Source organism: Natrix helvetica (genome assembly GCF_964273705.1).
Source record: "Natrix helvetica genome assembly, chromosome: Z".
Classification (NCBI taxonomy): domain Eukaryota; kingdom Metazoa; phylum Chordata; class Lepidosauria; order Squamata; family Natricidae; genus Natrix; species Natrix helvetica.
In genome coordinates, this window is record NC_138554.1 from 82,564,300 (window position 1) to 83,098,448 (window position 534,149).

Here is a 534,149-nt window from a genome sequence, read left to right on the forward strand (position 1 = left end):
CCTCACCACCGCCTCCTTCAAGGCGGCTGGCAGGAACCCCTCCTCCAGCGAGGCGTTCACCAGACCCAGGAGCCAGTCACGTGTAACCTCCCAGGTTGCCAGTACAAGCCAGGAGGGACACGGGTCCAATAAACATGTGGTGGCCCACAGTCGCCCGCGTAGCCTGTCCATATCCTCGGCGGCAACAGAGTCAAACTCCTCCCAGATAGGTACCTCAAGACTCGCCTCCGGTGTCTCCTCACGATCACTGAAGGGGACCCATTCGCTCCGGATCTGAGCGATTTTGTCCTGCAGATATTCCCCAAATTCCTCTGCCCTCCCCTGTAAAGGGGCTTCCCGTGACCTCTGTGATAGGAGGGAGCGGGTCACCCGAAACAGGGCGGCAGGGCGGTTTTCTGCAGATGCAATAAGGGTGGCATAATATTGACGTTTAGCCACCCTTAGTGCCACAAGGTAGGTCCGTAAATGGGCTCTTACCTGTGTTCAGTCAGATTCGGCCCGAGAGGATCTCCATCTGCTCTCTAGGCGTCTCTTGTGGCGCTTCATCACCCTCAGCTCCTCGGAAAACCAAGGGGCCAGGGTGGTTCACTGCCACAGGAGAGGCCGCAAGGGCGCTACCCGGTCCAAGGCCTCGGCCGCTGCACTGTTCCATGCAGCCACCAGGTCCTCCGTCCGGGAGCGGGTCAGGGCAACAGGAGGTGGCCCAAGCTCTGTCTGGAACCTATCTGGTTCCATCAGTCGCCTGGGGCGGAACCATCTAAGATCCTCTGGTTCTGCCTCCCCGCGATGGGGGGTGGCGTCAGGGAAGTCCAGCCGGAGAAGCGAGTGATCTGACCATGACAGGGGAGTGATCATCTGATCCCCTATTCCCAGATCACTCTTCCATCGACCAGAGATAAAAACAAGGTCTAGCATGTGTCCTCCCTCGTGTGTGGGGCCCTGAATTATTTGGGTCAGGTCCAAGACTGTCATGGAAGCCATGAACTCCTGAGCGACCTCGGATGATTCACCCGTCGATGGCAAGTTGAAGTCCCCCATGACTAATAGTCTAGGGGTCTCAACTGCCACCTCCGCAATCACCTCGAGGAGCTCAGGCAGGGCCACTGAAGCATAGCGAGGAGCCAAGTATGCAATCAGCAGGCCCAACTGACTCCCTGGGCCCCATCTCACACCTAGAGTCTCACATCCGGATATCTGAGGTAAGATGAATTGTCTCGGTGTCAAGGCTTCCCGTATAATGACCGCTACCCCACCACCCCTACCCCGGGCACGAGGCTGATGGAATACATGGTATCCTGATGGGCACATTTCCACGAGGGGCACACCCCCCTCATGGCCCAACCAGGTTTCCGTGATCCCTGCAAGGTCCGGCTCCCCCTCAGAAACCAGATCATGGATGAGGGGGGCCTTATTAACAACGGACCTTGCGTTACATAACATCAGTCTCATGCCACGGCTCTGTAAACCCTGACCACCTAGGATGCGGGGGTTGGTACAAACGACCGGGCGTAACCAACGCCCCCGGTCTCCCAACCGACTGCAGGATCTTCTTCTGTCCTCGCATCTACCCCTTCCTGCGACCGTTGGAATATAGGAACCCTCTAAAGGAACGTTATACTGACTCCCCTCCCCCGCTCCGCTCCCTTCCTCCTCAGCCCCACCTGTTCGTCTGGCTCTACTCCTATTCCTGGTCTGGCTAGACCCACCCCCCGCCCTGGATCCCTTTAAAACATTTAAAAAACATTTACACAAAAACCCCCGGAGCCTCCTCTTCTTCCACCTCTCTGGATTAATACATCCGTCATCAAGGTGGGCCCTTGAAAGGGCAGAGGGCCATATTTGTGAGAGGGGGGACTCCCGCAATAAAATCAGGTCTACCCTAGAGTAAAAGTAAACCATGGTTCAGCAGGGCCTCAGATCGAATTGAGGGTGCTACAGATATTAAAATTACTTTACAAAGATGTTAAAATAGGTGCTGCATACAGCACTGAGTCCAGGAGGAAAGGGAAATGCAGAGGGATATAGGGAGCCAGGGCCTGGATACTGATGGTAAAAGGCCATAAGTCCTAGGTGGGGATTATGGGTGTAGCAGACCAGTCCATCAGTCTGTAGATGGTCTATAGATGGTCACAGGATGGTCAAAAGATGGTCAAAGGATGGGTGGGCAGTAGAAAAACAGTAGGGAGACGATAAAAGCAGATGGTCGATAGATGGTAAATAGATGGTAAACCAGGGATAGTAACAGGGCTAATAGGCAATGATGAAAATAAAGGTAAAGGCTGCTACCATCGCTCCTCCCCTCTCCTTCGCTCCAGCAGCAGCCATTGCCTCTCCCTGTATGTCCCAATATGTCCAACACCACAAAACGCCGAGTCGCGCTGCTCCAGCCCCAGGACCATTTCACCAACCTCCAGTGCCTCCGACACCTCAGCCAGCCTCCAATCCTCACGCCAGCGTTTTGGCGCTTTGGCCCTTCGTCAGGCCTCCAGGGCTCCCAGCGCCCGGCTCCACGGCTCCACGGCCTCTCCTGGCCCAACCAGCATTGAAAATGGCTTGCATCACTCCTGCTACGCCCAACAGCTCCGCACGTTCAAACACACACCACACGCCACACACACGCCAGCCGCTTTCGTCCCGGCTTTGCCCCGCCGTCCCGCGCCGCCCCACGCCATCCATGCCCGGCATCACTACAGTGGAGGCGGAGGCTGAGGCGACGGAGACAGCCGTAGCAGCGGCCGGCGCTGGCTCTCTTTCCTGCTCACCGGCTCTCTCACCCTCGCATTTTCGGCCGGATAGGTAATGCAAGTTCCGCAAATGCAGGATGTCAGCCCCTGGGTCTCCATCTGCACCAGGGGTGCCATTGGAGCAAGGAAGGAGAGTCACTATCTGGGATGTGCATCCATGAATGCAATGCCCAACAAACAGCACCAAACGCCCACTGAATACCCGCAAGCTGCACAGCTGAGCCAAGCAGAGGGCATTCTTGCCACGGGCCCCCTGCCTCGCCGCCGCCTCCTCCTCCTCCTCTAGCCACGCCACACCGCTGCTGCTGCCGACGTTCACGGGACCCGCCTCTCGCCCTCTTCCTCTGGTCGGCAGATTCCGAATCGTTCGCTGCCTGCCGGGCCCCGGCGCCGCGTTCGCGCTGGAGGGGGAAAGGAGGAGAAGGAGAAGGAGGAGAGGCTGGGTTGGGCTTGGTTGGTCTGCGCCACCCACCCCCCGTGCCGCCTGCGCAATGGTACGATCTGGAACACTCCGAGACGTCGCCTTGACAACAAAGTCCCCTTCGCTTTCCCCCTATCCCTTCCCCTCCCTTTCGGCTTAACCCTTGCAATGCCCATGCAAAGCCCCAAGGGGACGGATTCCTGTGCGGGACGCATGGCAGGAAGGCTATAGAGTCCCCCCTCCCTCCGCCGTCCGGACGGTCCCTGAAGCCTTCGGAACGCTTAAAACGACCCTCCGGTTTGCTCGGAGGGTGGTTTTAAGCACTCCGAAGGCGTCAAGGAAGCCTCCGGACGGTCCCTGAAGCCTCCGGGGAGGGCGGGGAGGCTCCTTTCGCCCTCCCCAGGCTCCTATAAAGCCTCTGGAGTCTGGGGAAGGCGAAAAATAGCTTTTAAAAAGGTGAACCCAGCTGGCCAGCGCGCGCATGCGCGCTGGCCAGCTGACAGGGCAGCGCCTTGCGTGCCCTGACAAATGGCTCTGCATGCCACTTGTGGCACGCATGCCATAGGTTCACCATCACGGTCCTAGAAGAATGAAATATTTTAGGAAATATTTAAAAGGCAGAATATTATACCTCCCTGGATGGGGAAAGGAGAAACATACTCTTGGAAGCAGCCCCCACCTTTGTTAATAGCCCCAGAAAGACTGGGCCTTCCTCTTCCTATTTATAAAACAAAAGCCCTTTAGCTCCAGCTTCTAGGGTGATAGGATTAGCCCTCACTCAGGATTCAAATCAGGTCAAACTTCAAAGCCATTAAGTCACAATGGGAATTGCCCAGCAACATCCTTTTAGAACATAAGTGCCACACATCATGATTCATCACTCAGCAAGATTCAACTGGGACACAGACAGTCTACAAGGTTAGCTGGTCTGGACACCCTCCCTCTGCAAGTCTGATTAGCCATTAGGATACTTACTTGCCCTTGCCACAGGAACAGAAAGAGCAGCTCTTGCTGGGAGAGTGTCTTGCACAGCACAGTGAAATTTAACAGCTGTGAGCCGCGGCTTTCCTCTAAGTCCCATCCAGAAAGCATTGTGGCAGGGAGAAGCAGCATTCAACCTGGGTGCTTCTCTCTGCCACAGCACTTTCTGGATGGGACTTACAGGACCCAAAGGATGGGGTGTGGTGGAACAAGGCAGGGTATGGCGGGGTAGGGTATGGCGGAGCTGGGTGGGGTGGGCGGACCAGGATGGCAGGGCCAGTCAGTAGTGTGATTTGCCGGTTCACATTCTATGAACCCCAAAGAGTTGGAGGAAATTAGATGATATATAGAAAAGAACCTAGCAAGAGGATTCATACAACCGGCTAGGTCTTGTATCACGGGCCCTGTCCTGTTCAGGGAAAAGGATGTGGGCCTGTGCTTGTGTGTAGACTTTCAAGAAATTAATGGCATGGAAATTAATGGAATGAAGCACATGTACCCCCTCCTCCTTATGAACGACATGCTGGCCTGCTTGGCTGAAGGACATATCTTCATCAAGCTGGACCTAAGGGAGGCTTGCTATCAGGTTCAGATCAAAGAAGGGGATGAGGGGAAGACCGCTTTCAATTGCCCATTGGGTAGCTACCAATTCAGAGTAATGCCTTTCAGTTTACAAGGGGTCCAGGTAGTGTTCATGTAGTTGATGAATGAATTGCATACAAGGGGGTGCTCATCTACTTGAACGACATCCTCGTTTACACCAAGTCCATGGAGAAGTACGTTCAATTGGTGCGCGGGGTTCTGAGAAAACTACTGGAGGCAAATCTATACGTCAAGTTAATGAAATGTGAGTTCCACAAGACATGGTTGGACTACCTGGGTTACAGATTGTCCTGGGAGGGAGTAGGGATGGACCCAACCAAGGTGCAGGCAAAACTGGACTGGCAGGCCCAAAAAACCTGAAAACAATTTCAAAGCTTCCTAGGCTTTGTAGATTTCTACTGCCAGTTCATTCCATCTTTCACCAAGGTGGTCCTCCCACTGATGGACCTTCTGAAAACCAAACATCTTGCCAGGAAGCCTTGGCAAGATCATTACAGTGGACAATAGTATGTCAGCAAGCCTTCGAAAACTTGAAGGCATTATTTGCTAGGGAGCCATTGCTGCAACACCCAGATCCCACAAAACTTTTCATGGTTCAGGCTGATGCTAGCAATGTGGCTGTAGGGGATGTTCTCTTACAAGACAATGAGGTGGGGTGTTATGGCTACCATGCACCTACATCTCTTGCAAACTGAATGAGACTGAACAGCTGTCAGGCTTGGAAGCCATATTTTACTATGGGCCTCAAGCCTGCCACATATTCTACTGTGGGAAACTGGGATAGTTAATTGTATGGGGTGTGAGAGCTGTGTAATCATAATAACATTTTTTCTCAGAAAGTCAAGGCCATTCTATCACACAATCTGTGGGTCGGTGGGGGGCAGTCCTCCTCATTGAATACCTCAGCCAGGACTCTGTAGTCCCTGGGGATCCAAAGGGTTTCCAGGAGCTGTTTGGATAATGCTGTCAATGCCTCCTCTCTGCTAGCATTGGATTGTTGTGGATTGGTTGGCTCATTTGTTGGGTTTGGAAGCACTCAGGGCCAAGAGCTAGCTTAAGTTTCTGATACTTATCTAGCCAGGCAAGGCCCAATATGACTGATTCAGTCATTTTTGGCACAACTATAAAACAAATCAGCTCCCAATGCTTTCCCATCTCAAGTTTCAGTTGTTAGGTAACCTCTGAGACTGAGCATCCCATCGATTTGCTCAAGCCAGATTGGGGCTCTCAGCACTTTTGTTTCAATGCCCAATGAGTTCTTTTCTTCCCCATGGAAAGGGGGGGAGAGGACCTCCATGGCTTGGCAGACACATTTCCCTTTCTCGACTGGCTTCCTCAGGGCTCTTCTCGGATTGGCAGGGGAAGGCACTCTCACTTGAGAAACTGGGGCTGGCACAAGGCAGTCAGTGGCTTGAGGCCTTGTTGCCCACAATGGAATCACTTGATGAAGTTGTTTGTGGTTGCCTTAGGACAGTGATGGCTAACCTTTTCTGGACTTAGTGCCCAAAGCATGCACATGAATGTGCATATGTGTAGCCAAACCCCCAAAATGTGATGCATGTGTGGGCCTGTGCATGCACCCCACCCATGTGCCTTTCTCCCATGCAGGCGCACACAGACTCCCCATGCAACCTCTCCCCACCCATGCACAGCAGAGACCCAAAGACCAGCTGGCTAGCGGGAGGTATCCATGCGGCAGAGCTGAACTGGAGCAACGGCTCACATGCCCAGAGAGGGCACTGCGTGCCATTTCTGGAACGTGTGCCATAGGTTTGCCATCATGGCCTTAGGATGTTCCTTGATCTGTCGGAGAGTGGTGTTGTGCCAGAGTTGCCTCTGGGTTGTTTCTCTGGTACAGCTCTGCGATGCTGTCTCAACTTGTTATCCATAATTGCCATTCTGTACCATTCAAGGATTCAATCTGGCAGTCCATGGCACAGGCCTATTTTTCATAGTTCCTCAGCAATGCATTCCTTGAAGTAATGCACTAGGAGCCATTCAGGTCAGTTTCTCAGCTTACTGGCTTGGTGATGGAATTCTTGCACAACTTCTTTTGCCTGGCATCCTTTTTGCCTGATCAGTTTGATTTCTGCTTCTGTTTCCTGGGCTTGGGAGGAATCCTTGAATCAGACTCTTGCAGGAAATCATTAACATTTTGGAGTTGGGTGAACCACTTGGACACCTCCTCTTCCAGGTTGTCTCCTAGGACAGACACAATGCCCCTGTTATCATGGCACTCATCCCTATAAGGAACAATGTATGACGAATCTCAATTCAGGAAGAAAGCTTTCCTGAGGTACCATAGAACATAGTTTTGAATGATATCAGGACGTGGGCTCGGTCTGGCTGCTGCTGCGGTGATAGACCCAGTGCCGGGGCTGGATCCACTTGGACATGCTCCTGAACCCAGTCATGGCTGGGGTAAAACACCCAGCAAGGTGTGATCAACCAGAGGGAGATGTGGCTGGAGGGTTTGTCCCCTTTGATGCCTCTATGGGCTCCTCCATCTGCCGGTCTGCCTGCAGATTGGTGGCAGTGGCGAATGGCTAACTGGCCAAGCTCCTATGGCAGTAGATCAGCCCCTCCAGGGGTGACTTGTTTCACCCAATAGCCATGTCAGGTCCAGGTTTGATAGACTAGAACAGTGATGGGGAACCTATAGCACACGTGCCACAGGTGGCACGCGGAGCCATTTGTCAGGGTACGCAAGGCGCTGCCCTGTCAGCTGGCCAGCGCGCATGCGCACGCTGGCCAGCTGAGTTCACCTTTTTAAAAGCCATTTTTCGCCCTCCCCAGGCTCCAGAGGCTTTATAGGAGCCTGGGGAGGGCGAAAAGAGCCTCCCCCGCCCTCCCAGAGGACCTCCAGAGGCTTCCCTGAAGCGTCCGGAGGCTTCCCTGACGCCTTCGGAGCGCTTAAAACGACCCTCCGAGCAAACTCTGGTTTGCTCGGAGGGTGGTTTTAAGCATTCCGAAGGCTTCAGGGACTGTCCGGAGGCTTCCCTGATGCCTCTGTAGAGCCTCGGGGGGGGGGGGCGGGGGAGGCTCTTTTTGCCCTCCCCAGGCTCCTATAAAGCCTCTGGAGCCTGGGGAGGGCGAAAAAAGCATGTAAAAATGGGGGGGTCGCTCGTTGTGCGCCCATGCGCACTGTGGAGGTTGCACATTGCATTATGGGTGCAGCACGCCCGTACACGACCCCCCTGCGCTCCCCCCACTTGTGGCACGCGAGCCAAAAAAGGTTCCCCATCGCTGGACTAGAAACTCAGTCTCTTCTGGGCAGTATTTGCCTTGCTGGTTGATCACAAGCCTTGCAGCTTATGTTAAGTTGTTCCAGTTGCTTGGGCAGCCACTCAAACATTTGGCTGCACATCGCTATCTGGTACTGCCACTCTGTGGCTTTATTCAGGTCAATGGGGCCAGTCGATCTCCCCTCTAGCATTGTGGCTCGTGATTCCTGGGAAGCAGTTAAAGAGCGGTCAATCAGCGGGTTGGGGGATGCCATTTGCCCAAGCAGGTCCCTCTCCATCAGCTGGATTCCCCCCTCCAGTTGCCCAGTTGACCGGGGTCTTGGGACGTGTGCCCATCTGGCATGTGATATCCTCTACCTAAACAGTCACTTGAAGGATTTCCATAGGGATTGATAGCTTCTGGCTGGGCCCGCCACAAAGCTTGCACCCACAGGCGACTCCTTGGCTTTCGGTTCCTTCTCCGTCTTTCCTGAGTCTCCTCTGCTGCCTGGTTGAGTAGATTAGGTAAGCAGCCAGGGCTCAGGACCCTGGGTAGTGATCCCTGTCCAGGGTTCATGGGTTATTTCTTTTTAAAAGCAAATTTGAAATAATGTCAAGCCTCCAAGTAACATGTCCCCAATAATAACAGTCCAATGCAGCCATATTCCAACGACGTCTTTCTATTAGGAACACATCAAATTGGCAAGGTCTCAGTGTAATTCCAGATCTGGCCAGCCTCTGGAATTACAAAACACACACACACACACACACACACACACACACACAGATACACACACGAGTCACTTTCTCCAATCGGTTCACATTCTACCAGCCTGGTGACTCCAAACACCACCTTCTACCATCTGCAGGCACTTTCACTGTTCTCACAGGAAAGAATGCCACCTAGCCATAACAATCCCCTTATCTATCCTATCTCCCTTCTTGCTACCAGAGGTGGTTGAGTTTAATCCCCATACAGCATAGTGAAAGAAGTAGGAAAGAATATGAATAAAAAATGACTACATTTAAAAATGGCTACATATATGTCAGCCTTCAGGATTGACACAAAGATGATTAGGGGACTGGAGGCTAAAACATATGAAGAATAGTTACAGGAACTAGTCTAGTAAAGAGAAGGACCAGAAGAGACATGATAGCACTATACCAATATTTGATGGGCTATCATAGAGAAGGGGGTCAACTTATTTTTTCAAACCACCTGAAGGCCAGACAATGAATAATGGATGGAAATTGATCAAGAAGAGATTCAACCTAGAAATAAGGAGAAATTTTCTGACACTGAGAACAATCAACCAGTGGAACAGCTTACTTCAGAGGTTGTAGGAGCTTCATCATTGGAAACTTTTGAGAAGAGACTGGACTGCCATTTGTCAGAAATGATGTAGGGTCTCCTGCTTGGGTGGGGGAGTTGGACTAGATGACCTACAAGGTCCCTGCCAACTCTGTTATTCTATTCTATTCTATCCCACTGAGGTATGTAGTCAGCATGAAATTGTTCTTGACAAATATAAGAAATAATTTATTAAGTAGAAAAATAATACAATAAACATTGCACAAATTTATCTGGTATAACCCCATAATTCATAAAATATACAACATAACCAACCCACTATTATCTGTTTATGGTTTTAAAGGAAATTGACTAGGTATTTCACTTTTCATAGAAGAAAACCAGAATTTGACTCTAATTTGCTTAGAGTAGGGACTGCCGGGGTGGAGTCACACCGGTGTGGAGCAGAAAAACAGGGCTCTGTTCTTTCTGCCTGATTTTCCAGGCCAGGAGGCTTGCAACGGCAGAGCTGGGTCTCAGAGGGACTAGCGACAGAGAAGGGAAGCTCGGAGGATAACAGGGAGAGAGGTGATCCCCTGTTATAGTAGGAGAAACCTCTCAAATCCAGAGTGGGAGAGACTGGCCTTTATCTGGAGGCATGACAGCCCTTTAAATGGAGAAGCAAGCGAGAAGAGGGAAACAGCTGAAAATATCGGTGGATTTTGAGGAGTTGGAATGAAGTACTGGTGTGACTCTCAGGAAGTGTAAACCTATAGCCTAGAGGGTGAGTGAGTTTCCAAGGTGGGGGGGGGAGTGGCATTTTAGCAATGGGAGCAGAACCTTGAGAAAAGGGAGTTAACATTCAGAGAAGGAATGGAGGAAATGTACTGATGGCTTGAACTTGCTGGAGAATTACTACAGGCAGAAGGAACACCAGCTGAGATTGTGATTAGACTGCGACTAAACATTGTGGATTACAGAAAAGGAAAGAACAAGCTACAAGAAGCTTCTGCCTGGGAAAAAGACAGTGGAAATTTGATCTGGCAGGGGAAGCGAGAGAATTGTGATAGTGACTGCTTAAATAGATAGAAGGCAAAATCCTGAACTTTAAGGGAGGAGAAGCTGATGCAACAGTAAGAACAAGGAAAAAGAACTTTCTAAGTTTCCAGAAATCTGTGCAATCTAAGTAACCTGAACCAGCGTGAATAATCTCCCACGTTTGGGTCACTCTGCCATGGAACATCCTGAACACCTTGAACAATCTCTCACCTTGTGGTCACCTTCGTCGTTTTATGCAATTTTATGTAATTGGGGGTATTCGATCATTCCCACCCCCTTCTTCTCTATCTAAATATTTTAACATCTCCTTCCTCCCTCTAAGACTCCGACTCATTAACCATCAACTTTTATGAACTTTTACCAACTTTCTATCAACCTTTATTAGCATCCTGATTCCATTGGACTTTTAACGAACTATTTATTCGAGGTTGGACCTGCTCCGCCTGCGGGAGGCCCCGCTCTCGCAGGTATGGCCCTTGGCTCTCTCAAGGGCCTGCCTTGATGACAGGTTTGTGAACCCCGAGAGGTGGAAGAAACGGAGGCTGAGGGGCTTTTTATCCAGAAGTTTTTTATTGTTATTAAGGGGTTCCAGGGAGGGGGGGTGTGATAACCAGGCCGGGAGAGGCGCCAGTGCCAGTGCCAGATGGACAGGTGAGTCCGGGAAGGAAGTGAGCGGAGCGGGGGGGGAGAGGGAACAAGTGATTCCAATAGAGGGTTGTTTGATTACAACGGTCGCGGGGAGGGGGGGATGCGAGGACAAGAGAAGATCACAAGGTCGGTTGGGAGACCGTGGTTGTTGGCTATGCCCGGTCGTTTGCACCAACCCCCGCAACCTAGGTGGTCAGGAACTACAGAGCCCGGGCCTACGGCTGATGCTTTGCAATGCAAGGTCCGTAACCAACAAGGCCCCCCTCATTAATGAGTTGATCTCTGAGGGGGAGCTAGACCTTGCAGGGATAACGGAAACCTGGGTGGGCCACGAGGGTGGTTTACCCCTCGTGGAAATGTGCCCACCAGGTTTCCGTGCATTCCATCAGCCTCGGGCCCTGGGTAAGGGTGGTGGGGTGGCGGTAGTTATACGGGAAGGTCTAGAGCCGAGGGAGTTCACTGTTCCTCAGATATCCGGGTGTGAGTCCCTTGGTGTGAAATGGGGCCCAGGGAGGCAGTTGGGTTTGCTGATTGTATACTTGGCTCCTCGCTATACATCAGCAGCCCTGCCCGAGCTCCTCGAGCTGATCTCGGAGACGGCGGTTGAGATCCCCAGGCTTGTGGTTATGGGGGATTTCAACCTGCCGTCGACGGGAGCAGCGTCTGAGGTAGCTCGGGAGTTCATGGCTTCCATGACAGCCATGGGCCTGACCCAGTTAATTCAGGGCCCCACACACGAAGGAGGCCACACATTGGACCTTGTTTTTGTATCTGAGCAGTGGACGAGTGATCTGGGTAGAGGGGATTTTACTGTTACACCCCTGTCATGGTCAGATCACTCATGTCTCCGGCTTGACTTCCCTGGCGCTACCCCCCACCGCGAGGAGGCGGGACCAGACGGTCCATGCTGGTACCGCCCCAAGCACCTGATGGAGCCGGATAGGTTCCAGATGGAGCTTGGGCCATTACCTGTAGCCCTGACCAGCGCTCGGTCAGAGGACCTAGCGGCCGCCTGGAATAGGGCGGCGGCTGGGGCCTTGGACCGGGTTGCGCCTTTGCGACCTCTCCTGCGGCAGCGACCCACCCGGGCTCCTTGGTATACCGAGGAGCTGAGGGTGATGAAGCGCCACAGGAGACGTCTAGAGAGCAGGTGGAGGTCCTCACGCTCTGAATCTGATCGAACACAGGTAAGATCCTACTTGCGGACCTACCTTGTGGCATTAAGGGTGGCCAAACGTAGATATTGCGCCACCCTTATTGCGTCGGCGGATAACCGCCCTGCCGCCCTGTTTAGGGTGACCCGCTCCCTCTTGTCACAGAGGACACAGGGGGCACCCTTACAGGGCAGAGCAGAGGAATTTGGGGAATATCTGCAGGACAAAGTCGCTCAGATCCGGAGCGGATGGGCCCCACTCAGTGGACCAGACGGGCCGCCAACAGCGAGTCTTGTGAGACCATCCTGGGAGGAGTTTGATTCTGTTGCCCCCGAGGATTTAGATAGGTTGCGTGGACGGCTGCGACCCACCACATGTTTAATGGACCCGTGTCCCTCCTGGTTGGTACTGGCATCTTGGGAGGTGACCCGAGGCTGGCTTCTGGGCCTGGTGAATGCCTCATTGGGTGAGGGATCCTTACCAACCACCTTGAAAGAGGCGGTGGTGAGGCCCTTGCTTAAGAGGCCTTCACTCGACCCAATGGAGCTAGCTAATTATCGTCCAGTCTCCAACCTTCCGTTTCTAGCGAAGGTTGTAGAGAATGTGGTGGCGCAGCAGTTTCCACGACACCTTGACGAATCCGAGTATCTAGACTCACGCCAGTCCGGCTTCCGACCCGGGCACAGCACAGAGACAGCCTTGGTCGCGTTGGTTGATGATCTCTGGAGGGCCAGAGATAGAGGTTGTTCCTCTATCCTGGTCCTATTAGACCTCTCGGCGGCTTTTGATACCATCGACCATGGTATCCTATTGCGCCGGTTGGAGGGGATAGGAGTCGGAGGTACCGTTTTGCGGTGGTTTGGCTCCTACCTCTCCGACCGGAGGCAATGTGTGTTGACAGGGGGACAGAGGTCGACCCCGAGGCCACTCACTTGTGGAGTGCCACAGGGGTCGGTCCTCTCGCCTCTCCTGCTCAACACATATGTGAAGCCGCTGGGTGAGATCATCCGTGGTTTTGGGGTTGAGTATCACCTCTACGCTGATGATACTCAGCTGTATATTTCAACTCCAAACCACCCCAACGAGGCTGTCGAAGTGATGTCCCGGTGTTTGGAGGCCGTCGGGGTCTGGATGGGGGACAACAGACTTAAACTCAACCCCTCCAAGACTGAGTGGCTGTGGCTACCGGCACCTCGGTTCAGCCAGCTGATCCCATCGCTGGCCATAGGGGGCGAACAATTGCCCCCTGTGGAACGGGCGCACAATTTGGGCGTCCTCCTTGATGCCCAGCTGTCAATGGATGACCATGTGGCAGCCGTGGCAAGGGGGGGCGTTCCACCAGGTTTGCCTGGTGCGCCAATTGCGCCCCCTACTGGACCGGGATGCCCTACGCACGGTCACTCATGCGCTGGTGACGTCCCGCCTGGATTACTGCAACGCTCTCTACATGGGGCTGCCCTTGGGACGCGCCCGGAGACTGCAGTTAGTTCAGAACGCAGCCGCGCGGGCTGTGATGGGGAGTACGAGGTACTCCCACGTAACACCTCTCCTGCGCGAGCTGCACTGGCTGCCTGTGGTTTTCCGGGTGCGTTTCAAGGTGCTGATTACCATCTTTAAAGCGCTCCATGGCACGGGACCTAGTTACTTGCGGGATCGCATCCTCCCACATACATCCCTGCGGCCAATACGCTCACACAGGGAGGGACTTCTCCTGGTGCCGTCCACTAGGCAATGCCAGCGGGCAACACCGAGGAGTAGGGCCTTCTCTGTGATGGGCCCAACCCTCTGGAATGACCTCCCCCCCCGACATTAGAACCACTTCTGACCTCCGCTCCTTCCGGCAAAAACTGAAGACCCACCTGTTCCGATTAGCAGGCCTGGCATAATTCAACTGTCCCTCCTGGCAAATGTATTATATCTGGTTATTTTAGGGGCTTTTTAATTTACTGTATTTGTTTTTAGGGGTTTGAATTTATTTTATATCTGCTTTGTACAGTTCTTTTAACTACATTTTAACCTCCTCCATGTCAATTGTCAACTGTACATATTTAATTTAATTTTATTGTATCCTGTTATATTTTGTATGAACTGTACACCGCCCCGAGTCCCTTGCGGGAGAGGGGGCGGTCTAGAAGCATTAAATATTATTATTATTATTATTATTATTATTATTATTATTATTATTATTATTATTATTATTATTATTATTATTATTATTATTATTATTATTATTATTATTATTATTATTATTTACTGTATGGCTGTTCGTTTAAAACCAGAATTGGAATTTTACATATACCTTAAAGATCTTCATATTTTAAACTCTCTGACATATATGTTCTCATATATATATATTGTCAGGCCTGCAGTTATATTCCTTTTTAGGATCTTTGGCCTGCCACACTCTCTATTATTTCATTATGCTGTTTCATTAGTATAGTAATTGGGAGGGGGAATAGAAAGGAGTAGAATTGTGGTATGTGTTGTTGTCATTCCTTTCTAGAAGCCAAGGTCATCTTTTGTCTCTGTACCTCTGCACCTGACTGGAACCAGCTGGGTGGAGATGCCAGCATGGCTGAAGAAGATTGGACCATGTGATGGATTTATGGGTGCGGGGATAAGATCATAAACTTTCAACTGGGTGGAATCCCAGGAAGCTTTTAGATTTGGGATTCCACAGATGTGCCAATATGTCTGTCTTATTAAATTGGAACTTTAAGGATAGCTCTGCCTTGGACTCTGATTTAATTCTACATGATATTTGGAACACTGACATTATCCCAAATCTCTCTTTAAAGTAAATCACCAGAACCCCAGCATGGGGGCTGGTGAGGGGTGCTGATTTCCCAATGCTGACCGGGTCAGCGTAAAATACCAGTGAACAATTATGAGAAAGCCTTTTGAGATAAGAAGCTGAGATGAGACGCTTCTCTGCAAATCTTCAAAGTGCAAAGGAATTTCTGTTTAACGCTTCTTTACAAAGTCTCGGAGTGCGAAGGAGTTTCTGTGAAAAATTATAGCATCTGGAAGAATGCAGTGGGGGAACGATTCTACACACAGCTGGAAGCGACAAGATGTTTGGAATCCCAGATCAACTTCTTCAGCCAAACGTGAGTTAATCTCCTCCCCTATTAGTGAAAGCTGCAATGGACTGGAGGACTGGAGTGGAGATAATTACTCCTTCCAAACAGCGATAAATGAAATGACCCATAACCCTGCAACTGAGTTGAAGACAGATTCCCCATCAAAATGGGAAATTCAACCCAACCAGCAAGAAGGGATTTGGCCAGTATCTTTCACTTGCCAGCCACCGGAAATTGGGCTGCAGCTTGTGAATGAAGCACCACCAAATTGGGCTTTCTTCCCAGAGTATGGATGGAAAAGATGCCAGTGGGCACCTGCATGGCCATCAGCATGGGAAAATCCTCCAAGCCAGCAGAAGGGGCCTTGGCCCATAACTCCTCCAAGCCAGCAGAGGAAGCCTTGGCACACAACCCCCCCCCTTGCAAGCCATTGTTGGTTGAACTGCAACCTGTGAATCAGGAACCCCCGGGATGGGTCTTAACCCCAGATCATGGATGGAAGGGATGCCAGTGGGAACCTGCCCTCCCTCAGCAGATGGCACCATAGCAGATAACTGGGCAGAGCCCAACCCAGGGATTGACTTCCCCACTGGTTCCAGTCTTCCCAGAAATGACCCAACAGGTTCTTACCCCACCTTCCTACAGAGAAAGGTTCTTGACAAAGGAAGAAGGGATTACCAAGGGGGCAGCTACAGGATGGATAGTGGAACAATGTGATGATGTGGTTCCTAAGTTTAGAGATGTAACTAGTTTCCTTTCCTAGTGGGGGCTAATAAAATGCCACCGTTGTTGTCAACTTGGCCACAGAGCATCAGAGTGCTTGGCTCCAGCCCCAATGCCACAAATGTGCACACTAACTGCCAAGGCGGTAAGGAGAAGGCCCCAGATGCCAGCAGAAAAGAGTCATCTGGGCCAACAACCTCTGGAAGAGGATCCCCAACCTAAGGTGACGAAAAGTCCTACCAAGGGGGAGCCTCGGAGGAGGAAAAGGGCAAACAACCTCTGGAAGAGGATCCCCAACCTAAGGTGATGAGAAGTCCTACCAAGGGGGAGCCTCGGAGGAGGAAAAGGGCAAACAACCTCTGGAAGAGGATCCCCAGCCTAAGGTGACGAAGAGTCCTACCAAGGGAGAGGCCTCGGAGGAGGAAAATGCCGAAGATGACTCAATAGTGAGTGCACCCTTCAGCCCCTTCGCCTTCCAAGTCAACCTCTAAGTACCTGAGACAGGGGTGGAAGGGAAAGTTGAAGCAGTTGTGGACACCGGTTGCACTCAATGCTTAATCAGCATGTCGATTGTCAAGCAACTAGGTATACGCACAAGACCTCTAGCCTGACCCTTTCAGGTTGAGTAGGTAGATGGAACGCTAATTGGAGGGCCCCCAGCTACGCTAATAACTGAACTGGTGAAATTACAAGTGGGCCACCACTATGAACTTCTCAGATTCGTTGTGGCTTCAGAGATGCCAGAATCAATTATATTGGGGCTTGCATGGCTTGACAAGTGGAAGCCTACGATAAAGTGGGAAGACGGTGGTAGGAAATTGATGATTGCGTTTGGGCCGCTACCACCGGTGGAGGAAAAGGGCCAGCCAGGGATGATTGGACCCAAGAACCCAGAACCTGCAGCACCTGCAGCAGAGACCAAAATCCCAGAGGTCCAACAAGTACCAAAATACTTGTTGGGGGATGTTTTGTCAAGAAAACCGCAGTGCGACCATAATGGAAGCCAGGATAAGCTGATGACAGCTATGAAATTGTTGCTCCCAACAGACCAGTGGCTCAGCAATAACCAGGATATCCTAACGATGGAAAATGGATTAGCCTGGAAGGGGCCAAAACTGTACATCCCTGCGGGGTTGAGGCTGGAAGTTCTACAGCAAAGCCATGAGGCGGAACTAGGAGGCCACTTTGGATTCTTAAAAACACTTAACCTCACCAGGCATCAATTTTGGTGGCCAAGGATGAAATTGGAGGTGAAAGATTACGTAAAAAGCTGTGCTACTTGCGCAACGATGGAACCACTGCCAGAGAAGTCCCCTGGACTGCTACAGCGAGTGGCCAGTCCTAACTGACCATGGGAAGAGGTCACAATGGACTTCGTCATCAAACTCCCAGACAGCAGTGGGAACAGAGTAATTTGGACAGTTATTGATTTGGGTTTCCAAGCAGGAACACTTCATTGCTTGCTCAGGATTGCCATCCGCTAAGAAATTAGCGAAAATGTTGTGAAACACATTTATCGCCTGCACGGAGTGCCCAAGGGGATCATTTCAGACCGCGGATGTTCACAGCGATGTTCTGGAGAGAGGTTCTGAGGTCTATTGGGTCCACACAAGAACTGAGCTCAGAGGTTCATCCCAGCATGAACTGCGCAGCAGAGAGAGCCAATGCGGTGGTGGAACAATTCATCTGGTGTTATGTGGATTATCAGCAAGACAACTGGTTGGACTTGCTACCCTTCGCCGAAGTGGCGTACAATGATGCGGTCCACAGCAGCACTGAATTTACTCCTTTCCAGGATTACCAGTGGCATGGAATTTGTTGCCATGCCTGAGCTGCCTAGAGAACCTCCCTTCTTTATGTCTCTGAATGAATGGATGGACACACTAAAGAAAGGATGGGAAAATATGAAGAAGGGTCTAGCAGATGCAACAGAAGCCTACAAGAAGCAAGCTGATAAACACCGCTTGCTCCAAAACCCTTTTCGTGTGGGGGACAAAGGTTTTGTATCTACCAAATACATGATATTAAGAATGCCTTGTAAGGAATTTGGTCCAAAATTTCTAGGTCCATTCCCAATAGTGAAGATAGTTAACCCAGTTACAGTTCAACTCAGTCTACCCAGAAGTCTAGGGAAAATTGACCCAGAATTTCATTGTAGCTTGTTGAAGCCAGTAATTGGGTCAAGCATAAGAGCATCCACCCAAGCTTTCTCTCCTCCTGTAGTAATAGAAGGGGAAAGACAATCTGAGGTGGAAAAAACCATAGACTCCAGGCTGAATAGGGGTTGCTTACAGTATTTAGTGTATTGGAAGGGTTACCCTTTGTCTGAAGCTACTTGAGTGAAAAGCTGGAATGTAAAAGTAGAGAAGTTAGTAAAACAATTCCATGAGATATTTCCCGATAAGCCAAAGAGTTTCCCTGGGAGGGGGAGAGGTGGTTAATTTTGTTATGTTAACTTTTATGTTATTCTCTTTTCAGGAAACGTTTATCTTCTGAGGAGAGGCCGCTTGTCAGGCCTGCAGTTATATTCCTTTTTAGGATCTTTGGCCTGTCACACTCTCTATTATTTCATTATGCTGTTTCATTAGTATAGTAATTGGGAGGGGGAATAGAAAGGAGTAGAATTGTGGTATGTGTTGTTGTCATTTCTTTCTAGAAGCCAAGGTCATCTTTTGTCTCTGTACCTCTGCACCTGACCGGAACCAGCTGGGTGGAGATGCCAGTGCAGCCGAAGAAGATTGGACCATGTGATGGATTTATGGGTGTGAGGATAAGATCATGAACTTTTAACTGGGTGGAATCCCAGGAAGCTTTTAAATTGGGCATTCTACAGATGTGCCAACATGTCTGTTTAATTAAATTGGAACTTTAAGGAGATATGTATGTATGTATGTATGTATGTATGTATGTATGTATGTATGTATATGTCAGTGACGTGCGGTGAGGTTTATGACTGGTGAGGCACTGACACAGTGCTGGGTTTCAAATATTTTTAGACTTGTGGACTTCAACTCCCAGAATTCCACAGCCAGGCATGCTCAGTTCCTATTTAAAGCGACAGCATTTGTTTTTCTCCTTTGCTCCTTCTTTCTTTTTCTTTTTCTTCTCCCTTCCCCTCCTTCCTCCCTCTCTCCCTTCCTCCCTCTCTCTCAAACACACGCACACACACACCCAGAAGTTGGATTGGACTATCTCTCCTACCCCCTTCCCTCTCTCACTCACTCTCAAACAAACCCACACACACACAAAAGTTGGATTGGATATCTTTTCCAGTGGCTTGAAAGCAGTTCCTCTGCCATCCCCCCCATTCCCCTGCTGCCTTCCCCAAACACCTCCACCACTGCAAATGCAGCCTGCTGTCTGGGTGGGAAATGCCTGGAACACAATAAAGCCCACCCACTCACCTCCTGCTGGCAGGCTGGGGTGAGAGGAGAGGCAGAGAATCCGGAGGGGAGTCGATCCGAGCCTTCCAAAAGAAGGAGGCTGGGGGAAAGTGTGTGTACTACAGCATGGCTCTTTGCCTGGCTTCCTGCCTCCTCCTGTGGTCTCCTCAGTGCTCGCTTGTGCTCTCCCTCCCCAAGTGTAGCTTGATTGCAGGCGGAGCCACGTTGCCTTTTCAAACTTGTAATCAGTGAAGCTGGGCTAGATTTTTATATAGTTTTATCCAGCTGTGTGTGTGTGAGAGAGAAATGAATGGGGGCCTGGAGAGGAAGTCACTACACTTGGGGAGGAGAGCACCAGTGAGGAGACCACAGGAGAAGGCAGGAAGCCAGGCAAAGAGCCATGCTGTAGCACACACATCTGCCCCGCAACGTGGCTCTGCCTGCAATCAAACTACACTTGGGGAGGGAGAGCACAAGCGAGCACTGAGGAGACCACAGGAGGAGGCAGGAAGCCAGGCAAAGAGCCATGCTGTAGTACGCATGCAGTTTTCCTGCCTCATAGTAGAGGGTGCTTTTTAAGAGGCTTTTTAAAACAGTTAAGCAGAGTCATCCACGGTGAGGCAGTAACTAGCTCAGCCTGACCTCAGCTCTCGCCTTTTTCCTTTTACATTTTTTTTCTTTTCATGATGAGAGTGGTGAGGCTGTGCCTCACTTGCCTCACCTGACTGCACGTCACTGGTATATGTATATGTATATGTATATGTATATGTGTATGTGTGTATGTATGTATGTATGTATGTATGTATGTATGTATGTATGTATGTATATATCTCTTTATTTATTTATCAGCACAAACGCAACACAAATGTAACAAGGCAACATAAAAAAATGGCTTTCTGCCTGGATGGCTCCTAGGGTGAGTCGATAGATATTTGGGCATACCAGGGGTTGTGACATAATACATACATACATATACATGCATACATACATACATACATACATACATACATACAAACATATATATATAGTATATTTATATATCCTAGATATTTTTATAATGTAATAAATTTAATAATCATGTAAAAAAAATTACATATATTTATTTATATTTATATTCTTATAAGTAGACTTAAGGTATTAAACCTGCGACATAAATATTATATGATAAGTATTACTCATAGTAAATGCAATATCTATAATTTTTATATTTCTTATAATTAAATAAAAAATAGATTAAGATTAGTATAACTGTTTATGTTAGTAGTCAGAACTGTTAGACTATTGTCTATAAATCTACGGAATGTGCACTCAACCCTAACATCAATTCAGGAGACAATGCAAGAGGTAATGACAAAAAGTCTTTAAGAACTTAGGAGTGATAGGGGGGAGGTGAAAGGAGAGATATGCAAACTAGTTGATAAAATTGGTACAATGCAGGAAAAGATAATACAAAATGAGCAAAAAATAAAAATAGTGGAAACTAGAACGGAACAAACAGGAAAAAAAACTAGATAAAACAGAAAGCAAAATGATGGCGGTAAACAAAGAAATGGAAGAGGCCATTATAAATGTAGAGATGGAGAGATCAATGTTTTATCTTAGATTCCAAAATATAGTGGAAACTAAGGAGGAAGATCTTCCAAAGTTAATGGCCGAACTCCTGGCTGAACTTTTGCAAAAAAGCAAGCAGGAAGTTGGAAATGACGTGGACGAAGTGTATAAGGTCCACACAAACTATGCACACAGACATAAACTTCCAAGAGAGATAAATATAAGATTTACAAGAAAAAAGACAAGAGATGAAGTCTACAGCAAAACAAGAGAAGAGTCTTTGGTTTATAAGGGAAAAGAATTCATAACATTAAAAGAGATACCAAAACGGATAAGGGAACTGAGAAGTATCTACCATTTCCAACTGCTCAAATACAGAGTGATATTTAGATGACTTATCCCTGAGGGGATGCTAATAACTTGGCAGGAAAAAAAATCCATATTGACTTGCTGGAAAAGGCACAGGAATTTTATGATCACTATATAATAGGAGAAGACGAACAAGATAGTAGAGAGGAAGCAAAAAATAAGAGTCAGAAAGAACAGACATCAGAGAAAAAACTTATGGAGCAAAATTTAAGGGACGGAGGGAAACAGAATGACAGGAGAGAAGAGCTGGGATAAGAACATAAACCAACACAAAATAAGGAAAGGACCAAAACCAACATACAAATAAGATGGAAAGTTAAATAAAGATGATATCCTTGAACATCAATGGTATCAGCTCATCGGCTAAGCGAAAACAAACATTAACAAGACTTAATAGATAGAATATGGATATTGTCTGCATACAGGAGGTCCATATAAAAAAATATGGTAATATTCTAGAATGCCCCAAATTAGGAAAGCTGCATCTGGCGTTAGCACAAAATAAGAAAAGAGGGATTGCGGTATACATAAAAGATTGGTTAAATTAGAGGAAAATATTTGGTGATAGAGAAGACAGATTTTAATGATAGAAATAACAACAAATCAAAAAAGAATTCTGTTGGTGACAATTTATGCTCTAAATATAAACCAAAAAGAATTCTATAATAAATTACACAATAAAATAATTGAATCAGATTGGGATAATGTCTGTATAATAGGCTATTTCAATGCCGTGGCAGATTTCAATGCGTTTTTAGTCCTCCGGAGCCTTCAGGGACCTTCAGGAGGCTTCCCTGAAGATTCCGGAGGACTAAAAACAACCCTACAAGTAAACCGAAAATGACTTCCAGTTTGCTCATAGGGGCGTTTTTGGTCCTCCAGACCCTTCAGGGACCTTCAGGAGGCTTTTCTGAAGGTTCCGGAGGAGTAAAAATGACCCAAGAGCAAACCGGAAGTCCATTCCCGAACTTCCGGTTTGCCCATAGGGGCGTTTTTTCCTATAAAGCGTCTGGAGCCTGGGGAGGGTGAAAAATGGCTTTAAAAAAGGCTGAACTCAGCTGGCCAGCATGCACGTGCTCACTGGCAATCTGACAGGGCAATGCCTCACGTGCCCTGACAAATGACTCTGCGTGCCAACTCTGCCATGTGTACCATAGGTTTGCCATCCCTGACATAGAAGATATGGATATTTTACCAAATACATGGGAAGACCATAATCCACTAATGGTAAAATGGAAAGGTTAGAGGAAAATATTCAGATGGATGCTAAATCAGAGAATTGTAAAAAAAAATCATATATACAAATGATGGATAAGGAATTAGATATTTTCTTTAAGGAAAACAAGAAAGATCAAACGACACTACAAAACCTGTGGGATACCACAAAAGCCTATGTGAGGTGTATAACAATAGCATATACGGCAAGGGGAAATAAGGAAAAAAGAAACAGCAAACATTATTACAGGAGAAGCTTAAAGAATTGGAAACCGTGTTGCAGAAAGAACCAGAAAATATTAAAATCAAAGAAAAGAGAGATTTGGTGAAACACAAACTCAATCTAACACTTCAAGAAGAAATGATACTTAAAATAAAAATGGTGAAAGAAAACTATTTCGAAACAGCAAATAAACCAGGTAGATGGCTGGCCCACAAATTGAAGAAAGAAAAAAAAAAAACCCCTAATACAGCAATTACAGGACGAACATGGAAATTTGTTCCATAAGACAGAAGAAAAAAATGTATAATCCAAAACTTTTTTCAAACTCTACACAGTCAAGAAAACATCTCAGAAAAAGAAATCCAAAATTATTTACAAGAGAGATACCTACCAAGTATTTCAGAGGAAGCAAGATAAATGCTAAATGAGAAAAAAACTGCAACAAAGGAGGCAATTAAGAAACAAACAAACAAACAAAAACAATAAATCACCAGGACCAGATGGTATTCCCCACAGGGATATATAAAAAATTTCAAGACACTTTTGAGAAAATCATGTTAGAATTGTACAATGAAGTATTAGAACAAGCAAAAATGCCAAGTTCATGGACTGAGGCATTTATAACATTAATTCCAAAAGAAGAAACAGACAATCAATTGATCCAAAACTATAGGCCAACCTTGCTGTTAATGCTGACTATAAAATATTTATGACGATCATTGTGGAAAGACTTAAAAATATTAAATAAAATTATTCATTCGGATCAAAACGGATTACTACCCAAGAGACAATTAAGAAATAATACAAGAATTATAATGATGTATTAGAATACTATGAAGCACATCCAGAGAAACAATTAGCATTAGTATTGGTAGACGCGCAAAAAGCTGTTGATAATTTAAATTGGCAGTTTCTTATTACACAATTAGGTATTATGAAATTTGGAGAAAAATTTATTACAATGATTAAGGCAATATATTCAAACCAGACAGCTAAAATAATGGTAAATGGAGATCTAACAGACAAAGTCACTATAAATAAAGGGGTCAGACAAGGATGCCCACTATCTCCTCTTCTATTTATCCTCTCATTGGAGGTTTTATTAACACGGATTAGGGAAAAAGAAGAAATAAAGGGGTTAAAAATTAAAAAAGAAGAATGCAAAAGTCAGGCATTCGCGGACAATATGGTTTTTATAATAGAAGACCTCCTTGAAACAGGGAAAATATTAATTCAAGAAGTAAAGGAATTTGGTAAAGTTGCAGGCTTAAAAATAAATAAAAATAAAACAAAGATAATTACTAAAAATCTTACACAAAGATAAAATGAGGAATTAGAGAGCGTATAAAAATGCAAATAGTTAAAAAGGTAAAATATCTTGGAATCTGGCTAATGACTAAATGTTATACCGTAAAAAAGAACATTGGTCTTACTTCCGGTGGTGCCGCTGGCCTTGGAGGACTCTCCCTCGGGAACGCCAGCCCCGTGTTTGAGTAACAAGCTGCTAGGATAGCATAAATCAGCTGTCCAGCGGTTTGGAAAAAAAACCCTCGGGAAAAGAGGGGGATGTGAGCTGTCTGGCATAGGGTCCCCAGCGGCTCCGGAAGTAATTCTGTGGTGTGAACTCCCAGGAAGCCCAACAATCTCATCTCGGGATGCTTCTGCCTTTGCAGAAACAAAAGGCAGCGACCACTCCTGCTGTTCCAATGTTTATTCTACATCTGAACAAGACGCAGGCAGAGCAAATCAGGTCAACATAATGCAAGTACAAGCCTTAACTCCGTAGATTATATCTCCTTCTGTAAACTTAAAGGGAACTTTTAAAAAAATGGCACCGGAACAATAAAGGGTGTAGTGAAAACGAAAGTGAAGCGGAAAGCAGAATAGCACTTGTTAAGTGCTTGTTAGTGTCGTTGGAAGAGGTGAGAGAATATGGGGATTTTCTGGACTGAACAAATTGGTTGTTAAAAAGCTTGATTTGAATACTTTGAAATGGCTTCAAAGCAAACAAAATGTCTCAAAAAGCGCTGGGAGTTCTCCAGCACAATTGCAAAAGCTGCAATCTTTACTACCTCCAGTGGAAACACAAACACAAACCTTGACACTGGAGGCTCTACAAAATAACTTACAAAATGCATTAAAAGAACAGGCAGTTGTCTTGGAGGGGAAAATTGCAAGTGCCTTTAAAGATGTCTCTGATGAAATATCTGGAATTAAGGATTTAATCCAAACGCGTAACCAAGAGATAAGGGAGGATATAGTCGATGCATTTAAAGGATTATTTGGTTACGTAACATCTCTCGATGAGAAGGTGGAAGAAATTAATGAGTCTAATATAAAGTTGGACAATAAACTTATGGAGGCACAAAGTAAAATTGATAAGTTGGAGACGGAGCTTACAATGATACAATATAGAACAATGGAATTTGCCCTGAGGAAAAGGGGTTTGAAAGAACATAATCAAGAAAATTTAAGAGAGATTTTTGCAGACGCTTTCGCTCAATTAACTGGGGAACAAAAGGCCGAATGTGCCTGGCAAATTGACAAAATTTACCGCGTTAATTCATGGATTGCCAGACAAAGACAACTGCCAAGAGATATTGTAATCTATTTTGTCACCAGGAAAATTAGGAATGAAATATTGCAAGCAACCTATAAAAATAAACTGCAAGTGGCAGGTCAAGATGTGATAGTATTGAAGGAAATCCCCCCCAAAATATTGAGATCTAGAAAGGACTAGGCATTTCTAGTGGATGAACTTAGAAATCGCCAGATTCAATACAGATGGGAGACCCCAGCCGGATTGGTGGTGAACTACCTGGGAGAAAGACATCGTCTCAACTCTGTCTGGAAGGCAAAAGATTTTTATAGGATAGTATTAAAGGAAGGATACCCCCCCCCATCTCCAGATCCCAAAGAAAGAAAAGAGACAGAGGACCCCAGGCAGCAAGATAATCAGGCATAGCAGGGAGTTTACTGCAGGAAACAGAAGAAATTATGGAACAAAGACAAACCTGTGCGGCCACTAAACGTAAAGAACAAGAATTAAAGTCTCAACAAGCCCAGATGATAGTCCAAGAAAATATAAACACGAGCACAGAAGCAGTGGGAGGAGCTAGACCGAAGGTGAAATTTCAGCAAGATTTTCAGGCAGCTCTTAGAAAGCTTCAGCGTGCTGAAGACGATAATTAAATTTCTAACTTGGAACGTTAATGGCTTAAACTCACTACAAAAAAGGAAAAAAATATTTCACTATTTGAAACAATTTAAAAATGATGTAATTTGTTTACAAGAAACACACATTAGAACACAGGATCAGAAATACTTGATGAATGCAAGACTGGACCACACTTCGTAGCATCTGCTCCGGAGAAGAAAAACAGTATAGTCATATATTTAAGAAAAGACTTAAAGGCTGAATTAATTGAAGCAGATCCTCAAGGTAGATATATTGCAATTGAACTATTAATAGAAGGAAAGAAAATACTCTTAACAGGAGTATATGCTCCCAATCAACAACAAGAAAAAATTTATAAGTTGCTTCACACCAAATTAACACAATGGGGTTGTAGATCCAGTGTTTTACTGGGTGACTGGAATGGAGTACTGGATCCCGTTCAAGACACGAAGAGGCTTTTGCAAAATACCCAAACACGAACAAGATTACCTAAATCCTTTTTTGATATCATGGATGATTTTGAATTGAGAGACATCTGGAGGGAACGGAATGTTAAAGAACGGGATTTCACATTTTTTTCTGATAGGCATCAATCCTTTTCTAGAACTGATTTCATACAAATTACAAATGACTTTTTTTGCCCGAGAACTTTAACAGATCACAACCTGGTTTGGATGGAATTTGAATATGGAGACCGACCTATTATTATTTGAATAATATTTATAGGTGCAGATAAAGGGAGAAACAAAGGGAAACAGAGGAAGAGATTAAAAAAAAAGAACAGGAGTTAATGTCTAAACCAGATGATAAGAAGACAAAAGTGGTAATTACCTTATTGCGAGGGCAGTTTAATATGTTGATGTCAGACCAGATAGCCACTAATCTTCTATATGCTAAACACAAAACTTTTTGCAATGCCAATTAACCAGGTAGATGGTTAGCATACATGTTAAGGAAAAAACAAAAATCTCATATTATAAAGAAAGTAGAATACAAAGGGAAATAAATTTTTCAACAGGATATGATTAAAAAGACTTTTTTTTTTAGAATTTTACACCAGATTGTATGCTGGTGACAAACTACAAGGTTCAGACATAGACAGATGTTTGGAGAAACAGAAAATTCCTATACTCACAGATGAGCAAAGGGGAAGATTGAATCAACTTGTAACTACAGAGGAAATCTTCCTGGCAATTAAGCAGTTAAAAACTGGCAAGGCTCCTGGCACAGATGGCTTGACAGCAGTTATTATAAAAAGTTACAACTAGAAATGGTGGAACCTCTTAGGGAATTATTTAATAAAATTCAAATAGAAGGCAGGGTTCCACCATCCTGGAAAACAGCCTTTATTTCCTTGATTCCAAAAGAAGATCAGGATCCTACCCAGCCAAAAAACTACAGGTCTATTTCATTACTTAATATAGATTATAAATTTTTTGCTAAAATATTGGTAAACAGGTTAATGCCAATTGTGCAACAAACGATTCATAATGATCAGTCTGGTTTTATACAGGGGAGACAAATGAAAAGTAATGTAAGAAAAATTATCAATATAATGGAATATTTGGGAAAGAATAACCAAGTCCTGGCAGTGCTTTTATTTTTAGATGTGGAGAAAGCATTCGACCAAGTCAATTGGCAATTTTTAATAAAAATATTACAAAAGATGCAGTTCGGAGAGCATTTCATGCAATCTATTAAAGCAATATACCAGAAACAGACAGCACCAATTATAGTTAATGGAGGCTTAACAGAATCTTTTAAAATTGCAAAAGGAACAAGACAGGGGTGTCCCTTGTCTCCATTATTGTTTATTTTAACCTTGGAATTGTTGTTGAATAGAATACGTGGGTCTGACGAACTATAAGGAATTAAGATTAGGCATTATGAATACAGAGTAAGAGCATTTGCGGATGACTTGGTTGTAACTTTAACCCAGCCGGGGGAATGAATATAATTAATCAATATGGTCAAGTATCTGGGTTCAAAGTAAATCTAGGGAAAACAAAGATGATAGTTAAAAATATGACTATAAACCAAAAAGAAGAATTAGAAAGAGTAACAGGATGTGAGATAGTAAAAAAGGTTAAATATTTAGGAATTTATATTACAACTTCAAATGGGAAATTATATAAGTACAATTATGAACCATTATGGCATAAAATACAGATAGAAATGAATAAATGGAAAAAACTACAATTGTCTTTGTTGGGAAGGATAGCAGCAGTTAAAATGAATGTTTTGCCTAAGTTTTTATTCTTCTTTCAAATGATACCATTTGAAAAAGACGCAAATTTGGAAGAATGGCAGAAAGGTATTAACAACGTTGTTTGGGAAGGGAAGAAACCGAGAATAAAACTTAAAATAATGCAAGATATACGCGAAAGAGGAGGCTTAAAAATGCCCAACTTCAAGATGGCACACTTCCGTTGTCTTCATGTACTTTGAAGTTTGACTCCACCCACAGAAGTTGCTGGCATCTTGTCTTTGTCTCCGTGGCACTCAGAGAAGTCTCGTGTTACATTTTATCCTGAACTTGGAACAAAGGATTTTATTGCTTTATTGCCTAGGTCACTATTTGCCTGGGCTCCCTGCCTCGCGATCTCTCTCGGTTATCCACCTCCCCAGCTGTTTCTTCTCTGTACTGACATCTCCATCTCTGAGCTTTGATTACTGCAATGTCACCTAAAAGACCACCACCGGGGAAGCCGGGATTTGCGGGCTCCGCCCCAACATCCTCAACGTCCAGCCCCAGCGGACAACAGACACCAACTTCTTTGTTCCAACCTAAGCCCTCTGAGGTGGACTTTCAACAGATGTTTGACCAACTCTTAAAGGGGCAGGAGGGCTTAAAAAATCAACTGAAGGAAATGAACGAACAGCTCAGAGAGGATCAAGATTGTGCGATTCAAAACTCACAGAGACTGGAACTTTTGGAGGAGGGGATGGCTGAGATGAGGAGAGAGGTTAAGGGGGTGCAGAAAGGAAATCAAGAACTTGAGAACCACCAGATAAAAACGGAATTTGAACGGATGTCCTTTTTCCTTAGATTCCAAAATGTAATTGAGACTGATGATGAAAACTTGAGGGATATTATGACAAATTTATTAGCTGAATTTATTTTAAAAGACAGACAACAGATGGGGTGGGACATAGACCTGGTTTATAGAGTAAATTCAACATATGCTAGAACACACAATGTTCCAAGGGAGGTACACATTAAATTTCTTAGAAAGACCACAAGAGACAAGATTCTGAGTGCACAAAGGGGGGAAACATTAAAATATAAGGATAGAGAAATAGCCATTCTGAAACAGATCCCAAAGAAAGTTAGAGATAAAAGAAAAAAATATTCGCTCTTAGCGAATAAATTATACCAGAAAGGGGTGTGGTTTAGATGGCTGTTGCCAGAAGGTATGCTAATATTCTGGGAGGACAGGAGAGTTAGAATTAACACAACCATGGAGGCAGAGGCCTTCATGGAAAAAAATAAGGTCCTCCTAGATAAACCTGATGACATTACACCGGACATACAGGACACGGGAGGTGCCGGAGCTCTGCCAGGGGGGTGGAGAAGAGGCAACATTGAGAAAACTCAGATCACAAAAATGAACTTGAAAATCTGTGTGATATAAAGTGATTGAAACTATTTTAAGATAAAAGTTTATATGCTGACAAAATATTATTAAGTAATAACAATCTAATATATTAGCAAATGAAAGTTATGAGAATGGGGGGGAGGGTCATTTCTTGCATAATGTAACTGTCAAAATTTGTATTTCATCCATTACCCCTTTCCTTGAATATTTTTTTCTAAAAACCAATAAAATTTTGTTCAAAAAAAAAATGCCCAACTTAAAATTATACTATGAAGCAGTAGTTTTAACAACAATTAGCGATTGGATTAACCTAACAGAGGATAGAATATTGAATATTGAGGGTTATGATCTGGTATATGGTTGGCATATTTATCTAATATATGACAAGAAGGTGGATAAGATGTATAAAAGTCATATTTTAAGGAATGCTTTATTGCGTGTCTGGAAAAAATATCAATATAGGTTAAATGATAAGATACCTATGTGGGGGGTGTCCAGACACGCTATAGAGAACATAAGTATAGAACAAAAACAAGATGTAATTACATATGCAGAACTTCTTAGTATGGATAGAGGTGTACCACAGTTAAAATATTTGAATGTACTAAGAGAGGAAAGGATAACTCAAACCTGGTTTCAGTATGGAGAGTTACAGGCTAGATGGAAAAAAGATCAGAAAACTGGTATCATCCAAAATGAGGATAATTTGATAAAACAAATCAGGGATCAGGGTTAAATGCACATAAAAAGGTTGTATAATGTACTGATAGAAATAGACTCAGAAACAGAATTAGTTAAAGATTGTATGATAAAATGGGCACAAAACTTTGAAGAACCAATAATGATGGAAACATGGGAAGAGATTTGGGTAAGAAATGTAAAATTTACACAAGCTCAGAACTTGAGAGAGAATTTTTACAAGATGTTGTACAGATGGCATTTAGATCCAAAAAAGCTAGCCTGTATGTATCCAAATCTACAATTCAAATGTTGGAGATGTGACTGTGTTAGTGCCACGTATTACCATATTTGGTGGACTTGTAAAAAAGTTAAAGCATTTTGGATAAAAATATGGTGGGTTATTCAAAATATTTTGAAAAAGAGGATAAAGTTGTTTTTGTTAGGCATAGTTTCAGATTGTAATGTTATAGAGACTAATTTGATTTTGAACCTAACGATGGCAGCAAGATTGTTGGTGGCGCGGTATTGGAAGAAGGAAGAGTTGCCCACTATCCAAGAATGGACGTTAAAAGTAGTAAACTTAGCAGAGATGGCCAAAATTTCAGTGTATCTGAAGGATCACTCAGATGAGAAGTACAAGCTGGACTGGAGAAGATGGATTGACTATATTCAAAACAAATACTGGACTAAAAAATTTCAGTTAGCTTATGAATGAAGGCGTAAGGAATGCTACAATTTATTTAAAGTTAGTTTAATAAAGGGGGAGTTAAAGCACAAGTATAGTAACATGTTAAAATTAGTTAGCTTATGTTAACATATGGTTGTTAAATGTTTATACCCTGTATTCTGCTCTGGGAGGTCAGGGGAAGGGAGGGAGGGAAGAGGGGTAGGGATGGAGGAAGAGGGAGTGAAAGGGGGATAATAATTGTAAAACTTATTAAAAATTAAAACAAAAAACAAAAAAATGAAAAAAATGAATTAAAAAAAAAGAACGTTGGTCTTACCTGAACATATCTTTTAAGTAGAGTAGAGGGAGGGGTCACATGAGGTACATACCCAACTACGTCCCAGGGAGGAAAAAGAACCCCTAGGGCCCAGGAGGAGGGACGGTCGCCACCCACTGTAGGACTCGCCGTCCAAAAGACGCCTCCACTGATGCATACGCGTCTAGATGGTAGTGACGTATGAAGGGAGTCGGGGACTCCCAAGTGGCAGCTCGACAGATATCCTTGAATGGGGTCCTTGTGGCCCATGCCGCCGTGGTCGCGGCACTTCGAGTCAAATGAGCCGTTATGCCTGTCGGGGGAGTCCGGCCTGCAGCCACCCACCGATGGTTGTAGAAGATGCCCTGGCCCCCAGTGACCCTGGCTGAAAAGAAATAAACAGGGCCTCTGACCTGCGCACCTCTGACGTCCGCCTGAGGTAGATGCGTAAGGCACGGAGGATGTCCAATCGGTGCCAGAGGCGTTTCCTTTCGTGTGAAGGGACCGAGCAGAAATTGGGCAGGATAATTTCTGCGCCCTATGGAAAGGGGTGTTCACCTTTGGAAGGAAGGTGGGATCAAGGCGAAGAACCACCCTATCCTGATGGAACAGACAGAGGTCGTCCCTGGACGAAAGAGCGCCCAGTTCTGAAATCCATCTAGCTGACCTGACAGCCACGAGGAATGCCACTTTCAGGGAAAGAAACCTCAGATGGACTGTATGGAGGGGCTCAAAGGGAGTCCCTGTCAATGCCCTGAGGACCAGAGGGAGATCCCATGTGGGGAATCTATGGATGGGGGGTGGCCTAAATGCCCCTCTGAGGAAGCGTTTAATTAGGGAGGAAGGAGAAAGGGAGTGGGACCCCTCTCCCCCCCAAGACGGTGGACAAAGCGGCCACCTGACGGCGAAGGGTATTGTGAGACAGACCGTCCTTCAACCCCTTCTGTAGGAAGTCCAGAACATTGGCTACCGAGGCCCTAGTGGGAGAGAGTCCCCGCAGGGTGCACCACCTAACAAACACGGACCAAGTGGAGTTATAGATCCGGGTGGTTGACGGCCGCCTGGAGGCCTCTATTGTCTCTATGACCCTGGAGGAAAGGTCAGCCGACCTCAAGATCCTCCGTTCAAGTGCCAGGCGATCAAGTGGAGCCACTGGGGCTCCGGATGGATCAGGACCCCCTGACACAGAACGACCTCCTCCCGAGGAATCCTCCATGGGAAACTGAAAGCTGAACCAGGTCCGCAAACCATGGTCTCCTGGGCCAATAGGGGGCTAGCAGGATAATGTGGGCCCCCTCTGATACTATCTTCCTGACGGTCCCTGGAATAAGGGGAATGGGAGGGAAGGCATACATGAGGCCCGGGGGCCACTTGCTCCGGAGGGCGTCCATGCCCTCTGCCGTGCGTGTCTGGAACCGGGAAAAGAACCTTGGCAGCTGCGTGTTGGCAGGTGTGGCAAACAAGTCTACTTGTGGAATACCGAACCTCTGGCATATCTTCTGGAACAGTTCAGGTAGTAGCTGCAATTCGCCGTTGTAGAGAGTCACTCGGCTCAACCAGTCCACCTGGTGGTTGGACTCCTCCAAGATGTGTTCCGAGACCAGGAAGGCGAGGTGTTTCTCTGCCCAGAAGCCAATCTTCAGAGCCTCAGCCGGAGAGCCCGAGAGTGAGTGCCCCCCTGATGATTGATGTGTGCCTTCGTGGTTACATTGTCCATCAGCAGTAATACATGTCGCCCTTGGATCAGGTCCTTGAACTGTCGGAGGGCCAAACGCGCCACCCTCAGCTCCAGCCAGTTGATGTTGTGCCTGAGATCTGAGGTGGACCAATGGCCCTGTCCCATCCTGGAGCCCATGAGGGCCCCCCAACCGAAAAGGCTGGCATCTGTCGTTACAGTCACTCTGTCGGGCTCCCAGAACGAGCAACCTTGTTGTAGTGCCGGTGATAGCCACCACTGGATGGACGTCCGGACCTCTGCTGGAAGACGGATGGACCGGGGGGAGTTGGTCATCTTCCTCTTCTGGAAGGGGATCATGGACCACTGGAGAGCTCGCAGGTGGAGACAGGCCCACGGGACTATCCTGATGCACGATATCATCTTGCCAAGTAGCTGAGACAAGGTCAGGATGGAAACTGACCGATTTCTTCAGACCGTGGCCGCCAGATGCCGGAGGCTGGCCAACCAATCTGGGGAGAGCTGGACTATTCCTGACACTGAATCTATCACTGTCCCTAGGTGGAGGATTCGCATGGATGGGGAAAGGTGACTTTTGGCAAAATTCATGGAGAACCCCAGGGACTGTAGGCATTGGATGGTGAGCTGAAGGTTGGCTAACGCTAGAGAACGGGAGGTCGCCTGGACTAGGACGTCATTTAGGTAGCATTGGAGTCTCACCGGCACCGTGCACAGGTGAGCTGCCAACGCCACCAGGACCTTTGTGAACGTGCGGGGCGCCAAGGCCAACCTGAACAGGAGGGCCCGGTACTGCAAGTGGAGGTCCCCGTGCGAGAACCTCAGGTACTTGCGATGGGATGGAAGGATGGGAATGTGGAGATAGGCCTCGGTCAGGTCTATTGATGCCAGATAATCCCCCCGACGGATGCTCTGGAGGATGGACTTTAGGGAAGACATTTTGAATCGTCTGTAAACCAGGTACTGATTTAGGTGCTTGAGGTCCAGAATCGCCCTCCATCCCCCCGAGCTCGTCGGGACCACGAACAAGTTGGAGTAGTGACCCCACCCGCATTCCGCGGGTGGCACAGGCTCTATTGCCTGGATCTCTAGAAGATGTGTTACAGCAAGATCCATCAGGCGCTGGCGTTTCAGATCCTGGGAGGGAGGGAACGTTCTGAAGAGCTTCGGGGGGGGTGGAGAGGAACTCTAGGCGAAGGCCGTGTCGAACGGTGGCCCTGACCCAGGGATCGAAGGTGATCTTGTCCCACTGATTTGCATAACTTGCCAGATGGCCGCCTATGGGAAGAGATGGGTTCAAGTCACTTCCCCCTGTGGAAGGGGCGGCCGCCCCCCCCTCGAAAGGGCCATCTGGTCTGGCCTTGGAATCTGTTGCGGTCCTGATAAAAAGAGCGAGAGTACTGCCTATCTGATCTAAAGGAATTGTATCTCTGCTGATGATCCTGTTCGGGAGCCTTAAAGGATGACCTGCAGTAAGGGGCCGGGCAGGCCTCCACTTTCTTGGCATTGGAAGGAAGGACCTTCTTTTTATCCTTGTTCTCAATTAATATTGGATCCAGGGCCTCCCCAAAGAGATTCAGCCTTGAATAGGGGGCCGCCGCCAGGCCCCATTTAGCCTTATTGTCCATATGCCAGTTGCGGAGCCACAACAGGTGACGGGAGGTGACAGAGGTGGCCAGGGCACTGGAGGAAAATCTCACCGCATCCAAAGTTGCGTCTGCCGAGAATTGGGAGGCGGCTATGATTTTGGTTATGTCTTGATGCAGACGCTCATCCTGGATCGGAATGCAATCCTGAAGCTGGCGAAGCCACATCACTGTAGTACGGTTAACGTAGGAGGCGGCAGCTGCTGACTTGACCGCCCAGGTGGAGGCATTAAAATTTTTGCGCAATGTTAGTTCCGCCCATTTGTCCTCCGGCTTCATCTTATCAGCCGCATCTCCCAAGATTACTGGGGAAGAAGAGACCAAGGCTGCTATAGAGGTGTCAATGTTGGGCAGCTGGAGCGCCTGGGCAAAGGCCTGTTCTACATTGTAGAAGCGGCGATCGTTACTGGCTGGGTTAGAAAAATTAGAGGGACGTGTCCACTGGTTTTTAACAACCGCCAAGAACAAGGGAGGGGCTGGAATTTCTGCCTTGTTCGTAGCTGTATTAGAGAACATTGCCATATCGGGATCCCTGGGGGGGGGGAACCATGGGGTCCCCAGTCCCAATTTTAGTGGTCTTCCTTGCTTTGTGCATGAGTGGTTTAAACATTGCGGGTGGCAGCAAGGCCGAGGATGAGGGAGGGTCCGGAGGGGCGGAATCCTCATTCTCAGAAAACCCCATGTCATTCTAGTTATCTTCCCTCGGGTGGAGTCCTCGCTCACAACCGACGGGGACGAGGCCCTGGAGAGGTGGTGTCTGAGTAGCCCCGATGCCCTGGGATGGGGGGCCCTATCTCTTTGTGCGATGCCACGAGAGATGGCAGCCAAGATAAGCCTCTTAATGCTTTCAGGCAGACGCTCTAAGTCTTCAAGGTCCTCCTGAAAAGGACCAGGATCCTGAGGAGCTAATCTGGTTGTACGATGAAAGGATCTAAAAGAACCCTCTAGTGGATCCGCCACCCCCCCACAACTGGATCTGGAGAGGCTGGGGGGGGGGGGGAGACACTGCCATCCTGGGATCCCTAGGTCACCTAATGGGGGAAACCAAAGGAGAGGAGGGACTGAACCCCCTAGGGGAAGAACCTGATTGGATAGAAGGAGGCCCGATTGGGGACCTGGATCTGGATCAGGGCCTGGAAGCCTGTGCTTGCTTCTCTGCCCTAGCCACAGCCTTGTCTAAAGCCCTCTGTCTTCTCAACTCATCTCTAGTGGCTGCCCTAGAAGGTCGCTGGGCAGTCTGGGGCCTGGATGTAGCAGCCCTGGTTCTGGGCCTGACCATCTGGGCCTCTCCACCCTCCATAAGGGCCTCCTCTGGAGTCTGTGAAGGGCCTGCTGCAGGCTGAGCTGCCATCGCCCCACTCACATGCCTTGAATACTTTCTGCTGGGTAGAAAGCTGAGGCTCCGTGTTCTGACTTCCAACTGCTGAAGCTCTTCCACACACGAGTCTCTGCGATGGGAATCTCCCACGCGGCTGCTCGCGGCCTGCGCATGTGGCGTGCTTCAAAATGGCCGCTGGAACCTAACCTGGCCTCAAAAAAACTGTTTGGATGTTGCCGCGGCTTGATTAGAATGCCGCGGCTTGGATTTAAGGCACCGCGGCTCCTGTAGACCTGCTGGGGCTTCTGCTAGTTTTTACGAGCCCCTGCAGGCATCAAACGCTGCCGCAGTCCCTTTAACAGCCAGACAGCGCAGCTTGACTCAGCGGCCGAAAATTGAGGTGGGTGGCAAAATGGAGCTCTTCACGTGCTTCCGTGGTGCCTGCAAGGCTGTTTTAGATGTGGCCCTGCGAGCCCCAAGGCTGCCTTTTAGAGGCCGACACTCCCGCACACCCAGGGACCGGTTTGGACTCTTGGCCTGCAGAGGGGGAGGAAGATTGCCCCCCAGGGCCCTCCCCAACTGCCCGGACAGGGAGACTGTCTCCTGGGCTGCAGCCTATGAATTTAGAATTTGGAATATCCAATTACAACCGAATTGAGTTATTAAGATCTGTATAAATATTTTAAAACAAACATTTCCTACCTAGGAGCCAAAAATACACAGTGCTTGGACCAAAAGACTGAGAGGAAACTGGGAGCCAATGGGAAAGGAGGAAGATTGAAGAATTTCCCTCAGTCTAATGGACCAATCAGGCTGTGACAAAACCCTCATGTGACCCCTCCCTCTACTCTACTGGAAAAGAAGACAATTACTCAAAATTATTGCAACAAATACAAAAGGACTTGGAAAATTGGGCTAAATTATAATCATAATTGGAAGATTGGTAGACTTGTGACGATAAAAATGAATACTATCAAACATTGTATTTCTATTCCAAACTGTACCAGTAAAATTAGGGAAACATTTTTTCATGGAACTAAATAAAATAATTTTAAAATTTATTTGGTTGGGGAAAAAAGCTAGGATAAAATTAAAATTACTACAGGACTCTAGAATCAAAGGAGGATTTGGCCTCCCAGATTGGGAGCTTTACTACCAGGCAGCAGTGGTAACATGGCTCAAAGAATGGATAGTACTTCAAAATAAAAGAATATTGACAATAGAGGGCCATGATTTACAGCTGGGCTGACATGCTTTTATCTGGGAGGGAAAGAGTAAAGCCCATAAATATTTCCAGAGGCATCAAGTAAGAGGGGCCTTACTAGAAATTTGGATGAAAATCAAAAGAAACTTCTACCCAGATGGATATCAACCATGGAAGCAATTACCTACCTCCATGTAATATATTTGAATAGGATATTGACATATCAGGAGTTATTGGATGGGCAAGGAAAACTTAAAACAAATCAGGAGTTAAAATTACAGGGAATTGAATTAGCCTGGTGGCAGTACTTACAAATTCAAACACGATACAAAAAGGATTTAGAACAGTACGGATTTCAAAACGAACAAGTATTGGACAAAATAATAACAGGAACAGAAGAAAAAATGATTATAAAAACATACAATTGTCTCTTAAAATTCAAAATGGAGGAGGAAACCTTGAAGGAAACAATGATAATTTGGACTAAGAACTTCGGGTACAATATTGAATTGGAGCACTGGAAAAAATTATAAATTGACAATGTCAGCATCTTATAAGGAAAACATCTAAACAATGTTTTATAGGTGGCAGTCACCCCTGGCGAGATTGGCCAAAATGTTCCCAAACAGATCTCCAAACTGTTGGAAATGTAACCACCAACAGGGGACCTTCTATCATATGTGGTGGACGTGTCCAAAAGCCAAAGAATTCTGGACCAAAATTCAAAAATGGTTAGAAGAAATAATAGAACAAAAAATTGACAAGAACCCTGAGCTGTTTCTTCTAGGAATAAATTTTAAAAAAAATTAGTTGTAAGGATAGCCAATATTTAATGCTTCATATAATCACTGCTGCCAGAATTTCATTTGCCAAAGTTGGAAACTAAAAACCATTTCATCAAATGCAGAAACCATAAAAAAGGTCTTAGAATGCTCAGAAATGGACAAACTAACGATGGAACTAAGAGATAGAGAGGAAACAGAATACTACAAGATATGGAACAGGTGGTATAACTGGCTTGAAAAGAGATGTAAAATCAATGCATAAGGAACACATAGCAAACACAATGAAAAGAGATGGCATATATTTATAAAGCAATAGAGATGGAAATATTGTATATAGATGTATATATTGTAAAAATGAGAAAGTATGAAACAAAGAAGAATATGTATAAAGTAATAGAATGGAAAATGGAAAACCTGAAATCAGAAAAAAGAAATACCGATAACAGAAAGCCGTAAAAGTGTAATTGTGATTTTAATGTTTCGAAAATGTCAAATAATTTAAAAATAAATAAATTAATTAAAGAGTGGGAAGATGTCTTTCTTATCCATTTGGATATTATGTTTTCTACCCCAAATACAATGATAGTTATGAAAATATACAAAAGAGTGAACATATGTAGATAAAGTAGCTAGTATCTTCAGGAAGTGCTACAAATCCATTCACCTGTAAAGACTTTCTCATTACCTCTTTCCCCCCAACTATGAACTATGAACTATGTTCAGTCCATATAATTTTTCAATCGGCTAGCAAAGATTAGCTCCATGCACTTTTGTTGCACAGAAGCCAGCTCAGAAAAGGAATTTGAAAATACTTGCATAACATATAATTACAATCACCCTCAAATTCCAGAGAACATTATTTCAGTTGTTTGGCCATCCACTTCCCTGTGGCTTTAGGAATTTATTAGGGATAATTCTTTCATTAGATCTTTAGTAAATTACTAGTCAAAGTTTTATTTCTCATGTTTTGCATTTTTCTAATATTATTGTAAATTTTATGCTATCTCTCATGTTGTAGCTCTAGCACAGAAATGACATAAATGAAGGAAATGGTATATCATTTTTTCAGAAGGTTGTTGATGAACTGTGCTTATTTTAAAAATGGTAGTTTTAATTTAGCAATTCAAAATCAGCCCAGTAGAAAAATCCTAGTTTCCTATGAATCATTAAGAGAAAACATTTCCACTCTGGCAGCAACCATTAGGTCCTGATTCAGTAGACATCAACAGATATTTTACTCTATGACATTTTACTGGTGACAGTGGCAATCTGATCATATTTATGCTAACTCCAAAGGAAGTTCCATTTTTAAAGATTTTCTGGATATTTATGGAGCAGAGGGGAATCAGAATTATATACTTAGAATATGTACTCTGAGAAATCATCACACAGCTTCTTCAGGAGCTATCTCATAAATCTTTGCAATTAAAATTATACAGTCTACCTTGATCATACTCATTTTTCATATACCATGCAAGCCATATTATGGTTATTTGATTTTGGCTTAATGCATTAAATGAATCCTTGCATTGTATTCGATAAACTTTTACTAAACAAATTACAGTTTAGCATTAGATGCAAATTCAGGATCTTAACAAATACTCCTAAAGTCTGAATGTATTTAATTCTCTAGGAATCAATGTAGACATAATTTCAGGATACTTATTATATATAAACAGGATATTATAAAAATCACACATTATTTTTTATTTAATGTCATAAAAATAAATGATTGGGTATTTAGAAATTTTTGGCAAATCAGAAATTTTGAAAGCCAACTTTTGGAATTCACTTCTAAAATAATCAAAAGCCAACAATGAAATAAAATCCATGTTGTAAAATATTTCCAGAAATTTTTTCTTGCCTAAAAACAGGTTGTTATTCTTCTGTAATTTTATTTTTGACACTAGAAAAGGCACCCAGGAAGCAAAAGGAGTAAATACAGATAATTCACAACAAAACCTTCATTAATCAGACATTTCATTCTAAAGAAAAATATACTATTTCTTAAACTACCTCAGGAGTCCCCAATCTGTGCGGATTGCAACCAGGCCGTGGAATGGCCGGTGAGTTTGCGCATACACATCCTCACCCGCAATCCATACAGCTGGAAATGTTTGGGAACTAAACTAATTCATCTTCCCATGATTGGCTATGAGTAAGAGTGATAAATAACAACAGTCCCATTTAATTTTTTTATTCCATTAAATAATAATAAAGCTTCCTGATTTACTTGCTTTTTATTTCTTTTAATTCACCAATTGTATTATGGGCTCAGAATATATGTCCTCTGAAATATGTAGCTGGAAACTTTCCACAGGAGGAGACCTCAGATCAGAAATTTTCCCCGGAAGACTTTGGATGGTGTCTTTCCAGAAATGAAGATGAGGATCTTTAAACCTTGAATGGAAATAGAGATGCAATAATTACAGTCAGAAAAGCAGAGAGTGGTACACTCATGGAGCTAACAACAGCTTGTAAAATTCCATCAAGTCACAAGTCTTCAGCGCCATCTGAAGTGCAGGACACATGAGATCTGTTGAATGGGCAGGACCCTTTCAGTTTCTTCCTCACCAAAATCAAAGGAATTAAGTCAAAATACAATTCTTGAGCCTTTCATATAAAAAATATTTTATTTCCTCTTTTGGGGACTCTTGTATCTTCTGTTCAGTTTAATTATTGTATAGATGTGGAATGGCTGGTCCAACAATATCCAAAGGAATTCAGGGACAAATCTTTTTTTTAATTAAAATTTTAAAATAAATTTTATAATTATCACCCCCCTTACCCTTCCCTCTTCCCAACCTCCTTCCCCCCAACCTCCCAGAGCTAAATACAGGGTATAAACATTTAACAACCATACGCTAGAATAAGCTAACTAATTTTAACATGTTACTATTCTTTAACTCCCCCTTTATTAAACTAACTTTGAATAAATTGTAACGTTCTTTATGCCTTCATTCATAAGCTAACTGGAATTTTTTAGTCCGGTATTTGTTTTGAATATAGTCAATCTATCTTCTTCAATCCAGCTTGTACTTCTCATCCGAATGGTCCTTCAAATACGCTGAAATTTTGGCCATCTCTGCTAAGTTTACTACTTTTAACGTCCATTCTTGGATAGTAGGCAACTCTTCCTTCTTCCAGTATTGCGCCACCAACGGTCTTGCAGCCGTCGTTAGGTTCAAGATCAGATTAGTCTCTATGACAGTACAGTCTGAAACTATGCCTAACAAAAACAACTGGGGTGTGAACTTTATCCTCTTTTCAAAATATTTTGAATAACCCACCATATTTTTATCCAAAATGCTTTAACTTTTTTACAAGTCCACCAAATATGGTAGTACGTGGCACCAGCACAGTCACATCTCCAACATTTAAATTGTAGATTTGGATACATACAGGCTAGCTTTTTTGGATCTAAATGCCATCTGTACAACATCTTGTAGAAGTTCTCTCTCAAGTTCTGAGCTTGTGTAAATTTTACATTTCTTACTCAAATCTCTTCCCATGTTTCCATCATTATTGGTTCTTCAAAATTTTGTGTCCATTTTATCATACAATCTTTAACTAATTCTGTTTCTGAGTCTATTTCTATCAATACATTATACAACCTTTCTATGTGCATTTGACCCTGATCCCTGATTTGTTTTATCAAGTTATCCTCATTTTGAATAATACCAGATTTCTGGTCTTTTTTCCATCTAGCCTGCAACTGACCATACTGGAACCAGGTTTGAATTACCCTTTCATCTCTTAGTGCATTCAAAGATTTCAACTGCAGTGCACCTCTATCCATACTAAGGAGTTCTGCATATGTAGTTAGATCTTGTTTTTGTTCTATACTTATATTCTGTTCAGACCCACGTATTCTGTTCAATAACAATTCCAGGGTTAAGATAAACAATAATGGAGACAAGGGACACCCCTGTCTTGTTCCTTTTTCAATTTTAAAAGATTCTGTTAAGCCTCCATTAACTATAATTTGTGCTGTCTGTTTCTGGTATATTGCTTTGACAGATTGCATGAAATGCTCTCCGAACTGCATCTTTTGTAGTATTTTTATTAAAAATTGCCAATTGACTTGGTCGAATGCCTTCTCCGCATCTAAGAATAGAAGCACTGCCGGGACTTGGTTATTCTTTCCCAAATATTCCATTATATTAATGATTTGTCTTACATTACTTTTCATTTGCCTTCCCTCTATAAAACCAGACTGATCATTATGAATCGTTTGTTGCACAATTGGCATTAACCTGTTTACCAATATTTTAGCAAAAATTTTATTTTCTATATTAAGTAATGAAATAGGCCTGTAGTTTTTTGGCTGGGTAGGATCCTGTTCCTCTTTTGGAATCAATGAAATAAAAGCTGTTTTCCAAGATGGTGGGGCCCTGCCTTCCATTTGAATTTTATTAAATAGTTCCCTAAGAGGTTCCATCATTTCTAGTTGTAACTTTTTATAATAAACTGCTGTCAGGCCATCTGTGCCAGGCGCTTTGCCGATTTTTAACTGCTTAATTGCCAGGAGGATTTCCTCTGCAGTTACAAGTTGATTCAATCTTCCCCTTTGCTCATCTGTAAGTATAGGAATTTTCTCTTTCTCCAAATATCGGTCTATATCTGACCCTTGTATTTTGTCACCAGCATACAATCTGGTGTAAAATTCTAAAAAAGTCTTTTTAATCATATCCTGTTGGAAAACTTCTTTCGCTTTATATTCTACTTTCTCTATATTACGGAATCTTTGTTTTTTCCTTAACATATATGCTAGCCATCGACCTGGTTTATTAGCATTACAAAAAGTGTTATGTTTAGCATATAGAAAATTAGTGGCTATCTGGTCTGACATCAACATATTGAACTGCCCTCGCAATAAAGTAATTATCACTTTTGTCTTCTTATCATCTGGTTTAGACATTAACTCCTGCTCTTTTTTTAATATCTTCCTCTAATTCCCTTTGTTTCTCCCTTTGCTGTGCCTATAAACATTGTTCAGATTTATTAAAACGCCTCTCATGTATGCTTTACTTGCGTCCCAAACCATTTCCATTGATATCCCCTTATGCATATTAAAAGCAAAATATTTTTTCAATAGTTTTTTACATTCCGTAACATTTTTCTCATATCTAAATAGATTTTCATTTAATCTCCAAGACCTCCTGGGTCGGTCTCCATATTCAAGTTCCATCCAGACCGGGTTGTGATCTGTTAAAGTTCTTGGGCATATCTTAGTCTTATTTATCCTGGGAAAAAAATCATTTGTAATTAGTATAAAATCAATTCTGGAAAGGGATTGGTGCCTATCAGAAAAAAAAGTAAAATCCCATTCTTTAACATTCCGTTCTCTCCAGATATCTCTCAATTCAAAGTCATCCATCATATCAAAAAAAGATTTAGGTAATCTTGTTCGTGTTTGGGTATTTTGCAAAAGCCTCTTCTTGTCTTGAACAGGATCCAGTACTCCATTCCAATCGCCCAGTAAAACGTAGGATCTGTAACCCCATTGTGTTAATTTGGTGTGAAGCCACTTATAAAATTTTTCTTGTTGTTGATTGGGAGCATATATTCCTGTTAAGAGTATTTTCTTTCCTTCTATTAATAGTTCAATTGCAATGTATCTACCTTGAGGATCTGCTTCAATTAATTCAGCCTTTAAGTATTTTCTTAAATATATAACTATACCGTTTTCTTCTCCGGAGCAGATGCTACAAAATGCGATCCCAGTCTAGCGTTCATCAAATATTTCTGATCCTGTGTTCTAATGTGTGTTTCTTGTAAGCAAATTACATCATTTTTAAATTGTTTCAAGTAGTGAAATATTTTTTTCCTTTTTTTGTGGTGAATTTAAGCCATTGACATTCCATGTTAGAAATTTAGTTGTCATCTTTAGCACACTGAAGCTTTTTAAGAGCTGCCTGGAAATCTTGCTAGGATTTCACCTTCGGTCTAGCTCCTCCCACTGCTTCTGTGCTCATGTTTATATTATCTCGAATTGCCATCTGGGCTTGTTGAGACATTAATTCTTGTTCTTTACGCTTGGTAGCCGCGCGGGTTTGTCTCTGTTCCATAATTTCTTCTGTTTCCTGCAGCAAACTCACAACCCCAATTTGTGCCTGGTTATCTTGCTGCCTGGGGTCCTCTGTCTCTTTTCTTTCTTTGGGACCTGGAGATGGAGGGTGTCCTGCCTTTAGTACTATGCTATAGAAATCTTTTGCCTTCCAAACAGAATTGAGGCGATGTCTTTCTCCAAGGTAGTTCACCACCAATCCGGCTGGGGTCTCCCATCTGTATTGAATTTGGTCCTTTCTAAGTTCATCCACTAGAAATGCATAATCCTTTCTAGATCTCAGCATTTTGGATGGGATTTCCTTCAGTACTATCACATCTTGACCTGCCACTTGCAGTTTGTTTTTATAGGTTGCTTGCAATATTTCATTCCTAATTTTCCTGGTAACAAAATAGATTATGATATCTCTTGGCAGTTGTCTTTATCTGGCAATCCATGAATTAACGCGATAAATTTTGTGAATTTGCAGAGGCATTCGGCCTTTGGCTCCCCAGTTAATTGGACAAGTGTCTGCAAAAATCTCTCTTAAGTCTTCTTGAGTATGTTCCTTCAACCCTCTTATCCTCAAGACAAATTCCATTGTTCTATATTGCATCATCGTAAGCTCCGCCTCTGACTTATCAATTTTAATTTGTGCCTCCACAAGTTTGTTGTCCAACTTTGTATTAGCCTCATTAATTTCTTCCACCTTCTCATCGAGAGAGGCCACGTAGCCAAATAATCCTTTAAGTGCCTCAACTATATCCTCCCTTATCTCTTGGTTACGTGTTTGGATTAAATCCTTAATTCCAGATATTTCATCAGAGACATCTTTAAAGGCACTTGTAATTTTCCCCTCCAAGACAACTGCCTATTCTTTTAATGCATTTTGTAAGTTATTTTGTAGAGCCTCCAGTGTCAGGGTTTGTGATTGTGTTTCCACCGGAGGTAATAAAGATTGCAATTTTGAAGATTGCGCTGGCGAACTGCCTGCACTTTTCGAAGCATTGAATTTTGCCTACTTAGAGGCCATTTCAAAATATTCAAATCAAGCTTTTAAACAGCCAATTTATTAAGTCCAAAAAATCCAGCTATTCTTTGAAGTCATCCAGCAACACTAACAGGCACTTAGCAAGTGCTAATCAGTTTTCCGCTTCACTTTCGTTTTCAACACACCCTTTATTACTCCAGCGCCATTTTTTTAAAAAGTTCCTTTTAAGTTTACAGAAAGAGATATAATCTACGGAGTTAAGGCTTGCACTTGAAATTTGTTGACCTCCTGGTTTGCTCTGCCTGCTTCTTATTCAGATGTAGAATAAACTTGAAATTGCAGGTGTGGACGCTGCCTTTTGTTCTGCAAAGGCAGAGGCGTCCCATGATAAGGAGATTGTCAGGCTTCCTGGGGAGTTCGCACCTTTAACGCCACAGAATTGCTTCTGGGGCCGCTGGGCGGCTCTACCCTCTGCCAGATTTGCTCACCTCCCCCCTTTTCCCGAGGGGGAGGTTTTCAAACTGTTGGACAACTGATTTATGCTATCCTAGCAGTTTGTTACTCAAACACGGGCTGGTGTTCCCGAGAGCGTCTTCCAAGGACAGCGGCGCCACCCGAAGTCCAGGGACAAATCTTTATTAATAGTCCATAAAGAGAAGCAAGAATCCAAGGCTGAGCTACATGAAGATGCTGACTCTTATAAAAAATGTTCACTTATGCCAGGCAAAATTGGATATTGCCTTTGGAATCCACCACACAAAAATAATGTTGTTGAATTATGAAGAAGGCTCTTGAGTGGTGATATATACATCCAATCTTATTGCTGACCAGAAAACACAAGGAATATGGCTTAGTTCTTTGTATCCAAGATTGCCTCCTGGGAGTGCTGAGTCTGATGGTGAATCTCATATGAATTTTAAATCAGATCTAATCAGCTATTTGATATCTTATAAATCTAGTTTGGTGGAGTGGGTTGAAATAATTAAGCAACATGATCTTTCAGAGACAAGGGTATATCTTATTGGGTCAACTCCAGGTCGATACCAAGGGAATGCAAAAGAAAAATGGGGTCATCTTAAATTGAGAAAGCTTTTGAAAGAACATGCAACACAAATACCTGATCAAGATTCGTGGCCTATAATAGGACAATTCTCAAGTATTGGATCAATGGGAGTTGAATCCAAATGGCTGTGTTCAGAATTTAGAGAAAGTTTGGGGAGTTTAGGAAAAAATTTGAAGACTCCTCCAAAGAAATTCCTATCCATCTGATTTATCCAAGTGTTGAAAATGTGAGAAAGAGTTTAGAAAGTTATTCAGCTGAAGGTACTCTGCCATATAGTATGTAAATTGCACAAAAGCAGCTTTGGCTACACTCATATTTCCACAAATGGTCAGCTGAAAGTTCATGTCATAGTCATGCAATCCTACATATTAAAACTTACACGAGAGTATCCCTGGATTTCCAGAAGGTTGCATGGTTTCTAGTGACAAGTGCCAATCTTTCCAAGGCTGCTTGGGGAGGTTTTGAGAAAAATGGCACCCAGCTGAGGATCCTATCATATGAACTAGGAGTTCTGTTCCTGCCTTCAGAGTTTGGCTTGAATACAGGGTATTTCCAAGGAAAGGAAAACATGTTTACTAATGCATCATTATTGTCATTTCCTGTTCCTTATTATCTGCTCCCTGAAAAGTATGAAAACAAAGACCGCCCATGGATTTGGAATATTCTTTACACCAAAGCTCCTGATAAACATGGCCATATATGGGTTCAGAAATGAATAGTTTAAATTAATTCTGAATCTTTATTCGGAATCATTTGAATACCTGTCAGATTTTATGCTTTATATCTGTACATTTTATTATATATCTGTACACTTGGAAAGAATTGTTTGAATAAAAAAAACTAAAAGACACAAAAAGAGAATACATGAGAAGTACTTCAGACATTAATGATTTTTTTCATTTATTTAAAATTATCAATTTATTAGTTCTCTTTAAGTTACATCCAGATAAAAAGATGTCACATTTTTGCAATTAAATGCACACATAGAAAGGGAAAATAGAGCAAATAACAATATGTGAAATAAATACAAGTCTGAAAACACATGCAAAAAATAATGGCATGTACTATCCTCTTTCATTCTTCTACATCTACATGCTCACTGCTTGTTGCGGTACTGAACTGAATGATCCACCATATGTGTGTGTGTTTGTGTGTGTGTGTGTGCGTGCGTGCATGTGCATGCATGTACACACACACACACCATAGTTCATCTAATACAGTGATTTTTTAATTAAAAGTCTTATAGAACATACACACACACACACACACAAATTATGTGGAAACTGATGCACTGCAAAACAGAAACAAACAGAAACTGATTTTTTAAAAGACAAAAAAGCTACAAATACCAATTGCTTCCAAATAATTATAAAATATCTGTGATTTACATAATCATTTCTGTGAACTTCCTATATAACTCCTCAAAAATGAAGAGGCATCCCATGACACTGTCTCCTAGATTGTGGAGTTCCTTTTGTACTCCATTCTGTTTTAAGTCCTCTTCTTCCCCTCTCATTTCTACATGCTGGATTGCTTTAAGCATTATTTGAATGAGACTTGGAATCATAAACCATGCAACAAACTAACAATAAAACTTAAAAACTAGAGACATCAGAAGTGGCTGCAAATGTCATTCCTTTTACTTTAACACTTGCTATTTTGGTATTTATTTGTATTACAGATTTAAATTTGGTTTTTAAAGAGGCCTACTATCAACTCATTCAATAATTTTGGCTCCCAAGGAAAGAGATATTTATTTCAGTATTTTTAACATTGAAACATAGAATAATTCTAAGGGTATTATTTTCATTTTGGATATGTCATAATGATATTTCTGTGTCTGCAGTAAAAGTTTATTTAAATACTTTTCACTTTATAATCAGTGTAGCTTTGAAAAAAATAATATAGAATATGGTCATGCTACAAAACAACAATAGAGGGATGGAGCACACTTAGCAATGCTTCTCAATATATATCATTTCAAGTTTATTTCATAAGGGAAAAATCAAATCAGTTAGAATTATGACCCCTGAAGTACAATGTTACCTCCTCACTACAAAGGCCAAACAAAATGGTCAAAATGCTAAGCTACTGCTATGATGAAAAATGAAGACTCCTCATAGAATTCATCACCCATCCTGAAATCTTGCAATTCTGATAGCATGATCAGTAATCCTTGCCAAATGATCCTGTCACCCTGTCAAGTTAGGCTAACTAGAGAATTGATCATTCTTTTTCCCTGTGCAAGGATCACTTTTTTCAGTGCAAAGAAAAAAAAGCAGCTTTTCAAAATTTTAGCATGTTACATGTTCAAAACAGTGATCTGATTCATCTATAATACATCTAATACATATTTACATTGTATATAAAATTTATACTTTCTCCAATTAGGCACAAAGTTGATTTGTCAAACTCAATAACAAATGGAAGAAAAAAGTGTTTGAGGAGGAGCTTGAAATATATTAAGCCATTTATCGTAAGCTAGTTTGCTTGGGAAGTTTTCCTCCCATTAGGATTCCAGGGGTTAGAGTTGATGGACCTTTTATCTGCATGCTCGAACCAACCATAGTTGGGAAACTTTGATTTCTTCTAATGCCAGTGTTCAACTGAATGCCTCCAATAGCAGTTGTCACAGCAGGGCAATCCAAAGGCAAATTCTTAGGCAGCAGGCCTCCAGACTTTTGTGATCCACAGAAAAGTGGTTCGTGTTTATCAGTTAATGTACGAGCTTGTGTTTCCCCTGAACTTATTACCTTGGCAATTCCAAACCTTTTTACTTTGTCCACTAGGTTAAGGTTGGAGACAGACACATCAGTTTGACTCTCACTGTTTCTGATATTTTTTTTGTCCCTTACTTCCTTCAGAATTGAACTAGCTGGTTTGGAAGCCAGGAAATTGTTATAAGGAGGACTGGAACATTTGAACTCAAAAGATGGTGGGGAAGAAGGAGGTGTCTGCATAGGTGAGTTTGGAGGAGTGGAAGGAATGGCAGCCATTCTTGGAGAATATGTGCTCAGAAGAGTGCTCCTGCCCACTCTGTCCCAACCTTGTGGGTGATACACTGCTGCTGATATCCCACGTTCCTTGAGTAGCCATACAAGTCCTAAGGATGTACTCATTGTAGTTGTGGATTCCCGAACATTAGTGAAGGATTCTACCAAACTCAGATGCCGAGGAGTACATGGGGTGGCTACCGGAGTGCCTTTCAAATTGCCAACATTGCTACAAGCTGGAGTAGGTGCTGCATTAAGGCTAAGGAAAAAGCAAAGCTTAAGTTAATGTCTTTGCAGATATTAATATTAATTAACAGTATAGAAAACCAATTTCTAAAAAACCTCTTCAGTACTTACATCTAACAATAGCCCTATGATTATGGACTTTTGAGCCCTTGTTTATCTCATATTAGTTAAGCAATAACTTCTCAATAGCAATTTTCAGGCCCACTTTGAATTCAATTCACTCTTGTTATTAGGTTCTTTGAACCCATTTGGCTAATAGAAAAAGATGGATATGATAAGCATATCCCAGTTAGAGCAAATAATTAAGTTTAAATTAGTTTCTGCTTTACAATAATCAACTAATGAAGCACATGGAAACACCACTTACCAGCTAAATAATTCTTAAAGAAAATCTTACAAAAGATAAAATCTATTGTATCAAAAAGGTCTTCAAAAATACAAGCTCCATTCAGATAGGCCACATCCAGAGTATGATCCTAAAAGTACAATTTAATCTTTTGTGCACATGATTGAGCACTATTAATATAACAAACTTTAGACTAGAATTATACACATTTTATCTCAGTGTGGGTGGTAACATACTGTATGAAGAATGGATATACTCCTCTGTAAATAATAATAATAACCATCCATTTTTTTTATCTTATTCAACTCAAGATATTCTAAATAACATTTTCACTTCTTTCCCCTCTCAACAGCAAATCTGTGAGATGGCTTGGATCAAGAGAAAGTGAGGTCACGGAATAGCAATGTCTGTTAGGAGATTTAATATTTTTTCTACATTGTTCATTTATTTCATTAACTTATTTAACATATAATTTAAAATATATATAAGGAAAGCCTGAATATAAAGATGAAAAGGGCTGAATTGTGTTTTGCTGTCTACAAATTTAAAAAAGAAGTATTTTTAGTCCTAGCAGTTACAAGTGCTCAAATTTTTAAATACGTTATATAACTTTGAGAATGATTTTCTCCACAAATATAAGAAAAAGAATGTTCATGTTATGGTGATAGTCGAAACTTGTCATGCTTGTGGGCATTCGTCTCAAATCAGAACCAACTTCTATACTTCTCAATTTTTTCAAAACGAATTCATGCAGTAAGTCAGATAATGCCAATCAGAAATAAGTTTAATTAAATAATGCTAAACACACAATGCACACTTTAAACTGCATGCAGGTTTTTTATTATTATTATTCCAGTTGCAATAATTTGTTTTCTTTTCCCAACACTCCTGATTTACTGTATTTTTCGGAGTATGACACACTTTTTCCTCAAAAAAGAGGCTGAAAATCTGGGTGTGTCTTATACACTGCATACACCATTTTTTGTCTCCCAAAACCCTGGCCCCTTCACCAAAATGGCCTTGCAGAGCCTTATGGAGGCTTTCAGAAAGCACCTGGGGGCTGGGAAGGTCAGAAATGAGCAAAAAATGGGCAGTTTTTTGCTCACTTTTGCACCCCCCCCCAGCCCTCAGCAGCACTCTATAAGCCTCCATAAGGCTATGCATGTAGTTGTTTTAAAAAATCGGGACCATTTTCGTGAAAACAGGCCGTTTTGGGACGGATTGCAGAGTGCAAAAACTCCCCCCCTCTTTTGGAAAGCTCTTTAACTGATTGATGAGAATTACATTGATCAAGTGCTGTGCCAGCAGAAACAAAGTCTTAGGTGCTGCAAATTGTCAGTGATTTCCTTCTCCAGCACATGGATAAATACACCTGGAAACATCTACCTAACTACCTACTCTCTCTCTCTCTCTCCCTACCTACCTACTGTATTTCTCTCTCTCTCCCTCCCTCTATCTACCTACCTACTCTCTCCCTCCCTCCCTACCTATTGTATTTCTCTCTCTCTCGCTGTATCTACCGACCTACTTTTTTTAAAAAAATTGCCTCTTCAAAACCTTGGTGCGTCTTATACTCCAAAAAATACGGTATTTTTTTTTCAATATGAGATTTCTACACCAGTACACTCCAATAACAGTGATGAAAAAAGCAACAGGGTCCTTGGAGATTCTCAGTCATCCTGGTCATGGTTGTTCCAAAGGCGCTTTTTCAAAAGGCAACTGGACTTTCTGTGTTGTTCCCTTGAAGATATTTCACTTCTTATCCAAGAAGCTTCTTCAGTGTTCACATTCAGTCAGAACTGAAGATCCTTCTTGAATGAGAAGCAAAATGTCTTCAAGAGAAAAAAATACAGAAAGTCCAGTTGCCTTTTGAAAAAGTGCCTTTGGGATAAGAGTAACACAGCAATTCTTCTCTGCCACAGTTAAATGTAAACCTTTCTAATATCTTAATGCTTACGAATCACGTAATCCTTCAGAATGGATACAATGCAAAAGAAAAGAAGTCAAATTCTATCTACCCAGTAAGTTACAAATGGGGGTGTATCCCAAAAGTAACAAAAAACCAAAAATCCAATTAAATTTAATATTTTGATATTAGGTCCACTGGTGAGCATTTATCTTGGACAATAAAATAATTAATAGATGGACCTAGAAACAGATTATAGATAGATAGAGGCAGGCAGGCAGGCAGGCAGACGTTTAGCAACTAGTATTTATCTATGATGATTGCAGTGTCTGGAGGTTATGTGATCACCTTTTGACAAGCAAAGTCAATGTGGAAGCCAGATTCATTTAACAACCATGTGACTATTCCTTTAACAACTGTAGCAAGTTGATCTTCCACTTCCGGTTTCTGTGGACGACGGACATGTTGTCCGCCGCTCGCCGTCCTGATGGGCTCCCCCTGACTCAGGGGGGGGGGCACAGGGTGCCTTGTAGGGGCGTCCTGCCGGAGCCCCCTGGAGCAGCGACGGCCACAGGGGGGCTGCCAACTTTTTCCCTAGGCACCGGGAGGCATTTGGGGGGTGCGCATGCCACGCGCGCCTTTGTCCTGAGGAGATCGGAAGAAAATGCTCTACGTGAAGACAACAGCAGAATTGCGGTGAGGAGGGAGTTCCCCCGGGGTCTTTTACTTGCTTCTTGAACAACTAAGTAAATAAGGATTAGCAGTTTCTCTAAGACTCTTTGATCTTGGTAAAGTGTTAAGATTGGAGAGGGGTTTTTTCTCCCCCCCTCTCTCAGAAAAGCGGCTTTATACGATCTCACTCTCGGAGGAGAGAGAGAGACTTGGGAAAAAACCCTTTTGATATTCACTTCTTTCAAGCAATGGGATAATGACTCCTTTGAACAATTGCGAAAGAAAGAAAGTGAGCTGACCTAATAAACTATGAATGGGAACTATTTGAATGGTTGCTCTCCGATCCCTTGAGAGGGCTGAGCCAAAATGGCGTTTCTCCCCCTGTTCTTACTGCCGTTACAAATGAACTGTCGTCTTTGAAAAATCTTCTGGGTTGGAATTACAAAACCCCAGTGAACCCTAGAGGAATCTCTTTGTACAATCTTCCTTGGATTGGGAAAAATTGACTACAACTGGAGGGGAGCTGTATTGAAAGACTAATATCCCACATTGGACTTAGCCTGCCTGTGGACCCCCCCTGACGATGCACTTCTGCAGAAGCCATTTATTCTGTCTAGACTTATAACTTTCTCTGAGTTCTGCAATGCCTGCGAAAAAGCCCCCCCCCTTCCTAAACCAGCCTCGGCTCCATCTTCTTCTGTCTCAAGTCCTGTTCCCCAACAAACACAACTATCTTCCTTCTTACAACCTAAAGCCTCCGAGGGGGAACAGCAGTCTCAAGAAATGTTTCATCAAATGTTCCAGACACTCTTAAAGGGACAGGACGAAATTAAAAAGCAGTTGGCGGATTTAAAGGAACAACTCAGAGAGAATCAACAACAGACTTTACAAAATAGTCAGAAAATAAATGCCCTGGAGGAGGGTGCTGTGGGGGTGGGAGAAGAGGTGAAGACTTTACAAAAAAAAAAATCTTGGGTTTGAGAACTTCATGGAAAAAATGGAATTTGAAAGGATATCTTTCTTTCTTAGATTTCAAAATATACCTGAAATGGAGGGTGAAGACTTAAGGGAGACTATGATAACAATGCTAGCAGATTATATTAAAAGAGATAAACAACAGTTAGGGTGGGATATTGATCTGATATATAGAATCAACTCAGCATATGCTAGAACACACAATGTTCCAAGGGAAGTTCATGTTACATTTTTTAGAAAGATTACAAGAGATGAGATTCTAGGGGCACAAAGGGGGGAACCTTTAAGATATAAGGACAAAGAAATAACCATTTTGAAACAGATACCAAAAAGAATAAGAGATAAGAGGAAGAAGTTCTTCTTTCTAACTAAAAAATTGTATGAAAAAAATATCTGGTTCAGATGGGTAGTTTCAGAAGGCTTGCTGATTTTCTGGGAGGGTGGTAGAGTGAGAATTAATACAGTGGTGGAGGCAGAAGCCTTCATGGAAAAACACAAGAACCTTCTAGACGAAACAAGAGACAGTGCACAAGATATGAAGGGGGGAGGAGCCATGGCTCGGCCAACAGACAGGGGAGAGGAGGCAGCAATGAGACTTAGGTCACAGAAATGAATTAAAAGTACATTGCAATTGTTAATATAATGAAATGGTTAGAAGTGATATAAAATATGATTGAAGATGTTAAAGGATTTGAAGTAAACTTAAACTGCTAATATGTATGTAATAATGATATTTTGATATATATATAAAATAAGAGAGAGATGTAAGATCCCCGGGAAGCACCACCTTCCGTATGATGTAGCTGTCAAAAATTTTCTCCACACTTATGTACCCTTTTCCCCAAAATATTTGTAAAAACCAATAAACCTTTTAAAAAAAACAACTGTAGCAAGTTATTTAATTGTGACAAGAAAAATTGTAAAATGGGGCAGAACTTACTTTTTTATCAATGGAAATGTTGGATTCAATTTAATTCTAACTCAAGGACTACCTGTAATATGGTATAAAAAATCCTGGTTTAATATTGTACATAAGTATCTCCAATTGTGTTATAGAATACACTATCCATGATCTTATAAAAAATGCTGGTCTTCGAATGGCAGTATTTATAGAATGCTGCCACCGTGACACGGATATCATGGGAGGTTTTTGAGTTTCATCATTATATTTTAGCCATGTCAGTGTGGAGGGAGGGTTCAATTCATATGTAATCTGTATCTGAGGAAGTTTTCAAAACAAGGCGATGAGTCATGGGAACTGGCATTGGAGCTCATAAGCATGGTGAATTGGTTTTGTGAGTCAGAGTATGCAGAACTTGGGTGACAAAAACAAAGCCACCATATATTATTTTCTGCCAAACTGCACATTTCCCTCTGTTAATTCTTAGCAGATAATTCCAATTGTAGTTGTCAATACCACCAAGACTCATGGCTGACATTTCTGAAAGGATGCTTCATTCATTTGGTTGTACAGTGAGAGCAGCTGTAAATAATTCACTCTGTGCAACATTTGAAGAAAAGGGAAGCAGTTTTCTTTATACCAGATACTTTCAAAATAGAAAAGTGTGGTTGTTTTGTTATGTTGTTGAAAATTAGATTATGCTAAGTCATAACAAATGATACATCATTGTGAAATGTGGTTGGATATGATGATTTATGTAACAGTGGCATTAAAAAAATAACATTAAAAGATCTTTGATTGCATGGGTATATATATCTGAGAGCATGAATATTATGCAGCTGTACATACTTGTTTGAATTTGTTGTAGAAATACTGTAACTGCTACCTAATTTTCATCTTTTCTTTAGCTTCTACTGTTCCTGAAGCAGGCTTTTGTATGCAAACTGACCCCTCACAACTACTAGCATGTCCTGGTAGAAATAAAAAGCTTGTATTCTTTGTGACTGCACTTTGAATATGTGTGCATTCAAAATCATAGGCTCGAGCAACTACTGAAGTTACCACGTTAGAAAAATTAAAAAATCCCAACTTGCGTAGACTGATAGTACAATGAATCTTTAGAATTAACAAAAGCTCCTGCTAAGAAACTCTTGCCATCACTGTACTCTTTGGGTAATAGTACATTTATAAGTCAGCTAATAGGTTTTCATACTTAAAAAACAAAGAATGAAAAAAGGCCATTCTAATTAATTTTCAAGTTTATACTTAAACTATAAGAGGCTAAAGTAGAGAAAGTGCGGAAAAATCCTGATTTTTTCCTGTTTTTACTCAATTTGATGAAAAAGAATTTGCTTGCATATTATTTTAAGGAGAAACTAACAAATGGGAAAATTTTCAGAGATGTGTTCTTGTATGCATTTAGATACAATATTAAAGTGCATAAAGAAAAGTATGTAAATTATTTCTCAAGCTTAATTCCTGACTTTGATTAAATCCCAAGAAAACACCTAATGAACAAATTTCTCCCATAGGACTTTTTAAGACTGAGGAAGTAGGAGTAATCTAAAAGTGATGTGAGTAATCTAAAATCATAAATTACATTCTCCAACGAGGTACTCCTGCAGGCTTTAGAGTAATCTGGCTTTGGTAATCTGAGATACAACATTTGAAGAAGGTATGTGTGGAATGTGCTCCCCTCCTTGCTTCTAATGGCAACTTGAGACTAGAAATGCTTTTGACAGAATCTTTGCTCTTGTAGAAAATGCAAATTAAGTAGAGGGGGGTCTGATGTGAATTCTGAATTGAGAGGGTGTAGATCAAGAATTTAAGATTTAGTTTCGCTGCGATTATGTAAGTACAGGAAGTCCTCAACTTACAACAGTCCATTTAGTAACCATTCAAAGTTACAATGCACACTGGAAAAAGTGACAAGATCATTTTTCACACTTATGATCACTGCAGCATCCCCATGGTCACATGATTTACATTTGGATACTTGACAACTGATTCATATTTATGATAGTTGCAGTGTCCCGGGGTGATGTGGTTATCTGTTGCAACCTTCTGACAAGCAGTCAACGGGAAAGCCAGTTTCACTTAACAACTAATTTAACAACTGCAGTAATTCACTTACAAATGTAGCAAGAAAAGTTGTAAAATTGGGCAAAATTCACTTAACACATTTCTCACTTAGTAACATAAATTCTGGGCTCAATTGTAGGTCATAAGGCAAGGGCTACCTGCATATGTCCAGAGCAACTGACAATTACAATGTTGTGTCAATATGCTATTCATTTATTTATTATTATAATTCACTGTTGAACGTGTTTAATGCCAAGTTTCAGCCATTACTCTTACTGCCAACTCTCACAATGTGACCTACACTTTTCAGAAAGATTCCATAACCCTCAGAATAAAGTTTCTCTCTCACTCTCTGTGTGTATATGTGTGTTCGTCTGTACATGTAAATATGCCTATTTTTTATTATGTGTCTTGTGCCTGAACTGTGGCCTAAATCATTTCATGACACAAATCATCTCAAGTATTTGTCAAGTGACCTAAAATCAACTTTTCAACGTCTCTCAAATAATAATTGTATACAAACATTGCCAATAAGAAGATGTCTATGGAAAGAAAACCAATCTGAGATTCATAAACTTTCTGCTTCAGAGTATTTACTAAAAAATTAACAGCCATACTTTTAATCACAGTGTGTGCACATGTTTCCCAATTGAGTTTTGCCTTAATACACCAGTATTTCTTGCAATCTTTCCCATAATAACAAAACTCTTCCACACTAATTTAAAATTTAAACACTTGGTGCTAGATTAATATTCAGCTTTCTAAAATGTCAAATGCATCGATACTGCTACATAAAGACTGTTGTAACTTTTAGCTGTTTGTTTAACAACTTTTCACAATTATGATAGTGCTTAACAAAGGGACTTACAATCCCTGTCCAGAATTACAGCCCCGCAGCATCCACATTAACGAAAGTTTGGCACTTGACAATCCCCCCACTCTTACGACCACGATAGGAATGCTGCAAGAGTTCTTCACCTATCTTCTCTGCTTTGCTTCCTGCTCCGCTGGGTTCCACATGCTCCTCCCCATCCTCTGTCAGAACTCAATCTACTTATTTTTTCCATAGAATTTCTTTAGGAAGCAGCCAAGTCTCCAGACAGCCTTTTTACATAGAAGTCATGTGATGCTAACCCAGAAAGAGGTGCCAATGAATTGTGGCCCCTGACAAAATGGCACCCACTTCTGGAACAGGGCAATGACAAGTATGAGATGGAGAGGTGCTGCAGTGAAGGCCTGGACAAGGCCACCCAGAGCTTTCCCCACTCCTGAGACACTCCATGTTCTGCTTAGTGACCACAATGAAAAGAACAGAGATTATAACAGGGAAGTGATCAGATGGGCACTTTGCTTAATGACTACTATGATTTACAACTGTAATAGGCCCGTTCCATTATAGTTGCAAATCAAGCAATGCAGAAAGATACCGTGTTTCCCCGAAAATACGACAGGATCTTATTTTCTTTTTATTTACAAAATATGCTTATTATAGGGGAGGGCTTATTGTTTTGGGGTTGCCGGGCGGCTGCTCCCTTGCGAACTGGCTCCCGAAGTGCCGGGCACAGCCTCAGGGGCGAAGCCTCAGGGACGCAGCCATGAGGTGACCAAACCGGCAAACCCCCTCTCCAGCCGGGCAGAGTGCCATTCACTGACCTAGGAGGTATCCCTAAGGCGCCAAGCCACGTGGTGCTCTGCCCGCTCCCCAGCTTCCGCAGCTTGGCACATTCGGGATACCCCCTAGGTCACTGCAAGGAGCTCTGCCTGGCTGGAGAAGGGGGTTGCACGAGCGCCTGTTCCGCCCCCAACAGGCATGCCTCCTAGCCTCAACATATCCGGGCCTAGCTCTTCCTGCAGCAGCAGCCGCCGCCGCCACACGACTCCAAGCATAATGTCTTCTGCGGTTCTAAACTCGGCTGCTGAGTCTTCCAGCATCGGCCGCTCTAGAAGTGTGCTCTGTGGTTGTGGGCTGGTTGCTGGAAACAGAGATTTCCAGCAACCAGCTTACAACCATAGAGCGCACTCCTAGAGTGGCCGCTGCTGGAAGACTCAGCAGCCGAGTTTGGGAGTTTGGAACCGGAGAAGACGTTATGCTCGGAGTGCGGCGGCTGCTGCTGCTGCTGCAGGGAGATCTGGGCCCAGACATATTGAGGCAAGGGAGCAGCCGCCCAGCAACTCCCCCCCTTCGGCCAGGCAGAACACCCAACCTAGAGGTATCCCAAAGGCGCCAAGCAATGTAAGCGCCTTTCTCGCCCCCTCAGCTCCTGCGGCTTGGCGCCTTCAGGATACTGCTATGTCGGTGAGCGGTGCTCTGCCTGGCTGGAGGGGGGGTGTCCAGGGGGTTTATTTTCGGGGATGGGCTTATATTTTTGCCCATGTGAAAAATGTGGCAAGGCTTTAGTTTCAGGACAGGTTGTATTTTCGGGGAAACACGGTACTACATATTATCTTAATTGATAACAGTCTTTTTACTAATATGCAATACCTAGTGAGAAGGAAGGGACTCAAGGAAGAAGAAATATCCAGAATATTTTCTAAAAAGAAAAGAAAATGAAGACCTCTTTTTTCATCTTCAATTATTGTTAGGTTTTATAAAATCAGCACTATGAAATTTAGCATTTTTGTTAGGTAATTTCATGTTAATGTTAAAATGGAACGGGGGAGAATGAGATTGATAAAAAGTCTTCAAGTTAGCTGATGCCACGAACACTAGCATTCCTTTTATGAGACTCCGCCAGCATAGAGGTTGCTGACTGTGCTGCTCACCCCCTGCCACGCTGGTCATATTGTGTGCCCTACATCTCCTCTCAGCAAAAGGTGACATAAAGGTGTTGCATCGTCTTCCTCACATGACCTGTGAAGAAGCATCATTCACAGTTTAAGGAGATTCTCTTCTCCAGCAGTTGCATGATAATATTGTGGTTCTGAATTAATAATACATAAATAATAATAATAACAGTACAGATGACCATCAACTACAAACCTATCAGAGTATAAAAATGAATTAAAATTAGTAATACATCTCCATTTAATAGAGAATATTACATGAAACATGCTTCAGTTTTAATAAACAGGACAAAAGTAAGAAACCCAAATTTGCACTCTTGTATAAATTTCCAGCATTCCATTTGTATTCTCTAAGCATGCTGAGATTTTGCTGCTTAGGTTTAGCAAAACTGGCTGAATTTGGGAGGAGGTTGTTTAAGGATATAAAGGGATATATTGTTGAGAACAGTTGTCCAGAGTCATCTTATAGAGGAGATGGGTGGCATAAAATGTAATAAATAAAAAATAAATCATTCTCCCATCTTCATTCTTTAACTCTCCTGAAAGGTGAAAAAAAATAGAAAAACACGCCTCTTTTAGTGCTATTTCAGAATCATCTGATAGCCTCCTGTGGCATTAAGAAGGTCAGAGAGATTGTTGTATCATCCTATTTTCACAAGTACTGCTCACAAGCTTTTATGGAGCATAAGGGGCACCGTTTTTACCTTTTTAAATTGTTTTTTAATATGAATTCTGAAAATTCCTCATTAGCTCCATTTCATTATATTGATATGTATTTTCAGAGAGAAGATTTCAAATATTGCATTTTTGTTTTAAAATATATCCATTGGCCTTACTGCTGCTTATAACTGCTAAAATAGGAGTTGGCAGAAAGGTGAACCAATCAGGCCCTTTCTTTGGGGGCACAAAATTAGTGAGATCCCTGAGCAGCAAAGCAGGAGGGGTAATAATTCTACTCTAAAAAGTATACTAAAAAGCATTATCTGATTGGTCCAGTTCCTCATATGTATGTATGCAATGATGGCAGCCATTCAAACATGCATCAGGGAAAGTGTTCAGAGAATTTGCAATTTTTGTCCTGCAAATAGGGACATGAGGCAACAGTCAGGCAGCCAGACAAGAAGTAACAGAAGCAGTAAGAGGGTGTGAACAAGAGTGGGAAAAAGGCATTTTCTATTACTCTGCCAATGGATTAATAGAGTGACATCCTAATTTTTTTTTACTTGTACCAGGTGTACATCAACTAAAACAAACTTACAGGTTCTAGATGGCTGCATATATATAAATTAAATTGAGACAGTGTCAAATACAATTATTAAACTCATCTTGCTTATTTGACTAAACTTAAAATTTCTGCACTTTTAGAAACTAAAACACCTCTCTGAAAACCCTTACCTTGGTGTGACTCGTGTGAGCTCATCGGAAGGATGTAGAATTCGGCATGTGGTAAAGGTAAATGTGGAATTGGTTTGTGACATGCACTTCCCAGGATGATGTACTACAATAAAAAGAGAGAACATTAATTGCATTTATATATTAAAAAAACTTTTATGTTCTCAAACTAATAGATGGAAAAGTGATATTATATTTTACTTGTGATCTTGTGCAATAAATATCCAATATTTCTAAATCTCTTTATTATGTGGCTCCTCTGATATATTAATATCTATGAGAAGAGTTGTTAATTTCATTTTACAAGGACAGTCCTTACTGTAAGGACTCTTAGCAGACATGAATGCTTTAGGGTGGCCATTAACAAGAAGTATTATTCATTACTCTGGCATGGTAATTTCCAATAGTTTGAAATATCATTAGGAAAGGCAACAATGTAATATATCATGCTAAATTGCACCAATACTAAGCAATCCAAATGCTATCTATTTGATCTTATTGCTACATTATTGGAAGTATTACATGGGGAGAAAGAAGTGATAAGTGCTAATTCTGCAAGAAGTAAATATAATACTTTAATCTATATTAGCAGATTTATTTTATGGGCAAGATATAATTAACTCTTAACAAAAATGCAATACCTAGAACTCATATATTTCAGTTTCTTTTACATTGATCCAGGCAAATATATTCCATCACTTTGATTCAGTAATGGATCCAGACAATAATAAATTTTAAGATACAAAAATAATAGTACAGTGGTACTTAAATGTCTATGAACATTTTTGAGTTTGTAATAATTCTGTATAAATATGACCTCAAACATAATCATTTTTCCAAGCAAATCCTAAAACTAGATAAGGAGAACTCAATTAACAAGTCAAAAACATTTTATTTGTTCATCAATTTATTGAGGAAAATGATCCAAAGCTATATATTTGTATGTAGCAAAACTGTGAACTTTTCCTTTCAGTAACTGGTGTGCTGTTCTTGGGCAGTGTTAACATCAATTAAATGTTTCTGATACCTGTTGATCAATCTTACATATCAACTTACAGGAATCTGAGCCCATTCCACCTTTCAGCTTCAAATTAGGGATGTTGATGGGCTTCCTCACAAGAACTGCCTGTTTCAATTCCTCATACATTTCTCTAGGACTAAGGTCTTTAATTTATCATTCCAAAATACTAACTTTCCTCTGCTTTAACCATTCTTTGTCTTTGGAGATTCCCAATTATCCAGGTCATGGTTGCCTCAAAGGTGCTTTTTCAATAGGCAACTGGACTTTCTTGTTTTTCTTTAAAGGCGTTTCGCTTCTCATCCAACAAGCTTGATGATATTGTTCTAAATTATACAGATGGTTCTTATAAAGTTCTTATGCTAGAATGCAGAATTAGCCTTTGGCCAAAGAGAATTATTCCAATAGCCTTCAGGCTTATTCACATGGTCTTTTGCAAACTACAGATGGCCAGCAATGATTTTTTATGGAGAGTAGTGGCCTTCTCCTTGCAACCGTGGCATGCATACTATTGCTGTTCAGTGTTCTTCTTATGCTATTCTCATCAACAGACATTCTCTGTGTAAAAGAAGCCTTCAGTTCATTAGAACTTCCTGAGATTCTTTGAGAACAAATATTTCATACCATTACTTTGAATATTTTATACCATTACCGGGTTGAATTGCCTCCATTTGTACACAATCTGCCTGACAGTGGACTGGTCAAGTTTAAACCCTTTAGAAATAGTATTATAATCTTTTCTAACCTGGTAGATATTAATAGCTGTTTTTCAGATGTCCTTAGATATTTCTTTTGTTCAAGCTATGAAACACTTCTACATATCTGTTATGAAGTAAGAGTTTAATAGAGAATATCCAGAATTCTCTTCTTAAATAAAGCAGGACCTGCTACACTCATACCTGATTATCATCCTTTGATTGAAAGAGCTGACTATAATTTCCCCTTTAAATGAATTGAAAATCTAGAGGTTCATATACCTTTGTCCTATAGCTTTGAATCACTTATTATGTATTATTTTTGTATCCAGCATAATTATTATGGATCCACTATTGCCCATCTGCAGCATTTATTTTTCACCTCCATCTAAAACACAAACAAAACACCTGCTGCTGTACCAGATAGCAATTAAATCAATCAATTAATAAAACTATCTGAATAGCTGAATATAAGATAAATAGCTTATTTTGTGGTATTGCAACAAAACAGATTATAGACCATATAAAATCCAAATTTGTATTTATAAATTGCTATAGGGTGCAACTGTACAATGCAAAGCTAAACAGATAAACAGTTAAGTATGTCATCTTCAACAAGTCAACTCCTAAATTTTAAAATTGTATATATTCTCATGTTACAATGAAAAAAATATACATTTAGTCACTGGAAAGAAATGAGAGGTGCTGAAAAGAATAAAATGTAATTTATTATGTTCCTGAAAATCATCTACAAGGCTTGGAAATCATCTAGAAGAAAATAAAAAGCAGTAGGAGACAACCAAGACTCAGTAAACATCTGTTCTTTTCTCCCAACATGTTCTTCTTTGTGAAACTCTTTGGCAGAGCCAATATTGAATGCAAGAAACCTTTTTTTCTCACAAGAATATATTTTGGGATTCAAGCTGGTGCTTTCTTACAGCTGAGTGATTCATGCAAGCTTGTAAAGGTAGCCCTCAACTTAAAACTATTTAACAGCTGTTTCAGATATGATGCTACTGGAAAAATGACTTATGATCACTTCTTGCAGTTATGACTATTGCAGTGTCCCCAGGATCCTATGATCAAAATTCAGGAGCTTGGCAACTGGCATATATTTTCAAAGTTATTCATTTCTATTCTGCCTTTATTATTTTTACAAATTAAAGACAGTTAACATATCCAACATACCTTCCTCCTCCTATTTTCCTCACAACAACTCTGTGAGTGGGTTGGGCTGAGAGATAGTGATGGCCCAAACTCACCCCAACTGGCTTTCATGGTGATGGCAGGATTTGAACTCTCACTTTGTCGTGTCACAGAATCATTGATTGCTATTTGAAACTTTCCCAGGTTCCGACAATAAAATCAATGGGGAAAGCTGGATTCATTTTATAACCACATGATTCACTTAATAACCATAAGATTGGCTTATTAACCATGACAAAAAAAAGATAACCCTGGTGGCTAACAAAATAAAAACCACCAGTTAAAAATCTATCAAACTCCAGTCAACATGCCATGATAATTCTTTTTTTTTTTTAAAAAAAAGAATTTTATTGGTTTTGCAAAAATTTTTAGGAAAGGGGTATTGGATATGTGTACAAATTTTGACAACTACATCGTGCAGGAAATGGTATTCCCCCCAAGACTCATAACTTTTACAAAAAGATAAACAAGATGTTATTGCTTAACTAACTTCTGACAGCTTATTCTTACATTGTATCTTTCAATAATTTCAATCATTTACTTTGTATCAAACAAAAAGATTCATTATATCAGCAATTGCACTAATTTTTCTAACTTACTTTTGTGATCTGAGTTTTCTCATTGTTGCCTCCTCCCCCCCCCCGCCTGCCAGCAAAGCCTCGGCACCTCCCATATCTTGTGTAGTGTCCTCCGCTTTATCTAGGAGAGCTTTGTTTTTTTCCATGAAGGCCTCCGCCTCCATAGTTGTATTAATTCTAATTCTACTGCCCTCCCAGAAAATCAGCATACCTTCTGGGAGAAGCCACCGAAACCAAAAATCTTTGTCAAATAATTTTTTTGCTAATTGTGCATATTTTTTCCTCTTATCTCTTACTTTCTTCGGTATTTGTTTCAGAATGGCTATCTCTCTGTCCTTATATTTTAATGTTTGCCCCCTTTGTGCCCCCAAAATCTCATCTCTTGTAGCCTTTCTAAGAAATTTAATATGAACCTCTCTTGGAACATTGTGTGTTCTAGCATAAGCTGAATTAACTCTATAAATCAAGTCAATATCCCACCCTAACTGCTGTTTGTCTTTTTTAATATATTCAGCTAAGATTGTTGTCATTATCTCCTTAAGGTCTTCATTGTCAGTCTCAATTACATTTTGAAATCTAAGGAAAAAAGACATCCTTTCAAATTCCATTTTTATCATGTGGTTCTCAAGTTCTAAATTTCCTCTCTGGACCCCCCTCACCTCCCCACTCATCTCAGCTGTCCCCTCCTCCAGAACGTCCAGTCTCTGTTTGTTTTGTGCTGTTTGATTTTGATATTCTCTGAGCTGTTCATTCATCTCTCTCAGTTGATTTTTCATTTCTTCCTGCCCCTTTAAAATCTTTTGAAGCAACTGATGGGTTACAGATTCCTCCTCAGGTGCTTTGGGTTGTAGAAACGATGTTAAGGATTGTTGCCCAATGGGACTGGATGTCGAAGATGCTGGGGCGGAACCTGGCTTCCCAGGTGGAGGTTTCTTCAGAGCCATCTTAGAAAAAAAAGGACTCAGGAATATCTATGTCCATACAGAGAAATGGCGACTGTAGAAAGGCACAACCAAGAGAGACCACGAGGCAGGCAGTCCAGATAGGAGTAGAAACCTTCTATATAATTCAATTCCAGCCAATTAAGTCAGTTATTCCAAGTCCAAGATACTATGTAGCAAGAGATGTTTCTGGGAGTCACGGAGGCAAAAGCACAATGCCAGTAGTTTTTATAGGAGGAGTCTAATTTCACAGGGCATAAAGACAGCGGAAGTGTGCCATCTTGCTTCGCCAACACCGGGGATCAGAAAGCAACAAGTCAAAAGTTTTCAAAGTTTTTAAAACAGTCAGATTCACTTTTCTTTCACAATTGTATTAGGACATTCATTTTGCCATTGCTTGTAGCGAGTGTGATCTTTTAAAAACTCTCTCTCTCTTCCGAGAGAGGAGATAGCTCCAAGCCGCTTTTCCGAGGGGGGGGGGAAATCCCCCTTCCTCCGATCACACTTCCCAAGGGAGGATTGAAAGTCTCTTGAAAAGCTGACAATCTTTCCTTTAAATATCAAAGGAGAATCAAAGGAGAATTGGGGAAGATTCCCATCTCACTGCACTTCAGCTGCAGCCTTCAAGTTATCGATCATCCAGCTGCCTCGAAACAAAGGTGTGCGGGGGCGCACCCCCCTCTCGCTTCTCGGCTCCTGGGGCAATGCCAGAGACCCCCCTGCAGCCGCCGCCGTTCCAGGGGACCCCCAGTGAGCAGCCCTTAAGGCAGGGCACCCCTTCAAGGCACCCCGTGCCCCCCCAGCCGAGGGGAGCCCACCAAGAGAGCGCAGGGCGGACGAAACACGTCCGTCGCTCTCAACAACCGGAAGTAGAATCCAACATGCCATGATAATTCTATACCATAGTGACATCCACCCTTTTGGGCAGCAAGGACCGGTTCCATGGAGAGAGAGTTTTCCCTAGACCGGAGGGGGTGTGGTTTTGCATACTACCTGCATCCCATAAATGGAGCTTCACTTCTTTGCATGGCATGGTACCGGTTCACAGACCCGGGGTTGGGGTCCCCTGCTATATCACACCACAGGAACTGGGCTCAACCCTGCACTTAGAGGAATACCTAGGTCAGACATGTCAAACACAAGGCCCACGATGTGATTTGATCTAGCCTGTGGAGCCATCCTGGAGACGAGGGGGTTGCCCCTGCTGCCTCAGCCCTATCCTATCTCACTGTGGGCATGTACACAGGAGGCAGTGAGTGCACAGGGGCTGGTGTCCCGGTGAAAGGGAAGCACTTATTATGCGGTCAGCCTCTGGGGCAAGACGGTCACAGGGGATACCTGTGTGCTCGCCACCTCCTGTGCATGTGCCCAGGGGCAGGGACAAGGTGACAGGGGCGGTCCCTTGTTGTCTCCAGGGTGGCCCCATGGACCAGATTTAACCATTGTCCCTTGCTGTCTCCAGATCTGCTTTGCTGGGAGGGGGCATCAGAGAGGGAAAAGCCAATGATGTCTGGAATTGAGAGAACATTTCCTTTGGCGTGCTGTGCACACACACCATTTCAGGCTTGGAGACTTTTATCTGCATCTGAGCTTACAAACTGCCAATCATAGGCTTTAGGATTTGTTTAATAATCATGGTTGTTGCTTAATGATATTGCAAAAAAGCTTGTAAAATCAGATTAGTCATGTGACTGATCTATTTATGATCATGATGTAAGAACATTATGAACAGGTTCTATTATGGTCATAAGTTGAGGCATAACATTATTATTTCATACTGTTTTATTGCTACAAACTGACCTACATCATTCTTTCAAATTATATTGCTTTAAAGTTCTAATTTATTTTAGTGTAATTAGTATAACTTTTATTAGTGCAAATCTCTAAAGAAAACATAAGCATTGCATAGAATGAGGATAATATACAACTGCTAAGTAGAACACAGAAAAATGAAGTGGATATAAGAAAAATAAGGACAGATTCTGACCCTATCAAACACATATATGAATATTGGGGAATGAAGGATTATTAAGGAAAATGGATGTGCCTGGGTAAATTGCAAGCAGACACAAAAAATGAAAAGCATCTCCTCTTGTGATCATAGAACAAGAACAAGGAAGCAAACATGGGAAAGGCAACATGTTTTTGTCAACATTACTCTTTCTGTTTTCAGTATCATAGATAGTTTAATCATGCCAATTTTTTTTCACAATGACATACTTTGTGGATAGCCCCATGGTTGCAAAGCAATTCACAAACTGAAAATGCCATGCATCCATCAACAGTCATAGAAGCAATCCAAAATTTAGTACAACTGCATAGTCATCATGATTGCAGAGATTAAAAATCTTCAATACATGATTAAACATATACAAGAAACCTATCTGTGATTATTTACTCTTATGATGTGACTACATTCTAAAATATTTTTTATCCATGACAGGATATATATAATAACCTGGTGTTTTATTACATCTACAAAATATTTTTAAATTTACAAAGCAACTGAGAAAAATACATGCTTATTGTGGCTATATTTCCTGTAAAACTGGCAGCCAAACAAACATATAATGAAGAAATTATGTGAAAAGAGTTATTGCATATGAAATAGGGAAAGTTTTAAAAAGTGTTAATATAACGAGGTAGCTGAAAATAAAAAAAAACATTCCATTTCTGTTATATACTATTCTGCATTTTTCAATGACTCACTACTACAGTATCAATGTTCCAAAACTTATTTATATCACCTTAAAAACTCATGCTGCTGCTGCTTCAGGGATTAGTGTAAACAATGACATTCAAGGGTTATGGCAATCATGACTCTCTTTGCAAGTGTAACCAGGTTAAAATATTTGAGAAAATCTCAAATAATCAATAATGGAAATAGACTATATGGAGAGAAAAGCTAAATTTAAAAGAAAAAGAGGAGCTCAGTGTTAGATGACAAATAATAGCAGAATAAAGGAATATGAAAATTTTAGATTACACAATTATTCAAAGAATGGATAAAATCACTTATTTCCATGTCTGCATTATCCATTTCATAAGTTTTAATCATTCAGATGTCTGAATGCCCAGACATCTAGTTAAGCTTATTAAGAGTTTCCCCGGCCACCTGGAGAAAGAAAAGCAGTGGCAAAAAGTGTCTTCTATTATACTATTGTTTGCTTGCTTTTCTGGTGTTATGGGAATAAAAATGAATACCCAGTAAGCAGAATCCCCCCCCCTTATTTTCCTAACCAAAAACTAAGGTACATCTTTTACTCAGGTGCGTCTTATACTCCAAAAAATATGGTAAATATAACGATTCCATTGTTTGGCCTTATTTTTTTCCATAGATCATAGCTAGATATTAGTAGGAAAGAACTGACATATAAAGTCTTAGCAGTTTACACCTTTTTGCTCCTCCATGGTCCAAATGACTTGTATGTTGATCCCAGTAGAGTTTTGTATCATTCTGGATTTTTTTTAAATAGTAAGCCTTCTAGCCTCAGTCTCCCCTACAGTTATTAAAATAGTCTTAAAAAACTTACACCATTTAAGCCAGTATGTAATTTTATCCTTAAGAATCAAAGTGGTTGATTTCAAGGACCACTTATTACAGATAACAATGCTGAAATTCTGCCATCCACTCTCAATTACTTTGTCTTTAGATAAACATTAAATAATAATCTTAGAATATAAGCATTACAACACAAATCCCCAAAGAATGACAATATGCAAACTGTACCCTACTCATGCAAACTTGGAACCAAAAGAACTGGCTTCTTTTTTCTGAGAACCCCAATGAATTACATCCTTTTAACAGCCTTCTCTCATCAAATTGAAGAAGAACATAGGGATTATGCACTTCTTTTGGGTTGTACGCCCGCCCCTCCAGTAATAGTTAGAAATCATATTTCAGAAACTGGCTAATGTTAATTCTTGTGTACACTGTTGTGAAGATAAACATGAAGCAACATTATGGATGCTGCTCTGGAGAGATGTAAGAATGGCCCAGTTATCAACATCCTGCAAACATGGCAGTTGTGCTGGACTTAATGAGGTTCCCTCACCAGACCCCTCATCGTCAGTTGCAGGTTCCTCCATCTCCTCTGGGAAAGCCTGAGAGCGATTTGGGTAATTCTTGCTGTCTGAAACAGTCACTTGTGCCTGAGACCTCTCACCTGAGGTCTCTGTGTGCTGAATCGGTGTCGAGGTAGTTAAGCCTTTGTATGTAATTTCACCTGACTCATCTTCTTCAAAATCATTAAGGCAATATACTTCATCCAGATCAAGATCAAGCGTGCGGAAGCCCTTAGTAACAACCCCAGGTCTTGGGTCTAGGATGCCTCCTAGATGAGGCTGAGCAAGCTGTTGCCAATGATGCAGTGTGGCAGAACCTTGGAAAACAATAAAACAAACAGGTCAGTATGGAAATTTGAATTATGGACAGACTGCTTATAATCCTCATTATATGTAGTTATATCTTAATTGCAGATGAAGCGTCACAACTGCTTCGAACCAACTGTTCTGCAAGAAATCATCATATGATAGCTTCTGTTTACAAGTATCAAACATTGTTTTACATCATTTTTGTTACTAGGGACAAAATAGAAGTAGTGTTTTTGAGAAGGCATAATTCTGATTAAGACAAGTCAGTTTGGTGTACTAGTTAAGGTACCAGGCTAGAAACTAGGGGATATTGAGTTCCACAAATTCAGCTGGGTGAATTTGGTCCAATTGCTATAACTCTAGGATGCAGGGAATGGTAATCCACTTCTGAAATCTTGCCAAACAACCTGCAGGGATTTGTCCAGGCAATCATCAGAAGACAAGACTGACTTGAAGGCATAAACTAGCTCCCTCAGACCAAATTCACAATGTATCCTTTATTTGTTTTCTTGTTCAATTGACCATCTCAATCAATGACTCTGATATGTTGACTAAGAAATAAATCCAATTTACCTCAATGTAATAAAAATGATTATTAATTCTACATAGAAAGATATTGACTAATTCTGTCTAAAAACATGGGTTTGGGTTAAACTTTTTAAAAATTGAACTGAGTTAAGAAAAACCCTCAGTGATATTTTTTCCACTTTAATGTAGACAGGAAAGGGGATGAGAAAGGACATTGAAAAGTTCTATCCCCCAACTGCTAGACTAGCTTACTCAATAAGACGGACAGAGGGAGAAGAGCATCATTTCTAGCAATTAAACAATAACATAAAAATGTCAGTTTTACCCTTTTAAAAACTATTCCACCTTTTTTTAAATAAATAACTCAAGGCAGTGAACATAACTAATATTCCTTCCTCCGTCTATTTTCCTCATAAAAACAACCTTCTGAGATGGATGGGGCTGAGAGGGATTGCCCAAAGTCACCCAGGTCATTTCATGCCTAAGGGAGAATTTAAACTCCCAGGATACTGGTTTGACCACAACATCAAGAGTAATCCTGTGCCTTAACTACTAGACCAAGAATAATATGGAATATTCTTATGGATTGGACCTACCTCTCATTCTGATTTTACCAAAACAAAAACAAAAATATTTAGTAGCTTGCTTTTTGCTCACTCCAGACTAAAAGACAACACTGAAGCATTGATCATAGCAGCACAAAAACAGGTACTAAGCACCAGATTCACAGAAGCAGAGGCCTACCATATATGTACCAAGACCCATTATGCAGAGATATAACTTAAAATGTAAACCAGGATAGGCTAGGAGAAGAGATGAGAGGACAGGATACGATACGACAGGACAGGACAAGATGTGTTTCTCTGTTCATATTATTGGACAATCTAGACATACATTTTGTGCGTGTGTTTGTATTATCCCTCTCCTCTCCTTTCTCCTCCTCTCTTTTATTCTTAATATGTAATAAATAACTTAATTTCCATTATAAATAAAATAAAATAACATAATCATCATCTATAAATTAATTGCTATTAATAATCTATAATTGGAAATAGTTTAATAAAATGTTGTAATGATATTATGTGCATTTGAATTATATATTTTTAACAAAATAGGCAAAGACAAAAATAGAGAATAGCTAGATAGCAGATAGAAATACATGTATTGTTGATTTCCAAATTTCATAAACAATTATTTAAATAAATCATTATTTTTTAAAAAATACAAGGATTCTGAAATTACCTCCCGCATAAGAGATATATGGTAAAATCTAAAAGATGATCACTAACACAAAATGCAAGAAGAAAAAGTTTCATATACAAAGAAAAAGCTAAACCAGGAGAAACAGAGAAAATGGAGAATGAAAGTTTATTGAAGAAAACAAAATGGGTGACAGAAACCTAGATAATACTAATAATCAATAGATGAAAGTTGATTACCTATCTCTTCTCTAAAATACTTTAATTTGTTTAATAAGCACTCTGCAAAAGCCAAAATGCCAAAAATGTATATTGGTTCAGTTGTGTTGGGGGAATTTCCCAATTCTGATGCAAATTCCCAAAAAATAAAATAGCTTACAGATAAAAGGAAAAAGTTGATTTGTTAGATTCATATTATAAACTCCAAAAATGTAAACCAAAACCCAAAATTAAACATTTGGGTGACACTTACTGCAACATTTTTTATGCATGGGTCAATTCTTTTGAAAAAGAGAATGTATATTATCATAATCTTACATTTTAATAAATGCTGTGTGCTGCTTTGGAATAATATAAGTAGGTATTACTAGAGTATAGAGTAAGCTGGCTGCAGATTTTATATTCAGATGATGAAAGAAAAGCACCCATTTGAAATGACATCCTAATACCGGTCTGTATGTGGGCTTCATGGAAGCCTATTTCTGGTGAAGTAAGTGGTCTGCCAGATCAAGGCAAAGCGACTTAAGCTTTTAAAATGAATGCTACCTTGAATTTGTTGCAACAAATTAAGGACCACTTTCAGATTGTAACACTACAATGTAGCAAGTATTTAGTTGCACATAAGTGCATGAAAGTCAATAGTCCTATAATGTTGAAATTCAATGCACTGTCACCATATCATTGTTCTTCATGTCAATAAAACTTAGGTTTACATTTCTCACAGTTTGAATGACAGAGGAATATCTAAATTAACACAGGAATTCAAGATGAATCCCTAACAACTATAAATATTCTACTGAATATATTAGAAACATAGCATACATTACTTTTTTAAAAGAGTAATTCCTTTCCTCAGAAGAGTTCAAACGAACAACCAGGACGGCTACCTCTAAAGTAAAATGAGTATGTATTACAAAAATTTCCTCTTTCTTGCTGATGGAGAAGAGACCACAAATAGTCACAAAGGAGAACAGATAAATGCTGAGGAACTTTATTATCACCTTCTAAGGGCTTCACAATCTGAAGCTTTTCTGGGAGGTATGAACGACTGCTGATAGATATTCCTGAATAGCCAGTAAATTCAGAAAACCCGGAGTGTGTTCTAAATGACATAATACTCTCTGTTGGAGTAATGGAACCACTATGGAGCTCCCCCTTCTCTGCTAATTCTTTCAACTTTCTTTCCTGTTCTTCTTCAAAAAACCTCCTTTCTGACAGGTAATTCTCCCTCCGAAGGGACAACCTTCGAAGGGCTTTTTCCAGGTCACAAGAACCTGGTGTTCCTGGTGTTCCTGGTTTCTTGTTCTTCTCTTCATCTCTAAAACAAAGAGCAATTACACATTAATATAGGCGACAATAAGAAAGTAAGAAAATATTTATTTAAAAATTTCAATTCAATCAATAGAATATACACTTTCAAACTGAAAAATAACTAGATAGATTAGTAGGGGTATAGATGCAAACAAGAATGTTCTTTATCTCACTGGTTAATGTATTATACACAAGCTGCACATTTAAAGAAAAAAACTAGTATGTACCATGGAACAGAAATATAGCTGGTTTAATAAATATAGACAGCTTTAATAAATGCAGTATCGAAAAAGCAATATGTGACCCTCCAAGCAGACATATTTTTTAAAAAGTAGCAAATTTTGAGCCACTGCTGCCAGCTACAGCGCTTCTGCCATTTTGTTAGCCAAACAGCTGACTAGCACATACGTCTAGTATTTGTAGTCCCTGAAGATTTTTAAAATGTCAATGTGGCTCTTTCCCCTGATGATTTGTGCAGGTCTCCACTACAACCCAAAATGGTAAATTATTATTTTCTGTAATCTTCAGTGTTACCAATAATGTTTTTCCTTAATTCCCCCTAATAACAGAAATAAGAATTTAGATATACAATAATTAGTGAGAAAGAAATTATCAACCCAATAGCCCCTATTTTAATTAATATCATGGTATTTATTTAGAAAAAGGTAGACACATTTTCTTTAGGAAAAAAAAATCAGTTTGGATACTGCATATGTCAGATTAATTTTAAAATTTAGAATAGAAATGCTCAAGCAGGAGAACCTATACAATCTCAGACATGTGACTGTCCAGTCTCTTCTTAAAAACCTCCAGTGATGGAGCGCCCACGATTTCTGAAGGCTAGCTGATCCACTGCCTAATTGTCCTTACTGTTAGGAAGTTTCTCCTTAATTCCAGCTTCTCTTTTTGATCAGTTTTCAACCATTATTTCTTGTCCTGCCCTCTGGTGCTTTGAAGAACAATTTGACCCTCTCTTCTTTGTGGCAGCTCCTTAAATGCCAGAATACTGCTATCATGTCACCCCTAATTCTTCTTTTCTTTAGATTAGCAGCTAGCCAAACCCAAAATTTGTAGACATTCTTCATATGATTTAATCTCCAGGATTTTGATCATCTTAGTTGCTCTTCTTTGAACTTTTTTCAAAATGTCAACATCTTTTTTGTAGTATGGTGACCAAAATTGATTGCAGTATTCCAGGTATGAACTTACTTAGGTTTGTAAAGCGGCACAAATATTTCACATGATCTTGATTCTATGCCTCTATTTATATAACACAGGATTGTGGTAGCTTTTTGGGCCTTTTTTGCCTCATCTGAATTTATACCTTTGATTTTTCATGCCTAAATGTAAAGCTTTGCTTTCCCCCACATTAAAATTTATTTTGCTGGATAGGGCACATTGTTCAAGTTTGTCAAGATCTTTTTGGATCCTGAGTTTGTCTCCTGGAGTGTTGGCTATTCTTGCCAGTTTAGTATCATCTGCAAATTTGATGAGTTCCCCTTCTATTCCCTCATCTAAGTCATTTATAAAGATATTGAAGAGTACTGGGCCTAAGATGGAGCCTTGTGGTAACCCACTGCTTCCTTCTTTCCATGTGGATGTAGTACCATTAAGGACTACTACTTGAATATAATTTGTCAGCCAGCTCCAAATACATCTGGTGGTGATGTTGTCTATTCCACATATTTTTATTAATATAAATAGAAAGAGTAATATGTTCAAAATCAATATAGACAGTGTGTTGTCTGGTTACAATTCTTTTGAATAATATTCATCATAGTAATAATAATAGTGTTCTCTAATAGTAATCTCATAATAAGAATGTTTTTCCCTCATAATGTTAATACATATTAATTATTAATACTAATCAGAATTAATCAAAATTAATAAGTTATAGTAATCAACCGTAATAATAAAATTAACCTTTCTCTTGTAGTTCTAGAAGTTTTAATTCTTGTTTCTCTTATTTAATCATTGATAAAACAGATCCCATACCTCAAAATATTCAGTGTCTTCCTTTTCTTTTATTTCAAATGTTAGCTTATTCATTTCTGCACATTCTAAAATTTTTGTTATTATCTTTTCTGTGGGGATCTCCTTGCTCTTCCAATGTTGTACGAACATAATTTTGGCTGTTGTTAACACATGTATTACTAAATATGCATTCCTTTTACTGAATTTGTCTGGTATGATGCCCAACAGAAATATTTCCGGTTTTAAATCTATATGTTCCTTTATCATTTTTTCTAGCCAGGTGTGCATTTTAGTCCAGTATTTTTTGCTTTTGGACATGTCCACCACATGTGGAAATATGAGGGATTGGTCACCAGCTGCAGCAGACTGGAGGTTTCCCCCTGCCTGCATTTAGTGGCAGCGCAAATGGGGCAGCTTGCTACATAACTTTCTATGTCCTTTTTTAATGAGGCCACCAGAATTGTCATTTCACTAAATGTAATGTTTTTACAAATCCAAAGTGACCAGCTAATTTGGAGTTGTGACAAGCTTGCATAGTTCTCAGCTTTCCCTAGCTGGGACATACAGCTTATTTCCCACCCAAACTAACCCACTTTTATTATGCAAGGATGTTTATTGGCACTAAACCCCTCATCCATTTATAAGGCTTTTTTGAAATCTGTGATGGTGGCATTGTCTAAGGTGGAGGGGTCCTTCTTCACCTGAGAGTGTGTGATGACCTTAGCTGCTAATTGGGAGGCTTGGAGTATAGACGTAATTACTTCCGCCTTGACACTGTTATATTGGGGTAGTCTAGACAAGGCATCTGCCAAAAGGTTTTTGCCTCTGGGTAAATACCTCAAAGTGAAATTAAAGCGTTGAAAGTACTGTGCCCACCGGACTTGTTTTGGAGACATTTTCCGTGAGGTTTTGAGTGCTTCCAGGTTCTTGTGGTCAGTCCATACTTGAAAAGGTATTTTACTTCCTTCCAAGTTAGGAGTGCCCACCTGACTGCAAAAGCCTCCCTTTCCCATATTGCCCATTTCTGTTCAGTTTCAGTTAACTTCCTAGAGGTGTATGCACACAGTTGTAATTTGCCTTTTTCATTCTTTTGGAGTAAAACAGCACCGACTGCTACATCACAGGCATCGGCCTGGATTACAAACGGTTTTTCTGGGTCTGGGCGTTTTAATACAGGTTTAGCTGAAAAGAGTTTTTTCAGTTTTTCAAATGCCGCTTGGCAGTCCATAGTCCAATTCAGTGGTTGGCTAGGTTTTGGTTTACCTACCCTCTTGGTTTTTAACAGATTTATAATCAGCAATGCTATTTGGGCAAAAGAGGGGATAAACTGCTTATAAAAATTAGCGAACCTCCGGAAGCTGTGCAATTGTTCGTGAGTATGGAGGGTTTCCCACTCAAGGATTGCTCTGACTTTTTTAAAAAAGAATTTTATTGGTTTTTAAACATTTATAGGGAAAGGTAAAAAAGGTACATAGAAAATTTTGGCAGCTCCCGTGCTAGTGGTAGAAATCCCCCCAAATCTCACAATTTTTACAATGTTAAAAATAACATAAAAGATAAGCATGAACAGAATCTTGTTTTACATTATATCAACCATATGTTCAATTATCTCTTTCTTTGTCACTTTGTAGTATATCAAAATTACCATAGTATTTCAAATACATTTATTTTTGTGATCTGAGCCTTTTCGATATTGCTCCCTCCTCCCTGTTCCCAGATGGAGCCACAGCCCCCCCTCCTTCATATCTTGCACATTACTACCTTTTTCACCACCTCCCCTATTTTCGTCCTTTAGGAAAGAACTATGTTTTTAAATGAAGGCTTCTGCCTCCTCCAATGTATTAATTCCAATTCTATTTCCCTCCCAAAAAATCAACATTCCCTCTGGCAATAACCATCTAAACCAAACTTATGTATAATTTCTTTGATAAGGAGGAATACTTCCTCCTTTTTTCCCTTATTTTTTTTGGGGGGGGGGGAATTTGCTTAAGAATGGTAATTTCTTTATCTTTATATTTTAATGGTCCCTCCCTTTGGGCCCCTAGCACCTCATCCCTCGTGGTTCTCCTAAGAAACTTAACATGTACCTCCCTTGGAACATTGTGTGTTCTAGCATATGCTGAATTAATCCTGTAAACCATATCCATATCCCACCACAACTGTTCTTTATTTCTCTTAATATATTCTGCTAAAATTGTACTCATAATATCCTTAAGATCTTCATTTTCTGTCTCTGGTAGGTTCTGGAATCTGAGAAAAAAGGACATTCTTTCAAGTTCTATTTTTGCCATAAAATTTTCCAGTTCTAAATTTCCCTTCTGGACTGCCTTAACCTCCTCCCCCAATTCAGCTGCCCCCTCCTCCAACACCCCAATTCTTTGTTTGTTTTCTGTTATATGATGTTGTACACTTCTGAGTTCATCTTTGAGATCAGTCACCTCTTTTTTCAACTCATTTTGACCCCTCATAATTTCCTGAAACATTTGGTTAACAGATAGTTCTTTTGAGCTCTCTCCAGTCCCTTCTTGTTGTAACAATGAAGTAATCTTCGTCTGCTGCATGCTTGGACTGGAAGTGGCAGAAGCAGGAGCCGAGAATGACTTGCTCGTTGGTGGTTTTTTGGGCCCCATTTATCTGCATTCAGGGATGATAAGTCTTTTTGAAAGAAAATGGCGTCAGAGGAGCGCGCAGCAGGCGGCAGGCAAATCCAAAAGTGAAAAGTTAGTTCTCCTTTGCAGTTCCAAGGCAAGGAGGTACACCAGAAAGAGGAAAAGTCAAATAGTCAAAATTAATCAGGAAGCCCACGTAACAGGAGAGGTCCAGAGCACCTTCAGAGGGGGTATTAAGACAGTTACCAGAGTTTTTTTTTCCAAAGGTAATTTCAAAAGGCAGGCTTCATTTATAAGTACACATCTTGGCTCCTCCTTTCGCAGGGAGAAGAACAAGGAGTTCCATAAAGTTTTTTCCTTTTAAGAAAACAGCTCAGCAATCACCTCTTGCAGCTGTGATATCAATCTTTCTCACATAGTTAGTACAAGTGGCAGGTCAGCCTTTATTCTCTCTCCATTCCGATATAGAGAGAGATAGTTCAAATGCCGCTTTGTCCGAGGGGGGGGGAAGAAACACCCCCCTCTAATCTTCCAGTTAAAAATGGATTGAACAAAAACTTACAATAGTCTGCTGCTTATCTGTTAATGATGATTAAGGAAGTTAGGGCGGATCTCTCCCCACTGGCACTTCAGCTGCTCTTCTTTCGCTTAACTCTTTCCTCCCGGAGCCCATTCAGCGAAAGGGCAGACAGCCAGCAGCTGTTTCATGCCCCCCCTCCGCTCCCCGGCTCCTGGGGCGAGTCTGGAAACACCCCTGCTGGCTGCCGCCGAGTCTGGGGGATTCCAGCAAGCCGCCCTGCGGCAGGAGACCCCTCCAGGGCCCCCCATGCTTCTGAAAGGTGCCCACCGGGGAGACGAGCAGCGGACAACACGTCTGTCACCTACAGGAACCGGAAGTGATCTCCAAGGATTGCTCTGATCATTGTGGGGTCCATTGGCATCCCCTGCTGAGAGATTCTGTACCCTAGGATATCAAAACTCCTTTAAAGAAGGGCTAATGCAGCGCCTCATTAATTAGCTGCATGAAAACAGTGAGAGCCCCTTGGAGCCCAAATGCAAAACCTTGAACTTAAAATATTCTTGTGGATAATAAACACATTTTTCCATTTGTCCCCTTCTCAGATCCTGATCCAGTAATAAGCCTCCTGCAAGTCTAGTTTAGAAAAAATTCTCCCCTTCACCAGATGTCCTTCATTAAGAATAGAGGATAAAGAATTTCATTGCAAATAGCATTTAAATTTGTATAATCAACACATAAACATAACAAGCTGTCCTTCTCCCAGAGTACAACAGGGGTAGCCACCTTGGGTCTCACTGGTTCAATGAACCCACGCTTGAGGTTTTTGTCTATGAATTGCCACAATTCATCTAGTTCCCAAGGAGTCATAGTGTAAGGTATGGCTTAGGTTGTTTGACCCCCAGTAAAATCTCATTGGCACAATCCGTAGACCTACTGGGGAGGCTGCTTGTTGAAAACATCCATCAGATCCCGCTATTCCCTGGGAATGCCTGGTAGGGGTCTTTTGCCACAGCCACAACTACCTCCTCACTCTGCAGTATTTCAGTCTGGTGGAGTTCCTCGTTCTGAATTAATTCATTACAGAATTGGAGGGTCCCTTCTTTCCAGTCCACCAAGAGAGTTCCACTTCTTTAACCAGGTTAGCCCCAGAACTAGGGTCCAGTCTGTTTGTTTGTTTGTTTGTTTGTTTATTTGGATTTATATGCCGCCCTTCTCCAAAAAGACTCAGGGCGGCGTACAACATTAAAAAAACACCCCCCAAAAAGTTTTTAAAAAATTAAATACATATCCAAAAAAACAAACGGAATTTAAAAGACAATACATTTAAAATAAGTTAAAATTAACTGGCCAGGCCGGCTTGCTGGAAAAGCCAACTTTTTAGGGTGCATTGGAAGGACCGGAGGTCAGGGATTATGCAAAGCTCCAGGGGCAGCTCATTCCAGAGGGAAGGCGCTCCCACAGAGAAGGCTCTCCTCCTGGGGGTCACCAGCTGACATTGCCTGGCCGACGGCACCCTGAAGAGGCCAACTCGGTGGGATCGTACTGGACAGTGGGAGGCTACTGGTGGCAGTAGGTGGTCTCGCAGGTACCCTGGGCCTAAGCTATGGAGCGCTTTAAAGGTCATAATTAATACCTTGAATCGCGCCCGGAAAACAACCGGCAACCAGTGCAGGCCGCCTAAAAGGGGTGTAACATGGGAGCACCTAGGTACCCCCATGACAAGCCATGCGGCCGCATTCTGGACCAGCTGAAGCCTCCGGGTGCTCTTCAAGGGCAGCCCCATGTAGAGAGCATTGCAGTAGTCCAGGCGAGAAAGGACGAGGGCATGAATGACTGTGCACAGAGCATCCCGATCCAGGAAGGGGCGCAACTGACATACCAGGCGAACCTGGTAAAAGCCCCCCCTGGTCACGGCCATCAGGTGTTCTCCTAAACTAAGCCGCGTATCAAGGAGGACTCCCAGATTGCGAGCCTTCTCTGAGGGGGCTAAAAGTTCTCCCCCTATCGTCAAAAATGGGACAAGATGTACAAATCAGGATGACGGAAACCACAGCCACTCAGTCTTGGAGGGATTGAGCTTGAGCCTGTTCCTCCACATCCAGATCCGCACAGCCTCCAGGCATCGGGACATCACGTCGAGGGCATCGTTTGGGTGGTTTGGGGTAGAGATGAAAAGTTGGGTATCATCAGCATATTGATGATACCATACCCCAAAACCATGGATGATCTCACCCAACGGTTTCATGTATATGTTGAACAGGAGGGGTGAGAGAACTGACCCCTGGAGCACCCCACAAGTGACGCGCCTGGGGGTCGATCTCTGCCCTCCAGTCAACACAAACTGAGACCGATCTGACAGGTAGGAGGAGAACCACCGTAAAACGGTGCCCCCCACTCCCACCCCCCCCGAGTCGTCGCAGTAGGATACCATGGTCGATGGTATCGAAAGCCGCCGAGAGGTCTAATAGGACCAGGCCAGAGGAGCAGCCCCTGTCCGGGCCCGCCAGAGATCATCGACCAACACGACCAATGCCGTCTCGGTGCTGTACCCGGGCCTAAAACCCGACTGGAACGGATCCAGATAGACAGCTTCATCCAGGTACTGGGGAAGCTGACATGCTACCACACTCTCGACAACTTTCGCTACAAAGCGAAGGTTGGAGACCGGACGATAGTTGGCTAAAGAAGCTGGGTCCAGGGAAGGCTTCTTAAGGAGGGGCCTCACCACCGCCTCCTTCAAGGCAGTGGGAAAGAACCCCTCTCTCAATGAAGCGTTGGTAACCGCCTGGAGCCAGCCTCGTGTCACCTCCCGGCAAGCCGAAACTAACCAAGAGGGACACGGGTCCAGCACACAAGTAGCAGCACTAAGTCTCCCCATAATCCTGTCCATGCCTTCGGGGGTCACAGGGTCAAACCCATCCCAGATAGTCTCCTCAAGATTCATCCCCGTCGGCTCACCCGAATCTACCCAGTCAGAGTCCAAGCCTGGCCGGATCTGAGCGATTTTATCCTGCAGATACTGAACAAATTCTTCAGCCCTACCCTGCAAGGAGTCTTCTCCAGTTCCTTGGTTAAGTAAGGAGCGGGTCACCCTAAACAGGGCGGCTGAGCGGTTATCTGCGGATGTGATAAGAACAGAAAAATTGCCGTTTTGCTGCTTCTATCGCCACTAAGTAGGATTTAATATGAATTCTTACTAGTGTTCGATCAGATTCGGACCGGCTGGCCCTCCAGCCACTCTCTAGGCGTCTTTTCCGGCGTTTCATCTCTCGGAGCTCCTCGGTAAACCAGGGAGCCATCCGGGATCGACACCGGGTCAGAGGCCGCAAAGGCACAACATGTTCCAAGGCCCCAGCGGCAGCTCTATCCCAGGCTTCCACTAGGGCTTCGGTCGAGTTGTAAGCAACGGAAAAGTCCCAATCTCCATCAAGAAACTTTCGGGGTCCATCAGGTGCCTGGGGCGGAACTATCTAGTCGGTTCCGCCTCCCTGCGGTGAGGGGTAGCGGTATGGAAGTCAAGCCTGATGAGGAAATGATCGGACCATGACAAGGGTTGAATAGAAATATCCCCTAAATCTAGATCATTCATCCACTGCCCAGAGACAAAAATCAGGTCAAGCATGTGTCTCCCATTATGGGTGGGGTCTTGAATTAACTGAGTTAGGTCCATAGCTGTCATGGAAGCCATGAACACCCAAGCTGACTCGGATGTCTCGCCAATGGAAGGCAGATTGAAATCCCCCAGGACCATGAGCCTGGGGAAATCAACCACCAATCCAGCTAATACATCCAGCAGCTCCGCAGGGGCGATGAAACGTAGCAGGGAGACAGGTACGTAACAAAAAGGCCCACCTGAGCTCCAAGGCCCCACTTCACAAAGAGGGACTCACACCCGCCTATCTGAGACACAGTGACCTCCTGAGGTCTGAGACTTTCCCTAATAACCACCGCCACCCCCCCGCCCCTGGGCTCTTGGCTGGTGAAACACCCGGAAGCCTGGTGGGCATAGTTGGCTAAGGGGCACCCCCCCTCATGGCCCAACCAGGTCTCCGTAATGCATGCCAGGTCCGCTCTACCCACTTGTGTGAGGTCGTAAATGAGGGGAGCCTTATGTACCAGAGACCTGGCGTTAAGCGACACCAGCCGGAGACCAGGGTCCTGTAATCCCGAGCACCCGGGGGTGCGAGAAGGGCGATGAGGGTCGGAACGTGCCATCGCTCTTAAACAGCAAACCCGTGTCCTCCAAACATCATTTGGCCCTCGGCCCCCACCATATCTGCCTCTCCCACAAACAGTAGAGATGTGAACCCCCAATGGAAAGGCTTAGCATCTCTCCCGGAATCCCAACCCTTCCCAGCCCTCCCAACCCGCGCCCATTAGTTAGCTCTGGCCTGTGCCCTGGCAGACTCCCCCCCAAGCCTGTCTGAGCCATCTGAATCAACCCCCCCCCCTTAAAATTTGGTTTAAAAGCCCCTGTAAAAAACCCTTAAGAAGTCTCTTCTTCGCATGCCACCTCTCAGGATCCCAAGATCCGTCATTAAGGAAGCGTCTTGATAGGTCAGAAGGTCATACCTGGGAAAGGGGGAGTTCCCGGAGGGAATAAAGTTCTGTCGCAGTATAGCATAGAGGAGAGTGTGGCATCAACCAAACGGGATGACATCATGGGGACAATGGTTTTAGAATGATTTACCATTGTTAGTTCTGAGTGGATCAATGGTAAATGTGGCCAGGTTACCCCCTAGAACGAGATTGGGGCTTTTAGAGAGGCGACTTCCGGCAGCCGAAGGAGACGGATGTCTGTGTCTGCCTTCTCGCTGCTCCGGTGGGCTCCCCTGAAGTCTGGGGGGAGCACAGGGTCCCTGGGAAGGGTGCCTTGCCATAGGGGCGGCTTGCTGGGACCCCCTGGAACGGCGGCGGCCGCAGGGGGGTGTCTCCAGCTTTGCCCCAGGAGCTGGGGAGCGTAGGGAGCACGCGGAATGCCACTGCACGCTTCTCTGGACGCAGCCTGAAGGAAATGATCAATTGGAACGAAGCAGCTGAAGAGCGGTGAGCCGAGGGGTCTCCCCAGGTCTTTTACTATTTTTATATTCCTGACGGTTCTGCAGTTTTCCTGCCTTGCTTGTTTCAACTTCTGGAGGAGAAACGGCGCTTGAGAAATCTCTCCCCTTCATGGGGGAGAGAGAAAGTTTGAAAACCACTTTCACTTCCCTTAAATAATGGGGGGGGGGATCTTTTTTTTTGGCTACAATTGTGAGAGAAAGGATGGTTGAACTGATTCTTTTTTAAACTACTTATGGAAACTTAGACTTTGTTGTTTCCTGATCACCTTTACCGGCTGAGCCAAGATGGCCAACTTCCTCTTTCTTCTTTGTCTTTATGAATGAGACTCCTCCCTTGGAAAACTTTATGGCTTTCAACTAACTTCCACCCCAGAGACCTCCAGGAGCCTCTTCAAACATGTTATTCCCCTGGATTTGGAATATTTTGACCCACCTATCTGCTTTAACTTTTCTGCTAGAGGATTTGTTCTCCTTTGGATCTGCTTGTTTGGTGATCCCTGCCGGCTGTGCTCTCTCACAGACGCCATCTCTTTGTACAGAATAACAACTATCTCTGAGCCTCATGATGAGCCCAAAGAAATTGCCACCTGGTAAGGCCTCGTCGGCCCCAACATCTTCCACGTCCAGCCCTGCACATCAGTCACAAATGGGATCTTTTCTACAACCTAAAGCCTCTGAAGAGAGTGCAAAAGACCTGTCTACTCAGCAGATGCTTCAAAACATCTTAAAGGGACAGGACGAAATTAAAAAACAATTGCAGGACTTAAATGAACAGCTCAGAGAGACGAACCAGCAAACCACATGGAATGAACAGAGGATTGGTGTGCTGGAGGAGGGGGCCGTTGGGATTAGAGACGAGATGAAGACAATCCAGAGGGGGAATGTAGAATTTGAGAATCAGATGTTAAAAATGGAATTTGAAAGGATGTCTTTTTTTCTTAGGTTCCAAAATTTGCCAGAAGTTGAGAATGAAGATCTCAAGGAGATTATGACCACAATACTAGCAGAATATATTAATAGAGATAAACAACAGCTCTGGTGGGACATTGATTTGATTTATAGGGTTAATTCAGCCTATGAAAGAACACACAACGTTCCAAGGGAAGTTCATATCAAATTTCTTAGAAAACTACAAGAGATGAGGTTCTAGGAGCTCAAAGGGGAGGACCACTAAAATATAAAGATAAAGAAATAACCATTCTTAAACAGATCCCAAAGAAAGTAAGAGATAATAGAAGGAAATATTCCTTCTTAGCAAAAAAAATATATAATAATGGGGTCTGGTTTAGATGGCTATTTCCAGAAGGCATGCTGATTTTTTGGGAGGGCAGCAGAATTAGAATTCACACACCAGTGGAAGCAGAGGCTTTCGCTAAAAAACACAGTGCTCTTTTAGGTGAAATGGGGGATGTTACACAAGAAACAAAGGAGGGAGGGGCTGAGGCTTAGCTGGTGGATGGGAGAGAGAATGCAACAGCTAGAAGACTCAGATCACAAAAGTGACTTGGAACACTATTGCAATTGTTGCTACAATGTACTTTCATGGAAGTGATACAAAACAAATGATTGAAATATACTGACGATTTTGTGCTAAATTTAAAACTGCTAATACTTAGGTAAATGTTGATATTTTTCTGTTATTGTTTGTAAAAGTTGCAAGACCTGGGGGGGGCTTCTCCCCCCCCCCCGCATGATGTAGCTGTCAAAATGTTTTACAACCCTATAACCCTTTTTCCTTGAATTTTTTTTTAAAAACCAATAAAATTCAATAACGAGATTGGGGCTTTTAGTGATCTTAGTTGAATGCCCAATCCCTGACCAGAGTCAGGCTTATTAGGTTTCTCATGCACCCCAAATCTAGCAATACCTTATGTCTCACTTTTCTCCATTACTGGAATTAACAGTTCTATAGGGGTTGTAAACAACTCCACCTCACCAGAGGATCTTCATAGTCGCTCTCCGACTGACTAGGTTCCTCCACTGGAGAGGTCAGAGTTCCTCACACCATCATTGATTCTGGCAAAACTCAACGACCACATGGGTCTCCTGGGTGATATCTTTGGAATGTGGTAGTGGCTTTGAGGGTTTCCCTTCAGGCTGCTTCTCTCCCTTTCGGGTGAATATTCTCACATGGCACTCGTTTGCGCAGCACCCTGACTTTGGTGCCTTCTGTAGGGAGATTCCTCCCGCACACCTGCATGTAGGTCAATACCTGTGCAAGGAAAAATCCCAATTGCTGGGGATTTCCATCAAATTTGACACCAAGAAATTTAATGCCTTCTGTTTTAAGAGTGGAAGCCTCTTCTCAAGTCGCAAACCTTGCTTTGTGTTGAGATGTCTCCTGGGCAGATCTTCCATGGTGGAAATGGGTTCATCAGTAGCCCCTGTGGTTTCAGCCAATACCCCCAGAGTTGAGGATCCCTTTCGTTCATCAGTAGCACCCTTTTGTACTCCTTACTGGCCTGCAGTGCAAGCCTGGGCATCCTGGATCCATATGCCATAGATGGCCTCCCTCGTGAGATTCATGGCTTCCCTCAGGAGTTGATTAGGCCAGTTTGTGGCTCCTTTCTAGTTCATCATTGTCGTAAAGGTCTCCATCTCCTGCTTCCAATCAGGTCTTTGGCTCCCACAGGTGAGGGTGGTTTTGCTACCCCAGTCTTCCATCTTCCCAACATCAATGGACCACCTCGGCTTGGCAGCAGTGTTTGAGGCAATGTTCTCCTTGACACAGGCACTGAGGGCCTCAATTGAGCTTTTGGGGTGGGTGGGCTTCTCCTCCAATCTTCAGCCTCTTTGTAGTCACTGCCCTTGGCAGGCATGGTGTGCACGGTTCCCATGGTAGGGCTGTTACCTCTCCAGGTTGACCAATTTGCAGTTCTTGCCTAATGTAAGATCTTGCCTCTCCAATCTTCCCAAGAAAGCAGGACTCTTGAAATGGCAGTTGTTCCAAAAGGAGCTTTTATTGAAAGATTTGTGATAACAAGACATCTAGGCAAGAACTGAAGATTCTTATTTAAAATCAGCTATTTAAACAATGCTAACCAAACCCTTCTCACTCTACATCATTGTAGGGAAACAGAAACTTCATATAAAATTAGCACAGTAATGCAGAAAACAGAAACAGATCACTCCATTCCTCCCTCCTTCCTCCCACCAAATTCCAAGATCCTTGTAGAAACATCTAGGACCTGCCAGGTACAGTGGTTCTGAGATAACATCTGCCAGCTCCTTCTGAACTCTGGGATGTAATCTGTCAGGTCCTGATGATTTATATTCATTAAGGTCAAATAGGTGTTCCCTGACCATTTTCTTGCTTAGTTTAATTTTTATTTTTAGGTTGTCTTTTACAGTAGTTTTTTTGATATGTTGAACTATAATTTCTTTTTGCATGAAGACTGATGCAAAGAATGAGTTAAGCAGCTCTGCTTTCTCCCTACTGCCTGTTAGTTTCTTGATTAATTAACCAAGCAGTACTTCAAATATGATTCTTTGTTTAATTGATAATGAAATCACTATGGAAGTTATAGTTTAATGGCTCAGGAAAATTCCAAATCCACAAACTGATTCAAACAATCTTCATGCTAGGAAAATGCAGTGTGATTATTAATTAAAAATTAATTACTTGAATAAAATAAAATTTTAATTATTCAAAGTTAATTTCATATCAGCAAATAGAATTATTTGCTTGGAATACATTACTCTGATGATCTGTAAGACAAATATAGTTAAGGAAGAAAAAAGGTCTACATTTTTAAAGTATCTGATAATTTAAAATAAACATAATTAATCTTAAATTACAACAATATAAAAAAAGATAAGAACAGCTTGAATTAAAATTAGATTTCTTCTAAATATAGAAATAATGTTGTCTAGTGAAGTCATCTAACCAATGAATGCCATATAATAGCAGAAGGTGAGGAAAATGGAAGAAAATCATTAGGATAAAACTGTTTTTCGTAAGAGAATACAGTTAAAAATTAGCCATGCATTACTAACCTAGATTCAGTGGATTCCGTTTCTAGGATGATACTATTCATCTTATTGTCTAGCTCAATATTGGAAACATCTCCTCCATAGAAACTGGATCGTGGTGTGCTGACACAGCTAGAAATGATTGAATTCGTTGTGGAAGACTGGTTAGATCCTGGGATGTTCATTGGAGATGGAGTTAAGGATCTCTGCTTTACTACCTGATTGATGTTTCGTACAGTGTCAAACACTCTCTTGTGATGGCTGACAAAAACACATACAGTTAGTATTCTTCCAAATAATATATAAACCACATTATAGTAAATATATAAACAAGCCTTCATCAGCTAATTCCATGAATATGTCTGAAGGACAGCATATTATGACAGCCTGGTTTAAATTTTTAAACAATTATATTGTATCATAATTAATAATGCTTTTTGGCATCATACTGGCGACATCATAGCACAAATGTCTTTGAACAAAGCTGGCTCATGGCCCTTGAAATGGAGATGAGCACTACCCCCTATAATCAGCAATGACTAGTGAAGAAAAATCCGCAGGGACTCCTTCAATAATGCTTTTATATTTTAAAAACAGTCTTCAAGAAGAATAGGTATGTTACATCTTAACACTGAAGAAAGATTTTATAATTCTTTATAATTAAATAATTATAAATTCTTTAATTATAAATTAAAGTTTATTTATAATTAAAATTATTTATATATATGGAAAAGGGAAGGGCATATAGCAGTATCTTCTTCATAAAGGCTGCCTGTTTTTAATATAATTGACCTGTTTTCTTGCCTAGATAATATCCCAACTTGACTAGCAATAGTTTTCAGACTCAAGAAATTTATATATGCTATGTAAGATCCTTCATAAGTATTATGCTAGAATATAGATTAATATGATTAAATGGAAAAAATCTATTATGGTAAGCTGCCACATAGGTAATCTATGTGGCAGTACAGTAATTGTACTGAACTATTTACATCTCTCCCCTATATTCTGACTACCAGCTGTCATATTTTATTGTTGATTTGATTTCTTCCACGTATATATTGCCTTTCTTTCAGAGGTTGCAAAAACAATATAGAAAGATTTCCAGATGGTTTCAATGTCAAGGATGACTCAAACTCAAACCTATACTTGTTTAACTTGACTGAATCTCAAAGAACATATTACTGCAAACTCGTTCAGGTAAGCTCAAGCTATGGAATACATACAGTATTAACCCTATTTTACCTATTTTACCATATCTGGCAATGCACCAAGTAAAAATGTTGTAGGTACCTATCTACATGACTCCAGATGTTTTAGACCACAAATCTCAGTAGCCCTAATATTGTCAGTAAACTATGACTTGTAGTCTAGAATTTCTGAAGGACATTTGCCTATCAGTATTTGCCATGCAAAACATCTGTTGGAATGGAAGTTCTCTCTCTCTCTCTCTCTCTCTCTCTCTCTCTCTCTCTCTCTCTCTCTCTCTCTCTCTCTCTCTCTGTGTATGTGTATGTGTATGTGTATGTGTATGTGTGTGCCTCTGTATTATATTGCTTCTGTGAGCAGTGATTTTGTACTTCTGGATTCTGAGTTCTGGTTCTGGCTTCTGCTATATGGTATTGTTTATAAAGAATTTTACTTATATAAATGAATCCTGCTGAATTATTTACTTGTGTGCTGGTTGGATTACAGCAAGTTCCAATATCTTCCCTCCAAACCCCACCTTAAATAAAATGTTACTGTCTACTTGCAATACCTGTAAAAACCTTCCAATGTTCCCAACATTTTCTTATTTAATAATTAAAGAATTGACATTTTTAAAAGATTGTTACAGTGGATTGTCTAAACATTTTTACATGTACACAAAGGTTACTGATTATTAGTGTTAAATACAGCTTTTCTACAAAGTATTATAATATATTGGTCATACTTTGAATCTGAGCAGTCAGTATCATCCAGATGCAGTTCTTTTCGCATTGATCCTTCAATTTCCGCAGCTAAGGAATCCTGTTGAGACAATTTTAAATGGGGTGAGAGCACATTATTCTCTCATTCTCTCTCTCTCTTCTCTCCCTCCAATATACAAGAAGGTGGAGTAGAAGGAATCAATTTTCAATTTTTGAAAAATCCTGTCATTATTTAGAAATGACATTTCTATATATGAATATTTAGCATTTCTAGCTGCTGCTACAGTATCTGCACCAAAAATACACATTATATGTAAATAAATGAATCTAGATGTTTTTCAATATTAAAATTTACAGACATTCTTGGAAAAAAGTATTATGATAGAGATCTCTAACACCTATGCAGCTTTATCTTAATTCATATTTTCTTTTTGAAAAAAAGGACTGCCTCAAACATGGTAATAATTGGCCCTAAAAATAATTTTTTTGAAAAGGAAAGTAAGTAAATTATCATAGCAAACAAGTACCATATGTATAAAAAAGTTAATGAATGAGTCACTAGTCAAACTCTGCAATTTTATTTAAAAAAACTCTCAATTACATCAGTAGAAAATCTTTTATAGGTGGGCATAACTATTTTCTATATAATAGCTTCTGGTCATTAAGTAACTGAACCAGAAGAGTTAGTTGTATTATAGTATCATTATTATGGTTTATTGCAGAGTCAACCATTTTTATCCATTGAGTCCTTCCCAAGAACCTGTAATAAGATGATGTTGTTTGATGATGTTAAAGGTATCACTGTAGGATGGTAAGCTATTCCTAATAAAGATGTCTTTTACAATTGACTGGTGGGGTCAATGCTGATGTTGTTCAATTTGTGCTCCAGTTATTTTGATATTTATTTTGCCACATTTATTCTACTTCTATTTGCAGGTCTCTGTATTTGTAATTTTCTCTAGTTGTCTTCTATTCTGCTGTCTCCAGGGTTAGTTCATTATCCAGACTTTTCAACAGTTTAAACTACGGGGTATTTTGCGGCAAGGGCTTGCTTGTTTGAATTTTAAAGTCCCAGAGCACTTTAGCTACTTCATTTTCTAAAGATACTTTGATTTTTTAATAGAAACCTTAGTTATTTCTTGTAGGCAAATGGTATTCAAGTGTATCATCGTTGCTACTTTGTCCTGGCATTGCTTGTAGTGCAATATATATATATATATTGCCAAGCCAAGACTAGGGTTACATCCCTGACAACAATCACATTGTGGGCCGTATCATGATGTGTCGGGCTGTATGTGATGTATCAGGATATTTTTTACCTTTGCAAAGCTGAGGTGAGCGTGGCCTGTGCATACTGTATCTGGCCCCCAGGCTGCCACTTTGACAGGCCTGAACTAAGTGGTCCACTATTTTTTCAGTTTCTTTGCGGAAGCAGTGTTTACTGTCTGCTACTATCAATTTTGGATTTATATTTATTTGTTCTTAAGGTTTGGTCTTGTGCAGTCAGAATTAACCCATCTGTCTCTTTCCTCAATTTTCCTATTCTTACTCCAGGACTTATCTTATTTGCTTGCTATTTTAATCTATGTAATACTTTGCCTTATCATATCTCTTTTATATTCTACAATTGGTCTTTCACATAGGACAGTTCAGTCAATAAGGTTTATGATATACCATCATGTGTCTACTTCTGTATCCTAAAGTTATTCTTCCAATGCCCTTTTTCTTATTGAACTGCTTACTATACTTATAACATTCCATGCACATCTATTTTCTTTGTTAAATAGAATATGTTAACATCACTATGTAGATAAAGAGCAAGATTCATTATTTTTCTAGTTTTTAATTTTAGTTTTAGGGCTTTTAGTTTTGTTTGAATCCAATCCACTATTCCAGCGGTGTATTTAATTACTGGAATTGTTCAAGTGTTAATCACCTTGATGGTATTTTTTTCAGCGACTTGGACATAAAAATATTATTTGCTCTCATGTATTTATTTCTAATCTTATTGATTTTGGTGTGCTTGATATCAGTTTGAAAGATGCCCACATATTTGTAGTGATCTCTTCATCCAGATTCTTGAGGTTATTTTCATAGCACATCTTGGGTCCTTCAGTTTTCACTGTTTTTCCCTTGCTGATTGGTGAGGGAGACAGATTTGTCAAGTTTGAACTCCACTGCAATATTCTGGCTGTATATATGGTCAGTATTGAATAGTGATTCTATTTCAGATGTATTTTGATCTTTCATATAAATACTTGATAGGTATCGCCTGAATTGTTCAAAGTTCAAAATTACAACAGGATTAAAAAAAATGATATGACCATTTTTCACACTTATGACTGTTGCAGCATCTCCATGGTCACCTGATCAAAATTAGGATGCTTGGCAACTGGGATTAATTTATGATGGTTGCAGTTTTCCAGGGTTATGTGATCATCTTTTGCAACCTTCTGACTAGAAGAATTAATGGGAAAGTCAGATTAATTTAATAATCATGTTACTAACTTAACTGCAATGATTCCCTTAATAATTGGGTCCAGAAAGGTCTTAAATGAGGCAAACTCACCTAATTTACTTTCTTGGTTAGCAGTGGAAATTTTGGATTCATCCATGGTTATAAATTGAGGATTCCCCGTAGTGTTGATAAAGGAATCAGTATAATCAGCAGCAACAGCAATCGTGAAAGTAAACCTCCTTGAAAGATTCTCTCTTGATATTAACTATCTATGGTCTATCAACGCTGACCAACAATTATGTCTTCCATTGTGCCATTGATCTTTGCATATAACCTCAAGTTTCTACTGCTTGCCATTATTTCTAAGCAACTAATCTATTCATGTGGCACAGTGCTAATTGCCATCTTGTAATCAATCCATGATACATTCAAGTTGTTCTTCCTTCTCTTGCAGTTTTTCAGAATAATCTTGTCAATTTGGAATTGATCTTTGATTCTCCTGTTGTTTGGGCCATGTTCTTTCTGCTCAGATGGAAGGAGCTTGTTTTCAAATAGATGCTGTTAGACTGCATCAACTACTGTGTTTTCCCAAAAACACGACCTACCCCGAAAATAAGCTGTAGCCTGATTTTGGACGATGGGCATAATTTAAGTCCTACCCAATAATAAGCCCTACTGAAGGGGGCATAGCCAGCACAGCCTGTCACCGCAGGGAGGCTTGGCCCTTTAATCACAGCCCGCGTATCAACTTTAATCACAGCCTGGCAGCTGCTTCTCATTCTGTCCCTCTGTGGAGACCTCCCAGTGCAATGCTCCCAGTGCAATGCAGCTTTGGAGAAAACTTCCATCTTCCATGCACAGGATTGCAAGGCTGAAGGCTTTGGAGGGAGCATTTTTGGGATGTGAGTCTGTGCGCAGCTCCCCAAGGATAGAACGATCAGCAGGGAAATGGAGGGGGGGATTTTCCTGCTGATCGGAGCAAGGCGAAGCTTCCAGCCTTGCAATCCTCCACAGCTACCCCAACCCAGAAAAAGGAAGGCGCTGATGGGAGGGCTGTGGGAAGTCCTGGGAGTTGAAATCTACAAGTATTTAAATGGCCAAGTGGCTAACCCTTGCTGCTGCTGGCTTCTTTGCCCTCCTGGCAGAGCTGCTCTTGGCAGCAATGCAGGACTGCTCCTGCCTGGCTAGGTTGAATCATCCCAGATTTAAAACCTCCAAAAACCTCCTGAGTGCTGGCCAGGGCCCCTTTGTGAGCCCCACCTCACTCCAATGTAAGGCAACAGTAGCCTGGCTGCTCCCTTCCCTGACCTCTCTGGTGCTGGAAGCTAACTGACAGGCACACACCCAGTCACTCATTCATCCTCCCCATTTCTTCCTCGCTGGCTGAGATCAGAAGGCCAGAATCAGTGAAATGGATGTCCTGCTGGCACCTGGGAGAAGAAAATGAGAAATCGGCTCCCTCGCAACACCTCCTCTCCCTCTTCTCCTCCCAGGTGGCGGTGGCGTGTCTGGCTCACCAATTCTGGCTGGCTGATCTTGGTCGGTCCATAGCTACAAGGTGAGCTGCGGAGCAGAGGGACCCTCAGCTGCGAGGTTGTCTGGTGCCATGGGCAGGGCGAGGGCTGGCAAGGGTGTGCCGGAAACATCTCCAGGCGCCCGGAGAGACAGAACTTCCAGCTCTCACTGGCTCAGCTTATCCGTGGGCTGCGGTTAAAGGGCTGAGCAGCCATGAGGTGACCACACTCACCACCTCCTGCACCTAAAAAAAAACCTCCCCAAAAAGAAGCCCTAGCCATTGGGGGGGTGTTAAAAGAAAATAAGACCCGGTCTTATTTTCAGGAAAACATGGTGCATCACCAGTTAGCAATTTGAAAATTGTTGGTAAGCAGGAAATTGGTTTATAATTGCTCAAACTGCCCATTACTGAATCTTTCATTATCAGGTAAGTTTTACCAGATGTTAACCAATCTTCAATTTCACCTCCTTGCTGTATGTTGTTAAACTGCTTAGCAATGAAGGGTGTAGACCAGTCAGAGGTTTTAACCAAAACCCACACAGTTCATCTTCACTTGGTACTGGCCAATTCTTGATCTTCCTTGTCCTTTTCTCTACTATTTCCTTCATCTTTTTTATTCTTATCCATCTCGTTTCTTGTTGCTTTCTTATTACATGCCTTTGGGTTATGCCTAACTGTACCCAGAACTGCACTATTTCTTCTTTGTCAGTGTTGACTGGTTCATTGCAGTATCTTCATGGATGGATTTGTGGAAATGTTTTTGATTTGATTGAAATCTGAGTTTCTACCTATAATGTGCAATTCAAGCTTTGTATCTGCTGATCTTCTTGGCTATAACTGTTATTTGCTGCTTTATTATGCTTTCTTATTTCTAGGCAATATTTCTTGAACAGCCAAGGTAGAACAGTAGTTAGAGTGCAGTACTGCAGGCTAGTTCAGCTAACTGCTAGCTGTAGTTTGGCAGTTCAAATCTCACCGGCTCAAGGTTGACTCAGCCTTCTACCTTTCCGAGATGGACAAAATGAGGACCTAGACTGTTGGGGGGCAATATGCTGGCTGTAAACCACTTAGAGAGGGCTGTAAAAGCACTATGAAGCAGTACATGAGTCAAGTGCTATTGCAATTGCTGTTCTAAATGATCAGTTATTCTTTGCTTCATTTCTTTTCTAGTAGAGGCCTTTGTTCTGAGGACAAAGCAGAGGAGAGAATGACTAGTTTGGGAATTAAAACTATTCAGTAACTAAATTGGCTTCCTCTATTGCTCACTTCCCGTTTGCCTCTACTATCTGAGCTATTTCTGGCAAAACTTCAATTTCTTTGCCCTGGGTAGACCTTTGCAGTTTTTTCAATTCTGCTTTTATGAATACTTTATTTCATATTATAAATCAACATTGGTATGCTAGTTTCTATTCTGTTACTTGATTCTAAATGTTGTTATTTCCCAAAGTGGTGCATTCTTTTCAAATATCCTCTTCTTGTTGGACTTGATTTGAATAACAGATTATTTCTTGGTTTACACTATTTGTATATTTGCAATGGGTTAACAACTTTTTTTCCAATATTCCTGAAGCTGCTGGCCTTGGTTGTTCAGCCAACAATAATGGAGTCCAGAAACATAAAAAGGACTTAAATGATATCACCAGTCTAATGGTACTAGTGAGATACAGTTGGTTATCATCAACATGTTTATAATATCAACTCTGAATCTTCGGATAATCTCTTTCAGTTACGTCATATACCATATTTTTCGCACTATAAGACACACACACACCAATGGTGAGTGGAAATGTCTGAGCGAATATTGTGGTGTAGGGCAGGGGGGTGCTGCCAACTGTCACCGCCGCCGCTGGGGAACACTGGAGCCTTTGCTGCTGATCAGCTGATTGGTGGTTAGATCGGCCTCTTAGAATATGCCAATCAGCTGTTCTAGGCGATGATCACTGCTGCTGTCAATCGCTGCTGCCAAATGGTGGCGATCAGCAGCGGCATTCCCCGCTGCCTGGAACAGCTGATTGGCGGTATACCAGGAGGCTTATTATTGGCTGCAAAGTAGAAGAAGGGTGATATCTCAGTATAGCACCCATTGTGGATCATGAGTGGATCTTTAAAGAATCCTTTGCAGGGTTATTGTTTTTTTCTGTCTAAGTGGGAGACGTGGCATACAAAAGGGTAGAGGGGAATTGTTAGGCTATGATTAACCAAATAGTAGTCTTCCAATATTTGAGGGGTTGTCATAGAGAAGATGGGGTGAACCAATTCTCCAAAGCACCTGAGGGTAGGAAAAGAAGAAACAGATGGAAATTTATCAAGGAATGATCCAATCTAGATGTCAGATCCCTAAAAGTGATTCTGCCATTCAATTGGAAGAAGGGGGGTGACGACTTGGATTCGATTAATTAGTATTGCCTGTGGCAACAGGTATTTTATAACTTGCATCCTGGTGCCAAAGTGCCCTGAAATCTTCTCACCTCTTGGGGAATGTATAGGAGGGATGGCCATGTGGGTTGTTCCACTTTGATAGCCAAAAGAAGATGAGAATGTATGCTTATTCATTTCTCAGGGCAGTTGGTAAAGTAACATCTTTACATCTGTGGATTGGCTAAATCTGCATCTGGTTAAAGGGAGGGGTCTCTACTGCTTTAATTCTACTTGCCTAAGGGTATTCAGATGCTGCTTTAAATCCATTGCTGTCACTTCTGCTTGATAAAAGGTTCATTTTGAAATACTTCGTTTCAAGAGTATTTACTTTCTTAAGTTAGGAGGTCAGACAATCCTTATAGAAAACAGCATTTGCAAAACAGTCAACCCGGAGAAGCAATCGTTGCTCTACCAAGAGGACCATGCAAACCATGTCCGAGCAAAACAGTGTGCAGGGAGAAGATGAATGGGGAGGGGGAGACATCAACCACCACCCAGATGGATGCCTGCTTTCTGTACCCCGTCAGAGAGGATAAGGTGACCCTGGAAGACCCCCAAAGCCCCACTGATCGATTGGTATCGGGAAGAAAGACAGTTGGGATGGGAGAACCAGAGGAGTCATCCTCATCCATGGTAACACACGAGGTAACATCCCGACACACGAGGGAGGACACACTCTGGACCTTGTTTTTGTCTCTGGCCAGTGGCTGAGTGATCTGGGAGGAGGGGACTTAACCATCACTCCCCTGTCATGGTCAGATCACTCACTCATCCGTCTTGACTTCCCTGGTGCTACCTCCCGCTGCGGGGAGGCGGAACCGGAAAGTTCCAGATGGTTCCGCCCCAGGCGCCTGATGGAACCTGATAGGTTCCAGACGCAGCTTGGGCCACCTCCTGTAACCTTGACCCGCCCCCGGGTAGAGGACCTGGTAGTTGCGTGGAATAATGCAACTACCGGGGCCTTGAACTGGGTGGCGCCTTTGCGGCCTCTCCGGCGGCAACGATCCACCCTAGCCCCTTGGTTTACCGAGGAGCTAAGGGTGATGAAGTGCCGCAAGAGACGTCTAGAGAGTCGTTGGAGATCCTCTCGCTCCGAATTTGATCGAACACAGGCACGAGCCCATTTAAGGACGTACCTTGTGGCATTGAGAGTGGCCAAACACCAATATTGTGCCACTCTCATTGCATCCGCGGAGAACCGCCCTGCCGCCCTGTTTCGGGTGTCCTGCTCCCTCTTGTTTCAGAGGCCGCGGGAGGCCCCCCTACAGGGCAGGGCAGAGGAATTTGGTAAATATCTGCAGGATAAAATCGCTCAAATCCGGAGAGATTGGGTTCCTGTCAGTGATCCAATGGAGACGTCCATGGCGAGTCTTGAGGTATCGATCTGGGAGGAGTTTGACTTGGTTGCCATCGAGGATTTGGACAGATTGCGTTTACGACTGCGACCCACCACATGTTTATTGGACCCGTGCCCCTCCTGGCTTGTACTGGCATCCTGGGAGGTTACACGAGACTAGCTCCTGGGCCTAGTGAATGCTTCGCTGAGCGAGGGGTCTCTCCCGGCCGCCTTGAAAGAGGCGGTGGTGAGACCCTTGCTCAAGAAGCCTTCCCTGGACCCTTTGGAGCTGGCCAATTATCGTCCTGTCTCCAACCTTCCCTTTTTGGCGAAGGTTGTAGAAAGTGTGGTGGCCTACCAGTTTCCACGACATCTGGAGGAAAATGATTATCTAGACCCGCGCCAGTCCGGCTTCCGCCCCGGTCACAGCACGGAGACGGCCTTGGTCGCGTTGGTGGATGATCTCTGGAGGGCCAGAGACAGAGGTTGTTCCTCTATCCTGGTCCTATTAGACCTCTCGGCGGCTTTTGATACCATCGACCATGGTATCCTGCTGCGCCGGCTGGAGGGGCTGGGGGTCCGGGGCACCGTTTTGCGGTGGTTCGGCTCCTACCTTTCTGACCGGACGCAGCGTGTGTTGGCAGGAGAAGAGAGGTCGACCCTACGCCCCCTTACTTGTGAGGTGCCACAGGGGTCGGTCCTCTCGCCACTCCTCTTCAACACATATATGAAGCCGCTGGGTGAGATCATCCGTGGTTTCGGGGTGGGATACCATCTGTACGCTGATGATACTCAGCTGTACTTTTCCACCCCGAACCACCCCAACGAGGCCATCGAAGTGATGTCCTGGTGTGTGGAAGCCGTACGGATCTGGATGGATGACAACCGACTCAAGCTCAACCCCTCCAAGACGGAGTGGCTGTGGGTACCAGCTCCCCGGTTCAGCCAATTAATTCCATCATTGGCCATTGGGGGCATTCAACTTGCCTCCGTGGAGCGGGCGCGCAATTTGGGCGTCCTCCTGGATGCCCGGCTGTCCATGGATGACCATGTGACAGCCGTGGCAAGGGGGGCGTTCCACCAGGTTCGCCTGGTGCGTCAATTGCGCCCCCTACTGGACCGGGACGCCTTACGCACAGTCACTCATGCGCTGGTGACGTCTCGCTTGGACTACTGTAACGCTCTCTACATGGGGCTTCCCTTGAAATGCACCCGGAGGCTACAGTTGGTCCAGAACGCAGCCGCGCGGGTAATTATGGGGAGTACTAGGTACTCCCATGTGACACCGTTCCTGCGCGAGCTGCACTGGCTTCCTGTGGTCTATCGGGTGCGTTTCAAGGTTTTGATAATAATCTTTAAAGTGCTCCATGGCTCAGGACCTAGTTACTTGCGGGATCGTATTCTGCCCCATACATCCCTGCGACCAATCCGCTCGCACAGAGAGGGCCTCCTCCAGGTGCCGTCCACAAGACAGTGTCGGGGGGCGGCGCCTAGGAGTAGAGCCTTCTCTGTGGCGGGCCCAGCCCTGTGGAATGACCTCCCTCCGGATATTAGGAATACCTCTGACCTCCGCTCCTTTCGTATTAAGCTTAAGACCCACCTATTCCAAGCAGCTGGCCTGGCTCAACTTTGATCTAACCATATCGCTCCTGACGGGCTTTTACTGGGTATTTTAATTATATTTAATTATCTAGGGGTTTTTAAATACTGTATTTTAATTGTTTTATTTATCAGCCGACCTCCTCGTGTATGTCTCGGTATATGTCTCTGTTATATGTTTGTTTTGTCCATATTTATTTCATATGTTTCATTGTACGCCGCCCCGAGTCCTTCGGGAGAGGGTGCGGCTAAGAAATAAATATTTATTATTATTATTATTATTATTATTATTATTATTATTATTATTATTATTATTATTATTATTATTATTATTATTATTATTATTATTATTATTATTATTATTATTATTATTATTATTAACCGAAATCCAGGGTAGAAATTGGAGCTAGAAACCCTCTCTGACCAGAAGGAACTAAATGAAGCATTGCTGAGAGAGGATCGTCTGAAGAGACATATAACCCAGTTGGTGATGAAGACTGGAAAATTTCAACATCCGAGGGGAGCCAGAAGAGAAGTAAAGAGGGGCTGAAATGGCAGAAGTCGTGAAGAAGTCCTCCAGGATGTGCTGATCAAATGGATGGCACAGCAGCAGCAGCAGGGAGCCCAGCAAACCCTCCCCTTGGCAATGCATGCACTGAGGTCCATACCCAACTAGCCCCGAGCCCCACAACTGGAAAGAAAAACTTCCTCCCTTAGGGTAAAGTTTGATGGGGATCTGCAACAATTGGAATTCTTTGTGACACACAGGCTCACATACATGCAAGAGTATAGGCATTATTTCCAAAACCAAGGGTCATGAGTGCGAGTTGTTACCCTAGCCCTGGAGGAAGCCATTGCCAGATGGATGATGACCCTACATAATGCCAACGCACCAGAACTGCGGAACTTCGACCATTTCATGATGGCCCTGTGACTATATTTCGAAAAACCCCTCACAGATCACAAAGCACGCAACCACATTAAAGTTGTGAAGTAGGGACAGGGACCAGTGGCAGAGTATACTGAAGAATTCCAAGACCTCGCGTGTCGAATGAACTGGCCAGAGGACATCCTGGTAACCTGTATCAAGGATGAGCTGAATGACAACCTCTACAATGCCTGTGTAGCCCAACGGGCACCGAACCACTTACATGAGTGGTACCTCACCACTGAAGAAGCTGAGATCGATATGGCCAGAAATCAGTACTGAGTGGGACAAGCGTGGAAGAAATCCCCACCCCAATAGAAACAAGAGTCTTTCAAATTGCAAACCACATTTTCTCAGAAACCTTCAGCCTGTTTCAAGTGTGGAAAGGAGGGGCACCAAGCTGCAGAATGTTGTTCTCAAACACCCACCCGGAAACTAGAATGCCTGTCAGGGCAAAACCCTGAGAAATCTGGCCAACACGGAAAGAAGACTGCCCTGAGGAGTAGGGAAATTGTAGAGTTTCCATCCCCTCCCCTCTTTGGGGAGGAAACTCCGGCATCCCAGCAGAAGGAACCAAACTCATTCGAGAGTGATCCAGAGAATGAACCACTGGTAAGCAACTAATTAAACCACTTACCCCCCCCCTTTTAAGACTGTTGATCCCCAACCAGGACAGGGAGATAAAAATCTCCGCTTTAGTGGACTCAGGGTGCACCCGCTGTTCTGTGTCATCCATTCTCATCTCAATTTTCTCTGTTATTATTAATATCTTTTGAATTTTAAACATAATCATTTGCAATATTAATGTTTCTTTTTCATGTTGCACCATCCTTCCAACTTATAAACACTGCCACTATAGCATTCGAGGCTTTTATCGTATTCCAAACAAGTTTATTATAATCTTTCAAGTCCAAACTTTGCCTTCACTGTAAAAACTCCAAAACAGCAGCTGTATAAACAAACGATGCTCTTTCCACTATCACTCTCAATAAACAAACTGAAAGGAACTCCGATGATCAAAGAGCGGAAAGAAAATACAATGATTCAGCCTCCAGCCTTAAAATGGCAGTGTTACTTTTTCTCTCTCAATTCTTATAGCCCTTTTTAAATAGCAGACTTACGGAGAAAAATTCTCAATTAAAAAAAAAAAACAATTCAATCAAACGTTGTAGAAAAGCAAGAAATTTTTAATCTACAAGTATATATAGAAAAAGTAAAAAAATAAAAAGTAGAAGAAAAACTGAGCCTTCCAATTTAAAAGCAGAAATATTTGCAGAACTTCCATTCGTAAAAAGAGTATTAAAAAAAGGATCACACACTAGGTTTAATGTAACTTAATTTTGCTGCTTGTTTTCTGTTGTCTTCAATTTTAATTTAGTTTTAATTTTCTTTGGGTAGTCTCTTTTCTAATAATAAAATTTCATCACCAATCCAACACACTATTCTCTTCCATTTTCTTTCCGTTCTGGAGCTGTCCCAACTTCAAAAGCTTCAGGGCTGGGTTTCTGTCATCAGGAAAAAGAGCTTCTCCTGGATCAATCAGAGACTACAGTGTCCCTGAGATCAGCAGGACGTACTCTTCTCTATCACCATCTCTTCGGGACGGTTTAGGTCCAAAAGGACCGCCCAGTGGCACAAATATCGACTGCGATCTTGGCGCTCCAAGATCGCACGTTGTATCGTCGCGATGTCAGCTCTCTCTCCCGAATAGTAGGTAGTCTTTTTCTTTCTACGTTTTCTTTGATGTGGTTTTCAATTTTTTTCTATGAGCATTTTTGCTAGATCATTTAGCTCTACACTTTCGAGTTCTTGAACAGGAGGATCTTCATCCTGTATGTTGGTTTCTTCTACTGGCTGATCAGTTTGTTCAGGTGTTGGAGTTTCTTCAGCTTGTTCATCATCACTTGTTTTCTTTTTAGCCAATATTTCTAGATGTTGCATTTCTACATATATGAAAACTTTATGATGAAGCATCTTTGATCCATTAATCTTTGTTTGGTTATGTCACTTTTTGGATGTTGTTCCTTCCACAGTTGCATCATTTTTTTTTTGAAATCCTCTGGCTATTGGTTCTGCTTGGTAGTAATATTTGACGATTTCTCGATTTTCTTCGATTTTGTGCTTTGGTTCCAGTCGCTTTGCAGTTACACGCCCTGGTTCCCTGGCAGTAACAACTGAGCCCTGTAGCCCCTTTTTCGACAGATGTCCAGGAGCCATAGCATCTGAGATGATCCTTGTTGACTCAGGTGATGACCGACCCAATGTGGAATTTTGTTGGTTTCTTCTCATCATTAGTAATGGTAAGTATTGGGTTGGTTCTCAGCACTAAACCACTACTGATTCAAAGACGATAATCTCATAACTGTAGGAACCATACAGATAGCTGTCCAGGCCTAGCCATGGCAGGAAAGAGGCCTACCTTCTTGTTTGCTGGTAGGAAGGCTCAGGAATGGGCGGGGGGGGGGGAGGCCTACATTCCTGTTTGGAGGTAGGAAGGATCAGAAATGGGGGAGAGGAGGAAAGAGGCCTACTTTTCTGTTTGGTGGTAGGAAAAAAAGATAAGAAATGGTAGTGGTGGTGGGGAAGAGGCCTACCTTCCTGTTTGGAGGTAGGAAGGCAGGATTAGGAATGGCGGGGGGGGGGAAGAGGCCTACCTTCCTGCTAATAATAATGATGATGATGATGAGTAAAAAAAACATTGAAAAGTTATAAAAGTTGATTAAAAAATTAGGCAAAAATTATTTATATTTGAAAAAATATTATTTGCATATAAAAACAATGTAGCTAATTTAATATTTAGTATTTAACTCTTTAAAATATTTAAGTGTTACTACTATTAAAGTATTAAGTTTTGATTAATAATTTTGATCAAATAATTTTGATCAAAGAATATTATTTGATATTTAATAATTTTAATAGTTTTGATTAATACTTAATAATTTTATTAATAATAGTTTCAATTAATTTGAAAAAAAATTAAGCAGAGAAATGAAAAACTGGGATTCAAAACATATCAATGTTTTAGGCAAATTGCAGCTGTGCAAATGGAACTCCTTGCAAGGCTTAAATTCTTTTTCAATAGCTCCCAGTGGAAAATCTAGAATGCGTTTTAATATATTGGCATTTTTTAAATTGAAAGCTTCTGCTTTCAAGAACAAAACTAAGAATAAAAAAAGGTTTTAAACAGACCATAGAAACAGGAAGGTTAGGGCATACCAACCATTTGATACTATATTATCAAGAAGTACAGAAATGCGATTCAAACTAAAACTATTTTAGAGCCAAATAATTGTAAAAATCAATGATAGGTTCACAAAAAATGCTTTTCTATAATACAATGCAAAACGTTTTCACTGAATGATATGTTGAATTTGAAAGAATAACATGGCTTTCATAAAAGATATTTCTCCTTTCATTCCTTCAGTAAGGAGTTTATACATCAGGATAATCACTATGATCTGGCTCTAATGTAACTTTTGAGACAATGTATCTTTGCAGACTAAAATATTTTTATAACAACAGGAAAGTTCCCAATAAGACGTTTATTGATGTTAAATAACCATGGTTCTTCTATTGTCAAGTCAAATGATCTTGCTGCAAGTGCAGCACTGACACAATGCAACCTCATGCTGCGAGCAGTGCCATTGATGTGATGTGGCACTTGGTGTCCTGCCACAAGCAGTGGCAGCTGTGTGATGCACCAGGTGGCCTCCTGCCACAAGTGGCAGCACTGGCGTGACATGCCATGCGGCCTCCTACTGCAACCACTGCAGAAGAAGTCAGACAACAGTGTGATAGGTGTCGAAGTGTGGGAGGCCTGGTTGCAGCGATCCTAAACTAAGCAGGTGCGGGATGCATGGGGCAACACCACACCCCCGTCTTAGCTTGATTTTTATGCACATGTTTGCCCCACATCATACAACCAGACGGTGGGATGGAATGGGCGCAGCCTTAATTACAGCTTACTTTTGAGGTAGGGTTTTATTAGGGGCACACATAAAAATTAAACTAGGACTTATTTTCAGGGAAACACAGTACTTACTTATCAAGAGCAAAGATTTAGACTGAATTATATAGAAAGAGCTTAAGATTTCTTGATTAGATACAAACTAATTTCAGATCTAGCTGAAGAAATGGATATAGAAAAAGAAGCTAGAGGGGGAACAATCTCAAAAAGTTGTATTGAAGATGACGGTGTTGCTAAAATATCTGTACCAGAACCTATTACTTTGTCTAAAGATGGAGATTAAGTCTATTAAACAGAATATTAATGGGGCAAAGGCCCCATCTAAGCATTAAAATATTTCATTACCTGAGAAAACTTAATGTTGAGATAACCTGCCTTCAAGAAACACATATTAAGAAAGAAATAAATGATATGGGGAAGAATTTATGATGGTTTAAAAAAGATAAATGGAATTGTCCTATATATAAAACCTAAACTCAAACCTAAGCTAATTATAGCAGATTAATATGGTAGATTTGTAGTAGTGGAAATTGAATTTAATGGAATAAAATCAGTAGAAGTTGGTGTGTACCGGCCAAATGATAAAAGTATATTTTTTGAATATCTAATGGATCAATGTTTATCCTTTTTATATGAAAAGTGGCTTATGTTGGGGGATTGGATCCCCACAGGGTAAATTACCAAAATCCTTTTTTGAGCTAATGGATAATTTAGTACTAACAGACTCATGGCATCACAAAAATGGCTCCGCTAGAGAATATCCTTTCCCCCCCAGAAAGATATAAATCTTTTTCAAGGATTGATATGATATGGACTTCTAAAAATCTTGCAAATAAAATTTTACCTAAATCTTTTTTTGATCATAATCCAGTGCTTTTGGTACTTAGAGGAAAGAGTTAGAATGGTTGAAAAGATCTGTGAAGATAGCAATGCAATAACAGATAATGGTTTTATCAAAGTCTTTTCATAACTTCTATTCCAATTTGTATAAAAGACAGGAGTTAGATATGTCTAAAATAGATGAATATATTTTAAGACAATAGCTGTCTAAATTATCACAAACTCAGAGACAACTTATGAATGATCCAATAACTGCCTTCAAGATGTCAGACGTCATTAAAAAATGAAATCAGGTAAAGCTCCAAGCTTTACAAGGCAATACTATAAGTGCTTTGAGGATGAATTCCTTCAGCCACTAAAGGAATGATACAATGAATAATATATTACAGGGGGAAAAGATAACTCAAATGTGGAAGGAAGCTAATGTTGTGTTGATACCGAAGCAGGGTCAAGATGTTAGAAAGCCAAAGAATTACAGACCAATTTCATTATTAAACAAGGAGTATAAACTCTTTGCTACAGTTTTGGCAGAAAGACTAAAGAAGATTTTACAAGCATGTATACATGAAGACCAATCTGGCTTCCTGCCAAAAAGACAACTAAGAGATAATATGAGGATCGTTTTGCACATTATTGCATAGTTACAATATTATAATGAGAAACAGGCAGCTTTAATATTTCTAGAAGGCTTTTGACAATTTAAATTGGGCTTTTATGTTTAAAGTGCTAGAAGAAATGGACTTTGGAGAAAGTCTTATTTAAGTATCACAAAAAGCAAAAATTGTCATTTTGGAGATTAACTCATGTGAAATTCAAAAGGATATGAGACAAGGATGTCCCTTATCTTCTCTCCTGTTTATCTTAGTGTTGGAAGTTTTGAATAGAAAAATTAGGCAAATTAGGCAATAATGGGTATAAGCATCAAGAAAGAAATTTATAAAATGAGGGCATTTGTTGATGATCTGGTTATGTTCCGGCAAGACCCCAAAAAATAACAGAATATTTGATGAAGAAATTAAATGAGTTTGGGGATTTAGTCGGTTTTAAAATAAACAAACAGAAAACAACAATGTTGATGTGAAGTTTCCAAAAGATGCCCTAATTAATTTACGAGCCTCAAGACAAAGTTCAAAAGAAATCCAGTCATTTATTAGGAGCAACATTTTGGCATGTTCTTCTGCGGAGCCAAATCTGATTTCTGATTAATGGTGTCTGAACTTTACCCCTGTGTCTCCCCTTCCCTCAGTCTGTGTCATAATTCATATCCACCAAAATTTTTTCATGCCTCATACGCCTGCTGTAGAAATCTGAGATCTGGTCAAAGGTATGCATGGAATTCTCCCTCCCTTTTTCATGTCAACTTGATAATAATCATGGAAACCCTTTACAAGTTGACATTCTGCTCCCCTCACTTCTCGAAAGCGACCTGTGTGAAACAAAAACAATTTGAGCACAAGTAAATAATTTAGGGACGCGTCTCTCTCCCAGGCTTGCCTGAATTTTCTGCATGGAATTTTGCTATAAGGCGATCAGCCGGGATATTTCTATTTTTTACCCAAGATGCCTCTGATAAGGGGTAGCACCTCCACTTGATTAAGTATTGGAGTTGTCTCCTATGACACCTTGAATCAAGGACTCGTTGAACTTCATAATGGGTTTGGCCCCCTATGACCACAGGGCTGGGAGGCTCCCGTAGTAGTGGTCTCAGCATGGACCAATCACGGGTTTTAAAAGGCTACTATGGAATGCTGGGTGTATCTTCCCCAGCAATCAAGGCAGTTTCAATTGCATTGTGACTGGGTTGATGATCTTTACTATGGGGAATGGTCCCATAAACTTTGGCCCCCGTTTCTTGCTAGGCAGTTTTAATCTTAAATATTTCGTGGAGATGTAAACCTTCTTTCCCACCCGGAATGTCCGTTAAGAAGCCCGGTGTTTATCTGCCTGTTTCTTATAGGTTCGTGCCACTTTAGCCAGTGCTTTTTTGACATTTTCCCAGGTTGCTTTCAGCATCGACATCCAATCAGTCAAGCTGACTAAGGAGGGCGGATCCCTTGGATACTCAGGCATTAAGACGAAGTCCATGCCATTCACTACTTTAAACGGTGTGAGTCCTGTGCTACTGTGAACAGCATTATTGTACGCGACCTCAGCAAAATATAAGAGGTATGGCCAATTGGACTGCTGATAGTTCTGCTCTACCATGGCGTTCAGTCTCTCTGATGCCCCATTGGTGCTCGGATGAAAAGCTGAGCTAAGACCCTGAGATGACCCAATGAACTGCAGGAACTCCCTCCAGAACTTAGCCATGAACTGGACCCCTCTGTCTGAGAATTATTTGAGGTACTCCATGCAGGCAGTAGATGTGCTTCAGGAACAGTTTGGCCAGCTTGTGAGCCGAGGGTAATCCGCTGCAGGGTACTAAGTGTACCTGTTTGAGAACAGGTCTATTACAGCCCAAATCACCGTGTCTCCCCCACTTTTCGGCAACTCTACTATAAAGTCCATTGCGATCTCCTCCCATGGCCTCGTTGGCTCTGCTACGGGTTGCAGCAGTCTGTGGGGAGGGGGTTTCCTGGTCATCTCTTCATTCTGGCCCAGATGGCACAACTTTTCACGTAACTATCCACATCTTACTTTATGCCACCAGAACGGCCTCTGGACTAAGTGTAAAGTCTTTAGGAACCCAAAGTGGCTGCCAGTTTGCCATCGTGGCTCCTCTGGAGAATTAGGGTGTGTAGGGATTCCGAGACGTAGAGTTTCATCCCCTTCCATGTGAGGTCATCTCTTTTTGTCAAGATGTGTGGATTGTCTTGAAATCAGGGGTCTGCTAGCAGTTCGGTTTTGAGTCTTGTGATTAGGTCTCTTGGTCTTGCCGGTCACGGCATTGCTGCCTGGTGGTCACTTGAGCAGCTATTTGAGTATTTATTTATTTATTTATTACTTGAACTTATTAGTCGCCCCCTCTCCCCACAGGGACTCGGGGCGACGTACAAAAGTATTATATAGCGTACAGAGGAGGTAAGAATAAATAAATAAGTTACAATACCTAAAAAAGTTAAAACCCCAGTGAAATTAACCCTTAAAAACTAAAATTACCAATTAAAAAGTAGTGTAGAGGGAATGATGTTGTCCACCACCTGCTCCCGTTTGCATTTGTACTTGGGCATGCAGGAGAGGGTGTAAGCTAGAAAGTTCCTCCCCCTGAGATGTGCTTTAAAACAAAATTGAAACAGTTGAAGTACTGAGCCTATCAGAATTGTTTGGGTGATAGTTTCCACGGAGTCATGAGTGCCTCCAGATTTTTGTGGTCAGTCCACCCCTTCAAACAGGTGTCTCAAGGTTAGCAGTGCCCATCTCACTGCGAAAGCCTCCTTTCCCCATGCGGCCCATCGTCTCTCTGTGTCTGTGAGATTGTGGGAAATGTTGGCACAAGGTTGTAAGTTTCCTTGATTGTTTCTTTGGAGTAGCACCGTTCCCACTGTCATGTCGCTGGCTTCTGCCTGGATCATGAAGGGTTGCTCAGGGTCAGGATGCTTCAGCATTGGCTCCTTTGCAAACATTTCTTGTGCATGGTGGAATTCACATTTTGGTACCTTGATGTACCGATTGGCTGCCAGAGGTTTTTCCAGTACTTGGCAGACCAGGGGTACATGGTTGTCCACGGTCTCAATGTAGATGAGGATGTCACCCAGGTAAATGAGAACCCCCTTGTAGAGGTGCTCGTGCAACACCTCGTTTATTAACCGCATGAATACCACTGGGTTCACTGCAGTTTGAAAGGCATCACTTTGAATTGAAAGTTCTCTATGGGGCAGTTGAACGCTGTTTTCCACTCATCTCCCTCTCTGATACGTACTCAGTAGTATGCTTCTCTAAGGTCTAGTTTGGTGAAGACTTTTCCCTTGGCCAGATGAGATAGCATGTCCTTTTGAGGGGGAGAGGGGTATAGGTTGTGTATGCACATGGCATTTATCCCTCGAAAGTCCACACAGAATCTCATAGTTCCATCTTTTTTTTTTCTTTGAAGAGGACTGGTGCCGCGACCTGTGGCTTGGCTGGTTTTTTTAAAAAGAATTTTATTGGTTTTTAAACATTTATAGGGAAGGGTAGGTGGTTGTACAAAAAGTTTTGGCAGCTACATCGTGCTGTAAGTAGAAATCTCCCCAAATCTCACAACTTTTACAGAAAGAAAAACAAAAGATAAAAGATAAGCAAAAACAGCATCTTATTATATATTGAAACAACCATATGTTCAATCATCTCTTTTACCACATTCTAATATATCAACAATTAACAATAATATTTCAAATATATTTATTTTTGTGACCTGAGTCTTTTCAGTATTGCTCCCTCCCCCTTGTCCCCTGGCAGAGCCCCTCCCTCCCTCATATCTTGTATATTATCACCTTTTTCACTACCTCTTATAGTTTCATCCTCTAGGAGGGAACTGTGTTTTTTCATGAAGGCCTCTGTCTCCACAACTGAATTAATTATAATTCTATTTCCTTCCCAGAAAACCAACATTCCTTCTGGCAATAACCATCTAAACCAAATTCCTTTATTATATAATTTCTTTGATAAGGAGGAATACTTCCTCATCTTTTCTCTATTTTTTTTCGGAATTTGTTTAAGAATGGCAACTTCTTTATCTTTATATTTTAGTGGTCCCCCCCTTTGGGCTCCCAAAACCTCATCCCTCCTCGTCTTCCTAAGAAATTTAACATGGACTTCCCTTGAAACATTATGTGTTCTGGCATATTCTGAATTGATTCTATAAACCAGGTCCATATCCCACCACAACTGTTCTTTATCTCTCTTAATGTATTCTGCTAAGATTGTACACATAATATCCTTAAGGTCTTCATCTTCTGTCTCAGGTAGGTTCTGGAATCTGAGAAAAAGGGACATTCTTTCAAGTTCCATCTTTACCATGAAATTTTCCAGTTCTCTATTCCCCTTCTGAGTTGCCTTCACCTCTTCCCTCAGCCCAACCATGTCCTCCTCCAGTACTCCAACCTTCTGCTTATTTTCTGTTGTTTGCTGCTGTGCATCTCTGAGCTGCTCTTTAAAATCTGTCAGTTCTTTTTTCAGTTCTTCCTGTCCCTTCATAATAGCCTGAAACATTTGGGCAACTGATAAGTCCTTTGTGCTCTCTCCAGCCACTTCTTGTTGTAAGAATGATAAAGTTTTTGTCTGTTGGGTCGTTGGGCTAGATGCAGAGGAGGCGGGCATCGAGGCTGCCTTCCCTGGCAGTGGTTTTCTGGGCCTCATTTGCTAAACTCAGGGATAAGTGTAAGTCCTTATACAGAAGAAATGGTGTCTGTGGAATGCGCAGTTGGGTGATACCGAGGAGGCAGACAAGCCCAGAAGTGAATGTTAATCCTCAGTCACAGTTCCAAGCCAGAAGAAGAGAGTCAAATAATCCAAATCCTGAAAGACCATAAAACAGGTGAGGCTCCAGAAGTCCTTCGGGAGGTAATAGTAATATACAGCCAGAAATTTCTTCAAAGGTAGTTTCAAAGGGCTAGTTTCATTTATTAGAGCAAAGAAGAAGGAAGTGAGCCATCTTGGCTCCGCCTCTCACAGGGAATCAGGGAGCAAAGCATTCAAAGTTTCCATAGGGCTTTTAAAACAGCTCAGGAATCACTTCTTGCAATTGTGATGTAAATCTTTCTCGTAGTTAGTACAAGTGGGCAATTCAACGTTTTACTCTCTCACTCCATTCCAAGATCGAGAGATAGTTCAAATGGCGCTTTAACCGAGGGGGGTAAAAAAAAAAACCTCCAATCTTGCAACTTCAAATAGATTGAATCCACAACTTGCAAATAGCTGTTGCTCATTCATTAAATGGTGTTAAAAGAGATTAGGGCAATCTTCTTGAGGGGGAGAGGGGTATAGGTTGTGTATGCACATGACATTTATCCCTCGAAAGTCCACAAAGAATCTCATAGTTCCATCTTTTTTTTCTTTGAAGAAGACTGGTGCTGCGACCTGAGGCTTGGCTGGTTTGATGAACCCACTTACTAGGTTTTTGTCTATGTATTTGTGCATCTCTTGCAATTCCCGGGGCATCATGGCGTACTGTTTGGGCTTGGGTAGTTTTGCCCTGGGGATGATTTTGATGTCTGTCTCACAGTGGGGAGGCAGAACATTGCACTTGGCCTCGCTGAATACTTCTGCGAGGTCCTGATATTCCCTCGGAATCAGTTTGGCCTCTGGGGTTTTGTTGGATGTGGTTGCCAGTTGTTCTGGTGGGCTCTTTTGGGGGGTTTCCTGTGAAGGTGGTGTTTCTGCTTGCTGGTGTGGGAGGGGTTGGGGGCCCCTTGATATCCTAAGTCTGAGGATATCCCCTTGCCACCAGATGGTTGGTCCCCATTTGTCTAGCCAGGAAAGTCCCAGTATGACTGCGTCTGTCATTTTGGGGACTATTACAAATCAAATTACTTCCCAGTGATCCGCTAGCTCTAGTCTCACTGGTTCGGTCAGGTGGGTGGCATAACCTCCCTCCATTAGGGACCCACTGACCTGTTCGAACCGGATTGGGTGGGCCAGTCTTTTTGCTCTGATCCCGTTTCAGAACTGTGGTTAGGTTGCTCAAGCAGCTAGTGCAGCCTGAGTCTTTTAAGGCTTGAAAATTCCTCTGTTGTCTATTTTTGGGTCTATGAGGCGTATTGGAATAAGGAAAGTGTGAATTGGTTCACTCACCATTGGGTCGTTTTCTCCCTCGTCCTCACTGTCATAGGATTCGGGCGACTGGTCGTTGTTATCTGGGGTTCCACCCCTTCTGCCTGAGGGGGAAGAGGCATCTGCAGTCTGGAGGGCTTTCTGGGACATGTTGGTGGCCCGTTTGAGGCCTCGTTCTGGTCGTGCCCTAGGTGGGGGGTCTGGCATTGGTTTCGAGGCTGGGGTTGAGTATGCAGATGCCATGTGGGCCATTCCCCCCGCATCTGTAGCATCTCAGCGGACTTCAAGGAAGGGATGGTCTCAGGGCCTGCTGTGGTGATGTGGTTCCCCTTCGGTTGGGAGGTTTCAGGTCAGGTTGACCTCTCTTTCATGTCCGGTTGCTTTCTCATGTTGTTGGCGCACAGCCCGCTGTCAACTTGGAGCCACTCAGAGAGTCAATTTGGGATGTCACGGTATGCGGTTACCTGGGCAATTTGCTTGTCCAGGCTTGTTTTGAAAAAATGCACCAGCAGCCACTCTGGTAAAGGGGGTAGCCTTCCAATGACTCTCCTAAATTCACGATGTACTCTTTGATAGGGGGGGAGGGCTCTGCTTTAGGCTGCTGAGTTCCTCTTCCACATATGGGTCCTCCTCGGCCTCCTCAAATTTGATCTCTAGCAGTTGCAGGAATATCTTGCAGTTGGGGGGCTTTCCTCTTGTGGAGGGTTGCTAACCATTCCCTTGCTTCTCCCTCTAGCCCCTCTTCAATGGTATTCATCATGGCTCTGGGGGATGGGTAGAGGTGCCCGTAGCTTTCTAGGTCTATGTGGATCTAGGTTCCTTGATCAGCTGAATCAAAGAACAGAGCTAGCTAGTCTGAGTCCCCGTCAAACTTTCCCCTGAATTGGGGTGGGTCATTCAGCTCTACTCCTCCAACCTCCTGTCGGCCTCTGTATGCTTGCGCCTGATGTGGCTGGCCATCTTCCTCACCTCTAGTTTGGAGAGAGGTAGGGGGTTGCCTGCCCTGGGCAGCCTGCCTGCTGCGTGGGAGAGGCACTGGTTGCAGTTTTGGACTCCTTCTCCTTCTATTGGGTGGAGGAGGGGGGCTGCGCTCCAGTCTGCGTCTCCTCCCTTCAACAGGATCAGATGTCCCTCCCTCTCTTTTGGGCGGCATGATGGCCCCTCATCATGAAGGGTGGTCTGGTCAAAATCCTCCCTCAGTTGCTTTATTGCACTCCCCAGGGATTCCATCTCGGGCTTTGGGAGCCTGGCTTGTGCCCAGTTCCACATCCAGTCCACCCTTGCCAGCTCGCTTGAGACCCCTTTATCTGGGAATTAGGGTAAGGGAACTCAACTTCAGCTGCCTTAGGGGCTAATTTCCACCAGTACTCATCCTTTCTTGCTTCTGCCGCTGGGAACGGCATCACAACTTGGATGTCTGGAGCTTTGATGTCTGGAGCTGGCCGTATTTTTCAAGCTGCAATCAGGTTCTCTTCTGCCATAGTTGCCTAAATTTCCCTCCAAACACCCCAAATATCGGGAAGTGATTGGAGAGCCGGGGATTCAGGAAACCTGGAAATCTTGATAGATTTTAAATGTCAGATTCGGCTCTCTGTGAAGTTTCTAAAAATGCCCTAATAAATTTACGAGCCTCGAGACAAAGTTCAAAAGAAATCCAGTCATTTATTAGGAGCAACATTTTGGCATGTTCTTCTGCAGAGCCGAATCTGACGTCCGGTTAATGGTGTCTGGACTTTACCCCCGTGTCTTCCCTCCCCTCAGTCTGTGTCATAATTCATATCCACCAAGGTGCTGCAGCAGGCTGTCAACTTTGCCCCTCATACACCTGCTGTAGAAATCTGAGATCCAAGTCTGGTTGAAGGTATGCATGGAATTTTCCCTCCCTTTTTCATGTCAACTTGATAATAGTCATGGAATTGCTTTCCAAGTTGACAGTTGATTAAGAATATGTCGACTTCCGGTTCCGGCGGCTGACGGCGACGGGCAAGTCCCTTGCCTGCTCCCGCTCCCCGGTGGGCTTCCCCACTTCTGGGGGGCACAGGACGCCCCGGAGAGGCGTCCTGCCGAAGGAGCGGCTTCGTGGAGGACCCTAGCATCGGCGGCGGCTGGTGGGTGCTTCCTCTCTTCATTCCCTTTTTCTGGATTTGATGGACCTTTCAGCAATTTAAAACGCTAAACTCTCGGATTTCTTTGGAGGTGCGGCTGGAGGGAGGGGGATTCCCCCCCCTTGAACAAGCGGCTTGGAAAAATTCTGCTTTCGCCCTCAGGGGAAGGAGGAGGGGGGAAAGCCAACCAATGATGCCTCACCCCTGTAAAAGTGATTTTCACTGGATTTAGCTCCATAATCTATTGATGACCTGAGAACTTTGTGAACTTTTAAAACTTTACTATGCCTCTGAGCCCAAAGCTGGCAGGGCAAGATGGCACACTTCCGTTGTCTTCATGAACTGTGAAATCTGACTCCACCTTTAAAATTCAGGCTTCCGGTCTTTGTCTCCGTGTCACCCAGAAGAATCTCTTGTGGATTGTTATTTTCCTGAACTCTCTGGGAGAAAAATTCCTCTCTATTGCCAGACTGACTAAAGAAACTCCCCTCTGCTTGGATCTTCTGCCTCCTGGACTCATCTGTCTGCTCTACTTCTCCAGCTGTCCATTCTCCATACTGACTGATCGCTCTACTTTATAAACTATGTCTCCAAAAAGACCACCCCCTGGAAAACCTGGCTTTGCTACTTCTGCCCCGACATCTGCAACATCCAGTCCTGCCACACAGTCAAAGATCACAGAACTGATGCAACCTAAGAGTACAGAGATGGATTTGCAACAAATGCTTCAGCAACTTATACAGGGCCAGGAAGAAATTAAGAAACAATTAAAGGAAATGAAGGAAGAAATTAAAGAGAATCAAGTCCAAATCTATAAGAACTCACAGAGACTGGACCTTGTGGAGGATGGGGTGGCGGAGGTGAGGGGGGGGGGTAGAAGCAGTGCAGAAGGGAAACAAAGAACTCGATATCCAGCAAATGAAAACAGAATTTGAGAGAATGTCCTTTTATCTTAGATTTCAAAATGTTATAGAAGCAGATGGGGAAAATATAAGGGACATTATGACTAACATTCTAGCTGAATACATACATAAAGAAAAACAACAGATGGAATGGGAGATAGATCTGGTCTATAGAGTGAATTCAGCTTATGCCAGAACACACAATGTACCCAGGGAGGTCCATATTAAATTCCTTAGAAAAAGCACAAGAGACGAAATTCTGGGTGTACAAAGGGGGCAAGCATTGACATACCACGACAGGGAAATAACCATTCTGAAGCAGATCCCCAAAAAAACTAGGGAAAAAAGGAAAAATTATTCACAATTGGCGAATAAATTATACCAGAAGGGGGTGTGGTTTAGATGGTTGATGCCTGAAGGTATGCTGATATTCTGGGAGGAGACAAGAATTAGAATCAATACATCCATAGAGGCACAGGCCTTTATGGAAAAAAACAAAGCAAACCTAGAAAAAACAGAAGACTCTACAACGGTTATGCAGGACACGGGAGGGGCCGGAGCTCTGCCAGCAGGGGGAGAAGGGGCAATACCAAGAAAGCTCAGATCATAAAAATGAATAAGAAAACCACATTGTTATAAACAGACCGAAAGTGGTAATGAAATTATATGTAGATTATATATTACAATATATAAATTGATTGAAAATATTTTTAGAATTAATATGCTGATTTTATATGATTATGTACTAATGTTTTATACTCAGATGTATTTTATGAGTTTGGAGGGAGGGGGCGCCTGCCACACTTGCAACTGCCAAAATTTGTATACCCTTCCATTTACCCTTTTCCCTATAAATGTTAAAAAAACCAATAAAATTCTTTGGAAAAAAAAAAAAAGAATATGTCACCTCAGGATAGTGATACATTGACTAAAAAGCCGGGTTTTAAGGTTGAGAAAAAGATGAAATACTTGGGGTTATGTTGAGAAACACAAATATAAAATTGTTTCAAAATAATCATGTGCCTCTTTGGATTGACATTAAAAAGGATTTACAAAGATGGGACAAACTGCATTTATTACCATTGGATAGAATCTGTAGCTAAAACTATTGTTTTACCAACGATGCTCTTTCTGTTCCAGACTTTACCTATACTTGTAACTGATAATCTGTTTAAACCAGTGGCTTTCACAGGGGTTGCCTAAGACCATAGGAAAAGACATATTTTCGATGGTCTTAGGAACTGAGACACCTGCATGCTAGTGTTTGGAGACAGGGGAGCAGCGGGGGCGGGCACTGCCTTGCGAAAGGGTGGGACTAACTGACAGGAGCGGCGGCGTGAGGACAACTGGCACCCAGCCAATTGTGATACGAGAGGCACCAGTGGGCGGATCGGATGGTTGCGCTTGACGAGGGGAGGAGCGCCTGAGCGCCGGCAAGGCAGCGCCCTGAGAGGTGGCCGGCTGAGTTCGGTCTCCCAGCAGCGAGGGAAGGGGACACGGGGAAAAGGGAGCCGAGAACCGAGGCAGGAAGGATGGCGACGATGTCCCTTCCGCTTCCTCGGAGACTCGGAAGTTCACACTATGTAGCAGCTGGCTCCAGACGTTCGGGTTTTCCCTTTTCTGTAAAAACTTCTGTCCATTCACAAGGAGACCCGCCTTCGTTTCCTTCCCATGATATCTATGAATGAATGAGTGGTTGGAAAACTTGGGAGCGAGAGGATTCCAGGAATTTAGGGGCGAAGGGGAAAAAAGGTAGCCATCACAAAACATCTTCAGCAGCCGCTTTGAAAAAAAATAAAGCACTACATCTTTTTAGTTTTAAGTTTTAAGCTTCCATACTTAGAATAGAATGGAATGGAATAGGAAAATGGAATGGAATGAGAATGGGAATAGGAAAATGGAATGGGAATGGGAATAGGAATGAAATAGGAATAGGATAGGATAGCATAGAATAGAATGAAATAGGAATAGAATGAAATAGAAATGTTTATTGGTGAAGTGTGATAAGACACACAAGGAATTTGTCTCCAGTGCACAAAATCACAGTGTACATATAAACAGCAAGTAATAGGTCATAGGTCATAATAATAGTTACAATCATTAGTTACAAACAACAATTGATAAATCATAAAGAACCAGTAGGACAAGATGAAAAATAGGAGGGGATTCCAACCTAATACTGTATTTCTCTTTGATCCATTTTTTTACTGTCTTTCTTCTCCGTTTTATTTTTATTTTGTTACCAACTGAAATGTTTCATGGACTTTTTGTAACAAGGTTAGAGATTATATTATATTATATTATATTATTATAAATATTATATATTATATTATATTTTTATTATATTATATTATATTAATTATATTATATTATATTATATTATATTATTATATTTTTATTATATTATATTATATATTATTTTCATTAGCAAACCATTTCACAATATATAATTACATATTCTTTTTGTGATTAATCACTATGCTTTAATTATGTTCAATCTGTAATAATGAAAATACATCCTGCATATCAGATATTTACATTACTATTCATAACAGTAGCAAAATTACAGTTTTGAAGTAGCAATGAAAATAATTTTACCACAACATGAGGAACTGTATTAAAGGGTCGCGGCATTGGGAAGGTTGAGAACCACTGGTTTAAACAATGGCAGAGGGACATTTCCAAGTTTGTATGGCAAGATAAAAAACCAAGCATTAGACAAAAGCTATTACAAGATGTTAAGGAAAGAGAGGGTTTGGGTTTACCAGATTTCAAATTGTATTTCCATGCGTGCTGTCTAATCTGATTAAAATAGTGGGTAATGCTCCAGAACAAGAGCCTACTTTAGAGGGCCATGAATTAAGATTTGGATAGCACAGTTATCTATATGGTATGACAAAGTTAAAGTTAAGGTTAATTTCAATAATCACTTTGCCAGACATGGCATACTAAGAGATTGGAATAAATATAAAACAAGGTTTTTTAACCTTGAACATGTAAAACATTGTATGATTTAGTGGGCAAGGAACTTTGGATATAATGTGACATTTGAACAATGGGAGAATATGTGGATGAAAAGTTTAAAATTCATACTAAACTATAATTTAAAAGGTAATTTTTATAAGATGATTTTATCATTGGTATTTAACACCAGGTAAGTTATCTAGAATATATATAAATGTATTTCAAATTAATGTTGGAAATGTAAATGTAAAGGGACTTTTTATCTTTTTTTAGTGTGATAAAGCAAAGAAATATTAGAATCGGATTCATATTTTAATACAGAAAATTCTTAAAATGAAGATAAAGATGAAATCAGAAACTTTTCTTTTGGGTTTAATAGAGGAAAAACTTGGAAATTTTTGTGGGAACTTTGATTTTATATATGTTGACAGCAGCAAGACTACTGTATGCTCAAAAATGGAAGGACACCCCAATTCCCACCATGGACGAATGGCTATCACAGCTGATGGAGTTGGCAGAGATGGCCAGAGACAGTTTTAATCGAAGAAAAGAATATAAGTACTTTTCTTGTTACATGGAGACAGCTTCTGGACTTTGTGCTTAAGGTGGAAAAAATGAAATTTTGATTTTGGGTTTTACTGATTAGATTGATTTGTGTTATAGAAATGGCTAGTTTATTCTATTATGGAAAAGTAAAAAATTAAGGTTTGATGTTAATGCTTTATTCTACTGCAACAGAGGAAGTTGGAAGTCAACACCCACCCACCCCTTTTCTTTCCCTTTTCCACTGTTTCCTATTATTTGCTTTTGTATTTTATTTTATAATCTAATACAATGTCATATATTTTTTTTAAAAAGAATTCATTGTTCCCGAGAGTTAGGCTCATACCATTTAGAGAAGTTAAGGCAGATTCCATATACCATCCAGGCAGAAAACCATATTTTTATTTTTAATGTTGCCTTTTTATATTTGTGTGTATAACCAAAAATATGGTTTTCTGCCTGGATGGTCCTCTGTAATGAGCCGAAGGACAGAAAGGGGGAGTAGTGAGCTCCCTCCCATATTTGGGCATACCAGGGATTGTAACACAAATACATATCTATTTCCCTAGCTTAGTTGATAAGGAAGAGAGCCTGTGGCTTAGTGGCAATTACATCGGCCTAATATGCAATACAGCCCTGGTTCGATTCTCAGTAAGGGTATGGCTAGCTGATGAGAGCTAAATAGCTTGAAATAGATCTATACTAGTCTCCCTTTATTTATTTATCAGCACAAATACAACACAAATATAAAAAGGCAACATTAAAAATAAAAATATGGTTTTCTGCCTGGATGGTCCTCTGTAATGAGTGAAGGACAAAAAGGGGGAGTAGTGAGCTCCCTCCCATATTTGGGCATACCAGGGGTTGTAACACAAATACATACACACACACACACACACACACACACACACACACACACAAACTTTTAATCAAAGTTACATTAAGTGTTAGCGCAAAGTGAATTTTTGAGAACTATTTCATATGAGACTTCTCACCATTGGAAAAAGGCCTAATGAATGGTAACGGCGTGATATAGCATTTGGCATTGTCTTATTCCTAAGATTCTTCAGTTCTTCTTGTGCCTCATGAAGCATTTCCATACATTCTGCATATTTATCTTCCAGCTCTCGTAACTGCAATGAAGAAAAAATAAAAATGTTAATTAAAAATGTTTTTCTTCACTGTAGCCTTTATTTAAATGAAGAAAAATACTTTTTATAAAAGGAAAATATATTCTAAACAGATGAATTATGCAACTTATTGTAGCCTTATATTTTGTTTAATATATATTTAATATATATAAATGCCTATAAAAGTTTTTATTTAATTTTGGGGAAAGGTGGAAGTCACATGGCACTAAGTCTGCATTGTATTGATTAGATAAGATGACAGTATTCAACTTTGCAATTGCTTCTTGAATGGTTCATGAGAAATGAAGCCTAATGCTACCATGTTGTATGAAAAAATGTGCTTCTAAGTTCTGCTTAATTATTATTTCAAAGTTTTGAGTGCTACAATGTAGTACTCTGTGTTGAAGTGCCAGGTTCAAGAAAATTCATGTGACTCGTGCCATTTGCATTCCAAAAATTGTAATTAAAAGTTTTCCTGCCAAATCTTTGTCTTTATTTTTAAAAATTTTGTAGTGAAGTTTCCTAATCCATGGATTGATGCTTCATATCTGGTTTTAATAATGAGACCATGGTTTTTTTGGCTGTCACAATGTTATGAAGACATTTCTCACTTTCCTTCTCATAAGCACCACAACAGTTGCTGACAAATTTCAATTATTGATGCTTTTATCTTTGCTGTCAGCATTCAAGGAATCCTTCTTGCACAAACCACTATTACTATTACTCTGGGACTGGAACAACTAGTAACAAATTACACTAGCCTTAATAACGGCCGTGATCTCATCTTCTGTAACAGTTCAAACTCAATTTATGGTCTACAAATAAAAGAACCCTTTTCCAACAGTAAGTACAGCATGATTGACTTTTGCCTCAATTTACATCCTTGCAAAGAGGATCGTAATGATGGGACTCCAAATTATAACTTTAAAAAAGCTATTTATGATCTCATAGCTGCTGATCTCTTGATTGGCAATTTTGTTCACTGGCTGTAATACTGCTGAAAGGCATTATAATACTTTTTTGCTCACGGCAAAGTCCTCTTCGGGAGAGGGGGCGGTCTATAAGTGTGAATAATAAATAAAATAAAATAAATACGGCGGAGCTGCAGCTGGAGCATGTTTGCAGTAGTGCCTCCTGGTTTTATTTTATTTTATCAATTTTGAGTATTCACATTATATCCTTTTTATTTAATTAACAATTGTGAGTGGAGGTAACAGCATAGACCATAACACAGACAAAAGTTTTTGTTCCTGCTGAAGAGTAAAAAGGCATGGGAAAAAGAAAGAAATGCCACGGCACCAGCCCGGGATCCAGTGAAAACAGCAAAACAACCAAGAATTGAGAAGCACTTTGTTGGCAAGAGCTGTAAGTAAAACTAAACCCCCCTACATTCCCAAAAATCTGGAGAGATTAGAAGGGGACCTGCAAAAAGATTTGGCAAAACAGCAGTTACTAGACTTTCCCGATCCGGGGGGGGGGGGGGGGATGACAAAGTGAAAGCCAGCTCTTCTCACAAACAACTAGTCTAATTACTTCCTATAAGGAGTCTGAGTTAAAGGCTAAAAAGCCAAAGAACAACCAGATAATTCAGAGTATGGAGAGTTTACCTTGGGAAAATCCAACAGTTTATGGCAAAGCAATGCCTTCTCAAAGCGCAAATGGTGGTTTCAATATTTAAACAATTAATTGCCATCCAACACGATTTAGAGACATTGAATGGAAGACTTAGCTGTTTTTCTTCATGTACAATATCGGGCCGCAGGCACTCCCACTAAAGTTCTTACAGCAGACTTGGTTAGCTCCCATATACAGGATAAGGAAGAGGAAAAAGAGCAAAGAGCCAGAGAAACAGTTAAAGGGTCAGATAAAAAGTGGCAGTCCACTCAGAAAAACAGTCCCCTCCCAAGACAAGGCAATGAGAGGGAAATGTAATAATAGTGGTCACTCTGGAAGTATCCTCTATGGTTGCACACTCTGGGAGTATGTTATGCTGGCAGCTGGCCCACAACCTGAGGGCATACTCCCAGAGCGGCTACTGCCGGAAGACTTGGCAGCCTACTTCCATGGTTTGGAAGCCAAAGAAAAAGTCATGCTGGGATGGCGGTGGCGGCAGCAGTGGTGCTACCCTGGCTCTGCAGGGAGAGCTGGGCCAGGGCATTGTGAGGCTGGGAGGAGCGCAAGCGGGGAGCGAAACAGCTCTCCAGCCATGCAGAGCACCATTCACTGGCATTCTGAAAGGCCAAGCTCACGCAGCTTGGCAATGCCCCTAGGTCAGTGCTGTGCCCGGCTGCAAAGGGGGTTTGCCAGATGGCTGCTCATGAGCGTGGTCACTTCATGGCTGTTTTGTTGCACTGCTGCAACAGCGCAACACAGCCGTATGCCCCTGAGGCTGTGCTCTTCGGGAGCCTGCTCACAAGAGAGCAGCTGCCTGGCAACCCCCCTCTCCAGGTGGGCACTCACTGACCTAGCGGTATCCAGAAGTCACCAAGCAACGCGAGCACCTTTTCTCCCCCCACCCGGTTTCTGCAGCTTGGCACCTTCAGGATACCGCTAGGTTGTTGAGCGGTGCTTTGCCTGGCTGGAGAGGGAGGGTTGTCCAGAGGGCTTTTTTTCAGGGGAGGGCTTATATTTTTGCTCACCTGAAAAATGTGGCATGGCCTTATTTTCAGGACATTTCATATTTTCGGGGAAACACAGTAGCTAAATTTTGTATTTTGCTGAGAAGAGAATTAGGTTATTAAACAACCCCTCCCCCCAAATATTCATTTTGTTTTTGGTTTTTTTAGTAATTTTCATTTGAAAATTCTCTTCTCTACATAAAGAACAGATCTTTGGTATATTGTTACAAGAACACAATAAATGAAATTATTCTAATTATCTTCATCCTCTACAATACATATTTATGTTTTTCATAATTACTACTTGTTCAGAAAGCAAATTTTTTGTGGTACTGCACTACTAAGTGCAATAGCTAAACAGTGGGAGAAAAATAGATAGGCAGTATATACATCAAATCAAATCAATAAAGTAGTTGGTTCCCAAGACAATTATTCATTCCTTGAAAACTATCATTCATTTCAAAAGCCGTGGCCCTTTGTATTGGTAAAATGTACATTTGACAAGGAGTTGATGGTGTGGTCTTTTGTTCCTCTTTCTACATACATACAAGTAATACAAAGCGCAGAATGGTTATTTAGCTAGCTGGGGCAAATTGTGTGTTCCTCCATACTGCATAGGGAAGAACACTATTAATTGAAATATCAATAAAACAAAAAAGAGTACTAATTGCAGTTATATACGCACCAAACACGAACCAGAAAGAACATTACAGTAAATTACATAAGTGGATTGCAGAATTGGAATGGAAAATATATGTTTACTAGAGGACTTTAATGCAGTGGTTGACCCAAAGAAAGACTATAAAACAGATTTTTAAAAATTATGAAAGGAGAACACTACCAAATGCATTTTTTGAAATGGCCCAAGAATTAAATCTGAAAAATGTTTGGAGAGAAATCAACCCACAGAAGAGTCAATACACATTCTTTTCAAACCCCCATAATTCATGGTCCATTCATGGTGTGGATGGACACGGAAATGGAGAAGGATGTAGAGGAAGTAGAAATAACACCGAACATGTGGGCAGGCCATAATCCATTAGCAGTCAAATGGAAAGGAGAGGCAAAAAGGAAAAAGAGATGGACCCTGAATCAAAGGGTTGTGAAAGAAAAGAACTATGTTCAATATGTGGAAAAAGAATTAGCATTTTTCCTAGAGGAAACCTGGAATGAACAGACAACCATTCAAAACCTATGGGATACAACCAAAGCTTATGTGCAGGGCATTGTGCAATACGAAGAAACAAAGTTAAAAATAAACAATATATAGAGCTCCAGGAGAAACTGGGGAAATTCGAATATAAAGACCCTCAAAATCAGGAAGTTAAAGAAGAAAAAGAAATAATTAAACATAGATTAAATTATAATTATAATCATTCATAAGAAGAAGTGGCCCAGAAAATTAGATCAAATAGACAAAATTATTTTGAAAATGCCAACAAATCAGGGAAATGGCTGGTTTATAAACTAAAAAAAGAAAAAGAAAAGAAATTAATACAGAAATTAGAAGGTGAGAAAGAGGTGATACACCACCAGAAAAGGGGGGGGGGGGAGGATAGCAGTAAGATACTTTCAAATCCTGTCCAGCTGAGGGAAAATAGGAGATTAAAAGATACTTACAGAAGAGGAACCTTCCAACCTTACTAGAAAGAACAAAGGAAACACTAAATGAGAGAATAACGAGGCTAGAATTAAAAGGGGCAATCCCAAAAACACACACACACACACAAAAAAAAACCTATGGGTCCGGACAGAATTCCAGTAGAATTTTATAAAGAACTGCAAAAATCATTAGAGAAAATATTATTAGAAATGTATAATGAAGTACTAGAATGAGCTAAAATCTTGGATGGAGGAAGTAATAACATTAATCCCCAAAGACAACACTGAAAAACTAAAGATTAAAAATTATAGGCCAATCTCGCTGCTAACTGCTGATTATAAAATATTTATGACAATCATGGCGGAAAGAATTAAAAATATACTAAATGAAATCATATACCCAGACCAAAATGGATTTCTAGCCAATAGATACATAAAAAACAATATACGAATGATAATAAACATATTAGAATACTATGAGATACATTCAGAAAAACAAGCAGCATTGATATTTATTGATGCACAAAAAGTATGATAATTTGAATTGGAATTTTCTTATAAATCAATTAGCAGTAATGGATTTAGGAGATAAATTTATTGGGATGATCAGAGCAGTATATTCTAGCCACACAGCAAAAAGTATACTAAACGGAGAAGCAACAGAAGGTTTCAGCATAACCAAAGGGGTAAGACAGGTATGCCCTCTATCCCCCCGTTATTTATCCTCTCAATAGAGATGTTGATATTGCAAATTAGACAGAACCAAGAGATAAAGGGATTGAAAATTAGAACACAGGAATACAAAGTGCAGGCCTTTGCAGACGATCTAGCATTCATCATAGAGGAACTCCTAGAAACTGGACCAATACTATTAAACCAATTCAGTAAAGTGGCAGGGCTTAAAATAAATAAAGAGAAAACCAAAATATTAACTAAGAATCAAACCAAAAGACAAAACGAAGAACCAGAGGAGAAACTGGAAATTTCGAGAGCCAAGAAAATTAAATACTTGGGAATATGGTTATCGGCAAAATGTATTACAATAAAAGAAGGCAATTACAATAAATTGCTATGACAAATACAAACAGATCTGGACAATTGGACTAAACTACAGATATCACTAATTGGCAGAATTTCCACAATCAAAATGAATGTAGTACCCAAACTACTTTATCTTTTCCAAACAATACCAATTAAATTAGAGAATTTTTTTTGAACAACTAAATAAAATGGTATCCAAATTTATCTGGTCAGGAAAAAAAAACATGTGTTAAATACAAACTTCTACAAGATAGTAGAAACAAAGGGGGCTTTGGCCTCCCAGATTGAGAGCTTTATTATCCAACTAAAACAATAAAAGGATTCTTATGCTAGAAGGCCATGATCTCCAATTAAGCTGGCATGGCTTCCTCTGGGAGGGAAAGAATAAACTCATTCATACTTCCAGAGACACATAGTAAGAGACGCCCTGTTTAAGGTCTGGGGAAAAATAAAAAAGAATGAAAATATGAAAATCCCAATCTGGTTATCGGCAATGACATATTCAAATACCATAGATCTCAGTAAAATGGTAAGCTATGCAGAACTCTTAGATGAAAAAGGAGAACTAAAATTAGTACAAGATCTGAAAACACAAGGAATAAATATGAAATGGTGTCCTTATTTACAAATTAAAACAAGATTTAAAAAACATCAGGAACAATATGGAATACATGAGAAACAAATGGAATTAGACAAAATATTATTAGGAAAGGGAGGAAAATGATTACCAAATTATAATTTTCTTTTAAGATATAAAATGGAGGAAGAGACAGTAAAGGAGGCAATGATTAGCTGGGCAAGAAACTTTGGCCACAACATAAAGTTAGAAAAATGGGACAAACTATGGGAAAGAAATTATAAATTTATGATGGCAGTAGCCAACAAAGAAAACCGTTATAAAATGTTTTATAGATGGCATTTGTCCCCAGCGAGATTTGCCAAAATGTATCCAAATTTATCCCCCAAATGTTAGAGATGTAGCCCCAAGTCTGGAACATTCTACCATATATGGTGGACATGATGCATCATAAGGAAATATTAGTATAAAATTCAGAAATGGCTGGAAGAAATTACGGAGCAAAAGATAGAATTGAAACCGGAATCATTCTTATTAGGAATATTAGACCCGAAAACGGACAAAACATTTCAATACATAATACTACATATCAGTGACATGCGATGAGGTTTATGGCTGGTGAGGCACTGACACAGTGGTGGGTTTCAAATATTTTTAGACTTGTGGACTTCAACTCCCAGAATTCCACAACCAGGCATGCTCAGTTCCAATTTAAAACGACAGCATTTGTTTTTCTCCTTTGCGAAATAAGTTTCCTTTTTTCCTTTTCTTTTTCTTCTCCCTTCCCCTCCTTCCTCCCTTTCTCTCTTCCTCCCCCTCTAACACACACACACACACACACACACACACACACAAACAAATATACAGAAGTTGGATTGGACTATCTCTCCTACCCCCTTCCCTCTCTCACTCACTCTGGAAACAAATTAATATACCCGCAGAACAGTGGTGGGTTCTGGATCTCATTTCAACCGGTATGGTGCAACGGGACCTGGCATCCCTCACATGAACGCGCGCAGCGCGCACGTTCATACTTACCACCTGCAATGCTGCTTGGGGGAGCATTGTGCAGGCGCCGTACGCTCCGTGCGAGGTAGCCCCGAAGAGCTCAAATATAGGTAAGGATGGCAGGTGGGTGGGTGAGCCTTCCGGAGCACCATACCGGAACAGTTCCTGGTGCTCCTGACAGGCACCGGGGCGTACCGGTCATAACCCACCACTGCCTCAGACGAAACAATAATGTGCAGAGATGGACAAAATGACCATGGAATTAAAAGAAAGAGAAGAATCTGATTTCTATATAATATGGAATAGAATTTATAAGAGGCTAGAAAACAGAGGCCAAAACAGGAAATAAAAGTCTTTCTTTGTGATTTTTTTCTAAACTAGTATTGAATAAAAATTAACCAAAGTTGCTAAAATATTGACCACATGTAAATATAATGGTGATATGAACAATTAATATTATTACAAGTGTTAGTACAACTGTTATTACACTATTACAGAAGTTAAAATTGATAGGAAGGCAGTGGAGAATGGAGAATTACAAAGGCTAAACATGAATGCCGATACAGAAGGCTGTATAGTTATTTTATATTGTTATGTTTATCTTGTTTTTTTTCTTTTTGTGTGTGTGTCTGTTTCTGTTCTTAAAGGTAAAAATGTTTAATAAAACAATTTTTTAAAAAAAATATTGTTCTGATATGAAAATAAAATGCAACTGGGCAAAAGCCATTTTCCTGTTTTTAAATCCTGATTATTACTTACTTCGGCTGTGAGTTGCCTTTGGGCATCTTTAGCTGCTCCCAAATGTTGGACAAGTTCTTCATTTTCCACTGTACACTGAAAAAGGATCAACAGCAAAAGCATTACAACATAGTCATCATTTCATGATTTCTCTATTTCAAGATTTAAAGGACTTTATCCAAAAGTTAGGGATAAAAAAGATTGCATCATATTGTGGCTAAATATCACCAACTTACAGCTTTTGCCTTTTTCTGCAAATCCACTATCTGAGAGAGAAGATGGGTGATTTCTTCCTGTTGTCGGGCAGCATCTTCAGTCTTCTTAGCTAACTCTTCTGAAATATTGGCAATCTGAAGATTTGCATCTCCTTAAAGAAATAACAAAATCACTATTAACTACATAGAACCGGTCATGGGTAAAAATACTGATAAAGTAAACATTACTGCAACTCAGCCATACAAACAAAATGACAGACAATTACCAACTAGACAAAGGTTGGGAAATAAGTATCGGAGTTTCAGGATTCCACTCCCGGTTTCTGTGGACGACGGACATGTTGTCCGCCGCTCGCTGTCCTGGTGGGCTCCCCCTGACTCAGGGGGGGCACAGGGTGCCTTGTAGGGGCGTCCTGCAGATGGGGTGGCTTGCTGGAGCCCCCCGGAGCGGCGGCGGCCGCAGGGGGGCTGCCAGCTTTGCCCTAGGCACCGGGAGGCAATTGGGCAGTGTGCATGCCACACGGGCCTTCGTCCGGAGGAGATCGGAAGAAAATGCTCTACATGAAGGCAACAGCAGAAATGCGGTGAGGGGGGAGTTCCCCCGGGGTCTTTTTCTTGCTTCTTGAACAACTAAGTAAATAAGGATTAGCAGTTTTTCTAAGACTCTTTGATCTTGGTAAAGTGTTAAGATTGGAGAGGGGGGTTTTCTCCCCCCCCCTCGCAAAAGCGGCTTTATACGATCTCACTCTCGGAGAGAGAGAGACTTGGGGAAAAACCCTTTTGATATTCACTTCTTTCAAGCAATGGGATAATGACTCCTTTGAACAATTGCGAAAGAAAAAAAGTGAGCTGACCTAATAAACTATGAATGGGAACTTTTTGAATGGTTGCTCTCTGATCCCTTGAGAGGGCTGAGCCAAAATGGCATTTCTTCCCCCGTTCTTACTGCCCTTACAAATGAGCTGTCGTCTTTGAAAAATCTTCTGGGTTGGAATTACAAAACCCCAGTGAACACTAGAGGAATCTCTTTGTATAATCTTCCTGGGATTGGGAAAAATTGACTACAACTGGAGGGGAGCTGTATTGAAAGACTAATATCCCACATTGGATTTAGCCTGCCTGTGGTCCCCCCCCTGACGGTGCACTTCTGCAGACGTCATTTTTTCTGCCTAGACTTATAACTTTCTCTGAGTTCTGCAATGCCTGCGAAAAAGGCCCCCCTTCCTAAACCAGCCTCGGCTCCATCTTCTTCTGTCTCAAGTCCTGTTCCCCAACAAACACAACTATCTTCCTTCTTACAACCTAAAGCCTCCGAGGGGGAACAGCAGTCTCAAGAAATGTTTCATCAAATGTTCCAGACACTCTTAAAGGGACAGGACGAAATTAAAAAGCAGTTGGCGGACTTAAAGGAACAACTCAGAGAGAATCAACAACAGACTTTACAAAATAGTCAGAAAATAAATGCCCTGGAGGAGGGTGCTGTGGGGGTGGGAGTAGAGGTGAAGGCTTTACAAAAAAAAAAAAATCTTGGGTTTGAGAACTTCATGGAAAAAATGGAATTTGAAAGGATATCTTTCTTTCTTAGATTTCAAAATATACCTGAAATGGAGGGTGAAGACTTAAGGGAGACTATGATAACAATGCTAGCAGATTATATTAAAAGAGATAAACAACAGTTAGGGTGGGATATTGATCTGATATATAGAATCAACTCAGCATATGCTAGAACACACAATGTTCCAAGGGAAGTTCATGTTAAATTTTTCAGAAAGACTACAAGAGATGAGATTCTAGAGGCTCAAAGGGGGGAACCTTTAAGATATAAGGACAAAGAAATAACCATTTTGAAACAGATACCAAAAAGAATAAGAGATAAGAGGAAGAAGTTCTTATTTCTAACTAAAAAATTGTATGAAAAAAATATCTGGTTCCAATGGGTAGTTCCAGAAGGCTTGTTGATTTTCTGGGAGGGTGGTAGAGTGAGAATTAATACAGTGGTGGAGGCAGAAGCCTTCATGGAAAAACACAAGAACCTTCTAGACGAAACAAGAGACAGTGCACAAGATATGAAGTGGGGAGGAGCCATGGCTCAGCCAACAGACAGGGGAGAGGAGGCAGCAATGAGACTTAGGTCACAGAAATGAATTAAAGGGACATTGTTAATATAATGAAATGGTTAGCAGTGATATAAAGTATGATTGAAGATGTTAAAGAATTTGAAGTAAACTTAAACTGCTAATATGTATGTAATAATGATATTTTGATATATATAAAATAAGAGAGAGATGTAAGATCCAGGGAAGCACCACCTTCCGTATGATGTAGCTGTCAAAATTTTTCTCCACACTTATGTACCCTTTTCCCCAAAATATTTGTAAAAACCAATAAAACTTTTTTAAAAAAAGAATCGGAGTTTCAGGAGATTTTATCCTCCTGAAACAGTCCAATCAATTTTTGTGTTAGAAACTTTGTGTAGAAACTTACATTTCAGCCTTAGTTTCTCAGTCAGCCTGTTCATTTGCCTTCAAAGTGGACGCTGAGCTGAATGCATTTTCTGAGTTCCTAAATGTTTAAATATAAGGCTGCTACTTATTAGGATCTTTTCCTACAATAGAATAATTGAATGGGATAATATACCATCACTTTCATGAAGACAGTAAAATAAAAAAAATGAGCAGAATTTTACTTTTTATGACATATCAAATAAAATTCCACTGATTTTAAAAGAATAATGTAAATAAGAATTAACTTAAAGGTATCCTGATCCCAGACTACTTGAAACATAAAACAGAGGGATAGAATCAAGACCACGTGAAGTGTTAATACCACTTTATAATGCCTTGGTAAGGCCACACTTGGAATACTGCATTCAGTTTTGGTCACCATGATGTATAAAAGATGTGGAGACTCTAGGAAGAGTGTAGAGAAGGGCAACAAAGATGATTAGGGGACTGGAGACTAAAACATATGAAGAACGGTTGCAGGAACTGGGTATGTCTAGTTTAATGAAAAGAAGGACTGGGGGAGACATGATAGCAGTGTTCCAATATCTCAGGAGTTGCCACAAAGAAGAGGGAGTAAAACTATTCTCCAAGGCACCTGAAGGTAGAACAAGAAGGAATGGATGGAAACTAATCAAGGAGAGAAGCAACTTAGAAATGAGGAGAAATTTCCTGACAGTTAGAGCAATTAATCAGTGGAACAGCTTGCCTCCAAAAGTTGTGAATGTCCCAACATTGGAAGTCTTTAAGAAGATGTTGGATAGCCATTTGTCTGGAACGGTATAGGGTTTCCTGCCTAGGCAGGGGTTTGGACTAGAAGTCCTCCAAGGTCCCTTCCAACTCTGCTATTGTATTGTATTGTATATACTCAGGATGTAAAAACAATACCAAAAAAGGTCAATCCTGGTTATTTATGGTGTGTTAAGAAAATAAAATACAGCAATTTGGAAAATATTTTATACAATCCCTAATTTTATACCTAAATTAAAATATACAATTCTGGATTCAGCAGAAAATAGACACATTTTACGAATTGAACTAACGAATGAATAACTTTCTCTGGATCCAGCCATAATTTGTCTGGCAAAACTATTCCATCAGAAACAGATTCTGTGTACTTAAACTATATTTTGAAATATTTAGGGACACGTTATTAAAACATAGTGAACTAAAAGTATCAATTCACTGGACCAAACTAGTTTTTGTCCACTATAATACTACTATAAATTAATCTTTGAATGACCTCACAACATACAAAACATGGACTGCAGATCTTTAAAAATAACTTTATACTATAGTGATATTTTGAGTAAATCATATTGAGAGAAATATGGATCATTTGAGCAAAGAAGAAAAATCTACATCTAGTACAATGTATACCAATGATTTTTCTAATCACACTTAGTTCCAATCACTTTACTACAGAAGTTAAAATTTAAAGCAAATGTAGTACTATGAAGAAACAGTTTGATTTTAAGTACTGTGAAATAGTTTTGACGTCATTTAATAAAATAATATTAGATTACAAGAATTTCTATGTCATAACCATAAGAACATTAATTATGTGCATTAAATTTGTGCTATTGATAAAACATACCAGATTAAATCTATAGATGCACTCACAATTATGCCATTTAAACAACTGTGAGCATGAACTATTATAAATCAAGAATGAGGTAAATATATAAGAAAAATACATCTTCAAGTTCATACTGCAAATTATATTTCATACAACATAGTCCAGACACTCCAGAAATCTTCACCATCATTTAACTTGCATGAGACCATTGGAGTTACTATTTTAAAATGTATTTAAATTAGTATACACTTAATTTTTTCCTCTTCAACAAAGCTTAGGGACATTAAAAGATAAGTAAGCAAAATATGAATCATGTTTAAAATACCAACCTGGGAATGACTAATCAAATTGACTTGTTTCCCTGAAAATAAGACCTCCCCAGATACTAAGTCCAATCGGACTTTTGAACGCATGCACTAAAATAAGCCCTCCCCGAAAATATTACAACACAGCAGCAGTCATGAAGTGATCACGCTCACCACCTCCTGCACCTCAAAAATGTTAAGACCTCCCCGAAAATAAGGCCAAGATAAATTGCAGGCAATATACACTAGGTTAATCACATCACTATTTAAAGAAACATAACTAAATGGCACAGAATCCACCTTCTCAGGCAAAACCCCATTATCCATTCTGCCAGAAAGCAAAGAAGAAAACATACTGAGCTCCTTTACACAATCATTTACAAGTTGCTGTTCTTTCTCTTCATAAGTAATCGTTTCAGTCTTCAGCTGGCAGGCCTGTTTACAATATCAAGAAATGAAAAACTCAGTTAAATTCAGTACTACTGCTATTTGATTTTTTTATAATTTCATGTAGTGAACAGTTTTTCATAACAGTACACAGTATTGAAGGAGCCAAAACTTTCAGCTTTCCCTTTTCCTCTGCAAGTATAGTGAATTAATAACAAACTGTCACTAATGTTGAGAAGAGAATGTCAGTTGGTCTTACCTGAACTGCATGACTAGAAGCGGTCGTGGGAGGAGTCACATGTGGGTATTAACACAGCCCATTTGCCCGGAGACTGAGGTAAATTTGAGGCCACTCCCTCTGCTTCCTCCTCGTGACTCCCCAGATTAACCAATGGTCCAGTCCAAGAAGAGCCTGGGAAGGAAGGGAACAAGAACAAGGGACAACAACTCCCTCCCCCCAGGCCTGACTGACCAACCCTAAGCCCCCTCAGCCCCCCCCATGCGCAGGTGTGCACAGTACAGGCGGAAAGTGACTCCTCACACAACCGCTTCTAGACATGCAGTTCAGGTAAGACCAACTGACAGTCTCTGAAGCGAGGCGTGGGAGGAGTCACATGTGCAACATACCAAAGCTAGATGTCCATAGGAGGGAATCATTGAGTCTGAGCCCCCCGAGTGTCCTACACACCTGCCAAAGGATGCCTCTGCATCCAGTCGGTAATGTCCAATGAATGGAGAAGGAGAAGCCCAAGCGGCTGCACTGCAGATGTCCTCAATGGGCGCCTGGGTAGCCCAGGCCGCAGAAGTAGCCACACACCTGGTAGAGTGAGCCGTGATGCCCTCTGGGCATCCCCTGTGCCTCATAGGCTTTAGTGATAACTAACCTTATCCACCTGCTGATGGTGGCGGGTGAAACCTTCACCCCCCATGGAGGAAGGCTGGAAGGATACGAAAAGCGCCTCCGACTTCCTGAAGGCAGCTATGCATTTGAGGTAGATGTGCAGGGCCCTACAGACGTCCAGGCGGTGCCATGACCTCTCCCTTTCTCTGGAAGGTGCCGGACAGAAGTCTGGAAGCACCACCTCCTGAGCCCTATGGAAAGGGGTGTTGACCTTGGGCAGGAAGGCAGGGTCTAGCCTGAGTACCTCCCTGTTGTCATGGAAGGTGCACAAATCCTCCCTGGTAGATAAGGCATTGATCTCACCCGCCTAGCCGAGGTGATGGCTACTAGGAAAACCACCTTGAGAGTTAGGAGCTGCAAGGATACCTCCCCAGAGACTCAAAGGGCACCTCCATAAGAGTCTGGGCAGGGTGGGCAAATCCCAGGTGGGAAACGTATGGATGACCGGAGGCCGAAGGTTAGCAGCGCCTCTCAGGAATCTCTTTATGACTGGATGTTGGGATAGGGCTCTAGATTCCACCCCCCCAATAACTGTGGCCACCTGCCTTCTGAGGGTGCTGGGAGCCAGACCTTTCTCCAACCCACCCTAGAGGAACTCCAGTACCTGCGGTGCTGAAGCCGAGGCAGGCTCTACCTGGGCTGATCTACACCAGATTATGAAGGAACTCCAGGTCGCATTGTAAATGCACGTGGTCGACTTCTGCCTGGAAGCCTCAATGGTCCTGATCACCCTGGCTGAGAACTGGGCCTCCCTCAGTTACTCCCGCTCAAGTGCCAAGCGGTTAGCTGGAGCCACTCAGGGTCTGGATGCTCTGATAGTGAACCTGTGGCACGCGGAGCCATTTGTCAGGGCACACGTGCAAGCTTCTATGAAGCCTCCGGAGCGCAAAAAACCGGCCCTACGGGCAAACCAGACATTCAGGAATGGACTTCCGGTTTGCTCGGAGGGTCGTTTTGACTGCTCCGGAGGCTTCAGGGAAGCCTCCTGAAGCCTCGGGGGGGGGGCTGTTTTCGCCCTCCCCAGGCTCCTATAAAGCCTCTGGAGCCTGGGGAGGATGAAAAAAAGCATGTAAAAATGGGGGTGGGGCTGTAGTGCACGCATGCGACCTGGGGGGTTCGCACATTGCATTATGGGTGTGGCACGCCCGCACACGACCCCCCTGCACTCCCTCCACTTATGGCACGCCATTGCTGCTCTAGACTCCCTTGGCACAGAGCTACCACCTCCCTGGGAATCCACCAATGAGGTCGAACCGACCAACCCACAAGGGCCGTGAACAAGGACCGTCGGGGGCCAATGAGGCGCTATCAGAAACACTTCTGCCTGCTCTAGCACTAGTTTCCTCAGAACCCTGGGGAGGAGAGAAGGGAAGATGTAAAGGAGTCTGGACGGCCATCTGCAGCGAAGGGTGTCGACGTCCACTGCTCCCCGAGCTGGGAACCGCGAGATGAATCTTGGAACCTGGGCGTTCGACGGGGTGGCAAAGAGATCCATTGTCGGGCGACCTAACCTTTGAGAAATCAGTTCGAAGATGCTGGGATGTAACTGCCACTCCCCGTGGTCCACTGTCTCCCTGCTGAGCCAATCTGCCTGGCGGTTGTCTAACCTGGAGACGTGCTCCGCCTGAATCGATAAGATATTCCATTCCGTCCAGTTGCCCAGTTGAACTGCTTCGTTGTGTAGTACCAAGGAGTGCATGCCCCCTTGTTTGTTCACATGGGCCTTGGCCGCCACATTGTCCATCAGGACCAGGATATGCTGACTGACCACCACTTCCTTGAAGTACTGAAGCGCCAAATGAATCGCCCTGAGCTCCAGCCAGTTGATGTTCATCCGCAGATCTGTGGGCGTCCACCTGCCCTGCGCTATTTGGGAGTGCAGGTGTGCTCCCCAGCTGAACAGACTCACATCCGTAGTCAGGACCAACCTGTCCGGCTGCCTGAAGAGGGAACCCTTGGCCAGGGCTGGGGACGTCCACCAACGGAAGGAGAGAAACACCTCTCTGGGGTGGCACCAGAATCTTGAAGATTGTGCGGCAGCAGGAACCACTGTAGCTCTCTGGCATGAAGGGGAGCCCAAGGCACTATCCCGATGCAGGAGATGAACTTGCCAGGAGCCTGGAGAGAAGGACTACGGGAACAGAACGTGTCTTGCGGATCTCCCAGATCAACTCCAAAATACTGTCCCTATGTTCCTGTGACAAAAACACCTCACACGCCACCGAGTCAATGATGGTCCCTAAATGCTGGAGCCTAGTGGTAGGGGCTAGATGGCTCTTATCGAGATTAATCAAGAACCCCAGGGACCGCAGGGTGGCAATTGTGAGATTCAAATCCCACTTAGCTCGGTCTGCTGTAGTGGCCAGCATGAGGATGTCATCAATGTAACCGGACAGAGAAGACCTAAGATGGCCTGCAACTACAGCTAACACCTTGGTGAAGGTTCTAGGGGCAGATGCCAAACCAAAGGAAAGGGTCCTGTATTGGTAGTGCACTCCACCATAGGTGAATCTGAGGTATTTACGATGGTCCGGGGCGATCATAATGTGCAGGTAGGCTTCCGTGAGATCAATGGAGGCTAAGAAGTCACCCTGCCTGAAGCCCTCCAAAATGGACTTGAGAGAGGCCATCTTAAACTTTCGGTAGACCAGTCGGGAATTTAACAATTTTAAATCTAGGATGGCTCTCCACCCCCCTGAACTCTTAGGAATCACAAAGAGATTGGAATAAAACCCTAAACCTCTCTCCGCCTCCGGAACTAACTCCACTGCCCTGATGTCAAGCAAATGCTGAATGGCCTTGCACATAAGGGAACACTTTGCCAGATTCTTGGAGGAAGGGAAAAGACAAAAGCTATTCGGGGGATGGGAACGAAACTCTAACTGTAAACCAAACTCAACTGTGTGAAGAACGCATGCATCAGTGGTCATGTGCTTCCAGCAATCTGCAAATAAGGTAAGGCGGCCGCCGATCGGGTGATCTGACCCCGAATCACTTGTTTCTGCGGAAGGGATGGACATCCCCCCTTGAAAGGGACGCCTACTGGGCTGTTGGTACCTGTATCTGTCCCTAGAAAAATGTATATCCCATGTCTGGGATATCTGGGTGCAGAATATCTTGGCTGTTGGAAGTCCTGCTCAGGGGGTCGGTATGAGGACCTCCTGGGGTAGGGCGCAGGGCGTTGGTCAGAGCGCTTAGTTGTGGAAGGGAAGACCTTGCGCTTATTCTTATCCTCGATCAGGATAGAGTCAAGGGATGCTCCAAACAGCTTGTGTCCCATGTACTCCGCCCTCGCCAAATGCCACTTTGCCCAAGACTCTGCTTGCCAATTGCGCAGCCAGAGGAGGCGCCTGAAAGCCACTGAAGAGGATAGAGCCCTGGAAGAATACTTGACCGCATCCAGCGTGGCATCAGCCGAAAACTGAGTGGCCACCATCAGTTTCTTGATATTCTGCAGTAGTCGCACATCAGAAGCAGGGGTTCTATCGCGAAGCTGCTCCAGCCAAAGCAGAGTGGATCTGTTAAAAAATGAAGCAGTCACTGCCTCCCTGATTGCCGACGTTATGGCCTGAAAGGTCTTGCGTAGAACCATTTCCGTCTTCTTATCTTCTGCCTTCAGACAGTTGGAAATATCACCGGTCACCTCAGCAGAAGCGGAGGCCATGCCAGCCACTGGGACATCTATGGATGGAACTTGCAGTGCTTGAGCGAAGGCTGCATTAAGATTATAAAACCTGCGATCATTACTATGTGGAGTGGGAAATGTGCCAGGCTTTGTCCACTGAGATTTGAGCACTTCCATAAATAAATCAGATGTAGGAATCTCTTCCTTTTCAACTTGTAGCTTATAAAAGGGTCCCTTCTTAGTCCCCCCACTGGAGGTGGAGGCAGTAGTGGCTTGAGAGGGGGCTGGAGTGCTATCCAGATCTGCAGCAGCCCTGGCCTTGCGAAGCAGGGAACCAAACAAGGCAGGAGGGAACAAGCCAGCAATAAGAGGGGCCTCTGGAACCTGGGAATCTTCGTCCTCAGAGAAGGCTACATCCTTCTGCCCTTCCTCCTCTAATCCAGACCCCTCACTAGCTGTGGAAGGGGAATCTGATCTACGCTCTCTAGCTGCAGAAGATCGGGGTTGGTCTGGATGACCTCGTTGGGTCCCATGAGAAGATTTTCGTCTAGAGGCTTGAAATTGATGCTTCATGCCCGATATGATGTCCTGAGCAATGGCACGGGCAATCACATTCCGAAAAGTCTCAGAAAGCTCTGGATAAGCAGGTGAGAGGCTGGGAGGCTCAACAGACTGAGGAGCCAAGCGTGGCCTGGAAGAAGCCATTGCTCTGTAGCCAAAGGGGTCTCCCCGATGTTCTGAAGACTGGGCTGGAGACAGAGGCGGGGATAGTGGGCTAACCTCCCTGTTGTGGCCCAGCTGTTGCCGTTGCCACCAGACTCCGAGAGTGAGGGTCCCTACGAGTCAGCCCCAGAGGAGATGGGCGACCCTGGACAGGGTTCGGACGCTGAGCAGGGATCCGAGAGTCTGGTCGGCCACCAGGAGGCGCCTGAGGCATGGAGCAGCGGTGAGAGCCAGAGGAGGGGGGCTCCCGATGCCATGCCTTGGAGCAGTGGGGAAGACTCACGAGACAGTGAGTCAGAACTCAGCAGGGTGTTTCTGGACGCCCGTTACCGCCACGCCCATAGACGCAAGGAGCGTGGACGTAATTATAGGCGGTAAAGAGCTCTCAGCTGCTGTTTGGGAGGCTCCCTTTCCAGGTTATAAAAGGGTTGACTGCGCATACGCCCTTTGCAGCAGTCAACAGAAGACTTATGCCAGAAGTTCTAGTCTGGAATTCTAGCAAGCTGGATAGCTGCTTTTGTGTTCTGTTCCTGTGAGTTTTGCCTTAGTGGCTTGCTGCCACAGAACCTCTTGTTTGTTTGTGCAATAAACATTGTTCCCTTGTACTGTTCCGGAGTGTGTGTTCTGTGTGGGCAACGGAGGAAGGGGGGTCAGAACACCTCCCTCTCCGAGCTACGTGGAGAATCTGGGGAGCCCAGTCGGACCCCTGGTAGGGGTAAAGGCCGAAGAGGAGAAAGAGACCTGGATGGGGAAGGACTGACCTCCTCCCTAAGCCAGAAATTCTGCCTGTCGCTCTGGTAATGCGGGGCTCTTTGCTAGGTGCTCTCTTCCTAGTGGACTTAGGAGTGGCCTTCTTAGATGTAGGCCTCCCCCTCGATACAGGGGTTGCCCCCAGGATGGTCTCCTCGCCTGGATCCGAATCCCCTGGTGATCTAGGGGCAGCCCCCCACTCCATGCAGCCCCCGCCATCGCTTCTACTTACAGACGCTGCCTTCCCACCTCCTCTCTATTCCGACCGGCCCGGCTCCTGCGTGCGGTCTGGAGCTCCTTCAGACTGGCCCAATCTGCTGCCTTGCCACCGATCTGCGGCCTGAATAGCCCGGCCCAAGGCCGATTGAAGAGCCCTCCCCGGATTACTGGCAGAGCACAGGCCCGAAGAGAACCTTTTCCTTCCTGGCGGTGCTTCTAGTCGCCTGCGGTGGCTGGAAACAAGCACACCGATCCTCGCGCCCTTCCACGTGCATCCCAAGATGGCCGCCATCCAAAATAGCAACCGCGAACCATGCGGTCTGATGCCGAGCCAGCTCCGATCGAGACGCTCGTTCAGTAGTCTCTGGAGCGTTCCGCGTCCCCTACCGATGGATCTAGGGGTCGCATGGTACAGCGCCCTCTGGCGCGTGGTTTGGAGCCTCCGCTTTAACTGCCAAGCGGCTCAGGGGCTCCCCTATGTGCAACAAGTCCGGCTTGTGCAAAGTCAAAACAGAAATTTAAACAACACAGAGACGCAAGGAGAGAGGTGGGAGGAATCACAAATGGAAAAGAACAAGACAAGATGCAAGGAACAAAAAACCTCTAAAACCAAGTGGAGGGTCAAAAAGTTACTCTTTCTGGGCCAAAGACTGAGGTTAATCTGGGGAGTCACGAGGAGGAAGCAGAGGGAGTGGCCTCAAATTTACCTCAGTCTCCGGGCAAATGGGCTGTGTTAATACCCACATGTGACTCCTCCCACGCCTCACTTCAGAGACAAAGAGAGAACTATATAAAAATAATTTAAAGACATTAGGGATAATTAAAATATAAAAATGAACAAGTAGTCCTCAAATTACAACTCAATAGAACCCAACATTTCTGTTGTAAAGTAAAACAACTTTATAATTTCTCTTGCCACACTTGATAAGCAAATTACTGCAGTTGTTAAATTAGTAACACTGTTGTTAAGTGAATCTGACTTCTGTTTTGACCTTGTCAGAAGGTTGCAAAAGGGGATCGTGTGACCACAGGACACTGCAATTGTCATAACTATGAATCAATTGCCAAGTGTCCAATATCAGACCTGGAAGCAGTTAGGGGTGTTATTTGGAACCCTGACATCCAAATTTTGATCACGTGAATGCGGGGCTGCTACAACGGTTATAACTGGACAATGGTTGTAAGTTCCTTTGTTCAGTGCCATTGTAACTTCGAACGGTCACTAAATGATTAAATTCTATTACACAATTACACAATTTTGCAAAGTGATCATGGCATCATCATTCTAGACTTCATGATGACCAAACCATTTTAAAGCTTACACTAGGAACAAAACAATACGTTACCTACAATATAGCAACACAATAGTAATAATTAAATGTACTACTCAATATCAGTCAATGCAATGATACAGGTAGTCCTTGACTTATGATCATTTGTTCAGTAACAGTTTGAAATTACTAACATACTGAACCAAGTGACTTATAATTTGTGCCAATGAGCAGGCATCATTCTCACAGTTGTTCAGAAGGTTCCTATTCCAATTAACACACTTTGGAGGAGGAGCCTTCCAAATAATCACGAGAATAGTGTTTACTTGCAAAATGGCACAGGGCAACCTAAGTCAGAAGATCATGCCTCACAGTATGTAGGATGTGCCTATCAGCAGCTGCAGAAAAACCACAAAATAAGTGGGATAATTTGTGTAAAGTTGCAAGAGGAGCATCTTTATCTGGCCAAGGCTTCCCGGTTATGGTGGTATTGATAGTGAGCCTAGACCTGCTAGGCCATGGTAGGCTTCTGGGAACCAGTGGGCCCTATAGCTTGCACTTAATTTCCCAGGGCCTCCCCGAGGCACCCCCAAATTTGTTACATTGGATTGTGTCTGATCACAATCAGAAGTGCCAAGATTGCAGATGTTGAGCAAAGCGGTCAGTGACATTTCACTTAACTACTGCTTTGCTCAATAACCAAGATTTTGGTCCCAATTGTGTCAAGGATTATTTGCACTGTGAAAAAAGGTACCGGTAAATCTCAAAGCAGAGTAAATTTATGTTCTAAGTATTGTAACTATTTTCTATCATTTATTATCTACAATTAAATGACAATATGGAGAGTTTAAGGGATCTCTTCCTTTAACTGCCACCATCAAACCTTTTCCTAACTTGAAAATTATTGTGTGTGTGTGCTTGAGCATGTGCTCTCACGCATGTGTACATGCATGTGTGCAATCAGCCTGATTCAATTCACTGAAGAATGAAAGCCTTTCCAATAAATGCTATCAGTTGTAATCTACCATATCAATGCAGTATACGCTAATAGACTTGATTTTTTCAAATATTCCAGACTACAGTTTAGAAAGAGTTACTGGTCCAAAGCCTCTATGCCTAAGGGGAGACTAGAGACACAGATTTCATTGCTCTTAGTTCAGCACTTTATACACAACTATCCAGTGGCGGTGAGGTTTATGGCTGGTGAGGCTGGTGACATCATTAGGAAGGCGGGGGTTGGAAGGCGGGTGACATCATTGAAGGCTGCCTCAGCCTCCAGCACACGTGATCCCATTCCCCGCCTTCCTGAGTGTGCTCCGCCGGCTCGCACTCCACAGTCCTAGAAAGCGACTGGGGAACGACGAGAACCTTCCTGCCTCTGCTGGACTTTGCGCAAGTCCAGCAGAGGCAGGAAGGTTCTCGTCGTTCCCCAGTCGCTTTCGTGGCTTCGTCATCTGGGAGTGCCGACAACATCTCTGCCTCCGCAGCTCGCGGGTGCGGACGGACGGAGGTAGCCAGAGTGGCGCCGAAGCAGTCCGGCGGGCGAGCGACCGAAGACCTCCATCTCTTGCTCGCTCACTCTTTCGTCTGCCCGGACCGCCTTGGCGTCGCTCTGGCTACATCCGTCCAGCCGCGCCAGGGAGCTGCGGAGGCAGAAATGTTGTCGGCTTTCGTGGCTTCGTCATCTGGGAGCACCGATAACATTTCTGCCTCCGCAGCTCCCGGGCGCAGCTGGGCGGATGTATATAATATTATAATATTATATATAGAGAGTATATAATATTATATACTATTATTATTTCATGAAGAGAGGTGAGGCTCTGCCTCCCTTGCCTCCCCTGACCGCACGTCCCTGCAACTATCTGTCTTGTCTGTCTGTCTGTCCGTCCGTCTGTCCATCCATCATTGATTCTTACTTATCTACACCTAATCCATATTGATATATTTGTATCTGTATCTATATTTATATTTATATCAGGTGGTATATAAATAAACGGTGATGTAATTTCAGTGGTGAGTTTCTGCCAGTCTGCACCAGTTCGGGCAAACCGGTTGGTGACCGGACCTGGAAGTAACTTGTGGGAACTGGCACTGGTCCTGTCACTCGATCGCCCATGCCATCCCATCGCAGCTCGCTCGCTCCCCCACCAGTCCGCAGTAAACTAGGCTAGCCCAGCCCGCCGCTCAATGATTGGCTGGAGTCCAGCCAATCAGTGAGCGAGTTGGAGGCAACCCGTTTAAAAGCGTGGTGCTAACGGCCAACATTCCTCTTTTGAAAAGAGTATTTTGTTCCCAAGCAGCTCTTGCATCGTTCTTGCTGACCAGGTCCTCCATTTCAAAACTCACTTCGCCTTCCAGGAGCTTGCTGCTTCCCTCAGGGGTGGCGGCGGGAGGCTAGCTTTTGCGAGGGAAGGCCTTCAGGACTTCCCTAGCAAAAGCCATGGGCGTGACAGGAGGCTAGCTTTCGCGAGGGAAGGCCTTCAGGACTTCCTTAGCAAAAGCAGCGGGCTGGCGGGGGCGGCTGGAGGGTAGCTTTCGCGAGGGAAGGCCTTCAGGACTTCCCTAGCAAAACCCGCAGGCTGGCGCGGACGGTGGGGGCGTGTGTGTAGCTTTCGCGAGGGAAGGCCTTCATGCCATCCCTAGCGAAAGCCACAGGCTGGTGTACGCCACGCAGCCGAAAGCCCCCCACCCCCCTCTCCAGCCTCGCCTGGCTGGCTAAACCTGCCAGGCGACCTGCTTAGTGACAACCCTGGCCTTGATCCTCCACTCAAGTGTCTTACCTGTCCTGCTGCCTCTCTGCCTGCCTGCTCCCTGTTGCATCCATCCATTGCATCGGAGTGCTGCTGATTCTGCCTGCTGGTAAGTGACCCGTTTTTTTTCTTTTATTTTTTTAATGTATTTTATTTATTGTGCATAGAATATTTAAAATAATTTTACTTAAAAGTATTGAGTATAGAATATTTTTAAATGGTTTACTTCAATTTATTGTGTGTATTCTTTTTTTAAAATTGTCTTAAGACTATTTAAACAAAGATTATATCCAAAATATATTAAAATAAATGTAATACTTTAAAATGTATTGTGCATAGAATTGTTTTAAATCATTTTATTGTAATTTATTGTGTATGGAATATTTTTAATGGTTTCATTTTAAATTATTGTGTGTGGAATAGTTTGAAATGGTTACAGTATAAATTATTGCTGTACCCTTAAAATGGTTACAGTATAAATTATTGCTGGTGGAATAATGGTTACACTATACTATTGCTGGTACAATACCTTAAAATGGTTACAGTATAAATTATTGCTGGTGGAATACTTAACAATGGTTTTTAAGGATTTTTTTCATTTATAGAATATCTTTTTAAAAAAATTATTTTTAGGGCATTTTTATTTTTTAATTGTTTATAAAATATATTTACTACAAGAAATGTTATTCCTTTTGCAAATGTTTTCTTTGTGATGCAATATGTTGCTTTTAAGTGTTCAGACCAGGTTTATGTGTCTCAAAGTGGCTGCTTTTCTATGGGCAGGCCAGGTTGGTGCAAGGCAGCTTTGCCAGATTTTGTGTGTTTCACCCTCATTGTTTAGGTCATTCTGAGGTGGTTGCTAGTTCTGTGAGCTTCCTGGCACTGTCCTTTATAATTTCCCACAATGTTTTGATGGTTTTTATTCCAGTGGCTTTGTCTTTCCTATCCTTAGGGTTAGGGGTAAAAAAACTGGTTTCATTTGCAAGTCTTTTTTTTTCGTGGGGGGAATTCTTATTTTTTGGTGTTTTCCTGGCACTGTCATAGTTTGTGTGGGTGTGGATGAGTAATGTCCCGCATACTTTTGGAATTCTAATTTCTGTTTCTTTTAGTTAGCAATTGCTAAAACAAATCCCACATGAAAAAGAATTGAAAGCCTTCTTGATTTTAATTGTCAATTTAGTTATTCCTGCACATTGTAATATTTATTCATTTTCATATCTCTGTTTTTTCCACTGTTGTGCAAACACAATTCCAGCAGCTGCTAACATGTGTAAAATTAAATATATATTGTACTCCCTTTCAAATAGCCAACAAAATATTTCTGGGTTTAATTCCATATCTTGCTTTACTATTGCTTCTAACCACTAACTTCTGAATAGCTACTTGGACCGACCTAAGTAGTGAACCTAATTCACATATTCTTGTTTTTTTGGAACTGAGAACTAAATTTCAGAAAAAGGAAATAAGATGGTGTGCAGAAGATCGTCAAGCCAGTGAGATCCTTCCTCTGTAAGTAGCTGTCTTTATTGCTGGGTGTGCTCTCTGCTGGGTTCATCCTTGAGATAGTAAAGTCTTGCTTTCTGTGTCTCTCCTTTGTGCAGGTTATTGGAGCAAGGTGGTGAGGTGGTGGTGCAGAAGACAGTACTTTTCCTTTTCTATTATTTTTTGTGCTTGTTTCATCCTAATGCAGTGCATGCAATTAAAGTCTTGCTTTCTGTGTCTCTCCTTTGTGCAGGTTATTGGAGCAAGGTGGTGAGGTGGTGGTGCAGACCAGCAAGGCAGTAATCTTCCCTCTGTAAGTAGCGGTCTTTATTGTTTTGTGTGCTGGTTTCAATGCAGTGCATGCAGTGAAAGAGTTCATTTCTGTGTCTTTTCTTTGTGCAGCCCATTCATTGGAATCAGTTATACTGAAGACTGGCAAGAACAGTCATCTTCCTTCTGTAAGTAGCTCTTTTATTGTTTTTGTACTTATTTTAATCTTATTGTAGTTCATCCATTGGGGCAAAGAATTCAGTGACATAGTCTTGGCCACTCCCACCCAGTCACATGGCTGGCAAGCCACTCCCACCGGTCACAAGGCTGGCAAGCCACTCCCACCCGGTCACATGGCCGGCAAGCCACTCCCACTTGATCACATGGCCAGCAATCCACTCCCACAAAGCAGGCCACACCCACAGAGTAGGTTCCAAAAAAATTTGAAACCCACTACTGTGTAATTTGGTAGAATGTAGATAATATAGAACAACACAGTTGTTATCTCTTTTATATTTGAACAGATAATCAAATTAACTTTTATTAAAAGGTTCTTCTAAGATTACAGCTTAGATAAATATTTAGAGCAGGTGTGGCCTTTAGGATGCATGTGACTTTAGGCAGTTAGTAATGTGGCCCAAAAAGATCATAAACTTTTAACATATTTTGGTATTTTATATGTAGTTCAAGTCAATTCCTTTTTATTCAGTGCAGTCCAGGCAAGTCACGCTTATTCTAGCTCTTACAACAAGAAGATTCTTGGCAAAATATATTCCCTGTCTTCCCTGACAATAAATATCTATTTTTAATATCTAGATAGTGAGAAAATTTCTTTTTCAGATGTATCCTTCTACTCATACTTTCCAGATCTCTTTCTCTTCAGTATTTTTTCCTCCAGAATTTCAGGTGTGAGTATATGTACTCTTTTACCTAGCACATATTTAGTCCATTCTAAACCTGGAAAAAAACCCATCATTCTATTATAAATAATACACATCACTCTGTAGTCTGTTATTCAACAACACTTTGATCGCCCTCATTATAACTGTTGCATCTGGAAATAGAAATAGAAAACAATGTGTACATAAGGGTGGTTGACATGTATTATCAAAGCATCGATTATGGGCTACAAGAATTATGATTTATGTCTTTTTGTCAAGCTTCTAATTTATACAGAGAAAATGGAAGAAAAATTTATGATTGCTAAAAAGCAATAAAGCTTACCTCTGATCTAAGGACAACATTCTCTTCTTCGAGATCCTTCAGCTTCTTTTGAAGGGAATCAAAATGAAAATAATTCTGGACAGATGAAGATGACTCATTCCTCTTCAATCTAGTAAAATATATATTTCAAACCATTTATGGATAGTCCCTTTTATTATTTATTATTATTTATTTTATTGAACTTATTAGTCGCCCCCTCTCCCCACAGGGACTCGGGGCGACGTACAGAGCAATAATCAAGATAGCACCATATATCGTGCAGAGGAGGTAAAAATAAGTCCATAAATAAGCATACTTACAAAATTTAAAACCCCAAAAATATTAAACTCTAAAAACTTTAAAAAACAAAATTTCCCATTATAAAATGACCTGGGGTGGCAAGATTGTAACGTTATGCCAGGCCGGCTTGACGAAACAGGTAGGTCTTCAGCTTCATACGGAAGGAGCGAAGGTCGGTTGTTGTCCGGATGTCTGGGGGGAGGTCATTCCAAAGGGTAGGGCCCACCACAGAGAAGGCCCTACTCCTGGGCACCGCCCTCTGGCACTCTCTAGAGGACGGCACCCGGAGTAGCCCCTCTCTGTGTGAGCGAATGGGTCGCAGGGATGTATGGGGCAGGACGCGATCCCGCAGGTAACTGGGCCCTGTGCCATGGAGCGCTTTGAAGATGGTAACCAGTACCTTGAAGCGCACCCGGTAGGCCACAGGAAACCAGTGCAGCTCGCGCAGGATAGGTGTTATATGGGAGAATCTCGATCTCCCCATAATAACCCGCGCGGCTGCATTCTGGACCAACTGCAGTCTCCGGGCGCACCTCAAGGGGAGCCCCATGTAGAGAGCGTTACAGTAGTCCAGGCGGGACGTCACCAGCGCGTGAGTGACTGTGCGCAAGGCCTCCCGGTCCAAAAGGGGCCGCAACTGGCGCACCAGGCGAACCTGGTGGAACGCCCCCCTTGCCACGGCCGCCACGTGATCTTCTAAGGTCAGCCGATCGTCAAGGAGGACGCCCAAGTTGCGCGCCCCTTCCACCGGGGCTAATTGCTCATCCCCGATGGTCAGTGATGGAGTATGCTGATTGAATCGGGAAGCCGGGAACCACAGCCACTCTGTCTTGGAGGGGTTGAGCCTGAGCCTGTTGTCATCCATCCAGACCCGTACGGCTTCCAGACACCGGGCCATCACTTCGACAGCCTCGTTGGGGTGGTTTGGGGTGGAAATGTACAACTGAGTGTCATCAGCGTACAGATGGTAACTCACCCCAAAACCACGGATGATCTCGCCCAGCGGCTTCATATATATGTTGAACAGGAGAGGCGAGAGGATCGACCCCTGAGGGACCCCACAAATGAGGGGCCTTGCGGTCGACCTCTGCTCCCCCGTCAACACACATTGCGTCCGGCCATTTTATCTATAATCCCAGTAGAGAGTTGCACAATAGCCTTTTAACATTAATGCTGCTTAAAATATAAAAATTTCGTAGAATTTTGGAAGATTAGCTCAGTTTAGAATCATTTCCTTTTTTCCACACACTTTTAACGTGGAAATTTAAATTATAAAATAGAAAAAAAATCAATTTCTGTTCACTACATGAAATTATAAGAAAGAACTGTCATAAAATCTTTAAAAATAATCTTCATATTGTAAGGCATATATAAAGTAATTAAGGAGACAGTACAAATATATATAAGAACAAATATTTCACACTGTTTTGGGTAAAGAATCTTCTGAAGCATCCCATACTAAATATAAAGTTGTTTCAAACATTTTTAAAGTATTTGAGCTTTCCTTGAAATTTCACACTTGAAACAGTTTTACACAGCTTAAGTAATATTTCGGTTTTCCACTGTAGACTTACGGAGTTGAACAGAGGGAATCTGGCTCGCTTTCTTCAGCAGCACTGGTATAAAACTGAAGAAGTTCATCTTTCATGGACAGCTCATGACGCAGTTGAGAAACCTGAACAAATTAAAGTGGAAAATACTTATCATATAAGTTATTGCATTTTAAGTAGAAACAGAAAATTGTTCCACACCAGAAAAAAAGTTTAGATCACAAATTCCAAGACCATATTTGGAGTGCTGCCACAACTTTTCATTCAAAGGCAGTCAATTCATCATTGTGGTAATTAAGATTATAATGGAGTCTTCCCCTCACTAGCCCAATTTTACAAGTTTTGGTAGTTGTCATTCAGCAAATTTAGCAGCAATAAAGCAAACCTATCATTTGCTATGTATACAGTTTTGCTGAGTTGTAAAGTTCCAATTTTCAACCATTGTAAAATGTGGGACATTCAAATAGTCACAAATGCAGCTAATGTTGCCAAGCACCTGAAATGCTGTCATGGACTGCTGGGGGGTGGGGGTGGGGAAAGAGATTTTGAATCCAGGCCATGTCCCTTTTCTCAAGTAGATCATAACTTCAAATAGTTGCTCATTATATATTAAAAAGACAATACAATCAAATAAAATGTTTGAAGATGGTGAGGGGAGAATACTGATGGTGGAAATAACAATGAACTTGAGAAAGATACTATTAGTGGCAATATACGCCTCATATGACAAACAAGAAGAATTCTTTGGGAAACTACACAAAAAGATAACAGAATATGATTATGAAGATATATGTATATTAGGAGACTCTAATGGAATTGTAAATAATGGAATAGACTATAAATTTACAAAGATGAACAAGAAGTCAAGAAAAATCCTACCTAAAACATTTTTCACGATGGTGGAAGAATTAAATTTGCAAGATATTTGGTGAATAAGACACCCAAAAGAAAGACAATACACATTCTACTCAAACAGACATCTGTCATGGTCAAGAATTGATATGATGTGGATATCAACACACCTAATATACAAAACAAGTAAGAAAGACATAGATATAAGCATATGAGCAGATCATAATCCAATAACAATGACTTGGAAGGGAAAGAAGAAAAAGGGGAGATAAACTTTAAATTGAAGAATATTGGGAAAAAAGTGTCCAGCAATATATGGAAAAAGAATTGACATATTTTTTCCAGGAAAATAGAAAGGAAGACACATCGTTATAGAATGTATGGGACACTTGTAAAGCATATGTCAGAGGCCTTGCAATGACATACTTAGGGAAAAATAATAGACATAACTATTATAGACATACAAAAGAATAACTATTATAAGATGAGAAAACAAATAGAAATAGATTTGGAAAGATGGAAAAACCTACAATTATCATTGATGGGAAGAATAGCAGTAGTGAAGATGAATGTATTACCAAGATTGCTATATTTATTCCAAACAATACCGATAAAGCTAGAGAAAAAATTATTTGAAAGTATGAATAAAATAGTGGGGAAATATATATATAGCAGAGGAAAAAAGCAAGAATTAATATAAAAATGTTGCAAGATGCAAGGATTCGAGGTGGATTTGAATTACCAAACTGGGAATTGTACTATCAAGCAGCGGGACTAGCTTGGATGAAAGAATGGATTTTATTGAGAAATACAAGATTATTGACACTGGAGGGTCATGATTTGCAATTCGCTTGGCATGCTTTTTTGTGGTATGATAAAAGTAGAGCACATGGCTATTTTCAAATACATTATGTAAGAAATGGATTATTAACAATATGGGAAAGAGTGAAAGGGAAACATTATTTATAAATACCAGTGTGGCTTTCAACAATGGAAACACTGACACATCCAAATTTTAGTAGTATGAAAAATATTATTAGATATAAAGATATACTAAAAAAAACAAAAATTGGAAAAACGAGGGATTGATATAGGATGGTTTTCACAATTGCAAATACAAGATATGACAAGATAAAAGGGAATATGGTTTTAATTTAGGAAGTTCGGAGTTGGATAAGATACTTATGGGAATGGAAGAAAGAATAATCAAAGAATTATATAGCTATCTATTAAGAATTATGCTAGAAGAAGAAGTGGTTAAAGATACAATGTTAACTTGGGCAAAGAATTTTGGCCATATCATGGAACTCGAAAAACGGCAAAAACTATGGGAAAGGCATTATAAATTAACCATGTCAACAGGCTATAAAGAAAACTTATACAAAACGTTTTACAGATGGGACATGTCACCAGGAAAACTAGCAAAGATGTTTAAAGACAAGTCAGTGAAATGTTGGAAATGTCAACAAGTATATGTGGTGGACATGTGTAAAAGCAAGGAAATATTGGACTAAAATAAGAGTATGGATAAAGGAAATGTTACAACAAGAAGTAAAATTTAGACCAGAGATATTTTTACTAGGTATTATTCTAGAGAAATTCAAGAAAGAGGATACTTATTTGATTATACAGGTAACTACAGCAGCGAGAATTGTATTTGTCCAAAATTGGAAATCAAATAAGCTACCAACAGACAAAGAGATTAAACAAAGATATTCGATTGTGCAGACATAAATAGGTTGACAATGAAAATAAAGGATAAAGAGGAATCGGAGTACTTCAAGACATGGGGAAGATTTTATGATTGGCTAGGGAAAGCAAGCTAGAAAAGAAAGTAGGGAGAAGATAAAGCACCTAGATGACACACTATTAAATGGAAAGGGGGAGGCAAAGGGGAAAACAGAAAAGAAAATATTAAATATCTAAGTATATATAATAAGAGCGAGATATAAAGCGGGGGAAACATAACTAGGGTAGTCTAGTGAAAGTAAGGGAATAAGAAATGATACTAAATTATATTTGGGTTGGCGGAAATACCATCCCAGGGAAACATAAACTAAGTTTTGAAATATATACCAACAATAATAGAAAAAGAAAGGGAGAGAGGAGGAGAGAATGAAAGGAAGACTGGGAAAAGAAGAAAGAGGTAAGGAGAGGAGGATAGAAGGGAGAGAAAGAGAAGGAGAGAGGATAGGAAGGGGAAGAGGAAGAGCAGGAGTAGGAGAAAGGTAAGGGAGGAAGCAAGTAGAAGGAGAGGAGGAAGGAAGAAAGTAGAGAAGGGAGGGAGGGAGAAAAGAAAGGGAAAACGAGGTTTTACAAAAGGAGGAAGGGATGGTAAATAAAGAAACCCAAACTGTACATTATAACTTACTAAATGAAATAATAAATGTATAAGAATGATAAATGTAAAGAGGAATAACAATTATGCGAATGTATACTTAAAATGGTATGTAAGAGAATAAAAAAATAAAAAAATCAAAAAAAATAGTTGCTCAGTTGGTTATAAGTCAAGGACTACCTGTATAGCTGTAGCTATTTATATTATGTACACCAATGAATTTTTAAAAAAACAATTTATTATTACAGTCTTAGACCAGCTACCAGAACAAATAAAAGCACTCAGTATATATACACTGAAAACCTCTAGTATAAAATAATAAATAACAACTAAAACCTATAATAAAATCCAGTGTCAATTATACATGGTCTGACTATAACAATCCCTAAATTGTGTGGCCTATTGTAGGTTCAACGCTAAAAGGGAAGTGACTAAGTAGTGCAAAGGGTTTGCCACAATTATTATATAACATTGTTATGGTGAGAAGACACGTGTTTGTGGTGAATCCCCAGTGCTGCTGCATGGAATCTGGCCACCTACACTGTAGTTATGGACTGTTCATCCTTAGACAGCCACTGGAGATAGGTAGTGTTGGAACTGCCAGGATATCTAGCAGTTATTGGCAGAATATGTTCTTTTTCTGCCAAGGAACCTCTAAGGAGCATGTGACCCAGAGTCTCCACTTCTCCTGAGCCACAAGGACAGAGTCTTTCCGTGAATTGTATCCTTTTATTCTTGCCATATAGGACAGTCGATGGAAGCGCATGACACCATGTGAGTGCAAATGCTTTCCGATGGTTTGCTGACTCCAACTGATAGCTGGCAGGAGCATCAACACATCTAACAGCATCTGGAGCCAGAAACAGTGGAGCTTTCTCTAAGTCTGCCCACCTCTTGATGTCCCCCACTCTTTGTCGCAAGGTTTGTCTTGCTAGATCCATGATGGCGAACCTATGGCATCTGTGCCACAGGTGGCACGCGGAGCCATTTCCTAGGGCACGTGAGCCATTGCCCTGTCAGCTCCACTGCGCCTGCCCGCGCTGGCCAGCTGATTTTTGGCCTTCATTTTTGGCCATTTCCCCCCCCTTTCCTCCGGAGGGTGAAAAACAACCCAACACGCAAACCGGAAGTTCGGGAACGGACTTCCGATTTGCACATTGGGTCATTTTTCTCCAGTGGCTTCAGGACGGGGTCTAGTACTAGAAAGGACAATTAATATAAATCCAACAAAAGGAAAGAGGTGTAAAAGACTTCCTCCCTCTCTCTGTCTCTCCCCCCTCCTCTTCCCCCCCATCAATACAGGGCTCGGTGCTCCGTCTTCACAGCCCCCAGTTGCGGGTGCCTGCAAAGCCAGGCAGGAAAGGAGAACTCTCCAAGAGTGAGCAAATAAAAAGAAATGGCGAAACATCTGCAGCTGCTGTGGCTGCAAAACAGGACGTCCTCGTCTCTTTGCTCCCTGGCACGCTTGGCCGAGGTTCCCCAATCCCCCCCTCTCTCTCTCTCTCTGCGCCCCCACCCCAAATGGCTCAGCGTGAACTGGGAGGAACCTCGCAGAGGAAAAGGAGGAGGAAGGAAAGGGAGCGGGGAGAAACGGAGGAGAAAGAGAGGGAGAGGGAGAAAGAGAAACAGAGAAAAAGAGAAGATACTGAGCCCTGACGGTCTTGCTTTTAGGAAAAGGGTTTGGGAGCTTGGACTTGGTGGTTCAATAGATCCAAGGGTTAAATAAAATGGCAGAGAGAGTTGGGGAGAATGAGAAGCAGATTTCAAGAAAACGTTTCATCCCACAGCAGGGCTGTGGTTCGTGGAAAACAGGAAGCATCCGGCTTTCCGCTGTGTGATCTGCTACTTTTCCTCCTCTATGTTTTCCTGGCTTTGGGGAGGGGTCCTTAGCTTGTCATATGTCCCCCACCCTCAATCGCCCGCCCAACAAGGAGAAGTTCCGAAAGTGCCAGCAAAGGGGGCGAGGAGATGAAAGGAAGATCCTAAGTTAGAAGATTCCAAATGAAGTTAGAAAGGCTGGGTCCCAACCGAGCTGGCTTAACTGGGATAGGGTGAATAGGGGGTAGAGCTTCACCAAGGACCCTCCTCTCCTTTCCCCTCCTGAGATCGCCCCCTTTCCCCCCAAAAGCAGAGGGCGTCAGTATTTAGAAGGAGCGTCTCCCAACTTTCCCCCTTTGTGTGTCACTCTTTCTCTCTTTCTCCCCCCATTTCTCTCCCCACTTTCCTTCTTCCTCCTTTTCCTCTGCATGGTTCCCCCCCAGTTTTTCACGCTAAGCCATTGGGGGAGGACAGAGGGAGAGAGAGAGATGGATTGAGGGGAGCAAAGAGAGGGGGGCGTCCCATTTTGAGAAGCCTCCCTTCTCAAAAGATCACTGAGAGAAGGAAAGGAAGGATTCCCCACCTCACTCAGCGCTGTTTTCGATGGGAGGCTTCCCCCACTCTCAGAACTGTTTTAAGATGCGAGGTCAAAAGGGGGGAATGTTGCAGGCATCCACAGGGCGAGCGCTGGGGGGTTTCTCATGCCCATGTGCAGGGGGCACATGGGAGGAGCATTGCATTATGGGTGTGGGCACGCGAGTGCATGCGACAGCGTGCACGCACACGATTTCGGCACCCGAGGAAAAAAAGGTTCGCCATCGCTGTGCTAGATCATATCTGAGGAGAAGCCTAGTTTGGCAAGGTTGGATTCGACAGCGTGCACGCACACGATTTTGGCACCCGAGGAAAAAAAGGTTCGCCATCGCTGTGCTAGATCATATCTGAGGAGAAGCCTAGTTTGGCAAGGTTGGATTCGACAGCGTGCACGCACACGATTTTGGCACCCGAGGAAAAAAAGGTTCGCCATCGCTGTGCTAGATCATATCTGAGGAGAAGCCTAGTTTGGCAAGGTTGGACTCGACAGCCTTGATCCATGAAGAAGAGAATTTGTCTTGGAGGATTAAGGAGCAAGACCTTGCAAAAAGAAGTTAAGCTTTAGCCAGAGATTTAAGGATGCTATAGAGATTCTTGCTTTGACTTTTGTCAATCCTGTCTCCAGGCGCAGAAGTGCATTTGAGACACAACGTGGAATCTGGAGAATTGATCTAATGGATTTGGATTGAACTATTTCTAATGATGTAAACCATGAAGCTAATGGCCGGAGCAAGGTACCTTAAAGGAGTTGTGCTAGCGACTTGGCCAGAAAAAGCTTAATTTCAGCAGGGATATAATATCCTCCCTTTGGTGGAAAAATTTAAGAATGATGCTCGCTGATCTTTGGCCCAAAGCAGCTTCATATTCTCCATGTGCTTTTCTTGAACCATTGGACTGAATGATCACTCCCAAGTATTTGAAGGTGGTTACATGGTCTATTTTGTCGCCATTTAGATACCATGAATAAAGTTTTGGCCTTTTTGCAAAGGCAATGATCTTTGTTTTCTTATAATTTATGTCCAGTTTATTGTAATTACAGTACTGGAGAAGGGCTCGTAAGGCTCTTTTAAGGCCTACTGGTATCCTGGAGAGGATCACAGTGTCATCTGCATAAGGTGATCTTTCGGTCACCTAATTTTTTGGGTCTCTGTGTGTGTAATTTGGTTTGTTTAGCCATTTTACCATGTTGCTTATGTAAAAATTGAAAAGCATGAAGGGGCAGAATGCACCCGTTTAACCCTCTTTTGAGTTTTAACTGACTTTAAGAGGGACCCTTGCATATTACACCTCACCTTGTGGGATGCTTTAGTATTTAGGGCACATAATAGATAATTTCCAGCTTCTTCCCTAGCTTAATCCTGGTAACTGCATCAAAGGCTGCCTTGAGATCTATAAAACTGGCATATAATGATACAGGTCTATTTCCTATGTATTTTTCAATCAGATGATGAAGAACTAAGCACTGATCGGTGGTGCCTCTCCCCTCTCTAAACCCGGCTTGCTCTTCAGCGATCAAATTATCAAGATCTGGCCACTCCTTTAGTTTATCTTGGAGGTGTTTGGTGTAGAGTTGCTGATTATGCTTAGCAGACTTATTGGCAGTGTCACTGCGTTAAATTGTTTGCTAGCTTGAACTGAATAATTACTGAAAGAGTTACTGCGCAGGTCATAAGGTCTTATCTGACAATGATGTACTGCGCCTGCTCTTCACACATTCCAGAGACTTCTCTTTCCTTTTGATCTTTGTCCGTCTACCAGGAAACTGGGAGACAGAATTGCTTCTGCTAAAATGTAACAATTAGATAGATTTGTTTTATTTTCTATTTCTTATTTTTGTATTAAAGCTTGTTTTTCATTAGAATATGTTTTCCGGAATTTTTATTTCTTTTTTTTGCACCTTAAAGATAATGCTGTTTGGAAACACCGCGATATAAGACCTCATTTAGTTCAGGGTGAAAATCTTCCCCTGACAATTAATGGCAGCAGAGATGGTTATAATTTACGGCTGTTTCCTTCAAAGCTATCTTTAAGAGATAACCGGCCAGGCTAACTAGCCATGCCAAGGAAGAAAAAGAAAAAACATGGAACGCATTCGGAAGGATCCATTTCTTCTGACACAGAAATGCAAGACTTCTCATGCTGGCTTCCAACTTCCCAAACTCCAGAAACTGGACTGGACGAAGACCCTGCTGTGGGGGAAGGAGCTACAGGAGGTGAAATCTACGGACTGAGGTCAGTAAATCTCCCTTCTCATTATGAAAGCCCCCAAATACCTCCAAGAGATTATAACATATTGGGGGCAAAGCCAAGACGTTCCACGTTACCAGAGCAACTTCACTCCCAAACTCTTGGAGATTATGAAACAATTGATGTCTGGCCAAAGCCCTCATGGCAACTGCCGGCAGAGGAAAAACACCCCACGCAGAAAGTGAATCTTATGAATCCTTCTCAGGCACTGAGTAATATATGAAAAGCTATCGTGAACAGATAGAATTTTTTGAAAAACAAGCACGAGAAGCTAGAGAATATTATGAAAGATTGGAAAGAAGTAGGAGGGGTTTCCCCACTCCCAAAATGTCTGAGGATGCCATCTTGTCTTCTCCTAAACAACCTAAGACACACCCCCTAGAGGAAATTGCCTTAGGCGAATCAGAACAGAGAGATATGTACACGTCACCGAGGTCACGTGATCTCCTTTGTTCTACTTCTTCTGCCACCAAAGGCCTGATGCAGCCAAGAAGTGAAGCTGCACTGCCATCTGCTGGCGGAGAAAATTTATTAGAGCAAAAGTTAAAAGAATTGCACCGAAACTGGACAGATTTATCTATAAGTCTTCCAGATGCCCAAGCTTTGCCTCCAAAGGTTAAGTCTTCAGCGCCCCCTGGTGGTGTGGATCCTCCCTAGATGGAACAAGGCAAAGCCAAAGCCAAATGCAAGCAAGCCAATTTAATGTTGCCACACAAAGGCCAATGGTGCAATTACAGCACCCCCTGGTTCAACAACCAGCTTTTCAACCTGCACAGCAAGTTGTTCAAATGCATATCCCTCAGCAGGCATTTTCTGTCACTCTTTGACTGGTGAGTCAAAATTAAAGGAGTCAGGAGAGAATTATAAAGCCTGGGTCAGTGAAATTGCACTCTTGCTTCGCAGAGAAGGCACACACTGTATGGTTTTTAATCCTCCTGCCCAGCCATGGACTCCTGCAATGAGAGTCCTAGAGGCCAGAGCATGCACTACTTTGCTCATGTCCATGGAAACTGAACTGCAGGGTACCTTTCCACCTGATGCAACAGCCCAACAAATTTGGGCTATTTTGGAAGATTGCTACAGGCCCATTTCAATTGAATCTTCATCTTTGCTCATGTCTGAGTTCCATGGTTCGAGGTTGAAACCTGGTGAACGAATTGGTGGACATTTGACCAAACTGAAAAGAATGAGAAGTGAATTAAGAGAAAGTGGCCATGTAATCGATGATATCCAAATGATTAGCATCATCATTAACTAATTGAATTATGAATGGAAAGATGCCGTTGCAAAGATTAACCACGTGCCTATTGCCCAACGCACGGTTAACCACGTTTGTAGACTTTTAGTGGAGGAGGAAGCTATCAAATTAGCTATGCCACATCTGCAACGACCCCCAGCATCAAAGGCTCCAGCTAGACGTCCCTTCCGAGGAAGAGGCTACGCTCCAAGGATGCCAAAATGCTACACCTGTAACCGTGTGGGACATGACACCCAGGATTGTCCCCAACGAGTTCCAGCTCCCGTCACATACCAGCCCAGAGGAACAGACTCCAGAGGCAGAGGTAGAGGCGGAAGACAAGATCGTCATGGTCCAAGGCGTGATCCACAAGCTCCACTCGCAACATTGGCCATAACCAACGTTCCACAACCTGATCCAAAGTACGACAGACGTCTTTTATGGACTTTAGATAGTGGAGCAGCTGTACACGTTACGCACAGAAAGGAACTTTTCACAGAGATGGGCGAGCCAGAGCCAGAGTATCGAGAACTGTTCTCCTTCACCAACCACACTTGCAAGGTGATGGGAAAAGGAACTGTTTACATTGAAGGGCTCGATACATTCATCCCTGATGTTTATTACATACCTTCAGCAACGAGTAATTTGCTTAGTCAAATTCACTTGTCTAGAGAGTTAAAGTTCCAGGTTCACCACCTCGAAAAAGCAAGTTACATAGTTAAAGATGGAGATATTGTTGCTGAAACCATGCTGATTGGTGGCGTTTATTACTTAAAGCCAAAGCCTAAAGGGCAAGCACAGGCAAGTATGCAAACTCCAAAAAGGGACAGCACGGGCCCAGAGAGATTTGGTTCAGAGAGAGAACCCGTTACTGCTCCAAAGGCTCCTAAAGCCAACAAACAGAGAAAACAGAAGCAGGTTGCTCAGAGCAAACCTGAGGTTCCTCATGAAACTGTTAATGTTGAGAATTCACTAACTGGTAAACCTTTGCATTCCAGGTGTATCCACAAGTGGCACAGAAGATTGGGGCATGCCAGTTTCCGTGTTCTTAGAAAGATGCCGGAGTTCGCAAAAGGTTTGGATCTAAAGGGGTGTAAGGTGTTTTTGGATTGTGCAGTTTGCAGGAAAGCTAAATCCAAAGCAGCTGCAATTCCCAAATACGCTACATGCCTGTCAACACGCATTTTTGATTTGGTACACGTTGACATAGTGGGTCCTTTCCCACCAACAATTGGTGGTAGAAAGTATTTCCTAACAATTGTAGATAATCATTCTAGATATGGATTTGTATATCCTATGAGAGAGAAATCTGAGACTTTTCAGATCTTTAAAGACTTTGCAGCTTTTGTTTCTACACAATACCAAGTTCGCATCGCCAGAATCCAGAGTGACCGTGGTGCAGAATTCATGTCTCAGCGTTTTCAGGACTGGATGCGTAAGAATGGAATTCTTCATCAGACATCCGCTCCATATACACCGGCTCATAACGGAGTCGTAGAAAGAAGACAAGGAGTTTCACAAACCATGATGCGTTGTCTCCTAGAAGATGCCAATCTCGGTAGCATATACTGGGGTGAAGCAATCAAATATGCAAATTACATTGTCAACCGTACTTGGAGCAGTGTAATCAATCAAACTCCTTTCTACATGCTGTATGGCTACAAGCCTGATCTCAAGAATCTCCACATTTTTGGTTCATACGCTATGGTGAACACTCCCTTAAGTCAAAGAAGAAAGGGAGGTCCAGTAGCAAAGAGACTGAGATTTATGGGTATTGATGATAACTCAAAATGGTGCAAATTCATTGACCCTAAACATGTGATTGTCATTTCACAATCTGCCAATTTTGAGGAAGACATTGACTGGTCCAGGATTCATTCCAATGATCCTGGAGTTTATTTTCCTAGAGATGATATTCCAGATGCCACACAGCCTGATGACAATTCACAGGCAGATATTCCTTCTACCAGTTCTTCACAACCTGATGTTCCGTCTTCGCAAGCCGCGGATGCTGATGCTAGTGACGAACATGAGGATGAGGACGAAGAAGAAGAAGACTGGACTGTTGTTCCAAGACGTTCCAAAAGGAATCCCTCCACAACGATATTCGTGGCAACTGACAAAAACACCATTACCTTTGATTTGCAACGTTACTCTTCCTCCTGAGACATTCACACAAATCAAACAACTTCCTGATTCAGAGCAAGACAAATGGTATGATGCAATGCAGGATGAAATGGACAGTTTAAAGAAACTTAATGTATTCACACCTGCAAAACCTCCAGCAAACAAGAAAGTCATTGGCACTCGATGGGTTTACAGAATCAAGAAGAAACCGAATGGTGAGTCTTTGTACAAAGCCAGACTTATAGCTCAGGGTTCCGCTCAACGTTATCCTGAGGACTACACAAACACTTACTCACCAACAGTCAGAACTGAAAGTGTAAAAATTGCTTTAACCACTGCAACTACTCTTGGTTTAGAAGTTTTCCAGTTTGATGTGGACACAGCTTATCTACATGCAGACCTAGATAAAGAGATCTACGTGAGAAGCCCTCCAGGATTCCGAAAGCAAGAAGGGGATACCTGGTTCCTGAACAAAAGTTTTTATGGTCTGAAACAGTCAGGTTTAATGTGGTATTTATGTCTTACTGACAAACTAAATTCAATGGGCTTTATTAAGTCCGAAACTGATGAATGCGTGTTCACAAAAAGATCTAACAATGCATATGAGATAATTCTTGTTTATGTTGATGATATTGTTTACATTGGTCCAAATAAAAAAATGAGTGAGATTTTTGCCAAAAGTTTGCAGAGATACTTCACACTGAAATCTTTAGGTCAAATTAGCACTTATTTAGGTGTTCAGATTGAAAAGACACAGAAGGGGTTTAGTCTTTCACAAGAAGAGAAAATTGACCACATTCTGCATCATTGCAACATGAAAGATGCTAACACAACAAAGACACCCATGCAAACAGATTTTCACAACTTGACACATGAACCAAGTCCTGAGTTCGAGGACCAAACACTTTATTGTTCAGTCATTGGTTCACTATTATACATTAGTAGTTGGACCAGACCCGCCATTGCACTTAGTGTTAATCTTTTATCACGACACGTAGGTAAGGCAACACAATTTCATTGGGCATGCATTAAGAAGTTATTGAAATACCCGAAACACACTAAACACATGAAGTTATTGCTAGAACCAACACACACTGATCAACCAAAGTTAATTTGCTATGCTGACGCTGACTGGGCATGTGATAAGAAATCACACAAAAGTACTTCAGTTACATGATGTTCCTGAATGGATGTCCTGTTTACTGGCAAGTGAGAAAACAGAGTTTTGTTTCGTGTTCATCTACTGAAGCTGAATATGGTTGTGTTTCAGATGCATGTAATTCTCTAGTGGTTTGATGCTTTGATCACAGACATTTGGACACGTCAAATTCGACCAATCACCGTGATGGAAGATAATTAATCGGTGGTTTATATTTCTGAGTCACATTTTATAGGTTCTAGGTCCAGACACATTGACATTCGTTATCAAAACACAAAGCAACTAGTTAAGCAAGGTTTTGTTAAATTGCAATATGTATCTACACATGATCAAATTGCTGACATGCTTAACAAACCACTTCCAGCAGCTCAACACGAGTATCTGTGAAAGAAGATGTGCCTTATTTGATGATTTGATGATATCAGCCCAAGTGACAAAAGAAGGGGTGTCACTGCGTTAATTTGTTTGTCAACTTGAGTTTATATTCTGAGTTATACAGTAAGTTAAAATTAACAGACCATCCGGCTTGCTGGAAAAGCCAACTTTTTAGGGCGCGTCGGAAGGACCAGAGGTCAGGGATTATGCGAAGCTCTGGGGGCAGCTCATTCCAGAGGGAAGGCGCTCCCACAGAGAAGGCTCTCCCCCTGGGGGTCACCAGCCAACACTGTCTGGCTGATGGCACCCTGAGGAGGCCAACTCTGTGGGATCGTACTGGACGGTGGGAGGTTACTGGTGGCAGTAGGTGGTCTCGCAGGTACCCTGGGCCTAAGCCATGGAGCGCTTTAAAGGTCATAAGTAATACCTTGAATCGCACCCGGAAAACCGGCAACCAGTGCAAGCTGCCTAAAAGGGGTGTTACATGGGAGCACCTAGGTACCCCCATGACAACCCGCGCGGCCGCATTCTGGACCAGCTGAAGCCTCCGGATGCTCTTCAAGGGCAGCCCCATGTAGAGAGCATTGCAGTAGTCCAGGCGAGAAAAGACGAGGGCATGAGTAACTGTGCACAGAGCATCCCGATCCAGGAAGGGGCGCAACTGACGTACCAGGCAAACCTGGTAAAATGCCCCCCTGGTCACGGCCGTCAGGTGTTCTTCTAAACTAAGCCGCGTATCCAGGAGGACTCCCAGATTGCGAGCCTTCTCTGAGGGGGGCTAAAATTTCTCCCCCTATCACCAAAGAGGGAACAAGGTGTACAAATCGGGATTACGGAAACCACAGCCACTCAGTCTTGGAGGGATTGAGCTTGAGCCTGTTCCTCCCCAACCAGATCCGCACAGCCTCCAGGCATTGGGACATCACGTCGAGGGCATCGTTTGGGTGGTTTGGGGTAGAGATGAAAAGTTGGGTATAATTAGCATATTGATGATATCGTACCCCAAACCCACGGATGATCTCGCTAAGCGGTTTCATATATAAGTTGAACAGGAGGGGTGAGAGGACCGACCCCTGGGCACCCCACAAGTGACACGCCCAGGGGTCGATCTCTGCCCTCCAATCAACACAAACTGCGTCCAATCCGACAGGTAGGAGGAGAACCACCGTTAAACGGTGCCCCCCACTCCCAACCCCCCGAGTCATCGCAGTAGTATACCATGGTCAATGGTATCGAAAGCCGCCAAGGCTTGCTGGGACCCCCCACAGGCTTCCTGGGACCCCCACAGAGGCGGCAGCCGGTGGGGGTGTTTTTCCCAGCTTCGCCTAGGCACCAGGGAGCAGTGGGGGGGGGGGGCGAGTGACGTCGCCTCTTCGCTGGACGGCCCTGGGAGGTTTCAGATCAAAGGAGAAGCGTGGCTGAAGACTGGAGGCGCGGATCCCACCTGGTGTTCTTTGTTTACTTTGAAAGAAAGCTACAGATGTGTGTGAGTTGGTGTGCTCTGGCTTTTGAAATGGAAATTAGAGGGGGGTGGTTCCTCTATTACCCCCCCCTCGGAATAAGCGGCATTTAAAGGGACTCTCTCAGAGAGAGAGAATAATGACTGATTAGTTACTTGGACAGTGAATGAGAATGGTTTTTTACAATTGCAGAAATGATTCTGAAGCTGACCTTCGCCTTTAAAAAACAGGGAAAGAAAAAGTTTTTGTGACTTCTCTCCCTGCGGAAGGGAGGGCCAAGATGGCGCCCGCCCTCTTTCCTTTGTTTACATATGAATGAAACTTGTCCTTTGAAACTGCTCCCAAAGAGAAAGTAAAGAAAAGTGGATTCTTTGCTGCACTCTCAAAGGGAAGCTGAGACCTCTCTCTTTGGCTCTTCTGAGTTTTGATTATTGGAATTACTTCTTGGATTATCTCTCTATTCGAATTGTGGGTTTCCCTGCTTTTATTTGCCTTTTGAGGCCAGCTCCGCTGTGGAATCCCCGGACACCATTTTCCCTGGAAAGGATTTGCATCTCTGAACCTAACCAATGGCTGCAAGAAAACCACCGACTGGCAAGGCACACTCAGCTCCGTCATCCGCTACCCCCAGCCCCACAACGCAACAGTCTAAGATCACCTCATTGTTGCAGAAAGGAGGGGCTGGAGAGGACACAAAGGAACTATCTGTTACGGAAATGTTTAAAGAACTTATGAAGGGGTAGAATGAAATGAGGAAAGAAATGGCAGAGGTTAAACAAGAGCTCAGAGACGTTAAAGAACATATTGCTGGGAATAAGCAAAGAATTATGGTATTGGAGGAGAGAGCAGCGGAGATGGGGGAGGAGCTTAAAACAACACGCAAGGGAAACACAGATGTAGAAAATTTTCTGACAAAAATAGAATTTGAAAGAATGTCCTTTTTTCTTAGATTCCAGAACCTGCCAGAGGAAGACAATGAAGATCTTAAAGAGATTATGAGCACAATGTTAGCAGATTATATTAAGGGAGATAAAAATCAATTAGGTTTAGGTTTAGGTTTATTAAATTTATAGACCACCCCCTCTCCCCGCAGGGACTCGGGGCGGTGTACAGACCATTCATATATAAAAATAACAAAACATGACATAAAACACCAGACAAAACAACACAAACATACAGTCTATATATATAACCCAAACTAATTAAATAATTAAAACAATTCTAAAACCAATTTAAAACCCCAAAATTTAAAATTTAAAAAGCCATCCAGGAAGGTCAGTAGCGAGTGTTACTTGTAATTACAATTAGGCCAGGCCGGCTAGTCGAAACAGATGGGTCTTGAGTTTCTTACGGAAGGAGCAGAGGTCCAAGGTAGTTCTAATATCGGGGGGGAGGTCGTTCCAGAGGGTTGGCCCCATCACAGAGAAGGCCCTACTCCTAGGCACCGCCCGCCCGCCCGCACTGCTTAGCGGAAGGTACCCGGAGGAGTCCCTCTCTGTGACAGTGGATTGGTCGCAGGGATGTGTGGGGTAGAATGAGATCCCGCAGGTAACTAGGTCCCGAGCCATGGAGCGCTTTAAAGATGACAATCAGCACCTTGGAACGCACCCGAAAAGCCACAGGCAGCCAGTGCAGCTCGTGCAGGAACGGTGTTACATGGGAGTACCTAGTACTCCCCATAATAGCCCGCACGGCTGCATTCTGAACCAGCTGGAGCCTTCGGGTGCATCTCAAGGGGAGCCCCATGTAGAGAGTATTGCAGTAATCAAGACGGGAAGTCACCAGGGCCTGAGTGACTGTGCGAAGGGCGTCCCGCTCTAGTAGGGGGCGCAATTGGCGCACCAGGCGAACCTGGTGGAACGCCCCCCTAGCCACGGCTGTCACATGATCATCTAGCGCCAGCCGGGAATCTAGGAGGACGCCCAAATTGCGTGCCCTATGCACCGGGGGCAGTTGTTCCCCCCCGATGGCCAGAGATGGAACACACTGGCTAAAGCGGGGCGCCGGTAGCCACAGCCACTCCGTCTTGGAAGGGTTGAGCTTGAGTCTGTTGTCACCCATCCAGACCCGGACGGCTTCCAGACACCGGGACATCACCTCGACGGCTTCGTTGGGGTGGTTCGGGGTAGAGATATATAGCTGAGTGTCATCTGCATACAGATGGCACTCAACCCCGAATCCTCGAATGATCTCGCCCAGCGGTTTCATGTATGTGTTGAACAGGAGAGGTGAGAGGACCGACCCCTGTGGCACTCCGCATGTGAGCGGCCTCAGGGTCGACCTCTGCTCCCCCGTCAACACACATTGTGTCCGACCGGAGAGGAAGGAGGAGAACCACCGTAAAACGGTGCTCCTCACCCCCATCCCCTCCAGCCGACGCAGTAGGATACCATGGTCAATGGTATCGAAAGCCGCTGAGAGATCTAACAGGACTAGGATGGAGGAACAACCCCCATCCTTCGCCCTCCAGAGATCATCCACCAACGCGACCAAAGCCGTCTCAGTGCTGTGACCGGGCCGAAAACTGGACTGGCGCGGGTCTAGATAGATAATTTCCTCCAGGTGTCGAGGGAACTGTTGCGCCACCACACTCTCAACAACCTTCGCTAAGAAGGGAAGGTTGGAGACAGGACGATAATTGGCTAACTCTACTGGGTCCAGAGAAGGCCTCTTAAGTAGAGGCCTCACCACCGAGGCGGCTGGTAGGAACCCCTCCCTCAGCGAGGCGTTCACCAGTCCCAGGAGCCAGTCTTGTGTGACCTCCCAGGTTGCCAGTACAAGCCAGGAGAGACACGGGTCCAATAAACATGTGGTGGCCCGCAGTCGCCCACATAGCCTGTCCATATCCTCGGCGGCAACAGAGTCAAACTCCTCCCAGAGTGGTACCTCAAGACTCGGCTCCGGTGTCTCCCCAGGATCACTGAAGGGGACCCATTCACTCCGAATCTGAGCGATTTTGTCCTGCAGATATTCCCCAAATTCCTCTGCCCTACCCTGAAAAGGGGCTTCCCGCGGCCTCTGTGAAAGGAGGGAGCGGGTCACCCGAAACAGGGCGGCAGGGCGGTTTTCTGCGGACACAATAAGGATGGCGTAATATCGGCGTTTAGCCACCCTTAGTGCCACAAGGTAGGTCCGTAAATGGGCTCTTACCTGTGTTCGGTCAGATTCGGCGCGAGAGGATCTCCATCTGCTCTCTAGGCGTCTCTTGTGGCGCTTCATCACCCTCAGCTCCTCGGTAAACCAAGGGACCAGGGTGGTTCGCTGCCACCGGAGAGGCCGCAAGGGCGCCACCCGGTCCAAGGCCCCGGCCGCCGCACTATTCCATGCGGCCACCAGGTCCTCCATCCGGGAGCGGGTCAGGGCTACAGGAAGTGGCCCAAGCTCCGTCTGGAGCCTGTCAGGTTCCATCAGTCGCCTCGGGCAGAACCATCTAAGATCTTCTGGTTCCGCCTCCCCGCAATGGGGGGTAGCGTCAGGGAAGTCGAGTCGGAGAAGCGAGTGATCTGACCATGACAGGGGAGTAATAACCAGATCCCCTATTCCCAGATCACTCTTCCATCAACCAGAGATAAAAACAAGGTCCAGCATGTGGCCTCCCTCGTGTGTGGGGCCCTGAATTATTTGGGTCAGGTCCAAGGCTGTCATGGAAGCCATGAACTCTCGAGCTACCTCGGATGATTCACCCGTCGATGGCAGGTTGAAGTCCCCCATAACTAATAGTCTGGGAGTCTCAACCGCCACCTCCGCAATCACCTCGAGGAGCTCTGGCAGGGCCGCTGATGCATAGCGAGGAGCCAAGTATGCAATCAGCAGGCCCAACTGACTCCCTGGGCCCCATCTCACACCTAGAGTCTCACATCCGGATATCTGAGGTACGACGAATTCTCTCGGTGCCAGGACTTCCCAAATAATGACCGATACCCCGCCACCCCTACCCCGGGCACGAGGCTGATGGAATACACGGTATCCTGGTGGGCACATTTCCACGAGGGGCAAACCCCCCTCGTGGCCCAACCAGGTTTCCATGATCCCTGCAAGGTCCAGCTCCCCCTCAGAAACCAGATCATGGATGGGGGGGGGCTTATTAACAACGGACCTTGCGTTACACAACATCAGCCGCATGCCCCGGCTCTGTAAACCCTGACCACCTAGAGTGCGGGGGTTGGTACAAGCGACCGGGCGTATCCAGCGCCAACAGTCTCCCAACCGACTGCAGAATCTTCTTCTGTCCTCGCATCCACCCCTTCCTATGACCGTTGGGATATAGGAACCCTCTAAAGCAGTGCTTCTCAATTATTTTCTGTCATGCCCCCCCTAGGAAGAAGAAAACATTTCGCGCCCCCCCCCGCGCGACTGTAAATAGTCTAATTTGTCTATAAAATTGTTATAATTACACCTCTGCATAACATAGCACACCGGTCTTTCCTCGACTCCCACCGTAGTCACATGCTTTCTTTCCTCTTTCCCTCTTACTTGTCTATCCTTCCTTCCACCCTCCCTTCCTCCTTCCCTTCCTTCCTGCCTCCCTTCCAGTTCCCTCCTTCCTCTTTCCCCCTGCCTGCCTGCCTTCTTTCCTCTTTCCCTATCCTCCTATGCTTCCTTTCTCCCTCCCTCCTTCCCTGCCTCCCTTCCAGTTCCATTCTTCCCTCCTTCCTTCTGCCTCCTTCCTGCCTGCTTGCCTTCTTTCCTCTTTCCCTCTTGCTTGTCTATCCTTACTCCCTCCTCCCTTTCTTCCCTCCCTCCCTGCCAGCAGCTCCTCCAGCATCCCAGCTGGAAGCAGCAGCACAACAGTCGCCGTTACCAGGGGCGAAGGGGTGGGGGTGGCAAGATCGGGCGACCGCCGCCCCTTTGTCCCTTCCCCAACAGCGGCTGTTGCGCTTCCGCTTCCAGACAGAATGTTGGCGGTGGAGCTGCTGGCGGGGAGGCGAGCTACCTGCATAAAGACGCCGCCGAGGGCATGGCAGAATATATCCCGGCTTGAAGTGGCAGCGCTGGGGACTGCTCAGAGACTCATCAGAGCCGCGGGCTGGAGCTGTGCAAAAAGTCTGCTTGGGCTGGGGGGGGGAGGGAGGGAAGCCTAGGACAGCCATGCTTCCCTCCCTCCCACCCCCGCCCGAGCAGGCTTCTTGCACAGATCCAGCCCGCGGCTCTGATGAGTCTCTGAGCAGTCCCCAGCGCTGCCACTTCAAGCCGGGATATATTATGCCTCGCCCACGCCGCCGCCGTTGCACCCAGATGGAAAGGGAGCCTTCGCGCCCCCCTTTACGGAGCCTCGCGCCCCCCCAGGGGGGCGCGCCCCACTATTTGAGAACCGCTGCTCTAAAGGAACGTCATACTGACTCCCCTCCCCCAATTATGGTGGGATATGGATCTAGCATATAGGATAAACTCAGCCAGAAGTCATAACATTTCCAGAGAGGTACATGTTAAATTTGTCAGGAGATCCACAAGGGATGAGGTGCTTGCGACCCAAAGGGAGAGACCATTGAAATACAAAGAGGAACAGGTCACCATTCTTAAACAGATCCCCCCAAAAAATGAGAGGAGGAGGAAATATTCCCCCTTATCAAAAAAATTATACAACATGGGGGTCTGTTTTAAATGGCTGTTACCAGAGGGGATGATGGTCTTCTGGGAGGGAAATAGGATCAGAATTAATACAACTCAAGAGGCGGAAGCCTTTATTAAAAAGAATCTTTCCCCCCCAGAGGAGGAATTTAGTGGGAGTAGGGAAAAGGACAGCAAGACGCAAGATAAGGAGGGGGGAGGCGTTGAGGCCCCTCCGGGGGGCAGGGAAGAAGAAGCAATATCGAAAAGGCTTAAATCACAAAAATGGATGTATTTGGAATAATTGTAATTGTTGATACTACAAAAAGTAACAGAGAAAAAATAGTGGAGCACATGTTTGATAATATTGGTCAAATTTGTTCTGATGCTTTCTTTTATATTTTATTTTTAAGATTGTTAAATTTGTGAGTTTCTTGGGGGGATTTTCGCCACCAGTGTGGAAGCTGCAAAAAAAAATTTGTACACCCTTTTACCCTTCCCTATATATTTTAAAACCAATAAAAATTTTGCAATACAAGAAAGCCGCCGAGAGGTCTAATAGGACCAGGACAGAGGAGCAGCCCCTGTTCCGGGCCCGCCAGAGATCATCGACCAACACGACCAATGCCGTCTCCGTGCTGTACCCGGGCCTGAAACCCAACTGAAACAGATCCAGGTAGACAGCTTCATCCAGGTACTGGGGAAGCTGACATGCTACCACACTCTTGACAACCTTTGCTATAAAGCGAAGGTTGGAGACCGGACAATAGTTGGCTAAAGAAGCTGGGTCCAGGGAAGGCTTCTTAGGGAGGGGCCTCACCACCGCCTCCTTCAAGGCGGTGGGAAAGAACCCCTCTCTCAATGAAGCATTGGTAACCGCCTGGAGCCAGCCTCGTGTCACCTCCCGGGAAGCCGAAACTAACCAAGAGGGACACGGGTCCAGCACACAAGTGGCAGCGCTGAGTTTCCCCATAATCCTGTCCATGCCTTCGTGGGTCACAGGGTCAAACTCATCCCAGTTTGTCTCCTCAAGATTCATCCCCGTCGGCTCGCCCGAATCTACCCAGTCAGAGTCCAAGCCTGTCCGGATCTGAGCGATTTTATCCTGCAGATACTGACCAAATTCTTCAGCCCTACCCTGTAAGGGGTCTTCCCCAGTTCCTTGGTTAAGTAAGGAGCGGGTCACCCTAAACAGGGCGGCTGGGCGGTTATCTGCGGACGCGATAAGAGCGGAAAAATGTTGCCGCTTTGCCGCTTCTATCGCCACTAAGTAGGATTCAATATGAATTCTTACTAGTGTTCGATCAGATTCGGACCGGCTGGCCCTCCAGCCACTCTCTAGGCGTCTTTTCCGGCGTTTCATCTCCTGGAGCTCCTCGGTAAACCAGGGAGCCACCCGGGATCGACACTGGGTCAGAGGCCGCAAAGGCACAATGCGATCCAAGGCCCCAGCGTCCACCCTATCCCAGGCTTCCACTAGTGCTTTGGTCGAGTTGTGAGCAAGGGATTCAGGAAAAGTCCCAAGCTCCATCAGTAACCTTTCGGGGTCCATCAGGTGCCTGGGGCAGAACCATGTAGTCGGTTCCGCCTCCCTGCGGCGAGGGGTAGCGGTATGGAAGTCAAGCCTGATGAAGAAATGATCAGACCATGACAAGGGTTGAATAGAAATATCCCCTAAATCTAGGTCATTCATCCACTGCCCAGAGGCAAAAATCAGGTCGAGCGTGTGTCTCCCATTATGGGTGGGGTCTTGAATTAACTGAGTTAGGTCCATAGCTGTCATGGAAGCCATGAACTCCCGAGCTGACTCGGATGTCTCGCCAATGGAAGGCAGATTGAAATCCCCCAGGACCATGAGCCTGGGGAAATCAACCGCCAATCCAGCTAAGAAATGCAGCAGTTCCGGCAGGGCCGATGAAACATAGCAGGGAGACAGGTACGTAACAAAAAGGCCCACCTGAGCTCCAAGGCCCCACTTCACAAAGAGGGACTCACACCCGCCTATCTGAGGCACAGTGACCTCCTGAGGTCTGAGACTTTCCCTAATTACCACGCCCCCCCCGCCCCTGCCCTGGGCTCTTGGCTGGTGAAACGCCCGGAAGCCTGGTGGGCATAGTTCGCTAAGGGGCACACACCCCTCATGGCCCAACCAGGTCTCTGTAATGCATGCCAGGTCTGCTCTACCCTCTTGTATGAGGTCGTAAATAAGGGGAGCCTTATGTACCACGGACCTGGCGTTAAGCGACACCAGCCGGAGACCAGGGTCCTGTAATCCTGAGCACCCGGGGGTGTGAGAAGGGCGATGAGGGTTGGAACGCGCGATCGCTCTTAAACAGCAAACCCGCGTCCTCCGAACATCATTTGGCCCTCGGCCCCCACCACATCTGCCTCTCCCACAAACAGTAGAGATGGTGAACCCCCCAATGGAATGGCTTAATCTCTCCCCCGGAATCCCAACCCTTCCTAGCCCTCCCAACCCGCACCCATTAGTTAGCTCTGGCCTGAGCCCTGGCAGACTCCCCCCCCCCAAGCCTGTCTGAGCCATCCGAATCAACCCCTCCCCCCCTTAAAATTTGGTTTAAAAGCCCCTGTAAAAAACCCTTAAGAAGTCTCTTCTTCGCATGCCAGCTCTCGGGATCCCAAGATCCGTCATTAAGGAAGCGTCTTGATAGGTCAGAAGGCCATCCCCGGGAAAGGGGGAGTTCCCGGAGGGAATAAAGTTCTGCCGCAGTATAGCATAGAGGAGAGTGTGGCATCAACCAAACGGGATGACATCATGGGGAGATAGAACGAGGAGATGACATGTCCACAGGGGTGGGGGCAGCCGGCAGTGTTCAAGGGGGTAGCAGGAAGCTTATGTCTATCATAAAAATAGTCCTTCACATCCCATGCCCTATTTTGGGTCTAGCAGGCCTTCTTGAAGCCCCCTGGGCGCCAAAATGGCCATGAGGGAATCCTGGAAGGGACGGGGAAAGGTCAGATTGTGAGCCCGGTGGGAATGGTGGGGGGGAGCACAGCAACCTCTGGGGAGGGGGGGCTAGCAAGACTTACCTGTAGGCAGGAGGAGGAGGTAGCTCAGTTGTGGCACAGGGCAGGCATCACATGGCAGTTTAGGCAGGGAAGGTGAGGAGTGACTGGTGGGGCAGATGGGTGGGGCGAACAACTGGGGAACAGCTTCAGGGGTGTGGCAGGCCTGGGTTGCTGCCTGTTCCAGTGACCCAGGCTGCCATGTTACTACCTGTTTGGCTGAACCGGACCGAACCTGTAGTAACCCACCTCTGAGTATTTTTATATTTAACTCATTTTTAACCTATTTTTAATCTATACTGGAATTTTACAAAAGAACATATAATATGGCTTTGTTTTAGATACTTTGTTTAGGGTTATAGGATATAAAACATTTTAACAATACTACAAGCCAGGATTTGTAAGAATGGAGAAAAGGAGAAAGAGACAGCACTCTGCAGCACAGAGTTCATCCAAGCAAGTGAAGCAAGAGAAAATGGAAGATTATACTGGAAACAGGCAGTCTGTTCCAGTAAGTAACTCGTCTGCAGGCACATTATCAGATAAATTTAATTTATGTGATCCCTTGGAATGGGACTTACAAACCGAACGTGAAAGCAAACAGCATATAGAACTGTCTTCCTTTCTCTCAGAAAATGGTTCCCCACTTTGGAACTCAGCAGCAGTTTTCCTTGCATAGGAGGGAGATATAATAAATTTATAGAGGGAAAACGTGACAGATTTCGACAATCTCTAGACAATGTTTGCTTACAGATCAAACTGTAAACTCAATCAATGAACTTTTATGAACTGTCATCAATAATGTTGACTGCCTGAAAGAATCTTTTGCAAAGTTTATTTTTTGTTATTCAAATTTTTATTGGTTTTTAAAAAGATTTAAGGGAAAAAGGGTTATAGGATATAAAACATTTTGACAGCTACATCGTGTGGGGAGGAGAAGCCCCCCCCCCAGGTCTTGCAACTTACAAACAATGATAGAAAAATATCAGCATTTACCTAAGTATTAGCAGTTTAAAATTTGACACAAAATCATCAGCATGCTTCAATCATTTGTTTTGTATCACTTCCATAAAAATATATTGTAGCAACAATTGCAATAGTATTCCAAATCACTTTTGTGATCTGAGTCTTCTAGCTGTTGCATCCTCTCTCCCATCCACCAGCTGAGCCTCAGCCCCTCCCTCCCTTGTTTCTTGTGTGACATCCCCCATTTCACCTAAAAGAGCACTATGTTTTTTAGCCAAAGCCTCTGCTTCCGCTGGTGTGTGAATTCTAATTCTGCTGCCCTCCCAAAAAATCAGCATGCCTACTGGAAAAAGCCATCTGAACCAGACCCCATTATTATATAATTTTTTTGCTAAGAAGGAATATTTCCTTCTATTATCTCTTACTTTTGGGGGGATCTGTTTAAGAATGGTTATCTCTTTATCTTTATATTTTAGTGGTCCTCCCCTTTGAGCTCCTAGAACCTCATCTCTTGTAGTTTTTCTAAGAAATTTAATATGAACTTCCCTTGGGACGTTATGTGTTCTTGCATAGGCCGAATTAACCCTATAAATCAGGTCAGTGTCCCACCAAAGCTGTTGTTTCTCTCTGCTAATATACTCTGCTAGTATTGTGGTCATAATCTCCTTGAGATCTTCATTCTCAGATTCTGGCAAATTTTGGAACCTAAGAAAAAAAGACATCCTTTCAAATTCCATTTTTAACATCTGGTTCCCAAATTCTGTATTCCCCCCCTGGATTGTGTTCATCTCATCTCTAATCCCAACCGCCCGCTCCTCCAGCACACCAATCCACTGTTCATTCCGTGTGGTTTGCTGGTTCGTCTCTCTGAGCTCTTCCTTTAAGTCCTGCAATTGTTGTTTAATTTCGTCCTGTCCCTTTAAGATGTTTTGAAGCATCTGCTGAGTAGATAGGTCTTTTGCACTCTCTTCAAAGGTTTTGGGTTGTAGGAAAGATCCCATTTGTGACTGGTTGCAGGGCTAGACGTTGAAGATGTTGGGGCTGACGAGGCCTTACCAGGTGGTAATTTCTTAGGACCCATCATAAGGCTCAGAGTTAATTGTTATTCTGTACAAAGAAATGGCGTCTGTAGGAGAGCACAGCCGGCAGGGATCACCAAATAAGCAAGTCCAAAGGAGAACAGGTCCTCTAGCAGAGAAGTTAAAACAAATAGGTGGGTCAAAATATTCCAAGTCCAGGGGAGTAACGCATTTGAAGAGGCTCCTGGAGGTTTCTGGGGTGGAAGTTAGTTGAAAGCCATAAAGTTTTCCAAGGGAGGAGTCTCATTCATAAAGACAAAGAAGAAGGAGGAAGTTGGCCATCTTGGGTCAGCCAGTATAGGTGATCAGGAAAACAACTAAGTCAAAATTTCCATAAGTAGTTTAAAAAAGAATCAGTTCAGCCATCCTTTCTCTCGCAATTGTAGCCAAAGAAAAAGATTCCCCCCCATTATTTAAGGGAAGTGAAAGTAGTTTTTAAACTTTCTCCCCCATGAAGGGGAGGGATTTTTCAAACGCCGCTTTTCCGAGGGGGGTGGAATTTCCCCCCCTCCAATATAAGCTCCTCCAGAGGTTGAAACAAGCACAGCAGGAAAACTGCAAAACCATCAGAAGTGTAAAAATAGTAAAAGACCTGGGGAGACCCCTCGGCTCACCGCTCTTCAGTTGCTTCGTTCTAATTGTTTAAGCCTCCCAGAGCAGTCCGGCGAAGAGGTGACGTCACCTGCCCCCCCCCACTGCTCCCTGGCGCCTATGCGAAGCTGGAAAAAACACCCCCACCGGCTGCCGCCACTGCGGGGGGTCCCAGCAAGCCGCCTTTCAGCAGGGGACCCTTCGCTCGAGCCTCCTGTGCTCCTTTCGGAGCCCGCCAAGGGAGCGATCGGCGGACTACACATCCGTCGCCATTCAATCCCGGAAGCGGAAGCCTTTTGCAAAGTTTATTAAAAGCCACCCAAATACTGCAGAAGGACTTGGGAGGACAACCACAGATAGAAATAGGATAGCTAATTCAGAAAATGAAACTAGAGAAGGCCCTTGTCTTCCTTCCAAAAATGTAAACACTAATAAAGAAAACACTCAATCAGATAAAGGCCTAAGAGATGACCAATATAACTACATTCTGCAGACTAACAGGTTACTTTGCAAATTTATGACAACAGAATAAATAGAGGGCATTGGAGAGATAGAGAAGCTGTTAGGCTGTCCCTGAGCCAACTGCTCCACTGTGAATTCATTCTGATAGATCTACTACAGATAGAGTGGCTGCCAGCGAGAAGGCAATGTATGATAATTCTGCTATCATTCAAGCATCCCACAATTCCCTCTATGCTCTTTAGAATGAACCCCATTCTTAGCACCTTTTCAATATTTCCAATAGGTGTCTTTTGCTCAGACAAAATGTGCCTATTCCTGAAACAGTGTCACCAAGAGAGAACCATTGCTTTAAATCCAGGCTGCAACAGTCCTCATGCCTGAGGCTGCTGCAACTGGATTGACCCTGAGAAGGCAAAGGAGTGATATACAAACTGTGCTATCCACAGAAGTAGACACCTGAGGATGCACTGGAAGAAATGCTGATTGACCTTTTAATACATTGCCAGAACCTGAGCAAGTTCAAAGATTGGATGATCTAAAAGAGGCTCTGACAACATCTCAATTTACAGCAAAGCCTCTATTTAATTTGGGTCCACCAATCACTCAACCTTGGGTCAATATATTTAACCAACAATCTGCCTTTACCTCAATAGTAAAAAAGGTAGTGTCACTCAGGCTGACAGTGGGGTAACTGCACTAACTGTCCCAGACTCTGAGAAATAGCTGAAAGACAAAGGGCTTCATCACACAGTGGCCCATAAACCAACAACACTAAGGATAGAATCCAGTTTACACCAATGGAAACTTTCCATAATTTGGTGACAAATCACAGTACAAGACTTCATACTGCTACTATGCAATGTTGGAACATATACTTATGTACAAAGCACCAGCAGTTATATTTTAATTATTATTGATAAAATTTTATTGGCTGCCCATCTTACCTCAAAATAACTCTAATCATCAAATGTATTCCTCTCCTCAAACTAGACCACCATTTTAGCCTTAGCAAAGGACAAGCAAGCAGTGGAGTCTGCTCATTATGGCTATATGTTACAACAGCTGTTAAAAGAAATGGCCTCACTTAACTACCCCATCCACTGCTCTTCCTGATGGAGCCATTAATGAACACACACATCACTAAGCAAAGCATAGGGTGCTTCAGAAGTGGAGGAGGCCAAGTGCTGGCCACACCCATCTGACCCAGGCCTTACCTAGCCAGGGGTGAAATTCAGCAGGTTCTGATAGGTTCTGGAGAACAGGTAGAAGAAATTTTGAGTAGTTCGGAGAACCGGCAAATACCACTTCTGGCTGGCCCCAGAGTGGGGAGGGAGTGGGGTTTTTGCATTATCTTTCCCCCAGGAATGAGGAGGAAATGGGGATTTTGCAGTATCCTTCCCCCAGGAGTGGGGTGGGAATGTAGATTTTGCAGTATCCTTCCCTTGCCATGTCCAAGCCACGCCCACAGAACCTGTAGTAATTTTTTTTGAATTTCATCACTGCCCTACCCCTATTTCCATGACCTTATGCCTGATTCCCACCCCATCTGGTGCAGTAGTGGGTTTTAAACTTTTCTACTACCGGTTCTGTGGGTGTGACTTGGCAGTCATGTGACTGAGTAGGCATGGCTAATTTAGCCATCCATTTTGCCAATTTAGCAATCCATTAAGGAATACACAGCAGCCCCCTTTTCTATTCTTTTTAATATTGTATGAAGTTTTTGCTCTAGGTTTTTTTTTACTAAGGGGGAGAGGGGGATTTCTGAGGATTTCTCCTCTGTGTTAGAGGCACTAAAATAACCAATATGATATAAGGTCTCCTGCTGCAGCAGGGGTTTGGACTAGATGAACCTCTGAGGTCCCTTCCAGCCCTGGATGGCTGTGCTGTTTCAAAGCATCCTCTGAACCAAACCTCTAGTGCCAGGTTTATGGTCCTTCCTTCCTCTCCTTTTTCTCTCTCTCCCTCCCTCTATCCATTTATCCATATCACATTCATTTTCCCTTCCCTTCTCTTCCTTCCACTATTGATCAGATTAGCATGAGCAAGGATAGCTAGCCTCACTTTCAATAAGCTCTCAACTCCATGCCAGAGGTCTGCAAACTTGGCAACTTTAAGACTTGTGGACTTGGGAAGGCGGGGCTGACGTCGCGACGATAGGACATGCAATCTTGGAGCTCCAAGATTGCTGTCGATATCTCTGCTGATGGACGGTCCTTTTGGACCTAAACCATCCCATAGAGATGGTGATAGAGAAGGGCACGTCCTGCTGATCTCAGGGACATCGCAAAGTCCCTGATTGATCCAGGAGAAGTTCTTTTTTCCGGCAACAGAGAAGCAGCCATTAAGCTGCAGAAGGTTGGGACAGCCCCTGAACGGAAGAAAAGCAGGAGAGAGAGAGTGTGTGTGTCGAAATGGTGAGATACATTTTTACTATTAGGGAAGGGAACACCCAAAAAGACTTAGAGTAAAATTAAAATTGAAGACAGAAGAGAGTAAGTGGTGAATTAAGCCTGAATCAAACAGTGTGTTATCCATTTTTAATTTTGTTTTTTTTTTACAGATGGAATTTTTACAAATGCGTCTTACTTTTTATATTGGACTGGTTTCTTTTTTCCTTCTTCTATTTTTCCTCTTTTTTCATGTTGATGGATTATGAATTTCTTTCTTTTCTTTTTGCAATGCTTGGCTGGATTGTTTTTTAAAAAGATTTTTCTCTCTCTTAAGTTTGAAATTTAAAGAGGGGTAAAAGCAGAGGGAAAAGAAGTAACACTGCAATCTAGAGGCTGGAAACATTGCCTTTTTTAATTCCCTTTGAACATCTGACTTATATCATATTTCAAGGCTCCTGATTTTGTTTATTGAAAGGGATAGTGGGAAGAGTACGGATTGTTTATGTAGGTGCTCTTCTGGAGTACTATCAATAGCAGGACTGGAGTGAAGAGAAAGCCTTGACTTGAAAGACTATTGTGAACTTGTTTGAAACTTAACAAAAACGCCATGGATGTTTTAGTGGCAGTGTCTATAACCTTGAAAAATGGCGCAACATGAAGAAGAAAAAGAACTAACATTACAAATGATTATGCTAGAAATTCTAAAGGTACAAATAAGTACAGAGAACATTGAAAAGAGAGTGGAGAATATAGAATAAAAAACAGAAAAAGTAGAGGGAAGAGTTGAGAATATTTACAAAACGATTATGAAATTTGAGAATAGAGTTCAAAAAATTTAAGAAAAATATGAACAAAGCGATAAGAAAATTGTTGATATTGACAGCAAATTGAGAGTGGTTGATAAAATCAATTTATAATTCGCAAAGCACATATTACATCTGAAGTATACAGCAGTAACATATGCTGTCTGGTACATAGACATGTATCAGAATATATATGTTTCAGTTCAGTTCACATCCCTGTTTAAATATGATAGCCATTTGGGCAACTTTGGGTGAGCCATTCTCTCTCAGCCCAACTCACCTCACAGATTTGTTGTTGTGGATAAAATAAGAAGAGGAAGGAGTATTAGGTATGTTTGTTGACTTGAAGTATTTATAAAAACAATAAAGTGGGAAGTAAGTACGTAAGTAAATAAAAAAATAAATAAAATTGGAAACTCAAACGTCTTATGTTACTATCTGCTTAAAGCTGAATCCTTTAAATCTGTTATGAAACAGACAAGGAAATATATATATATATCAGCAAATAAAGCCAAGCTGGTTTCATTTGAAGCAGGAACGAGCAAATATTCTGTATAAGAACCAGGTTAGGCATACGTGACTATTCTTACCTCTTCCCTGATATGCTCTACTTGTTCTTCAAGAAGTTCATTTCTCTCACTAAGAGTTTTATTCTTCTTCAGCAATGACTGGCCAATTCGAGCAGCTAATTCTAAATCCCGTTCTTTCTGTGGAAGGAAGGAAGGAAGGAAGGAAGGAAGGAGGGAAGTAAGTAAGAAAGTAAGTCTGAATTATGCCTCACATATGAAATAACCATCATTAGAAAGTACAAGAAGGTTGAATCAGTATTCTAGAGAAAAACTAGAAAATCAGTTTTGCTTTGTCTATTTTTGAATCAAGCCTGTACTTTCTTTTCCTTTATTTGTGTTCTGCTGGAAACACCCACTTAATTTGAGGAATATAATTTATCCAATAAACATAACTGAATGCTCTAAGCTTATACATGGTGAAAAATAAAAACCCTTTCAATAGCTTTTATTTCTAAAGGAGTTGTAAAATATTTGGTACATAATTTGCAAAGTGTAGAGGTGCTTAAGTTTGCAAATGCTTTTGAATGTTCTGTATTTCTGAACAAATACTCTAAACCATGATATACACTTCCAAAATTACATAAAGATAATCCAATTACACGAATGACTCAAAAATATTTGTTCATTTATTGAGTAAAATGAGCCAAACTCCAGATTTCTATGTGGCAAATGGATGCAGAATATAAAAAGGTTCACAAATTCTCAAGAATCACTATATTTATAGAAGTTTTAACAAAATTGATAATATTATGGCCTCTTACCAAAAAATTAAACTTAACTTTTAAATATTTTTAGTTACTGTTCAAAGTGTAAAACCTACACTTTGTATTTAACACCTACCTATAACAACAGGCAAAGTAATATCTCAACACTGAAAATGAATTAAGGTTAAACAACAGAAATTAAGTCCTTACAATCCTGTAAGATATTTTTGTTTGTAGTGCAGGTGATGCAATGGCTATGTTCAAGCAATACTAAAAGCCATATGCCACAAAATATCTTACATCAGGGGTGTCCAAACTTTTTTCAAAGAGGGCCAGATTGGATGAAGTGAACATGCTGGAGGGCCGAACATTTTTTCGAACATTCTTTGAACAATTACAATTAAATGCAAATGAATTATGAAATGAAACTCACTTAACGACGCTCTTGCTTAGCAACCAAAATTTTGGGCTCAATTGTGGTCATAAGTTCTCTTTCTTTTTCTTTCTTTCTTTCATCTCTCTCGCCCACTTTCTTTTTTTCTTTTTCTTTCTCTCTCTCTCTCTGGCTCTTTGTCTCTCTCTCCCTCCCTCCCTCTCTGTCTCCCTCTGTCATTTTGGGACTGCCAGTTGGGAAAGGGGCTTTGCTCCTGCTCCAGGCTGTAATTGCGCCTATGTTTTCTATGGCGTGGAGCAGCGGCGAGGCTCTGCGCGGCCAGCGATGATTCCGGAGGCCATCAGTGGGGGGCAGGGTCCCCCCTCGCGTTCCTCGTCTTCCCGGATGGCCCCCGGAGTCATTGCCAGCCACGCAGAACCTCGCTGCTGCTCCACGCCTTGGAAAACAGGTGCACGTGCACAGCTCAGAAAATTACAGCCTCCGAGACTTCGTAACGGCGGGAACTTGTTGTCACTCGCCCGGGCTTCTGCAGAAGCTTCTGCAGAAGCCTGGGCGAGTGACAACAAGTTCCCGCCGTTACAAAGTCTTGGAGGCTGTAATTTTCTGAGCTGTGCGCACACGCCTGTTTTCCAAGGCGTGGAGCAGCAGCGAGACAGTCTTCTGCTTGCCAATCAGAAGGGAGGGCCGTGGGAGGGCCGCATTTACACAGAGCAGGGAGGGCTGTAAGAGGGCCGTATTAAACCGTCCCCCGGGCCGCAAATGGCCTGCGGACCGGACTTTGGACATGCCTGTCTTACATCAAGAGTTATAAGGAAAGTTAGTGAATTAGAGGAACCGTGGAAGAATATCAAGTGTTTTAGTAGCTTTAGTGGATAAATGTTTCTGGGATAAATGGTAATTATTTGCCATTTAAGAATTTGTCCCTGTTTTATATTTTCAACAAACTGCATTACATATGAGAGCTAGTTTGGTCCAGTGGTTAAGGAACCCAACTAGAAAGTGAGAGTCTGTAAATTCTAATCTGCTTTAGCCATGAAAGCCAGCTGCGAGACCTTTGGCCACTTTCTCTCAGCCCAAGTCACCTCGCAGGGTTTTGTTTGGGGAAGAAAGTATGTTGGATATTGTCAGGCCTGCCTCTGTTCAAAACCCAAGAATGCAAACTTACAACTCCATTGAACTTTTACTGAGTTTGAAATGATAGCAGTGAAAGGAAAGCAAGATTTGAGCCAAAAGGTACATATTAAAAGTTTCCCCAAATCCCCTCCTCCCAGGGACCCAGGCTGAATGTCCAATCCATGTCCCGCATAATGTCACATGGGAAGTGTCATGTGGGAAGATGTGCTCATCTTCAGGTGCTTTTCATCCATTTGGAGTTAAGACGATTGGCCTTGACTGGGTGTAAACAACTCCATTCAGCAGTGCAGTAATTCTTGGGAGCAAACCTCCCTTTAGTTTATATGGGCCCTCATCACACCAGCTTACATGAGGAGGAGCTTCCGGAGGGAATGGAGGTCTGCCTCTGAGCTCCGCTTGATGCAGAGGGCTCTCTGACGGGCAGGGATGCTGCCGACCCTCGTTTCCAGCTCGAGGGTCGGGATTTTTGTTGCTGACCATGCTGGCTTCTGCCCTGGACCCTGCTGGCCCGCTGGGTCGGCCTGACAGCCGGGCAGAGGGAGGATAGCGCGCCGGCTGGTGTGGTGACTGGCGTTTTTGAGCGGAGCGGTACGGAGCGGCGAAGCGGTGAAGGCCCTGAGCGGAGGGGGCTGGAGGGCGGCAGTGGTCTGAGCGAAAGGACGGAAGAACTATAGCAGGATGGTGGCGACCCAAGAGAGCCGAGCAGCCCGAACAGCGACCCAGGAGATGCTGAATGCCAAATCTGCCGGTCGCTGTGAGCCCAGACCAGCGGGAGGGCCGCGGGAAGGAGAGTGAGGCCCGAGCGAGGCCCGAGGCGCCGGAGGGAAGAAGGGAAGGAGAGCGAGGCCCGAGGCACCGGAGGGAATGGAAAGATCGGCAGGAAGGCCGCAGGGAGGCTGGAGCGGTCCTCCAGGCCCGGAAACAACGGCTGTGGGTTGTCGAACAGACGGAGGACTATCTATAACGAAGGCAGGCCATGGGGACAGAGGCGCTGGAGCACGGGCCATGGGACGGAGGCGTTGGAACACCAGAGGCCTATGCAGAAGGTTTGACTCTGTACCCCTGCCGTTATTATCACAACCCCCCCCTCATTTACCACTCATTTACCACTCATTTACCTTGGGCTACCTACCCCTACCACCCACTACGAACTATTTCCCAGTCTTCTTTAATTACCAGCTGGCTATTTCATTATTCCATCAGCCCATCATTTCCATCTAAGATGTGGATTATTATCATCTGCCTATCCCCTTAACCAGGACTACTCCATCCGTTCCATCTAGGATGTGTATCTATCCCCTTAGTGGGGAACTGTGGTTTGCTAACTCACATTAACATCGACAGCACCCACTTGACGAGTTTTGGCCCTGTTTAACATGCTATATTCAAGGTTAGACCTACTGCTGCTGCGAGAGTCCCCCCTCTCGCAGTTATGGCCTCCAGCCCTTTCAAGGGCCCACCTTGAGGACGGGTTTATTAACGCAGAGAGGTGGAGGAAGCGTACATTGAGGGGCTTTTTAATTAACCGTTTTTTAAAAATTGTAAGGGGCTCCAGGGATGGGGGGGGGATGGACCAGGTCAGGAGTGATGGTAGAGCCAGGGATGGGTCCCTTTCAGTGGTCCAGTGGAGGCGCCCGAGGCGAGTCTTGAGAGACCATGCTGGGAGGAGTTTGACTGGGTTGCCATCGAGGATTTGGACAGGTTACGTGGACGTCTGCGACCTACCACATGTTTATTGGACCCGTGTCCCTCCTGGCTTGTACTGGCTTCCTGGGAGGTTACACGCGACTGGCTCCTGGGCCTAGTGAACGCTTCGTTGGGCGAGGGGTCTCTGCCGGCCGCCTTGAAAGAGGCGGTTGTGAGACCCCTACTCAAGAAGCCTTCCCTGGACCCATCGGAGCTAGCTAATTATCGTCCAGTCTCCAACCTTCCCTTCTTAGCGAAGGTTGTAGAGAGTGTGGTGGCCCAACAGTTTCCACGTCACCTGGAGGAAAATGACTATCTAGACCCGCGCCAGTCCGGCTTCCGACCCGGGCACAGCACGGAGACAGCCTTGGTCGCGTTGGTTGATGATCTCTGGAGGGCCAGAGATAGGGGTTGTTCCTCTATCCTGGTCCTATTAGATCTCTCGGCGACTTTCGATACCATCGACCATGGTATCCTGTTGCACCGGCTAGAGGGGTTGGGAGTCAGGGGCACCGTCTTGCAGTGGTTCGGCTCCTACCTCTCCGGCCGGACGCAACGTGTGTTGGCAGGGGAGCAGAGATCGACCCTGAGCCCCCTCACTTGTGGGGTGCCACAGGGGTCAGTTCTCTCGCCACTCCTGTTCAACACATACATGAAACCGCTGGGCGAGATCATCCGTGGCTTTGGGGTGGGATATCATCTGTATGCTGATGACACTCAGCTATACATCTCCACCCCGAACCACCCCAACGAGGCCGTCGAAATGATGTCCCGGTGTTTGGAAGCTGTACAGGTCTGGATGGATGACAACCGACTCAAACTCAACCCCTCCAAGACGGAGTGGCTGTGGCTTCCGGCCCCCCGGTTCAACCAGTTGCTTCCATCTCTGGCCATCGGGGGCGAGCAACTGGCCCCCATGGAACGGGCGCGCAATTTGGGCGTCCTCCTGGATGCCCGGCTGTCCATGGATGACCATGTAACAGCCGTGGCAAGGGGGGCGTTCCACCAGGTCCGCCTGGTGCGCCAATCGCGCCCCTTATTGGACCGGGATGCCTTACGCACAGTCACCCATGCGCTGGTGACGTCTCGCCTGGACTACTGCAATGCTCTCTACATGGGGCTTCCCTTGAGATGCACTCGGAGACTACAGTTGGTCCAGAATGCGGCCACGCGGGTGATTATGGGGAGGACTAGGTACTCCCATGTAACACCTCTCCCGCGCGAGCTGCACTGGCTTCCTGTGGTCTATCGGATGCGTTTCAAGGTTTTGATTATGATCTTTAAAGCGCTCCATGGCATAGGACCTAGTTACTTGCGGGATCGCATCCTGCCCCATACATCCCTACGACCAATCCGCTCACACAGAGAGAGACTTCTCCGGGTGCCGTCCACCAAACAGTGTCGGGGGGCAGGGACCCCAGGAGCAGGGACTTCTCTGTGATGGGCCCAGCCCTGTGGAATGAGCTCCCCCTTGACATCAGGATTACTTCCGATCTCCGCTCCTTCCGTGTAAAGCTCAAGACCCACCTTTTTCAATTATCTGGCCTGGCTCAACCGTAGTTTATCCTATTCCTCCTGACAGTCCTTTTTAAATTATATTATTATTATGGGGTATTTTTAATGGCAAATTTTTATTATTATTAATGTGTTGTATATTTAATTATTACCTCCTCCGTGTATGTATATGTATGTATATGTGTGTATCTGTATGTTTATATGTATGTATGTATGTTTTTATTGTACGCCGGCCCGAGTCCCTTGCGGAGAGGGAGCGGCTAACAAATTAAATTATTATTATTATTATTATTATTATTATTATTATTATTATTATTATTATTATTATTATTATTATTATTATTATTATTATCCCAAACTCCAATGCCATATCCCCCTCCCCGTTACTCTATCAGTCAATATCAAGCATGTATCAAAGGGAAAACCCATGCTGGAGATCTGGCTGACATTTGGCTCTCCTGCAGTAGAGGTGTTAGCCCTAAGGAAAAAACATAAGACAAAATAGAAGAAATCTACCATACAGGGGAATAAAATAACATTAAGGCTTGTCAGGCTATTTAGTGTGAAACAGTCAAAGGAGTTTAGGGATCCGGACATCCCAAGTGTTCACCCATTCACATTGTGAGGGAGGAAAATATTTCCAGGCCACCAAATTCTGTACTTTCCCCCTACATTTCCTGGAATCCAGGATTTCTTTGACTTCAAAGTGTTGTTCACCTTCAATGAGGAGGAGAATTGGAGGGGCAGGTTGGCTGGTTGAAGACGAGATACATACTCAGTTAACAAGCTAACATGAAACATAAGGCGGATTCGCCTAAGGATATTGGGTAGTTTTAACTGTACCAAGATCAGATTGAGGATTCTAACAATGGGGAAAGGGCCTAAATACTTGGGCTTCAGTTTCTTTGATTTCTAGGTGGTCTGTAAGTACTTTGTAGATAAGAAGACCCTGTTCCCTACTTTGAACTCTTTCAGTTTAACTGTTTTCTTGTCAGCCTATCTTTTATGGGATTGATGTACCACATCTAGTGCCTTACAGGTAACGGGCCAAATACACTGAAGCTGTTCAATCCATTCCACTAAGGAAGGGATTTGGGGTTTCCTCTAGGGCAGTTCTGGAATGGGTACGAAATCCTGACGAGAAGCAACTTCAAATTGAATGAAGCCAGTGCTACTATGGATCAAGTTATTGTAAGCAACCTCTGCAAATGGCAGCAAGTCAGCCCAATTGAACTGCTGGTAGTTTACATAGCACCTAAGGTACTATTGCAGAATCAAATTCTCACGTTCACAGGCCCCGTTAGTTTGAGGGTGGGGACGAAGCTTAGGCCCGGGCACAGTATAACAACTTTAGAAACTCCCTCCAGAAGTGGGAGGTGAATTGCAACACCTGTCCAAAATGATGTGGTCAGGAACTTTGTGTAACCTATACACGTTGGATAAATAGCTTGGCAAGTGTTTTTGCAGAGGGAAACTTAGAGTAGGGTATGAAGTGGACCTGCTTGGAAAATAAGTCTGTGATCACCCAAATGACTGTGTTCCCCTCACTCTCAGGTAGTTCAACAATGAAGCCCATATATATTTCCTTCCTTGGGGCACTGGGACTGGCAACACTCTGGGGGAGTCCAGCAGGCTTCCATGGAGGCCTCTTAGGAGAAGTACACACAAGACAACCTGGCACGTAGGTTTCTATGTCCTTTTTCAATGAGTACCACCATAACTGCCTTTTTGACTAGGTTTTCACTACGCCAAAGTGTCCAGCTGCTTTCAAGTCAGGGGGCCGTTGCAGCAGAGTTCCCCTAAGATTGGTGGGAACATTTAGTTTAGCATCAATCCATGCTAGGCCACCTCGCATGGTGCATTCATTTGACGGGGACAGGAACTAGATCACTTTTCAGTGCTCCTTCCAGCTCTTTGCTTAAGTCACTGGGAAGGTTGAGGTCTGCTTTCTCCTGGGCTCTGGTGACCACCAGGGCAGCCAGTTGCTTGGAGGGGATAACTGGGTGGGTTACTTTTGGCTGAGGAGTATTGTATTGGGCAATCTAGATAAAGCATCCACCATAAAGTTCTCCCCCCACCAGAAAGGTAACACAAGGAAAAATTAAAATGGTTAAAGTGTAGCAACCAATGAATTTGCTTGGGTGACAGTTTTTGGGTCATTTTTAGGGCTTCCAGGTTTTTATGGTCGGTCCACACCTCAAAAGGGTGTTTTGCCCCTTTGAGAAAATGCCTCCAAGTTAATAGGGCCCATAGGACAGCAAATTATCCCTTCTCCCATATTACCCACCTCCTTTTGTTTTCAGTTAATTTCCTGGAGGTGTAAGGACTGAGCTGTAAGGCCCCGGTGTTTGTCTGCAATAGCATGACCCCCACAGCCACGTCACTAGCATCAGCCTGGATTATGAAGGTGACATCCGTTTCAGGATGTTTAAGGACAGGTTTGGATGCAAATAGCTACTTAAGTTTCTGAAAAGCTGCTTGACATTCCATTGTCCACTTGAGGGGACAGCTAGGCTTTGTTTTTGGGAGGTTGGTAATGGTTAACACAATTTTAGCAAAGATGGGGATGAATTGTCTATAAAAGTTTGCAAAACCCAGAAAGCTTTACAACTGTTTTCTGTTGCAGGGGGAGGCGCCCACTACATGACCGCCCACACCTTCTCAGAATCCATTTCTATCCCCTCATGTGATATGTGGTAATCCAAATAGTCAATTTTATCCTGTTGAAATTCTCACTTTGACAATTTTGTGTATAGTTCAGCAGCCCTGAGTTTTTTAAAGACTGTGCACGCTAACATATAGATAAAAATGGCATCAAGATAAACCAGGACCCCCTTGTACCCTCATGCAGCACCTCACTGATTAATTGCATGAACATAGCAGGTGTCCCTTGTAATACAAACGGAAGGACCCTGAATTAGAAGCAAGCCAAAGAACAGTTGAAAGCGATTTTCCACTCATCTCCCTCCTTAATGCAGACTCTGTAATAAGCTTCTCTCAAGTCCAGCTTAGTAAAGTTTTTTCCTTTGACCAGATGAACCAACATATCCTTCATTAGGGGTCATGGATAAACATTCTCCACACACACTGCATTCAGACCTTTATAGTCCATGCATAAATAAAGAGACCCGTCCTTTTTCTCATGAAACTATACTGGGGCGGCCACTCACAGCCTAGTTGATTGAATGAAGCCCCGCTTTAGATTTTTGACAATAAAGGCTCACACCTCCTCCAGCTCTCACAGGATCATTGAATAAACCTTTGGCTTAGGGAATTTCACTCCCAGGAGAATTTCTATGGTGCAGTCTGTGGGGTCATGGGGTGGGAGTACATCCAAGCCCCTCTCACTGAATGCCTCCCTACGGTCCCAGTATTCTTTTGGGATTTTCTCCTCACCATCTAGGCTTGCTGCAGCTTCTAGCTCGCTGAAGCTTCTAACTCCTTTGTGGACTTAGCTCTGGGTAGGGTTTTCCCTCCCCTTCTTCCCGGCTGTGTGGAACAGATTTGTAAAAGCCCCTTCCTCCAATTCACATGAGGGTTCCTGTTGTGGCCCGCCAGCAGCCAGCAGATTTGGACAGTGAGGAGGAACATGGGCCAGTCCTGGAATCTGGGGAAGGCTCTGATGAGGGCTCTGGGTCGGAGGCAGAGAGGGGGCCAGAGCCATATGCCAATTATCAACTGCCTTCAGAGGCAGACATCAGTGAGGCAGACGAATGCACAGAGTTGCCAGATGAAGGGAACAGCTAAAGAACAGGGTCAATTTGGGATTAAGGCCACGGGTGGACGATGAATGGACCTTCCCAGAGGAAATAAAAGAAGAGTGAAAGGAGAGTGTAGTTTGCAAGAGACAATTAGTTCACTTAATTGGTTTGTGACTCTCCAAGACTCCTTGCCAAGTTTTGCAGATATCAGCCTGGCAGTTCTCCAAGCCAGATAAGGTCTGTGACAGTAAATCCTCCCTTGAAAGACTTTGCTGGATGTGAATGAGCAGAATTCACAGTAAATTAATAAAGGGGTCTTTGTTGGGACAAGGAGTTTGCTTCATGCCCTTGGGCAGCCTACATCAGAACAGTTCCATTTTCGGAGCCAGAGTAATCCAAGCAAAAGGGGTCGCTCCATTCCGGGGGCTACAATATAACTCAGTGTCTCTCAGTGATCCCCCATTCTTCACTGGTTCAGTTACAAATTGAGCTGGTCCTCCCCAAGCTACCGACCCATCCATTTGGCAAAATGCTATGGACACCCTTAGTGTCTTTAGTTTCAATCCCAGTTTCTCTACTACTTTGGGGCTCATCATACATCTTGTGTACCCTGAGTCCAAAAGGGGCTGAGTCCATCTTCCTCTGGGCGCCAGATGAAGGCACCTGCAGCTCCACTGGGATGGTCATGGGTGCTACAAGCTGACTTACCAGGGGGTCGTTGTCAAAGTCGGACTCTCTCTCTCCCCTCTAGGGTGGTCAGAGTTCCCAGCTCCTCCAGGAGGGGCAAACTCAATGATCTCCACCCCTTTCAGCACTGTTTCGTGGTGCTTTGCTGGCTGCTTTTCAGGCTTCCTGGCCCCAGTAGTTGTCAACTTGGAGCCTGGCTTGGTGAGGCAATCAGCTGCTTGGTGCACCTCCTTCCTACACCTGAAGCATACCATGATTTGGCTGCTGGCCCACCTTTGTCAGCTCTCAGGGCCTCTTTTGGGGCAGAGGGGGAAAGCTTACTCCAGCTGCGGCTTCCACAGTGCTGGTCTCTGGCCAGATCAATTTCCACCTCGGCTGCCAACACATACCAGCACTGAAGGTCTCGGGGGGGGGGGATCCCCGGGAGACGCAGCTCTGATAGATGTCATCGTTAAGGTTATCTTTGTAGCACTCCATGGGGACCAGCCATGCATATGGCAGGGTAGCTCACAAAACTCCTGGGTGTATTCTGCTACTGACCTCCACCCCTGGTTTATGGTCTTCATCCTGGTCCTAGCCTTGCGTTAGGCTAGGGGGGTTCTCAAACTGCAATGGAGCACCACCATAAACTGGTTGTAATCCCATATCTGGGGTGCATCATCATTGAGAAGGGTGACCATCCAATCTGCTGCAGCCCCTTCCAGGGCCATGGTGACACATCTCACTTTGGCTGCCTCTGAAACAAAATCCTCCCCATAGTCTTGCATGTGATTCCAGATTTGAGCTAGGAAGAATCCCAGAGCTTTGGGATCCCTTCCGTATTTTACTCCCAGCTGAGGAAACTTTGGAATTTGGCGCCTCTGGGGGATCCCCCGCTGAGGGGGGCTGGGCTGCTGGGGCGGCTGCTGCAACAACTGGCCCCTGCTGAGCTACAGGAATCACAGCTGGAGTTGCAGAGACGCCGGCTCCCCCAGCTTCCTCTCCAGCTTCTTCGCGTGTTGACAGGGCATGCTTCTATGTGAGTGTCCCCCAAGCTCTCTCTTTATGCAGAAGTTTCAGGCCATGGGTCAGCAGGAAATTGGCTTCCTGCAAGGCATCAACTCCCCGCTGGCGTCTGGTAACAGTCATCCCCAGGAGGTGGTCCTCTGGGTCTTCCATGCATCCTATGCCCAGTGACCATCTGACTCAGACTGGTTTCTCCTTGAGCTGCAGCTCCTCCAGCCACTCTGTCTCCTCCCGGCAAAGTTGCGTTTGGGGGGAGGTTGGACCCAGGGCTCCCTAGTCTTCCTGGTCACTCCCGTGAGTTGACATGTGTGCTCAGCCCCCTCGGTAAACTAGGCTTTCGGGTTGGCCGATATGCAGATTTTGCTTAATGTTAGGTTGCCTCTGTTCAAAACCCAAGAAAGAAAAACCCCGAGTCCTCTGAAGTAGTGAAGTTTAATTGAGTTTGACATGATAGTGGAGAAAGGAAAGTAAGATCTGAGCCTCAAAGGGCAAAATTTACTTATTGAAAGTTTTCCCAAATCCCTTCCCTCAGGGACCCAGACTGAATGTCCAATCCACATTCTGCATATTGTCATGTGAAACACATCTTGTGTTTTCATCCATCTGGAATTCTGGAATGGTTGGCCTTGACCAGGTGTAAACAACTCCATTCAGCAGCATAGTAATTCTTGAGAGCAAACCTCCCTTTTAGTTCACATGGCCCTTCATCACACTAGCTTACTTTCCAAAACACAATGTCATGCCCCCCATCCTCATTACTATGGCAGCCAATAGCAATCATGCATCAATGGGAAAACCTATGTTGGAGATCCGGCTGACTGATATGTTCAACTACCCTGAGTTTTAAAAATAATAAAAGCATTTTTAAAAATAATAAAGGCAAATAAAAAAAAATTGAGGCAGTAATTTTCAATGATATCTATAGGAATTAAATATTTCTGGAAAAGTTTCTAATAAAGGAATTTCTGGATGGTTAGACAAACATATATACTAATGTTTCTGACACAGCAACATGAGAAGCTGTTCTTTCATTCAAGGTTATCACAAAGGTGCTTTTTTCAAGAGGCAACTGGACTTTTTGTTTTTTCTTTGAAGACGTTTCACTTCTCACCCAAGAAGTTCTTCAGCTCTGATTGGATAGTGGGTAATGGAAGTATTTATACTCCTTGCATTCTTTCAGCAGATTATGGTCATTTGGAGGTTTATCGGTGTCATCCTGGTCCACCTGAGTGGTGCAAATTGATGTGGAGCCTTCTTGGAACTGTTGAAAGGACTGTGTTGTAGATTGGAGATAGATGACGTGCTATGTATCTTGAGACAGGTCTGTTCAATTTTGACATAAATGGCCTCTTTAACTCGTCTTTCAAACCTAGCAATCCTCTCTGTCCGAAATATAATAATAATATAATAATATATTTATTTCTTAGCCGCACCCTCTCCCGAAGGACTCGGGGCGGCGTACAACAAAACATACGAAATAAATATGTACACAAAACAAACATAAAGCAAAAACATACACTGAGACATACACAAGGAGGAGGTCGATTGATAAAAACAATTAAAATACAAAATATAAAACCCCTAAAAATTAAATATAATTAAAATACCCGGTTAAAAACCCGTCAGGAGCGATATGGTTAGATCAAAGTTGAGCCAGGCCAGCTGCTTGGAATAGGTGGGTCTTAAGCTTAATACGGAAGGAGCGGAGGTCAGAGGTATTCCTAATATCCGGGGGGAGGTCATTCCACAGGGCTGGGCCCGCCACAGAGAAGGCTCTACTCCTAGGCGCCGCCCCACGACATTGTCTAGCGGACGGCACCTGGAGGAGCCCCTCTCTGTGCGAGCGAATTGGTCGCAGGGATGTATGGGGCAGAATACGATCCCGCAAGTAACTAGGTCCTAAGCCATGGAGCGCTTTAAAGATAGTTATCAAAACCTTGAAACGCACCCGATGGACCACAGGAAGCCAGTGCAGCTCGCGCAGGAGCGGTGTCACATGGGAGTACCTAGTACTCCCCATAATTACCCGCGCGGCTGCATTCTGGACCAACTGAAGCCTCCGGGTGCATTTCAAGGGAAGCCCCATGTAGAGAGCGTTACAGTAGTCCAAGCGAGACGTCACCAGCGCATGAGTGACTGTGCGCAAGGCATCCCGGTCCAGTAGGGGGCGCAATTGGCGCACCAGGCGAACCTGGTGGAACGCCCCCCTTGCCACGGCTGTCACATGGTCATCCATGGACAGCCGGGCATCCAGGAGGACGCCCAAATTGCGCGCCCGCTCCACGGGGGCAAGATGAATGCCCCCAATGGCCAATGATGGGATTAATTGGCTGAACCGGGGGGCTGGTACCCACAGCCACTCCGTCTTGGAAGGGTTGAGCTTGAGTCGGTTGTCATCCATCCAGATCCGTACGGCTTCCACACACCGGGACATCACTTCGATGGCCTCGTTGGGGTGGTTCGGGGTGGAAAAGTACAGCTGAGTATCATCAGCGTACAGATGGTATCCCACCCCGAAACCACGTATGATCTCACCCAGCGGCTTCATATATGTGTTGAACAGGAGTGGCGAGAGGACCGACCCCTGTGGCACCCCACAAGTAAGGGGGCGTAGGGTCGACCTCTCTTCTCCTGTCAACACACGCTGCGTCCGGTCAGAAAGGAAGGAGCCGAACCACCGCAAGACGGTGCCCCGGACCCCCAGCCCCTCGAGCCGGCGCAGCAGGATACCATGGTCGATGGTATCAAAAGCCGCCGAGAGGTCTAATAGGACCAGGATAGAGGAACAACCTCTATCTCTGGCCCTCCAGAGATCATCCACCAACGCGACCAAGGCCGTCTCCGTGCTGTGACCGGGGCGGAAGCCGGACTGGCGCGGGTCTAGATAATCATTTTCCTCCAGATGTCGTGGGAACTGGTAGGCCACCACACTCTCTACAACCTTCGCCAAAAAGGGAAGGTTGGAGACAGGACGATAATTGGCTAGCTCCAAAGGGTCCAGGGAAGGCTTCTTGAGCAGGGGTCTCACTACCGCCTCTTTCAAGGCGGCCGGGAGGGACCCCTCGCCCAACGAAGCATTCACTAGGCCCAGGAGCCAGTCCCGTGTAACCTCCCAGGATGCCAGTACAAGCCAGGAGGGACACGGGTCCAATAAACATGTGGTGGGTCACAGTCGTCCACGCAATCTGTCCAAATCCTCGATGGCAACCAAGTCAAACTCCTCCCAGATCGAAACCTCAAGACTCGCCGTGGGCGTCTCCACTGGACCACTGACTGGAACCCAGTCTCTCCGGATTTGAGCGATTTTATCCTGCAGATATTTACCAAATTCCTCTGCCCTGCCCTGTAAAGGGGCCTCCCGCTGCCTCTGAAACAAGAGGGAGCGGGACACCTGAAACAGGGCGGCAGGGCGGTTCTCCGCGGACGCAATGAGAGTGGCACAATATTGACGTTTGGCCGCTCTCAATGCCACAAGGTACGTCCTTAAATGGGCTCGTACCTGTGTTCGATCAAATTCGGAGCGAGAGGATCTCCAACGACTCTCTAGACGTCTCTTGCGGCATTTCATCACCCTCAGCTCCTCGGTAAACCAAGGGGCTAGGGTGGATCGTTGCCGCCGGAGAGGCCGCAAAGGCGCCATCCGGTTCAAGGCCCCGGTAGTTGCATTATTCCACGCAACCACCAGGTCCCCTACCCGGGGGCGGGTCAAGGTTACAGGAGGTGGCCCAAGCTCCGTCTGGAACCTGTCAGGTTCCATCAGGCGCCTGGGGCGGAACCATCTGGAACTTTCCGGTTCCGCCTCCCCGCGGCGGGAGGTAGCACCAGGGAAGTCAAGACGAAGGAGTGAGTGATCTGACCATGACAGGGGAGTGATGGTTAAGTCCCCTCCTCCCAGATCACTCAACCACTGGCCAGAGACAAAAACAAGGTCCAGAGTGTGTCCTCCCTCGTGTGTTGGGCCCTGAATCATTTGAGTCAGGTCCATGGCTGTCATGGAAGCCATGAACTCCCGAACCCCCTCCGATGCTTCTCCCACCGACGGCAGGTTAAAATCCCCCATCACTAGAAGTTTGGGGGTCTCAACCGCCACCGATGCGATCAGCTCGAGTAGTTCGGGCAGGGCCGCTGATGTATAGCGAGGAGCCAGGTATACTATCAGCAGGCCCAACTGTCTCCCAGGCCCCCATTTCACAACAAGGGCTTCACATCCGGACGTCTGTGGCACAGTAGACTCCCTCGGCTCTAAGTCCTCCCGAATAATTGCTGCCACCCCACCGCCCCTTCCCTGGGCCCGGGGCTGGTGAAATGCTCGGTATCCTGGTGGGCACATTTCCACGAGGGGAAGACCTCCCTCGTGGCCCAACCAGGTCTCCGTTATTCCCGCGAGGTCCGGCTCCCCCTCTAAAATTAGATCGTGGATGAGGGGGGCCTTATTAACAACGGACCTCGCATTGCATAACAACAGCCTTAGGCCTTGGGTCTGTGACTCTTGACCACCTAGAACGCGGGGGTTGGTACAAGCGACCGGGTGTAACCAGCAACCACGGTCTCCCAACCGACTGTGAGTTCTTAAACTGTCCTCGTATCTGCCCCTCCCTGCGACTGTTGGTATTAAAGAGCCCTGTATAGGGATGGTATCCTCCCCCTCCTCCAAATCCTTTGTTGTCTTCAAAAGAATGGCCTGTGTCTTTTAAATGAAGATGGAATGCTGAATCTAGTCCTGTTGTGTTTGTTTTCCTACATTGTGACATGCGTTTATGAAGTGGTTGCTCACATGGAGACAATGTTAAGAAAAATGTTAAGGAAAACACCCAGACAGAAACTGAGCAACTTGGTATATGCAGTATAATGCAGTGAGCCAGGTGCAGATCTGTACATTAGGGAAACTAAACAACCACTTCATATACACATGACACAACATAGGAGAACAAAACACATCAGGACTAGATTCAGCAGTACATCTGCATTTTAAAGACACAAGCCACTCTTTTGAAGACAACAAAGTCCATATTTTGGACAGAGAGGATCACTAGTTTGGAAGAAGGGTTAAAGAGGCCATTTATGTCAAAATTGAACTGCTCTCTCTCAACAGATGGGGAGGGATAGAACATCATTTATCGCCAATCTACAACATTGTCTTTTCAACAATTCCAAGAAAGCTCCACACCAATTTGTACCACTCAGGTGGACTCTGATGACACAGATAAACCTCCAGGTGACCTTAATGACCCGCTAAAAGAATGCAAACAATAAGCTGTCTGCATGGAGTGTAAATCCTTCCATTCCCCACCATCCAGTCAGAGATGAAGAAGCTTCTTGGATGAGAAATGAAACATCTTCAAAGAAAAACCAGAAAGTCCAGTTGCCTATTGAAAAAAGCACCTTTAGGATAACCATGACCTGGATGACTGAGAATCTCCATAGATATTTTCATTCAAGGGAGATTCCCAATAATTCAAACATGCTTGAATTTTTTTTAAAGTTAAGAGACCACTAAAGTTTACAACCCTGAATAAACTTAGTAGAAAAGCACTGGCAACATAATTTTATCTATGTGATGCCCTTGGGCTTTGAGTGGTATCCTGGAATCTATACTCCAAAAACTAGAAAAGGTTAGGGTAAACAAATGAACAGGGCCAGAACTAAATTTGATTTAATTTGTATATAATGAAAATTAATTTAAAGTAAATATATACATTCGCTATAGCATTTGACTGATCAGAATTGATCTTAAAAGTGAAGATTCAGGCTTGACTCAGCTCTGCCCACTTAGCAGTTTGAAAGCATGAAAATGTGAGTAGATAAATGCTTGTCTCAGTGTATAGTCATGATGGCCGCATGACCACTGAAATGTCTTCAGACAACATTGTCTCCCTCAGCTAAGAAATGGAGATGAGCACCACCCCCTAGAGTCAGAAACAACTGGACAGGAGAAACCTTTACCTTTTGAATACTTAGTGGGAGATTTATAGGAAATACTAGGACCTGTAGGCTAACTAAGAATTGAAAAAAAATCTCAGAAGATGGTGCTAGCAAACTTCAAATAGAAAAAAAAAATAGATTGACATAACCATCAGCAGATGATTGCAGGCAATTTTGTGTAAATTGAAAGAGCCTTTCTGTAAGTTGAAAGAAACTTTATCTTGCTTTAATAAAGTTTACTTTCTTATAATCTACCAGGTGCAATCATAGGTGTGGTCCTCTTACTTTCAAGAGATATTGATGGCCTGGAGTCCAACAACCAATACTTAATTCAGCTAAGGCAACATTCTTTCAACAATGCATTTGAGCACAAACAAAGCATTGGTTTCAATATAAGAAGCATGTTGATTTTCTCAGTTGAGATAAAAGGTGCAGGCTTTAACATAGTGGGGAAAAAGGGCAGCTGATTGTCTTGGCACAAATTTCTAGCAGAAACCTGATAACTGTGATTTAGAATGGTTTATAGTTTCCTACTTTGACCTCTATGAAGGAACAATTAAATCTTAAGGCTCCAAGCCTAAGTCAGTACTATGCTCAGAAAGACCAAAACATATCTCTTAAATCTTATGACAGTTTTTTTAAAAATAAGAAACAGCTATGAATAAAACTCATGAACAGAAACAGTGGCTTTGCATCTTCTAATTAAGTTTTCTGAATTCTAGCAATAAAATTACAGCTGTGCAATATTTATAGGACTGTTTTAAGGAAATTCTATAATCAAGAGTCCTTTTAATATTAAGCTTTATGGACATCATCAGAGTAACAAATTATATTGAACTGAAATAGAATTGAATAAATAAATAAAAGAAATAGCATGCTGGGAATTAAGCAGTGGGCAGTTTTCCAGTAATCCCTCTATAAGGGGCTAAATTAAAAAGGCCTCAGACATCTGATTAATTACAATATTCTGCATATCTCATGAAGCCTGAAAAGATTCAAACATTAATTACTCTGTTACAACCATGTTACCATACATATGAACAAGGCGTACTTACTTCCTCAAGAAGACGTGTAACAGCATCAATGTCATTGTATGTTTTAGTCATCTGGCCTACTCGTTCAGCACATAAAACTGAAATAAAACAGGTAATATTTTATCTACTATACAAAAAGAAATGTAAATCTAATATAACCAAAAACACACTTTTTCCCCAAATAATCAATTATGTATAAATTTATTCATACACTAGTATAATTCATGTTAAATTTAAGGGAATATTCTCCACTTAACCCAATATTGTATTCAATAGGGCATTTAAAACATCACCTTGTGTTCCCAGTAATTCCAAGAGTTCCAACTTAATATTACAAAATTTTGAATACTTTGAATACCTGACTTCTCAATAGTTTTTATATTACTCCATTAAAACAGAATATTTGCATACGACTGACCACAAAATGATATACCTAGAGGAAGTATAGCTTAGTATACTGTGAGAAATATTTTGGGAAATATTAAAAAGGCAGGATAAAATATTTCTCCTAAAGGAAAAATAAAAAAAATCTTAAGGGAGGCAGAAACCATTTCCCTGCCACAAGCAGAAACTGAGAAGGCCAGCTTTTAGAAATACAGATTTGGTAATCCATTAAGACCTGGTCAAGGCAGAAACGCAGATAAGCAACAAATAAAAGGTTGACAAAATTAGACAAACATCTACGATTTTCATTTCTTCATTTGCCTATAGAGCCAGCTATGACCCTTACATAATCCCTACACGACCCCCATAGGAATCCAGAAGATATAAAACCCACCCACTCTAAACTCCATTTTGTCAGCTGCACTAGAACTATAAACCCTGGTGGTTCTGCTTCATCATTAAACTTTCTTTCCAATCAGCCTCCATGTTGTTGCACTTCACAAAGACTGTTTGTGACTGAATAATGTTTTCAGAAAATGACTGGCTCAACTTATCAGGAGGGCTTTAAACTAAAATTGACGGGGGAGGGTGACCAGTCTTTAGGATCTCCAGAACCTAATTCCAAGCAAAAACCACTAGAAAACAAGGCAAATAATGAAGTAAGGAGGGATTAGAAGAAAGACAAACTCAAACACCCAATAGGGATTATAGGAAGCATAACCAGGCATAAAGAGCTCAAGTGCCTATATGCAATTGCACAAACTCTGGGAAACAAACAGGGTGAACTTGAACTATTAATACATGAAGGTAGATACAACATAGTTGGAATAACAGAAACTTGGTGGAACGAAACCCATGACTGGAACAAACTGATAAAAGGATACAAACTCTTCAAAAAAACCAGACCCCATAAAAGAGGAAGTGGAGTTGTACTGTATATAAAGAACCACTACATTGCTACAGAATTCCATGAACTCAAAGACGAAAACCTCCTAGAATGCATATGGATCAACATAAAAGAAGAAAAAAAGTATGACATGGCCATAGGTGTATACTACAAGCCACCCAATCAAGCAGAAAAAAAGATATCTTTTTTGCCAACCAATTAACAAACATATTTTATGTATTTATTTATTTTTTATTTTGGTTTGTCAAACTTATACAAGACAATAGGTATAAATATAAACATGGACATGAATAAAGGAAATGAGTACAAATAAATGGGGACAGTAGGACAGAGACGGTAGACACACTGGTGCGCTTATGCATGTCCCTTTTACGGACCTCTTAGGAATGGGGTGAGGTCCACGGTAGAGAGTTTGAGATTGAAGCTGTGGGGGTTTCAGGATGTAACAACAGAGTCAGGTAGAGCATTCTGGTAAGATCCCTAAAAGTGATACTGCCATTCAATTGGGAGGAGGGGGGCCTTGGAGTAGAATTATTAGCAGGGGTTGTGACAACTGATATTTTACAACTGGTTTCCTGGAGCCAAAGTGCCTTCAGATCCCATCATCTTTTGGGGGGATGTTTATGATGGCCATGTGGGACGTTTCACTTTAATGTCTAACAGAAGATAGCCATGGGAATATATGTTTTTTCGGCTCTCAGGGCAGTTGATAAAGAAAATATCTTCACACTTGTGTATTGGCTAAAATCTGCATTGTAACTAATGGGAAGGGTTTCTACTGCTTTAATTCTACTTGCATTGCCTAAGGGGATTCAGATGTTGCTTTGAATTTAATGGCTTCCATTCTTCTTAATAAAAGGTTCCTTTTGAAATACTCCGTTTCAAGAGTCTACACTTTCTTAAGTTAGGAGACAAGCCCTTACATAAAGCAACATCTCTGCAAAATGATCAGCCCGGAGAAGCAATATTTGCTCTACGGAGGGGACTTTGCAAACCATGTCTGAACACAACAGTGAACAAGGGGAAGCTGAATGCTGGAGGAGATGTCAACCCCCTCCCAACCGGAGGCCTGTTGGAGAGGATGAGGTGAACATTGTATTCAAGAATTGGTTTGGCTATGCCCTAGTTTTCAGTACAAAGTTACTGGAGAAGAAGCTTCGCAAAATTAGGTTTGTTTGTTTGTTTTGTTTATTTGGATTTATATGCCGCCCTTCTCCAAAAGGACTCAGGGCGGCGTACAACATTAAAAAACACACATCCCAAAAAATTAAATTAAATTAAATTAAATTTAAAAAATTAAATCCATATCCAAAAAAACAAACCAAATTTAAAAGACAATACATTTAAAAAAGTTAAAATTAACAGGCCGGCCGGCTTGCTGGAAAAGCCAACTTTTTAGGGCGTGTCGGAAGGACCAGAGGTCAGGGATTATGTGAAGCTCCGGGGGCAGCTCATTCCAGAGGGAAGGCGCTCCCACAGAGAAGGCTCTCCCCCTGGGGGTCACCAGCCAACACTGTCTGGCCAATGGCACCCTGAGGAGGCCAACTCTGTGGGATCGTACTGGACGGTGGGAGGCTACTGGTGGCAGTAGGTGGTCTCGCAGGTACCCTGGGCCTAAGCCATGGAGTGCTTTAAAGGTCATAATTAATACCTTGAATCGCACCCGGAAAACAACCGGCAACCAGTGCAAGCCGCCTAAAAGGGGTGTAACATGGGAGCACCTAGGTACCCCCATGACAACCCGCGTGGCCACATTCTGGACAGCTGAAGCCTCCGGGTGCTCTTCAAGGGCAGCCCCATGTAGAGAGCATTGCAGTAGTCCAGGCGAGAAAAAACGAGGGCATGAGTGACTCTGCACAGAGCATCCTGATCCAGGAAGGGGCGCAACTGACGTACCAGGCGAACCTGGTAAAAGGCCCCCCTGGTCACAGCCGTCAGGTGTTCTTCTAAACTAAGCCGCGTATCCAGGAGGACTCCCAGATTGCGAGCCTTCTCTGAGGGGGCTAAAATTTCTCCCCCTATCGTCAAAGATGGGACAAGATGTACAAATCGGGATGACGGAAACCACAGCCACTCAGTCTTGGAGGGATTGAGCTTGAGCCTGTTCCTCCCCATCCAGATCCGCACAGCCTCCAGGCATCGGGACATCACGTCGAGGGCATCGTTTGGGTGGTTTGGGGTAGAGATGAAAAGTTGGGTATCATCAGCATATTGATGATACCGTACCCCCAAACCACGGATGATCTCGCCCAGCAGTTTCATGTATATGTTGAACAGGAGGGGAGAGAGAACCGACCCCTGGGGCACCCCACAAGTGATGCGCTTGGGGGTCGATCTCTGCCCTCCAGTCAACACAAACTGCGACTGATCCGACAGGTAGGAGGAGAACCACCGTAAAACGGTGCCCCCCACTCCCACCCACCCCCCGAGTTGCCGCAGTAGGATACCATGGTCGATGGTATCGAAAGCCGCCGAGAGATCTAATAGGATCAGGACAGAGGAACAGCCCCTGTCCCGGGCCCACCAGAGATCATCCACCAACGCAACCAATGCCGTCTCGGTGCTGTACCCGGGCCTGAAACCCAACTGAAACGGATCCAGGTAGACAGCTTCATCCAGGTACTGGGGAAGCTGACATGTTACCACACTCTCGACAAACTTTGCTACAAAGCGAAGGTTGGAGACCGGACGATAGTTGGCTAAAGAAGCTGGGTCCAGGGAAGGCTTCTTGAGGAGGGGCCTCACCACCGCCTCCTTCAAGGTGGTGGGAAAGAACCCCTCTCTCAATGAAGCATTGGTAATCGCCTGGAGCCAGCCTCGTGTCACCTCCTGGGAAGCCGAAACTAACCAAGAGGGACACAGGTCAAACACACAAGTGGCCGCACTGAGTCTCCCCATAATCCTGTCCATGCCTTCGGGGGTCACAGGATCAAACCCATCCCAGATTATCTCCTCAAGATTCATCCCCGTCGGCTCGCCCGAATCTACCCAGTCAGAGTCCAAGCCTGTCCGGATCTGAGCGATTTTATCCTGCAGATACTGAACAAATTCTTCAGCCCTACCCTGCAAGGGGTCTTCCCCAGTTCCTTGGTTAAGTAAAGAGTGGGTCACCCTAAACAGGGCGGCTGGGCGGTTATCTGCGGACGCGATAAGAGCGGAAAAATATTGCCGTTTTGCCGCTTCTATCGCCACTAAGTAGGATTTAATATGAATTCTTACTAGTGTTCGATCAGATTCGGACCGGCTGGCCCTCCAGCCACTCTCTAGGCATCTTTTCCGGCGTTTCATCTCCCGGAGCTCCTTGGTAAACCAGGGAGTCATCCGGGATCGACACCGGGTCAGAGGCCGCAAAGGCACAACGCGATCCAAGGCCCCAGCGGCAGCCCTATCCCAGGCTTCCACTAGGGCTTCGGTCGAGTTGTGAGCAAGGGATTCAGGAAAAGTCCCAAGCTCCATCAGTAACCTTTCGGGGTCCATCAGGTGCCTGGGGCGGAACCATGTAGTCGGTTCCGCCTCCCTGCGGCGAGGGGTAGCGGTATGGAAGTCAAGCCTGATGAGGAAATGATCAGACCATGACAAGGGTTGAATAGAAATATCCCCTAAATCTAGATCATTCATCCACTGCCCAGAGACAAAAATCAGGTCGAGCGTGTGTCCCCCATTATGGGTGGGGTCTTGAATTAACTGAATTAGGTCCATAGCTGTCATGGAAGCCATGAACTCCCGAGCTGACTCGGATGTCTCGCCAATGGAAGGCAGATTGAAATCCCCCAGGACCATGAGCCTGGGGAAATCAACCGCCAATTCAGCTAATACATGCAGCAGCTCTGGCAGGGCCGCTGAAACTTATTAGAGAGACAGGTATGTAACAAAAAGGCACCTGAGCTCCAAGGCCCCACTTCACAAAGAGGGACTCACACCCACCTATCTGAGGCACAGTGACCTCCTGAGGTCTGAGACTTTCCCTGATGGAGGTTAAGAATTCTTTTTTTAAAAAAATATAAAAAATTTTTAAGCTTTTTACAAAACAAAACATAAAAACCACATTCTACATCCATTCTTCCTATTCCTAAGACATCGGTATATAATTCCTATAACCTGTTCTCTAATCAATACCATTTATCCCATACTGTATGGTATTCTTTATCCTGTTTATCTTGCAGTTTAAAAGTTAATTTGACCATTTCTGCACAATCCATTATTTTTTTAATGATAATATTTTCAGAAGGTATGCTGTCTAGTTTCCAATTTTGAGTGTATGTTATTCTTGCTTCTGTCAGAATATGTATTATAATATAATTGATTTCCTTTGGAAACGTTCCTCTAATTATCCCTAACAAAAACATCTCTGTTTAAAATTGAATTTGAAAACTTGTTATTTCTTGCAACCAGCTTCTTATTTTCCTCCAATATTTCCTCGTTTCCAGACATGTCCACCACATGTGGAAATATGAACTATGTTTGTGTTTACATTTCCAGCATCTGGGGCTCAAATTTGGGTAAAATTTTGCCAATCTTGCTGGTGCTAGATGCCAACGGTAAAACAATTTATATAAATTTTCTTTATATGAGGCTGACAATGTTAATTTGTAATTTTTTTGTCCACAACTGTTCCCAATCCCCTAATTGAATACTAAACCAAAATTCCTTGCCCAAGCTATCATGTGTCCTTTAACTATATCTTCTTCCCTTTCAAAGTTTAATAAGTAAGCGTACATTTTTATAAATTTCTCCTCCATTCCTAATATTTTATCTATTGACAATTGTTCTATTTCAATGCCGAATTCCTCTATGTCTTTTTTGCATCTTGTCTGCAATTGCAAGTATGGTCAGCAATCAATGAATATTCCCTGTTCTTTCAGTTCTTGATCCATTTTCACATTACCTTGATTATCTAGCAGTTGATTATAACTTCTCATCTTGGTTATGTCTAATGTGTTTGGGCATATCATTGCTTCCAAAGTCGATAGCCATCCTGGTATTTTAATATAGTGCTTTAACCTGTTTTTCCTCCAGACTTGTAATAATGCTCCTGTAATTGTATGACTTTGGAAATGCGAATGTTTTGTGTTTTTCCTCTCCCATAAATAAACATGTCACCCTGTATGTAAATCATGTCCTTCTAGAATAAGTATCCTTTTGTTGATAAGGAGTATCCATTCTTTGATCCATAGCAAGGCGGCTGCGTGATAGTATAATTCCCAGTCAGAGTCCTACGCCACCTCTAGTTCGGCTATCCTGTACTGATTTAAGACTTATTCTGGATTTTTCTCCTTCCCATACAAATTTAATTATTATTTTATTTAATTCATTAAAAACATCTGATCTTGTTTTATGAGAATCGTTTGAAATAAGTATAGCCATTTTGGGAGTATGTTTATTTTGATTGCAGCAATTTTCCCCACCAATTTTAGTTCAAGTTTCCTCCAATGTTACAAATCTTGTTTTGTTTTTTTCCATCAATTTTTTATAATTATCCTCCTTTATTGTTGAACACCTAGCTTTCAACCAAATCCCTAGGTATTTAATTGTTTTTACAATTTGCAGTCCAATTTCCTCCTTCAATTCATTTTTCTGATTTGCCATATTTAACTAATATTTTTGTCTTATCCTTGTTAATTTTGAGCCCCGCTACTTTGCCAAATTCTTCTATTTCTTCCAGAAGTACCTTTTCTGAGTCAATTGGGGTTTCTATGAAAAATACCAAGTCATCTGCAAGCCCCTGAGCTTTGTATTCCTCATTCTTTATTTTAATTCCCTTTATTTATTTATTTTTGTGTTATTCATTCTACTATTAGAGGATTCTACTTCTATTGAGAGGATAAAAATTAGAGGTGACAACGGACATCCCTGACTTACTCCTTTGGTTATAGTGAATCTATCTGGAAGATCTCCATTTACTACCACAGTGGCTGTTTGCTTTGAATTGATTGCCGATATAATTTTCTCAAAATTTAAATCAAAATTCATATTTCGTATTTGTTTAATAAAAAAGTCCCAATTCAAATTGTCAAAGGTTTTTTTGTGTGTTTAAAAATATTAACACTGCTTGTTTCTCCATATGTATTTCATAGTATTCTAATGTGTTTAGTACTATTCTGGAGTTGTTTCTAATTTGTCTATATTGTAAGAATCCATTTTGATCTGTGTGAATTATTTTGTTTAATATATTTTTCATTCTTTCTGCCATAATAGTCATAAATATTTTGTAGTCGGCATCTAGCAATGAGATTGGTCTGTAGCAGGGGTGGGTTCCTGCCAGTTCTAACCTCTTCTATAGAAGAGGTTCCACAAATCTACAGTGCCGTTTAGAACCGGTTCCAGCTCCCTCCCCCCGCCCGTCCGCACAACATCAAGATGAAGAGCGAGAGGAGGAATTCTGGGAGTTGAAGTCCACAAGTCTTAAAGCTGTCAAGTTTGAATAGCCCTGGGGTTTTTTTCCTAAGGGTTAGGGGTGCAAGGGTTTTGTAACTTGACAGCTTTAAGACTTCCACACTTCAATGCCAGAGTTCCTGAGCCAACATGACTGGAGAAGAAATTCTGGGAGTTGAATTCCACACGTCTTAAAGCTGTCAAGTTTGAACACCCCTTGGGTTTTTTTTCTAAAGGGTTAGGGGTGCAAGGGTCTTGTAACTTGACAGCTTTAAGACTTGCGTGCTTCAAATACCAGAGTTTCTGAGCCAACATTCTGGCTGCTAAGCAAGAGCATTGTTAAGTGAGTTTCACCACATTTTACAAGTTGGCCACGCCCACCCAGTCACATGGCCAGCAAGCCACTCCCACCTGGTCACATGACCGGCAAGCCACTCCCACCCAGTCACATGACCGGCAAGCCACTTCCACCCAGTCACATGGCCGACAAGCCACTCCCACAAAGCAGGCCACACCTACAAAAGAGGTTCTAAAAAATTTTAAAACCCACCATTGGTCTGTAGTTTTGAATTTTTTTTGCTATCAGTGCCTTCTTTGGGGATTAATGTAATATAAGCTTCAGCCCAAGATTTCGGTATTTTTGCTTGTTGTAAAGTCTCATTATATAATTCTAACATCAAAAGTTCAAATGTTTCATACATTGTTTTATAAAATTCCCCTGGGAGTCCGTCTGGCCCTATGTTTTACCAGTTTTCTGTTTGAATATGACTTTTTTCAATTCTATTTTGGTTATTTCTTTGTTTAGCATTTCTCTACTTTCCTCCTCTATTGGAGGTAGCTCTTTTTCTTTCAGATATGTATCAATTTCTTCCTTCTTTATTTTATCTTCTTATATAACTTCTTGAAATAATTTCTTATAATATTTTTCTTCTTTTCTATTTGATAATAAGTATTCCCATTCTTGTCCTCTAATTGATATTAGTTTTTTTTCTTTTCCTTTTTCAATTCATGGGCTAGCCACCTTCCAGTTTTATTTGCGTGTTCAAAAAAGTTTTGTCTTGTTAATTTTATTTTCCTTGCTCATTTCCTTCCTGCTCAATCAAATTTAGTTTATGTCTCGCTAGGTCCCATTCTTCCTTAATTCTATCATTTTGTGGTTCATTTTGTAGGGTGATTTCTAGTTTTTTAGAGTTTCCTGTAACATATTTTATTTTTTCCATTTTTATTTATTTCTTTGGGCTACATATGCTATTGTTATCCATGTAAATATGCTTTGGTGGTATCCCATAGGTTTTGTAATGTTGTATTTTGATTGTTTTTTTCTTTGAGGAAGAATTCCATTTCTGTTTTGATCTTCTGGGTGTACTCTTTTTCTTTTAGTATTTGTGTATTTAGCATCCAATGTCTATTTTTCCTCTTCGGACTCTTCCAAATTATTTTTATCGGGTTATGATGTCCCCATGTGTTAGATACAATCTCTATTGCTTCTAACTTGTTTTTTATCTCACTGTTCATCCAGGCCATGTCAATTCTAGACCATGATTTGTGTGGATTTGAGTAGAAGGTGTGTCCCTTTTCATTTGGATTCATTTCTCTCCAGATATGTTCTCTTAAATTTAATTCATGGCTCATGTCGAAAAATGACTTTGATAAGGTTTTCCTCTTTTTCTTCTTTGAGTTATTACTTTTATAGTCTTTCATTGTGTCTACGACTGCGTTAAAGTCTCCCAATAGACAAATATTCTCTAATCCTATTTCTATTATTTTTTCATGTAGTTTTTAAATAAAAATTTCTTCTGATTTTCATTCAGCGCACAGATCAACACCAATAGCACTTGCATTTGTTTAATTTTAACCACAATCATTAAGATTCTGCCATTATCATCGGCATAAATTTGACTAGCTTTTAATACTTTTTTGATGTATACCTCCCCCCCCCCCTCTGGTCTGCCAAGGAGACATAGAGTTCACCTAATTTCTCTTGTTCCAAGCATTTTTATATTGTTTTTTGATATATAACATAATAGGTTTTTTGACATATTATGTCTGCCTTTTGTTTGTATAGTTTTGTGTAAATGTGTTTTCTTTTGTTGGAGGAATTTAGTCCATTTATATTCAGCGTTAGTAGCCGAACCTCTTCTTCCATTTTGTTGCCGTTATGTTTGTCTTCTGTTTATTCTGTTCTCTCTTTGCGCTCTTGTTATTCTCTCCAACTCGTGTTGTTCTATTTCCTCTTTGCTTTTCTCTTCTTGTTCAGACTCTTTTCCCTCCAATTATTGTTCCTCCTGGCTTCTACTTTCCGCTTCTTCTTTGCTGCTATCTTCTTCTTTTAGTCCCATAAATTGGCCGTAAAAATCTTGAGCTTTATCCAAGTTCTCGATTTTTATCTTCTTCCCCTGCCTTGTTATAAGCATTCCTTCTGGTGTGAGACATCTGAATAGAATATAGAATATTCATCTGACTGAACACTAGTAAGAATTCATATTAAATCCTATTTAGTGGCAATAGAAGTGGCAAAATGGCAATATATTCCGCTCTTATCGCATCCACAGATAACTGCCCAGTCGCCCTGTTTAGGGTGACCCGCTCCTTACTTAATCAAGGAACTGGGGAACACCCCTTGCAGGGTAGGGCTGAGGAATTTATTCAGTATCTGCAGGACAAAATCGCTCAGATTCGGACAGGCTTGGACTCTGACTGGGTAGATTCGGGGAAGGTGACGGGGATGAATCTTGTGGAAACTATTTGGGATGAGTTTGACCCTGTGACTCCCGAGGGCATGGACAGGATTATGGGGAGACTCAGTGCTGCCACTTGTGTGCTGGACCCGTGTCCCTCTTGGTTAGTTTCGGCTTCCCGGGAGGTGACACGAGGCTGGCTCCAGGTGATTACCAAAGCTTCATTGAGAGAGGGGTTCTTTCCCACCACCTTGAAGGAGGCGATGGTGAGGCCCCTTCTTAAGAAACCTTTCCTGAGGAGGAGGAGACAATGCCGCGATGAGACATTGTGCGGTCTCGATTCTACGAAACCGCCGTTGATACTTTTACTGCTGCATGGTCCATATGGGCCTAAGCCGTCCCATAGAGATGGTGAACAGGGAGACAAATCCTTGCTGGTCTCAGGGACATCACAAAGTCCCTGATTGACCAAAGGGAAGCTCTCCAAGCTGGCAGTAAACAGGCAGCCCCCAGGCTGACAAAGTTGGAGACGGCTCTGGAAAGAAGGCAGTGAAAGTGAGTCCATCTGGTGAGATTTTTTTCTTTGAGAATGATTGCCCAAAGAAAATCCTTTTTTAAAGATAAATTAGTCCTTTAAACAAAAGAATAAAGCAGAGAAATTTATCTTTATTGGACTGCCTTAGAAAGTTTTTTCCTTTTTCTTTGCAACAATGTTTTGTGGACTGAAGTGATTGTAATGCTTTCCGTTTCTCCTCTTAAGTGAATGAATTGATTTTTCTTCTTCTTTTCTTTGCTACCTTATTTTTTGGCTGAACTAAAACCTTTTTTTAATTTTAATAATCCTTCCTTCTACTGCTTACTAAATTTTATTAAAGAAATTTGGAGACTTCTGGTTTTTTAAAACTTGAAACGAATAAGAGAAAGTTGAACCTGCCATTCGGAAGCCAGAACTTGGTTTTTTCCTTTTTTTTGAAACAATGTATCATTTATTCTAGCTCCTTTGATTCTATTGACGTTGTAACTGGAGGGTTTGCAGCTTATTTGTGGAGACTGATAAGGACTCAAGGACACGGGCTGTTCTTTTGTAGGTGTCTTTGTGAAATATTTTGGGCAAGGGAAGGAAAAGAAAAGAAAAAGATAGAACCCTTTCTTTTTGAAAAAAATAAAAGAATCTTGTGCTTAAGTAAATTCAAAATAAAAGTACTTTTTTTTGTAAAAAGTTTTATTGGTTTTAAAAACATTTATGGGAAACAGGTAATAGGGTACATAGAAAATTTTAGTAGCTTACTACAAATCTTAAATGTCCCAACCAAATGGATGGGTTGGAGAACTACATCTGTGGAGCACTGAACTGAGGAAAGGTTCTTTAGGATTTCCAAATCAGCAAATCAACGTAACTGGTGAAGTAGCAGATTGGTCGTAAACAGTGGTGGGTTTCAAAAATTTTTAGACCCTCTTCTGTAGGTGTGGCCTGCTTTGTGGGAGTGGCTTGCCAGCCATGTGACCGGGTGGGAGTGGCTTACCGGCCATGTGACCGGATGGAGTGGAAAATGTGGTGAAACTCACTTAGCAACGCTCTTGCTTAGCAACCAAAATTTTGGGCTCAATTCTTTCTTTCTTTCTTTCTTTCTTTCTTTCTTCTTTCTTTCTTCCTTTCTTTCCTTTTTTCCTTCTTGTGTCCCTCTCCCCCACTTATTTTCTTTCTCTTCCTTCCCTCTTTCTTATCTCTCTCTCTCTAACTTTCTTTCTTTCTCTTTCTCATTACTTTTTTAAAAAGAATTTTATTGTTTTTTAAACATTTATGGGAAAAGGTAAAGGGGTACATAGAAAATTTTGGCAGTTCCCACGCTAGTGGTAGAAATCCCTCCAAATTTCACAATTTTTACAATATTAAAAACAACGTATAAAAGATAAGCAAAAAACAGAATCTTATTCTACATTGTATCAACCATGTGTTCAATCATTTTTCCTTTGTCACCTTCTAGTATATCAACAATTACAAATATTTCAAATACTTTTATTTTTGTGATCTGAACCTTTTCGATATTGCTCCTTCCTCCCTGTCCCCAGGTGGAGCCACAGCCCCCCCCTTCATATCTTGTACCTTACTACCCTTTTCACTACTTTTCTTGTGATCGTCTTATAGGAGAGAGAAATGTTTTTTAATGAAGGCTTCAGCCTCCTGCACTGTATTAATTCTAATCCTATTTCCCTCCCAAAAGATCAACATTCCCTCTGGCAATAACCATCTAAACCACACTCCTTGATTGTATAATTTCTTTGATAAGGAGAATACTTCCTTCTTTTCTCTTATCTTTTTCGGAATTTGCTTAAGAATAGTGATTTCTTCATCTTTAGTGGTCCCTCCCTTTGGACCCCAAGGACCTCATCCCTTGTGGTCCTCCTGAGAAATGTAACATGTATCTCTCTTGGAACATTATGACTTCTAGCATATGCTGAATTAATCCTGTAAACCAGATCCATATCCCACCACAGCTGTTCTTTGTCTCTCTTAAGGTATTCTGCTAAAATTGTACTCATAATATCCTTAAGATCTTCATTTTCTATCTCTGGTAGGTTCTGGAATCTGAGAAAAAAGGACATTCTTTCAAATTTTATTTTTGCCATAAAGTTTTCCAGGTCTACATTTCCCTTCCGGATTGCCTTAACCTCCTCCCCCAGCCCAGCCGCTCCCTCCTCCAACACCACAATTCTCTGTTTGTTTTCTGAAATATGATGTTTAACATCTCTGAGTTCATCTTTGAGATCTGTCACCTCCTTTTTCAACTCATTTTGACCCCTCATAATTTCTTGAAACATTTGGGTAACAGATAGCTCTTTTGGGCTCTCTCCAGACCCTTCTTGTTGCAACAATGAAGTAATTTTCGTTTGCTGCATGCTTGGACTGGAGGTGGCAGATGCAAGAGCTGAAAATGACTTGCCCATTGGTGGTTTCTTAGGCCCCATTTGTCTAAGTTCAGAGATGTATATAAGTCTTTTACAAAGAAAATGGCATCAGCAGATTGCGCAGCTGTGCCGGTCCAAGGAGGCAGGCAAATCCGAAAGCGAAGAGTTAATTCTCCTTCACAGTTCCAAGGCACCGAGGCACACCAGAAAGGAGAAAGTCAAATAATTAAAGTCCAGAGAGACCACGTAACAGGGGGGTCCCGGTCTCCCTCAGAGAGGGTAATAAAACAATACCAGAGGTTTTTTTTTCAAAGGCAGTTTCAAAAGGCAGACTTCATTTGTAAGTGCAAAAACAAAGATGGAAGGGAGCCATCTTGGCTCCTCCTTTCACAGGGAGAAGAATGGAGATCTCCATAAAGTTTTTTTTTAAAAAAAAGACAGCTCAGCAATCATCTTTTGCAATCTTTCTCACATAGTTAGTTCAAGTGACAAGTCAGCCTGTGTTCTCTCTCCATTCCAATAGAGAGAGGGAGAGATAGTTCAAATGCCGCTTAATCCGAGGGGAGGGGGTAAAGAGAAGAACCCCCCCCCCAATCTTCAGTTTCAAATAAGTTGAACACGAACTGACAGTAGTCTGCTGCTTATCCTTTAATGACGATTAAGGAGATCAGGATGGCTCCCCCACCACCAGCATACAGCTGCTCTTCCTTGGATACAACTCCTTCCTCCCAGAGCCCATTCGGCGAAAGGGCGGACAGCCCAAAGCTGTCCCAAACCCCCCCTCCGCTCCCCGGCTCCTGGGCGAGGCTGAAAACACCCCGCCGGCTGCCGCCGCTTCCAGGGGGTTTCAGCGAGCCGCCTTTTGGCAGGAGACCCCTCCAAGGCCCCCTGTGCTCCTTACGGAGCCAACAGAGGAGACGAGCGGCAGACAGCACGTCCGTCGCCAGCAGGAACTGGAAGTGATCTCTCTTTCTCATTCTTTCTTTCTTTCTTTCTCGCTCACTCACTCACAACACACACACCATTTCCCTCATATCTGCCACTGACAGCTCTCAAAGAGAAGGAAGGACTCCTGTCTTGGGAAGGGGTTGGACTAGATTACCTCCATATTCCCTTATAAGCTCTTAGATCTACTCTACACATATATGTTCTGCTCTGTACCAGTTGAAACTGTTTTGTGTTTGTATGTGAGAGGATGTTCGTTTCCATTTTTTTTTTTAATAAATATAATCTTTATCATCTCAGAGATGATTCACACCCTGGTCAATGTCTCTTTGCACTTCTACCATCAGGCAGAAGACATCAAAGTATAGCCAGCCGAACAAACAGGTTTAAAAATAGTTTCTATCCTTGGGCTGTGAGACTTTTAAATACAACCACAATCACTCCATGCACACACTAGTTTTTTTCCTTTTCTTTCTTTTTTCGCTTGTTATAATTTTGCACCAGTGAGGTTAAAACCAATTTTGTTATATTTAAGTATAATGACAATAAAGATTATACTTATTGTCATTGTACTTAAATACAATGAAATTGGTTATAATTTAATTACTGAAAATACACTTTAAAATATTTAGATAGCGAATGTAAAAACACTTCAACCATACAGTAAACAAAGGACTAAAAACTGAAATATGAATTTGCAGATCAAGTTCTCTCTCTTCTTTACAAAATTATTGTAAACATGCAATGTTGATATACACATGTAACAATATAATAGATAGCATAATGGAAAAAAACTGTGGGAATTAATTTTTTATAGCAATCAAACCTCCCATGACCTATTTATCTATCCAAATAGATATAATATTAATAAAATAATGTGCTTTAATTTATGGATAGTGGAAGGGAAATAGTAATCTTACTCTTCTTGGCAATGTATATTATGGTTATTATCAATCTAAATATATATTTGGTTATACCAAGTCGACAAATAAAAATAACCTCCTGCTAGTTCTCATATTCCTGGTGACATTGAGCCAATATTGAGCCAACTGAATGATTTGCAGCTTCTTTTGAAAAGAACTGGGCATCCTGTTTTCCATCTTTTGAAAATATTGCACTTATAGTAGAAATAAAGTGCAACAAAGAAATCAAAACGTGCAACAAAAAGTGCAACAAAAAGTGCAAGAAAGGGAAGGCCTTAACTCACATTGTGAAACTAAAAACACAGAGAGAGACACACAAATATTTTCTATACTTTATTGAAAGTGAATATTAAATTGAGTTGTAATATTTTTTAGAACTGTTTTCTTTTTAATTAAACATTAAAATGGTAGAGTTAACTCTAATTTAATTTTCATTTGATTGCTAGAAACCACCTTGAGTATTCTGATGAGGTAGGGCAGAGTATAAATAAAAATGAATAAATAATCCTACGATTATTGTTATTTACATTTTATCCTACGAGCTAAAAACATATTTTGGTATTGTTTAAGTGATGAAAAAGATGAATAGTTTTAAATGAGTGAATAAATTACTTACGAGGCTGCAGTGGCTGCAAAGCACGGCATGAGGGGCTGAAGTCCCTGAACCCTGGAGCTGCATTGTGGGGCAATGCAGCTCCAGCAGCCCTCACTAGGGTTTCCCTCTTCCTCTGCCCAGCCCTCCTTTGCTTAGGCTTCTTTGTCAAGAAGCGGCTTTTGGGGCTAATGGGAGAGGAGACTGCGAAGGTTCTCGGCGCTCTGGGAAGCCATGAAAGCAGATGGGAGAGGCGCGCGGCTTGGTTTAGCTTCCCTGGACGTCGCAGCAGCCCCAAGCACGCAGATCTCGGCGTTTTTCACATTGGGGCATGCTGCAAAAGGGAGTGAGTGAAGACCTTTTCTGGCTGGCACAAAGGACTTCCCTGGACTTGCTTTGCTGAGCAGGGGCAACGGGCCCGCACCTTGGGGCTGCTGCTGTGATGTCCAGGGAGGCTAAACTAAGACATGCGCCTCTACCAGCCACTTTCGCGGCTTCCCAGAGCGCCAAGAACCTTTGCGCTCTTCTCTGCGCTCTCTTCGGCTCCTTGCCACTGCAGTAGACATTCAGAAGTGGCAGGGGCTGTCGGGCTGGAAACCCAAGCCCCAAAAGCCACTGCGCCAGCGAAGAGCTTACTTACTTCCTCGGCAGGCAGCAATAGAGAGCCAAGGGCTCTCTATAAGGCGGAGGGAGCGAGTGGACGAGCGGTGGCTAAATTGGCGGGGCCCGGGGGTGAGCGAGCTACATGGCGTTCCACCGCTGGAACCAGTTCCAAACAGCACTCTAGGTTTCTGGAACTTATTCCAGAGAACTGGTTAGAACCGACAGGAACCCACTCCTGGTCGTAAATATTCATGGTCTACATACACAATACATCATAATGATGTCCCTATATAGACATAAAGAAATGGACTTCAAAATATGTAGAAACCATTTCCTAGGCAAATACAACTGAAACATTTTTAAGTCTAGAACAAGATCATTCAGAATAGATGCCTCCCAAATTCTCTGATTTTTGAGGAGGTACAGAACAATCAAATTATTATTATAGCCAAACAGAATAAAAGTAGTTTTAGTCTTCCTATACAGTTGATTTACGGATCTGATCTGCCTAAGATCAACTGAAGTCCTAAAGATTTACGGATCTGATCTGCCTAAGATCAACCGAAGTCCTAAAGATTATCTTCATGACACTTCCAGTAATATTTGTTACTTATCCATGGACTCATATAGAAACAAATGCAAATTTCAACTTCTACCAATTTTCATTTTGGAACTCCACTCTCTCATACATTCACATAACCATGCATATTATTCAATTCCAAGTTTAGTTGGCTTGGCTAGATTTGAGTTTTACTAGACTCAAGAATGCATATCCATCATGCAATACTTGTACTGTGTAATAATTCAAATATTACATCAAGATTTAGTTATCTGCCCTTTGTTCACTCCACTTGATTCTATTTTCTGTTAATGAAAATTCTGTTAATAATAATAAATAAATAAATTTGAATTTATTAGCCGCTCCCTTTCCAGACAGGACTCGGGGCGGCGTACAATAAAACATATAAAACATAAAACATATGTACAAACACATAAACATACACATATACAAAGATATACATGCACGGAGGAGGTAACAAATTACATCACATTTAGACAGTTAAAAATCACCATTAAAATACCCCATTAGTAATAACACAATTTAAAAATTTAAAAAATTGAATGGACTGTCAGGAGGAATAAGAAAAGAAAAAATTTACGGTTGAGCCAGGCCAGATAATTGAAAGAGGTGGGTCTTCAACTGTACACGGAAGGAGCGGAGATCGGAAATAATCCTGATGTCACGGGGGAGGTCATTCCACAGGGCTGGGCCCATCACAGAGAAGGCTCTGCTCCTGGGTGTCGCCCCCCGACACTGTTTAGCGGACGGCACCCGAAGAAGTCCCTCTCTGTGTGAGCGGATTGGTCATAGGGATGTATGGGGCAGGATGCGATCCTGCATGTAACTAGGTCCTGTGCCATGAAGCGGTTTAAAGATCATAATCAAAACTTTGAAACGCACTCGGTAGACTACAGGAAGCCAGTGCAGCTCGCGCAGGAGAGGTGTCACAGGGGAGTATCTAGTCCTCCCCATAATCACCCGCGCGGCCGCGTTCTGGACCAACTGCAGTCTCCGAGTGCATCTCAGGGGAAGCCCCATGTAGAGAGCATTGCAGTAGTCCAGGCGAGACGTCACTAGCGCATGGGTGACTGTGCGTAGGGCATCCCGGTCCAATAAGGGGTGCAATTGGCGCATCAGGCGAACCTGATGGAACGCCCCCCTTGCCACGGCTGTTACATGGTCATCCATGGACAGCCGGGCATCCAAGAGGACGCCCAAATTGCGCACCCGTTCCATGGGGGCCAGTTGCTCGCCCCCAATGGCCAGAGATGGAAGCAACTGGTTGAACCGGGAGGCCGGAAGCCACAGCCACTCCGTCTTGGAAGGGTTGAGTTTTAGTCGGTTGCCATCCATCCAGACCCGTACGGCCTCCAAACACCGGGACATCATTTCAACGGCCTCGTTGGGGTGGTTCGGGGTGGAAATGTATAACTGAGTATCATCAGCATACAGATGATATCCCACCCCAAAACCACGGATGATCTCGCCCAGCGGTACATTCAGTGCGAAATCAGTGTACCTATCTTATAGCAGTCTTCTATTTAAAAAGCAACTGGCTAATACATTTATAATACCGCAAATTCCTAAAAGGCATTTGGCAACAGTATGTTGCCATCATGAAGAAGCAAACTAATCAAAATATATGCTGCCAAATAAAACAGGTTTCCTTAATTCTGGTTTTTACATGAATATTACTTACTAAATTAAGGTTTTCTCCAGCTGAAGGCGCTGGATGGTTCAGAAGTGGGTTGTTCAATCCTTATTTGCTCAAGAGACTGAGTCACAATTAAAGCCATGCCTCCAGCTCCCTCCTGCTTGGCTCCGACTCAGTCTTGCTCATAAAGAGACACAACTTTGGTTTGCTCGTGAGTTGGGTAATTAATTAAGTGGTTCCCTTTATTTGTTTTACCTTTCTATTGGCTGTGTTTTTGTTTTTCTCCTGGTTTGATGGCTGACTTGGCTCTTCGAATCATTCTGCCTTGTTTAGTAAGATAGGTTTGCTGTTTTTCTGTTGTTGGAGGTTCCCTGGGCGTTGGGGGGAGCGCTGCTGGCTGTGCCAGCTATCGGACGCTTGATGCGGCTTCCTGCCTGTTGCCTCATTGCCGGGCTTCTGCTGGACGGTTTGGAGCTCCTGTGATTGCCTCCTGGTTATCAGAGGCAGGCTGTTCGGTGGTGCTGTGAGTGCAGGGACGCTTCAGGAGAGCGTCGCCATCTCCACGTGGCAGCGGCTGTGCATGGCGAAGCTGGGGGCACTATTGGCACCGGCTTGCAGACCGGCAGCCTTTTTCGGCTTTCCGGTGTTTGCGGAGCTGTTTGTCTGCCTTGCTGATCGTCCTGTGGAAAATAGCTGCCGGTGAGTACTGTGGTCCCTGGGCGTGGCCATCTTGAAGTTTCCCGGGTGGCTGCCATATTGGTGAGGTCCTCATGACAGTGGCCATTTTGTTGAGGCCATGAGATGGCAGCCATTTTGGGTTGGCTTGTTTCTGGGTCATGATGTGGCGGCCATCTTGTTTGCACTTTCTGCTGGCATGGAGCTCATTTCGACTGCTGGCACCTGCAAGCATGTTCTCCAAGGTCCCCTCCTGTGTTGAGAGTGGTGCAACTCTCCCGCTCTCCATCTCCCCCCGGGCTCTCTGATTCTCCTAGGGCTAATTCTATTTCTCTTTCTCTTTCGGAGGTGGATAAATAGGGTAGTGATTGTCATCCTTTTGCATGCTGAGAACCTACTTCAAGACCAGCACAGAAGCAAAGACTGGCACCCTGGCCAGGCTCCAGCCAATTTGGGTTTTAATTCGATGATTTGCCTGAAAACATTCAATCTCTTATTCATAGGGCCATAGCTCATGACATAGTTCTTCAAGGGCGCTCTCCTGACCAGGTAGATGTGGAGCTGATGGCAGCCAGGCATAAACAAGCCCAGGCACTGGCCTCTCAGTCAGGAAGGGCACAGAGGGCTGTGTCTCCTTCACTGAGGAGTGAGATATCCATCCAGGAGGATGAGGAGCAGAAGCAACTGGAGTTCTCTGATGACAAAAGTTTGGTTCCTGATGTTTGTTTGTTTTTCCTGGGTTTGTTTCGTTCTCTGCTGTTCAAGGCCAGGAGCACAGCGGCCATCGAAACAGAGGCGGAGAAGCAGAAGGAGCGGCAGTTGAGGCTTCGACATCCAAGAAGGTCCCTAAGAAAAGGGGGTTCTTTGCGGAACCTGCTACAAGGAAGGAGGAGATTCTGACTCTGAAATTGTTTCTAGACGTGGTCCAAAAGCAGAGGGCTAAGCCAGGCACATTCCCCACCCCGGGTGGGAACAATAGGCGTTTCTATAATATGGAGCCTGATGTCTCCCAAGCACTGCAGGTCCCGATGAGAGATGCCTCTGTGGCTGCCTTGGCATCCTGGCTTCCCTGATCGTGAGTGATGTGGCGGACAACTTGAAAGCAGAGGATAAGAGGACTGAACTGGCCTTATGCAAGACCTTCCTGACTGCGATGTGGGCAATTAAGGCTGCTGCTTCTGCATCCTTCTTCAACTGCGCCACATTGAGGTGGCTGGAACAAATGCAGGAGAGGGTGCCTTCGCACAATGTGAGGTTGCTGCAAGGTCATCGCTGCGACCCAATTCTCGGCGGATGCCACCTTGAACACCGCTAAGTTTGCCTCCAGGGCTCTTTCTTCCTCTGTTTCAGCTCAGAGGATGGTGGGGCTCCGGAATTGGCAGGTGGACACTAAGGAGAAGTGGAAGTTGGTGGCGGCCCCAAATACAGGGAGAACCTGTTTGGCAAGGTCCTGGATCTGATTATGATTGAGGATAAGAACAAACATAAGGTTATACCTTATACATGTAGGCCTAATTATAGGGGCTCAGATAGTGAATACAATTACCAGCCCAGGGGGTTCCAGCCACACCAGTACAGGGGGCAGGATAGATCATCCTACAAGGACAGGTCCCATTTTCAGCCTCAGAATAAGCAGCCCTTTTGGGGGGGGCGAGCGATGCCCATTCCACAGAAACAAATAGATTGACTTCAGCTCCCATTGGAGGCTGGTTGGCATTGTTTGCCGGCCGGTGAGAGAGTATTACTTCTGACCTTTAGGTCCAAAATATGGTTAGATTTGGCCTGTGGCTGGAATTTCTTTCCATCCTCTGAACTCCTTCAGAACTTTCACATCTTCCAAGTGTGAAAAGAAGAGGGGATTCATGTGTCAGGCTATTGCCCACCTGGTTGGTCCCGCAGGATGAAAGAGGCAGGGGGTTGTACTCCAACTTTTTTGTAATTCCGAAGTCTTTAGGGGGATGGAGAGCAATTCTAGACCTTAAAAGATTGAATCACTATTTGGTGTATAAAAGGTTCATGATGGCTTCCCTTAGGTCGATTCTGGAATGGTGATTTCCTGGCCTCCATTGATTTAATGAAAGCCTATTTGCATATACTAATTTTTCCCCAACATAGAGGGTTCCTTAGGTTTTCCTACGCTGGCGTTCACTACCAGTGTAGGGTTCTCCTCTTTGGGTTGGCGTTGGCCCCCAGAACTTTTACAAATGTGCTGGCAGCCCTAGCAGCTTATCTCAGGTCCATCTCGGGTCAGATTACAATGCTTCCTGGATGACATCCTCTTCCAGGTCGAGTCTCCAGAGCGGTCTCTTCAGGACGTTGGCCTGACTGTGGAGGCCTTACAACGGTATGGGTTCTCTGTTAATTTTCAAAACAGTCACCTGAGACCCACTACCAGATTGCTCCACCTGGGGGTGATCATAGATACTGCCATGGGGGTGGTTTTTCTATGTCAAGATCGCAGAGCTAGTCTGGTGAAGCTAGTTCGCCAGGTGCAGAAGGAGTAGTGCGCTCCCATTGTCACCTTCTCCCAGTTGTTAGGAAAAATGATCACATGTATGATCTTGTATCCTGGGCGAGGCTTCACGCCAGGACCCTGCAATGATTCTTATTCCCATACCAGAGGAGCAAGCATAGTATTTCCACATTCCCGGTTAAGGTTTCTCCTCAAGTGCGGCTCTCCCTGAAGTGGTGGACTTCCCCAGCCTTATCTAAGGAATGCATGTTCAAGGAACCACAGAGGCTCACGCTGACCACCAATGCGAGCCTTTATGGCTGGGGGGGGGGGCGTTGCTGGGAACCCAGCTGGCCCAGGGCCACTGGTCTTCTTTGGATCTTGCACATAACATCAACTGGCTGGAATTGCAGGCTGCTCATCTGGCCCTTCACCCCTTTCAGGCCCGTGTACAGCAGTCATGTCTTGCTGCTGATGGACAATGTAATGGCAAAGGCACATGTGAACAGACAGGGAGGGACGCATTCAAGGGTCCTCTGGGAGGAGTTTCAGAGGCTAGGCCATTGGGCAGAGAGGCACATGTTATCCACTAAGGTAGAGCACATCTCCGGGAAGGTGAACCACCAGGTGGACTGGCTCAGCAGGGCCACGGTGGACCAGACAGAATGGCAACTGGATCTGGAGCTGTTTGAGATTTGCCGGAGGTTTGGATGGCCAGAAGTGGGCCTCTTCATGTCTCCGGAAAACGTCCAGCTCCCCAGGTTTATCACGCAGTTCCCGACTCAGGGAGCAGAGGGGAGCAGTGCCCTGCACAGCAGGTGGCCCTGGGGTTGCTTTATCTGTTTTCCCCCTCTTCCTCTCATACCAGGGGTACTGATGAAGATAGTGGAGGAAGGGGCGGAGGTCATCATGGTCGCTCCATACTGGCTGCACAGGCTTGTTTTTTGGACCTAGTAGGTCTGTCCACTGCTAAACCCTGGAGGATCCCGCAGGAGAGGATCTCCCTCTGCCAGGGGGTCCTGGTCCATCCGGAGCCTCAGTCGCTCCAGCTGACTGCCTGGTGTTTGAGAGGGAGCTCTTGAGGGAGGCGAACTTCTCAAGGATGATCCAGACAATCGTCACATCCAGATGCCCCTCCATGGCCAGAATCTACAACGCCACGTGGTCTGCCTTTTGTAAGTGGTGTCGTGTAGCACATGTGGATCCCAAAGTTCCATCTCTGCTGCACATCCTGGAATTCCTCCAGGATGGGCTGGAGAAGGGTCTGTCCCATAATATGCTTCGTAGACAGGTGGCGGCCCTGTCCATTGTCCTGGTGTTGGGCAGTAGTGAGTCTAGGCCGCCATCCAGTTGTTAAATGATTTCTCCGGGAGGTACCAACCTTAGGCCCCTAGTGGTTCACAGGTTCCCATCCTAGGATTTGTCCATGGTTCTCTTGGCTCTCATTAATGACCCCTTTGAGCTGCTGAGGACTGTTTCCTTGCAGTTTCTCACCTTGAAGGTGGCCTTTCTGGTCGCCATCACATCTGCAAGAAGGATCTCTGAGTTGGGGGCTCTGTCGGTGAGGGAGGACTTTTGTGTCTTCCATCCCAACATGGTTGTGCTGAGACTTGATCCTATTTTATTCCCAAGGTTAGTATTATTTTCATAGGGCTCAGGAGATAGATTTTATTTTCCTGGGCTCCAAGATCACCACAGATGGGGACTGCAGCCAAGAAATTAAAAGACACTTGCTCCAGGGGAGGAAAGCTATGGCAAATCTAGACAGCATACTAAAAAGCAGAGACATCACCCTGCCAACAAAAGTACTTGAGTACTTTTTACTTGAGTAAAAAGTATACTGGTTTTTATTTGAATTTAGCTCTCTCCATATATCTTGCAAATTTAATTCGTGTATCGTCTCGAAAAATGTGATTAGCAGTATTCTTCTTCTTTTTCTTCTTTTTGTTAGTTCTGTAGTCATTCTTGAAATCCACTATTGCATTAAACATATGTTTTCATTTTCTGTCTCTGTTATTTTGTTGTATAGTTTACGGTAGAATTCCTTCTGGTTGTTATTCGGCGCATATATTGCCACGAGCAGCATCGTTTCTGGTTTGTTACTATTTCTGTCAATAGTGTTCTTCCTTCCTCATCAGCGTAAATTAGTTTGGGTTTTAGCCACTCTTTAACATATAGGGCTATTCCCCTCTTCTTTTGTTGTGCTAAGGATAGATGAAGTTTCCCAATTTTAGGGTATTCTAGTATGTTACCATATTGCTTCTTAATATGGACTTCTTGAAGACAAACTATATATTTTTTTTCCTTCTGGCATGAGCCACCTAAGTGTGATATTATATTTGATCAGTTGTGTAGATAATAAATTGATTGTTTCTTCTCTGTTTTCTGATCCTTTTTGGAATTTGTTTTTAGCATTTGTTTTAGCAAGATCTCACCGCGTGGGGTCAAAATGATCACAAGAACGATGAGCAAAAATCCCAACGAGGGGACCTAGTGAATGACCTGCAGAGAGCTGGGACCAACATAACAAAGGCTACCATCAGTAACACACTACGCCACCAGGGACTCAGATCCTGCAGTGCCAGACGTGTCCCCCTGCTTAAGCCAGTACATGTCCGGGCCCGTCTAAAGTTTGCTAGAGAGCATTTGGATGATCCAAAAGAGGATTGGGAGAATATCATATGGTCAGATGAAACCAAAATAGAACTGTTTGGTAGAAACACAAATCGTCGTGTTTGGAGGAGAGAGAATGCTGAGTTGCATTCAAAGAACACTATTGTGAAGCATGGGGTGGCAACATCATGCTTTGGGGCTGTTTCTCTGCAAAGGGACTAGGACGACTGATCTGTGTACAGGACAGAATGAATGGGGCCATGTATCATGGGATTTTGAGTGCAAACCTCCTTCAACCAGCAAGGGCATTGAAGATGAAACGTGGCTGGGTTTTTCAACATGACAATGATCCCAAACATACTGCCCGGGCAACGAAGGAGTGGCTTCGTAAGAAGCATTTCAAGATCCTGGAGTGGCTTAGCCAGTCTCCAGATCTCAACCCCATAGAAAACCTTTGGAGGGAGTTGAAAGTCTGTGTTGCCCAGCGACAGCCCCAAAACATCACTGCTCTAGAGGGGATCTGCATGGAGGAATGGGCCAACATACAGCAACAGTGTGTGCCAACCTTTTGAAGACTTACAGGAAATGTTTGACCTCTGTTGTTGCCAACAAAGGATATATAACAAAGTATTGAGATGAACTTTTGATATTGACCAAATACTTATTTTCCACCATAATTTGCAAATAAATTCTTTCCAAATCAGACAATGTGATTGTTTTTTTGGATTTGTTTTCTCATTTTGTCTCTCATAGTTGAGGTCTACCTATAATGCCAATTACAGGCATCTCTCATCTTTTTAAGTGGGAGAACTTGCACAATTGGTGGCTGACTAAATACTTTTTTGCCCCACTGTACGTGTATAAATGTATGATGAAATATATCAATTATGCGTTATAATATAAATATATAGCACTGTAATAGTCTAAATATATGGTGATGTAAAGTAGTCTCCACTGGATTATATATTTACAATCTGTAGATGTTGCAGCTATTAATACCTATTTCTCTATATGTTATTCTGGATATTGCATCAGACACTGTTCTTCTTGTCTCTAGGTGGCCGTCTCAGTCAATTTGACACAGTCTCTAGTCCTATTGCTGTTTACATCTTCCTGCAAAGTTCTATATTCCAACTCAGTCACAGTCGCAATGTAAGAATGTCTATTGTATTCCTAAAAGGTTTTTTTAACAGTAGTCCAAAGCTTCTAGTCATTCCTTTTTCTCTTAAAGTTTTATATTCCAACGTTTAGTAAATACCAAGATCTATATTCAAACACAGCCACAATCACAATCAAAAAATGTCTGTTATATCCCTAGATGTGTATTACACGATAATTCAGAGTTTCTTTTCACCCTCTTTTCTCTGTCTATCAATATCTGTCCTCTGACATCGAACTGCTCCCACAGCTAAATTGCCGCTGTGTCTTGGGGGAAAACTTTTGCCTCTCTTTTTGGAGACTCACACTTACTGCAACTCAGTTAGAAGGCAAAAACTTTTACAGGTCATTAAATCTTCCCTGATATCTCACGCTGCTTTCTTCTTTTTCCTTCCCAATCCATGACTGGCAATCACAGCTCCGGATTCACCATGTTGGCTGATTTCTTTCTTGCCATTTTTGAGTTTCTTCGCTCTTTTCCTCGTCCCCAGAGCTTCCCCTCTATCTCGTTAGTCCCTCCAGGATTAACTCTGCCTTTTCAGGCCTCCAAACAAGAAAATTTGGGCAATGGGAATGGAGACCTGTTCCCTTGCTCTGTTCCGCTGTGACATCACCACTGGAAGCCCAAGTACATGTAATTGTTTTGGGTTTTTTTGAAAAAAAGTTTTATTGGTTTTATAAAATTTTAAGGATAGGGGTAATGGATATGGGTACAAATTTTGACAGCTACATCGTGCAGGAAATGGTATTCTCCCCAAGTCTCATAACTTTTACAAAATGATAAACAAGATGTTACTGCTTAACTAAATTTTAACAGCTTATTTTTACATTATATCTTTCAATAATTTCAATCATTTACTTTGTATCTAACGAAGAGATTCATTATATCAGCAATTGCACTATTTTTCTAACTTACTTTTGTGATCTGAGTTTTCTCAGTTGCCTCCCCCCCCCCGCCTGCCAGCAAAGCCTCGGCCCCTCCCATATCCTGTGTACTGACTCCCGCTTTGTCTAGGAGAGCTTTGTTTTTTTTCCCATGAAGGCCTCCGCCTCCATAGTTGTATTAATTCCCTCCCAGAAAATCAGCATATCTTCTGGCAAACGCCACCGAAACCAAGATCCTTTATCAAATAATTTTTTTGCTAATAGTGCATATTTTTTCCTCTTATCTCTTACTTTCTTTGGGATTTGTTTCAGGATGGCTATCTCTCTATCCTTGTATTTTAATGTTTGCCCCCTTTGTGCCCCCAGAATCTCATCTCTTGTAGCCTTTCTAAGAAATTTAATATGAACCTCTCTTGGAACATTGTGTGTTCTAGCATAAGCTGAATTAACTCTATAAACCAAGTCAATATCCCATCCTAACTGCTGTTTGTCTTTTTTAATGTATTCAGCTAACATTGTTGTCATGATCTCCTTCAGGTCTTCATTGTCAGTCTCAATTACGTTTTGAAATCTAAGGAAAAAAGACATCCTTTCAAATTCCATTTTTATCATGTGGTTCTCAAGTTCTAAATTTCCTCTCTTGACCCCCCTCATCTCAGCCGTCCCCTCCTCCAGAACGTCTAGTCTCTGTTTGCTTTGTGCCATTTGGTTTTGATTTTCTCTGAGCTGTTCATTCATCTCTCTCAATTGATTTTTCATTTCATCCTGCCCGTTTAAAATCTTTTGAAGCAGCTGATGAGTTATTGATTCCTCCTCAGGGGCTTTAGGTTGTACAAACGATGTTAATGACTGTTGACCAATTGGACTGGATGTTGAAGATGCTGGAGCAGAACCTGGCTTCCCAGGTGGTGGTTTCTTCGGAGCCATCATAAAAAGAGGACTCAGAGATATCTATGTCCATACAAAGAAGAGGCAACTGTGGAAAGGCACAACCAAGAGAGACCACGAGGCAGGCAGTCCAGACAGGAATAGAGACCCTCTATATAATTCAAATCCAGTCAAGAGTCAGTTATTCCAAATCCAAGAAACTCTGTAGCAAGAGATATTTCTGAGAGTCACGGAGGCAAAAGTACAATGCCAGCAATTTTCATAGGAGGAGTCTAATTTCAAAGGGCATAAAGACGGCGGAAGTGTGCCATCTTGCTTCGCCAACCCCGTGGATCAGAACGCAACAAGTCAAAGTTTTCAAAGTTTTTTTTAAAAAAGTCAGATCATCACTTTTCTTTCACAATTGCATTAGAACATTCATTTTGCCATCGCTTATAGCGAGTGTGATTCCTTTTAAAACTCTCTCTCTCTCCTTCAAGAGAGGAGATGAATCCAAGCCGCTTTTCTGAGGGGGGGGGAAATCCCCTTCCCTCCAATCACACTTCCCAGCAGGGGATTGAAAGTCTTTTAGAAAACTGACGATCTTTCATTTAAATATCAAAAGGAGAATTGGGGAGAGTTCCCATCTCACCGCACTTCTGCTGTAGCCTTCAAATTGTCAATCATCCAGTTGTCTCGAAACTAAAGCGCGCAGGAGCATAAAAAACTCTGTCGTGCACCCCCTCTCACTTCTCGGCTCCTGGAGCAATGCCAGGAGCCTCCCCGTGGCCGCCGCTGATCCAGGGGACCCCCAGTGAGCAGCCCATAAGGCAGGGCGCCCCTTCAAGGCACCCTGTGCCCCCCCAGCCAAGGGAAGCCCACTAAGAGAGCGCAGGGCGGACGAGACACGTCCGTCGCTCTCAACAACCGGAAGCAGAGTCCAAGTACATGTAACTGTTGACTCTCATCTGTTCCCATGTTTTCAGAGTGATCTGGTTTTTACTTTGATTTTTGCTTAATTAAGATACTTAAATGTTTAACTGAATTAGCTATGATCATCTGTAGCATTTAAAAGTCAATTAATTTATAGCCAATATATAAATATATATTATAACCATAATTGAGTCCAGAATTACGGTTGTAAGCCATTGCAGTTATAAGTTGAAGTATCACATGAGCAATTCAAATTCATTTTTTTATCATGGTCATTAAGCAAATACCATAATCATTAAGTTAATAAAGCAATTGATAAGTGAAGCTGCTTTCCCCAACAGGTATTTTTACTGAAAACCAGAAATAAATGCTGAAAGGGCACCCCCCCCCCCCAAATTGCCCTCATGTGACTGCAAGATGCTGCAAATGTCCATAAAAGTGGGTAAGTTCCAAATACACAAAATATGATCACATGAACGTGTGTGGGAGTGGGGGTTGTCATAAATCCAAAACTGGGTCATAAGTAGCTCTAGTCTGTTGTAACTGTAAACACTCATAAAGCAATCAGTTGTAAGTCAAGGACTATTTGTAACTACTGTCTACTACTTTCTTTCTAGGAAGAAAACATGGTTACCTGCTCGGGCAATACCAACAGCCATTCCAACATAGAATATGGGGAGGACTCTAAGGTGCATGAGCCATTTAGGCTAAAAAAACATCTTGTATCAACAATTATACACTTCAGTTTATATATTGGATCTGTCTATCACAGGCAGAAATTTCATTTGTGACTCTTAGATTCTTTGATGTCAATAAGGAAAAATTCACAGTGTATAGAAATATGCTCTTTTGGTCCTTTTTTGGTCCTTCTAAAACTTTTAAAGATTAGGAATGAAACATTATTTTAATACCAAAACATTAGTAGGAAAAAAAGAGAGATTTCAATAGACTTGTGCTAAATGTAATATCAAAGACTTTAAGGCTTAAAAACATGGGTTTGCAAACAAGGTCTGTATCAAACCAATTAGATACATTAGGTTAAAGCTGCTTTAAAATATGACATACCAACCAAATATATTTGTAAGAGGGTATCAATGATTGAAGTAAAGACAATCTGCATTTCTGTTTTGAAGTTTTAAAGTATTTCTGTTTTAAAGTATTTTAATAGCTTCTCACATAACTTGTTAATTTTTATAATAACATACGAATTGTATACCAACTTGTCCAGCTTGAGTTATTTTCTTCTCTCTCAGCTTTGCATTTGTTTATTTGTTCATGGAGGTGGGAAAGTGTAGCCCTGGCAATTTAGAATTCCAATTTCCCCATTTTAAAAATGCCCTCTCTTTCCTGTAAGACTACTGAAGTTCTTTCCAAAAACCTAAGAAGCTCTATTTTATCATATAGAATCAAACACATTGAACCTCCAAGATATAATTTTTTTAATGTAGTAAAACAGCTATCTAGCTGTTATTGCTCCCTAACAAATTAGGGAGACAGCAATCATAGGGAAGGAGGAAAAGCCTAATATGCAGAAATAGGAGTGAACACTACAAGAAATATAGGAAGAAAACATTAGCTATGAAATACACAAGGTGGAGAACAAAAAGAAAAAGAACAAGATCAGAAGCTGTGAGTGGGAGAGACTGAGAAGAAGTACAGAGGACAAAGGTAGAGTGAATCTGCCTCCATTGCATTTTAACTTCCCAGAGGCTGGTGGGAGGAGCTGCTGCCTGTGAGTGGGGGAGACCGAGAGGGAGTACAGAGGACAAAGGTAGCAGAATCATATAACTATAAACCAAAATTAGCAATAATACATTCAGGGTTAGTGTGCTTGAGATTGTGATTTTATTTTATTTCAAAATGACTGGCTTAGTTCAGTGCAATACTTGTTTTGCAGTTATCTTTTGCAGTACTCTTTTCAAATTTGGATACTGTCCTCTTTGTAAATAAATTACTAGTCTACATGGATGGATTATCTATCTAAAATTATCTATCTAAAATCTCTAATCTCTGCTCTCCAAGCAGACATTAGGTGCCTAATTCAGACATTCAACTCTATTGAGCTGCCATGCTATCCGCACTCTCTACCACAAAGATCCTGCAGGAAAAGCGCAGTATGGACAACCATGGGATCTGGCAGGGTGAGAGCTGTGAACCATAAACACAAAGCTTTTGCTGTGTCCCAACATAACAGATACAGTGCCCTTGCTGACCTTAAAAGGAACACTGAAGTGACAGGTCAAGGTAGTTGTGATAATGATAATTCAAATAAGCAGGGGATCATGGTCTGAAATGAAGAACCGAAGTAATTTGGAAAAGGGAAAGTGTGAATCAGGTATTACATATCAGTGACACAAGAAGAGCAAGGTATCCAAAAAGAGAAGGCATCTTCTGGTTGGTGACTCAATTGTAAGGGATATAAATTTAGGAAAGGATATGGAGGTTATGAAAGAGGTCAGGTGTCTGCCACGTGCTACTGTCAGCAGAGACAAAAGGCGTATTCTTAAAATTGTCAAGAATGCCAGTAAGGCCTGTGATGTTGATGCTATTATACATCTTGACACAAATGAGCTGTCCCAAAAATATGTACTTTCTGTGCAGAATGATTTCCAGAGCTTGGGGTATGAACTTAGTAGTATACATTGTAGGCTTATCTTCTCAGGGATTTTACCAGTATATAAGAAACAAAAAGGGAAAGGCCAGTGTGTAACGGAGTTTAATGTGTGGCTAAAAGGAGCGGTGTAAAAGGGAAGGCTTTGGTTTTATTAGTCATGATGTCTGCAGCTGATCTAATGAAAAACTGTATAAAAGAGATGGTTTGCATCCATCAAAGAAAGAGACTGTTACTTGGCATTACTTTCATAGATTTTCTGGATAAACATTTAAACTGAACAGCAGGGACAGAGAATTAATTGGTACAGAATATTTCTAACCCCAGCAATCTAAAATTAATAGGGTTATCCGTGCACGTAACATAGATGTTTCTGTGGGTAAGATAATCAACCTTGCTGTCAAGTGAAACCAAGCATTTAATAATGAGTGTCATACCATGTGCGCTAATCAAACAGATATTAAGAAAATAAGGGCAGTAAGGCACAACACAGGTTTTGTAGACAGTAACTACAGGGTCAATCAAATTGCACTGAAATGTCTATACATCAATGCACAGAGTATGAGGAATAAACAGGGTGAATTAGAAATTCAAGTAAATGAGGGCATATATGATATGGTTGCCATTATAGAAACTTGGTGGGATTAAACCCACAAATAAAACATACAGCTAGAGGGATTTAAATTATTTAAAAGAAATAGACCAAATAAAAGCAGAGGTGGAGTTGAACTATATATAAGAAATAGCTACATCTCTACAGAAATAGAGCACAATTATGAAAATTATATTGAATGCATTTGGATCAATATTAAAGGGGGGGGGGGAAATGACATTGCCATAGATCTATACTATAAGCCACGCAACCAAACAGAGAAAATATATGAACTTTTTGCTAGTCAACTAACTAAAGTATGTAGTAAGCACATCATAACAGTAATGGGGGATTTTAACTACCCTGACATCAACTGCACCAAATTCTGCACCAAGTGGAAGATCCAACAGGTTTCTAACAAACCTATCAAACAACTTTGTTTCCCAAAAAGTGGAGAAGGGAACAATGAGATCAGCCATATTGAACTTAATTCTCATTAACAGAGATGAAATGATAGAAAGTGTTGAAGCTACAGGTACCTTGGGGGCAAGTGATCATGCAATATTGGAATTCAACATTATGCAAGCACAAGTAGTAGAACTATGTCAAACTAGAGTCTTTGGACTTTAAGAGAGCTAATTTCAGTAAACTTAGAATGACCTTGGAAAGGATTCCTTGTATGAGAATCCTCAAGGGGAAAACAACTCAAGAAGCTTGGGAAATTTTGAAAAGTGAGATTATAAAAGCCCAGTCTAGCACAGTACCAATAAAGAAAAAAAATAACAGCTCTCAAAAGATTTTAGAATCTCTGCATAAAGAACTCTCTGACAAATTGAAAGTCAAAAAGGAATATAAAAAGTGGAAAGAGGGGCAAATAATTAAGGCAGAATATCAGCAAATGGTCCAAGCCTGTAAAGATGAAGAGAGGAAAGCTAAGGCCCAGAATGAACAAAGGTTTGCAACAAATGTAAAAAATAACAAAAAAGCTTCTTCCAACATGTTAATAGTAAGAAAAAAGTCAAGGAAACAATTGGTCCATTGCTGGGAAAAAGTGGCAAGAAGATGACAAGAATCAGGGAGAAAGCAGAACTGCTTAACTCATTTTTTGCATCTGTCTTTACACAAAGAGGAAAAAACAGTCCAACCTATCAAAACAGCACCACAAAAAACAGATTACACAACAGAGTTAGAATGACAAAGAATTACAAAGTTAGAGTTAGAATTAAACAGAGTACACAAGTTAAAATAGGGAAGAAAATGTTAAGGGAACACCTGTCTACCCTGGACTAGTTTAAATCACCAGGACCAGATGGATTACACCCGAAAGTTCTGAAGGAACAGGCAGATGAGATCTCAGAACCACTGCACTTATATCTTTCAAAGATCCTGGAGCACCGGGGAACTGCCAGAGGACTGGAAAAGAGCTTATATAGTTCCCATCTTCAAAAAAAAAGGGGGGGGGGACAGATCCAGGAACCTACAGACCTATCAGCCTGGCCTTAATACCAGGGAAGATTCTGGAAAAGATACTCATGCAACGAATCAGCGAATACCTAGAAGCAAACAAAGTAATAACCAAAAATCAATATGGGTATGTCAAAAACAGATCATGCCAGACTAATCTTATTGCATTCTTTGACAAAGTGACAAAATTAGTAGACCAGAGGAATGCTGTCAATATAATTTACTTAGACTTCAGTAAGGCATTTGATAAAGTATTGGATAAAGTAGAAAAATGTGAGTTAGACAGCATCACCACCAGATGGATTCATAACTGGCTGACCAACTGGACTCAATGTGTAGTCCTCCATGGAACTACATCTACAAGGAGGGAAGTATGCAGTGAAGAACCCATGGCTCTATTTTAGGGCCAGTACTCTTCAACATCTTCATCAATCACTTGGACGAGGGGATAGATGGGGAACTCATCAAATTTGCAGATGATACCAAGCTGGCAGGAATAGCCAACCCTCCAAAAGTTAGGCTTAAGATACAAAAGAATCTTGACAGATTTGAACATTGGGCACTATCTAACAAAATGAAATTTTAATGGTGAAAAAAGTAAGGTTATACATTTAGGCAAGAAAAACAAAATGCACAGGTGCAGTATATGTGGTACCTTGCTCAATAGTAATAACTATTAGAGATCTTGGAGTCCTAATGGACAATCATTTAAATATGAGCCTGCAGTGTGCAGCAGCTGCCAAAAAAGCCAAGAGTTCTAGGCTGCATAAAGAGAGGGATAGAATCAAGATCATGTGAAATGTTAATACTTTATAATGCCTTGGTAAGCCCACACTTGGAATTCTGCATCCAGTTTTTTCACCACAATGTAAAAAAGATGTGGAGACTCTAGAAAGAGTACAGAGAAGAGCAACACAGATAATCATCTGGAGCCTAAAACATATGAAAAACGGTTGCAGGAATTTGTTGTGGCTTGCCAGCAGCTAACAGAGCTGGCATTCGGACAGAGTCGGACAGTGAGGAGGTTGGGAAGGAGCATGGGGCATTCCTGGAACTTGGGGAAGGCTTGGACGAGGGCTCTGCATCAGAGGCAGAGATGGGGCCAAGGCCATCTGACAGTGATCAGGTGCCTATGGAGCTAGACAGCAGTGAAACAGAGGAACAGCTAGAGCTTGTTCCCAGTGTGCACATGCACAGAGCTGCCAGAAGAAAAGAACCACTCAGAAATCAGGGTGGACTTGGGAGTAAAGTCACAGGTGGAAGGAGATTGGCCCCTCCCATAGGAAATAAAAGAGGAGTGAAAGGGGAGTGGGCTTTTGCAGAAAACAATTCTTTCATTTGTTAGATTCGTTTCAGGAGTGTGAAGGTCTATCCGTGAATCTCAGAGACTCTGTGCTCAGTCTTTCCTTGCATAACACCTTATTCGGAAAATATTTACATGGCAGCTTTCCAAGATAGATAAGGTCTGTAGTCATAAATATTCCTTTGAAAGACTGTTTGCCAGGCCTTTCTGAATGTGAAGGAGAAGAATTCACATTCGTTTAATAAAAGGGATTTTGTCAAGACTAGGACTCTGCCTCGTGCTTTTTGGGGAAGCCTAGGTCAAAACAGAAATGGATATATCTAGTTTAATGAAAAGAAGCACTAAGGAAGACATGGCAGCAGTGTTCCAATATCTCAAAGAAAAGGAAGTCAAGCTATTCTCCTGAGGGCAGGACAAGAAGCAGTGGGTGGAAAATAATGAAGGAGAGAAGCAACTTAGAATGAAGGAGGAATTTCCTGACAGAAAAATTAATCAGTGGAACAACTTGCTTCCAGAAGTTGTGAATGCTCCAACACTGAAGTTTTTAAAAAGATGTTGGATAATGATTTGTCTGAAGAGGTACAGGGTTTCCTGCCTAAGCAGGGAGTTGGACTAGAAGACCCTCCCTTCCAACTTTCTTCTGCATCTCAAGAAACTAAAAAGAATACAGCAGCTGGTCATTACAATGTTTTTGGTCCTTTTTGAGATTTTTTTCTAATTAACACTAAACATTATCTATAAAGATTATAAATATTTTTCTTACATCTGACATTAATCCTGCATTGCAAGAGAAGAAAACAGCATTTCACTGATAGGATGAACTTTTAAAAGTAAGTTACCAAATAAAGAAACCTGAAAATATTATTCAAAATTTTCTGTGCAAAAGCATTAAAACCCTAACATTAATCTTTTAGTAGTGTGTTACTATCACACAACTGATTTTTATACATTCTTATGAAAATAATAGACAAGGAAAAATACCTTTTTCCAAGAAATCAATGTTGTCATAATCTCTGCATTTACACTCTTTGTTACAACTGGATTCATAGCTTTCATCTTCATATATGGATTCTTTCAGTGACATTGCTAAAAATCATCATTAAGTAAAGTCTTGTAAAATAATGCTCAAAAATGGGTAAACATTCCATTATCTGCAGTACAAACCAAATGAGATTTTCATACAAAAGGAATCAATCTTCTTGTTTAACATTCTCAACTGGTATGGTTGGGTAACCTGTATGCTATGTTCATCATGAAAGGTGGGGCAAAATACAGAATAGGGGAGGAGGAAGATTGTAAGAATATTTATTCAATATTAGAGGTTATCCATATAATATAAATAGCACCAAATTATAATCCTCTTTCTTTGAATGTCTCTCATAATAAAATTGAACACTTAAATTATAGTTTCTTTAAAGTAGATTTTATTTAAATTTAAATTTTAAATAGTTATAATCCTATTGTAGACAAAAATGGTAGTTTCCTATAGGTTTCATAGCAACTGTACCAGGAAGTAAACACAGGTACAAAGTATGCTACACTTTCAGGTGTGGCAGTGAAATTATTTTTGCAATTTATTGCGTAATCTTTATAGTACTGGTTGCTAATAGACAGAAACAACTGGAACCAGGAAAATGTGAAAATTGGGAATTGAGTATGATGTACAATTTTAAGTTTACTCGTAGGCTGAGAAGATTGGTTATGCACGTTTGTTTTAAATTTTCAACCTAAGAACCAAGTAATAAATTAATATATTCTTTTTACCTTAACTAACACCTTACCTTACCACATTTTTCTACTATATAGTCCCATTGAAAATTCAGAGTTAACTAGGATTTATCAGTACCCTATTTAAAAAACATAGGGTTTATGTATATTGTAAACATGTCAGTGATTTTTTTTTATAATAGATAATGGGAAAAAAATCATCCAAAAGGTATTCAGACATACTTTAGAATCATACCTAGGCTTTTACATTTTTTTGGATTTGATTACAAAATGATATTTCGGAGGTCCCAGGGGAGTGCCTAGGAAAAACCATTATTTTTTAAAAAGCTATGTATGGCAGTTACATTCATGTCAGATCAAAAATCTCCTTCTTTGGGGAAAGACAACTTTGGTAACAGATCTAAAGTAACCTTTTACATAATGTTATTCATTATATATCTACTTCCAAAATAAAACATATTTACAGATACAAATGGTTCAGGGGCTACACACTGACAAAATTGTATATGTATGTGTCTGGAGTTGAGAGGGTTGAAGTGTACTATGTTATGAATTCATGTACTTTTTCTTCCTTCCTTCTGTTTTGCCTTTCATTTCCAGGATGGCAAAACTTCCTCTGGCTGCAACCATTCCTCACTGCTCTGTGTCAGCTACTAAATTCTACAGAGGATATAGTAACTCAAGAAGCCTCCATAAACAAAGTAATACTTCTCTGTGTTTCTCACTTTGCCTGATTTCTTATACTATTGGTTAGATGGTCAAAACTGAATTATTTTTCTTCCCAGGCTTAAGCTATTATTTATTGTTAAAGTTTCGTCATGTCTGAGTATATCTCTTTTACCAGAAAATTAATACAATCACTAATGTTTGCTCTAATTTTGAACACTAACTAAACAATGACAAACTTTTATGCAAATCTAGAATGATCAGCATATCAGCAATTTGCTATCAAGCGGGGCACTATAAAACACTTCAATAAAGCAATATTATCACTGTTTGAAGCAGTTGTGGGAAAAAAGTTCTTTATAGTATAAAATCAGAACAAAATCAACATTGATTTTACCTTACAGGTAAAATTTCTCAAAGGTCATCTAAATGTAGGTGGCATAAAAAACTGAATATTTTCTGACAAATGCTGCCACAGAAAATTTAAAAGCAAACTTTCAATCAATGGGCATGAGATTTGGGGGATAGGGAAAAACAACTGATTAGCATATTAAAATAATGTTGGGGTAGTTAAGATGGAAGAATTACAGTGAATAGTAATAAAATCATGAAAGCAGGATTTGGAGCTGTTGTTCTTCCTATTCAATGCCTTCTTCATGTGTGGGAAAGCAATTACCAAATTCAGAGTAATTCAAAAGACTGTCCAGGTTAATTACAATCTCAATACATTAGAACAAGTTTATCGTATTTTTCGTAGAATAAGACGCACTCCCTCCCCCCAAAAGAGGATGAAAATTTGGATGTGACTTATACACCAAATATAGCCAAAAATGCGACGCACGGAGGAGGTGATGGTCTTGGTAATCCCTGCAGCCTGGAACAACTGATTGGGGGTATTCCAGGAGGCAGATCACCCACCAATCAGTTGCTCATGCTGAATCAGGCAGCAATAATGGGCTGAAGCTGACCTGGCTGTTCGCTATTTGCTGCAAGGATGCGTCAGAGTTTGCAGCAGCAATCACATTCAGAAGGCATACACAAGTAACTGATTCAGCAGGATTCAATATCTTCTCTTTATATATAATATAATACATTAGGTAAATATACAATACCAAAAGCAGGTTTTCCAACCTGGTAGTTCAGTAGAGAAGTTTCACTTTCAGTTTTAGTTTCAGATATCAGCACAGCATGCAGCTATAGTACAGAACAAGCCACGCCCTGGCTCCTTGCTGTCTCCTTCCTTGTTGCTCACACAGCAAATACTGTTTGTTTCCCTCAACTATCTCACAAACTGGCAGTACGCTAGCCAATGAATACACCATGGATGCTGGTAGGCAGAGGCAGAATTTTTATTTTCTTATTTTCCTCCCCAAAAACTAAGGTGTGTCTTATGCTCGGGTGTGTGTTATAGACCAAAAATATGGTAGTTGATTATTATGTACATTAGCTGTTTACAAACTGATTTTTTTTAAAAAAAAATCAAGCAACAAATTTATTAAATTCCTCAACTATTGCACATGGATGAATCTATATACATAAAGCTAGATCTAAATAGCATTATTCCTGATAAGAACCAATAATATGGACTTTTCTGCTAGATTTATAACATTTGCACAGACTTCCCTAGTTTTTTGTTGACCATGCTTTTAGATGCATTCACATACACACACATACTATGCTGACCAAATTTTTGTTTAATATTCCAGGTTTTTAAAAAAAAATATTTGCAAAATTACAATTCAAAAATGTAAATTGATGAATGTTGGTTAAAGAAAAATCTAGTCAATTAGGTTTGGTCCATTTGGTCCATTTATCAGATTAATACTAGTAATATGGTAATCCTCCTAAAATTTCTTCACTATCAATATTATTTTTCTATGTATACCTTAGAATTAACGATTTTAGAAACTTCTTGAAGATTAATTTAGGAAATTGAAAGCCAAATAAGGAAATAGAAACTTGCCTTTTCTACATTGGATCATCCAACCTAAAGTGCTATTTCATTAAATTAAATCAGAAATAGATCATTCTGATAAACCAGAAAGTCATATAATAAACAAGTGTTATCTTAAATAAGCATTTCTCAAATTACATGTCAGTCACTGATGTTATCCTTGCACTGTGTCAAATTCAGAAGAGTATTCAAACAGTGCATCATTTCTATATTTATTTTCCATTTTATCCTAATCCTTCTAAATCCTGACATTAAATTTATATTTTCCGCTAAATTCCTAATAATGGCTACATCTCTTTTGCTCACCTATAAATGGGTCTTTCTTATTTATAAAGAGGAATACTTAAATTGAATACATCTATGTTAGGAAATATTTTTCTGAACTCTGCATTTTCATTTTTTGTTTCTGTTCTGAGGCGAAATTGGAAGATTTGAATTTCCTGCAAGACATGTGGTACCGTTTCAGTTACTCCTCCTTGCACTCTACTTTATCATGAGACTGGTGATCACATCCTGCTTTACAAGAAAGCAGAATTACCAACATGGCAGAAAACAGAAAGTTTGAGAGATGCTTTATAAGAGTCCTCAACTTAACCTTCTGGTAATTTAGATAAAATGCCCTATTCAAAAAAGTTTTTAATCACAAACTGAGACATTAACTCCCTTATCTATATATTCACAGAGAAACCCACCCATACACACACACGCACATACGCAGGCATTTCCATTTTACTGTAATATTGTGATGATTAGCCAATTTTCTAAATATATAACCTTCTCAGCAAAAGAAATGGATTTAAGTATAATAGGCTCTACCAGCAGCTATACATAATAAGCATTTCAGAAGCAATTTCATTCTCCCCAAAAGACTGTCAAATACCCATGTTCTGCTGCCACTCCCACTGGCAAAAAGCTCGAATTACAATTCCCTATAACATCTTTCAAATTTATGGCAAGAAATGCTAAAATCTGTCTACTTTAACTGCAATATCACTTCACTATTTCTTCCAGTTCTTTGCTACACTGATAAGCTTAGATCAGTATAATACAGAATTATTACAAAATAATGTAATTACCATCTGTACATTCTTCATAATACCAGTCCAGCTCGTAGTAATCTGCTTCAATGAATTTCTGCATATTCCCTTCTCCTTAGGCACCATTGAAAGAGATTTTACAAGAATATAACAGAGGTCAAGTGAAATACAGCCATGCATGCCTGCATTTACCGATCACTATGTGGGAAATGAACTCTGGGATTATTAACAATATGATAAACACCCCCTACCAGAGTCAGTGTAGAAATTAAAAATTAAAAGAAAATGCAACTTCAAAAGGGAGAGACTGTTGAAGCTGCTGCACCAGGTTATTCTAATAAAGAAGCTATATAGAGAAGCTGTGGGGGTGGGAATTAAAGAACCGACCCAATCAGAAGGCTTAGAAACTGACGTTGGAGGCACACATCACCACTTGAGGTTTCCAGCTCATTTCTTTTTATTCTGCTTCTCACATCTCTTTCAGTCTAATAGGTTGCCATGGAGACTGGCTGATTCTGAATGAGATGCCGAAATAGAGGGTAGAAACATACACTACTGCTTCTGATTGCTAGCAAAGGGTATCTCACTAAAGAGAGCAATACCCAGAAAAATGCCTTTCATTAAACAGCAGCATACACATGGTTAATTTATTAAAAAGATGGTTAAAATGCAGCCCTAATTAAGTGAATGGGACTCTGCAAGTGCCCCTAAAATTGCCTTATGATAAATAACATTTAAATGTCTACATTCTTGATGAATTAATGTAACTCGCTCTTATGGGCTTATTTTGCAAATCAATGATCCACACTCCAAATACCTGACCTCTATGACAGCACAGAAATGTTTGCAGCAAGCCACGGCCATTTTGTATAACACAACACATTGATCTCTTTCCATACTGTTTGCCATCATTCTTTCTAAAACAGAAATCCTGTTAAATACACAAACTTCTATTGATTTTATAGAAAAGAGATAGGAATTTAACAAGCAATAATCATTTGAATTTTGTAGGTATCAGAAATGAATAAATATGCTTATTCATTTCATATGTTCCCAAAATTCTAAATCTAAGATTAAAGTTCAATGAATGTATGTTTTCCAATCATAAGTTTCTCAAATCTTACACTAGGAGCTTCTACAACTAAAATATTAAAACATGAGCATTGTTAAATATTATCTTTTCTATATATTCTTTAGAAAAAAGATAATGTAAGCTACAGTATTAATAGATTAGTACTACAGGAAAAATTACATATATAAATATGAATATAAATATAAAGGGAAGCTTATATTGAGGAACACTAGAAAGTCAATTTTGTAAAAATCACTTTCATATATGCATTTATTGATTGTAGAAGTATATTCTGATTTTTACATCTAAAACTTCCCCATCTAGGGAAGTCATGATAAATCATACTTTATTTTGGTATACAATATCTTTATAACATTTTAAAAAATCTGTGTTAGGTATTCTTAAATCTGTGTCACAATCAACTTCAGTGCAGTTAACATAAAAGTTGATTTTAAAGAGTAGTTCATATTTACTAACAAAGAATAGATCCCTACAAAAACAGACTTTTACAAACTATATAGATGCCATGAAGAATTAATATGAAATAAACTAGTGACATTCATATTTCTATAAACAATTGAGTCAACTTGGTTATGGTATTAACAAGGAATTTATATTGGCATAAAAGGGATTTATATATTTAAATCTACATTTATTTATAAAGTGTATAAATTATAAATTTATAATTTGTATTAAATTAAATTTATATAAATTTGTATTCATATTTATCTTCTGTCATTTGCCCTTTGTGAGTCATTCTTAAGCATTATTTTTTTAAAAACAAAATCTTCTTAACTAAATAGCAATAGCACTTAGCAATAGCATTTAGACTTCATAGTGCCTTTACAGTCCTCTCTAAGCAGTTTACAGAGTCAGCATATTGCCCCCACAAATCTGGGTCCTCATTTTACCGACCTAAGAAGGATGGAAGGCTGAGTCAACCTTGAGCTGGTGAGATTTGAACTGCCAAACTGCAGCTAGCAGTTTGCATCATCTCGGCTCTTTTCACATACTATAACATGATTTCTCAGCATGCACACATATTAACTCCTAGAATACAAAATCCTTGCTATTTAGTATAGGTAATTTACTAATCCAGACTACTTGCTAACATTATACTTTTTTAAATACATGATTTTCATGTATTGTCTAACCCATATTTTTCTACTTTATCTAATAGCAGGTTGTAATCTACTTTATCAAATGCCTTACTGAAGTCCAAATGAAGTCCAAGCGTCTCTCAATTGTTGTGTGCAGGGAAAAACCTTGCACAGTAAAGAAAAACTTATCATAAGTACGAGGCAATTAACAACTTCTCGCACTCTTGGGAAGCTTTTCTTTACTGTGCAATGATTTCCCCTGCACACAACAGCTGAGAGATGCTCATAGTGGGCCGCAATTTGGGGGTAGCAAGTGGGCCAGTGGACGCGGCGTGCCAGGAGATGCACATCTTACCAGACACTGGGAGCTCTGAGTCTTGTGGCTTTTGGGGGGTTTTCTTTAAAAATAAAGCCTCCCAGACAAGCTTGAAAACTTCCAAGGTTGCTTCTGGAGGGGGCAGTTGGGCAGCATTCCCCCCCCTCCTTGGGCACCTGCAGCCTCGGATCCTGCAACCTTGAAGCAACACCCAGCCTTTACATAGTAAAGGAAAACTTCTCGTGAGAAGTTAATTACCTCGCACTCACGAGGTGTTGTTGTTTTTTTTACTGTGCAAAGGCTGGGAGATGCTGCAGGCTCCAAGGCTGCAGGCCCGGGGAGGGGGGGGAACCATATTCTGGTTTCTTTTTAAATCGTATAAATCTTCAGCCTTTTACAGTACTTTAATATTAATAGTGTTGCGTTCAACCCTCCATAGCGTATACCTTTATGATTTCATACTATTATAAGGTTTTTCTCACAACTGATCCTTACTTATTCAATGTTAAGCCAGATTATGATGCAAAGATCTTTAAGCAAGAATATTGCAAAGAAAATCATTATGTGTTTTGTATAGGAATAGTTCTGCAAAGAAATTTGTAATAATAAAAAACCATCCAATTATTTGCTACAAGATGGACACTAAATTCAATAAATAATACCACCCGGATGGACTGCCAGCGGAAATATATAAAGAATTCCAGGATATGCTTCTTCCAACGCTGTTGGAAGTTTATAATGCTGTGTTGAAAGAGGCAAAGACACCGTTATCATGGATGGAGGCTAATATTGTATTATTACCTAAGGTGGACACAGACCAGATGTTTATACAAAATTACAGACCAATCTCACTGCTAAATGCAGATTACAAAATTTTTGCTCTAATAATAGCTGAACGGTTGAAAAAATTCCTTACATCATTCATCCACACAGATCAAAATGGATTTCTCCCCAGAAGACAAATTAAAAACAATATGAGAATTATGCTGACCATTCTCGAATATTATGAAGTGCATAATGAAAAACAGGTTGCACTATTTTTTCTCGATGCCCAAAAGGCATTTGATAATGTGAACTGGGAATTTTTGCATCAACAATTGGAACACATGAAATTTGGGGATAAATTTATAAACATGAACAATATATACAAATCAAAAAGCCGAAGTAATAATTAATGGTAAATTAATGCAAAGTATAACAATCCAGAAATGTACAAGACAAGGTTGTCCCCTATCCCCGTTGCTGTTTATATTAACCTTAGATGTTTTAGCCAGGAATGTACGTAAAGAGAAACAGATAAAGGGACTAGAAATTAAAAAAGGATCAATTTAAGTTACAGGCTTTTGCGGACGATCTAATGTTTGTGCTAGAGGATCCTATAAAGTCTGGTATGAAACTTATTGAGGAATTGACAGAGTATGGGAAAGTAGCAGGTTTAAAAATAAATATGACAAAGACTAAAATGCTGGTTAAAAATATGATATCAAAATTGAAAGGGGAGTTAACGAAGAAATTGGGTATCCAAACTGTCAAAAAAGTCAAATATCTAGGTATACATTTATCTGCGAAGTGTGTGTCCATCAAAGAAAATAACTATACTAATTTGATCAATAAAACCAAGAAAGACTTAAAAAGGTAGAAAAACCTACAATTGTCCCTGATGGGTAGGATCACAGTCATAAAAATGAATGTATTACTAAAATTTCTTTTCCTATTTCAGAATATTCCCATTAAATTATAAAAAGGTTTTTTTAAGGATTTGAATCAATTGGTTTCAAAATTTATTTGGCAGGGAAGAAAACCAAGAATAAAACTCAAGGCTATGCAAGACATTAAGGAAAAAGGAGGATGTGGCATACCAGATTGGGAACTTTATTATACTGTGGCCACTCTAACATGGTTAAAAGAATGGATAATGTTGAGAAATAAAAGATTACTCAAATTGGAAGGTCATGACCTCCAAGTAGGATGGTATGCCTTCCTTTGGTATGAAAAAGGATCTGCATACAATTATTTCAATAGATACTGCATCAGACAGTCCCTGTTATTAATATGGAACAAAATTAAACACGATCACTATACCAAAACACCCATTTGGCTATCTATGATGGAAGCATACATGCACCTAAATTTAATTAATATTGAAATATAGTTACATATAAAGAGTTATTGAACAGATAGGGGGAGATCAAAACTAGATTATAATTGGCATCACAAGGGGTACAAGTAGAATGGTGGTCCTACTTACAGATACAATCAAGGTTTGCACAGGATAGGAAGAAGAAAGGTATTGCCAAAGATTACACAATATTTGACAAACTTTTGATACAGACAGAAAACAGGCTGATCAAACTGTTGTATAGATTTTTGTTGGAGTATAAGCTAGAGGAGAAACATGTCAAAGAAACATGGTCACCTGCGTGAAAAATTTCGGTTATAATGTGGAATTGGCTAAGTGGGAAAAACTTTGGATACTTAATCAGAAACTAACAATGGCTACACGTATAAAGAAAATCTTTATTAAGATGTTCTACAGATGGCATCTCCCCCCAGCACTGCTCTCCAAAATGTTTAAAAATCTGGCCCCAAATTGTTGGAAGTGTAAAAAAACACTAGGCACTTTTTATCATATGTGGTGGACGTGCAAATGAGGCAAAGAAATGATTCAATCATGGTTAGAACAAATGGTTGGAGACCAAATCTTGTTTAAACCAGAAATTTTTCTCCTAGGTATAATACCGGAAGGGTTTAAGAAAGATACACTTTATCTAATTATACATGTACTAACTGCAGCGCGCATAACTTATGCACAATACTGGAAAAAAGAAAATACACCATCAGAGCTAGATATAATCAGAAAAGTGTTGGCCTGTGCAGAAGCAGATAGGCTCACTCTTGAATTTAAAAATAAAGGGGAATCAGAATATTTTGAAGTTTGGAACAGATTTTATGATTGGTATAAGACAGTGGTGGGCAACCTTTTTTTTCAACTGAGCCAAATCTCACCAAAACCACGATTGAAATTTATTTTGAGAGCCACATTTTTAAAACCGAAAATACATAGGATGGTACACTGTTTTTAGTTTCAATAAACTCTGGCATTTGAAGCACGCAAGTCTTAAAGCTGTCAAGTTGCAAGACCCTCGCACCCCCAACCCTTTAGAAAAAAAAACCCAGGGTCTTCAAACCTGACAGCTTGAAGACTTGTGGACTTCAACTCACAGAATTCCTCCTCCAGTCATGTTGGCTCAGGAACTCTGGCATTGAAGCATGCAAGTCTTAAAGCTGTCAAGTTGCAAGACCCTTGCACCCCTAACCCTTTAGAAAAAAAAAACCAGGGTCTTCAAACCTGAAAGCTTGAAGACTTGTGGACTTCAACTCCCAGAATTCTGAGAATTGAAGTCCACCAAGGGCATCAATCATATTAGCCCAGGGATCTGCAAAATTGGCTCTTAAGACTGGTGGACTTCAACTCCCAGAATTCTGAGAATTGAAGTCCACCAAGGGCATCAATCATATTAGCCCAGGGATCTGCAAAATTGGCTCTTAAGACTGGCGGACTTCAACTCCCAGAATTCTGAGAGTTGAAGTCCACCAAGGGCTTCAATCATATTAGCCCAGGCAGGGATCTGCAAAATTGGCTCTTAAGACTGGTGGACTTCAACTCCCAGAATTCTGAGAATTGAAGTCCACCAGTCTTAAAACAGCCAACTTTGCAGACCTCTGTGTTAGCCCAAAGCCTGGCGCTGGGCGGGCCTTGCTCCCCCATTGGTGGAGCCCCAGGAAGCGAGGAGGGAGAAAAAGAGACGGAGGCAAGGAGCTTCTCCCCCCCCCCCGCAAAAATCTTATCAGGGAGCCGGCAGGCAGTAGCTAATTAGCTGATCACGCGGCGTGATCGGCTAATTTGCTACTGCCCGCCCGGCTCCCCGGTTAGATTTTTGCTGGGAGGAGGCGGGGGGGAAGCTCCTTAGCCTCCATTTCTTTTTCTGCCTCCTCGCTTCTCGTCCCCGCCCGACTTCAGGATCCTCCCTAATCATTGTGGGTTGAAAAGAAAAAAGGGAAAGAGGCGCTTGTTTTGAAGTGCCCGAGAGGAGGGAGGGGAGCGGGCGCCCGGCACACAGAAGAGCCGGATTAAAGTGTGTAAAGAGCCACATGTGGCTCGCGAGCCGCGGCTTGCCGACCACTGGTATAAGACAAGGTGACAAGACTGGAACAAACTGTATATACTGTGATTGGACAGAAGGATAGACAATGTATTAAGTAGGCTAATTGCTAATGGTTGAGACTAGCTGTATATAATGTGAATGTATGGTCACTTCGACTTCGCGGTACTGCATTGTTTTAAATGTAAAAATAATAAAAATATGTTCCCCCCAAAATAATAATAATACAACCAGTTTTTGTAAATACGTTTTATACATTGCTAAAATATGAAGTAACAATTATGAAGGAGCATATACAGTGGGGCAAAAAAATATTTAGTCAGCCACCAATTGTGCAAGTTCTCCCACTTAAAAAGATGAGAGAGGCCTGTAATTGGCATCATAGGTAGACCTCAACTATGAGAGACAAAATGTTAAAAAAAAACCAATCAATCACATTGACTGATTTGGAAAGAATTTATTTGCAAATTATGGTGGAAAATAAGTATTTGGTCACCTTCAAAAAAGCAAGATTTCTGGCTCTCACAGACCTGTACCTTCTTCTTTAAGAGGCTCCTCTGTCCTGCGCTCATTACCTGTATCAATGGCACCTGTTTGAACTTGTTATCAGTATAAAAGACACCTGTCCACAACCTCAAACAGTCACACTCCAAACTCCACTATGGTGAAGACTAAAGAGCTGTCGAAGGACACCAGAAACAAAATTGTAGACCTGCACCAGGCTGGGAAGACTGAATCTGCAATAGGCAAGCAGCTTGGTGTGAACAAATCAACTGTGGGAGCAATAATTAGAAAATGGAAGACATACAAGACCACTGATAATCTCCCTCGATCTGGGGCTCCACGCAAGATCTCACCCCATGGGGTCAAAATGATCACAAGAACGGTGAGCAAAAATCCCAGGACCACACGGGGGGACCTAGTGAATGACCTGCAGAGAGCTGGGACCAACGTAACAAACGCTACCATCAGTAACACACTACGCCACCAGGGACTCAGATCCTGCAGTGCCAGAATGTGTCCCTTTGCTTAAGCCAGTACATGTCCAGGCCTGTCTGAAGTTTGCTAGAGAGCATTTGGATGATCCAGAAGAGGATTGGGAGAATGTCATATGGTTAGATGAAACCAAAATAGAACTGTTTAGTAGAAACATAACTCGTCGTGTTTGGAGGAGAGAGAATGCTGAGTTGCATCCAAAGAACACCATACCTACTGTGAAGCATGGGGGTGGCAACATCATACTTTGGGGCTGTTTCTCTGCAAAGGGACCAGGACGACTGATCCCTGTACAGGACAGAATGAATGGGGCCATGTATCATGAGATTTTGAGTGCAAACCTCCTTCCATCAGCAAGAGCATTGAAGATGAAACGTGGCTGGGTCTTTCAACATGACAATGATCCCAAACATACTGCCCGGGCAACGAAGGAGTGGCTTTATAAGAAGCATTTCAAGGTCCTGGAGTGGCCTAGCCAGTCTTCAGATCTCAACTCCATAGAAAACCTTTGGAGGGAGTTGAAAGTCCAAGTTGCCCAGCGACAGCCCCAAAACATCACTGCTCTAGAGGAGATCTGCATGGAGGAATGGGCCAACATACCAGCAACAGTGTGTGCCAACCTTGTGAAGACTTATAGGAAACGTTTGACCTCTGTCATTGCCAACAAAGGATATATAACAAAGTATTGAGATGAACTTTTGATATTGACCAAATACTTATTTTCCACCATAATTTGCAAATAAATTCTTTCCAAATCAGCCAATGTGATTGTTTGGGTTTTTTTTTTACATTTTGTCTCTCATAGTTGAGGTCTACCTATGATGCCAATTACAGGCCTCTCTCATCTTTTTAAGTGGGAGAACTTGTACAATTGGTGGCTGACTAAATACTTTTTTGCCCCACTGTATATAGATTCTTGAAAATTTACTATAGGGAGTAACTTACTTACTCAACTTACATAGTATAATCTTTATTGTCATTGTACAAAATAAATACAACGAAATTGGTTTTAACCTCACTGCTGCAATCCATGACAACAAATACAAACAACATAAATAGTATAAGGAATAATCCCAATGCAAGTAATTAGGGGAAAAGAAAAAAAAAAGAAAGAAAAAACTAGTCATACATTTCCGCGTGTGCGTGGAGTGATTGTGGTTGTGTTTAAGAGACTGCATCTCAAGGATAGAAACTATTTTAAAACCTATTTGTTCAGCTGGCTATGCTTTGATGTCTTCTGCCTGATAGTAAAAGTGTGAAGAGACACCGACCAGGGTGTGAATCGTCTCTGAGTATTTTCCTTACTCTGCTAAAGCAGCAAGATTTGGTGATGTCATCCAGTGGTGTTAGAGGGCAACCAATGGTTACTTGTGCCGAATTGACCACTCTCTGTAGTGCCTTCCTGCCCACAGCAGTTAAACCAGCATACTGTACTATAATACAATATGTGAGGACACTTTCTATCGTATATCGATAGAAAAAGTCATCAGCCATTGTTCCATTTCATTTTTTCGCAGGACTCTAAAGAAATGAAGTCTTTGTTGGGCCTTGCCAATCACTAGGGACGTGTTGTTTTTCCAGGTGAGATCTTGACTAATAAGCACTCCCAAGAATTTAAAAGAGGAAACTCTCTCCACACAGCCCCCCTCTATATACATTGGAGCAGGTACCTCTCTGTGCTTCCGGAATCTAGCACCCTCCCCTGTCTAGCACCCTCCCCTGTCATATAGATGTAAGTTATTTTTTGAGCACCATGAGGATATCTTCTGGACTTCTTCCATGTATGCTGATTCATCCCCTCCAGTTATGAGACCCAGCACAGTTGTGTCATCTGCACACTTTATTATGAAGTGTTATCAGAGGTTATGCAGTCATGTGTATACAGTGAGTACAGGTAGGGGCTGAGCACACAGCCCTGAGGGGAGCCTGTGTTGAGCTTCAGCGTGGAAGATGTAAAGGACCCAACCCTTATTGTTTGTGGATGATCCATCAGGAAGTCTTTGATCCCTTCACAAGTGAGGGGAGGGAAATTCAAGTCAGTCAGCTTTTCAATAAGAATGCCTGGTAAGATGGTGTTAAAGGCCGAGCTATAGTCTATAAAGAGCATTCTGACATAATTTCCAGATTTCTCAAGGCGGCTCAGTGCAATATGTAGAGCAGTGATGATAGCATCCCCTGTCAACCTGTTGCTTCTATAAGCAAACTGGTGTTGATCAAAATTTGGTGGAAGACAAGACCTGAGGTGTTGTAGGACCATTCTCTCAAAGCACTTCATCACTATAGATGTCAGTGCAATGGGTCTATAGTCATTCAAGCTGTTTATGGCTGCTTTCTTTGGAACTGGGATAATTGTGGCTGCTTTCAAGCATGATGGGACTCTAGCTTGTGGCAGGGAGATGTTAAAAATCCTTGTCAGAACCCCCGTTAATTGGTCAGCACAGACCTTCCCCCAGCACCCTGTCTGGACCTGCAGCTTTGTTGGGATTTACAGCCTTCAGCACAGTTCTCACTTGATATTCATCCAGGGTGTGTAGCTGGAGGTTAGAGGACCTTTGGGCTAGAGCCACAAAGACCGGTCTTTTGACCTCAAAGCAGGTGAAGAAGCTATTTAGCTCCTCCACCAGCAGGCATTAGCACTGGCTATTTTTTTTCATATCGCCCTTGTTAGTTGGTTAGGTGTTGTAGCCACTGCCACACCTGTCTTGAGTTATTATCTTCCAGATGCTTCTCTACCTTTTATTTGTATTTCCGTTTAGCCATCTTAATGCCTCTTCTCAAGTTTGCCCTGGCCTCTTGTATTTGCCTTTTTTTCCTGCCTTGAAGGTGGAGTTTCGGGCTCTCAGAAGTGATTGTACCTCTGCTGACATCCAGGGTTTATGATTATTGTAAACTATGATGCACTTATTCACTGTTACATTGTCTGTTCATGTTTTAATGTAGGAGAGTACAGTGTCAGTGAATTCTTGCAGCTCCAAATGTTCAAATATACTCCACTCAGTAGTCTCAAAGCAGTCCTGCAACTGGCAGACTGCTCTCTCTCGAGTCAGATTTTGACAGTTTTCCTGACTGGTTGTATCCTTTTCCAAAGGGGGTTATACTTTGAACACAGTAGCAGAGAGATGTGGTCAGGTGTACCCAGATGGGAGAGGGGGATTGCTTAATATGCCTGCCTTAAGTTTGAATACATATGGTCTAGAGCAGTGGTCGGCAAGCCGCGGCTCGTGAGCCACATGCGGCTCTTTACACACTTTAATGCGGCTCTTCTGTGTGCCGGGCGCCCGCTCCCCTCCCTCCTCTCGGGCACTTCAAAACAAGCCCCCCTTTCCCTTTTTTCTTTTCGACCCACAATGATTAGGGAGGATCCTGAAGTCGGGCGGGGACAAGAAGTGAGGAGGCAGAAAAAGAAACAGAGGCTAAGGAGCTTCCCCCCCGCCCCCTCCCAGCAAAAATCTAACCGGGGAGCCGGGCGGGCAGTAGCAAATTAGCCGATCACGCCGCGTGATCGGTTAATTTGCCACTGCCCGCCCGGCTCCCCGGTTAGATTTTTGCTGGGAGGGGGCGGGGGGAAGCTCCTTGGCCTCCATTTCTTTTTCTGCCTCCTCGCTTCTCAGCCCCGCCTGACTTCAGGATCCTCCCTAATCATTGTGGGTTGAAAGGAAAAAAGGGGAAGGGGCGCTTAAAGTTTCAAAATATTGGAGCAAAATATCGCTTCAGAGGCAACAGTTCTCCTGGGGAATTAGCCCTGGAGTTTCACTGCCCCACCCGGTCAAACCTCGCTTTCCGCACATGCCGCGTAATCAGCTAATTTGCTACTGCCCACCGGCTCCCTGATAAGATTTTTGCGGGGGGGAGAAGCTCCTTGGCCTCCGTCTCTTTTTCTCCCTCCTCGCTTCTTGGGGCTCCACCAATGGGGGAGCAAGGCCCGCCCAGCGCCAGGCTTTGGGCTAACACAGAGGTCTGCAAAGTTGGCTGTTTTAAGACTGGTGGACTTCTCAGAATTCTGGGAGTTGAAGTCCACCAGTCTTAAGAGCCAATTTTGCAGATCCCTGGGCTAATATGATTGATGCCCTTGGTGGACTTCAATTCTCAGAATTCTGGGAGTTGAAGTCCACAAGTCTTCAAGCTGTCAGGTTTGAAGACCCTGGGGTTTTTTTTTTCTAAAGGGTTAGGGGTGCAAGGGTCTTGCAACTTGACAGCTTTAAGACTTGCATGCTTCAATGCCAGAGTTCCTGAGCCAACATGACTGGAGGAGGAATTCTGGGAGTTGAAGTCCACAAGTCTTAAAGCTGTCAGGTTTGAAGACCCCTGGGGTTTTTTTTCCTAAAGGGATAGGGGTGCAAGGGTCTTGCAACTTGACAGCTTTAAGACTTGCATGCTTCAGTGCCAGAGTTTCTGAGCCAACATGACTGGAAGAGGAATTCTGGGAGTTAAAGTCCACAAGTCTTAAAGCTGTCAGGTTTGAAGACCCCTTGGGGTTTTTTTCCTAAAGGGTTAGGGATGCAAGGATCTTGTAACTTGACAGCTTTAAGACTTGCGTGCTTCAAATGCCAGAGTTTATTGAAACTAAAAACAGTGTACCATCCTATGTATTTTCGGTTTTAAAAATGTGGCTCTCAAAATAAATTTCAATCGTGGTTTTGGCGAGATTTGGCTCAGTTGAAGAAAAAGGTTGCCCACCACTGGTCTAGAGTGTTCTTACCTCTGGTGGGACACTGCACATACTGCACAAATGTAGGGAGAACAGAGTTTTGACAGGCTTGATTAAAATCCCCAGCCATGACAAAAGCGCCCTCAGGTTAAGTTTGCTGCTGCCTCTCAATGTAAACTTAGAGAGCGCTGTGCTAATATTTGCATCAGGTGGAATATAGACAGCAGTGATAACTATAACAGAAATATCTCTAGGTAAAGAAAATGGCTGACAAATGACAGTTAAGAATTCCACATCTGGAGAACAGTATGTATAAGTAACTCTACTGTTAGTACACCAGTCACTATATGTGGCAATACAAAGCCTCCACCTTTGCTTTTACCAGAGTTGCTGTTTCTGCCGAAGCAGTGTGTGGTGCGGTTAGTTAGCTCAAGTGGATGAAACCAGGCCTCTGTGATGATCATCAAACAGCAGTCATGAATGAGCTTATTCGCTGCCATCCATAGCTCTAGTTCATCAGTTTTGTGGACAAAGTATCTAGAGTTGGTTAGAAAAATGCTTCGTAATGCTGGTCTGTGAGGCTACTTCCATAACTGAACTAGCAAACCAGTTCTTGGTGTGTCATCAGTCACATTCTCCAACGAAGCAATTTCGCAGGTTATAGAGGATGCTCCCTCCGGCCACTGTGGGTCTGTGTGGATATGACCTTAACATGGCTGGTTCAAATGTGCTTTGTTTTGACAGAAGTGAAAGTTCCTCAATGCAGCTGCGATGTTCGATTATCCCATCCCCTGCCTATGGCAATTCGAGAGCAGGTCAAGAATGCTTAGTGAGTTGACATTTGCTCTGTTTTATTACCTTTCTTGCCACGGTTGTTAAGTGAATCACTACAGTTTTTAAGTTAGTAACATGGTTGTTAAATGAATCTGGCTTCTCCATTGACTTTGCTTCTCGGAAGATCACAAAATGTGACATGTAACAGGAAGATCACAAAATATAACACAACCTGCCCAGCTAGTCTGCAAAGCTGAAAAGGTTGGAAAACTCTGTAACAGGAGCTGAACTTTATATGTTATTTTATAAGTCAAGATAACCAATCTCTCCCATGAAAAGATTTGAGGAGACTCGATGGATCATGCATAACATTCATCTTCAGACATTGAATGTCTTCAGAACATTCACCTAAAAGTATTTTGGAAAACAATTATTCTGCCAGATAAATCTGCACTATAAGACTTTTATCATCAATCTTGGTATTAGTGTGCCAAATCATTAAGTGTTCAAATACAAGGTCAATATTCAAATTTTTAAAAAAGAAATGGGGCAAGAATATACATTTGCTAAACCCTCTTCTAAGTAGGAATCTCTTCACTTTGATTCAGTGGTTGGATTCAGCTGGTTCACACCAGTTCAGCGGAACTAGTAGCTTTTTCAGCAGTTTGGTGAACCATCTGAATAGCACCACACCCAGCCACAACCTGAAGCTGGCTTCCCTGTGGCCATTTTCTTTTTGTAGCTTTCCTCTAAGGAGATTTCTCTTTGCATTGCTTCAGGGCTGACACAGTCTGAAGCTAAGGGGCCATGGAGGGTGTGTGTGTAGAGATAGCTGGGGGGTTATAGCCAAAATAAAATTCTTTTAAGAACGTTTGTACAGATGTTTGAAAGATAGAGACTGAGGTCATCTAGCAACTGGACTATGTAGTGAATGAACTATATGACTGCAGACTCTGGGAAAAAGTAATAAAGGTTTACTTTTAATTTGGTGTAAAACCAGCAGGAACCTATAGCCGGTTTTCCACCAAGTCTGTGCCAATTTGATATGTCCAAATAAAATATTCTTTGAGGAATATGCTTGCCTCGGAGTTCTCATTGAAGGATGTGTATTATTTGGAACCTTGACGCCTTGTCCCTCCCAGCCACTTGCCTCAGATGAGGCTGATACGTCCAACAACGGCTTTGACTGGGTTCCTGGTGCTGGTCGAGGCTGATGAGGTGGTGGTGCCACATTAGCTGTGGAAAGCAGGGTTCGCTTAGAAATCAGCAGCGACGGCTACAGCAATTTCAGGACTCCTGAGCAGCTCCTCAAGCAGGGTTTCACATAACCTCAGGAGCCTCTCCTGCCGCCAAGAAAGCACCTCCAGGCAACAACACCTCAAGTACTTCACTCCGTCGCTTCATTGCTGTCACACACACACAGTCCCCTTTGTTCCCAAAATCCAGTGTCTGGTTTAATGGAGGAAATGGGGGTGGCTCAGCTCCCCGGCTGATGAGACTGGGCCACAGGGAACCGTTTCCTGCTTGCCTCTCTCCCTGGGAGCTGCTTGCCCATGCTGTCCGGGAGGCCGCTTCCCCACGCTATCCAGGAGGCTGCTTGCCTGCACTGTCTGGGAAGCTGCTTGTCCATGCTAGCCAGGAGATGAGGCTGCATGTCCATGCTAACTGGGAGATGAGGCTGTATAGCCGCGCTGGCTGGGAGACTGCTTGTCTGTGCTGGCTGGGAGGCTGGTAGCCTCCCAGCCAGCCAGTAGCCTGGCCAGTGTCAGAAAAGAATCCAGAATCATAAGTAATCCCATGTTTCTTTCAACTAGAGATTTTTAAATTGCATACTTGTAACGTAAGTACATAAGTAGACTTTTATTATTTAGTAGAAAAAATTCTATTAACAAGGAAATAAGTGGGGGTGGGAAATTTGGAGGAGCTGAAATTGCTGTCCATTTCTTCCATTATCCCTGGCTTCTGCAGTTTCATCCACTATTATTTCCATTTTAGAATGAAAAGGCTTAAAGTTGCAAAAATAATAGTTTTATACTAAAGGAGCATTTCTCAGGATGCTGCAATGTATATTTAATGCAACCACATAGGATGATCACAGTACACAAACATATAAATTGATAACTTCCCTTGTTGTACTTTTCAACCCTACACAATCATAGTATCTGCAGAGTCCTTGGGAGAAAAATATTTTTAGGGAGAGAAGAGAGATAAGCATATTTCTCATCAGACAAATAAGTAGAACAAAAAAGACTATCTGGTCCCCGTAAAGTGGATTCAAAACATCCCTAACTTTGTCTTTTCCTGCAAGATACAGGTCATGTATCAGCTTTGCCCTCCCCCTTTCTTGTTTTGAATTTCCTGTCCAAAGGTAATTGGGCTTTTTGGCTTGGAACCAAAGGTATCTAGGCTCAGACTGTCCCTTCTTTTGTCTCAGATAGGATACTTTATGGTGGTACAGTTTTCTTCCTGATAAATAATTGATGGGTATTTAGTTATAAGGAAGGCAATGTCTATTTCAATAAGAGAATTTAAAACTATTTTATTTTAACAAAAAAAGAAGTAAAAATATACAGAGAAAATTGGGATAAGAAAATAAAGAGAAAAACCAAGAAAAGTTTTTCTTTTGTATTATTGCTAAACGTAATATTTCAAGAGCAGAAAAAGAATGAAGGGGTATAAATGTGCATTTATCACGTTTTTCTTACAACAATTAGTTGAATTAGTTGTTTATCATTATTTTAGGTAGTAATTTATCAAATCAAAAACACAACATGCAAAATTTGCAATAATCTTTATATTTTGATCAACTGTAGGTTCAAAAAACAGAGGTGAATTTGTGATATGGAATCATTTCTCAAATGAAGCCACTTAGTGAAACAGAATCTTTATAATTTGCATTATATCTTTGGAAAATACTGCTGATGTGAAAATGCTAAATTTATATAATATACTCTGTATGTATGGTATTTGCAATTCATAGCACTTATTTCTTAAGCTAAAATTAATATTTCATAACTGGAAATAGTTCTTGAAATCCACTGCATTTATTAATAAACCCTTATTAATTTTGTTAAACGACGTGCTTATTGGACAATAGTGAATTCTAAAAACTGACTTTATATCAAGGTGCTTCCATATTTACAAAACATACAAAAAGAAAAAAATCTGTTTTTTGTTAAGTAACTATAAAAAGGCATGTGCAAAAAGTATCCTCAGAAGAAAACAAAGAATATTTCACAGGTTTTAGATTAATGACGTAAAAGGTACATGAGTCCGAAAATATGTTTGCAGGATGGCTGGAAAGGGAGTTGCTCAAGCACTTTATTTAAATAGATAGTCCTTGACTTACAACCATTTGCTTAGCAACTGTTCAAACTTATAATGGTGCTGAAAAAAGATTTAAGATATTTTTTAAAGAACTTTGCACTTATGACTATTGCAGAATCCCTGAGGTTATGTGCTCAAAATTCAGGCACTTGGCAACCAGCATGTATTTATGATGGTTGCAATGACCTGGGATCAAATGGTTGCCATTTGCGACCTATTCAATTAGCTTCCAATAAGCAAAGTTAGTGTAGGAAACTGATTCACTTAACAAGCATGGCAGTTTGCTTAACAACTGTAGCAAAATAGGTCATAAAGTTGGGTACAACTCATTTAATGACTGCCTCACTTAGCAATAGAGGTTCTGATCCTAATTGTAGTTGTAAGCTGACTACCTGTATAGTTTTAACAGAATGTAGTAACGGGATATGTTGGTACAACTAAAGAAAGATGTGTAGAACTTTGATACCTGACTCATGGAGGTGGATTAGATTAGTTTAAATCAGATTTAGACCCAAGTGACTTGGAGTGAGAATTTCTAAAGCAATTCCATTTTGCATAAAACTGTTTTAAGGACTAATATCAAATATGAAAACTAGTTTTTAGATTTTCCCAGAGATTCATAAACTATTGCTTAGTGTTGGCAACCTGTGATATGCAAACCCTGAAGCAAGTACAACTCTCTGTGGTTTTAAAACTAGAAAGTCAAGAGATGAAAGAATTTGGGAAATAGAAAATTTCACTGCTAAAATAAATAGGATACAGAACACTTTATCTGGCTACAAACATGCAAGTACACTTGATATGGTTAGCAGATAGTATTGCATTGAAACAAAAATGCATATATGTTGAAAAACTGTAGGTCAGTGATAAACGAGTTTGTAAGATGTGTGGTAACTAATACATAAATCTATGCTTGTAAAGCAAACAGGCAATTGACTAAGGTCACAAAATTAGACTTACCATTATTCCTTTTGCACAGTTAATTAATAACAGAATGCCCGCCCAGCCAGACAGGTGATTGGCCTTGCAGCCAGGTGGGCAACCAGCCAGGAGGCGAGGCAAGCAAGCGGCCAGGAGGTGAGGCGACCACCTGGGCAAGAAGCCATATGAGGTAAGGCTGAGCATGACAAGGAGTGGCTTGGAGGGGAGGAGAGGGGCGAAGCCAGGCATGGTGTGGTAGGGAGAGGCCGGACAAGGAGAGGCTCTCTCAGTGAGTGATATCAAGTTGGCCATGCCCACCCAATCACATGACCACTCAGCCACACCTACCCAGCCAGTCATTAGGGCAGAGAACCGGTTGTTAAATTATTTGAATCTCACCACTGCTTAGTTTGCCTAATATAGTATATATGGTACTCAAAATAATATTTTTATACATGAGAATAAGTAGATGTAGATTTGTTGGTGAAATCATAGGTTGCTCCAGCTTAAAAACTAACTGCTCCAAAGTAGTTGTGATTAATCTGTATATATGAATTATGTGTTCCACTGATTTAATAGTATAAACTCATATAGACTGAATAAATAGAATTTGTACCAGTTAATTTTTGTTGTTAAATTAACCTGTGAAGGAGTAATTATGAAATTTAAGGATGCTCTTTTATTTAAAATTAGAATTCTTTATTAGCCAAGTGTGATTTATACACATAAGCAATTTGTCTCTAGTGCATAAGCTCTTAGTGTATATACAACAATAGGGATAGATGATTATCGAACTCATTGTAAAAATACATTCATCATAAAACATTAGCTGCAACACTTAGTGATAGTCATGTGTTGTGGCCCAGCAGAAGCCGTTGGAGCTGCCACCAGACTCCGACAGCGAGGGTCCCTATGAGTCGGCTCTGGAGGATGTGGAGGACCCTGGGCAGGGTTCTGCCTCCGAGCAGGGATCAGAGAGGCTGGTCGGCCACCAGGAGGCGCCTGAGGCATGGAGCAGTGGTGAAAGCCAAAGGAAGGGGGCTCCTGATGTCATGCCTTGGAGCAGTGGGGAGGAGTGACGGGACAGTGAGTCAAACATCAGCAGTGAGTTGTTAGATGTTCATTATCAGCGCGCTAACAGGCGTAAGGAGCAATTGCGCAGTTACAGGAGGTAATTGCTCTCAGCTGCTGATAATTAGACTCCTCTCCAGACTATAAAAGGACGGCTTGTGCACACGCCCTTTACAGAAGTCAACACATGAACTAATGTGGGAGAACAGTCTTGTGAGCATGGCAGGCTGGATTGCTGCCAGTGCTATCAGTGCCGAGTTGTTATGAAGGCTTTTTTGTTTGTTTGTTTGTTTGTTTTATAACAAAGTTTTATTGGTTTTTTTAGTATTTTGCAAAGGAAAAAGGTAGGGGAAAGGTTACAAATTTTGGCAACTGCAGTGTGCGGTAGGTGCGCCCCCCCTCCATACTCATAGTATACATTTGCACATAATTCATTATTAAGTAGTAACATAATAACATATAGTCAGCATATAAATTCAGTTAATGATTTCGATCAGTTTATGTCAGGTGGATTTTCTTACTCATTTTTGTGATCTGAGCTTTCTCGATGTTGCCCCATCTCCCCCCACCGACAGGGCTCCGGCCCCTCCCGTGTCCTGTGTATCTGGTGGAGGATCATCAGATTTTTCTAGGAGTAGTTTGTTTTTTTCCATAAAGGCCTGTGCCTCTATGGGTGTATTAATTCTAACTCTTGTCTCCTCCCAGAATATTAGCATACCTTCAGGCATCAACCATCTAAACCACACCCCCTTCTGGTATAATTTATTCGCTAGTTGCGAATAACTTTTTCTTTTTTCTCTTACTTTCTTGGGGATCTGTTTCAGAATGGTTATCTCCTTATCTTTGTATGTCAGGGCTTGCTCCCTTTGGGCACTCAGAATTTCATCTCTTGTGCTTTTTCTGAGGAATTTAATGTGTACCTCCCTGGGAACATTGTGTGTTCTAGCATAAGCTGAGTTCACTCTATAAACCAGGTCTATTTCCCACCCCATCTGTTGCTTCTCTTTCTGGATGTAGTCAGCCAAAATGTTTGTCATGATGTCCCTTATATTTTCATCATCTGTCTCTATCACATTTTGAAATCTAAGATAAAAGGACATTCTCTCTATTTTCATCTGCTGGGAGTCAAGTTCTTTGTTTCCCTTCTGCATCCCTTCCCTCATCTCAGCCGCCCCACCCTCCAAAAGGTCCAATCTCTGTGAGTTCTTATTAATTTTGGCCTGGTTCTCTTTAATTTCTTCTTTCATCTCCTGCAGTTGTTTCTTTATTTCCTCTTGTCCCTGTAAAAGTTGCTGAAACATTTGTTGAAACTCCAACTCCGAAGATTTAGGTTGCATCAAAGCTGTTATTGTTGATTGTGTACTAGGACTGGAGGTTGCAGATGTCGGGGCAGAGGCAACAAAGCCAGGCTTTCCAGGAGGTGGTTTTTTAGGTGGCATTCTTTGTACAATAAAAAGTTCGGTCAGTATAGATAATGGTCAGTCAGAAAGGCAAGGCAGCCAGGAGAGTCCAGGAGACAGAAGGTCCAGGCAGAAGAGAGTTTTTGTTTCCACTGGCCCTGGCAATAGAGCAAAATTTCCACTCCAGGGAGTTCAAAGGACAGCAATCCACAAGAGATTTGTCTGAGTAGCACGGAAACAAAGACCGGAAGCCTGAAGTTTTAAAGGTGGAGTCAGATTTCATATTTCATAAAGACAACGGAAGTGTGCAATCTTGCCCTGCCAGCTTCGGGTTTAGAGGCAAAAATAAAGTTTTCAAAGTTCAATGTTCCCAAAGTTTCCAGATCATCATTGTTTTAAAGTTTAAATCCGAAAATTCACTTAGTAAGGGCGTGACATCATTGGTTGGCTCTCCCCCTCCTCCTCCTTCCCCTGGGGCTAAGAGCTAAAATGTTTCCAGCCGCCTGTCCAAGGGAGGGGGGGAAATCCCCCTCCCTCCAGCCACGCCGCTCCAATTCAAGCCGAAAGTTAAGTTTAAATAGCTGACTTTCTTGTTAAGATTGTTAAAGTTGTTAAAGGGAATGGAGGAAGATTCACGCCTCACCGCACCGCAGCCGCATCCTTCTATTCTCTTTTTCTCCGATCAGCCTCACAGTGAAGACGCCGGAGCGCCTCCCCTTCGTGCTCCCCGGTGCCTGGAGCGAGGCGGGGGCCCCCCGCCGGCCGCCACCGATCCAGGGATCCCCCGCAGCGCCGCCCCTTCGGCAGGACGCCTCTACGGGGCGTCCTGTGCCCCCCAAGGAGTGGGAAGCCCACCGGGGATGCGCAGGGCGGGCAACGCTTGCCCGTCGCCGTCAGAACCGGAAGCCGTTATGAAGGCTTATTTGTGTTGGATTGCTGCCAAGGACCTGTTCTGTCTGTCAATAAATCCGGTACCTTATCTGTGGTTCGGAGTGTGTGTGTGTATGTTGGTGGGGGGGTCAGAACAGATTAATTTCTGCCCCAAACGAAGCTCCATTAAGCTGAAATGGAGCAGCTACATGTTGAGAATGCCCTCTTGGCACAACAATTGTCTTTGTTGACTGGACAAATAGCCCAGGGGCTTGCTAACCCCCCGCCCAGCCAAGGAGGAAATGTCCAGTGGCTACTCCAGACAAGTCTGACGGCAACCAAAATATGTTTGCAGCGTTCTTGGGACAATGCCAGCTGTTTATCAGCTTGAGAGCGGAGGACTTTCCCATTGACCAGACAAAGGTGGGATTTATTATCAGTTTGCTCTCAGGCACAGCAGCTAAGTGGGCTACTCCGTTGCTCTCTCAGCCGAGCTCTCTGCTGGATGATTTCCAGGGTTTTTGTAACCATTTCAGGCTGATGTTTGAGGATCCCATTAAGGGGGAAACAGCCACCAGACTCCTTAAGTCGTTGAAGAAGGGGCGTGGCTCTTTGCAGGATTATGTCAGCGAATTCCGGCTGCTTAGTCAGGACTCAGCTTGGAATGTGCCAGCCCTCATGGACACTTTTCAGGACGGGCTGTCAGATGACCTGCAGGACGAGCTGGTGAGGATGGACAGGCCTCCGACGTTCAATGCACTGGTTCACTTATGCCTCCGGATAGATGCCAGGCTGCAGAGGAAGAGGCCTCGCCACGCATCCCAGGAGACTACTAGGGTGCCGGTTCCTCAGAAGACTACAGTTGCACGGGAGGAGCCCATGGAGTTGGGTGCCACCAAACCCCGCTTGTCATGCACAGAGATGGACAGATGGCGTGCAGGGGGGTTGTGTTTTTACTGTGGGGATCCCGGATACCTGGCTTTGGTTTGCCCCCAAAAGGGTAGGGGGGCTGCGTGGCCTGCGGCCTCCCCCTCAATTCCTAAACGTGTCGAGAAACAGGCGGAGCCCGATCTGAGGGAGATTTTAGGTTGGGTGCAGGCCGAAACAGAGGTGGACAGGCCGCCACGGCACATGATCTTAGCAGCACACATTCTCTTGTCGGGTAGTCCGCAGGGAATTCCGGCCCATCCTTTGGTTGATTCCGGGACTACCACGAACTTTATGGATGCAGCGTTTGCTACAAAATACAACATCCCTCTGTGTCCGGTGGACACACCGATGCGTGTCGAGACCATTGATGGCCGGGTGCTTCTGTCTGGGACTATCAAGGCCGCCACGCAGCCGTTGTGCCTGATCCTCGGGGAGCACGAGGAGGCCATCCAATTTTACGTGGCTTCGGGCCTGCATTTCCCCGTGGTGTTGGGCTTGGCTCGGCTGCGGGCGCACGACGCTCAGATCTACTGGTCGCAGAACCTGATCACGTTCCCGTCCCTGCAATGCGTCGACCACACCCGGCAGGTCTGTGCGGCCCAGGTACCCAGTTCGCCCAAGGTGACCGTGCCGCCCGGTTTAGCAGAATTTGCGGATGTCTTCAGCGAACAGGAGGCGGATCAACTGCTGCTGCACCGGCTTTATGACTGTCCCATTGACCTGGTACCTGATGCGAAACTCCCGACGGGTCGTCTGTACTCCATGTCTGAGCCGGAGTTGGCCGCATTGCGGGACTTTCTTGCCAAGAACCTCGCCCGGAGGTTTATCCGGCCTTTGTCCTCGCCCTTGTCTGCCCCAGTTTTGTTCGTAAAAAAGAAGACCGGGGATCTGAGACTCTGTTGCGATTACCGGCGCCTGAATGCCATCACGGTACGGAACCGTTACCCGCTGTCCCTGATTCCTGAGTTGTTGGAGCAACTTCAGGAGCCAACAGTGTTCTCAAAACTGAACTTGCGTGGGGCTTACAACCTGGTCCGAGTCAGGGCGGGGGACGAATGGAAGACGGCCTTTGGCACCCGGTACGGACATTTCGAGTACATGGTCATGCTGTTCAGGTTGACCAATGCCCCGGCCATCTGCCAACACTTCATGAATGACATCTTCTGGGACCTTTTGGATCAGTTTGTCGTCATTTACCTGGACGACATCTTGATTTACTCGACGTCCCAGAGGGATCCTCAACATCATTTACATCTGGTCTTGCAGCGACTCCGAGAACATCGTTTATTTGCCAAACAGGAGAAGTGGCAGTTCTGGCAGACTACCACTGAGTTCCTGGGACACCGTATCTCCCCTGAAGGAATTGCGATGGAGCCCAGCAAGGTGGAGGCGTTACATAGTTGGCAACCTCCTTGACGTATGAAGGATATTCAGAGACTCCTCAGGTTTGCCAACTATTACCAGATTTTCACCCCCAGCTTTGCTTTCTTGACTGCGCCCCTCACTCGGCTCCTGCAAAAGAAAGTGCCGTTTCGCTAGGGGCCCACGGAGCAACAAGCGTTCATGGCCCTGAAGCGCGCTTTTACCAGGGAGCCGATCCTGAAGCACCCTGAGTCCCATCATCCATTTGTCGTGGAGGCGGATGCGTCTGACTTCGCGGTGGGGGCGGTGTTACTGCAGGCTCACACCCCTGATGGTACCCTTTTCCCTTGTGCTTACTACTCTCAGAAACTCAATCCTTCCGAGCGCAATTACACCATCTGGGAGATGGAGTTGTTGGCTATCAAGGTGGCATTCGAGGCCTGGAGACATCACCTGGAGGGGGCCAGGCATCAGGTCGAGGTCCGGATGGACCATTGGAATTTAGAGTTTTTGACGACAGCGCGTAAGCTGAACCAACGCCAAATCCGGTGGTCTCTGTTCTTTGCCCGGTTCCATTTCAAAGTAACGTACATCCCCAGTGCGTTGAATCAAAGGGCGGATGCCCTGTCTAGGAAACCGGAGTACTCTGACCTTGCAGACTCACTTCCACCCCTGATGGTTCTACCCGTTGAGTCCTTCACTGCAGTTCAGGAACCCGTGGATTTACGGTCTCTGATACGGGATGCGCAGCAGAACGAGTGGGTGGAACACCGGCGGGCAGAGGTATGACCAACATCCCCATGGACCTTTGACTAGGACCTTTTGAGGTATCGGGACAGGCTCTATGTGCCTGCAGGGCCCCTCCGTGGACTGGTTCTCTCCCAGTGTCATGACACTCCAGCAGCAGGACATTTTGGCCTTTTCAAAACATTGCACCTGGTCTCCTGTTCTTTCTGGTGGCCCCGCTTGCGACACAACGTGCAGACGTACGTCACATCGTGTGTGCAGTGTCGAGAGGCCAAATCAGCAACGGGAGCTCCTCCAAGCTTGTTGCAGCCATTGCCGACCCCAGACAGACCCTGGGGGGCTGTGTCCATGGACTTCTTGACGGAACTGCCTCCATCGTCAGGTTTTACAACGGTCCTTGTGGTGGTGGACATGCTCACCAAGATGGCACATTTCATCCCGTTGGAGATTGCCAAAGCCCGCGCCACCACCCGCATGTTCATCCAGCACGTATTCCGGCTGCACGGCCTACCTGACCGGGTTGTATCAGATCGTGGGACACAATTCACGGCCCAGTTCTGGAAAGGGCTGATGGCCGCTCTAGACGTCCAGGTGTGTTTATCTGCGGCGCACCATCCCGAAACCGATGGGGGGACGGAGAAGGTGATTGGGATTCTGGAACAATATCTGTGCTGCTTCGTGAACCAGCAGCAGAACAATTGGGCGGAGTACCTGGCTGTGGCGGAGTTCGCGTTTAACAAATTGCAGCACACCTCCACACGGACGACGCCTTTCATGGTGAACGTCGGGTACCATCCTCAGTTTTTCCCTCTCACTCCAGTGGACTCTCCGGTCCCCGCAGCGCAGGACTTCCTCTCTGAGCTCCAGACGGTCCACCAAGTGGTGCGCCGCTATCTGAATCAGGCTAAGGAGGATTACAAGCGGGTAGCGGATAAGTCCCGACGTGCGGTGCCGGAATTGGCTGTGGGAGTTCGCGTGCGGCTGGCCACGCGGCATCTTCCATCCCACCGGCCGATGAAGAAATTGGACCACCGGTATCTTGGGCTGTTCCCCGTGGAGGCCGTTATCAACCCGGTGGCCTATCGCCTGACCCTCCCACGCTCGATGCAAATGCACCCGGTGTTCCATCGCTCGCTCCTGATCCCTGAACGATCGGCTTGTCCTCTCCGACGTCCCTCTTCTCCCCGGCCGTCTTCGTGTGAGGTGGACACACGGCCACCGCACAAAGTGACCCGGATCTGTGACTCGAGATGGCTCAAGGGACGGCTCCAGTATTTGGTCGACTGGACAGACGAGGGGTCGGACAGGGGGACCTGGACCGATGTGACGGCTGTGCATGCCCCTGCTCTGGTGCGAGCCTATCATGCGCGATTTCCCTCGCGGCCACATCGCAAGCGTCAGACCCGGGGGAAGGGCCCTAAGGTGAGGGATAGTGTTGTGGCCCAGCAGGAGCCGTTGGAGCTGCCACCAGACTCCGACAGCGAGGGTCCCTATGAGTCGGCTCTGGAGGATGTGGAGGACCCTGGGCAGGGTTCTGACTCCGAGCAGGGATCAGAGAGGCTGGTCGGCCACCAGGAGACGCCTGAGGCATGGAGTAGTGGTGAAAGCCAAAGGAAGGGGGCTCCTGATGTCATGCCTTGGAGCAGTGGGGAGGAGTCATGGGACAGTGAGTCAGACATCAGCAGTGAGTTGTTAGATGCTCGTTATCAGGGCGCTAACAGGCGTAAGGAGCAATAGCGCAGTTACAGGAGGTAATTGCTCTCAGCTGCTGATAATTAGACTCCCCTCCAGACTATAAAAGGACTGCTTGTGCACACTCCCTTTGCAGAAGTCAACGCATGAACTAATGTGGGAGAACAGTCTTGTGAGCGTGGCAGGCTGGATTGCTGCCAGTGCTATCAGTGCCGAGTTGTTATGAAGGCTTATTTGTGTTGGATTGCTGCCAAGGACCTGTGCTGTCTGTCAATAAATCCGGTACCTTATCTCGGAGTGTGTGTGTGTGTGTATTGGGGGAGGGGGTCAGAACAGTCATGGATACAAAATAAGCAATTAACATAAATCATACTAGGATACTAATTAAAGCAAGCAACACGTTATAGCAGTGATGGCTAACCTTTTTGCCATCACGTGCCAAAAGCGGGGGGAGCGCAGGTGTGTGCGTGTGTCATGCGCATGCGTGCCCACACCCATAATTCTATATGCCCTTTCCTCACGCATGCACGCATGCACCCCGCTTTTGGCGTGTGATCACATGGTAGACCCGTTTTTCACCCTCCCCAGGCTCCAGCGGCTTTCTAGGAAAGGGCTGGAAACGGCCTATTTTCGACTTCCGGTTTGCACGTAGGGACGTTTTTCTCCCTCCTGAAGCCTTCGGAGGGAGAAAAACGGCGTAACACACAAACCGTAAGTCTATTCCCAACTGGTTTGCGCATTGGGCCATTTTTCGCGTTGGATTGTTTTCAGGGAAGCCTCTGGAGGGCAAAAAACAGCTGAAAATGAAGACAAAAATCAGCTGGCCAGCCCGCGCATGCACACTGGAGCTGACAACGCAATGCCTCGCAAGCCCTAAGAAATGGCTAGGTTCGCCATCACAGAGTTTATTATTTATTTATTATTTATTTAATTTGACTTCTTAGTCGCCCCCTCTCCCCCCAGGGACTCGGGGCGACGTACAATAGCAACAATCACAACAATATAATGTGGAGGAGGTAGAAAATAAATAAATAAATTACAGTACTTTGAAACAATTAAAATCCCAATGACAGTTAAAATTTAAAAATTAAAATTAACAATTAAAAATGCCCAAGAGGTGGAGAAGCTCTAAATTTAAGCCAGGCCGGCTAGTTGGAACAGGTGGGTCTTCAATTTCATACGGAAGGAGCGGAGGTCAGTTGTTGTCCTAATGTCTGGGGGGAGGTCATTCCAAAGGGTAGGGCCCATCACAGAGAAGGCCCTACTCCTGGGCGCCGCCCTCTGACACTCTCTGGAGGACGGCATCCGGAGAAGTCCCTCTCTGTGCGAGCGAATAGGTCGCAGGGATGTGTGGGGCAGGACGCAATCCCGCAGGTAACTAGGCCCTGTGCCATGGAGCGCTTTAAAGATGGTGACTAACACCTTGAAGCGCACCCGGTAGGCCACAGGAAGCCAGTGCAGCTCGCGCAGGAGAGGTGTTATATGGGAGAACCGCGTTCTCCCCATAATTACCCGTGCGGCTGCATTCTGGACCAACTGAAGTCTCCGGGCGCACCTCAAGGGGAGCCCCATGTAGAGAGCATTGCAGTAGTCCAGGCGAGACGTCACCAGCGCGTGAGTGACTGTGCGCAGGGCCTCCCGGTCCAAAAGGGGTCGCAATTGGCGCACCAGGCGAACCTGGTGGAACGCCCCCCTCGCCACGGCTGCCACATGGTCATCCATAGCCAGCTGGGCATCTAGGAGGACACCCAAATTGTGCGCCCGTTCCACCAGGGCTAATTGCTCATCCCCGATGGCCAGAGATGGGATGTACTGGTTGAACCGGGAAGCCGGGAGCCACAGCCACTCTATCTTGGAGGGGTTGAGCTTGAGCCTGTTGTCCCCCATCCAGACCCGCACGGCTTCCAGACACCGGGACATCACTTCAACGGCCTTGTTGGGGTGGTTTGGGGTGGAAATGTACAGCTGCGTGTCGTCAGCGTACAGATGGTACCCCACCCCAAAACCACGGATGATCTCGCCCAGCGGCTTCATATGTGTTGAACAGGAGAGGCGAGAGGACCGACCCCTGTGGGACCCCACAAGTAAGGGGCCTCGGGGTTGACCTCTGCTCCCCTGCCAACACACATTGCGTCCGGCCAGAGAGGTAGGAGCGGAACCACCGCAACACGGTGCCTCCGACCCCTAACCCCTCCAGACGGCGCAATAGGATACCATGGTCGATGGTATCGAAAGCCGCCGAGAGGTCCAATAAGACAAGGATAGAGGAACAACCCCTATCCTTGCCCTCCAGAGATCATCCACCAACGCGACCAAGGCCGTCTCCGTGCTGTGGCCGGGTCGGAAGCCGGACTGGCGCGGGTCTAGATAATCAGATTCCTCCAGGTGACGCGGGAACTGCTGAGCCACCACACTCTCAACAACCTTCGCTAAAAAAGGAAGGTTGGAGACAGGACGATAATTTGCTAGCTCCTTTGGGTCCAAAGAAGGCTTCTTGAGCAGGGGCCTCACCACCGCCTCTTTCAAGGTGCCTGGTAAAAGGCCCTCACTCAACGAAGCGTTCACCAGTCCCAGTAGCCAGCCTCGTGAACCCTCCCAGGAAGCCAGTACAAGCCAGGAGGGACACGGGTCCAGTAAACATGTGGTGACTCGCAGTCGCCCACGCAACCTGTCCAAATCTTCGGTGACAACAGGGTCAAACTCCTCCCAGCGTGGTCTCTCAAGACTTGCCTCGGACGCCCCCCCTGGAGCACTGAAGGGGGTCCATCCCCTCCGGATCTGATCGATTTTATCCTGCAGGTATTCCCAAAATTCCTCTGCCCTACCCTGCAATGGGGGATCCTGCTGCCCCTGTGACAGAAGGGAGCGGGTCACCCGAAACAGGGCGGCAGGGCGGTTCTCTGCGGACGCTATAAGAGTGGCACAATATCGACGTTTGGCCACTCTTATTGCCACAAGGTAGGTCCTTAAGTAGGCTCTTACCTGTGTTCAGTGCTCGAGTAATAGTCATAAGAAGATAAGTTGATAGATAATAGGGAAGATGAGAATAATTATGGCAATACCGCCTTTCTAATTAGTTTGAAAGCCTTGTGAGAATTAATTGTTTAGCAGAATAATGGCATGGGTGGGGGGAGAGACTGTCTAGTTGTTCTGATGTGCAGTGCTCTATAGCATCATTTTGAGGGGAGAAGTTGAAATGCCCAGGATGCAAGGTTCTATAGATATTTTCACAGCCCTCTTTCTGGCTCATGCAGTATATAAGTCTTCAATGGAAGGCAGATGGTAGTAATTTTTTTTTTGCAGTTCTAATTATCTGTGTTTGTCTTGATTGGTTGCAATGCCAAATCAGACAGTTATAGAGGTGCAGATGACACTCAGTAATTCCTCTGTAGAACTGTATCAGCAGTTCCTTGGGCAGCCTGAGCTTCATGAGTTGCCACAGGAAGAACATTCTTTCTTGTGCTTTTTTGATGGTATTTGATGTTAGGTGTCCATTTTAAGTCTTGAGATATTATAGAACTTAGAAACTTGAAGATCTCTACTGTTGCTACTGTGTTGTCTAGTACTATAAGTGGTGTTGTCTAGTACTGCAAGCCTATTCCAGCCACGCCACAAGGATAGTTGTTCAACCTCCCATCTGTATGCAAATTCATCGTCTCGAATGACACCAATCACACTTGTATCATCTGCAAACTTCAATATTTTATCAGAGGGATCCTTTGAGATGCAATCATTAGTATATAGAGAGAAGTGAAGAGAGTACACATCCCGGGGGGGGGGGGGGGGGGCTGTGCTAATTGTAAAGGTATCTGATGCAAGAGTCTGACCTGATTACCATCATGTGCTGGTTAATAGTTTATTTTAATACACTCTGTATGACAATTTCCAATCTTTTATTATTGTCACAGACAAGCAAAAATCCAAAACAATATTAAACTGTGTTAATAGAAAACAAAATATCTTTCATAAGTATTCTGAATAGAAGTAAGGTGTGTTAGCTCATGTAAAAAAACTTTTAATTTAAACATAACTACAACCTTTGGAAAATTAGCCCAGATTTTTCAGAAACTGTAACCAAGTGCCTGCAACTGTACCATGCATAAGTTGCTTCCCTCCATCTTAACAGTAGTGTTTGAGCCATACATACACAGTTAGGCAAGAATACCCACTGAGACAGCTATGCAAAGCTTACAAAGAATATGTCTGAGTATGTCAAAGAGCTGGGTTTTGTTCATCCTAAGAAATACTGAGGAAAGTATTTCTTTCAAATGTTTTCACAGCCTTATCATACATTTTAAGTATAAAAACAAGGAAGATAAGAATGCCAGAAGAAATTATTTGATTTCAGACCTTGTCATATAGGACATTGATAGTATTTATAATAAAATTTGACTTTAAAAAACTGAAAACTTAATTAAAAATTGAAATACACAAGCTACATTCAAATTATTCTAATTAGATGGAAATTATACCACTTACAACAAAATGATGTTAAAATGGCACATTTTAAATGGTTCTACTTATAATGCAATTCTTGCACAGAATCTGGAAAAAAAGATAATTCAAAGATAATTGCATTATTTGAATCCTAATGTGCATATCTGGACTTACGGAAGTATTTCAATGTCTCTTCTATCTGCTCAGTTGTTAAGTCAATGTTCGCATCAGGAGAAATAAGAGGAGTATGAAGCCAATCGTCGTGGTCATAACCATAGATTGTATCGGCTCTTAGCTTGTAATGGGGGAGCTGCTCTTCCAGCAGACTGATGATTTCAACTTCGGGAAGATCAGTACTATTGCACACATCTAAGAGGATGGCAAAAAAGGAAGACGCCAATTGTGTTATATTTTTAAAAGTGCATTTGTAATTTAGTATAATCCAACTAAGCAATGGTTCAATAAATTCTAGTATCTTTAGAAAAAATAGAAATTAATACATTTTATGAAAACATGCTTTCAGTGTACTCACTCCCACAGAAATTGATTTTTGTGAACTCAAATTGTTAGAATTCAAATAATATATATCAGGGTGGATAAAAATCAATAAAAAAAACAAATTAAAAAATCAGACTTTTTTATTTAAATTGGATTTGTTTATTTTTATCAAATTTATTTTAATAAAATGCTTTTGGAGTAAAAATCTATCTAAAGATAGTTTTCTATTTAAGACACATTAATAATTTAGTTTATTCAGCATGAAATGGACCTTAGTTATGTAGCATGAGGCTGTATATTGTACAATATTGGGATGGCCGGTGAGTCAACAGCAGATCAGTGGAGGAACTGCTGCAGGACAGATATGACGGTTGCTCTTTTAAAATTATGATTTAAATCGAGTTGATTTAAATCAAGCCTTTTTACTAGTGATTTAAACCATGATTTAAACCATGATTTAAATTGTGATTTAAATTGACTTGATTTAAATCAAATCCACCCTGATACATACATGCATGCATGCACGCACGCATGCGCGCACACGCACACACACACACACCTTGCATTAATTCTTAATGGTCACAAATCTTCCTGCTTTGTTATTAGGATAAACAATGTAGTAAAACTAAAAAGTGAAATACCGTATTTTTCGGACTATAAGACGCACCAGAGTATAAGACACAGCAAGGTTTTGAAGAGAAAGTTTTTTTAAAAAGTTTTTGCATTCTGCAAACTTCTCCAAAACAGACGGTTTTTCGCAAAAATGGGGCTGTTTTTGGTCAAAAAAAAAGGGTATGGATAGCCTTTAGGAAGCTTATAGTGTGTTGCTGGGGCCTGGGGGGGGGCAAAAATTGGGCCATTTTTCACTCATTTCTGCCCTCCCCAGCCCCCTGGAGCTCTCTGAAAGCCTTCTTAAAACTATGCATGGCCATTTTGGTGAAGGAGGTGTAGTTTCGGGAGGCAAAAAATGCTCTATTCAGTGTACAAGACACGCCCAGATTTTCAGCCTCTTTTTGAGGAAAAAAGGTGTATCTTATATTCCGAAAAATATGGTAATTGCTATTTTTAAAACTTTTCTATCCTCTTAGCAATAAATATGAAACACTTGTTTAAAATGTAAACATACTAAAATTTATATTAAACAGTTTGTTTTTACAGTACTAAATGTCATTTTTTTTTGGCTGAAAGAACAATTAACCACACCTGGTCATCAAAGCCAAGTATTATTGATCTGAAAATCACAATTATATTTCCAGCCTACCCAGAATGAATATTTAAAAATTAGAAGCTGCAAGCATAATTATTTCTGAAAATAAAAGTAAAATTAAAATCAAGACATCCAGAATAGACATCCTTTGAATCATAGAAAGATATTGGAAAGCTCCAAAATGTTCTTGGCCACAGAGATATGAAAGCATATATAAGATAAAATGTATCACAAAAGTTCTGAGAATGGAAACTAGAGACGGGACACATGCTGCCTTCCAAGTATGCTGGGTTATAACTCCAATTAAACCAATCATTGGCTATGATGGCTGGTGATTATAATCCAGAACTTGATTTTTTTACATATTGTAGTATAATTTGTATGTATTTTTTTTACTACATTGTGCTTTAACAATAGCACTTAGACTTATATACTGCTTCACAGTGCTTTCACAACCCTCTCTAAGTGGTTTACAGAGTCAGCATATTGCTCCCAACTATCTGGGTCCTCATTTTACCGACCTCAGAAGGATGGAAGGCTGAATCAACCTTGAGCCAGTGGGACTTGAACTGCCAAATTGCTGCCAATCAGCAGTCATCAGAAGTAGCCTACAGTACTGCATTCTAACCATTGCACCACCACAGCTTTCCAATTATGCTGAGATTAAAATTTTGTCCTTAAATTTTTGCATTCTATTTCACTCATAGGATAAAAACATAAATATTGTCCTATTTTGGGTTGAATAAATCAACCTTTAATGTAAAATGCCCCAAGAAGATTCTTACCTTTTGATGCTTAATTACATCTTTATCCCAATTCATGGCTCTTATCAACACTATGCTAAGTATGTTAGGCAGTGTCAGTTTCATCCTTTATGACAAAGCAATGCTGTTTGTCATTAGTAACCTTACCATCATGTGACTCATATATACCTCAAAAAGGAAAAGTTTTATCATAACTGTGATGTGCCAAGTGGGGGGGGGGATTTTACTCATTGGCTTTGTTAATTAATAATTACAAATTCTGCTGAAGGTACAGATAGTCCAGATTCTGGGCAGCTGACTTGTTTATTTATGATGGCTGCAGCATCTTAAGGTTATGTGATCACATTTGCAATATTTCCAGCCGGCTTTCAATGTTGCTTAATGGCCATGTGACTCAGTTAATAAACATAATAAAAATTATTATAAAATCAGATCTGGTCAAATGATAATTTACTTAATAGCTGCATCATTTAGCAAACAAACTTTTAATTTCAATTGTGGTTGTAAATTGAGGACTACCTGTAATTCAAACTAATTCCATGCAGGTTTTCCTTCTGCCTAAATACTACTAAAACTATTGTATCCGCTTGTTTGTAATTTCAATTGGGTGAAACAGTACATCATAGGGTAACAGAGTGTGTCCAAAATATGGGACCCATTACTCCACTGGGATTGAAATTTTGGAAAGTTGTGGCCATTTCAGCATCATTGTTGCTGCTTCAAGGCTGTAATGCTTCCATGATCTTCATTTATAATGCTCCCCATTAATTTCCTACAAATCAATAGGGAAGCTGATAGCAAATCTAAACTTGATTGTGATTGCCAAAACGTACGATCAACAATCTATAATTTTTTTAAAAAGTACTTCATTGTGGGAAGCTGGTAAGTAGGTTCAACAATAGGAAAACCAGTACAGAAGATTCCAAGATACTCAGGTAAGTCTCCTTCACCTACCTAACCCATTAAACTTCTCTGGGCTCATATCATGCTGGCCTTTTGTATATCCCTGCAACAGCCACTGTATGCCCTTCCCAATCCATGTAGCATCTTTCTTGCATCCCTGTGCAACTCTTCCCAACCCGGGCTACACTCAGATATATGTGTCTTCCTGTACCATATTTTTTTGCACACCTTTCCTCATGTGCATGACACCTCTGAGCATCCTTGCTGACCTTCACTGCATCCTCATGCACCTTTCACTCCCCCATCCTCATCTACCTGCCCATTGGTTTCAACTTGCAATTTCTTGCCAACTTAGGGGAAGAGAGGAGAAGAGCCTTTACCTCAGGGTCAGGAGGAAGAGAAAATAAAGCAAGTCTATATTACAAGTGATAATGACTAAATGGGTGACAGGTTAGCTAATAAATATTAAATTCCATATTCTAAAGCAGGGGTGTCAAACTCAATTTCATTGAGGGCCGCATCAGGATTGTGGTTGATTTCAGGGGGGGCGGTGTGTGTGTGGGCAGGGTGTGTGTGGCCAGCTCCCACTGCTGCTGTGCTGGGTTGCTCATGGTGTATGTGGGAGGGCGAAGTGTGTGAGTCAGAGGGAGGCCCACTCCCTCTCCTTGTGAGGAGACCCAGCTTTATAACCAAAGCATCCTCAGTGACAGGATGGGAGACTACCAGAAGGTCAGGAGGAGATAAGGGAATGGCAAAAGGCAACAGGGCTGCTGGTGACCAAGTGCTAAGGACGGACTTACCTCAGACACTCTGTCTCATTATAATCTCCTTCCTTCCTGTTTCCCTTTTCTTTTTCCTTTCCCTTTTCATTATCTTCTTCCTTCCCCTTTTCTTATTTTTCCTTCTTTGCTCTCTTCCCCTTTCCTTCTTTTTCTTTGTCTTTCTTGTCCCTTCTTGGCTGCTCAAATGCAAAAGGGGAAAATTTTCTCGATGCCTCCTCACCTTGTGACCAAATGCCTTTTGCTAGTAGTTTGTGGCCACTTAAAAGACTTAGAACAAACCAGGCTCAATTTATCCCATGCTTGCATTTAGTGGGGATGTCCACAGACAGCAGTACAGCAAAACTGTCAAAATGGTGTCCCTGATAGTTGATCAGACCTCCCCTGTTTTTTATGTGCAACAGGTTTACTGTTTAGGAACAGAGCTGAGTTGGTTGCTTTTCTATTAATACATAATCCTTAAAAGGGCTCTCCTGTAGGGACTCTGCCATGATCTAATTCAGACTGGAAATATAGCAACAGAAAATATTTTCCCACTTGCTCTGTCCTGTTTTCCCCACTGGAAATAGCTGTTCATAACACATAAGGAGGGGATATTGTCCTTAGAGCTCACGATTCAAGAATACCAATGTGCCCCTGAGATATCTCAGTTTAGGGAAGGCCGGGGGGGGCAGTGATAGAACAGGCCCTCAAGGCCTCCCTAACCCGCTAAGATACCTCATGCTTCTCCCTCTCTTCCTGCCGCAAGGACTCATTTACTTTGCAAACATCCTCTCTGCTGCTGTTTCTTTGCCTTTGAGGAAAGGAGAGTTGGCTTGGAAATATGTACTCCTGGGTGCTATAATATCGCGCAGGTTAAGGCACCCATCTTCTTTTGCAGAGAGCCAGGGACCCAGAAACGTTCATTCTCTGTGCGAAAAGTGTTTGCTGGTCTCCTGCATCTCCTCACTCTACTTTCCATTTAATGTGACTTCGTTGTCCCACGGAGCATGCCTGTGTGCACATGGGACACTTGGAGTGATCTTTGAAGGCAAGTCTGCTGTTGTGTAGCTACTGCTGCCACAGCGAGAGCAAGAGCGAGAGCGAGATCTATGCTTCAGCAGAGGCACCCAAGCAACGGCAAGAGCCACCATAATTTTCCCCACCCCAACCAGCCAGCCCACCTGACCTGCTCCCTCGCTCCCTGGCCAGCTGGCTGGAGCAAAGCCTTGCCATTCTTCTCAGCGTCATCCTCATCCTCCCCAGCCAAGCAGCAGCAGGCTCAGCGGGACAGAGTCTCATTCCTGCCCCAGCGCAGCAAACTCCGGCGGGCGGATGCAGTTGTGAAAAAACTGGCCCCACAGAACTTCCTCACTCAGTTCAGCCTTCAAATAGTAAGGCCGGCCATGGAATCGCTCCTCTCTTATATGTGCCAGGCTTACTGTTTGCCTTCCAACTTCTCATGAAAAAAAGATCTTATGAGGTTGAAAGGTCTGAACTATATTTTTTACTGTAGTCTCACAGACTACTTTAGTTGCCCTGCATGCAGCGACAGAGTACTCGGCCTGTGCGCATGCATTGCACATATGGTGTGGGCTGGGCCGAAGTGACGTGGGCTGGACCCTTACAGTTTCCAGGATAGCCACATGCACCTGATCTGGCCTCATCACGGGCCGCATCTGGCCCACAGACCTTGTGTTTGACATCCGTGCTCTAAAGTCTCAATTGTTTAAGCTGGAAATGCAGACAGATAACTATTTAATAACTTTAGGAACCAATTTTGGTATTTATGTAATTCTTACAAAAACTATACTTTAATTCTATGAACTAAATCTAGTCCTATATTTTCCATCATTCTTGAAGCTTTATGCATATAGGCGGCCTGGACTGATGACTATTAGTTTAAGGGTGGGTCAAAATTACAATGGCCTCAGTAAAAATAATGATTTAAAACCTCTCCTTAAAGTTACCATCATATCATCCTCATGGTTTCCTAATTGCAATTTGGGTACTTGGCCATTAGATCACATTGTCAATTGATTGTGATTTCTGACCTTCCCTGAGTGCTTCCAACAAGCAAAGTCAATAGGACAAGCCATTCACTTAAAGACTGTGTGATTCATTTAATGACCATGTAAAATGGTCATTAACTTGGATTCAGTCACATGATTACTAATTTATGATTTCAGCAACTTAAATTCTGGTCCCAACTATGGTCATAAATTGAGTATTTAACAATAAATTGGGAGGGGTGGGTGCGAGGATGGTCGAAAATCTTGTAGTCGGTTGGGAGACCGCGGCTGTTGGACATGCCCGGTCACTTGTACCAACCCCCGCACTCTAGGTGGCCAGGACCTACAGAGCCAGGGCCTGAGGCTGATGTTATGCAATGCAAGGTCCGTTGTCAATAAGGCCCCCCTCATTAATGATTTGATCTCGGAGGGGGAGCTGGACCTTGCATGGATAGCGGAGACCTGGTTGGGCCACGAGGGTGGTTTACCCCTCGTGGAAATGTGCCCACCGGGCTACTGCGCATTTCATCAGCCGCGGGCCCTGGGTAGGGGTGGTGGGGTGGCGGTAATTATACGGGAGAGTCTGGAACCGAGGGAGTTCACTGTGCCACAGATATCCGGGTGTGAGTCTCTTGGCGTGAAATGGGGCCCAGGGAGGCAGTTGGGCTTGCTGATTGTATACTTGGCTCCTCGCTATGCATCAGCGGCCATGCCTGAGCTCCTTGAGCTGATCGCAGAGATGGCGGTTGAGACCCCCAAACTTCTGGTTATGGGGGATTTCAACCTGCCATCGACGGGTGAAGCATCCGAGGTGGCTCGGGAGTTCATGGCTTCCATGACAGCCATGGACCTGACCCAAATAATTCAGGGCCCCACACACGAGGGAGGCCGCACGCTGGACCTTGTTTTTGTCTCTGGACAGTGGACGAGTGATCTGGGAATAGGGGATTTGGTTATTACATCCCTGTCATGGTCAGTTCACTCATCTCTCCGGCTTGACTTCCCTGGCGCTACCCCCCACCGCGGGGAGGCGGAACCAGATTGTCCTAGATGGTTCCGCCCCAGGCACCTGATGGAACCGGATAGGTTCCAGACGGAGCTTGGGCCACTTCCTGTAGCCCTGACCCGCTCCCGGATGGAGGACCTGGTGGCCGCATGGAATAGTGCGGCTGCCGGGGCCTTGGACCGGGTTGCGCCTTTGCGGCCTCTCCTGCGACAACGAACCACCCTGGCCCCTTGGTTTACCAAGGAGCTAAGGGTGATGAAACATCACAAGAGACGCCTAGAGAGCAGATGGTGGTCCTCGCGCTCCGAATCTGACCGAACACAGGTAAGAGCCTATTTACGGACCTACCTTGTGGCATTGAGAGCGGCCAAACGTCGACATTGTGCCGCTCTTATTGCGTCCGCAGACAACCACCCTGCCGCCCTGTTTCGGGTGACCCGCTCCCTCCTACTACAGAGGCCGCGGGAAGCCCCCTTGCAGGGTAGAGCAGAGGAATTTGGGGAATATCTGCAGGACAAAATCGCTCAGATCCGGAGTGAATGGGTCCCCTTCAGTGGACCAGGGGGGACGTCAGAAGCGAGTCTTGAGGGACCACTCTGGGAGGAGTTTGACTCTGTTGCCACCGATGATATGGACAGGTTACGCGGGCGACTGCGAGCCACCATATGTTTATTGGACCCGTGTCCCTCCTGGCTTGTACTAGCATCCTGGGAGGTCACACGAGGCTGGCTCCTGGGACAAGTGAACGCTTCATTGGGTGAGGGGTCCTTACCGGCCGCCTTGAAAGAGGCGGTGGTGAGGCCCTTACTCAAGAAGCCTTCTCTGGACCCGACGGAGCTAGCTAATTATCATCCCGTCTCCAACCTTCCCTTTTTAGCGAAGGTTGTAGATAGTGTGGTGGCACAACAGTTCCCACGTCACCTGGAGGAAATCGATTATCTACACACGCGCCAGTCTGGTTTCCGGCCCGGTCACAGCACGGAGACGGCCTTGGTCGCGTTGGTGGATGATCTCTGGAGGGCCAGAGACAGGGGTTGTTCCTCTATTCTGCTCCTATTAGACCTATCAGCGGCTTTTGATACCATCGACAATGGTATCCTATTGCGCCGGCTGGAGGGGGTGGGGGTGGGGGGCACCATTTTGCGGTGGTTCTGCTACCTTTCCGACCAGATGCAATGCGTGTTGGCAGGGGAGCAGAGGTCGACCCTGAGGCCGCTCACTTGTGGGGTGCCGCAGGGATCGGTCCTCTCGCCCCTCCTGTTCAACACATATATGAAGCCGCTGGGTGAGATCATTCGTGGTTTCGGGGTCGGATACCATCTGTACGCTGATGATACGCAGTTGTACATTTCCACCCCGAACCACCCCAACGAGGCCGTCGAAATGATGTCCCGGTGCTTGGAAGCCATTCGGGTCTGGATGGGGGACAACAGACTCAAGCTCAACCCCTCCAAGAAGGAGTGGCTGTGGCTACCAGCGCCCCGGTTCAACCAGTGGACTCCATCGCTGGCCATTGGGGGCGAGCAACTGGCCCCCGTGGAGCGGGCGCGCAATTTGGGTGTCCTCCTAGATGCCCGGCTGTCGATGGATGACCATGTGGCAGCTGTGGCGAGGGGGGCGTTCCACCAGGTCCGCCTGGTGCGCCAATTGCGCCCCTTATTGGACCGGGACGCCCTTCACACAGTCACTCATGCGCTGGTGACGTCCCGTCTGGACTACTGCAACGCTCTCTACATGGGGCTCCCCTTGAGATGCACCCGAAGACTGCAGCTGGTCCAGAACGCGGCCACGCGGGCTATCATGGGGAGTACTAGATACTCCCACATAACACCTCTCCTGCGCGAGCTGCACTGGCTACCTGTGGTTTATCGGGTGCGTTTCAAGGTGTTGATTACCATCTTTAAAGCGCTCCATGGCACAGGACCTAGTTACCTGCGGGATCGCATCCTACCCCATACATCCCTGCGACCAATTCGCTCTCACAGGGAGGGACTCCTCCGGGTGCCGTCCACCAAGCAATGCCAATGGGCGGCGCCCAGGAGTAGGGCCTTCTCTGTGATGGGCCCAACCCTCTGGAATGACCTCCCCCCCAATATTAGAACCACCACCGATCTCCGCTCCTTCTGTAAGAAACTCAAGACCCACCTGTTCCAATTAGCTGGCCTGGCCCATTTATAGTCCTATTCCTTATCCTCCTGGCAGTTATTTTTAATTTTGGGGTAGATTTGGGGGCAGATTTTAATGTGTTTCTAATTTTATTATTGCTGTACATATATTGCCTCCTCTATGTATATGTATATGTATGTATATGATGTTTTTACTCTGACTGTACACTGCCCCGAGTCGCTTCGGGGAGAGGGAGCGGTTTATAAATCTAAATAAAGTAAAGTAAAGTAAGTATTAAAATTCCCACATGATTAGAGTATAATAGGAAATTTAGTGTATTTGGCATATACTCGTTATTAATCTTTGTTACTTCCAAAGAACCAAGACTGTTTCCTTTTTAAAAAAAAAACCCCAAAGTAGATGAATGGTCTTGAAAAATAGTTTAGGTTTCTAATATACAAATACTATTAGCGTACTAGTCTTTGCAAGAAAATGAGGATGAAGAAAAAGCAATTGTTGTAATTTATCAAAAAGAGAATGTATTTTGAGATCCAATGCAACTGCAAAAAGGCATCTTAGCACTAACAGATCCAATCCATTGAAGACAATATTTCTTATAAATTGTTTCTGTACTATTCTGCTGAATAGTTAGGTCATAATAACAATAATAATTTATGACATGTGACAAACCAATCTGCTTGGATTGCTACTGTTCTAAAACAGATTAATTCTCAATACTAATAATATGCATTTTAAATGAAATTATCATTCATACTTTTTCCCTGCTAGAAAATGCTCACTGAAGGATAGTTTCCATTAAATTCAGAATTTATACCAAGAAAAAATCCAAGTAGAAAGTGTTTTCACCTTCAATATTTAATAAAATTTGAATATTACTAATTGAAGAATATCTAAAACAGAGGCAGAAAACCTCTGCAGAAGCAGGTAACCTCTGGATGTTTTGAGTTAGGACTATCATAAGTTCTGAGAATTTACTATGCAGGCTGAGGCTTATGATAATTATAACTTGCCATAATAAAGTTATTATGGTCATTCCATTATTACTACATTATGATTGTTTTGTCTGACAAGGAAAACCTTATTTCATCAGCACAAAACGTACTCCCTCTTCAGCATTTAATATTGTTGCACAGAGACAGGAATATTATTGGAAAATCAAATGCAAATAATTGTTTTAAAACAGTAAAATGTAAGTTTACAGTAAGTATAAATGTCATTTTAAATTTCTACATTATAAAATATTGCAATAGTTGATGTAATTAAATTGTAGCATTAGAGAAAACCATTAAGAATATCTTAACAGAAGGTCACAAGAACATATTTTTTCATATTATATGAAATAAAACCAGACTGCCTATTGGAAACACTAATAATGGAGTTAAAACTTAAATATTCTGAAAGCACCATGCAAGCAAGAGTCACTAAAGAAGACCATGATGGCTGGGAAAATTGACTTGAGGGAAAATTGATGTCATATCATAAAACACAAAATATTATCATTGGTGATACAAACATGCTTGCAATAACTCAAAGATGCTGCTAAATATTTCAGAAATTATTAAATCATCTTAACAAAGAATGAGCAGTTTAGAAAAAAATATTAAAAAGAAAACCTTACCTTCCCATGGAAGATCTCTTTCTATTAATATTAATTCAGGGGAACTAACTAGTGCCATCCGGGCTCAGGAACTTTGTTGTCACACAAATCAAATAAAAATAGCTGTCTAGAATAAAATTGTATTCTAAATGCCAGGCGCAAGCATGAATTAAAGTAATAACTCAATATATTTTTTGGTACAGATCAGCAAGCCAAACAATTCCTAGAAATCTCGCTTCTAGGTAAAATAATTTTTCTCAGTAGGCAGAAAAAAATGCTGTTTTGACAAGCACTTTGCAGCCTCAAAAATTCTAGATGCCTCCTACCCAACCAAAAATGTAAGCAATCCTGTTATACACTCATAATGCTAATCCAGTTCTTGCCTCTTCGTTTCTTCAGCTCTAATATCACTTCTATTTATCTGCCAATAAACTATGCTGATTAGAACTTACTGCTGAATAGATCTATATTGCTCTGAATATCTTGGATGTCTGACATACTGATCTGGCAATTATTTGGAGCAAAGAGGATGGAGAATAGAAAGTTCAGAAAATAAAGAAAACAAGAACTACAAGCTTTGGGGACAAGCTGAACAAAAAAGGGAAGAGAGATGAAGACTCAGGAAGGAAGAAAAATTTACCCTGAGGTAAAAAAAAAATTAATAAAAAGCAAAATGTGAAAACCCTCAGAAAAGGCAACCAAAGTACAACTTACAAAGAGACTGCACAAAAACTGCTAGAATAAATCTTTGCAAAGGGATCACCTGTTTTTGGCTCCTCCTAATGGCCAAAACCTCCACAATAATACATACAGAAAACAATCTGAGTCAGTTCAAATCACTTCAGTGGATAGACAAATACAAGTAGTCCTTGACTTACAACAGTTTATTTAGTGACTGTTTGAAGTTACATCATCACTGAAAAAAGTGACATGACCATTTTTCATATTTACGACCATTGCAGCATCCTCACGATAACATCACCAAGATTTAGATGCTTGGCAACTGGTTCATATTTATGACAGTTGCAGTGTCCCCATATCATGCGAACACTATTTGCAACCTTATGATAAGCAAAGTGAATGGGGAAGCCAGATTCACTTAACAACTGTTTTATTAATTTAACAACTGAAATGATTCACTTAACAACTGTGGCAAGAAAAGTTGTAGAATGGGGCGAAAGTTACTTAACAAATCTTACTTAGCCACAAAAAAGGTGGGCTCAATTACGATCGTAAGTCAAGGACTACCTGTATACAATTTGTGCTCTTCTATCTCTTCCAGCTAAGCCAAAGTATACTGAACCCCAAACCAACCCAGTTATTTTAATAGTGAAGCAAAACCTCTCAAATTTGCTAATAAAGATGCAGGAACAAACTATACCATCAGTAGTTGGCTTCTCTTTCAATATATTTGATACCTGACTGTGAGGGTCTCCATTCAAAAAAAAAAACTCTTGAAACAATATTTCAAAGGGAGGGAACCTTTTATTGAAGGAAAAGGACAAAGGAGAAGGGTTTAAATTTTCCCAGGCAATTCAGTTAGGATAAAGCAGTTAGAAACCCCTCCCCTCAGTCCCATGTTGAATAAGCCAATCCACAGGTGCAAAGCTGTTGTTTTCAGAAGTGCAGACAGAGAAGGTGAGAAGAAGTTGTTCCCAGACATCTCTTGCTAGAGGCTTCGGAACTGAGACAAAACAGATGGGCCTCCTCCCTGACATTCCCAAGAAGGTAAATCAAAGTACAGGACATAGGCATCAGGAAGAAGGCTATAAACTAAAGAATGCACCCAGCCCCCTTCCCCACTAGAATGGCAGCATCCTGATAGGAATCTATGGGATCTGACATGGTGCCTCCCTAGGAAAAGGAGAAATCCACCTGTGGAAAACAAGCACAGAGAAAACAAAGCAGTGAGTTATTTGGGCTTGTCAGGATACTGTGAGTGGAATCTTCTCAGCAAGTTGTGGGTTGTCTTCGCTGAACACCTCAGCCAAGTTCTTGTATTCCTGGGGAATGCCCTGAGCTGGCTCGGCCTTCCAGCCACAGCTATTTCTTTATTTGGATTCCCCCCCAGTTCCTCCCTTCAGCCAATTGGTCCAAAAAATAGCAGGCTCCCTACCCCCCCGCAACTGACACATCTAATTGACAGAATGTGATGGGGGTCTTTATCTTCAATAGGTGGATGCCCAATTTCCCCATCAGGGTCAGGCTTATTAAGCATCAAGTTCACCTTGAGTCCAGGAGGCTTAGAGTTTTATTCTCTTCTTCCGGCTGGGGGGATGAATAATTTTAGGAGCAATGTGACCGGTTCGATCAGTTACCTTACCAGTGGGTCGTCTTCAGGATTGCTTTCAAACTGGACCAGGTCTTCTTCTGGTGAGGCTGGAGTTCCCTCCCCCAGGTTTGCAAGGGGGTGAAAGTCCACAGCCTCTCTGCTTCTCAGTTCGATGTCTTTCCCACTGGGCTGGCTTTCACAGGCTTGATAGATGTTCAGGCTTTCAAGTGGGGTTTTTTGAACGGCATCCAGCTGCGCAATGCCCTTCTTCCCGCACTTGGTCATGGCTAGAGGGCGGTTTGCAGCTTGAATGGCTCTTGCCTCCCCCAGGATTCTCCCTGCTGGTTTCTGGCCAAATTAATCTCTACCTGGCCAAGATGTACCAGTCGTGGAAATGACTTGGGGCTCCTCGGGCAGGCATGGTAAAGCCCATCCTTAAACCAGCTCAACAGTCTTCCAGTCAGTCTACTTAGCAGGCGAGGTCTCGGAATTCCTCGATATATTCAGCCACCACTCGGTGGCCCTGCTTCATGGTTCTGATGCGGTCACAGGCTTTTAAATTGTCAGGGAGTTCTTGAAATGGTGGCGGAGAGGCATCATGAAATGGTTGAAGTTCCGCAGCTCTGGGGCATTGGCATAGTGGAGGGTCACCATCCACCGTGCTGCCGCTCCTTCCAGGCCAGGGTGACAACTTGAATTCAGGCGCCCTGGGTTTGGAAACCCCACACATACTCCTTCATGTACATGAGGATATGTGCCAGGAAAATCTCAACTACTGCAGGTTGCCATCATACTTCATGATGCTTTTCCTTTCCAGCTGTGGTGCTCTTGGCTGTCCTGGGACGTTCGCAGGAGCTGGCACTGTGCAGGGCAGGTTTGCTGGAATGGCTGCTGCTCCCACAGTGCCATCTGCTTGATCTGCGGCTTTCGGATCCAGGGTGGCAGCTCTGGCTCAGTCAGCTGCTTCTGCTGCCTCATCTCCTCTCTCACGAAGGTTCCCCCCAGGCTCTTAGGTTCTCAAAAGCCTCCATCGCAAAGCACATGACATATATTTTCAGTCACGCATCCCTGGCCAGTTCTTCCTGGTCCCACAGGGCTTCCAGCCACATTTCCAAACTGGCTGCTGGCCACCTTGAGTAAGGGTGATGCCTTTGGTTCTTCCATCCCAGCTGTCTTTCTTCCCTACTCCGATCGACCATCTCGCCTTCATGGGATCCTCCAAAATGGCCTCGATGTCTTCAATGGGGCACACAGAGCTTGCATCCGGCTGAGTGATGGTAGAGGTTTCACTCCAGCATTCTCCTTTTCGCCACTTTGCTTGGACATGGCTTGCAGGGTCCCCTCAGTAGAGCGAGTTCTTCTCCGGGCTGACCACTTTTGCAGATCCTGCTTTATGTAAGGGTCTGCCTCTCCTCTCCATTCCAGAAACTAAAACTCGAAACAATTAACATTTCAAAATGAAGCTTTTATTGAAGGAAAGGGATTGCAGGACAAAGGAAGCAGGATCTATATTTTCCTGGGCAATTCAGTTAGGATAAAGCAGTTAGAAACCCCTCCCCTCAGTCCGATATTGAAAAAGCAAAGTTGCACAGGTGCAAAGTTGTTTACAGAAGTTCATGCTGAGAAAGTGGTAAGAAGCCGTTCCCAGGCATATCTTGCTGGAGGCTTTGGAACTGAGACAAAACAGATGTCTCTCCCCCTAACATTCCCAAGAAGGTAAATCAAACTACAGGATACATAGGCATCAGGAAAAAGGCTATGAAGTAAAGAATGTACCCAGGCCCTCTCCCCACTAGAATGGCAGCATCCCGATAGGGATCTATAGGACTAGATGTGACACTGACACATTCATCTTGCTTTAACTGACAGCATAGCCACTCCTATTATCAGGAAATTGAGGAAGACAGTGCCAAATAACAAGGGTAGAGTTGAACCCATAATATATTGCCGAAATAAACTGGTTTTATTTTGCTTCAAAATCAATTAGCTTTAATTTTACAAATGTCTCTGATTATCATAGCAACCTGATAAGTACTCCCAGAAAATAAAACAGGTAAGTTGTGGCAGATCAGAGGTTTGCTTGGAGTAGTACTGTACACTTAATTTTACTCTGATCAGAAAGAAATATAATAAAAATATCATATTCAGAAAGAAATTGAAGGCTTGTCTGAGCATCATTTCTCCGTGGCTGAAAAATATGTTTTTCATATTCACCATCTGCTGAAAAACAAAACACAATAAAATGTGGAGGGCTGGGGCTGATGCTGCAGTGACATGCTGCAGTGACGTTCGATCTTGTAGTTCCGAGATCGCCATCGATATCTCTCCCGCTGGACGGTCCTTCTGGACGTAAACCATCCCATAGAGACGGTGATAGTGAAGGGCACATCCTGTCGATCCCAGGGACATTGTAAAGTCCCTGGTTGATCCAGGAAAAGCCTTTCTTTCCGGCGGTTGCGAGGTAGCCATTAAAGCTGCTGAAGTTGCAGACAGCTCTGATAAGGAAGAAAGAACAGGAGAAAGTGTGTCGTTTTGGTAAGAGGACTTTTATTTACTATTATTTGAGAGAACAACCTAAGAAACTATAATTAAAATTAAAATTGAAGAATGAAGTGGTTAAGTGGCGAAATTAAACCAAAGTCAAGTTAAGTGTCCCCCCCCCCGCCTTTTTTATTGTTGGAATTTGGCTGAATTTCTATAAACGTCTTTTATTTTTAAACTGAACTGGGTTTTTTTCTTTTTCTTTCTTTGTCTTTTCCTTTTTAAATAACTTACATAACAATTTCCACTGTCAAAGATCGTTTTTCCTACAATTTTTTGCTCACAATATGTTAACCATAATTCCTTTTTGAACTTTCTTTTCTATTTTTATTTTTTGAGAATAAAGGAAAGTGAAAGAGAACACTGCCACTTAGAGGTCTGGAAATATTGTTTTCTTTTTTCATGTATGAGTGTTTAGAGGAAAGTTATGATCCGGCATTACACTTCAAGGACTTTGAATTTGTTTATGAAATGATAGTGAAAGAGCATGGAGAATTGTTTATTTAGGTGCTCCTTTGGGATACTATCAGCTTGTGGAGCTTGGGCTTGAAAGAAAGGCTGGAAATGGAAGAAAGAAATCTGTTGTGACCTTGAAGAGAGAACTGTCAATTTTATCTGAAATCAACAAAAGAGTTTGGATCTTACAATCGGTATAAATGGACTTAATTCAGCTATTAAAAGAGGAAAACATTTCATAAATTAGAGAAACTAAAATTGGACATAATCTGCTTACAAGAAGTACATATCCAAAAGCAACATGAAAAAATACTGGTTCAACCAAAGTTAGGGAAAATATTTACTGCATTGGCACGATGTAAGAAAAGAGGAGTGGTTTTCTACATTAAAGATACAATTCCAGCGGAACAAATTTATACAGACGACGATGGAAGAAACTTGATGGTAGAAATTATGGACAATAATAAGAAAATACTTTTAATAGCAATTTATGCTCCCAATGACAATCAAGATGAATTCTATAGCAAACTACACATGAAAATAATTGGACTATGTCAATATTTATATGATGGGAGATTTGTGCCTCCTTTCCTCTTCCTTCTGCAAGGCCTTGGAGGATTTTCCAGCTGCTGAAGTTTTTCACAGTCTCACAGAGGCTGTGGGCCTCACTCGGGCCCCACTGGAGGTCCCCTCCCCAGGGGACAATGGGGAGAATCCAGCCTCTCCTCTGCATCTGCCATGGCACTAGTCACGGCTCCACCAGGCTCAGCCCACCAGAAACAGCAGTGACCAAAAAACAGCTTCCCCCAATCACTCACAGCCTCCACGTGATGAAATCAGCCTCTGGTAGACCTTTCCTGCCCCTTTTGCAAGCCGCGTGGCTGCTGGCACCACCATGCGGTCCTCACTGTCCCACTCCACTCCAGGCGTCCTGGTGTCGAACTGGGCCTGCAGGGCCTTGCCACTGCTGCCGCTGCACAAAGGCTGGCCCCAGGAGGCAGGGATGAAAACAAGGCTTCATTGTAGCCTCTGCCCCAGCCCATGCAGCCCGCAGGAATTGAGGCCCCAAAATGGCAGCTGTAATGGCGTCCTGTCTCTATAGCCCCAAGAAGCAACTTTTAAATCCCTTATCGGCGGCCGGGAGCGAGCCACACCAAGGGGAGGCTTCCAGGTATCAGATGGAAGCAAGGGGAAGAAGGCAGGGAGAAGGAATTTGCAGGATGGCACTTGATTGTTTTTGGAAGAATCAGGAACCAAAAGCAACCTGTCTTTCTTCGGCCAAACAGAGCTGAAACTGGGAACCAGAAGCAAGGAGCACAGAGGCGTGGCTTCAAATTAACTCTGTCTTGGGGCGAGTTGGACATCACAATACCCAATCCTGGCTAATCCTGCAAAATTCCTCCAGAAAATGGAAGGTTTCCATGATAAAATAACTGAGCTAGATAAAATTTTGATAGGTACTGATGAAAAGATAATTTAAAAACTGTATGGATTTTATTAGAGGTTAAGTTAGAGGAAGAACAAGTTAAAGAATCCATGATTGCTTGGGGGGAAAATTTTGGATGTAGGATTGACTTAGACAATTGGAAGAAATTGTGGTCCAAAAATTATAAAATGACTATGTCAACAGCATATAAAGAAAACTTGTATAAGATGTTTTACAGGTGGCACCTATCCCTGACAAGAATAGCAAGAATGTTCAAGAATAAATCAGAAAAGGGTTAGAAATGTCATCAATACTGGGTTCATATTATCATATGTGGTGGACTTGTATAGAAGCTAAAAGATATTGAACTAAAATCGCCATTGGTTGGAAAAGATGATACAAAAACATATAGATTTTAAACAGAAATCTTTTTGTTGGGAATTATACTGGAAACATACAATAGAGAATTGAAATAATTGATTGTAAATGTATTAACGGCAGCTATAATTGTATTTGCTAAAAATTGGAAAAATGAGAACATACCAACGCAGAAGCTATCTACAAAATAATGGAATGTACTGAAATGAGTAAATTGACATTTGAAATTAGAGAACAAGAAGATAAACAATTTTATAAGACATGGGATTTATGTTATCAATGGCTAGGTAAAAAAACATGGAAATGAAAGATACTAGAGAATACTATCAATACAATAGTAGAATGGTATTGAACATAAGATATTATTATTATTATACAATTGTATCACAGCGGCCAGTTGTTTCGCCTGATTTGGCATTGATTACTAGTCGGGCCCCACCCAGGGGCCTAGGATGTCATAACATATTTTCGTAATATACCTGCAGATCCAAGCAGTGCAGCTTTTTGCATTTGACTGATGGTGATTTTGTCAAGTTTTAACTGTTTTAAATGTAATTCCAGTGCTTTTAGAATAGCTGTGTGCCGAATCAGTGTGCCGATTACCACTGGAATTACCACTGCTGGTTTGTGCCATAATCGTTGAATTTCAATTTTTAGGTCCTGGTATTTCGCGATTTTTTCATATTCCTTCTCGTCGACCCTGCTATCACCTGGTATTACGATGTCTATGATTGTAACCTTATTTTTCTCAACCAGTGTGATGTCTGGTGTGTTATGCGTCAGTATTTTGTCCGTTTGTATACGAAAATCCCATAGGATATTGACCATCTGATTTTCGGTGACTTTTTCAGGCTTATGTTCCCACCAATTTGTTGTTGTTTTAATATTATAATTTTTGCACAAATTCCAGTAGATCATTTGTGCTACTGAATTGTGCTGCAATTTATAATCAGTCTGCGAGATTTTTTTACAGCAGCTGAGTATGTGGTCAACAGTTTTATCGTGTTTCCCCGAAAATAAGACAGGGTCGTATTTTATTTTGACCCACGAAATATGGCCTTGGTCTAATTATCGGGGGTGGGTGTGGTGGGGGTCTTATTTGCGCCAGCCGAGCGAGTGGCTGGCACTGCTCTGATGTGTCCTGTTACCGCCCTGCGTCAGGTTGGGCTTTCTTTGCGAGGGGGACAATCTGGGGAGTGAGAGAGTTAGGAAGCCTGGGTTGGCGTGGGGCAGTTTCTCCAGTGAAGCGTCTGATTCATCCCCAGGGGTGAGCGTTTTACCTCCTCTCTGCCCCGGCTTGGAAGCTGCAGAGGAAGCCTGCCATGCCCGGCAAGGGGGGGAGAAGAGACGACAAGAGAAGGCAGGTCTCGCTCCACACCTCTCACTTCTCCCCCACCCCACCTGCCACCCCTCTCGCTAAAGAGATGGTGGGGAAGGGAAGCAGCCTGGATTCTGTTAGCATTGGGGCGGGGTGGGAGGAGTTGGGCTCCGACACATGCGTCCTACCCAAGACTTGCAGCTCCGTCGTGTTTCTCGCTGTTTTGTCCAGGGAAGCACCCTGTAAAAAAAAATCTCGCGAGTTCAACTTCCCTGGACAAAACAGCAAGGAAGACGATGGAGCTGCAAGTCTCAGGTAGGATGCATGTCTCGCAGCCCAACTCCTCCCACCCCGCCCCAATGTTAACAGAATCTAGGCTGCTTCCTTTCCCCACCATCTTTTTAGCGAGACGGGTGGCAGGTGGGGTGGGGGAGAAGCGAGAGGTGTGGAGCGAGATGTGCTCCTCTTGCTGTCACTTCTCCCTCCCCTCCCCGGGCATAGCAGGTTTCCTCTGCAGCTTCCAAGCCAGGGCAGAGAGATGACGAAGGGTGAAACGTTCACCCCTGGGGATGAATCAGATGCTTCACTGGAGAAACGGACATACGCCAGCCCAGGCTTCCTAAATCTCTTGCTCCCCAGATTTTCCGCCTTGCAAAGAAAGCCCAACCCGATCCAAACACCGCCTCCAGCCATCTCTTCATCCTGGTGAAACTACGTTTTTAAAGGATGATCTGCGGGGGGGGGGGATTTCCTGCACATTGGCAGTGGCGTCTCCTCACAGGGCTTCTCCTGATGTCCCAGGGGCGAAGCAACATCCCGTAAAGGAAGGCATGGAAATCCATACAACTGGGGATGTCAGAAGAAGCCTTGTGAGAAGACGCTGCTGCCAACGTGCAGGAAATCTCCTCCCCCTCCCCCTTCAGATAGTCTTGTGGGCTGGCCGGAGAAGTCTTCAATGAACTTTGCTCTGTCTGTGCCTCTGCAGGCAGCAGTGTCGGCAGCATCTCTTCGCAGGTCTCATTCTTCCTTCTCTTTGGCCGATTCTCAAATATTTTCAAGCAAAACACTGCCAAGAGAGGGAAGTATCTCTTCTCCCTTCCTTGCCAAACTTTGAGTGTAGACGTAACGTTTCACAAAGCTCCTTAATCCGTGGCTGTTGGCTCCCTCACTTTGTGTTTTTTATACACATACCGACATACCCACCCTTCCTGGGAATGCCGTTTCCCACTCCCAAGATTCCATTTCCAAGGAAAGAAGAGCGCTGGGGCCGCACTGGACTTTCCCCCCTGCCCTGACTCCTGTCAGCCTCAACTTTGCTCCTGAAACCCTGCGGGCAACTTCTCTGCTTGAGCTCAGCCGAAGTGGGGGGGGCTGAGGGTAAAGGCAAGATGAAGCTGATTGCTTCCCCTTTGCCTCCTGTCCCAAAAGCAGTCTCGGGCACAGCCACTTTTGCAGCAGGGGACTCAAGCCGGTCTTCCGAAGGGTACTGCAACAGCAGCTATCCACAATTTTTTTATCATTATTTCGTCCCGACCCACGTGGCCCAGTGAGCCACATGGATCGGGACGAAATAATGATAAAAAAATTGTGGATAGCTGCTGTTACAGTACCCTTCGGAAGGCCGGGGCAAGGCGCGTGGGGTGCATCACTTGGCCTCCTGCTGCTTTTGTGGCCGTAATCGATGGCAAAGGCAGCCGCACTTGCCGGAGGCCACGGCCTGAGCAGCACCCGCAAATCAGCTGTTTTTTGAATGGGAGCCGGATCAGCTCAACTGACCCGATTAAGGAGCCGAGAAGCGCTGAGGTGACTAGGGGAGGGAAGGGCTTCCTCCTGTACTTGCCGTGGCACCCTTTCACTAGGGCTTATTTTCGGGGGAGGGCGTATATTTAGACCCACCTCAAAAACTAGGCAAAAACCAGGCCTGGGCTTATTAGCAGGACATGTCGTATTTTCGGGGAAACACGGTATCAACTTCTTTGCAAAGTCTGCATTTGGCATCATGAGAGGATTTTTCGATTTTGGCCTTAATGGCATTTGTTCGGATAGCTTGTTCTTGCGCAGCCAGGATTAGTGACTCTGTTTCTTTCTTTAATGTACCTGTTGTTAACCATAACCAAGTTTTTTCACTGTCGACTTTATCTTTTATTTTTTCCAGAAATTGACCATGCAATGCTTTGTTCTGCCAACTCTCCATTCTTGATTTTATCACATCTTTTCTGTATTCTTGTTTCGTCTGTGGATTTAAACTGTAGTGCATTGTCATTAGTTTCCTGGTTTTTCGGTCCAAAATGTCCAAATCAGCTTGTGTCCAGTTAACTATACCAGCTGTGTATCTTATAACTGGTATTGCCTAGGTATTTATGGCCTTGATTGTATTTCCACCATTTAATTTAGATTTCAAAATTTTCCTAACTCTGTTGGTGTACTCTTTCCTGACAGTAGTTTTTACTTCTCCATGTTTGATGTTATCCAACTGCAGAATGCCTATGTATTTGTAGGCTTCATTTTTGTTGCATTTAAATAGTTGGTCATTGGGCATTTCAATTCCCTCACACGCAGTGATTTTGCCCCTTTTTATGGATATAGTGGCGCATTTTTCCATGCCAAACTGCATTGAAATATCGGTGCTGAATACTCGGACTGTGTTTGTCACTGATTGGATTTCTATTTCTGACTTACCATAGAATTTCAAATCATCCATATATAATAAATGCGAAATTTTTTCAGCTTCTTTGGCTGTTTGGTAGCCTAATTTCATTTTTTTTAAGATTACTGATAGCAGGATCATTGCGATGATGAAGAGAAGAGGTGAAAGTGAATCACCCTGGAAAATTCCTTGCTTGATACTGACCATTCCGTAGTTCTCATTCCTTACTGCCAACTCAGTTCTCCATTGTTTCATCACCTTTTCAGTGAAGGATGTAATATTTTTGCTAATGCCAGTTGTTTCTAAGCATTTTATGATCCAACTATGTGGCAATGAGTTGAATGCCTTTTTATAATCAATCCAGACCATATTCAAGTTCGTTTTCCTTTTCTTACAATTTTCTAATATCATTTTATCAATCAGGAGCTGATCTTTTGTACCTCTGCTCCTTCTTTTATTGCCTTTTTGCTCTATTGGCAAGATGTTGTTTGTTTCCAAATATTCCATAATATTATCTGCAATAATGCCTGTGAGTAATTTGAAGGTTGTTGGCAAGCATGTTATTGGTTTGTAGTTTTCAGGTATTGTTCCTTTAGTTGCATCTTTCTGAATCAAGTATGTTTTTCCAGTTGTCAACCATTCATCAATTTGACCATTTTGTAAAATTTCATTCAGTTGCCTGGCCAATATTGCATGTAAACTGGTAACAAACTTGCATTTGTTTGTTACCAATGCTTTTCTCAAAGTCATGTATCCACTTTGCTTCCTTATTGTAGTCCTTTGCATTATCCCACAAACCTTTCCAGAATTCAGCTGTGGCCTGCTTTTCTGGTTTTTCACTTTTGGTGTCACCATTCACATTTAGACTTTGATAAAAACGCCGTTGGTCAGATCGAAATTGTTGATTTTGTTTATATTGGATGATTCATGCCTCATATCTCTCAATTTTTCTAGCTGTTGCTGTTATCTGCTGTTTTACAATCTCTACAGCTTCATTTATGTTTCTTGTATCCAATCTATATCTTCTGATCAGATGATCTATGATTTTACTGTTTTTAAGCCGTTGCTCATGCATGTTCTTTAAGTTGCTAACATCTGCCCTTAATTTTTTGACTTTTTGTTCTAATCGGATTTTCCACTTTGGCTTTGATGCTTTTTCCATCATGTGCTTAGGTGCTTTGATTTTAATGCCTAGTTCATTAGTGACTATTACAGCTGCACTGTACATTAACTGATTCGTTTCCAAAATGGAAACAATTCAATTGTTCAAAGCACTGCATTAACCATTTTCATGATAGGACCCAAAATTTTCTTAGGGACAGTTTTTAATGATGGTAAATGTTGCCTTTCCTCACTAGCCAGAAAATGCTCCATGATCTTGTCCTTCAGTTCTTTTTGTTTTTGAGTTGGTTCATCAGTTGGTTCAATGGTAACTGGTTCTGGTGGTAGTGTTGTTATTTCCTCTCCGACAGCTTCCTCTGGCAGTTCTACTACAATTTCTTTAGTTGTGTCTTGAGTATAAGTTAATTCCTCTTCTGATGTTGTTCTTTTGTTTTGCAATTTGCCTGAATTTCCTCAAGTTCAACTTCGCTAAACACTTTATTCCAAATAATAAATCGCCTTTGATCTGCTAGTCATTGTTCACTAACATTTAAATCTGGTTATTGTTGTTTCCATAAATCATACATTCGCTTTAAGTAGCCTCTTTCTTTGGCTCTGAGTTGTAATAACAGGCCATTATGGCACGATTTTCATCTGTACTATATTTTTGTCGTTTTGTTAGCTGGTCCACTTGTAGCCCACTTGTCGACGGATGCCCAGGGACCCCAACATCTGCCACTGCCCTTGTTAACCCACGCAACGACTGATGCAGTATAGAATTTTTAGTCGTTTCTTTCACCATATTGTATGGGTTGGCATATTTTTTATTATTATTATTATTATTGTTGTTGTTGTTGTTGTTGTTGTTGTTGTTATTATTATTATTATTATTATTATTATTATTATTATTATTAAGATTGAAAATGATGTCATGAATTATTACAATATAAGTGATCCCAATATTAAGTATAGCTTGTTGAAAATGAAAGAATAAATAGTGATAATCAAACAAATAACGTACATTGATAATAATATATATAAACATTTTGGATTTCAAAACATGTATTTTTATATAAATTGCAAGTAATGACTATGAAAAGGATGCACAAAAACTTTGTAACCAATCGACACACTGTATGTAATGAAAGATGGTTTTATGTTTTGTGTCTTGTTTGTCTATGTTTGTTCAAAAAAATAAAAATTATTGGCATTTTGAAAACAAAATAAAATGCAACACTACCAAGACTAAACCTTTTGTTTTCTATCACTGGTTCTACAACCCACGCTGTCCAGACAGATGGTGGAATTGCTGAAAAAGCAAATATGTTGTTCATAAAAAGAAAGCATGTAAGAAAACAATGAATCTATTCACTTGCCTAACTAAGCAGTGAAATCAAAGTGCAAAACAATGCTGAGGGTGGATAAAAAGATTAAGAGCCTTCACAAGGAGAAGAAACAAAAATTAATCTCCGTAATAAAGGTGAAGTTTCAAAAATCCACAAATTTATAATGATATAAAGCCTGATGTGAATGCTAAAACTTAGCTGTGAATCTTAAAAATATTGCCTAACAATTTGTTTGATCCCATTATAATGATAATTTTTAAGACTGTCAGGATTAAATAAGCATGATTATTGGATACTGTATTGATAGAGAATGAGCAGGTTACAAAATTTACATTCTCCTTTGAGCTGGAGATAGCATCCAGGAATGGGTTGACCTCATTTGCTTGCTGATTGGACTGAGTCTGTCAGAGCTGTTTAGATACTCCCATTTCTAGGGCTTCCCAGCTTTTGACTCAGTCCCTCAGCAAGGACAGACATGTCATTCCATATTCCTGAATTTTAATTGTTACCATTTTTATTTTATTGAATGATTATGGTTTATAACCACTGAAATTTTCTTAATGGCATACAATTCAAATAAATTTGAGGCAAATATTGTGATGACTGTAATATACATTCAAAACCAGGGCAAAATTCCTGGATATAAGGGCAATTAATATGATAATCATGAATTCAGAAAATTCAGCTAAGAAATTAGGAATTTAAGAGACTAAAAATTCTAGAGTTTAGTAAAATGTATATTGATTTTAAAGAGGAGTTAAAACAAAACAGAATGTAGATACTTAAGAACATTCTTACTAATATAAAAATATTGTTTGTAGAAAAAGCCAAATAAACAATTCTAGAAATATTATAATTATGCAAAGTATTAAAAAAGATTTACAAAATAAAACCCTTTTCTCCAATGAAACTGATAAGTAAAAAATAGTTAAAGTATGCCTCTTAATATCTACAATTTGATTAAGTTTCTTTTAACAGTTTATTAATTATATATTTACTATATAACAGTATAATATAGAGATTTAATGTTGTTAAAGATCTCTCAACACATAGACGCAGTTGCAATGCGGTGAGATGGAGATTCCCCCCGTTCCCTTTCATGAGTGAAGGAAAATAAAGACTGTCAGCCTTTTGAAAAACTTTCAACTTGTTCCTGGGAAGTGCGATTGGAGGGAGGGGGATTTGCCCCCCCCCTTGGACAAGCGGCTTTAAACTGTTCTGCTCTCTGCCCCCAGAGGAGGAGGAGGCGGGGAGCCTGGAATGAAATCACGCTCATAGCAAATGCAGAATTTCTTACTGTAATTGTGAAAATGCGGTGATGATCTGTTTCTTTCTAACAACTTTGAAAACTTTTGGTTTGTTGCTCTCTGATCCCGGAGCTGGCAGGGCAAGATGGCACACTTCCGTCGTCTTCATGTACTCTGAAACTTGACTCCACCCACAGAAACTTTTGGCAATTGTCTTTGTCTCCGTGACACTCAGAGAAATCTCTTGTTATATTACCCTGGACTTGGAACAAAGGATTTTATTGCTTTATTGCCTGGAACTAGAATTGAGAAAAGGTCCTTATCTGTCTGGACTTCCTGCCTCGCGATCTCTCTTGGCTATCCACCTTCCCAATTGTTTCCTCTCTCTATTGACATTGCCATCTCTGAGCTTTGCTTACTACAATGCCACCTAAAAGACTACCACCGGGCAAGCCGGGTTTTGCTGGCTCCACCCCAGCATCTTCAACGTCCAGCCCCAGTGGACAACGGACACTAACTTCTTTGTTCCAGCCTAAGCCCCCTGAGGTGGACTTTCAACAGATGTTTCAACAACTCTTAAAGGGGCAGGAGGACTTAGAAAATCAATTGAAAGAAATGAACGAGCAGCTCAGAGAGAACCAAGACCAAGCGATCCAAAATTCACGGAGACTGGAACTTTTGGAGGAGGGGACGGCTGATATGAGGAGGGAGGTGAAGGGGGTGCAGAAAGGAAACCAAGAACTTGAGAACCACCAGATAAAAGTGGAATTTGAAAGGATGTCTTTTTTCTTAGATTCCAAAATGTAATTGAGGCTGATGATGAAGATCTAAGGGATATTATGACAAATTTATTGGCTGAATATATTAAAAAAGACAGACAACAGATGGGGTGGGACATGGACCTGGTCTATAGAGTAAACTCAGCATATGTCAGAACACACAATGTTCCAAGGGAGGTATACATTAAATTTCTCAGAAAGACCACAAGAGATGAGATTCTGAGTGCACAAAGGGGGCAAGCATTAAAATACAAGGATAGAGAAATAGCCATCTTGAAACAAATCCCAAAGAAAGTTAGAGATAAAAGAAAAAACTATTCGCATTTAGCGAAGAAATTATACCAGAAAGGGGTGTGGTTTAGATGGCTTCTGCCAGAAGGTATGCTAATATTCTGGGAGGACACGAGAGTTAGAATCAACACAACTATGGAGGCTGAGGCCTTCATGGAAAAAAATAAAGTCCTCCTAGATAAACCTGATGATACTATATGGGACGTACAGGACACGGGAGGTGCCGGAGCGCTGCTGGAGGGGGGAGAAGAGGCAACATTGAGAAAACTCAGATCACAAAAATGAACTAGAAAATCTGTTTGATATAAAATGATTGAAATTGTTTGAAGATAAAAGTTTATGCTGACAAAATACTATTAAGTAGCAACAATCTAATGTATTAATAAATGAAAGTTATGAGAATGGGGGGGAGGGCCATCTCCTGCATAATGTAACTGTCAAAATTTGTAATCCTACCCATTACCTTTTTCCTTTAAATTTTTTTTAAAACTAATAAAATTTTGTTTAAAAAAAAAATAATAATTTTATTGAATGTTTTAATCTTTAAAAACAGTAAAGAAGACACAACAAGAAAAAAACAAAACAGGAAGACGACTTCGGGTCCCCAAAGGAGATGGATGTTCTCATCCGCTGCTCGGTTCTCTGGCGGGCTCCTTTTAGGAGCACAGGGGGCCTTGGAGGGGGCCCCTGCCATGGGGCGGCTTGTTGGAGCCCCCGGGATCAGCGGCAGTGGCAGGGGGTTTCCAGCTTCGCCCCAGGAGCCGGGGAGCATGGGGGGTGCATGGCGTTGCTGAGTGCCTTCGCCGAACGGACTCTGGAAGGAAAGAATTAGAAGTCACAGCTGAAGCGCGGGAGGTGAGAAGTTTACCTCAATCTCTTTTAATTTCATCTAACTGACGAACAACAGCTTTTCTTAAGTTGTGGGTTCAATCTTTTGAAGTTGCAAGATTGGAGGGGGGCTTTTCCACCACCCCCTTGGATAAGGCGGCATTTGGAACATCTCTCTATCTTGGAGTGGAGAGAGAGAGTTAAAAGTTAATTGCTCGCTTCTACTAGCTATGGAAGAATGACTTTTATCACAACTGCAAGAGATGACTGCTGAGTTGCTTTTTTAAATAACCTAATAGAACTTTGGATATTTTGCTTCCTGGTCCCCTGTGAAGGTGGAGCCAAGATGGCCAACTTCCTTCTTCTTCTTTGCTCTTATGAATGAAGTTTCCCCTTTGAAAGAATTTCTGGCTTCATATTATTATTATACCCTGAAGATCTCCTGGAGCCTCTCGTTATGTGGTGCCTCTGGATTTGGAGTATTTGATTCTTATCCTTTGGCTTGGAGCTGTGATTGAGGATTAACATTTACTTCTGGGCTTGTTTGCCTCCACAATCTCCCCCAGCTGTGCATTCCACAGACGCCATTTCTTTTGTGTAAGATTTATAGGTATCTCTGATCTTAACATGAGGCCCAAAAAGCCACCTCCTGGGAAGGCATTTTCTACATCTAGCCCGACTATGCAGACAAAAATTGCTTCATTTTTACAACCAAAAACGACTGAAGAGAGTTCAAAGGACTTATCTGTTGCTCAAATGTTTCAAACTATTATGAAGGGACAAGACAAACTGAAAAAACAATTGGCAGACTTAAATGAACAGCTCAGAGAAACACAACAGTAAACAACAGAAAATAAACAAAAGATTGGGGTGTTGGAGGAGGGCGCGGTTGGGTTGAGGTTAAGATAGTTCAGAAGGGGAATAGAGAACTTGAAAACTTTATGATAAAAATGGACCTTGAAAGAATGTCCTTTTTTCTTAGATTTCAAAATTTACCGGAGACAGAAGATGAAGATCTTAAGAATATTATGACTACAATTTTAGCAGAATATATTAAAAGAAATAAAGAACAGTTGTGGTGGGACATCGATTTGGTTTATAGGATTAACTCAGCATATGCTAGAACACACAATGTTCCAAGGGAAATACATGTTAAATTTCTTAATAAGACTACAAGAGATGAGGTTTTAGGAGCTCAAAGGGGGGGACCATTAAAATATAAAGATAAAGAAATAACCATTCTTAAACAAATTCCGAAAAAAATAAGGGATAAGAGGAAGAAGTATTCCTCTTTATCAAAGAAATTATATAATAAAGGAGTTTGGTTTAGATGGTTATTGCCAGAGGAATGTTGATTTTCTGGGAGGGTAGCAAAATTAGAATTAATACAGTTGCGGAGGCAGAGGCCTTCATTAAAAAATACAGTGCTCTCCTAGATGAAACAGGGGACAGTACACAAGATATGAAGGAGGGAGGGGCTGTGGCGCTGCCAGAAGACAGGGGGGAGGAAGCAATATTGAAGACTCAGGTCACAAAAATAAATATATTTGAAACATTATTGCAATTGTTGATATAATGTAATTGCTGGAAGTGACACAAGAGATGATTGAACATGACTTCTGGTTCCGGCGGCTGACGGCGACGGGCAAGTCGTTTGCTCGCTCCGGCTCCCCGGTGGGCTTCCCCACTCCTTGGGGGGCACAGGACACCCCGGAGAGGCGTCCTGCCGGGGGAGCGTCTTCGCGGGGGATCCCTGCATTGGCGGCGGCTGGTGGGGGCCCCCCGCTTCGCTCTAGGCATCGGGGAGCAGTATCGGAGGGCGCGTAAAGCGTCTTCGCAACAGGCTGATCGGAGAATGAAAAAACAGAAGGAAGCAGCGGCGGTGTGGTGAGGCGCTACCCCCCCTTCATTCCCTTTCTTGATTTGAAGAACTTTTCAGCACTTTAAAACTTTTACTTTCGGATAACTTTGGAGGCGCGGCTGGAGGGTGGGGGGTTTCCCCCCCCTCGGACAAGCGGCTTGGAACAATTCTGCTCTCAGCCCCAGGGGAAGGAGGAGGGGGAGAGCCAACCTATGATGCCACACCCTTGCTAAAGTGACTTTTCATTGAACCTAGCTCCATAATTTAATGATGATCTGAGGACTTTGGGAACTTTCAAAACTTTGTTATGCCTCTGAGCCCGAAGCTGGCAGGGCAAGATGGCACACTTCCGTTGTCTTCATGAACTGTGAAACCTGACTCCACCTTTAAAATCCAGGCTTCCGGTCTTTGTCTCCGTGCTACCCAGAAGAATCTCTTGTGGATTGTTATTCTTTGAACTCTCTGGGGGGGAAAAATTTATTCTATTGCCAGACTGACTAGAGAAACTCTCTCCTGCTTGGATCTTCTGCCTCCTGGACTCATCTGGCTGCTCTGCTTCTCCAGCTGTCCATTCTCCACACTGACTGAACTCTTTATTCTATAAACTATGTCTCCTAAAAGACCACCCCCAGGAAAACCTGGCTTTGCCACCTCTGCCCCGACATCAGCAACATCCAGTCCTGCTACACAATCAAAGATTACAGACCTGATGCAACCTAAAAGTACAGAGATGGATTTGCAACAAATGCTCCAGCAACTCATACAGGGCCAAGAGGAAATTAAGAAACAATTAAAGGAAATGAAAGAAGAAATTAAAGAGAATCAAGTCCAAATCTATAAGAACTCACAGAGACTGGACCTTGTGGAGGGTGGGGTGGCGGAGGTGAGGGGGGGGTAGAAGCGGTACAGAAGGGAAACAAAGAACTTGATACCCAACAAATGAAAACAGAATTTGAGAGAATGTCCTTTTATCTTAGATTTCAAAATGTGATAGAAACAGATGAGGAAAACATGAGGGACATCATGACAAACATTTTGGCTGAATATATACACAAAGAAAAACAACAGATGGAATGGGAGATAGATCTGGTTTATAGAGTGAACTCAGCCTATGCCAGAACACACAATGTACCCAGGGAGGTACATATTAAATTTCTTAGAAAAAGCACAAGAGACAAAATTCTGAGTGTACAAAGGGGGCAGGCACTGACATACCACAATAGAGAAATAACCATCTTGAAGCAGATCCCCAAGAAAATTAGGGAAAAAAGGAAAAATTATTCGCAATTGGCGAATAAATTATACCAGAAGGGGGTGTGGTTTAGATGGTTGATGCCTGAAGGTATGTTGATATTCTGGGAGGAGACAAGAATTAGAATTAACACACCCATAGAGACACAGGCCTTTATGGAAAAAAACAAAATACACCTAGAAAAAACAGAAGATCCTACAACGGATATGCAGGACACGGGAGGGGCCGGAGCTCTGCCAGCGGGGGGAGAAGGGGCAATACCAAGAAAGCTCAGATCACAAAAATGAATAAGAAAATCTCATTGATATAAACTGACCGAAAGTAGTAATGGAATTAACATGTGGATTATATATTACAATGTATAAACTGATTGAAAGTACCAATAGAATTAATATGCTGATGGTATATGACTATGCATTAATGTTTTATATTCAGATGTATACTATGAGTTTGGAGGGAGGGGGCGCCTACCACACTTTGCAACTGCCAAAATTTGTATACCTTTCCATTACCTTTTCCCTTATAAATGTTTAAAAAACCAATAAAACTTTAAAAAAAAGAGATGATTGAACATATGGTTGATACAATGTAAAACAAAAAGCTGATACTCTTTATCTTTTACTTTTTGGTTTTTTCTTTTGTAAAAGTTGTGAGATTTGGGGGGATTTCTACCTTTGGCACGATGTAGCTGTCAAAAATTTTTGTATACCTACTTACCCTTTCCTATAAATGTTTTTAAAAACTAATAAAATTCTTATAAAAAAAGAAAAACACAAAACATACATAACAATATGCAGTAATTTTACCGCTTTCTATATCAGCTTTCCTGCTTAGCTTTTATAGTTTTCCCTTCTGCATTGCCTTCCTATTGCTTTAACCTTGTCCTATAATGTAGCAAACATAGTATTAACAGTTATAATAATATTCATTATTTGTATCACCATATATTTATATTCCCTATTTTCTGTTTTGGCTCCTGATTTCTAGCCACTTATACATTTTATTCCATACTTTATAGAAGTCCGGTTCTTCTCTTTCTTTTAGTTCTATTGTCATTTTATCCATTTGTGCGCATTCGAGTATTTTCCTGATTATAGTTTCATTTGAGAGTGTAATGATTTTTTTCCAGTTTTGTGCGAAAGCAATCCTGGCTGCAGTGAGTATGTGTATGATTATCTATTGAGATTGTTTATCCATTTTTGGGTCTAGCCTTCTTTCTCACATCTTGGTCTAATCCTTTTTCCTCCGTCAGCTGCTCCTAACGGTTTTGGATTTGGGTTTCCAACTTCTCTCTGCTGTCTGATTCTCCATGTAGTGTTCATAGACTTCCCGGGCTTTCTCTATGGTGTCAATCCTTATTTTCTTATCTTGCCAGGTTATTAACAAGCCATCCGGTATCAACCAGCGGAACATTATTTTATATTTTATCAGTTGTGTATAGAGGAATTGGTAGTTCCTTCTTTGCTCTCTGATTCTTTTTGGTACCTGTTTAAGTGTTATGACTTCTTTTCCTTTATGGACCAGCTGTTCGTTCCGCGTTCTTTAATAAATTTCAATGCTGCCAGATTTGCATCCAAGTCTCCGGCCTCCTCAGTAGCAGTGCATCGTTTATTTTGGCTCAGGTGGCAGGTGGATACTCGCCACAAGTGGCGTCTGACAAGAGGAAAATCTTACTACCTGTCAGTAGAAGGGGATTTTTTTGCCCCTCATCTTACACCAGACATCCTTCCTTTCAGGCCCCAGACTCTGGACTCGGCAAATTTCAGGCCTTATATCCTAAGGCAGTGGCAAGTCGGACCGAGAACCTAGAGGTAGACAGTCCAAGCAACCCTTTCGCAGCAGAGGAGGCTGTTACTTTCATCACCCCGATACCGATGTGCCCAACCCTCCCATCAGAAGTCACCTGGCCCTTTCCATTGACCGATCGGACAAAATTACCTCAGATGCGAGAGTCAAAGATAAGGTGAGGTCAGAGCTGTCCTTTGAGTTCATCTCCACACCCTCAAGGTTTTTCATTCAATGCCCAGTCTCAAACAATCTGGCAAAGAGGTCCCTCGTGTAAATTGCAATTCAGCATCTGCTGGAAATTCAAGTGATCCAGCAGGTACTCAATGAGGGCAGGGGTTCTATTCAATTCTATTTGTGATTGCCAAAGCCTTGGTGGGAAGGGGGGTGGAGAGCTATTCTAGACTTCAAACACCTGAATTGCCATCTGCTTTACAGGCTTTTTAAGATGCACTTGTTGCAAACCATCCTGGGGGGAGTACAAGAGGGAGATTTCCTCACATCCATTGATCTAATGGAAGCTTATCTGAACATTCCCATTTTGTCTCTCTTTCGGCAATACCTTCGAATTTACTATGATGGCTGTCAGTATTAGTACCTACCATTCGGCCTTTCATCAACACCCAGGCATTCACAAAAGTCCTAGCAGCAGTGATGGCACATTTGGGGCTGTGCCCATGTGAGTCCAGTACTATTTAAATGATATACTGATCTAGTCCGCCAGGGCCATCCAGACTAAGAGGACCTGAGAGTCATGGCCCAGACACTGCAGTACCATGGCTTCTCTATTAACATAGAGAAGAGCCACCTTAACCCGACAAACAAGTTGCTCCACTTGGGAGCAATTATTGATATGGTGGCGTGCAGCTCTCAGGCAAGGTCACAGTTTTCTTGAAAGTCATCCACTCTCTACACTGATAGAGGTCCCCAGCCATTGCCAGAGGATGTTGCTTCAAAGAGCCAGAGTGACTGACGGTGACTACGTACGCCAGCCTGTTCAGATGGGGGCCCCACCTTCAGTCACAGATGGCCCAGGGGTGGCAGGACCAGAAGGACTGGATTCTTTGATATCAGATCCCAAGATAATCCAATCCTTTTACAAGATTCAAAGTTCTATATTTTCTTCCAGTGTAAAGTCCAAGTAAAAGGATGGACTAAATCCTTCTTGTATTCCTTTGTTTCAAGATGGTATTATGTCTCCTCTCTCCAGTAGGTGGCTTTTATTGTTCCTTTGTGTAATCAGATCACTAATTTGTCAAATATTGTCGGTAGTAGAACTAAAAGTTCAAAGTCCATATTCCAATTTTCCTGATCTTCCATTTTTTTAGCTTTAGGTTTTTCCAATTCCAAATTTATTAACAAAGTTATTTTTGGTCTCAGTACTCTCTCACCAATAGCTTTCCCCTCCTTTCTTTCTGTCCTCCACATTCTGAGTGATGTTTAGCCGCTACCTTAGCTCCAGAAAATTTTTAAGCTCCAAAATTTGTTTCTCTTATTCTTACATCAGCCAATCTTCCTCTGGATCAAACACTCCATCTGTTTCTCTGCACCTGCACAAATCTTATTCCAGATGCCCCGGCTCCAGAGCAGTCATATGAATGACTGCCGCCAATCTCCAGAGAGCTTTCAATCAGACCAGTTGGGCAAGTTGCCTCGCTCCCTACAGGCATCCGAAACGTCTTTCCTTGTGCCCCATCCCCTTAGGATGATTCCAGTCAGGTCTGTGGTCTCAATCTTGAATTGATTGCTGGCTTCAGCAGGCTGCACTGAAAGACTGGATGCATTTTCCCTAGAATGTATCGGAGGTGAAGCTGAACTGTCACTGGGTTAATTACTTTCACTATTTGTAAAGGGCTTAAATATTTAGGTCCCAACTTTTTGCTGGATAATTTCAATTTAATGTATTTAGTTGATAAGTAAATGCGCTCTCACACACGGAAGGGGGGAGCTGGAAAGATCAGTGTTTGTTAGCTTGTTTATGTACACTTCAGCAGCTTCCATAAATGCTTTCACGTAGAGTCATGGAGGAGGGTGGCTCTCTCGGCAGTTTAGGCATGGGAACAAAATCCATGCCACTGGTGACTGAAAGGAGATCAATCTGGTGCTACTATGCATGGCATTATTGTAAGCCACTTCTGCGAAAGGTAGATTTGCCAGTTCTTTTGTTGGTAATCCACATAACATCTTATGTATTGTTCCACCATTGCATTGGTCCATTCTGCGGCTCCATTTGTGATCAAATGAAAAGTCACGTTAAGCCCCTTAGTCGATCTGACAGATTTCAGGAACTCCCTCCAGAAATTGGAAGTGAACTGGACGTCTCGGTATCACCTAGCGGGGCACTCCGTGAAGCCAATAAATCTGCTTGATGAACATTTTAGCCAGCTTTTTGGCTGAGGGTAATCCCAAGCAAATAATGAAATGAGCTTGCTTAAAAAATAAGTTGATTACCGTCCAAATGACTGTATTCCTCTCTGGGAGTTCAACTATAAAGTCCATGGCAATCGCCTCCCATGGTCTGCTGGGATTAGCCACTTGGAGGAGTCCAGGAGGTCTTCATGGCAGAGCAGGTGGCACCAGAATATTTTTAGCCACCAGAATTGTCATCGGAGAAGGTGAAGAGTTTTTAGGAAACCGAAATGGCCACCCAGTTGTGAATCGTGGCTGCGCTGCAACACTTGCAGCCTCAAACTGACATACAGTTTGGACTCCCTCCAAGCTAGCCCCTCAGTTAAAATGTCTCTGTTGTCATTAAACCACTGATTGGCTGGGAGCACCACCTTTAGTGCAGTTGTCAGTTTTTCCTGCACGGGATCAGTTTGGCATTTGGCTTTCCCCCTGGTAGTGACTTGCACTTCTTGTTGTGAGAGGGGGATGATGGCATGGACAACTTCATCCTTCCAGATGTTGAATTGTGGTATTCTAGATAATGCATCAGGTAGCAAATTCCCCCCCCCCCCATGTAATTTAGTTCAAAGTTAAATTGGTGAAAATGTTGCTCCCATCAAACTTACTTGGGGGAGAGCTTCCAGGGTGTCTTTAGGGCTTCCAGACCTCAAAAGGCACCTTCCTTCCTTCCTTCCAAAAAGTGTCTCCAGGAGAGAAGAGCCCATGGAATGAGTAAGCCTCATTCTCCCAGATCACCCACTGCCTCTTAGTGTTGATAGGTGTTTGGACACATGCGCAAGGCAAGAGCCAATCCTGTGGGTCTCTCTGGGGGAGTACCACTGCCAATGCCATGTTGCTGGTGTCAGATTGGATAATGAACTGTCTCTCTAGGTCAGGGTGTTGGAGAATCAGCTCCTCAGTGAAGTCGCTTAAGTTTTTCAAATGCTTTTTGACAGTCCAGTGTCCAGACCAGTGGCTAGGTTGAGTGCGGTTTCGCTGGTGTGTGTGTGTGTGTGTTTTTAACAGATCCATTAGTAGGGCTACTTCAGCAAATGCTGTAATGAATTGCCTGTAGAAGTATGCAAACCCCAGGAAGCTTTGGAGTTGCTTGCATGTGCAAAGGGGTTGCCAGTCCAGCTTTCACTTTTCCTGGATCCATCTCAATCTCCTTGCTTGACACTGGGTAGCCCAAGTAGTCTAGGGAGGTCTTATAGAATTCACACTTAGAAAGCTTCACATAGAGCTTCGCGACCAGCAGTTTTTTCAATACCTGCCTTACTAGCTTTATGTGCTCTTCCAGTGGCTCACTGAATATGAAAATGTCATCCATGTAAACTAAGGCCCTTTTGTAAAGGTACAACACTTTGTTTATTAGTTGCATGAAGACTGCGGGGGCTCCCTGGAACCCAAACAGCATGACCTTAAATTGGAAACTGCCCAGAGGACAGTTGAATGCTGTCTTCCATTCATCTCCCTCTTGAATTCATATTGGATAGTAGGCTTCCTTTGGTGAACACTTTACCCTTCGCTAGGTGGCTTAGCATGTCCTTCATTAGGGGGAGGGCCTAGTTGTTTTCCACACAAACAGTGTTAAAGAAGTTAACACTTTGTACCATAACTCCTTCCTCAGGTGGCCCCACCTCAGGCATCAGTGGTGGCTGAGATACCTATGCAAGATTATCTTCCTTCCCCTGTCCATTCCCAGGAGAGTTATGCGTTCCTGAAGCTGTTCAATCCAGACTAGAGCCGCTCTAGAGAAAAAGGAAGTGGCAGTGGAGTTTTTGACTAAGGTTTGGTCTGACCTTTTCTCCTCAGGCTTGAGGACCTCCTCGGGAGCTCCAGAAACCACAGTAGGGGATAAAAGTGCTGCAACCGGTGCATCCACTGGGGGAGACTCAAAGAATTTGGTGAGTTCCGGTGCAATGTTATAGAGGCGTTTGTCGAGGTTGGTTGGCTGTGGACCCGTGCCCGGGTGCTGCTGGATACAAGGGGGGAGTTAGAGAGACAAAGAGCACTAGGCAGTTGCCCTTTAACTCCATTTCATTTGAACCTTCCTGAGGCTGGTGATTGGAGCTGTTTTCTACAAGGTGGGAGTAAGAGAGACAAAGGTAGAGGCCCTTTAACTCCATTTAATTTGAACCTTCCTGAGGCTGGTGATTGGAGCTGTTTTCTACAAGGGGGGAGTCAGAGAGACAAAGATAGGGGCCCTTTAACTCCATTTCATTTGAAGTTCCTGAGGATGATGATTGGAGCTGGTGGCTACAAGGGCAGAGTCAGAGTGACAAAGAGGACTAGGTAATGGGCCACATGTGTAATGTCCTGCGAATCATATATCTATAAACCAAAATAGCAATAATACATTCTGGATTAGTGCGCTTGAGATTGTGATTTTATTTTATTTCAAAATGACCTGCTTAGTTCAATGTAATAGCTGTTTTGCACCTGTCTTTCACAGTACTCTTTTCAAATTTGGATACTCTCCCATTTGTAAACAAATTACTAGTCTATATACAGATTACCTATCTAGAATCTCTAATCTGTGCTCTCCAAGCAGAATTTAGGTGCCCAATTCAGCCATTCCACTCTATGGAGATGCCACACTATCAGCCCCCTCTACCGCAAAGATCCTGCAGGAGAAGAGCAGTCTGGACAACCATGGAATCTGGCAGGATGAGAGCTGTGAACCATAAACGCAAAGCTTTTGCTGTGACCCAGCATAACAGATATAGCACCCTTGCTGACCTTAATGTGGACACTAAAGAGACAGGTCAAGGTAGTTGTGATAATGATGACTCAAATAAGCAGCGTCCAAAATGAAGAACTTTCTTCGGAAAGGCGAAATGGGGATCAAGGTATCACACATCAGTCGCACAAGATGATCAAGGTATGCAAATAGAGAAGTCATCTTCTGGTTGGTGATTCAATCGTAAAGGATGTAAATTTAGGAAAGGATATGGAGATTTTAAAAGAGGTCAGGTGTCTGCCAGGTGCTACTGCCAACAGAAACAAGAGGCGTATTCTTAAGAGAGTCAAGAATGCAACTAAGGACTGTGATGTTGATGCTATTATACATCTTTGCACAAATGATCTGTCCCCAAAAGATGTACTTTCTGTGAAGAATGATTTTCAGAGCTTGGGATATTAACTTAGTAGTGTAGGTTGCATAGGTTTATCTTTTCAGAGGTTTTACCAGTATATAAGGAACAAAAAGGGAAGGGTCAGGTATAGCAGAGTTTAATGTATGGCTAAAGGAGTGGTGTAAAAGGGAAGGCTTTGGTTTTATTAGTCATGATGCCTGTAAATGGTCCAATGAAAAACTGTACAGAAGAGATGGTTTGCACCCATCCAAGAAAGAGACTGAGTTACTTGGCATTACATTCATGGATAAATTCTGGATAAACATTTAAACTGAACAGCCGGGACAGAGAATTAATTGATACAGAACATTTCTGTCCCCAGCAATCTAAAACTCATAGGGTTATCAGTGCATGTAACATAGATGTTTGTGCAAATAAGATTATCACTCCTGCTGCCAAGCAAAACCAAGCATTTAATAGTGAGTGCCATACCATGTGCACGAATCATACAAGTGGTAAGAAAATAGGGGCAGTCAGGCATAACACAGGTTACGTAGACAGTAAACACAGGGTCAAACAAAATGGGACTCAAATGTCTATAAACCAATGCACAGAGTATGAGGAATAAACAGGGTGAATTAGAAATTCAAGTAAATGAGAACAGATACGATATTGTTACCATTACAGAAACTTGGTGGGATGAAACCCACGAATAGAGCATACAGCTAGAGGGATTTAAATTATTTAAAAGAAATAGACCAAATAAAAGAAGAGGTGGAGTTGCATTATATATAAGAAATAACTACATCTCTACAAAAATAGAGCACAACAATGATGAGAACTATCTTGAATGCATTTGGGACAATATTAAAGGTTAGAGAAGAAATTACATTGCCATAGGTCTATACTACAGGCCACTCAACAAAGCAGAGGAAATAGATGAACTTTTTGCTACTCATCTAACTAAAGTATGTAAGAAGCACACCACAAAAGTAATGGGAGATTTTAACTACCCTGACATCAACTGGGAAACAAACTCTGCACCAAGTGGAAGATCCAACAAGTTCCTAACGAACCTAGCAGTCAACTTTGTTTCCCAAAAAGTAGAGAAGGGAAAAAGGGGATCAGCCATATTGGACTCAATTCTCATTAACAGAGAGGAAATGATAGAAGGTGTTGAAGCCATAGGAACTCTGGGGGCAAGTGACCATGCAATATTGGAATTCAACATTATGAAAACACAAGTAGTAGAACAAAGTCAAACTAGAGTCTTGGACTTTAAGAGAGCTAATTTCAATAAACTTAGAGAGAGCATGGGAAGAATGCCATGGATGAGAATCCTCAAGGGGAAAATAACTCAAGCAGCTTGGGAAATTTTGAAAAATGAGATTACAAAAGCTCAAAGTCTAGTACAATACCAATGAAGATGTTTAGTCACAGCCTGATTGGTCCAGAGACTGAGGAGTTTTTCTTAAGTAACTACCTTTTCCTCCTGGCTCCCAGTTTCACGAGATCGAATGGAAAAGCTGCAAGCAGTATGTAAGAAAAACCAAGGCACACACAAATTCATTCCCGACCGCCCTGACCCCTATCAATCAATAATGGGTGGGATGTAGCCTCTCCTGCCTACGCTAAAGAAAAGAATCATTCAGGTAAGGATCAACATTCTTTTTCCTGTAGCTTCGGCAGGAGGGGCTACAGCTGGAACATACCCAAGCTAGGTCCCAGGGTGGGAAGTTGACCCCCGGGGAGGGGATGTCACCACTTGTTGGAGTACCCTGCAGGCGAAAGCCGCAGCCACCAAAGCGAAATGATCCAAACGGTAATGTCTGATAAAGGGGGATGGAGATGCCCAAGTGGCCGTCCTGTAGATATCCTCTAGCGGGGCCCTGGTGGTCCAGGCGGCAGTGGTAGCCGCACTCCTGGTGGAATGGGCCGTAATCCCCTGAGGTGGAACCTGATGTGAGGCCTTGTAGGCCTCCTTAATAGCCTGCCTCAGCCCCCTTCCAATGGTAGCGTAGGAGACTCTGGTGCCCATCGTGCTAGGCTGAAATGACACAAACAGGGCCTCTGACCGCCTGAAGGAGGCCTTAGGTAGATGCGCAAGGCGCAGCGAACATCCAGGTGGTGCCAGATGACTTCCCTCTCGTGAGAGGGAGAGGAACAGAAGTTAGGGAGAATGAGTTCCTGTGATCTGTGGAACATGGAGTTGACCTTAGGGAAGAAGGTTGGTTCGAGTCTTAGGACTACCCTGTCTTGTTGAAATTGACACAGGTCCTCCTTAGAGGATAGGGCCCCCAACTCTGAAATCTGTCTAGCCGAGGTGATGGCGATGAGAAAGGCCACCTTTAAGGTGAGAAAACTAAGAAGCCCCCCCCCCCCCTGTGAGAGCCCTAAGTACCAAGGGAAGATCCCACGTGGGGAATCTATGAACGGAGAAGGACACAGGTTTGCAGCCCCTTTGAGGAACCTCTTGACTAGGGGGGACTGGGCTAAGGACAAACGACCCTCACCCACCAGGACCGAGGAGAGAGCGGCCATCTGTCTCCGTAAGGTATTATGGGAGAGACCCCTATCTAGCCCATGTTATAGGAACTCAAGAACCTGGGCTACCGAGGCCTTGGGTGGGGAGATGTGGAATCTCTTGCACCAGGAGGCGAACATTGACCACGTTGAATTATAAATGTGCATGGTTGAAGGACGCCTAGCAGCCTCAATGGTGGAGATGACAGCCGACAAGTTTTCAGTCCTTAGGAGGCACTGCTCAAGTGCCAGGCCACTGGGGCTGGATGTAACAAGCTGGAGCCACTGGGGCTCTGGATGTAACAAGATCCCCTGGCACAGAGCGACCTCCTCCTGAGGGATCCTCAAGGGGGAGATGGACAACTGGACCAGAGCCGCGAACCAGGGTCACTTCAGCCAGAATGGGGCCACCAGGATGATGTGGGCCCCCTCTAAGACAATCTTCCTTAGGGTCCCCTGAACGAGAGGGAGGGGAGGGAAGGCATAAATGAGGCCCGGAGGCCACGTACTTCGGAGAGCGTCTGTTCTCTTCATTGCGAGCTGGGAAGCGGGAGAAGAACCTGGGTAGTTGGGCATTGGATGGGCTGGCGAACAAGTCCACCAGTGGAGTGCCGAAGTGAAGACAGATCTTGTTGAAAAGTTCCGGAATCAGTTGCCACTCGCCGTGGTCAACCATCGCTGAACTCAACCAGTCGGCCTGGTGGTTGGAGATGCCCGAGATGTGTTCCAACACGATAGAAGCTAGGTTCTTCTCCACCCAGAGCTCGAGCTTCTGGGCTTCTAGCCACAGGTTCCTGAGTGAGTCCCCGCCTGACGATTTATGTGGGCCTTCGCAGTCACATTGTCCGTCAGAAGCAGTACGTGATGGTTGGATAATGAGTCCCGGAAGTGGAGAAGGGCCAGGCTTCAGTTCCAGCCAATTGATATTGTGGCGCAGGTTGGATCTTGACCATCGACCCTGCGATATGCTGGTGTTCATCACGGCTACCCAACCAAAGAGACTCGCGTCTGTCGTGATCGTCGTGCGTTCTGGTTCCCAAAATTCCACTCCGGGGTTCAAGGCCAGAGATAGCCACCATCTTAGGGACCAGCGGAGACCTGGAGACAGATGAATTGAGCGTGATGAATTGCTTATGCACCGTCGTTGTAACGGAATGAGCACCTACTGAAGCGTCCGGGGATGGAGTCGGGCCCACGGAACAATCCCGATGCACACCACCATCTTGTCCATCACGCGGGCCAAGGTCAGGATGGAAGCTGACCGACTTGCGCGGACATGTCGTGCTAGGAATTGAAGGCTTGTCAGGCGCTCTGGAGATAGACGAATTAGCCCTGATCTTGAGTCCATCACTGTGCCCAGATGAAGGATTCTCGTGGAGGGAGACAGATGACTCTTGGTGAAGTTGATGGAAAACTCTAGGGATTGTAGAGCTCGGATGGTGATGGAGAGGTCATGAATGGCCTGACTCCTTGACTGGCTAGGACCAACACGTCGTCGAGATAGCAATGGAGTCTCACTGGGAGAGAACACAGGTGAGCCGCCAATGCCGCCAGGACCTTCATGAACGTGGGGGAGGGGGGCAGAGGCTAGGCCGAATGGGAGAGCCCTGTACTGAAAGTGTCGCGCCCCCCCGTGAGGGAATCAGAGAAATTTGCGATGGGCTGGCCGAATCAAGATGTGCAGATATGCCTCTGTCAGATCTACTGAGGCCATGAAATACTCCCGCCTAAACCCCAGGAGAATGGACTTGAGGGAGGACATTTTGACTCTCCCATAGACCAGGTAAGAGTTGAGGCGCTTCAGGTCCAGAATAGCCCTCTATTCCCCAGAGCTCTTCAGGACAACAAAAAGGTTGGAATACATACCTAACCCCCATTCCTCTGGGGGAACCGGCTTGATTGCCCGAATGTCCAGCAGATGTTGAATTGCCAGGAGCATTAGGCATCGCCGCTCCGGATCCCTGGACGGAGGGAAGGTCCTGAAGAGCGTCGGGAGAGAGGAGAGAAATTCGAGCTGGAGGCTGTCCCTGACTGTTGACCTGACCCAGACATCTGATGTTATCTGGTCCCATTGATCCGCGAAGAATGCCAGGCGGCCGCCTATGGGTTGACTCGGATTGGAGTAATTTCCCCCTGTGGAAGGGACGGCCGCCCCTCCCCTTTCTACCTGTCCTGGTAGAAAGGCCTCTGACTCTGCCTATCATATCTATAAGGGGCAAACCGTTGTTGTCGGTAGTCCTGGTCAGGCGCCCTGAAGTAAGAAGAGGAAGAAGCAGAAGGCCTTCGGTACGAAAACGGATGGGAATCCGACTCCTTAGAGTTAGAGGGGAGGACCTTCTTCTTATCCCTATTTTCCACAAGGAGGGGATCAAATGCAACCCCGAAGAGATTGGGATCAGAGAACGGGGCTGCTGCCACGTTCCATTTGGACTTGTTGTCCATTTGCCAATTGTGAAGCCACAAAAGACGCCTCGAGGTAACCGAGGTGGCCAAGGCCCTAGACGCGAATTTCATAGAGTCTAGAGTGGCATCCGCGGAGAACTGGATAGCTGAGATGATTTTGATGAGGTCTTGGTGAAGACGCTCATCTTCCAGCAGGATACGGTCTTGCAGTTGGCGCTGGCGTAGCCACATGACCATAGTGCGATTAAAATAAGATGCTGCAGTGGCAGATTTGATGGCCCAGGCCGAAGCGTTAAAGTTTTTGCGGAGGGTGAGCTCTGCCCGCTTATCCTCCGGTTTTAGCTTGTCTGCCACGTCGCCCGAAACTGTGGAGGTGTTGGCGAGAAGGGCAACTGGAGTGTCCACAGTGGGAAGTTGAAGGGCCTGGGCGAAAGCCTGTTCCATATTGTAATAGCGTCTATCATTGCTCCCAGGGTTAGGTAGGAAGGCAGAGACCATTGGTTCCTGACTATTTCCAAAAACAAGGGAGGAGCTGGAATCTCCTCCTTGTCCATGTTGGGATTTATGAACATGGCCAAACTTGGATCCTTGTATTGAGACTGGGGGAGCCCCCATGCCAATTTGAGTAGTCTTTTTGGCCTTGTGTAGCAGAGGCTTGAAGGCCAGAGGGGGAAAGAGACCTGGGAAGGTGGGTGATTCGGGGATGACCAGGTCCTCATCCTCTGAGAACCCCAACTCCGGATGGGCCACCTCCCCCAGAACAGAACCCTTGCTGACTATAGAGGGGGAAGGGGGCCTAGGATCCCTATCCCTAGAGCAGCGATGGCGAACTTTTTGGCTCGCGTGCCACAAGAGGGGGAAGCGCAGGGGGGGTCGTGTGTGGGCGTGCCGCACCCATAATGCAATGCACGACCCCCCCAGTGCGCATGTGCGCACAACGCACAACCGCCCCATTTTTACATGCTTTTTCGCCCTCCCCAGGCTCCAGAGGCTTTATAGGAGCCTGGGGAGAGGGAAAAGAGCCCCCCTGCCCCCCCAGAGGGTCGTTTTAAGCGCTCCAAAGGCATCAGGGAAGCCTCCGGACGGTCCCTGAAGCCTCCGGGGGGGTGGGGGGAGGCTCTTTTCGCCCTCCCCAGGCTCCTATAAAGCCTCTGGAGCCTGGGGAGGGTGAAAAATGGCTGAAAAAAGGTGAACTCAGGTGGCCAGCGCGCGTATGCGTGCTGGCCAGCTGACAGGGCAGCGCCTTGCGTGCCCTGACAAATGGCTCCCCGTGCCACTTGTGGCACGCGTGCCATAGGTTCGCAATCACTGCCCTAGAGGATGATGGGGATCTATGTCTGGAGGCCATAGGAGGCCTGGATGGTCTCTGAGGTTGATGTTCCTGTTGGGATAGGCCCAAGGAAATGCCCCTGGAAATGGCAACAGAAATGAATCTCCTAATCGTATCTGGTAACAAATCCAAATCTTCCAGGTCTTCCTCTGAAGGCCCTTGGGAGGAGGGCCCTTTGGGGGCTAGCTGAGCTGCTGGTAAGTAATCCTGAGATCCCCCCTCTCCCGGATCATCTACACCCCCCCTGAATGATCTGGGAGAAATAGGGGGAGACGGAGAAGTCATCCTTCTAGGGGGCCTTGCTGGGGAGATGGAGAGGAAGGACTGAAGCCCTTCGGAGAGTTACCTGAGTGGTAGGAGCTGAACCCTATAGGAGATCTGGATCTACAAGGGGATTCAGGCCTGGTTGCTTGAGCCAGCCTCTCTGCCCTAGTCACCTGCTTTTCTAGGGCTTTTTGCCTCCTGGTCTCATCCCTAGTGGCCGCTCTGGAAGGGCGGTGTTCAGCTGCAGGCTTGGAGGCTGCTGCTCTAGGCCAAAACCTGCCCTGTGCTTCCTCCACCACTTCTCCCGGGGCCTGGTTGGAATCTGAAACTGTGGTGGCCATGTCCAGTGCTGTTGATATCTGGACTGGGATGAATGAGGCCTTCGTTACCTCTGAGTGCAGGCCGCAGTGTGAGAAAATGGCCGCTGCCCACGAGGTCGCTCCAAATGGCCGCCGCGCCTCGTGGAGTGGAGAAGATGGAGGCAATTACTGTTTTAATGGCTCTGAGGTGTAAGCCTCACGACAAGCCACGCCCCAACACTACGAAAACCTTTTGTTGCCTCTTCTCTCAGCCGTGCTGCATTCTGTGAAGAAACTGTGCTCCGTGCGCTATTTGCAATGAAAAATGGCTTTCCAGCATTTAAAACGGCCGTGGCGGGTTTTTAAAGCCTCGGCAAGGCTCTGGGGGTCGCTTGAAGCAAAGAGAAGGCTTGCGGCAATTTAAACGCGATCTCGGGGCTACAAAGAGCTTTCCACTCCTGCACCCCCTGGAATCAGTGCAGCTCTTGCTGGCTCAGGGCGGGGCCGAAGCCCTCAATGCCCTGAAGGGGCTTTATCAATTATCCTGGCCACACTCAAATTGATCTCTCCTTTTTTTAAATTGTTTTGAATTTTTCCAATTAGTCAAATTTTGTTGTATTAAATTAATTTATATTAAATGATACCTCACTGGAGCCACAGCTAATGCTTGGACCAAAGACTGAGGAACCTGGGAGCCATGAGGAAAAGGAAGTTACTTAAGAAAAACTCCTCAGTCTCTGGACCAATCAGGCTGTGACTACACCCAGCTGTAGCCCCTCCTGCCGAAGCTATAGGAAAACAGAACTATTTAACTCATTTTTTGCATCTGTCTTTACACAAAGGAATAAATCAATCCAACCTTTCAAAAACAGCACCACAAAAATCAGATTAGGAACACAAATTGAAATAGGGAAGAAAATGGTAAGTGAGCACCTGTCTACTCTAGACAAGTTCAAATCACCAGGACCGGATGGATTATACCCCAGGGTTCTGAAGGAACTGGCAGGCGAGATTTCAGAACCACTGAACTATAACTTTCAGAGATCCTGGAGCACCGGGGAACTGCCAGAGGACTGGAAAAGAGCTGATGTGGTTCCCATCTTCAAAAAGGAAAAAAAATAGATCCAGGAAACTATAGACCCATCAGCCTGACCTCAATACCAGGGAAGATTCTGGAAAAGATAATCAAGCAACGGATTAGTGAACACCTAGAAGTAAACTAAGTAATAGCCAAAAGCCAACATGGATTTGAAAACAGATCATGCCAGACTAATCTTATTGCATCTTTGACAAAGTGACAAAATTAGTGGACCAGAGGAATGCCGTCAATATAGTTTACTTGGACCTCATTAAGGCATTTGATAAGGTAGATCATAACCTACTACTAGATAAAGTAGAAGAATGTGGGTTAGACAGCATCACCACCACATGGATTCGTAACTGGCTGACCACATGGATTCGTAACTGGCTGACCAACTGGCTGACTACTCAATGTGTAGTCCACAACAAAGCTGCATCTACATGGAGGGAAGTATTCAGTGGTGTACCCCAAGGCTCTGTTTTAGGTCCAGTACTCTTCAACATCTTCATCAATGATTTGGATGAGGGAATAGATGGGGAACTCATCAAATTTGCAGATGACACCAAGCTGGCAGGAATAGCCAACACTCCAGAAGATAGGCTTAAGATACAGATGGATCTTGACAAACTTGAACATTGGGCACTATCTAATAAAATAAAATTTAATGGTGAAAAGAATAAGGTTCTACATTTAGGCTAGAAAAACGAAATGCACAGGTACAGTATAGGTGGTACCTTGCTCAATAGTAGTAACTGTGAGAGGGATCTTGGAGTTCTAGTGGACAACCATTTAAATATGAGCCAGCAGTGTGCAACAGCTGCCAAAAAAGACAACACAGTTCTAGGCTGCATAAACAGAGGAATAGAATCAGTGTCACGTTAAGTGTTAATACCACTTTATAATGCCTTGGTAAGGCCACACTTGGAATACTGAATTCAGTTTTGGTTGCCACGATGTAGAAAAGATGTGGAGACTCTAGAAAGAGTGCAAAGAAGGGCAACAAAGATGGTTAGGGGACTGGAGACTAAAACATATGAAGAACGGTTGCAGGAACTGGGTGTGTCTAGTTTAATAGAAAGAAGGACTAGGGGGGACATGATAGCAGTATTCCAATATCTCAGGGGTTGCCACAAAGAAGAGGGAGTCAAACTATTTTCCATGGCACCCGAGGGTAGAACAAGAAGCAATGGGTGGAAACTAATCAAGGAGAGAAGCAACTTAGAACTGAGGATAAATTTCTTGACAGTTAGAACTTGCCTCCAGAAGTTGTGAATGCCCCAACACTGGAAGTCTTTAAGATGTTGGATAGCCATCTGTCTGAAATGGTATAGGATTTCCTGCCTAGGCAGGGGGTTGGACTAGAAGACCTCCAAGGTCCCTTCCAACTCCGCTATTGTATTGTATTGTGTATAAAACTTGTACAAAATGTTTTATAGATGGCACATAGCACCGGTAAAACTAGCTAAGATGTTTAAAGATAAATCAGCAAAATGTTGGAAGTGTCAACAAGTAACAGGCTCATACTACCATATGTGGTGGACATGTGCAGAAGTAAGGAACTATTGGATTAAAGAACATGTTTAGAGGAAATATTACAACAAAAGATAGAGCCCAGACCAGAGACATTCTTATTGGGTATCCTCCCAGAGAAATATAAGAAAGAAGACACCTATTTGATTATACATGTAAATACAGCAGCAAGAATTGCATTTGCTCAAAATTGGAAATTAAATAAGGTACCAACAGAAGAGGAGATAATAAAGAAAATCTGGACTGTGCAGAGATGAACAGATTGACTTTGAAAATAAAGGATAAAGAGGAATTGGTGTACTTCAAGACATGGGGAAGATTTTATGAATGGTTAGATAAGGACATACAGAAAAGAAAGTAAGGGGAAAATATGTAACCCAGACGACATGCCATTGAGTAGAAAATATAATATACTGTATAAGCATATATTCTAAAGCAAGATACAAAGGGGGAAAAACAAAATCAGGATTTAGAAGGAAAGGGAACAAAAATAAGATTTCATTATTTTTGGATTTGTGGAAATACCATCCCAAGACAATAAAAAGAACTGGAAGACACCTACAACAATAGAAAAAGAAAGGAAGAGAGGAGGAGAGGAGAGGAGAGAAAGAGGAGGGAAGAACTGGAAGACACCTACAACAATAGAAAGAAAGGAAGAGAGGAGGAGAGAGAAAGAGGAGGGAAGGAAGATAGAGGTGTGGAGAGGAAGATGAAAGGGAGAATGATGAAGGAGAGAGGGTAGGGAAAGGAAGAGAGAAATAGGGGAGAGAAAAGAGAAGAAAGAAGGGAAAGGAGTAAAAAAGTAGAGAAGGGAGGGAGGGAGAAAAGAAAGAGAAAAGAAGATGGTGTCAAAACAGGCGAAGGATGGTAAACAAAGCAAACCAAATGGTATGTTATAACCCTGTAAATGAAATGACAAATGTATAAGAACAAAAAATGTGAAAAAGAATAAATATGTGAATGTATACCTATAATTGTATATAGAGAACAAAAAACAACTTTTTAGAACAGTTTCCGAAAAGGGGATGAACAAACCGGAAGAGGGTCTGGACCCTGAGTGAAGACCGATGCAAAGAATGAGTTAAGCAGCTCTGCTTTCTCTCTGTTGCCTATTGCTTCCTTGCTGTCTTCTCCCTTTAGACCGACTGTTTCCTTTATTTTTTTCTTCTTGTTTATATGTTGGAAGAAACTTTTTATTATCTTTGACTTCTGTTGCAAGTCTTTGTTTATTCTGAGCCTTTGCTTTCCTAACTTCGTCTTTGCAGATTCTGGCTATCTGCTGATATTCTGCCTTAGTTGTGTGTCCTTCTTTCCATTTTTTGTAATTGCCATTTTTTTCTTTCAATTTGTCAGCGACTTCTTGGATTTTTTGTTTTTCTTTCTCAGTGGTATTATGCTGGTCCGGGCTTTTATGATCATATTTTTCAGTTTCCCAAGATTCTTGACTTTTCTCATTTAGGATTTTCATCCGAGGAATCTTTCCCGAATTCTCTCTGAGTTTGTTAAAATCAGCTCTTTTAAAATCTAAGGCTCTGACATCATTTTATTCATATATATATATATATATATAAAATTTTTAAACAAACACCGAAAAACATAAAACCATCTTCCAGTTACATACAGTGTGTTGATTGGTTTCAAAACGTTTGTGCTTCCTCACCATAGTCTTCACTTACAATTTATATAGAATCTCATATTATCAATTTGATATATATGCATACAATTATCATTGTTAAGCATTTGACTATAACTGTTATTACTTCTTTTATATGAGATATTCTAAATTTAGAATAAATTTATATTATGGCATTTCATTACATCATCCTAAAACCATCCAGTAGTAGTACATCTTTATATTATATTCTGTATAAAATTGTTTATCTTTGGTTACAAAACTTTTGTGCATCCTTTCCATAGCCCTCACTTACAATTTATATAAAATCTCATATTATCAATCTACTGTATATGTATACATTATCATTGTTAATCATTTATTTGACTATAACTATTATTACTTGATTTTATGCCTAATATCGTAAATTTTTTTAAAAAATAATTTTCATTATAGCATTTTATTACATCATCCTGTATCCATCCAGTAGTAGTACAATCTTTTATCTCTAGTCATTTGTAGTATTTGTGTTCTAATTGCTTTCTTGGTAGATCTTATATGGACTTCTCTTGGCAACTTGTTTTTCACTGCATATCTTGAAACCCCTCGTCTGTTCCTTCCATCAACTTCCCTTAGGTTATCACCGATGCTTCTGCCAGAATTTCTATCATTACTTCTGCCAAATTTTCTCCCCTTTCTTCTTTTATATTCTGGAATCTGAGGTAAAATTCTGATCTGTCAATCTCCCATTCCAATATTCCACTCTTGTCTTTTTCAACCACACTCAATCTGCTGGCAATATCTCCAATTTTCTTATCTCTTTGTTCATCTTTTTCTTCAATTTTTTGAAATCTGCCCTCATATTTCATCATCGTTTGGTGGATATTATCAATTTTTTCATCTATTTTTCCTGTTCTTTGTTCAATATTTTCTGTTCTCTTTTCAATGTTCTCTGTTCTTGTATTTTTTGAATTTCTTGCATAATCATCTGCAATGTCACTTCCTTTTCTTTTTCGTGCCGCAACATCATCTGTATTGATTTTTTCCTCCAGATAGCAAACACTGCCACTATATTGAATCCAAGGCTTTTTTATTAAGTTCCAAACAAGTTCACTGCAATCTTCTTCCTTTCAACTCCAAGCTTTCTTTTCACTCCAATCCAGCTACTGATAGTACACCAGAGGAGAACCTGTATAAACAATCCGTGGTCTGAAGCGTTTATCTCCATTATTCCCAAGGAAGGGACTGACCTGTCACTTATTAGAAATTACAGGCCAATTTCGCTGCTAAACTCTGATTATAAAATTTTTGCGGCAGTGTTAGCAGCAAGACTTACCTATTTTCTCAATACCTTCATACACTCAGATCAGAATGGCTTCCTCCCCAATCGTCACCTGCGGGATAATTTGAGGATGATTACGAATACCCTGGAATATTTTGAGGCCTCCCCGGATAAACAGATGGCCATAGTTTTTGTCGACGCCCAAAAGGCATTTGATCGGGTCTCCTGGGACTTTATGATAGCCCAGATGGAATATATGGATTTTGGCACAAAATTCCTTGGGGCAATTCAGGCCATATATCAAAAACAAACAGCAAAGGTATTGATTGAGGGAGATCAAACAGGGAAGATTGAGATTCATAGAGGTACAAGACAGGGCTGCCCCTTATCCCCGCTCCTATTTGTCTTGACTTTGGAACCTCTACTGAGAGAAGTAAGACGGAAAAGCGAGATAAAGGGAATGAGGATTAGACGGGAGGAGGTTAAGGTGCAAGCCTATGCTGATGATCTGGCCTTCATTCTAGAGGAACCAAGGGAATCAGGACCGCATTTGTTAGAACTAATTAGGGAATTTGGGAGTGTTGCAGGTCTACTCCTTAATGAAGATAAGACCAAATGTTGGTCAAAAACATAACCACAAGACAGAACCATCAACTTGAACATCTAGTGGGTCTGAAGTCCGTTAAAAAAATCAAATACTTAGGAATATGGCTGACAGGGAGATGTAGCTCCATAAAGGAGGACAATTATGTTCACCTTTACAAACAGATGGTCCAAGATTTCGGCAGATGGAAGAACCTACAACTCTCCCTTATGGGGAGAATAGCAGTTATTAAAATGTGTACTCTCCCCAAATGGTTATTTTTATTTCAATCGGCTCCTGTAAGATTGGAAAAGAAATTCTTTGATGAAATTAATAGAGCCGTCTCAAAATTTATTTGGCAAGGTAAAAAACCTAGAATCAAACTGAAAATGATGCAGGAACCTAGAATTAGAGGGGGATTTGGTCTCCCCAATTGGCAGCTTTATTATCAGGCGGCTTTATTAATTTGGATTAAAGAATGGATGACCCTGAGAAGAACACGGCTCCTGACTATTGAAGGCTGGGGCCTACAGTATGGTTGGCACTATTATATTTGGCCCGGTTCAGAGCGACCCAAACACTTTAACGATCATCTGGTGCGTAGGACCTTGAGCCACTCTTGGGAGAAGTTGAGGAGGAAGTTATACTTGAAGGTGCCATGCTGGATCTCTACTCAGGAAGCCCTTGTTTATCCAACACGATACAGAGGGGAGAAGATCTTGACATATGAAGAGATCTTAGACTCACAGGGGAATTTGAAGACCAGGGAATCACTAGCTTCGCAAGGGTACCATATCGACTGGTGGCCATATTCCCAGATATTCTCAAGGTATAAAAAAGATCAGAAGACTGAAGGTATATATCCCTATAAACAAGAAATGGACAAGGTTCTTTTTGGAACAGAGAAAGGGATGCTTTCCAAGTGTTACGGATATCTATTGCTATTGGACGTAGGGGAAGAAGTGGTCAAAGACTGCATGATTGCTTGGGGACGGAATATAGGACGCACATTGGACTTTCAAAGTTGGGAAGAAATTTGGTTTAAAAATATGAAATTGACTATGGCAGCCTCGTATAAGGAAAATACATATAAAATGATATATCGGTGGCACCTACCACCGGCAAGACTTGCCAGAATGTTCCCTGGGATCATGCCTAATTGCTGGAAATGTGGTCACAGAGAGGGGACCTATTTCCATCAGTGGTGGACCTGCCCAATTGCGATTAAATACTGGAAAAAAATCAGGCAGTGGTTAATAGAAATCACCCAACATCAATTAGATTTGAAACCTGAAACCTTCCTGTTAGGACTCAAACCCCCAGATATCAATATCGAGATATGGTTCTTGGTGTTGCACATAATCATTGCGGCAAGATTGGCATTTGCCCAGGAATGGAAGAGCGATCAAATACCAATGGATAGGGCAGTAATAAATAAAATTAATGAATGCGCAGAATCGGATAGACTAACAAAATTAATTAAAGGAAAAAAGGACTCAGAATTCTATAACTTGTGGAAGAGGTGGTACAATTGGGTACGGGAATGACCGAATAATAACAACTGAAGCAATAATATATGTTTAAATCAGATACTGGTAAATAATATTAATTAGAAATTAAAGGACAAACAAGAATTGATGATGTAGGTACGCTGACTAGTTGGCCTGCATAAAGTGTAAATGTTGGTGCTAAATATTAGGCCTATTATTAGGATGGTAATGTCAAGTTTAGTTATTTAAACGTTATGATTTCTTGCGCTGTGACGGCAATATGTTTGAAATTATGTTTGTATGACTTTATTTTTATAAGAATAAATAAAAAAAATATTAAAAAAAAAACAATCCGTGCTCATCCTACTATCATTTTCAATAAACAAGCTCAGAGTCCTTGAAATGTAACACCAGCTCTTAGTTTGCACAACATTATCAAATGCTCAAAGAAAAGAAAAACAATGCTACCAAGCCTCCAAGCCTTTAAGTGACAGTGTTACTTCTTTTCCGCTACTTTTACCTCCCTCTTTATATTCCAAACTTAAGGAAAAAGAGATTTTTTGTTAAATAATAGACCATTGAAAAAAGAAAAAGAAAGTCTTAAACAATAAGTATTAAAAAAAAGAAAAATAAAAGGAGAAAAACCAATCCAGTTTTAAAAAATAAAAAGTGTTTGTAAAAAATTCCAGCAATAAAAGGATTAAGGAAAAATAATACACTACGTTTGACTCAGGCTTAATCTCGCCACTTGACCTCTTCTGTCTTCAATTTTAACTTTACTTTTGATCGTTTAGGGTATTCTCTTCTCTAATAATAAAAATTAACTCACCAATTCGACACACCTTCTCTCCAGCTTTCCTTCCGTTCTGGAGCTATCCCAACTTTCAGCAGCTTTAATGGCTGCTTCTCAGTCGCCAGAAAAAAGGGCTTCTCCTGGATCTACCAGGGACTTTGCAATGTCTCTGGCATCAGCAGGAGGTGCCCTTCTCTTTCACCATCTCTTAAGTCCAAAAGGACCATCCAGCGGTAGAGATATTGATGGAGATCTTGGAGCTTCAAGATCGCACGTCGTACTGTCACATCAGCCCCGCCTTTCCCTGACATCATTATATTCTATTGCTTGTGTTTGCATTATTTTGAATTCTAGTACGACATGGTCACTCTCACCCAAGGTTCCTGCAGTTTCAACTCCCTCTATCATTTCTTCTGTTTTTTAAAAATTAAGTCCAGTATGGCTGTCCCTCTAGTTGAGATTGTTCCTTCCGGATGAGAACTCATGCCTTTGGAAAAGGTGGTCAAGTTTAAATGGGAGGAAACAACCTTGAGATTAAGTCCCTTCAAGCAGCAGCCGGAGGCAGAGGGGAGTGATCTGTCCATCTATCTTGGTTTGTGGAGTGTGCAGCAGAGCTGGAGGACCAGGTTGGACAGCGGGGACTCAGCGTGCAGGCGTCATGATTGGCGCCATTCCCACCCCATGCCTTCCATCACCTCATGGCGGAAATTGGAGGGCCTGGGAGAAAGCCTGCTCCACATTGTAGAAGCAGTGATCATTGCTCCCGGGACTGGGCAGAATGGAAGGGCAGGCCCACTGGTTTTTGACCACCTCAAGAAACAATGGTGGGGCAGACACTTCCTCCTTATCCGTATTGTTGTTTGTGAACATGGCCAGATTCGGATGCCTAGGTTGGGTCACAGGAGCAGCCCCTGTCCCTATCTTAGTGATCTTCTTAGCCTTATGTAGCAGAGGCTTGAACATGGAGGGCGAAAAGAGCCCAGGAAAAGCCGGGGGATCAGGAGGAACAGTGTCCTCGTCTTCAGAAAACCCCATATCATGGTAGGTGTCCTCCCTTAAAGCAGATCCCTCTCTGACCACTAATGGGGAAAGTGGCTTAGCATGCCCCTGTCTATGGGAGGAAGGAGGAGACCTATGATGTCTGGATTCAGTATGATGCCTCCCTTCCCCCTGGTATGCACAGTCCCATTGAGAGAGACCTGATGCAATGCCCTTTGTAATGGCTGAAGAAATGAGCCTCCTAATACTTTCAGGTAGGAGCTCCAGCTCTTCCAGGTCCTCATCTGACGGCCCTGCTGTTGAAGGACCCTGAGGGGCTAGGTGAAGTAACGGAAGGTAATCCTGAGATCCACCTTACAGGGGATCCGCTCTCGAAGAAATGGGAGGGGAGGGGGATGCCACCTGTCTACGAGGCCTAGTAGGGGATATCGAGGGGGAGAAAGGATTAAACCCCCTAGGAGGAGATCCTGAGTGATGAGAGCTGGGTCCAACTGGAGACCTTGAACTGCTGGGAGAGTTGGGCCTAGCAACCTGCTCCTACTCTGCTCTGGCAACCTGTTTTTCTAAGGCCCATTGCCTTCTCAGTTCATCCCTAACAGTAGCTATGGAAGGGTGCTGGTCTGCAGATGGCTTGGAGCCGCTGTCCTGGTTCTGGGCCTGTGCTGTCACAGTTCAGTAACTTTACTTTGGGCCTCCATGGAAGTATGTGCTGACTCCGGCCCTGTTGCAGCCATTCCCTTACTCACGTGCGCCACAAAATTGCTGCTCTGATTTATGCCTGCCGACATTGGTTTGTGGTCACGATGCAGACCACGTCTTGTTTTGTGACCTGTCGGTATCAATCCAAGACCCAATTGCAGGCCGCAGAGCACAAAAGGTTGGGAGAAAATGGCCACCTCCACGTGTGTCTGCAAATTGCCGCCCAACACCTTGTGGAGAAGAAGAAGCCTCCCCGGCTCCAATGGTTTCAGGCTGGTTGCTGGATTTGTTGCTAGCTCAATCGCCGCTTCTCAAGCCTCCCTCACCCAGCAATCTGAATTTCAAGCCACAGCTTGCCTCTCCAAGTCGTGGTGCTCCTTTGAAGCTGTGGCTGTTCCCTGCAAGCTGCAGTGTGTCTTTGAAGCTGCAGCTGCTATCCCAGCACAGTGCGCTGTTTGAAGCCGCGGTTGGTGTCTCTGAGCTGCAGCGCACTATTTGAAACCGCAGTGAGCTCTCCAAAGCTTACTGCGGTGAATTTGGGGCTGCGAGGCTGTTGGTGAGCCACCGCCCATGCTAGGAGCCTGCAGTTGCTCCCCCGGCTGTTGGAATTGGAGCCTGTCACTCCCGAATCCCCAGGAACCAGACAGAACTCCCCAAGGCCCAGAGGTAGGAATCAAGGACTGTCCTACCTCCTTCTGAGACAGCAAAAACAGTCTCTGTGGCCAGCAGCTCAGAAATTTGGGATTTAGATTAGCCAATTAACCAAATAAAAGGATGAAAAACAATCACTAAAGTACCTCGAAGGAGCCAAAGCTACTGCTTGGACCAAAGACTGAGAGGAAACTGGGAGCAAATGGGGAAAGGTGGATACTTTGAAATTTCCCTAAGTCTTTGGACCAATCAGGCTTTGACAAAGCCCTGCTGTAGACCCTCCTGCCATCTCCACTGGAAAAACAGATATTGTTGATAAGGATATATGCACCTAATAAAAAACAAGCTTTGCAAGTTGACAATGAGTTAATGGAAAACTACACAAGAAAATTATAGAATTGGAATATGAAAATATCTGTGTGGTAGAAGATTTTAATGCAATTGAAGATACAGAAATTGACTATATGAACAGTAAAATAGGTAAAAAAAATCCAGGAAAACATTCCTCAAAACTTTTTTTTTAATAATGGAAGAAATAGGAGTGCAAGATGTATAGAGAGAAACCCATCCTAAGAAAAATCAATATTTGTTTTATTCAAATAGGCAAAAATCTTGGTACAGAATAGATATGGTATGGATGACAGCAAAATTGAAAGCATGTTTGCTAGAGATAGAAATAGAATCTAATGTCTGGGCAGACCACAATCCTATGAAAGTTGTATGGAAAGGACAAAAACGAGATGGACATTAAATCAAGCAATATTGCAAGAAAAAGAATTTATACAAAAGATGGAAAAAGAATCGGCCTTTTTTTTTTCAAAGAGCAGAGGAAGAGACCTCCTTACAAATTGTATGGGATACTCTTAAAGCACATACCTGAAGGTTAGCTGTAACATACATGGGAAAGAAAAATAATAATAAAAAACAAAATAAGTTTATGTTATAAGAACAATGTAAAAGATTGGAATTACAATTACAGTGAGAACTACAAAAAAAGGAATTGAAAAACCGAATAGACATAAAAACATAAAATAAACTTACTGGAAATAGAACTGGCACATGAAATTAAAAGTGTAAAACAAAACATTTTGAAAACGCTAATAAGCCTGGAAGATGGTTGGCATATAAGTTGAAAAAAGAGGAAGTGGAGGGGCTAGCGTCTCTATGGTACACACATGAACTTCGGGGCTCCGGAGGAGCAGCAATATCTTTCCCCTCTGGGCAGCTCATTGGAGCCTGGAACTGTCTTGAAGAGACAGTGAGGAATGAGAGCACAGGCAGAGGTGAAGGCGGTAGCCATAAACCCCCACCCCGAATGTCTGCAACAGCTTTCGACCCAGATGGGAAGGAAGACAGCCATTGCGAGTTGTCAAAAGTTGTGGCGGCTTCACAAAAAGAGAGAAGGAAGGAGCTAGAAACGTCTGGGTGAGATCTTGATAATACCCTGGGGCACATGGTATTCAAAAGTTTGTTTATTTTCTCCCTGATTGAGTGACTGAGAGCAGAGAGAAGGCAAAGGAAGGGAGTGGATTACCCCTTCAGGAAGTAGCGGCGGAGAATCGAATGCCAATATAAATAAAGGATTCAGCAAATATTTTAGAAGGATGGTCGGGAGAAATAGAGAGCAGTCTGGATAGAATTGATTGCCAGTAAAACAATTAAATTTTGATATTGATATTTGAAGAAATTGATCACTGAGATTCCTCTTGGAACTTTCTTTCCCCCCCCCCTAACTACCCTTTTCAGTAACAACAGTGCCATCTAGTGGCAACAGAGAGAAAAAAAATAACCTTGAACACATGATTTGATAAACAGATTGATGACAAAAACTGCTGCATCGGACAAAACACCAGCTGTGGATTCAGCTTGGATGCTTTTGTTTATTCACTTTCCTGATTATAACTTTAGAGCTCTGATATTGTTTTGGAACTATTTGAAACAGTGGAACTTTTGCTTATATTAACAATGGAAGTTATTTTCTTTAGGTGGATCTGTACTTCGTTCCTTTTTTAAATCAACGTTTAAACCTATCTTCTTGGCAGGCGAACAAAAAGTTTAAAAAAATGTGGACATGCGAAGTGAGCTTATGATAAGAGTCAGATCAGTCTACCGTATGTCTTAGAGTTTAAGCACAGCTGGCAAACAAAAAACCCAGGGACACACCTTCTTTTACCAATTGAGCGGACATCAGGTACATCATCAATAAGGCACAACTTCTTACGCAGATGCTTGTGTTGAGCTGCTGGAAGCAGTTTGTTGAGCATGTCAGCAATTTGTTTGTTTATTGTTTGTTTGTTTGTTTGTTTGGATTTATATGCCGTATGTGTAGATACCTACTGCAATTTAGCAAAACCTTCTTTAACTAATTGCTTTATGTTTTGATAACGGATGTCAATGTGTCTGGACCTAGAACCTATGAAATATGACTCAGAAATATAAACCACCGATTTATTATCTTCCATCACGGTGATTGGTCGAATCGGACGTGTCCATATATCTGTGACCAAAGCATCAAACCATGTTAGAGAATTACATGCATCTGAAACACAAGCATATTCAGCTTCAGTAGATGAGCAAGAAACAAAATTCTGTTTCCTCACTTGTCAGTAAACAGGACATCTATTTAGGAACATCATATAACCTGAAGTACTTTTATGTGATTTCTTATCACTCGCCCAATCAGAATCTGCATAACAACATAATTCTGCATAATCAGTATGTGTTGATTCTAACAATAACTTCAAATGTTTAGTGTGTTTTAGGTATTTCAATAACTTCTTAACGCATGTCCAATGAAACTGTTTTCCTTACCTACGTGTCGAGACAAGAGATTAATACTAAGTGCAATGTCGGGTCTGGTCCAACTACTAATGTACAACAGTGACCCAATGACTGAACGATAAAGTGTTTGATCTTCGAACTCAGGACTTGGTTCATGTGTCAAGTTGTAAAAATCTGTTTGCATGGGTGTCTTTGTTGTGTTAGCATCTTTCATGTTGCAATGATGCAGAATGTGGTCAATTTTATCCTCTTGTGAAAGACTAAACCCCTTCTGTGTTTTGTCAATCTGAACACCTAAGAAAGTGCTAATATGACCTAAAGATTTCAATGTGAAGTATCTCTGCAAAGCTTTAGAAAAAATCTCACTCATTTTCTTATTTGGACCAATATAAACGATATCATCAACATAAACAAGAACTATCTCATACGTATTGTTAGATCTTTTTGTAAACACGCACTCATCAGTTTCGGACTTAATAAAGCCCATTGAATTTAGTTTGTCAGTAAGACATAAGTACCACATTAAACGAGACTGTTTCAGACCATAAGAACTTTTGTTTAGAAACCAGGTATCCCCTTCTTGCTGTCGGAATCCTGGAGGACCTCTCACGTAGATCTCTTCATCTAGGTCAGCATGTAGATAAGCCGTGTCAACATCGAACTGGAAAACTTCTAAACCAAGGATAGTTGCAGTGGCTAAAGCAATTTTTACACTTTCAGTTCTGACTGTCGGTGAGTAGGTGTTTGTGTAGTCCTCAGGATAACATTGAACGAAACCCTGAGCTAAAAGTCTGGCCTTGTACAATGACTCACCATTTGGCTTCTTCTTGATTCTGTAGACCCATCGAGTGCCAATGACTTTCTTGTTTGCTGGAGGTTTTGCAGGTGTAAATACCTTAAGTTTCTTTAGACTGTCCATTTCATTCTGCATTGCCTCATACTACTTCTCTTGCTCTGAATCAGGAAGCAGCTTGATTTGTGTGAACGTATCAGGAGGAAGTGTAACATTGCAAATCAAAGGCAAAGGTGTTTTTGTCAGTTGCCACGAATATCGCTGTGGAGGGATTCCCTTAGTGACCCCCTTGGAACGTCTCAGAACAACAGTCCATTCTTCTTCTGCTTCGTCCTCGTCCTCACATTCGTCGCTAGCATCAGCATCCGCGGCTAGCAAAGACGGAACATCAGATTGAGAAAAAATAGTGGATGAAATATTTGCCTGTGAATCTTGGTCATCAGGCTTCATGGCATGTACAACATCATCTCTAGGAAAATAAACTCCAGGTTCATTGGAATGAATCCTGGACCAATCAACATCTTCCTCAAAATTAGCAGATTGAGAAATCACAATTACATGTTTAGAGTCAATAAATTTGCTCCATTTTGAATTATCATTAATACCCATAAATCTCAGTCTCTTTGTTGCTGGACCTCCTTTTCTTCTTTGAGCTAAGGGAATGTTCACCATAGCATATGAACCAAAAATATGGAGGTTCTTGACATAGGGCTTGTATCCATACATCATGAAGAAAAGAGTCTGATTTATTACACTGCTCAAAGTACGGTTGACAATGTAATTTGCATATTTGATAGCTTCACCCCAGTATGGGTTACTGAGGTTGGCATCTTCTAGGAGACAACGCATCATGGTTTGTAGGACCCCTTGTCTTCGTTCTGCGACTCTGTTATAAGCCGATGTGTACGGAGCCAATGTCTGATAAAGAATTCCATTCTTATGCATCCAGTCCTGGAAACGCTGAGACATGAATTCGGCAACATGATCATTCTGGATTCTGGTGATGTGAACTTGGTGTTGGGTAGAAACAAGAGCTGCAAAGTCTTTAAAGATCTGAAAGGTTTCAGATTTCTCTTTCATAGGATATCCATATCCATATCTAGAGTAATTATCAACAATTGTTAGAAAATATTTTTTACCACCAAGTGTTGGTGGAAAAGGACCCACTATGTCAGTGTGTACCAAATAAAAAATGCGTGTTGACAGGCGTGTAGCGCGTTTGGGAACGGCTGCTGCTTTGGATTTGGCCTTCTTGCAGACAGCACAATCCAAAAACAACTTACTTCCCTTTAGATCCAAACCTTTTGAGAACTCCGGCATTTTCCTAAGAACACAGAAACTGGCGTGCCCCAATCTTCTATGCCACTTGTGGATACACTGGAATGCAAAGGTTTACCAATTAGTGAATTTTCAACATTAACAGTTTTGTGAGGAACCGCAGGCTTACTCTGAGCAACCTGCTTCCATATTTTCTGTTTGTTGGCTTTAGGAGCCTTTGGAGTAGCTACAGGATCTCTCACTGGAACAATCTCTCTGGGCCTGTGCCCTCCTCTTTTGGAGTTTGTATTCTTGCCTGTGTTTGCGGTTTAGGCTTTGGTTTTATGTAATAAATACCACCAATTAACATGGTTTCAGCAACAATATCTCCATTTTTAAATATGTAACTTGCTTTTTCGAGGTGGTGAACCTGGAATTTTAACACTCTAGACAAGTGACTCTGACTAAGCAAACTACTATTTGCTGTAGGCATGTAATAAACATCAGGGATGAATGCATCGAGTTCTTCAACATAAGCAGTTCCTTTTCCCATGACCTTACAGGGATGATTGGAGAAAGAATAAAGTTCATATAGTTCAGGTTCAGGCTCGTGCATCTCTGTGAAAAATTCCTTTCTGTAGGTAACATGCAACGCTGCACCACTGTCCAAAGTCCACAAAAGCTGTCTGTCGAACTCTGGTTGAGGTTGTGGATCGTTGGTTAAGGCAAATGTGGCGAGTGGAGCTTGTGGATCACGCCTTGGACCACGACGACCTTGTCTTCTGCCTCTGCCACTACCTCCGGAATCTATTCCTCTGGGCTGGTATGTGACGGGAGATGGAACTCGTTGGAGACAATCCCGGGTGGCATGTCACACATGGTTACAGATGTAGCATCTTGGCATCCTTGGAACGTAGGCTCTTCCTCGGAAGGGACGCCTCGCTGGAGCTCTTGATGCGGGTGGTCTTCGCAAATGTGGCATGGCTAACATGAGTGCTTCTTCTTCAATTAAAAGTCTGCAAACATTGTCCACTGTGCGTTGAGCAATAGGCACTTGGTTAATCTTTGCAATGGCATCTTTCCATTCATAATTCAATGAGTTAATGATAATGCTGATCATTTGAATATCATCAATAAAATGGCCTCTTTCTCTCAATTCTTTTCTCATTCCTTTCAGTTTGGTTAAATGTCCTCCAATTTGTTCACCAGGTTTCAATCTCAAACCATGGAACTCAGACATGAGCAAACATGAAAATTCGATTGAAACGGGCCTGTAGCAATTTTCCAATTGGACCCAAATTTGTTGGGCTGTTGCATCAGGCGGAAAGTAACCTGCAATTCAGTATCCATGGACATCAATAATGTTGTGCAAGCCTTAGTCTCTAAGTCTCTTATTGCAGGAGTCCATGGCTAGACAGGAGGATTAAACATCATACAATGGGTACCTTCTCTGCGAAGCAAAAGTGCCACCTCACTGACCCAGGCCTTATAATTCTGTCCTGACATTTTTAATTTTGACTCACCAGTCAATGGAGCAACAGAAGGTGCCTGTTGAGGAATGTGCATTTGAAATGCTGGCTGTGCAAGTAAATATACTTGTTGCTGACCCTGTGGTTGCTGTAGTCAAACCTGTGATTGCTGTACTACAGCTGCGGCCGGTGCTTGAGCAGCAATATTAACATGGCCTGCTGGAGACGCAGCCATTTGCCTTTGCTGCATTAAGTATTGTTATGCTCCATCTAAGAAGACACCAGCAACAGGGGGTGCTGAAGATTGGGCCTGTGGAGACACTTGTTGCATTGCAGCCTGAATATCTGAGTGAGTTAAGGACATGTTTGATAACGTCTGGTGCAATATCTATAATTGCTCCTGGAATTTACAATGCATGTTGGCTTTCTCTAGAAAATTACTTCTGCCAGCAGATGGTGCTGCAATTTCAGTATTAGGCTGCTCAGTTAATCTTTCTGTCTGCGTGGCATGTGTAATTTGAGAGGAACGTCATGTGACAATTGTGATGTGTACACAGCTCTCTGTTCTGATTTGCCTGACACAATATCCTTCAGGGGGGGTGTCTTAGGCTTTGGAGAAGGAGCCAAGATGGCGTTTTTAGAAATTTGAAAAACAGGAGAGTCCCTCTTATCTGGCTCGAGCATAGATAGGGCCATTTTTGCCTGGGATAGCTCACGTTCAAAAATTTCTATTTGATCACAATAGCCTTTTATAGCTTGCTTAGAGCTTCAAGGAGAATGATAAGTTTCTCTCTGTATGGGGGAGTAAAAATGCTCTTCCGGTTGTGAAAACTTTCGCTTTGCACCAAGTGTTTTAAATTCTAAAGGTTCTCGAAGAACTGTTTGGGAGCATGCCTAAGTAGAAGGGGGGGGGTCACTGACCTCAGTCATAGCACGTTGCCTTCAAGAGCAGCTTTTCTGTATTCTTCTTCTTCTTGAAACCTGTGTAAGAACATTTCCTCCTTTTCTTCTCCCACAGCAGTTTCTCCATCCAGTCTGGTTGCTGAAGCAAGCAGCATTTGAAGGGTTGAATGCCTGTGTAAATACTTTTCGCTTCTTCATCAGAGAGACCAGAGACATTTATATCTTTTGCGGAATGTTTTATTTTTTTCTTCTTTTTCGGCATTGTAGAAGTGATTTAAATCAGTGTTCCGCAGTTGCGAAAATAATCATCTGCCTAATTAGCCTAGACTCTTATCATCAAAGTAACAAGCAAGGAAAAAACCATAATCCCAACCATCCTCTGCTACCACGTGCCAGGGTAGAATTTCAGCCCTGTTCCCCTCCTGGGGTAATTGTATTTAATGGGGGATGAACCGTGGTTTTTCCTTGAAGTATACTTCAAAATTAAGAAAAATAAACCTGAGATTTATTCTAAGAAACACATTTTATTGTAAAGAAAATGAAAACAAAACTTACTAGCTAATGATTACATTTAGGCAGTGCTCCTGCCAACCTTCTTGGCAGGCGAACAAAAAGTTTAAAAAAATGTGGACATGCGTAGTGAGCTTAGTGATAAGAGTCAGATCAGTCTACCGTATGTCTTAGAGTTTAAGCACAGCTGGCAAACAAAAAACACAGTGACAGTGCGTTAAATCAAGTTTAAGGACAAGATTAAATCAACCTTGCTTTTTCCTTGTAACTTTCCACCTAGCAGGTACTTACTGGATTTTTACTTTTTATTTTTCTCTCTCCTTTTTCTTCCTCCCTTTTCTCTCCTACTGTTAGAGTTGGAGGGAATAAGGGGGATTAAAGATATATTTTTATTTTAAAACTGTGGTCTTTTCCCCCCTTTTTATTAATTTTCCTCTCTCTGCTCTCTTTGTAGGAATTTGAGTTTTTTTGTTGGTTGTTCTTGTTTATGTTTTTGTCTTTCTACCTTCCACTGCAATTGGATTAAGATAACAAGAGCCTGAAGCTTGGAAGAAATAGGGGGGACTAAATATATTTTTATTTTACAATTGTGGCCAATTTTTTTACTATTTTTTATTGTCCTTTTTGTTGGAATTTGGTCTTTTTTCTTCCTTCTTTTTATTTTTTTACTTTACTACTACAATTGGATTAAGGTAACAAGAACCTGAAGCTTGGCCCACAAGAATTGGAGAGGCAGTTGTCAAAATTTGGATTTTTTCTCTCTTCTTTTCTCTTTTCTCTTTTTTGATATTTGGATTATAAAAATAAATCAACAAGATGGAGAAGATAACAGCATATTCCTCATCGTTACAGACTATGCATGAAGACCTCAAAGAAAGAATGGACAAAGTGGATAAAGATCTGAAAGAAGTTAAAGAGATAATGGGAAAAATGAGCAGAGATTGCAGAAAGTAGAAGAAAAGGTGGAAATAACAGAGAAGAAAATGGAGGAGATGGATTATAGACTGACAACAATAGATAAGAAGCAAGAAAAAATAAATATTTTGTTGGAAATGGACAAAGCTGATTTTTATTTAAGATTCCAAAATATTGAAAAGGAAAAGAATCTAGCAGAAAAAATCACCAACATATTGGTGGATGGACTGGAAGAATCCAAGGAAAAGATGCTAAGCGGAATTGATGAAATTTACAGGATCCATACAAGATATGCTGCAAGAAATCAATTACCTAGAGAGGTACACGTAAGATTTACTAAGAAAACCCTGAGAACAAAGATCCTGCAAGCTGCAAGGAATACAACAATAAAATACAAATCTAAAGAAATAATAGTCCTTAAACAAGTGCCAAGAAGGGTGAGAGATCTAAGAAGAGAATATCAGTTTCTGACCAAATGCCTAATAAAAAAAGGAATCAACTTTAGATGGTTAATACCAGAAGGGATATTAGTAACTTGACATAGGCTGGATACAGTAGAAAAGGCAGAGTTATTTTATGAACAACACTTTGGACCACAAGAAGAAGAGAGACGGAGAGAGAAAAGAGGAACAAAACTACAAGAAGAGAAGGAGAAAGAACAGATAACTCGCTAAAGAACAAGAAGGGCGCTAAGCGAAGGAGCAAGAGCAAAAGAGATGAAAGAACAAATGAAGATGAGAGTGACTAGATCAACTAAAACAAAAAAAAATTAAGACATAGAAGAAAGAAAAATAATTTCATTAAACATAAATGGACTAATTTTGAGCAAAAAAGAAAGAGAACATTTAATAAATAAGAGAAACTGAAATTATATATAATATGGCTGCAAGAACTATATATTAAAAAACAGCACAAAGAATATTTGGATTATCCAAAATTGGGGAAGCTATATATGACACTTGCCGATCAAAGCCAAAGAGGTGTGGAACTTTATATTAAAAAGACAATACAATCAAAACAAATATTTGAAGACAAAGAAGGAAGAATATTGATAGTGGAAATAATGATGAATAATAAAAAAATAATTGATGGTGGCGATATATGCACCAAATGACAAATCAAGAAGAATTTTATGGAAAACTCCACAAAAAGATAATAGAATATTGTTGTGGCCCAGCAGGAGCCATTGGAGTTGCCACCAGACTCCGACAGCGAGGGTCCCTCTGAGTCGGCTCAGGAGGATGTGGAGGACCTTGGACAGGGTTCCGACTCTGAGCAGGGCGCAGAGAGGCTGGTTGGCCACCAGGAGGCGCCTGAGGCATGGAGCAGTGGTGAAAGCCAAAGGAAGGGGGCTCCTGATGTCATGCCTTGGAACAGTGGGGAGGAGTCACAGGACAGTGAGTCAGACATCAGCAGTGAGCTATCAGATGCTCGTTCCCGGCGTGCTACCCGGCGAAAGGAGCAATTGAGCAATTACAGGAGGTAATTGCTCTCAGCTGTTGATCATTAGACTCCTCTCCAGACTATAAAGGGACTGCTTGTGGACACACCCTTTGCAGGAATCAACTGGTCATTGGAGTTGGAGAAGCTCAGATCTGTATCGTACTTTGTCAGGCTGGATTGCTGCCAAAGGATTTACCTGGATTGCTGCCAATCTGTTCCCTGGACCTTGGCAGGCAGGAGTGCTGCTAAGGTGATTATCTGGAGCTTGGTAGCTGGATTGCTGCCAAGGGGTGTCGCTGTAGCTGGATTGCTGCCCAGAGTGCTATCTTGACCCTGGCAGGCTGGATTGCTGCCAAGGTGGAACCTGTATGTCAATAAACATCTTGAAGAGACTTTGTGTGTCTTGGAGTGTCTTGGTGACAAAAGGTGGGGTCAGAACAGAATATGTATATGAAGAAATATGCATACTAGAAGATTTTAATGTGATACTAAATAATGAGCTGGATCATAAAACTGCAAATTTGAATAAGAAGTTAAGGGGAACACTGCCTAAAACATTCTTTATGATGGAAGAATTAAGTCTACAAGATGTATGGAGAAGACACTTGAGAAAAACAATATACATTCTACTCAAATAGACACATGTCGTGGTGAAGAATAGATATGATTTGGACAGCAATAGATCTAATTGCTAAAACACAAAAGATTGATACAGAAACAAGTATATGGGCAGACCACAATCCAATAATAATGACATGGAAAGTTCAGAGAAAAAAATGAGATGGACATTAAATCAAAATCTATTAAATGAAAAAGAATTTCAGCAATATATGGAAGAAGAATTAAACTTTTTTTTAACGAGAATAAGAAGGAGGACACATCCCTACAGAATGGCATACACTAGAGGACTAGTAATGACTTATTTAGGAAAAAGAAACAAACAAAGCAGACAAACACGAAAGAAGATAAGAGGAGGAACACAGGAGACTGGAAATAGGACTACAAAGAAACCCACAAAATGTTAAAATTAAAAACTTGATGGACCTAGAAAAACATAAATTGAATTTAATGGAAAACGAAGGAGTGGCAAATAAAGTAAAAGCCATAAGACAAAATTTCTTTGAAAACGCAAATAAACCAGGACGATGGTTGGCGTATAAGATGAAAAAAGAGGGGGAAAATCATAAATAAATTATTAGACCAAGAAGGGAATATTTGTTATCAAAAAGAAGAAAAGAAAAAAATAGTAGAAAAATATTATAAGGAACTATACCAGCAAGACACAGTGGCAGAGGAAAAGATAAAACAATATCCAGAGAAGGCGGAAATATCTAAGATTCCAGAAAAATTTTAAAAGCCACTGGAAGAGAGAATAACGATGGAAGTAACAGAAGCAATAAAAAGACAAAAAAGGGAAAACACCAGGTCCAAATGGATTACCAGCGGAATTCTATAAAACATTACAAGATGTGCTAAGTAACATCATGCTAGAAGTATTCAATGAGCTGTTACTGAAAGCAAAAATACCGGATTCTTGGTTGGAGGCCTATATAACTCTTATCCCAAAAAGAAGAATCAGACTTGCAGCGAATAAAGAACTATAGACCAATCTCTTTATTAAACATGGATTATAAAATCTTTGCATTGATAATGGTGGAAAGACTTAAAAGACTGTTAAGTGAATTTATACACCCAGATCAAAATGACCATTGGCTTACCTGAAGGGTCCTTTACTGTACACCGCGGGAGAGTCCAAGCAATGGGTTAATTCAGTCTGCTTGCCCTTAGGACTGAGGAACTTTTTTTCCTTTGGCCACACCTCCTGGTGTAGTCACTCCCCAGAATTTGATAGAGTAAGTACGTGAAGATGGAGCGAACCGTCCAAGAAGATAATTCTGTTGACACGAAGAACCCGAATCCCGGCAAGAACATCCAGGGCGGGTTGGAGTCTCCCGCGGTGTACAGAAAAGGACCCTTCAGGTAAGCCAATGGTCATTTTCCTGTACACCGCTTGGAGAGTCCAAGCAATGGGACATACCCAAGTTATTGTCCATCCGGGTGGGCAGAAGGCTCCTGGGATTCGGTCACTGATACAACCGCCTGGAGCACTCGCCTGCCAAAGGACGCCTAAGCCGAGGCAAAAACGTCCAATTTGCAAAGTCGCACGAAGGGCGAAGGAGAAGACCACGTGGCGGCCCTGCAGATGTCAAGTATCAAGGCCTGAGTGGCCCAGGCCGCAGAGGTGGCCGCGCTCCGAGGTGCTGAAGAACCGGGTGTAAAGCACCTGAGCTGCGCGTTGTCCTTGGACGCGAAGAGGTCGACTGCCGGGTGCCGAATCTGCTGAACAGCTGATGGAACAGACGAGGGTCGTTTCCACTCCGCGGGATCTATGGTTGTCCTGCTCAACCAGTCCGCCTGGGTGTTGTCCACTCCGGAGATGTGGTCGGAGCGTAGGGATTCCAGGTGAGACTCCACCCAGCGGCCCAGGGACTCCACCTCTCTCATCAGTGATCTGGACCTGGTGCCACCCTGGCGGTTAATGTGCCCCTTGGTGGCCACATTGTCCGTCATCAGAAGCACATGGCGTCGATGGACAGAATGGGGGAAATGACGCAGGGCCAAACGTGCGGCCTGCAACTCCAGCAGGTTGATGCTGTAGCTCGCTTCTACTTGGGACCACTTGCCTTGTACTACCAGGTGACCCATGTGGGCCCCCCAGCCGGTGAGGCTGGCATCTGTGGTGATGATCAGCCTCTCGGGCTCCTTGAAGAGGTGGCCCTTGAGAATCGCCGGAGACACCCACCAACGGAGAGACCTCTTCACCTTTGGTGGAACGCGGATCAGCATGGGCGAGTTGCTCCTGGAGGCCCTCTGCTGGGATAACAGCAGCCACTGCAGTGCCCTGGAATGTAGGCAGGCCCACGGGACGATGGAGATGCAGGAAATCATTTTCCCCAGCAGCTGCGACAGGAGGACCACTGGAGCTTGCCTCATGTGCATCACCTTGTGGGTCATGGACTTTAGGCCCTCCAACCTGTCCTGGGAGAGGAAAACCCTGCACAAGGTGGTATCTATCACCGCCCCCAGGTGGACCAGTCTGGTGGTGGGGACGAGGTGGCTCTTTTCTATGTTTAGAGAGAAGCCGTGACTCCTGAGGGACCTCATGGTGACTTGGAGATCCCGTAAGGCCTGCTGTCTGGACGACGACTGGATGAGAATGTCGTCCAGATAGCACTGCAGCCTTACGGCCTGCGTCTTAGCTGAGCCACCACAACCGCCAGAACTTTGGTGAACGTCCGAGGAGCGGACAAGAGGCCGAAAGGAAGGGCTCTGTACTGGAAGTGGCGGCCGGCATAGAAGAAGCGCAGGAACTTCCTGTGCTGGGGACAGATGGGAATATGGAGATATGCCTCCTTTAGATCTATAGAGGTGAGGTCGTCTCCCTGACGGATCCCCGCCAGAATGGTCTGGAGGGACTGCATCTTGAACCTCCGATAGGCGATGTGCCTGTTGAGGTTTTTGAGGTCCAAGATGGCCCTCCACCCCCCCGAGCTCTTGGGTACCAGGAAGAGGATGGAGTAAACCCTCCCTCCTCGTCCCGTGGGACAGGTTCCACGGCCTTGATCTCCAGGAGGTGCTTGATCTCCTGGTCCATGCGTTTCCTTTTTTGAGGGCAGGTTGGGGTGGGGCACCGGATGAAGTTCCGGGGAGGAAGGGACAGGAATTCCAGGGAGAGGCCTTCCCTGACAATCTGGAGGACCCAGGCGTCCTCGGTGGTCTGGGCCCAATGGGAGGCAAACAGTTGGAGACGACCTCCTATGGGCGCTGAGTTCGGGCAGTCACTTGGACTTACGGAACGGCCTGTTGGAGGCCCCACCGCGGTTATATTTGCGGAAGGCGAACTGCTGTCTGTTCCTGTCTCGGAAGGCCGGCCTGTCCTGGGATCTGTCCCCTTGCTGTCCGAAGGATCTATTGGGGGAAGAGAAGGAGGAGGCGGAAGTGGAAGGCTCGGAGGCTCGAAAGGACTGCCTCCTGGGGTAGGGCGCAGCCTTACGGTCCTGCTTTTTGGTTAGGGAAGGGAGGACCTTCCTTTTGTCTTTGGACTCTATGAGAAGAGGGTCCAGAGCCTCGCCAAACAATTTAGACCTCTTAAAGGGGGCGGAAGCCAATTTCCATTTGTTTTTCTGGTCCGCCTGCCAATGCCTGAGCCAGATTAAGTGGCGAGAGGTCACATTGGACGGCAGGGCCTTAGAGGCAAATTTGGTGGCGTTGAGAGATGCATCAGCAGCGTATTGGGAGGCCACTATTATTTTAGACACATCTTGGTGGAGACGGACGTCCCCCTCCGGGAGCTTAGCTAGCAGCTCACGCAGCCAGATTACAGAAGCCCTGTTGAAGAAGGGCGCGGACGAAGAAGCCCTAATGGCCCAGGCAGCCGCAAGATGGGTTTTGTGGCACGCCTTCTCCACTTTCTTATCCTCCGCCTTGAGGCCTTCCAGGAGGTCAGCCGGTAGGGAGGAGTTAGAGGTGAGGGCGGCTATGGGCAGGTCCTCCAGGACCGGCTCCATAGTGTAGAGCTTTTTGTCCACTCTGCTGGGAGAAGACTGTGTGGCTGGCTGGGCCCACTGGCGCTGGATAAGATCGAGGAACAACCCAGGGACAGGAACCAACTCTTGTTGAGGAGTGGGCACGTCAAACATGACCGCGTTGGGGTTGACCGGAGTCGAGTCCGCCGTTGGCGCGGCAGGTTTGGGCTTGATCCCCACCCTGGTGGCAGCCTTGACCGTATGGAGGACCAACTTGAAGAGGCTGGGTTTAAAAAGACCCACAAAGGCGGGTGCCTCGGGTGGGAGATCCTCGTCCTCTGACAACCCTGGGTCCTCCAGGTCAGGATCCTCAAGGGCTGAGGCCTCACTGACCACAGAAGACTCCAGGGAAGGGTGGCGAGTTCGCTTGGCTGGAGGGGAAGCGGCCTGGTCGGGCCCGGAGCCCTTAGGGGCCACTGAAGGGGGATCCTTAAACTTCATGGCTTCAACAATGCCCTTGGCAATGGAACGTGCCATCACCTCTTGCATGCGGTGGGAGAGCTCGTCTTGATCCGAATCTGGATCTAGGGCCTCCTCTAGAGGAGGGTGAGCCTCTCCTGGCATGTCGTCCATGCTAGCATCCCCAGGGGGAGGGGCTTGTTTGCAGGCCCAGGAGGGGGCTGGGGAAGCCGGTTCCGTGAGTGACCTGTTTGGGGACAGGTCCTGGGACTCCACCTCCTCGGACAGGACTATTTGGGGATCCTCCCGAGATGAGGGAAACTCGGAGTGGGATGGTTCCCTGCCTGCCTGGCGTCGGGCCTTCTTGAATTGCTTGTCAAGGGCACGCTGGTGCCTTTCAGCATCCTTGGCCTCTGCCACTGATGGGGTCCTGGAACGATGTTTCCCAGATCCTCCCCCACCACTCTTGCCCGCACCCCCACTCCCCGAAGAGGAGGAACCCTTGCTAGGGGCCTGGGATAGGCCTGTCCTAGTATCTTGGGAATCAGGGGGACTGGGCAGCTCCATAGTCAATGACCACACAAGATGGTGCAAGGCTATAATAAGGCAGTGGAAGTAGAAGTGAGACTGGTCTGCTGCAAAAGGGGAAAGAGAAAAAATCAAGGATTAGTGAATGAACTGTACAGAGAATCATTCGAGTTATAAAATTATCCAACCATAAAAAAATCCCCTCCATAAGACCAGTAGGATGGCCTAGGAGTAGGATCGAGGCCTGCACCCAAGTGCAAGGCCCCGCAGGAGAGACAGGGAGGAGAATGACTATGCAAAAAAACTGGTTTTGGCCTGCACCTTACAGAAGCCTCCTCCCTGAGCCAGTATGGTGACCGTTACACGGCCCAGGAACCAGCACCGCTCGCAAAAAGGGGAAAAGGAGGCTGGTAGGCCGACCTGGAGACCCTTGCCAGCCCCCCCCCAACCTCCAGAGGTCTCCTGTTGTAGTGTGGCTGAAGCGCAATGGCGGCCAGAAAAGAGCATGAACTTTCGCGCCTAAAATGGCCGCCGCAACAGCGTGGGGGTAGAGGGAGACTGGAGAGGCGACCACGCCTCAATAGGCGACCATCGCCCACTCCTCCCTGCGGCAGAGGTCCTGTAGCAGGCCAGGGACACGTAAAAACTGTGTCTAAAACAAAAAACGAGGGGCCTGGGGGATCAGGGACCTCGCCGCTGCAGCCGCATCGCTTTAAAAGACAAGCGGCAGACCTCCGAAGCCGTCCAACTCGGATCGGCTGAGGAGCACCCCCCCACACCTTCCGACTTACCTCCTGGCCTTCTAAGCGAAGAATCTGCTGGGAAATACACAGCAACGAAGAAGGAAAAAAGCACTCAATAATAGGGGAGATCTCAGGAAAAAAGAAATGAAGAAATAGAGAGTCCAAGCCAAAAAAAGGATTAATTCAGCTGGGAGCTCAAGCTAATTGCATCTGAACGGGCTGACTGAGGAATAATTCTGGTGAGTGACTACACCAGGAGGTGTGGCTAAAGGAAAAAAAGTTCCTCAGTCCTAAGGGCAAGCAGACTGAATTAACCCATGGCTTGGACTCTCCAAGCGGTGTACAGGAAAATGGCTTTTTACCCAAGACAAATTAGAGATAATATGTGAATTATATTGAAGGCATTAGAATATTACGAAGTACACCCTGGGAAACAAATGGCATTGTTATTTTTGGATACACAGAAAGCTTTTGATAACGTAAATTGGCAATTCATGATAATGCAACTGCAAATGATGGATTTTGGATAGGGATTTATAAATATGGTTAAAACTATTTACAAAGAACAACAGGCTAAAATGATGGTAAATGGAAATATAACAGAAAAAAGTACCAATTATTAAAGGGACAAGGCAAGGGTGTCCGCTATCTCCACTATTATTCATATTGACACTAGAAGTTTTGAACAGAAAGATAAGACAAGACAAAGATATAAAAGGAATGAAAGTTAAAAAGGAAGAATATAAATTGCAAGCATTTGCAAATGACTTGGTATTTATTATTGAGGATCCAAGAGAAACAGGTCCAAAACTACTAGAATAAATAGCAGAGTATGGAGGAGTGGCAGGATTAAAAATTAGTGAAAAATATAACAGAAAAACAGAAAAGAGAAATAATGGAGAAATTAGATATTTAAATAGTTAAAAAAGTGAAATATTTGGGAATACAGTTGACCTCGAGATGTGTAACTATTAAGGAAGATAATTATTATAAACTAAGAAATCAAATTGAAATGGATATAGAGAAATGGAAAAACTTAAAGCTATCACTAATGGGTAGAATAGCGGTAATTAAGATGAATATATTACCAAAAATATTATTTTTATTCCAAACAACACTGATAAAACTGGGGAAAAGTACTTCAAAAAACTAAATAAAATAATAGGAAAATATGTTTTTAGATGCACAGAAAACGTTTGATCATGTTAATTGGCAATTCATGTTAGCACAGCTAAAATATATGGACTTTGGGGAGAGATTTATCAATCGACTGAAACTAATTAGAAAAATAGAAGAATGTGGGAAAGAAGCGGGATTGAAAATAAATGGAGATGACAAAGATTTTAGTTAAGACTCTTAAAGATACACAAAAAAGAATGTTGATGGAAAGGATATACAGATAGTTTAAAAGTGAAGTATTTAGGAATACAACAGCGAAATGTGCAACAATTAAAGGACAATTATATGAAACTAATGAAGCAAATCAAACAAGATCTGGATAAATTGAAAGACAATTGTCATTATCAGGAAGAATAGCTACTATAAAAAGGAACATTTTGCCAAAAATACTACACTTATTTCAAACAATACCAATAAAGCTGGAGAAAAAAAATACTTTGAAGAACTAAATAAAATAATATTAAGATTTGTTTGGGTAGGAAAGAAAGCAAGAATAGACTTGAAAATTTTGCAGGAAGCCAAAAAAAAGAGGGGGGGGGGGTTTGACTACTAGATTGGGAATTATACTACCAGGCAACGGTACTCACATGGCAGAAAACCATATTTTTATTTTTAATGTTGCCTTTTTAATATTTGTGTTGTATTTGTGCTGATAAATAAATAAAGGGAGACTAGTATAGATCCATTTCAAGCTATTTAGCTCTCATCAGCTAGCCATACCCTTACTGGGATTCGAACCTGGGCTGTATTACATATTAGGCAGGAGTCTTAGCCACTAAGCCTCAGGCTCTCCTCCTTTATCAGCTGAGCCAGGGAAATAGGTATGTATTTGTGTTACAACCCCTGGTAAGCCCAAATATGGGAGGAAGCTCACTACTCCCTCTTTCTGTCCTTCGGCTCATTACAGAAAACCATCCAGGCAGAAAACCATATTTTTATTTTTAATGTTGCCTTTTAAAAATAGGCCTGGATGGTTTTCTGTAATGATTTTCTGCCTGGATGGTTTTCTGTAATGAGCCGAAGGACAGAAAGATGGAGTAGTGAGCCATATTTGGGCATACCAGGGGTTGTAACACACATACATACATACATACATACATACATACATACATACATACATACATACCTAATCAACCAAGATGACTCTAGACAGTGTAATACAAAAGTAAACATTTAAGGGGATAAAAGCAATAATCATATGTATTACTAAAATATAGCCGAGATGAGCAAAACAAAATTCTGAATGGAATAATTTAAAGCAACCAACAAGGAACTCTAGTCACCTAGACCCAAATACTGAGGAAAGAGCCAGATCATTTAAAATCTGAGGCCCATTACATATTTGTGGGAAAGTTGTTCTAGAGAACAGTGACAGCCACTGAAAATATACCTAAAAAGGTATGCTTTAAGCCTAAAAAAGGAATTTAGTGATTTTTGGGGTTTTTTTTTCAGGTCAGCTGGATATAAAAATGGTCTCTTAATAGGGGGTGGGGGTCCTTCTGAGCCATGTAAACTCTCCCTCTACAGCATAAAACTGGCATTTACCACTGCATAGATCCACTCAATACCTCTTCCCTAACCAACAGAAGGGGCACAGATCTAAAATATAAATGGCTATAACCACAGTACTAAAGACTCTGTTCACTTCTTTGGGACTCACAGATTCAAACTCCTCCCAAATGACATTACAAAACAGATGACCGGTTTGTCAATACTAAGACAGAAACATCAAGATTATTACCTACCAGTAATGGTGCCAGCATCTCTGTATTCCCTGCAGTCTGACACATTGTTTACCACAGCTTCACTTACATAGTGCTCTTCATAAATGCCTGTACTACAGGCTAGGACTGCATGATTAGTTGTCTCAGGAGAGGGTGCAACAGCTGCCAAAGAATAGTCGTTCAAAACTGTGGCGTCCAGCTTGGCAAGTTTCACAGCAAAGTGCCTATTGCCATCAGAGGACCAAAGCAGGAGACTATGTCTGGCAGAGATTGGCAATGCAATCTTTCCTCTGTTGGCTTCCTTGATGAATCTGTAAGACATACACACACAAAAAAGAAAATTTAAGTAAATAAAACACATTTCTAAAAATGTTTGCTCTTTAATAGTAATCCCAAAGTATATTTTCTAAATGTTACAGGCAACTGAAAAGCAGCATAAAATAGTCTCTTTTACTTCTAGAAATTTTTAAAGATCTGTAAATAGAAACAAATTCAGAAGGATAAAATGTGGGAATACTGCCAGTTTATGGAGGTCACCAGTTCACAATTTCAACCAAAAATAATTAGGATAAGAAGATAATCTAGGAACTACAAATATTAATGATGCAAGTTTCTACATCAGTATTAATTCCACTGACAAGGGGACCAATGCATCTACATTAATCAGTCTCATTTAGCCATCGAGGATTCACTTCAAGAATATAAACCTGCTAAAATTATGCTAAAATGTAAGTTTAACACATAGATACTAAGCTTAAAAATGGGTGTTGGCTTACCTGAGATGCCTGTTCTCTGGGAAGGTGGATATAGTATCCAGGAATGGGTTAACCTCGTCTATCATCCAATGGAATTGAGTCTGCAATTGTTGGTGTCCTGCCTCCTCTGCTAGCTCCTCCCAGCTTTATGATGAAGGCAATCTGAAGACTGATGTGTGATGAACGAAAAGAGTCTTTCCTTACTGACGCTGGACCGGACCTCCTTCAGGGTGGGGCTGGATGCTATCTCCACCTTCCCAGAAAACGGGCGACTCAGGTAATCCAACACCCATTCTCCATTGTTGGTGGAGATAGCATCTAAGAATGGGAGATGCCAGCGCCTGGACTGTCCCTACGGATGGGCCATTGTCCAGGCTGAAGTCCCTTGGGCCTCGTGAACTCGTTGCAAAATCTGCCTGCCAAATTGCATCGGCAGATGCACAACTGTCAATCTTGTAATGGCATATAAATGATTACGGAGAGGCCCAGGTAGAAGCCCGACAAACCTCCTCAAGTGAAGCCTATGTGGCCCAGGCCGTTGATGTGGTCGCACTGCTTGTAGAGTAGGCTGAGACACGACCTGGAAGTGGCTGGAACTGTAATTCGTAGGCTTTAGCAATGCAGGCACATATCCAACAAACCAAGGATGAAGGAGTTGCTTTGTGGCCCATGGAGGTCGGTTGATAGGAGACAGGGCATTGGTACTTACCTGATACGCCTCTTCTCATAGTGGGGGGAGGAGTAGCCAGGATGGGTTGACTTTATCCTCTCGTTTTGGACTGAGTCATCAGAGCTCTTGGTATATGCCCCTGGTCCACAAGGCTCCGCCCAGTTATCGGCGAAGAACTCTATCCGACACGCTGTGTCATCCACTCTAGACTTTATTTTAGTTTCAAACCTTTATTTATTATTTCAAGAGAACAGTTCAACAAACAACATCAAAATTTCACAACATACCCATATCAGGGAGGAGCTGGATACTCCTCCCCCACTATGAGAAGAGGCATATCAGGTAAGTACCAATGCCCTTTCTCCATAGTGAGGGGAGGAGTATCCAGGATGGGATGTACCAAAGCCTACATGTCCCTAGGGAGGGTTACACATTTGAGTATATACCCAAACTTATGCCTGGTGAGACCTCTCCCCCGCCTTGTGAACAATCTGCAACACCCTACGTCCGAATGAGGCTTCCGCAGAAGCAAACAAGTCCAACTTGTAATTCCTCACAAATGGTGAGGGGGAAGACCCCGTGGCTGCCCTACAGATCTCAGATAGTAAGGCCTGCATGGCCCAGGCTGCCAGCAGTACCCCCTCCGTTCCCTCCCGCAAGATTTTTTGTATGACCCTGGGGATCAGGGGGTAAGGGTAGATAGGCATAGAGGAGCCCCCAGGGCCAAGGGCAGCAGAGAGTATCTACCCCCTCTGCCCCCCCCTCCTGTGTCCGGTACCTGGAATAAAACCTTGGGAGCTGAGCATTGAGAGGGGTGGCAAATAGGTCCGGGCATCCGAAGCGCTCTGCCAGCTCCTCGAAGATTGCTGGTTGCAGCTTCCACTCCGAATTGTCCACCTCGGTCCGGCTGAGCCAGTCGGCTCTGATGTTCTCCACCCCTGCTATATGTTCTGCCCTCAGCAAATGCTGTCTAAGGTCATAGGCTATATGAGATGCTTCTGCGATTTCTCATATTAGACATCCAATTCTGAGTTTGTAGTGTGTTCAGGCATGGAGACCGGCCTGTCTGACCCTTTGCCATGGCTAGAAGGGTGCTATGGTTCTTTGACTAGGATTAGCTCAGAAAATTTATTGAATGTATTTTGAAATCCTTGAGTTCAATTCACTTGTCGGCCACCAGGGTGCATTGCAAGACTTGTAGATGCAGGCAGTTCACGTGTCAGCCACTAGAGTGTGTTGCCAGACTTTGTAAATGCAGGCACAGTTCACGTGTCAGCCACTAGGGTGCGATGCAATGCTTTGTAGATGCAGGCGCACATCACTTGTCGTCCACTAGGCATTGCAAGTGTTGGCCTGAAATACTGGATTGCAGTTTGTAGAGGAGCCACTAGTACCTACTGTTTGGAGTGATTGGTAATGGCGCCTTCCTTGCTGTTAACGGATGGAAGGCTGAGTCAATCTTGAGTCAGTGAGATTTGAACTGCCAAACTGCAGCTAGCAATCAGCTGAATTAGCCTGCAGTACTGCACTCTAACCACTGTGCCACCTCAGCTCTAGTTGCCAAGGCTATTCTGCTGGTTAAGTTGTCAAGCTTACTTTTGGAATTCCTAAGGGTCTTTACCCGAACCCATCTTGGACCTGGCTAGCCTGGTACCTTTTATAGGGGTTGAGCTCTTCCCAAATAATTCATAAACAATAGTAACCAATCCACAAAAGCATAACAATCTCTTCAGATGAACTACATCTGCCTTTTGGCCCTTTGGCTGCCCGAAGGCTTTGCACACACAAGCTGATGTTGGGATGGTTGGGGCTTCTTTATTGCCCCTCGTTGTCAGGACAACTTGCATTAAAGTTCAAAGGATTTGGGAGGTTGGGTCTGGGCTAGCTGACCTCTTTTTCATTCAAGTTTCGTTTCCATGGAGATCTTTCCACTTAGGCTTTTAAAACCACTTAAGGAGTAAGGCTTGGAATCTGCATCAGATTTCTCTTTCTTTGTTAGGCCACATGTGTTTGGCCTTAACAACAGCAGATCAGATTACATAGGTTGGGAAAGGGTAGGGTTGCTTTATCATGCGATTCCTGGATCCCTTCCCCTGGAGCTCAATTAGATGGAAACAAGGTCAATCTTGCTTTCAAACAAGGAGAGAGAGGAAACATGCTTTTCTAACTTTGCAGGATCTGCTTTCTCAGTGTATCAGAGAAGAACAAAAACAGGCTTTTCAGAGCAGATTGAATCAGCTAGGTGGTAGACGCTGCATTTCTATGCAACTCTTGGCCCCTTTTTAACACATGTTCTTAATCACAACAGAGTCCATCTCAGGAGAGATAATCAGCCTTTCTCACTGAAATGAGATGTTCCTCTTTGCTCCAAGAGGTAGGTGGTGGTGGTGGGGAAATCCTGGCAGATTTCAGTTAGACGGCAAACAGAGTTTGGGATTCAACTTCAATGTCCCTTTTATTCGAGGGGAGCTCAAAAGAACCTTATCTTTACACTGTTCTGCCTCGGGTGGTTGCCCCCACCCCCATGCCTGCAGAGGTAGAAGGGAGGCTTGAGGAGAATGCTCCGTAGTGAGGATGATTACTATCCCTGGATAGAGCCCCAGATGCCTGAGGTATCAATGGGAATCATCACTTGCTGGGAGGGATTCTCCTCTGTGATCGCATCAGGCTCCAGACCGGGGGAACCTTCTTGCTGATGGTCTTATGGCAGATGCGCCCTAGGGTTTTATGCCTCTGCCTTTCATATTTAGAGGCAGGTTTGGGAGGCTTAGAGCCGGAGCTTGCCTCTGTAGTCGCCCTGGAGGAGCTGTGCTTCATTTTGCTCTTTGCCTTGCCGCCCCACCCTTGGATGGACCTTTCAGGGTAATCTCTAACCTGATTGGAGGCTCTTCTGCCTTCCACTGGGGCTGCCGGCTTTAGAAGCGAGGACTTGATTCCTGCCTGTGACCTCCCAGCTGAAGGAGGCCGCCATCTTGGGCCACATGGGGACTCTCCTCCCCCTTCTTTTCAAATGGCACTGCGCGGCAAATACAACAGCCCTGCTGGTCAGGGCTTTGAAAAAGCGGCTTGTGCTACTAAGAGTTGCTGCGCTCTCTCCTGTGGCTTCCTGAGAGCCGCCCCCTCCTCCAGCTGCTTTCCTTTCTCTTCCTTAAAGGGAAAGTTTTTCCTTAAAGGAAAGACCTTCTTTAAAGAGAAAGCCTCAGCAGCGATTTGAGTCTTATTGCCCTGTCTGGGCTTCTGAGTCAGGCACTCAGAAAAGGATTGAATAGGGCTTGCATAAATCGTGATGGCAAGGTTGCCAGAACCCAGGATGACAAAGCCCGAGGTGTTGAAGGGAATTCTCACCTGGAGGGAGGGGTCTCCTTCTACAGCCCTGCCAGGTGAAGAGAAATCTGGTAATCTTTCCTCAGGTTCCAGGCCAGGGGTGGGGGGTTCCTGCTGCTGGCTTGTGGCTGATGCACTCCAAAAGCTTGGTGCCTCTGCCTTTCATACTTGGAGCTAGGCTTGGGGGGTTTGGATCAACAGCCTGCCTCTTTAGCCCCCTTGGTGGAGATATGCTTCCTTTTTGGTCTTTGTCTTGCCTCCCCCGCCCTTGGCTGATGCCTCCGAGATGGTTTCTAACCTTTTTAAGGGCTCCTCAGTGCCTCCAGTGGTTGCTAGTTGCAGGGCTGAGTGCTTGGCTCCTGCCAGCCTCCTGAGCTGCTGGGGGCCACCATCTTGGACCACTTGGTTTCAAAATGACTCCTGGCTCCAAATTCAAAAATCTCCTCTTCCTGGGAGCACATGGAAGCAGCTTGTGCCTTTGCAGGCTGCCACGCGGCTTCCGCTGCCGCTGAAGGGTCACTCTCTCGCCTCCCCCTGCCTCCCGCAGCTCTTTCTGAGCCTCTCCGGCTCTCACCTTGTTCTTTGGTGATTGCTGCCAGCGTGGGTGTTCTGGGGCGTTTTAAAACGCCACGGTTCAGCCTCCTTGAGCGTCACCCTTGCTGCAGAGGCCTCTGTGGAGCTCACTTGCCTGCCTTTGGTGAGTCCTCACTTAGTGCCCTGGGTCTCGCTGTGTGACCTGGGCTGCGCGCCGCCTTAGCAGTTGCTGCGCGGGCTTTCTAACCCCGCTGGGGGTTTCCTCAGCCTCTAGTGATTGAGCAGGCAGTGTGGAGGCAATTTCAATCGCTTTGACAGCAATTTAAAATGTTTCCTTTAAGTTTCTTCAGGATCTCAGGATGAACACAGCCATCCGTTGATGGACTGAGTCGATAACTGGGTGGAGCCTGGTGACCAAGGCGTGGCTAAAAGAGCTTATCTGACTCAGTCCAATCTAGAGAGGACAAGATCAACCCCCATCCTGGATACTCCTCCCCTCACTATGGAGAATTTTTCACTTCTCATTCAAAAAGTTTCTTCAGTTTATTCATGAGAAGCAAAACATTTTCAAGTAAAAACCCCCAAAAAAGTCCAGCTGCCTTTTGAACAGGAACAACCATGATCTGGATGACTGAGAATCTCCACAGACATGGAAATTAGATGCATTTATCTGAAAATGGAAAAAAAATATTCCAGGCCAAACAAGTCCTAGGTAATGACTGATACCTGCATAATACTTTTATCACAATGGTGAGAAGCATATTAATAATCTCTTGCAAAGGTCAGGCAATCTAATTTAGAAATGGTGCCTCCAGACTGATTGGCTGGCTGGCTGGCTTTAGTATTTATTTTTAGCAGCAGCTGTCAAATTTTGGCTTGCTTTTATATTCATTTCATCTGAATTTTGAGTATACATTATAAAGTTCTCATTTTCTCCATGCAGCCATTTGTATAGAAGGGAAAGTGTCACTTCCATAAAAATAATCCAGATTTTTAAAATAATGGAGCTTAAATACATAGTAGAAAATTAAGCAACTACATTTAAGTACTCAGCTTTACAAAACAAAAGCAGAAAAATCAATACTTTTCTGTGAATAAATACATATTTCCTTAGTATCACCTAAGATGCCAATTTATTATACTGAAAAAAATAAGCTGGTTGGTAATATATGCTCTGCATATTGTTATTTTTCCATATTTTTCCAAATGTTTCAGAATTTCAGATAGATTAATTTACTTCTAATTTTTATTATAAAAAATTATTATACACTGAACAATTTGAGAACTACAAAATTTACTAACCTAAACCACAATTTTGCATCATATCATAATGATTAACTAGCTAATGTAACCAATTGTTTATTATCATTACTATTGCAGTGTTTTGGTTTATTTTATTCATTTGATTTATATTCTTCCCAACTTGTAAAATGAGATAATGAGCACCTAGCATAAGATTAAAAAAAAAAAGAAGTTAATGCTATAAAAAACAGCAGAAACAGAAGCCAAATCTACAATGTATTTAAAAACTTTATTTTTATTTTTAATTTAAAAACCTATAATATATATGGATTGGTTCTTTTCAGTTCAGTTTTTCTATATAGTACAATAATTGTCCATATAAACCTGCTTTACAATTATAAACTCAAGGAATTTGACTATAATTTTTGTTAGTATATATAATTCATCAGTTTTAAGTGATTTTTAAGCAGTAGGAATAGTTTCCAGAATACACACTTGAAAAGCAACTGAATGCCCTTCCTACTATTATCTCACTAATCGAGCCCTTCAAAAATAGCTTTATAGCTCAGCTACAAATTAGAAAGCAAAAGTTATCTAGAAGCTTCTTTAAAACTGTGTTTTTCTTCCCAAATTTGACGTACACTACTTGGAGGTTATTTACTTTTCTAGATCGGGATGTTAAACTCGATTCCATTGAGGGCTATATCAGGGTTGTGGTTGACCTTGGGAGAGTGGAGGTGGGGTGTCTGGCGAGGGTAGGGGTGGCCAGGGTGGTCATGGCCAGTTCAACGTTCCTCGTGTTGGGGGGTACCTGTGGTGGACTGGGTGGGACTGGGAGGATCCATTGTCTCCAGTGGAGAAAGGGCATTGGTACTTACCTGATACGCCTCTCCTCATAGTGGGGGGAGGAGTAGCCAGGATGGGTTGACTTTATCCTCTCGTTGATTGGACTGAGTCATCAGAGCTCTTGGTATATGCCCCTGGTCCACCAGGCTCCACCCAGTTTATCAACGAAGAACTCCATCCAACTCGTTGAACCATCCACTCCAGACCTTGTTAAGGTTTCTAACTTTTTCTTGAATCATACTTTGAACCTGTTATTACAACCTACCTCATAGTAAACGTTACATTATCATGACGGGAAGGGTCTGGCTACTCCTCCCCCCACCATGAGAAGAGGTGTATCAGGTAAGTACCAACGCCCTTAGTGAGGGGGAGGAGTATCCACGATGGGATGTACCAAAGCCAAAACGTCCCTAGGGTGGGTAATATGTTGAAGACCCCTGGCCAACTAAGCCTGGTGAGGTGTATCCCCTGCCCTGTGGACAGCCTGTAGTACCCTGTGCCCAAACGAAGCCTCTGTCCAGCTTGTAGGGTGAGGGGGAAGACCATGTGGCTGCCCTACATATCTCTGTTAATGAGGCCTGCGTAGCCCATGGCCACCATGGTGGCCACACTTCATGTGGAATGTGCTGTGATAGGGCTTGGTGCCTGCACGCCCTGGGACTTGTAGGCTGTAGCAATGCGGGTCCTCAACCACCTGCTTATTGTGGTGGAGGTCACCTTTTTGCCCAGAGACCCCGGTTGGTATGAGACAAACTGGACCTCAGACTTCCCATTCGGCTGGGTTCTTCTGAGGTAAATCCTCAGAGCCCTCCTTACATCTAGGGTGTGCCACTTCCTCTCTAAGGAGTGAGCAGGGTCCAGACAGAAATTGGGCCAAACCAGTTCCTGTGACCTGTGGAAACATGAACACACCTTAGGTATGAAGGCAGGATCCACCGCAACACCACTCTGGCCTGGTGAAAATATGCAGTGGTCCTTCGTGGACAGGGCCTGCAGCTCTGATATCCATCTGGCGGATGTGATGGCCACTAGAAACACCACCTTAAGGGTTAAAAAACTTTAGCGACCCTCTTCACAATGGTTCAAATGGAGCCAGTTACTGCATCCAGCACTTTATGCAAGTCCCAGGAAGAGACCTGTGCACCGTGGGTGGTTTGAGGTTGGACGCCCCTTTCAGAAACTGCCTTACCAAAGGTCATTGAGTGCGTGTCTGGGCTCTACTGCATAGAAGCCCTGAGGAAATGGCCGAGACTTGTCTCCTAATCGTGTTTGGGGCTAATCCCTTGACCAGGCCTGCCTGAAGAAATTTGAGCACTAAGGGCACTGTGGTTCTCACTGGGCCCTGCCCCCGGGAGTTACACCATGTGGAAACAGCCCGCCATGTCGCGCCATGAATGCGCTCTGTGGAGGGCCGCCAGGCAGCCTGAATAGCCTCTATCACCTTGGTGGAAAATCTTTCCTCCCTCAGGATGCTCCACTCAACCGCCAAGTGGGTCAATTGGAGCCATTGGCATTCTGGGTGTTCCAGTGACCCCTGCCTGAGGGAGATTCTTTCCTGAAGAATCCACCATGCTCTGTCCACCGAGCGCGACTGGAGGTCTACAAACCATGGCCTCCTGGGCCAATAGGGGGCAATCAGGACCACCTCCACCCCCTCCCGAAGAATTTTTGGATGACCCTGGGAATCAGGGGCAAGGGTGGGTAGGCATAGAGCAGTCCCCGAGGCCAAGGGCATTGGAGGGCATCCGGCCCCTCTGCCCCCTGGCTTTGGGGGCTGGGTGTTGTGGGGGATGGCAAATAGGTCGACTTTCGGGCGGCCAAAGCGGTCCATTACCTCTCTGAAGATTGCCGGGTGCAATCTCCATTCCTAGTTGTCCATCTCTGCCTGGCTGAGCCAATTAGCTCTGATGTTGTCCACCCCCGCTATATGTTCCGCCTTTAAGGAGAGAACATTCCTTTCGGCCACTGACCCAGCTTTTTGGCCTCCCGCATAAGGGTCTTTGATTTGGTTTCCCCCCCCCCCCCGTCTGTTTAAGTGGGCCTTGGTTGCGATATTGTCTGTGAGGACTAGAATGTGTCTGTCCTTGACAAAGTGGTGAAATTTTACTAGGGCCAGGCAAACTGCCCTGAGTTCCAACCAGTTGATACTGTGAGTCAGTTCTGTCTGGTTCCACTGTCCCTGCGCTATCTGGTCCTCTAGGTGGGCACCGCACCCGAACAGACTGGCATCCATGGTTACCATCACCTGTCCGGCGTTCTGAAGACTTTGCCCTTGGTTATCGCCGGGGACATCTACCAGATCAGTGAGCGGGAAACTTCTGCTGGAGAAGGACCTTGGACTGGGAGCAGCTCCTGTGCCTTCACTGGAATGGCAAAGAAACCATTGTAGGCCTCTGGTGAGGAGACAGGCCCAAGGGACAATGACAATGGCTGAGACCATGGTGTCTAACAATCTAGAAAACATGGCTAAGGACAGCATGTCTCCCTTGATTACCTGGATGACTACCCGCCTTAGTGAGAGCTGTCTTTCAGGTGACAGAAAGATCCTACCTGCCTCTGAATCTATCAGAGCCCCTAGGTGAATGAGCCTAGTGGAAGGGTGGAGTTGGCTTTTAGCCAGATTCACCAAGAACCCGTGTTCCCTCAGGATTGTCAAGGTGATATCTAGATCCCTTAATGCCCCTTCAAAGGAGGATGACTGTATGAGCAGGTTATCTAGGTAACCTTGAATCCTAACTGGGATCTGCCTCAGACTTGCTGTTAAGGCAGCCATTACCTTGGTGAATGCTCGCGGAGCGGAAGACAGGCCGAAGGGCAAGGCCCGGTATTGGAAGTGTTGTCCCACGTAACAGAACCTGAGAAACCTCCGGTGATCCCTAATGATAGGAATGTGTAAATAGGCCTCTGTGAGGTCTATAAAAGTGAGGAAGTCTCCCTGTCTGATTCCCTCCAAGAGGGAACCTCCTGTAACGGATGAAGTGGTTCAGCCGCTTCAGGTCCAGAATTGCCCTCCATCCCCCCAATGCTTTGGGGATTACGAAAAGGATGGAGTATGCACTTGGCCCTACTGGTCTAGAGGCACTGGCTGGATGGCTCTTATGTCCAGCAGGTATTGTATAGCCTCCTGCATCAGTAATCTCCATGCCGGGTTATTTGAAACTGGGCAGCTCCGGAAAAACCCCGGGGGGTTAGACAGGAGTTCCAGAGACAGGCCTTGCCTGATTATGTTCTGAACCCATTTATCCAGTGAGGAGCAGTCCCAGCAGTCGGCGAAGTATGCCAACTGCTCCCCTAAGGCGGGTGACTTGGTTCTGGCCTTAGTTTTTGCGGAAGGGGCCGCCGCCGCCGCCACTCCTTTGAAAAGGCTGCTTCTGCTGCCTGCCCCTCTGCTGCCTATCTTGGTGTCTCTGCCTGCCGGAAGAGCCTCCCTGGTAATGCCTGGCACGGGAGTACCCCGCCTCTGAACCTCTGAAGGCATCCTGACCCCAGAAGGAGGACCCAAAGTCCTGTTCCCGGGAGTAGGACCATCTGGAGTAAGGCGCCGTCCTGAACTGTCTCTTCTAGGGGCTGTCGGGAGCATCTTCCTCTTGTCCTTATTCTCGACCATAGGGGTCCAGAGCAGGCCCCAAAAGGGCATTTCCTGTGAAAGGAGCAGATGCCAGGCGCCACTTGTGGTGAATATCCGCCTGCCACTGTCTCAGCCACAGCAACCTATGAGGTGCAATGGTGGAAGCAATTGCCCTGGAGGCAAACCTGGCTGCAGACAATGTGGCATTCACCGAAAATTGGATGGCCGCCACCCGCTTATTGATGTCCTTGTGCACTCTGACTTTGGTAATGGGGATGCGTTGTTGTAGCTCCTGCAGCCAGATCAGAGAAGACCTGTTGAAAAATGAGGCAGTGGTGGCTGCCTTCACCGCCCAGGCGGCTGCCTAATGCCCTCTTTGGAGGGTGAGGTCCGTCTTCCTGTCTTCCAACTTCAGAGCCTCCTGAGGTTGCCCTGGCAGAGTCTGGGATGGGATAGCACCTCTGCCATGTCTTGATCCACCTTGAAGAAGGCCTTGTCTGTGGCCTTGTCATGGGCGTGGGCCCCGACATGGGAGTGGCCCATTGGCGCTTGACCGATTCAAGAACGGCCCTGGGAGTTGGCACCATGTCGGTCTCAATGGCCTGCTCATCAAACATGGTTTCAGCAGAAAACCCCTGCTGTTGTGGTGGTGCCTCTGCTGCTCAGTTTGCAAGCTTGGCGGCTGTTTTGGCCTTGAAAGGGAGTGATTTATATAACGAAGGCTGGAACTACCCAGCCTTCCCCCTCCTCGCAATCCAGCTCACTGTCCTCCTGTGATGAGGTTGAGGAGCTAAAGCTGTCCTTTCCCTGGGTTTCCAGCCCTTCTGGTATCCTAGGTGAGGATGCCACCTGAGGCAGCATTTGTGGCGGCTGCTGCAATGCTGCTGTCATGGATTGCTGGAATGCCCACATCATTATGTCTTGAAAATTGGGGGGCCCTGTGGGAGCTTGCTGGCTGGGGCCCAGGCTGTGTGGGGATGAAAACCAGAAGTGGTCCCGTGGGCTGGGCTGATCCCAGGGAGGCAGCATGTGGGGGGGATTGCCACCCCTGAGGGAGACCCCAAAGACCAGAGGTGTCAATGGGGATCCTTGCCTGCAATGTGGTTGTCTCCCCTGTAGTCCCGCCTGCTGTGGGGCCTCCAGGAGCCTTTCTCTTCTTTCTCCGGCGTGGAATGGAGTTGAGGCCAAGAGCCTTCTTGCCAATCTTTTCCAGTCTTTCATGCCTCCGCCTTTCGCATTTAGAAGGCTTGTGGGGCTTGTGACCACCCTCTGCTTCCAGTTCTGAGGAAAGGTGCTTCTTTTTGTCTCTTGCCCTTCTCCACCCCACTTCTGGGCTGCCTCTGGGTTGGTTGCTCCTCTGCCCCTCCGGTGGGACTGCCGACTGTTGTTGCAGGTACCTATGTCCTGCCAGTCTCCTCGTTGCTACTGCGTGCCGCCATCTTGGAACACATGGTCCCTTTCAGCTTCAAGATGGCGCCTGTGCCAGGAGACAAAGGCGCCTCTTTTGAATCTTCTGTCCTGGTGGCTTATGTTGCGAAGAGCTGCCGCGCGCCTCCGCTGCCGTTTCCTTCGCTTCCCAGGCCGCTGGAGTCCTTGCTCTGCCCGTGAGCCCCCTCCAATGAGGTGGTCACGTATCAATGGGGTGGGCGTTCCTCAACCCAGCAGGGAGCAGCGGAGCGCTTCGGCCCCAGCAGAGTCCGATTGCAAGGCTCCCTCTGGGGGGGCTTCGCACCCCCTCACCTGTCCTCCTCTCGTTCCATGGTGCTTGGGGAAGTCTCCAGCGCCGCTGGCGTCCTTGCGGCAGGGCTTGTCTTCCAGAGGCTTGTGCCCTTCGTCTCCTGCTCGCCCAGCAAATTCCTTTCTGAGTGTTGCTGTCAGCCTCTGCTTTGCTACTTGCTTTCAGCTGCCATTGAAATGGGGAGAGGGGTGATGTGGTATTTGGGAGGGGAAGCTTTTAGTGCAGGAGTGACTGGAAAAGGGAGGTTTGTTCTCACCATCTACTGTGCATGCTGCAGATAGTGGATTTGCCGCTAAGGCCAACTGTCCAGCATACCAACCTGATGATGCTTTTTGAAGATGAAACCCACATGACACTGGTGGGGTGTGCAGATTGGACTGTGGGATGGGGTTGCCAGGGGGAGAGAGTTGGGTCACATATTGATATATATGATTACGCGCGCTTTTGCCTCAGATCTTGCTTTGCTTAGCTGCTATCTACTCATAACCAGTAAAAGTACTCTTAATTCTGAAAAATGGAGTTCAGTGGTTTCTTTCTTGGTTACTGAGGAAGGCTGCCTTGACATTTGCTTGTCTCACTCAGAGGCCTGGGCGGCAGGCTGCCCCCTGTGGGGCTTTTGGCCGATTCTTGCAGTCCAGGGAGTTGCCAGTTCGCCTAGTATGCTGCAGGGGGGAGACACTGGAATTTTCCTTTTTTTCCTTTCTTGAATATCTTCAACTTGTCAGAGATCCAGGATGGTCAACCTTCCAGTTGAGTGGACTGAGTCTATAAATGGGGTGGAGCCTGGTGGACCAGGGGCATATACCAAGAGCTCTGATGACTCAGTCCAATCAACGAGAGGATAAAGTCAACCCATCCTGGATATTCCTCCCCCTCACTATGGAGAAAGGCGAGACCAGGACAAGTGCCAAACCCATGTCCACCAGAGGAGCCTCGCTGTCCCTCTCAAGCCATGTGGAGGACCCGTGGATGGTAGGCTGCCTGGAGTCCTGGGCAGTAGAGGGCAAGCATCCAGTTGGCTCTCAAGCTCCCGGGGCACCAGGACTCCTCAGCCAGCCAAGCTTCCCAAAGGGGGCTCCTGGCTGCACTGAACTCCTCGAGCTGCTGCTGCTCTGCTCGCTCTTCTTGGGCAGGTTGCTCATGGAGTGTATGGGAGTGCAAAATGTGGGGTCAGAGGGGTGCCCACTCTCTCTCTTTGCGAGGAGATCTGGCTTTGTAACCAAAGCATCCTCAGCGATAGGACAGGAGACCACCAGGAGAGGTCAGGGGGGAGACAAGGGGATGACGAAAGGGCAGCAGGGCTGCTGGTGGCCAAGTGCTAAGGCAGAACTTCCCTCACACCCTCCTCCCTCTCTCTCATTATAATCTCCCTCCCTCTCTCCTTCCTTCTTCTTTTCCCCTTTTCTTTTTCCTTCCTTCTTCATTCTCTTTTTTTCTTTCCCTCTCTTTTCCTTTCTTGCTCTCTTCCCCTCTTTGTCTTTCTTTTTCTCCTTCCCTGTACCTTCTTGGATGTTCAAATGCAAAGGAGGAAACAATTCTCGATGCCTCCTTGCCTTGTAGTTGGTGGTCACTTCAAAGACTAAGAACAAACACTGACACCAGTACATCAAAACTGTCAAAATGGTAGCTGTGATCAGAGCTCCTCTATTTTTTGTGTGCAGCATTATCTACATTATCTAATTCAAAGGTCCCCAACGTTTTTGACACGAGACCAGTTTCATGGAAGACAATTTTTCCATGTGTGTGGAAAAATGTGTGTTTGTGTGTGCATGTGCGTGTGTGCTTGTGACTGAGACAAGTGTACAGTTTGGAAAAGAGACACAGACAGAAGGGGTAAAATAAATAGTGGGTGGGCCATGTATGGACTAAAATAAGTGTGGGATTCTGACTTAAGACCTGCCACGAGATGATTTTTCTCCAGAGGAAAATCAGAATAAACACACCGGGAAAACTTCACCAGTCTTCCTTCACTAAGCTTCTTTCTTTTTTTTTTGCTCCAGGGGAAAATCAGAATAAAGATATGGAAAAACCTTTGCTGGAAGAGGCTTTTTTGTTCTGCTCTGGAAGAAAATTAAAAGACACAGAGATCTTTACTGGAAGAGGCTGTCTGCTTCTGCTCCAGGAGAAACCCCCAATCAAAGATCCAGTGAAGAAGAAAGAGGGTGGATGACCACTTTTCAATGGTTCAGCACAGTGTTTCTCTTCCAGATTAGACTTGTGACTTTCTGCTTCTAAGAAAGTGGGAAGGAAGGTGTGGGAGAAGAGACAATTCTAACTTGGCCTTCCAGCAAAACAAATTGAAGACCCGGCACATTGAGAAAGTGCTGAGAAAACTATTCAAAAGAGAGAGGGGGAAATGGAGCACAGAGAGAGGGGGGAGGGACGGAGGGAGGGAGAGAGAGGCAGACCTTCGGGAGAGGGTGCGGCTAAGAAATAAATATTTATTATTATTATTATTATTATTATTATTATTATTATTATTATTATTATTATTATTATTATTATTATTATTATTATTATTATTATTATTATTATTAGACAGACCGCAAACCAATTCGGCACTGCACAAGCCCAGCAGTCTTGGAAAAGGTGCAAACAAGAGGAATTCCCTTGAAGACACAACGCTTAAGAGTGGAAAGGTAGCCACTCCCCTTCCTCATTCTCCAAGCACGGTTGGAGCATACTTGGCTTGGAAACCTGGAGCGCTGCACGAAAAAAGGAGTGTGAACCTTGTTGTGGTACCATGAGGGGGAGAGGAGGAAGTGAAAAAGAGGAGGAGGAAGAAGAGATAGCAGAAGGAAGTGCTGAGAAGACCATTAAAAAAACCAAGAGGGACCAAACCAACTCGGCATTGCACAACGCCTCTTTGCGAAGAAACAGAAGCATTCAGTCACCTCAATTTGCAAAGGCATGGACAAAGCAGTGAAAGCCCTTTTCGCACAAATGCACAACAACCAGGCAGGATGTTGCCAGAACACAGGTGGCATCCTCAAGCATCAAAACAAAAGCAAAACTCTTCAATTGAAGTGCAACAGGATCAAGCAGTCTTGGAAAAGATGCAAACAAGAGGGATTCCCTTGGATACAACTAAGGCATTTATAAGAGGGGTCACAATATCAGCCACAGCCAGGAAGAAAAAAAACTGAGAATCTAAAAATAAGAGAGCTGAAAGAAAGGTATAGAAATTTAGAGAGTGAACTTCAAAAGAAACCGCAGAACAGAAGTATAAAAGGAAATATGGAATTGATTAAACACGAATTGGCTATATTTGAAAAAGCAAAATTGGCACAATCTATAAAAAAAGCAAAACAAAATCCTGCTGCTCTTCCGCTTTCTTCAGCTTAGATAGAGCCGGTCTCCCAAGCTGCTGGCGGCAGAAGTGGTAGGAGCCACCTGAGCAGTCATGATCCCCCCCCCCACCAGTCAGCCCCGTCTGACTTCCCTCACCACTTTTCTCCTCCTCCCCCCCTCAAGTGGTGGGAGGCTCCACAGGATAATAGGTTTGGTTTGGTTTGGTTTGGTTTATTTGGATTTATATCCCGCCCTTCTCCAAAACGACTCAGGGCGGCGTACAACATTAAAAAACACACGTCCCAAAAGTTTAAAAAGATTAAATCCATATCCAAAAAAACAAACCAAATTTTTTAAAAAAACAATACATTTAAAATAAGTTAAAATTAAAATTAACAGGCCAGGCCGGCTTGCTGGAAAAGCCAACTTTTTAGGGCACGTCGGAAGGACCGGAGGTCAGGGATTATGCGAAGCTCCGGGGGGAGCTCATTCCAGAGGGAAGGCGCTCCCACAGAGAAGACTCTCCCCCTGGGGGTCACCAGCCAACACTGCCTGGCCGATGGCACCCTGAGGAGGCCAACTCTGTGGGATCGTATTGGACAGTGGGAGGCTACTGGTGGCAGTAGGTGGTCTCGCAGGTACCCTGGGCCTAAGCCGGCCATGTGACCAGGTCTTATTCCTCCCATGGCATTGCGAGCTCTAGTGGGTTGGACACAGGTGCGAGAGCTTTGTTCACTTGAAGGCTTTGTTCCTGCCCCCAAACCGTAATCCCAGCGCATGCAAGCGTAGCTACCTGGGCCACCAGCAACGTTGGTTCCTGCATGTCGGCCTTAGATCCAACCCACGTGGCTGCCCTGGCATCACACCCTGTGGACATGTGCCCAGGGGAGGAGAGGGTGTGAGCACTGGCATCCTGGGTGAAAGAGAAGAACTCTTAGCCTGTGGGACAAGACAGTCCCCGGGGACACCAGGCCCTATGCACGCTAACTATCTCTTGGGCATATGCAGAAGGGGTGGGGCAGTCCCCTGCCGGCTCCAGGATGACATTGCAGATCTAAAGCTGGCCACATACCAGCCCGAATGACCATCCCCATGTTACATGTGGGGTGCTATTGCTATTTACAGGCTGGCCCTGTGGGCCACACCTTACCACCTCGCAGGCTGGATCCAGCCCACACGACTTGAGTTTGACATCCCTGCTCAGATATGTTTCCTTCCATCTATGCACCCCCTTGCACCCCTCTAAGCATGCAGCACGCCAGCCCTTAACATACTACCCTAAGCCTCCTCATACTATGCCTTCTCTGCCATTTGGATATCTTCCCCAAGCTGCATTCATGCCTATGTCACCAAGTACCCCTAATGTACCATTTTCATCCTATGCCTCCTCCACACACCCTCATGCACCCTCACTAACTTTCTTATTCTGCACACTGTCACAAAGATGCATTATGCTTATGCCAAGTTTCCCCAGCTACCCATTCACCCTCTTGCTCCTCCAGCAGTAGCTACTTAGCTTATCTGTTGGCCTGCTTAAAAGCTGCCTGGGACTTTCAACTGCTCGCCAGCTTTCCAATTAACTTTGTGTTGGAAGCTGGGAGAAAATTGCAAGGAGGTGCTTGCTGATGACTCACATGCCTCACTTAACAATATCAAAGTGGACTGCAAGGATTGCTTTTGCTAAGCAATGCAGTCATGTGCCATTGCACTTTAAAGCAACGTTACTTGGAACATCAAAAATTATGGTACCAGTGGCCATTGTAACTTGAGGATTACCTATTACGTAGTTCTCAGATGCACAACATAAGCAATCTAACATATTAAACATGTGCCAGTTAATATTTGGCAAAAGAGATCTACTTGTGTTGGCTATTCAAAAAACAAACAATGTTGATCAGGACCAAATAGAGTTCCTAAGGAGGTACATTCTCTAACCAATAACCCTCTGAGAACAGAAGCACTCTCAGAAGGGCCCCCTCTGCAGAATTGTAATCATAATTTGTTCAAAACAGAATAAATAGCTTTTTCAGTAGGTTTTAAGACATTTAGGATTTTAAATGGTTAATATCAGCACCATAAATGATATCTGGAGAGGAGTTGGAAACTCATGCATTGAGAGGAGCATTAGGTTCCTTTCTTCTTGTACTGGAGTAGAAATGTAGCTGTTGCATTTTGACTTCTAACTTCAGAACTCTTTAAGAAAAGTCCCACATGGAACACATTTCTCTTAGTTAATTACTCATTATACAATAGATTATCCATTAATTCATCATTTCCTTCCAATGTTATTATTTCACTCTTTCTTTTCCTTACTGCACCTATGTTATCACTCTTGAATAGTTGTATTACAAAAAGAGAGATCTTATAGATGTATGACAAAAAGAAAAAAAGTATTCATAATGTCTGAAATACAGAAATTCATTGACAGCTTTTTGGTCACTGACAGGGTGATTTTTTCCTTATTTGCTAAATCAAAGACAATATGTTCCATTTTTTTCTTAAATACATTCTAGATTATATTTCACCGTATTTAAATACATATGGTATTTTTTTATAATATGGAGGTCTTTAACAATAATTGACTAGAAAACAAGTTTATGTGTTACTTTAGAGTGGATTATTTTCTATGCAAGGAGTGGGAAAAATAGTCCTCTCCACATTACCACATATTCCTCTCCTCCATATTCTGTCTGTGGTTAGGGAACATAAAATGCAATCTCACCGTAGAAACACTTGCCTTCTTCCTTCCCATATTATCTTTTTCATACCTTACTTTTGTTTTAAACTACATCTTTGTCATTGTCACTCATATAAACCATATATTAAGTGACTGACATAGATTTTGACATGATTTTTGGTTCGGAAAAAAGAATGGAGACAAACTTGCCTTTGTGAAAGAAAAGAAGAAATAAGATTGTCTGAAGAAGTTTCAGGGGATTGGGTGATAAATCATCCACATTAATCAGTACTGAGCGGAGGCGATCAATAGAGGGCAGCATTTTTCATGCCTTGGGTCATAAAAAGGGTTTTTTTTTAAATTGAGGTATACTGCAAGATTAATTTAAAATAATTATGAATTGTATTTTTTTAATTAAAAGTTTTAATAAATTTTACAAATATTGCCCCCTCACCTTCCCTCCCTCCACTCTCCCTTCCCCCAACCTCCCAGAGCAAAATAAGGGTATAAACATTTAACAATCATATGCTAATATAAGCTAACTGAATTTGACATCCTACCTCCTCTTGTGCCTTCATTCCCCTTTTGTTATGCTAAATTTAGATAAGTTGCAACATTCCTTATTCCTTCACACATAAGCTAATTGAAATTTTTTAGTCCGATATTTATTTTGAATATAGTCAATCCATCTTTTCAATCGAACTTGTATTTCTCATCTGAGTGGTCCTTCAAGTATGCTATAATTTTGGCCATCTCTGCTAGATTTATAACTTTTAGCGTCCATTCTTGAATAATAGGCAATTCTTCCTTCTTCCAGTTCTGCGCCACCAACAATCTTGCTGCAGTCGTTAAGTTCAAAATCAAATTAGTCTCTATAACTGTACAGTCTGTAATTATACCTAACAAAAACAACTGGGGGGTGAACTTTATCCTTTTTTTAAGTATATTTTGAATAACCCACCATATTTTTATCCAAAATGCTTTGACTTTTTTGCAAGTCCACCATATATGGTAATACGTAGCATCAGCACAATCACATCTCCAACATTTAGGTTGTAAATTCGGATACATACAAGATAATTTTTTGGGATCTAAATGCCATCTATACATCATCTTATAAAAATTCTCTCTCAAATTCTGAGCTTGCGTAAATTTTACATTTGTTACCCAAATCTTTTCCCATGTTTCCATCATTATTGGCTCTTTGAAATTTTGTGCCCATTTTATCATACAGTCTTTAACTAACTCTGTTTCAGAATCTATTTCTATCAGTATATTATACAACCTTTTTATGTGCATTTGACTCTGGGGTTCCTAATTTGTTTTACCAGACTATCCTCATTTTGCGTGATACCAATTGTCTGATCTTTTTTCCATCTAGTTTGTAACTGTCCATACTGGAACCAGGTTTGAGTTACCCCTTCCTCTCTTAGTACATTCAGAGGCTTTAACTGTAGTACACCTCTCTCTATATTAAGAAATTCTCTGTATGTAAATACATCCTGTTTTTGTTCTATACTTATATTCTCTATTGCGTGTCTAGGTACTACCCATGTAGGTATCTTATCATTTAACCTACTTTGGTATTTTTTCCAGACACGCAATAGAGCATTCCTTAATATATGGCTTTTAAAAGTCTTATCCACCTTCTCATCATATATTAAATAGGTGTTCCAACCATATACCAAATCATATCCCTCAATATTCAATATTCTATCCTATGTTAGATTAATCCAATCACTAATTGTTGATAAAACTACTGTTTCCTATTATAATTTTAAATTGGGCATTTTCAAACCTCCTCTTTCGTGTATATCTTGCATTATTTTAAGTTTTACTCTTGGGTTCTTCCCTGCCCAAACAAAGTTATTACCACCTTTCTTCCATTCTTCCAAATTTGCATCTTTTTTAAGTATTGTTATCATTTGAAAGAGAAATAGAAACTTAGGCAAAACATTCATTTTTACTGCTGCTATCCTTCCCAACAATGACAATTGTAATTTTTTTCATTTATTCATCTCTAACTGCATTTTATGCCATAATGGTTCATAATTATACTTATATAATTTCCCATTTGAGGTTGTAATGTAGACTCCTAAATATTTAACCCTTTCTACTATCTCGCATCCTGTTACTCTTTCTAGTTCTTCTTTTTGATTTGTGGTCATATTTTTAACTATCATCTTTGTTTTTCCTAGATTTATTTTGAACCCAGATACTTGACCATATTGATTATTGAATTATGTTCATTAGACCTATAGCTGATTTCCCCTGTTGGGTTAAAGTTACAACCAAGTCATCCTCAAATGCTCGTACTCTATATTCATAATGCCTAATCTTAATTCTCTGTAGGTCATCTGACCCACGCATTCTATTCAACAATAACTCCAAGGTTAAGATAAACAATATAAACAATTGTTCCTTTTTCAATTTTGAAAGGTTCTGTTAAATTAACATTAACTATAATTTGTGCTGTCTGTTTCTGGTATATTGCCTTGAAAGATTGTGTGAAGTACTCTCCAAAATGCATCTTTTGTATTATTTTTATTAAAAATTGCCAATTCACTCGATCAAATGCTTTCTCCGCGTCTAAAAATAAAAGCGCTGCGGGGACTTGGTTGTTCTTCCCCAAATATTCCAATATATTAACAATTTGTCTAACATTACTTTTCATTTGTCTCCCCTGTATAAAACCAGATTGATCATTATGAATCGTTTGTTGTACAATTGACATCAACCTATTTGCTAATATTTTAGCAAAGATTTTATAATCGGTATTAAGTAATGAAATTGGCCTATAGTTTTTTGGCTGAGTATGGTCCTGATCTTCTTTTGGGATCAGGGAAATAAAGGCTGTTCTCCAAGATGGCGCTACCCTTCCTTCCATTTGAATTTTATTAAATAATTCCTTAAGACGATCTAGCATTTCTAATTGTAATTTTTTATAATAAACCGCTGTCAATCCATCTGTACCTGGGGCCTTCCCAATTTTTAATTGCTTAATTACCTGGAGAATTTCCTCCGTGGTTACAAGTTGATTCAGCCTTTCCCTTTGTTCATCTGTAACTATAGGTATTTTCTCTTTCTCCAGACATCTATCTATATCTAAACCTTGTATTTTATCACCAGCGTACAATCTAGTATAATATTCTGAGAAGGCCTTTTTAATTTTATCCTGTTGATAAACTTCTTTACCTTTGTATTCTTTCTCTATAGTACGAAAGTTTTGTTTTTTCCTTAACATGTATGCGACCCATCTACCTGGTTTATTTGCATTACAAAAAGTTTTATGTTTAGCGTATATCAGATTTGTGGCTACTTGGTCTGACATCAACATATTGATGTTGTCGTCTTATCTTATCGTCTGGATTAGATATCTTTCTTTTTTATTTCTTCTAATTCCCTTCATTTTTCCCCCTGTCTACGCCTATATAAGTTATTCAGATTTATTAAGACACCTCTCATGTAAGCTTTGCTTGCATCCCAAACCATTTCCTTCTATGTCCCCTTATGCATGTTAAAAGCATGTTCCATCTTTGATGATAAGAGGGAGAAATTTTAGCCCCCTCAGAGAAGGCTTGCAATCTGGGAGTCCTCCTGGATACGCGGCTTAGTTTAGAAGAACACCTGATGGCCGTGACCAAGGGGGCCTTTCACCAGGTTCGCCTGGTACGTCAGTTGTGCCCCTTCCTGGATCGGGATGCTCTGTGCACAGTCACTCATGCCCTCGTCCTTTCTCACCTGGACTACTGCAACACTCTCTACATGGGGCTGCCCTTGAAGAGCACCCGGAGGCTTCAGCTGGTCCAGAATGCGGCCGCGCAGGTTGTCATGGGGGTACCTAGGTGCTCCCATGTTACACCCCTTTTAGGCGGCCTGCACTGGTTGCCGGTTGTTTTCCGGGTGCGATTCAAGGTATTAATTATGACCTTTAAAGCGCTCCATGGCTTAGGCCCAGGGTACCTGCGAGACCACCTACTGCCACCAGTAACCTCCCACCGTCCAGTACGATCCCACAGTTGGCCTCCTCAGGGTGCCGTCAGCCAGACAGTGTCGGCTGGTGACCCCCAAGGGGAGAGCTTTTCCTGTGCACCGCTTGGAGAGTCCAAGCAATGGGTTAATTCACTCTGGTTGCCCTGGATACTGAGGAACTTTTTTTCTCCCTTTAACCACACCTCCTCGTGTGATCACAGCCAGAATAATTTTCCTCACTGCCCAGATCGGATGTATTTTTGAGTTCAGGCTATTAATCCTTGGCTTGGACTCTCCTAATAATTTGGAAAACCTTTTCCTCTTCAAAACCAACTTTTCTCCCTGTCTTTTATTCTTCTTCAATCAACACAGCTATCTAGGAGGCCAGGAGGTAAGCGTGTGTGGGGGAGGTTGTTTCTCCACAGCCTCGCACTTTTGCAGGCTTGGAAACTTGCCGCTTGCTCCCAGAGCGCGGCAACAGCGGCGAAGGGGTTTTTTTCTTTGTTTTTTGGTCGGTTCCCTCCCCGGTTGTTATTTTCCGGCCTAGTTTTTTCGTTTTTTTGACTTCCCTGCGTTTTTTTACACCCCTCAGCCCCCGCGGAGCTACGAGCGGCCCGGATTGATCCTGGCTGCCGCTCTCCTCTCCGCCCAGCTCCTCGCTGTTGCGGCGGCCATTTTTAGGCGCGAAAAGTTCGCGCCTTTAATTTTAGGCCTCTGCCGCTCAGCCACGCTCCTGCAGGAGGCCGCTTGGTGGCTACAGGGCCTCGCCGGGCCCGCCCAACGGACCCTCGGCCACCACCCACTGGACATCAGCGGCGCTGGTAATTTGGCCACCACGTGTCCTTTGCACCGGCACAGGGAAGGATTTCTTTATCCCTAAGATCTGGCCAGGCCTTCGCCTTTTTTTAAGCTCTAGTCTCCTGGCCTACTGACTTCCCTGCCTCTCCTGCTAGGGTTACTGCAGCCTGGGCTGCAGGCCCACCTCATAGCTCAGCCTCCTGGGTGTCCTCCTCCCATTTGGCTACTGGTGTTAGGCTGGAATGAATTTATTAATTTTCCTATACCTGTATTGTTAATCATAATTGTCTTTTTTCCTTAGGCCTTCAGTGTAGCCAGTCGAATTCCGCTGCAGCCCACCCGTTTGCCTGTGTTTTCTGCATCATCCTTGTGCGGTCATTGGCATGGAGCTCCCTCCATCAGGTTCCGTTGAGGCTAGATCCGGCCCCTCTCAGGCCCCTAGCAAGGATCCCCCTTCCAGTAGGGGTGGGAGTGTGGGCAAGGGCATCTCAGGGGACACCCATAGGCACCCTGTCAAGGCCCCGACTGCAGCCGAAACCAAGGACGCTGAGAGACGCCAGCGGGCCCTTGATAAACAATTTGAGAAGGCCCGGCGCCAGGCTGGGACAGGGTCCCCCCCAGAAGTGGCCCCCGTTCCCCCATCCAGAAGTGATATCTTGGCATTGCTGAATGAGGAGGTAGAGTCTCAGGATCTGTCCCCGGACAGATCACTGGCGGAGCCAACTTCTCCTGCCCCGTCCTGGTCATATGAGCAGGACCCAGTCCCAGAGGGTCACACCAGGGCTCCCCCGGCTGGGGGTTCTCCCTACCATCTCCAAGACCCCAGGGACCCGGGATCAGATTCTGATCAGGAGCCCGAGCTGTCACCGCGCGTGCAGGCTTTGGTCGATCGTGCTATCGCCAGAGGCATTGCTGAGGGCCTCCAAAAGCGCTCCCCTCCCCCTTCGGGGCCAGGGGCCTCTTCCCGAGGCCCGGCGCCCCCCCCTCCAGCCAAGCGTGCCCGCCATCCGTCCCTTGAGTCATCCGTGGTCAGCGAAACCTCCGCCATCGAGGACGCTGACCAGGACGGCCTGGAGCTATCTGAAGACGAGGGCCTCCCCCCGGAAGCCCCTGCCTTTTCCGGACTTTTCAAACCCACTCTTTTTAAGTCCATTCTCCGTAAGGCCAAACTAGCTACCAGGGTAGGGATTAAACCTAAGCCGGCCCAACCTTCGGCCGATGCTGTTCCCGAGAATCCCAATGCGGCCATGTTCGACGTCCCGGCCCCCCAACAGGAACTGGTCCCGGTTCCGGGCTTGTTCCTGGACGTGATCCAACGCCAGTGGGCCCAACCAGCCACCTTGTCTTCCCCCAGCGGGGCAGACAAGAAACTTTACTCTATGGACCCCACCTTGGAAGACCTTTTGGTTCTCCCGGCCGTGGAACCACCTATCACTGCCCTAACCTCCAACTCTTCCCTCCCAGCAGAACTGCTGGATGGACTCAAGGCGGAGGATAAGAAGGCGGAGAGGGTGTGCCATAAGGCCCACCTGGCGGCTGCCTGGGCCATCAAAGCCTCCTCTTCCGCCTCCTTTTTTAACAGGGCCTCCGTTATATGGCTAAGGGAACTGTTGACCAAACTCCCGGCAGGAGACTTGCGCCTCCGCCAGGATATTTCAAAAATTATTGCGGCCTCCCAATATGCGGCCGACGCATCCCTCAACGCCTCTAAATTTGCTTCTAGAGCCTTGGCGACCAACGTCACCTCACGCCGCCTGATCTGGCTCCGCCACTGGCAGGCGGACCAGAAGCACAAGTGGAAGCTGGCCTCAGCCCCCTTTAAGGGCGCCAAATTATTTGGGGAGGCGCTTGAGCCTCTCCTCATTGAATCCAAAGATAAAAGGAAGATCTTGCCTTCCACCACGAAAAAGCAGGACCGCAAGTCCGCTCCATACCCCAGGAGGCAGCCCTTTCGTGCCCCTGAACCCTCTACCTCTACTTCCTTCTCCCCGCCCTACCGACCGGCCGGTCAGTCAGGGGACAGGTTCCAGGACAGGTCCTCCTTTAAGGACAGAGGTAGACAACAATTCGGTTTTCGTAAATCCAACCGTGGAGGTGCCTCTAACAGGCCCTTCCGCAAATCTAAGTGACTGCCCGGGCCCGTCACCCATAGGGGGGCGCCTCCAGCTATTCGCCCACCATTGGGTCCAGACCACGGAGGACGCCTGGGTCCTCCAGATCGTGAGGGAGGGCCTATCCCTAGAATTCCTATCCCCCCCTCCCCGGAACTTCATCCGGTGTCCCACTCCTTCCTGCCCTCTGAAGAGGGAGCTTATGAACCAGGAGATTCGCCATCTCCTGGAGATAGACGCGATAGAGCAGGTCCCCCCCGACCAGGAAAGGAGGGGGTTCTACTCCATCCTCTTCCTGGTACCAAAGAACTCGGGGGGCTGGAGGGCCATCTTGGACCTAAAGAACCTCAACAGGCACATTGCCTACCGGAGGTTCAAGATGCAGTCCCTCCAGTCCATCCTTTCGGGGATCCGTCAGGGAGACCTCCTTACCTCTATCGACCTCAAAGAGGCTTACCTACACATCCCCATCCGTCCCCAGCACAGGAGGTTCCTGCGCTTTTTTTATGCCGGCAGGCATTTTCAATACCGGGCCCTTCCCTTCGGCCTGTCGTCGGCCCCCAGGACCTTCACCAAGGTCCTGGCAGTTGTAGCAGCCCAGCTGAGGCGCAGACCCATAAGGCTCCAGTGCTACCTGGACGACATCCTGATCCAGTCGTCGTCCAGGCAGCAGGCCTTGCGGGACCTCCGCATCACAATGAGAACCCTGAGGAGCCACGGTTTTTCCCTAAATCTGAAGAAAAGCCATCTGGTTCCCACCACCAGACTTATCCACCTGGGGGCGGTCATAGACACTTCCCTATGCAGGGTCTTCCTATCCCAGGACAGGCTAGACAGCTTAGTGGCCATGACCCGCAAGGTGATGCTCGCGAGACAGGTACCGATCGTCCTCCTGTCACAGCTGTTGGGAAAAATGATCTCTGCCATCTCAATCGTCCCATGGGCTCGCCTTCACTCCAGAGCTCTCCAATGGCTCCTCCTTCCTCACCAGAGGGCCTCAAGGAGCAACTCGAATCGACTGGTGAGCGTTCCCCCAGCAGTGAAGAGATCGCTCCGATGGTGGACGTCCCCTGCACTCCTCAAGGGCCACCTGTTCAAGGAGCCCAACCGGTTAGTGGTCACCACAGACGCAAGCCTCGCCGGCTGGGGGGCACACATGGGTCATCTAGTGGTGCAAGGCAAATGGTCACCCGCAGAGAGCTCCTGCAGCATCAATCTTCTGGAGCTGCGTGCGGCCCGCCTGGCACTCCGGCATTTTCGCCAAGACATTCTCCATCAACATGTCCTATTGATGACGGACAATGTGGCCACCAAGGCCCACATAAACCGCCAGGGGGGCACCAGATCCAAGACGTTGATGAAGGAAGCGGAATCCCTGGGGCGCTGGGCGGAGAGGCATTTGGCATCTCTTCGCTCCGACCACATTTCGGGAGTCGACAACACCCAGGCGGACTGGCTGAGCAGGACCACCATAGACCCGGCAGAGTGGAAACTGGATCCGGCTCTGTTTCACCAGCTGTCCCGCAGGTTCGGCGCTCCCGTGGTCGACCTATTCGCATCCAGGAAAAATGCTCAACTTCGCCGCTATTTCTCCCGCTTCCAGTCCCCGGGGGCGGAAGGGACGGATGCCCTTCGCTCTCCTTGGCCCCGGGGCCTACTTTATGCCTTTCCTCCGCTGCCCCTGATTCCACAAGTCATCCACAGGATCATTGCGGAGGAGGCGGAGGTACTCCTCGTGGCCCCGCACTGGCCCCGTCGTTCGTGGTTCGCCGACCTGGTCAGCCTCTCCCTGTCACCTCCGTGGAAGATTCCTCCAGACCAAGTCTCCCTCAGCCAGGGGGCCGTAACTCATCCAGAGCCCCAATGGCTACAATTGGCCGTCTGGCACTTGAGGGGGACCAGCTGAGGCGCGAGGGCTTCTCAGGGGAGGTAATACACACCATTCAAGCAGCTAGGCGGCCATCGACCACTCGAATCTACGATGCCTCGTGGGCCTCCTTCGCCAAATGGTGCGACGCCTTACGTTTGGACCCGGTGACGGCTCCGGTCTCCCGCGTCCTGGACTTCCTACAAGGGGCCTTGCCAAGGGCCTCGCTCCAAATACCCTTCGACGACAGGTGGCGGCCCTCTCCACCGTTTGGGCCGGTGACCCGGTCTTGCCCCTTAGCAAGGTGCCCAGGGTCCGTTCCTTCCTCAAGGGAGCTTGTAACTTACGACCTCCCACGGTCCACCGCTACCCCACCTGGCAGCTGTCCGTGGTTCTGCAGGCGCTCACCGCTCCACCCTTCGAGCCTCTCAGCACTACGTCGCTGCGTCTTCTTACACTAAAAACGGCGTTCCTCATCGCCGTGACGTCAGCTCGTCGTATTTCAGAACTGGCAGCCCTGTCAGTTCGCCAGGACCTATGTACCGTCCACCCAGATAGGGTGGTGTTGAGACTGGACCCTACCTTTATTCCAAAGGTTAATACTTGGTTTCATAGAACGCAAGAAATTGTGATTCCTGATTTCTGTCCGAGACCGTCACATCCCAGGGAACGACAGTGGCACATGCTGGACGTGAGAAGGGCGCTGAAAACATACATCGCCCGCACCTCCGAATTCCGGAAGTCGGAGTCCTTATTCGTGTCATTTCATCCAGGTTCCCTGGGCAAGAAAATCTCCTCTTCCACTGTTGGCAGGTGGCTGCGCGCCTGCATCGCCCTGGCCTACGAAAGTCAGTCCAGATCGGTGCCCCGAGGCATCACTGCGCATTCCACTCGCAGCGCGGCTACCACGGCGGCCTGGGCCACCCAGGCATCAATACTAGACATTTGTAAGGCGGCTACGTGGTCCTCCCCGTCGCCCTTCATCCGTCATTACAAACTGGACGTTTACGCCTCGGCTGAGGCGTCCTTTGGCAGGAGGGTACTTCAAGGGGTCGTGTCTTCGACCGAATCCCGGGACTCTGACTCTGCCCACCCAATCGGACAATAACTTGGGTATGTCCCATTGCTTGGACTCTCCAAGCGGTGCACAGGAAAATGACCATTGGCTTACCTGAAGGGTCCTTTTCTGTGCACCGCGGGAGAGTCCAACCCACCCTGGTCTTCGGCCCGGGGATTCTTTCCTCTTTTCTTCAACTGGAAACTCCTTGGACGCCTTCGCTCCATCCTCTCGACAGATTGACTTTTCGGAAATTATTCTGGCTGTGATCACACGAGGAGGTGTGGTTAAAGGGAGAAAAAAAGTTCCTCAGTATCCAGGGCAACCAGAGTGAATTAACCCATTGCTTGGACTCTCCCGCGGTGCACAGAAAAAGACCCTTCAGGTAAGCCAATGGTCATTCTCTGTGGGAACGCCTTCCCTCTGGAATGAGCTGCCCCCGGAGCTTCGCATAATCCCTGACCTCCGGTCCTTCCGACGCGCCTTAAAAAGTTGCCTTTTCCAGCAAGCCGGCCTGGCCTGTTAATTTTAACTCATTTTTTAAATGTATTGTCCTATAAATTGGGGTTGTTTTGGGGGGGGATATGTATTTAATTTCTTTTTAACTTTCGGGATGTGTGTTTTTTAATGTTGTACGCCGCCCTGAGTCCTTTGGGAGAAGGGCTGCATATAAATCCAATAAAAACAAAACTAACAAAACAAAGCAAATTCCATTGTTCTATATTGTATCATTGTAACTTCTGCCTCTGATTTATCAATGTTACTTTGTGCCTCCTCAATTTTATTCTCCAACTTGACGTTAGACTGATTAATTTCTTTCACCTTCTCATCCCGAGATGTTACATAACCAAGTAAACCCTTAAATGTATCAACAATGTCCTAATCTGTTGATTACGGGGTTGGATGAAATCCTTAATTCCAGACATTTCTTCAGAGACGCCTCTAAAAGCATTTGAAATCCTTTCCTGCAAGACAATGGCTTGATCTTTTAATGCCTTTTGGAGATCTTCAAGTGTCAGAGTTTTTGTTTCTACTAGCGGTAATAAAGATTGTAATCTAGGTGTCTGGGCTGGGGAATTTCCAGCGCTCTTAGAAGCGCTTGGTTTTGCTTGCTTTGAAGCCATTTCGAAATATTCAAACAAACTTTTCAGCGGCCAGTTTATTAAGTCCAAAAAGTCCACCTATTTCCCCATGTTTGTTAGCCAATACTGTATTCTTTGATCTTAAACTCTTGAGTCTTTTAACATCATTAACAGGCAGTTAACAAATGCTGCCTGTTTTAAGTTTCACTTTTGACACACCCTTTATTATTCAATCGCCATCTTTAAGTCTTTTTGTCTTCACAGAGGGAAGTATATTACTCCGGAATTAAGGTTTGTACTTACAATTATCTTCGCTCCTGTTTTGCTCTGCCTGCGTATCTTTCAAATATAAATCTAAACATTGACAGCAAGGATGGTCGTGACGTTTCGTTTCTGCAAAAGCAGAAGCGTCCCGGATGAGGAGCTATGTCGGGCTTCTGGGGAGCTCTCACCCTTCGAACCCCAGGTTCACTCCTGGGGGTCCCGGGGAGCTCTGCCCTCACCTGTCTGCTCACCCCCCCTCTTTTCCCCAGGGGGGAGTTTTCAAACCGCTAGACAGCTGATTTACGCTGTTCTAGCAGTTTATTACTCAATATGGGGCTGGCGTTCCCTAGGGAGCGTCTTCCAACGCCGACACTGCCACCGGAAGCATGAATTGTATTTTTATTCTTCTGTTTTCTAAAGTGCTGCTGATTTAAAATCCTTGAGCCTTCTTGGGCATGTCTAGATTTTTCCATTTATTTGTTTAATTCAAAGTGCACATTGTGTACAATATTCTATTATATATGGCATCTAACTATGTTTCTAGAATTAGATTGCCTTTTTTCATTCATCCACAATCAATGTCCAGTATTTTTAGATAGTCTTACTGGCTTATTAGAAATTAGCAAGTCTGCATTTTGTTGATAATATTCAGAGTTTTCTAGAAAAGGGACAATTTTTAATACTGAAGTCTCCTGCTACTCTGGAGTAGTGACTAATATTAATGGGAGTTCTTATTCATATTTATTCTTATTCCTATTATCTTGTACATGTGACAAACTAAATAAATAAATAAATGCATTGATTCAAACTTTTTTGCCATTATAACATCAAATAGACACAATAGATTACAGAAAGGAAGTCCAATAACTCACTAATTGATCATAATCATATAATAAGAAAATGTTCAGAAGAGTGAATATTATGGCTATGAATGCTTCAAAAACTGTTTAGAAAAAGAGTTTCGGTCCTCATGTTGAAGTAGCTAAGAAAAGTAGTCAAAAAATTTTGTTAAAATAATCAAACATTTTTGAGATTTGGGTACAAAGCCGGAAACAGATACTGATTTTAAAAAGCCACTCATTAACATTAACCTGACTTCGTTGAAAAAACCAAAAGCAGAGTTATTGTAAAATATGCAGTGCAAGCAAAATTGCTTAGTTTACTGTCTTAATATTAATTAATCTTACCTTGCATTTTAACTCAATCATAAAGAAACCCAAATTGTCCATAAAACTGCAAACTTAACTATGCATCCCTGCTTGCATATCACTGTTGGAAATCACCAAGCTATTGAGTAGACCATGATTTCAGATAATGATAAATAAGCTATGGTTTATTCACTCTTTTTTAAAGAACTATCAAGCATTGCATATTATAATTTAACAAAAGATATGGGCCCTTACAGTTCTGCAAGTAATCTAGATCTGTGGTATGTGGGGTTTAAAAATATTAACCACTACCTTAAATTGCACACGGAAGCATGCTGGAAGCTTGTGCAACCTGCATAGCAATTGAATTGCATAGATGAACTTTGAAGCACCCAAGATTGCATGCCTCCTGCCACATTCTGCAACAGTTGAAACTTCTGAATGATCATCAAGGGCAACCTATGTTTAGATGTATTGTAGTAATTTGACTGGGAAGTAACTAAAGCATGAGTGACAATGAGTCACTTCTTGAATAAGTTGATTAAATTAATAAAGTTCTTGAATTAATTTACTTCTTTCACCCAGATTGATAGAATTCATTCCAATTGATTCCCAATCCAGATCTTGCTTCGATTATCCCATTTGTATTTTTCAAAAACTAATCTCCGCTAAGTGTTCAGATTATCTTGAGTGATGATGTCTTGAATTATTGCAAAATTAAGTATTTAAAAAGGTATGAGGTACAATAAATTATCCTTTTCATACCCAAATTTGGTGCAATGATTAAGACATCAGGGTAGAAATCTGGAGGCCATGAGTTCTTGCTCTATTTTAAGAATAAAACCAGTTGGGTAAACTTGAACTCATCTCTCAGTGCTGGGAAGGAGGCAATGGCAAGCTTGCACCCCACCCCCAAAACACCCCACCCATCTGATTCTGCCAAGAAAACTGCAGAGACTAGTCTAGGCAATTGCCAGGAGTTAAAAAAAAGAAGTACAAAAAATTAATTTAAAAGTCCACTAAATAAATAAGTATATCACAATTTTTATATCATTTTGTGATGAAGTCATTATGAGGTGATGTGAATTGATACAAATAGCATAATCATAAATTATATTATTATGCAATTAGGTTATTTAGAATATAAATCACAATGGAATTTGGTCCATTGAAAGAGAAATCTGCTGCATTCTTCTCTGAAAAAAATCAAAGTTCCACTATACTAGAATTTCTTTCTTTTTAATGTCATTAGCCTTTCTGCCTTGGTTGAGATAGCATTCTGTGTGGAAGAATCGGGATTGCAGAATTAGTAGTAATGTGTGAGATTTAAAAAAGGGTCTTTTGAGAGAATATCCTCAAGATTGCAAGGGATGAAAGCTCATGGCTTTCAGCAAAATTTCAGCAATAATGAAGCCAAGACATCTATAATCTTTTCTTTTACTATCCAAAGGCATGCTGTGAGATACCTGTGTATGTCCTCTGGAAATACAAATGACATTAGTTCCTTTGTTCTTTTTTCCTCCTCTTTCACCCACTCAACCTTGATGGTACACAACTGCCACTCTGCTTCTATCAGTAAAACTATATACAAAGCAAATATATATATTATCTTGGTAGAATCCAGAGCATTGGGGGACAAACTTAGAAATCCAGATGGGACTGTGTAATCACTGACTAGAACAGCCTAGGGGTGTCAAACTCAAGGCCCGTGGGCAGTATCTGGTTAGATCTAGCCTGCACGGCCACCCTGGAAATAACAAAGGACTGTCTCGAATGAATGAAAATGAATTCGCGTTCCCTTCGGCACCTATCCAAGTTTGCAATACAGTCACATTACACTTCAATTGGATATTTTTGCTTTTGTTCTGATGCTTGAGGATGCCGCCTATGTTCTGGCAACATCCTGCCTGGTTGTTGTGTGTGAGGGCCTTCACTGCTTTGTCCATTCCGTTGCAAGCTGAGGTGACTTAATGCTTCTGTTTTCTTTGCAAAGAGATGTTGTGCTATGTTGATTTGGTTTGGTCTCTCTCATTGGTTTGCTGAAGCCCCTAGCCAGTTTCTTATCTGTGAAGATGCTCAATTACTCGAGTTCTTGGGGAGACATACTATACATCTTCGGTTTTGGTAGTTTGGCACCTGGGAGGATTTAGATGGTGCAAGGAGGGGGGGGGACTCATCAGAGCCCTCTTCACTGAAAACTTCAGCTAAGTCCTTGTATGCCGTGGGCTGGCATGGTACTCTCTGCCACAGCTGTTTTTTTGCTTAAGTTTCCTCCGAGTTCCTCCCTTTGGTCATCTGGTCCGGTCACTGGCCATTGATGTCTTAGGATTCCCTGCTGCCAGCTTACTCTGGGGTTCCATTTCCTTAGCCAAGTGAGTCCCAGGATTAGCGGCCATTCCACTCTGGGTGCGACAAAAAATGTGACTCCCCCCTGCACGACTGATCCATCTAACTGGAAAAATGCAATGGAGGTTTTTAATTTCCGCAGGTGGATGTCCAGCTTCCCCACCAGGGTTGGGCTAATTAAGCACTGGGTGCACCCCGAGTCCAAGAGGGCTTAGAGTTGCTCAGTCCTTCCCCTGATAGTGCTGGACTTCCTTCCCCCAATTTTGCGAAGGGGTGAAACTTCACAGCCTTTCTACTTTTTCAGTGTGATGTCTTTCCCCTAAGGGATAGTTTTCGAGGGCTTTCCACCTGATAGGCATTCGGGCTTCCAGGCAGGGGCTTTTGAATAGCACCCAGCTGCACAGTGCCCCTCCTTCCTGCACTTGAAATAGGCTGACCATCTCAGTGCAAGAGTGGTTTGCAGCTTGGATGCTTCCCTTTTCCCCTGAAGCAGGGATCTCGTTCTCCCTGCTTGGTACTGGTTCCGGGCCAGGTCAATCTCCACCTCTTCCGCTAAGATGTATCATGTAGACAGTTTGCGTCTCCTCTACCTAGGCAAGCCTGGTAGAGATCATCGTTCAAGCCATCCTTGAACCAGCTGACCAGGATGTCTTTAATCCACCCTGCAGGCAAGGTCTTAGAATTCTTCAATGTATTCAGCTACCGGCAAGCATCCCTGATTCACGGTTCTGATGTGGTAGCAGGTTTTTCAGTCCATCAGAGGATATTCGAACCGGCAGTGGAGAGCTAACATAAAATGGTCAAAATTTCTCAGCTCGGGGGTGTTGGCATTGTGGAGGCTAACCATCAATCAGCCCACCACCCCTTCCAGGGCCAGGGTAACAACACAAAATTGGGCACCCTGGGTTTGGAAATCCCACCCATACTCTTGCATGTGTGTGAGGACATGCACCAGGAAGAATCCCAGTTGTTGCGGGTCACCATCATACATCACTCCTGGAGGGGCTTCCTCTCCAGCTGCGGTGCTCTGGGCTGACTGGGGACATTAACAGAAGCCAGTGCTGCACAGGGCAGGTTTCCAGAGGCGGTGGCTGGGCCTGCGGCCACTGAATCCAAGATAACAGTTCCGGCTCTATTAGCTGCCACTACAGCCACTTTCCCCCTTCTCTGGTGATGTTCCAGCTCCCCCTTTATTCCGAGGTCATCAAAAGCTTTCATCACGGATTCTACTTCCGGTTTCTGTGGACGACGGACATGTTATCTGCCGCTCGCCGTCCTGGTGGGCCCCCCAAGACCCATGGGGGGGCACAGGGTGCCTTGTAGGGGCATCCTGCCGAGGGGGCAGCATGCTGGAGCCCCCTGGAGTGGCGGCGGCCGCAGGGGGGCTGCCAAATTTGCCCTAGGCATCGGGAGGCTTTTGGGGGGTGCCATGTGCACCTTCGTCCTGAGGAGATCGGAAGAAAACGCTCCATGTGAAGGCAACAGCAGAAATGCGGTGAGCTGGGGATTCCCCCGGGGTCTTTTTCCTACTTCTTTGAACAACTGAGTAAACAAGGATTAGCAGCTCTCTTAAGACTCTTTGATCTCGGTAAAGTGTTGAGATTGGAGAGGGAGGTTTTCTCTCCCCCCCTCGGAAAAGCGGCTTTAAACGATCTCTCTCTCGGAGGAGGAGAGAGAGAAAACTGGGAAAAATCTCTTTGATATTCACTTCTTTCAAGCAATGGGCTAATGACTTTCCTGAACAATTGCGAAAGAAAGAGTGAACTGGCCTAATAAACTATTAATGGAATCTTTTGAATGATTGTTCTCCGATCTCCTGAGAGAGCTGAGCCAAAATGGCGTTTCTCCCCCTGTTTTTGCTGCCGTTATAAATGAACTGTTGTCTTTGAAAAATCTTCTGGATTGGAATTACAAAACCCTGGTGAACCCTAGAGGAATCTCTTTATACAATCTCCCTTGGATTGGGGAAAATTGACTACAACTAGAGGGAAGCTGTATTGAAGACTGATATCCCACGCTGGACTTTGTGTGCCTGTAGACCCCGCCCGACAGTGCGCTCCTGTAGACGCCATCTTTTCTGCCTAGACTGATAAACTTTCTCTGAACTTCACAATGTCTGCGAAAAGGCTCCTATTCCTAAACCAGCATCGGCTCCATCTTCTTCTGTTTCAAATCCTGTTCCACAACAAACATAGCTATCTTCCTTTTTACAACCAAGGGCCCCCGAGGGGGAACAGCAATCTCAAGAAAGGTTTCAACAAATGTTCCAGTCAATTTTAAAGGGACAGGACGAAATAAAAAAACAGCTGGCTGACTTAAGGGAAGAACTCAGAGAGAACAACAGACTTTACAAAGTAGCCAGAAAATAGATGCTCTGGAGGAGGGGGCTGTGGGGGTGGGAGAAGAGATGAAGGCTTTACAAAAAAAATGTTGGAGTTGAGAATTATATGGAAAAAATTGAATTTGAAAGGCTGTCTCTTTTTCTTAGATTTCAAAACATACCTGAAATGGAGAGTGAAGACTTAAGGGAGATTATGATAACAATGCTAGCCGATTATATTAAAAGAGATAAGCAACAGCTAGGGTGGGATATGGATTTGATATACAGAATCAATTCAGCATATGCTAGAACACACAATGTTCCAAGGGAAGTTCATGTTAAATTTTTTAGAAAGACTACAAGAGATGAGATTCTAGGAGTTCAAAGGGGGTACCTTTAAGATATAAGGACAAAGAAATAACCATTCTGAAACAGATACCAAAAAGAATAGGAGATAAGAGGAAGAAATTCTTCTTTTTAACTAAAAAATTATATGAAAAAAATATCTGGTTTAGGTGGCTAATTCCAGAAGGCTTGTTGATTTTCTGGGAGGGGGGTAGAGTGAGAATTAATACAGTAATGGAGGCAGAAGCCTTCATGGAAAAACACAAGAACCTCCTAGATCAGTGATGGCGAACCTTTTTTGGCTCGTGTGCCACAAGTGGGGGGAGCACAGGGGGGTCGAGTGCGGGCGTGCCGCACCCATAATGCAACGCGCGATCCCCCCAGTGTGCATGCGCGCACAACGCATGACCCCCCCCCATTTTTACATGTTTTTTTTTTGCCCTCCCCAGGCTCCAGGGGCTTTATGGGAGCCTGGGGAGGGCGAAAAGAGCCTCCCCCGACCCCCCAGAGGCCCTCCAGAGGCTTCAGGGACTGTCCGGAGGCTTCCCTGATGCCTTTGGAGTGCTTAAAACCACCCTCCGAGCAAACCGGAAGTGAAAAGAGCGTTGGTCCTTACCTGAACGCTTATTTTCGGTGGTAAAGGTGGGAGGGACTACGCATGGGTTTGATACAGCCTGATTGGTCCAAAGACTGAGGGATTTTTCTTTTAGTGTCCTCCTTTCCCTCCTGGCCCCCAGTTCCCGAGGTTGCATGGAAAAGCTGATATTCATATGTAAGGAAATAACCGTGGAAACAATACACAGAACACAAAGACAAGCAACAAATCATAATTAACGACCCCCCCCTGACCCCTCTATACTTTGGGCGGGAACGTAGTCCCTCCCACCTTTACCACCGAAAATAAGCGTTCAGGTAAGGACCAACGCTCTTTTTCCGGTGGTTTCGGTGGGAGGGACTACGCATGGGACATACCCAAGCTAAGTCCCAGGGTGGGAAGAACTCAACGTGGAAGGGGGGGTCGCCACTTGTTGGAGCACTCTACGGCCGAAGGCCGCATCTCCCGAGGCGAAATGATCGAGGCGGTAGTGCCTGACGAAGGGAGAGGGCGAGGCCCAGGTGGCCGCCCTGCAAATATCCTCCAGTGGAGCCCTAGTCGCCCAGGCGGCAGTGGTGGCCGCGCTCCTAGTAGAGTGTGCCGTTATACCCTGAGGGGGAGTTAGGTGCAAGGCCTGGTATGCTTCCGAAATTGCCTGCCGGACCCACCTGCCAATGGTGGCCGAGGATACCCTAGCCCCCAGGGTCCCTGGTAGGAAGGACAGAAATAAGGCTTCCGATCTTCTAAAGGAGGAGGTGCGCCTGAGATAGATGCGGAGAGCCCTTCTGACATCCAAACGATGCCAACTGACCTCCTTCTCGTGAACAGGAGCCGGACAAAAATTAGGTAATATGATCTCTTGGGAACGATGGAAAACAGAATTGACTTTGGGCAGGAAGACCGGGTCCAGCCTGAGGACGACCCTATCTTGGTGAAACTGACACAAGTCCTCCTTGGATGACAAGGCACCCAGTTCGGAAATGCGTCTGGCCGAAGTAACGGCCACTAGAAAAACTACCTTTAAGGTAAGGAATCTGAGATGTACTGTTCTCAGGGGCTCGAAGGGGGCCCCAGTCATTGCCCTAAGGACTAGCGCCAAGTCCCAGGTGGGGAACCTATGTACCGGAGGGGGACATAGATTAGCAGCGCCTTTGAGAAACCTCTTAATTAACGCTGACTGAGTTAAAGAACCCGTCCCCACCCCCGAAAGAACGGAAGACAAGGCCGCTGTCTGCCTCTTTAATGTATTGTGGGACAGCCCGCGATCTAGCCCGTGTTGTAGGAATTCCAGGACCTCCGCGACCGAGGCTGAGGTCGGGTCAATGCTAAACCTCCCACACCAGGTAGCAAAGGTTGACCACGTTGAGTTGTAAATACGCGTGGTCGAGGGGCGTCTAGAAGCCTCGATGGTAGATATTACTTTGGCTGAAAGATTAACGCCCCTTAGGATGCTCCGCTCAATAGCCAAGCGGTCAGCTGGAGCCACTCGGGCTCCGGATGGCAAAGAACCCCTTGGAATAAGGTTACCTCCCCCTGTGGAATCCGCCAATGGGGGGCTACGGACAGTTGGATAAGGTCCGCGAACCACGGGCGTCTTGGCCAAAATGGGGCTATCAGAATGACTAGGGCCTTCTCCAGAACAATCTTCCTCAGGGTGCCCTGAATCAAGGGAATGGGAGGAAAAGCATAAAGGAGGCCGGGAGGCCACGGGCACCGCAGAGCGTCCGTGTTCTCCGCATGTCGAGCCGGGAAGCGGGAAAAGAAGCGTGGGAGCTGAGCGTTGCTCGGACTGGCAAAAAGGTCCACCAGAGGAGTCCCGAATCGGTGGCATATCTTGTGAAATACGGTCGGGTCGAGCTGCCACTCTCCGTGATCCACGGTCGCTCGACTCAGCCAGTCCGCCTGGTGGTTGGCAATGCCCGAAATGTGCTCTGAGATGACCGAGGCCAGATTCTTCTCGGCCCACCTGCCCAGCTTTTGAGCCTCCAGCCATAGACTTTTGGAGTGCGTCCCCCCTTGACGATTTATGTGCGCTTTCGCTGCCACATTGTCCGTCAAGAGAAGGACGTGACGGTTGTGAATATGGTCCCGGAAGTGAAGAAGGGCCAGACGAGCCGCCTTGAGTTCTAGCCAATTGATGTTGTGGCACAGGTCGGATTTGGACCAACGTCCCTGTGCCAGGCTGGACTCCATTACTGCGCCCCAGCCGAACAGGCTCGCGTCTGTTGTAATGGTGACTCTGTCCGGTTCCCAGAACTCGGCCCCGCGATTCAAGGTTGGTTTCAACCACCACTTCAGAGACCACCGGAGATCCGGCGGAATCCGAATGGGTCGCGGAGAGTTGCTGAGCAATTGTCTCTGGAATGGGATTAGAGTCCACTGCAGCGTTCTGGAATGGAGGCGGGCCCACGGGACAATTCCGATGCAGGATACCATCTTGCCTAACAGTTGTGCCAGGGTCAAGATGGAAACGGACTTTCTTGAGTGAACGAGGCGGGCGAGTTTCTGAAGGCTTGAAAGCCGGTCTGGAGAGAGTCGGACCAGACCCGCCCTTGAGTCTATTACTGTGCCTAAGTGAAGTATGGTCGTTGAGGGAGACAGGTGGCTCTTGGGAAAGTTTATGGAAAAACCTAGGCTTTGAAGGAATTGAATGGTGATCTGAACATCCCTCGCTGCTTGAGGCTGGGACTGGGCGAGGACGAGAACATCGTCGAGGTAGCAATGGAGTCTCACCGGTCTCGAGCGGAGGTGAGCCGCCATTGCCGCCAGGACCTTCGTGAAGGTACGGGGGGCTGATGCTAACCCGAAGGGAAGGGCCCTGTACTGGAAGTGTTGCTCCCCGTGTGAGAACCGGAGAAATTTTCGATGGGATGGCCGAATTGGGATATGTAAGTATGCTTCGGTTAAATCTATGGATGCCATGAAATCCCCTCGTCTGATGGCGAGGAGGATTGACTTGAGCGAAGACATCTTGAAGCGCCGGTATACAATGTAAGAGTTGAGGCGCTTCAAGTCTAAGATCGCTCTCCATCCCCCGGAGCTCTTCGGGACCACGAATAGGTTGGAATACACTCCTTGACCCCGCTCCCCCTGAGGAACCGGTTCGACAGCTCGAATTTCGATCAGGTGTTGAATTGCGAGAAGTGTGAGGCGTCGTTTCTCCGGATCTCTGGGGAGGGGGAAGGTTCTGAAGAGCGTCGGGGGAGGGACCAGGAACTCCAGCCGGAGTCCTTCCCTGACAGTCGATCTGACCCAGGCATCTGAGGTGATCCGATCCCACTGGTCCGCGAAGGACGCCAGGCGGCCGCCTATGGGCAGACTCGGATTTGAGTCATTTGCCCCTGCGGAAGGGACGGCCGCCCCCTCCGCGAAAGGGCCGTTTGGATTGACCCTGATACCTGTTCCTGTCCTGGTAATAATTCCGTTGATACTGCCTATCATACCTGTAGGGTGTGAATCTGTTTTGACGGAAATCCTGTTCTGAAGACCTATAGGATGACCTACGGAAGGTTGAGGGGCGGTTATCTGTCTTTTTTGTGTTGGACGGAAGGACCTTTTTCTTGTCCTTGTTCTCGACAAGAATAGGATCCAGGGAGGAACCAAAAAGGTTGGGGCCCGTGAATGGTGCCCCCGCCAGACTCCATTTGGACTTATTGTCCATTTGCCAATTTCGGAGCCATAAAAGCCTCCGCGTAGTCACAGAGGTGGCTAGGGCTCTGGACGAAAATTTAATGGAGTCGAGGGTGGCGTCCGCCGAGAACTGGGCGGCTGAAATGATTTTGGCAATGTCCTGATGAAGGCGCTCGTCTTCTAGAGGAATGCGGTCTTGCAATTGCCTAAGCCACATGACTGATGTACGATTGAAATAAGAAGCTGCTGCGGCTGCCTTAATAGCCCATGCCGAAGCATTAAAGTTTTTGCGTAGGGCAAGTTCTGCTCGCTTATCCTCCGGTTTTAATTTATCAGCAACATCACCCGTGACTACGGAGGAAGCGTTGGCTAACAAGGCCACTGGGGCATCTACTGTGGGCAGTTGAAGAGCCTGTGTGAAGGCCTTCTCCATATTGTAGTAGCTTTTGTCGCTACTGCTGGGATTAGGAAGAGAAGAAGGCTTAGCCCACTGATCCTGAACTACCTCCAGGAAAAGGGGAGGTGCAGGCACCTCTTCCTTCTCAGTGTTGGGGTTGATAAACATGGCCAGATTGGGGTCCTTACGCTGGTAAGCCGGAGGGGGCCCCGTGCCAATTTGAGTGGTCTTTTTTGCTTTGCGCAGCATAGGTTTAAATGCCAGAGGAGGGAAAAGACCTGGGAAGCCTGGTGTTTCTGGGGTGTCTTCCTCATCTTCAGAAAATCCTAGAGTAACATGCGCAGGTTCCCCCAAAAAGGAGCCCTCGCTGACCACAGAAGGGGAAGCTGCCCTAGACCTTTCCAGACTTCTATCAGCAATCTGAGGTCTGCTACTTGTGGCAGTCACAGGGTGAGGCCTACCCTGGGGAAGATCCCTGTGAGCTAGGCCAGAGGAAATGCCCTTGTAAATTGCAGTAGAAATAAGTCTTTTAATATTGGGAGGCAAATTCTCCAATTCCTCCAAATCCTCTTCCGAAGGACCCCGGGAAGGATCCTGTGGAGCCAACTGAGCTGGTGGTAAATAGTCACCAGATCCCCCTTCTCTTGGATCCTCCATTCTACCTCTGGGGGAAATGGATGGGGAGGGAGAGGTCACTTCCCTCCTGGGCCTGGCCGGGGAGACCGAAGGGGATGAAGGACTGTAGCCCCTAGTAGGGGAGTCTGAGGCCTGAGACCGTGCCCCCATAGGAGATCTAGATCTAATGGGGGAGTCATGCCTAGAAGCCAGTGCTTGCTTCTCAGCCCTGGCCACCTGTTTTTCCAGAGCCCTTTGTCTTCTAGACTCGTCCCTGGCAGTTGCTCTGGAAGGGCGTTGCTCTGCAGAGGGCTTGGGGCCTGCTGTTCTGGGCCTAAGCCTGCCCTGGCTCTCCTCCACCCTTTCGCTGGCTTGTGAATCTGAAATAGTGGAAGCCATGCCTCACTCACGTGTCCAGTAGAGTTGTGCTTCGGTCTCAGGTATAGAAGCCTCGTTGCAGCCGCACACGAGGTTCAGCGTGCCTTTCCCTTGTCCTGCAGGCCTGCTTGCTCAGCTAATTGCACTCGGGAAGTAGGCTGCCGCCCACGAGGTCGCACCAAAATGGCCGCCGCGCCTCGTGGGTGAAGAAATTAAGCTGCCCGGCTCGATGGAAAAAGCTCTGAGGGATAAACCTCACTAAGAGCTTAAACGCAGCCTGGGAGATCTTCAGCTGCCTCGCTGGCTGCGAGCAGCACTTAAAACGACCTCTTTTTTTCTTTGCTCTGCAAACAGCCCGGGAAGCTCTTTGAAGCTGCGGCAAGCCGCGCGGCAGCTCTTTGAACTAGCGGTGAGCTGATCGGCTTGATAAGAGCCGATTTGAAAGCTCCCAACCGCCGGAGAGATTTACGAGCTTTAAAGTAGCAATCTGAGGCTTTCCAGGCTAAGCAAGCCTCAAATCAAGCCTCGCTCTTTTTCGGAGCTGCTGTAAGGCGCTCCTAAAGAGCCCCCACCCTCAGGAATTTCCTGAGAGTGCAATTTGTACCTCGAAGCTTTAGGCAGAGGATCAAGATAAATTTATTTTAAATCTCCAATTATATATTAATTAAACAGTCAACCTCACAGGAGCCAAACTAGCTTGGACCAAAGACTGAGGGAACTGGGGGCCAGGAGGGAAAGGAGGACACTAAAAGAAAAATCCCTCAGTCTTTGGACCAATCAGGCTGTATCAAACCCATGCGTAGTCCCTCCCACCGAAACCACCGGAAAACCACCCTCCGAGCAAACCGGAAGTGAAACCGGGAGTTGCTCGGAGGGTCGTTTTAAGCGTTCCGAAGGCTTCAGGGACGGTCCCTGAAGCCTCCGGGGGGGCGGGGGGGCTCTTTTCGCCCTCCCCAGGCTCCTATAAAGCCTCTGGAGCCTGGGGAAGGCGAAAAATAGCTTTTAAAAAGGTGAACTCAGCTGGCCAGCGCACGCATGCGCGCTGGCCAGCTGACAGGGCAGCGCCTCGCGTGCCCTGACAAATGGCTCCGCATGCCACTTGTGGCACGCATGCCATAGGTTCGCCATCACGGTCCTAGATGAAACAAGAGACACTGCACAAGACGGGGAAGGGGGGGAGGAGCCATGGCTCAGCCAACAGACAGGGGAGAAGAGACAGCAATGAGACTTAGGTCACAGAAATGATTTAAAAACACATTGCAATTGTTAATACAATGAAATGGTTAGAAGTGATATAAAGTATGGTTGAAGACGTCAAAGAATTTGAAGTTAAACTGCTAATATGTATGTAATAATGATATTTTGATATATATAAAATAAGAGAAAGATGTAAGACTCCGGGGAAGTACCAGCTTCCGTATGATGTGGCTGTCAAAAATGTTCTCCACATTTATGTACGCTTTTCCCCAAAATACTTGAAAAAACCAATAAAACTTTTATATATATATATATATATATATATATATATATATATATATATATATATATATATATATATATATATATATATATATATATATATATATATATATATATATATATATATATATATATATATATATATATATATATATATATATATATAAAGTTTTATTGGTTTATATATATATATGTATGTATGTATGTATGTATGTGTGTGTGTATGTGTGTGTGTGTATATATATATATATATATATATATATATATATATATATATATATATATATATATATATATGTATACATATATATATGTATGTATGTGTGTGTGTGTATATATATATATATATATATATATATATATATATATATATATATATATATATATATATATATATATATATATATATACACATACATACATACATACATGCACACACACACACACACACACACACACACACACACACACAGAGCTTTCATCACAAGTTGCATGACATGTCTTTTGAGTCGATCGTCCCCGGCCGATTCCTCTGTCAATTCTTCTTGATCTGACAGGGCTTCCAGTTTACATTTCGCCAGGTTTCCAGCTGCTACGGGTGAGAATGACTCCTCTGGTTCTGTCATCCCAGTTTTCTTTCTTCCCCACTCCAATTGACCATTGAGGCTTAGTGGAACCCTCCAGCATAGCTTTGATGTCTTCAATGAGGCAGATGAGCTGGCATATGGCTGGGTGGTAGTAGAAGTCTCCCCCAGCATTTTGCCTCTCTTTACTCTGTTCAGACATTATTTGTAGGGTCTCCTCAGTAGAACAAATTTGCTTCTCTGTGTTGATCACTTTTGCAGACCCTGCTTTATGTAAGGTCTTCCTCCCCTCCCCTTTCAAGAAAGCACAATCTCTTGAAACTTCAGCTTTTCGAAAGGAAACTTTTATTGAAAGGAATGTGATTGCAAGACAAAAGCTAAGCAGACTCGAAGTTCCCCTTAGGCAATTCTGTTAGGATAAAGGAGTTAGAAACCCCTCCCCTGAGTCCAATGTTGAATGAGCCAATCCACAGATGTGAAGATGTTGTGGAAACGTGAAAGAGATAAGGGATAGTTCCCAGATACTTCTTTTAGGAGGCTTCAGAACTGAGGCAAAACAGATGGCCCTCCCCCCTTACACATTCCCCCAAAGGTAAATCAAAGTATAGGGCAAATAGTGTCAGAACTAGGGTTATAAACTAAGGGATTACAGGATATGAAGGAAACAGGAAGAGGGCAATAAACGAATAAAGGGATCCAGGCCCACTCCCCACAGAAATGGCAATATCACAGTAGGGATCTGACACAGACCTTAAGTAAGAATCCCACACTTATTTTAGTCCGTGCATGGCCCACTTACTATTTATTTTACCACTTCTGTTTGTCCCTCTGTCCCAAACTGTACACTTGTCTCAGTCACAGGCGCACGCACGCGCACCGGTCCATGGAAAAATTGTCTTCCATGAAATAGGTTCTTGTACTAAAAAGATTTGGCACCTCTAAATTAGAAATGCAGGACCCCTACAAGAGAGTCTTTCTAAGGATTAAAAAGGGAATGAGTGGCTCAGTTGCTGCTGAGATTATCAATAGGAAAGGTCCCAATAGAAAATACCCAAAGCCAATATTAGATAACAATGACTATTATTATTCAAAAATACACTGGTAACAATTACTAAATAATTCAATTCAATTAAAAACAAATTGATATTCATATCTTACATTCTCATTCAAAAGCTCTCAATAGAACCAACAGACTTTTAAAAATCATTCATTCAAAAAATAAAAGAACTTTGTCTCTTTATAGACTCATAGTTGGAAGTTACTTCAGAGATCATATAATCTAATGCAATGCACAGTACAGAATTGAACTATCTGCTATCTTACATGTGGGAATGTACATAAAGAAGGTTTCTAGGTATGGAGGGGGTGCAGAAGGGGAACAAAGAACTTGATACCCAACAAATGAAAATAGAATTTGAGAGAATGTCCTTTTACCTTAGATTTCAAAATGTGTTGGAGGCAGATGACGAAAATATAAGGGACATTATGACAAGTATTTTGGCTGAATACATCCAGAAAGAGAAACAACAGATGGCGTGGGAAGTAGATTTGGTTTATAGAGTGAACTCAGCTTATGCTAGAACACATAACGTACCCAGGGAGGTACATATTAAATTTATCAGAAAAAGCACAAGAGATGAAATTCTGAGTGCACAAAGGGGGCAAGCTTTGACATACCAAGATAGGCAAATAACCATTCTGAAACAGATCCCCAAGAAAGTGAGGGAAAAAAGAAAAAGTTATTCGCAATTAGCGAATAAATTATACCAGAAGGGGGTGTGGTTCAGATGCCTGATGCCTGAAGGTATGCTAATATTCTGGGAGGAGACAAGAGTTAGAATCAACACACCCATAGAGGCGCAGGCCTTTATGGAAAAAAATTAAGTACTCCTAGAAAAACCAAATGATCCTACAACAGATATGCAGGACACGGGAGGGGCCGGAGCTCTGTCGGCGGGGGGAAATGGGGCAATACCGAGAAAGCTCAGATCACAAAAATGAACAAGAAAATTCACCTGACATAAACTGATCGAAATTATTAACTGAATTCATATGCTGACTATATGTTACTACTTATTAATGAACTTTGTGTAAATGTATACTATGAGTATGGAGGGAGGGGGCACCTACCGCACATCACAACTGCCAAAATTTGTAACCTTTCAATTACCTTTTTCCCTGTAAATTTTTTAAAAAAACAATAAAACTTTGTGTTTTTTTTAAAAAAAGACGGTTTCTAGGTATGGTCAATTAAGACATGGGCAAATTCATAGGGGGAGACCCTCTGGTGGGCTATGCATTCTTATAAAGCAAGAGTTGCAATGGCAGGGGGAGAAACTATAAACAAAGATAAATATCCATACTTCCTAGCTGTCCAATTTGAATATGACAAGTTCAGGCTAATACTGGTAAATGTGTATATCCATCCAAACACATCCTGGTATTATAACTCTGAATACTGGATGGACTTGGAAGTTATCCTAGATCAGTGATGGCGAACCTATGGCACGCGTGCCACAAGTGGCACGCAGAGCCATTTCTCAGGGCACACGAGGCGCTGCCCTGTCAGCTGGCCAGCGCGAATGGGCGCGCTGGCCAGCTGAGTTCACCTTTTTAAAAGCTATTTTTCGCCTTCCCCAAGCTCCAGAGGCTTTATAGGAGCCTGGGGAGGGCGAAAAGAGCCTCTCCCGCCCCCCCCTTCCGGGTTGCTCGGAGGGTTGTTTTAAGCGCTCCGAAGGCTTGAGGGAAGCCTCCGGACGGTCCCTGAAGCCTCCGGAGGGCCTCCGGGGGGGCGGGGGAGGCTCTTTTCGCCCTCCTCAGGCTCCTATAAAGCCTCTGGAGCGTGGGGAGGGCGAAAAAAGCATGTAAAAATGGGGGAGTCCCGCCTGTTGTGCGCGCATGCACACTGGGGGAATCGCGCGTTGCATTATGGGTGCGGCTCACGACCCCCCCGCGCTCCCCCCACTTGTGGCACGCGAGCCAAAAAAGGTTCGCCATCGCTGTCCTAGATGATATATCTGTATTGTATCCTCAGTCCATATTGTATCCTCAGTCCATGGTATTACTAGAAGATTTGAACACTAGGTTGGGTCCCACTTTGTATGAGTTCGCCCAGAAGGGAGTCCCAGGGGAGATTTTTGATAACCATTCTCAGTGGCTCTCGAGAGACTGCAAAAGTAATGCTGCTGGCCTGCTTCCAGTGTCCTTAATTTTTAAGGGTAATCTCCAAATTATGGGAGGTAAGGATGAGAACTACACGTGTCTTTACACCTAGCACTCAGCCATTTCAAGCAGTGTACTGGATCTCTTTTGTGTGTTTAGATATAAAGTCGACCTCTTTTTGAAGGTCACAGTATTGCGAGGCCACTCAGATTTAAGACCATATAAAATGGCTGACAGATGGCTCACCAAAAAAGTAGAAGTGGCCCAAAATAAAAGGTTAATTTGGGCCAAAGTTTATACTAAGGCAATATTGCCTTAAAACAGAGAATGCTACTGAGCAGGCTAGAATAATCTAGTCATCTACTACTGACTGGCTGTCAGCCTTCAATCCATTCTGTAATGTCCATAATATTCTGAAGGGACACCTAACAACAAAAGCTGCTACAAAAAGAGTTAAAGTGGGTAGAATGCGTTGGTTTGATCCTGAATGCCAGCAACTGAAAAAGAAATTGAAGGCAGCCATGAGGCTTGCCCAGAGGAATCCTACTACTCATATACAAGCTGAGATGTTGCACACAACAAGGGAATATAAAAAATTATAACATTAAGGAAAAAAAGTTTTGCCATTTCAATCTGGTCACAACTCGTTACCAGAGTCATAACTCGGTAATATTTTGGCACTCTGTAGCAAGTGTCATAAAGGAACGGAGATTTGCGTTTGACATACCAATCTCTGCTGAGGACTGGGAGAAAGAACATTGGTCTTACCTGAATGTATCTCTCCGGGGGGGGGGAGAGGGAGTGGTCACTTGTGGGTATTCTCAAAGCCTGATTGGTCCAAAGACTGAGAGTAAACTTCTTAAATACTCCTGCCTTCCATTCCTACCCAGTTTCCTCGAAGGCGAAATTCCAACTGAAAACAAAACACACAACAACAAAACCTCTGGGAAAACTCCCGGCCCTCCCCTTGGCCCCTCACCATAATCAGGGCGGGTCGTGACCACTCCCTCTTCCCCCCCTGAAAAGACACATTAAGGTAAGACCAACATTCTTTTTCCAGTGGGGGAGAGGGAGTGGTCACGTGTGGGACATACCCAAGCTCGGTCCCAGGGAGTGAAATAAACAAGAACTACGGCCCAAGGGAGAATCTGCTACAACCCTTTGCAGGACCCTCCGACAAAACGATGCCTCTGCCGAGACAAACAAATCCAGCCTGTCGTGCCGGATGAAGGGGATCGGAGAGGCCCAAGTCGCTGCCCGACAAATGTCCTCAAAGGGAGCCCTAGTGGCCCATGCCATCGTGGTCGCGGCACTCCTAGTGGAATGGGCTGTTATCCCCGAGGAACGGGATGACCCGCCACCCCATAGGCCTCCATGATAGCCTGTCGCAGCCAACGGCCCATGGTAGCCGACGATACCCTGGCCCCCAACGTCCTGGGCTGAAAAGAGACAAATAGCGCCTCCGACTTGCGAATCCCCACGGTCCGTCGGAGGTAAATGCACAAGGTGTGACGTACGTCCAAACGGTGCCAGAGCCTCTCCCTATCACAAGATGGTCCCGGACAAAAGTCAGGCAGGATGACCTCCTGCGCCCTGTGAAAAGGAGTATTAACCTTTGGGAGAAAAGTGGGGTCAAGACAAAGATCCACCCTATCCTGGTGAAAATGGCAAAGGTCATCCTTGGAAGAAAGGGCGCCTAGTTCTGAAATATGCGGGGCCGAGGTAATCGCCACCAGAAAAACCACTTTAAGGCACAAGTCTCAGATGAAGAGACCGGAGAGGCTCGAACGGGGAACCGGTCAGTGCCCGGAGAACTAGAGGCAAATCCCACGTAGGAACCTATGAGTGGGGGTAGGCCTGAGATTAGCTGCCCCTTTAAGAAAACGTTTGATCAGCGGAACCTGAAAGAGAGAGGAAGACCCCCCCACCCCCCAAAACCAAAGACAGAGCCACCACTTGTCTGTGCAGGGTGTTCATAGCCAAACCCCCTTCCAGACCTTTCTGCAGAAAGTCCAGGACATTGGGGACAGTAGCCCTTTCAGATTGAAACTCCAAGCGGGGTGCGCCACTTGACGAAAGCCGACCAGGTGGAATTGTAAATCCTGGTCGTAGACAGACGCCTAGAAGCCTCAATGGTGCATATGACGCCTGAGGATAGACTGGCCCCCCCTCAGAAGTCGCCGTTCAAGAGCCAGGCAGTCAGATGGAGCCACTGGGGCTCTGGGTGAACCAGGACTCCCTGGCGCAAGACCACCTCTACCGACAGCTAAATGAGATCTGCGAACCAAGGCCTCCTGGGCCAAAAAGGGGCTACGATTATGATTAGCGCCCTCTACCACCTTCCTGAGGGTCCCTGGGATGAGGGGAATGGGAGGAAAGGCGTAGAGCAGGCCCGCTGGCCACCTGCTCCTGAGGGCGTCTGTGCCCTCTGCCGTCCATGACTGAAAGCATGTGAAGAACTGGGGCAAATGCGCATTTGTCGGAGAAGTGAAGAAGTCCACCAGAGGGGTGCCAAACCTCTGACAGATCTTGCGGAAAATGGCCGGATGGAGCTGCCATTCACCATTGTCCAGGGTTGCCTGACTCAATCAGTCCACCTGATGGTTGGAGAGACCAGAAATGTGTTCCGACACCAAGGACAACAGGTGTCTCTCCGCCCAGGTGCCCAGTCTCAGAGCCTCTAGCCAGAGGGCCCGAGAGTGAGTCCCCCCGACGATTGATGTGGGCCTTGTTGGCCACATTGTCTGTCAGGAGAAGCACGTGCCGGCCCTCCACCGAGGTCCGAAAGTGCTGGAGAGCGAGACGTGCCACCTTCAGCTCCAGCCAGTTTATATTGTGCTGGAGATCCAAAGGCGTCCATCTGCCCACCAGGGCTCCCCAACCAAACAGGCTCACGTCCGTGGTCACGGTCACCCTGTCAGGTTCCAAGAAGGAGCAGCCCTGCTGAATGGCCGATGAGATCCACCACCTGAGATAAAGCAGGACCCCCGCCGGGAGGCATAGGGTCCGTAGTGAATTGCTCATCCGTCCCCTCTGGAACGGGATGAGCTCCCATTGAAGTGGCCGGAGGTGCAGCCTGGCCCACGGAACTATCCTTATGCAAGATACCATCTTGCCCAGCAACTGTGACAACATGAGTTAATCCCAGATGTACTCATGTTAATCCCAGATGTACTCATAAACTGGTCAATCAGAAATTTCCACCTAATCCTAAATTATTACAAATTCTTTCTGGAGCACTCTCATGACACATCCATCTTCATTGAGGGACTGAGTCAAAAACTGGGTCTGCCTAGCAACAAGGATGTGGTTTAACAATCTTATCAGACTCAATCCAATCAGTGAGCGGATGAAGTCAACCCAGTCTGGATGCTACCTCCACCACTACGGGGAACTGAAAGATCCCGGGTTTTCCCTACCCAATGGAAAGTTGAAGTGCCTTCCTCTGCATCCATATGTCCATCACATGGTCCAATCAATCTACAGTCCCAACTGGAGATGCCTCCCAGTCACGCCACTCCAGGTGCAGGCTGAATGTCATTGATTCTCAGAGAAAAGAATGTTGTTATGGCTAAATGGGACACGGTGGCTCAGTGGCTAAGACACAGCTTGTTGATCAGAAGTTTGGCAATTCAGCAGTTCAAATCCCTAGCACCGTGTAACAGAGTGAGCTCCTGTTACTTGTCCCAGCTTCTGTCAACCTAGCAGTTTGAAAGCACATTAAAAATGCAAGTAGAAAAATAGGGACCACTTTGGTGGGAAGGTAACAGTGCTCCGTGTGCCTTTGGCATTTAGTCATGCCCCTAGAGGCAGAAACGACTAGCAAGCATGTCCAGAGGAACCTTTACCTTTACCTTAAGGCTAAATACTGCTACCAACACCATGCAAACTTCCCCTCCCAGTTTCCCATAGACTAAGTGTGGCAGCTCTAAAGATCCAAAAGAAAAGATAACCTCCACGGCTGACAGCTGCTTTATTTTTGTCCTGTCCTGCTGCCCCAAGAGCAATGGATAGTTAAGAGAAGACTGCTTCTCTATCATGTTCCAGTTTAAAAACAACATTTAGAGTAAGGGTGTCAAACTGGCAGCCCACTGGCTGGATGTATCATGCACAAGCCACACCCACACTGGCTCCGCAAAAGCAAAAAAATAATTATCACGTGATACGTTATGTGATGTCGCGTGATGCGATCGCGTTTGATACCCATGATTTATAGAGCAATATTTGCCTACTGTAAAAAAATATTTTATAGTTATAAACACTTTCCCACCCTGAACCATTTTATTCATAAACTGTTTCTGTATTCAGTTCTGTATTAAGGAAGATTTTCCTTATATTCCCTTCAACCTGGATCAATTATTCTCAAATGGAAACAGACATCTTTCAAACTGAAAAGAAAGGAAGGAATTGTACCCTTCATTTTTCAATTTTCTAACAGAATAATGTTCTGAAACACATTCCAGTTAAGTAAACAAATTAGGGATAGGGTGCAATGACATGTTAAAATGCCCTTGATGCCTACATTTTTATCTCATCTAGAACAGGGGTCCTCAACTCCCGGGCCACAGATCAATACCAGTCCACAGCCATTGGGAATCAGCTCAAGTCCATGGCCCATTGGGAATCAGCTGTGCAAGTGGCAGGCAAGCACATATAGGTTCATTTGAGCATGCACAGGAGCTAGGACCTAACCTTAGCAGAAACAAGAACTCATTGTCACAAAAAAACCCTCTTTATCTATCTGCTGTTAATTAATGGCATTCACACACCAAAAAATCCAGGCAATAGTCCTTCAAAGAGTTGACTGCAGCAACAACACTCATCAGCTCCTTGCGATAATGACCAGGCTCTGAGCTCCCAGCCACAAAGCTGCAAATTAAGTTCTGGCAAGCAGTCTCTGAGGCACAAAACACGATGAGCCAAATCTTCAGAAATCCGAACCATTGTCTCCTACAACTACCACTCTCCTTTCCTTCTATTTATTCCCCAGCCAGGGAAGGGCCATTCAGCGTCCAAGTGTGCCTTGCTTCCCAAGTTGACTCCTTGTACTGTTATTCTCCTCTCCAAGCTGCTCTGCACATATGCGCATCTGGAAAGGCCCCAGCTGCTCTTCCTCCCGACATCTCAGTCTCAAAGGCAGCTGCCTCTCCGGTGGCTGACAAATGTTGGATGCCCCTAGCTCTATCTCTGCACCTGATGCAAAGCATCCATCAGAGCCTTCCCCAGATGCAGACCTGGCCCAAGTTCTTCCCCAACCTTCTCATCATCCAAGTCTGCCGCCAGCTCTGCCGCCAGCTGGCAGACCACAACACTAAGCTGCAAAGGCAAAACCATCTCCCACTACCACCATTCACGAATTCACGAGAATTCCAGAATTAGTACATTTTAATTTATACAGAATTCATATTAAAAAAAACATTGCTAAGAAATGTCTCACAGATCAATACTTTAAAAGACGATTCTAATAAAAGTGTATCAAAAAGATTCAACTATGTGAAACATATCGTCTATTTCAACATTATTTTCTATGGAAATAATGGAAAGAAATATACCACCGCAGACTTTTAATGCAGAAAATAAAGATGAAAGGATGTGATATTTTTAATTTTGTTTTAGCATAATTTTAATTTTTTCCTCAGATAGAAGCTGTGACTCTTTAGGGAAGTATTGTACAATTCAAATGGCATTTAATTAAAGGTCTGTGAAGTCCCAATTAAGAAAATATATTACAAAAAAGGAAGCCAGCTTCTTTTCAGAGGTATAGTACATTTGCAAAACACAAAGAAGTTAGTATTGGCAATAAAGGTTTCCAGAGAAATTTAGGAGATCTACAGATGATCTGTAGTCAAGCTTTCTACACAAAGGATTGTCATGCAAGAAACCCTATGGTTAGCTAAAATGCTTTGCCCTTATTTCTTCCAGGAAAGGGAAGAAGCCACACATATTGAAAAAACTGGAAATGTTGTAAAAATAATTTTAAAATATGCAACAATGATTTTCTATTTTTTAATACTTACTGCTGTTTCCCATGAAACATTTCTTATATAATTATTTTTAAAATGTGTATATGGAAATTAACTAAGATGAGGAGATAGTAAAACAAGGGAATTGTTACAACAATCAATTTTAGATATTGCATAAAAATAATGTGCATCAGGCTATAGTTTGTTTGTTTATTTATTTATTTATTTAATTAATTAACTAGTAGACCAGTTGCTATTTTTTAAGGGTCATTCCATGTCAGATGGTGTCATTTCAGAAAAGTGCTGTAGGAAGTTAGCACCTAGCCCTGTCCTAGAAAAATGAAATATTCTGGGAAATATTGAAAAGGCAGAATATTGCATTTCCCTGGATCAGAAATGGAGAAACGTTTTTGGGCAGGAAACAGACTCACTCTTAATAGCCCACACTTTTCTTAATGGGCCATTATGATGCCCAAGTCAGTCTATTCTACATAATAAAAAGTTCTCACCTTCAGTTCCAGACTGATGGGATTAAGGCATGATAGTATTAGCCCTTTCCCCCTCTCACCACATGGCACCTTGAAACTCAAACTTGGACTCAAAGACAGCCTAGAGTTGCCCCTGCATGGCCCCATGGGAATCTGACAACCAATCAGAATACATTTCTCAGGAACAAGAAACAGAGAGGTGGGGGCGAACAGAGAGTATAAAGCCAGGAACTTTCAGCCCTTCTGGTTCTTCTTCTTCTTCACCCAACATTGAAGCATGTGATCACCTTTTCTGTTCAGGACACAAGCCATGTGATCCTGTCCACCATTAAACCATCTTTCCAAACAGTCTCCATGTCTCCAGTGTCTTTTTCCTCCACTTGGAGTTGAACCCAGATGGATATTTCTTCCAACAGTGCTCCGCTCTTTTCTGTTTATTTATTTCAAATATAAAATTTCATTCTCCTACTGCTTTCCAATAGTTTACAAATTGAATGTAAAGTTGATGTTTTTTGTAAAAATGCCAAAAATAGGGTATTTTCTATTATCAATAGAGCACAAAAAGTTTACAAGATGGCCAAGTTTTGTTTCTCTCAACAAGACCATTTGACATGGAATGACCCTAAATGGAAATAAATAACAGCCAAATTCTAGCATAGGTTTTGTTGGAAGAAAAATCTGTTCCGGTTACAAGGCAGGAGAAAGTGCTTGGAATAAAATGGAGCTGGCTACAAAGAAAAAGGACTCTGTTTATTTGGTTTTCCAGAAATTTCATGATAGCAGCATGTTTTTGGGGTGTCTGACAAAATGGGGTTGTGATAGGTGGGCTTTTATACATTCTTTGGGGCTTTGTGATTGAGATGCCTGTTCATTGTGAAATATATTTTGACCTGTGCTTGAATGTGCCCTTTTAGTATTTTAATTATTGTTACCTGACTCCCATTGTGGCTGGGAAGTCATGACCTGTCCTTGGAGTTGGGTGGGGAACCCTAACCCTATCTGTTTTCCCTTATTGTGAGCAATTCTGAAAGTAATTCAACATTTGTTTCACAATACTATAGAAACATAGAAAACTGACAGCAGAAAAAGATCTAGTAGTCCATCATGTCTGATTTTTGAGGGTTTTTCCTTTGTTTTTTATTTATTTTTTATTTTATGTATATAATTTTCATTTTTTAAACTTTTGTCAGATGATGGACAGGTATTTATCCCAAGCATGTTTAAATTCTGCTACTGAGGACTGATCTATCACCTCCACTGGAAGTTGGTTCCAAGCTTCCACTATTCTTCCTGTGATCATACATTCTAACATCTTGCTTAGGCACAACACTCCATAGGGCTTTTCTGTTTCCATGTTGTTCTTTAGTGCATATGTATTATTTAACAAAAATATAACCTGCTCTTCCTAACAAAAGGTGATTTACAACACATTACTTTTTTTTGCAGGGGAGGGGGTTTGGAACAAATACAAAATGACGTTGGCTTAATCCAAATATCTATAATCTATCTAAATCAGAAGTGCTCAATGTACAGCCCAAACTCATCATTTCAGCAACAAATAGATAATTGGTTTTCTGCTAATACGAATATCTAGATATTAAAAGGTATGATCTCCACTAGATGATCTCAGCAACTTTCTGAAAGCAGCCAAATAGCAATTATTCAACTGCTACTGACCAGAAATTTGGAACCAGAAATTTGCCACATTTTGCTTGATTTAATTTGATGAATGGTAACTTTACATAGTGCTATTTCATTCCATTAAAATATATGTTCAATGAAAAACAGTTTTTGGAAATCAGTGTTCAAATTTACTGCATATTTACTATTTCAAATCAATAACCAAATGATTAGTTTTCTCAAATAAAGTAAACTTAGAATCCTTTCAATCAATGTGATTTGCCATTTATGTTTAAGCTATGTTCATCTCAATGACATGTTTAGGATCTTGGAATCCTACTGGACAACCATTTAAATATGAGCCAACAGTGTGCAGAAGCTACCAAAAAAGCCAACACAGTTCTAGGCTGGATAAACAGAGGGATAGGATCAAGATCACGTAAAGTGTTGACAGCACTTTATAATGCAAATATTTGTGATTTGGCAATAGTGAGTGCTAATTTGTTATTCTAGCAAAAAGCTTTGGATTGTTTGAAGCGTGCTAGAAAAATAGTCAGCACCTTTACACGCATGACATGCTAACAGTTGAAAAGAAACAACTGTGCTACTAAGAGGACTTTGCAAGTAGGTGCTTGTAAAGAAAATCAGTTAAATTTCTAGCACTTTTTTCTGGTATGCTGAACATCATAGCTTGCAAAGACCTGTCTAATAGGCACCAGGCAAGTATGCTTACTTGCATATTGTTTTAATTTAAATACCACTTTATAATGCCTTGGTAAGGCCACACTTGGAATACTGCATTTAGTTTTGGTCGCCACGATATAGAAAAAATGTGGAGACTCTAGAAAGAGTGCAGAGAAGAGCAACAAAGATGATTAGGGGACTGGAGGCTAAAACATATGAGGAACGGTTGCAGGAACTGTGTATGTCTAGTTTAATGAAAAGAAAGACTAGGGGAGACATGACAGCAGTGTTCCAATATCTCAAGGGTTGCCACAAAGAAGAGGGAGTCAAACTATTCTCCAAGGCACCTGAGGGTAGAAAAAGAAGCAATGGGTGGAAACTAATCAAGGAGAGAAGCAACTTAGAACTGAGGAGAAATTTCCTGACAGAACAATTAATCAGTGGAACAGCTTGCCTCCAGAAGTTGTGAATGCCCCAACACTGGAAGTCTTTAAGAAGATGTTGGATAACCATTTGTCTGAAACAGTATAGGGTTTCCTGCCTAGGCAGGGGGCTGCACTATAAGACCTCCAAGATCCCTTCCAACTCTGCTATTGTAATATATTGTAATAACCCTTTGTGCACTTCTCCAAATTTTGTGAACCATTTCTTGGCTGGAAAACTGCTTAAAAAAACTGACACACTGACAAACAGAAATGCAACATAGCCACCAAATACAGAAAAATTGATAGCCATTTGTCTGAAATGGTATAGAGTTTCCTGCCTAGACAGGGGCTTGGACTAGAAGACCTCCTTCCAACTCTGCTATTGTATTGCAAATAGAAAGAGAGAGAGACAGAAATATAGTAGATAGATAGGGGGAGAGAGGGTAGGTAGGTAGGTATAGAGGGATAGACAGACAGACAGACAGAGAGAAATACAGTAGGGAGGGAGGGAGGGAGGGAGAGTAGGTAGGTTGGTAGGTAGAGGGATAGAGAGAGAGAAATAGAGAGAGAGGGAGAGAAATACAGTAGATAGGTAGGAAGAGAGAGAGTGAGTAGATAGGTTGGTAGGTAGAGGGATCGAGAAGGAGGGAAAGAGAGAAATACTATAGATAGATAGGGAGAGAGAATAGGTAGGTAGGTAGGTAGGTAGGTAGGTAGGTAGGTAGCGGGGGAGAGAAAAATATAGTAGATAGGTAGGGAGAGAGAGAGAATAGGTCAGTAGGTAGATATAGAGGGATAGAGAGAGAGAGGAAAAAACAGTAGGTAGGTAGGGAGAGAGAGAGAAGGTAGGGAGGTAGGGAGAGAGAGAGAGAGAGAGAGAGAGAGAGAGAGAAGATAGGTAGGTAGATGTTTCCAGGTGTATTTATCCATGTGCTGGAAAAGGAAATAGCTGACAATCTGCAGCACTAAGACTTTGTTTCTGCCGGGACAGCACTTGATCAATGTAATTCTCATCAATCACTTAAAGAGCTTCCCAAAAGGGGAAAAAAGGTTTTGCACTCTGCAAACCTCCCAAAAACAGCCCGTTTTTCACAAAAACAGTCCTGTTTTTTGTTTTTAAAAAGGCATGAATAACCTTGGGGGGGGGCTTGTAGAGGACTCCTGAGGGGGGGGAAGACGAGCAAAAAACAGTCCATTTTTCGTGAAAACGGGCCCATTTTTTGTCAAAAAAAATTGCATGCATAGCCTTATGGAGGTTTAGAGAGTACTGCTGGGGGCTGGGGGGGGGGGGGCAAAAGCCGACCTGTTTTTTGCTCATTTCTGCCCTCCCCAGCCCCCAAGAGCTCTCTGAAAGCCTTAAGGGTATGCATGGCCATTTTGGTGAAGGGGTTGGGTTTCAGGAGGCAAAAAATGCTGTATACGATGTATAAGACAGACCCAGATTTTCAGCCTCTTTTTTGAGGAAAAAAGGTGTGTATTATACTCTGAAAAATACGGTAGTTAACAAGCACAGAAGGAAGCAGAAAAATTTGCTAATGTGATATAATACAAAAATACATTGAATCTATAAATGAGCATTTCAGCTTTCAAGGACAGATGATAAGAAAATGGCCATTCTAAATATAATGCCAGAACATATGGCTAATAAATTTTACAAATAAATATGTCTTTACAAAAACATGATAGGGACCAAGCATTTTACCTACTTAAATATTAATTATCATTATTTCTTATTTTCATACATTATCTGTTGTGCAAATAATTGCAAATTGATTAAAATAAAGGCTACTGTTTGTCTGCTACTCAAATCTTATTCATGAAATGTGTATGTGCATATTTGTCATATTTCTTATATTTCTAACATTACAAAACATAATATAGATGAATTTCCAAAACAAATTTAACACACTAAATTCATTATCCCACATATATTTCCAATGACAGGGTGATTTGAATAACAGGATCACATTGTTAAGAATTTTTTTTGGACAATTTTGACATATACAGGCATTCTATGACTGAGCTAATATGGATGTAGTAAAGCTGTTACCTCATCTTAGCTACTACTCCAATATTCAAATCACACTCAAATGACTTTATTACAGATATATAATCACAGACCTTACAAAGATAAATGTTTCATTTTATAAGCTGCTTTTCACTGTCATAAACTATTATGGGACAATATAAAAATTTCTTTAGTAGTTAAAGTTTGCATTACATTTTCCTAGGAGAGCCTTAGGTTTGCAGGGATAATGGAAACTCGCAACATTGTCTAGATTCATAGTAATCATAACACCATTTCAATGTAAATATATTTCTGCAGTAGTACTATAGTAAAAAAAAACCTTGGATTTCTTTGCAAAAATAATATACAAACACCTGTGATACTATTCTATAAATTGCCTTGCACCAAGAAAATGAAAATAAAATAATCAACAATGAAGAGTATGTAATATGCCTTATTATCTTCCTCTGATCTAAAAAAGCTGTAGCTCTCTTGAGCTATTGCTGAACTTTCAGCTCTTCACAGGCCTAGCCAATCCATGGAAAATAATGTGGAACAATAATACCAGAGGTACACAGCCTATCCCAGCTTTCGAACATTTTCTTAGCTAAGATATACAGATGTTAAAGATGTCAGCTAACTTTTTAAACAGATGTATCTCAAATACTAACCTGGAAAAGAGATCTCTGAGGAAAAAAGTTAGCTTGCTCAATAAATAGTTAAAACCTGTAATTATACCACTTTCTAGACCACAAACCTAGAGAGCTTTATTCAGAAGTTAGTTCTACTGAACTGAAGGAGTTATTTCTGCATAAAAGTATCTAGCGTTCAACACATCATTTCAGTTAATTTGCTATTGTGTAAGATATTTGCAGAAGCAACTGACTTGCTCTAAACAAAATTATTTTAAACTACAGTATATCTTAGCAATATCTAGAGCAACCTCACATATTAGAGTTCCAGCATCTTATTTATTGCGACATTAAGAGCCTCTTGAATCTAAGCAACGATTCAATTGATAAAATACATTCAACACCAGCGCTTTAAAAAGATTCATTAAAGAGGAATTTAAATTTTTGCCTTTTAAGCAATTCATAATTATATTTAAATTTATTAAAATCAAAGACAGATATTTTCAAGGTCATGTGAATACACAGACAAAAGTACTTTAATTGTACTTCTGATGAGTTGTAATTATTATTTCACATTTACGTATGCACATACAAGTAATTTCTTACGTTCCTATATTACTATCATCCTTACCCAGTAACAGTTGGAAGTTTCTAAGGTTAAGAAAACGGTTTTTAACACATTAAAGGCCACTGATGTAAATAATTCACAAATTGGCATGTAAGCAAATTTTTGTTCAAACTTCAGCTAGGCTATGCTTATCAAGAAAAAAACAACGCACTGCTCGAGAACATATACAATCCAGGGGTATTTTCGTTTATTTTCAAACAAGTCTCTGAAGGTCAGCCGACCGTCATGCGGTGCAAGCAAGGTTCAGGAAAAAACTGGAAGATTCATATCTGTGCCATGAGCGACGCATTCCGAGCAAAAACCCCATTAAGATGGTTCAAACCTTCCCGAACATCCAAAAACATACTTGCCTGTTGAACACGCCGCATCTGCAACCCACAAAATCGTCCGCCCTCCCTAGATTGCCAGGAAAAGCAGTGAAAGCGAGGAAAGAATATCTAAGATCTGAGGACAGAAGGGCTGACCAAGCTCACGGCCAGGGATGGAAACACAAAATCGGTTGCTACCTTCTGAGAAAGGCGGCTGCCCTGAAAACCAACGAATTAAAAAAAACTCACCAAGAGTAGATTTTCCAAGATGTCACGCAACCGCCACCGCAACAGTCCGACATTAAAGGGCAACTATGGTGGCGTATTTGCAAGCGGCCCTTCTCTGAAGCTTGCTCTGCTGCAACGGTTGGCTGGTGTAAATGGATCCCTCTCCAGACGCTGTGGATCGAGCGGCACATGAGCGGCGGGGCCGGAGCTTATGACTAACTACTTCCTCCTCTGCCCTAGGACGCGTTGTTCGCTTCGTTTCGACACTGCCTCCGGTTTGACTTCGAACTGTGCGCGCTCTCCAGAATTATTCAGGAACAAGGGGATCGGACAGCAAGAAGGTCGGACTCACTTTCTCGCTGAACAAGTAATCCGCTTGAGCTGTTTCTAACCTACTAGTTCCACGTGTAGGGCGAAAAAAATAAAACCCAGTGTTTTCCCGCCGTTGCAGGCGGCGCTGTCTTGTTGGAAGGCTACATACACGGCTCCCACGCACTTAGGGGGGGGGGGGGGCTTCTCAAGGCGCTCTCTAAAACTGCGTCACCTTTTCTGTCCGTACTGGGAGCCCTCTTCTCCTTAGACGGTTCTTCGTCCAGAAAGATGAACAAAGGATAAGCCACCAATCCTTTCTTTACCGGCTGGGCGAGCCCTAGGTTTGCCTCTTTGCTTGCAGGCCCTTCCCTCCTCTCTTTAGCTATTACCTCATCGCACAAACCCGGGGGGGGGGGGGGGGATGCCAGAACGTCTGGAGTTTCTAAGCAACTGACTCTGGTACATCAACAAAAGCAAATCCCGTTCACTGCATCATTACTGTACAACTTGGCAAATGTAAAAATTAGTCAGCAACCTTCAAAATGACACTTCTGGAAATAGTGGCAAAGCGAAGTTAAGTCAAAAAATTAACTTTCAGAAGATCCATGTTCCAGCACTCAGCTTCGGAAATGTTAAACTGAGCAATAGGGTTGAATCCATATTTAGTCACCCTAGTAAAATGAAATATTTTAGGAAATATTAAAAGGGGAAAATATTTCCCTTACAAGAAAGGCAGAAACTCCTCCCTCCCCCCTTTGTCAATGGGCCCTTAAGGCCTGGGGCAGTCTATTCTACATAGCTACCTCCTTCAGGCGAAACCATGGGACGAATTGCCCAAACCCTGGGACATAGACAACCTACAGTGTTACTCCTGCATGGCCCCATGGGAGTCTGACAACCAATCAGAAAACAAGCTTAAATTCAAAAGCCCAGAGGGCATAAAACCCAGGCACTCTCAGCATCTCTTCCCTTTTTGCCCAGGATCTCAAACCATATCATCCTGTCCACCATTAAACTATGTTTCCAGAGTCTTTCTCCCCACTTGGAACTGAACCCAGATGGACGTTTCTTCCAACACTGTAAACAAAGTATATGAAATATTTATAAATAATTAATCATTCTTGGTCTATTTATTTCAGCCATAGTCTATGAATGATTATATTCAAACTGTATAAATTAATGAGGGAAAAATAAAGTTGGTGTCCTGCAAATTTGCCTAAGAGATTTGCCTAATTCTCACTGAATGCATAGGGATTATTTTCAGTCTAAAGGGATACTGAATTTGCTTTACAAACTCCACTTAACCTTTCAAAAAACATCATGGGTGATTTCTTTAAAAATATCATTAGCCCATTTCTCTGTTCAAAAAGAAGAGAAATATATATTGCACAAATTAAAAATAGTTTTTACATTGTCAACTATTTTATAATATAAAATAGTATTAATGAACATAGAAAAATGGTTTTAATGTTTTATTTTTTTAGCCTTGTAAATCATAGTGATATTATACTATCTAAAATCCACTTGTAAGAAATGTTTGATTATCATAGTAATTCCTAACTTTTATTTCCATAAATTGGAGGAGAAAAAGGTATGAAAAAATTAATTAGTTAGTGTAGACAGCAATAAAATTGATTCACATTATTTTGAGCACATAAAGTTTATTTATTTGTTTGTTTGTTTGTTTGTTTCGATTTATCAGTCGCCCCCTCTCCGCAAAGGGACTCGGGGCGACATACAATTAAATCAAAAATACAAGTGTGGCATGGAGGAGGTGACATCAATATTTAACAGTCAAATACAAGTGAGAGCCACTAGGTTAAAATAAATAGCAATAAATTAAAACAGTTAAAACAATTTAAAAACCCCAAAATTTACGTTTAAAATATTAAAATATTAAAATTGCCAGGGAGGTTAGAAGGTTCTAGTTAAGCCAGGTCGGCTAGTTGGAACAGGTGGGTCTTGAGTTTCGTGCGGAAGGAGCGGAGATCGGTCATTGTCCTGATATCTGGGGGGAGGTCATTCCAGAGGGCTGGGCCCATCACAGAGAAGGCCCTACTCCTGGGCGCCGCCCTCTGACACTGCCTGGTGGACGGCACCCGGAGGAGTCCCTCTCTGTGAGAGCGAATTGGTCGCAGGGATGTATGGGGCAGGATGCGATCCCGCAGATAGCTAGGTCCTGTGCCATGGAGCGCTTTGAAGATGGTAACTAACACCTTGAAGCGCACCCGGTAGACCACAGGGAGCCAGTGCAGCTCGCGCAGGAGAGGTGTTATATGGGAGAACCTCGTTCTCCCCATGATTGCCTGCACGGCCGCATTCTGGACCAGTTGCAGTCTCCGGGTGCATCTCAAGGGGAGCCCCATGTAGAGAGCATTACAGTAGTCCAGGCGGGATGTCACCAGCGCGTGAGTGACTGTGCAGAGGGCATCCTGGTCCAATAGGGGGCGCAATTGGCGCACCAGGCGAACCTGGTGGAACGCCCCCCTCGCCATGGCTACCACATGGTCATCCATAGACAGCCGGGCGTCTAGGAGGACGCCCAAATTGCGCGCCCGCTCCACGGGGGCCAGTTGCTCACCCCCAATGGCAAGCGATGGAATGCACTGGTTGAACCGGGAGGCCGGTAGCCACAGCCACTCCGTCTTGGAGGGGTTGAGTCTGAGTCTGTTGTCTCCCATCCAGACCCGTACGGCTTCCAAACACTGGGACATCACTTCGAGTCATTTTTCATCCCTCATATTGATCTCACTAGATTTATAAACAAATATTTGACATAGAGATATAAAAGAAAAATATCTATTGTTTCATTTTAATTATATTGCTACTACCACTTTTGTTAGATATTCACTCTGTCTACTATGGTTTCCACCAAGGTCCTCTGTTCAGGCGAGAACAGAGATTGAATCCTATTGGTCGAGAAGTCTGATAGCTCCCTATAAAAGGGCTGCTGTCAGACCAAGCAGTTGCTGGATTGTACGTACTGTTCTACTGTTAATAAAAAGCTGTTGTTACCACAAGCCTGTCTCAGCCTTCTGAATACCCAATCTAACACTGGCGATGATGATGGAATTGGAAGGCAAATAGGCAAAGAAGAAGAACAGCAGATCCAGCAAGTAGATCCAGCCCAGAGCTCTCGGCGCAGTATCGAGCAGCCATTTTGAGGGGCAAACTCAAATAGTGCTCTGTACGAAAATGGCCATGCATGCCCCGCCAACTCCATATGACCCGGTGGCTGAACACTGGGAATCGTATATGTTACGATTCGAATGCTTCCTCGAGGCGAACGACCTGACGAATGACCCTGAAACCCGAAAGAAGAACCTGTTTCTGGGGTACTGTGGCCGAGAGGTTTTTGAAACCGCAAAGAACCTGTCGGAGCCAACCCCACTACAAGCAGTTCCTTGGGCGGCATTACAACAGACTTTGAAAACCCACTATGCACCCAAACCATCGAGGCATGCTCGCCGCCACGAATTCAATATTAGGAACCAGAGAGAGGGCGAATCGATTAATGAATACATGGTGGTGCTTCATAAGGCAGCCGCATATTGCGAGTTCCATGACTTGGACGATTTAATATTGGACCACATTATCTGCAGTGTGCGAGACATCAATCTGCAGAGAAGATTGCTTGCCAGATCAAATCTGTCCCTGCAGATTGCACTCGACGAAGCAAGAGCGTCCGAGTTAGCAGACAAGTCAACGGAGACCCTGCAGCGGCAACAAAACGTGCCACAAGCCGCGCAGAAACAAACACGCGTTCCCCACGAGGCAGCAGAGCTTGAGCAATCTGACAGCGAAGAAGATGACAGCTATCGCATGCTCAGTAGCCGCACGAAGCCAGCACAAAAATGCAACTCACGGATGCCGCCCTGTGCAAACTGCGGAGGAGACCATGCCCGGTCTACTTGTCAATTCCGAGGCACAACCTGCCGGCGTTGCGAACGAAAGGAGCACATTGCCAAAGTGTGCCAGAGCGAATTCCCTGCCACCACATGGCAGCCTAAAGATACTCCTAACCGCCAGCAGAGGCCCACCCCAGTGGCCTGGCATAAATCACAAGGGCGCCCAGAGAGAGAAACAAAGGCTACCTATCACACCGCGATAGGACAAGTCTGCACTAGGCGGCCAAAAACACTGAAGATCACTGTCCTCATAGAGGACGCTCCCTGTGAGCTTGAAATAGACACTGGATCATCATTAATGATCATGTCTTGGTCGACCCTGAAGCAAGCCATTCCGAGCTTGAAAAAACAGCACCTTCGCACCCCTGACATCAGCCTGCGAGACTATCAGGGGAACCAAGTCCCCATCGTCGGCCAGGGCACCTTCCGCGTAAGGTTCAAAGACTTCCATGCTAAACTTCCCGTGACCGTGGCCAGCAACAACCTGCAGAGCCTCCTGGGGCTCGACTGGTTCCAAGCTCTAGGTTTGGAGGTGACCTGAATCAACTCCGTGAAGGAACACGGCGCAGAGGCCATCTTTAAGGAGTTCGAGGACGTCTTCAGTACTGGTCTCGGTAAGTATGTGGGGACGCAAATCTCCTTTAGCTTGGACCCCAACATAGCGCCAATTAGGCTGAAGCCCAGGAGAGTGCCTTTTGCTCTCCGCCCTAAAATTGATAGGGAAATTGACAAGCTCGTGAGCCAGGGAATCCTAAAACCAGTCGACTATGCTCGCTGGGAGACCCCTATTGTGACTCCGGTCAAGCCTGACTGGTCAGTCCGCATCTGTGCAGACTATAAATGTACAATTAACAACACGTTACAACAAAGCGCATACCTTGCACCCATTGTACAGCACTTACTACATTTGCTAGGCCCAGGAAAAATCTTTGCTAAATTCGACATGATGCAGGCATACTAACAGTTGCCTGTAGACAGCGGAGGCTGAAACCATTGTGATGCACAGGGATGCATTCAAATGCCACCACCTGCAATTTGGAGTTAGTATCGCCCCTGGACTGTTCCAAAGCTTCATGGAACGGCTTTTGCAGGGAATACCAGGAGTCGTCCCCTATTTCGACGACATCTTGGTATTGGCTGCAAATGAGGTACAACTTTTAAAACGAGTTCAAATGGGTTGGCCAGAATTAGAGAAAAGGGCCTCTGGCTTAAAAAAGAAAAATGCAAAATTAATGTACCAAGGGTGGAGTACATGATCGATGGCTCTGGGATTCACCCAACATCACAAAAAATAAAAGCAATCCAGGAAGCCCCCACCCTCAAACCGAGCTGCAGGCATTCCTCGGGCTTCTTAATTTCTACAGCGTCTTTCTCAAACAGAAAGCCACCACTGCTGGATTGCTCCACCATCTCCTGGTCAAGAACGCCAAGTGGTCCTGGGGCTGAGCCGAGGCTGCTGCATTTGCCGCGGTCAAGCGACCGCTGACAGCTGATTCCCTTCTAGTCCAGTACAGCCAGACCCTGCCACTGGTGTTAACCTGCGACGCATCGCCATTCAGCGTGGGTGCTGTCCTCAGCCACCGCATGCCCAACGGCACAGAAGCCCCTATTGCTTTTTACTTGCGAACCTTGTCTTCAACAGAAAGAAACTATAGCCAAATGGACCACGAGGCTCTGGCTGCAGTGGCGGGAGTTAAAAGGTTCCACGAGTACCTTTATGGCCGGGATTTTGAACTTGTGACCTACCACAAGCCATTATTGGGACTACTGGCCGGGGACCGACCTATCCCAGTATCGTTATCTCCCCGCATGACCAGGTGGACTGTTTTCTTGGCTGCCTACTTCTACAAACTAATCCATCGCCCTGGCTCCACTCTGGGACATGCGGATGCGTTGAGCCGCTGTCCCCTACCAGAACTTTTGGCTGACCCCACTCCCGAGACACTGGTCCTGCTCATTGACTGCTTGGACACGGGACATGGTCTCATCCAATGACGTTGCCCGTCATTCAGCCAAGGACTTAACCATCAAACAAATTTTGAACTGGGTGTGGAGGGGGTGACCCAAGAGGCCTGTTGGGGCTGATTGTAAATTGTATGTTGCAAAACGAGATGAGTTGTCGGTAATTAATGGCTGTCTACTTTGGGGGGACCGGGTGGTTATTCCAAACAAGCTGTGCAGGGCAGTATTGGAGGCTTTACATGTGGGGCATCCTGGCATTGTAAGGATGAAGTCTTTGGCCAGGAGTTACGTTTGGTGGCCTAACATGGACAGGGAGATAGAAGAATGGGTGGCTATCTAAACACCGTGCCAGGAGTCCAGACCAGCTCCCCCAGAGGTGCCCGCAAGAGAGTGGGAGCATCCTCAAGCACCCTGGCCTAGGGTGCACATTGACTTTGTTAGCCCAGTTCATGGCCAAACTTTCCTCATAGTTGTGGACGCTTACTCAAAGTGGTTAGAGGTAGTCCTGATGACCACCACCACGGCAGAAGCAGTCATTAAGGTGCTATGGAGACTTTTCTCCATGCACGGCCTGCCCGACGTCTCGGTCTCCGACAACGGGCCCCAATTCACGGCCATTCAATTCGAGATCTACTTAGCAAGTCAGGGAATCAGGTATGCCTTGTTCGCTCCATTCCATCCAGCTTCCAATGGTCAGACAGAGAGAATGGTGCAATCTGCAAAAGAGGCCCTTGCTAGGATAGCCCGGGGGATTGGAAAACACGGGTTGATCACTATTTGTTTATCCAATACGCCAAGTGCCACTACCAGGAGAAGCCCCTCCGAGCTTCTCATGGATCGCCGGCTAAGGTCCCACTTAGACCAGCTACACCCAAACTATTCTGCCGCATCGCCCCCTGGCTCCACAAGCAAAATTCGAAACTTTAGTGTAGGGGACTTGGTATATGCCTGCAACTATGCCAGGGGAACTCTGTGGATCTCTGCCACGGTGATAGGCATCACCGAGCCTCGCTTTTATCTGTTAGAGCTAGAGGATGGTAGAAATTGGAGGAGGCATGTTGACCAACTCCATGGTCGTCTCTCCCACTCCAATCTTAGAACACCAGACGCAACCCCTGTAAAAATCAGCCAAAGCCCTACCCAAAAGGAGCAAACACTCACTCCTTCTACAGCCAGCTCAAACCCGAGGGTACCGGAGGACTTATCTGATTTTGTTGCAGGTCCACAGCGAGCTCCAAATGAGCAAATCCTAGAAGCTCCAGCCGCGGCTTGGGAAAAGTTCCAGGAGGTTCCCCCGAGCGGAGCTAGAGAGCAGACAGGCCCGTCTGACATGCCGAAAGAACCGGTTCCAAATGAACTGCACAGGTCTGGTAGGACTAAACAAAAACCCGTCTACCTACGTGATTACGTGACCAATAGAAACATCCCAACTAAGAGGGGAGGGGTGTTAGATATTCACTCTGTCTGCTATGGTTTCCACCAAGGTCCTCTGTTCAGGCGGGAACAGAGATTGAATCCTATTGGTTGAGAGGTCTGACAGCTCCCTATAAAAGTACTGATGTCAGACCAAGCAGTTGCTGGATTGTAGATACTGTTCTACTGTTAATAAAGAGCTGTTGTTACCACAAGCCTGTCTCAGCCTTCTCAATACAGAATATTGTTCATAAATGCCCATTTCTCCCTGAATTTGAAATGTCTCTAATGTCCAATTGTCTTTCTTCCCACAGAATATTATCATAGAACTACATTTATTCCTCAAATACTATCTAAGAGTTACAACCAACATTTCTCCTATATATCCTTCCCCAGTTGTTTTTATGGCAAGGGGCCCTGAGGTAAGCCGATGCAAGGCACATGGGGCAGCTCCACACCCTGCATCACCTCATGGCCATGGCACTGGCTTATCGCTCAGCCTCCTGCTTCAATGCTGCACCAGAAGAAGTGCATACTGGTAGCCACGTGGGATCTTGTTGGCTGGAACTGCCAAAGCTACTGCCGCGAGGTAAGGCAGTTGTTGGGATGTGGATGGCCTGGCTGCCGGAGCCTTGAGGTAACCTGTGCAGGGCACGTGTGGCAGCTTCCTCCTGGCTTGCCTCATGGCTATGGCACCTGCGTGTTGCTTGGCTTCCTGCTATTATAGCCGTGAACAAGCAGAAGTGTGCCGGTGGCCACATGGGCTCCTGCTATAAATTGCTGCTGGTGCTGTCGCCACAAGGCAGTTGTCAGGACATGGATGGCCTGGCTGTGAGGGTCTTGAGGTAAGCCAGCATGCATGTGGGGCAGTTCCACCCCCCCTGCCTCACCTTATCATGGTGGCACCGTGAGCAATCAGACAGAATGGGCAGGCAGACGGCTGCATAGGCATTAAGTAGGACTTAATCAAAGCAAGTGTTGAATTAAACATTCTTGAAATGCTTCAAAGTATTGTTTAATATGGTTATAGCTGCCCTATCTATCAGATTGGTTAATCTAACTAAAGCTAGCTGGGTAGAAGGGGGAAATCCATTTGGCGCCATAAACTGCTGAACGCTTCTTTCCCCATTCTGGTTACTAAGCTTGCTGTTTAATTGTACAAATATTTGTGGTTTGGCAATGGTGAGTGCTAATTTGTTATTCTAGCAAAAAGCTTCGGATTGTTTGAAGCGTGCTAGAAAAATAGTCAGCACCTTTACACGCATGACATGCTAACAGTTGAAAAGAAACAACTGTGCTACTAAGAGGACCTTGCAAGTAGGTGCTTGTAAAGAAAATCAGTTAAATTTCTAGCACTTTTTTCTGGTATGCTGAACATCATAGCTTGCAAAGACCTGTCTAATAAACACCAGGCAAGTATGCTTACTTGCATATTGTTTTAATTTAAATACCACTTTATAATGCCTTGGTAAGGTCACACTTGGAATACTGCATTCAGTTTTGGTCGCCACGATGTAGAAAAAATGTGGAGACTCTAGAAAGAGTGCAGAGAAGAGCAACAAAGATGATTAGGGGACTGGAGACTAAAACATGTGAAGAACGGTTGCAGGAACTGGGTATGTCTAGTTTAATGAAAAGAAAGACTGGGGGAGACATGTTCCAATATCTCAGGGGTTGCCTCCAGAAGTTGTGAATGCCCCAACACTGGAAGTCTTTAAGAAGATGATAACCATTTGTCTGAAACAGTATAGGGTTTCCTGCCTATGCAGGGGGTTGCACTAGAAGACCTCCTGTTGCAGAAAATGACAGTCTTTAGACTTCTCAGGATACAGGAAAAGTTTATTTGGCAGCCAGGTTCAGGTTTATAGGTGCATGATGATACGCATGGCCTGGTGGATTATTTTCTTCTATTTAGGGAAAATTTCAAGAGCTTCAAGAGGGCGTCCGTTTGTCAGACCATTAACCCCTTGGATATTTAGCACATTATTGGAAAAGGGAGCCAAGGGTTTTGTAATTACTGATCTAGACGTCCCTATGTCTACCAAAAAGGTTGCATTATTACCCCCTATCTTTATTCGGACTAAGGGTTCGGCCTGGGGCTTGACTAAACTCTGGTCCCCTTCCCTCTAACATCCAGTGGCCTTCTTTTTTGTACCAATTACATCAACCTCTGCTCTGGATTTGGGATTTATTTGACAATGCAACTGACAGCAATTCAGCTTTACGTTGCATTCTATCGTCTTTCTTTTTCTCTTCTACTTTTTCTTTGTTCACAAAGACTTTGCGAGCGGTTTCCATTAATTGTCCGGAGCACTCTGAGATATAAAAGCCATGGCTAGCATGCGGGCATTTTCGGGATCCAGGGGATTGATTGGGGTGTAGGTTTTATATGCTTCAACTAGCCTTTGGAAGAAGGCTTCGGGACTGGTGGATATACATGATACATGAAACCGCTGGGCGAGATCATCCGTGGTTTTGGGGTACGGTATCATCAATATGCTGATGATACCCAACTTTTCATCTCTACCCCAAACCACCCAAACGATGCCCTCGACGTGATTTATTATTTATTTATTTATTTGAACTTATTAGTCGCCCCCTCTCCCCACAGGGACTCGGGGCGACGTACACAAGCAACAGTCAGCACAGTGTCATACAGAGGAGGTAAAAAATAAATAAATAAATTACAATACCCAGAAAGGTTAAAACCCCAATAACATTAAAAGTTTAAAAACTAAAATTAACAATTAAAAATGACCAAGGGGTGGAAAAGTTGTCGAGTTATGCCAGGCCGGCTAGCCGAAACAGGTGGGTCTTCAGTTTACTGCGGAAGGAGCGGAGATCGGTTGTTGTCCTAATGTCTGGGGGGAGGTCGTTCCAAAGGGTAGGGCCCACCACAGAGAAGGACCTACTCCTGGGCACCGCCCTCTGACAATCTCTAGAGGACGGCACCCGGAGGAGACCCTCTCTGTGTGAGCGAATGTGCCGCAGGGATGTATGGGGCAGGACACGATCCCGCAGGTAACTAGGCCCTATGCCATGGAGCGCTTTGAAGATGGTAACTAACACCTTGAAGCGCACCCGGTAGGCCACAGGAAGCCAGTGCAGCTCGCGCAGGAGAGGTGTTATATGGGAGAACCTTGATCTCCCCATAATTACCCGCGCGGCTGCATTCTGGACCAACTGCAGTCTCCGGGTGCACCTCAAGGGGAGCCCCATGTAGAGAGCATTACAGTAGTCCAGGCGGGACGTCACCAGCGCGTGAGTGACTGTGCGCAGGGCCTCCCGGTCCAAAAGGGGTCGCAATTGGCGCACCAGGCGAACCTGGTGGAACGTCCCCCTCGCCACAGCTGCCACATGATCTTCCATAGCCAGCCGGGCATCAAGGAGGATGCCCAAATTGCGTGCCCATTCCACCGGGGCTAATTGTTCATCCCCGATGGCCAGCGATGGAATGTGCTGGTTGTACCGGGGAGCCGGGAGCCACAGCCACTCTGTCTTGGAGGGGTTGAGCCTGAGCCTGTTGTCACCCATCCAGACCCGCACGGCTTCCAGACAACGGGACATCACTTCGACGGCCTCGTTGGGGTGGTTTGGGGTGGAAATATACACCTGAGTGTCATGAGCGTACAGATGGTATCCCACCCCGAAACCACGGATGATCTCGCCCAGCGATTTCATACATGTGTTGAACAGGAGAGGCGAGAGGATCGACCCCTGTGGGACCCCACAAGTAAGGGGCCTCGGGGGTAGACCTCTGCTCCCCTATCAACACACATTGCGTCTGGCCAGAGAGGTAGGAGCGGAACCACCGCAATACGGTGCTTCCGATCCACAACCCCTCCAGACGGCGCAATAGGATACCATGGTCGATGGTATCGAAAGCCGCCGAGAGGTCTAATAGGACAAGGATGGAGGAACAACCCCCATCCTTTGCCCTCCAGAGATCGTCCACCAACGCGACCAAGGCCGTCTCTGTGCTGTGACCGGGCCGGAAGCCGGACTGGCGCGGGTCTAGATAATCATCTTCCTCCAGGTGACGTGGGAACTGCTGAGCCACCACACTCTCAACAACCTTCGCTAAAAAAGGAAGGTTGGAGACAGGACGATAATTTGCTAGCTCCATTGGGTCCAGAGAAGGCTTCTTGAGCAGGGGTCTCACCACCGCCTCTTTCAAGGCGGTTGGTAAAAGGCCCTCACCCAACGAAGCGTTCACCAGTCCCAGTAGCCAGCCTCGTGAAACCTCCCAGGAAGCCAGTACCAACCAGGAGGGACACGGGTCCAATAAACATGTGGTGGCTCGCAGTCGCCCGCGCAACCTGTCCAAATCTTTGGTGACAACAGGGTCATACTCCTCCCAGCGTGGAATCTCAAGACTAGCCTCGGATGCCCCCTCTGGAGTACTGGAGTGGGTCCACCCCCTCCGGATCTGATCAATTTTATCCTGCAGGTATTCCCCAAACTCCTCTGCCCTGCCCTGCAATGGGGGATCCCGCTGTCCCTGCGCCAGCAGGGAGCGGGTCACCCGAAACAGGGCGGCAGGGTGTTTCTCTGCGGACGCTATAAGGGTGGCACAAAATTGACGTTTGGCCACCCTTATTGCCACAAGGTAGGTCCTTAAGTAGGCTCTTAGCTGTGTTTGATCGGATTCGGAGCGGGAGGATCTCCACTTGTTCTCTAGGCGTCTCCTGTGGCGTTTCATCGCCCTTAGCTCCCCGTTAAACCAGGGGGCCCGGGTCGATCGTTGCCATCGGAGAGGCCGCAAAGGCGCAACCCGGTCCAAGGCTCTGGCGGCCGCACTATTCCACGCGGCTACCAGGTCCTCTGCCCGGGAGCGGGACAGGTCTGCAGGAGGTGGCCCAAGCTCCGTCTGGAACCTATCTGGTTCCATCAGACGCCTGGGGCGGAACCATCTGGGACAATCCGGTTCCGCCTCCCCGCGGTGGGGGGTAGCGCCAGGGAAGTCCAGTTGGAGAAGTGAGTGATCTGACCATGACAGGGGCGTGATGACTAAATTCCCTCTTCCCAGATCACTCGTCCACTGGTCGGAGACAAACACAAGATCCAGTATGTGGCCTCTCTCGTGTGTGGGGTCCCGAACTACTTGAGTCAGATCCATGGCTGTCATGGAAGCCATGAATTCCCGGGCTGCCTCGGATGCCTCTCCCGTCGACGGCAGATTGAAATCCCCCATCACTAAAAGCTTGGGGGTCTCAACCGCCATCTCCGCGATCAGCTCGAGGAGTCCGGGCAGGGCCGTTGATGTATGGCGGGGAGCCAGGTATACTATCAACAGACCCAACTGTCTCCCTGGGCCCCATTTCACGCCCAGAGCCTCACAACCAGATGTCTGCGACACAGTGAATTCTCTCGGAGCCAAATCCGAGAGATGTCCCGATGCCTGGAGGTTGTGCGGATCTGGATGGGGAGGAACAGGCTCAAGCTCAATTCCTCCAAGACTGAGTGGCTGTGGTTTCCGTCATCCCGATTTGTACATCTTGTTCCATCTTTGACAATAGGGGGAGAAATTATAGCCCCCTCAGAGAAGGCTCGCAATCTGGGAGTCCTCCTGGATATGCGGCTTAGTTTAGAAGAACACCTGACGGCCGTGACCAGGGTGTCAGGGGAAGATATTACCCTGAACTAGATGAGGCTTAGATCGCGGCGTTTCCAAACAGGCATATTCTTTAAGGTGCGAAAATGAAAATAAAATTCCGGAAAACATATTCTAATTAAAAAAACAAGCTTTAATACAAAAATAATAAATGGAAATAAAACAAATCACATTCCAGAGACTTCTCTTCCCTTTTGATCTTTGTCTGTCTACCAGGAAAACTGGTAGACAGAATTGCTTCTACCAAAATGTAACGATTAGTTAATCGTTACATTTTGGTAGAAGCAATTCTGTCTACCAGTTTTCCTGGTAGACAGACAAAGATCAAAAGGGAAGAGAAGTCTCTGGAATGTGTGAAGTAATAAACATGTTAAGCATGCGCAGTACATCATTGTCAGATAAGACCTTATGACCTGCGCAGTAACTCATCAGTAATTATTCAGTTCAGTTCTACTAGCAAACAATTTAACGCAGTGACACCCCTTCTTTTGCTAGTTGGGCTGACGTCATCAAATCATCAATTAAGGCACATCTTCTTTCGCAGATACTCATGTTGACCTACGGGAAGTGGTTTGTTAAGCATATCAGCAATTTGATCACTTGTAGAAACATATTGCAATTTAACAAAACCTTGCTTAACTAATTGCTTTGTGTTTTGATAACGAATGTCAATGTGTCTGGACCTAGAACCTGTGAAATGTGATTCAGAAATATAAACCACAGATACATTATCTTCCATCACGATGATTGGTCGAATCGGACGTATCCAGATATCTGTGATCAAAGCATCAAACCATGTTAGAGAATTACAAGTATCTGAAACACAAGCATATTCAGCTTCAGTAGATGAACATGAAACAAAACTCTGTTTTCTCACTTGCCAGTAAACAGGACATCCATTCAGGAACATCATGTAACCAGAAGTGCTTTTGCGTGATTTCTTATCACTTGCCCAGTCAGCGTCGGCATAGCAACATAACTGTGGATGATCAGTGTGTGTTGGTTCTAGCAATAACTTCATGTGTTTAGTGTGTTTCAGGTATTTCAACAACTTCTTAATGCATGCCCAATGAAATTGTGTTGCCTTACCTACATGTCGTGATAAAAGATTAACACTAAGTGCAATGTCAGGTCTGGTCCAACTACTAATGTATAATAGTGAACCAATGACTGAACGATAAAGTGTTTGATCCTCGAACTCAGGACTTGGTTCATGTGTCAAGTTGTGAAAATCTGTTTGCATGGGTGTCTTTGTTGTGTTAGCATCTTTCATGTTGCAATGATGCAGAATGTGGTCAATTTTCTCCTCTTGTGAAAGACTAAACCCCTTCTGTGTCTTTTCAATCTGAACACCTAAATAAGTGCTAATGTGTCCTAAAGATTTTAGTGTGAAGTATCTCTGCAAACTTTTAGCAAAAATCTCACTCATTTTCTTATTTGGACCAATGTAAACAATATCATCAACATAAACAAGAATTATCTCATATGCATTGTTAGATCTTTTTGTGAACACGCATTCATCAGTTTCGGACTTAATAAAGCTCATTGAATTTAGTTTGTCAGTAAGACGTGAATACCACATTAAACCTGACTGTTTCAGACCATAAAGACTTTTGTTCAGGAACCAGGTATCCCCTTCTTGCTTTCGGAATCCTGGAGGGCTTCTTACGTAAATCTCTTCATCTAGGTCTGCATGTAGATAAGATGTGTCCACATCAAATTGGAAAACTTCTAAACCAAGAATAGTTGCAGTGGTTAAAGCAATTTTTACACTTTCAGTTCTGACTGTTGGTGAGTAAGTGTTTGTGTAGTCCTCAGGATAACGTTGAGCGAAACCCTGAGCTATAAGTCTGGCTTTGTATAAAGACTCACCATTCGGTTTCTTCTTGATTCTGTAAACCCATCGAGTGCCAATGACTTTCTTGTTTGCTGGAGGTTTTGCGGGTGTGAATACATTAAGTTTCTTTAAACTGTCCATTTCATCCTGCATTGCATCATACCATTTGTCTTGCTCTGAATCAGGAAGCTGTTTGATTTGTGTGAATGTCTCAGGAGGAAGTGTAACGTTGCAAATCAAAGGTAATGGTGCTTTTATCAGTTGCCACGAATATCGTTGTGGAGGGATTCCTTTTGTGACCCTCTTGGAATGTCTGGGAACAACAGTCCAGTCTTCTTCTTCTTCTTCGTCCTCGTCCTCACGTTCGTCGCTAGCATCAGCATCCGCGGCTTGCGAAGACGGAACATCAGGTTGTGAAGAACTGGTAGAAGGAATATCTGCCTGTGAATTGTCATCAGGCTGCGTGGCATCTGCAACATCATCTCTAGGAAAATAAACTCCAGGATCATTGGAATGAATCCTGGACCAGTCAATGTCTTCCTCAAAATTAGCAGAGTGTGAAATGACAATCACATGTTTGGGATCAATGAATTTGCACCATTTTGAGTTATCATCAATACCCATAAATCTCAGTCTCTTTGCTACTGGACCTCCCTTTCTTCTTTGACTTAAGGGAGTGTTCACCATAGTGTATGAACCAAAAATGTGGAGGTTCTTGAGATCAGGCTTGTAGCCATACAGCATGTAGAAAGGAGTTTGATTGATTACACTGCTCCAAGTACGGTTGACAATGTAATTTGCATATTTGATTGCTTCACCCCAGTATATGCTACCGAGATTGGCATCTTCTAGGAGACAACGCATCATGGTTTGCAGAACTCCTTGTCTTCTTTCTGCGACTCCGTTATGAGCCGGTGTATATGGAGCAGATGTCTGATGAAGAATTCCATTCTTACGCATCCAGTCCTGGAAACGCTGAGACATGAATTCTGCACCACGGTCACTCTGGATTCTGGCGATGCGAACTTGGTATTGTGTAGAAACAAAACTGCAAAGTCTTTAAAGATCTGAAAGTTCTCAGATTTCTCTCTCATAGGATATACAAATCCATATCTAGAATGATTATCTACAATTGTTAGAAAATACTTTCTACCACCAATAGTTGGTGGGAAAGGACCCACTATGTCAGTGTGTACCAAATCAAAAATGCATGTTGACAGGCGTGTAGCGTGTTTGGGAATTGCAGCTGCCTTGGATTTAGCTTTCCTGCAAACTGCACAATCCAAAAACACCTTACACCCCTTTAGATCCATTTTTTTTGCGAACTCCGGCATCTTTCTAAGAACACGGAAACTGGCATGCCCCAATCTACTGTGCCACTTGTGGATACACCTGGAATGCAAAGGTGTACCAGTTAGTGAATTCTCAACATTAACAGTTTCATGAGGAACCTCAGGTTTGCTCTGAGCAACCTGCTTATGTTTTCTCTGTTTGTTGGCTTTAGGAGCCTTTGGCATAGCTACGGGTTCTCTCTCTGAAGCAACTCTCTCTGGGCCCGTGCTGTCCCTTTTTGGAGTTTGCATACTTGCCTGTGCTTGCTTTTTAGGCTTTGGCTTTAAGTAATAAACACCACCAATCAGCATGGTTTCAGCAACAATATCTCCATCTTTAACTATGTAACTTGCTTTCTCGAGGTGGTGAACCTGGAACTTCAAATCTCTAGACAAGTGACTTTGACTAAGCAAATTACTGGTTGCTGAAGGTATGTAATAAACACCAGGGATGTATGTATCGAGCTCTTCCATGTAAACAGTTCCTTTTCCCATGACCTTGCAAGTATGGTTGGTGAAGGAATACAGTTCTCGATACTCGGGCTCTGGCTCGCCCATCTCTGTGAAAAGTTCCTTTCTGTGGGTAACGTGTACATCTGCTCCACTATCTAAAGTCCACAAAAGACGTCTGTCGTACTTTGGATCAGATTGTGGAATGTTGGTTAGGGCCAATGTTGCGAGTGGAGCTTGTGGATCACACCTTGGACCACGACGACCTTGTCTTCCGCCTCTACCTCTGCCTCTGGAGTCTGTTCCTCTGGGCTGGTATGTGACGGGAGCTGGAACTCGTTGGGGACAATCCCGGGTGTCATGTCCCACACGGTTACAGGTGTAGCATTTTGGCATCCTTGGAACGTAGCCTCTTCCTCGGAAGGGACGTCTAGCTGGAGTCTTTGATGCTGGGGGTCGTTGCAGATGTGGCGTAGCTAATTTGATAGCTTCTTCCTCCACTAAAAGTCTGCAAACATGGTTAACCATGCGTTGGGCAATAGGCACTTGGTTAATCTTTGCAACGGCATCTTTCCATTCATAATTCAATGAGTTAATGATGATGCTAATCATTTGGATATCATCGATTACATGGCCACTTTCTCTCAATTCACTTCTCATTCTTTTCAGTTTGGTCAAATGTCCACCAATTCGTTCACCTGGTTTCAACTTCGAACCATGGAACTCAGACATGAGCAAACATGAGGATTCAATTGAAATGGGCCTGTAGCAATCTTCCAAAATAGCCCAAATTTGTTGGGCTGTTGCATCAGGTGGAAAGGTAACCTGGAGTTCAGTTTCCATGGACATGAGCAAAGTGGTGCTTGCTCTGGTCTCTAGATCTCTCATTGCAGGAGTCCATGGCTGGGCAGGAGGATTAAAAACCATACAGTGTGTGCCTTCTCTGCAAAGCAAAAGTGCAATTTCACTGACCCAGGCTTTATAATTCTCTCCTGACTCCTTTAATTTTGACTCACCAGTCAAAGGAGTGACAGAAAACGCCTGCTGAGGGATATGCATTTGAACAACTTGCTGTGCAAGTTGAAAAGCTGGTTGTTGAACCAGGGGGTGCTGTAATTGCACCATTGGCCTTTGTGTGGCAACATTAAATTGACTTCCTTGCATTTGCCTTTGGCTTTGCCTTGTTCCATCTAGGGAGGATCCAACACCACCAGGACTTATAGATAAATCTTTCCAGTTTTGGTGCAATTGTGTTAACTTCTGCTCTAGTAAATTTTCTCCACCAGCAGATGGCAGTGCAGCTTCACTTCTTGGCTGCATCAGGCCTTTATACGTGGCCGGAGAAGTAGAACAAAGGAGATCACGTGACCTCGGTGACGTGTACATATCTCTCTGTTCTGATTCACCTAAAGCAATTTCCTCTATGGGGTGTATCTTAGGTTGTTTAGAAGAAGACAAAATGGCGTCCTCAGACATTTTGGGAGTGGGGAAACCCCTCCTACTTCTCTTCCATCTTTCATAATATTCTCTAGCTTCTCTGGCTTTTTTTTCAAAACGCTCTATCTGGTCACGATAGCTTTTCATATATTCCCCAGTGCCTGAGAAGAATTCATAAGTTTCACTTTCTGCGTGGGGGTGTTTTTCCTCTGCCGGCAGTTGTCGCGAGGGCTTTGGCCAGACATCAATTGTTTCATAATCTCCAAGAGTTTGGGAGTGAAGTTGCTCTGGTAACGTGGAACGTCTTGGCTTTGCCCCCAATATGTTATAATCTCTTGGAGATATTTGGGAACTTTCATAATGAGAAGGGGGAACCACTGACCTCGGTTCATAGATCTCACCTTCTGTAGCTCCTTCCTCTTGTTGAAAAGTTGCCCCCACAGTTGGCCCGGCTGCTGAGGAAATCTCTGTGTCAGAAGAAATGGATCCTTCCGAGCTCGTTTCATGTTTTTTTTTTCTTCTTTGGCATGGCTAGTTAGCCTGGCCGCCTTATCTCTTAAAGATAGCTTTGAAGGAAACAGCCGTAAATTATAACCATCTCTGCTGCCATTAATTGTCAGGGGAAGATATTACCCTGAACTAGATGAGGCTTAGATTGCGGCATTTCCAAACAGGCATATTCTTTAAGGTGCGAAAATGAAAATAAAATTCCGGAAAACATATTCTAATTAAAAAAACAAGCTTTAATAGAAAAATAATAAATGGAAATAAAACAAATCTAACTAATCGTTACATTTTGGTAGAAGCAATTCTGTCTACCAGTTTTCCTGGTAGACTGACAAAGATCAAAAGGGAAGAGAAGTCTCTGGAATGTGTGAAGTAATAAACATATTAAGCATGCGCAGTACATCATTGTCAGATAAGACCTTATGACCTGCTCAGTAATCAGTAATTATTCAGTTCAGTTCTACTAGCAAACAATTTAACGCAGTGACACAGGGGGGCCTTTTACCAGGTTCACCTGGTACGTCAGTTGCGCCCCTTCCTGGATCGGGATGCTCTGTGCACAGTCACTCATGCCCTCGTCCTTTCTCGCCTGGACTACTGCAATGCTCTCTACATGGGGCTGCCCTTGAAGGGCACCCGGAGGCTTCAGCTGGTCCAGAATGCAGCCGCGCTGGGTTGTCATGGAGGTACCTAGGTGCTCCCGTGTTACACCCCTTTTAAGCGGCCTGCACTGGTTGCCGGTTGTTTTCCGGGTGCGATTCAAGGTATTAATTATGACCTTTAAAGCACTCCATGGCTTAGGCCCAGGGTACCTGCGAGACCACCTACTGCCACCAGTGGCCTTCCACCGTCCAGTACGATCCCACAGAGTTGGCCTCCTCAGGGTGCCGTCGGCCAGGCAGTGTCGGCTGGTGACCCCCACGGGGAGAGCCTTCTCTGTGGGAGCGCCTTCCCTCTGGAATGAACTCCCCCCAGAGCTTCGCATAATCCCTGACCTCCGGTCCTTCCGATGCGCCCTAAAAAGTTGGCTTTTCCAGCAAGCCGGCCTGGCCTGTTAATTTTAATTTTAACTTATTTTAAATGTATTGTTTTTTTAAAAAAATTGGTTTGTTTTTTTGGATATGGATTTAATCTTTTTTAACTTTTGGGATGTGTGTTTTTTAATGTTGTACGCCGCCCTGAGTCCTTTTGGAGAAGGGCGGCATATAAATCCAAATAAACCAAACCAAACCATCTTTCGTCTGGTTTTTGGTTTACAAGAGAAGGTTTGGACTTTGTCATTACAGGTTTTGCAGCTTGAATGCTTCCTCCGTCCGCGGGCTTTAGGATTTTTCCAATGGCACTACTTAATCTATCTCTCTCTTCTCCATTAAGGAGAGTAAAAATTAACTGTTCCAATCCTGCCAGGTTGGATTATGGGTTTTGATAATAACCCTGTTGTTTCCAATTTGTAGTGATGTATTGAAATAGAGGCTAAATTTCTGCCTGTCCCTGTCCATCTATAACTCTTGATCCAGAGTTTGATCCAACTCTTTTGGCGAAGTAGAGCTAGGAACTGACTTCTGGTTCGGGAAGCAATGGGAGAAGTCCATTGAGCTGCAGGAGAGGGGGGTCTGCAAAAAGGACTTTCCACTTTTTGCTATTCTCTCTGTCACTTTGTCCTACTGCTAGTATTCTGTAGCTGCCTTGTATGATAAGGAGGAGGATGAGATTCTAACTACTGGCCCCTCCTCAACAATTCTTCCAGCAGTTCCCCTGGCCTCCTGCTTTTCCTGTCTAAGGGCCTCGGCGATAAAAATTACATTTCCTCTTGCTCTTTGAAGTTCCTTCTTCCCTGAGATTTTGAGCCCACTTAAGATTTGTTTTCTATGCTCATTCTACAAGTTCAGAGATGCCTTTCCTACCCCCCTTTTTTCCCCCTAATGTCATCTGCAGAGTGACCAATGAAGATCATATCGACCATTCTCTTATTTTCTTCAACCTCAGGATCTAATGTGGTATATTGCCTAAAGGTTTGATAAATGCATTCTAGGAATTCCCCTGGATTTTCATCCTGTTTCTGTTAAATTTAATAGACCTTCCTAAATTCTTAACTTTTGTTTGAATCCTAACAAAACTAAGGTCCAATAGTTTTGCAGCTGAATGGACTAGGTTCCCAATCTGGTTCTTTCAGTAACCATGTCCAGTTTGGATCTTTTGTATGATGCTTCTGAAAAGGCTTATTCATGGTTCCCTTCACCAGCCTTCTTTTCTCTGCAGTTAATAAAATTTCCATCAGACTTTGTATGTCAGCCCAAGTAGACTGGTGAGTTCAGAAAAATGGATGCAAAAAGGACATGCATCTCATCTGGATTTTCTCTATAAGCAGGAATTTTCCAATTATATAAATCAGCCATTACTTACTTAGCTCCCCCTCAGCTTCTGGCAATAAAATTCCCTTAGGGGCAATTTAAGTTTTTATCTCAATTGTTCCCTTGGACCAGGTTTGTGGTCCATTTGATCTGTCCCTTCAATAACCTTTTTGGTTTTCTTCCTTCTGGTCCCATCTAATGGGACCGTTTGTTCTTTCTTTTTAACAAAACAAAAAAAACACTTAAACACATCATCAAGGACAACCATGCAAGTTAAAACAGCACAGGAACTAAATGTTTCATTGAGACTCTCTTTTTCTTTTTCTTTCCTCCTTGAGGCTTGTACAATAGGGGTGAGAATAATTTCTCTGCCAGAGATTTTACTAAAACTTTCTTAAAAATTTTCCAACATGCATTGGAGGGATGTTCGAGGAACCCTCCCCCTCTCCCATGTTCTGTTTCTAACACACTTTCTGCTGACCTGCGGTCCTGGAGGCTCATGGTCACCAACAGGAACTGCAGCAGATTAGTCTCCCACACAAACTTAGAGCCTCATTAGGCTATGCCAGTTCTGTTTGGAAGGGACGCTATCCCAGGCTCAGGGGGGTGATCGGGCCCCTTCTTCCACTCCTAACCAAGTGATTCTATAATTCCCTTGATACTTGCCTGCAGGCGTCTTCTTTTTCAGCCGGCGTAATTTTTATTAACTTGTCCTGATCCTGGTCAGATTATTGGATCAGTGGTGTCCTCCGGATGCCCAAGAGACATCATCTGCCCCCTTCCAGAGAAAGATCTCCATGGCACCTGAAGACGGGCAAGATGGCCTCAATGAGGCACCGGTTGGTCCGTTCCGTCCTCAGCGAAATATCGCTCTAAGTCCTGCCCACGGTCGCCAAAATTGTTGCAGAAAATGACAGTCTTTAGACTTCTCAGGATACAGGAGGAGTTTATTTGGCAGCCAGGTTCAGAAAGTTAGCACATGGCTAACATTGCAAATTCTGAACAACCTTCATTATCGAAGCACGCATTCTTATACATTCTCAAAGACAGCATAACATGGAAACACTTGACTCATTTCTTATTGGTTACCTTGAGGAAAAAGCCTTATAAGGAGATGGGGGTCTTACTTCTCCTTTTGTTACAGGTATGGACTATGTGTCATTAACGAACTTTAATTGAACCTTGTGGTTTTGGACTTTTGACATAGGGACGTTTGCTGGAACATGTTGTGGTTGAAGGCTGATGACATTTCCCTGTCCCTTTAAGCAAGTTTCCAACTGTCCCTTTTATGCCACGTCTTCATTCTTATATTTTAGTCCATATTTTATTCTACTTTACTCCAAGATCCCTTCCAACTCTGCTATTGTAATATATTGTAATATATTGTAATATATTGTAATATATTGTAATATATTGTAATATATTGTAATATATTGTAATATATTGTAATATATTGTAATATATTGTAATATATTGTAATATATTGTAATAACCCTTTGTGCATTTCTCCAAATTTTGTGAACAATTTCTTGGCTGGAAAACTGCTTTAAAAAACAGGCACACTGACAAACAGAAGTGCAACTTAGCCACCAAATATAGAAAAATGATTAGATCTGATGATTATATTTTTCAACGTTTTTATAAAACAAACAGGCAGTTTTAGAGAATAGAACATCCAAATCTCTCTATAATATTCTATATAAATTTAATATTTGATATTTTTATTTCATTGAAATTCCAATTATAGCATAGCAATTGTGTCTAAATTCTGTGTCAAGTTAATCATACTGTCCTTAACTTTTTCAGTTTCTGGGTTATATCTTACTGATAGCTTAAAAAACAAGGGCCACCAAATACATCATTCAAATCTATGTTGTTAAGTATTCAAGTTCAGTCAAATAACAAAATGCTTGTTAAATTTCTTTTTGTTCTGTTTCATTAAACTTTTATTTTTAAACACTGATATGGGTTAGCACAAATAAGGACTGATTCTCACAGACTTATTTTGGAGTTGCTTCTTATGCTCATTTTTAGCTACTGATATCCACATGTTCATGTGGAGATCTTTTAATTTAACTTCCTACTCAGGCAGGAAACCCTATATCATTTCAGACAATTTGTATTTGTACATTACAAATTATCCACAGCAATGGATGAAAACAGGTTGTACTTTGTTGGGTGAAAACAATACCTTCCATTATCCACAGGGTTTAATCTGCAACCACAATCGAGTCCAAAGTGCAACATTGTTTTATTTCTTTTGCAGTGGTAACCTTTAATAGGATGAAAAGGCAACAGAGTTTGACCACTTTTTTTCATCAAGAAACCAAGACCGGAACCAGATACAACAGAATTGGCTTTACATGATCCGAAACAGTCACAAGCACCACCACTTGAACTTGGAGAAAGCAGCAAGTCAATTATTGATGACTCTGAAATTGAAAATAATCTTCCTGACTTCTGGACATTGCAATAGTATAAGAACTTTAAAGAAAAATATGAGGGACTGGAAATTTCCAACAAAAAAATTAGGTTTCAAGTATTGAGCTAAATTTGACTTCACAAAAGAAAAAGTGTTCATATATCAAAAGAATGGAAATATTTCCAGATTGAGGAAGCAAGGAAAAATAAAAGAGGTACAACAAGCTTCCCCAAGAAAAAAAATGAAAGAACATTTTTCATCAAAAACGCATAACTTTTGCACAGAGAATTTAAAGCAATGTGAGCAGGATGCAATAACAAAAGGAATGGATAGAATGACTGAAAAATATTTAGGTACAACTTGTAATTAATTAAACTGCTGAATCAGGCTGCAATAAGTGCTGAAGCTGACCTGGCTGATCAGAATTTGCAGCAGTAATCATATTCAGAAAGCACACACAAATAACTGATTCAGCAGGATTCAAAATAATAATAATATACAATACATTACCAAAAGCAGGTTTTCCAAGGTTTATAACAATTGTGGTGAAGAAGAAAAAAAGAGCATGTGCATGGACAAAAGAGATAAACCATGTTTTGGCTTAAATGCATAAGAAATAATTGCCTGAAATCTGGCCATTATGCACTATTTTATGAAACATGAAAACCAAACATCATAGGATTTCTCAGGTGAAACAATAGAAGCATTTTAGACTTACGTAGATTTACTTTATTGTCACTTTAAATGTACACTAATCAGCATACATTAAAATGAAATTTTGTTGCATACAGCTTTCAAAAGGTCACCAACTCCAATATGCACTACATAAATATGACAAAATAAATACAAAATTATGCTGATGCCAATATATATGACCCAGAGAAACAACACAGTCTAGTTCAAATGTATACATGTACATGGCAAAAAAACAACCAAATTTTGTGAGTTTATCAGACAGATGGCATAGGGAACAAATCTGTTACAGAATCTCGAATTCCAGCTAGAAATACTTAAAAACCTCATCCCAGAGGGGAGCAATACAAACAGACCATAAAGTGGGTGTGTGAGGTCAGGGTTCCAAATAGCATCCAAAATTAAATCAGAGTCCAAGGCAAAGTAATGCCTTTCCAATTTATTAAGAGAGCCATGTTGGGAAACCCAAATCTGAAAGCTTCCTGGTTTGCCCCACCCAGTAGAAAGTTAAAGATGTTGCCCCCATACGTACAAGTCCATCACATAGTCCAATCTTCCACTGTCATGTTGGCAGTTCCACCCATCCAGTTCTGGTCAGGTGCAGAGGTGTAGAGACAAAGGATGACCTTGGATTCTACAAAGGAATTTTATTTTGGCTACATAGCATTCCACTCCGTACAAATCCCCCCAAAGAAGCAACATAGTAGAATAATAGAAAGTGTGGCAGGCCAAAGATCCAAAAGGGAATGTGGCTGCAGGCCTAACAGGCCTCTCCTCAGAAGAAACCCGCTCCCTGAAAAGAGAATAATATAGGGATTAACATAACAGAATTAACCATCTCTCCCCCCCCCCCCACCAGGGGGACCCTTTGACTTATCGGGAAACTTATCATAGAATTGTTTTACTAACTTATTTGCTTTTAGGTTCCAACTTTTCACACAAGTAGCTTCAGACAAAGGATACCCCTTCCAATGCACTAAATACTGTAAGTGACCCCATACAGCCTGGAGTCTTAAGATTTTTTTCACCTCATAATGTTTTTCCCCTTCTATCACTACAGGAGGAGAGGGAGCTTGGGTGGATACTGGACCCACTTACTGGCTTCAACAAGCTATAATGAAATACTGAGTAAATTGGGTTAATTATCTTCACTATTGGGAATGAACCTTGACATTTTGGGCCAAATTTCTTGTTAGGCATTCTTAATCTTATGTATTTGGTAGATACAAAAACTTTGTCCCCCACATGAAAGGGGGGTTGGAGCGAGCAGTGTTTATCAGCTTGCTTCTTGTAGGTTTCTGCCGCTTCTGCTAGAGCTTTTTTCATATTTTCCCATCCTTTCTTTAGCATGTCCATCCATTCAGTTAGAGACACGGAGGAGGGAGGTTCTCTACACAGTTCAGGCACGGGAACAAATTCCATGCCACTGGTAATTTAGAAAGGAGTTAATCCAGTGCTGCTGTGGACCACGTTGTTGTATGCCACTTCAGCGAAGGATAGCAAGTCCGACCAGTTGTCTTGCTGATAGCCCACATAATACTGGATGTATTATTCCACCATCGCATTGATCCTCTCCGCTGCTCCGTTCTTAGATGAAACCCTGAGCTCAGTCCTTGTGTGGACCCAATGGACCTCAGGAACTCTCTCCAGAACTTGTTGGTGAACTGGACTCCACTGTCTGAATTTATCCTTTGGGGCACTCCGTTCAGGCAATAAATTCTTATTGTTGAGCCACGAGTCTCCATTTCATCGCTGTTGTCAGCTTATCCTGGCTTCGGGTGTGACTTGGGCTGCCTTTCGGTGGGAAGAAGAAAGGATGGGGTGAATCACTTCTTCCTTCTTACTGTCATACTGCGGTTTTCTTGACAAGGCATCCACCAACAAGTCCTTCCTTGCAGGGATGTGTTTCAGTTCAAATCTTTGGAACTCTTGTGCCCAGCGAAACTTGCTTTGGGGACAGTCTTCGATGGGCTTTGAGAGCTTCGAGGTTTTTATGGTCAGTCCAGACCTCAAAAGTCACATTCCCCACAGGGACCATCTGATCACATACGCTTCTTTCTCCCAAATGGCCCACCTCCTTTCAGTAGTGGTGAGTTTTTGGGAGATGTAAGCGCAAGGCAAGAGATGCCCTTCTTTATTCTTTTGCAGTAGCACTGCCGCTACTGCTACATTACTGGCATCCATCTGGATTATGAATTGTCATTCTGGGTCAGAGTGTTGCAGTTTGGACTCTTGGGCAAAGACCATTTTAATTTCTCAAAGACTTTTTGACAGTCCATTGTCCACTTTAGGGGTTGGTTTGCATTTGGCTTTGTCGGGAAAGGCCCTGTTTTTAATAGTTCAGTCAATGGGTTGGTAATCTCTGCAAAAGCCGGAATGAACTCCCTGTAGAAATTGGCAAATCCAAGAAAGCTCTGTAGTTGTCTGCGAGTACTTGGAGGTTTCCAGTCTAACACAGATTTCACTTTTCCTGGATCCATTTCTATCCCCTCATTGGATATGCGATAACCAAGGTAATCTAATGAGGTTTTGTGGAACTCAAACTTTGATAACTTTGCATATAGCTTGGCGGCTAGAGTTTTTTCCAGGACTTGCCGTACCAGCTTCATGTGTTCTTCCAGTGTTTCAGAGAAGATCAAGATGTCATCAAGATAAACCACCACTCCACGGTACAGATGTTCATGTAGCACCTCATTTATGTACTGCAAGAAGACTGCGAGTGCTCCTTGTAGCCCAAATGGCATGACTTTGAATTGAAAGCTGCCAAGGGGGCACTTAAAAGCGGTCTACCAGTCATCTCCCTCTCTGATTCATATGCAGTAATACGCCTCTCTCAAGTCCAGCTTGGTGAACATCTTGCCTTTAACCGTGGTTCAACATATCTTTCATGAGAGTGAGGGGATAGGTATTCTTCACGAGTACAGCATTCAAACCCCACAGATCAATACAGAGACGAACCCCACCATCTTTCTTTTCTCTGAAGAGCACTGGGGCCACTAATTTCAACTTTTCTGGTTCAATAAAGCCCCACTTCAAATTGATGACGATGTACTTCCTCAATTCAACCATTTCCTTGGGAGTCATGGAGTACATTTTCGGCTTTGCTAGGGTACCCCCAGGTATGAATTATATTGCACAATCTGTGGGCCGATGAGGGGGAAGATAGTTGCAATCTTTCTCACTGAACACCCCTGTCAAGTCACAGTAGTCTTTTGGTACTTGTTGGATCCCTGGGGTTTGGTGTCTGCTGCAGGTGCTGCAGGTTCTGGGCAGTGTGGGCTATTGGGTTCAATTGTCCCTGGGTGGCCCTTTGGCTCCACCAGTGGTAGTGGCCCAAAGCCAATAATCAATTTCCTAATGCCATCCTTCCACTTTATTGTAGTTGCCCACTTGTCCAGCCATGCAAGCCCCAAGATAATTGATTCCTGCATTCTTGGATCTATGATGAATCTGAGGAATTCATAGTGATGGCCTATCTGTAATTTTACCAACTTGGTAATTTGCATGGCTGCCCCCCCCCCCCATTAGCATTTCATCCACCTGCTCAAACCAAATGGGATAAGCTAGGGGTCTTGTGCGTATGCCTAGCTGTTCCACAATAAACATACTGATTAAGCATCGGGTGCAGTCAGTGTCCACCATTGCCCCAACCTCGCCTTCCACCTCCATTTCTGGCACTTGGAGTTTGGATTTGATGGTAAACGGTTAGATGGGTGCACTCCCCATTGGGTCGTCTTCAGTATTCTCCTCCGAGGTGATAGGGGCTTCCCCAATGGTAGGACTCCAACTCCTTTGGTTGTTGTACCAGACAACTCTTTTCTGGTGGCTTCTAGGGCCTTCTCTTTACCGTGCTGGTGGTTGGTGTGCACATTTGTGAGATTGGGGCTGGAGCAAGGCATTCTGATGCTCTGTGGCAGGTTGACAGCAACGGTAGCATTTTATTGCCCCCCCCAAGGGAAGGAACCTGGTTGCATCTCTTAACTTAGGAGTCACCTCATTGTCATTTCCCCTCATTTATCCCTTCTGCCATTGTTTTATTTTTTGGCAAAAACTTTTTTATTTATTTTTAATTTTCAAAACAAACATAAAAATCCTCCTTCTTTACATCCTGTAGAAAGTGTATCACTTGGTTACAAACGGTTTTTATGCATCTCTTCTACCGTCATCAAGTATAATTCATATTAACTCTATTATCTTAACTCAAATGTTTATACATATTACCATCATCATACCTCCACTTTTATGTGACTATAATTGTTTAAATGTCCTTCATCATGAAATATAGCAAAATTTAATACATAACCACATACTGGCATTTCATTTACTTATTTATAAAATCCTCCATTAACATTAAATCCTTATATCCTATTCTAGCTAAACATCCATAATATTTAATAACAAAGTTTTCTAATCCTCCCTTCCAAATCGCTGTTTACAATTTACATCCAATTTCATATTATACCCATACATATATAGAGATTATTATTATTATCCTTTCTTTATTTGGCTATATTCTATGTCACAACATTTTCACCCTAATAATTAAAACTTAACTGTGTCTAATTTAGTTCTCTTTCTTTTTATTGTTATTATTATTAACCTTTATATATAATCTCGGGTATCATTCAATATTCATATCCGATTATTGCTTATCATAACACTACACATTGTATACAGTATTATCATTATCAATTTTTTATTTGACTATACCTATTATCACTAAGTTTCACTAGGTTTAGCTAGTAGTTTTAAATTATACTCTTCCACCTATCAACCTGTATCTTTCCAATAACAAAACAATCTTATGTCCTCTGCCATTTGTGGTATCAATCTTCTAAGCTTCTTCTTAATCAGCTTTGTATGGACTAGTCCTAGCAACTCCTTGCTTCTAAGAGCTCTCATATAATCCTGATCCCCTCTTTCTGCTTCTTTATTCCACTTGTCTTTAGTTGTCAGCAGTGTTATCCATATTTTCATTAATAAAGTTTCATAGTCCATAAATTCTTTACTTTTTTCTTCTTCTATGTCTTGCCCTTTGAAATAGGTTTCCTCTCCATTTATTTCCTCTTTCAGTATTCCATTCTTTGCATTTTCAAAAACAAACCATTTACCATAAATGTCAGCAAGTTTAATCGCTTTATATTCATTTTCCACTTCAATTCTTTGAATTTTAATCCCCTCATTTTGCATTTGGTGAACATCATCAAATTTTCGATCATGTCTTTCTGATAACTGTTTCAAAAGTTCCATTTTTTGTTCAATCCTCTCATATGTATGTTGATTTTAGTAATTCTGAAAATATCGTCTGCAGGCTTACAATCTCTCCATTTTCCTGACACTCTGCCATCTTAAACAAAGAGCTCTTGCTTGGAAAGTTTTTTTAAGTTAAAACATGGATTCACAAAAACTGTTTTCCCCCCTCTTCTCTGGTTGAAAACACGCTTGAAAGGGACATTTGGCTTATCCCTATCGCTCTGCAACAAACCGTCAAAACAAACCACGAAGATTCGACTTCCGGTTTCTGAGGACGACGGACATGTCGTCCGCTGTTCGGCGTCTTGGTGGGCTCCCCTTGATCTAGGAGGGAGCACAGGGTGCCTCGTAGGGGCATCCTGCCGAGGGGGCGGCTTGCTGGAGCCCCCTGGAATGGTGGCGGCCATAGGGGGACTTCCAGCTTTGCCCTAGGAGCCGGGAGGCGTAGGAAGTGCGCAGCGGAGCCAACATGCCCGCGCGCGCCTTCGTCCTGAGGAGATTGGAAGAAACGCTACACGGGAAGGCTACAGCTTTATCTTGCTTCTTTCGGGGATTTTGCAATATCCCTGAGTTCAGCAAGACGTATTCTTCCTGTTCACTGTCTCTACGGGACAGTTTAGATCTGTTTGGACCCCAAACAGCAAAGGTTGTCGAGACTGTGGGAGCACGTCAGCTTCCCCAGTACCTGCATGAAGCTGTCTACCTGGATCTGTTTCAGTCGGGTTTCAGGCCCGGGTACAGCACGGAGACGGCATTGGTCATGTTGGTCGATGATCTCTGGCAGGCCCGGGACAGGGGCTGCTCCTCTGTCCTGGTCCTATTAGACCTCTCGGCGGCTTTTGATACCATCGACCATGGTATCCTACTGTGATGACTCGGGGGGTTGGGAGTGGGGGGCACCGTTTTACGGTGGTTCTCCTCCTACCTGTCAGATCGGTCGCAGTTTGTGTTGACTGGAGGGCAGAGATTGACCCCCAGGCATGTCACTTGTGGGGTGCCCTAGGGGTCAGTTCTCTCACCCCTTTTGTTCAACATATACATGAAACCACTGGGCGAGATCATCCGTGGTTTTGGGGTACGGTATCATCAAAATGCTGATGAGTTCCGGTTCCGGCGGCAGACGGCAACGAGCAAGCCTTGCTCGCCCCCCGCTTCCCTGGTGGGCTTCCCACTCCTTGGGGGGCACAGGATGCCCCATAGAGGCGTCCTGCCGAAGGGGCGGCACCGCGGGGATCCCTGGATCGGCGGCGGCCGGCGGGAGGTCCCCCGCCTCGCTCCAGGCACCGGGGAGCACGATGGGGAGACGCTCCGGTGTCTTCGCTACGATGCCAATCGGAGAAAAAGAAACTAGAAGGATGCGGCTGCTGTGCGGTGAGGCGTGAACTTTCTCCATTCCCTTTAACAACCCTAACAACTCTAACGAAAAAAAAGTCAGCTGTTTAAATCCTATTTTCAGCATGAATCGGAGAGGCGCGGCTGGAGGGAGGGGGAATTCCCCCCTCCCTCAGACAGGCAGCTGGAAACGATTTAGCTCTTTGCCCCAGGGAAAGGAGGAGGAGGGGGAGAGCCAACCAATGATGTCACGCTCCTATTAAGTGAATTAAGTGATTTTTCAGACTTAAGCCCTAAAACAATGATGATCTGGAAACTTTGAACATTGAACTTTGAAAACTTTATTTGTTGCCTCCAAACCCGAAGCTGGCAGGGCAAGATGGCACACTTCCGTTGTCTTTATGAAATGTGAAATCTGACTCCACCTTTGAAACTTCAGGCTTCCGGTCTTTGTCTCCGTGTTACTCAGACAAGTCTCTTGTGGATTGCTGTTCTTTGAACTCCCTGGAGTGGAAATTTTGCTCTATTACCAGGGCCAGTGGAAACAAAAACTCTCTTCTGCCTGGACCTTCTGTCTCTTCGACTCTCTTAGCTGCCTTGCCTTTCTGATTGACCATTCTCTATACTGACTGAACTCTTTATGGTATAAAGAATGCCACCTAAAAAACCACCTCCTGGAAAGCCTGGCTTTGCTGCCTCTGCCCCAACATCTGCAACCTCCAGTCCTAGTACACAATCAAAAATAACAGCTTTGATGCAACCCAAATCTCTGGAGATGGACTTTCAACAAATGTTTCAGCAAATTATACAGGGACAAGAGGAAATAAAGAAACAACTGCAGGAGATGAAAGAAGAAATTAAAGAGAACCAGGCCAAAATTAATAAGAACTCACAGAGATTGGATCTCTTGGAGGGTGGGGCGGCTGAGATGAGGGAAGGGATGGAAGGGATGCAGAAGGGAAACAAAGAACTTGACTCCCAGCAGATGAAAATAGAGAGAATGTCCTTTTATCTTAGATTTCAAAATGTGATAGAGACAGATGATGAAAATATAAGGGACATCATGACAAACATTTTGGCTGACTACATCCAGAAAGAGAAGCAACAGATGGGGTGGGAAATAGACCTGGTATATAGAGTGAATTCAGCTTATGCTAGGACACACAATGTTCCCAGGGAGGTACACATTAAATTCCTTAGAAAAAGCACAAGATATGAAATTTTGAGCACACAACGGGGGCAAGTCCTGACATACAAAGATAAGGAGATAACCATTCTGAAACAGATCCCCAAGAAAGTAAGAGAAAAAAGAAAAAGTTATTCGCAATTAGCGAATAAATTATACCAGAAGGTTTAGATGGTTGATGCCTGAAGGTATGCTAATATTCTGGGAGGAGACAAGAGTTAGAATTAATACACCCATAGAGGCACAGGCCTTTATGGAAAAAAACAAACTACTCCTAGAAAAACCTGAGGGTCCTCCACCAGATACACAGGACACGGGAGGGGCCGGAGCCCTGTCGGCGGGGGGAGATGGGGCAACATTGAGAAAGCTCAAATCACAAAAATGAGTAAGAAAATTCACCTGACATAAACTGTTCGAAATTATTAACTGAACTTACATGCTGACTATATGTTACTATGTTACTACCTAATAATGAATTATGTGCAAATGTATACTATGAGTATGGTGGGGGGGGCGCACCTACCGCACACTGCAGTTGCCAAAATTTGTAACCTATCCCCTACCTTTTCCCTTTGTAAAATATTAAAAAAACCAATAAAACTTTGTTTTAAAAAAATATGCTGATGATACCCAACTTTTCATCTCTACCCCAAACCACCCAAACGATGCCCTCGACGTGATGTCCCAATGCCTGGAGGCTGTGCAGATCTGGATGGGGAGGAACAGGCTCAAGCTCAATTCCTCCAAGACTGAGTGGCTGTGGTTTCCGTCATCCCGATTTGTACATCTTGTTCCATAATTCCTTAAGAATTGCTGGAAGGTATGTCAGGACCTCCCCCAGGCCTAAAAGTGTTGTTCCATGGTATTTGTGCATGTATGTGTGTGTGTGTTGAGAAAATGGAAATCATTGACTTATGTACAGCTCCCTGAAATAATTGTAATAACTGCTTTGCATGAAGAAAGAATGAAATGGGATTTTTGTATGTGAAACTAATGATTGCAGTGCAAATGTGAGTATGTTGATGGTAAAAGTTGGTATGAATGTAGTTTGATTCCCTTTCATATAAAGAAACAGTAAGTTGCAAGATTGTTTAATGGTATGTGTGTGTATGCATGTGTGCTATCATTTCCAAACCTGAAGGGAGGGTGAGATCCTCTAATAAAAGAAAATGAAGCTTGGTGGCTTGTGAAAAAACAAAAAAAGCTTCCTGAAATACTTATGATTGGTTGGCATGAGCAAGCATGAAGGTCTGATTGCAGTATGAATGTGAGTATGTGTCCCCGATGCCCTAGGGAGTGATAGGTGAAGGGATCCAGAGACCTGTGATTGCCTGCGTGAATTCCTCCCCCCTCTTCCTTCTGGGTCATTCTTTAGAGGGAAGCAGGAAAGGCGGGGAGAATGAGTGTCTGCTCATTTTTACCATGAGTGTATGTTTGAAATGCCCCCAGTGATACCTGTGAATGCCTCTGTGCATCCCCCCCCCTTCTTTCCCTCCTTCTTTCCCTCCTTCCTTTTGGGTCATTAAAGGCGGCTGAAGTTTTTCTGCTCACTTTAAACATTTTTTCCCCTCTCTCTTCTGAGAAATTTAAAGTAAATGGGTGATCTGCTCCTGCACTTTTACCTTTCATTGTTGTGTTCTTTCATCTGCATATAAAAGTTATAATACTTTATTTACAATCACAGACCAAAACACAACCACTATAAAAGAGACACAGCAGCCAGTCACCAAAAGCCCAACTAAGGGAGGTTACAACTCTCTCCTCTAATGGTCACAGATCTCAAGAAAAACCTGGAAACCTGAGAGGTGATGTATGAGGAGACATCCCCAAGGCAATGCACAAACAAATCACAGCCATCAGGTCCAGAAGGGATGATTTCAGGAAGAGACAGTAACCTAGATTTGTCTGTGCTATACATAGGGCAAAATAGAAGGACATGCTCCGCTGTCTCAACCTCGGCTCTGTCACAAGGGCACAGCTGCTCATTAATCGGGAGCCTTTTGAAACGACCATCCAGAAGTGCTGAGGGCAAGACATTGAAGCGAGCTAGGGAAAAAGCTCTTCTATACTTGGGAATGGTTAGGGTATAAAAATAGGAAGCCATCCTCAATCCATAGTTATTAACTTGGTTGAGAGTCAGGGGGGAGCAAGTTTTATTAGCTCTGGCTTGTAGATATTGTAAATCAATGTCCACAAGCCGTTGGACTATCCTAAATTGGGCATCCTTAAGGTCGTAGTTTCCCAAGGGCATCCTCCGTGAAACCTAGCAGATGAAGTTTCTTCAGAAGCTCTTTCTCCCAGCGAGAAATATGGGAGTCTGTGAACACCAGGGAGAGGTAGCTGCCAGGAACTGCCAAAAAGAGCACCTGAAACCACCATTTAAAGGTGTTTATCCAGGCCATACATTCCACTGATTGAATGCCCAGTTCCAGGTATATCGGGGCAAAACCAACACAAGGGGGAAGACCCAGAAGTTTTCTAAGAAAAGCAGCCTGGGTTCTTTCAATGCAATCCTTGAAGCCCCGTATCCATATGGGAATGCCGTAAAGAGTTTGGGCCAGCATTTTGGCTTTGTAAATACGTAGGGCAGAAGGAATGAACTGGCCACCCTGGGTATAAAAGAATCTTAAAATCTGCTGGTGACTACAGGAGGCCGAGTTCAGCACCTGGGTTTGATGTCTAGTCCAGGCACCGGTGTTCTGAAATTGAATACCTAGATACTTAAAATGGAAAATCTGCTTAACAGCATTGCCACTGATATCCCAGTTATACAATTTCCGGGCTCTAGTAAACACTAGTACTTTTGATTTATCATAGTTAATAGCCAAATGATTTTCAGCACAGTAAGACCCAAATGCAGAAAGTACTCTTTTCAGTCCTGGCCTTGACAATGAAAGGAGAACCGCATCATCAGCGTAAAGAAGAAGCGGGATCTTTGTAGTTGTCAGCTTTGGGGCGTGGGACTCAATATGTCTGATGTAACCAGCCAGGTCAGATAAAAATATATTAAACAGAAGAGGAGCCAGAACACATCCCTGCCTTACTCCATTCTTAATTGGGATAGGATTAGAAAGTTCTCCCTGCAGACCACACCTGACCTGGCTGGAGGTCTGATTGTACAAGGACCTAATTAAGAACAGCAAATGTCTGTCAATAGAACTTTTAAGCAGTTTTGACCACAACAAACCCCTAGGGCTGAGTCAAATGCTGACTTTAGGTCGATGAAAGCAGTGAAGAGTTTGCCACCTGGTATAGTAGTATATTTGTCGACCAGGTGCGCTAGGGCAAAGCAGTGATCTAGTGTGGCACAGCCTGCTTTAAACTCAATTTGTTCAGCACCAATGATATTGAATTCCTCAACCCAAGCGAGGAGTCTGCGATGGAGGTATTTGGCATACAATTTCCCAATAATGGAGAGCAGGCTTATGGGGCGATAGTCAGCTGGGTTGTTTCTATTTCCTCATTTAAAAACTGGCACAATAATTGCTAAGCTCCAGGAGGAAGGTACTCTGCCAGAGGAATTAATATATGTAAAGAGTCTTGCCAAAAGAGAATCCACCATTCAGGGTTGGGTTTTAGCAGATCAGGGGGAATAACATCAGGGCCAGGAGCTTTGCCTGACTTAAGTTTGGAGATAAACTCGGTGATCTCAGCATGGGTCACAGGTTGCCAGTCAGGGGCTACAGGAGACAGCTGTGGGTCAGGCACGGTTGAACTTGCTGACGTCTGGTAAATTGCCAAGAAATGGTTTCCCAGTCTCTGTTAGAGCAGCATAGAGGGAGTTCCCGATGGCCCGGCAAAGAGCTGGCAGCAATTTGCCAAAATAATCAGGTGTCCTTCTGCTGGATAGAGAGGAGAAGTAAATCCCACTTCTCTCTCTCTTTAGCTTTCTTTTTCTTAGCAATTAATCCTTTGTACTCCCGCTTCAGGCGGTAGTAGTCCTCTGGTGGGCGTTTGTCCCCTCGGTTGCGGTAGAGCAGGTAAACCCGTTTAATCTGGTTCCTAAGCATCAAGCAATCTTTGTCAAACCAAGTATTACTTCATGATTGATATAGACCACTTGGCCCACAGATGGCTCCAAGCTCCCTTTGGACACTGTTAATTAGTGATTCAAAGGCCAAGACTATCTCCGAGCCACTGCTTGCTAGTACCTGATTATACAAGTTGAGACACTCCGGAGATGATAAAAAGGAGTGAAACTTTTTTTCAATATTGGGAGACCATTTGATCCTCCTTGTGTACGAGGCCACATAGGGATCTAATATCTGAGGGCCCCTAGGGAGATGTATATTTGAAAAAAGCTCAATGATTGTAATCAGGGGGTAGTGGTCGCTCTGCGTAAGGCAATCCACATAAAAAGCACGGACTGCCTCTCTTTTTTTTTTAATAAAAGTTTTATTGGTTTTTTAAAAATTTTACAGGGAAAAAGGTAATGGAAAGGTACACATTTTGGCGGTTGCAGTGTGCGGTAGGTGCCCCCTCCCTCCATACTCAAAGTATACATTTACAGAGAAATCATTACTAAATAGTAACATAAAGTCAGCATATAGATTCAATTAATAATTTCGGTCAACTTACGTCAAGCAGATATCTTATTCATTTTTGTGATCTGAGTTTTCTCGGTGTCGCCCCATCTCCCCCCGCTGGCAGAGCTCTGGCCCCTCCCGTGTCCTGTGTATCTGGTGTAGGATCATCTGGTTTTTCTAAGAGAGCTTTGTTTTTTTCCATAAAGGCCTGTGCCTCTATGGGTGTGTTAATTCTAACTCTTGTGTCCTCCCAGAATACTAGCATACCTTCAGGCATCAGCCACCTGAACCACACCCCCTTCTGGTATAATCTCTTCGCTAGCTGCGAATAACTTTTCCTTTTCCCCCTCACTTTCTTGGGGATCTGTTTCAGAATGGTTATTTGCCTGTCCTGGTATTTCAATTCTTGCCCCCCTTGTGCACTCAGAATTTCATCTCTTGTACTTTTTCTAAGGAATTTAATGTGTACCTCCCTGGGTACGTTATGTGTTCTAGCATAAGCAGAGTTCACTCTATAAACCAAATCTATTTCCCACCCCATCTGTTGTTTCTCTCTCTGGATATATTCAGCCAAAATACTTGTCATAATGTCCCTTATGTTTTCATCATCAGCCTCCACCACATTTTGAAATCTAAGGTAAAAGGACATTCTCTCAAATTCTATTTTCATCTGTTGGGTATCAAGTTCTTTTTTCCCCTTCTGCACCCCTTCCATCCCCTCCCTCATCTCAGCCGTCCCACCCTCCAAAAGATCCAGTCTGTGAGTTTTTGTTGATTTGAGCCTTATTCTCTTTAATTTCTTCTTTCATCTCCTTTAGTTGTTTTTTATTTCCTCTTGTCCCTGTAGGAGTTGCTGAAACATTTGTTGAAACTCAGTCTCTGTAGTTTTCGGTTGCATCAAAGCTGTTATCATTGATTGTGTACTAGGACTGGACGTAGCAGATGTCGGGGCAGAAGCAGCAAATCCAGGCTTTCCAGGAGGAGGTTTTATAGGAGACATTATTTGTAGTATAAAGAGTTCAGTCAGTATACAGAGTGGTCAGTCAGAGAGGTAGAACAGCCAGGAGAGTCCAGGAGACAGAAGGTTAAGGCAGAAGAGGGTTTTTCTAATCACCCTGGCAATAGAGTTAAAATTTTCACTCCAGGGAGTCCAAAAGATAACAGTCAACAAGAGATTTGTCTGAGTAGCACGGAGACAAAGACCAGAAGCCTGAAGTTTTAAAGGTGGAGTCAGGTTTCACTGTTCATAAAGACAGCGGAAGTGTGCCATATTGCCCTGCCAGCTTCGGGCTTAGAGGCATAACAAAGTTTTCAAAGTTTCCAAACTTTCCAGATCATCATTCCATCATGGGTTTAAGTTCAAAATTCACCATTAATAGGAGTGTGACATCCTTAGTTGGCTCTCCCCCCTCCTCCTTCCCTTGGGGCTGAGAGCAAAATTGTTCCAAGCCGCCTATCCGAGGGGGGGGAAATCCCCCTCCCTCCAGCCGCGCTTCTCCAGCCAAGCCGAAAATAAAGTTTAAACTGCTAGCAATTTTTCCAAATCAGTGAAAGGAATGAGAGGGAGTTGTCGCCTCACTGCACCGCACCCGCGTCCTTCTGCTTGTTTTTTTCTTCCATCAGCCTCGGAGCGAAGACGCCGGAGCATCCCCCATCATGCTCCCCGGTGCCTAGAGCAAAGCGGGGGGTCCCCCCGGCCGCCGCCGATCCAGGGGATCCTCCGCCGTGCCGCTCCTCTGGCAGGAGCCTCTACGGGGCGTCCTGTGCCCCCCAAGGAGTGGGGAGCCCACTGGGAAAGAGCGGGGCGAGCAAAGCTCGCCCGTCGCCGTCAGCCGCCGGAACCAGAAGTCCTCACGGACTGCCTCTCTTAAGGGGCGAGATGCCAGTACAAAATCAATAACACTACTCCCACATAAGGAACTAAAAGTAAATTCGCCAGCCAGATCACCTGGGTTACTCCCATTAAGAATTATCTTGTTGTGTTGGGCTGCTAGAAGGGCTAACTGGATGCCAGCAAAATTTGTTAATTCGTCCTTAGAATGTCTGGCTGAAGTCAGATGACCTATGGCCTGGAGGGTTTCTTGGGGGTAGAGTGCCTCTATCGCTGGGGGGACTTGAGCTGCCAGATGGGCGTTAAAGTCACCCCCTATAAGGATGTACATCGCTGGGAATTTAGTTTCCATACAGGTAATATAGTTATCCAGCGTGCCCCATTGAGCCTTGATATCGGCTTGCTCGCCGGGGGAAGATAAACATTGAACACTAACAGTTTACTACATCCTTTCTTAATTAAAAGCGCCATAGCTAAAGAGCCCCAGGAGGGTAGTTCCACTGTCTCCACTTTCAAAGAAGTAGAGACTAAACAAGCTAGACCACCTTTAGGCCTCCCTGCTGTAGATTGTCTAATAGCAGCCAATGAAATGGCCGTAAACCCTGAAAAGGATATCTTATCACAAGCCCAGGTCTCTTGAAGCAGGATCACATTGAATGAGTGGATATAGTTAGCAAATTCTGCAGTGCGGCATCTTTGCCCCCAGCCTGCAAAGTTCCACAAAAGGCACTTGAGTGTGCAGGGGGGGGTGGTAACCGGGTTTACTAGTCATTCTGTGTTAATTTTTTCCAGAGCACCCTTTGGATCCAAAAAAATACATCCATTATTAGATGGCAAGGTCATCCTCTTGGGAGGCAAAAGCAGGGGAAAAGAGAGGGGCCTTGCTCGTGGGGCTGTAAGACTCTAAGCGCACTCCAGTTCGTACTTGTGGCATTGACTGGTTGCTTAGTTGGAAGGTATTCGGCAGTGTCATCAAGCGGGGTTTGAGTTAGCCCTGCGTCTCCAGGTTTATGAATTAAACATTTTGGAGAAAATGCCAATGGAGCGTCTGCTCGTAAATCAGTATAAAATCCCTGAGGTCCAAAGGAATCCTTGTCAGAGATTGATAGACTCCAAAGCTTGGACTTAACTGCATCCAGACGCTTTATGATTTGGGCTCTTTCCGATTGAGGAAGCTCTCTAAAGGAGCAAAAGAGCTGCATCTCCTCCTGGTTCCAAAAGCCCTCTTGACACAGATCAGTCCCATAGATAGGTGGAATCCCAGAGACATTGACCTGGGATCCATCAACCAAGAGACCTTGGGTGCCCTGAGCTGATGTCGCTTCTTTTGGGGCCACCTCTTCCCAGCTGATCAAATCGAGGGAAGCTTCCTGGTAAGATGTTACATGCTGCGGGGGGCAGATTTGGCCAGTTGTAGGAAGAGCAGTTAGCCTGCCGTCTGAGAGAATGCCAGCTGAGGGTTGTGCAGAAGTAGGTATATAGCTAATATATGGTGCATTGTCTGGGACAGCATTCGAAGTTGGCTCATTAATATATGCCACTGAGGATCTTTTGGGGGCAATAAATCTCCTACCACTCACAAGTTGTCGGTTACTCAAAAGTGGCTTAATCGATATATCTAATCGCGTCATAGGATGCAGAAATCAGACTGTTAATAGAATTTTGTTGACCAAGATTTTATTGGCCAGTGCTTTTATTAAGGCTTTCCCTGGGATTTGGTAGGGAACACCTTGTCGCCACCACCGACTGCCGAGTGATCCTCCCAGAACACCCACTGGTAATCCAGGAGACTAAGTAGTTTAAAGTACTTATTATTCTATCAAGCTGGAGCTGAATGCTCGCTGTAGTTTCTGCAACCAGAAAACATTGCTGAGCTAGAAGCTCTACAAGCGTAGGCTCATGCAAGGGGTGGTTAGGGACCGCAGTTTCAGGTAAGTCTTCATTCTCAGCTCGGGGGTGGCACCTTCAGAAGCTCCCCCACCAGAAGACTGAGTCAAAACAAAGTCCTCAATCTTAGATTGCTTCAAGAGAGGTTGAAAAGCCAAGTCAATGGGAGATCTGCTCCTTTTCCTTGTCTGCTGCCCAGTTTCTTCTCCAATCATTTTCAGGGCCTCCATTGGGGCAGGGCCACCAGAAAGCGGTGGAATTAAAGTTGGGATTTCTAATCCCTTATCCCAGTATGGAGCTGGCTCACTTAAAGTTGCTGAGTCATTTGTCTTCCAAGTATGCAGAGGGATCTGTGAGCCTCCCAGCAGTCCTCCGAACTGACTCTCCTCAGGCTGTGCTTCCCCAAACAGTGCCGAAGCCTCGCAGCTGTCCGGCTGGGGAAGGGTGGAGGATGCACAACCCACAGTTGGAGAAACAAGTTGACAGTATCCATCAATTCTCTGCTGCCCCTGAAATCCAGTTCCACCTTCCTTACTGCTTGGTGAGCGCTGTGCCGTCTTTGTTTTCTTTTCCCTGGGAGAGGCCATCCCGTGTTTCCAAGTAGGAGACCTGTCTTGGTCTGTTTTATCACTTTGCAGTAGAGAGTTTGCAGTGTCCATTATCTGAAAAAAGTCTTTTATCTTGGGTTGTCTGGGTGTTGTCGCAGCCATGGATAGCAGGTTTGTTGCTTAGTAGAGAAAACTTTCCTCTCATTCACTAAGGGCTTTACTACCTGGAGTAAAAACTGGAGTAAAAGCTGGAGTAAAAGATGAGCCTCTTAGGTAGTAAACTTCAAAAAAATTAAATTTAAAAGTTGAAAGTTAAAAATTGATTAAAAATAGAAGAATGTTTTTTAAAAGGAATCAAAATAGAGAGTAACAGGTGAACAAATTTAAAAGTTAAAAGTTAATAAAAATGATTAAAAAGTAGAAGGTATTAAGAAAGGAGAAGAAGAGAGTAAAAAGGAGAGCAAAGCTCAGAGCTGCTGCTCCCCTCTCAAGCAATGTTAGGCAGTTGTATTAGCCTCCAGAACAACCATATAAAAGTTATGCATTTACCTTTCTTTGTCTGCTCTGAATACAATTTTGATTTTTTTTCTCCTGGAAATATCTTCATGTTCCAATTGATACTTCATTTGGGCCACTCCGCAAAAAGGAGAGGCCACAAAACATGTTATAAATCATTGTATTAGGACATTTGCTGTTATGGGCTTACCCTCTACTTTAAAAACAGATAATGGTCCAGCATATTGTAGTAAACTTTTTGCTGAATTTTGTGAGAAATGGCAAGTTAAACACATTTTTGGCATTCCCTATAATTCCACAGGGCAGGCTATAGTAGAACGAGCTAATCATACCCTAATATCAGCTTTGGAAAAACATAAACAAACAGGGGGAAATCCCGTAGGCCTTCCTGGGAAATAGGAATGGCTGAACAATCCCGTAGGCCTTCCTGAGAAACAGGAATGGCTGAACAAAGTTCTATTCACACTAAATCATCTTAATATAAAAAAATTATCTACTCCAGTGGATAATCACTTTGGCCATAGAACGAGTCATCCTCAGCCACAAGTAATGTATAGATTGTTACCTAATCCTGAATGGCATGGTCCGGTTCCTTTGTTAATATGGGGACGAGGATATGCTGCTGTGCTTGCTCCAACAGGGCCCATGTGGATTCCAGCACAGTGTGTAAAACCTTGGAAAAATATACCCAACTTCTCCCTCAGTCTGCAGAATCCTCAAACGGATCGAGACCGGGCATCTCGGAAGAAACATAAGCCAATTTGGGGACAAATTAAGGCTTTGTCTGCTCAAGCCAGTCAGCTCTTGCAAGATCAAAATGTGGAGCCAACGCCAGAGAACTTTTTAGTGGCTGCTTTTTCTTGCCTAAATGCGAACTCTCTCACTATTGTAGTGTGTCTATTTTTTACATGTCTTTTCCCTTCAACTTTGGCAACGATATCCCCACAGGACGGCATTCCAGAACAAGGTCTTTGGGACCAAAATCGCTTTCGGTGGGATGTTCAAAATATTTCAAAAATGATTAACAGAACTGACTGTTGGATTTGTATGCATGTTCCTACACACACAAAAGGAGGACTCATGGTACACGCAGTGCCTTTTAACAAAACTGGCTGGATACGACATCCTTGGATAGATGGAATACTGGAAAAAGAACATACTAGCTATAAAACTTTAGCGATTGGAAGTAGAATTCAGGAGAAGGCAGCATATACAGTATATAGAATATACTAATACCACTAGCAATAAGAATACTTTGTATGTAGGAAAATATCCATATTGTGACAAACATTTGTGTTAAACAATCCCATAACACGTAATGACTCACATTTGACTCAAACCTTTGTTGAACATCTTACAAAGTATACTGAATTTGGCTATACAAATCAAATCACGGGAGGTTGTCCGATAGCACAGGGGTGTCCTACTATATTACAAAGCATTGAAATGAATGGTTTACCATTATGTAATTTAGTAAGAGCTATGGTTAAACAATTGGTATCAGAAAATAACCACACTACAAATACATTAGATAACATCTGGATGTTATGTGGAAGAAGAGCGTATCAACATATTCCTGCATGGTCGTCGGGTTGATGTACACTAGGATATATTGCTCCCTCTATTATAATAACAGATCATCCACCAAAGGGAAGACTGAGAAATCACAGAGAATCATGTTAATTTGTTGCTGTTGCTGCATTTAATGTGTACCTACATTAATAACAATGTTTCGGCCCAGAATTTGACCTCATAGACACGACGTAATGTATGCATACAAATTGTTAAAACAAAATGAATTAAAATAAAAGAAAGGAGCAAATGTAGGGTTAATTGATTAATCAGTAGTTGGCAAACCACTGTGATTAAATCAGTCAAAATCCACATTCCTTCCTCTCTTAATCCTTTGGCTCTTAATCTCTTTTGCTTGCAAGAAAAGCACGATGGAATCTACACGTAGACATCACATTCCATGCAGCAAAATATTAACTAAGTGGAGAGTCATGTATCTATACCATGAGGTGTCCATGAGGAAAGCATGCATTTATAAACCAATCAATAATTGCCAAGTGGATTCTCTGTCCAATGAGCTTTTGCTATTCTGATAAGTTTGAAAATAAAAGGGAGCCTCGAACAATGCTCTGGGTGGGTGCCCTTCAGGGTGCCTTCCATTGGGTGGCCTTCCCAGCACAACCTTACTCCTGTCTGCGTCTTCTTTTCTACGTTACCAACATTTAAACCTTGATGAGTTAGATGATTTTGATATAATAGGTACTATGTTTGATAGTGACGCTGAGGGGCACCGTCCACTGGGTTTGGTGGAAAGTGTTAAGTAATTAGCTCCCCGTTAGGAGAGTGAGTATGCAGAGAAGCGTAATGAGAGTGATATGGAATAACATTTATTATTTTATTTTTATTAATTTAACTTCTTAGTCGCCCCCTCTCCCCCAAGGGACTCGGGGCAACGTACACTAGCAGCGGTCACAACAATACAATATAGAGGAGGTAGAACAATAAATAAATAAATTACAATAATTTAAAACAATTAAAAACCCCAATGATAGTTAAAGTTTAAAAATTAAAATAAACAATTAAAAATGCCCAAGAGGTGGAGAAGCTCTAAATTAAGCCAGGCCGGCTAGTCGGAACAGGTGGGTCTTAAGTTTCGTGCGGAAGGAGCGGAGGTCAGTTGTTGTCCTAATGTCTGGGGGGAGGTCATTCCAAAGGGAAGGGCCCATCACAAAGAAGGCCCTACTCCTGGGCGCTGTCCTCTGACACTCTCTGGAGGACAGCACCCGGAGAAGTCCCTCTCTGTGCGAGCGAATAGGTCGCAGGGATGTGTGGGGCAGAACGCGATCCCGCAGGTAATTAGGCCCTGTGCCATGGAGCGCTTTAAAGATGGTGACTAACACCTTGAAGCGCACCCGGTAGGCCACAGGAAGCCAGTACAGCTCGCGCAGGAGAGGTGTTATATGGGAGAACCTCGTTCTCCCCATAATTGCCCGTGCGGCTGCATTCTGGACCAACTGCAATCTCCGGGCGCACCTCATGGGGAGCCCCATGTAGAGAGCATTGCAGTAGTCCAGGCAGGACGTCACCAGCGCGTGAGTGACTGTGCGCAGGGCATCCCGGTCCAAAAGGGGTCGCAATTGGCGCACCAGGTGAACCTGGTGGAACGCCCCCGTCGCCACGGCTGCCACATGGTCATCCATAGCCAGCCGGGCATCTAGGAGGACGCCCAAATTGCGCGCCCATTCCACCGGGGCTAATTGCTCGTCCCCGATGGCCAGAGATGGAATATACTGGTTGAACCAGGAAGCCGGAAGCCACAGCCACTCTGTCTTGGAGGGGTTGAGCTTGAGCCTGTTGTCCCCCATCCAGACCCGCTTCCAGACACTGGGACATCACTTCGACGGCCTCGTTGGGGTGGTTTGGGGTGGAGATGTACAGCTGCGTGTCGTCAGCGTACAGATGGTATCCCACCCCAAAACCACGGATGATCTCGCCCAGCGGCTTCATATATGTGTTGAACAGGAGAGGCGAGAGGACCGACCCCTGCAGGACCCCACAAGTGAGGGGCCTCAGGGTTGACCTCTGCTCCCCTGCCAACACGCATTGCGTCCGGCCAGAGAGGTAGGAGCGGAACCACCGCAGCACGGTGCCTCCTACCCCCAACCCCTCCAGACAGCGCAATAGGATACCATGGTCAATGGTATCGAAAGCCGCCGAGAGGTCTAATAGGACAAGGACAGAGGAGCAACCCCTATCCTTTGCCCTCCAGAGATCATCCACCAACGCGACCAAGGCCGTCTCTGTGCTGTGTCCGGGTCGGAAGCCGGACTGGCGTGGGTCTAGATAATCAGATTCCTCCAGTTGACGCGGGAACTCCTGAGCCACCACACTCTCAACAACCTTCGCTAGGAAAGGAAGGTTGGAGACAGGACGATAATTTGCTAGCTCCGTTGGGTCCAGAGAAGGCTTCTTGAGCAGGGGCCTCACCACCGCCTCTTTCAAGGTGGCTGGTAGAAGGCCCTCACCCAATGAAGCGTTCACCAGTCCCAGTAGCCAGCCTCGTGAGCCCTCCCAGGATGCCAGTACAAGCCAGGAGGGACACGGGTCCAATAAACATGTGGTGGCTCGCAGTTGCCCGCGCAACCTGTCCAAATCTTCGGTGACCACAGGGTCAAACCCCTCCCAGCGTGGTCTCTCAAGACTCTCCTCAGACGCCCCCCCTGGAGCACTGAAGGGGGTCCATTCCCTCAGGATCTGATCGATTTTATCCTGCAGGTATTCCCCGAATTCCTCTGCCCTGCCCTGCAAAGGGGGATCCCGCTGCCCCTGTGACAGAAGGGAGCGGGTCACCCGAAACAGGGCAGCAGGGCGGTTCTCTGCGGACGCAATAAGGGTGGCACAATATCAGTGTTTGGCCACTCTTATTGCCACAAGGTAGGTCCTTAAGTAGGCTCTTACCTGTGTTCGGTCAGATTCGAAGCAGGAGGATCTCCACTTGCTCTCTAGGCGTCTCCTGTGGCGTTTCATTGCCCTTAGCTCCCCGTTAAACCAGGGAGCCCGGGTCGATCATTGCCACCAGAGAGGCCGCAAAGGCGCAACCCGGTCTAAGGCTCCGGCAGCCGCATTATTCCATGCAGCTACCAGGTCCTCTGCCCGGGAGCGGGACAGGTCTGCAGGAGGTGGCCCAAGCTCCGCCTGGAACCTATCTGGTTCCATCAGACGCCTGGGGCGGAACCATCTAGGACAATCTGGTTCCGCCTCCCCGCGGCGGGGGGTAGCGCCAGGGAAGTCCAGCTGGAGAAGTGAGTGATCTGACCATGGCGTGCTGGCTAAATCCCCTATTCCCAGATCACTCGTCCACTGGTCGGAGACAAACACAAGATCCAGTGTGTGGCCTCTCTCGTGTGTGGGGTCCTGAATTACTTGAGTCAGATCCATGGCTGTCATGGTGAGGCAGCAGGTAGATAACCCCCTTACCTAAAGGGTATAGGAGCCCCTAAAACTCCTTGATAGACTCCTTGATAACAGCAATAATTGAGTCTGCATATTAAAAGGATTTCTGTAGCTTGCATAGGAAATATTACAAATCATAGGTTGCAACATGCTTCATGGTTGGGCACAAGGAAGAAACAGATGTTGTAAGATATGAAACTGCCAGTTCGCTATTATTAAGACTTTAGTATCAAGAGATTGCAAAGGCTAACATTTTCACTTCTCTTTCTGTAACTTCTCTTTCTGTAATTTTCCTAAAAGATGTATTTTTAACATATTACTGTAAAAGCTGTAATGAGAATGATGAATCCAAAATGTAACCTCCCCTCGTACCTCCTTTTCCTTGGAAGAACACGCCTGTGTAACCCCCTAAATTCCGAGGGGGTATTAAAACTCTGTCCTGGCTTAGCCAGGGCAGTTCAGACTTTGCTGTGTTAACGCTCTGAACTCTGATGCATCATTAAACCTGTTTTCTCTTGCACCTTGTGGTCTCACGTCCCATTTCTGGCTGACTGAGGTTTCCTGCCCCAGTCTGCCGCAACATTTCTGGCGACTCCGCCGGGACTGTGAGGGGTTTTGGAACCCTCTGGTGTGTCCACCCCGGTGCCGGGGCCCGGCTGGTCCTAGGGACTTTCCCTGGCGCCAACGGACCTTTGTTCCGAGGGCTACGGCACCAGCGGCTGACAACTCCAAGAACCACGTGACAAGGACCAGAGACCAGGAGCTCCCAGACGCCGGCCGGCCGGGACAAGGGGATTCAGACAGGCAAGTATTGCGGGACCCCTCTTCCCTGAAGTTGAGCCGGGCTCGTTAGAGAGCTGGACCAGAACGCCCGGATTCCTTAGCGAACTGGAGGTGCGGGCTGATCCCCCGACGCTAACTGAACAGGTACCTCTGGGTGGATTGTCTAAGCATAAGTGCTTTCTGAGGCTATTGCGGTTCCCTATGGTGACCCTGCTGATCAGGCACCCTGGGCGAGAGAGGGGACCCTCGCAGTCGTAGAAGGTCAGACCTCGAGTAGATAATAATGTTGGTTTCAAGCCATGGCTATGGCAGGGTTTCATTTGTAGCAGGGTGTACAAGTCCAAGATGTAAATTGGAAATCAGAGCTCTTAAAAAGCGAGAGAGAGGGGAGAGGGGAGAGGAAGTAAACATCCACAATCCACAATCCACAATCCACATGCATAAACCAGCATACAGAGACACTGAATAGTATAAAAATATAGTAGTTTACTATGTAGAAATATAGAAGTATTCAGAGTCTGGTTAACAGTCCAAGTCATACACAGTTCAGTAATTCAGTTATCAAATAGTCTCAGTTTAACACACAAAGTAGATAACAGTTGCAAACCACAATACCTCAAAATACACCTGATCAGCTTCTAACAAAACAGAGAGAAAGAGATCTAACAACCATTCTGGCTCCCTCTTATGGCTGCTTGAGGTAATTAACCAATTAATCTCTTAAGCATTTAAAGTAACAGTAACATAATCATAGCTTAATATACATTGCCAAGCCAAGCCTAGGGTTATAGAAAGCTATCGCACGCTGGGGAAAGAACCTTGGGAGATCGGAGGAGGCAAGACAGAGGGGAATCCAGTAGAAAGCTACCGCACGCTGGGGAAAGAACCTTGGGAGATTGGAGGAGGCAAGACAGGGGGGAATCCAGTAGAAAGCTATCACACACTGGGGCAAGAACTTCAGGAGATCGGAGGAGGCAAGACAGGGGGAATCCAGTAGAAAGCTATCACACACTGGGGCAAGAATCTCAGGAGATCGGAGGAGGCAAGACAGGGGCAATCCAGTAGAAAGCTATCGCACACTGGGGCAAGAACCTCAGGAGATCGGAGGAGGCAAGACAGAGGGGAATCCAGTAGAAAGCTATCACATGTTGGGGAAAGTTTTTGGGAGATCGGAGGACAGAGGTTAATCCAGGAGAAAACTCCTGAGCTTGCCACTGCTGTCTGGTGGCTTGTGCCGCTGGACCTCTCCATGCTTCTCAGTTCACCACCTCCACTCCCAGTTATTGGACTTGACACCGAATTGGGCTAGGATAGTGCAGATGGGTGGGCAGGGTGGGGGTGGGGGTGAGTGAGCGACAGGGGCAGGCGTTCCGGAAGTTACTTCCCGGTCCACCGGTCGAACCTCCTCTCACTGGATCGGTAACTTTCACCATCCTGTTCTCCGGAGCCGGTGCAAACCTGCAGAAACCCACCACTGACACACACACACACACATTTTGGCTTCTAGTCCTTCCTAAGTGCTTACAAATGTACTGCTTAATTAACTTTTCCAAGGTTTTTCTTATCAAATTGATCCATCAGTAATTGCCTGTGTCCGTTTTGCCCCACTTTTAAATATTGGGACCACATCAGCTCAGTCCCCTATGTTCCAGAAGCTCTCATTCGTCAGCTCTGTTCCCCTATCTCCAAATTTAATTTAGTGTTTCTGAGGTCATATTTGACCTCAGTTCTCTAACCAATTCCTTACCTATTTTGATCTGTATTCTCTTATGTCTCCCAAAAATGAACTACTGAATGAAATCTTCTGAGCTGATGAAGGGTTGAACTATTTTCTCCTTTTGCGTAAAGATAGATGCCAAAAATAAGTTAAGCAGTTCCACTTTCTCCTTGCTGCCCATTATCTCCTTATCATCTCCTCCCACTAATGGACTAACAATTTCCTTGACTTTTCTTTGCTTCTTAAATATTGAAATAAACTTTTCTTTTATTTTTGGCATTGTTGCAAGTCTTATCTTATTTTGAACCTTAACCTTTTTGTTTCCATCCTTATAGATTTGGCTATCTGCTGGCATTCTGAAGTCACAAGCCCTTCTTTCTATTTTTTTACACTTGCCTTTTGTCCCTCAGCTTGTTAGTGAGCTCTGTGAAATATTTTATTTGCTGATCTGATCAAGTTTATCTTGTTCTTCTTTCTCTGTAATTTCATTTCTTTTTCCCTTGTATTCATCCAAAGTCTATGGCTTGGTCTTCTATGCAGTCAGAATTAGCTCTTCTGTCTCTTTAATTTTTCTGCTCTTAGCCATAGCCATAGTTAACTGGCTTATCTGCTAGGTTTTTAATGTACTGGTCTTTTTTCTGTTATTCATTTGGTTTTTCTTATAGGCCTATTTGAACTCTTTGACATTTGGTAACCCTTCATGGTATATTTGGCTTTAATGCATCTTCCTCACCATCCTTCCTATAGTTTTCCAATCCCTTTTGTTCATCCACTGCCTGATGTACTTGCCACATTCCTTACACACTTATTCTCCTTGGTAAATAGCAGAGGTGGGTTTCTGCCAGGTCAGCCCAGATTGGACGAACCAGTAGTGGCGGTGGCGGGAGACTCCACCCACCCATCTGGACGCTTCTGCGCATGCACATAAGTGTTGCGCAAGTGACCGCAGGAGCGAACCAGTAGTAAAAAAACTGGAAACCCACTACTGATAAATAGAGTATGTCAATGTTGCTGCATGGGTGAGGGGCAAAACTAATTACCATTATTTTTCTCATTTTCCTATCCAGGACTTTTGGTTCAGCTTGAGTCTAATGCAGCAATAGTTGTCAACCTATGATTTATTCAGAATTACCTTTGAGACAACTGATCAAAAATTTTTAATGTAAATATTATATAAAGTTAGTTTCAATCATCTTTTGGAGAAATGTCAGTTTTTCTGTGGATTTTTGAAAGCAGATTGGTAATGTATATAGAAAGGGACAGTCCCAAAACTACAACAGGAAAAAAGCAACAAAGCGGCAATGAATACTTGTCAGGATGCCTGCAACTTCTCATTTTCATATTGTGCAAGAGCTTCCATTATTTCTAGGTAAGTTCTGTTGCTTTATTCCTTTTATTCTTCATATTTTTTCTGTAAAATGTTTCAGAACAATACCTGGAAAATCTTTCAATTCTGTCTACTGGCAGTGAACTACAAATGTTTCCCATGTCCCATCTTTCAACACAAAACTGAAAATATAAGTGCAAAATTATGTGAATTGAAACTAAAAATCCTAACTATTCATACAGAGCAAGAGGATCACAGGATCTTAGAATAATGTTAAACAATTTGATGAAGGTTTCAACATACTGAGAGTGCACCATTAAAAAAAGCCAACAGCATAAAAATACTTATTAACATTTGCTTGTGCTTAAGCCTGAGTTCAGCCATGCAAACTAATTTTTGCTGTTCAGTCAAAACTTTACTAGATTTCAGAATGTTTTAGCTATGTTTATATACTTTGTATAGCTCACTTTATAGCACATTATCTAAACCAAAAAGAATCTATCAAACACAGTGCAAGAAAATTTATTCTGAATAAGAGTGCAATAGGCTTGCAACAGTTCATTTATTCTGAATAAGAGTGCAATAGGCTTGCAACAGTTCATTTAAAATTACAACAGCAATGAAAATAGTGACTTATAACCAGTAGTGGGATTCAATTTTTTTTTACTACTGGCTCTGTGGGTATGGCTTGGTGGGCATGGCATGGCTTGGTGGGTGTAGCAGGGGAAGGATACTGCAAAATCCCCATTCTCACCCCACTCCAGGAGAAGGATACTGCAAAATCTCCATTCCCACCCCACTCCAGCAGAAGGATACAGAAGTGGTGTTCAGCAGGTTCTGACCAGTTCTGGAGAACCTGTAGCAGAAATTTTGAGTAGTTTGGAGAAGCGGTAAATACCACCTCTGACTGGCCCCACCCTGATCTATTCTCTGCCTCCCGAGTCTTAGCTGATTGGGAGGAAATGGGGATTTTGCAGTAACCTTCCCCTGGTGGGGTGGGAATGAGATTTTACAGTATCTTTCCTCTGCCATGCCACGAAGCCATGCCATGCCCACTAAGCCACGCCCACAGAACCGGTAGTAAAAAAAATTGAATCCCACCACAGGAAGGACACTGCAAAATCTCCATTCCCACCCCACTCCTGGGGGAAGGATGCTGCAAAATCTCCATTCCCACCCCACTCCTGAGGGAAGGACACTGCAAAATCTCCATTCCCACACCACTCCTGGGGGAAGGATGCTGCAAAATCTCCATTCCCTCCCCACTCCACTAACCTGCTTTCCAGGTCCGTTCTCCTGCGCAGGGCAACAAAAGAAAACCCAGCCAATTAGACGGGACTTGGGAGGCAGCGAATAGATGGGGGTGGGGCCAGCCAGATGTGTTATTTGCGAGTTCTCTGAAATACTCAAAATTTCCACTACCGGTTTGCGAGAACCGGTCTGAACTGGCTGAATACCACTTCTGCTTATGACCTTTTCCCACAACCATTGTGGCATCCCCATAGTCAAAATTCAGATGCTTGGCAATTGAGTCATATTTATGACTATTACTATCCCAGGATCACATAATCACCTTTTACAACATTCTGACGAAGTCAAAGGGGGAAACCCAATTCACTTAATAACCATGTTACTAATTTAACAACTGCAGTGATTCACTTAACAATATTGGAAAGGAGCAAAACTCATTTAATAAATGTCTCATTTAGCAACAGATATTTTGGATTCAATTGTGGTCATAGGTTGACAACTACCTGTATAGCAATTTTCAGCTTCAGATACAGTAAGTAATAGTTGCATTTATAATAATGGGTTTCATTGGAACATGTGAATGAGAATTGTCCTATGCCAAAAATTGGTTTCTTTTTGACTTAGTATGTTGTGTGAGAAGTCATCTATAGGAATTTGAAAACCATATTTTATAGTTTAGTTTAGACAGGATGGAAACTTCCTTTGGGAGTCTTTCTACAGGGCTCATACCCAGATGCTGTGTGGCAAATAGATTTCCCCAAAATTTCCCTAGAAACTGAGATTTAGAGATCTCTTGATTTTGTGTGTATTTTTCTGGGTGGGTTGAGGCTTCTCCATGCCATACAAACAAGGCTAAATAAGTAGCCCACCTATTACTGAAAGACATTGTGCCAAGATTTGGGATGCCTTTGTATATCTCCTCAGATTCTGGCTCATACTTCACAGCTCAGGTGACAAAAACTGTTTTCCAGGCTCTTAGAATTAAGTGGAAACTTCATGCTGTCTATTTCCCTCAGCTTAGTGGTGTTGTTGAAAAATTTAATGATTTGATTTAACGACAGGTATCCAAATTATGTGAGAAAGCCCAATTAGTGAAACCCCAAGTTAAATACTTAGGTTATACTATAGGTCAAGTCCAGATATCTATAGGGCATGAGAGAAAGGAAGCTGTGTGCCGAATTGCAGATCCAACCAATAGGAGAGAATTATGGTGTTTTTGGGGAGCAGCAGGATATTGTAGAATATGAATACCGAATTTTGCCCTGCTAGCCAAACCACTCTATGAGTCCACAAAGGGGTGTGTGTGGAAAAGGAACCCTTTGTTTGAGAGCAGAGACAAAAACAAGCCTTTGAAACTTTAAAGTCAAAATTGTCTCAATCTTCTGTTATGGGACTTCCTAAACTCGAGAAACCCTTTAATGTGTGTGTGGACTCAAAGAGGGAGGTATGCAGTGGAGTATTCCCATGCTCTGTTTTAGGCCCAGTACTCTTTAACATCCTCATCAATGATATGGATGAGGGGATAAATGGGGAACTCATAAAAAATGCTGGAAATATTGGGCTGATTATTGAAAGAAACTTTATGACCAACTCTCCCTATAAATACTTATGACCCAGTCCCAAAGTTATGTATGTTATGGAACTGATGGTCATTCACTTTTACAACTGACTGCAGACTTTGCAACATGCCCCCTCCACCTATTTCTCTCCTATCCTGCCCAGCAAGACCCCACCAGTCATCACTGATTGCTTACTTACTTTACAAAGAATTTCAGAGCTCAGGATTTTGGGGTAGGAAAGGAGAAGAGGCTGTTTCATTGCTAGGCAATGTGGCAGAAAAGTGGCCATCTTTTTCTGAGATGCTGGAAAAATCTATTTTGTTGTTTTTTATTTTGTTTGTTATTTTGTTGCTAGGCACTAGCCTTCCATTCCATAGAGAAAGCAAATGGCGAGGGAGAGAAATCTTCCTTCCCTTTCTTGCCACTTGCCTTTGGTACCTTGCTAATAGCAGGTAGAGGGGAAAAAAACCAGAAATAGCCAGAAACCTTTTCATTTATAATAAGCTTCTCTTAGATGTCTCTGCTTATTAACACACATACATCTACTGGTGGATGGAGGGAAAACATGGAAATAGCCAGAAAACTTTACCATTAGAATTAGTTTATTAATTAATTTATTATTAATTTATTGAATTTATACTGCTGCTTATTCACCCATGGCGACTCAAGATGGCTTACAGAATATAAAACCATATTTAAAACAATAACAACTAACCAAAAGAATCAAACAAATTAATATAGTACAATATAACAATAGTTTCCCATAGACACTGGTCTCTCTGCAAAGTAACACACATACAGCTACATAGTGGCCAGAAAGATGATTTTGTTCCTGTACTAGGCCACTCATGATCTTCCCCCATCCTTGAGGCATCCCATACATACTTAAACACCTACACTCATGATGGCAAACCTATGGCATGCGTGACAGGAGTGTGGGGACACGCTCCATCGCCCCAGTTAAGCCAGCTGGTCATCAGGTTTCTGAGGCATGCATGAGCGCTGGCCAGCTGGTTGTTGGGTTTCTGAGGTGCTCATGTGTGCTGGCCAACTGGTCATTGGGTTTCTGGCACTCTGGCACCTATGCACCTTCCAGTTTGGGCACTCTGTGTCTAAAAGGTTCACCACCACTGACCTATACATTCATTTACCAAATGGGGGGACCAGAATGAGGGCTTGTTCACTTAACACGATTCACTTAACATCTTGATTTGCAAATGTAATTGGCAGGATCCATTACATTTATAACTCGAGGATTACCGAAAGATTTGATGAAACTTGTTTAACCAAAATGACAGTCATGGTTTAAGATTCTGGGGCACAAATATTTATGATCTTATGTGCAATATCTTATTATTTGACACATGTTGTATATCTGTCTTATATCTTGTATATTATTTCCACAATTTATATTTGTAATACTTAATGGTAATCCTTTTACTATTTGTTGTCCCTTTATCATTTGCTAGTCCCAATTGGAACTAGCAATTCTGTCGCTAAGTGGCATGGTCATTGAGCATGACATCATGTGACTGTGGTGGCTATCAGTTCTGGCCATAGTTATAAGTGAATCATCATGGGTAGTTAAACATGGCTTCAAATGACTGCAACTTGTGACTTCTTGCCAGTTTCCCCATTGACCTTGCTTGTGGGCTATAAAAGTTGCAAATGATAATCACATAACTATTGATTGTTGCACCTGTTGTAAATGTAGATCAGTTTCCAAGCACCCAAATCGTGTGTCAAGGAACCCAAATCAAACAGCACTCCAAGACTTTCAGCTTTCTCAAAGGACTGTTTTATTCAATACATCATTTTGACACGAATGGAAATAGAATCAGTTCTAGATATGGCTGCATCAGGCCTGAACTGTTTTGAAGTTGGCAGTTGGATCCCCTAAAAAGTAAGAAGCATCTGGAAAACATCAAGCACATCCACACATTAATAAAATCCAAGATCCCTATTTCCCCTGGGGAGGTCCATTGAGGTTCTAGGGGTACTTCCATGGAATTTCCTTACTTTATGATCTGCCTTCACATTCTGTACCTTCACCTACCGTGTTTCCCTGAAAATAAGACAGGGTCTTATTTTCTTTTGACCCACAAAATATGGCTTGGGCCTTATTATCAGGGGAGGGCTTATTTTTGGGGGGTTGCCGGGCGGCTGCTCTCTTGTGAGCGGGCTCCCAAAGAGCCAGGCACAGCCTCAGGGGCGAATGGACAGCGCAACACAGTATGGTTTAGCGCCTTCAAAATGCCAGTGAATGACGTTTTGCATGGCTGGAGAAGGGGGTTGCGTGAGCGGCTGTTCCGCTACCGCTCATGTGACTCCCAGCCTCACAATGCCCTGGCCCATATCTCCCTGAAGAACCAAAGCACCTCTGCTCCTGCCGCCGCCACCACCACCATCCCAGCATGGCTTTTTCGGCGGCTTCCAAACCGAGTCTTCTGGCAGTGGCCGCTTTGGGTATACACTCTATGGTTGTAGGTCGGCGGCCGGCAGAGTGTACTTCCAGAGTGTACAACCATAGAGCGTACACCAAGAGCGGCCACTGCCAGAAGACTCAGTTTGGAAGCTGCTGAAAAAGCCATGCTGGGATGGCAGTGGCAGCAGCGGCAGGAGCGGAGGTGCTCTAGCTCTGCAGGGAGACCTGGGCCAAGGCATCGTGAGGCTGGGAGGTGCGCAAGCAGGAGCAGAACAGTTGCACTGTCAGTTTAGCCCTGAGGCTGAGCCCAGCTCTTTGGGAGCCCACTTGCAAGAGAGCAGCCACCCAGCAACCCCCCTCTCCAGCTAAGCACAGTGCTGCTCACCAAACTAGTGGTATCCCTAAACCACCAAGCAACCCGATCACCTTTGCCCCCCACCCCCTATTCCTGTGGCTTGACACCTTCATGATACTGCTATGTTGGTGAGCGGTGCTCTGCCTGGCCAGAGGGGGGGGGGGTTGTCTAGGGGCTTATTTGTGGGGGAGGGCTTATATTTTTGCCCACCAGAAAAATGTGGCATGGCCTAGTGTTGTGGCCCAGCAGGATCTATTGGAGCTGCTGAGGGACTCAGATAGCAACGAACCCTATGAGTTGGCTATTGAAGAGATGGAGCACCCTGGGCAGGGTTCAGAGCCAGAGCAGGGACCAGAGAGGCTGGTTGGCCACCAGGAGGCGCCTAAGGCATGGAGCAGTGGGGAAGATCAAAGGGAGTTTGTCCCTGACACAAGATTAAGAAGGGCAGAGAAACGAAGGAAACAGCTGCTCTGGAGACAAGCTCCTAAGAGATAATCAAGCCCAGGTGGTTGTGGCTTGGCTGCTCCCAAGAGCATATATAAGAAGAGACTTTGGGGGGAGGTTTTTTGCAGGACACAACCGTTCATAATAATCTGGAGAACTCTTTGCTTGATCTGCCTCGTGTCTGTGGGAGTCTGGGTTGCTGCCAACGTTCTTGCCTGTGAGTCATGTTTGGGCTTTCAGCCAACAAGATTATAGTACTGTAAATAAAGTGTGGCAAACAGCTAAGCCTGTGTCAGCGTTCATTACCGGACAGAGGAGGTCAAAACAATTTGTGCCCTGCCCCAAACAAACAAAGTTTCATTAAGCCACAATGGAGCAATAACGTGCTGAGAACGCCCAATTGGCCCAGCAGTTGGCTTCGCTAGCTGGGCAGGTAGCTCAGCTGCAGGGGTCTGCTATCCCCCCCCCAGCCTCGGAGGAAGTGTCCAGTGGCTGTGCCAGACAGGTTTGATGGCACCTAGGCCATGTTCCCAGCTTTCTTGGGACAATGTCAGCTGTTTATCAGCCTGAGAGAGGAGAACTTTCCCACTGACCGGGCAAAGGTAGGATTTATTATCAGCTTGCTCTCAGCTCATTGGGCTATTCCTCTGTTGTCCCAGGCTAGCCCTTTGCTGGATGATGTCAGGGGATTTTGTCAGCACCTCAGGCTTATGAACGAGGACACCATTAAGGAGGAAACAGCCACTAGACTGCTCAAGACACTGCAGCAGGGCCAGGGTTCTTGCAGGAGTATGTCAGCGAATTCCAGCTTCTAAGTCAAGATTCGGCCTGGAATGAGGCAGCCCTTATGGACACGTTTGAAGAAGGCCTGTCGGATGACCTGCAGGATGAGCTGGTGCGGGTGGACAGGCCACCGACGTTGGCGTTGATCCACCTGTGCCTCTGGATAGACACCCGGCTGCAGAGGTGGAGGCCTCGCTGTGTGTCCCAGGAGATCAGTGTGGTGCTGATTCCGCAGAAAACCCTAGCTCCACGGGAGGAGCCCATGGAGTTGGGCACCGCGAAACCCCACTTGTTGCAATCTGAGATGGACAGATGGCATGCAGGGGGTTTGTGTTTCTATTGCGGGGATCCTGGACACCTGGCCACGGTTTGCCCCAAAAAGAATAGGGGGGCTGCGAGGTCTGCGGCCTCCCATCAGCGATGGAACAATGTGTCGGGAAACGAGCGGAGCCCGATCTGAGGGAGACTTTAGGTCAGGCACATGCCAAAACAGAGATTGACGGCCCTCCCTGGCACATGATCTTGGCAGCATGCATCCTCCTGTCTGGTAGTCTGCAGGGAATTCCGGCCCATGCCTTGGTCGATTCCGGGGCTACCACGAACTTTATGGATGCTATGTTTGCTACCTAGTATGCTGTCCCTCTGTGTCCGGTGGACCCACCAATGCGGGTCAAGACCATTGACGGCCAGGTGTTTCTGTCTGGGCCTAATACGGCCGCCATGCAGCCTTTGTGTATGGTCCTCAGGGAGCACTAGGAGGCATCCAGTTTTACGTTGCTTCGTGCCTGCATTTCCCTGTGGCCCTGGGCTTGGCTTGGCTCTGGGCGCACGACCGTCAGATTTATTATAATATATGGGAACGTAACCAGAACCTGGTCATGTTCCCATCCCTGCAATGTGTCGACCACACACGTCACATCTGTGCAGGCCAGGTGCTCAGCTTGCCCAGGGTGTCCATGCCATCGGACTTAGCAGAGTTTGCGGACATCTTCGGTGAGCAGGAGGTGGACCAAATGCCACTGCACTGGCCTTATGACTGCCCCATTGACTTGGTACCAGATGCCAAGCTCCCTGCAGGTCTCCTGTACTCCATGTCCGAGCTGGAGTTGGCCGCATTGCTGGACTTTCTGAACAAGAACCTCGCCCCGAGTTTTATCCAGCCCTCGTCATCGCCACTGTCTGCCCTGGTCTTGTTCATCAAAAAGAAGACCGGGGATCTGAGACTCTGTTGCGATTATCGTCACCTGAATGTCATCACGGTGCGCAACTGTTACCTGCTGCCCCTGATTCCTGAGTTGTTGGAGCGGCTCCAGGATGTGGTTCCAATGGTGTTCACAAAACTGAACGTGCGTGGCACTTATAACCTGGTCCGAGTCCAGGCAGGGGAAGAATGGAAGACGGTCTTCGGCATCCAGTACGGACATTTCGAGTACACGATCATGCCGTTCGGTTTGACCAATGCCCCGGCAGTCTTCCAGCACTTCATGAACGATATCTTCCAGGACCTCTTGGATCAGTTTGTCATCATTTACCTGGACGACATCGTGATTTACTTGAAGTCTCGGAAGGATCATCAGCAACATCTATGCCTGGTCCTGCTACGACTCTGGGAGCATCGTTTGTTTGCAAAGCTGGAGAAGTGTCCGTTCTGGCAGACTACCATCGAGTTCCTGGAGCACCGTATCTCCCCTGAAGGAATCGCGATGGAGCCGGGCAAGGTAGAGACGTTGCGTAGTTGGCAACCTCCTCTGTGTGTGAAGGATGTCCAATGACTCCTCGGGTTTGCCAACTACTACCAGACCTTCATCCCCAGCTTGGCTTTCCTGACCGTGCCCCTCACTCGACTCCAGCAGAAGAAGGCACCATTTCGCTGGCGGCCCACAGAGCAACCCGCGTTTGAGACCCTGAAGCATGCCTTCATGAAGGAGCCGATCCTGAAACACCCTGATCCCCATCGTCCGTTTGTGGTGGAGGTGGACGCATCTGATATCGTGGTGGGCACGGTGTTACTGCAGGCTCACACCCTGGTGGTACCCTTTTCCCTTGCACTTATTACTCGTGGAAACTCAATTCTTCCGAGCGCAATTACACCATCTGGGAGAAGGAGTTGCTGGCCATCAAGGTGGTGTTTGAGGCCTGGAGGCATCACCTGGAGGGGGCCAGGCATTAAGTCTGACGTTGAAAAGACTAGGGTTGTTTGGTAATCCCTATGGACACCAATCTAGGAGTTTGTCCTAGATTTTGACCTTGATCACTTCTGAGTTTCTTAAACCCGAAGACTGCAAGCTCAACGTAATGAGCAGACCAACGCTGCCAAGATGGACGACTACTGGAAGGTGGGTGAGGAAGTCCTGAGAGAGGATTCGGCGGCCACTGACACCCAGCAAGCCCTTTTCAGAGAATTCTGTTACCGAGACGCTGAGGCTCCGAGGGGCGCCGCAGACATGGAGGAGGCGAGCCTGCTGGCCTGGCTGTTCCGCGCGTTGCCCTCAGCGGTGCCGGCGGGGGATGCGGAGCTGCCGACCTACCTGGCGGCACTGTCGGGGCTGGGCCTGGAGGCTCTGCGGCGGGAGCCCGGGTGGCTGGCGGAGGAGCGGGCACAGCTGGGGGTGCAGACGCGGGCCTTGGCCTTCACGCACTACAAGACCTTCATCCTCTCGGCTGAGTGCACCGCCGAGACCCGCCGTGGCTTCGGCGGCATCGAGCAAGGCCTGGGCTGCCTGCTGGACCGCCTGCCGCCCTTCACTGAGGCCTGCCGGAGCTTCATGCGCCACGCAGAGCAGATCGCGCAGAACCGCCGGATGAACAACGTGACGCTGAACCGGCACACGGAGATTCTGGAGGTGCTGGAGATCCTGCAGCTGATGGACACCTGTGTCCGGAACAGCTACTACGAGGAGGCGCTGGAGCTCGTCTCCCACATCCGCCGCCTGGAGAAGAAGCACGCCGGCATCCCCGTAACTCAGGTGCTTCCCGAGATTGCCCATTAGTGAAGTGCTTTGAACTTCCAGGCTGTGCTCCCTGTGAACCTGACCTGAGGGCTTTGCGTGGAAGGCTTCCTTCTCCTCTTCAGCAGGAGAGGACATGGCCTTAGTCTTGAAGCAGAACTCCAACTCAGAGGAAGGAGAAAGCAAAGCAAAAGTGTTGAAGCTTTATGGCTTTTCTTTTGATTTGGAAAACACTGGTTACTTTTATACTTGACTGGTCTGCTGTAAACCTCGGACTCCAGGCACCTCAAACAAGCCTGCATATATGTTTCCACCATGTACCATGTACTCAAGCATGTACATTTCCGCCATGTACTCAAGGGCAGACCTAATCCTATTGCGGGAGTCCCCCCTCTCGCAGGTCTGCCCCTCTGCTCTTACGAGGGCCCACCTCGATGAGGGATACATCAATCCAGAGAGGTGGGCGAGCATGGCCTCAGGAGGTTTTTAGCTAAATTTTTAATTCGTCTTTTAGGGGGTTCTAGGGAGGGGGGAGGGGCAAGCCAGGCTGAGGGAGGGACCAGTGCCAAGCCGGTGGGTGGAGTTAGTAAGGAAGTGAGTGGAGCCATTAAGGGGGGGAAGTAGCAATACTCCAGAAGAGGGTCTTTTCATTCCAACGGTCGTGGGGAGAGGCAGGTGCGAGGGTAGACAGAGATCTCATCACCGGTTTGGAGACCGTGGTATGGCCGGTCATATGTCCCAACCCCCGCAATCTAGGTGGTCAGGACCTACAGAGCCAGGGCCTGAGGCTGATGCTATGCAATGCCAGGTCCGTTGTCAACAAAGCCCCCCTCATTAATGACTTGGTGTCCGAGGGGGAGCCAGACCTGGCAGGAATTACGGAGACCTGGCTGGGCCACAAAGGAGGTCTCCCTCTCGTGGAAATGTGCCCACCAGGTTACTGTGCATTTCATCAATCACGGGCACTAGGCAGGGGTCCAGGGTAAATAACATGATTAGGCTAATGCCAGGGCTGCACAGAATGCCACACATAAGAGAGCTCAGACTTTCTGTCAGGAACCTGCTCTCTGTATTTGGGGGTTTCAATACCTCTGTGCATAAAAGACATCAATCTGCTTGCGAAAGAAGAAAGGATCACAGCCATACAGCATGTAGAAAGGAGTTTGATTGATTACACTGCTCCAAGTACGGTTGACAATGTAATTTGCATATTTGATTGCTTCACCCCAGTATATGTTACCGAGATTGGCATCTTCTAGAAGACAATGCATCATGGTTTGTAGAACTCCTTGTCTTCTTTCTATGACTCCGTTGTGAGCCAGTGTATATGGACCGGATGTCTGATGAAGAATTCCATTCTAATGCATCCAGTCCTGGAAACGCTGAGACATGAATTCTGCACCACGGTCACTCTGGATTCTGGCAATGCGAACTTGGTATTGTGTAGAAACAAAAGCTGCAAAGTCTTTAAAGATCTGAAAGGTCTCAGATTTCTCCCTCATAGGATACACAAATCCGTATCTAGAATGATTATCTACAATTGTTAGAAAATACTTTCTACCACCAATTGTTGGTGGGAAAGGACCAACTATGTCAGCGTGTACCAAATCAAAAATGCGTGTTGACAGGCGTGTAGCGTGTTTGGGAATTGCAGCTGCTTTGGATTTAGCATTCCTGCAAACTGCACAATCCAAAAACACCTTACACCCCTTTAGATCCAAACCTTTTGCGAACTCCGGCATCTTTCTAAGAACACGGAAACTGGCATGCCCCAATCTTCTATGCCACTTGTGGATACACCTGGAATGCAAAGGTTTACCAGTTAGTGAATTCTCAACATTAACAGTTTCATGAGGAACCTCAGGTTTGCTCTGAACAACCTGCTTCTGTTTTCTCTGTTTGTTGGCTTTAGGAGCCTTTGGCATAGCTACGGGTTCTCTCTCTGAACCAACTCTCTCTGGGGCCGTGCTGTCCTTTTTTGGAGTTTGCATACTTGCCTGTGCTTTTGGCTTTAAGTAATAAACCCCACCAATCAGCATGGTTTCAGCAACAATATCTCCATCTTTAACTATGTAACTTGCTTTTTTGAGGTGGTGAACCTGGAACTTTAACTCTCTAGACAAGTGACTTTGACTAAGCAAATTACTGGTTGCTGAAGGTATGTAATAAACATCAGGGATGAATGTATCAAGCTCTTCAATGTAAACAGTTCCTTTTCCCATGACCTTGCAAGTGTGGTTGGAGAAGGAGTACAATTCTCGATATTCGGGTTCTGGCTCACCCATCTCTGTGAAAAGTTCCTTTCTGTGGGTAATGTGTACAGCTGCTCCACTATCTAAAGTCCACAAAAGATGTCTGTCGTACTTTGGATCAGGTTGTGGAATGTTGGTTATGGCCAATGTTGCGAGTGGAGCTTGGGGATCACGCATTGGACCACGACGACCTTGTCTTCCCCCTCTACCTCTGCCTCTGGAGTCTGTTCCTCTGGGCTGGTATGTGACGGGAGCTGGAACTCATTGGGGACAATCCCGGGTGTCATGTCCCATACAGTTACAGATGTAGCATTTTGGCATCCTTGGAGCGTAGCCTCTTCCTCGGAAGGGACGTCTAGCTGGAGCCTTTGATGCTGGGGGTCGTTGCAGATGTGGCATAGCTAATTTGATAGCTTCCTCCTCAACTAAAAGTCTGCAGATATGATTAACTGTGCGTTGGGCAATAGGCACGTAGTTAATCTTTGCAATGGCATCTTTCCATTCATAATTCAATGAGTTAATGATGATGCTAATCATTTGGATATCATCAATTACATGGCCACTTTCTCTCAATTCACTTCTCATTCTTTTCAGTTTGGTCAAATGTCCACCAATTCATTCACCAGGTTTCAACTTTGAACCATGAAACTCAGACTGCCATTGGTGCTTGAGGAGCAACATTAAATTGGCTTGCTTGAGAGGCTGGCATTTGCCTTTGCTGCATTAAGCGTTGCCTTGTTCCATCTAGGAAAAATCCAACACCACCAGGGGGAGTTGAAGATTTAACCTTTGGAGGCATTTGTTGCATTGCATCTTGATCATCTGGATGACTTATAGATAGGTCTGTCCAGGTTTGTTGCAATTCTTTTAATTGTTGCTCTAATAAATTTTCGCCATGAGATGGCAGTGCAGCTTCACTTCTTGGCTGCAGAAATTTTGTATGCGTGGCATAAGTAGTAGAATAGAGGAGATCACGTGACCTCGGTGACGTGTACATATCTCTCTGTTCTGATTTTCCTGACGCAATGTCCTCTAGGGTGTGTGTCTTAGGCTTTGGAAAAGAAGGCAAGATGGCATCCTCAGACATTTTGGGAATGGGGAAACCCCTCCTACTTGCCTCTAGCCTTTCATAGTGTTTTCTAGCTTGAAAAACCTGTTGTTCAAAAAAGTCTATCCGGTCACGATAGCTTTTCATATATTTCCCAGGGCCTGAGAAGGATTCATAAGTTTCACTTTCTGTGTGGGGGTGATTTTTCTCTGCCGGCTGTTGCAGCAAGAGGTTTGGCCGGACATCATTGTTTCATAATCTCTAAGAGTTTGGGAGTGAATTTGCTCTGGCAACGTAGAACGCTTTGGTTTAGTCCCGAGCATTTCATAATCTCTTGGAGATATTTGGGAACGTGCATAATCAGAAGTAAAAAGGACTGACCTCTGTCTTGGAGCGGTTTCCTCTTGTTGAAAAGCTGCCCCCACAGTTGGCCTGGCTGCTGAAGAAATCTGGTGCTTTGGAAGCCAACTTGAAAAATCTTCCATTTCTGTGTCAGAAGGAAGGGATCCCTCTGAGCGCGCTTCATGTCTGTCTTTTTTCTTTTTCTTTCTTGGCATGGCTAGAAAGTTGATTTTAAGCGTACCTCAGTAGCTATAATTCATTCTTTCTAATTAGCTTGGTCGCTTATCTCTTGAAGATAACTTGGAAGGAACAGCCGTAAATTATAGCCATCCTTTCTGCTGCCATTATTGTCAGGGGAAATTTTCACCCTGAGCTAATGAGGTCTAGAAATCGACGGCTTTTCCAAACAGCATATCTTCAAGAAGCGAAAATAAAAAAATCCCGAGAACATGTTCTAATGAAAACAAACTTTAATATGAAAATAAGAAATAAGAAAATAAAACAAATCTATCTAATTGTTACATTTTGGCAAGAACAAATGTTGTCCGCCTTCTTTGGCAGACGAACAGAAGATCAAAAGTAAAGAAGTCTCTGGAATGTGTGTGAGCAGGCGCAATACATCACTTGCTGATAAGGGCTTATGACCTGCGCAATAACTCTTTCAGTTCAGCTATTCAGTTCAGCTCGGCTAGCAAACAATTAATGCAGTGACAAAGTGGTGCGCCACTATCTGAATCAATGAAGGAGGACTACAAGAGGGTGGCAGATAAGTCTCAGCATGTGGTGCCAGAGTTGGCTGTGGGAGACCGCATGTGGCTGTCCATGTGGTATCTTCCGTCCCACCGGCTGGCTAAGAAGTTGGACCACCGGTATCTTGGGCTGTTCCCCGTGGAGGCCGTCATCAACCTGGTGGCCTATCAAACTGGTGGACTACCACATGAAGTGGCCTGGATCCAGGACTCGAGATGGCTAAAGGGACGTTTCCAATACTTGGTGGACTGGAAGGACGAGGGGTTGGACTTGGACTGATGCGACGGATGTACATGCCCCTGCTTTGGTGCAGGCCTATCATGCACAATATCCCTTGAAGCTGCACCCTGAGCATCAGACCCGGGGGAAGGGCCCTGTGGTGAGGGATAGTGTTGTGGCCCAGCAGGATCCATTGGAAGTGCTGAGGGACTCAAATAGCAACGAACCCTATGAGTAGGCTATGGAAGAGATGGAGGACCCTGGGCAGGGTTCAGTCCCAGAGCAGGGACCAGAGAGGCTGGTTGGCCACCAGGAGGTGCTTGACGCATGGAGCACTGGGGGAGATCAAAGGGAGTTTGTCCCTGATGCAAGATTAAGAAGGGTGGAGAAACGAAGGCAACAGCTGCTCCGGAGACAAGCTCCTAAGAGATAATCAAGCCCAGGTGGTTGTGGCTTGGCCCCTCCCAAGAGTATATATAAGAAGAGACTTTGGGAGGAGATTTTTTGTAGGACCCAACCATTCATAGTAATCTGGAGAACTCTTTGCTTGATCTGCCTCGTGTCTGTGGGAGTCTGGGTTGCTGCCAACGTTCTTGCTTGTGAGTCGTGTTTGGGCTTTCAGCCGACAAGATTATAGTACTGTAAATAAAGTGTGGCAAACATCTAAGCCTGTGTTGGCATTCATTACCAGACAGAGGGGGTCAGAACAGCCTTATTATCAGGACATGTCATATTTTCGGGGAAACATGGTATCTAGCTTCTGATATTAGATATCCCTTCCATTGAACTAAATATTGGAGCTTACTTTTATATAACCTGGAATCCAGGATTGTTTTTACCTCATAGTATGTCTCCCCTTCCACTATGATTGGACCTGGACCTACCCTGGCTAATGGCCTCAATTCTGACCCTACCATAGGTTTAAGCAAACGGCAGTGGAAAACCAGGCAAACTTTTCCCAGTAGGCATGGTAGTTTTAATTCCACTTCACCAGGTTAGTGATTTTCACTATGGGGAAAGGTGCTATAAATTTTGGGCCCAACTTTTGGCCAGGGCAGCTTCAGCTACTTTGTGGAAAGATATACTTTCTCCCCAATGTAGAATGGTCACTGGAGTGACTGTATCTTGTCTGCCTGCACTTTGTATGCTTCCATTTCTTTAGCCAGTGCTCATTTTACATTTCTCCAAGCAATTTGAAAATAACCCACTCATTTCATTGAAACTACGGAGGAGGGGGGTTCCTGAAGGTACTCTGGCATGGGGACATGCATTCCACCCCTGTGGCCACCTTGAAGGGGGAAGCCCCATACTGTTATATACAGCATTATTGTATGCAATCTCAGCAAACAGCAGAAGATCTGTATACAGCAGTTAGACTTTTGGTATTTGACATAGCATCTCAAAACACGACATTGGTCACGTTGGTGGATGATCTCTGGAGGGCCAGAGATGGAGGTTGCTCCTCCATCCTGGTCCTACTAGACCTCTCGGCGGCTTTTGATACCATCGACCATGGTATCCTATTGCATCGACTGGACGGGCTGGGGGTGAGGGGCACTGTTCTGCGGTGGTTCTCCTCCTACCTCTCTGGCCAAGTGCAATTTGTATTGGCAGGGGGGCAGAGGTCGACCTCGAGGCCGCTCACTTGTGGGGTGCCACAGGGGTTGGTTCTCTCGCCTCTCCTGTTCAATGCATATATGAAGCCGCTGGGCGAGATCATTCGTGGGTTCGGGGTAGACTACCATCTGTACGCGGATGATACCCAGCTGTACATCTCTACCCCGAACCACTCCAACGATGCCATCAAAGTGATGTCCCAGTGTCTGGAAGCCGTATGGATCTGGATGGGAAGTAACAGACTCAAGCTCAACCCGTCCAAGACGGAGTGGCTGTGGCTACCGGCACCCCGGTTCAACCAGCTGATTCCATCACTGGCCATTGGGGGCGAACATCTGGCCCCTGTGGATCGGGTACACAATTTGGGCGTCCTCCTAGATGCCCGGCTGTCAATGGACGACCATGTGACAGCTGTGGCAAGGGGGGCGTTTCACCAGGTTCGCCTGGTGTGCCAATTGCGTCCCCTATTGGACCGGAACGCCCTTCGCACAGTCACCCATGCGCTTGTGACGTCCCGGCTGGACTACTGTAACGCTCTCTACATGGGGCTCCCCTTGAGATGCACCTGAAGACTGCAGTTGGTTCAGAATGCGGCCCCGTGGGCAGTCTCGGGAGTCGCTAGATACTCCCACGTAACACCTCTCCTGCGCGGGCTGCACTGGCTACCTGTAGCTTTTTGGGTGCGTTTCAAGGTGCTGATTATCATCTTCAAAGCGCTCCATGGCACAGGGCCTAGTTATTTGCGGGATCGTATCCTGCCCCACACATCCCTTCGGCCGATTCGCTCACACAGAGAGGGACTCCTTCGGGTGCCATCCACTAGGCTGTGCCAGCAGGCGACGCCCAGGGGAAGGGCCTTCTCTGTGGTGGGCCCGACCCTCTGGAATGACCTTCCCCCTGACATTAGAACGACCACGGACCTCCGCTCCTTCCGCCAGAAGCTCAAAACCCACCTATTTAATCTAGCCGGCTTGGCCTAATTCCAGCTCTCCCACCCTAGCCTGTATTTTTAAATTTTGGTCTTAGGCTTAGTTTTTAATTTTTATAAATTTGTACAGAGGTTTAACGTTTAATTCGTTTTTAACTATATTTATGATTATTTGTAAGGTTTTTAAATTTGGTACCTGTACACCGCCCCGAGTCCCTTCGGGGAGAGGGGGCGGTCTAGAAATCAAATAAATTAAATTAAATTAATTAAATTAAGTATTGCTGTATCATTTGTATTATCTTGTTCTACAGTCCCATTTGTAGTTGGATGAAATGTAGAACTAAACCCTTGGGAGGATCCTATAAGTTTTACAAACTCCCTCCAAAATGTAGCAGTTAATTGTACCTCCAATCTGAGATGATCCTCTTTGGCACCCCATGCAAATAATAGATATGCTGCAAGAACAATTTGGCCAGTCTCTGGACAGATGGAAGGCTTAGGCAGACTATGAAGTAGGCCTGCTTGGAAAAGAGGTCTATCACAGTCCAGATGACTGTGTCCTCCCTGCTGTCAGGAAGCTCAACTATAAAATCCATTGCTATCTCATCCCAGGGCTAGGTTGGCTCTCCCACCCGCTGCAACAGTCCTGGGCTCTTCCCTGGCCTTTTCTTCATCACCACGTGCATGGCACAATTCTTCATAGCTCCCTATGTTTTTCTTCATTCCTGGCCACCAGAACTGTCTTTTTGCTAAGTGTAAAGTCTTTAAGAATCTGAAGTGGCCAGCTTGCTTGGTGTCATGGCTCAGCTGTAGAACCTGGACTTGTAGGGTGTTCAGAATGTACAACTTATCTCCCTTCCATGCCAGCCCATCTCTTGATGTCAACTCCCCTCCATGGTCTTTGAACCACAAATCAGACTGTAACTCCCTCCTTAACTGCTGGGTCAGCTCGCCGCCAGGGTCTGATGGCTTTCTCCTGGCCTGTTGCCTTGTAGTTACTTGTGCTGCTTTCTGGGTCAGAATGATGGTGTTCACCACTTCCTCCTGCCTGCTAATGTACTGTTCTTTGCAGGACAGGGCATCAGCCCAAAGGCTCCTACCCTCAGGATGTACTTTAGCTCAAAGTTAAATTGGTTACTGCACCCACTGGACTTGCTTCAGTGAGAGCTTTTGAGGAATCCTCAGTGCCTCCAGGTTCTTATGATCTGTCCACACTAAAAAAGGCACTTTGCTCCCCTCAAGGCATTGGTGCCAAGTCAATAGGGTCCATCTCACTATGAACGCTTCCTTTTCCCACACCTCTCAGAGCATCTCCATTTTGGTGAGTTTTTGGGAGATGTAGACACATAGCTGCAGCTTCCCCTATCAGTTCTTTTGAAGTAGCACTGCCCCCCCTCCCGCTACATCGCTGGCATTCACTTGGGTGACAAAGGACTTCCTGGGGTCAGGGTGCCTCAGGACCAGCTCCTCTGCAAATAGCATCTTCAATTCCTAGAAAGCCTTCTGTCACTCCATGATCCAGTTTAGTGGCTGGCCTGGTCATTAACCAATTGGTCAATAAATCTGTGACACTTGGGGATAGCGTTATTTCCTAGTCTAATCATACTGAAACAACTGGACATAGTGAAGTATTTATAATTGATTTTCATTTGAAGCTGTGCCAATATAATGTATTCAATAAAGAAGATCTTTCAGAAAGATCCTAGTCTAGAGTTTTAATTTTCTTAGGTTCATTAGTTGGAGCCTTGACATTAAACCAATTCTCCTAAATTTACCTCAGGGTCCTGAGCCCTGGCTGCCCATCCAACAACACTGGGGGGACAGAAAAAACTCAGGGAAGATTGGTGAGGGAGAAGACAGGGGAAGCAGCCTGTCTTCTAACCCTTGTGCTGCGCTGGCCAGGACCACACAGCCAGCAAGTCACTCCAGCAGGGCGACCCTCTCACTGATGGCCAGCCAAAGATCCATGTGGAAATGATCAAGAGGCCAGTGACATGAGAGGACACTCTAGTCACCGAGGACCTCTACCAAGTAGAGGGGGAGAGCAGGTGCAGGTATGTGCCAAAGGCCACTGAAGTGGAGTTCCCCCTGAGATTCCCTCAATCACCAACTGCTCTTATCCCAAAATGGAAAGTGAAGAGGACAGCCAAGTGGGATGAGCACAGGAAGTGGAAGTACTTAACTTCCCTTCACAGCCCATTGGTAGAGTGGCTGAGAGAGAGGATCAACTACATGGAGTTTCAAGGAGTGGAGTTGATGTACTGAACCAAGGTCATACATGGTGACAGTGCCTTGGCCAGCTCAGTCATTTCCAGACCATCGGAGCCCAATCTCGGCAGCTCAAGCAGCCAGGCTGTTCCCCAGCCAGCCAGAGTAGCAAGCCCAAGCCGAAGGCAGAGCACCACCACCACAGCAGCAATGAGCAGCAAGCCCAGCAGGACAACCTCCGCCTCTTCCTGGATGGCACAGGTTTCTGCTGTGGCCTTACTACCCAGGGCACAGCTGGTTCCCTGAATTGTGGATCCCCCCATAGATCCACCACCAATAAAGGCTACATTTGACAGACACCTGGAGAAATTGGCATTCTTCCTCAACCAGGTGTGGGCCCATCTAGATCATTATGCCCCAGTCTACCCATCAGACATGGTGATGGTGAATGCCACATCCATCAACCTAGAGGGGAAAACTGTGGAGTGGATGATGAGACTCCATGACAAAGATGTGTCAGATCTTGGGAACTCAGATGCCTTCCTAGGGAAGAGCCAGATTCAAAGATGAATCCTAAGCTCTGCAAACCAAAACTGAAATTTGAGACCTAAAGTAGTGGGGGAAATCAGTGAAGGAGTATGTTCTGAAGTTTCCCAGAGCGGCTGGCAAACAGAGAGTGGCCAGACTGACTGACTGCTGGTCTACATTTTAAGGAAGGCCTAGACCAAGAATTGCTACAAGCCTGAGTTTATCAGGGAGTCCCTGAGTGGATTCATGGCCATAGTGATGGACTTTGAACTTAACCAGTGCAAGAAGTGCAGCGCACACAAACTGATACAGCTACAATAATTTATTGAATCTGATAATAGGTTCAGAGCTAAGACCAGTAGCTCAGGTAGCCCCAAGTCCCATCACAATACAAAGAGAAACCCATTATGAAGTAAAAATAATCCTAGACTGTAGATTGTATAAGGGGAGATTACAGTACTTAGTACAGTGGAAAGCTTACCCCCTTTCAGAAGCTACTTGGGTGAAGAATCAGAACGTAAGAGCAAATAGGCTGATCAGAAAATTCCATGAGAGAAATCCCCCAAAGCCAAAAGAACAGCCAGGTGATGGCAGTGGTGGATAGAAACTATTTAACTTGTCTGCATTTGGTATTTTCCAGATACTTCTCACTCACTAGTGGGGAGAGCAGTCTGTCAACTTCAAACCAAACCTGGCAGCAACCACTTTGCTGTTCTTCAGTTGCCACACAAAGGAGGAAGGGGGAAAGGAGGATCATCTCTACTAGCAACAGATAAGGTTGGGGAAGGAATGCAGGAGAGCCTGCCAATTAACCCAATTGGCCAAAGTGACCTGTGACAATTGAGGATGGGGTTATTTCCTATTTTAATCATACTGAAACTGTGAGAAAGATTTAGAATTGGTTTTACTTTCAAGCTGTGCTGATATGATGTACTCAACAAAGAAGACCTTTGAGAAGGATCCTAGTTTCAGAGTCCTGATTTTCTTGGGTTTGTTAGTCAGAATCTTGACACTACAATTATCATTGGGATGGAGAAGGGGAAGATGACTCCACTTACCATTGGGTCACTCTCTCCCTCATCATCACTCTCGTAAGTGGCTGGCTGCTGGTTGTCATTATTTGGAGTTCCCTCTACCTCACTGCTAGAAGGGGAGACTTCCAAGACCTGGTATGCCATACTCAACTAATCTTACTCTTTCTGCTGTGGCCTTTTCAGCGTGGCTGGAGTGGGTGCCTTCCCACCAGACCGTGGGGCAGGTCCAGGCACTCGGCTGCTCTGTGGCTCTGCTGGCCACCACAGAAGCATTGGATGGCCCCATGGTCCAGGGCAGTGGAGGCTGTGGTCACTGGGGCGGATGCTGACCATCATCCCAGCTGATGCCACTCCTGATTCTTTTATGGTTTTGACTCAGGGGCACCGCATCGCTTGTACTTCCTCAAGTCAATGTCTACTATCCTGGCCATCTGGTACTACTCATGAATACTCTTAGGCACATCCCCGGGCTAGACAGAATGGAACTGCTCTGGGTTCAGGCCCTCTTTGAAGTAGTAGATCAGCAACCAGTGCCTTAGCTTCCTGGAGGCTCTCCAAAATTCTGCAATGTACTCCTCTGCCAACCAATTCCCTTTGGTGAGGTCTCATATCTCCAACTCTGCTTTCTGGGCCTGGGATTCATCCTCGAACCTGGCTTTGAATTCATCCTAGATGTCGACATTCCCCAGCTGCGACACTTAACTCACTCTGTTTCTTCCCCTTCAAGGTTGTTCATCACAGTGTTGACCATTGCTACATTGTCCAGGTAGGTGGGGCTGTTCCAGCCTAGGTGGGCCCACACCGGATTCAGGAAGAACACCAGTTTTTATGGGCGCCTGTCAAAAGTAGCTCTCATTGGTGGGGGATCCACCTGTGGGGATGGGGGTCCCTAGTGTCCAGGAAACCAGCTGGATCCAGGATAGGGACCATAGCATAGGTCCAGGCCACACTGTGGGAACCTGCAGATGGCCACTTGAACCCGCAGGTGGACTCACCACTCATGGGGGCCACATGGGGCTCTGCCAGTATTAGAACCTGTTGTGGTGGTGACCCTAGGTGGAAGGCTGGCATCTCTGGCTATGACGACTGGACTCAGACTGGATCTAGGTGTCAATTCACAATGGTCTGCTCTCGAGTTGCCTTGGGCAGGAAAGAGGGAAAACTGATGGAGCAGTTCAACAGCCATATTGAGAAGCACATTCCATGCATACCTTTCTCAAACAGGGATCTCAGATTATTGAACCCAGCCTGAAAGGCATGAATTTTATAGCCTGTGAAAGTACCTCATTGGACAATGTGATTAATGACACACTCTGGAAGGAAGGGGGAAATAGTAAATCACATGTGGCAGAGTTGATCTCAAATGGGAACAGTGCTAACATGATGCCCCTAATAAATAACTGGATTTCTTTTGAAATTTGGTTTCATTAGTTAATTAGGGCATCATGTTAGCACTGAACCCTGACACCAGGACTGGAGGTGGCTGGATCGGCTGGATTCCAACTTCGGTCAGCAGCTTTATCTTTCATAGCGGTTCCACTCCATGTACTTCCATATGGGAGAATGTTTCCCTCAGCTGCCCCACCAATGGGCTGCAGTAGGCAGTCAGGCATCCTCCTTCATCAGATGACCTCTTCCACTTAGTGGAGGTCTCCAGTCCCTAAGCTCTCCTCTCGTACTGCTTGCTGCTTGGTTCTCTCCACTAGGGCTTTCGGTCAGGTCACCACTGATTGAGTTCCAGGATCTACTCCCTGCATCTCCTGCACCTGGCCCATATCGGGCTGGGCTACGGGATCTCCTCTTCATTTCATCTCTATGATCTTCCCTGAGTCTCCTCCATTCTCTCAAAAGCAATCAGTTAGGAAGCTGGGGCTAAGGACCCTGGAAGTTTGATTGCTAATTAAAGCTTTAAAAAGGTAGATCTAGTTTAATGTCAAGCTTCCAAGTAATGAACCAAAACCAATCAGCACTCTGAGACTTTCAGTTTTCTCAAAGGACTGTTTTATTGAATACATCATTTCGGCATGAATGGAAGTAAAACCAGTATCAAAGCTCTGACTAATAAACCCAAGCCAATCAGAACTCTGAAACTTGACTCTTTCTCAAAGGTTTTTAATGAGTACATCATATTGGTGCAGTTTCAATGGAAAACCAAATATAAATCTTTCCCACGGTTTCAGTATAAATAAACTAGGAAATAACCACATCCCCAAGTGTCACATGTCACATTGGCCAATTGGCAGGCTCTTCAGGCACTGCTTCCCCAACCTCCTCTGTTGCCAGTAGAGATGACCTTGGTTCTCAAGAGAAAGTACTTTGTTGTATCTAGTAATGCATTCCAACCTCCTTCCCCCTCTGTGTGGCAACTGAAGAACAGAAAAATGGCTGTGGCCAGGTTCAGTTTGAAGTTGACAACCAGCTCTAGATATTTCCTGTAGTTTTAGTATAATTAAAGGAAATATAATTCCCTCCCTCATGGTCACAGATCATTGTCCAAGTAGGTGTTTTGTCATCTCCTTGCCAACTCCTCACAGTCTCTGGTCAGCACCTGTTGAGATGACCTTGATTCCCACAAGATGGTCTGTTGCTGTTGTCTGGGATGCATTCCAGACTTCCTCCCTCCCACACTGTATTGCAATCTGAGAAACAGAACAATGGCTGCATCAGGCCTGAACTGTTTTCTTTTTATTAAAAATTTTCAATAAATTTTACAATTATCACCCCTTCCCTCTTCCCGCCCTCCCTCCCCCCGACCTCCCAGAGCAAAGTACAGGGTATAAACATTTAACAACCATACGCTAAGATAAGCTAACTAATTTTAACATATTACTATCCTTGTGCTTTAACTCCCCCTTTATTAAACTAACTTTGAATAAATTGTAGTGTTCTTTATGCCTTTATTCATAAGCTAACTGAAATTTTTTAGTCCGGTATTTGTTTTGAATATAGTCAATCCATCTTGTCCAATCCAGCTTGTACTTCTCATCTGAATGATCTTTCAAATATGCTGAAAGTTTGACCATCTCTGCTAAATTTACTAGGCCTGAACTGTTTTGAAGTTGACATCATGATCATATAACCACAGGGATTCTGCAAAGCCACAATTTCAAAGACTGGTCATTAAAATATTTTTTCATTTGTATCATAAATTTGAAAAGTCACTGAACGAGGGGTCAGTAAGGAAGGACTACCTACAGAAGTAAATTTCTCTCATAGTTTGCTGCTTAATTATTTAATTATCTATTTTGGTGTTCTTACATGCTAATTGAAGAAATCCACCTTGTTCCAACAATTTTTCAAGTTATTTTGGTAAGAATAAATTTGTAAGCTTGTGATTTTAAAATAATTTGAAACTGTACTTACTGTATTCTGCTTTCTCCTATGATATTAGAAATATGCTAATTTTTCAGAAAGTTTGGGAAGCCTTATCTGATTAATTTCATAGTGTTATTTTCTATAGAAATTGCAGTTCCTTGGGGATTTGATTTTAGCTTGATTTGAACTAATGAAATATTTCTACATATTCTTATAAGAGCTTTGATTTTACTAAAATACATGCCACTCTTCAGCATGTAATATGTGTCTAGTTCAACAGTAAAAAAGAACACTGTGAGAATGTACAGCTGCTTATGCAAACACATGTTTTGGAATCTGTGCATTTAAATACATTGTCTACAACATAATATAAAAGCTGCATTTTTCCAGAATTACCCAGTTTTTATGGAGCAACAGCTTTTTCCAAATAAATTCAAAATTGTATAACCCCAGGAAATAATATAATAGTGGCTCCCATTCTCTTAGTTTTACACAGAACATTTGATATAACTAAACATCTTGAAAAACAATTGGATACAGCACAGTGGGGGTTTTCAAAAAAATTTAGAACCTATTCTGTAGGTGTGCCCTGTTTTGTGGAAGTGGAAGTGGCTCGGTATCATGTGACCAGGTGGGAGTGGCTTGTCAATCATGTGACTGGGTTGGAGTGGCTTGGCAGTCATGTGACTGGGTGGGAGTGGCCAACTTGATGTCACTCACCAGGAGATGTCATGGATTGTGGTGAAGTGGTGAAGCTCACTTAACAAAGCTCTTGCTTAGCAACCAAAATTTTAGAAACATAAAGCCCATATTGCACAAACCCCAAAACGTCAAAAGCATAAAACCATATAACACATAACCATATAATCAATTTATTGTTCCCTGCAGCTTTCAATTTAAAGGTATAAGCATTAGGACTTGTGGACTTCAACTCCCAGAATTCCACAGCCAGGCATGCTCAGTTCTTTTTTTTATTAAAAATTTTTAAATAAATTTTACAATTATCATCCCCCTTACACTTCCCTCTTCCCACCCGACCTCCCCCCGACCTCCCAGAGCAAAATACAGGGTATAAACATTTAACAACCATACACTAACATAAGCTAACTAATTTTAACATGTTACTATTCTTGTACTTTAACTCCCCCTTTATTAAACTAACTTTGAATAAATTGTAACGTTCCTTATGCCTTCATTCATAAGCTAACTGAAATTTTTTAGTCCGGTATTTGTTTTGAATATAGTCAATCCATCTTCTCCAGTCCAGCTTGTACTTCTCATCTGAGTGGTCCTTCAGATACACTGAAATTTTGGCCATCTCTGCTAAGTTTACTACTTTTAACGTCCATTCTTGGATAGTGGGCAACTCTTCCTTCTTCCAGTATTGCGCCACCAACAATCTTGCTGCCGTCGTTAGGTTCAAGATCAAATTAGTCTCTATGACAGTACAGTCTGAAACTATGCCTAACAAAAACAACTGGGGTGTGAACTTTATCCTCTTTTTCAAAATATTTTGAATAACCCACCATATTTTTATCCAAAATGCTTTAACTTTTTTACAAGTCCACCAAATATGGTAGTACGTGGCACCGGGACAGTCACATCTCCAACATTTAGATTGTAGGTTCGGATACATACAGGCTAGCCTTTTTGGATCTAAATGCCATCTGTACAACATCTTGTAGAAATTCTCTCTCAAGTTCTGAGCTTGTATAAATTTTACATTTCTTACCCAAATCTCTTCCCATGTTTCCATCATTATTGGTTCTTCAAAATTTTGTGCCCATTTTATCATACAATCTTTAACTAATTCTGTTTCTGAGTCTATTTCTATTAATACATTATACAACCTTTTTATGTGCAATTAACCCTGATCCCTGATTTGTTTTATCAAGTTATCCTCATTTTGGATAATACCGGATTTCTGGTCTTTTTTCCATCTAGCCTGCAACTGACCATACTGAAACCAGGTTTGAATTACCCTTTCATCTCTTAATGCATTCAAAGATTTCAACTGCAGTGCACCTCTATCCGTACTAAGGAGTTCTGCATATGTAGTTAGATCTTGTTTTTGTTCTATACTTATATTCTCTATAGCAGGGGTGGGGAACCATGGCTCTTTTGCGACTTGTGGACTTCAACTCCCAGAATTCCTCAGCCAGCAAAGCTTGGAGGTTTGCTGGAGGGTGGAGGTCCCTGCTCTATAGCAGAGGTGGGAAACAATGGCCCCTTTATGACTGGGGGACTTCAACTCCCAGAATTCCTGAGGCAGCCATGTTGGTTCTGGAATTCTGGGAGTTGAAGTCCACAAGTCGCAAAAGAGCCATGGTTCCCCACCCCTGCTCTATAGCATGTCTAGGCACCCTCCACATAGGTATTTTGTCATTTAACCTATATTGATATTTTTTCCAAACAGGCAGTAAGGCATTCCTTAAAATATGACTTTTAAAGATCTTGTGGGCCTCCTTGTCATATATTAAATAAGCATGCCAGCCATATATCAAATCATAACCCTCAATATTCAATATTCTATCCTCTGTTAGGTTAATCCAATCACTAATTGTTGCTAAAATTGCTGCTTCATAGTATAATTTTAAGTTAGGCATTTTTAAGCCTCCTCTTTCACGTATATCTTGCATTATTTTAAGTTTTATTCTCGGTTTCTTTCCTGCCCCAAAAAAGTTGTTAATACCTTTCTGCCATTCTTCCAAATTTGCCTCTTTTGGTATCATTTGAAAGAAGAATAGAAACTTGGGCAAAACATTCATTTTAACTGCTGCTATCCTTCCCAGCAAAGACAATTGTAGTTTTTTCCAATTATTCATTTCTCTCTGTATTTTATGCCATAATGGTTCATAATTGTACTTATATAATTTCCCATTTGAAGTTGTAATATAAATTCCTAAATATTTAACCTTTTTTACTATCTCACATCCTGTTACTCTTTCTAATTCTTTTTTTTTTTTTGATTCGTGGTCATATTTTTAGCTATCATCTTTGTCTTCCCTAGATTTACTTTGAACCCAGATAACTTGATATTAGTTAATTATATTCATTATACCTATAACTGATTCCTCCGGCTGAATTAAAGTTACAACCAAATCATCTGCAAATGATCTCACTCTATATTCGTAGTGCCTAATCTTAATTCCTTGTAGTTCGTCAGACCCACGTATTCTGTTCAATAACAATTCCAGGGTTAAGATAAACAATAATGGAGACAAGGGACACCCCTGTCTTGTTTCTTTTTCAATTTTAAAATATTCTGTTAAGCCTCCATTAACTATAATTTGTGCTGTCTGTTTCTGGTATATTGCTTTGATAGATTGCATGAAATACTCTCCGAACTGCATGCTCAGTTCTGATTTAAAGCAACAGCATTTGTTTTTTTCCTTTGAGAAAGAAGTTTCCTTCCTTCTTTTTCTTTTTCATCACTCTTCCCCTCCTCCCTCTCTCCCTTTCTCCCTCCTCCCCCCTCTATCAAACACACACACACAGAGAGAGAAATTGTATTGGATTATCTCTCCTACCCCCTTCCCTCTCTCACTCTCTCTCAAACACACACACACAGAAGCTGGATTAGATATCTCTCCCAATGGTTTGAAAGCAGCTCCTCTGCCACCACCACCCCATTCCGCTGCTGCCTTCCCCAAACACCTCCCCCATTGCAAATGCAGCATGTTGCCCTGGTGGGAAATGCCTGTAACACAATAAATAACACTCACCTCCTGTTGACAGGCTGGGTGAGAGGAGAGGCAGGGAAACCGGAGGGGAGCCAATCAGAGCCTTTTGAAAGAACAGGGCTCTCCCTTCTCAGTCTAGTTTGATTGCAGGCAGAACCATGTTGCCTTTTCAAACCTGTAGTCAGTGAAGCTGGGCTGGATTTTTGCACATCTTTATTCAGCTGTTGGGGGAGGGGGAATGACTTCCTCCCCAGGCCCCATCCATTTCTACACACACACACACACACACACACACACAAACACAAACACACACACACAAAGCTACATAAAAATCCAGCCCAGCTTCACTGACTACAGGTTTGAAAAGGCAGCGTGGCTCCGCCTGCAATCAAACTACACTTGGGGAGGGAGAGCACTGAGGAGATCACAGGAGGAGGCAGAAAGCCAGCCAAAGGGCCATGCTGTAGCACACACACTTTCCCCCAGCCCTGTTCTTTTGGAAGGCTCCGAACAGCTCCCCTCTGGCTTCTCTGCCTCTCCTCTCACCCCAGCCTGCCAGCAGGATATGAGTGGGTGGGCTTTATTGCATTCCAGGCATTTCTCACCCAGACAGCATGCTGCATTTGCAATTGGGGAGGTGTTTGGGGAAGGCAGCGGGGGAATGGGGGGGGGATTGCAGAGGAGCTGTTTTCAAGCTATTGGGAGAGATATCCAATCCAACTTCTGTGTGTGTGCGCACCCAGCATCACTGACTGCAGGCTGCATCAAACTACACAAGGGAGGGAGCTAGCGAGGGGGAGAGCATGAGCAAGCCAGGGCCCTTCCCTCTAGCCCAGCGATGGCGAACCTTTTTGAGCTCCCGTGCCAAAAGCGGGGGGAGTGCAAGGGGGTCGTACGCAGGCGTGCCATACCCATAATGCTATGCGTGCGACCCCCCATTGCGCATGCACACAAACACTCTCTGCGCATGCGTGTGACTCCTCCCTTTTGGCACACGATAGACCCGTTTTTCACCCTCCCCAGGCTCGAGAAGCTTTCAAGGAGCTTGAGGAGGGTGAAAACAGCCTCCCCCACCCTCCCGAGGCTCTTTGCTGTCTCTTGGACTGCACTGGGGGAGAAGCATTTGCAATCGGTGTATGCCCCACCCATTTCCCCCACGGCAGCTTCTCCTTCTTCTGGCTGCTCCAGCATCCCAGCCAGAAGCAGCACTGTGACAGCCGCTGGGGGTGAGGGGGTGATGGTGGCAAGCATGGGCAAGGGTTTCCCTCCCTCCCCACATGAACGGGCTGCTTGCACGGCTCTAGCCCGCGGCTCTAATGAAGATCTGCAGTCCGGAGCGCTGCTACTTCCAGCCGGGATATATTCTGCCAGACCCTTGGCGGCGTCTTTATGTGGGTAGCTCGCCTCCCTGCCAGCAGCTCATCCAGCGTCCCAGCTGGAAGCAGCAGCGCAACAGTCGCTGTTACCAGGGGTGAAGGGGTGGCGGTGGAGAGAACGGGCAACCATCGCCCCTTCATCCTCTCCCCAACAGCGGCTGTTATGCTTCTGCTTCCATCCGGGATGCTGGCGGAGAGGTGAGCTACCCGCATAAAGACACCACCAAGGATCTGGCAGAATATGTCCCGGCTGGAAGAAGCAGCACAACAGCAAAGGAGTAGCGATGGCAAGGACGGGCAGTCCCAGGCATCCCTCCCTCCCCCCCGGAAGAGGAACTGGTGATGGGTCCGCGTGCCAGGGGAAATGGCTCTGCATGTCACTTCTGGCACACGTGCCATAGGTTCGCCATCATGGCTCTAGCCTTTGCCCAAAGCCCCACACCGCACCAGGAGGATGAAGTTTGAATTCCCCCCCCCTCAACCCACACGTACCTTTTTCAGCTGCTTCAGAGAGGGCTTTAACATTGCTCTTGCCTCAGGTCCTCTGAAGAAGCCCTGCCCTCGCTTCCTTCCTTTCAGAAGCGCCTTACAAATGGGGGCAGGGCAGAGGAGCGTACCAGTATTGGGGCATGACCATGCCGTGGTGGAATGGGTACACAAAAGTACAGCAAATTTCTGGCACCGGTACGCCTGTAGTGGTACGTACCAAGTGGAACCCACCTCTGATACAGCAACCCTATAAAATCACACTAAGATGGTCTAATTTCAAAAAAATTGAATAACATCATGAATTGTATACATGGGCTGAAAATCAGAGGAATTATGAATTTGGTTTTATGGGGTTTATACTTTGGATTTTCTATATATTTGTGAGCGCTTGGTGGTGGTTTGTTTGCAGACGTTTCACTACATCATCAGTGCGTTATCTAACTGGGTAATGAAATTTCTGCAAGCAGACCACCAAGCTGAAACACCAGCAAGAACTTCACAATTCAACCCTGAATTACATATATTTTCTTCTAGTTCTATACATTGGTAGTTTCACTTTGAAATTGAGTTTCTGTACCATTTCAAGAAAAAAAAGCATACAGAAAAATCCTTTGGGACTTCATTTTAACAGCTGTTCTACCCAGATTCAGGCATCAGTCCTTGGATGCATTGTGAATCTGGATACCCAAGTAAAATAATCATCTTTGAAGACTTCTATTTATTTTGTCAAAGGAAAAGTTTATATCTCTAATTTTGGGCTAAGTAAAATGAATAACAGTACATTCATCTTAATAGTGTAGAAATGTGCAGAATCTATGAATCAAGATGTCATGTAATTGCACCCATTAATAATCTGAAAAGTGTTGAAGATAGGTTCTGTAAATTTATACATTTTGTCTAACAGTTATTGATAAAAGAGTAATGTTTTCAACAGTATTCATGTCATAACCTTTCTTAAATTAGCAACTTTTGTGACTAATTCATTCTGGTTTACATCAGCAGCATAGCTTATGCTAAATTTACTGCATTTCTTCTGAGAAGTGAAATTAATATGTATGAGTTGTTAGATTGGGAAAGATGGATGACAGTAAACAGTAAAACTACAATATTAATGTCAATTTCCAGAAAGAAGCCTAAATCTTACAGATATGCCTATCCTTACATTATAAATTTTTAAACTTTAGATGCAGTAATTATCCAAGACTCCTTGTAATCATTTTTATTAACAATTTCCTTGTTAATAAGGAAAATAAAATATTAATTTCTTTCAATTAGAAGTGAGTATCTTCAAATAAAATATATTAATCATTTCTCTCCATATTCATAAAACAATTGTAGATTTTACCATGTATTTGTGTGTGTGTGTTTGTGTGTGTGTACAGCTTTTAATATTGTCTCAGAATACATTTTTCCTGCTAGTATAATTAATGTTAATTTACTGAAAAAATAAGTTTTACCTGTTTAACTCTCTAAAATGAATAATAGCTTAAATCCTCATTCCCACCCATCCCAGAGCAATCATAATGCAAAATCCTCACTCCTACCCTATCCTACAACAACCACAATTCCTTCACTAACCTGTTTTCCATCTTCGTTCTCCTGTGTGCAGGGCAACAAAAAAAGGCCATGTGAGTTCCAGTTTTAAAAAAGTGCAATCAGACATTCCAACTTCTTGTGGAAAAAAGATCTTGCAAAGTTAGCAGGTCTGATTGAACATTTTTTTACTGGTAGTCACATGGTCTTCTTTTGTTGCCCTGCATGCCTGAAAACGGAGCTAGAAAGCAAGTTAGTGAGGGAATTGTGGTTGCTGCAGGATTTGCAGGAAGCTGTCTAAGCTGAAAACAGGGTGTCAGGCATGTAGTTATGTTCCTTTTAGGATCTTTCGTTTGCCACACTTTCTATTATTTTCCTATGCTGTTTCATTAGTGTAGTAGTTGGGAGGGGGGAATAGAAAGGAGTATGTTGTGTCCGGGCAGATGACGTCAGGGAGTTCCCTCCGTCTGCCGGCATCTGCGCTAGCAACAGCCAGGTCGCGTCTGATTGGCTAAGACGCGACCTGGCTGAGAGCGGGGAAACTCTGGCTTGGGGATTGGCTGGTTCATCTGACAGCTTCGTATAAATAGCTGTCAGATGAACCCTGCATTGATTCTCTCCTGTATTTAACTGTGAACTGTCCTGTTAATAAAAGTTGGTTAATTCTCCTCACGACTCGGCTCGCCTTTCGTTCGCATTTAACACTGGCGACGAAGGTGGGATCCAGCCACTAACCCACCGAAAGCCACCGAGCGTGTCTTCTTGTCACCATCGCACCGGTGACCTGCTTCCTGGCCGGCTTTTCTCCGTTCCTGAAGGAATCATGTCGGCAATGCCAACCTTTGTGCCTTTTGGCTGCGACGGCGAGACGTGGGAAGCGTTCATGGAGCGCTTCGAATGTTACCTCATAGCCAACGGTCGTCGCGACGCTCCAGACGACGAGAAGTGCAGTTTCTTCTTGAGCTGTTGCGGCACTCCAATGTTTAGTGCCGCTCGCTCAATAGCCGCCCCACAGCCCGTTCATTCTCTGGACTGGGCGACACTAACCGAACGCCTGCAGCGCCACTACGCCCCCACTCCGTCCTGGGTGGCGAGGCACTACGCTTTCCGGCGCTGTGTTCAGAAGCCGGAGGAGTCGGTGAGCCAATTCCTCCAGTCGCTTCGCACCGCGGCGATGAGGTGCGAGTTTGCCGACCTAGATCGCAATCTGACGGAACAGTTCGTCAGCGGCGTAAAAGACCTGCGCCTCCGCCGGCGGCTCTTGTCACAGGCGGACATCACGCTGACTGGGGCCATCGAGCAAGCAAGGGCGGCTGAACTCTCCGACGAGTCAATGGCGGAGATGTTCAATCTGCCGCCCCCGCCAGGCCGCACTTGCTTGGTAGACGAACTAGTTCCCTTGCCAAGCGACTATCCGGAGGAGGGAGCGGTGGCGCGCATTGGCCAGTCCGCCAGAAGACGCGCTCCTCAGCGAGCCCGGGAAGCTGTGCCCGCTTGCCTTGGCTGTGGAGGCAACCACGACCGCTCGGGGTGCCCCGTTAAAAACGCTGTTTGCCGCCGCTGCCTGAAGAAGGGACATTTGGCTCAGGTCTGCCGAGCGCAGTTCCCCTTGCCTCAGCGAGCAGAGGACGTCCCGACCACAGCCGCCGTTAAACAGCGACCTGGAGGCCGTGCTGGACGACAGCAGCAGCAGCAGCAGCAGCAGCCTTCGCGCGGAGGCTGCTACGCCGTGGACGCGGACTTCAACGCCAACCCCGCAGAGTTGGCCTTCCACACGGGTGCAGGTGCGGAGCGCATCAAGGCGTCGCTCCTCATTGAGGGCTCCCCCTGCACCATGGAGGTGGACTCGGGGTCGTCCCGATCCCTTTTGTCGTGGACAGAGTTCTCCCGCCTCTGTCCAGGCGTCGCAAAGACCCAGCTGGCCCCTCCAGACGCAACCCTACGGGACTACCAGGGGACTCTAATTCCTACCCTGGGTTGTCACCTGGTGCGGGTGGAATATGGGGACTATTCGGGATGCCTTCCTCTACTTGTAGTGGAAAAGCCTTTGCCGGCCCTACTGGGCCTTGACTGGTTCCCGGCACTGGGCCTATCAGTGCACGGGATTAGACAAGTAGTGGCCACGCCTCCCGACGTGGCCGACGTCCTTGCCAGATTTTCTGATGTGTTTGATGGGCAGCTGGGGGCGTATAAGGGCACGCCCATCTCCTTGAACCTAGACCCCCAGGTTGCCCCCATTAGGCTGAAGGCCCGTAGGGTGCCTTTCGCTTTAAGGGCAAAGGTTGATGCGGAGCTGGACAAGCTTGTCGCGCAGGGAGTCTTGGAGCCGGTGGATTACTCCAAGTGGGAGACCCCTTTGGTCATCCCAGTTAAGGCGGATGGGTCCATTCGCCTCTGCGCCGACTTTAAATCCACCATCAACCTTGCCCTCCAAGCGAACCCCTATCCAGTTCCGGTGGTGCAGCACTTGCTCCACTCTTTGGGGCAGGGCTGCATCTTTGCGAAGCTGGATATGGCGCAGGCCTACCAGCAGCTCCCGGTGGATGACGAGGCGGCGGCTGCGCAGACCATCGTCACCCACCGTGGAGCTTTCCGTTGCCGCCGTTTGCAATTCGGCGTTTCCGTAGCCCCGGGGATCTTCCAGAGCCTCATGGAGCGGCTGCTCCATGGGCTCCCTGGCGTGGTTCCGTACTTCGATGACGTCCTGATCGCCGCTAGCAGCCGATCGGGCCTCATCGAAGTACTGGTGAAGGTCCTCGAGCGTTTCAGGGGCTCGGGTTTAAAGTTAAAGCGCAGCAAATGCTCATTTGCTGTGCCTCGGGTTGACTTCCTGGGATTCACAATTGACGCCCAGGGAATTCACCCCACTCCTTCAAAAGTAGCAGCCATTAGGAACGCCCCCACGCCTGCCTCCAAGACGGAGCTGCAGGCGTTCCTTGGCTTGCTCAACTTCTACGCGCCATTTCTGCCGCATAAGGCGTCACTAGCCGAGCCGCTGCATCGGTTGCTCGACCGATCGGCCGCCTGGCGCTGGGGCAGCCGCGAAGCGCATGCGTTCGCGGCTGTCAAAGACTTGCTGACGTCAGAGGCAGTCCTCGTTCAGTATTCGGACAAGCTGCCTTTGACTCTTGCTTGTGACGCCTCCCCCGTGGGTTTGGGGGCGGTCCTGAGCCATGTGCTGCCCAATGGCTCGGAGGCCCCCATAGCCTTTTATTCCCGGACACTGACTTCTGCGGAACGCAATTACAGCCAGATCGACAAGGAGGCTCTGGCTGCAGTGTCAGGGATTAAAAGGTTCCACGACTACCTCTATGGTCGGCACTTTACTTTGTTTACCGACCATAAGCCACTCCTTGGGCTTTTGGCTGGTAACAAGCCGACCCCTCCCATACTGTCACCGCGCATGACCAGGTGGACAGAGTTCCTAGCTGCATACAGCTATACTCTGCTCTACCGGCCGGGCAAGCATTTAGGGCACGCTGATGCCCTTAGCCGCTGCCCCTTGCCCGTTGCTGACCCCCCGACAGTGCCTTGCCTGTCGGTTTTGGCCATAGCAGATTTGGCTCTGCCACTCTCTTCCGGAGAGGTGGCTTCAAAGTCTAGGACTGACCCTGACCTCTCTCAGGTCATCCTTTGGGTCCAAAGGGGCTGGCCTGAGGGTCCGGTGCCAGAGCACCTTCGTCCCTTCAGGGCCAGGCAGTTGGAGCTGTCACTTCACAGTGGGTGCCTCCTGTGGGGTGACAGGGTGGTCATTCCACCCAGCCTGCGCCATCAGGTGCTATCTCGCCTTCATGAGGGCCACCCGGGCATAGTGCGCATGAAATGCCTGGCGCGCAGCTATGTCTGGTGGCCTCGCATTGATGACGAGATAGCCGCCTGGGTGGCCGGCTGCTCCTCCTGCCAACATTCCCGACCGGCGCCACCGGCTGCCTGTCCTAGGGAATGGGAATTGCCTCGTGGTCCTTGGTCCCGTCTTCACGTGGATTTCGCGGGCCCCTTCAGAGGCCAGGTCTTCATGGTGGTGGTGGATGCATATTCGCGCTGGGTGGAGCTCATTCTCATGAGGTCCACCACAGCCGAGGCCACGATCAGAGAATTGACTAGGCTTTTCGCCACCCATGGCGTGCCGGACGTCGTTGTCTCTGATAACGGGCCTCAATTTGCATCCACCGCGTTCCAGCTGTTCCTGGCCTCTCAGGGCATCCGCCATGCCCCAGTCGCCCCATACCATCCGGCTAGCAATGGCCGGGCGGAAAGGGCGGTCCGCTCGGCCAAGGAGGCGTTGGGCAGGATGGATGGGGCTGACTGGCCTTCAAGGGTGGCTGCTTACCTCTTGGTACAGCATGCCACTCCTTGCCCCCTGACCGGGAAGTCTCCAGCTGAGCTGCTGATGGGCCGGCGCCTGCGGACCACCTTGGATAGGTTGCACCCACTCTATTCAAGTGAACAGCCTGGCAACCTGGGGCCCCCTTCCCGCGTGTTCGTCCTGGGCGATACTGTTTGGGCTCAGGCGTTCTCAGGGGCGGTTAGGTGGGTGCCTGCCACCATCACCGCCATAACCGGCCCCTGTTCTTACAGGGTCCAGCTACATGATGGGACCGAATGGCGGCGGCACCTGGATCAACTGAGGCGCCGCCTGCCCAACACCAGCGACAACACCCCTGCAAGGTCGACCATCAACGTCGCTGCGCCTGAGCCCTCCAACGTTCTGTTCCCTGGTGCCCTTCCACCAGAAAACGTCCGCCCGATCCAGCTGCCCAGAGTTTTTCCGTCCTCGGATGCCGCCTGCCGGCCGTCCATTGTTGAGGGGGTGTCGCCCGTTTGGCGTCCCCCTCCGGGGTTCCAAATGGCCTTCCCCGAGTCAGGCCAGGCCTACCAACAAGTGCCCAGCTCAAGCCCGCCTTCGGCCGCGCCCCCTCGGCCCTGCCTACCTGGGCCTGGTTTTCCTCCGTCAGGGGTGGGCCTCCAAGATGGCGCCCGGAGCTCCACTCCCTTGCGGGAGGAGCTTCCACGGACACCACCTTCCTCTCCGACGCCTCCTGCCGAACTGAGGCGTTCTGGGCGGGTCCGGCGCCGCCCAGAATATTTACGTGACTACGTTTGTGCGTCGCTTGCACATGCGCAGTCACTGGGGGGGAAGGAGTGTTGTGTCCGGGCAGATGACGTCAGGGAGTTCCCTCCGTCTGCCGGCATCTGCGCTAGCAACAGCCAGGTCGCGTCTGATTGGCTAAGACGCGACCTGGCTGAGAGCGGGGAAACTCTGGCTTGGGGATTGGCTGGTTCATCTGACAGCTTCGTATAAATAGCTGTCAGATGAACCCTGCATTGATTCTCTCCTGTATTTAACTGTGAACTGTCCTGTTAATAAAAGTTGGTTAATTCTCCTCACGACTCGGCTCGCCTTTCGTTCGCATTTAACAGAGTAGGATTGTGAAATGGTTCCAGACAGAGCTTGGGCCACTTCCTGTAGTCCTGACCCGCTCCCGGATGGAAGACCTGGTGGCCGCATGGAACAGTGCGGCTGCCAGGGCCTTAGACCAGGTTGCGCCTTTGCGGCCTCTCCTGCGGCAGCGATCCACCCAGGCCCCTTGGTTTTTCAAGGAGCTGAGGGTGATGAAGCGCCACAAGAGACGCCTAGAGAGCAGATGGAGATCTTCACGCTCTGAATCTGACCGAACACAGGTAAGAGCCTATTTACGGACCTACCTTGTTGCATTAAGAGTGGCCAAGCGTCGATATTGTGCCACTCTTATTGCATCCGCAGACAACCGCCCTGCCACCCTGTTTCGGGTGACCCGCTCCCTCCTTTCACAGAGGCCGCGGGAAGCCCCTTTGCAGGATAGAGCAGAGGAATTTGGGGAATATCTGCGGGACAAAATCGCTCAGATCTGCAGCGAGTGGGTCCCCTGCAGTGGGCTAGGAGGGACGCCAGAGGCGAGTCTTGAGGTACCATCTTGGGAGGAGTTTGACTCTGTTACCGCCGAAGATATGGACAGGTTGCGTGGTCAACTGCGAGCCACCACATGTTTACTGGACCCGTGTCCCTCCTAGCTTGTACTGGCATCCTGGGAGGTCACACAAGGCTGGCTCCAGGAGTTAGTCAACGCCTCCTTGAGAGAGGGGTTCTTGCCAGCTGTCTTAAAAGAGGCGGTGGTGAGGCCCCTACTCAAGAAGCCTTCCCTGGATCCAGCTATATTAGCTAACTACTGTCCTGTCTCCAACCTTTGCTTTTTGGCAAAGGTTGTAGAGAGTGTGGTGGCACAACAGTTCCCACGCCACTTGGATGAAATTGATTATCTAGACCCGCGCCAGTCCGGTTTCCGACCCGGCCACAGCACAGAGATGGCTTTGGTCGCGTTGGTGGATGATCTCTGGAGGGCCAGAGATGGGGGTTGCTCCTCCATCCTGGTCCTATTAGATCTCTCGGCTGCTTTTGATACCATCGACCATGGTATCCTATTGCGCTGTCTAGAGGGGTTGGGGGTGAGGGGTACCGTTTTGCGGTGGTTCTCCTCCTACCTCTCTGGCCGAGCGCAATGTGTGCTGACGGGAGGGCAGAGGTTGACCCTGAGGCCGCTCACTTGTGGGGTGCCGCAGGGGTCAGTCCTCTCGCCTCTCCTGTTCAACACATATATGAAGCCACTGGGTGAGATCATCCGCGGTTTTGGGGTTGAGTACCATCTGTACGCTGACAATACTCAGCTGTACATATCTACCCCGAACCACCCCAACGAGGCCGTCAAAATGATGTCCCGGTGCCTGGAGGCCGTACGGGTCTGGATGGGCAGTAACAGACTCAAACTCAACCCCTCCAAGACGGAGTGGCTGTGGTTACCGGCGCCCCGGTTCAACCAGTGGGTTCCATCACTGGCCATCGGGGGCGAACAGCTGGCCCCCGTGGAGTGGGCGCGCAATTTGGGCATCCTCCTGGATGCCCGGCTGTCAATGGATGACCATGTGACGGCCGTGGCAAGGGGGGCGTTCCACCAGGTTCACTTGGTGCGCCAATTGCGCCCCCTATTGGACCGGGGCACCCTGTGTACAGTCACCCATGCACTGGTGACGTCCCGACTGGACTACTGCAATGCTCTCTACATGGGGCTTCCCTTGAGATGCACCCGAAGGCTGCAGTTGGTCCAGAACGCGGCCGTGCGGGCAATTATGGGAGGTACCAGATACTCCCATGTAACACCTCTCCTGCGCGGGCTGCACTGGCTACCTGTGGCTCTTCGGGTGCGTTTCAAGGTGTTGACTATCATCTTCAAAGTGCTCCATGGCACAGGACCTAGCTACCTGCGGGATCGCATCCTGCCCCATACATCCCTGCGGCCGATTCGCTCTCACTGGGAGGGACTCCTCCGGGTGCCGTCCACCAGGCAGTGCCAGTGGGCGACTCCCAGGAGTAGGGCCTTCTCGGTGATGTGCCTGACCCTCTGGAATGACCTCCCCCCCAACATTAGAATAACGACCGATCTCCGCTCCTTCCGTAAAAAACTTAAGACCCACCTGTTTAACCTAGCTGGCCTGGCCTAATTATAGCTTTTGTGTCCCTCTAGCCTATATTTTAAATTTTAAATGTTTAGGGATAGATTTTTTAGGTTGTTTTAATTTTTAACTATAACTGCACAGCCTATCATATAATTTGTTTTAATGGGTATTTATAATTATCTAAGTTTGTATATTGTTTTATTGTGGTCTGTACACCGCCCCGAGTCCCTTTGGGGAGAGGGGGCGGTCTATAAATTTAATAAAATTAAATTAATTAAATTAATTTCCATATTACCAGTGGCATGGAATTTGTTGTCATGCCTGAGTTGCCTAGAGAACCTACTTCCTCCATGTCTTTGAATGAATGGATGGGAGAATACGAAGAAGGCTCTAGCAGTTGCGGCAGAAGCCTATAAGAAGCAAGCTGATCAACATCGCTCGCTCCAAAACCCCTACCGTGTGGGGGACAAAGTTTTTGTATCTGCCAAATACATAAGATTAGGAATGCCTAGTAAGGAATTGGGTCCAAAATTTCTAGGTCCATTCCCAGATAGTTAACCCAGTTACAGTTCAACTCAGTCTGCCCAGAAGTCTAGGGAAAATTGACCCAGAATTTCATTGTAGATTGTTGACACCAGTAATTGGGTCTAGCATAAGAGCATCCACGCAAGCTTTATCTCCTCCTGTAGTGATAGAAGGGGAAACACAATCTAAGGTGGAAAAAATTGTAGACTCCAGGCTGAATAGGGGTCACTTACAGTACTTAGTGCACTGGAAGGGTTACCCTTGTTCTGAAGCTACTTGGGTGAACAGTGGGAACCTAAAAGTGGAGAAGTTAGTAAAACAATTCCATGAGAAGATTCCCAATAAGCCTGGGGGGAGAAGAGGTGGTTAATTTTGCTATGTTAACCTTTATGTTATTCTCTTTACAGGAAATGTTTTTCTTCTGAGGAGAGGCCGCCTGTCAGGCCTGTAGTTATGTTCCTTTTTGGATCTTTGGCCTGCCACACTTTCTATTATTTTCCTATGCTGTTTCATTAGTGTAGTAGTTGGGAGGGGGAATAGAAAGGAGTAGGATTGTGCAATGTATTGTTGTCATCCTTTTATAGAAGCTCAAGGTCATCTCTTGTCTCCGCACCTCGACACCTGACCGGAAGCAGAGGGGTGTAGATGCCAGCGTGGAAGATGATGATTGGAACATGTGATGGATTATGGGGTGTGGGGATAGATCATGAACTTTCAACTGGGTGGAATTCCAGGAAGAAAAATCAGAGTTGGAATTCCACAAAAGTACCAACATGCCTGTGTGGTTAAATTGGAACTTTAAGGATGATTCTGCCTTGGTCTCTGATTGATTTCATGCATGGTATTTGGAACGCTGACACAGGGTGTGTGTGGGGGAACATCCCCCCATGCCCCATTTTTGCTAGCAGAGGCACCACTGACCAGTTCTTTGCTATTTCCAGACCAACCCCATGGGTTGGATCTAAGCACCCCGCGGGCCTTGAATTTGACACCCCTGATATAAGAAAATATTGAAAATATTGGGGGGGGGGGAAACAGGAAAAACATGAAAAACATGAAAACATCCAACAAATGATGATGAAATATGAGGACAGACTACAAAAAAAATTGAAGAAAAAGATGACCAAAGAGAGAAGAAAATTGGAGCTATCGACAGCAGATTATGTCTGGTGGAAAAAGACAATAGTGGAATACTGGGATGGGAGATCAAAAGGTCAGAATTCTTTCTCAAATTTCAAAATATAGAAGAAGAAAAAGGCGAGAACTTGGTACAAATAATGACAGAAATTTTGATAGACATTCTGGAGATAACCCAAGAGAAGATAATGGACGGTGTTTTGAGTCTATACAAGATATGCAGCGAGAAATGGTCTCCCAAGAGAAGTCCACGTAAGATTTACTAAGAAAGTAATTAAGACACAAATACTACAGAAGGCAAGAGACAAAAAATTGGAATACAAAGGCAAGGAGATTGTAGTTTTGAAACAAGTACCAAGAAGAGTGAGAGAGATGAGAAGAGAATACCAATTTTTGACTACAATTCTATTTTTAAAAGGTGTCAACTACAGATGGCTAATACCAGAAGGTCTTAGTATGGCAAGGACAAAGATACAGAATTGATACAACAGAGAAAGCAGAATCATTCTTCATAGAACATTTGAGAGGGAAGGCTGAAGAGGCAGGAAAAGAAGAATCACCAATAGAATCCCAAGAGGTGTCTACAGTTGAGACTGAAAAAGAAGAGTGTGCTGTAGGCAGCATTGACATTAAAGAACTACGAGAACCGAGAGCTACTAGAGCAATAAATCCTACTTATAAAATATAAACATGGAAGAGAAAAAATTGATTACAATTAATATAAATGGATTTAATTCAATGATTAAAAGAAGGAAAATATTTCATAAATTAGAGAAATTAAAATTGGACAATCTGCCTTCAAGAAATGCATATTCAAAAACAACATGAACAAATATTGGTGCAGCCAAAGTTGGGAAAAATATTTACTACATTGGCAAGATGCAAGAAAAGAGGAGTGGTTTTTTACATTAAAGATAAAATTCCAGTGGAGCAAATCTATATAGATGACGATGGAAGAATTTTGATGGTGGAAATTATGGACAATAATAAGAAAATACTTTTAATAGCAATTTATGCCCCTAATGACAATCAAGATGAATTCTATAGACAGTAAAATAATTGACTTGGACTATGCTAATATTGTATGATGGGAGACTTTAATGGAATTGTAGATCAGAATATGCACTATAAAGCACAAAAAACAACAAAATTAAATAGAAAGTCTCTCCCAAAATCCTTCTTTAAAATGATTGATGAAATAGACTTAAAAGATGTTTGGAGAGAAAGAAATCCCACTAAAAAACAATATACATTTTACTCAAATAGACATTTATCATGCTCCAGAATAGACATGGTATGGGCTACAACTGAATTGATCTGCAACATACAAGAAATTGACATTGAAACAAGTACCGTATTTATTGGCGTATAACACGCACTTTTCCCCCCGAAAAATAGGGGGCAAATGATGTATGTGTGTTATACGCTGATATAATGTTAAGAAGCCATGTTTTTACAGTATTAACAAGTACCGCAGTGACGTGAGGAGGAGAGACTGGCTGAATATTCTCTCCTCTCCCCGGACACCCGACTAAAACGCTTTCTTTCGCCCATGGAAGAGCTCATGCGGGCGAAAGGAAGCGCTTTACTCAGCGGGGTGTGGGCGAGAGGAGGAGAGAATGGATGAGCCGTCTCTCCTCTCCCCGGACTCCCGACTAAAATGCTTTCTTTCGCCCGCGGAAGAGCTCGGGCGGGCGAAAGGAAGCGCTTTAGACAGCGGGGTGTGGGTGAGAGGAGGAGAGAATGGATGAGCCGTCTCTCCTCTCCCCGGCGCTGGCCAGCTGAGTTCACCTTTTTAAAAGCTATTTTTCGCCTTCCCCAGGCTCCAGAGGCTTTATAGGAGCCTGGGGAGGGCAAAAAGAGCCCCCCCGCCCCCCCGGAGGCTTCAGGGACCGTCCCTGAAGCCTTCAGAATGCTTAAAACCACCCTCCGAGCAAACCGGAAGTGACTTCCGGGTTGCTCAGAGCGTCATTTTAAGCGTTCCGAAGGCTTCAGGGACCGTCTGGACGGCGGAGGGAGTGGGGACTCTATGGCCTTCCTGCCATGTGTCCCGCACAGGAATCCATCCCCTTGGGGCTTTGCGCGGGCGTCGCAAGGATTAAGCCGAAAGGGGGGGATGGGGAAAGCGAAGGGGGCTTTGTTGTCCTCCTTCTCCTTCTCCTCCTTTCCCCCTCTGGCTCGAATGCGGCGCCAGGGCCTGGCAGGCAGCAAATGAATCGGAGCCTGCCGACTGGAGGAACAGGGTGAGAGGCGGGTCCTGTGAATGGCGGCAGCAGGGGCGGCAATAGTCGCAACTCGACGGCGGGCCACCCCGGCTGGGAGACAAAGGAGGGGAAAGGTGGCAGGCAGCTGAGTTGCGACTATTGAGTGTGGCGTGGGGGCCGCCTGAGGCCGGGATCGAGGCGGCTGCGCGGCCTGCCTGGCGTGGCATGGCTAGAGGAGGAGGAGGAGGAGGCGAGGGCGGCGCGGCCGAGGCCTGATGGCTGCGCAGCCGCTTCGAACCCTTGCGCCGCTCCGCCCAGCCTCTGCGCACTCGCCAGGGCCTGGCCTTCACATCGCTGCCGCCGCCGCCACCAGGACGGGCTCGGCCGAAGGGAAGTCCATCAGGCCTCGGCCGTGCCCGCCCTGGCGGCGGCAGCGATATGAAGGCCGGGCCCTGGCGAGCGCACAGAGGCTGAGCGGAGCGGTGCAAGGACGCCGGGCCCGAGACGCCGCACGGCGGAGGCGATCCGGGCCCGGGCGATGGAGACGCACATCTCGTGCCTGTTCAGGGACCATCCCGAGGCTTCCCTGAAGCCTTCAGAGCTCTTCAAATGACCATCCGAGCAACCTGGAAGTCACTGCGGTTTTAAGTGTTTTAAGTGTTCCGAAGGCTTCAGGGAAGCCTCCGGACGTTCCCTGAAGCCTCCGGAGGGCCTCCGGGGGCCAGGGGGAGGCTCTTTTCGCCCTCCCCAGGCTCCTATAAAGCCTCTGGAGCCTGGGGAGGGCAAAAAAAGCATGCAAAAATGGGCGCATTGTGCGCGCATGCGCACTGGAGGGCACGTTGCATTATGGGTGCGGCACACCCGCACACGACCCCCCCGCGCTCCCCCCACTTATGGCACGCGAGCCAAAAAAGGTTCGCCATCGCTGCTATAAGCTATTTCCTTCAATATTGGCAGAACGATTCAAAAAATACCTAAATAATTTTATTCATCCTGACCAAAATGGGTTTCTACCAAAGAGACAAATTAAAGATAATATGAGAATAATTCTGGATACTTTGGAATATTATGAGGCACACCCTGAAAAACAATACAAACTATATGCCATAAACAAACAGCAAAAATAATGATAAATGGAGAATTGACAGACTCTATTGAAATAAGGAAAGGGGCAAGACAAGGCTGCCCACTATCTTCTCTGTTATTCGTCTTAACATTAGAAGTTTTAAACAGAAATATTAGAGAAGAAAAAGATATTAAAGGAATGAAAATTAAAAAGGAAGAATATAAATTGCAGGCATTTGCAGATGACCTGGTTTTCATTTTAGAGGATCCATTAGAAACTGCACCTAAATTGATAGGAAAAATAGAGGAATATGGAAAAGTAGCAAGTTTGAAAATGAACAAAGATAAAATGAAGATTTTGACAAAAAACATAACTTCAAGACAAAAGGAAAAATTGGCAGAAACTTCGAAGATCCAAGTCACGAATAAGGTCAAAGGGATGCACAGAAATCTTTTACCAACCAACACATTGTTTGTAATGGAAGATGGTTTTATGTTTTTTGTTTCGTTTGTTTGGGTTTGTCTAAAAATAAAAACTTTTCAAAAAAGTCGATTCTTTACTTTTCTTTTTTTTTTAAAAAAAAGAATTCTATTGGTTTTTAAACATTTATGGGAAAAGGTAAAGGGGTGCATAGAAAATTTTGGCAGCTCCCACACTAGTGGTAGAAATCCCTCCAAATCTCACAATTTTTATAATATTAAAAACAAGATATAAAAGATAAGCAAAAAACCAGAATCTTATTCTACATTGTATCAACCATGTGTTCAATCATTTTTCCTTTGTCACTTTCTAGTATATCAACAATTACTAATATTTCAAATACTTTTATTTTTGTGACCTGAGCCTTTTTGATATTGCTCCTTCCTCCCTGTCCCCAGGGGAAGCCACAGCCCCCCCTCCTTCATATCTTGTACCTTGCTACCCTTTTCACTATCTTCCCTGTGTTCGTCCTCTAGGAGGGAAAAATGTTTTTTAATGAAGGCTTCAGCCTCCTGCACTGTATTAATTCTAATCCTATTTCCCTCCCAAAAGATCAACATTCCCTCTGGCAATAACCATCTAAACCAAATTCTTTTATTGTATAATTTCTTTGATAAGGAGGAATACTTCCTCCTTCTTTCTCTTATCTTTTTCGGAATCTGCTTAAGAATGGTGATTTCTTCATCTTTATATTTCAGTGGTCCCTCCCCTTGGGCCCCAAGCACCTCATCCCTTGTGGTCCTCCTGATAAATTTAACATTTAGCTCCCTTGGAACATTATGACTTCTAGCATATGTTGAATTAATCCTATAAACCAGGTCCATATCCCAACACAACTGTTCTTAGTCTCTCTTAATATGTTCTGCTAAAATTGTACTCATAATATCCTTAAGATCTTCATTTTCTTTCTCTGGTAGTGTTGTGGCCCAGCCGTTGCCGTTGCCGCTGCCACCAGACTCCGAGAGTGATAGTCCCTACGAGTCAGCTCCAGAGGAGATGGGCGACCCTGGACAGGATTCGGATGCTGAGCAGGGATCCGAGAGTCTGGTCGGCCACCAGGAGGTGCCTGAGGCATGGAGCAGCGGTGAGAGCCAGAGGAGGAGGGCTCCCGATGCCATGCCTTGGAGCAGCGGGGAAGACTCACGAGACAGTGAGTCAGAACTCAGCAGGGCATTTCTGGACGCCCGTTACCGGCGCGCCCACAGACACAAGGAGCGTGGGCGTAATTATAGGCGGTAAAGAGCTCTCAGCTGCTGTTTGGGAGGCGCCCTTTTTAGGTTATAAAAGGGTTGACTTTGCATACGCCCTTCGCAGCAGTCAACAGAAGACTTATGCCAGAAGCTCTAGTCTGGGATCCTGGCAAGCTGGATAGCTGCCTTTGTGTTCTGTTCCTGTGAGTTTTGTCTTGGTGGCTTGCTGCCACGGAACCTCTTGTCTGTTTGTGCAATAAACCTTGTTCCCTTGTACTGTTCCGGAGTGTGTGTTCTGTGTGGGCAACGAAGGAAGGGGGGTCAGAACAGGTAGGTTCTGGAATCTGAGAAAGAAGGACATTCTTTCAAATTCTATTTTTGCCATAAAGTTTTCCAGGTCTACATTTCCCTTCCGGGTTGCTTTGACCTCCTCCCCTAGTCCAGCCGTTCCCTCCTCCAATACCACAATTCTCTGTTTATTTTCTGAAATATGATGTTTAACATCTCTGAGTTCATCTCTTTTGGGCCCTCTCCAGACCCTTCTTGTTGTAACAATGAAGTAATTTTCATTTGCCGTATGCTTGGATTGGAGGTGGCAGACGCGGGAGCCGAAAATGACTTGCCCGTTGATGGTTTCTTCAGCCCCATTTGTCTAAGTTCAGAGATGTGTATAAGTCTTTTACAAAGAAAATGGCGTCCGAGGATTGTCCAGGGAGGCAAGCAAATCCAAAAGCGAAGAGTTAACTCTCCTTCACAGTTCCAAGGCACCAAGGCATACCAGAAAGGGGAAGGTCAGATAATCAAAGTCCAGGAAGACCACGTAGCAGGGGAGGTCCCGGTCTCCCTCAGAGAGGGTAATAAAACAATTCCAGAGAGGGTTTTTTTTGAAGGTAGTTTCAAAAGGCAGACTTCATTTGTAAGTGCAAAAACAAAGATGGACGGGAACCATCTTGGCTCCTCCTTTCACAGGGAGAAGAAACGGAGATCTCCATAAAGTTTTTAAAACAAAAACAGCTCAGCAATCATGTCTTGCAATTGTGATAGCGATCTTTCTCATATTGTTAGTTCAAGTGATGAGTCAGCCTTTGTTCTCTCTCCATTCCAATATAGAGAGAGAGAGTTCAAATGCCGCTTAATCTGAGGGGGGGAGAGAAGAAACACCCCCCCCCTCTAATCTTCAGTTTTAAATAAATTGAACACAAACTTACTGTACTCTGCTGCTTATCCTTTAATGACAATTAAGGAGATCAGGGTGGTTCTCCCACCACCAGCATTCAGCCGCTCTTCCTTGGATAAAACTCCTTCCTCCTGGAGCCCATTCGGTGAAAGGGCGGACAGCCCAAAGCTGTCCAAAAAACCCCTCCGCTCCCCGGCTCCTAGGTGAGGCTGAAAACACCCTCACTGACTGCCACCGATTCCGGGGGGCTTCAGCAAGCCACCCTTCAGCAGGAGACCCCCTCCAAGGCCCCCTGTGCTCCTTACGGAGCCAACTGAGGAGACGAGTGGCGGACAGCCCGTCCGTCACCAGCAGGAACTGGAAGTGATGTCCAATCTTTACTTTTCTACACCCAGCTTTCTCTCAAGTAATCTAAAATAATTCTCTCCCCATGTTCACTGTTGTCACTGTCTTGTCTGGCTCCAATTTCTGTTTATTGTCCAAATCGCTCCAACAGTCCTCTCCTCCATTCCTTATTCCGTTCCGTTCTCAAGTCACTCCAAATCGTTCTATTGCTACAGGAAATCATGTGCCTTTTCCTCCTCCTTATAGCCACCCGATATTGAGCTGTATCCAGCTCGATTCAAAGCTTTGAAATTCTAGCTCAAAGAGTTTTTAGTAAAGTTTATACCGTTTTAGTTGTTTTAAATGTTCTCACCAATGCTGTTGTTTGCTATCTTCTCTCCTTCATATGCAACTGTAACCACTCAAGATTGACCATGGATGCCGATTTCTTTTCTGGTAATTCCAAGAGGTTTCTTTCGTCCAGTAGGGAAGTTGCTTGCCTGCCCCGAGCTCCCCCTCTCTCCTGTTGACCAATATTTGGCACCTCACCAGAGTGTCCACCCCACCAGCATCTTAAAGAGATGATGCATCAGTGGTGGGTTTCTGCCAGTTTACACCGGTTCGGGCGAACCGGTTTGTGACCGGACCCAGAAGTAACCGGACCTGGAAGTAACTTCTGGGAACCAGCACCTGCCCTGTCACTCGATCGCCCTTGCCATCCCATCACAGCTTGCTTGCTCCTCCACCCGTCCGCACTAAACTAGGCTAGCCCAGTCTGCCGCTCACTGATTGGCTGGAGTCCTTCCCTAGCTAAAGCCGCAGGCTGGTGGGGGTGGTGCGGGCGGGCGGCGGGCGGCTTCCGTGAGGGAAGGCCTTCAGGCCTTCCCTAACTAAAGCCGCAGCTGGCAGGGGTGGCGGGGGTGGTGGGGGCAGCGGGCAGCTGGCTTCCGCGAGGGAAGGCCGAAAGCCCCACGCCCCCCCTCTGCAGCCTTGCCTGGCTGGCTAAGCCTGCCAGGCGACCTGCTTAGTGACAACCCTGGCCTTGTCCCTCCAGTCCAGTGTCTTACCTGTCCTGCTGCCACTCTGCCTATCTGCTCCGTGTTGCATTCATCCATTGCATCAGAGTCGGATCCATCGCATCGGAGTGCTGCTGATTCTGCCTGCTGGTAAGTAACCCGATTTTTTTCTTTTATTTTTTAATGTATTTTAAAATAATATTTTATTTATTGTGCATAGACTTTTTAAAAATAATTTTACTTAAAAGTATAGAATATTTTAAAATGGTTTACTTCAATTTATAGTGTGTGGATTCTTTTTTAAAATTGTCTTAGACTATTTAAAAAAAGATTCTATCCAAAATAAATTAAAATAAACCATTTTAAAAAAATCTATACTCAATACTTTAAAATGTATTGTGCATAGAATTGTTTTAAATTGTTTTATTTGTAATTTATTGTGTATGGAATATTTTTAATGGTTTCAGTTTAAATTATTGTGTGTGGAACAGTTTGAAATGGTTACAGTATAAATTATTGCTGTACCCTTAAAATGGTTACAGTATAAATTATTGCTGGTGGAATAATGGTTACAGTATACTATTGCTGGTACAATACCTTAAACTGGTTACAGTATAAATTATTGCTGGTGGAATACTTAACAATGGTTTTAAAGGATTTTTTATTTATAGAATATCTTTTTTTAAAATTATTTTAGGGCATTTTTATTTTTTAATGGTTTATAAAATATATTTACTACAAGAAATGTTATTCCTACGCTCCGGCGTCTTCGCTGTGAGGCTGATCGGAGAAAAAGAGAACAGAAGGATGCGGCTGCGGTGCGGTGAGGCGTGAACTTCCTCCATTCCCTTTAACAACTTTAACAAGAATCAGTCAGCTGTTTAAATTTTACTTTCGGCTTGATTTGGAGAGGCGCGGCTGGAGGGAGGGAGATTTCCCCCCTCCCTCGGACAGGCGGCTGGAAACGATTTCGCTCTTAGCCCCAGGGGAAGGAGGAGGGGGAGAGCCAACCAATGATGTCACGCCCCTACTAACTGGATTTTCGGATTTAAACCTTAAAATAATTATGATCTGGAAACTTTGGGAACTTTGAACTTTGAAATTTGAAAACTTTACTTTTTGCCTCTAAACCTGAAGCTGGCAGGGCAAGATGGCACACTTCCGTTGTCTTTATGAAATGTGAAATCTGACTCCACCTTTAAAACTTCAGGCTTCCGGTCTTTGTCTCCGTGCTACTCAGACAAATCTCTTGTTGACTGCTGTCTTTTGAACTCCCTGGAGTGAAAAATTCTGCTCTACTGCCAGGGCTAGTGGAAAAAATTCTCTTCTGCCTGGACCTTCTGTCTCCTGGACTCTCCTGGCTGTCCTGCCTTTCTGACTGACCATTCTCTATACTGACTGAACTTTTTATTCTACAAATAATGTCACCTAAAAAACCACCTCCTGGAAAGCCTGGCTTTGCTGCCTCTGCCCCAACATCTGCAACCTCCAGTCCTAGTACACAATCAACGATAACAGCTTTGATGCAACCTAAATCTACGGAGATGGAGTTTCAACAAATGTTCCAGCAACTTCTACAGGGACAAGAGGAAATAAAAAAAACAACTGAAGGAGATGAAAGAAGAAATTAAAGAGAACCAGGCCAAAATTAATAAGAACTCACAGAGATTGGATCTCTTGGAGGGTGGGGCGGCTGAGATGAGGGAAGGGATGGAAGGGATGCAGAAGGGAAACAAAGAACTTGACTCCCAGCAGATGAAAATAGAGTTTGAGAGAATGTCCTTTTACCTTAGATTTCAAAATGTGATGGAGGCAGATGATGAAAACATAAGGGACATCATGACAAACATTTTGGCTGAATACATCCAGAAAGAGAAACAACAGTTGGGGTGGGAAATAGACCTGGTTTATAGAGTGAACTCAGCCTACGCTAGAACACACAGCGTTCCCAGGGAGGTACACATTAAATTCCTTAGAAAAAGCACATGAGATGAAATTCTGAGCGCACAAAGGGGGCAAGCCCTGACATACAAAGATAAGGAGATAACCATTCTGAAACAGATCCCCAAGAAAGTAAGAGAAAAAAGAAAAAGTTATTCGCAATTAGCGAATAAATTATACCAGAAGGTTTAGATGGTTGATGCCTGAAGGTATGCTAATATTCTGGGAGGAGACAAGAGTTAGAATTAATACACCCATAGAGGCACAGGCCTTTATGGAAAAAAACAAACTACTCCTAGAAAAATCTGATGATCCTCCACCAGATACACAGGACACGGGAGGGGCCGGAGCCCTGTCAGTGGGGGGAGATGGGGCAATACCGAGAAAGCTCAGTTCACAAAAATGAGCAAGAAAATCCACCTGACATAAACTGATCGAAATTATTAACTGAATTTATATGCTGACTATATGTTACTACTTAATAATGAATTATGTGTAAATGTATACTATGAGTATGGAGGGGGGGCGCACCTACCACACATTGCTGTTGCCAAAATTTGTAACTTTCCCCCTACCCTTTTCCTTTGTAAAATACCAAAAAAACCAATAAAACTTTGTTTAAAAAAAATGTTATTCCTGAGTTCTTTTTTTTTCTATGATGGCTCCGAAGAAACCACCACCTGGGAAGCCAGGTTCTGCCCCAACATCTTCAACATCCAGTCCCATTGGGCAACAATCCTTAACATCATTTCTACAACCCAAAGCCCCTGAGGAGGAATCTGTAACCCATCAGTTGCTTCAAAAGATTTTAAAAGGGCAGGAAGAAATGAAAAATCAACTGAGAGAAATGAATGAACAGCTCAGAGAAAATCAAAATCAAATGGCACAAAATAAACAGAGACTGGACGTTCTGGAGGAGGGGATGGCTGAGATGAGGGGGGAGTCCAGAGAGGAAATTTAGAACTTGAGAACCACATGATAAAAATGGAATTTGAAAGGATGTCTTTTTTCCTTAGATTTCAAAATGTAATTGAGACTGACAATGAAGAGCTAAAGGAGATAATGACAACAATCTTAGCTGAATATATTAAAAAAGACAAACAGCAGTTAGGGTGGGATATTGACTTGGTTTATAGAGTTAATTCAGCTTATGCTAGAACACACAATGTTCCAAGAGAGGTTCATATTAAATTTCTTAGAAAGGCTACAAGAGATGAGATTTTGGGGGCACAAAGGGGGCAAACATTAAAATACAAGGACAGAGAGATAGCCATTCTGAAACAAATACCGAAGAAAGTAAGAGATAAGAGGAAAAAATATGCACAATTAGCAAAAAAAAATATTTGATAAAGGTCTTTGGTTCCGGTGGCTTCCGCCAGAAGGTATGCTGATTTTCTGGGAGGGCAGTAGAATTAGAATTAATGCAACTATGGAGGCGGAGGCCTTCATGGAAAAAAACAAAGCTCTCCTAGATAAAGCGGAGGACACTACACAAGACATGGGAGGTGCCGAGGTTTTGCCGGCAGGCGGGGGGAGGAGGCAACAATGAGAAAACTTAGATCACAAAAGTAAGTTAGAAAAATAGTGCAATTGTTGATATAATGAATCTTTTTGTTTGGTACAAAGTAAATGATTGAAATTATTGAAAGATACAATGTAAGAATAAGCTGTCAGAAGTTAGTTAAGCAATAACATCTTGTTTATCTTTTTGTAAGTTATGAATCTTGGGGGGAATACCATTTCCTGCATGATGTAGCTGTCAAAATTTGTACACATACCCAATACCCTTTCCTAAAAAATTTTGTAAAACCAATAAAATTCTTTTAAAAAAAAGAAAAAAAATGTTATTCCTTTTTGCAAATGTTTTCTTTGTGATGCAATATGTTGCTTTTAAGTGTTCAGACCAGGTTTATGTGTCTCAAAGTGGCTGCTTTTCTATGGGCAGGCCAGGTAGGTGCAAGGCAGCTTTGCCAGATTTTGTGTTCACCCTCGTTGTTTAGGTAATTCTGAGGTGGTTGCTGGTTCTGTGAGCTTCCTGGCACTGTCCTTTATAATTTCCCACAATGCTTTGATGGTTTTTATCCCAGTGGCTTTGTCTTTCCTGTCCTTAGGGTTAGCGGGAAAAAACTGGTTTCATTTGCAGTCTTTTTTTTGGGGGGGGGGGATTCTTATTTTTTTGGTGTTTTTCTGGCACTGTCATAGTTTGTGTGGGTGTGGGTGTGTAATGTCACACAGTTATCTACGCATTAATAATGATCTAATAATATTTCCTTATACATTTTAGTGACCTTTCCTTACATTATTGGTGTTTTCTTTCATACTTTGGATTTCTAATTTCTGTTTCTTTAGTTAGCAATTGCTAAAACAAATCCCACGTGAAAAAGTATTCAAAACCTTCTTGATTTTAATTGTCAATTTATTTATTCCTGCACATTGTAATATTTATTCATTTTCATATCTCTGTTTTTCCACTGTTGTGCAAACACAATTCCAGCAGCTGCTAACAAGTGTAAAATTAAATATATATTGTACTCCCTTTCAAATAGCCAGCAAAATATTTCTGGTTTTAATTCCATATCTTGCTTTACCATTGCTTCTAACCACTAACTTCTGAATAGCTACTTGGACTGACCTAAGTAGTGAACCTAATTCATATATTCCTGTATTTCGGAACTGAGAACTAAATTTCAGAAAAAGGAAATAAAGTGGTGTGCAGAAGACCATCAAGCCAGTGAGATCTTTCCTCTGTAAGTAGCTGTCTTTATTGCTGGGTGTGCTCTGTGCTGGGTTCATCCTTGAGATAGTAAAGTCTTGCTTTCTGTGTCTCTCCTTTGTGCAGGTTATTGGAGCAAGGTGGTGAGGTGGTGGTGCAGAAGACCAGCAAGGCAGTAATCTTCCCTCTGTAAGTAGCTGTCTTTATTGTTTTGTGTGCTGGTTTCGATGCAGTGCATGCAATGAAAGAGTTCATTTCTGTGTCTCTTCTTTGTGCAGCCCATTCATTGGAGTCAGTTATACTGAAGACTGGCAAGAACAGTCATCTTCCTTCTGTAAGTAGCTCTTTTATTGTTTTTATACTTATTTTAATCTTATTGTAGTTCATCCATTGGGGCAAAGAGTTCAGTGACATCGTCTTGGCGACTCCCACCCAGTCACATGGCCGGCAAGCCACTCCCACCTGGTCACATGGCCAGCAAGCTACTCCCACAAAGCAGGCCACACCCACAGAGTAGGTTCCAAATTTTTTTGAAACCCACCACTGTGATGCATGTATTGCTGATTCATCCTCATTGCATCAACCTACAGATTACAGTTTACAATCTTACATCAGCTGGCAGCTATTAAATCCTCAGTTACCTGACAACTATGTAAAATGAGTAATTTTGCAAGCAAATGGGCGTTTGTTGACAATTGTAGCTTATAGAAACTTACAAGTTAGAATATTTGCAATCAATAAATGTTAAAGAGCAGGAATTAATAAAATGAAATAAACAAAAATAGGTATATTGTACATTTGTAAAATTAAGGGGAAGGATAAGCAAATGTATAAGAGAAATTTAAATCCAGATGTCACCATCTGTTAGGAACTGGTCCAAATATGAGACCTTTCACTTTCAACCTCCTCTCTGCTAGATAGGGTAAGGACAAAACAACCCCAAGCACTATCCATCTTTATCAACATTGCCTGTCTATAGAATTATTTAAAGAGAGCCAACTTTGTGCTATTGATTTCCTTTCTCACTGGAAAGGGCAAAATATGGTCAAAGCTTGTAGTAGCTTGACTTCAAAGTATTTTAAAGTTGGGAGTGCCTTCAAGTAAAAGCTCCGTGCAAACTGCCACAACTGGTATTTAATCTGCCTCTTAGTTGTGTAATTTGCCAGTTATACAACTGCCAAGTATTTCTGGGAGATTTGAAGATGGGTTGGGGAAGTATAAGACTTCAAAATGGGTCTTCATTTATAGCCCTCTGGGCCAGATACTCTAAACATTAATATGTACCAATAAGAATATCTGTATCTATGGATTCATTATGAACCTTTGATTATATATTAAACTAAAAAAGATCAGAGAGATGCTTGGTTTATGGTTTAATCAATGTTAAGTGCACATTCAAAATTGAGAACATTAGCAGGCACTGAGATCAAATATCAATCACAGGTACATTGAAAGTGATCCTTTAAAGAACAGAGCTTGCCAAATTATATGCATAAATAACTTTGAACTCCTAAAATGTATATCTTTCTATAAATAAAAAGTTAAGTTTAAGTTTAGCATTTGAAATGTAAACTCTCCTAAATAAACTTTTATTATTTTCTTTTTTCTTTGTGGTAAATATCTACTTGTTATAACACATATCTGTTAAGATCTGAAGATTACAAAACCTTCTTAATCAGCACATGTATAAGGGTACATGCCAAGAGACACCTGGTTATTCCAGCTTTTATCCTGTTTCATTCTGGTTTAAAAAGCTCATTATCCCCGTTCAGGCCTGTTTGTACAAACCAGCAATTGACAACACCAGCTGAATTTGTTTTGCTCTTGAAAACACACTGTATTTATACTGTCTTTCTACTCAAGATGTTTTATATTGTTTTCCAGAAGATGAAAAAGCTAAGCCACTAATAAGTACTAAGCATGCCTATGAAGTCATATACCTACTAATATTAAACACGGTTTGGCTCTTATAATCAGGTCTACAAAGATGACTAAGGCAAAGAGTTTTGGACAGATTTTATGAAACATGTATCTTTATGTTTATCTTTATCATCTTTGAATGATCCACAAGTTTAACTCACCTGAGTACCTCACAAGGTGATTTAAGACCTCAAGTTGAATTCCTCAGTTCAAAACAGAATAAAAATCAGATTAAAAATAAGCACATTGACTTTGTCCTAATTTGCAGAAGAAGATTGGAAAAGGAAAGAACACTATAGGTTACAAAATACTACTGTTGTAAGAATCAATTTCTGGTATTATAATCTTTTTCTTTAAGGTAGTTCATTGCTGACATGAGATGAATTACAGCAGGGATGTCAAACTCAAGGTCCGCAGGCCAGATCTGGCCTGTGATGTGGTTAGATCTGGCCTGTGGGGCTGTTCTGGAGACAGTGCCTCAGACCCAGCTGGCTGGGCACTGATCTATAACTTGCTGGCAGCCATCTGGGCTGGAACACAGTCAGCCTTAGATCTGCATGGCTGCCTTAGAGCTGGTGAGGGCCTGCCCCTGCTCCACCCCTGAGCATGTGCAGAGGAGGCAGTGAATACCCGCAGAGCCTGGCATCACTGGGAACCTTCTGTCAGCTTTGGGAGCCATATTAACATCGGATGCTTCCACACTGCTACATTCTTGTGCAGGCAGACTGCATTCTGAGTGTTTCCCTTTCATCCAGGATGCCAGCGCTCTCCTTCTCTTGTGTGCACACCCAGGGGGCAGGGCCAAGGCAGCAAGGCAGTCTCTCAGTGGCTCCAAGGCAACTGTGTGAGTCAGATCAAAGGCTGACAATGTTCCAACCCAGATGGCCGCACCAAGTTGTAAATCAGTATCATGCCCATACAAGTGTCTCTATGCCTTGCTCACCGACTTGGCCCTTCAGCCACCTTTCACTGGGACCAACCCATCCCACGTGAGAAAGTTACGGCCAGCAGTGGCACAGCCACTGCCAGCTCTGCCAATCTCTCCCCATCCTCTTGTGCATTCATGAGTGCAGAGGAATGGAGGAGATGAGAATGAGACAAAATGGGACCTTTAGGACTATTGTGCTTCTGTCTGCCAGTATGCAATGGGCAATAAGTGATCATGGGTTATGGGGGGGACGCGACAGGTGAATGGTGCTGGTGTGTGACTTCTAGCATTGAGTGGGGTGGAAGCAGAATTCCTCTTTTGGCTTCAAGTGTAGAGCCAGTCCAGGAGGGATAGGTGGACGAAAAGGGAAGCCACTGCTCAGCAGGGTTTTTTTAAAGCTGGCAGAGGTGTCAGGGTTCCAAATAGTATCGAAAATTAAATCCGAGTCCAAGGCAAAGTATTGCTCAAAGTTCCAATTTATTAAGAGAGCCACAATGGCACATCTGGAAAAACCCAAATCTGAAAGCGTCCCAGTTTTCCCCAGCCAGCTGAAAGTTCACGATCTTGCTCCCACACCCACAAGTCCATCATATGGTCCAATCTTCTACTGCCATGCTAGCAGTTCCACCCATCCAGTTCCGGTCAGGTGCAGAGGTGCAGAGACAAAGGATGACCTTGGCTTTCTAGAAAGGAACTTTATTTTGGCTACATAGCATTTAACTCCATACAATCCCCCTTTCCATTTTCCCACAATAGAAAAGGTATAGTGGAATAATAGAAAGTGTGGCAGGCCAAAGATCAAAAAGAAATATGGCTGCAGGCCTGACAAGAGGCTCCGGGCAGAGGCTTCCCATTTTGACCCCTCCCCAATCATTGTCTCTGTGCTTGACAGGTCTCTGCATGGCTCTCAGGTCACCTCCCCCAGACCCATGTTTGTGTGTGCATGCGCAGTGGTCTCCCCGCATTGTGACATTGGGGAGCCCTACATTGTGACATTGGGGAGGAAAAGAATGGAAGAGATAAGAGAAGCTGAGATGGGAGCTTCTTGCAGCCTTCCATGGGACTGTGGGCAGAGCATGATGTGATTGGCGGCAGGTTGGGGAAGATGTGGAGTGCACAGTACATTGAGCACACAGCATTAATACACAGTGATATTAGATGAGAAAAAGAAACAAGCACTCAAAAAATACAGCTGGCATTAGTTTGCAGTCTGCCATCTCCCCCACATATCCCCACACTCGCACATACATAAATATGTGTGTGGATCTGGGACAGGTAAGCTGAGAGCCACGCAGAGGCCTGTCAGGCACAGAGGCAATGATGTGTATATCGTGCATATACTATACTATGTCCATAAATTTTGGAAAAGGGTGATAATAATTATGAGCATGTGGTAAACTTTTGTATTCAATGACAGCCATCTTTTATAGCCATAAAACAGGCTAAAGGTTCCAAACTCAAACCAAAATATGAGAGACGATTATGGATTTTCTTCACAAGTTCTTCAGAATGTCTTAACTGACTAAAAATAATCCATTTATGATTTTCCTAATTAATGAATTAGTATATCATATCTTAATCTAATTGTTAAAATAGAAAACATGTTTTAAAAATTAAAACTGTATTACATTGAAGTTTCTGCTGTGTCCAGTTTATCAGACTGCATTTCTAATTTCTTAGTTAATATTCTGATGTTATTCAGTGTCTCTTTATAAAAAACATATTATGTAGGGAAAAAAGAGAATTTCGGAGTCATTATAACAATATAGTTGTAAACACTTTAGCATCATCCTGAAACAGTGAAATTAGACAATAATCCACAAGATCTCTCTAGCCTTCAAAATCATAGTTATAAAAGGAATAGGAAACATCATTTTCAATCTCCAGCAATATAGGAACAAAGCAGTATTTCGTACCAGTCTGTAGAAAACTTCTGTGCCCTACCCCCAAAATAAGTCCTACTTAAGTGCCTGTGCATCTGCCCACCATTTCATCTGGTTATTTGCATTGCCGCCAACATGAGGTCAGAGGTAAGGAGGTAAGAGGGGGAACTGCCCCACCTGTCCTGCACTGGCTTGCCTCAAGCACCCAGCAGCCATCCAGACCATGATAACTGCCTCATAGTGGCCACATTAATAGCTGTATCCAGCAGGAGCCCGCATGCCTACTGGCCCGCATCTTCTGCTTATTGTGACTGCAACGGAGCAGAAGGCTGAGCAACATACCCCATGCGCCCCGCACCAGCTTGCCTCAGGGTCCTTGCAGCCATCCACATTATGACAACTGCTTTGCAGTGGCTGCAATTTAATGAATTAATGATTTAATGTTTAAAGAGAATTTTATTTTGACCCCCAGGCAAGATGAGTGCAAAAAGAGCTATTCTGTCGAGTTCAAGAAAGGAATCATGGAGGATTCTCAGAGCAAGAATCTTATGGCTTTCTGCAAAGAGAAGAAGTTGAATCTCCATATGGTCCATAAATGACGAACAGAGTATGATAACCTCAGTCAACAGGTGCACAAGAGAAATGCTAAGAAGCACAGGTTGGATCAGGTCCGCAATCATTATTTCCTCAAATGGGAGACAGCATCTCTGAATGGATTGCTGACAGGAAAGCAAAGCCTTTGGTTGTGTGCAGGGCTGATATCCAAGTATTTGCCCTTGCAATGGCACCACAGTTACAAATTTTCCTGCAAAAATTCAAAGCATCACAACACTGACTGGATAGCTTCCTTCAGTGATGGACTGTCTCTAAGAAGGCACACTGCTCACACTTATCAAATGTGTACATGTATTCAAGTCGTTCATTGATGGCATTGACTTTTCTAAATACCGATTCTCCAACATGATTGCTAGGAATGAAACTGCACTGTTTATGGGCAAAGAATCTCAAATGACAATTGATCAGAGGGTTGCCTCATCAATTTATATTCTCTCCACTGGTTATGAAAGGGCATTTGTTACCTGCATTTTGGCAATTCGTCTGATGGAAACAAAGTCCCATCTCTAATCATTGCTAAGGGCAAGAAAAAAAAAGATTCTATGTGTTTCAGGGATTTATGTTTTTGAAATAGAAAAAGCTGGTGCACACAAGGAATTATAAGGAAGTGGATCAATTTAATGCTGCCACTTGTGCGAGGTGGCCAAAGTCTATATTGCTGGGATTCAACTAGCACTCACTGTGCTAAAAACATGAAGAAGTTCCTTGCACACAGAAGAATAGATCAAATAATGATTCCTGCAGGAATGACTGCATATCTCCAGACTCTTGACGTTGCAATAAACAAGCTATTCAAGGACTATCAGCACATGGAAATCAAAATAGAATGGAGAGAAATTGAAAATAGAATGGAAAGAAATCAGTGTGGAAACTTTGTGAAGCCTATCCTACCACAGGTGACTTAGGTGAAGAATTCATGGGGTAAAATCAGTGACACCTGTGTTGCCAATGCACTACAAGCAGGCTACATAGACAAGAAGTGCCATCTACAGACAATCAAAGATAAGCTGATTAAGGAAACAGAAGAAGGGCATCAAAATTACATGAGAGACTTTATAAGCAAGGAGTTGCTAAGAAGAGTCTATACAAATTTGATTAAGAAGATGATTAGAGGACTTACACCACAAATGGCAGAAGATATGAGACTGTTTGCTACTGGAAAGATACAGGTTGATAGATGGAAGAGTATAATTTAAAACTAGTTAAACTTAGTGAAATTTAGTGACAATAGATATAGTTAAATAAATAATTGATAATGATAATAATGTATACAATGTTTAGTGTTATGATAAGTAATAATGGGATATGAATATTAAATGGTACCCATGAAAGGAAGATTAGAAATCCTTTTGGATTACATATAAAGGTTAATAAAAAAGAATTAAGTTAGATTCAGTTAAGTCTTGATTATTAGGGGGAAAATGTTATGATACAGGATGTAGTCAAATAAAGGAGAGATAATGATAACAACATATATATATGTATGGGTACAACATATATCCTGTCTCCAACCTTCCTTTTTTAGCGAAGATTGTAGAGAGTGTGGTGGTACAGCAGTTCCCACGTCACCTGGAGGAAAATGATTATCTAGACCCGCGCCAGTCCGGCTTCCGACCCGGGCACAGCACGGAGACGGCCTTGGTCGCATTGGTTGATGATCTCTGGAGGGCCAGAGATAGGGGCTGTTCCTCTATCCTGGTCCTGTTAGATCTCTCGGCGGCGTTCGATACCATCGACCATGGTATCTTGTTGCACCGGCTAGAGGGGCTGGGAGTCAGGGGCACCGTCTTACGGTGGTTTGGCTCCTACCTCTCTGACCGGACGCAACGTGTGTTGGCAGGGGAGCAGAGTTCGACCCGGAGGTCACTCACATGTGGAGTGCCACAGGGATCGGTGCTCTCGCCTCTCCTGTTCAACACATACATGAAACCGCTGGGCGAGATCATCCGTGGTTTTGGGGTGGGATATCATCTGTATGCTGATGATACTCAGCTATACATTTCCACCCCGAACCACCCCAATGAGGCCGTCGAAATGATGTCCCGGTGTTTGGAGGCCGTACGGGTCTGGATGGATGGCAACCGACTAAAACTCAACCCTTCCAAGACGGAGTGGCTGTTGCTTCCGGCCCCCCGGTTCAACCAGGTGTTTCCATCTCTGGCCATTGGGGGCGTGCAACTAGCCCCCATGGAACAGGTGCGCAATTTGGGCGTCCTCCTCGATGCCCGGCTGTCCATGGATGACCATGTAACAGCCGTGGCAAGGGGGGCGTTCCATCAGGTCCACCTGATGCGCCAATTGCGCCCCTTATTGGACCGGGATGCCCTACGCACAGTCACCCATGCGCTAGTGACGTCTCGCCTGGACTACTGCAATGCTCTCTACATGGGGCTTCCCTTGAGATGCACTCGGAGACTACAGTTGGTCCAGAACGCGGCCGCGCGGGTGATTATGGGGAGGACTAGATACTCCCCTGTAACACCTCTCCTGCGCGAGCTGCACTGGCTTCCTGTGGTCTACCGAGTGCGTTTCAAGGTTTTGATTATGATCTTTAAAGCGCTTCATGGCACAGGACCTAGTTACATGCAGGATCGCATCCTGCCCCACACATCCCTACGACCAATTCGCTCACACAGAGAGGGACTTCTCCGGGTGCCGTCCGCCAAACAGTGTCGGGGGACGACACCCAGGAGCAGAGCCTTCTCTGTGATGGGCCCAGCCCTGTGGAATGACCTCCCCCGTGACATCAGGATTATTTCCGATCTTCGCTCCTTCCATGTACAGTTGAAGACCCACCTCTTTCAATTATCTGGCCTGGCTCAACCGTAATTTTTCATATTCCTCCTGACTGTCTTTTGTAAATTTTAAAATTTTTATTGTATATTGGGTTTTTATTATTGGGGTATGTAAATGGTTTTAATAGTCTAAATGTTGTAATCTATTACCTCCTCCCTGCATGTATGTCTTTGTATATATGTATGTTTATATATGTCCCAGTGTACGCCGCCCCGAGTCCTGCCTGGAAAGGGAGCGGCTAATAAATTCAAATTTATTATTATTATTAACATAAGGAAACTGGATGTAAATTGTAAACAGTGATTTGGAAAGGAGAATTAGAAAACTTTGTTATTAAATATTATGGATGTTTAGCTAGAATAGGACATAAGGATTTAGTGTCATTGAAGGATTTTAGAAATAGTAAATGAAATGCTAGTATGCGGTTATGTATTAAATCTTGGTATATTTTATGATGAAGGACGTTTAAACAATTATAGTCAAATGAAAATGGAGGTATAATGATGGTAACATGTATAAATATCTGAGTTAAAATACTTGAGTTAATATGAATAATGCTTGATGACTGTGGAAGAGATGCACGAAAGCTTTTTGTAATCAACTGATACACTTTCTACAGTATTTTATGTGTTGTGTTTTGAAAATAAAAAATAAAAAAATATTAAAAAAAGAAGTGCTCATTTAAAGAGATTTTTTTATTGCTGGACATCAGAGATTGGGACCAATGGTTTTACAGGAAATGGAATCACGAGAAATTCAGATTGGAATTTGGAATTTGAAGAGTTATGATGATGTTCCAGAAGATGATGACATGACTGTATTTGAATAAATGTAGATTGTTGTATAAGAGCATTGTGGTTTCCCTGTATTGGGGGTTAGTGTTTGCAATTGTGGTTGCCCTGGGGTGGTGATTGAGATTTGGCATTGAGGTTGCCTTGGGGTGGTGGTTGGGATTTGCAATTGGGGTTGCCCTGGGATGGTAATAGAGATTTGGCATTGTAGTTGCCCTGGGATCTTGCTTGGGATTTGGCATTGTGGCTGCCATGGGGTGGTAGTTAAGGTTTGCAATTGTGGTGGCCTGGGGTGGTTAGAATTTGCAATTGTGGTTAGGGTTAGAGCTAGGATTAGGCATTGTGGATTAGGATTATGGATGGGTGGCCTGGGTTCTGGGACCCTAAGGCAAGCCAATGCAGGGCACATGGAGCACATCGCTTGGCTTCCTGCTCCATTGTGGCTGCAATAGGTAAGGATGGTGGTCACATAAGCTCCTACAAGATACAACTTCCCAAGCCACTGCTGCAAAGCAGTTGTTGAGGAATGGGTGGCTGCTGGGACAGGGGTAAGCTGGTGTAGGGTGCATGCAGTGCATCACTCAGCTTCCTGCCCCCTTGCAGCTGCCATAAGCAGAAGCAGGCCGGCAGCCACGTGAGCTCCTTGTGGATGCAGCTGCTGGAGCGGCTGCTGCAAAGCAGTTCTTATGGCATGGATTGCTGCGGGGATCCTGAGGTAAGCCAGTGTGGGGCGCATGGGGCAGCTCGCCCCCGTCTCATACATGGAGGGGAGAAGTCATCCTCTGAAAATAAACCCTACTGCTGATTTCGGAGGTCAAAAGAAAATAAGACTCTGTCTTATTTTGGGGGAAACACGGTAGTTGATAAAAATAGGTAAATTTCTTAAAATGCTTTAGCAGTTGAAAAGTATACAGTTTGCCTCGACAATTCTTAAGTGTGAAATAATTTTGAAATATTATTTCAGCCTAAAAACTAGTACTTTAATAGTTATTTCCCTCTCATTCTCATCCATCTTACTAATTCATTTTCAATAAATACAGTGCCTTGTGTTTAAGAACAATTAAACTTTTTAAGAGTAAGGTGTCATAACATTCTGAGCATGATTGTTTCACGTAGTTGATCAAAATTACCTTAATTTGATTTTACAAAATGTCACATACTATTTTTTTTTACCCAAAAAAATAATTGCACAAGTGATTATCTGAACCTCTAATATTTGTCGTATGGAAATTTCAAGCAATCTCTATATTTTCAAATTATGTGAATAAAAAAATATCAAAATCTTCTTCACCCATTTTCTGAAATTACATTTTAAAAGCAAAACATTCAATTGCCTTCTTAAAATAATCCAATAACTTTTTGTTTAAACAATTAATAATGATGCATAGTCATGATTAGATAGTTCTTTCAAACTTTTTATAATTATCGATCTGCTCTACTAAAGAATGAGAATTCTGTGTCAAGTATGATGATTGCTTTAGAAAGGATAAATTACATTTTATATAGAAAAAAATCACAGTATTTGTATATTATAATAATGCAAAATGAAAATACATAGGATTTATAACATCAGCTATTATTGATCCATTTCAGAGAAAACAGGTTTCGGCATATTATACCTTTCTTTTAATGACATTGAAAGATAACTGTGCCTGTGTTTCTGAGAGTTAATCTAGCATTGTATTATGTATTTTTAACAGCATAGATTTTAAATAACCTGTTTCTAAAAGATTCTGCAAGCAGACATTGTTACTAGGAGTTCATGTAAATTTTCCCAAGCTGACTAATTATTATGGTTTTTTTTTTCTCTGTCATCAGTAAAAGGTACTGTATCTTGCAAGTTAATCTTCCATGGGATTTTTGCTATTTTAATTGTTTTTTTGTCTTCAACTAATGAAACTACAAATAGATAAATCTGAATTTTCCAGATTCAAATATATTGTACATAAATTCACTTTATTCCAATGCTGCATGAGCTTAAAGTAAAAAATGCATAATAATTCATACATATTTTGTAAATTGAATATACCAATGCTATTGTCAAGATTGAACCACTTTGCTTCTTTCAAATCTTAATGCTTTTCAACTTGCCAGTGAACTGGGAGAGGGAAGGGGGAAATGGAGAATGTATGCAGAGATCATGAGAATATGGAAACGATCAAAGTAATCACTGCAGGTGCTTGAGAAAGAGATGGAATTTTCCATCGCAAAAGAACATCTCATAATTGGACAATGTGATCACCTAGGGGTGGGGAGAAGGGGAAGTTATTGATTAACTGGGCAAGCATTTGCACAGGGTACACCAGAGCTGGTTTTGTTTGTACCAATAGAATATATCTAATAAAAATTTACTTTTGGGAATGCAATTCTTCTGAGATTGTTTCCTTGTTTGGGGTTCGCTAATTAGAGAGTTGACATTAAACCAACTCTGCTTTTACCCATGCAAATGCTGACCACAAGAACGTAGAAACCTTAAAAACCCCAAGGAAGCTGTCCCCTAAGCAAGTGTGATGGGGTCAGTACTCTAATTGGTTCAATTTCACCCTTCAACATTTGCCAGGGGGAAAAATTTCCTCACTGATGTGATCTCTTGGATGCCCTAATACAAAAGCACCTGAGAGAAAATAGTTAACTCCATCATTCCCTCCCATCAACTGGCAGCACAGGTCTCAGCAAAGTGGTGGCAGCTAGCCACTCCTCAGCCAGCCAACAACGTGTTGATCCAACAGCTAAAGAAACTTTGGAGGAAAATAAATGGCTCAGAGACCGTAAAGCCAATTTGACAATGAGGAAGGACCTGGCATGGAAGGGAGACAGTCAGCCAGAGGACCCAAATTCTACAAAGGAGTCATGCTGGTTGGACATTTTGGATTTGTAAAAACCTTCACTTGGCCAAAAGTCAGTTCTGGTGACCTAAGATGAAGAAAGACATAGAAAACTACATAACCAGGTGCCCAAGAAGTGATTGCCAGGAAAGACTCCTGGGCTGCTATAGCCCATGGCCAGCCCTAGCAGACCATGGGAAGAAATCACCATGAATTTCATAGTGGAATTAGCAGAGAGTAATGGGAGCACTGTATTTTGGACTGTGGTTGACTTGTTTTCAAAGCAAGCACACTTCATCATGTGTCCCAAGCTTCCCTCAGAAGGGAGTTTGGCCAAAATATTGGTGCAGCATGTCTATCAGCTGCATGGCATCCCAAGGTTCATCATTTCAGTGTGTATGTGTGAAATTTACAGCAAAGTTTCACTGGGAGTTCCTAAAGCAAATAGGATCAACTCAGGGACTTAGTTCGGGGTACCATCTGACTCCAATGGGGTGGCAGAACGAATTTTGCAATAGTGGAGCAATACCTCCATTGCTTTGTAAACCAAATGGGTGGTGCTTCTACCTTTTGCGGAAGTGGCTTCTAATATAATAGTAGCATTGAATTCACCTCTTTCAAAGTGACCACGGGAGTTGAGTTTGTGCCAGTGCCAGAGTTTCCAAAGGAACCTCCTCCATCAGTAACAATAGTTGAATGGATGGATACCCTGAAAGCTATTGCTTAATTGGGTAACCATTTGGGCAGGGAAACCAGAGCTAGTTTTGTTTCTTCAGCATGGGGTATCCAATAAAGTTTTACTTTTAGGAATTCTCCTGAGATTTTTTCCTTCTTTTGGGTTTGCTAGCTGGGCAGTTGATAGCTATACATTTTCTTCTATTTATTCAGTATGTCTTTCACTTTCTACTCCTGGCAAAAACATAATACTTTTTGCCCCTATTTCTCTATACATGAATGTAGGACAGAAAGAGTCACTGGCCTTAAATCACCTAGTCCAATAGAGGAGTAGAACTCATAGTCTCTTGGTTTCTAAGCCAGTGTCTTAACCACTATAAAATACAGTATTTCTTCAAAGTAAACATTTTTCCATACATTGCTTTAATACCAAGAATTCCACTGTAGAATACATCCTAACTGACAAATTGATAAAATACCTAATAGGTAGGTTCATATTAAAATATAAACAACTCCCCATACCTCTACTTTGAATTATTTGGTTCCTGAATTAATCCTGTTCAGAAAGAATATAATCTAGTCTAGCATTACTTTAATTAGTATAGTCTTTATTGTCATTGTACAAAATAAATACAATGAAATTGGGTAAAATGTCCTTGTAGCCAAATGTAACACATTATATAATTATATAATCTTGAGATGGAATGATTACAGAGAATTTGGATTAAAACACTGGTGGAGCAATAGAATGTAGACAGATTACAATTGTTAGAGATGAGTATCTTTCTAAATTTTTGATAATTCTTGTACTAACAGGTAACTTCAAATGAGAAACTCTGTGAAAGCCTGAGGAATGATGGGGGAGTTCTTGTTCAAGTGCTAGAGAATTTGGTCCAGGCATCAAGGTGAGTTCCTTTAGGTTTCTGGAATTAGCTGTTCACACATTCCTCCCCTTTCATCTCTCTGTAGTTGACTTATGTATAATTTTCAAGTTTCCTAACCCACACTGCACTACACAGTTCTATCACTGATGCTCCTTCTGTTCTAATTGGTTGGTTTCATATAGTGTGCTGGATGGGATGGAAGTTGAAATGTTGTTGTTGTTGTTGTTGTTATCTCTACCATTATCAGACATTCCCTGCTTTTACGAATACTGAACTTGGGTTCAATACACTGGTTCAGAATACAGTAAAATCAGGCAATTACTGCCATGAATGACTACAATGCATACAGGAGACATCACAGATGAGGAAGGAAGAAAAACTGGACTCAGGAAACTGGATTCAGGAAAAGGATAGACAGATGAAATCATTTAAACACACAATAAATGCAAGGATGAAACTTTTCCTGTAAGTGAACTTAAAACATTCCCTCTTAAACTAGGGCTTTTCTTAAAAGTACAGAGTAAAGAAAAAAAGTTCTCTTTAGTCTGTTCTGCTGCCAGACAAAACAGAATGAAGGCTTTTTCTTTCTTTTCAGTGCTTTTAACTCTTTTCTAACAATTTAAAATTCATATCACTAGGGATCAGAGATATTTAACAATTACAATTACTTTGAGGGCACATAAAGACTGCTTTGTCTATAAAACATGTTTCTCCTTTTTTCATCCAGGGAAATATAATATTCTGTCTTTTTAATACTTCCTAAAATATTTCATTCTTCTAGGAGGGGGTGGGTGCTAACTTTCTTCACATGAAACCAGTCCCTGCCAAAATTTTGGGGACCTCTGAATTAGACCATGCAGGGTCCCTACCGGAGAAACCTTTTAAGGATTATGTATTAATAGAAAAGCAACTAACTTAGCTCTGTTCCTCAATGCTAAATATGTTGAATTTGAATTGAATTTGAATTTATTAGATTTGTTAGCCGCTCCCTCTCCACGAAGGGACTCGGGGCGGCGTACAATAAATAAAAACACATATTATACAATTAAAACATTTCACGGAGGAGGTGTCAAAATCGCATAGTACAATACATAGGAATAGTCATAATAGAATTAAAAATTAAAATACCCCAATATAAAATTACAAATTTAAAAGATTGCCAGGAGGATAAAGATGGAACTATAATTGAGCCAGGCCGGCTAGTTGAAAAAGGTGGGTCTTGAGTTTTGAACGGAAGGAGCGGAGGTCGGTAGTAATCCTAATGTCGGGGGGGAGGTCATTCCAGAGGGCTGGGCCCATCACAGAGAAGGCCCTGCTCCTGGGCGCTGCCCTCTAGCACTGCTTAGTGGACGGCACCTGGAGAAGTCCCTCTCTGTGAGAGCGAATTGGTCGTAGGGATGTATGAGGCAGGATGCGATCCCGCAAGTAGCTAGGTCCTGTGCCATGGAGCGCTTTGAAGATGGTAATCAACACCTTGAAACGCACCCGATAGACCACAGGGAGCCAGTGCAGCTCGCGCAGGAGAGGTGTTATATGGGAGTATCTAGTACTCCCCATAATCACCTGCGCGGCCGCATTCTGGACCAACTGTAGTCTTCGGGTGCATCTCAAGGGGAGCCCCATGTAAAGAGCATTGCAGTAGTCTAGGCGGGACGTCACCAGCGCATGAGTGACTGTGCGAAGGGCATCCCAGTCCAATAGGGGGCGCATTTGGTGCACCAGGCGAACCTGGTGGAACGCCCCCCTTGCCACGGCTGCCACATGGTCATCCATGGACAGCCGGGCATCCAGGAGGACGCCCAAGTTGCGTGCCCGCTCCATGGGGGCCAGTTGCTCACCCCCAATGGCCAGAGATGGGATCATCTGGTTGAACCGGGGGGCCGGAAGCCACAGCTCCGTCTTGGAGGGGTTGAGCTTGAGTCTGTTGTCACCCATCCAGACCCGTACGGCTTCCAAACACCGGGACATCATTTCGACGGCCTCGTTGGGGTGGTTCGGGGTGGAGATGTACAGCTGCGTATCATCAGCGTACAGATGATATCCCACCCCAAAACCACGAATGATCTCACCCAGCGGCTTCATATATGTGTTGAACAGGAGAGGCGAGAGGACCGACCCCTGCGGCACCCCACAAGTGAGAGGCCTCAGGGTCGACCTCTGCTCCCCTGCCAACACACGTTGCGTCCGGTCGGAGAGGTAGGAGCAGAACCACCGTAAAATGGTGCCCCTTACTCCCAGCCCCTCCAGCCGGTGCAGTAGGGTACCATGGTCGATGGTATCAAAAGCCGCTGAGAGATCTAATAGGACCAGGATAGAGGAACAACCCCTATCCCTGGCCCTCCAGAGATCATCTACCAACGCGACCAAGGCCGTCTCTGTGCTGTGCCCGGGTCGGAAGCCGGACTCGCGCGGGTCTAGATAATCATTTTCCTCCAGGTGACGTGGGAACTGTTGGGCCACCACACTCTCTACAACCTTCGCTAAAAAGGGAAGGTTGGAGACAGGACGATAATTGGCTAGCTCCGTTGGGTCCAGGGAAGGCTTCTTGAGTAAGGGTCTCACAACTGCCTCTTTCAAGGCGGCCGGTAAGGACCCCTCACCCAATGAAGCATTCACTAGTCCCAAGAGCCAGTCTCGTGTAACCTCCCAGGATGCCAGTACAAGCCAGAAGGGACACGGGTCCAATGAACATGTGGTAGCTCGTAGTCGCCCACGCAACCTGTCCAAATCTTCGATGGCAACAGAGTCAAACTCTTCCCAGGATGGTCTCTCAAGACTCGCCTCGGGTGTCCCTCCTAGACTACTGAGGGGGACCCATTCCCTCCGGATTTGAGCGATTTTATCCTGCAGATATTTCCCAAATTCCTCTGCCCTGCCCTGTAGAGGGGCTTCCCGCGGCCTCTGCGATAGAAGGGAGCGGGTCACCCGAAACAGGGCGGCAGGGCGGTTATCTGTGGACGCAATAAGGGCGGCACAATGTCGACGTTTGGCCGCTCTTATTGCCACAAGGTATGTCCTTAAATAGGTTTGTACCTGTGTTCGGTCATGTTCGGAACGGGAGGATCTCCATCGGCTCTCTAGGCGTCTCTTGTGGCGTTTCATCACCCTTAGTGTTAGATTCGGGCAACGAGAGAACAGACTCTGGACAATCAGTGACTTAACAGCTCTTTATTAGTAGTAGTAGTGATCCAGCTTGGTGTGTGGTCTGAGGGTTCCCCTTTTATAGGGATCGGGTACACCTCTCGACCAATCAGAACGATCCCTAGTTCCTGCCCTAGTGGCGGACCTGAGTGGAGACTTACAGCGATATATGCTAATATCTAACACTCCTCCCTTCTTAGACGGAGTGTTCCGGTTAGTGACAAAGTCCTTTAAATACGTCGGTTTCTGTCTTACACGGGTGGATCGTCAGAGTTCGGGTTGAGTTGGAGCGGGCGAGAGATCGGCTTGTTCTGCTTGTTCCGTTTCGTAGTCGGGGGGTGGAAGGCTTTCCTCGCTCGGATGCTGTTCCGATCCGTCGTTGATCTCCGGTTCCACTCTAGGCTTCAGGGTGCTGTAGTCCTCTGTGTTTGGGCTCTCGGGTTGCTGGCTTTCCAACGGAATATAGTCCTCATTAGCAGATCGTAGGTTGGAGTGCGTAAGGCGACCACGGAGTTGGTCTATGTGCCTTTTCCAATTTCTACCGTCCTCTAGTTCCAGCAAGTATGATCGAGGCCCCGTGATACCAATTACTTTTGCCGGTATCCACAGTGTTCCCCCTGCATAGTTGTGGGCGTATACTGAATCCCCTATGCTAAAATTCCGAATTTTGCTTGTAGAGTCTGGGGGCGATGTGGCAGAGTAATTTGGGTGAAGTCGGTCCAGGTGAGACCGTAGACGGCGGCCCATGAGGAGTTCAGCGGGGCTCCTACCCGTCGTGGCGCTAGGGGTAATATGCTGGATTAGTAGGTAATGGTCAATTCGTGTTTGCCAATCACCTGGGCCCATCCTAGTGAGGGCCTCTTTTGCAGATCGCACCATTCTCTCCGCCTGTCCGTTCGAGGCCGGATGGAATGGCGCAACAAGGGCATGCCGAATTCCCTGACTTGCTAAGTACGTTTCGAATTGCATGGCCGTGAATTGGGGCCCGTTATCGGAGACCAGGAGGTCGGGCAGGCCGTGAGTGGCGAAAAGCCGCCGTAGTACCTTAATGACTGCCTCTGCCGTGATTGAAGTCATTAGGACTACTTCCAACCATTTGGAGTATGCGTCCACAACTATTAGAAACGTTTGCCCTTGGACTGGTCCTGCGAAATCAATGTGTATTCGCAACCAGGGTGCTTTTGGTTTGTCCCATTCCGTGGCAGGTGCTTCAGGGGGTGCTGGTCTAGACTCTTGGCACGGATCACAAGTGGCTACCCATTCCTCTATCTCTTTGTCCATGTTTGGCCACCAAACGTAACTCCTAGCTAACGCTTTCATCCTTACGATTCCCGGATGCCCAACATGTAACGCTTCTAAAACATTTCTCCGCAATGCGTATGGAACCACAACTCGATCCCCCCACAATAAACAACCTTGTAACACTGACAGTTCATCACGTTTTGACCAAAACAGTTTGAATTCGGGTCCCACATTTCCCTTTGGCCACCCCCTCCATACCCAAGTTTGTACTTGTCTGATTACATTGTCCTTAGCAGAAAATCTAGCAACGTCCAAAGAAGAAACAGGTCCTGAGTCCAAACAGTCAATCAATAAAACCGGTACCTCGGGAGTGGGGTCTGTTAATAGTTCTGGGAGTGGGCAACGGCTGAGTGCGTCTGCGTGCCCTAGTGTGGAACCCGGTCGATGTATCAGTTTGTAGGAGTACGCAGCCAGGAAAACAGTCCACCTGGTCATGCGTGGGGAGAGTGAGACCGGTGTGGGGCGGTTTCCCGCCAAGAGACCCAGCAGTGGTTTGTGGTCCGTAATAAGTTCAAAATCGCGGCTGTAGAGATACTCATGGAAGCGTTTGACTCCAGCCACAGCGGCTAACGCTTCCTTGTCCATTTGGCTGTAGTTTCTTTCAGCCGATGATAAAGTCCTTGAGTAGAATGCTATGGGTGCTTCGTTTCCGTTTGGCATTCTGTGGCTGAGAACCGCGCCGACGCCAAAAGGTGATGCATCGCAGGTCAATACCAGTGGTAGGGTTTGGCTGTATTGGATGAGTAACGAGTCGGTCGTGAGTAGGCGCTTGACTGCGGCGAAAGCTGCTGCCTCGGGGCGTCACCATGTCCATTTCGCGTTCTTTGCGAGGAGTCGATGTAGCGGCTCAGCAACGGTGGCTTTCTGTCTTAGAAAAACTCTGTAGAAGTTAAGAAGTCCGAGGAATGCCTGCAACTCGGTCTGATTTCGTGGTGTGGGGGCGTCCTGAATCGCCTTGATTTTCTTCGATGTTGGGTGTATGCCCAATCCATCGATTCTATACCCCAGGAATTCTACGCTAGGCACGTTAATTTGGCATTTTTCTTTTTTAAGGCGGAGACCTTTTTCTCTGATTCTGGCCAAAACAGTTCTAACTCTTTTTAGTAGTTGCTCCTCGTTTGCAGCTGACACCAAGATGTCGTCGAAATAAGGGACGACTCCAGGTATTCCTGCAATAGCCGTTCCATGACGCTCTGGAACAGACCGGGAGCGATGCTTACACTGAATTGTAACCGGTTGCATTTGAAAGCACCCCTATGCGTCACTATAGTTTGGGCCTCCGCCGTGGCGCTATCCACAGGCAGCTGCTGATACGCTTGTGCCATGTCTAACTTTGCAAATATTTTCCCTGGCCCCATCGAGTGCAATAGGTGTTGGACTACTGGCACAGGATATGCGCTTTGTTGCAGGGCGACATTAATTGTGCATTTATAGTCCGCGCAGATGTGGACTGACCCATCTGGTTTAACTGGGGTCACAATGGGGGTTTCCCAGCGTGCGTGATCCACCGGTTCAAGGATCCCTTGTTCTATGAGCTTATCTATTTCCTTATCAATTTTGGGACGGAGTGCAAAAGGCACTCTTCTAGGTTTGAGTCGGATTGGCGCCACGTTGGGGTCTAGATTGAATGATATAGGTTTACCCACATACTTACCAAGACCAGGGCTGAACACATCCTCGAACTCCTTAAAAATCTGTTCAGCGCTACTGTTCTCCACGGCGTTGATTCCGGTGACTTCTAGCCCCAGGGCTTCAAACCAATCCAGTCCCAAGAGGCTCTGCAATGGCGCGCTGGTGACGGTCACAGGTAGCTGGGCTACGATGTCCTTGAACTGCACCCGAAACGTGCCTTGACCCACGATGGGGACCCTGTTTCCCTGGTAGTCACGTAGCAGGATGTCTGGTGTTCGCAGTTGGTGCTTCTTAAGGCTAGGGATTGCCTTTTTCATGGCGGACCATGAAATGATTGTCAGGGACGATCCTGTGTCAACTTCAAGCTCACAAGGGGAGTCCTCCAGGAGGACAGTGATTTTCAGCTTTTTTGGCCGCTTGGTGCGGACCTGACCTATCGTTGTGAGATAGGTTCGCATTGGTTCTCTCTGGGTCAACTCTCTCTCCGCATTGGTATCCTGGGAATACACTCTCTCGGCTCTCTGGTAATACGCCCTTTCAGCTCTTTGTGTGTATTCTCTCTTAGCTAACTCCCTCGGTTCTCTCTCTGGGCGCCCTTTGTTTTTCCGCCAAGCCCCTGGGTTGGGCTTCAGTTGGCGGTACAATGGAGGCTGCCTTCGTGAGGCAGGGACTTTGCTCCGGCACACTCGTGCGATGTGCCCAAGTTTGTCGCAATGCGAGCAAACAATGTTTCTGAAATGACAGGTAGACTGGGGGTGGTTCCCTCCGCAACTTGCACATGGTGGCAAACGGAATTCGGGTTTCCCCACTGGTCTTGTGTGACTTCTCCGCATACGATGGCTGTCTTCGAACTCGCTGTCCTCGACCTCTTGATCGGTGTCCTCATAATGCACTCTGGTGTGTCTGGCTCCGGTCTGGATCACTCTGTATCCGCGTTGTATGGTCTCGGATGATCTGTCCGCTGATTCAGACGCTCTTGCCTCATCAAGTGCAATCTGTAGGCTTAAGTTGGGTTTGGCCAACAACCGTTTCTGTAGAGAAATGTCTCTCAACCCGCATATGAGACGCACCAGGATTTGCTCGTCCAGATCCCTGAACTCACAATGCGTTGCTGCTTTCTGAAGTGCTGCAACATATTGGTTGATTGATTCTCCCGCCTTCTGGTTCCTCGTGTTGAATTCCTGGCGGCGAACATGGCGGGAAGGTTTTGGCGCGTAATGTGTTTGTAATGTCTGTTGTAGCGCCGCCCATGATACCGCCTGTATGGGTGTCGGCTCAGAAAGATCTCTGGCTGTTTCGAAGACTTCCCGGCTGCAGTAACTCAGGAATATGTTCTTCTTTCGGGAGTCCGGAACTCCTGTGTAATCGTTTGCCTCGAGAAAACACTCGAACCTGAGCATGTAGGATTCCCAATGATCAGCAATTGGGTTGAATGGAGCTGGGGGAGTGTGCATCGCCATCATGTCTGCGTTTGAATTTGCCGCGCTGAGATGGCTGCCGGAATTTCCGCCGAATTCCTAGGCTGGATTGAATCCTTGGATTCTGGAGGTGGCTTCTTCGTCCTATCTGTCTCTCGATCCCACCTTCGTCGCCAATGTTAGATTCGGGCAACGAGAGAACAGACTCCGGACAATCAGTGACTTAACAGCTCTTTATTAGTAGTAGTAGTGATCCAGCTTGGTGTGTGGTCTGAGGGTTCCCCTTTTATAGGGATCGGGTACACCTCTCGACCAATCAGAACGATCCCTAGTTCCCGTCCTAGCGGCGGACCTGAGTGGAGACTTACAGCGATATATGCTAATATCTAACACTTAGCTCCTCGGTAAACCAAGGGACCAGGGTGATTCGTTGCCGCAGGAGAGGCCGCAAAGGCACCACCCGGTTTAAGGCCCCGGCGGCCGCATTATTCCAGGCGGCTACCAGGTCCTCTATCCGGGGGCGGGTCAGGTCTACAGGAGGTGGCCCAAGCTCTGTCTGGAACCTATCAGGTTCCATCAGGCGCCTGGGGCGGAACCATCTAGGACATTCCGGTTCCGCCTCCCCACGGTGGGGGGTAGCGCCAGGGAAGTCAAGCCGGAGAAGTGAGTGATCTGACCATGACAGGGGGGTAATAGCTAAGTCCCCTATTCCCAGATCACTCATCCACTGGCCAGAGACAAAAACAAGGTCCAGCATGTGGCCTCCCTCGTGTGTGGGGCCCTGAATTAATTGAGTCAGGTCCATGGCTGTCATGGAAGCCATGAACTCCCAAACCACCTCGGATGCTTCTCCCATCGATGGCAGGTTGAAGTCCCCCATAACTAAAAGTTTGGGGGTCTCAACCACCATCGCTGCGATCAGCTCGAGGAGTTCAGGCAGGGCCACTGATGTATAGCGAGGAGCCAAGTATACAATCAGCAGGCCCAACTGTCTCCCTGGACCCCATCTCACGACAAGAGACTCACACCCGGATATCTGTGGCACAGTGAACTCTCTTGGCTCCAGGTCCTCCCGGATAATCACCGCTACCCCGCTGCCCCTACCCTGGGCCCGTGGCTGGTGGAATGCTCGATTGCCTGGTGGGCACATGTCCACGAGGGGTACACCTCCCTCGTGGCCCAACCAGGTCTCTGTTATTCCTGCGAGGTCCGGCTCCCCCTCCAAAATCAGATCATCAATGAGGGGGGGCCTTGTGAACAACAGACATTGCATTGCATAACATCAGCCTCAGGCCCTGGCTCTGTAGATCCTGGCCACCTAGAGTGCGGGGGTTGGTACAAGCGACCGGGTGTAACCAACAACCACGGTCTCCCAACCGACTGCAGGTTCTTAATCTGTCCTCGCACCCACCCCTCCCCACGACCGTTGGTATGACAGAGCCCTGTACTGGAATGCTATTTTCCCCCTCCTCCCCCCCTCCGCTCCCTCCCCTCCCGACCACACCTGTTTGCCTGGCTCTACTTTCACTCCTGGCCTGAATCCCTTCCCCCCTGCCCTGGAACCCCTTAAAACTGTTAAAAAATTTTTTTGCACATACAAAACAGAGGAGCTCTGATCAACTATCACAGCCTCCATTTTGACAGTTTTGCTGTAGTGTTGTCTGTGGATGCCCCCATTAAATGCAAGCATGAGATAAACTGAGCCTGATTTGTTCTCAGTCTTTTAAGTGGCCACAAACTACTAGCAAAAGTGGCATTTGATCACAAGGCAAGGAGGCATCAATAAATGTTTCCCTTTTGCATTTCAGCAACCAAGAAGGGACAGGAAAGGAGAAAGGGAAAGGGAAAAGAAAAAGAAAAAGAAGGAAAGAGGGGAAGAGAACAAGGAAGGAAAAAAGGAAAGAGGGCGAGGAAGAAAGAAAGGAGAAAGAAGAGGGAAGGAAAAAGAAGAGAAGGGAGAAGGAAGAAAGAAAGGAAGGGGGGGTTCCCCAGCCCTGCCCAGTCTACCACAGGCATCCCCCGACATGAGTGATGTTGAACTGGCCACTCCCACAATGGCCTGGCATCTCCAAGGTCCACCAAAACCCTGATGTGGCCCTCAATGAAATTAAGTTTGACACCCCTGACATAGGCCAAGTAAACAAGTTCTCTGTTATGGGCACTATCTGCCTCTATTTGATACCTATTAAGATATCCTTGAAAAGTTTCCAGTTTCTCACAAGCTTCAGTGCAGCTGTAGTAGTTTCGTTTCGGTAGTTAATCCATTCGTAACCAACACTCCTCCCACTTTCTCTAATGACAATTTGAAACAAAGAGGCAAATAGCTGCCATTTCACTTGTCAGAAGTATTCCAAGTGTGATATTACAAAGGCTTTGTAAAGCAGTACCAAACCTTCACATGATCTTAATTCTATCCCTCTATTAATGCAACCTAGGATTACATTAATAGTGCTGCATACTGTTGGCGCATATTTAATTGATTGTCCATTAGGATTCTAAAATCCCTCTCACAATTACTGGCCATTAAGCCAATTTTCAGGTAGCTTGTACTACCTATGCACTTGCTTTTCTTACCTAAGTGTAAAAACCTTACATTTATCTACATGGAATAAGCTGACAGTTAGATAGGGCCCTGGGTTCAAGTCTGTCAAGGTCTTTTTGGATCTTGAGCTTGTCTTCTGGGGTTTTGGCTATGCCTGCCAATTTAGTGTTATCTGCAGATTTGATGAGTTCTCCTAGTCCTTTATCTAGATCATTTATGAAGATATTGAAGAATTTTGCGCCCAAAATGGAACTTTGGGGTACCCACCCCAAGGTAGCAACTTCTAGCATTTTTTATTTACGAAGGTGTCCATGCACTCCATTTGCCTCTTACATTGTTCTTAGACAATAAACATGGAGAGAAATAATACCTCTGATGAGTAAAGCTGGAAGGGGTTCTGAGAAATTGATGCTTTGGAACTAATTATGGTTGTCATTTGGTGCATGGCAGTGTCAGATGCCACCTCAACACTCCACTATTGTGCTTTGAGAACTTCTTTCAGGACTACTTGCCATGAACTCAGGGGGTCAAGTGGGAGGGGGAATATACTTCAGGAGAAAGTTCACTATTCCTTTCCAAGTGCAGTCTCAAGTTCAGTTGCTTGGGAATGGAGCACAGCTGCATTCCTCAGGAGACAGTGCTAAAAACATTTTTTTAAAATTTGATTGGAGATGAGGGGACCAACAATGGGAGGCACCTTTGGGAGGGAAAAGTTACACTTGGGATTTTGATGTGTGAATTGCAGTTCTGGCTTTGCACTACTGTATTTCACTTGGTTTCTAGTAAACTGTATCTTTCTCAATCTGATGGTGTTAAGGATTGTTCTTACTTAGATGTTCAAGCTGAGGCAGGTCTAACAAGAAAGAAAGGAGATATTTTTTGTATCCATAAAAGTTACAGATATCACTGCCATCTCTATTGTTCTCTGTACCATGGTTGCAAAGATTTTGAAGTACTTGAGTTAGTTCATACCTCTGTGGAGATGATTGCAAGATTGCTATAAAATGTAAATGATGATTTTCCACCCCAGACCACCCCAACGAGGCTGTCGAGGTGATGACCCGGTGTTTGGAAGCCGTCGGGGTCTGGATGGGGGACAACAGACTCAAGCTCAACCCCTCCAAGACTGAGTGGCTGTGGCTACCGGCACCCCGGTTCAGTCAGTTGATTCCATCGCTGACCATAGGGGCGAGCAATTGCCCCCTGTGGAACGGGCGCGCAATTTGGGCGTCCTCCTAGATGCCCGGCTGTCAATGGATGACCATGTGGCAGCCGTGGCAAGGGGGGCGTTCCACCAGATTCGCCTGGTGTGCCAATTGCGCCCCCTACTGGACCGGGATGCCCTACGCACGGTCACTCATGCACTGGTGACGTCTCGGCTGGACTACTGCAATGCCCTCTACATGGGGCTTCCCTTGGGACGCACTCGAAGACTGCAGCTAGTCCAGAACGCAGCCGCACGGGCTATTTTTGGGAGTACTAGGTACTCCCACGTAACACCGCTCCTGCGCGAGCTGCACTGGCTGCCTGTGGTCTTTCGGGTGCGTTTCAAGGTGTTAATCACCATCTTTAAAGCGCTCCATGGCTCAGGACCTAGGTACTTGCGGGATCGCATCCTACCACACACTTCCCTGCGACCGATTCGCTCTCACAGGGAGGGGCTCCTCCGGGTGCCGTCCACTAGGCAGTGCCAACGGGCGACACTTAGGAGTAGAGCCTTCTCTGTGATGGGCCCAACCCTCTGGAATGACCTTCCCCCCGATATCAGAACCACCACCGACTTTCTCTCCTTTCGACGAAAACTGAAGACTCACCTGTTCCGTTTAGCCGGCCGTTTCATAACCTTATTATACCTCTTGGCAGATATATTTTAATTGGGTAATTTTAATTGGGTATTTTTTAGGATTGTTGATATACTGTTTTATCTGCTTTACCTGTACAGTGTTGTATTGCCTCCTCTTCTATGTTTTTATGTTTGCATGTTTGTAGTCTATTTTATTTATTTCATTTGACTGTACACCGCCCCAAGTCCCTTTGGGGAGAGGGGGCGGTATAAAAATCGAAATAAAGGTAAAGGTAAAGATTAACTTTAGTTTGGAGAAACTAATATCATGGCATTGTTATGGGATGTACTAGATGTAAGTGGAGAAATGAAACCATTTAAAAAAGGATGGTCATGTTAGTTGTGAGCATGTATTTTGAACTGAACTTATTGGAATGTATCTTCAAAGTGTATCACCCAAAACACTTAAATCACTATCACATATTTTATTATGTGTCCCACTGTTTTTAGGGGTCCTGCATTTTAAGTTCAGGTAATGTATATAGTGAATTTTGGAACATCCCTGATATCCTGTGTTCCTTAAACTGCATGAAATGTTTTTTCAGATTACTATATTGCAGTGGCACGCGAAGCCATTTGTCAGGGCACGTGAGGCGCTGCCCTGTTAGCTGGCCAGCGTGCATACGCGCGCTGGCCAGCTGAGCTCACCATTTTTAAAAGCCATTTTTTCGCCCTCCCCAGGCTCCAGAGGCTTTATAGGAGCCTGGGCAGGGCGAAAACAGCTCCCCCCCCCCCGGAGGCCCTCCGGAGGCTTCAGGGACCGTCCGGAGGCTTCCCTGAAGCCTTCGTAATGCTTAAAATGACCCTCCGAGCAAACCGGAAATGACTTCCGGTTTGCTCTGAGGGTCGTTTTAAGTGTTCCGAAGGCTTCAGGGACCGTCCGGAGCATCCCTGAAGCCTTCGGAGGACTCAAAACGATCCTCCAAGCAAACCGGAAGTGACTTCCGGTTTGCTCGGAGGGTTGTTTTAAACGCTCCGAAGGCATCAGGAAAGCCTCCGGACGGTCCCTGAAGCCTCCGGGGGGGGGCAGGGGAGACTCTTTTCGCCCTCCCCAGGCTCCTATAAAGCCTCTGGAGCCTGGGGAGGGTGAAAAAAGCATGTAAAAATTGGGGGGGGATCGCACCCGTTGTGTGCGCATGTGCAATGGGGGAGTTCGCGCATTGGATTATGGGTGCGGCACGCCCGCACACGACCCCCCTGCGTTCCCCCCACTTGTGGCACGCGAGCCAAAAAAGGTTCACCATCACTGCTATATTGCAATTTTGACAAGTTTCTAAACAGATGGGAGTACCAGCCATCTTATTTGTCTCTTGAGAAACCTATATGCTAGTTAAGAAGCAACAGTGAGAACTGGACATTGAAACACTGATTGGTTCAAAATTGGGAAAGGAGTTAAGCAAGGCTGTATACTGTCACCCTGCCTATTTAACTTTTAGACAGAGCCCATCATGAGAAAGGTGGGGCTAGATGAATCACAAGTTGGAATTAAGATTGCTGGGATAAATATCAACAATCTTAGATATGCAGATGATACCACTCTCATGGCAGAAAGTGAAGAGGAACTAAAGAGCCTCTTGATGTGGGTGAAGAAGGAAAGTGCAAAAATTGGCTTGAAACGCAATATTAAAAAAACTAAGATCATGGCATCTGGCCCTCTCAATTCCTGACAAATAGGTGGGGAAGAAATGGAGGTAGTGACAGATTTTATTTTCCTGGGCTCCAAGTGGAGACTGCAGCCAAGAAATAAAAGACACTTGCTCCTGGGGAGGAAGCTATGGCAAATCTAGACAGCATACTAAGTAGCAGAGACATCACCCTGCCATCAAAAGTGTGTATAGTCAAGGCTATGGTTTTTCTAGTTGCAATGAATGGCTTTGAAAGTTGAACCATAAGAGGGGCTGAGTGCCAAAGAATTGAGGTCTTTGAACTATAGTGCTGGAGAAGACTCCTGCGAGTCCCTTAGACTGCAAGGCAATCAAACTGGTCAACCGGGGAGATCAACCCTGACTGGTCTTTAGAAGGCCAGATCCTGAAGATGAAACTCGCATACTTTGGCCACCTAATGAGAAGGAAGGACTCCCTGGAGAAGAGCCTAATGCTGGGTAAGATTGAGGGCAAAAGAAGGGGACGACAGAGAATGAGGTGAAGGGATGGAGTCACTGAAGCACTTGGCGTGAGCTTAAATGGACTCCAGGGGATGATAGACAGGAAGGCCTGGAGGAATGTTGTGCATGGGGTCGCGATGGATCAGCCACGACTTCACAACTAACAACAACATATTGCATTATCTTTATATCTGGTTAAATTCAACTTCAAATTGTTCGGTGGGCTGTTATGGGATTACTTAATAAAGTAATCAAAATGATATCTTTGGTCTTTTGTAAGACTCTTTGGTCTTCTTGTAAGAAAAGTTTGGTTGTGAATTATCTCTGACAACCTTCCCACTCTTCAGAACATTTTCAAATACCTAAGGTAACTCTGAACTCTTGGTTAAATTTCTTTCCAAAGACTATGTTTTGCCACAATACAAGCCACACATACATTTAAGGTTATGTCTGTTTCCTCTGCCACTGCCTTCCCACAAAGCTTTCCTGTCAAAGCTTTACCCTCCAAAATAGAAACTATAACTTCTTCTCAGTAGGATGTAAATGTGGCTGATGTCAGAAGTGTAATGTAGAATAACAATTAGTCACATTATTTTTTTAAACTTTCGTAGTCAATAACTGTATGATCTGATATTGAGTTAATTATTCAAGGTGATGGTATGTATAGAGATTTGGGGTGGTGAATCTAGGAAGTTTCAGAGTTCAGTGTAAAACTCAAAACATAAGCTCATTTTTAAGGAAGTTTCCATTATTGGGTTCTTAAAAATGATCTGAAATGTCACATAGTCCTCGGTTTTTGATAACAGATATTCTTACAATAGCAGTGACTTTTTCAGAATATTTTGCCAATCAAGTTTCTTATGTAATTTTCTTTTGGTGCTTATCATATACGGTGGCCTTTACCTTAGATTCCTTCAGGCTCCTTTTTTCTGTGGAATATTGTTTGGTGATTTACTCCTTTAGAATTGTCATGACCTGCCAGATCTCTGCACCAATGTGGTTGCCAACTTCCACAAGGAAATTCCTAGATCTGATTAGATGCAAGCATAATGCACTGTATATCAATCTGTATATTACCAACTTTGGAATGAAACCAAGTAAAATTCTACAGTACTGAAAAATTGAATTAAATGGTAGCTGCGGTTACTATATGCACATCAGGCAACTTAAAGGCAGCTGTTGCTAAATTGACCTACAGTATAATATATGAATTTGCTAGAGCAAAAGAGCCAGTATTTCTTATGTAAAACCCAGGGTCAAATGGTTCTCTATAAGCAATAATTCTCAACAAATAAATGGCAAGATTAAGGAGATAATGAAGATAGCTACATCCAGAATGAGAGAAAATATATAAATCCTTTTTGTAAGTCGCTAAAATGAGGTCTGCATTTTTCAATAAATCTGTTTAAATAATTCTCCATGTTTTTTCCTTAACTTACAATAACCTTTCTCTCTCTCTCAGCATCCACGCTGATAAAGTTATTGCTTCCTTGGCTTCTGAAATCCTAAGGAAAATTTATAAGTAGCAGCATGCATCTATATTTCCTTTGGACTTTTAAATAAGATTTATTTTCTTGTTTCATTTCTCATTTACATTTTATAAATAAGGTAGTAGTGCTAACTAGAATTATGTAATATAGCCCACATGCTGCTTTTCACATGTATGATTTAGATTTGTTATTCCAATTCCTTGGAAGGAAAAAGAAACAAAAATGAAGTCAAGAAATTCCATAAACAAAGGGCTGAATTCATCCTAGTTTAACAGGAACTTGTTACAATGCAGCATGCGGACAACATTCTTCATTTCTCTGCAATATTTACTGCTAGCTGAATGGCTTTTGCTTAGCACATGCATCCTGTACTTAAAATACTAGAACCAATATTTAAACTTTGAAACATACATCATCACAATTTCAGTAACATTATGCTGAACATTTGGGCATATTTAGGCTCAATATTATCTAGTCTTATTTCTCAAGAAAGGCCTTTTGATTTGAATTTGGTTTTACATTAAGCATTGGAGGTGTACCTGAATAAAGATTTGACAATTTCCATTAAAATTGTAAAAATGACTTCCAAAGGATATAGCTTCTTTATCAGGAAATCTAAACCCTGTACCATTTCAATTTAGACCATTACATTTGCTCTGATTATAGCTTGGGAAATTTAGGTGGCAGAAAACCAGAAGCAGTTACTGAAACCTGATTAAGAACTCTATGTTTGAGTCTACACATGGCAATCAAAGCAGCATCTTATTTCTCTGCACTTATGATGTTCAGGTTCCTGGCAACCCTCTTCAGAGTAAAGATAACAGGACACAACCAATTCCTGCATACACACTAGATGAATTGGTAGGTTCCTAAACAGATCAAACTACCTGTTTCATTCTGGATTGTATGTTTCACTGTAGTTAACTAGGCAATGCCTTACATTTGGATTCTTTTCTCCCAGTAGCATCTGAAATGTGTTAAGGTCCTGTTGCTTGAATGCTGCCACCATGGATGTTTAAAGCTAGCTGTGGGAAGTAGTTAATGTATGTCAGAAACAATATGTAATACTTTTGTTTAAGGAGACAGTAGTACACCATGAATCTGAATTCCCTCTCAAAAAAAAAAAGTTATTGTTGCCTTTCCAATTTTCACGTCCCTATAAAGCTAGGTGAGAAGATGGTTGCAAATCAACTACAGAAGCCCACAAATATAATGGACTAGCTCAGCGATGGTGAAACTTTTTTGGCTCGTGTGCCATAAGTGGGGGGAGTGCAGGGGGGTTGTGTGCAGGCATGCCGCACCCATAATGCAATGCGCGACCTCCCAGTGGGCATGCGCACACTACAGACGTGACCCCCCCATTTTTTGCATGTTTTTTTTGTCACTGCCTTAATTGGTTTGCTTTGCTGTGTTGAAATTTATTGCGCATGCTCCAGTTCTTATCTGACAAATGATTTAGTTTGCTCGGAAGGTCATTTTGAGCGCTCCGAAGGCTTCAGGGACCTTCAGGACGCTTCCCTGAAGCCTCTGGAGAAGTCAAAATGAACCTCCGATCAAACTGCAAATCATTTCCGGTTTGCTCGGAGGGTCGTTTTGACTGCTCCGAAGACTTCAGGGACCTTCAGGACAGTTCCCTGAAGCTTCTGGAGCAGTCAAAACGAACCTCCGAGCAAACCAGAAGTCCATTCCCGAACTTTCGGTTTGCCTGCAGGGCTGGTTTTTTGCACTCCGGAGGCTTCAGGGAAGCTCATGAAGCCTCCGGAGGGCCTCCGGAGGGGGGCGGGGGAGGCTTTTTTCGCCCTCCCCAGGCTCCCATAAAGCGTCTGGAACCTGGGGAGGGTGAAAAATGGCTTTAAAAAAGGGTGAACTCAACTGGCCAGTGCGCACATGCACACTGGCCAGCTGACAGGGCAGTGCCTCGCGTGCCCTGACAAATGGCACTGGGCAGCTGACAGGTGGCACGCGTGCCATAGGTTCGCCATCACTGGACTAGCTGATAACCCAGAATTGACTGGGTATTTATTTCTCCTAATCCTGTATAAAACAGGAATGATGTCAAGTGGCAAAGTAAGTCACCGCAATTCCTGAGGAGGCCATGGCAAGAGCAACTTCTCTCTGAGCCCTGATTTCAGTGAGTCAAATTACCATATTTTTCAGAGTATATGACACACCTTCTTTTTCCAAAAAAAGAGGGTGAAATTCTTCACAAAAAAATGGGGCGTGCAGATGGTTTGAGATGTCTGCAGAGTGTTCCTGGGAGCCGGGGGAGCAAAACCTTTTTAAAATCTACCTCTTCAAAATCTTGGTGCGTCTTATACTCCAAAAAAATACGGTAGTTAAAAGTGTTTTTGCTGTGCCCCCAGAAGCGTCAAGAAAAATGATACCAGCTAGTTATTTTGCTAGCTAATGCATGATCATTTGGTATGCTTTTTGCTGATCTTGATTTAGAAGTGGCTTCTTGTTCACAATATATGCACTAAGCCAGCGATGGCAAATCTTTTTTGACTCACGTGCCATAAGGGGGGGGGGGGCGCAGGGTGTGTGTGTGCGTGGGTGTGCCACACCTATAATGCAATGTGTGACACACACACCAGTGAGCATGCGTGCATGAGGTGCTACCCCCAATTTTTGCATGCTTTTTTCACCCTCCTCAGGCTCAAGGCTTTATAGGAGCCTGGGGAGGGCGAAAACAGCCTCCCCCCCCCCCAAGGCTTCAGGGACCTTCAGGAGGCTTTCCTGAAGCCTCCGGAGGACTAAAAATGACCCTACGAGCAAGCTCATAGTGTCGGTTTAAGCCTTCCGGAGGCTTCAGGGAAGCCCCTTGAAGGCCCCTGAAGCCTCCAGAGGGCTTAAACCGACACTATGAGCAAACCGGAAGTCTGTTCCCGAACCTCTGGTTTATCCGTAGGGCCAGAGGGCATCGGGGAGGGGAGGCTCTTTTCGCCCTTCCCAGGCTTCTATAAATCCTCTGGAGCCTGGGGAGGGTGAAAAATGGCTTTGAAAAAGGCTGAACTCAGCTGGCCAGCGCACACATGCACAGGGCAAGGCCTTGTGTGACCTGACAAATGGCCATAGGTTTGCAATCCCGGCATATGTAATCTGCGTGAAGTACATCATAGTGGTGCAGGCAGGCTGAGCTGCAGTAGTATTTTATTGATCATGGCCATACATTTGTCCTCAAGAACAATCAAAGTTTTGTTGAAAATGTCCAGACCAAATGTAATTTTTAATATTGGATTTTCCCCCTTCCAGAGGGAGCCCCCTTGTGGAGTACTGTGAAGCTGCTACTATGGCCCTGCGCTGTACAGTAGAAACCATTTCACGGCAGTAGAGAAGTCATTTGAAAGCACAACAGGCTGTATCATAACAGAACACGTACCCTGAGGGACGTTAGGAGTGTCTTACCCCCACAGTATTTGTTTCTAGAGAGTAAGTCATCTGTTTACCAAGTTTGGTTGAAATGGCTTGAGGCGTTCAAGAGTTACAGTATGCTGGAACATACACACGGACACAGTCATTTCTATACATATAGATTAACTCAGGCCTTTTCAGTCATGATTTAAAAGTTGATTATGAAATGGAAATTGATCTTGCTAATTCATAACTCATTTGGGATCTTTCTTGAAAAAAGGAAGGGAAAAAATCCTTCTTAATCAGCAGGTAAAAAGTTATGACCAAGGAAGCCTTCGCCCATCTTCACTTTAGCAAGTTCCCCCAAGCAAGATGCTCTGCCAATTCAAACTTGGATCACAATTACTGAATACACTCTACATTGAGCTACCTTGGACAGCTGATACAGATCTTTTCTTCATTTTTTCAGGGAAGTTGCATGAACTCACATGGACTACAGTACTGGAGACAATTTTATTAGGTTATCCCAATATCTACTGACAGCTGTCAATCTTGGAAAGATTTGATCTGAATTTATTTTGGCCAATCCAGAACCTCATGAGCATCAGGACTGCACAAGACTTTGCTAGCAGCTCCAGATTGGCCCAGAGTAGCAATGTACAATTCAGCAGCTAGATTTCTAACATAATTCCATTAGACTGAAGTAACACTGGTTTTGTTAATGCTATTGTTTACCACTAGGCTTCTGATTCCAGTTCAAAGTGCCAATTATTGTCTTCCAAATAGTTAACAGCACAGCATCTGTATCATTGTGACGTGGAGTATAAAATATTTTGTGGAACTCCAGAAGAGTTAAGTGAAACACTGACTAAGCTATTAAAATTTAGTAACAATATAGTAAGCTACTTATTTATATCTCGCTGTACTACTATTACAAGTAAGTCAGGGTGGTGAACGCATATGATGTTTCTTCCGTTTTTCCCTATAACCACCATGTGAAGTGAATTGGGCTAAGAGACAATGACAAGCCTAAGGTCACCTAGCCAGCTTTCATGACTAAGTAGAACTAGAACATATGATATCCCATTTCTAGCCTGGTGCCTTAACCACTCACTGGACCAAATTGGTCTGAAGATGCCTAAATATTGTTTCTAAGAAGATATCGTGATGGGACACAAGTTTTTATACTATATTGGGATTGGTGAGAGACAAGGGATACACTACACAACAGTTTGGTTCAAAATAATCTTTGGCATTTGGAGTGATATGGAAGTTTATAGAGTTCTCAGGACAATTTCCAGACTTTACACATACAGATGAAACTCCAAAAAATTAGAATATCGTGCAAAAGTTCATTTATTTCAGTAATGCAACTTAAAAGGTGAAACTAATATATGAGAGATACTCATTACATGTAAAGCAAGATAGTTCAAGCCATGATTTGTCATAATTGTGATGATTATGGCTTACAATTCATGAAAACCCCAAATCCACAATCTCAGAAAATTAGAATATTGTAAAAAGGTGCAATATTCTAGGCTTAAAGTGTCCCACTCTAATCAGCTAATTAAGCCATAACACCTACAAAGGGTTCCTGAGCTTTTAAATGGTCTCTCAGTCTGGTTCAGTAGGAATGGATGGATTTACACCCCAGGGTTCTGAAGGAACTAGCAGACGAGATCTCAGAACCACTGAATTATATCTTTCAGAGATCCTGGAAGACTGGGGAACTACCAAAGGACTGGAAAAGAGCTGATGTGGTTCCCATCTTCAAAAAAGGGGAAAAAATAGATCCAGGAAACTACAGACCTATCAGCCTGACCTCAATACCAGGAAAGATTCTGGAAAAAAATAATCAAGCAACGAATTTGCGAACACCTAGAAGCAAACAAAGTAATAGCCAAAAGTCAACATGGATTTGTCAAAAACAGATCATGCCAGACTAATCTTATTACATTCTTTGATAATGTGACAAAATTAGTGGACCAGAGGAATGCCGTTGATATAGTTTACTTGGACTTCAGTAAGGCTTTTGATAAGGTAGACCATAACCTACTACTAGATAAAGTAGAAGAATGTGGGTTAGACAGCATCACCACCAGATGGATACGTAACTGGCTGACCAACCACACTCAACGTGTAGTCCTCAATGGAACTGCATCTACATGGAGGGAAGTATGCAGTGGAGTACCCCAAGGCTCTGTTTTAGGCCCAGTACTCTTCAACATCTTCATCAATGATTTGGATGAGGGAATAAATGGGGAACTCATCAAATTTGCAGATGACACCAAGCTGGCAGGAATAGCCAACACTCCAGAAGATAGGCTTAAGATACAGAAGGATCTTGACAAACTTGAACATTGGGCACTATCTAATAAAATGAAATTCAATGGTGAAAAGAGTAAGGTTCTACATTTAGGCAACAAAAACGGAATGTATAGGTACAGTATAGGTGGTACCGTGCTCAATAGTAGTAACTGTGAGAGGGATCTTGGAGTTCTAGTGGACAACCATTTAAATATGAGCCAGCAGTGTGCAGCAGCTGCCAAAGAAGCCAACACAGTTCTAGGCTGCATCAACAGAGGGATAGAATCAAGATCACGTGATGTGTTAATACCACTTTATAATGCCTTGGTAAGGCCACACTTGGAATACTGCATTCAGTTCTGGTCGCCACGATGTAAAAAAGATGTGGAGACTCTAGAAAGAGTGCAAAGAGCAACAAAGATGATTAGGGGACTGGAGACTAAAACATATGAGGAACGGTTGCAGGAACTGGGTACGTCTAGCTTAAGAGAAAGAAGGACTAGGGGAGACATGAAAGCAGTGTTCCAATATCTCAGGGGTTGCCACAAAGAAGAGGGAGTCAAACTATTCTCCAAGGCCTGAGGGTAGAACAAGCAGCAATGGGTGGAAACTAATCAAGGAGAGAAGCAACTTAGAACTGAGGAGAAATTTCCTGACAGTTAGAACAATTAATGAGTGGAACAGCTTGCCTCCAGAAGTTGTGAATGCCCCAACACTGGAAGTCTTTAAGATGTTGGATAGCCATCTGTCTGAAACTGTATAGGGTTTCCTGCCTAGGCAGGGGGTTGGACTAGAAGGCCTCCAAGGTCCCTTCCAACTCTACTATTGTATTATTGT

General features: G+C 44.1%; 1 protein-coding gene, 1 long non-coding RNA gene and 1 pseudogene across 6 annotated transcripts; 2 read left to right on the top strand and 1 right to left on the bottom strand.

The window, feature by feature from the left end:
* The first annotated feature begins 35,486 nt into the window (after positions 1–35,486).
* Positions 35,487–46,577, top strand: LOC309401587 (tyrosyl-DNA phosphodiesterase 1-like; annotated as a pseudogene). Its single transcript has 2 exons — positions 35,487–35,768; positions 45,351–46,577. The product of its transcript is annotated as a tyrosyl-DNA phosphodiesterase 1-like (transcript).
* Positions 46,578–46,737: 160 nt separating this feature from the next.
* Positions 46,738–336,936, bottom strand: TRAK1 (trafficking kinesin protein 1). Of its 4 annotated transcripts, XM_081969802.1 has the most exons (17): positions 336,651–336,936; positions 262,170–262,364; positions 192,726–192,802; positions 174,944–175,060; positions 145,306–145,406; positions 143,453–143,561; positions 130,207–130,285; positions 125,487–125,617; positions 125,272–125,346; positions 117,532–117,669; positions 88,297–88,373; positions 86,388–86,624; positions 71,919–72,235; positions 68,764–68,979; positions 60,163–60,265; positions 58,747–58,834; positions 48,986–49,114 (listed from the first exon to the last, which is right to left on the bottom strand). In XM_081969802.1, the coding sequence occupies exons 3-16, from the start codon at positions 192,774–192,776 to the stop codon at positions 58,762–58,764; spliced, it is 1,824 nt and encodes a 607-aa protein (XP_081825928.1). In that variant the 5' UTR covers positions 192,777–192,802; positions 262,170–262,364; positions 336,651–336,936; the 3' UTR covers positions 48,986–49,114; positions 58,747–58,761. The 4 variants fall into 4 exon arrangements, with proteins under 4 accessions (XP_081825927.1, XP_081825926.1, XP_081825925.1 ...); XM_081969801.1 differs by lacking the exon at positions 58,747–58,834 and having other exon boundaries at positions 46,738–49,114; XM_081969800.1 differs by lacking the exon at positions 58,747–58,834 and having other exon boundaries at positions 46,738–49,114; positions 68,653–68,979.
* Positions 142,152–145,340, top strand: LOC309400976. The gene is made up of 3 exons (XR_014176739.1): positions 142,152–142,416; positions 143,389–143,564; positions 145,300–145,340. It is a non-coding gene; the product is annotated as an uncharacterized lncRNA (long non-coding RNA).
* Positions 336,937–534,149: the final 197,213 nt, after the last annotated feature.

Excerpts from the sequence above, each read along its gene's own strand:
- TRAK1 (XM_081969800.1), bottom strand. The coding sequence starts at position 192,776 with ATGACTAAAACATACAATGACATTGATGCTGTTACACGTCTTCTTGAG. Across the intron at positions 125,347-125,486 it reads TGCAGAAAAAGGCAAAAGCT|TGTACAGTGGAAAATGAAGA; the intron begins GTAAGTTGGTGA and ends ATCCTTTTTCAG. Across the intron at positions 60,266-68,652 it reads AACTGACGATGAGGGGTCTG|TACATCATCCTGGGAAGTGC; the intron begins GTGAGGGAACCT and ends TTTTTATTGTAG.